A 576,716-nucleotide genomic window follows, 5' to 3' on the forward strand; every position below is an offset into this window, starting at 1 on the left:
AAGACACTTGATGACCGAGGGATGTCGTACGTTTAGTTATTTCGAACGCCGGCACCATATAACCTCACTCACTCACTCTCAGAACAAAATCGCTTGTAATAACTATTGGTGAATATTGATATTAAACACTCATGGAGCTTGGGGGATCAAAATGATATTATTTCTGCGTCATGTGAAGATTGTTTTCTTATCGTGGTACTACATGTTCACTAACAAATTTACCTGCCCAAATCCCTGGTGATAAACGAGTGCCACTGAGCGAGACGAAGCACCTTAAGGTTGGATACCTCCCAACACGACGCATCTCTCTCCACAACACTGGCTCCAGCAAAGGACGACGCTATATATACACCAGCCGCGTGCGATATGATGTCACAACCCACGTGGTAACGCTGGGCTGTCGCACAGTGGCGAATCTCCAGGTAAATCGGCCTGGAGCAGACGAGAGGCTTTGGGACACCCGTCCAGTCACAAAGAAATATGATTACCAACAGAGATGATTACAGCTGGGTAAAAGTGCCCGTTTGAGCTGGATTGTAGATATCGCGGGGATCTTTACTGGCACAGAGCAGACGCGAGCATACAGGAGCAGACGGCAGTAGTCGTCTGTCTCTACAACCCGACTGGAACAAGCAGACGATACCAAAAGGATATTGTATTTGTGTATACTGGAAAAACGCTGAGATGGAATCGACCACGGAAATATCCACTTCAAAAGAAGAGGTATGTTTTGTAGTGTTATATATGTTGATGTGTGTTGTCAATCATTATAATGTCTGTAGTAGCGAGCGCCAGGGCTGTCATTACACATGTGGACGTTTTTGTGAAATTGGAAACAATGTTGACATATGCAGTACGTTATAATATTAGATCTATTCAGTTTGGAATGAAATGCGCTTTATAGTGAGGATGGAAAAGGGTGCCCTCAATACTCATGTTTCATTTTCGATATTTTGCATCCATGTCTGTAATATTTATATTCCGCGAAAATAAGGGTTATTTCCATATAAAGGCTCTTTTATAGTTATGACTAATGCTATAAATAGGATTTCCTTTATATTCGGAATTATGGCGTTAGCTGAAGCCGGCCTCTCGGCGGAAGCTAGTGCAGCCCACGTGACGTAATACTGATGAATGTGGGTTAATTAGTAGCGATCCCTAAAGTTAATCAGATGTTTGTAATAGTATGTTTTGATATTAAGCCGTGATATCACACTGGAAGCTGCGAGGGCAGTTTGTTTTCACGAGTGCCATATATGGTATGAATACGATGTTGAATCAATACTGATGCAGTCCTTGCAGAGATGTCTCTGTAATTTGTCATATACCTGATCTTGGAAGAAGTCTAATATTGATTAAGAAAGCATCCATGAAACAATAAACTTATGGACAGCATATGTGGATCTTGTTCCCATCCCTGGGTCAGACTGACCTCCCCCCATTGAAACTTATAGGCACAGCTAACATTTCCCCTTGCCAATATGTAGCCAAACCCCTTTATTTCTGTAAAACCGCATACCATTAATGTTTAGACATTGTGTTATTTAACAGCTGTTAAAGGAATGTTCAACCAACCTATGATTAGTTGATTGGGAAATTTGTTAATCCAATTATCCAGAGAGTCTCACAAGGAGATTATTAAATGTGGATTAACAAAGGAGTAGATTTTCATGGTTTTGCATCAGAACAATTAATGTTTGGATGTTTTACACATTTACACAGGGATTTAACTTTATGGCTGTTAGATGTTAATCCAGAAATTAGGTCCATGGTTTCAATTGGAATGGTACTTCCACTGTTACCAGGGTGTATCAGGATGCTGTATACTTTAAACAGTCCGTGTCAAAATGTTTAACTGTTAATTTTAGACTTTTATTAGCTGAGTTTACCAGACCGAAACAATTTTACTCCACCCCGGACTTTCCGCTTGTGGCTTAAGTCACAGACTGCGTGAGGAATGGCTTGCATACAATGACACACTCAAGTCTTCGTGCTTGTTTACCTATTATCATGTCTCGAGTCTTAGACAAAGTATGATTCATCGTGGAGCAAGTCATGCTAGCGAAGTCAGTATATGTACAGTTATATCCTTCACCTACATACATCTAAAGCTGTATGTAAATCTGCCAGGGATCTGTATCGAACAGGTGCTTGCACAGCAGTACCCCGAAAAACCAGCCAACATAGATATTGCCTTCGAAATCATGCTAGTCCTCTAGCCTGAGACTAGTAGATTCTCCTGAGGACAAGTGAAAATGCAATGATAGTAGTTCTCACTGACTAGTAGCTAGCCTTGCTCCAAGTCTGTACTGAAAGGAAAGTGCATGGATGGGTCGTTATTCTATCCGCTTAATAGGCAAGTCTAGATATGTGGACAGTCCAGTCTCTTATAGGGTCAAGTTATTCTTATTATTTACATAATCTAGAACTTGTGATTTAAATGAATAATTATTTCCTCAGAGACTAGTAGCTTTTGAGGGGTATAATTCTGAAAAGTTTGCGTTCTTGGACACAGGACTAGCAAATTCCATCAGGACTAGTTGAAAACTCTGACTTATGAAACAAGGAATAAGTCTGTCGGTGGCAGATCGGTCAGTGCTTGCTTCATTTCATACAGATGTGGAGGATAGGGCTGTAACAATGTACCGATACCTACGATATCATCGGTACTTAGGTGCACACGATACTTGAATCTGTAGTGTGTGAGATCGTGATCGGTATTAATAGAACATGAACTATTAGCGTTCCCTCCCATAATGGCAGAAGTGGCATAGCGCCACCTGTAAGCATGGCAGAACTCAAGGATGTGGTGACTTAGGATGCACTGACCAACTGTTACATTTAATGACCATCTCTTCATCTATAACTGTTTTTTTCTTGTGGTTGTCATTGTTAATATTTTTTAGATAACAACAAATAAATGTATGACGAAAGAGGTTTAAGAGCTGTATTTCAGTGATTTTATCATTTCTTACTATTTGATGTGTATCGTGATACCAGTAGTATCATCAGTCCGTATCGTGATACGAATCTATCGCAAGATACCAACCGCTACTCAGCTCTGGAGGAGGGGTATCACGATGTGTCAATGCGATTTTAAGGCTGATTTATACTGAGGATTGGTGAAATTAGGCTTCACCATGTCCTCAGTAGTCTTTAAAAACCTGAATTTCTAATCCAGTAAATCAGCACCTGTAACTCTGTATTGAGTACATGACATGTGACGTAAGAGACGACAAGACTGTGGAGGCTCAGAACATGCTTACTCTCAAGGCGTAAGTAGGTCTGGCAGTCAGTGTGCTGATTATGGAGAGATAACTTTGACATTTAGTGTTATTGGCCCTCTCCACTTATCTCTGCAACTCTAACCTGTCCCTCTCTGACCCCCCCCCCCCCCCCCCCCCCCCCCCCCCTCCCCTCCAAGACCCCCATTGACCCCTAAATCTGACCCTTGAATGCTGTATTCTTTATGGGCTCTTTACCTTGGGGCCACAGGGCTTAAATCAGTGGCTAATTTGCTCCGTCTTTTCAAAGGGGTTTAATCGGATGGAGTTAAGTTTTATCTTGGGGGTACAGCTCACATGACCTGTGAAGCTGAAAATAGTCCTGAGATTTCTTAAGATGTTATCTGAACACAGGAAGTGATGAGATGTGAAGTGTTTCATTGCGAATTTCAGAAAATGGCTGTTTAAAAAGATGTAGATAAGAGAATAACTTATATGTAAACATGCAAGTTGTGCCTAGTTGTGCAATTATGATGCAAAATATCTGTGGAAACTTATTGTCTTATACTGAGATTTTGTTATAGTGTTTTCATATCCGTGTTATACATGGCAAGTCTGTTAATCCAGACATTAGCGTTCCTGCTGATGTTGTCTGGTTTTACAAGTGTCCTGATTACAGAATCTTAGTTACAGAGTAATGTCTCTATTCATTCATGTAAGTGTTCCAGCAGTAAGCATCTGGAAGGTGGGCTCTAAACGTGATACATACCTATGACAATATGTATTGCAGTATGATCTGAATAGGTTGGTATATTGACAAAACGTGTAAATATGGGTATTTCTTTCATCCTGATTAGGGGCGGTCGGGTAGCCTAGTGGTTAAAGCGTTCGCTCGTCACGCCGAAGACCCGGGTTCGAATCCCGACATGGGTACAATGTGTGAAGCCCATTTCTGGTGTCCTCCGCCGTGATATTGCTGGAATATTGCTAAAAGCGGCGTAAAACCAAACTCACTCACTCACTGATCCTGATTATGAGATCGTTCTGAACAAAAGGGAAAAAACCGATGTGTGGGTATTTTGGTCTGAACAAAATGTACTGGCAGTGGAAGAAAACACAGCAGCATGGTTGCTTTAATGTTCTGGTGACATATGAGCAAGGAAAAGCAATCTCCCCATCCAATAATAACTCCGCTGACACAGTTATTGTCTCCAATACAGTGGACGAGAGTGTTGTAAAGTTACATATCATCACAGCCAACAGCGGCGCATTTGTTTACTTCTTCGAGCTGCATAATTCATTAAAATGTTATGGCTATACTTTGTATTACGTATCACAATACAGACCTAAGTGAGTGAGTGAGTTGGGTTTAACGCCGCTTGTAACAGTATTCCAGTTATATCACATCGTGTCAGCTTAATGTGGGAGGAAAGCCCCAAGTGATGCAGGTCTCAGACGTTTACCACTTCGGTGAAACCCACGAGCACCGGTATGGTGCTGAAAAACCTAGAAACATAATCGGGGCGAACCGGGATTCGAACCCACAATCATAGGTTTCTGGCCTGCCTAAGGGACGCAATTCTGCACAGCAAATTGCGGCGCCTTAGATGACTGGGCCACCCGTGCTCCCCAGACCTAAGTCTTGCAATGTATTGCAATACAGATCACAATAATGACCTAAGTCTTGCAATGTATTGCAATATGGATCACAATAATACATGACCTAAGCTGCGCAATGTATTGCAATATGGATCACAATAATGACCTAAGTTGTGCAATATACTGCCATACAGATCACAATAATGACCTAAGTATTGCAATGTATTATACTTGGATCATAATACAGACCTAAGTCTTGCAATACGTATCACAATATGTATCACAATACAAACCCCAAGTCTCACAATGTATTGCAATATGCATCACAATACAAACCTAAATCTCACAATGTATTGCAATATGTATCACAATACAAACATAAATCTCACAATGTATTGCAATATGTATCACAATACAAAACTAAATCTCACAATGTATCACAATGTGTTTCACAATACAGACCTAGGTCTTGCAATGTATTGCAACACATTATAACCAGCCAGCCAGCCAGGCAGTACGCAACCCTACACTGTGGTGATGTGAATATCCATGGCTGTAGGCCTCTGTATATACGTATTCATGTAGGCTTCTGGCATTGCCTGTACATAATCAGCCTGGGTGTGGAAATACCATGTCAAACTTGCCCATCTTGGTTTATTAGACACCAGACAAATATAAATAGAATATTGCATTTTTATTTGTGAAGGACAAGTAAGATGTTCTCAAGAAACTAAATGTAGTTTCCAAAAATTGGTATTTTGGCAGAATTTTCCCTGCTTGCGTTGTTTGTGTTGGCCTGGATGTGGCAATATGTCCCTGACTGGATAATCCTGCTCCATGACTTCATTTAATAAAAACCAGTCCAGACGATAAAATAATCAACTCTGGCGAGCAATATTCATACATTTTTATACAGAAATTTATTGTTTAATTGAAAATTTCCCAGACTATTATGTTAGTCTACTGACAATAGGCAGAAATTCATTTGTGCATCTGTATTGTTGTACTGATGGGAATATGAACAGGAATTTGACATAGATTTCTTTAAAAATGTGGAACATTTTCTTCTTATTTCTGTATAATGTAGCCTAGACAACAACAAGTAGACTTTGAAAGTGAGTATTTTCATTTCTATGCCCTGGATAATCCATATGCCAAATTATCTCGAACACAGCTAGTTTTAGAGGCAGACATATTGTGGCTCCTCTCAGAGAGGGCGTGGCATCATGGTGAGTGTTATCATGCATGAGATACTATTTCATGTGAATCACACGGATGGGATAAATATTAATATTACATGTCTATGCAAAGAAGGAAGTTTAGAAGTCATGTTTGTTTGGCCCAGCAAACTGTCGCTGCTTTGAAAAAGTAGGATATCATTTTGACGTGTTTGTCATGCTGAGAAATACTCAAAACTATTGTTTAGAAGGGCTTAGACAAGCAGTGGTAAGCCAAGATGGAAATAGACAGGATTACTTAAAATAATTCCTTTTGTTGTAACTAAAACTAAATAATTGTATTGTGTATGATGGAATATTTTGAAGGATCATGTTTGAGCTTGCTCCATGTGAATTGGCACTGGGCTGTTTTGTTTGGATGCCTTCCTGTGAGATACGAAGACCTCCTGTGTATGCATTTGGGGAGAATGTAAGGAGAAGAAGCTGCTTGCTTGTAGGACATATTGGCATGTGCTTATATGTAGCAAATAGGCAAGTCACGATTCACCAATACATTGATGCATTGATATTATTCGGACGATATGATACGAGATACACACTTATCTGTATCAATTCATATTTTAATCCTGTATCGTTTCACACATCGAACATTAAAAGCAGCAATGGAATTATTTTTTTTGCAAAATAGCTTCTGTCTACATTTTAATAAACAATCTTATCAATATTAATTTATACTATATCTACATTGTACAATGTACATAGCTTTATGACATATTCTGTTTTAGTCTTTTTCTAACTGGTGTTGACATTCCTGGTTTATCTGAAATAAAATATTAATTGAAATGAGATCTATATATATATTATCAAATATAATATGTTCAGGAAGTTTCGAGCCTTTAAATTAAATAGTGTTTGTACCTTAGGAAATATAAAAAAATTCTCAAAATTGTAACTAATTAAGTACGTTTGGTTAAATATCATATCGTGACATCCCTAGATTATGTGTTACAAATGTGTTATGTTTGGCTTCTGTAACATTTTTCTTTTGGCAACTGGAACTTACCAGATTGATTAAAGAAATTATTAGATAAGTGATCCATTATCTGTTAAAATAATGAGGTAGGTGTCTGAAATGTTTGGTACAAGAAAAATAATGATAATTTGTTTTAAAGGGCTTAGTGACCCCTATTCCCCTTTCAGTGGTAACGCTATTGTCTTGTCATTTTATGTTACAAAACAGATTTATGTGGACATGTTGCTACTGACTACCACAATTTGGGGCCATGCTTTTGTTTGTGAAATGCCATGTCTCTTGGTAAATTAATGACAATAATGCCTTTCTGTAGATATTTTGACTAGGTCACAGTAGTAAGATTTATATATAGTCAAGATGACAATGGGAGTTGTACAGATATTTATGTTGGTATCATCAAGGTGAATATACAATATACCCTATAGTAGGTCAGGGTGATTAAATATTGTATCGTGCCTCAGGAATGGCCCTAATTATGCTCCTCACGGTCCATCTAACATGCATAGACCATGAAAGCTTGAAATCAAGTCCATTGGCTATGCCATGCAATATAGGGATTTAAGTACCAGCAGTAATGTTACATTGTGGGAAACTGTTCAACTCATTACTCTTTTCTTCCATAAGATACTTAGCTTTACCCTGTATTGATCTCATATGTGGACATTTTCTGTACAATACAACATGTACTGAGACTTTTAGGTTATCCTAAGTTTAGATGGTTATTAAGATAAATTGAAGAATATGCTTCTGAAATGAATTTCTAAAGATTAGTAGCTAATATTCAAGCTATAGAATGTGAAGTGGTTTAGATAGTCATAAATATAGATAACATTCTAAATGAATACATAGCCTGAGGTGTTGTGCTTGTAATAGGGTGTGGGAAAATTTCAGTAAGGAAATATGGGTATTATCACCCCGGGAAAATATGGATAATATCATCACCTCCAGAAATGTTAGAGGAAGTTATGAAGTGCTGATCTAACACGGCCCAAGGGCAGTTATTTCTTTATGACACTTTGATGTTTGGCAGCCACATGTAAATATGATATGATCATGGTAATATTTACCCAGTCATAACATACACTCATGATAAACACACTGGCTATATTTATATAGTAACAAGTTATATGTGTCCTATGCATGTACAAAAGGGGAGAATTTCCTACATTGAGGCAGGTGATAAATCTGTTATACAATACCAGTATTCCTGTGAAATACAAGCTTTACAGTCAAGAGTAAGCAAGTGAGTTAAATGGGGAAATCTACCAGTAAAGGAACATGGTCGGTATTGATTTAAGTGTGGATTCATAATCTACAATGTCATCTCTCCAAAATAACAAAAAATAAACTAAATAGCTTGAGAACAGCCGATGTTGTGCCTTGTCAATTAATTGTTTTACACTCATATAGCACATAAAAATTAATCATTCAAATAATAATATCTCCTAAACGGTGATCGACCATGTCGTCTCTTTGCTGGTAGCCTTCCCCAAATTTTAACATTCTTCCAGCAATAGTGACAAGAACAAGTTATAAAAAAATACATTTTATCAGAACATCAAAGTTAAATCTTACTGCTTGGACCCAAAAACTAATGTGTTTCAAGTGTTATGCCCTTGACAGGTGTGGTTGGTAGGGAGGTAAAAATGAATCAAAGCTGAAGTAGTACTGTTTACAACTAATTACAGATATTGGGGAATTTCAGGGTCAAAGGTGAAATGATGGGTCAAGTCAGGTGACTGGTTACACAAATATTTCTTTCTTGCCTTATCTGACAGTAAGACATTTTATTAATGGGTTTAAAATCAGCTTTGCCACCATTGAATTCTAATCTTTGAGAAAAAATATTTTTGCAAAATTATTTTTTTAGTGGTACATGTATCTTGGTTTGAGTGTCACCATCAGTTACTTTGTTAGCATCAAACTGATACATGCTTAAAATGCAGGTGTTAAAAGTAGACCAAAAAAGCATGAACAATTGCTGAGGTTCTATATGTTCATCCTTGTTTATTTCAAAACCAGTTTTTCCAACAGAGAGACAGCAGCACAAGCCGTGCCCATTGAAAGAAAGAAAAATCACCAAAAGCTTTTTCCTTGCGTTACACTACAAAACTAAACATTAAAAAAATTGTTTCAATAACAAGTATGTGTGAGATTTCTTTACAGGTAAGCACTTTTCACTTCATCTCCGTTTGGCAAACCTTGTCAAACACTGAGGTGTGTACAGGCCAATAGGCAATGTTTCGCTGGGGCGGAAGGGATACTTTTGTAGTAAGTGTATTTGTTGTGCCTTGGCGATCCATGGCCTGTCCAGGGCTTCTTCCTCTTGGCAGGTGTATTATTGATCAGGTCAAGCAAGTCAACAAATGACCGCTGCCATCAAAGAAACTAGCCTTACCTGTCGACTCTGGACTAGTCATTATAGGTGTACACCTTGGTTCATATGGGAATGTCCCGATGTCATTGAGTCAGTTTGATGTTATGAGGAATAACCTAGGGGGTCTTTTCTTGAAATTTGGGACATTTCTGGAATGTTTTAGTGAGTGAGTGAGTGAGTTGGGTTTAACGCCGCTTTTAACAGTATTCCAGTTATATCAGGGCGTGTCAGCTTAATGTGGGTGCCCGAAGTGATGCAGGTCTAAGATGTTTACCACTTGGTGAAACCCACGAGCATGGGTATGGTGCTGACAAACCTAGAAACATAATCGGGGCGAACAGGGATTCGAACCCACAATCATAGGTTTCTGCTGTGCCCAAGGGACGCAATTCTGCACAGCGAATCGCGGCGCCTTAGACGACTGGGCCACCCGTGCCCCCCCGGAATGTTTTAGAGTTGTCTTACAGAAGGTACAATGTAGAGAGAGGTCTTCACTTGATTTTGTTTATCATTTTCATAGTTTTCAAATAATCGATTACTGTTTTGCCCGATTGTAAACAGTCAACACAAAAGTTAATAAATAATATTTTAATAACTATTCCATTGCACTTGTGACCACTAGATTAACACATAGCTTCCAAAGTCAAGCCATGACCAAGGTTAAAGGTACACAATTCCTTAAAGGAGCCCTTGAGTATTAAGTACCCTCATGGAGCTCATAGGGAAGGGGCGGTCGGGTAGCCTAGTGGTTAAAGCGTTCGCTCGTCACGCCGAAAACCCGGGTTCGATTCCCGACATGGGTACAATGTGTGAAGCCCATTTCTGGTGTCCCCCGCCGTGATATTGCTGGAATATTGCTAAAAGCGGCGTAAAACCAAACTCACTCACTCACTCATAGGGAAGGCTAATTTACAAGGGGATGAGAATGGAAGGGGGGCCGATTGTGTTATTAATTGTAAGCTCAGGGCCCCGTAAGAGAGACAAGTGGCAGGAACCGGGTCTCTTTGGAGAATGTATCAACACTCAACTCACATTGTCCAGTGGAGAATGCTGAGAGGGTGGAGGCCAAGGGCGATGTTCCACTCGCTGACCAAGGCTTCTCATTTCTCACAAATGAGGAAAATATATATCCTCTTAAAGGCTATAATCATTTCACTTAGCTATTTTTGTGTTTTTCCATGTCCATGAAATTATTAGGACTTTGAAAATGGAAGCAATCACATGGTGTCACCACCCTGTAGTTTGCAATTGATGGGCTCCATCCATTAGGCTTTCACTATGAAGACAGTTCATGAAAGTTTTTTATACTACATGCTAGGATGTTATTACATGGTGATATCACCTGACATTAGAATAGATGGGTCTGACCACTGGGCTTAATTACTGGGAGAGGACCCCCATGGAGAAGGTGATACGAGGTGTATACTACATGTAAGGATGTTATTGCATGGTGTTATCACCTGTACATTAGAATAGATATGTCCTATCTGATCATGGGGCCCCAAGCCAAAAATGTGACTCAATATGAATGTGACACCCTACTCCTCTTAAGCATCAGTGGATTTATATCTAAAGAAAACGTCCTCTGTCAGATTTACAGGAGAATCCTCACCTTAATCCAACCTTACATTAATTCAATCACACACCAAATAGCATCGCTTATTAGCGCTGAGTAGAGTACTTCTCCTAAAACAATACATGCGAGCTGGCTCGTGTCGGCCTTTGATGCAGTCGCAAGACCACTCACATTTTTTGCATTTAATTCACGCTAGCGTTAATTCCAAGATTTACAGTAACTGTAACAGATGTTTTCCCTGAATATCTTTTATATAAACCCTATAAGCAGTACAAGAATTGAGTTTCAAAACTCAAGACAAACAGTTTTTTTTAACCCCCTGAGTTATAAACATATAAATAGAAATATAATAATTGGATAATGGACCGCTGTATATCGTCCTCTATAAAACGTCCCTGCCTATAAGTACCTTCAACCTCATGCTAATTTATATACCCCGTCTATAAGGCAATACAGAATGAAGTATATGCATTGTTAGACTTTTTTACATGGCAGATGTTCTGTGTGTACTTGTGCTGATCGGTCCTTGAAGGTCAGTTGCACAATATGGAATGTGTACTTCACAGTAGTCATAATCCTCTCCTTTGAAACTCACTGAACAAGAACTAGGCTTAATCTGTAGAGAACCGTCCCACCAGGGCAGGATAGCGTAGTGTATTAATCTGATCTTAGCAGGGGATTAGTGGGGAGTTACGCAGCATAAGAGACCACATCTAGATGGTAAGAGCATTAGGGTTGTATGTGACCTGTTATTACATTGGGTGTCAGTCAATATGGACTATGTTATAATGACACAGTGACAAGAATGTTGATTGTGTGGGTTTCAGGCCCAGTTTATATGATACACTTTCTATTGTTTTGAGTTGATTATGATTTGTGCTTTGGTTTTGTTTGTAACTAAAGACCATAGACCTGTTTATTCAATTAGGTTAATGGTATAATTTTTCATAAAGGTTGTTCTCCATATTCAATTACATTATTTCTAGATTAAAACTGCCATTTGAATAAATATTGAAATATTATATCACAGTTATAGGCCTTTCCTCATGACTGTCATATTTTCCCTCTATCGTCCTATTCCCATAGCTCATGTTTATCAGCCTGGGAGGGATATATATGAGGATATGTTTCAGTCATGTGATCACTGTGGTTAGTATAGATCAATGAAGCGTGTCTACATCTGTGCAGTATGTGGGGAGTGAGAGAGGTTGTATTACATTATTACATGATGAGATTAGGAAAGCAGAACTTCCTGTGAAGAGATAAGGGAAATTATGTGCACTGATTTAATACTGTATGGTTTTAATGATGGCTAGTCTGTCTTACAGACCCTGATACAAATATATATCAAATACAGCCCATGCAAGTCTAGATTACTGCAGTATCTGAGAATGAATAGAGTTACTGGGCTACCTTTTATTATATTTTTATTAAGATAACTGAACAACTGTTTTTTCTGTAAGATATGTTCATTTCAGAGACTAGATGTTAGTCTAAATGATGGCCTCAATCAGGGGATCCATGGTATTTAGGAGGCACTGCTTCTTGAGCTGGTGATGAAGGATTAGGTGAAAAGGTAACGTGGACTTCAGAATGGCACACAATCTACCAAGTCACTGAATCTGACCACACATTCCACTGAATTCCTCTTAGGACAAACGTTCCCGTGAAAACCTGGAATAGAGTAGGTCTTCAGTAACCCATGCTTGTCGTAAGAGGTGACTAATGGGATCCGGTGGCCAGGCTCGCTGACTTGGTTGATGCATGTCATCGTATCCCAATCGAGTTGATCGATGCTCATGATGTCAATCACTGGATTGTCTGGTCGAGACTGAACAATTTACCGTCATACACCTGGATTATTGCTGAATGCGGCGTTAAACAACAAACAACCACTTGGGACCATCATAGGTTGCTGGGGACCTAATTAAACCCAGAATACCAGTGGGATTCTAATATATAGTCACTGAAACACGCTATGTTCAACCGAGGGAACATTCTGGAATAGATTAGACATGGCGTGAGTTTGAAAGAAGAGACTGTCACTCTGCCCAAGTCAGCGTGGATTGGAGTGAGTCACAATACAATTTAAATTCATGGAATATGGATGTTTTGAATTATGTGTGCACTCACTTGGGTCGAACATTAAATGTAAACTGCTTTCGGATTTTTAATGTTTTGATAGCAGTTTTGTTAAAAAAACATTTTGAAACTCCACGAGCATTATATTAAAAGGCAGAGTAGGTATTTCATCAAAGCGAGTCATGTCATAGGTGAGCATGATGCGAGAAATATTATCAGATTAAACAGTTAATGTCAAGATTAGTACAAAAGGCACATCAATCTTAATATGCACCCATTTTATTATGTTAAGATTTTTTATGTCATAAATCTGACTAAAGATTTGGAATGTTTTGTTTTTTCAGTGCTAAAATCTTATTTACAATCACATGCTTCCCTATCACCAATTATATCTCAACAGCCTTATAATAATCTACATTGAATCACACAAACCAGTGGTTGGTAGGATTAGTAATGACCTACACCATAGCAGTGGTTGATAACATTAGTAATGACCCATGCCAAAGCAGTGGTTGATGACATTAGTAATGACCCATGCCAAAGCAGTGGTTGATAACATTAGTAATGACCTACACCATAGCAGTGGTTGATAACATTAGTAATGACCCACGCCAAAGCAGTGGTTGATGACATTAGTAATGACCCACGCCAAAGCAGTGGTTGATAACATTAGTAATGACCCACGCCAAAGCAGTGGTTGATAACATTAGTAATGACCTACACCATAGCAGTGGTTGATAACATTAGTAATGACCCACGCCAAAGCAGTGGTTGATAACATTAGTAATGACCCACACCAAAGCAGTGGTTGATAACATTAGTAATGACCCACGCCAAAGCAGTGGTTGATAACATTAGTAATGACCCACGCCAAAGCAGTGGTTGATAACATTAGTAATGACCCACGCCAAAGCAGTGGTTGATAACATTAGTAATGACCCACGCCAAAGCAGTGGTTGATAACATTAGTAATGACCCACGCCAAAGCAGTGGTTGATAACATTAGTAATGACCCACGCCAAAGCAGTGGTTGATAACATTAGTAATGACCCACGCCAAAGCAGTGGTTGATAACATTAGTAATGACCTACACCAAAGCAGTGGTTGATAACATTAGTAATGACCCACGCCAAAGCAGTGGTTGATAACATTAGTAATGACCCACGCCAAAGCAGTGGTTGATAACATTAGTAATGACCCACATCAAGGCAGTGGTTGATAACATTAGTAATGACCCACGCCAAAGCAGTGGTTGATAACATTAGTAATGACCCACGCCAAAGCAGTGGTTGATAACATTAGTAATGACCCACATCAAGGCAGTGGTTGATAACATTAGTAATGACCCACGCCAAAGCAGTGGTTGATAACATTAGTAATGACCCACACCAAAGCAGTGGTTGATAACATTAGTAATGACCCACGCCAAGGCAGTGGTTGATAACATTAGTAATGACCCACGCCAAAGCAGTGGTTGATAACATTAGTAATGACCCACACCAAAGCAGGGGTTGATAACATTAGTAATGACCCACGCCAAAGCAGTGGTTGATAACATTAGTAATGACCCACACCAAAGCAGTGGTTGATAACATTAGTAATGACCCACACCAAAGCAGTGGTTGATAACATTTAAGTTATGACCCACACCCAAACAAGTGTTTGGTAGGATTAGTAATGACCCACACCCAAACAAGTATTTGGTAGGATTAGTAATGACTAGGGCTGTTACAATTCCCTCTCGTATTCAGTGAATCGAACCGTATCCATTCATGAATTAAATTCGTTATTCGTGGTCACTGGAATCGAATATTTATGAATATGCAGTCATGTGCATCTACATACCCTGTACCTTAAAATATCCCTAAGAACATATTATATGCAGAGATTTCTTTAAAGACAACACTCATATATATAATTTGACAGTATTGTGGTCTTCGGTCATTGTGGTATTTGAGCAGATACTAGTACCTGGATAAATGCAGTATATGAAAGTATAATATATTAATAATTAACCAACCATGTCAAATAATTATTGTTGTTATTTTTCACTGAATATAATCAACTGCTGACTTGTTATTGTATTCGTGAATAAATATTTGTATTCGTTACCCTATATTCGTGATATGAATCATATTCACCTCATAGTGTATTCGTTGCAGCCCTAGTAATGACCCACATCAAGGCAGTGGTTGATGACATTAGTAATGACCCACACAAAAACCAATGGTTGATAACATTAGTAATGACCCACACCAAAGCAGTGGTTGATAACATTAGTAATAACCCACACCCAAAGCAGTGGTTGATAACATTAGTGATGACCCACACCCAAACCAGTGATTGGTAGGATTAGTAATGACCCACACCAAAGCAGTGGTTGATAACATTAGTAATGACCCACACCAAAGCAGTTGTTGATAACATTAGTAATGACCAACAAACCAGTGGTTGCTAACATTAGTTATGACCCCAAAGTCAGTGGTTGTAGCATTAGAAATGGTCCACACAGAAAACCAGTGTTGATAACAAGCCACAAGGTCACACATTGTATCCGACGATTCCATAGATATGCAATCGCATTAGAATCAGATTCTAGTTCTTGCTACTGCTAAGCAAAGATCTGAGGATCTGTCACATCAAACTGATGTTTCACAAACATTGACAGACCAATAGAATGACTGACAAGGAGTCAACATTAGCCAATCAGAAGGCAGGTTTTTTGTGCTTTACGACACAAGTTTCAAATTGGGAACTACGCCTCGAAAGATATTTTGACATGTTCTTCATTTAAAATTTCAAAATTGTACAAAGAACATTCTGGCAAATAGATGGCCCAGATTCTTTGGATTAAGTTGTATTGCCTGTAACTGTAGTTCAGAATACCCCGTGTTGAATTTTCCAAGGTTGCATGATTAGAAAACACATTCCGACTGTCACTTTCCTGATCTGGTAAGCATCGCTCTGAATGGTCGCATGATGGATCACTCTGACGTGACCTGTAATGGGATGTCCTCAGATCTTGGTTTAGTGGAAGTGAGAACTGAGATCTGATTTTTATGAGGTTAGTAGTTATGTGAGCTATTACGATAAACAAGGGGTACTGGATTCTTATTGAGCCCTGGCTGAGTGCGGCAATAAAAAACAAGCAAACAAAACACAACACTTCAGTGTTCTGCACCCATGCTAAATCAGTACAACTACTAACAATTTGCTTCTACTGGGTACGTCTGTACCTATGCAAGTTGATAAACATATAATTAAGCATGCCTGTTGATCTGTATTCTGAAACAGACCGAAACCTGTCACACTGTGAACCGAGTAAGACGGCAGTGTAACCAAGAGGAGAGTGCAGGCGACACTCAAAACTATAAAGAGGCTAATTTGGGCAATGAAATAGCGCACATATCCAGCCGGTAGTAAACCTGTCTGTTTGGGTGACTTTGCCAACATGTAAGTCGACAATGTCGCTCTTTATGATATGTGGTTCCATTGCGGGTCTGGATACACTGGAGCAAATGGGTTTATACTTATATGCAAAAATGTGTGATTGTTTTATTCCCTTCGGTACATTGTACATCTTGAGTTGGTTGGCTAGGGCAGGGACAATACACCAACTGTGCGATACGATACGTATCACCATACCGTGCTCATGATCCGATACACATTTTCTGTTATCTGTGGTACATAAGCCATCTTTGTCATAGACAGGATGGCCAAATACCTGGCACACTGACAATTTACAGTTGGCAGTGGCAAGCATGGCACAATGGATTAAAATATTTATGTTTTAACTACTAATTAGTGTTTGTTATGACAGTTATTAAAGCGAACATTTAAGGTAAGGATCAATATTTTTTACTCAGTGTGCAACTGTGATTGATACTTGTATCAAGAAGTTTTGTTTGTTTGTTGTTGAAAGCAGCACTCAGCAATATTCCAGCTATATGATGGCGGTCTGTAAATAATCAACTCTGGTATCAAGAAGTAAAAATCACTGATGCATTGGTGTATTGTCCTATCCCTAGTGTTGGATTTCATCTAATAATAGTTGATACCTCATGGACGTATATAGAGATTATTATTCAAGCATGTGTGTCATACTGATTCTACAAAACGAGTGTCAGAAAACATGAATTCTTACATGGGTTTTGTTAACAGTGTGACACACATGCAAGTGTAATAATTTCTTTATAGCCCATTATTTCTTAATTGTTTTGAGCTCCCCTTTATAAAAATGCACTGATCACAACTGCTGCCTATGAAAACCACAATTGTCGAATGACATAAACAATCCCCTGCTCTGACATCGTTTCTAGTCATTCCGACCTTACATCACAGTAAGATTCGAATGACATCAACAATGCCATCCTGATGACGTAAACTATACACTGGTGCCCGGGGAAGTGATATGTGCTCTGGTTCAAATGATATTTCTGAACTCGGTCATTTCTAACCCTATGGGTAATATACTTGTTATAGTATATGTTGTACTGGTGGATAAAAGGAGCACATGACAGTATTTCTAATTAGTGTAGTAAAAGGCGAAACGGGATCGGGTGGTCAAGCTCACTGACTTGGTTGATGCATGTCATTGTATCCCAATTGCGTGGATCGATGCTCACGATGCCAATCACTGAATTGTCTGATCCAGACTCGAACATTGCTGAGTGCGGCGTTAAACAGCAAACAAACAAGACTAACACCATATGAACACAGTCTGTGAAGCAAGTGAATGGCTAGAGACGAATGACACTGGGAGATGTTCATGATGTATCAGTGAGTGAGTGAGTGAGTGAGTGAGTATGGTTTTACGCCACTTTTAGCAATATTTCAGCAATATTCCGGGGGACACCAGAAATCAGCTTCAATCATTGTACATATGTGGGGAATTGAACCCGGGTCTTTGGCGCTGCGAGCGAACGCTTTAACCACTAGGCTACCCGACCTCCCTTCATGATGTTATCAACTTCTGTATCATTTAAAAAAAATTTAGTACAGTTTGATTGACAGTCAATCAGTGTGCTAGAAAATGAACCGATCTGAAACCTTCATTTGTAAGAGGAAGTGTTTTCCTGTACATAGTATTAGGAAGACATTGATGACAACCTGCCTATAGGACAGATTCCTTCAAGGGATTTCATATAAATCATCCTCAAGGACAAGCAGGTAAAATATGGTCTTGTGTTTGATAAATCTTAAGACCTGAACAGAAATTAACCTTGTGTGCAGGAGTTCAAATCAGCAGCACCAACCGAACAGAGGGAAGGTCAAGGTCATGACCTTTGCAAACAGAGAAGTAAAGGTTCATTGAGGCCACAGTGACCAGCTAATTATTATGACGAGTGTTTGATGCATAGTTAACTATTTGAAATATGGGCCAATTCACAGCCTGTGGATGATGATTATCAATCATAATTATGATTTTATGGGACAGATCTAACGTGACTGAGGCTGTCCTTGCTGTGTCATATCCACTGATGTGGAAAATATCATGGATGTTAGATTTCATATGAGAAGTCATTGAGAAGAATGTTGTCCCAAGAAATAAAGGGATATTGGGGATACAGATGGCTCGGTCACCTCAATTCACTGAGTAGAGTACCCGTGTAGGTCCAGGTTAGAAATGGTTACCTCCGCAAACTATGCTTGTTGTAAGAGGCGACTAATGGGATTGGGTAGTCGGGCTTGCTGACTTGGTTGATGCACGTCATCGTATCACATTTGTGTTGATCAATGTTCATTATGTCAATCACAGGATTGTCTGGTCCAGACTTGATTAATTACATACCGCCGTCATATAGCTGGAATATGAGTGAGTGCAGTGATAAGCAACAAACATGCACTGAGTAGCGTTGCATTCCTTAGGCTTCCTATGATCGTGTGCTCAAATCCTGGTTTAGCCTATTTTTATGTCTATATTGTTTATATATGTCTGTTTATTTTATAAGTCCTTTCGAGGAAGGTGAGTCAGACCTATTCCAAAATTTGGTTGATACAAGTTTAATATTACAAAAAACAAATAAGTCATTTTGTGTTAAAAAATATGTGATTTGAAAACCTGATTCATTTTCTCTTTTAACTACATTATGAGGCATTTTGTAAGGACATTATTCTGCATGTTATTGCCTCGTATCATTGACCTACTTCGGTTTGTTGGCAAAACAGATATGTTGTATCTTGGTTGACATCAGCAGCACATAGACGTAGAGTGGATCGATGATGTAGAGGGCGGCGGTTATTCAACCTATCGATGTGAGACCAGAGCAGCTGGTTTCACAATGGCTGTTTCTACGAAGGAGAGGGAAAACATTTACTGGTTTTGTTTACTTGCATCAATTTGTAATGAGCCCTTCATGGCCTGTGGGTACTGATTAGATAGCAGCAACACACACTTTTCCTTGTTTGCAGCTGTGAGGATAGATGGACCGCAACAGTAAACGTCACATTCAAGATTATTCTACTTAGCAGCATGCATGCATGAGAGACACAGAGAGAGGGAGTGAAAGGAAGAGGGAGAGACAGAGGGGGGGAAAGAGGGTGAGAGGGAGCGAGAATGAGAAAGAAAGAGTGAGAGACAGAGAGAAAGAGGGATGGAGACTTAGAGAGGGTGAGGGAGAAAGGCAAAGGGAGTAAGAGGGGAGAGAAAGAGTGAGAGAGGGAGGGAGAGAAACGGAGATGGGAAGAGGGAGAGAGACAGAGAGGGAGGGAGACATAAAGAGGGTGAGGGAGAGAGATAGGGGAGAAAGAGTGAAAGAGAGAAAGTGAAAGGGAGGGAGGGAGAAGGGAAGAGTGAGAGAGGGGGAGGGAAAGAGAGTCAGAGATGGAGAGAGAGATCAGGCATTATTTTATCCCATCATGCCAGGCAGGGTAACAACAAGTACCATCTTTTAATGTCTTTTTGGTATGATGTGTCCGGAAATTAAACCTCAAACCTTCTGCTCTCTGCTCTATCCACAAGACTACGGAGACTGTCGGTTTGCATCGGAGTTCGGATTACTAGAGTTACCACTTTATCATAAAAACTGACAAAAAAGTTTCTTACATTTGAGGCTACAAGATTATCTATCTATGCCAAACTGATTACATGTCATGAAATGTTATTCCTCAATATGCCTCAGGTTATGATGCTGCCACAATACGCTGGAAAGAGTTACTTCCCTGAGGTGTGGCCCCCAAACTGTGATAGTGGGTTGAATCCTGGTTTGGCCTAATTGTTTCTAGGTTTGTCAGCACCAGACACTCACTAGTGGGTTTCAGCTGAGATACCATGTCGCATTTTAACATGGATACCCCACTGAGACACAGTATACTGACTCCGAGCCGACCAGTCCTTGTTTTAACCCCTACATGCCTACCGCCAGACAGGGTAACAAGAACCATCTTTTAATGGCTTTTGGTATGACGCGGCGGGTCTGGCAGACGCTCTACCACTAGACCACGGAGGCAGTCCCATGTACATATGACAATTGTAGGGTTACAATCTCTTTGTGAAATGCACTTTTCAACTGCTGTTGATACAGGACATGCTGAATGTTATTTAAATACAAACTTAAATCAAAGTAAACTTTATGTGGCATGTTTGCATATTTGTAACCATCCCGGTTCTGGTGTGTTGTGACAAATGGAAATAGATTTCCTCCGTGCACTCACGCCCACACAGGTCCTACATGGGATGGACCGCCTCCGTGGTCTTGTGGTAGAGCGTCCGCCCGGAGAGCGGAAGGTCCAGGGTTCGATCCCGGGCCGCGTCATACAAAAAGACGTTAAAAGATTGTACTTGTTGTTACCCTGTCTGGCGCTCGGCATTAAGGGGCTAAAACAAGGACTGGTCGGCTCGGAGTCAGTATACTGTGTCTGAGTGGGGTATTCATGTTAAACTGCGGCATGGTATCTCAGTGAGCTAGCACTATAAATCGGCATCAGTCCGGACTAGTACAAGCAGCCACACACACACATACACGTGCATGCACGTCGCTATATAAGTGCAATAATCTTGGACGCGACGTTAAACCCAATTTCACCTCACCTCACCGTGCACTCACGCCCACACAGGTCCTACATGGGATGATCGAGGGCTGTTCTTGTGGGGGATCATGAATGTTTTATCCCAAGTGGCGGCCTCGGCATTACACGTGTGCTGTAGTAACGTTAAGTCTGCCCGGTCAGTTAGCCCAGGTGAGACTGGCCCTGGAAGTGTCTACCTGTTTGTACCTGTTATTCTACCTGTTTGTACCTGATATTGATTGTTCTGGACAGGTGACAATTAATTATGATAAGTAGATGGTTGGCAGAGGGTCGGACATGTTTGTTCACACTGTTGAGGGCCTGCCTGGCTTTCGTTGTAGTTTATTCTCCTTTGATTGGTGGTAACTACCACAAATGGATGGCTGACGAGGATTATGTTCTTAGCATCCAATTAGTTTGATGATTGCTGGATTTTCAATCACCTGTGGCGACATATTGAACTGAAAATAGATATAGGTGTAAGCCAATCTGTAATTAAAGGCTTGAGTGGATCAATTATGGAGTTATAGGAATGCCCAAATCACTTGTCCAATGGCATTGGGATTTTGGGAGTCTTCTACAGTTTTTCATGCATATGGAAATATTGTGGGGTATCCATGTTAAACTGTGGCATTTTGTCTCAATGGGATAGCACTATAGAACTGGAATAAGTCTGCAGTATTACATCTGTATGCATATACTTATGTAAGTGTAATAATATCACCTTACCTCATGATATAACTGTAATATTGAACCTCATGATATGACTGTAATATTGAACCTCATGATATAACTGTAATATTGAACCTTACCTCATGATATAACTGTAATATTGAACCTTACCTCATGATATAACTGTAATATTGAACCTTAGCTCATGATATAACTGTAATATTGAACCTTACCTCATGATATAACTGTAATTTTGAACCTTACCTCATGATGACAGCACTCAGCGAAACAAGATCACATACCTCTGAGAACTAATGTTTTTGACTGTTTAGTGTTTGTAATACACACAATAGTATGCTTAAGACACATGCATGCGGTTGTTTTTGATAACTGTGTTTTAATGTACCTGCTGATTGAAAAATAGTGTATGAGTAAGAAAAGAATGGTTCTGCTTCACAAAATATGGAGGTGATGGACCAGTATTATAGACGTATTCAACCCACTGAGGATTAAACATATGTTTCACGGCTGTGACTCAGACAGTCTCACCTTCAAAGGTGACTCCCAGAAATAATCAGTGTGATAAGTTGTGATGAAAACAGTATCTTGGCTGAATCATCCTGCCTGCTCAATCATTGTACAGGACAAAGTCGCTGAGATTTCATTGGACATACTTTTCAGGAAGTTTTATTGTAACATGCCAGCTTTCTGACTTTCTTATCAAGGAGTTGTGTGCATGGAAGAAGTTGGCTTAAACTAGGCCAGTTATACATCATTCTCTGAACAGTCATTGTCCCACATGTAGACATATTTCAAGCAGACAGGCAGAATTAGACTTGTCGTGTTAATCTGCTAGGTATTTGGACTAGATAGAAATGTGTCATGTCTGCACCGAATTCACCCAATTACTTCAGGGGACCAATTTATTTGATGATTCAAAAAACTTTACCTCGCTGGAATTACAAGCCAAGGTCCTAAAGCTAAGATTCTTGAAGGCAGCTAAAGTTGTTGGGTATTGAGTAGTCTGTCTTACAGACCCTGATACAAATATATATCAAATACAGCCCATGCAAGTCTATAATGTTTGGCAAGTCTAGATCACTGCATATTAGTCTGTCTTACAGACCCTGATACAAATATATATCAAATACAGCCCATGCAAGTCTATAATGTTTGGCAAGTCTAGATCACTGCATATTAGTCTGTCTTACAGACCCTGATACAAATATATATCAAATACAGCCCATGCAAGTCTATAATGTTTGGCAAGTCTAGATCACTGCATATTAGTCTGTCTTACAGACCCTGATACAAATATATATCAAATACAGCCCATGCAAGTCTATAATGTTTGGCAAGTCTAGATCACTGCATATTAGTCTGTCTTACAGACCCTGATACAAATATATATCAAATACAGCCCATGCAAGTCTATAATGTTTGGCAAGTCTAGATCACTGCATATTAGTCTGTCTTACAGACCCTGATACAAATATATATCAAATACAGCCCATGCAAGTCTATAATGTTTGGCAAGTCTAGATCACTGCATATTAGTCTGTCTTACAGACCCTGATACAAATATATATCAAATACAGCCCATGCAAGTCTATAATGCTTGGCAAGTCTAGATCACTGCAGTATCTGAAAATGAAGAGAGTCACTGGGCTCCTTTTTATGATATTTTTATTAAGATAACTGAACAAGTGTTTTTTTTATGTACGATATGTTCATTTCAGAGACTAGATTTTAGTCTAGGTATTGAGAGGCTGAGAAGGCGGCTCTGTATTGATACCAGGGTTTGATATTTAGGCCTCTTGTTTGGCTATCTGGGACGAGTGACAAGTTGTTGGTACCAGTAGTTTCCTCCCATGAAGTATTAACTTTAACTGCATGATCTAAGAGCTAAGATGATCGTAAGTCCATAATTTGTCGCAAGTCTGTGTTAAAGTATGGAGTTACAATCACCTTAGTGCTAAGATGATCGTAACTTCCATGATGTGTTGTAAGTCTGTGTTAAATTATGGGAATTACGATCATCTTAACTTAGGCTTACGATAGTTGTAGTGCTGTGGACTTGTTCCACAAAGTGACCTTAACGCTACGATTGTCTGAGTCTATTCTAGAGTATGGGAGTTATGAGTGAGTGAGTGTGGTTTTACGCCGCTTTTAGCAATATTCCAGCAATATCACGGCGGGGGACACCTGAAATGGGCTTCACACATTGTACCCATGTCGGGAATCGAACCCGGGTCTTCGGCGTGACGAGCGAACGCTTTAACTACTAGGCTATGATCGTATTAGCGCTAAGATCGCTTTGTGGATCGTGGCCCTGGTCCGTGTTGGGAATTATGGTGGGAGGCGTTCTGGGGTTCTTTATGTTTTGAATCTAGGGACCCCTTAGCCTTAGCATTAGGGGTTTGACATTGAGGCCTTGACTTCCATTCTTCGAAATTTACGCCTGAGACACTATACTGGAACAAGTAAAACTCCAGTGATGCAATTCCTCATTGACTTTGTAGGATATGATTTTGAACCAGTTCTCAATGCTTCAGTTATATTACAAACTGGAACGGAATCAAACTGACAGAAGACGTAAACGTAGCACAACATTCACGCACTCTTCACTGAGTCATAACAGTACTGACACAGTAAGCTGCCAACATTCTTTGAAACCAGCTCAGACGTCTTCCGAAATCCATCTTTACCTTCAAATATTTCTTCTTATGTGGCTAATTATGTAAAGTTTTCTAACAAGTTATTTAAACAACATACTTCCTTGCATGTTGGATCGGAGTGTTGTCAAAACACTTCTTGTGTACAAAGCCAGGCATGATAGTTTTTGTACATGTGGAATTTCACGACAACCATGAGCTTTGTGATTGGGTGTTATATCAACAGACCTATGTTCAATCAATACAAAAACATATGGGAATAATATCTCCCATCAGGTCTAGCAATGAGGCTTAGAACAATATCATATTGATCGAGGACGTCCATGTTGGGGTTTAGGATATTTAACACAGTCACTTAGCTCAAGGGCGGAAAAATTGTTTTATAAATCCGTGAAGATTATCGGTATTGTCTTTTTCACATGGCCCCCCTGGCAAACTGCCTTGTCAGGTGGGGACTGCAAACACTGACGATATTCTGATCTATATCTCTTTAAACACTGCGCCAGAACTCTCCGTGATGTTTTAACTATTAGTAACTGCAGTTGTCAAGCTTACGTTTACCTTGTGCTCAGTTCGGATAGAGAGCTCAGCATTGTTTTTTCCTCACATTTAATGCAAGGCAAATTGTACGAGAAAATGGTATTTATAAATGAAACTGACGCTATCATTTGAGCTTTATAATTACAGTTTACATATGCAGGAATTTGGTTTTAAATTTTTTAATTGCTTTGAGAACAGATGAAAGATAGTTTTTCATAAAATTGAAATAAGAAAAATCCCAATACATGTATTCATGTTTTTACCTTAATCAAATGGCGCCAGGTTTTTCTTGTCATTAACTCTGGAACTTGGCAATTAGAAAATATTTTGTGGACATTCACACTACAAATAAACCATATAGGAGCCCATGATAATTATATACACCATCCTAACCCAGTATTCAGACCTTATTTCACTGATTTCAAGGTACTTACCTGTTGATCAGCTAGAGGCACAGCTCGTTAGTGCAGGTAGTGAAGACATGGAGCACAGCCCAAGTGGATTCCCAACATTCCTGTGTTCACCATCAAAGCATGACATTTTCCTTGTAGACATCCCTTTTGTATTACTTTGACATGTATTAAAATCCTCATTTGTGACAAGAAAAATTAGTTTGGGGGTTTGTCGGTTGTTGAATCCATTACTTGCAGGGGACGACTTAAAGGAGTGAGTGAGTGAGTAAGGTTTTATGCTGCTCTTAACAATATTCCAGCACTATCTCGGTGGGGGACACCAGAAATGGGCTACACACACTACTTGAGGATCACCTGTAAGGTGAAAAGATATGTAGTGAAACTGATGCACTTCGATTAACCAAACATTCATTTTGCCAGTACTCATCTCGACTGTCACATAGACAAAGGCTTGTAGCAGAAGAATTTCCCTCCCTCGTCTTAGTCCCCAGGAAAAGTAGTACATTTATAACAGTATCGTCAATTGTTTACAAATGTTGATATTAGGGCTGGGACGAGTCCAAATTTACTACCCGGGTACCCGACCCCCTATTACCGGACCCTACCCGGGTACCCGACCCCCTATTACCCGACCCTACCCGGGTATCCGACCCCCTATTACCCGACCCTACCCGGGCACCCACTGCAGGTCTCAAGAGTTGGGAACAAAATGTCTGATTCGGAATTGTTATACTCAGCCTTGGCAAAAACTATTTAGATACATTTATCAAACAATCAGATCAAGCATACACTGAAGTTAACTGAAGTTATCTTTACTCAAACATATACAAGTCAAAAGGAATGTGTGCATCATCAGAAAGAAATGTGAACATTACGTGATTAGCGACTTGTAGTAACCACTGAGCTATAGTGAGTTTTTGTCATTAAACAATATATCACGTGACTAACCACGGGTCCGGGTAGTACTGTGGGTACCGTGGTCCTACTCAGGACCCACCTGACCCGGGTACCTGAGTTACCCGTCCCAGCCCTAGTTCATATAATTCTATACCGAACTAGCATTCAGAAGAGGCTTTTTGAATGGTTTTTGGTTATGTTTATGCCACAGTGACAGCTCAGTTGATAAAATAAGAGAAGTAGTCATTGTTTAATCAAGTTATTGCAGGTGCTCATAACAGAAAACAGGTTTATATGATTACAAAATGGGGGGTGGGGGATATTGAAAAACATATATATATATATTGAGAAAATGATATGATCTTGTCCTTATAAAGACTAACAATTTTAAGACGGTTCTTGTAACATTTCAGTAAATGTAGGGGTGAAATGTGAGATGTTTGTCCAACAAACACTGTCTGAGAGACAGGTAAACGCCACCTTCTGCAGTGTCAACTGGATTGTTTAGTTTCAGCAGGGTTGAAACTAGGAAATGAACTCTGGTTCTTGGTCGTTTAATGCACAGGTGCACAGTGACCTGGGTCTAGGAATGGAGACTCAAGGTGATGGTTTTATTAACAGCAACTTATGGTGGCCATTTCCTCAGAATTAGATAAAATATTGAAAAATCCTATTTACCTGTTTCAATGAATGTAGAATGTTTCACATTGTTTTGTTATGAAAGAGCAAGATATTTACTTATGACTATACTTGACTGTAAAAGAAAACCTGATTTTTCATAAGGAAGAGAATTTATGGATGTCAACTACTTCATAATGAGGAACACAACGTTTGACATCCATAAATTCTCTTCCTTGGGTGTATCACTTCTAAATGCCTTTCAAAGACCCGATTTTTCATGTCATGACAGAGTAGCTTTCGTCATAAAAAAATGGATGTTCTGGAACTTCTTTTGTGTAAAATATTAGAAACTGCAACTGCTTGAGTTTCAGCATTTCCATTATTTTCATGTTAGAAATACAAATTTATCATCCAAAACTGGCTCCCACAGGAGATATGGCTTGGATGAGATCAAGCAATATCTACACTGTAGATATCGCTGCAATGAAATTACATCACAATGCTTTGCAGACCATTGTGACGTCACAATCAAATGACATCACTAATGGCTCTCGACTGAAGCTGTTTGCGGTACTTTTTACACTGAAGACACTGCTAATTACTGTCTACAAATTGAAAAAGTTGAAAGAATGATGTTGGATGATAAATAAAATCTCACCCTCGTGTCTTTTGATATCAAATATATCAACACTCGTTGATAAAAGTGGCAAAAATCCTCGGCAAGCCTCGGAATTTTTCCACTTTTATCAACTTGTGTTGATATATTTAATATCAAAAGACACTTGGGTGAGATTCTCTATATATTCACTGCCAAAAGAAACGCGAACCATAGAAACATATAGAGAAGTATGTGTGTTAAGAAGAGATGTTTCCAGTGTGTGCCAATTAATGACAAAACTAACAATCAGTCAAATGTTACCAAGTGTGTCTGTATTCTTATCACGATATGCTGCACATGCTTTCCAAACTTTACATGCTGATCTTGCATGAGAAAATTGGTGCATCTCGAGTCAACAATCTATGATGTCACATGTGATGCGTTCATGAGCGACGGTTCACTCAACATGACAGTATGTCCGTTTGTGCATCAAACCAATCGGATCTCTTGAATATGAGTAAGTCTTCATATGTTAACAAACATGTATGGTTTTCGTGTTTCTTTTGGCAGTGAGGATAGTTCAGTTTGTCGCGAGGACCTCAATGACATACGACGGCCTTGATACTCCCCTACTACAGAGCGGAATACCCAAGGTGAACTGTTTACTGAGGTCAACATAATCATTGTTAGACCAATTGGACTTAGTGTGGGTAATACGGCTAATAGTGTGCTAGGGTTGGATACGAGAATGTCATGGATATGAATCATGAGTGGTTCATTCCCTGTAAAGTCATATTAATGTGTGAGGCTCTCCACAGGGGGGTTGCATGTCAGGTCCCATCCTTCTTGTGGGTCTCAGTGGTCCGATGGCATGTTGTATGTTTTTGTTGTCATGGTTATGAGATTATTGTGAAATATCATGCTTTAGGTTGAACATTACTGATTATGCTGACTCAGCAGTATGGATTTACTGTCATAGTATTTAGATCTATTACTCAGGTCTGTACTGAAACACTGTGTGGTGATATAATAATTATGTGATTTGTTTTAGTCCGTCCAGCCTGGCCAGCCTCTGAAGGGTCATGGCCAAATAATTAAATTTTCCTTGTGTTCATTGAAATTCCTGCATTCTGATTAGCTGAATTGGTCACGTGTTATTGCATTCATTTCTCAATGAATGTAAAAAATTAAGCCACGCCCACCGAAGCAGACTACTTTTATAACTACGGAATGTCGGGGAATCCCAATATTACAGTCGAGGGAATTCCCTTTCTGCTCGCGTGTATTGTCATGCACAAGGCATTTAGCGAAATTCATGCATATTAATTGTCCAAACAACCCTTTGAGATCGAAAGCCAAGAAGGAATGAAACAGCAACCGTTCAGGCTCGCTCGACTGTTTTTACCCCGCTCGCCTTTGTTCCACAACTTTCATGTCTTCGGGTTTCATTTCTAACTAGCATTTTCCAACTGTGTCTTCCCGTTCTCAGGGAATTAATGTTCGAATCTGGTGGCAACTGACCATGTCATTTGAAACAGCCGTCTTCTCCCGGACATATTTGTTCATATACGCGGATTTATACAGTTTGCACATCGGTTTTTCGATTCATACCTCAATGAACCGAAAAAAATACACAGTCAATCCTTAAATGCATATGGAGATTTTCTTTCTAAAATGGCACAAATGTAATATTGCAATATGTATCATTATATCATTATGACTTTATGATGCATGCAGGAACCCATGCTTGTCGTAAGAGGCGACCAATGGGATTGGGTGGTCAGACTCACTGACTTGGCTGATGCATGCCATCATATCCCATTTGTTTAGATCAATGCTCATGATGTCAATCACTAGATTGTCTGGTCTAGACTTGATTATTTTCAGACCGCTGTCATATTGCTGGAATAGTGCTGAGTGCATTGTTAAACAGCAAACACATCAACGGGGGGATTGAACACACAGCTCACTCACTCATGCACCAGGACGTGGACCCTGGTGACTGGTCTTCTTCAGACAATGCCCTCCATGTCTTTATTAAAATGGGGCGGTCGGGTAGCCAAGTGGTTAAAGCGTTTGCTCGTCACGCCGAAGACCTTGGTTCGATTCCCGACATGGGTTCAATGTGTGAAGCCCATTTCTGGTGTCCCCAGCCGTGATATTGCTGGAATATTGCTAAAAGCGGCAAGAAAAACATACTTATTCACTTTACTAAAATATTGAAAAATATGAACAGCAAATCTGAATAAGTCACCAAAGTACAGAAAGTGGGCGGTGGCTGTTACACAATGAATGCTGGCAGCTCAGGGCCTTATTCATGTCTGCAAATATTTGCTTCTCAGACAAATAGAAGTTTGATCAGTGTGTTATTAATGTAAACAAACAGCGGGCCTACACAGGTCTATTATTAAATATTTGTGTAGGGTCATGGAGCTGCCTGGGCGTTTAAGTTCAGCAATTGATATCTGGATGTGCTGTGCTATGAGCCGGATATTTTACTTACAACTCAACACCATAATCTATAATGTTATAATCACTGAAATTAGCATCGGTGATGTAATCTCTGTTTACTATTTACTACTTTATTTTAGTATTTTATCAAGTTTGGGAAATGCTCTATCATATTTACTGAACCCATGAAGATCCGAGGTAGAATAGGTCTTCAGCAACTCATGCTTGCTGTAAAAGGTGACTATGCTTGTCGTAAGAAGCGACTAATGGTATCGGGTGGTCAGGCTCACCGACTTGGTTAATGTATGTCATTGTATCTCAGTTGCGTAGATTGATGCTCATGATATCAATCACTGGATTGTCTGGTCCAGACTCGAATATTTACGGATCACCGTCATATGGCTGGAATATTGCTGAGTGCGGCGTTAAACAACAAACAAACAAACAAACAAACTTGAAGTTAATTATTAAGTATATATATATGCTAACCAGCCATTTCGATTTCAGGAAATACTTCACTTTCTGTTACACGATTTTGCTCTGATCACATGGATTTCAAACAAGGTTCACTGAGCCAAACGTTGTGTTTTCAGTCCTCCTAACATACAGATTGATATTTGTATGTGTCGTGAAAGTGTCGGACTCAGTGAAGTAACTGTGATTGGCGCTAGGAAATTAAGAAAACATTTCACCTAAAGTTTCTTTTCTTAAAACTTAGTTTATGTGTCCACTAGCCTCACATTTCACAACTGTGAAAAAAGGTTTATATTTTAATCTGTCTTCCCCAACTTCCGAGCAAGACACCCCTAATGTCATGAAAGTATGTCATTATGGGTTGAAAATATGAAAATGAAAATATTTTGTATTTTTTCGCAATTTGTTCTTTAGTTTGACCATGGTTGTAAAAGGATGTCACTGTATCAAGGTATTAAAGGCGTAAGAATCACGCCACTGCTCCTGAATTCCGCTCGTATTAAAGTGCCACCTCTGCCACTAATTACATGTGTCCATCTGACCGATAGATTTCTTTGCTCTATTAGGTTGAGTAACCTCTCAGGAGAGGGTATGTGAACACGGTACGCTTCGTCCCTTGAGAACTCTCGCTTTGTAAACATTAAGGTTGTCACAAGGACTTGCCCGGAGTCGAGATGCGACCCTTTAAATACGAGTATTTGACCTTGTAGTTAAATATAGAAATGTGACTGTATGTGGTATGATATGAGTACTGAGGTGCAAATGTTAAATTTCTGTCTTGTCACTGATCTAATTATCCCCTTTGGCAGTTGTAGCTTGATATAGTAAATATAAATCCCTTGAATGTCATAAACTGGGCCCAGACCAGTGGCAAATGTGTGAGGTGGGTTGAGCTGAAAGGTAAGCACTTACTTTGTAGGTCCAACTTGTAGGTCCCACTTGTAGGTCCCACTTGTAGGTCCAACTTGTAGGTCCCACTTGTAGGTCCCACTTGTAGGTCCAACTTGTAGGTCCCACTTGTAGGTCCCACTTGTAGGTCCAACTTGTAGGTCCCACTTGTAGGTCCCACTTGTAGGTCCAACTTGTAGGTCCAACTTGTAGGTCCCACTTGTAGGTCCAACTTGTAGGTCCAACTTGTAGGTCCCACTTGTAGGTGGTAGGTAGTCCTGCACCTTGACTGTGGAATATGTTTATTTTATGAAAAAAAACCAACACAATCTAAAAATGTATACAAAAGCAAGTCTAGCCAGCTCTACCTAGCTCTCAGCATTGGGAAAATTATTATTTTTTTATTTTTAGTCAAGAAGGGTATTGTGTAATATAAGATTTCATAGACTAAATGTTAGTCTAGGTGGTAGGTTGAGCAGAAACAAATGTAAGCACTTACCTTTAGGTGTGAAAAGCCAGTTGTCAGACGTCTATAGAAAATCTAGCCAGTCTGTGACCAAAGATGATATTTTCAATATTTTTCGTCCTGTGTGTATCTACATCTATGAAGAAAGACACCTTTGGGGGAAAGACTCACCGTGTTCACGAAGTAGAACAGTGCTTCCAGAAAACCTATAGAATCTACCTGTTCCACACTGGTATTGAAAGCTATGAAGTGCAGTCATTTTATCACATCTGATATCTTTCATAACGATTTCTAAATGTTTGCTAATTTTCGTAAATGATACAGGTCCGGTGGGACAAACAAGGCACTTATCGTATCTCACCTTTGGCCAGGGAGATACGGAATATTCTAATGTTGCTCCATATTGAACAAATATAGGTAAAGTTTCAGACACTGTCAATGTAGTCATGGATACGGATGACAAATTCTGTCATTTATGGATGTTTAAATATAACTGTCTGTGATGCAACAAAAACTGACAGACACCTGTTTTAGTGGCTACGCAACATCTAAATATAAGGTGAAGCAGGATCCGGTGATTGTAGGTTTGAATCCAGTTATCCTTGTTCTTTCCGCACCATAACCAAGCACATGGGTTCCATCAAATTGAAAGTCAATGACCTGTGTCAGTGAAGGCTTTCCTCCCACATTATGCTAACATGCTTCTACATGGCCAAAATACTGTTCCAAGCAGCATTAAACTCCACTCACTCACTCACTCACTCACTCACTCACTCAAAACCCACCCACTCACTCACTCACCTACCCACCCACCCACTCACTCATTCACTCACTCACTCACTCAGTAAGACTACCATTAAGTTGCACACCCCAGGGTCATTCCCTATTCCCTATTGTTTCAGTGTTAGAAAAGGGAGAGAGTCTGAGCGCACCGTGTAGGCTTATGCCAACATGTTTTGGGTGTTTAGGCAGGCCTCAGTTGAAGTTGGATGTTGACTATTAGTGTTACGGCCCTCTGGTGGCAGCAACGACACAACTTCATTGTTACTTTTTAAATGAGGATTCCCTCTCGGGCGGGCATGTTGCCTCTTGCATGAGGGTGATGAATACCTGCCTTGCAGATTGCATTGTGGAGATTGCTGTAGAAATGTATCAAGGACAGTGCAGGTTTACGTTCTTGTAAAAGTCATGTTACCCAGACAAAACTGCTCAGTAGTTCAGGGTGGGGAATTCTGCTGTCACAGTCAGCAGTTAGTCTGTCTTACAGACCCTGATACAAATATATATCAAATACAGCCCATGCAAGTCTATAATGTTTGGCAAGTCTAGATTACTGCAGTATCAGTATCTGAAAATGAAGAGAGTCACTGGGCTCCCTTTTATTATATTTTTATTAAGATAACTGAACAACTGTTTTTTCTGTACGATATGTTCATTTCAGAGACTAGATGTTAGTCTAAGTCAGCAGTATTCAGCTATAGTTGTTGACCTGTTGATTGTGAAATCCGGGTCAGGCAAACCGATGGTTAATAGCATGAGCATACAGGGTACAATGACATTTTACCTCATGTCAGTCCACCCTTACCAGTAACACTTCTTGAGTAGCAAGAAATGCACCCGTATCACATACATTGCAATCTGTATCACATACACAGCACAGTCTGTATCACATACAGGGCAATCTGTATCACATACAAGGCAGTCTGTATCACATACAGGACAGTCTGTATCACATACAGGGCAATCTGTATCACATACAAGGCAGTCTGTATCACATACAGGGCAATCTGTATCACATACAAGGCAGTCTGTATCACATACAGGACAGTCTGTATCACATACAAGGCAGTCTGTATCACATACAGGGCAATCTGTATCACATACAAGGCAGTCTGTATCACATACAGGACAGTCTGTATCACATACAGGGCAGTCTGTGTCACATACAAGGCAATCTGTATCACAAACAGGGCAATCTTTTTCACATACAGGGCAGACTGTATCATATACAGGGCAATCTGTATCACATACAAGGCAATCTGTATCACAGGCAGGTCATACTATTGCAGTTGGAATCAAAATGCCATCAAATGGGAAATATGACTGGTTATTCAATCCATTATGATTGCACCTCATTAACCTTATGACCGACCATACTCTCTGGATGAGTACAGACAGGACATATACTCCAGTCTGGTTCTTTGGAATTTTTCATAAATCAAAATGTTCCCATTAACTTGAACACAGATCGTACTGGGAAGTGTGTGTTATGATTAAAAACCCAGGTACAATGTAATTCTAAATCCTGTTTAGCCTGTGAAGGGTAACTTGAAATAATTCCTCATAGCTGCTGCCTTTGAACGAAACTCCAGAGCATCAGCTAGGACTGTGAAGATGACAGTAGCATAAGTGAATAAATAAATATGAGAAAAATGCTGGATACATCTAGTCAGTTTGTCAGGGATGTTTCCAAGATGGTGTTCCTGTGTAATGCAAGATAACGAATAAATAACTTTGCTGGAACATACTGTACAGGGACAACGGGTCTAAGTGGGTCTAATTAATGTACAAGATTGTTTACATAGTCCAGTAAAGTGTTTACATACAGGCTTGAATGTTGTCCTGAATGTTTTATAAGATAAAGCTGTTGACCCTATAAGGGCGGATAACCTGTATGACTTGGTGAACCAACAGGACAGTTATGGCACTAGTGGCACTTGAGAGTGACACTTGTCCACAATAATGTTGTTCACACCTGGATCCAGTCAACATGAGAGTTTCTTGGCACAGATTATCACCCCTCGTTGTCATGATTTGTAGGTAAATGTCATTTGTCTTAACCGATAATTGGTCTGGTGGAAATAACACATAGGTTTATGTTTTTGTAAAGAACTGCATTGAAATCATTCTTTTGATTTGAAAGAGAAAAATTTTAAGAAATGTGTAAATACCTAAAGTGTCAATGAGAAACGGATTTCACACATTGTCAATTTATAAATATCCATGGAGTGGGCATGGCTATGGCTATACAAAATTCAACGGCAGATGGCTATACAAATTGCAACCCAAGTTCCACCAAGAGCCATACTCATACTCAAATGAAAGGAAAGTTGAAGTACAGTAAACTACGTTTATAACGAACACGCTTATAACCAACTGACCTATATAACGAACTTTGTTTTTAGTCCCGACCATTTATTGTATATATGCTGTATGTATGCTTACAACGAACTACGGTTATTACGAACAAAAAATAGTGGTCCCATCGAGTTCGTTATAACCGTAGTTTACTGTAGCCATCTCACGACTCAGACTCGGTCACAAAAAGCACTATGACAAAGTATGTCTATCTTGCAATCAACCTGAATCCATTGCTCACGTGTTACTGGAATGTCAAGATGATACCTCAGCCCGGGCTTGGTTAAAACATGAACTGCAGTTAGATCCGCTATCTGTCGTTGATCTCCTCAAGCCAAGAGATGCAATAGCAAAGGCCAAACTAACTCTATTTCTTAGAGATGGACAGCTACTTGAACGTATAAAAACAGAGCAGCCAAAGACCAAAAATGAAATCATATCAATGTACAAAAATAGAAATCTTATCAATACAAAAACAGAATTCTAATGAATACTTAAACTCACAAGAGATATGTGCACCCTACTCACAAAGAGTCCCAAAGAGGGACAGGTCAGCCCAAATTCCTATGGCAGAGGGCGATCTCTTAAACACCTAAATCAACAACAACTTGGAACCAAACTGTATTATCAGTATTTCCATTTTTGTTAGTGTTGATAGGTTACAAAATTCCAGTCAGTTTTGTTCCCTTTGAAAAATGACTCGGTGTTTATAAACGATTATATACCAAGGACATCTGGGGTCAACAGTTTTGCTCTTAACAATAAGTCAGTTGAACTCAAATATGGAGACGTAAGTGATAAAACACAGCCTTGATTCCTCAATGAGACCATAGCTAACTTAGCAAAGGTGAGATAATAAAGAAAGTTATGACTAATATGTCCCTATGACAGTAGTGAAGAATAATAACCTTGTGTAACATAGTCTGTACTTACTGACCAAACTAGAAGGGGAAGAGATGTGGTCCTTTGTTACAAGATAACACCCTATGGTAGGAAATATTTACTTTGTGTAATATTGTCTGTACTTACTGATCAAAGAAGTTTGTTACAAGGTAACACTTAATTGTAACTGTGTAAACCCAGACATTCCACTGTGTGTGTGTGGGGGGGGGGGGGGGGGGGGGGTGGGTGTGTTCAGATGGTAATCAGTATGTGTAAATAAGTTGATGTGCAGGATGTGTGGGAACATGTTTTGTTTCTAATTGCATCATGCACACAACATTTCATCACAGAATAGATGTTCTTAGTGCTATGATTGTTAGAATATGCTAGAGTACAATCGTCTTAGGGCTATGATTGTCATATTATGTTAGAGTGCTGTGATTGTCGTAATATGTTAGAGTACAATCATCTTAGCGCTGTGATTGCTCATGGAACAAGGCCCAGATGATCTAATATCTATTTTTTCACATCTTTGTTTAGAGCGTGTACAAGATCTTTAAAGAAGACACAGAATATGTACATTGCGCTGGTCCTTTGTGTACTTGTTAGGTGTTAGGAATAAAATTGGATGGGATTTTGTTGATGGGTAATACTGTGATATTGATGTTAATGCCAGTGTCTCATCAAATAGTCATGGGAGTAGGTTTACTTAGTTTCTGTTTCAATTTCTTTGAATAATGGAACAATTGCTGGGCCTATTGATCTCTCTTGTGTCTGTTTCCTTGTCTAACAATCTGACAGTTTTCCTATCTTCATGATCTGGGTTAGAATTGGTCTTTGGCAACCCATCAGTGGGTGGTCAGGCTCGCTGACTTTGTGGTATTGTATCCCACTTGTTGCACAGGGACCATTTTTATGTTATTCCTTGTTGTACAGGACTATTGTGATGTCATTCCTAGTTGTACGGGACTATTGTGATGTTATTCCTAGTTGTACGGGACTATTGTGATGTTATTCCTAGTTGTACGGGACTATTGTGATGTTATTCCCTAATTGTACAGGACTATTGTGATGTCATTCCCTAGTTGTTGTATTGTATCCCACTTGTTGCACAGGGACCATTTTTATGTTATTCCTTGTTGTTCAGGACTATTGTGATGTCATTCCTAGTTGTACAGGGCCTATGGTGATGGCATTCCTAGTTGTACAGGACTATTGTGATGTTATTCCCTAGTTGTACAGGACTATTGTGAAGTTATTGCCTAGTTGTACAGGACTATTGTGAAGTTATTGCCTAGTTGTACAGGACTATTGTGATGTTATTCCCTAGTTGTACAGGACTATTGTGAAGTTATTCCCTAGTTGTACAGGACTATTGTGATGTCATTCAAAGTTGTACAAGGCCTAGGGTGATGTTATTTTCTTGGTTGTAGTCTACATATAACACAGGAGTATGTTGACAATATGCCTTTCAAGTCAGGTGTGGGTTGATAATCTATTTATGGTGAATACAAGGGAATGGGACAGCATATGGAGTACATTATGTCCAATGGACTGATTGTTAGACTCCTGCAACTAATTTACTTCAAACCCAGCCACCCTTTAATGTCCAAACCACAAGGGTGACAGCTTGTTGAATGGTGGACTTTGAGCAGGGTACATCTGGATTACATATTCCACTCACTATGTGTGTCCCGGGAAACCTGCCTCTTATGCTTGCAAGCAGCTGTACCAAAACAATACAGTCCCTGCTCCTGCCAACAAAGAAATATCACTGAACTTAATGCATAGGAATTAAAAAGCACTGAATCAGAAGTATGTTTTTCTCTTTCTCAAGGAAGATCCTTCAATTTTGAGGATTTTCAACTTTCTGTTTCATAACCACTGGTGATACATCGCAGTGTTAATGGTGTATGAATACATTTGGGGCAATGTTTGTCAAGATGATCGTGAGTAACAGGACTTACGAGGAAAAGAAATACAAGTAAATCACATTCACAACTTGTTTAACGGGTTGACAGGAAGGAAAGTGGGCGTTTTTTGCGCTGATTTGAACTGTACTGGCATGTCTGTGGTTAATTGTGTCTGGAAAGATGTCCTCAGAAGCAAGTGTGTTATACAAACAACAGGAGAGGTGTACATGTCTCTGTAAGGAACACCTTGGATGGTAGTGAATACCTGGTACAAAGTGCCAGGGGGCAAGTACCAACATTGAGTATACCTGTATGCAGCAATGTTCACATCAGCTGTCACATGGATTAGTGAGTGAGTGAGTTGGGTTTAACACTGCTTTTAACAGAATTCCAGTTACATCACGGCGTGTCAGCTTAATGTGGGAGGAAAGCCCGAAGTGATGCAGGTCTCAGACCTTTCTTACTTCGGTGAAACCCACGAGCACGGGTATAGTGCTGACAAACCTAGAAACATAATCGGGGCGAACCGGGATTCGAACCCACAATCATATGTTTCTGGCGTGCCCAAGGGACGCAACTCTGCACAGTGAATCGCGGGCCACCCGTGCCCCCCTCACATGGATTAAATGGCCATGTAACAATGTTTGAATAAGCCTTCTCTGGGAGGCACTAGCTGTGGGGGTGACCCTTGAAGATCTGGTTTAGAATAGGTCTTCAGTAACCAATGCTTGCCGTAAAAGGTGACTTTACTTGTTGTAGGAGGCAACTAGGGGGGTTGGGTGGTCACTCTTGCTGACTTGGCTGATGTATGTCTTCGTATCCCAATTGCATGGATTAATGCTCATGATGTCAATCACTGGATTGTCTGGTCAATTATTTACAGACTGCCATCATATACTGGAATATTGCTGAGTGCGGCGTTAAACAAGGGGGCACTGGGGTAGTCTCGTGGTTAAAGTGTTTGCTTGATATGCTGAAGACTTATTCCCTAATGAAACACATGTTTCTGATATTTTATGATAATTGCAAAAAGTGGCATATAAATTGTTTCGATAAATACATCTGTTCTACCGAAGGGCGAGCAACAGATTTTGGTAAAGTAGATGGCTAGTCACATGACACCATCTCCAAGCAGTCAACACCAGATATTAATATCGCCATTATATAAATGTCGGGAACCAGACCCATCATTCTCACAGGTTTTGGTTCACTTTACCAATAAGTGTTCAAATCAAGGTTAGCCCCCACAGTTAATTACTAGTGTTAATCAAACTGTAAACAAATGTTTGTGAATTGCTTGATTTTCTCACAATATAGGGAAACAAAAGATTATTGATTAACCAGTAAAATTGTTGTCTTGAAACAATCAAGTAGGTGTTACAAATCATTAAGGCTAATATTTACTCCCACTAGAGAAAGGTGTCCCCACACCACTTGGGAACTCTTCAGTCAAAGTAACCAAACTCAGACTAATATTGTACTTAAGGCCACAAACAGAAATATATGTTTCAGGTTTTCTGACCGATACTTAATTTAGAGCCCACGACTGTAAACGCCTTTCCTTGTTTGTCTCCTGTTGGACCTTAGCTCTCATCACCACCCTGGCAATGTCCATAGAGGGTGAGTGGATTAAAATTTAACATCGCATCGGCATTATTTCATCCATATAGTGACGAGAATGTCCACAAGTAATGCCACAAGCTAAAGCACTCGGTTCAAAATTATAATAAAGAGGTATCTATTCTACACTGGGACTACATCAAATTTCAAAACACAGTAGGTTTATCTCCTTATTAACTAGTCATTATCTTCATTTGAAAGCAGGCTTTTTCAAGCACCTGGTGTTATCACTGATTTTCAGTGATCCATTTATATAATATTCACTGCTATTTTCACATTTGCACCCATTGGAATCTGTTTCGGTGGATTATTGAGACAGGTTATTCTCTGGCGTTGAAGTTCTCTATTTCACTGACGTAATCAAGTTACTATTTATTCAAATGAAAGACGTAAGTGTAAAAGAAATCAACCTAAGTGTCCTATTTACTGATAGGCTGAAGTAGGAAGCACACATATTATTTATTAGGCCTCGGGCTTTTCCGACACAACGTACACAACGTGATGGCCGTATCCGGCCCTGTAATGACAGCCGAGTGACCAGAGCTGTTGACCAGGAACCGCTTGACACTGGTGCACTGGCAACATGCAGTGACGTACGGACAAAGATTGGATTCACCTGACGAGTAACTTAATTGTTGCAGATAAAAGGCCACAGTATCAGGTGGATGGACAAAGTCTACCTGGTCAATATTGGGTTTGAACTTCCAAAGAAAAACACACACACACCCTTGTCAGTGAGGTTTGACCTTATTTGTCGAAGGACTACCAGTTCTAGCTTCTACTTAAACCCCTTGTCTCTTTTGTGAGGCATTTGTGTCGGTTCGTCGGTGTTTTGTCAGCACGAGGTAGTCCCGGACATGTGGAAACAGTGACAGTCAAGACGGCCGTCCAGCTGGTTCTCGTCTGGAGACATTATAAGTCCTATGTCTGATTGCATACAAGATAACATAAAGGTCCATCAGTCCTTCGGTTTATTATAAATGATCTTTGGGAAATCTTTCAGAGCCATCTTTGCAATACAATCATAAAATCAATGAATACTTGTCCAGTGTGATGCGAGTTTGGGTCTCTAAAGTGCAGTTTGATTACCTCTATATGGATAAAACACGACATTGTGTTGTTTGACTGTCAAGGACGCCTAAGGACTTTCACTGTAAACGTTCCAAGCAGGCACATCATATATGCCAAAACGTGAGGAGGCCCATATGGGTTCAATGTGCTACTGACAGGGACAGGCTTGCAGGTAATAGGGGTGAAACTGTGCATGGGTGCATCGTGAGTTTTCGTGCTATGATACATACATGATATGTTTTATTCCATATCAATACAAGACAATACACTTTCTAAAATAAATTACTTACTACTTGTTTAATGACCCCCAGTGCTTTTGTCAGTCAAGTATTGCAAATGTGTTGCAATTAGGGTTTCAAGTTCATTAATAAAAATAGCTCTACGAACACATGTCTTCAGCTTGTGTTTCCTTTGGAACCTGCTCTGAAATATTAAAAGTCAAGAAGTTTCACACAATTTGATGTAAATCTGTGCTTTGCGATGCTTATCATATCGCCACCTGTGTATTGTGATACGTATCGTATCGTGATCTTGCTGAATTATTTCTACCCTAGCATGTAATGCGAAGAAGGGCCCATACAGGCAGGCCAAGGTGTAGGGGACACGGAAGAGTGGATGGGTGGTAGTTGGAAGATGGGATTGATAAGGGTGGGTGGGTGATTGTTAAGGGTGGATGGTAGCTGATAAGGGTAGATGGATGGTAATGGGAAGGGGTGATTGATAAGGGCAGATGGGAATTGATAAGGGTGGATGGTAATTGATAAGGGTGGGTGGGTGATTGTTAAGGGTGGATAGTAATTGATAAGGGTGGGTGATTGTTAAGGGTAGGTGGGTGATTGTTAAGGGTGAATGGTAATTGATAAGGGTGGTTGGGTGATTGTTAAGGGTGAATGGTAATTGATAAGGGTGGTTGGGTGATTGTTAAGGGTGGATGGGGGGTAATGGAGAAGGGGGATTGAGATATTGGGTCAGGAAGGAGGGGCTATAAATAATGTGTGGGAGATGTACATTTACAGTTAGCCAAAGGGAAGTGACAAATCAAAAACTTCCCTGAACTCAGGAAAAAGAAAATCTGCCTGTGACTCTAACTGACATAGTTACAAAACTTAAACACATCAGTACTGATATAGAATGAATTTTTCAGTTCCTCCTTCTCCTTTTGTCCCACCTATACTCACACAGTCTGTCATATGTCTTCCCTCCCAGTCTAGTCAGTCGTACAAATGTATCCAAAACAGCCCATGCAAGTCTATAAAATTGGCAAGTCTAGATTACTGCAGTTTCAAAATGAACAAAGACAATTCGCTCCTTTTTATACTATTTTATTTAGATAATTTAAGAACTGTTTTTTCTGTAAAATATGTTCATTTCAGAGACTTGATGTTAGTCTGCGCCCACATTTAACAGCCCATGATACTGACTGACAGATTGTTAAAAGCCTGTTGCCACCCCCATCAGTAATGTATTCTTTACACAGATGATAGGGTTCATAGTGCCGCCTCCCAGTATATAAAATCAGCATTCCACCAATGGTAATAATGTTATTGTAGGTATTCACACTGCCCCCAAACAGGGACATAAGTTATTCCCTAGCTGGCATCACCTGTATGTGGTATATCAGGGTGAACAACATGCTCCTCCACTGAGTATTTCCTGTAAATGTCAACAATGTGTCCAACATTGTGAAACTGAAGTAGCTGCTTGACTACCCAAGCTGAAACTACAATAGCACTGTGTGTATATTGATAATAGTGCCCTGATTGACAAAGACTGCTCACTAACCATTATTGCTGATATTGACAGGGACTGACAACGATGTGTCACACTGTTAATATGACTAAGCAGTTTGATAGGAAATGAACATTACTGGGTTGCTGGTATTCCATAAAGTATCAGTAATAACACTTCAGGGTAGTGGTGATAGTTTTTTTTGGCCAAATATCATTCGATGTCCATGTTCCGAAGGGAAACCTGTGAAATATAGTTAAGGTATGTTTGTGCTTATGACGAAAAACGTTTTACAGTTAGACATGTTTTATCTCTTTCAGAAGAGAATGAACATGTTTTATGTCTTTTCATATGCAGTTATTTTCATGTTTAATGTATCATCAAATCTTGTTCTCTATGTGGGGGCGGCAGGGTAGACTAGTGGTTAAATCGTTACTTGTCATGCCCGGGTTAGATACCTGATGGGTACACTGTGTGAAGCCAGTTTCTGGTGTTCCTGTGCAGTAATATTGCTGGAATATTGCTAAAAGCAGGGTGAAACCCAACTCTCTCTGTATGTTAGGGTATGATAAGACTACGTCATGCAAAGACATTTTTAATCTACCACTGTTTTAATTTTAGAATATATACTCATATATATTTTTGTCTTAGCAACTAGAGGGATGACGTAAATCATCCTGGGGTACCACATCAACATGGTCCCTAGTAGGTAGCAGAAGTATCGTAAGTCCATGTGGTCCCTAGTGGGTAGCAGAGGTATCGTAAGTCCATGTCCCTAGTGGGTAGCAGAAGTATCGTAAGTCCATGTGGTCCCTAGTGGGTAGCAGAGGTATCGTAAGTCCACGTGGTCCCTAGTAGGTAGCAGAGGTATCGTAAGTCCCTGTGGTCCCTAGTGGGTAGCAGAAGTATCGTAAGTCCACGTGGTCCCTAGTAGGTAGCAGAGGTATCGTAAGTCCATGTCCCTAGTGGGTAGCAGAGGTATCGTAAGTCCATGTGGTCCCTAGTAGGTAGCAGAGGTATCGTAAGTCCACGTGGTCCCTAGTAGGTAGCAGAGGTATCGTAAGTCCACGTGGTCCCTAGTAGGTAGCAGAGGTATCGTAAGTCCACGTGGTCCCTAGTAGGTAGCAGAAGTATCGTAAGTCCATGTAGTCCCTAGTAGGTAGCAGATACAACGTAAGTCCACGTAGTCCCTAGTAGGTAGCAGAAGTTCCGTAAGTCCACATGGTCCTTACTAGGTAGCAGATGTACAAGTCCACGTGTTCCCAAGTAGGAAGCAGATGTAACGTAAGTCCACATGGTCCCTAGTAGGTAGCAGATGTACAAGTCCACGTGTTCCCAAGTAGGAAGCAGATGTAACGTAAGTCCACATGGTCCCACGTAGCAAGCAGATGTACCGTAAGTCCACATGGTCCCTAGTAGGTAGCAGATGTAACGTAAGTCCACATGGTCCCAAGTAGGAAGCAGATGTAACGTAAGTCCTCATGGTCCCAAGTAGGAAGCAGATGTATCGTAAGTCCACATGGTCCCTAGTAGGTAGCAGATATAACGTAAGTCCACATGGTCCCAAGTAGGTAGCAGATGTAACGTAAGTCCACATGGTCCCTAGTAGGTAGCAGATGTAACGTAAGTCCACATGGTCCCTAGTAGGTAGCAGATGTACAAGTCCACGTGGTCCCAAGTAGGAAGCAGATATAACGTAAGTCCACATGGTCTCAAGTAGGTAACAGATGTTCCGTAAGTCCACATGGTCCCAAGTAGGTAGCAGATGTACAAGTTCTCATGGTCCCAAGTAGGAAGCAGATATAACGTAAGTCCACATGGTCCCAAGTAGGTAGCAGATGTACAAGTCCACGTGGTCCCAAGTAGGAAGCAGATATAACATAAGTCCACATGGTCCCAACTAGGAAGCAGATTTAATGTAAGTCCACATGGTCCCAACTAGGAAGCAGATGTACCGTAAGTCCATTTGAAACTGGTACATGGCAGGTGGTGAAAATGGTAATATTCTCTGAATTCACATGGCAGCATTTACATTGGTTATCTGGTGAGAATCTATGGTGTCCACAGGCAGAGAGCCCCAGGTGGATTCTAACCCATTACTACCTTGTGGCAGCTGTCTCGCTCTGGTGTCATCTGTGATATAAAGCCCCACCACTCAGATTATTAGCTCATGTGTTGTGACGGATAAATGATTGATGTGGACAAGAAATTATTAACTGTTCCACTTAGTTGCCTTCAGAGATTAATAAGTGGTTAGTTACACAGGAAATACCTGAAATTGGGTTTGTGACATACTTTTAAAATCAATACATTTTCAACATTGAGAGTTTAAGCAATCTTCATTATTATGTTATTGAATATCCTTTCTCACATAACTGGAAATTAATTGTAGTGAGTGAAGGTGTTTGGCTGCATTGGAGCCAATCACAGCTGTGTATAATTCAGTAGAGCAATAAGCATTTTTTATTCCCAGAAAGCTGTTGTACAATGTTATTGTTATTGTATAAATGATCACATGGATGATTCCTGTGTTTGATATTACGATTCAGATATTTCGTTCAGATAAACCTGATTCCAGAGTACTTGGTTTGTTTTGTCTGACGTGAATTATTTGCATGCACAGTAACATCGATTATGTGTGCTCGGAAAAGGATTTATTGTTGGCAACTTTTCATTGTTCCAGATTTGTTGTCCAAGTTATGGGCTGTACCAGATATGACATATTGTTTGTAATTGGTTTCCTGTAGTTAGGAGAGTTGCGTCCCTTGGGCACGCCAGAAACCTATGATTGTGGGTTCGAATCCCGGTTCGCCCCGATTATGTTTCTAGGTTTGTCAGCACCATACCCGTGCTCGTGGGTTTCACGGAAGTGGTAAACGTCTGAGACCTGCATCACTTCGGGGTTTCCTCCCACATTAAGCTGACACGCCGTGATATAACTGGAATACTGTTAAAAGCGGCGTTAAACCCAACTCACTCACTCCTGTAGTTAGGATGCAGAGGAGAATATGTTGATATTTGAAGAAATGTTATTAGCCAGAGGTTGATATCTTTTTTGTTTTGTTTGTTGTTTAATACTGCACTCAGCAGTAGTCCAGCTATATGACGGGCGGTCTGTAAATAATCAAGTCTGGACCAGACACTCCAGAGATTGACGTCATGCACATCGATCCATGCTATTGGGATATGATGACATGCATCAACCAAGTCAGTGAACCTGACCACCCGATCCCATTAGTTGACAAGCATAGTCGCCTTTTACGGCAAGCAGATCCCAAACCGGGACCACCTGTGATTTTACCATTTAGCCCTCTTATCACCCTTTTCTAACCCTTGTGTTCCTGGAGTATATGTACATCATATAAGCAGTGTTTGAAAATATGCATGAAGGGGTGGGTCTCTGTCATAATGTTTTAGGTGTGCCTGGATTCAAACACTACAGCAACAATGCCAACAGGATCCCGCCTCCGTGGTCTAGTGGTAGAGTGTCGGCCGAAGTGTGGAAGGTCCGGGGTTCCCGGCTGTGTCATACCAAAAGACGTTAAAAGATGGTACTTGTTGTTACTCTGCCTGGCGCTCGGCATTAAGGGGCTAAAACAAGGACTGGTCGGCTCAGAGTCAGAATTCTGTGTCTGAGTGGTTATTCATATTAAACTGCGGTGTGGTATCTCAGTGGATTAGCACTATAAAATCGGCATTAGTCCAGACTAGTACAAGCAGCCACACATACACGTGCATGCATGCACATGGCTGTAGAAGTGCAATAATCTTGGACGGAGATTAAACCCCGTTTCACCTCACCCCTTACACTAATGATTCATGACATATCACTCGGTGTTCCGGACTGAGCCTTGGATTGATTTGAATATTTAGGGGTCAGGTGACCCATTACCATGGAAACTGATGAACCAGGTTTCAGAAATATACTGTGAGGGGCTACAGACCCACCCATATTGCTGTCCTTGTCCTTGGTGCATGGCTATCTGAAGCACGCTGGACAGCTGTGTGAAGAGAGATGTGATAATGTCGTAATATCTAATGACAGGAGTAGAAGGTAGTGGTTTCTTTTTCCTCCTTGTGTAATTGATAGGTTGTATCAGTTTTACGTCCTGTACTGATTGTGTAGTTTAGCTGTTATTTCACATCCATCATTCTGTTGCTCCCCAGATAGGAAATAGCACAGCATTGTTACACAGGATGAATCTCACATTATATCTCATTGTTTTAGCTTACCATTTCCTGGTGTATAACAAATATAGCCCACGTCCATTCAGCCCCTTGTGACAAACAAGTTATATGAAATAAAAAATGTCATTGAATGATATGTCACGCTTCCCAGCATACTCACCATACCGCTTATAAGACTATTGAAACACGTTATAAATAACAGTGGCTTGTCAGCAGGCAGGCTCCACCCTTGAAGAAATACCCGGCTGATCACATATAGAATTTGTGGGTGTCCTAGACTAATTCCGTCTACATGAGAGCAACCTGCGTTTGTTTTACCACTACTGAGGCGGAAAGGTGACTGACCATGTGTTGATATAAGCATGAGGTAAGATGGCTGTAGGGACTGACTAGATGGGAGCATACTGATCCTTGGCCAGCTGTGTCAGCAGGGGTCCACTGGCTTTACCAGCTAGGGAATTAGGGGACAAAGGCTGCCAGTTATGTAGGGTTACTCTATGTAAGCAACATTGCAGAGTACAGGGTGGCGTAGTAGGTACGAGGGACTCGCGTTGAGTTAATATCGGCAGTTTCTGGTGAGTAAGAGAACAGCTCTTAATGTCAGTGTTGAAAATTCAGAAAATATTTTGCAAATGGTAAAAAAGACGTTTATGAAAAACAGCCTCCCAATCGTTTAAACGAAAAATGCAGAAGTGCATCCACAACTACATATTGCATATTTGGTTGGTATTGATATAAATTTGTAATCCATATATTGAAATCATATGTTTGTGTGACTGGTTTAAACTTATTTATGTGTTACTATGAAACAGATGTATTTGTAATGGAAATTAAGCTATGGTGTGTGACATCGATATTTGTAACGTGTGGGTCATATTTACTGTGTGGGATATATTGACTGTATTTTCTCTGTGTGGGATATAATCGTGAATAATGGAGGGGAATAACATCCACTGATATTTAAAGGAAAAATGTATGAATAATAACATGCCATCTTAAAGCAATGATCATTATCTTTTCAATCTGATTAAGGCATAAACTGGTATTGTTCCAATTAATCAATGATTGACTGGTTTCCGTTTCCAACTGTGGAATTGATGATGAAATCTGTGATTGTGCAATTTTCTCCTGAATTATGTTTGTTCAGTTTAACATTTTTGTTGTCAGAGTATGCTTTTTCATTAAAATGATTAACTTTAACAGTTTAGCCAATGAACAGTAAATTCACATTGTCATTATTACTTATTGAGCCAGTTCAAATTACTTTGATAAAAGCTGTTAGACATTCAGTACTGCTTCGTGCAACATTTTCTTCTCTGCAAGGATGACCTAAACAATGTTATTTTGTAGGGATGGATATTGGATGTTTAAAGTGTATCCCAATATTTTACAATGCACAAGGTCGTATTGCGATACGTATCACAGTGTATTATATAATTCAAAATTTTGAATTCAGAAGCAATTTGAAACATCAGTGCAGGAATTGAAGTTCATAAATGGAACAAAACAAGATGCTGGAACAGCATGATGTTTACTCATTCAATAAATACACACGGATGCACGCTCCGGGACAGTGATGACTTGGTGTTACACCACTGCCACAGAAGAACTCCAGAATGCGAACTTGCATTTTGGAATTACGAAAACATGTTTAAGGTACATGTATTTGACAAGTGTAGAACATTAAACACATGATACAAATCGCTATTTGAAATCACCCGTAATACCGATCTTTAAAACATGATATTGTGACACATATCATGGAAAGAATGAACCGATATACCGGTAATACCGCGCACCCTTATTATTTTGACAACGCAATGTTTTCGCCATGTCACGCGAAGAGCTGAGGCCCAATTATGTTTTTTTTCAGCATTTTCTCGAACAATTCTGGTCTCATCTTCATTACCCTAGTAAGACGATTGTGTGAGAAAACGTACAACCTTATGGATAACGACTCCCAGTTGATTGCGTATAGCAATGTTTCGATGTAGACTCTTATACCAGAAGTTGTTGTCTATAAAGTTTTACGTTTCCTTGCTTACTCACCAACTTCTAAAATGCCAGGGCGGTCGGGTAGCCTAGTGGTTAAAGCGTTCGCCCGTCACGCCGAAGACCCAGGTTCGATTCCCGACATTGGTACAATGTGTGAAGCCCATTTCTGGTATCCCCCGCCGTGATATTGCTGGAATATGGCTAAAAGCGGCGTACAACCATACTCACTCACTCACTCTAAAATGCCAATCAAACTGTGACAGACTATGTCTTTGAAAACCCTAGTACAACATTGTAAACATATTGATTCAAGACTTGTTTAGGTTCTGGTAAATGTAGGACCTCCCTGTTTCTTTACCTTGTCTAGCAGCGAGTCTGAGATTTTTCAAATTTAAACAAGATAAAAAGAACAAATAAAAACAAACTAGAACAGTCAATTTGTTCATTCTTGCTGGACAGCAATGTACAAGCTTCAAAGTTTAAGTAGTAAAGCCAGTAGGGCGTGAATAGTGATCACTGTACAGCCTTACAGGCAGGGAATAGGCTATAGAGTATGATCGCTTCAGGCAGCATTGTGGATTCGAATCCCGGGTTCGCCCCGATTATGTTTCTAGGTTTGTCAGCACCATACCCGTGCTCGTGGGTTTCACCGAAGTGGTAAACGTCTGAGACCTGCATCACTTCGGGCTTTCCCCCCACATTAAGCTGACACGCTGCGATATAACTGGAATACTGTTAAAAGCGGCGTTAAACCCAACTCACTCACTCACTCAGGCATCATTGACAATTAGTCTCAGGAGGTGAGGTGCACCATGTGGTTACCACAGCCAGGTGAGGTACAGGTAACGAGGCAGGTGAGAAGAGTAGATTTCATGGTCTTCACCATGTTGTACATGGCACACCTGGTACACACTATTTCAATATTGACAACATTTCACTCTCATCCCGATCAATCCTGGTCGATAAATTAAAAAAACTAGAAAAAAATACCTTTTAATTTATTTCAATTTTATTTGATTTGTTGGTTTTCTGTGTGACACTGCACTCAACAATATTCCAGCTATGTGACAGCGGTCTGTTATTAATCAAGTCTAGACCAGACAATCCAGTGATTGACTTCATGAGCGTCAATTTTTGGAATTAGGATACAATGACATGCATCAATTTAGTCAGCAAACCTGACCATCTGATTCTGTGAGTTGCCTCTTATAACAAGCATGGGTTGCTGAAAACCAATTTTGCCGGTACTTACAGGATTGAGTTTGCAGATGAATACTAACACATGTGCTATTGTACTCAGTGTATAAAATGAATAACATGCCATTTGGTTTTGGCAGCCAAAATGAAACAATTTTTCACAAGTGATATCAATGACTGTGTGATGAAGCAAGCCCCTTCTGGCCTTTCACTCACCTCGACTGTAGGCACTAGCCAAACAGAAATGTTAACGATGTGGTAGCAACTTGTCAGTCTCCTCTTCAACCTTCACAAATACCTGGCATCGTCCATGACATGCTTACAGACATACATCATCATGATCATCATCAGGCAGGCCTGTGGCCCTACATCATCACTGGAATATCAATCTGCATTTAACCAGACCCAGTCTAGGTGATATGCATCTTGCCTACCTAACTATAAGAAATAATTCCAAGAACATATTTTGTAATAAAAGATTTCATTTAATCTGATCAAATCTGAGTGATAAAAAGTCTAGATAGCCATTAGCACATTTTTTTAAAGAAAAAATGATTGTGTAATAAAAGATTTTGTTTCATCTGAACCAATCTAGGTGATAAAAATAGTCGAGATAGCTATAAAAAATATGTGTTTACAAATTTATTGTGTAATACAAGATTTTATAGGCTAACATTTTGACACTCAGAAATAGCCCTCGGGCAGTCTTGAAAGAGGGAATAGCGTGGTGATGTAATGGTGCTGGACCTCTGAACAAGGAACTTGATGTTCCGTGCTGCCCCACACACTGAGCAGGACCTGACAATCCAGTGATTGACATCATGAGCATCCATCTAAGCATTTGGGATATGATGATCTGTTATGATGTCAATCCCTGGATTGTCTGATCCAGACTCGATTATTTACAGACCGCCGTCATATAGCTGGAATATTGCTGGAGTGTGGCGTTAAACAAAAAATTGGGATATGATGATATGCTTCAACCAAGTCATCGAGCCAGCCCAACCGTCCTGTTAGTCACCTCTTACAACAAGCATTGGTTGCTGAAGACCATTTCTTAGCGGGATCTTCATGGGGACATTGGTGTAATGTATTTGTCACTGGCTTGAACATGTTGAACAGCATCACATTGGAGGCTCTGTGAGGACAGCCAGGAGTGTATTCTGTTGTGAAACACACAAGCAGGGTCTGGTCCGGAGAAACACGGCCTAATCAGGGCGAACATGGAATCCTGTGACATTGATGCAGTGCAGATCATCACGATTTTGACTTTCTTTAAATCAATTGCCTCCCCTGTGTCCTGGTGCAAGGGTTGTTACAAAGGCTTGAGGTTGTCCTACAGCCATCCTCTGCTTAATTAGTGGCACCAGCTCTTCTCTGGGTTTAGTTTTGTGCTTTGTTGTGAGAGTTAAAAAGGGATTGGGTGGATAGAATGGTGACCTACATGGCGTTTGTATCAGCTCATAATCTGATAATGACCCATGAAGATCCGGGGAAAGAATAGGTCTTCAGCAACCCATGCTTGCCGTAAAAGGCCACTATGCTTGTCGTTAGAGCTGACTAACGGGATCGGGTGGTCAGGCTCACTGACTTGGTTGATGCATGTCATCGCATCCAAATACACTCAGTTACCTTAGGCTAGCAAGCTATAACTATCTAAAAAGCTATAACTGAAACTACTGATATTTTATATATATCTTTTACCTGATGATAAGTATTACTTGCTAAACTATAATTATATGAAATGATGTATTAATATTACTCCATGATAACTCATGAAAGCACTTGATGTGGATCTAATTATTATAGGAAAACGTAGTATAAATGTTATATCATGATAGAAGCCTGAGTGGGAGGTGGGAACGAGGCCTAGCAAGCCTTACAAGCCTGACTGGCAGGGGGGAAGATGAGTCAAATCTTCAGAGCGTTCCATTAAAAATAAAGAGATTAAATAAGAAAAAAGTGTTTGAGAACAGTCATCTGACATTATACAGCCTGTGTCTGTATTTTTTTACATGCATCTTGAAATGCATTATATGCATACAACTTTGTGTCAGCTATACATGCATAATCTTGATTGACATTTTACTAAGGCACGCCCCAGTAAATTTAAGACTTGGGTCTAGGTAATAAAATCTCGTATCTTCATATCATGCCTCTGTCTGTGTAATAAATGTCCCAGCCTGGGTTTTATAGCCTATTTTACCCAGGCCTGTCTTGACTTTATGTTGTAAGTATCTTTGTGTTCTACCTTAACAAATTATGTTGTCATCAGTAATCATTGAATATTATTTCATGTTAATGTACAGTTGATGAATAGTTACGGTTGCTGTTTAATATATACTTAATGGCCAGGAACCTTCTTTGTCAGTCACAGCTGGTAATAAATCTTTGTGTAAAATTTGTAGGAAGCAGAGTTACATGCTGTATCAGCCTGATGTTTGCTTGTGGTTTTATGGTGAACCTTTAGTTTTAACTTTCAATGTGTGTGTGCGGGTTTAATTTTCTCCAACCCAAGGGTGGGGGCATTGAGGAATAATTCATTTGACAATCAGATCAGACAATGACTTGCAAGAATACAATTCCTTGACTCAGAAAACTGTTATCATGTGGAGATTTCATAAGTGATTGTAGATTTAAGATTTTCATGTAATGCCAAACTATTTTCTCTACAATCAATTATGAACTCAAGGATATGAATTATTGCATCAGTACAGGGCAGCTAATTAATCACCGATTATGGTTGCCAATAAAAACATCTGTGGGTACAGCCACATTTAGCAATATTCAAGATATATGACAGCGGCCTGTTTCACAGCTACTTCTTGTTCCTTCATCAGGTGAAGGGGGGCACGGGTGGCCCAGTCGTCTAAGGCGCCGTGATTCGCTGTGCAGAGTTGCGTCCCTTGGGCACGCCACAAAACAAACCCATGATTGTGGGTTCGAACCCCTGTTCGCCCCGATTATGTTTCTAGGTTTGTCAGCACCATACCCGTGCTCGTGGGTTTCACTGAAGTGGTAAACGTCTGAGACCTGCATCACTTCGGGGTTTCCTCCCACATTAAGCTGACACGCCGCGATATGACTGGAATATTGTTAAAAGCGGCATTAAACCAAACTCACTCACTCACTCACTCATCAGGTGAAGGTCCTGATGAAGGAGTAGGATATAGCTGTGAAACGTCGTACAAAGAATATAAGAAGTTACTATCCATAAAAAAGTGTCATGTATTCATGTACAATTGATGCTAGTATAGGTCATTATGCAACATTGTGGAGAAATGACAGATCAAACATAACCTGGTTTAAGGCAGAGAAATCACTGGAATCTGTTGATTCCGAGAGTAGAATCATCTCGAACCTTTGTGGCTGATTGATTCTATTGCTAGAATCAACAGATTTTCATGATAACTCCGTTGCATATTTTGTGTATTTAAGGTCGTTCTTGACAGCCATACAATGGGACAGGGAAATCTTACAGTGCATTTCTACTGATGTTGACAATTCCTGTCTTGATGCTGTGATCGAGTGTCCTGTGATGCCAGTAATATATCAATATGGGACATATGGATAAGTTTGTTCAGGCTATGAGGATAAACATAGACATTGCAATTGTGTATGTCGTCTTCCTTTGGAAGGTGTGACTTTCTTTGCAGCTGGGTTGATCAAACACACTCGATGACAGTCTGATGCAAATATCAATATCAATTTTCCTATCTAATATTGACACCACTCATGGACTCACAGATCTGCTTTAATGAGACAACACACCTGCTGGAGATGTTTATGTTCATGGGTTGTCATGACAAAATCCACAAAATCATATTCGTGCCGGCTTGTGACAGTTTGGTGCAAATTGTTTTACATTACGAAAGCTCACAGAAAAGGTGTGCAGGAAACTTGAATCTAACCTGGCCCAAAACTTGAGTCTACTTGCCTGAGCTTGGCTCTTGGCATCATGTTTTTGTGTGTTCTTATATAGGCTGTTATTAGGCAAAGTTATTGGGCTGAACTAGAGTTTATTAGACATGTGTGCTGATTTATGAGGTGTCCTTATCTCCAACTAAGGAGGGTGAGTTCACAGGTGTGGGAGGTTAAGTGGGGAGAAACTCAAGGCTATGGCGGGTCAGAATAGGTCCCCAGCACCCCATGTGTATTACAGGTCAGAATAGGTCCCCAGTACCCCATGTGTATTACAGGTCAGAATACGTCCCCAGTACCCCATGTGTATTACAGGTCAGAATAGGTCCCCAGTACCCCATGTGTATTACAGGTCAGAATACGTCCCCAGTACCCCATGTGTATTACAGGTCAGAATAGGTCCCAAGTACCCCATGTGTATTACAGGTCAGAATAGGTCCCCAGTACCCCATGTGTATTACAGGTCAGAATACGTCCCCAGTACCCCATGTGTATTACAGGTCAGAATACGTCCCCAGTACCCCATGTGTATTACAGGTCAGAATACGTCCCCAGTACCCCATGTGTATTACAGGTCAGAATAGGTCCCCAGTACCCCATGTGTATTACAGGTCAGAATAGGTCCCAAGTACCCCATGTGTATTACAGGTCAGAATAGGTCCCCAGTACCCCATGTGTATTACAGGTCAGAATAGGTCCCCAGCATCCCATGGGTATTACAGGTCAGAATAGGTCCCCAATACCCCATGTGTATTACAGGTCAGAATAGGTCCCCAGTACTCCATGTGTATTACAGGTCAGAATAGGTCCCCAGTACCCCATGTGTATCTCAGGTCAGAATAGGGCCCCAGTATCCCATGTGTATTGCAGGTCAGAATAGGTCCCCAGCACCCCATGTGTATTACAGGTCAGAATAGGTCCCCAGTATCCCATGTGTATTACAGGTCAGAATACGTCCCCAGTACCCCATGTGTATCTCAGGTCAGAATAGGTCCCCAGTATCCCATGTGTATTGCAGGTCAGAATAGGTCCCCAGTACCCCATGTGTATTACAGGTCAGAATAGGTCCCCAGTACCCCATGTGTATCTCAGGTCAGAATAGGGCCCCAGCATCCCATGTGTATTACAGGTCAGAATAGGTCCCCAGTACCCCATGTGTATTACAGGTCAGAATAGGTCCCCAGTACTCCATGTGTATTACAGGTCAGAATAGGTCCCCAGTACCCCATGTGTATCTCAGGTCAGAATAGGGCCCCAGTATCCCATGTGTATTGCAGGTCAGAATAGGTCCCCAGCACCCCATGTGTATTACAGGTCAGAATAGGTCCCCAGTATCCCATGTGTATTACAGGTCAGAATAGGTCCCCAGTACCCCATGTGTATCTCAGGTCAGAATAGGTCCCCAGTATCCCATGTGTATTGCAGGTCAGAATAGGTCCCCAGTACCCCATGTGTATTACAGGTCAGAATAGGTCCCCAGTACCCCATGTGTATCTCAGGTCAGAATAGGGCCCCAGTATCCCATGTGTATTGCAGGTCAGAATAGGTCCCCAGTATCCCATGTGTATTGCAGGTCAGAATAGGTCCCCAGTACCCCATGTGTATTACAGGTCAGAATAGGTCCCCAGTACCCCATGTGTATCTCAGGTCAGAATACGTCCCCAGTACCCCATGTGTATTACAGGTCAGAATAGGTCCCCAGTACCCCATGTGTATTACAGGTCAGAATACGTCCCCAGTACCCCATGTGTATTACAGGTCAGAATAGGTCCCAAGTACCCCATGTGTATTACAGGTCAGAATAGGTCCCCAGTACCCCATGTGTATTACAGGTCAGAATAGGTCCCCAGCATCCCATGTGTATTACAGGTCAGAATAGGTCCCCAGCACCCCATGTGTATTACAGGTCAGAATAGGTCCCCAGTACTCCATGTGTATTACAGGTCAGAATAGGTCCCCAGTACCCCATGTGTATCTCAGGTCAGAATAGGGCCCCAGTATCCCATGTGTATTGCAGGTCAGAATAGGTCCCCAGCACCCCATGTGTATTACAGGTCAGAATAGGTCCCCAGTATCCCATGTGTATTACAGGTCAGAATAGGTCCCCAGTACCCCATGTGTATCTCAGGTCAGAATAGGTCCCCAGTATCCCATGTGTATTGCAGGTCAGAATAGGTCCCCAGTACCCCATGTGTATTACAGGTCAGAATAGGTCCCCAGTACCCCATGTGTATCTCAGGTCAGAATAGGGCCCCAGTATCCCATGTGTATTGCAGGTCAGAATAGGTCCCCAGCACCCCATGTGTATTGCAGGTCAGAATAGGTCCCCAGCACCCCATGTGTATTGCAGGTCAGAATAGGTCCCAAGTACCCCATGTGTATTACAGGTCAGAATAGGTCCCCAGTACCCCATGTGTATTACAGGTCAGAATACGTCCCCAGTACCCCATGTGTATTACAGGTCAGAATACGTCCCCAGTACCCCATGTGTATTACAGGTCAGAATAGGTCCCCAGTTCCCCATGTGTATTACAGGTCAGAATACGTCCCCAGTACCCCATGTGTATTACAGGTCAGAATACGTCCCCAGTACCCCATGTGTATTACAGGTCAGAATAGGTCCCAAGTACCCCATGTGTATTACAGGTCAGAATAGGTCCCCAGTACCCCATGTGTATTACAGGTCAGAATAGGTCCCAAGTACCCCATGTGTATTACAGGTCAGAATAGGTCCCCAGTACCCCATGTGTATTACAGGTCAGAATAGGTCCCCAGTACCCCATGTGTATTACAGGTCAGAATACGTCCCCAGTACCCCATGTGTATTACAGGTCAGAATACGTCCCCAGTACCCCATGTGTATTACAGGTCAGAATACGTCCCCAGTACCCCATGTGTATTACAGGTCAGAATACGTCCCCAGTACCCCATGTGTATTACAGGTCAGAATAGGTCCCCAGTACCCCATGTGTATTACAGGTCAGAATAGGTCCCCAGTACCCCATGTGTATTACAGGTCAGAATAGGTCCCCAGCATCCCATGGGTATTACAGGTCAGAATAGGGCCCCAGTATCCCATGTGTATTGCAGGTCAGAATAGGTCCCCAGCACCCCATGTGTATTACAGGTCAGAATAGGTCCCCAGTACCCCATGTGTATTACAGGTCAGAATAGGTCCCCAGTACCGCAGGGGTATTACAGGTCAGAATAGGTCCCCAGTACCCCATGTGTATTACAGGTCAGAATAGGTCCCAAGTACCCCATGTGTATTGCAGGTCAGACTATGTCCCAAGTACCCCATGTGTATTACAGGTCAGACTACGTCCCCAGCATCCCATGTGTATTACAGGTCAGAATAGTTCCCCAGTACCCCATGTGTATTACAGGTCAGAATAGGTCCCCAGCACCCCATGGGTATTACAGGTCAGAATACGTCCCCAGTACCCCATGTGTATTACAGGTCAGAATAGGTCCCCAGTACCCCATGTGTAGTACCCCATGTGTATTACAGGTCAGAATAGGTCCCCAGCACCCCATGTGTATTACAGGTCAGAATAGGTCCCCAGTATCCCATGTGTATTACAGGTCAGAATAGGGCCCCAGTACCCCATGTGTATTACAGGTCAGAATACGTCCCCAGTACCCCATGTGTATTACAGGTCAGAATACGTCCCCAGTACCCCATGTGTATTACAGGTCAGAATAGGTCCCAAGTACCGCAGGGGTATTACAGGTCAGAATAGGTCCCCAGTACCCCATGTGTTTTTGTGTCAGAATAGGTCTCCAGTATCCCATGTGTATTACAGGTCAGAATAGGTCCCAAGTACTTTGTGTTTTACAGGTCAGAATAGGTCTCCAGTATCCCATGTGTATTACAGGTCAGAATAGGTCTCCAGTATCCCATGTGTATTACAGGTCAGAATAGGTCCCAAGTACTTTGTGTTTTACAGGTCAGAATAGGTCCCCAGTACCCCATGTGTATTACAGGTCAGAATACGTCCCCAGTATCCCATGTGTATTACAGGTCAGAATAGGTCCCCAGCACCCCATGTGTATTACAGGTCAGAATAGGTCCCCAGTACTATGTGTATTACAGGTCAGAATAGGTCCCCAGCACCCCATGTGTATTACAGGTCAGAATAGGTCCCCAGCACCTCATGTGTATTGCAGGTCAGAATAGGTCCCCAGCACCCCTTGTGTATTACAGGTATCAAATTTGGTGAATCAGCGACTCAATGTTTGAGCTGACTCATAAAACTGTCCAGTTTTTAGTAAACAGTTTGTTAGAAACTATTCCTGAATAAGATTGTGTCTCTTATTGTCATTGTCGGAACATTAAGGCCTCAGTGGAAGGTCCATTATGTGACTCGACTTTTGATCCTTCGGTTGTGATATGTTTATACATTCAGAGGAATGAATCAACATCTCTACACTGAGACTTTCTGCAGGTCTATACATAAGCTTACAGGCCTATATAACCTTACAAGTCACCTCCAGTGACTGGCCGCAGCTTGAAAGGGTTGCCCACATAATGTACCCTAATTTCATCATGATGCTAATGAGTCACAGTCCAGCAGTGAATGACCATGTCAAATGTTGATAGTCCAAGGGTTTCATAGCTTTTCAAGCGTGGGGTAATCCATGGTTGTCGGTTATTTGGGCATAAAAACACATTGTGGGCAAGCATAAAGGTCAGAGAAGATTTAGAAGGCCATTGTTGTCAATCATGTCATTGACATGATCAAAGGCCAGTGTTCAAAAGTAGGGAGATATGACCTTATTATGCACGTCTGGCTTTGTATGAGTGTTAATTCTTGGGACTAATGTGTATGTAATTGCTGTATAATACTGGCAGCTGTATCAGTTTGTGTGTGTGTCTGTGTTTCGTGTTTTGTGGTTCGGGTTTAACGCCACACTCAAGCAATGTGATGGCGGCCTATAAATCATCAAGTCTTAACCAGACAATCCAGTGATTGATATTTTGAGCAGTGATTCATGCCACACGGGCACAGTGCCCTTAAATAAACCGAGTCACCTGACCACCTGATCGGTTAAGCCAACTCGTAAGACCAGCATAGGTTCTATAGGTCCGATATCCCCACAAAGCGGGGGGGGAGGACAGTTCTTGTAAATGTGGTGAATGCAGAGATGTACATTCCAACAGACTTTTGGGATTTTTAGTCTTCTACACAGTGACTAGCTTGCAAGGTTAGGGTTTTCGGGTAGTAGTATAGTTTGCTGCTATACATCTGACTGAGGCATGGGACCCATGAAGATCTGAGGGTATAACAAGTCCATAACCAATATCACTTTAATCACTTTAAGCTGTCCAGTTGACACAATTGTTAACATCAGTATTAAATCGTCTTTTAAAATATGATTGAATACCGACTAATTATCCTTCCTACATTTGCAGATGCAGCTTGAAATAGAAGCTCTGCAGAAAGAGGTGACATCGAGCCGTGGCGCCATGCATCGGACTCAGGCCTGCTTTCACCAACACCAGGCCAAGGCGAACTTCCTCACCACATCATTGCAGGCGCAGCTTCGGCACAAGGACCAGGAACTTCGTCGACTTGCACTGAAACAGGAGCGGCAGGTTGAGAAGATTGTGGCTCATCTGTTATTCCTTGAAGGACAGATAAGAAAAGATCAGAAAAATGTGGTGAATGTGTTGCTTGAGAAAGACAAAAAAATAAAATCTCAACAGACAGAAATTGATGATTTAAGGTATAAAAACAACAAATTAATTGCAGCGTTAAAAGAACTTCACATGCCCCCTGGCACTAATGGGATCACTCCTGAAAAGCATTACGAAAAGTCTGACGGAGGGGGAAATAACTCTGTCAAAACCCCGAAAGATAAGGACAAAATGCACAAGCTGCGATTCAGCGGAATGCGTGACAGACTACGTCGACATCGGAGCAGTTTTGAGCTGCATCACCCGGAGCCGCTAGAAACTCTCGAGGAGACAACCGTCAGGTCCTGTAGCCAGGAGAACCTCGCTGACGAGAACAAGGACATAAAGAAGGATCGGAGAATGAGTGTTCCGGGAAAAGAACGACCTCGCAGTATGATTGAAATGCCTCAAAGAACCAACGAATATCCGTTGTTGGAGTTTCCACAAGAAATTGACTTCACTCATGACTACGAGGATGAAGTTTATGACAAAATTGATGATGATGACATTTTCACTAACGGCTGTGATGAGCCTGCCGATATTCCCAAGTCCTATTCGCTGCCTCAGGATCTATCACGTATCGCCAATGGCAACCATTCGGAGGTGAAGGAAAGGCCACATTCCATGTCAAGTGTCGATATGTATGCATTGGACAAAATGTCAAAATCCCCTGGTCACAAACAGCAGCATCACAAACCACATCAACAGCAACATCATCAACCTCATCATCAGAGCTCTCCGGGTGAATCAAATCCGTTCAAGAGCATAAAGACGATGTTAAAGAGAAAAGGGAGCAAACTCCGCAAGAAGCGCTCTGTCTCCCTTCCTCAGGGAACAAACCAGGAGTATGCAGAGGCCTTAAAAAAACACTTTGAGAAGTACGACCTGTCTTGATGAGAAACAGGACATCATCTTGTGATTGGGGGCGGTCAGGTAGCCTAGTGGTTAAAGCATTCGCTTGTCAACCCAAAAACCCGGGTTCGATTCCCGACATGGGTACAATGTGTGAAGCCATTTCTGATGTCCCCCGCCGTGATATTGCTGGAATATTGCTAAAAGCGACGTAAAATCAAACTCACTCACTCATCTTGTGATTGCGACCACAAATACAACCTTTGTTATCGGAAAAAAACATAAATGGATCCATCGGATGACGGCCTGTGAGGAGGAGCATTGCCGTTCAATCTCTAACTGCCTGGCTATGTAGTATGCAAAATTTTAATTTTCCCATCAAAAATTAAATTGAAATCGGACACCGTTCCGTGCAGATGGGAAGTGACTGCAAATATATCTGACTTTGTGTCCAACCTGTGCCACTGTGATAGACAAGAGTCATTTGTTCAGTAGAGTTATATGACCACAACTACTATATTGTGTATATTACCTTAAACACCTGATAGTGTGGATGTTGTGGCCTTATAGTGATGTGTCTGTGTATCGGAATCAGTTGTGTCGGAGTTCAACAATGCTCTTCCTGACGATCTGTACTGTGAGAGGATGTGGATGTGTCGGTGTGACATCATGGCCGGTGTTCGTGGGATGACATGACATGACACGGGTCAGGAAACCTTAAGAGTGAATGTGATTGGGTTTATCTCTGACAGAAGTGGCACTAGGCACTACATGTTTCCCTGACGTCACATATAACATGTTGATTATCACAGAAGGCCTAGTCAGTCCATTTTCCATTCCACAACCAAAAGTCTTCAATGCAAAGTTGAAATCAAACCAAATGTTTTATATGATTTGTTTGAGAAAAGTTTATCACAAAGTTTTAAACTGAAGTTAGACTTTGGCTTTAACAGGATTTATTGGGATGGTGTGTTTACGTTTGTTGCAGGCATATATGGAATGATTAACAATACACAAGTCTGTAGATATCAAGAACATTGACATCAGGAATACCTCATGAATCAGAGTTGGAATAGTCAATATTCCGATCTGTGACATCTCCCACATCTCTAAATGTTCTAAACCCATGACACAGGACACGGTATCCCTACAAAATGGCCTCCATTGTGTGGCAGACGCAGGAAGACCCTGCAAGAGGCATCACAGCCGCCTGTACACTGCTTGACTCGCGTTCTCTATCAGTAACCAGCGGGTAATTGGAGGATGTAATGTAATTGGAGACTTGTAAACTTGAGATGTCACTCTGATGTACTCAACCATGAAGGTGACAGTGTCATCTTGTACTTTACCGTGTCCTTGGTGACGTGATCAGAGTGGAAAACCTAGAATTGGATACAACTTAGCCCAGGATTGTCAGTTTATTCCAGAACAGGTACAGGAGTTGCAGTGGAATGTTTGAAATACACTGTAACAGGAACTTGTACATAACAGTAACAGAGTGACAACAGAAACTTGTGGTCACTTGTTCTTTTTTGTGTGTTCATGTCCATGCCTTGTAAATGTGTTCAGTGAGTGGAGTAAGGGAGACAACTCCTGTATATTAAGGATTTCCGTGTGTTGAAGAATAACTGTCCTGCTCAAATGGACTTTCGAAGCTTGTTGATGAAATGGACGGATTATATAGGGTTCTTATCACCAACTAACAACAATCAAGATGTGTGGATGTATGCACTGTCCATTAAGGAAAGGAACTGCACTATTGGTCACACTGTGTTTCTGGCCTCCTTAGGGATTAAGGTAGAGAAATTAAGCTCATGAACATGTTCTCAATCAGCAGAGTGCAAATTTTGTATATTTGAGTAAAACAACCAGCCAAGATTCATAGATTTTTCTCACTATATTTTAGACATAAGAAAATATAAGCATTATTATTACAATGTGAAATAAATACTAATGGTTCATTATTTTATTGGCTCTTAAAAGTTAATTGTCTTATATTGAACCCTTGTTCATAATAATAATTTAATCAAAACCTATGATATTATTTAAGCTAATTGACAGTAGATATACAAGTAATATCATTCAGATGGCCTTTTCAAGTCTGTGGGTAACATTTCTATATCCAGAATACATATGACAGCATTGCTTGAATTTAGTGGCAGAAATGTAGAAGGAATGCCACAATGATCTGTTATAACAGCAATGTTCCAGCTATGTCACAAATACTGTAAATCTTGAAATTAATGTGAGCGTGGATTAAATGCAAAAAATATGTGAGCAGTTAGTTTTTCATCTTAAGTAAACTAACTTAATAATTAAAAATTAATCATTGACTAAATAATTACTTTGAAAAGAAAATATCAGTATCGACTAGTAGATACACAATTCATGAAGTGATCATTTGAGAAATATGAAATAATGATTTTGAGTTAGTTTTTTTAATTTTGCTACAAATAAGGCCGACAACCATTTTATGTTCTGTTTACTTCAGCAAGGTCGTGTTGTTTTAACATAGATGGGCCAAAAGTGGAAACAAATCACAAGTCAATGCGTTAATTTACACTGTACATAAAATATTCAAGTTTATACCTTTCACAATTTTCTATATTTACATATTTTTTTGATGATATTGTAATGCAATTCTTGGCGTTTAGGTATTTTTTTTAATCAAGTTCTATATGTAGTTAGCACAAATATTTGAGGGATGATGATATATATTTTGTTGTGAGAATCAATCAGTGTTAAGTACATGTGTGTTTGAGAACACTATCAAGGACTGGATGTGTTGAATGTTACAATGGTAACTGTACTACATAACATTTGCTAAGGACCAAATCTTTGACTAAAGAAGACCTTTTTGGTCATTACAAATGTTGAGTAGTATAGTACCCAGCATGCATCATTCCTGGCACTCATTAAGCCAATCACGTATACAAAGCTAGACTTAACCAAGTCTGGCGGGTAGTATTTTTTAAAAGAAATATTAACACATTATGGTAGCCAAACCACAAATCATCATACAATCTCCCTCCTCTGCCATTGTCAGACTGAGAGTTTTGTTTTGTTTAAATGCCATGCTCCACAATATTCCAGCTGTATGATAGTGGCCTGAATGTGTCTTATGACTATGAGAGGGTAGTGTATAAGTGGTGTAACGATACGGCAATAGATAAGAGGGGCCCACGATACAATACATTGATTTACAACCCCTGTATTGCGATACATACGATGCATTTCATTTCAAGTTATATTGGTGTAAAAACATGTGAATAATAACAGAAACTGTTCAACCACCAGCTTACACAGATTCTCTAGTATTTCATGGTTGGACATAAACAGCATAACATTCACAGAGCCCTCTACCAGTATGTTTCCAACAATATCCATCTTTGATGTCTGAAATTTGATAACAAATAATTCAGGGTTGTGATTCACCTGCAAAAAAAGAAAGAATATGTGCTTGTGAAATAAAAGTATTGTATCAGGATACAAATCGTATCACACCCATAGTAGTGGGATACGAATCGTATTGCGATCCCACGATATCGTTACACCTATATTGACAAGCATGCAAGGTGCTCTGAGACTTGTAAAGATCTGGAACTGGGGAAGACTACCTGCTTCCACCTAAAATCCAGTTACCGAAGTGTGAGAGTAAGATTCTGAAAGGTTTACTTCATATTTCACATCTTGTTGTACAACAGTGACACCAGTACCACAGACCAGGTGATAACTGAACTTATGTATTGAACAAGCTTTTCTGCTTAAGTCTAGTCCATGGAATTCTGTACATAAATTTGTCTTAATTTATTCTAAAGTACCATATCGCAGTGTTTGTACATACCCATTGTTTTCATCTTGTTTATTTAGTGCATGCTTAACTTATGTTTATTAGCTGTAAATCTACAACAGTGTTTCTTGACGTGGCGAAGCGATTTGCTTAATAGAGTTTTGTGTTACAAAGTACAAGCTTGTTAGGTGTTTGGTTTTTTACTTTAAGTCTACAGATCTACCAACCCATAATTTCACAGATACATAACAAACGTTTTGAATACTAAGTTTGTTAACATTTTTTTTACTAATACAACTCCAAAGTACACTGATACGGAATGGAAGTACAGTGTAACCTTGCTTATCCGGACACTTGCGTTTCTCCAATATTGTGCGGATAAACAAATTTCGGATATCTGAAACCTTTGTCAACTGACCACAGTTACCTTCCCTACCCAAATTCTACGGAGGCTAAAAACCCTATCTTATAATGCATAAGGTTTTACGAGTATCACGTGCTATAAATAGCTACATCAAATCCCTTCAGTGAATTTGGGTAAAGGAACACGTGATCACAAAAGTGGTCAATAGAAATGTGAAATTTGCGATAAGACATGATGATATTCTATTTAAATTGTATTTCGTGTTCCGCTAGGCATTGTTTTATATGCAGGAATTAAGATTAACATGTGTATATGTCTCGTAAATCAATTAAAGCCAGAAATAGCATTCATTTGCTCTCAGATAAGCGAGATTCCACTGTAGCTCTTTTACATGCCATTCGATGAAATATTTCAAACTGCATCTTTCTTTCACATTTATATATGCCACTCTGCTAACCATATTATCAAGAGACCCCATAAAACCAAAAACAAATCATTTTCATTCCAAAAACTTGTGGTCTTGAATATTTTTTCTGGGGGGAGGGGGCTGGGGCTTGTCGCTTGTCACAGTGACTAGGGTGTAATGGGTGCTGTGTTAAAGCAGAAAACTTCCTGAGCTCATGGTTTTTAGGTGGGACCAGTGTATTTACTTTTTACTATTTTCTTTGTCTGTGTGTCAAAAGGACGGAGCCATATAAAAATGTTGGGTAATTTCCATTTGAAAGTTTTTGAAAAAACAGTTTGAACAACATACAAACAAAAAGGATGCTTTTCAAGCAAAGATGTTTTAAGAATGTGTAGTAGACTAGTCTAAAATGTTATCCAAATATTGCCTTGCTTTAAGACATTTGAAAGGCTACCCAAGCCGATAAACTCCATCCCAGCAAGCAAGAGACATTGAAGACATCTTGTCTTAGTAGATTCACACAAATGAAGACGTCACAATTATTTCCTTAATTAAATAGTTACATTTTTGTTAGTTTATTTTATACTACTGAAAAGAAGTTAAGGACCAACCGATTATTTCATATTACTATAGGTAATCTGTCATAGCAAGAATCTGGTTGTCCTTCTTTTCAGTAGTATAGTTGTTGATCTATGATATTTTACAGTATGCAAAGATTGGGATTCCCAGAAATTGTACCTATTAGTCCCAGTTTCCCACAGCCATGTTGATATATTTATAATTGATTAACGGACATTACGTCAGTGAGAACATGAGAAGGGTGTTTTACATCAACCTTCATTATTTATACAGGGTATATGCTGATGTTTCAAACCAAGTTTAAAAAGCTAAATGATTGAAATGATTGGACCGTGTTGGTTATACTCTTTGTGCTTCTTGCTGTTTCAATAACGTTGTTTTGAATTTTTAATGTATTGTTTCTAACCTTTACTACAATGTTTATAGAGAACTAGTTGTTAGCAGGCAGGACTTGATTAAATGTCAGGCAAGCAGCATGAAATGAAGCCGATTTTGATTTTGTGCATTACAAAATAGCTAATGGAACAATAGAAGTTTCAGTGATAGATCTGAGACATTCAAACAGTTCTGTTTGTAGAAAGTATATTTGTATATTATGTACATGACACTATTACAGTCTGTTTTGTGCTGGATCCACTCTAGAGTCTAGAATGTATACTGGAACATTAAAACTTCAAACATCGTCCTTGTGTTGTATTTGTTGTTTTATGGACCGCCTCCATGGTCTAGTGGTAGAGCGTCCGCCCAGAGAGCGGAAGATCCGCCCGCGGGGTTCGATCCCCGGCCGCGTCATACCAAAAGACGTTAAAAGATGGTACTTGTTGTTACCCTGTCTGGCGCTCGGAATTAAAGGGCTAAAACAAGGACTGGTCGGCTCGAGTCAGTATATACTGTGTCTGAGTGGGGTATTCATGTTAAACTGTGGCATGGTATCTCAGTGAGCTAGCACTATAAATCGGCATCAGTCCAGACTAGTACAAGCAGCCACACAAACACACACACGCGTACATGCACGTCGCTATATAAGTGCAATAATCTTGGACACGACGTTAAACCCCTTTTCACCTCACCTTGTTTTATGCGCATTCAGTAATATTCCAGCTATGTCACAAATACTGTAAATCTTGAAATTAATGCGAGGGTGGATTACTGGGTACATGCAAAAAATGCGACTGGTCTGTGCTTGCATTGATTAAACATCACATTTATATATCAAAATTACTATCAACAATAAGACGGCCTTACTTCACAATTTGGGGACCGCCTCCTGGTGTTGTGGTAGAGCGGAGAGGAAAGCGGAAAGTCTGGTTTCGGTCCGGCCAGGTCATACCAAAAGATGTTAAAAGAGGGTACTTGTTACCCTGTCTGGCACTCTGCATTAAGGGGCTAAAACAAGGACTGGTCGGCTCGGAGTCAGTATATTGTTTCTGAGTGGGATATTCATGTTAAACTGCGGCATGGTATCTCAGCGTGCTAGCACTATAAACCGGCATCAGTCCGGACTAGTACAAGCAGACCCACACACCGGAGCATGCACTTCGCTATATAAGTGCAACAATCTTGGACATAACATTAAACCCCATTTCACCTCACTTCACATTTTAAATAGCATAAACATAGGGTTATTCTTTCCTTATGTAAGTTAAAGAATGTGTACATTGCATTGTGGTGTATTGCCATACAGGTCAGTATCGTTTATTGTATGGAAGGCCACATATTGAGGTGCATGAGAGTTTTGTTGTATCTACCATCCATGCTAATGCTGAGAAACTCCGCTTTCTGGAGAAATATGGGTAGGTACAAAACATCTTATTAATAAAAACTAATAGAAAGGAAATCTAGTTTCTTGTCCTGGAAGGAAGGTGTGCTGTAAATATAAGCCTGGACAGTCAACCCAAGAACCATGGTTTAAATTTGCGCTAAATGTGCTGAAATATAATTAGTCCTTATGGGTCGAAAAATTGTTTTAGAACAAAATATAAAGCCTTGTTTGCACTTACCCATACATACCATCAAAAACATCCTGACTACAGTGATATTTAACCAGCTTATCTTTCTTTCTTTCAAAATTTATATGCAATGAAAAAACGTATTTTTTCAAAGTATCTCAAAAACAGGTCTTCTGTGTTTAAAGATAACGTGACAAAAAAACCATTCTGAAATGGCAGTACACATATAAACATGCAGAATACCAAGGATATGAACTAGGACACCACTATATGGTAATTCCAGAGGTGGTATAACAGATGTTACCCATTCGTAGGTATTGCTTTTAACATCCTAATAGCTTCGCGTATTTACATCAACCAGCAAGCTACTTTCAAATAGTCAAATCCAGTGATGGATGTCGATTGTCAAAGGAGTTTGGTTAACTATGCTTTTGTTCACTCATGGATTCGAAGTGTTGAAATTGAAAGCCATTTATTTGATTGACTAACCAGAAATATTAGGTCACACCTACTAGCGGACTACTGTTTTCTGATTGGCTGCAAATAAAGTGGGTGGGTCTTGAGTGGGTGTGTTTTTTATGCCACTTTTAGTAATATTTCAGCAATATCACGGCAGGGGACACCAGAAATGGGCTTCACACATTGTACAAATGTGGGGAAACGAACCTAGGTCTTCGACGTGACGAGCGAACGCTTTGACCACTAGGCTCCCCGACCACCTCAGCGGCGGGTCTTGCCTTGCATTATTTCAATTTTGCGATTTATAGGGTAGCTTTTTTATATATAAGTATCATCCAAAACATCTATAATCTGTACTAAAGAAACCATGGCAACTGTACCACTTCTGATTTAAGGAGAAGACCCGGGTTCGATTCCCGACATGGGTACAATGTGTGAAGCCCATTTCTGGTGTCCCCCGTCGTGATATTGCTGGAATATTGCTAAAAGCGGCGTAAAACCATACTCACTTACTCTGATTTAAGGAACTTACAAACATATCTAAAACCAAAGAGGGGTCAACAAGCACGAAAACATCAACAATAAAAATATATATGGTCTTGATACTTTAACAAAATACAACTCATTCAAATAAGATCTTTCACTCCTATTCAACACCTCTCTCTTTCCAGGAGCCGAGTAGATCTGAATTCTAGGAGATAGAACAACAATGTATCTTGTTCGGGGAATGATTGATAAGTTCTGAGTATCAAATGGAAGGAATTGCTAAATAGGGAAATATTTTGTTGTGGTCATTACATGATGCATAAAGGTATATCCAAACAAAAACTAGAGTCATTTGAGCATATTAGTTTGTCAAATAATTGTCACTTGTGATAAGTAGAGATCTGTGACTTTTGGAAAATGGACAAACTTGAGGTACGTGCACTGATTAAGACTTAGTACTTGCAGAAAAAGTGCTCAACTCTAAAAGGCATCAATGAAGATATGAATATGACACGAGGCAAAGATGGCCTTTTCTGTGTCAGCGTTAAGAGGTGAACAGCAGAGTTTAAGCGTGGCAGAGAGAGCCTTAAATGGAAGACGACCCCCGTCCTGGAAGTCCTGTGACGTCACCAACACCAGAAAAGATCCAGCGAATCCACGATAAGTATGGTGGTGACCGACCAAATCTCGTATCGTGATAATCCATGCAGCTCTGTTTGATGCTGATCCAGAAAGGTTCTTGCAACGATTTGTGACTATGGATGAAACCCGGGTTCACCACTTCCAGCCTGAGTCAACAACAATCCAAACAGTGGGAGGAGCATTTGACATCACCACCACCGAAGCAGACAAAGACTGTCCCATCTGCTGGAAAGGTTATGGCCTCCGTTTCCTGGGATACCGAAGTTGTCATCGTGACAAGTCTTTCTATGAGAGGCTCGTGTCGTAGAGCGCAAGCAGGGTAACAACAAGTACCATCTGTTACGGTCTTTCCACTGCACCAGGAGGCGGTTTCTTGGGTAGACTAAATACCTTGTGCCACGATTGTGACAAGACAAAGCTCAGTGGGGGCCCGGCTGTTTACAAGATATGTTTTTGTTTGTTTGTTGTTTAACGCCGCACTCGGCAATATTCCAGCTATATGACGGCGGTCTGTAAATAATCGAGTCTGGACAAGATGTGACTTAGCTGGTTGTGTGCAAACGTACTCAGGCGGCGAGGATCGTTGCTCCTCTGATCATCCTCGAGACACTAGGAATTGGAGTGAGTGAGTGAGTTGGGTTTAGACGACTGGGCCACCCGTGTCCCCACTAGGAACTGGAACCGCCAGATCACCAACAACAGCCGGTGCCACCTCTACCCTCAAGGCATCCGGCATCCCCAACAATTTGTCTTGGCATACAATCTCAGAATTTTGAGTCATAACAGTGTACATAGCTTGTTCAAGCAATTGTCGATGCCGTGGGATTTTAACATAGAATGCGTGCTCAATATTTTATTGATTTGTCACTCATTGCAAGAAAAATATGACGAAAAATAAATTTCAACATTGAAATATTGTCATCCGCGTAGCAGATAAACATTTCATGTTATGCAGCGTTCTGCACTGCGGCTTTCGGAATGCCACTTAACACGACTGAGCATCCAGTGTAACAAAAGGGGAGTGGCACCCTCACAATACACGTGTATTTTATCGTCCATTGATGATTAATCCTACATTCATATGGCAAACCAGCATGCAATGTCGTTAAATTGGTCATACATTAATACCACAGAGCTGCCTCGTCTTCGGTCTTAACTTTAACAGTGTTTTAGTAAACCTTGTAGACATTCGCTACGATTCATGTTTGGAAGGGCATATATTGTATATGTTAATCACTCGTTAAATAAGTGCATGATTTCCGCATTGCAGTCAAAACAGGCTTGATTCATGATGGTGACGCACCGAATAAATTCTTTTCGGTTCCTTGTGTGAAAACATAAAACTATATACACTTGTCAACATAATTTTCTCCCAATAGGATATTGACATTGCAACATGTTAAGTTTTAACCTGGTGTTTATTTTACAACGTTTAAACACCCTGCAAATATTCATTACAATACCCCCAGTAGATGTCCTTGACCTTGCTAGTGACATGGTATATGGAAGTCATAACTCATTTATAATCTGGTACTTTTCTCTCGATGTGTATTTTCAACACTAGGACACTGCAGAACATCACGTCCCTCCACCTCAAGCCTAATGACAGAACTGGTAATGATATAAATAAACACATGTATAAACGTGTCTTGGCTTTTGCTTGTTTGTTGTTTGAGTCCGCCTCAGCAGTATTTCAGCTATATGACGGCGGTCTGTAAATTTCATCAATGTAGATGATACTTACATCTACGTAGATGGTACATCTTTTTTTTGTTCGTTTATTTGTTGTTTAACGCCGATCTCGGCAATATTCCAGCTATATGACGGCGGTTTACTTTCATCTATGTAGATGACACATTAATCTACGTGGAAGATACTGTCGTCTCTGAATGTTCATCTATTTAGGTGACACATTAATCTACGTAGACGATATTGTCGTCTCTGAATGTTCATCTATGTAGACGATACATTAATCTACGTAGACGATATTGTCGTCTCTGTATGTGATATTATAATCGTACGTAGCGTTACTCAGACAGTGATATTGTCTTTTGGAGTTGCGAACCCATTTGGATACTAGTTTATACAAACATTTATATTTTTTAAAAGTGATAACTGTTAATTTAATTAAATGTTTGGGAGCATGTTGGTTGTTTTTTTCATTTTGCCTTTCCGTATATTTACAACATACTGAAATCTTTTCAAATTGTCAAACTGTCAACGCTAAAATAAAAACATAAACTGCAGAATTGAACCTTCAGAGCTTTAAAGGGTGATGCAAGTATTGGTTTGATATAGTTTGATATAGTTTTATATATCATCACCCCTTCATTTTTACGTTTTACCTCTTAAACCTAATTTCCGTAATGGAGAAATCATATTATTCAAGTGATTTCTCCGGCTTTAGCCATGTTATTTTTTATATATAATTTCGCTAAAATTTTGAATAATGGCCTTTGTTTGTTTGTTTGTAGTTTGGAATACATTTTGTGCTCTCCTCTCTTTATTACGGTTGTAAGAGAGTGTAGCGTGTGTCATTTTCTTTCGAAACATTGAAATGAAGATTTACTTTATGCCATGTTTTGATAGTACCTCAATAAAGACATGTCAAGGAAGAAAGTCAAACAAATCGGTCAGTATTAATTAAGCCCGAGATTATGCTCGGAACAAGTGTCGATTACTCAAGACAATATTGTTACCTTAGTCGATAATTTGATAGCAGATGACACTTTCTTCTAGGTAGATTATCATGTTATGTACATAGATGAAAACATCATCTACCTAGATTATAGAATCATCAACGTAAATGTAAGTATCGTCTACGTAGATAACAGTATCACCTACGTTATGTAAGTATCATCTACGTAGATAATAGTATCATCTACGTAAATGTAAGTATCATCTACGTAGATAACAGTATCACCTACGTACATTTAAGTATCATCTACGTAGATAATAGTAGCATCTACGTAAATGTAAGTATCATCTACGTAGATAATAGTAGCATCTACGTAAATGTAAGTATCATCTACGTAGATAAATGTATCCCATACGTACATGTAAGTATCATCTACGTAGATAATAGTATCATCTGCGTAAATGTAAGTATCATCTACGTAGATAATAGTATCATCTACGTACATGTAAGTATCATCTACGTAGATAATAGTATCATCTACATAAATGTAAGTATCATCTACGTAGATAATAGTATCATCTTCGTACATGTAAGTATCATCTACGTAGATGGAACTAGCCTCTGTGTAGATGATACTTTTGTTTAGACTGTGGCACTTATACGCTTCCATATGTAAATATTCAAATCTGGACTAGACAATCCGGTGTTTGATATAGTGAGCAACGATTCAAGGGGCACCATGACACGCAGTCAATCAAGGGGACCTTCTCTAAATCGGAATCATGGGAGTTATGTTTGGCTATGGGATTTTTGCAATAAATGTATTTTCTTCTTGTTTATTCATCATGTGGATGTTGTTCCACGCTGCAGTCGGCAATATACCTGCATCGCGGCGGAATGTAAATAATCGCGTCTGTCCCGGACAAACTGTTCCGTAATTGAAACAGGTCGGAATTTATAAACACCATGAATAAATATCACGATAAAGTGATACAGATTATTTGATCAGGTGTGTTCAACTACAGAAATCTACAGGAACAAAGTGACGATTCTCACAAAATGTCGGGTTGGAAAAGATGTTAAAAGCATGCATGTTGTATTTCATCACATAACATTTAGACTCCATTTGTTTCATCACTGCATTTAATTGAGTTCCCTAATAAAGTCACAGAAGCAATTAAAACCTGCCGATCTGATATTATTTGATATTTATGTATGTGTCAGAAATGTCCCTCCACGGGATTAAAGAACTATGACATCGTATGTAATAAATATAATATCTGGGATTGCACTATTTTAGTAAAGTACTACTTCTAGTTCTTTTTGGGGTTGAGTCCAGTCAAGAATTAGATCCCACATTCTCAGAGTAAGGCACCTAATCGGTGGTTGAGTGGGTTAGATCACTGACTTTGTGTGCTGGCGATTAGGTGCATCACTCTTAGAGTGGCGCAACCCCCAAACGTACGAGAATTTGTACTTTACTGAGAAAATGTATTCCCAAATATAACATTTGTTACATAAGATAACATATTTTTTTTCATCCCGAGGAGGGGCATTTCTGACACATACCTACATATCAAATAATATGAAATCTGCAGGTTTTAATTCTTTCTGGGATTTAATTAGGAAACTCAATTGCGAACAGTGGTCAAATAAAGGTATTGTGCATTCATATGTAATCTTTTGCTTACAGGAAAACATGACAGTGAAAATTTTGTATACCGGATCTCAGTACATCTGTTTCCTAAATTAGCTTTGGGAACAAGTAAGTAGTGCGTTATTCCGTCAAATTAGGTAATTTTTTTCAATATTATATTCCTTTGCTTTTATTAAGTTTTCGCTCGAATGATCAGATTTTACGTACGCATTTCTTTCACCCCCCTTTATTATTGGCAAAGCAAATTTACCATTCATGCCCTACTCTTTTTCCTATGATGAAGTATTATTTTGTAACGAAATTGAAAAAGAATGATGTTATTACAACACTTATTGACTTAAATAAAAATGTCAGGAAGATTGTTTTAGTTTACGACAAGGAGTTATTTCCCTTGTTTCCTCTTCACCGTAAACATCAAATTTAGCCCCACTTCCGGTTTTAAAAATTGCACGGTGCGTATATGAATTTTTCCTAATTTCTTTGAATGTGTGTAATTGTATGGCATAAATTCTTATGTGATGAATTTTGTATGGTATCATGTATTTTTTAAATAGTTTTATTTTAATAATTTCATCTTGGTCTTGTAATATACTTGAACATGTATCAAATCTGAATGTTGCCGGGAAAATTTGTGCCTACAGATTTTTGCAGATGGTAGAAATTTGTATTCTATCTGATGACAGATTTCGCAGGAAACGGCTGATCATTATGGTGCAGGGTCGATGCCCTGGTCCGATGTTGTGAGGAGTTATGAAAACGAATTGCAAAGAAGTCTGATAGTATCTCGTAGTCAAAAGAAAAAAATATGTTTTGTAGCAAATGGACCAGTTAGTTCTGTAACGCTTGGATGTAAGCAAATGACATCATTCATTTATGATATTTTGTGCACTTATACTTTGAGTGCATCAGCTGTATATATGATATAGTAAGTCTCTTCACACTCTACACTTTGTGAAAGTAGTAATTTCTAATGGGCTAATATTTTTGTATTGTCTTTATATGTTTATGATATATCACTGTAGTCAGTGTGGAAATTTAATAAAACTCATAATAGAAAATAAAATCTATAAATTAGAAAAAGGTCTGACAAACTTCCAAAGTTCCAAAGCTCTGATGTTCATTCACTTTGGGGCCCTGACTGTGAACTAGTTGTGATGTTTGATCTTACAGGTTAATGTGTAATGATGTCAGGGCTTGATGCTCTGGGTATCCCGGGTGGTGAGGCTCTGAGAGAGGCTCTCACAAACTGTTCCGACCCCCTCGGAGCCATTGAGGAGTTTCAGAGTGAAAATGGTGTGCTCCTTCCATCCCTAAGACCGGCTCTACCATTCTTGGATCTTCATGGAGTACGACGTCTGGAGTTTCATGAATCCATCTTGGAGGAGCTTCGAGATAAACTAGTCAATGGAATATCTGATTTAGCAAACAGTAACAGGGAGGACAAGATCAAGAAGCTGGAGGAGTTGTTGGTTAAGAGTTTTCCTGTCATCAAGGTCAAGACTGTCAGACCTGTTGTGATGACCATCCTGAAACATCTGCCTCAGATCAAAGAGGAATACCTGACCCAGATCCTGGATGACAAGGAGCTATACACAGAGGCAGCCACGGAGGTCAAGCGACAGATATGGCAGGACAACCAGGCTCTGTTTGGGGATGAAGTCTCGCCTCTGTTGCAGCAGTATATTGCCGAAAAAGAAAACTCTTTGTTGAGTCACGAAAACAGTACATTATCGTTCTTTCTACCCATGCCAAAAATAAGACGTCAGTCGGAGGTTGTTCAAAAACTGGTCCATATGATTGGTAAAAATGTCAAACTTTATGATATGGTGTTACAGTTTTTACGAACCTTGTTTCTGAGGACACGAAACACACATTACTGCACATTACGGGCAGAGTTGTTGATGGCTATCCATGACCTGGAGGTGAATGAGATCTGTTCCGTGGATCCGTGCCACAAGTTCACCTGGTGTGTGGATGCGTGTATTCGAGAGAGGATTGTCAACACAAACAGGTCCCGGGAGCTGCAGGGTTTCTTGGATGGGATAAAGAAAGGGCAAGAATTTGTACTGGGGTATGTCCGTTCTGTATGGATGATTTAGGGTTCCGTCATCCAGCTTCTCTGTTCTACAGGTCATTGTTTTCATTTCAAGATATTTTTGTGTATTTGTGATATTACAAGTAGTTAGTTGTTTCGGTCAGTTATTTTCCTTCAATGTTATGAGGTTTGATGCAGACATGTTGATCGTTGTTGACCATGTTGACCATGTTGACTCAGAACATTGCAGAAAATGTTAGAAACTAGTGTAAAGTTGTAAATACTACGTCATCAATACTTCACTGGTTTGGGTACACTACACTCCTCCATTTCCATGACTACCTGTGAATACATACAGCTGCTTTATGGTGTAGTAGTGACACTGTCAGATCTGTCTAATGTAAAAATTATTAAAAAAGACCTGTGTAAATTTGTTTAGAGAATAGCTCTTTAGCAACCTATGCTTCCCATAAGAGGTGACTATTCTGGTCGTAAGAGGAGACTGATAGGATCAGGTTATAAGGCTCTCTGACTTGGTTGATGCATGTCATCGTATTCCAATTGCGTAGATTGGTGCTCATGGTGTCAATCACAGGATTGTCTGGTCCAGACTTGATTATTTACAGACCGCTGACATGTAGCTGGAATATTGCTGAGTGCGGCGTTAAACAAACAAGCAATTAAACACAAACAAACAGTTTAACCATCTTTGACAGGAAACAGACAGTTTGAATGAATTTTTAACTTGAAAGAGCAGATTAATGCATTATATATTTGTTGCTATAATTTATTACATGTACATAATGTTAGCACTATAAGCAGGTGATAAGCATGATAAGTATTGTTTTGACATTCAGTGCGAACATCATGTAGGTCTGAACTATTTCTACAACCTGATGTGATGGAATTCATCCTGTCATATGATGTTTGCAGCTTTTGTTTTGTGATTGAACAGCGACCTATCCATGATCTTATGTGATCCATACGCCCTCAACACCATCGCTCAGTCGGCCATGAAGGTTCTCCTGTACTGTGTCAGCTCGGAAACACTACCACGGGTAAGTAGGAAATAAATTGTTCATAGTTCAGTAAATGGCCCAGGTCTCTCCAGTTCTGTGTTGTACCAGCAATCTATGATTTGGGGTTTAAATCCCATATTTGCCTCGGATTTGCCAACATCTCAACTGTCTCCGACCTGCTGACACAGCTTTATGTAACTGAAATACTGTCATAAACAAAGCAAACACACTCTATGTTCAACAGTTGTAGACATGGTAGATGTAGTTATACAAGTAGCCCTGAAACGTCATACAAAGAATTCAAGAAGTTGCGTTCCATAAAAAAGTGTCCTGTATTACTATAAGTGTACATGGTGTAGATGTAGTTACAGTAACAGTTTTGGAGAATGATGAGTTCTGTTCCTAATGTTTAAATATCCACTTCAGTGCACTGGGTGTTGCTATTTATTTCCATGTACCATTTCATTTACCCAAGATCTCGCTGTTGAACATATTTCCTGTTTGCAGGAGAACCATGACCTGCAGCTGCTTGTACGGATGATTGCTCTCGGGCTCGGAGCGTGGAATATGATTGACAACCAGGTCTTCAGAGAACCAAAACAGGTGACACACTAAACTTGCTAAACTGCTCTATTCATAGACTAACATCTAGTCCCTGAAGTGAACATATCTTAAATAAAAAACAGTTGTTGAATTATTTAAAAATATATATAATAAAATGGAGCCCAGAGACTCTCTTCATTTTCATTGATACTGCAGTAATCTAGACTTGCCAAACATTATAGACTTGCATGGGCTGTATTGGATATGTTTGTTTCAGGGTCTGTATGACAGACTACTCTATTCTGTGCAGAATACTCAATATTTATCATATAATGGGTAGGCTTCTCGGCAGGATAAAGGCAACGGATAAAAACGATAACCGTTGGGGTCATATGCGGATAGAGATGCAAATATCAAAGGTCAAGTAGGACTACTTTCACTGTTTATAAACAAACATGGCGTCGCCCTCGTCATTCGGCGATCGAGTCAGAATTAACCATCGGGAATCTGGATAAACTACAGGGATAATTGCTATCATTATCAAAAGAGCAGTCTAATATGCTGAAAATCAGTGTCTAACTGTGACGTAGCAAAGGCATTTTTAAAGTTTTGGCAACTTTGGAGATATAAATTTCGAAACAATTTTGCGAGGGCATGAGGCCTAGCCAAGCGGGATCAGTAGCCATATCTGTGCTTGTAGACCTCTGCGGCTTAAAACCTTCTCCACAAATTTAAATAGTTGGATAAATAGGTTATCGCATGATAACCTCTATATATCTTCTAACCCATGTTTGTCATTATCATTGAGTATAGTGAGGGAGTATGGTTTTATGCCTGCTTTCAGCAATATTCCAGCAACACCACAGTGGAGGACTCCAGAAACTATTGCTTGTTGTAATATATAATGGGTGGTGATTCATTGAGCATGTTGAGGGTCATCGATTTTATCCAACTGCATTGGATGTTGCTCATTATTTCAACCACTGGTTTAGCCTTGTCCAGACTCGATTATTACTTTCAGACTCTATGACATGGCTGATTGCGTGTCATCGTGCTGATTATGGCATTGATCTTTACTGGTTTAGCCTGGTCCAGACTCAATTATTTACAGGCCAACATGTATAGTGTGGTTTTTAACGACATCAAACAAACAAGCAAAAGAAGTCATTAGATGTTGCCTTTTTGCAAGAAAATAAGTTATGAAAGTTAAAGTGACACATTTATTAACACGGGAGCTTTATAAGTTAGAAAGACAAGTAACCATGGTAACTGGAACCATTTACTAGCTCTGATCTGAAGATGAACGTAAAGTTGTATTGTGACAAGTAAAAATACAAAGCAATATGAGTGAATGAGTGAGTGAGTGAGTTGGGTTTAATGCCGCTTTTATCAGTATTCCAGTTATATCATGGCGTGTCAGCTTAATGTGGGAGAAAAGCCCAAAGTGATGCAGGTCTCAGACGTTTACCACTTCGGTGAAACCCACGAGCAAGGGTATGGTGCTTACAAACCTAGAAACATAATCAGGGCGAACTGGGATTCGAACCCACAATCATAGGTTTCTGGCGTGCCCAAGGGATGCAACTCTGCACAGCGAATCGCGGTGCCTTAGACGACTGGGCCACCCGTGCCCCCCCCAAAGCAATATGAATCAGAAACAGATGCATTTCATAAGTGTAGAAAATCACCAATCTGGCTATTTAGATATTCCACCCTTCGATGTATTTGTCAATAGTGGGGTGTTACGGTTTACTGTGTGTTTGTTACAGGAATCACAGCTGTTCACTAAGTTCATCCCCTGCATCGTGGGGATGGTGGTAGACGATCAGATCCGGGCCGTCTGCACCAAGCTGGAGGAGGGGTCGTCAGGGATACGGCCGCCGTCCGAGCTGTACTCCATCTGTATCAAGCTGAGTCCTATCGCCAGCCTGTTTGCCATGTACTACACCCTCCACGTGGCTCGATACAAGGACCGGGTCGCCGTCACGCAGATCCTCCCCACTCTTATACACTGCGAGAACGACCGGGCGTACGACGACATCTTCCTTCACTCACTCATCTCCCATCTCCTACACATGGTCGACGACTTCGCCAGTGACGAGTTCTGTTCGGCTGTTTTCGACGACTTCCTTCTGGTACATAAATTATGAAACTACTGCGGGCATGAAATAAATGTGGAGAACTTGGTGCCTGTTAACATTTTTATAAAGTCAAGCTTTCTTATCTGGTCATACTGATAACCATAACATTAGGGACCGTTCATTTATTACAGAGGTAGGTGGATCCAAGGTTTTGGATGTTCTAATGAACTGAAAATAATGACCCTCCCCTAACTCGTCATATGTTTGGATGACACTCCCAAATGTCCTTGTTTATTTTATTCATGTTTGTTTGTTTGTTGTTTAACGCCGCACTCAGCAATATTCCAGCTATATGACGGCGGTCTGTAAATAATCAAGTCTGGACCAGACAATCCAGTGATTGATGTCATGAGCATCGATCCACGCAATTGGGATACAATGACATGTATCAATCAAGTCAGCAAGCATGATCACCCGATCCCGTTAGTCGCCTCCTATGGCAAGCATGGTTGCTGAAGATCTATTCTACCCTAGATCTTCACGGGCCTATTTTATTCATGATCCTCCATGAAAATGCGAAAGCACTTTGTACTTTATGAAATGTCCATTTTCCATGACCCTCCCCATGTGTATTATTTTTTGTGACCCTCCCCCTGAGACTGTCATATGTTTTGGTGACCTTCCCCTCATTCAGTCTGACACACCCCTCCACCCCCTTCCCCCCTTAGGTTTTACAATGACCCCACTTGATAACTACTGGAGCTAGCTGGACCTCCCTGTCGACAACAAATGAAAGTGTTAAATTTGATTGCATCGAGAGAAGCTAAATTAAGTTATACACAAACTTGTTTACAGCGGTCGTCTCTTGTTAGATGTGCCGCATACAAAAAGACGTTTCACGTTATGTATCAGTACGTGGGTTTGGCGTATCGTGACATCCTTAGTTTAGAAGTTTCGGTTGTTTTCTGCAGGTTGGTTTGTCCAAGGAGAATGTGCTCCGTCACATGCTACGTCTGTTGTGGCACATACATCATCGACTACCGCAGACCAGACTGGAGAACCTGATGGAGACAGTGCACCCCAACAATGAGGTAATATTTATATGTGTGATACACTTATTGACTCTTAAAGTCTAAATTGTGTTGTCATGAATATGGAACATCTGACATTTTGATTTCTGTGGTTTTCCAGCTGAGTGAAGCTGTGCGGACAACCTACCAGCAGTTGAGTGAGAAGATCAACACGTACAGCCCGAGTCCGGTAGCCCAGCCCGAGAAGCTCGACTCCCCTCTCATGAGTGTACCCGCTCCTACGCCGGCAGCCCCCGATAGGATCTAAGGTGGCTTCCGTCTTTGATTGCAGCCTTTGAAATTCTATGACCTCTTGCCCGAGACTACCAAATTGTGCCAAGGACAAGTAGAACTCCAATGATGGTAGTTTTCATTGACTACTAGCCCTTGGGGATGATAGTTCTAAACCAGTTCTAATGCTTACTTACAGAAAATGCAAATATTTAACTTTCTTGTTCAAGCAGGACTAGCGACAAATTCTGAGGACTACTGTAATCAGGTTGAGACTCGTCCTCTGGACAAGTTCTGGACTTAAGCGCTGCCATATTTCTAGGGCTGTGAATTCAAGTGTCTTCCCGACTGACTGGATGCTGGGACATTGTCATGTGTGTGGTGAACGATGCTCGTATACCAGCTCTAACCACCTACTTCTACCAATTCATGTCATTGAAAATATCATTTGAATCTGATTTGTGATGATGTAAAATATCTGAATAATAATAATCATGAACTAATTTTGTTGGCTTTTTTCTTCTGTGGCTTTACATATGTTAACATCTCCATCACCGCATTAACTTCAAAGTTACTTGAAGCTACGCTCAAACAGTTCCATCATAGCTCTGTGACCTTCTTCCACACCGTCCAGATCTCTCTGTTCAGAATCACAACGTCTACTTCTTGTGACCTAGTAAACCTCGTAGTCTTTCTCTTATGGGGGGCACGGGTGGTCCAGTCGTCTAAGGCGCCGCGATTCGCTGTGCAGAGTTGCATCCCTTGGGCACACCAGAAACCTATGATTGTGGGTTCGGATCCTGGTTCGCCCCGATTATGTTTCTAGGTTTGTTAGCAACATACCCGTGCTCGTTGGTTTCACAGAAGTGGTAAACGTCTGAGACCTGCATCACTTTGGGCTTTCCTTCCACATTAAGCTGACACCGTGATATAACTGGAATACTGTTAAAAGCGACGTTAAACCCAACTCACTCACTCCCTCTCTCTTATGCAGCAGTCTATCAATGGAACAATCTTCCGCTTGAATGTCGCAACCTACTCTGCCTTCAGAACTTCACTCAAGACTCAACTCTCCCGCCAAGCCTTTGACTGAAACACTTTATTTTTTCTGTGCACTTTGAGCATGATATCCAGCATGGAAATGTGCCATACAAATGGACTCTTATATTTACCGTATTCGATGTAGTAAGCGCCCAGCTCTAATAAGCGCCCACGGCGATATTTGCTGTTATATTGGCTAGTGAACAATCCCAATTAGCACCCCTTCCGATTGATCAATGTACACAAGATTTATTTATTCGTGTATAATACACACATGGGCATTAATATTCTGGAAAAATATATCTGTCTTGTATAATACCTACAGACTTTTCTTTTGTATCATTTCAGGCTGTCAGCATAAACCATGAAATTTTCGATCTTTCAACTCTGGTTTTTTTTCACCAAATTTTTGTTCTAATAAGAGCCCCCTATTTCTAATTTTGAGAGCGCCCTGGGATCTTATTATTATAGGGCTTAAGTATTACAAGTAGTGATAAATGTATGTGACAGTCTGGAGTGCCAGTGATCTAACGCTATGTTATGTTATGTTGGAACTGCTGACTGAGATCAAAATCTATTGTCAAGTGTACCACATGGCACTCACAAAGCTGTTTTCATGTGCCACAAACTTGGTGTGTATAATTTCCCAACTAGGTAGATAGGACTTGGTTGTAAATTAGAAAGTTAATAATAATATGTCCATTTATGTTGTGCTAGTTCCACTTAGCCTGCTCACAGCGCATAAAAGGAATCATTCTGGGCAAGTGGCGCCAGGATCTCTTGTGGGAACAATGTAACAGTAATATGGTGTGCAGGACTGGCTAGTCCACTAATGCCTACAGTGACAAATGCCTACAGTCTGAAACAAACATTTATATGCTTCAGTGGTTTTACATGTGATACCCTGCTACCTCTCTGCAGAGTTGAGTGAGTGAGCGAGTGAGTTTGGTTTTACGCCGCTTTTAGCAATATTCCAGCAACATCACGGCGGGGGACACCAGAAATGGGCTTCACACATTGTACCCATGTCGGGAATCGAACCCGGGTCTTCGGCGTGACGAGCGAACGCTTTAACCACCAGGCTACCGGACCGCCCCTCTGCAGAGTTGAACTGGCCCATTTTAGTGTACTATTGCCTACAGTGACAAATGACAAACACTAGTAAATGATATTTAGTGTATGATATTTAAAACAACAACTTTTGTAGGCATTAGTAGACCTAACCATTTACATCATCACAGGTGTTTTGAAGATAAGGACATCTAAGTGTGTCCGTCGGACACCTGGAACACATTGTAGCTGTACCTCCAAAGTTTATCCTCGTCACTGGCACTGTAGTACAAGGAAGTTCCAACCCAGGCTAGTATGTAATAGTGATCCTTGGTGAGTCTGCTTGCGGACTTGACCAGTAGATGTCCGAGCTCAATATGACTTGATAAGAGTTACAAATGTCCGAGGCTTGCCCGGCATATTTTCACTGTTATAAATTAATCTTGAGATATTTGAGCTTGGAAGACCCGAGGGTGAGGTTCTATTTATCACCTAAAATCATTCTTCCAGCTTTTTCTGTTTGTAAACAGCAATAGTCAGTGTCTTAGACGTGTAAAAGGTGCAGCTAAACAGCTACAGTGGCACAGAGATTAGTGATGTCATTTGATTATGATGTCATAATTGTCTGCAAACGATATCTCCTGTGGAAGACAGATTCGGATGATGAATGCATTGACCTGAAGGTCGTTGTTCGCAGTATCAATAACTGGATTATCTGGTCCAAACTAGATTATTTACAGATTGCCATCATACACCTGTAAATTGCCGAGTGCAGCGTGAAACGATGAACAATAAACAAACACTATACGTGAGACTGTCTTGTATCAAGGTTGTAGTGACCTTCAACTGAAGCTCACATAAAATCACAAGTCTAATCTCGCTATATCCGTGTATAGTCTTAAGTGTAGTGGAAACGGGGTCAACTGATCTGAAATAAACTGTTACTAGTGCGAGATGGCTGCACTTGGTAGAGCTAGCTTCGATATCATTGCCAGCTGAGGCCTTTAGCACATTTTAGAATACAATCTGTCCATGTCCTAGAAGAGGACAGCCTCTACGGTCTAGTGGTAGAGCGTCCGCCTGGAGAGCGGAAGGACCGGGGTCCGAACCCCGGCGGTGTCAAACCAAAAGACGTTAAAATATGGTACTTGTTGTTACCCTGTCTGGCGCTCGGCATTAAGGACTGGTCGGCTCGGAGTCAGTATACTGTGTCTGAGTGGGGTATTCATGTTAAACTGCGGCATGGTATCTCAGTGAACTAGCACTATAAATCGGCATCAGTCCGGACAAGTACAAGCAGCCACACAAACACACACACGTACATGCACATCGCTATATAAGTGCAATTATCTTGGACGCGACGTTAAACCCAATTTCACCTCACCTCACCATGTCCTAGAAAATGAACTGATCTCAAACCCAGCTGTGTCAAAATCTTCACAGAAGGCCGCACCAGGTGAACCCTGAAATCACTTTCACTGCCCTGGAGTCCGTCGGCTGTCAGCTATCTTCAGTTACCTTGATTTGTAATTTTGATCATAAAAGAAAACGGAAACAACACAAATGTACTCTTGCACTCACAGCCTGCAATAATATAGAGTGGCAGGGTAGCCTTGTGGTCACAGCGTTCACTCATCACGCCGAACATTCAGGTTCGATTCCCCACACGGGTACGATGTGTGAAGCCCATTTCTGGTGTCCCCCTGCCGTGACATTGCTGGAATATTGCTAAAAGCGGCGTAGAACCATACTCACTCACTCCGCAACAATATTTGGAATATTGCTAAAAGTGGTGTAAGACAATACTCACCCCGCAGCAATATAATTGTGTGGTTTTATTTTTGCAATCAGAACTCCTCTCATCACAGAAATCAGATATCCATATGCCTCCGTCACTCCTATAGAATTTGGAAGCCTTAATGCTGATTGGCTGATTAGAAAGGTCACCTGACACAACATAGAGGTGTCCTCCGATTATGACACAAGGTAGTATGGTATTTCAGTTAAAGATCAGATTTATATATTTATTTTTATTGTGACAAACTTTTCGGAGCAAATGCAAGTCATAATTTTACTAGAATTGTTCTTTAGCAACCTACGCTTGTTGTAATAGGTGACTAATGGGATCGGTTGGTCAGGCTCGCGGACTTGGTTGATGCATGTTATCGTGTCCCAACTGCGTAAATTGATACTCATGATGTCTATCACCAGATTGTCTGGTCCAGCATAAAGCTGAAATATTGCTGAGTGCTGCATTCAACAACAAACAAACAAACAAACAAACATGCGCCATCTTCTGTTGCAGTGCAAGAGACACTTGATGAAGCTGCTGTAAAATGTACACATATTCTTGTTTCTACTTGAGATATCTACCAATGTCGACTCACCAAAATAATACAAAGAACAACATGATGATTATGAATTGTTTATTCACAATTGTAAAAAAACATACTGACATTTAAACAGCTTCATTAATCGACCATTTCGGTCTTTATGCTGTTGTGGTAATATGTTTTTTAGACATCCCTTTATGTCATCTCTTATGTTTGATGGTAAGGAGAACATTTATACTGAAACAGGTTAGTATTCCTTTAGAGTCGTCATCCTGCTCTTCACCTGCAGACACAGGTTTCCACTGACAGTTCTACTTGTAATGTAAAACCTGTCAATAAACCTTTGAGAAAGAAAAAAACGACTGAAAAGGAGATGTAATCGTTTCCATTTGAATGGAAAAATATATGAAAAGTACCTGGTTACTGAAAATGAGAGAAACGTGAATTTATGTAACATGCTGTGGGAATGATCAAGTCTTTGTTCAGCTTGCATTAAGTAAAACTCATTGCATCTACACATACTGAAACTGAGTATACCTGCAAAATATACGCTCAACTTTCCTTGTCGACTTGACATTGCCTCTGCTCCACCATTGTGTAACAAACTGACTGACCAACCACCAGAATAGAAGAGGTTGGACTAACTTGTAGTCCTGGGTGAAGGCCATGAGCACATTCGTGGTGCTTACAAACCTAGAAACATAATGGGTTGAACCATAGCAATATGGAAAAACAGCATGATAAATTGTTTATGAACAACTTTGTTTCTGCTAACATGACCTACCATATTCGACGTAATAAGCGCCCCGCTCTAATAAGCGCCCACTGCGATATTTGCTAATATATTGGCCAGTGAACAATTCTAATTAGCACCCCTTCTGATTGATCAATGTACACAAGACTTATATATTCGCGTATAATATGCACTCGTGTGTTATATGCAGATTTAATTATGGGCAATTTAATTCTGGAAAAATATATCTGTCGTACATAAACATTTCAGGCTGTCAGTATAAACCATGAAATTTATCTTTTAACTCTGTTTTTTTTCACTAAAATAATATTCTAATAAGAGCCCCCTATTTCTATTACGCTTATTACGTCGAATACGGTAATTTGTTTTCTCCTGCCTCTTGTCATATCCTGAATATCTACCATAGTTTCGTATCCCTAGACAGCCTCCATGGTCTAGCTAGTGGCTAGAGAATTTGATCCAAGCCGCGTCATACCTAAAGACGTTAAAAGATGGTACTTGTTGTTACCATGTCTGGCGCTCAAGATTAAGGGGCTAAAACAAGGACTGGTTGGCTTGGAGTCAGTATACTGTGTCTGAGTGGGGTATTCATGTTAACCTGCGGCATGGTATCTCAGTGGGTTAGCGCTATAAAACCGGCATCAGTCCGGACTAGTACAAGAAAACACTTCACTATATAAGTGCAAAATACTTAAACGTGAGGTTCCATGTTATGGGCATCATATCCATCTTAACAAAAAAATATTTATGTATATAACATGTCTCCCACATAAAAACTGAAAATATTAGTTGAAATAAAATAATTAATTTATTGTGGCCTAACTGAAGCTACCATAAAATTTGTCCAGACGACTTCTTGTAGCCAGAGACGGATCTAGGATTTTGAAAAAGGAGGGGTAGACATAATACCCAAGACACTTTGCCGAGGCCACAGTTAACATGTAAGGTCTGTGAAACAGGGGGATCTACAATCCACCTCTGATCCACCAGAGTTAAGACAATTTGCCACTTCCAGAATATCCAGGAAACAGCACCTGTACAAAACTGTGTAATATCACTAAGTAATAAATTCTTGTTCAGACTTTCATTCAAAATAGAACTATTTTCAATACACGAAACTCAAGGGATGTAATACTAAGAAGCTCAATAACAGACACACAATTTAAAACTTCATAAAGTAACCAGTCAGCTTGATGTGGAAAAAAATAGTCTTGGTCCATTGTCTGGAGGTATCATACAATTGCACGTTACTTCTGCTTTGAGACCAAAATGAAAATCGGCTATGCAGGTGGACACATTGCGATTCCAGGTTGTGTTTGTGGTTGTGAGAGGCGATCAAATGGATAGGATGGTCAGGCTCGATGACTTGTAACCCCAAAGGTGTGAATCGTTGTGAACAATATCCAAAATTCTGGTCCAGACTGGATTATTTACATGCCGCCGTCCTATAGCTGGAATATTGCTGAGTGCGGCGTTAAAACAAACAAGCATACCATGTTTGTGGCTCACTTTACAAAACTATCGATCAATCTGCCACCCACAGCAGCCCTATAACAATAATGTGAACTTGCCATTCATAGTATTCATCTTTGATGAAAGTTCCAGTAAACAAAGTAAATGAATTATACAATCATTATTGACAACTGAATCATATTGAAACCTACATGGCAACGAACAAAAAAAGTCTGTTTTTAACTGATATTAACTGACTATATGGACTGACAAAATAAACTGAATTATCAACATCATTAAATGGCTGAAACAAAACTTGGCAAACATGTAACAGACGCGGTACTTTCCTTACAACAAGCTCCATGTTATGACACCGATTAGCACCATCTCGACACAAGCTGTTGTTACACAAGCACGATGTTCACAAGCACGATGTTCACAAGCTCACAGAAGCCATTACACAGCCGTTCCCTCGTCACCAGGGGGCTCTGCTCGATCTGACAATACTGTCAACAGTTGCTCAAACTTGCTATGGCGATCTGATCGATTGACCCCACAACCTTTCTGTCCCCAAAACAACCTCAACTGCATTTCAGTCTTGAATACATCTATCATTTCATTATTTTCCTTCATCTCGCTGAGCACAGAGTTCCCGACGATGCGGTAAAGTGCGAACTGGGATGCAATGATTCTTGCCGTGTCCAAATGAGCGAGAAGTATTTCCGTACCGAACAACGCTTTGTCCATATCCTCCCATGGAAGAAGACACAGAACCGAGTCCAGATCTCGCTCAAACAAATGTACCACCGGGCTTATATGAGGAATACACACATTTTGCAAGGGGAGAGAACTGCTACCATCATTAAGGGCATTATACGCAGTCTTGAGCTTCGTGTCGAACAGGTATGCACTTCCTGTGTGATTCTGTCGGAGAACGAGCCACATGTCCCGAAGCCTTTGAATCTGAAAGAAATTACATGGACCTTAGTACAAAAAACTTAGAAACTGTGAGTAGATGTATATAGCCATAGTCAGCAATATTCCAGGTACTGCAAATCTTGAAATTAACGTGAGCGTGAAGTAAATGAGAAAAATGCAAGTGCATTAATGAACTTCTCATTTATGTCTCCAGATGACTATCCAACAATAAGACACTGCACAGACTTTTAGGCTAGGGGTCAGCAGTGGTATTAATTTGCCACAACGACACTTAACCAGCCACGTCACAATGTCACCTGACCCTAAGTTTTAGGACTGAATGGTATTACCCAAATACTGGTATACTGCAATACGGTTTTTTTTCAAATGATATGAATTGCAATATTATTTCTATGTTTCAGTATATTAGGTAATAAGCAATATTGTTATTATTTGTATTGTTTAACCTAATATCTAAATAGTAATTCATTCACAAATGATGTTTCCCCTTGACATTTATAGACAGAAGGGGGAAGTGAAAGTGGAAGTGATTTTCCGAGTGAGTGAGTGAGTGAGTGAGTGAGTGAGTGAGTGAGTGAGTGAGTGAGTGAGTGAGTGAGTGGGTAGGTGGGTAAGTGAGTGAGTGGGTTGGTGAGTGAGTGAGTGGGTTTGGGTGAGTGGGTTGGCGAGTGAGTGGGTTGGCGAGTGAGTGGGTTGGCGAGTGAGTGAGTGGATTGGTGAGTGAGTGAGTGGGTTGGTGAGTGAGTGAGTGGGTTGGTGAGTGAGTGAGTGGGCTGGTGGGTGAGTAAGTGAGTGAGTGGATGGGTGAGTGGGTGAGTAGGCTGGTGGGTGAGTGAGTGAGTGAGTGGGCTGGTGGGTGAGTGAGTGAGTGAGTGAGTGAGTGAGTGAGTGAGCATGGTTTCATGCTGTCTTCTGTACTATATCAGTCATACAAAGGTCTTTGTGATCTGACTCAACAGAACAAGCATGTTCTACACATTGCTACAAAGTAATACACATGGAAGCAGTGTCCTAATATATACAGTCTTCTCCATAAACACATGTTCTTGCACTACCGACCTAGTAAAACACTTCATAGACTTTGGTCAAACATTCTAGCTTGGCAGTAAAAAGTAGCCACCACCTATAATCTCACCTGGCGTGACAACAAGGCTTCCATGACGCTGACAAAACCAAACAAGTTCCCCATTGTGGTCTTGAGTTCACTGGCGATCTGGATCCACTGGCTGGTCATTCGAGCACGCTCTATCGTCGTCGTGCACGTCAGCGTGGACACCATCACCAGCAGCTTCATACAGTGACATCTACAACAGAGGTGACGTATACATGACTGCAGCCACGCATTTCCAAATATCAGACAATCCAGTTATTGTTATTTTTGGAACAACAATCCACGCAGTTTGGTTACAATGACAAGCAATCAGCCAAGTAACCAAGTGTGACCACCTGAACCATTTGGTCACCTCTTACAACCAGCTTAGTTTGCTGGGGATCAATTCTAGTATCTCTTATAAGAATTCCTTAACTTTGGGGACGCTGTGATACAACTGGAATACTGTTAAAAGCGGCGTGAAACCCAACTCACTCACTCACTTAACTTTTGGACATCTTCTGAGTGGTTCATGTTTTAGGCTATTTTTGGCTTTGTGACAATCTTTACCCTGTGAAACTTATCATCAGCATTAGAAAGAGAGTTTATGGATGTCAACTTCTTTATTATGAGGAACTGGCTTCCATTTGTCCATTGTCATTTCCATCCTATTACCTATCAGTGCTAATTACCCTCAGCCTCCTGTCTGCCAATTGTCCATTGCCTATCTGTTATAAGTTTAGTATTGGCTTCCATTTGTCCATTGCTAATCACCTATCAGCGCCAATTATCTGTTGGCTTCCCTTTTTAAGTTTCCACCTTTGTTATCTTATTACTTTTGTTGTCCTTACATGTACATATATATGCTCTCTGCCTCATGGCATTCATTCCTCTGATGAAGGAGTAAGCATATACTCCGAAACGTTGTGTTGCTCATAATAAAGAAGTTGACCTCCGTAAATTCTCTTCCTAATGTGTATCACTTCTAAATGACTTTCAAAGAACTTATCATCGACATGTTCATTGTAGCGTATATCTTGAAACTTTCTGAGTCTTGAAAACCTAGGTGCCATATTTATCTTGTTGCAGTTATATTTAAGTAGTACATACCTCTCAATCAAGTCCTGTCGCAGTTGCTTCCCCTGAGGCAAGGTCAGAAGTTCCAACCCGGACTGGACTCCGACACCGAAGTCATGTTCCTTCAGAATATTGAGCGATTGTAAGTCCACTTTGGTCATATGTTGAGCAACAACTTTAGGACTCCCGTCCAACACCATCGTCTTGATTGAGATCATCGAAGAAGCATCCAGTGGCTTATTGTCACTGTGCAACAAACTTGTTCTCAGGTCATAAGGGGTATAACTCATATGAGATTTGACCTTCGGTGTTGTAATTTTCCTTTGCTTGAGGTAATTGACATCATAAACACAGCTTTCTGGTCCGCGATCGTCGATCACGGGGTCTATAGGTGAGTCCGGGTCACTTGTGTCAATCACGGAAAACCTGGTGTCCGAGAAAAGTCGCACTCTCGATGATGGATCTTTTTTCATATTGGGTGTGCTTGTAAGTGTTTTTTTAAGGTTGTTGAAATTATTATCATAAATGTCTTTGTCCCCCTGGGGGTCATTGTCCAGCCTCCCCCCACTGTTCAGCTGCTTCACGCGGTTCATCACATTGTTCTGATTATCCGTCAACCAGCTCGGACTCTCCTTCACCTGGCAATAATCAGAGTAATCACGGCCATCGTCTTCGTACAGGAACTTGTTGCGCACCTCCACCAGAGGTCGCTGCTTGTACTTCACGGAAGGTATGCGGCTTGGTTTAGGGGGAGGGGGTTTGGACAGGTCACTATCTGATCCTCCCTTCTCTGTCCCATTCTGCGGACAAGGAGCCAGGCCGCCATTTGGGGTCAGCACGGGTTCACTGCCTGACCGTTGGTGATACGCAGACTGGAACTCCTTCCTCACGGACAGCTGGGGGCTGGCGGTTGGAGTGTTGATCATCGGTAGACTGTCACACCGGTCCATTGATGGTGACCGGCTTCGGTCATCTCCAATGTCATCCATAGACAACAAGGGTTGACTGCCTGTACGTTTGGGACCTTTTCGGTTCATTCCTGGACTTCCAAAAGGACTTCCTGTTGGGGTGGAAAGAGGGCTTCCTTTTGGGCTCTGTCTGGATGAGTAAATGTTAACTGCTGCGAGGCTTGTCAAAGCCCCATACTTTGAGTCATAGTAACTGAGTGGCATGGACCGAGCAATGGGTGTCTTTAGCACAGCGGATGATGCGTTGGTCACGGGCTTAGCTTTGGATTGATAGTAATGAATTAGGACCTGAATACTGTTAAAAGACTCATCTTCAAATTGATAATAGATCTTTGGTAGGGCACCGAGAAGGGAATCTCCAACTAAAGCGTTTATCATGAAGTGGAGGGGAACACTCTTCCAGCAACATGTCAACACAAAGTCTCCTGGGCGCGAGATGCAGTCTCTCACAAGGAAGTCGCCGTCCCCGGCAACCAGGGCATCAGCTCGTTGCCGGGAGATGTTACCATGGTACCAGGACTTGCTCTTCAGCTCCGAAGGATCTGCGTTGAGCTCCTTTTGGAGATCTTGCCGGAGCTTCTCTGGTGACACCTGGAGGCTGTGGTAGTCGGGATGAGAGAGGGGCGATGGAGGGCTGGTCCTGAAACAGAAGCAAACATTGTCAGATCAAACATGTCGAGAAAAGGTCGAGTGAGTGACATGGGTTTCATGTTCCTGTACGATTCTTGCTCAAAAGTTGTTTGATCAAGGTTACAGCATTCAGGGCCTCAGTAAAGCTTTCAAAATGTTTTATGTTAGACATGTGGAGGATATTTCTCAATTAGACACATCAGTGACAAAACCAATCTCATTAAAATCAGACCTTAGTTCACTACCGCTAAACAAAGATCTGAAGACATCCCATTAGGGGTCACGTCAGAACGACCTTTCATCTGGAGAAAGCTGCCTTCTGATTTGTCATTCCATTGGTCGGTCAAAGTTTGCGCAAGGTTGGTCTGACGTGACCCGTAATGGGATGTAAAGCGGCAGCGAGAACTAAGATCTGATTTTTATGAGATTGTGACAAAACATATGTCTGATGCAATTTCCTATTTTGACTTAAACAATATGTTCCCATGTTTTTCAGGTGAATAATTGACTTGCCTTTTCATGTGTTTGTGATGGGTGCCACAGGAGGGGCAGGATAATTTCAGTTTTCCTGAACACCACGTTGCATCACTATTTGATAGTGATTCATAAACACATGTTTTATATAATATAGTTGGGAAAATACAACAGACACTGATTTAAGTAGAGATTTTTTATGATAATGGAAAAAAATAATTCACTTTTTTGGAAAAGTAATTCAGTTACATCCTGGCAACTCAGGTGAGTGCTGGAGGAAAGCCCAAGTGGCGTAGGTCTCAGACATTTTTCCACCTTCATGAAGCCACAGGTGTGTATATGGTGCTGACAAGCCAAGGATCAATATCAGTATGAAGCTGGGATATCATCCCGCCATTTAGCGGATCCTGGCACAATTAAGGGAAGTAACACAACACAGCGAATTGCTGAGCCTGAGACATGTGGTCAGCCTGTCCTCCAATACAGCAACATCTGAAGACATCATCATTTCCATGACAATGCAAGGATGCAGCTTTGCCCCTGTCCGTTTATCTGATGTTGAAAGGTATCCTCATTGGATGCAGGAGGTGGTGTGACAAGTGGGCTCACCTTCCTGGGTCGACCCGTGAAGATCCGGGGTAGAATAGGTAACCCATGCTTGCCGTAAAAGGCGACTATGCTTGTCGTAAAAGGCGACTAACAGGATCTGGTGGTCAGGCTCGCTGACTTGGTTGATACATAGCAGTGATCCCAATTGCGTGGATCTATGCTTATGATATCAATCACTGGATTGTCTGGTCCAGACTCGATTATTTACAGACCGCCGTCATATAGCTGGAATATTGCTGAGTGCGGCGTTAAACAACAAACCAACCAACCAACCTTCCTGGGTCACACGGTGAACGCTGTCAGTCTCCACCACCCACACTTGATTCTTAGTCAAGCGTTGGCAAAACCTCACAAACATCATTCTATGCTAGAACACTGATTACAACAAAAATAAACTCTGTTGCAGATTTCTGTCTGATCTTGAACAAATATATATACATTTTGTTAGGCGCAAATCCTTTTTATTCCAGATTACATGACAGCTAGCATGCTTATTCAAGATGTCATAAAAAGAACACATGACAACCTTCAAAGAATCCAACAGCTGATTGGTTGGTTGGTTGGTTGGTTGGTTGGTTGGTTGATTGATTGATTGATTGATTGATCAAATTTCACAGGGGAAGATACCAAGGAATGGTTTTAGACATTCAACTGATGTAATCAATCCAACCAGGTCCGCCCGGCAAACACTTCAACCACAGAGCTACCCGTGACCCAAAGTCTCCCATCACAACCATAAAACACAGAGCAATTTACTCTGACAGGAGCATTAGTCACAAGAGTAATTCCAAGTTAATAACCCTGGCTAACTACACCAAGCAATGATCTCCAGCTGCACAACTTTACCAGGACAGTCATCGTACCATCACAATCTCCAGCACTATCACCATCTTTGATGTGTTAATTACACCACGGAAAACACTTCATCTGCCTGGATGTACGACAGGCCGGCACTCCGGAGTGCCACTCAACGTCCTCTATGTTCCGGCACTCCTACAGGGCTTCCTGTGTAGGAGGGAATACCAGAAACAGCCAGAAGCTCTTCCAACTCTTTTATCCATTGCCAGATCAACAAAGTTGGACTAATTGTAAACACTCAACCTACATCATAAACTGTTTCTCGCTTCAAATGTAAACAGATGAGAAGAAACTCCCAAATCCGCCAACTTATTTAGCCGTTTTTCTTTAACCTTGACAGACTTTTTAAAGAAATCCAACTGCATCAGTTGAACTGTCTCTCAACACGATGAGATCTATGTGCCTCCAAAATCTAGCAGTTTCCTGACTATGTAGAGTTCCGTTACTGCCCTATCTCCGTACAAGCAAACAGACATGTCGCTGATGTTCCGTGTGTTGCAACGAACAGGTGAGTTCTGTGTATGTAACAGATACATAAATTTCTCAGGTGACTAGGGACATGATGTCATCGTTCTTATCTCAAGATAGAAGCAGTGAGATAATTCTGAGATGTGAGACGAGGGTTGCAATGTTAAGTTGTCCAATTGTACTTGATGCTCAGAGTTGCAGTGGCACGACACAAGGGACCGTGTCAAAAGTAATGAAGCTGATTACACTGAATCATGCACACAGGTCTGCATGGAGATTGTACAAAGATCAAGACGAGATGGAATACTTGAATGGGTCCATTATTAAGTGTTTGTTTGTTTGTTTTGTTGTTTAATGCATCACTCAGAACTTTTCCAGGTTTATGAAAGAGAACAGTAAATAATCAAGTATGGACCAGACAATCCAGTCATTGTTAGTTGTTTAACGCCACACTCAGCAATATTCCAGCTATATGATGGCAGTCTGTAAATAATCACTCACTCACTCACTCAATTAACCCAATCACTCACTTACTCATCTGCAGGCTGACTTTCAATCGTTCAAACATCAACATTGTTGAAATCAAAACTTTGTCTTGGACAGAGTATGATAAACAAAATGTAGATAAAAAAAATCACAAACATTTGGTAAAACATTCACCATAGATGGCAGACCTGCTCATATTTTGATTTCCATATGAAGTTCTAAACATCTGGACCAGTGAAGATCCGGGGTAGAAGAGGTCTTCAGCAACCCATGCTTGCCGTAAAACGCGACTATGCTTGTCGTAAAAGGCGACTAACAGGATTGGGTGGTCAGGCTCGCTGACTTGGTTGATGCATGTCATCGATCCCAAATTGCGAGGATCGATGCTCATGATGTCAATCACTGGATTGTCTAGCCCTAACTTGATTATTTACAGACCGCGGTCATATAGCTGGAATATTGCTGAGTGCAACCAACCAACAAACCAACCAGCCAACCAACCAACCAACTAACCAATCTAAGTATCTGCTTTTCTGACTCATTTTAGCCACATTTGTGTACGTGACATGTCAGAAGTTCAATACTAGCAAGTGTACAAAAGGTAAATGCAAGCTGTCAGCCTTTTGACTATGTCTCATAATTGTCACACCAATATTTCAAAATTTTCTGTTACTTGAAAATCTGACATATCCACTAAATTCCCGCGTGCCTGAAAAAGGCCCTCCCTCGTGCTTTGAGATGCCCCCTAAGTAAGTCTGCTGATGCTGAAGTATAAAGTATAAAGTATAAAGTGTATTTTAGATTGATGATTCATACATGATAAGATAGAAATCCAGAACCTGTGAGATATGGGAGGAGAGTGGTTGGTGGGGGGAGGGGAGAGTGGTTGGAGGGGGGGCAGTGGAGAGGAGGAGGAGGAGGAAGGGTTGACATTCCTCGAAACCGGAAGTTTTGTTTCCATGCCAAAATTTGAGTATGCAATTTCTGTTTAGAATCTACAAGCAAGCATGTCACTTCCATTAAAACCAGCAGCTAGTCTTAGACTCACACGCCTGTTTCTAATGAAATTCTGTTAGTGATTGATCCAGCTTACATCGAGATTGCTTTTTCAGACGCCTAATTTGTGGGGCTTGGTAGACAGTTAAACATAAATTTTGTGGTCCAACCACAAAGATAACTTTGTACCATGAAACTGAAACATATATTTTATCCTAGATTTATGATGATGATGGTCATAACACTCCTCTACTATAAGGTAGACACATAACACTCCTCTACTGTAAGGTAGACACATAACACTCCTCTACTGTAAGGTAGACACATAACACTCCTCTACTGTAAGGTAGACACATAACACTCCTCTACTATAAGGTAGACACATAACACTCCTCTACTGTAAGGTAGACACATAACACTCCTCTACTATAAGGTAGACACATAACACTCCTCTACTATAAGGTAGACACATAACACTCCTCTACTGTAAGATAGACACATAACACTACTCTACTATAAGGTAGACACATAACACTCCTCTACTGTAAGGTAGACACATAACACTCCTCTACTGTAAGGTAGACACATAACACTCCTCTACTATAAGGTAGACACATAACACTCCTCTACTATAAGGTAGACACATAACACTCCTCTACTATAAGGTAGACACATAACACTACTCTACTATAAGGTAGACACATAACACTCCTCTACTGTAAGGTAGACACATAACACTCCTCTACTGTAAGGTAGACACATAACACTCCTCTACTATAAGGTAGACACATAACACTCCTCTACTATAAGGTAGACACATAACACTCCTCTACTATAAGGTAGACACATAACACTCCTCTACTGTAAGGTAGACACATAACACTCCTCTACTATAAGGTAGACACATAACACTCCTCTACTGTAAGGTAGACACATAACACTCCTCTACTATAAGGTAGACACATAACACTCCTCTACTGTAAGGTAGACACATAACACTCCTCTACTGTAAGGTAGACACATAACACTCCTCTACTGTAAGGTAGACACATAACACTCCTCTACTATAAGGTAGACACATAACACTCCTCTACTGTAAGGTAGACACATAACACTCCTCTACTGTAAGGTAGACACATAACACTCCTCTACTGTAAGATAGACATATAAGTTGACATAACACTCCTCTACTGTAAGGTAGACACATAACACTCCTTTACTGTAAGATAGACACATAACACTCCTCTACTGTAAGATAGACACATAACACTCCTCTACTGTAAGGTAGACACATAACGCTCCTCTACTATAAGGTAGACACATAACACTCCTCTACTGTAAGGTAGACACATAACACTCCTCTACTATAAGGTAGACACATAACCCTCCTCTACTATAAGGTAGACATATGACACTCCTCTACTATAAGGTAGACACATAACACTCCTCTACTGTAAGGTAGACACATAACACTCCTCTACTGTAAGGTAGACACATAAGTTGACATAACACTCCTCTACTGTAAGGTAGACACATAACACTCCTCTACTGTAAGGTAGACACATAAGTTGACATAACACTCCTCTACTGTAAGGTAGACACATAACACTCCTCTACTGTAAGGTAGACACATAACACTCCTCTACTGTAAGGTAGACACATAACACTCCTCTACTGTAAGGTAGACACATAACACTCCTCTACGGTAAGGAAGACACATAACACTCCTCTACTGTAAGGTAGACACATAACACTCCTCTACTGTAAGGTAGACACATAACACTCCTCTACTGTAAGGTGGACACATAACACTCCTCTACTATAAGGTAGACACATAACACTGTTGAACAACAAGTGTCCAAGAGTGGTGCTTATAAAAGACTACAAATACCACAATGTTGGATTTAAAATTAGAATACTTCATTACATTATGAAAATAATCAAAACTAGGAAGAATATTAAAGTGAGTTTTTTTAAGTACATTTGAAATAGCGACAAAACAGAATCCATTCTACGATTAGACTGTATTACAAGCATGTGTTTATGAATCATATCAAATAGTGATGATATTAGGAGCTTGCGAAAAGGTGAGCATATCCTGTCCCACTGGCACCCATCACAAACACATGCAAAGGCAAGTCAAGTGTTCACCTGAACATACATGGGAACAAATGGTACACGACCAAATAGAGAATTGTTTCAGACATCATTTTTGTCAAAGAGGCGCCAAATTTGGAAATGTCCACATGTCTATCATAAAACTTTTTGAAAACATTACTGAGGCGTCTAATGTCGTAATCTTGATCAAACAGCTTTGAACAAGAGGGGTATGAATGCAGAGACAAGAGACTGGGATGAAGCAGGTCTGTTTTGACACACTGTAAATGTCAGAATTTAAAATACAGTAAACTACGTTTATAACGAACACGCTTATAACGAACTTACCGATATAACAAACTTAATTTTTAGTCCCGGCCATTTGTTGTATATATGCTGTATATAGGCTTATAACGAACTACGGTTATTACGAATTAAAAATAGTGGTCCCTTCGAGTTCGTTTTAACCGTAGTTTACTGTATTGACATGGAAATTGTCACAGGACACAGCTGTTAATTAGTATATTTTTTCTCAAACTTGCTAATTTGGACATCTGACATTGTGTTGAAGTCGGTATACTGTTGCCTGCATCACAAAATATCATTCACTCCCCACGTTCACTTATTTATTATTGTTCACCACCGTGAAAAGTGATAAAAAAGAAACAGAAATCACTGAAATGTTCACCAGAATAACTCCCACTAAACGAACTCACACATCACCTCAAGAGAGTGTTGGCCACAATACAGAAACGTGGTTCGTGTTTACAACAACCCAAGGACTACCTGTGGCTGGCAGGGCCACAGTTAGGTCTGTTGTCCGGGATTCCAAACAACTGATTTATCAACGTGTAAACACAGTTACACCACATGTGTCCTTGACCTTGATGGAAGCCAGTGGCCACTCAGGGCCAGACCAGACCTGTGTTTGGGCGCCATCTGTTGGTGGTTTCCCCTGCCATGGAATTTCCTATTTGTCTCAGTTGCCTTTGTTTTTCTTGCAGAAGAAAAACAAAAAGTGTGTGGATTTATTTGTTTTTGATTAAATGTTTGGAAATAGAAAAGTTGAGTATGCCACATTGAAGTCTTTACTCATAGAAGAAACGTTTAAGGATCCCACATTACTGATGATCTACGTTGTGCATGAATTGTTACATCAATGAGTGAGTGAGTGAGTGAGTGAGTGAGTGAGTGAGTGAAACACTAAGTATTTCAGTCATATCACATGACAGCTTAAAATAGACGGAAGACAAGTGACCAGATTGTAGACATACACAAAATCTTTGGTTAAATCTGAAAGTATTGTCTAACAAAGCAATGATCATTATCGGGCTGAATCTAGGATTCAAACTCACAATCCATCTATCCTAGGAGCTTGAACTCTGTCCGCTGTCCAATGACTGCAGGTGCCATCCCCTTTTGGTACGCCAGCTGCCGAACCCTATGAGTGGTATTCTGGATGTCACAATGCAGTATGCTCGATGCCATAAAATGTTTATCTGGTATGTGGATGCAAATATTTGCATGCTGAAATATATTTTCATCTTTTTGTTTTCTTGTAGTGAGTGAGTGAGTGAGTGAGTGAGTGAGTGAGTGAGTGAGTGAGTGAGTGAGTGAGTGAGTGAGTGTGAGTGAGTGAGTGAGTGAGTGAGTGAGTGAGTGAGTGAGTGTTGTTTGCCACTGCTTTCAGCAATATTACAGTAATTTCACGACAGGGGACAACAGAAATGGCGCCATCATGAGTTTCCATGTGGAATAAAAACCCAAACTGAGGCAGGTTGTAAATGTTTTCGACTTTGAACCAAGAAGTACGGAATGGTGGCGGTGATGGATGGTGCCACATATTGGCCAGTGTGTAGACTTCTATTGGTCGGCAGGATCAATTGAGGTCACACATGCTTGTCTTGTCTGACACTAATTAACACAACCGAGCTCGTTAGGCTGCACACTTCATTGTTGTGCATACAGATACTGTTGTGTGACAGCCGTGTGATGGATCACTCCGTATACGTGTCCTGTTGTTCTGCATGCCTTGATTGGCTGAATTGTTCAACTTTTCTCACTCTTGTAACAGGATATCTCATCTCTCTTGGAGACCAAGACCACACATCTGGGTTTTATCTAGGATTCTAAGCTAAGTGCCCTGGCAGGCATCTTCGGAGAAAAAATCATTTTGTTCAAAATTGGGATTTATAAAAAGTTCTTACTTTTCAAATTTCTGATGTGTTGTGACAGCAACTACATGTGAGTTGCCCACTAATTAAGAATATGAACTTCGCTTGTGGTTCTCTTTTATTGCATGCATGCGCTTCTAAGATCAAAGGATGTATAGTGTGAAAAGTTAACTAGTAGAACAATCGTATTTGCGGGACTTGCTGCAGATGTTTTCAAACAGATTATTAGAACTCCATTCAGCGATAAACGGTTAATTATGCAATGAGAAGCGTTATGTGCAAACGAACAACAATACAATCATGTCTGTGTAAAACTCTCAGTATTAAAAGTGTACATAAATTTTGGGAGCCATGCGTTACTGCGCATTGTAACCAAAGTAGCGCTTTATCGAAGAGCGCAATAGCGAGCGATCACTGTATTTTAACATTCCAGTAATGTAAAACTCAGCTAGAGCCTCTTCCTCTTTCTTGGTCTTGTTATAAGTGATATAGAAGTTACCCTATAAAGCCAAAACATTAGTTATGGGAATATGAATTGGGAAAATTTAATTTGGAACTTTTTACTGACATTTGCTCCAGACATCGGCCAAGTGTTTACTATTGTTTGTGACGATGTACATGTTTATGGTCCAACTATAATACCAGAATTTCTCCTGTAAAAGGCGACTATGCTTGTCGTAAGAGGTGAATATGCTTGTTGTAAGAGGCGACTAACGGGATCGAGTGGTCAGGCTCGCTGACGTGGATCGATGTTCATGATGTCAATCGCTGGACTGTCGGGCCCAGACTCGAATATTTACAGACCGCCGTCATATAGCTGGAACATTGCTGAGTGGGGCGTTAAACAACAAACCCACCAACCAAACTGTCTTGAAATATGGACATAATATATACTTCCCATCATATTCTGTTCATTATTCGCATCACTTCGGGCTTTCCTCCCACATTAAGCTGACACGCCGTGATATAACTTGAATACTGTTAAAAGCGGCGTAAAACCCAACTCACTCACTCACTCACTGTTCATTATTCAATCTCATTAAACTCAGATGTTACTAAAATCAGATTGACACCTCTCTGCATCTAGTACCCTCCACATAAGGTCACATCAGTTCAGCACTGAGTCTACTTTGACTGCCCAGTCAAAATTAAGGATGAGATGTCAGTTTTCCAAAGTGACTCCATGTTAAAATTAACAGAAATTAGCTTCAAATGATCTAATATTGTATTTCCAGTCCTCTTATTATTCACATGTAAGGATGTTCTTTCAAAACCCCTTCTTTGCATCAGATGAACAGTTGGTTGCCTTTGCATGTGTTTGTGATGGGTGCCATCGGTGGGGCAGGATATGCTCACCTTTTCATAAACACCTGGTGTCATTACTATTTGATATTAATTCACTAACACATGCTCACGGAACAGTCGGAATCGTACAATGGACTCTGCTTTTAGTAGAGATTCCTTAAAAACATGGAAATTTTTTTTGTTCTTTTTATTTATATTGCAGAGTGAGTGAGTATGATTTTATGTCACTTTTAGCAATATTCCAGCAATATCACAGCGGGGGACACAAGAAATGGGCTTCACACATTGTACCCATGTCGGGAATCGAACCCGGGTCTTCGGTGTGACGAGCAAACGCTTTAACCACTAGGCTACATGACCACCCATATTGCAGAGAGTCAATGTCCATGGCTGATAACTACATCATGAGAGAGTGAAATCTAATCTCAAAACGTTACATCAAACTGAGGCTGTGACTCAGCAAACAGATAAATCCTACTTGAAAGATTTTACTTATCAGGAATCACATTATGCTAAATGAAGAAAGACTCCATCAACACCCAACAAAATTAAGTATTTAGTTATCCCTTATCTGGACAAGATACAGACATTGTTGCGTAAACAATCTGATGATGGATCGCCACAGACTCGCCGCTGGCAGTCAGCTGATTAAAACAAATACATGGCACACCACTCAAGTTTCTAATTACATTTATCATATAATGGATTGTGTTACCAATGCATCCGATACACTTGTGTCATGATCTGGTTAATATGCAATTGAGGTCGCGTGGCAGGAACTGCTTTTAATCTCCATACATCCAGGCAATGTCTGCTTGCTCAATAACCTATTGACTAGACTGACAGTTAGTCCCAGATATATAGTTATCTTATAAATAAATATACATCTACAAAATAAAAATAATAATATCCAAATGGAGCCCTGAAAAATGCTTCATTTCAGGGCAGAAGAAATCTAGACTTGCCAAATCATTCTAGACTTGAGTTGACTCCTTTTTATTTGTTTTGTCTATGGTCTGGGAGACAGACTATCTATTGTCAAATGTTCCAATTAAGTTTAAGTAGGTTTTCCCCATGCGTGGGTGATCTTGTAGACAAACATGGATTCAGATAATTTTGCAACATATGATGAATGGAGCAGTTCACTCAAACACAAATTCATAAGCGGCTTCTATTGTGATTTATCATCCAAAACAGGAGATATCCTTGGATTAGATCAAGCGATATCTACACTGTAGATATCGCTGCAATGAAATTACATCACAATGCTTTGCAGACCATTGTGACATCACTGGTTACCATGACGTCACAATCAAATGACATCACTAATAGCTCTGCTACTTAAGCTGTTGGCAGTACTTTTTACACTGAAGACACTGCTAATTACTGTCTACAAATTGAAAAAGTTGGAAGAATGATGTTGGATGATAAATAAAATCTCACCCTCGTGTCTTTTGATATCAAATATATCAAATCTTGTTGATAAAAGTGGCAAAAATCCTCGGCAAGCCTCGGAATTTTTCCACTTTTATCAACTCGTGTTGATATATTTGATATCAAAAGACACTTGGGTGAGATTCTCTATGTTACAAATGATATAATGATTATAAAGAAATTATTACCCTTATGTGTGTCTGTATCATAAACATACAGTAGGAACCACTAGTATGTATTATGCTCGCTCAAGGTTCACATAATACAAGTGTTATTCCCAATGTACTAGGCATTAATTAATTTGATTTTACCACAACTCAAGGCTGCGTATTTATGCGATCACTATAAATATAGTTTGGGATGAAAACATCGGAATCACTAAGATGGAGAAGTAGAATGCCAGAACACGACATGGCTGGGTAGTTGAAAGGAATCCATGACAACTGTTTTGGTTCGTTCCCCTGAGTTGCTAGTGAGAGTTGACTGTGAGACAGAAGGTATTTGACACAAGTGACCACACTCGACACAAGTGACCACACTCGAGTCTGAACTGGAACAGGTGTGTCGGCATGTGCAAACATTCCTTGGGTAATAAATCACAGACTAAGTGATTTCCCTGACATTTCAACCATCACGGTGGCTGCACTCGGGCCATGCCGTCTTCAAAGTTATGGTCAACCGATCTTTCAGTAACAATTTAGCTTTAGGAGATCATAACAAATTTTCATTTTTTTTTTATATGGATATTTTTCTAATTTGATTTGGCATGCTATTTTTGTGTTGGTTGGCTTACTCGTAACAAATAAATGCTGTGTTTAGACTGTGGAATGTGTTCTTTCTATAAGAAACAAGCATCACTTTAGTAACACTTTAGCTTCAGGAGATCATAACAAATTTTCATTTTTTTTGTTTTGATATTTTTCAAATTTGATTTGGCAGGATATTTTTGTGTTGGTTGGTTTACTGGTAACAAATAAATGCTGTGTTTAGACTGTGGAATGTTTTCTTTCTATAAGAAACAAGCATTCACTTTTGTTGGAGAACATCTCGGCTAATGACAACTAGCAAGGGCATGTTACTATTGCAACATAAACATTTAGAGAAGAACCAATGAGCTGTGACAAATTACAGATTATCTGTCCTGAGTAAATGAATTGCATTAATCCTGATCCTTTGGCGAGGTGTTTACAGCATTCATTCACGAGGACATATTAGCTGTAATTCTGAGTTTTGAGTAGGTTATTAAATATATTACTCATTTTAAGAAAGAAAATAAAGAAAATGGAATGTCAACCCTACCGATAATCTGCACTGAAGGCAGCCTTTTGTTAACATGATGTCATGTAATCAGTTTGTGATGTCACGAACAATGGATGACGTCATATATTTTCTCAACAGTGAAGCACTGTGACATATCATGGCTTTAACTGACCAATTAGCAGTGAGAATAATTAAATGCCTGCTTACAAACATAAAAATTAATACACATGATCATCCTAGACTTGTGGGTAACAGGAATATATTAACATTTTCTAAACAGATCTCAACATGTCTCTTCAAGCAATTCTATTCTGGATCGCCTCCGTGGTCAAGTGGTAGAGCGTCCACATGGAGAGCGGAAGGTTGTGGGTTCAATCCCCCGCCGCGTCATACCAAATTAAACTGCGGCATGGTATCTCAGTGTGCTAGCACTATAAATCGGCATTAGTACCAGACAAGTGCAAGCAGCCACACACACACACATGCATGCACATGGCTATATAAGTGCAATAATCTTGGACATGACGTTAAACCCAAATCAAATGTGTCCGGGATCCCGGGTAGGTCAGACCACATCCTGGTCCTGTGTCCAGGATCCTGGTAAGTCATACCACATCCTGGTCCTGTGTCCAGGATCCTGGTAAGTCATACCACATCCTGGTCCTGTGTCCGGGATCCCAGGTAGGTCAGACCACATCCTGGTCTTGTGTCCCGGATCCTGGTAAGTCATACCACATCCTGGTCCTGTGTCCAGGATCCCGGGTAGGTCAGACCACATCCTGGTCCTGTGTCCCAGATCCTGGTAGGTCAGACCACATCCTTGTCCTGTGTCCGGGATCCTGGTAAGTCATACCGCATCATGGTCCTGTGTCCGGGATCTTGAGTATGTCAAACCATCCACTAGGGAAATTGTCAGACAACACCAGACAGACGACAACAAGGTTCAAGTGGTTCCATCATCACAAAGTCCTCTAACCAAAACGTTATGTCCTGTGCCAGGTTTATCAGTCAATGATTACCCTAATTATACAAAAAATGTCTCAGTTTCACACAGGGGATTAATTACAAAGTCTAGACTGAGACAGCTGCAAATGGTCAGGGCTTAGTGTATAGCATATTAGACTTGCACAAGTCTCTATGGTAAAAATTATTAGTTTAAATCATAATTTCTAGATTATATAAATAATAACAAGTTCTCCCTATAAGAGACGTCCTTAAACTGTTCGTACTGTCCACCTATCTAGACTTGCCTGTTATAAGGATAGAATGACAATATCATGACTTATCATGCAGTACAGCCTTGCAGCAAGGCTAATAGCGTCATTATGGTCAGTGCTATACATGCACATGTATCTTCTTCATGTGCATGTTTACCTGGGAAACAGTGGTCTAGCCTTTTGTAACTGTATGTTGAACAATTCACTCTATTACAGTGAGTGAGTGAGTTGGGTTTAACACTGCTTTTAACAGTATTCGAGTTATATCACGGCATGTCAGCTTAATGTGGGAGGAAAGCCTGAAGTGATGCAGGTCTCAGATGTTTACCACTTCGGTGAAACCCACGAGCACGGGTATGGTGCTGACAAACCTAGAAACATAATCGGGGCGAACCGGGATTCGAACCCACAATCATAGGTTTCTGGCGTGCCCAAGGGACGCAACTCTGCACAGCGAATCGCGGCGCCTTAAACGACTGGGCCACCCGTGCCCCCCACTCTATTACAGAATGTATTATTTCTATAAACACCAAAGCTCACGTCTAATCCCAGACATAGAACTGTCTTATTCAAATATACATCCACAAAATAGAAAATAATATCCAAATCTAGCCCAGAACAATGCTTAATTTTAGAGCTGAGGCAATCTAGACTTGAGTTGGGAGACGGACTAATAAACCCCCTTTGTAGTCACATATTGTACAGTTGTTGGGGAATCAGTACTGAGAGGAAACCCACCAACCCTTGCATATGAAAGAGTGAGTGAGTGAGTTGGGTTTAATGCCGCTTTTAACAGTATTCCAGTTATATCACGGTGTGTCGGCTTAATGTGGGAGGAAGCCCGAAGTGACGCAGGTCACGGACGTTTACCACTTCGGTGGGGAAACACATGAGCATTAGTATGGTGCTGACAAACCTAGGAACATAACTGGGGTAAACAAGGATTCGAACCCACAATCATAAGATTCTGGTTTGCCCAAGGGACACAACTCTGGAAAGTGAATTGCGTCACCTTAGACGACTTGGCCACCTGTGCCTCCCATATATAAAAGAAAAATATCTAAGTACATCAGTCTGCTTAAACTAAAATAGCCTTTCAAATAAATGTTCCCAATTGCTATGTTTATCGAATCTGTCAGTGAAGTCTAACAGCTAAGAAGGACAGTAGGAAACGTCCTCACTCTCTCAACACGGGCATCAAAGTCATGTCACAAGTACTGTTACATAGACTGTTCTTATACTAAATGAATAGAGTAAATAGACTGATTACAATCTGTTGTGACCTCATCCCCAGATTCCCTGAAGAAACTTCCGGCAAGGCTGTGATATGTTAAGTGTTGGTGTGATAAACTCTTGGTAAATACACCAAACCTGCTTCTCTACACAGATAGACAACTCGGAGCAATCAAGAGTGAATGTGCTTCTAGACACCAGTCTGGAATATTCTTACATATCACACCAGTCAGCAATATTCCAGTATATCACACCAGCCAGCAATATTCCAGTATATCACACCAGCCAGCAATATTCCAGTATATCACACCAGCCAGCAATATTCCAGTATATCACACCAGTCAGCAATATTCCAGTATATCACACCAGTCAGCAATATTCCAGTATATCACACCAGCCAGCAATATTCCAGTATATCACACCAGTCAGCAATATTCCAGTATATCACACCAGCCAGCATTATTCCAGTATATCACACCAGTCAGCAATATTCCAGTATATCACACCAGTCAGCAATATTCCAGTATATCACACCAGCCAGCAATATTCCAGTATATCACATCAGCCAACAATATTCCAGTATATCACACCAGTCAGCAATATTCCAGTATATATCACAGCAGTAAGCACTGTTAAAACAGCAGTCTATAAATAATCAAGACTGCCCCAGACAATCCAGTGGTCGATATCATGAACACACAGACACATTCACTGCATGTGATCTAAGGCGACACACTTTACATACATTTATGGTTTACAAAATTATCAACCAGTGTCAAAACCTACAATCAGAAAATACCAAAAATAGTTACTACGAACTAAAATTAATGGTCCCTTTGAGTTCTTATAACTGTAGTTTAATGTATAAATATACAACTACAAAATTTATACAAATTGAACTGTTGACTTTTCAAATAATAATTGACCAAATGAATTGCATTTAGTGTCAAACCGCTCATAGAAAGAAAAAGCCCTTTCCCTGACATGTTAATACACGCTATTGCTAAAATATGAAACTCTGAAATTTCAAGAGAATGAATATTTATTTATTCCTACTAAACCGACCGACACATAAAGTTTATGTGGGGTAAGTAAGGAACAACATATTGATTTTGACATAGCAAACCTAATGGTCTGCCAAAATATAATAAAAATAAAACGATTAAAAGGAAGTGTGGCCTGTGTGTCAACTATTTGTAGCTTGGGAGGACTATTATTACACACAACTAGAGCGTGTTTACAAACTGTCGCCTACACACATACCGAACACCAAGTGTGACTCGTGTTTCTCATATTTCCTTATTTGTTGAAACTTCCTTGACAAGCATCACAAGATATGTTAATCTGCTAACTGGGCCGCCATGACACAATTATATAACATGTCAGTTCAGAAAAAGGTAATCAAACCATTTTCTACAAGAAAGCATGACCAGATGTATCCAAGATAAAATATGTACAATTACACAAAACTTGCCGCTACACTGAAACTATAAAAAAACTAAAAGTTGATACCTAATTAATATTTTAAGAAGTATTTCATCACACAAAAGAATTCCTCTCACATAAATGAAACCTTTTCAAATCAGAAACTTTCTGCAGCATGTGATACCTATGTTCAAATATTAAAATGCAATTCTGATCAAACAAATTTCCCAAAAACATCAAGTAAAACATCATAATATATCATCACATATCATCATATATCATCACATAATTACAGGAACCCCAGAAAACATCACGCTGCACATTTCAAACATGGGGCCAAAAAACTAAATATGTAACAAATTTCACATTTTTTGTGGATGTGACGAGAGACGTGTAAATCAACACCAACAAAAATATTAACTTCATCAAATGGCAGGTAAACAACTTACTGTAGATGCTGTTGCAGCGAAGATGGAGAAGTCCTGCCACTGATACCGCAGTGGAGCCGGCCTGGAATGAAAGAAAGAGAGAGTTTGGTTACGATGAGGACGCCAGGCGCTGGAGAACCCGACCATTACTTGTTCAGGATACAGATGTCCTATAAGTGGGAAGACTGAAGTACTTCACGGCACAACACTGCACAACGCGGCACAACGCATGCTCTAGCCTTATCTAGAGGGGACGGAGTGGACCAGCTCTCAGTCCAGCTCGCTCTAACAATGTTATTATTAGAAAATGCATAAAGGGTAAGCAATTTTATTACCAGACAATAATGTTTTGCTAAGTGCAACACTGTATTATCAAAGCATAGTAGACTATTGTTGAGTTGCCATAAATGTCTGATTACAGCTCCACAATGTGTATGGTGTGGCCTTTGTGTCTGGGAATAGTACAAAGGCAAGATCAAGCAAATAGGTTTATAGGGAAATTGAGTGGGGTTATTGGAAGTATGCCCCCAGGGGTTGAATCAGAGGGACATTGTACCAATTGACTTGACTTTGTCTCGGCATGTATATCATTGTACACGATGAAACTGTAAAGAAATATTTGTATAGGGATAGAAATACAGATGCACATTCTTTTGTGCAGTGATTCTAGATTTTGATTTAAAAAATATTTTCTTGGAGAGAAAGAACATAGCGGCTAAAGAATTAATTTGAAGTTTATTTTTAAAATGAAGTTTTTAGTCTCTCGATGAACTGTAAAGAAATATTTGTATAGGGATAGAAATACAGATGCACATTCTTTAGTGCAGCGATTCTAGATTTTGATTTAAAAAAAGAATTTCTTGGACAGAAAGAACATAGCGGCTAAAGAATTAATTTGAAGTTTATTTTTAAAATGAAGTTTTTAGTCTCTCTAAAAATAATCTGGGATGTAAATTGAGTTTTCCATAGTTATGTCTGAAGTATGCAGCCTCTGATGAAATTAGGATAATAGGATCAGTACTGAGGTGAACAGCATAGACACTGTTGGACCTGAATCAGTATTGAGGGAAACAGTACATGGGTATAACTGTGTAGGCTCCCTGTGTGCCAGTATACTAGCGTCAAGGAGAAGTGTTTGTCACTGGCACACACAGGATTACTTGTAACTGTAGGGAAGTGAATAGATCTGTGTTGGAAAGGTTAACATTTACAAATTCATGAAACACCTGAGTAAACTTTGATTACTGCCACACTGTCACAGCTGTGTGTTAATGAAAGATGGGATGCAAAACTGAAGCAACAGATTGTCAGTTCACTGTTTTACCCTGAATCCATCATTATGTCGCACGTGAACATGGTTCTAGAGACTGGTTCTATCCCATATCCACAAACATGTGGGAGATTCTAGAGACCGGTTCCACCCTGAATCCATAAACATGTCAGAGATTCTAGAGACCGTTCTACCCTGAATCCATAAACATGTCAGAGATTCTAGAGACCGTTCTACCCTGAATCCATAAACATGTCAGAGATTCTAGAGACCGTTCTACCCTGAATCCACAATTATGTCGGAGATTTTAGAGACCGGTTCCACCCTGAATCCACAAACATGTCCAAGATTCTAGAGACTGGTTCCACCCTGAATCCACAAACATGTCAGAGATTCTAGAGACGGTTCTACCCTGAATCCAGGCGCCTTGTAGTGTAGCCTTGTGTTGGATGAGGGGGTGGTGCCCCTTAAACTGTATGTGGAACCCACGCTGAGTACAGGCAGCTACTCTGCTCCCCACCTTTGACAGCACATCCTGCCCCACTTGCTCATAACAGGGACCATAGTAAAAGGGGAGTGGTAACTTGGCTATAAATTACCTAATTAGACTAATTAGACGCTGTCTCATGGCTCCCCTCGACAGGATGCCCCTTACAGAAGTCTACAGCTTACACCCAATATCACTACACTGCTGGTCGAATTTGCCTTTTTAATTCAGAATGACACATTCAGCTATTATTTTACTCTAAATATATCCACTGCAATACAAACCAGGACATCTAAACCTTAATCTGTGGAAGTGGATATATTTACCAAGTATACATGGGAGAAAGGCAGGATGAGATGATAGCGTAACTGTTGACCTCCTCACAAACAGCTTGGGATGCATACTCCCCAGGGAGCTGAGAATGAAAAACGAATGCACACTGATGCACTGACTGGGGTTATAATGTAGTGCTTTGAACATGCTTTAGTCTGTAGATTTGGTGCATTATAAGTATGCACATCATGAAAGGGTAGAATTATCGAAACTTTACACATTATGTCAGTTTTGTCTGTACATATAGGGCAGTTGGTTAGCCTATTGGCTAAGCAATTGCTCGTCACGCGGAAGACCCGGGTTTGATTCCCCACATTGGTACAATGATGTCCCCCACCTTGACATTGCTGGAATATTGCTAAAAGCGACATAAAGTCATACTCCCTCACAGTCTTTAAACATAACAAAAATTAGTTACTGGTCCTATCAGTAACCATACATACCATTCTATACCTCATCTCCTTGTCTATCACATTTGGTGCCTTGTGTAAAGAGTACAATTTCTGAGCTCCCAATATCTTCATGCTTGTCCAAGCATCATTTCTAGATATAACTTTTCATCGTGTCGGGGGAAAAGCCTGTAGTGAAGCAGGTCTTTGGTGTTCATCACTTTGGTGAAACCCAAGAGACGGACAAGCGCCAACAAACCAGGAATCATAAATCTCGGATTAAAACAACGATAATCTACGGAACACGACTCTGCACGGCCACCCATGCCCCTCTGATGCAATCATAGCAACGGTCAACAAGCTGTTCCTGACCACCAGTAACCATGGAAAATGGGCTCATGCATGGGGTGATGCACACCGGGATCAAGGCTCACTCATTTAGTTGAGGAGTGAGTGAGTGAGTATGGTTTTACCCCGCTTTTAGCAATATTCCAGCAATATCACGGCGGGGGACACCAGAAATGGGCTTCACACATTGTACCCATGTCGGGAATCGAACCCGGGTCTTCGGAGTGACGAGCGAACGCTTTGACCACTAGGCTACCCGACCGCCCTTTAGTTGAGGAAGAGATTGAGTGTCTACTCCCCTTCTTCCTTTGAAGGGGTATTGGGGTAGCCTTGTCACGCCAAAGGCCTGGGTTCGATTCCCAAAATGAGTACAATGTGCGAAGCCCATTTCTGGTGCCCCCTGCTTAGAGACTGCTGGATATTGCTAAAAGCAGCATAAAACCATACTCACTCACTCACTCTTCCATACAACTCTATAACAGAGCGGTCGATTCCCGACATGGGTACAATGTGTGAAGCCCATTTCTGGTGTCCCCCGCCGTGATATTGCTGGAATATTGCTAAAAGCGGCGTAAAACCATACTCACTCACTCACTCACTATAACAGAGGTCTAAAAACCTGTGGTCTACCAAACTGAGACAGTCAGGATGGAAGATTTCAGTGCTAGACCAGGTACACATAATACGGAAAGAAGGCAGGCCAGCGGAAGTCTGGCAGCAGCAATAGCTTATTCTGCAAGATTGTCTGTTATAATCAGTAATTGACTGGATGCACTGCCACCATGGCTAACACAGTTTCTCTCCATTTTGTGTTTATGTAGTGAATTAGACAAAAAGGTCAGTCCGGTAGAAAAAGTTATCAGGTACACGGCTCCTCCCGTGTCATCTGTGTGTGGAGAAGGCGCTGTATCTGGCTGATGAAATGCTGTAAACGTGCGGAGATAAAGAGCTGACGTGCTTCAACGTGTTTCCGAAAAGTTACATATGGTCTACCTCTGGCAGATGCTGATTCAATGCATGTGTCTGCCAAGTGAGTTGATTTGGATAATTTTTATTTCATCTTTCATTAAAATATTTACACGAGAGGATAATTAAAAGATCTAGATAAAAAACCCCGACTAATTACTTCTGTTTTTGTGTGCGTATTTTCGGCTGGAAAAATGGTGAGAAATAAAACGGGAAATTCCAGCACCATAAATCTCAGCAAACTGGAAGGGTGAAGAATGTGAGTGTTTGGTGCACGAGTAGATTGAACACCTGGTGCTGGGTTCCAGCTAGGAAGAACACCTGGTGCTGGGTTCCAGCTAGGAAGAACACCTGGTGCTGGGTTCCAGCTAGGAAGAACACCTGGTGCTGGGTTCCAGCTAGGAAGAACACCTGGTGCTTGGTTCCAGCAAGGAAGAACACCTGGTGCTGGGTTCTAGCTGGGAAGAACACCTGGTGCTTGGTTCCAGCAAGGAAGAACACCTGGTGCTTGGTTCCAGCAAGGAAAAACACCTGGTGCTGGGTTCTAGCTGGGAAGAACACCTGGTGCCTGGTTCCAGCAAGGAAGAACACCTGGTGCTGGGCTCCAGCTAGGAAGAATACCTGGTGCTGGGTTCCAGCTCGGAAGAACACCTGGTGCTGGGCTCCAGCTAGGAAGAACACCTGGTGCTGGGTTCCAGCTAGGAAGAACACCTGGTGCTGGGTTCCAGCTAGGAAGAACACCTGGTGCTTGGTTCCAGCTACGAAGAACACCTGTTGCTGGGTTCCAGCAAGGAAGAACACCTGTTGCTGGGTTCCAGCAAGGAAGAACACCTGGTGCTTGGTTCCAGCTAGGAAGAACACCTGGTGCTGGGTTCCAGCTCGGAAGAACACCTGGTGCTGGGCTCCAGCTAGGAAGAACACCTGGTGCTGGGTTCCAGCTAGGAAGAACACCTGGTGCTGGGTTCCAGCTAGGAAGAACAGCTGGTGTTAGGTTCCAGCTAGGAAGAACACCTGGTGCTGGGTTCCAGCAAGGAAGAACACCTGGTGCTGGGTTCCAGCTAGGAAGAACAGCTGGTGTTGGGTTCCAGCTAGGAAGAACACCTGGTGCTGGGTTCCAGCTAGGAAGAACAGCTGGTGCTGGGTTCTAGCTAGGAAGAACACCTGGTGCTGGGTTCCAGCTACGAAGAACACCTGGTGTTCCTACAGTGAGGTAGAACCACTTGTGTTCCCACAGTGGGGAAGAATGCCTGGTGCTCCCACTGTGAGGTAGAACACCTGGTGTTCCTACAGTGAGGTAGAACCCCTTGTGTTCCCACAGTGAGGTAGAACCCCTTGTGTTCCCACAGTGAGGTAGAACCCCTGGTGCCCCCAGTGAGGTAGAACCCCTGGTGTTCCCACTGTTAGGTAGAACGCCTGGTGCTCCCCAGTGAGGTAGAACGCCTGGTGCCCCCAGTGAGGTAGAACGCCTGGTGCTCCCACAGTGAGGTAGAACTCAAGGTGTTCCCACAGTGACGTAGAATGCCTGGGGTTCCCTCAGTGAGGTAGAATGCCTGGTGTTCCCACAGTGAGGTAGAATGCCTGGTGCTCCCCAGTGAGGTAGAACGCCTGGTGCTCCCACAGTGAGGTAGAACGCCTGGTGCTCCCCAGTGAGGTAGAACGCCTAGTACTCCCAGTGAGGTAGAACGCCTGGTGCTCCCACAGTGAGGTAGAACGCAAGGTGTTACCACAGTGAGGTAGAACGCCTGGTGCTCCCCAGTGAGGTAGAACCCATGGTGTTCCCACAGTGAGGTAGAACGCCTGGTGCTCCCACAGTAAGGTAGAACGCCTGGTGCTCCCACAGTGAGGTAGAATGCCTGGTGCTCCCACAGTGAGGTAGAACGCAAGGTGTTACCACAGTGTGGTAGAATGCCTGGTGCTCCCCAGTGAGGTAGAACACCTGGTGCTCCCACAGTAAGGTAGAACGCCTGGTGCTCCCACAGTAAGGTAGAACCCCTGGTGTTTCCACAGTGAGGTAGAACGCCTGGTGCTCCCCAGTGAGGTAGAACGCCTGGTGCTCCCCAGTGAGGTAGAATGCCTTGTGTTCCCACAGTAAGGTAGAACCCCTGGTGTTCCCACAGTGAGGTAGAACCCCTTGTGTTCCCACTGTGAGGTAGAAAGCCTGGTGCTCCCAAGTGAGGTAGTACGCCTGGTGCTCCCACAGTAAGGTAGGACGCCTGGTGCTCCCACAGTAAGGTAGAACCCCTGGTGTTTCCACAGTGAGGTAGAACGCCTGGTGCTCCCCAGTGAGGTAGAACGCAAGGTGTTACCACAATGAGGTAGAACGCCTGGTGCTCCCACAGTAAGGTAGAACGCCTGGTGCTCCCACAGTAAGGTAGAACCCCTGGTGTTTCCACAGTGAGGTAGAACGCCTGGTGCTCCCCAGTGAGGTAGAACGCCTGGTGTTCCCACAGTGAGGTAGAAAGCCCCTGGTGCTCCCAAGTGAGGTAGAACGCCTGGTGCTCCCACAGTAAGGTAGAACGCCTGGTGCTCCCCAGTGAGGTAGAATGCCTGGTGCTCCCCAGTGAGGTAGAACGCCTGGTGCTCCCCAGTGAGGTAGTACGCCTGGTGCTCCCACAGTGAGGTAGAACGCCTGGTGCTCCCCAGTGAGGTAGTATGCCTGGTGCTCCCACAGTAAGGTAGAACGCCTGGTGCTCCCCAGTGAGGTAGAACGCCTGGTGCTCCCACAGTGAGGTAGAACCCCTGGTGTTCCCACAGTGAGGTAGAACGCCTGGTGCTCCCACAGTAAGGTAGAACGCCTTGTGCTCCCACAGTAAGGTAGTACGCCTGGTTCTCCAGTGAGGTAGAACGCCTGGTGCTCCCCAGTGAGGTAGAACGCCTGGTGTTCCCACAGTGAGGTAGAACACCTGGTGTTCCCACAGTGAGGTAGAACGCCTGGTGTTCCCACAGTAAGGTAGAACCCCTGGTGTTCCCACAGTGAGGTAGAATGCCTGGTGCTCCCGAGTGAGGTAGAACGCAAGGTGTTCCCACAGTGAGGTAGAACGCCTGGTGCTCCCCAGTGAGGTAGAACGCCTGGTGATCCCCAGTGAGGTAGAATGCCTGGTGCTCCCACAGTGAGGTAGAACGCAAGGTGTTACCACAGTGAGGTAGAACCCCTGCTGCTCCCCAGTGAGGTAGAACGCAAGGTGTTCCCACAGTGAGGTAGAATGCCTGGTGCTCCCCAGTGAGGTAGAACGCCTGGTGCTCCCACAGTGAGGTATGCATGTAATTGTGTAACATGACAGGTGCAGCTGAGGCCTCCCTCCCACACTGATGTTTAGACTGAAACACTTAAACAGAATTGGTCACATAAATGTCTTGATAGATGCAGGCAGGCATGCCACCAGCTGACAAGACAGCAACTACCTTCCTACCCAGGCCGGCCTCCACACTCAGGAAACCTGCCACACAACAGTTAAAACATCCAGTCTTGAAAAACTAAATCAGGAACAAATTTGTGCCAAGCATTTATGCAAATGCAACAAGTTTGTAGCAAGTGTGTAGCTCCCTCCTAAATTGAACCTCTGCCAAACTCTGTACCAGACTTAACTGGGGAAAACCAACGATTCATTTAACGATTTACGTTGCAATTAAGTTATTAGCCCACACCGTGTTCAGGACAATACATAATAAAGAGAGAACTTGGCACCAGCTTCCTGGCCCTGTGCACAGGTTCTACTACACCCAATCAGAATCAGTCGTTCAACAAGCAGTTTTCTGTAGACAGCCTTCAGTGCAGACTGAATCATCTGGCAGCTGTGATTGGATAATTTTATGTAAGATTTTTATGTATATGTACATCCATCCAGTAATTAAAACTGAACACGTTTTTCTATATTTTGTGCTGTCATTTTCAACATGATGACTTAGGCTGAATGTGACCACAGATATTTTGGTGCAGAAAGTGAAATTTGGTGCAGAACTGGGGATGGTGTGTTTAGCTTTCTGTACTCGGAAAAAGGGCTGGCAAAGCTAGTCATTTTTTTGTTTTTTATTGCTGGTCTAAGGCCAAACTGTGCACACATGTACAGGTAATTGCTGTTGAATGATTAGTTATTTTTGAAAAAAAATATAATGTTACTATAGATGACATTTGGTTGAGTGTATTGTGAATAGCTTGCAGGTGGTGTCATCATCAGTAGCCTCATTTGAGGTGGTCATCTCAACATCTGGGGAAACATCTACGTGCCACATCATGAGGGTATACACGGCACTATACGTAATCGGGGCGGTCGGGTAGCCTAGTGGTTAAAGCGTTCGCTTGTCACGCCGAAGACCGGGGTTCGATTCCCGACATGGGTACAATGTGATTTGGACCTTGTTTGTTTCTTTGTGTGTCTGTTTGTTTGTTTATTGTTTAATGGTGCACTCAGCAATATTCCAGCCAAATGACGGTGGTCTGTAAGTAATCACGGGTGACAAGCATGGATTGCTGAAAAACAATTGTATCTTGGATCTTCATTAGGGACAAGCATGGATTGATGAAGACCAATTGTATCTTGGATCTTCATGGGGGACAAGCAAGGATTGATGAAGACCAATTGTAACACGGATCTTCATTAGGGACAAGCATGGATTGATGAAGACCAATTGTATCTCGGATCTTCATGGGGGACAAGCAAGGATTGATGAAGACCAATTGTAACACGGATCTTCATTAGGGACAAGCATGGATTGATGAAGACCAATTGTATCTCGGATCTTCATGGGGGACAAGCAAGGATTGTTGAAGACCAATTGTAACACGGATCTTCATGGGGGACAAGCATGGATTGCTGAAGACCAATTCTAACTCGGATCTTCACGAACCTAGCAGTCTAAGGTAATATTATCTGATTATCCACAGATGATCCAGTGTTCCCTTTCTCCGTTCTATTAGGATAAATAACCTAGACCCATCCACTACCACAGCTTCACTTAGAAAGTGACCTCACCATCATCCCACTAATCAGCTACTTCCCTCAGAACAGCCGCTGCACAACAGTGTAATATGATTGGGCAGCTCGCTTCAGCATTACCTTATCAAATCGGACTTACAACACAGCTTTGGCAGCGAGGGGTAACTTACAACACAGCTATGTTAGCGAGGGGTCGAGCGTCACTTACAACACAGCTATGGTAATGAGGGGCGGAGGGTATTTTTCCATGATGCGCAGGATGACAGAGGATTCATAAAACAACCTAACAAATAATGTGAACAGGTCAGAGAAGGTCTATCCTTCCATCTTGCTGCAGAGTTTTGTCAGAAGTACAAGTCAGAGTCTGGCATAACCATAGCCTTGCTCCAAGGCTGTTCTGAAAGAAAAGACCATGGATGTGTAGTGATTCTGTCCTCCTAATAGGCAAGTCTAGATATGTGGACAGTAAGGACTCCAGTCTCTTCTGGGGACAACTTCTTATTTACATAATCTAGAAATTATGATTTTAACTAATAGTTATTGCCTTTCAGACTTGTGCAAGTCTAGCATAACCATTTCTAGCCCCGAGCCCTGTTCATAATCTCGCCACCCTGTACTATTAGATTCAACTCTGAAGCATCCCCCCCTCCCCCCATACCATACTCACTAGATTCAACTCATATTTCACACAAAGGGATGGCCAGAGGGGAAGTGTTTCAGATTCGATTTCGGTTTGAAAGTGACTGTGTTAGCTGGAGTTTCCCAATGCTAATGTTCCTTGACATTATAAAGACATTTTCTAGAACAGCATCTTTCTTCTCCTTTTCTTGTTGCTTGAATAATGAAAATAGTTTTCTGCCTAATATGATCAAGTTAAACTTTGACTACAATAATGTCACCATGGTCACTTTCATGTTTTTCACCCATGCTTGCTGTAAAAGGCGACTATGTTTGCTGTAAAAGGCGACTATGTTTGCTGTAAAAGGCGACTATGCTTGCTGTAAAAGGCGACTATGTTTGCTGTAAAAGGCGACTATGCTTGCTGTAAAAGGCGACTATGTTTGCTGTAAAAGGCGACTATGTTTACTGTAAAAGACGACTATGTTTGCTGTAAAAGGCGACTATGCTTGCTGTAAAAGGCGACTATGCTTGCTGTAAAAGGCGACTATGCTTGTCGTAAGAGGCGACCAACAGGATCCGGTGGTCAGGCTCGCTGACTTGGTTGATGCAAATCATCATATCCCAATTGCATGGATAGATGTTCATGATGTCAATCACTGCACTGACTGGTCCATACTCGATTATTTACAGACCGCCGTCAAATAGCTGGAATATTGCTGAGTGCGGCGTTAAACAACAAACAAACAAATCACAATTGCAACTTAGAAAAAGAAAGATATTTAGGAAGAAAGTATCTCAACTTGAATAGAATTTGTTTTTCGTCAATTCCAATTCAACATTTTTCAACCTAAACAATCAGCCTGCAGCTCAGACCTACTATCCCTTTACCTGATGAGTTATCACACCTCAATTTGACCATATCATTCCACTTTGTTTCAATGCAGTCATGATTCAATGCAATGAATGACTTTTCAATGTCCTGATGGCAGCTGCCACGGCCTAGCTACTGCTCAGTGTTGATCTAAACACTGTTCCGGAGCTTCATAATATTTTTACTCATTCACTTGAAATGTTATCAAAATATGTTAAATCATTCACTCAATATTAATGTCACAAATTGTTCCCCAATCCTGATCTACAGTTAGATAAGATCAATGAGTTCACTTCTTGCATCTGTAACACTGGGTCAGTTTATCAAAACCTAGCTTCCATATTTTGACAGATGTGCAACTTCCTGTTTCGGAAGAAAAAACAGTATATTCAACATAGTTTCACCATTAACTGATGAGAAAAAATAATAATCAAATTTTTTTTCGGTTTCTTCGATGAAGATGAAAACTGGATATGAGATGTGGAGTTCACTCCAGATGCTTTCTGGTTGTTTTACCTCCATGATGAAAGAATGTTCTCCTGAAGTGAATAATTCACTCCAGCTGTGCTTAGTGGTACATCAGAGGCCATCGTAAGTGTATTATAATAAATCCCCCTGGTTTAGTCTCCCGAGCCTGTGGTGGAGGGTACATGTGATATGTTTGTAGGAGCGCAGAGAGAACGTGTTACGTTGAACCGTCAGGTATGTTAGGGGATCTTGGACTATTCCAGAGAAGGTGCATTCTTAGCTCACACATGATAGCCAGCTGTAGTTTGTTCATTTTCTTTTTGTTATGGAAATCAATCAGACTTGGCGAAGAAGCTCTTATCGATGGGAATATATTAGTTTGAATTTGAGTTTGAAGGTCGTTGTATTTCAGACTCTGGATGTAAGGCACAAAGTGGAAGTAGTGTTTGGCATGTAGGTTGTGAAAATTCTACAGGAATTGTTGAGTTGCACAGCAGCCAGACATGTGATCATTATGGTGGGTGGGTCACAGACAATATGACGAGAAAAAATGTTGGGTCACATGACAGTATAGCGGGTCACATGACAATAGACAATATAGCGGGTCACATGACAATATGGTGGGTCACATGATAGTATAGCAGGTAACATGACAACATGGTGGGACATATGACAGTATGTTGGTCACATGACAGTATAGTGGATCACATGACAGTATGGTAGGTCACATGACAGTATAGTGAGTCACATGACAGTACGGTGGGTCACATGACACTATGGTGGTCCATATGACAGTATGGTGGGTCACATGACAGTATGGTGATCACATGACAGTATAGTGGATCACATGACAGTATGGTAGGTCACATGACAGTACGATGGATCACATGACAGTATGGTGGGTCACATGACAGTATGGCAAGTCACATGACAGTGTAGTGGATCACATGACAAATGAGACCATGGTAAGGGACCCCGTCCTGCTCCCACGCTTCTTGGCGTCCTGTAGAATCAAACATTTTATTGTCTGCTGTTGGCACTAATGCATCATACAAGACACAGCTGCTTTCCTTCAAACGTTTAAAAGCAATTGGAAAAACTACCATTTTAAAATTCTATGTAATTTCCGGCAATTTCATTGGCTAGCGAGGACAAAATGTTGTGTTCATTACTCTAGGATTATAATTTGCGCGTTGGTTTCTCAATTCACAACTCGATTAACCCTAAATGCTATGTCATCACATACGTGAACCGTGGCCTTCCTCCCACGTGACCACACGTTTCTCCAGAATATCTTGACAAAACACTGGGAAACCACAATCATGACATCAGTTGACCCACATATAATAAATCAGAAACAATGATGGCAGCTGTTCGTCGGCCACCCCTAACCCTGGGGACACACACAAACAAGCCAAACCCAGCATTAGAAACCCACCCCTACCACACAAACCCACCCCTACATCACACCCCAAGTCCTACCAAACACCCCTACCCCAACCACACACCCCCACATCACACCCCCACCACACAAGCAGCCACCATATCACCCCCCACCCCAACCACACACCCCAAAAACACAAGCCAACCCCCATATAAGCCCCCCAACCCTACCACACACCCCGAACCCAACCACGCCCCCCCCACCACATCACACAATCCCACCCCCACCACACAAACCCACCCCCACCACACAAACTAACCCCCACAACACAAGCCCTGTTACACAAACCCATTCCCTCATCACAAGTTCACCCACACCACACAAGTCCACTCCCACATCACAAGCCCAACCCAATATCACATCCCCCCACACATCACAAGCCCGGTTACACAAACCCATTCCCACATCAAAACCCACATCACACCCCCACCCCCACCCCCACATCAGAAGCCTGGTTACACAAACCCATTCCCACTTCACACCCCCACCCCCACATCACTACCCACCCCTATCCCCACCCACACATCAACCCTGTCCATCAGATATGCTTTCCTCGGTACTCCAATGTAACTTCAACCACTCTTGCTGATGAGCTAAAGTGAAATGGGGTTTAACGGTGTGTTTTTGCTGATGAGGCTGTGTTAGCTTGTGTTAGCTCAGTAGGCAGTCTTCTCTCTCTTTAAGGTTATGAAAAAGGGGGATGCACACCACTCAATCGTGCCGTAAACAGAACACGAGGAAGGGGCTAATGCATGTTGACATGTAAGGTGTCTGCAAAAACAGGATGCAACCATTCCATCCGCCTCCGTATGCACCAAATGGTGTGCTTGTTCTAACAGTATCACCTCTGCTATATAGGGAATCCATTATAAATCTGAACCCAAAGTTGGTATGTATTAATCAATTCAAAGAGGATGCAATGGCAAACAAAACAAGTTATAAGAACTAAAACAAAAACAAAACTGGAAGAAAAACAAGGAATAACAACAACGTGTCGCCACCAACCTTTCTGGTACTTGTCCCGTAGGATTCGGAGACTGGAGACAAGTTTGGCTCGGTGAGCGCCGTTCTTGATGCCGAGGTCTCGTATCTCCCCCTCCTGTATGTAGAGCAGTTCCTGGAAGAAGCAGGGAGGGACAGATGGTTAGCGCTGGGGTAATGAGGTGATGAAAGCTGTTCACAGTTACACGCTCACCAATCAGACATCAATGTAAGTGCAGACACAGGTTAATGATGGGATTAACACGTCACTACATTATCCTGGGATATTCTAGAGAAATATGATCATCACTTATTGTGAATATGATAGTGTAAGGATGGATTGATAATTGACTATAAGTTCTACTATTATCAACCTCTGTTAAAATTGAAAGAAAAAGTGGGCAGATTTAATCGTTGAATGTCAGATTCTAGCGTAATCACTGGTACCGGGTAATATAAAAAACCAAGGAGCAAAATCAGTCATTGTCCTAAATTCAAATCTCTGTAGATGAAGCACATGTTCAACTGAAAGTCATTATGGTTCTATATTTTTTCATAAAGTTAAGGGGGCGGTCGGGTAGCCTAGTGGTTAAAGCGTTCGCTCGTCACGCTGAAGACCCGGGTTCGATTCCCGACATGGGTACAATGTGTGAAGCCCATTTCTGGTGTCCCCCGCCGTGATATTACTGGAATATTGCTAAAAGCGGCGTAAAACCAAACTCACTCACTCATAAAGTTAAGAATCTATGGGTCTTGTTTCTGAAATGAATCTAAAAAAATGCTGAAGTTTAAGAAAAAGGGACGTGTTGATATTTTACTGGCATCAACTGAATATCCGCTAGTATTGCCACACATCATGGGAATGTTTTGTTTCCTAGGCTTTGAGGTTTCTTAGAATTCTTTTTCAAGATTTAACACAATTTTGTTTTATCATTTAAAAAAAAAAAAAATTTTGGTTTTAATGCCATGAACAAGTCAGATTATGCTAGTAAGTTACAGGACAGAAGTTGACAGATACAGTGCCATGCTATAAGACGACTTGGACCTTCAGTCTTGGAGCACCGAACAGATTACCAGTGACGCTAAGGAATATCCATCAACAAAGTCAACAAAGTGCTCCATCCTTGGGATGACACCCAGTATAACCAACACACTGTTTATTTCTTTATACCGTGTGTCATGTAGTCTAACGTTTCCAAGATGTTTATTTCTTTATTCTTGTTATAAAATATAAGTTTGGCCCGCACTCTATGAAGGTTCATACTCCACTGAACTCACACAAAGTGAACGTCAATTCTTTAACAGTAATTCACTTTAACATTGCAGGGCTATCTTCTTATGCTAATTCTCCCATTCTTATAGAAATATTTCACTGGTCACTGTTATCAGTTGAAGCACTCACAACATTGCAAAAAAATTGGACTTGAATTTTTAGGTTTTAGGATTATACTAAATACAAAACATACTGTTTATCAAAATAACCATTTATTGTTTATGTTGTTTTTTTTAGGGATAAAAAATTACTCCGATATTTTTCCCTTGCTCACAGTTTTACATTTTCAACCAAAACTAAAGAGGAGTGTTTTATCCATCTTATGAACAGTCTAAATGCAAGAAATACCAGAAAAAATCAGAAAACATCAATACACCATATAGTTAAACAATACCATGTGTCGCGGTATAAAAGGAATTTTATCAAAGTGTGCAAGAGAAAAACATGCAGAGCTTGGACACAACTGAAGTCATAAAGTTGTCCGGAACCATATGTAATATAGGCTAATACAGGGATAGGTTCACAGTGAGGATTATTCTACAATGACTTAATTTAGAGAATTCTTGAATCTGATAGGTTAATTACAGGTTTCAAATCACGACAACATACCTCTGTTTTAAAGAACCTCATCACTGCAAGGACATATTTATAAGAAAGCGATTCATTCTCCATAGGAAGAAGGCAGTTTCAATGAGTAGTATTTTGAATGTGAACACTGCACTAATGGCCAGTTTGTATCTTACCTTTTATATAAACGTGAGCACAATACACTGTTGTTAGCCTTTGAATGGCAACCGTTGTTACTGTTATCTTTCACTACAACTGTGTCAGAGTTGAATATATCACAAGGATCTAAGACAACACGGAACTGACCGTTTCCTACCATACAGTCACAGGAAGTTGCTCAGAGGGGACTTCCTGTGTGTCACTGCAGCGTGACCTTATCACAGAGGAACAACATCCCAGGGCCACGTCCTTGTCATCCAGACCAACTCTTATATCAAGATAGGATCATAAAATGAAATTGAAAATGCCCTTATCACACTGATGCATATCACACTTGGTCTGAGTGTGACCTGTTGTCTGAGAGTGGACCTGTCATCTGAGAGTGCACCTGTCATCTGAGAGTGGACTTGTTGTCTGAGTGGACCTGTCGTCTGAGTGGACCTGTCGTCTGCGAGTGTGAATTTGTGGAAGGTTGGTTGTTGATGTTTACACAACGCCGGGATATTGAACGCAGTAATCATCTCATGCACTTCCTGTACGGCCAGCGTGTTACAACACGGTGTTGTTCCGTGCCTGTTGGCGCCGTGCCGATCCTGCTCCACATCAACCACTACAAGAACTGTTACAGACATAAAACCCTCTTTGTTTCACAGCAGGATAATAACTGCCATAAAATGTAATATTTTCAAGGTTCCGGCTAATTACATTGAGGAGGAGTGTCACAAATACACAGACAAATAACAACCAGAATATGATGCCCACTTACAGATACAAATGGCATCAGACTCCACGAGTGTTCAAAGAGTAGAATGTACAATTACTCCTGTCAATGATCAGTGTACCTGGTGATACGTACAAACATTATTCTCACTTCCCTGTGGTGCATCATTAGGAGGGGAGTTTTCAGCCTTGCAAGCAACATGTTTTCCAGAAATAAATACCAGATGAATACTTTTGTTGTCACTTGTCTAAATGTTAAGGATCCATCTGTTCTAGGGGCATGTATAGAACGAGTGCAAGGTCAGTTCAGCCTGTTTTCTTGTGTACAGGTTACCAAGGTCAAGGTACCAAGGTCAAGGTACCAATCGGTAAGATGAACTTGTTTGTGCTATCAGTGACTTCTAATTTTGTGTGTAAAACATCCTGGTGGAGTTAAACATAATAATAACATTTCAGATTTATTTTGTTTGGGAGGAATGGTAGTTCAACCGGTCTTGTCTGTCTTGCAGTTTAACATATTGTATGACTCTTCATTTACAGAGAACACTCATGTTTGCATTCAGCAAAAACTTTGGGCCGAATTTGTTTTGAACATATAATTCAGGTTGGCAGGTCGAAAAAAAGAAGGAAAAAACAACAATATGATATATTTATATTTTTTCATTTTAGCAATTTGTCATAATTCGTTGAGTATTTGTTTTTAAGATTTATTTTCAACAGGTTTTAGTATTAGTATTTTAAACAATTAATTTATATTTATACTGACAGTGAATTAATTGGAGGAAAGAAAAAATAAGGCTTAGTTTTTTTTCAGTGGACTCATTAACAAAGCATAAAATAAGTTGTGTCAAAGAATATGTAACCTAATTAATATTGGGAGGGGGGAGGAGGACGGGAGAGGAGGGGGTGAGGAAAAAGTCATGTCTATATGTTTTATCTCAAATTTAAAATTTGTATTGACCAAGTTTATTTGTTATGATCTGTTCCTTTCCCTGAATTCACTGAAGGGATACGATGTATTTTTTTCTGCAGAAGACAAACACATTTTTTTTGCAAATGTAGGGATTGTGTAGGCACATCGCCAGCTGTCTAAACGTGGACAGTGACCAGTGAGGGGCACATCACCAGCTGCCAATATGTGGACAATGACCAGTGAGGGGCACATCATCAGCTGCCAATACATGGACAGTGACCAGTGAGGGGCACATCACCAGCTGCCAATACATGGACAGTGACCAGTGAGGGGTACATCACCAGCTGCCAATATGTGGACAATGACCAGTGAGGGGCACATCACCAGCTGCCAATACGTGGACAGTGACCAGTGAGGGGCACATCACCAGCTGCCAATACGTGGACAGTGACCAGTGAGGGGTACATCACCAGCTGCCAATACATGGACAGTGACCAGTGAGGGGCACATCACCAGCTGCCAATACATGGACAGTGACCAGTGAGGGACACGTCACCAGCTGCCATTACGTGGACAGTGACCAATGAGGGGTACATCACCAGCTGCCAATACGTGGACAGTGACCAGTGAGGGGCACATCACCAGCTGCCAATACATGGACAGTGACCAGTGAGGGGCACATCACCAGCTGCGATTATGTGGACAGTGACCAGTGAGGGGTACATCACCAGCTGCCAATACATGGACAGTGACCAGTGAGGGGTACATCACCAGCTGTCTATACATGGACAGTGAGGGGCACATCACCAGCTGCCAATACGTGGACAGTGACCAGTGAGGGGCACGTCAACAGCTGTCTATACATGGACAGTGAGGGGCACATCACCAGCTGCCAATACGTGGACAGTGACCAGTGAGAGGTACATCACCAGCTGCCAATATGTGGACAGTGACCAGTGAGGGGCACATCACCAGCTGCCAATACGTGGACAGTGACCAGTGAGGGGTACATCACCAGCTGTCTATACATGGACAGTGAGGGGCACATCACCATCTGTCTATACATGGACAGTGAGGGGCACATCACCAGCTGTCTATACATGGACAGTGAGGGGCACATCACCAGCTGCCAATAGGTGGACAGTGACCAGTGAGGGGTACATCACCAGCTGTCTATACATGGACAGTGAGGGGCACATCACCAGCTGTCTATACATGGACAGTGAGGGGCACATCACCAGCTGTCTACACATGGACAGTGAGGGGCACATCACCAGCTGCCAATACATGGACAGTGACCAGTGAGGGGCACATCACCAGCTGTCTATACGTGGACAGTGACCAGTGAGGGGCACATCACCAGCTCTCTATACATGGACAGTGAGGGGCACATCACCAGCTGTCTATACATGGACAGTGAGGGGCACATCACCAGCTGCCAATACATGGACAGTGACCAGTGAGGGGCACATCACCAGCTGTCTATACGTGGACAGTGACCAGTAAGGGGCACATCACCAGCTGCCAATACGTGGACAGTGACCAGTGAGGGGCACATCACCAGCTGCCAATATGTGGACAGTGACCAGTGAGGGGCACATCACCAGCTGCCAATACATGGACAGTGACCAGTGAGGGGCACGTCACCAGCTGTCTATACGTGGACAGTGACCAGTGAGAGGTACATCACCAGCTGCCAATATGTGGACAGTGACGAGTGAGGGGCACATCACCAGCTGCCAATACATGGACAGTGACCAGTGAGGGGCACGTCACCAGCTGTCTATACGTGGACAGTGACCAGTGAGGGGCACATCACCAGCTGTCTATACGTGGAAAGTGACCAGTGAGGGGCACATCACTAGCTGTCTATACGTGGACAGTGAGGGGCACATCACCAGCTGTCTATACATGGACAGTGAGGGGCACATCACCAGCTGTCTACACATGGACAGTGAGGGGCACATCACCAGCTGCCAATACATGGACAGTGACCAGTGAGGGGCACATCACCAGCTGTCTATACGTGGACAGTGACCAGTGAGGGGCACATCACCAGCTGTCTATACATGGACAGTGAGGGGCACATCACCAGCTGTCTATACATGGACAGTGAGGGGCACATCACCAGCTGCCAATACATGGACAGTGACCAGTGAGGGGCACATCACCAGCTGTCTATACGTGGACAGTGACCAGTGAGGGGCACATCACCAGCTGCCAATACGTGGACAGTGACCAGTGAGGGGCACATCACCAGCTGCCAATATGTGGACAGTGACCAGTGAGGGGCACATCACCAGCTGCCAATACATGGACAGTGACCAGTGAGGGGCACGTCACAAGCTGTCTATACGTGGACAGTGACCAGTGAGGGGTACATCACCAGCTGCCAATATGTGGACAGTGACGAGTGAGGGGCACGTCACCAGCTGTCTATACGTGGACAGTGAGGGGCACATCACCAGCTGCCAATACGTGGACAGTGAGGGGCACATCACCAGCTGCCAATACGTGGACAGTGACCAGTGAGGGGCACATCACCAGCTGCCAATACGTGGACAGTGACCAGTGAGGGGCACATCACCAGCTGCCAATATGTGGACAGTGACCAGTGAGGGGCACATCACCAGCTGCCAATACATGGACAGTGACCAGTGAGGGGCACGTCACCAGCTGTCTATACGTGGACAGTGACCAGTGAGAGGTACATCACCAGCTGCCAATATGTGGACAGTGACGAGTGAGGGGCACATCACCAGCTGCCAATACATGGACAGTGACCAGTGAGGGGCACGTCACCAGCTGTCTATACGTGGACAGTGACCAGTGAGGGGCACATCACCAGCTGTCTATACGTGGAAAGTGACCAGTGAGGGGCACATCACTAGCTGTCTATACGTGGACAGTGAGGGGCACATCACCAGCTGTCTATACATGGACAGTGAGGGGCACATCACCAGCTGTCTACACATGGACAGTGAGGGGCACATCACCAGCTGCCAATACATGGACAGTGACCAGTGAGGGGCACATCACCAGCTGTCTATACGTGGACAGTGACCAGTGAGGGGCACATCACCAGCTGTCTATACATGGACAGTGAGGGGCACATCACCAGCTGTCTATACATGGACAGTGAGGGGCACATCACCAGCTGCCAATACATGGACAGTGACCAGTGAGGGGCACATCACCAGCTGTCTATACGTGGACAGTGACCAGTGAGGGGCACATCACCAGCTGTCAATACGTGGACAGTGACCAGTGAGGGGCACATCACCAGCTGCCAATATGTGGACAGTGACCAGTGAGGGGCACATCACCAGCTGCCAATACATGGACAGTGACCAGTGAGGGGCACGTCACAAGCTGTCTATACGTGGACAGTGACCAGTGAGGGGTACATCACCAGCTGCCAATATGTGGACAGTGACGAGTGAGGGGCACGTCACCAGCTGTCTATACGTGGACAGTGAGGGGCACATCACCAGCTGCCAATACGTGGACAGTGAGGGGCACATCACCAGCTGCCAATACGTGGACAGTGACCAGTGAGGGGCACATCACCAGCTGCCAATACGTGGACAGTGACCAGTGAGGGGCACATCACCAGCTGTCTATACATGGACAGTGACCAGTGAGGGGCACATCACCAGCTGCCAATACGTGGACAGTGACCAGTGAGGGGCGCGTCACCAGCTGCCAATACATGGACAGTGACCAGTGAGGGACACGTCACCAGCTGCCATTACGTGGACAGTGACCAATGAGGGGTACATCACCAGCTGCCAATACGTGGACAGTGACCAGTGAGGGGCACATCACCAGCTGCCAATACATGGACAGTGACCAGTGAGGGGCACATCACCAGCTGCGATTATGTGGACAGTGACCAGTGAGGGGTACATCACCAGCTGCCAATACATGGACAGTGACCAGTGAGGGGCACATCACCAGCTCTCTATACATGGACAGTGAGGGGCACATCACCAGCTGTCTATACATGGACAGTGAGGGGCACATCACCAGCTGCCAATACATGGACAGTGACCAGTGAGGGGCACATCACCAGCTGTCTATATGTGGACAGTGACCAGTAAGGGGCACATCACCAGCTGCCAATACGTGGACAGTGACCAGTGAGGGGCACATCACCAGCTGCCAATATGTGGACAGTGACCAGTGAGGGGCACATCACCAGCTGCCAATACATGGACAGTGACCAGTGAGGGGCACGTCACCAGCTGTCTATACGTGGACAGTGACCAGTGAGAGGTACATCACCAGCTGCCAATATGTGGACAGTGACGAGTGAGGGGCACATCACCAGCTGCCAATACATGGACAGTGACCAGTGAGGGGCACATCACCAGCTGTCTATACGTGGACAGTGACCAGTGAGGGGCACATCACCAGCTGTCTATACGTGGAAAGTGACCAGTGAGGGGCACATCACTAGCTGTCTATACGTGGACAGTGAGGGGCACATCACCAGCTGTCTATACATGGACAGTGAGGGGCACATCACCAGCTGTCTACACATGGACAGTGAGGGGCACATCACCAGCTGCCAATACATGGACAGTGACCAGTGAGGGGCACATCACCAGCTGTCTATACGTGGACAGTGACCAGTGAGGGGCACATCACCAGCTGTCTATACATGGACAGTGAGGGGCACATCACCAGCTGTCTATACATGGACAGTGAGGGGCACATCACCAGCTGCCAATACATGGACAGTGACCAGTGAGGGGCACATCACCAGCTGTCTATACGTGGACAGTGACCAGTGAGGGGCACATCACCAGCTGCCAATACGTGGACAGTGACCAGTGAGGGGCACATCACCAGCTGCCAATATGTGGACAGTGACCAGTGAGGGGCACATCACCAGCTGCCAATACATGGACAGTGACCAGTGAGGGGCACGTCACCAGCTGTCTATACGTGGACAGTGACCAGTGAGGGGTACATCACCAGCTGCCAATATGTGGACAGTGACGAGTGAGGGGCACGTCACCAGCTGTCTATACGTGGACAGTGAGGGGCACATCACCAGCTGCCAATACGTGGACAGTGAGGGGCACATCACCAGCTGCCAATACGTGGACAGTGACCAGTGAGGGGCACATCACCAGCTGCCAATACGTGGACAGTGACCAGTGAGGGGCACATCACCAGCTGTCTATACATGGACAGTGACCAGTGAGGGGCACATCACCAGCTGCCAATACGTGGACAGTGACTAGTGAGGGGCGCGTCACCAGCTGCCAATATGTGGACAGTGAGGGGCACATCACCAGCTGCCAATACGTGGACAGTGAGGGGCACATCACCAGCTGCCAATACGTGGACAGTGAGGGGCACATCACCAGCTGTCTATATGTGGACAGTGACCAGTGAGGGGCACATCACCAGCTGCCAATACGTGGACAGTGAGGGGCGCGTCACCAGCTGCCAATACGTGGACAGTGAGGGGCGCGTCACCAGCTGCCAATACGTGGACAGTGAGGGGCGCGTCACCAGCTGCCAATACGTGGACAGTGAGGGGCACATCACCAGCTGCCAATACATGGACAGTGACCAGTGAGGGGCACGTCACCAGCCCGCCAATACATGGACAGTGACCAGTGAGGGGCACGTCACCAGCCCGCCAATACATGGATAGTGACCAGTGAGGGGCACATCACCAGCTGCCAATACATGGACAGTGACCAGTGAGGGGCACGTCGTCAGCCCGCCAATACGTGGACATTGACTAGTGAGGGGCACGTCACCAGCTGCCAATACGTGGACAGTGACTAGTGAGGGGCACATCACCAGCTGCCAATATGTGGACAGTGAGGGGCACATCACCAGCTGCCAATACGTGGACAGTGAGGGGCACATCACCAGCTGCCAATACGTGGACAGTGAGGGGCACATCACCAGCTGTCTATATGTGGACAGTGACCAGTGAGGGGCACATCACCAGCTGCCAATACGTGGACAGTGAGGGGCGCGTCACCAGCTGCCAATATGTGGCGCGTCACCAGCTGCCAATACGTGGACAGTGAGGGGCGCGTCACCAGCTGCCAATACGTGGACAGTGAGGGGCACATCACCAGCTGCCAATACATGGACAGTGACCAGTGAGGGGCACGTCACCAGGCCGCCAATACGTGGACAGTGACCAGTGAGGGGCACGTCACCAGCTGCCAATACATGGACAGTGACCAGTGAGGGGCACGTCACCAGCCCGCCAATACATGGATAGTGACCAGTGAGGGGCACATCACCAGCTGCCAATACATGGACAGTGACCAGTGAGGGGCACGTCACCAGCCCGCCAATACGTGGACATTGACTAGTGAGGGGCACGTCACCAGCTGCCAATACGTGGACAGTGACCAGTGAGGGGCACATCACCAGCTGCCAATATGTGGACAGTGAGGGGCACATCACCAGCTGCCAATACGTGGACAGTGACCAGTGAGGGGCACGTCACCAGCTGTCTATATGTGGACAGTGACCAGTGAGGGGCACGTCACCAGCTGCCGATACATGGACAGTGAGGGGCACATCACCAGCTGCCAATACGTGGACAGTGAGGGGCACATCACCAGCTGCCAATACGTGGACAGTGACCAGTGAGGGGCACATCACCAGCTGCCAATACGTGGACAGTGACCAGTGAGGGGCACATCACCAGCTGTCTATACATGGACAGTGACCAGTGAGGGGCACATCACCAGCTGCCAATACGTGGACAGTGACTAGTGAGGGGCGCGTCACCAGCTGCCAATATGTGGACAGTGAGGGGCACATCACCAGCTGCCAATACGTGGACAGTGAGGGGCGCGTCACCAGCTGCCAATACGTGGACAGTGAGGGGCACATCACCAGCTGTCTATATGTGGACAGTGACCAGTGAGGGGCATATCACCAGCTGCCAATACGTGGACAGTGAGGGGCACATCACCAGCTGCCATCAATACGTGGACAGTGACTAGTGAGGGGCGCGTCACCAGCTGCCAATATGTGGACAGTGAGGGGCACATCACCAGCTGCCAATACGTGGACAGTGACCAGTGAGGGGCACGTCACCAGCCCGCCAATACATAACAGTGACCAGTGAGGGGCACATCACCAGCTGTCTATACGTGGACAGTGAGGGGCGCGTCACCAGCTGCCAATACGTGGACAGTGAGGGGCACATCACCAGCTGTCTATATGTGGACAGTGACCAGTGAGGGGCATATCACCAGCTTCCAATACGTGGACAGTGAGGGGCACATCACCAGCTGCCAATACATGGACAGTGAGTGGCACATCACCAGCTGCCAATACGTGGACAGTGAGGGGCACATCACTAGCTGTCGATATGTGGACAGTGACCAGTGAGGGGCACATCACCAGCTGCCAATACGTGGACAGTGAGGGGCGCGTCACCAGCTGCCAATACGTGGACAGTGAGGGGTGCGTCACCAGCTGCCAATACGTGGACAGTGAGGGACACATCACCAGCTGCCAATACATGGACAGTGACCAGTGAGGGGCACGTCACCAGCCCGCCAATACGTGGACAGTGACCAGTGAGGGGCACATCACCAGCTGCCAATACATGGACAGTGACCAGTGAGGGGCACGTCACCAGCCCGCCAATACATGGATAGTGACCAGTGAGGGGCACATCACCAGCTGCCAATACATGGACAGTGACCAGTGAGGGGCACGTCACCAGCTGCCAATACATGGACAGTGACCAGTGAGGGGCACGTCACCAGCCCGCCAATACATGGATAGTGACCAGTGAGGGGCACATCACCAGCTGCCAATACATGGACAGTGACCAGTGAGGGGCACGTCACCAGCCCGCCAATACGTGGACATTGACTAGTGAGGGGCACGTCACCAGCTGCCAATACGTGGACAGTGACTAGTGAGGGGCACATCACCAGCTGCCAATATGTGGACAGTGAGGGGCACATCACCAGCTGCCAATACGTGGAAAGTGAGGGGCACATCACCAGCTGCCAATACGTAGACAGTGAGGGGCACATCACCAGCTGTCTATATGTTGACAGTGACCAGTGAGGGGCACATCACCAGCTGCCAATACGTGGACAGTGAGGGGCGCGTCACCAGCTGCCAATACGTGGACAGTGAGGGGCGCGTCACCAGCTGCCAATACGTGGACAGTGAGGGGCACATCACCAGCTGCCAATACGTGGACAGTGACCAGTGAGGGGCACATCACCAGCTGCCAATACGTGGACAGTGACCAGTGAGGGGCACATCACCAGCTGTCTATACATGGACAGTGACCAGTGAGGGGCACATCACCAGCTGCCAATACGTGGACAGTGACTAGTGAGGGGCGCGTCACCAGCTGCCAATATGTGGACAGTGAGGGGCACATCACCAGCTGCCAATACGTGGACAGTGAGGGGCACATCACCAGCTGCCAATACGTGGACAGTGAGGGGCACATCACCAGCTGTCTATATGTGGACAGTGACCAGTGAGGGGCACATCACCAGCTGCCAATACGTGGACAGTGAGGGGCGCGTCACCAGCTGCCAATACGTGGACAGTGAGGGGCGCGTCACCAGCTGCCAATACGTGGACAGTGAGGGGCGCGTCACCAGCTGCCAATACGTGGACAGTGAGGGGCACATCACCAGCTGCCAATACATGGACAGTGACCAGTGAGGGGCACGTCACCAGCCCGCCAATACATGGACAGTGACCAGTGAGGGGCACGTCACCAGCCCGCCAATACATGGATAGTGACCAGTGAGGGGCACATCACCAGCTGCCAATACATGGACAGTGACCAGTGAGGGGCACGTCGTCAGCCCGCCAATACGTGGACATTGACTAGTGAGGGGCACGTCACCAGCTGCCAATACGTGGACAGTGACTAGTGAGGGGCACATCACCAGCTGCCAATATGTGGACAGTGAGGGGCACATCACCAGCTGCCAATACGTGGACAGTGAGGGGCACATCACCAGCTGCCAATACGTGGACAGTGAGGGGCACATCACCAGCTGTCTATATGTGGACAGTGACCAGTGAGGGGCACATCACCAGCTGCCAATACGTGGACAGTGAGGGGCGCGTCACCAGCTGCCAATATGTGGCGCGTCACCAGCTGCCAATACGTGGACAGTGAGGGGCGCGTCACCAGCTGCCAATACGTGGACAGTGAGGGGCACATCACCAGCTGCCAATACATGGACAGTGACCAGTGAGGGGCACGTCACCAGGCCGCCAATACGTGGACAGTGACCAGTGAGGGGCACGTCACCAGCTGCCAATACATGGACAGTGACCAGTGAGGGGCACGTCACCAGCCCGCCAATACATGGATAGTGACCAGTGAGGGGCACATCACCAGCTGCCAATACATGGACAGTGACCAGTGAGGGGCACGTCACCAGCCCGCCAATACGTGGACATTGACTAGTGAGGGGCACGTCACCAGCTGCCAATACGTGGACAGTGACCAGTGAGGGGCACATCACCAGCTGCCAATATGTGGACAGTGAGGGGCACATCACCAGCTGCCAATACGTGGACAGTGACCAGTGAGGGGCACGTCACCAGCTGTCTATATGTGGACAGTGACCAGTGAGGGGCACGTCACCAGCTGCCGATACATGGACAGTGAGGGGCACATCACCAGCTGCCAATACGTGGACAGTGAGGGGCACATCACCAGCTGCCAATACGTGGACAGTGACCAGTGAGGGGCACATCACCAGCTGCCAATACGTGGACAGTGACCAGTGAGGGGCACATCACCAGCTGTCTATACATGGACAGTGACCAGTGAGGGGCACATCACCAGCTGCCAATACGTGGACAGTGACTAGTGAGGGGCGCGTCACCAGCTGCCAATATGTGGACAGTGAGGGGCACATCACCAGCTGCCAATACGTGGACAGTGAGGGGCGCGTCACCAGCTGCCAATACGTGGACAGTGAGGGGCACATCACCAGCTGTCTATATGTGGACAGTGACCAGTGAGGGGCATATCACCAGCTGCCAATACGTGGACAGTGAGGGGCACATCACCAGCTGCCATCAATACGTGGACAGTGACTAGTGAGGGGCGCGTCACCAGCTGCCAATATGTGGACAGTGAGGGGCACATCACCAGCTGCCAATACGTGGACAGTGACCAGTGAGGGGCACGTCACCAGCCCGCCAATACATAACAGTGACCAGTGAGGGGCACATCACCAGCTGTCTATACGTGGACAGTGAGGGGCGCGTCACCAGCTGCCAATACGTGGACAGTGAGGGGCACATCACCAGCTGTCTATATGTGGACAGTGACCAGTGAGGGGCATATCACCAGCTTCCAATACGTGGACAGTGAGGGGCACATCACCAGCTGCCAATACATGGACAGTGAGTGGCACATCACCAGCTGCCAATACGTGGACAGTGAGGGGCACATCACTAGCTGTCGATATGTGGACAGTGACCAGTGAGGGGCACATCACCAGCTGCCAATACGTGGACAGTGAGGGGCGCGTCACCAGCTGCCAATACGTGGACAGTGAGGGGTGCGTCACCAGCTGCCAATACGTGGACAGTGAGGGACACATCACCAGCTGCCAATACATGGACAGTGACCAGTGAGGGGCACGTCACCAGCCCGCCAATACGTGGACAGTGACCAGTGAGGGGCACATCACCAGCTGCCAATACATGGACAGTGACCAGTGAGGGGCACGTCACCAGCCCGCCAATACATGGATAGTGACCAGTGAGGGGCACATCACCAGCTGCCAATACATGGACAGTGACCAGTGAGGGGCACGTCACCAGCTGCCAATACATGGACAGTGACCAGTGAGGGGCACGTCACCAGCCCGCCAATACATGGATAGTGACCAGTGAGGGGCACATCACCAGCTGCCAATACATGGACAGTGACCAGTGAGGGGCACGTCACCAGCCCGCCAATACGTGGACATTGACTAGTGAGGGGCACGTCACCAGCTGCCAATACGTGGACAGTGACTAGTGAGGGGCACATCACCAGCTGCCAATATGTGGACAGTGAGGGGCACATCACCAGCTGCCAATACGTGGACAGTGAGGGGCACATCACCAGCTGCCAATACGTAGACAGTGAGGGGCACATCACCAGCTGTCTATATGTTGACAGTGACCAGTGAGGGGCACATCACCAGCTGCCAATACGTGGACAGTGAGGGGCGCGTCACCAGCTGCCAATACGTGGACAGTGAGGGGCGCGTCACCAGCTGCCAATACGTGGACAGTGAGGGGCACATCACCAGCTGCCAATACATGGACAGTGACCAGTGAGGGGCACGTCACCAGCCCGCCAATACATGGACAGTGACCAGTGAGGGGCACGTCACCAGCTGCCAATACATGGACAGTGACCAGTGAGGGGCACGTCACCAGCCCGCCAATACATGGATAGTGACCAGTGAGGGGCACATCACCAGCTGCCAATACATGGACAGTGACCAGTGAGGGGCACGTCACCAGCCCGCCAATACGTGGACATTGACTAGTGAGGGGCACGTCACCAGCTGCCAATACGTGGACAGTGACCAGTGAGGGGCACATCACCAGCTGCCAATATGTGGACAGTGAGGGGCACATCACCAGCTGCCAATACGTGGACAGTGACCAGTGAGGGGCACGTCACCAGCTGTCTATATGTGGACAGTGACCAGTGAGGGGCACGTCACCAGCTGCCGATACATGGACAGTGAGGGGCACATCACCAGCTGCCAATACGTGGACAGTGAGGGGCACATCACCAGCTGCCAATACGTGGACAGTGAGGGGCACATCACCAGCTGCCAATACGTGGACAGTGAGGGGCACATCACCAGCTGCCAATACGTGGACAGTGACTAGTGAGGGGCACGTCACCAGCTGTCTAAACGTGGACAGTGAGGGGCACGTCACCAGCTATGTGAGCAACATCACAGTTTGTCCTTGTTGTTTGATGATTTCACTTTCCAACTATTCAGAGAGAAAGCCACCAGTACCACTTTCCTGTCTGAGTGCGTGCAGGTCTCCTTCAGATATCTCGGTGTGCATGGGGAACAATGGAGGTCAAGAACAACGTCACAACAGGAATTTGTGAAGAAAATATCACAGATTTACATAATATTATTGTTGGGACCTGGGAGCTTCACAAAGGTCCACATGCTGGAAAAATATCCTGTGGAATAGCCCAGCCATCAAAATATGTTTGTTTTGTTTGTTTGTCGCTCAACACCCATTCAGCAATATTCCAGCTGCATGACAGTGGCCTGTAAATAATCAAGAATGGACCAGACAATCCAGTGATCCACACTGTTGGGGTATATCACCGATCCTGACCACCCGATCCATTTGGTCGTGAACCCATGAAGATCCGGGGTAGAATTGGTCTTCAGCAACCCTTGCTTGTCATAAGAGGGGGCTAACGGGATCGGGTGGTCATCGTATCCCTATTGCATAGATTGATGTTAATCATTGGATTGTCTGGTCCAGACTGGATTATTTACAGACCGCCATCATACAGCTGAGTGCGGCGTTAAACAACAAACAAAACCAAATCTTGCGACCAGCACAGTAACTGGGGACCTACTCTAACCCGGAAATGACACCGTTCAAAATATGTAGTTCCTCTTAAAAACATATACATTTCTTATACACCGGGGTTTAGGCCCTCTACCATATGCAGCATGTATGTGTTCAATGCTACAGAGAGAACCAGTTCTCCACCCCCCACCACTGGAGTCTATGTAGGCTACTGGGGCAATATCAATGACATCTGCCAGACTCAGTAATAAACACATCCAGCAGTGCCCTCTCTCCACAGTTGAGCAAGTCTTGACACATATGACGGTGATTAAATATTTAAGAGTTTACACAGCATTGAGATCAACTTCCTCTCCCACACAGGAAACTAGCACTTGTAAAACAGTTCCTTGCAATTTGGAAAATTCATTTGCTTCAAAGCCAGTTGTCAATTACTTGGATATTTTACTTAATTACACTCTTATTTTTTTATGTCTTGCTGTGCCTCTTTTTTTTTATCAAGCCAGGCACATTTTTTCCTTGTTTTTTTATGACCCAGCTCTACAATTTACAAAAACTGAAGGGACTTTACATCAATATGCAGGTTTGATAAAAAATATTAATGATGTAAAAGTTATTCTGTCACTCTTTCAGTACTTTCAAGAGCATTTTAGTTTTTTGCATTTCTAAAACAAAAAAAGATGGATATTGGAGTGTAAATGAAGCAGACCACACACATGGACGAGAGTAGACATTTGTTTTATCTTTCTGAAATGTTTAAAAACCGGATCAGTTACTACAGTGTTCTAATAACAGCCCCTATCCTAAAAGGTCACCACAACGTTGATAACTTTCAAATGCCCCTAAGCGTGGTTTAACATTGGAGGCACAAGATGCACAGTGTACTAGAAACAGCCCGTATCCTATATGCTATCCCTTATATGTGTGAAGCCCATTTCTGGTGTCCCCTGCTGTGATATTGCTGGAATATTGCAAAAAGAAGCGTAAAACCATACTCACTCACTCACCATCCCTTATAGTGTCCTCGACCCCAACTGGGGCGGTCGGGTAGCCTAGTGGTTAAAGCGTTCTCTCGTCACGCCGAAGACCCGGGTTCGATTCCCGACATGGGTACAATGTGGGAAGCCCATTTCTGGTGTCCCCCACCGTGATATTGCTGGAATATTGCTAAAAGCGGCGTAAAACAATACTCACTCACTCACTCACTCGACCCCAAGTCCCGACCCTACTTCTTGTCCATGCAAAGTAACTGTCAATCATCATTTGAAGCAGTCATAAAATCACACAAGTTTAATGCAAGGAGTCTCCATTATTTCAGATATTTGACACAATCACCAAACTTAGTATTAGTAATGTAAGACAGTTAATTGAAACTTTGAAACATTTTGTGAACAACGTGAAGATCATGTACCCCAAACAAACTGCACCAGCCCCTTTAAACCATCAACATGTACGTGGCAGCGCCTGCTCAAGGCAGGTATACAAGCCCAGCTTGTGGCAGTGTTTATACGAGGCCGACATCTACATGTGAAACGTAGGCGGCTGATAACCCAGTAATTTGTTTTCACAACATCATCCGCAGGTTCCAGAGAGACAAGTTTACACAAGGAGAGATTAGCATCATACCCACTTCCATCTCTGTCTCAGACGCTACGTAATCCGAGCGCGGTGTTTTGCATCTAATCGATGATCAATGTAAATGTTGCATTAATTCTTTTATCAAATGATTTTCTTACATGTTTCCCAGGAAAATGAGGCTAATAGTTTAAAACTGTTTATACAAGATTGTTCTTGTGGTTCCAGGTGCACAGCAGTTTGTAGTTTTGTGGTTCTCTCTTGGATGGATGGATTCTTTGCTGATGAAGCATTTCCTTATCATCCTCAATTATGTCACTGAGTTCATCCTTGGTGAACATTCATTTTATCGTCACCACATGGTGTCATCATCATACTGATTGTAACTGCTGTCATCATCATCATCATCATCATCATCATCATCATCATCATCATCATCACCCTTATCAGCAGCAACAACCCTGCAGACATGACAATCGCCATGCGCACACGCTAATCCACTAACTCTGCACACATACTGAAAGAAAAGCCCATGAATGTGTAGTAATTCTATCCTCCTAATAGGCAAGTCTAGATAGAAGAAGAAGAAGGAGAAAAAGAAGCAGAAGCAGGAGAAGACGAAGCAGAAGAATCAGAAAGAGAAGCAGAAGCAGAAGAAGCATAAGAAGCAGAAGGAGAAAAAGAAGCATAGCATAAGGAGAAGTAGATGAAGGAGGAGGAGAAAAAGAAGGAGGAGAAGAAGCAGATGGAGATAAAGAGCAGAAGGAAAAGAAGAAGCAGGATGAGAAGAAAACGCAGAAGAGGAAGCAGGAGAAGGAGAAGAAGAAGGACCAATAGAAGGAGAGGATGAAACAGGATAAGAAGCAGAAACAGGAGGAGAAGAAGCATAAGAAGAAGAAGGAAAAGAAGAAGCATAGCATAAGGAGAAGTAGATGAAGGAGGAGGAGAAAAAGAAGGAGGAGAAGAAGCAGATGGAGATAAAGAGCAGAAGGAAAAGAAGAAGCAGGATGAGAAGAAAAAGCAGAAGAGGAAGCAGGAGAAGGAGAAGAAGAAGGAGCAGTAGAAGGAGAGGATGAAGCAGGATAAGAAGCAGAAACAGGAGGAGAAGAAGCATAAGAAGAAGAAGGAAAAGAAGAAGCAGGAGAAGAAGCAGAAGAAGACGAAGACTAGGACTCCAGTCTCTTACAGGCACAACTTGTTCTTATTATTTACATAATCTAAAACCTATACTTTACATTCTTAATTATTACCTTAGAGACTTGTGCAAGTCTACTGCACACAATACGCCACTGTGCACACTACACTGCTTTAACTACACACACTATATTCCATGACGTGTGCACACTTTCTGGGATTTGTCGGGCCCTGCTCAAAGACTGATAATCATCCCCAGGCAGCAAATGTCATAAAAAAAATAAAAAACAGGACTTAAACATTTCCCAATTCATGTGAACATACGCAACTAATAACTATAACTGATTTCATGGCATTGTAGAGATAACCTGTATTTCACTGTCAACAGGACCAATATAGAGGAAGAGGTTCTAACGCCTAGTTTAACATTATTACATTGAATGCAATTTCATGTAAAATGAAGAATATGTTAAAAATTAAAAATTACAATTATGAAGAAAATAACTATCTCCCCCTCAATTTGCCTGCCATGGGCACTTAGTTTGGAATCCTGGCTAAATCCTGGACTAAACTCCTTTAAAAGTACGTTTTATGTGTTAGACTTACACAAGTCTATAAGAAAATGATTATCATTTTAAATCATAATTCCTAGGTTATTAAAATAATATAGAACAAGTTGCCCCAAGATGAGATAAGATAAGAAAATATATTATTGCAGAAAACAGAAAACATTCCATTACAGAACAGATGCAACATTAAAGACTGGCGTTCTTGAACTGTCTGCTTATCTGGACTCTAGTATAAGGATAGAAATACTTAACATCTACTGACTTATCATGCAGTACAGCCTTGGAGCAAGGCTAGGTATGTGATGATCGGGGCCACTGAGAATGCCTTCATCACCCCCTGAGCATACCTCCCAGACAAAAGGTGAGGTGAAATTGGGTTTAACGTCACGTCCAAGATTATTGCACTTATATAGCGACGTGCATGTACGTGTTTGTGTTTGTATGGCTGCTCGTACTAGTCCGGACTGATGCCGATTTATAGTGCTAGCTCACTGAGATACCATGCCGCAGTTTATTATGAATACCCCACTCAGACACAGTATACTGACTCCGAGCCGACCGGTCCTTGTTTTAGCCCCTTAATGCCGAGCGCCAGACAGTGTAACAACAAGTACCATCTTTTAACGTCTTTTGGTATGATGCGGCCGGGGATCGAACCCCGGACCTTCCACTCTCTGGGCGGACGCTCTACCACTAGACAACGGAGGCGGCGCTCCCAGACATAAAGGTGACACTGATGTTCAACAACAACAACAACAACAACAACAACATCCTTCAAAGTACGGAGTTCTCAAGATTCATGCAACAAGTTTTTGCACAATTCTCATACAACTTTCATTAACGCTGATAAGTCCCCCTGCAGCTAATCCCAGCAGCTAATCTCGTCCTGAAATTGAATAATAACCAATCAGTGGCTGTAGCACACCATGTGGTCATTTTCCATATAATAGTAATAATTACATATGTCATAAAAAAATATTGAAAAAAAAAAAAAAAAAAATTACATATGTTCTGATTTGGAGCAAACTGCTTTAGTTGTTTAAGTTGTTCCCGGAGTGACATGTTTTGGTCGCCTCATTAAGATACAATCAAGGAACATTGGAGACAGTTCTTGTGAGTGATGTGCACATGGAATACCCAGCATGCACCTAAAACACTTATAATGCTCATTGTAAATAAAACACAGCAGAAAAGTAAACTATATTGCCAGGGCTTGAACACAATAACAGATGCGGGTTGGGCACAATGGGAAGACTATTATGGGATGGAGAGAGTGCAGGTGATGAAGAGGGGAGTTGACAAGGATGGAAGGAAGGGGGCAGAACGAATGACAGTTGTAAATGTGATTTATACGAGTTATGTACAACAGGCCACATATAATGGACGTTATCATGAAACTGCCATGATCCATCTGTTCACCATCAACACTGAGCCAACTGTAATGAGGTACATTAAGACATCAGACACAGGGCTCTGAAGCTCACCTAGAGCAAATGATGTTTTATGCTTTAGTCAGCAATAGTCTCACAAAACATCAATCCCAAACTACAGGAAAACCTTTGACTTATGACAACTCAATCCCAGATGATAAGAAACACGTCACGACATCTCAAAATCCAAAATAAAAAAAATATGATTTGTTCACCTTCAGTATTAATCCTACAGCTGCGGGTATTGTCTGATGGCGGTGGGGTAGCCTAGTGGTTAAAGCATTCGTTCGTCAAGACGAAGACCTGGGTCGATTCCTCACATGGGTACAATGTGTGAAGCCCATTTCTGGTGTCCCCCGCCTTGATATTGCTAGAATATTGCTAAAAGCAGCAAAAAACCATACGCACTCACTTAGTATCATGTAGCTTTACCCACACAACACATCTACCTTGTATTGTCCACAGACCTATAAAGTATCTACCCTAATAATCTGGCCCAGGGCTGGTCACACACCATCAAGTATATCAGACAACCACAACTGGCAGCCAGTCAGTCTCCATGGTCTGTTCACCTCTGACACAATGGCCGACATGGAGAGTGGGAACAGTTGCCAAGGTAATAGTTTTACAAGAGATACACTTTGTGACTAACCTGTATGTTTTTGCCGAGTGATGTGTTTAGCAGGGCATTCTGAAGGCGCTGAGTAGGTTGTGGGAAGAAGCTGATGCCTGAGCTTAATGGCGATGGTTGTTTACAGTGTGGGGTTACTGTTTGTTTTTTTGTTGTTTAACGCCGCACTCAGCAATATTCCCGCTATATGATGGCGGTCTGTAAATAATTGAGTCTGGACCAGACAATCCAGTGATTGACATCATGAGCATCGATCCACACAATTGGGATCGATTACATGCATCAACCAAGTCAGCGAGCCTAACCACCCGATCCCATTAGTCGCCTCCTATGGCAAGCATGGGTTGCTGAAGACCTATTCTACCCAGCATCTTCACAGGTCTGATGATGAGAGATTATTAGTGAAGACTAATACAAGGTAGGTGTGTTCTATTACTGCTGCTGGCAGGGAATTCACGCTTGGAGTGAGTGAGTAAGTGAGTGAGTGAGTGAGTGAGTGAGTGAGTGGTGTTTATGCCTGCAGTATGTGAGGTGAGGTGAAATGGGGTTTAACGTTGCGTCTAAGGTTATTGTACTAATATAGGGACGTGCATGCACGTGTGTGTGTGGCTGCTTGTACAAGTCCGGGCTGATGCTTATTTATAGTGCTAGCACACTGCAATACCATGCTGCAGTTTAACATGAATAACCCACTCAGACACAGTATACTGACTCCGAGCCAACCAGTTCTTGTTTAAGCCCCTTAATGCTGAGCGCCAGACAGGGTTACAACAAGTACCATCTTTTAATGTCAATTGGTATGACGCGACCAGGGATTGAACCCCAGAGCTTCCGCTCTCCGGGCGGACACTCTACCACTAGACCACGAAGGCGGTCACCTGCAGCAGGATTCAAGCTTGGAGCCGGCAAACCAGTGGTCAATGGTGTGAGCATCAAACTCGCAAAATCTCGCTAACTGTGGCTGCAATACTGAAAATCAGACTTGATCAAATTGGGGTTCCCTCATTGATGGGGCAATCATGTGGACGTTCAGCTTCAATGGTCCAGTGGTTTCTGAGGCAACGATGTTGTTGGCTCCAGCTGCTATATTAGATTTCCAGTCAATACACCATGAACCAGATTGGAGCTACACATAGTGACCATTTAAGATTTTTGAAGTTTTTATTCTGAAATCAAAGATGACTACCTGGTGTCCATATTGAACCTGCAATGTTGAGGCCTTGAACAAACATGAACCATCTTATATCCACACAAAATTTCAGATGTGTTCATCTAGTCAATTTGAAGTTGTTTTGAGCTAACAAGGTACACACTGAATTACAAACTTACCCTAGCACTCGCTCACTGACCAAGGTAGTGTCGGAACTCATCCAAGCACTCGCTCACTGACCAAGATAGTGTCAGAACTCACCCTAGCACTTGCACGCTGACCAAGGTAGTGTCGGAGCTCACCCAAACACACGCTCACTGACAAAGGTAGTGTCGGAACTCACCCTAGCACACGCTCACTGACCAAGGTAGTGTCAGAACTCACCCTAGCACTCGCTCACTGACCAAGGTAGTGTCGGAACTCACCCTAGCACTCGCTCACTGACCAAGGTAGTGTCGTAACTCACCCTAGCACTCGCTCACTGACCGAGGTAGTGTGGGAACTCACCCAAGCACTCGCTCACTGACCAAGATAGTGTGGGAACTCACCCTAGCACTCGCTCACTGGCCAAGGTAGTGTGGGAACTCACCCTAGCACTCGCTCACTGACCAAGGTAGTGTCGGAACTCACCCTAGCACTCACTCACTGACTGAGGTAGTCTTGGAACTAACCCTAGCACTCGCTCACTGACCAAGGTAGTGTCGGAACTCACCCACGTACTCGCTCACTGACCAAGGTAGTGTCGGAACTCACCCAAGCACTCACTCACTGACCAAGGTAGTGTCGGAGCTCACCCAAGCACTCGCTCACTGACCAAGGTAGTGTCGGAACTCACCCAAGCACTCACTCACTGACCAAGGTAGTGTCGGAACTCACCCAAGCACTCACTCACTGACCAAGGTAGTGTGGGAGCCCACCCAAACACTTGCACGCTGACCAAGGTAGTGTCGGAACTCACCCAAACACACGCTCACTGATAAAGGTAGTGTCGGAACTCACCCTAGCACTCACTCACTGACTGAGGTAGTCTTGGAACTAACCCTAGCACTCGCTCACTGACCATGGTAGTGTCGGAACTCACCCACGTACTCGCTCACTGACCAAGGTAGTGTCGGAACTCACCCAAGCACTCACTCACTGACCAAGGTAGTGTCGGAGCTCGCCCAAGCACTCGCTCACTGACCAAGGTAGTGTCGGAACTCACCCAAGCACTCACTCACTGACCAAGGTAGTGTCGGAACTCACCCAAGCACTCACTCACTGACCAAGGTAGTGTGGGAGCCCACCCAAACACTTGCACGCTGACCAAGGTAGTGTCGGAACTCACCCAAACACACGCTCACTGATAAAGGTAGTGTCGGAACTCACCCTAGCACTCCCTCACTGACCAAGGTAGTGTCGGAACTCACCCTAGCACTCACTCACTGACTGAGGTAGTCTTGGAACTAACCCTAGCACTCGCTCACTGACCAAGGTCGTGTCGGAACTCACCCACGTACTCGCTCACTGACCAAGGTAGTGTCGGAACTCACCCAAGCACTCACTCACTGACCAAGGTAGTGTCGGAGCTCACCCAAGCACTCGCTCACTGACCAAGGTAGTGTCGGAACTCACCCAAGCACTCACTCACTGACCAAGGTAGTGTTGGAACTCACCCAAGCACTCACTCACTGACCAAGGTAGTGTGGGAGCCCACCCAAACACTTGCACGCTGACCAAGGTAGTGTCGGAACTCACCCAAACACACGCTCACTGATAAAGGTAGTGTCGGAACTCACCCTAGCACACACTCACTGACCAAGGTAGTGTCGGAACTCACCCTAGCACTTGCTCACAGAACAAGGTAGTGTTGGAACTCACCTCAACTCCTCCATACTGGTGGAAGGTGGACAGGTACTCCAGCATCCCAAGGGCCTCGAGCCACGTGGACACCGCGATGTGCTTCTGGGCCATCCGAGACTGGTGGCGGGACTCCCTCTCTAACACCAGCCTGAAACACACAAACACACATCATGTACACACAAGTACACACACACAAACACACATCATGTACACACAAGTACACACACACAAACACACATGTACACACACATTCACACACATCATGTACACACAAGTACACACACACAAACACACATCATGTACACACAAGTACACACACACAAACACACATCATGTACACACAAGTACACACACAAACACACATCATGTACACACATGTACACACACATTCACACACATCATGTACACACAAGTACACACACATCATGTACACACACAAACACACATCATGTACACACACATAAACACACATGTACACACACATTCACACACATCATGTACACACAAGTACACACACGTAAACACACATCATGTACACACAAGTACACACACAAACACACATCATGTACACACAAGTACACACACACAAACACACATCATGTACACACAAGTACACACACGTAAACACACATCATGTACACACAAGTACACACACATAAACACATCATGTACACACAAGTACACACACAAACACACATCATGTACACACATGTACACACACATTCACACACATCATGTACACACAAGTACACACACATCATGTACACACACAAACACACATCATGTACACACACATAAACACACATCATGTACACACATGTACACACACATTCACACACATCATGTACACACAAGTACACACACGTAAACACACATCATGTACACACAAGTACACACACAAACACACATAATGTACACACAAGTACACACACACAAACACACATCATGTACACACAAGTACACACACGTAAACACACATCATGTACACACAAGTACACACACATAAACACATCATGTACACACAAGTACACACACACAAACACACATCATGTACACACAAGTACACACACGTAAACACACATCATGTACACACAAGTACACACATCATGTACACACAAGTACACACACAAACACACATCATGTACACACAAGTACACACACGTAAACACACCATCAGAGGACTTGTCATAGCCTTGCTCCAAGGCTCCACTGAGAGAAAAGTCCATGGATGTGTAGTAATTCTGTCCTCCTAATAGGCAAGTCTAGATATGTGGACAGTACAGTCTAAGGCTCAAGTCTTTTATAGATGTAGCGGCCATAAAATTTCCAAGTCCCGTGATGGGATTCGAACCACGGACCTTCTGATACGAGGTTGGACGCCTTGTCCACATGACCAAAGAGGTTAACCCTGACAAGGTAAGGATGTCATCTGTGGGATAACTCCACGCCCTGCTACATAGACAAAACATGATTTAAACTAATAATTATTGCCTTAGAGACTTGTGCAAGTCTAGATTTGTCACAGCACACTGAGCACTGGGAGACTGTCACAAGTACTAACACACTTGGGGACTTGGAACATAGAAAGGTCATGTGGACTAATTTAGAATCAATGTTTTAAAAAGCAGAATGACACATCGCTGAATACAGGGATAAATGTCTATGGTAGTAAATGTTAGTCGTAATTTGACACACTGAAAATGACTGGGGAACTTTTAGCATGAAGCTGCAGTGTCAGTCCAGTATTTATGTTGTAGAGAAGACACTTGTGATGTCGACTTTTCAGCCACTTGTGATGTCGACTTTTCAGCCACTTGTGATATCTACTTTTCAGCCACTTGTGATGTCGACTTTTCAGCCACTTGTGATGTCGACTTTTCAGCCACTTGTGATATCTACTTTTCAGCCACTTGTGATGTCGACTTTTCAGCCACTTGTGATATCGACTTTTCAGCCACTTGTGATGTCGACTTTTGTGATATCTGCCCTGATATGTTTTTGGTATATAACATTAGTTTAATGTCAGTCTTAAGACTTTGCATTATGACTTCCCATTAATATTGCTTTGAATAGATTTTAGTTCTATCACTTTATGTTAGCAGGACGCAGTACGAAAACTCGAAGTGATGCAGGTCTCAGACGTTTACCACTTTGGTGAATGTCATGGGAATGGTGCTGACATGACCAGAGTGAACCTGGGTTTGGGTTACAGCGCCTTAGGGGTTATACCCCATCAAATCAACATCAGTCGTTCAACAAGCAGTTTATGTAGCCTTCAGTCCAGATTGAATCAGCTTGCAGCTGTGATTGGAGGATTTTGTTTAAGATTTTTATGTTTCCTAAAAGGTGAGTGAGTGAGTGAGTTTGGTTTAACGCCGCCTTTAACAGTATTCCAGTTATATCACGGCATGTCAGCTTCATGTGGGAGGAAAGCCCGAAGTGATGCAGGTCTCAGACGTTTACCACTTCGGTGAAACCCACGAGCACGGGTATGGTGCTGACAAACCTTGAAACATAATCAGGGCGAACCGGGATTCGAACCCACAATCATAGGTTTCTGGCGTGTCCAAGGGACGCAACTCTGCACAGCGAATCGCGGCGCCCTAGACGACTGGGCCACCCGTGCCCCCGTTTCCTAAAAGGACATCCACCCAGTATTAATAACTGACCATGTCTCTCAATATTTAGTGCTGTCTTTTTTAACATGATGCCTTCTGCCAAATGTGACCACAGATATTTTCAAGCAAGAGACATTTCTATCACTATTCCATTCGTCAGTTGATTATTTAATAGTGGATATATCACTCTCCCATTCATAAGTTGGGTATTTAATAGTGGATATATCATTTTCCCATTCATCAGTTTGGTAATTAATAGTGAGTATATCACTATCCTATTCATCAGTTTGGTATTTAATAGTGAGTATACCACAATCCTAGTCATCAGTTTTGGTATTTAATAGTGAGTATACCACTATCCTATTCATCAGTTTGGTATTTAATAGTGAGTATACCACTATCCTATTCATCAGTTTGGTATTTAATAGTGAGTATACCACTATCCTATTCATCAGTTTGGTATTTAATAGTGGATATATCACTACCCCATTCATCAGAGTTTGTATATCTAAACCATTACCATTTCTTGTATCCAACTACCAGTGACAGCTCTATGACAGAGGTCTGTCAAGGCCAGACATTAGTCACCAGTCCACCACAGACAGGCAAATACAGCACCATAAGTACCAGACACATTGCACATGGCTGATGGTACTGCAGTAAAGTCACCGAGGATCCCTGTGACCACAGCTATTGAACCTGGGGGATTCTGGGTAAGCGATGTCCCAGGGAGGTATGCTGGTTGTAAGAAGAGACTTGATGGACTCAGTGATCAGGCCACTGAATGGTTGATTGCTGGTCGTCAGAGACTCAAACATTACTTACTTCACTGTATTAAACACACTCGAGAAAGAAATATACTCTTTGAAAAACTATCCAGACAAAATGTAAATGTAAATGTCCACAGTCATGAAGACAAATTATTTCAATACATCCTGTCAAATAATGAAGCAGTCAATATCAACTGCATTTGTTTCCACATCTATAATTTCAAACAATAAATACCCCTTCATAATCAACCGTTGACATTTTATGTATAAAAATATGTAATATTGATTATTTTGTTTTTGTATGTGTCTACAGGAACGTAAACTATGTATGTCTGTATATATGTATATATAAATCATAATGTTTGTCTTTTAAAATTGCATCTGTCCCGTAATGGAACGTTTCTGCAATAAATATTATCTTATCTCTTATCTTAAGGATTGATGTCATCACTAATTTTTCTGGTCCAGATTTGACTCTTTACAGACTGCCATCATATAGTTGGAATATTGCTGGGTGCGGCATTAAACAACAAACAAACAAACAAACAAACAAACAAACAGACAAACAAGCAAACAAACTAAAACTCTCCAGCATCCAACTCACAGCTCCTTATAACTTCAGCATATCTTATATTCTAAACTTCACAATGAAAAACTATGAAATATTGTTATTTCACTAAAACATTCTGACTGTTACATGGCAAGCTTCTGTACCATATCCTTCTATTTTTCTTCATCAGATGAGGTCACTCCTCACTTTGACTTGATTGGAAAAAATGTTCAACACTTTCATCATCCTTTCATCACAGCCAAAATAATTTTGAATCAACAGAATATTATTTTCCTCTCTTGGGTGACTTGTTTATCAGTGTCTACCTTTGGGTGCACCTTTGGGTGCACATTTGATGCGATTCATGTCATTGCAAGACTAACCAAATGGTCTCAATGTATTTCATCATGCAAGTCCGTAAGCATGTCCCCCAACAATCCCTCAACCCTAGTATTTTTGCTCAGCCCTTTCTGTAATGCTAAAGCCCTAAATGAAGCAAGTTAAAATTTTCCACAGGTTCTGGCTCTCCCATCCCACTGGGGCTCCGCTTCAATTTAAATGTAGTTGCTTGTTTCTATCTAAATTCTATATTTTGAAAGACTATGCGAAAGACAAGCAAGTTGAATGCAGGAATAATTATGAACAATTTTGCCTGAAATTTGCTTAAATGACAAAATAGAATATTCCAGCACTAATCCATGATAAAGCAAAACATAAAACAACACATTTAAACACATACCTGAGTAGATTCTGATAGGAATCTTCCACCCTGCACATTGCCATAGTTGGTCAATATAGGTCAGTATCACACGCTTGTCAATTTCAACAGTGTGTCACAGTGGAGATGTCAATATCAGTATATCACAAACTCCAAGGCGCTCATTTCCCATATAGACAAGGTTAATTTCACGTCACAATGTGTCACAGTGGAGATGTCAATATCACAAACTCCAAGGTGCTTATTTCCCATATAGTCAATGTTAATTTCACGTCAATAGCACACACACTACGCGAACACACTGTGATCACATCCAATGCTTCTGGCAAGTGTTTAAAACATTTCACACAGGTTGTCTATTTCATCCAGCTTGTACTACCCATGTGATAACATTGTAGTACATCCGAGTACCCACATTCTCAAGGTGACATAAGTAAGTTATATCACACACTTCAGGTAATATACCTAGTTTTACGCCTTGGCTCAAGATCTGTCTGTGAGCCAAATTATGCTGAAAACGACATCCCCACATGTACATTTCAATGTCACCCCCACCACAATGCTGACAAACACATTTCTAAACAAACTGCGCCAGGTAAACATCGAGACTGCACTGACATGTCCTTGTCTGCAAACAAATGTCAACTTGCCATAAAAAAGATATTATCAGAATAAACATAAAAATGGACGCATTTTCAGCATTATTTAGCAATGAATGATATGAACCATTTGGTACTGACAGATATTTGATAAAGTCAATCGTCATCAGAATCTAAATAAGCAATACTGGAATATTTCTGAGTTTGGCATTAGACAACAAACAAACAAACATAAATAAAATCCTGTGACAACTGAGAAGTAGTGAGTTTCCACGAAGAATCGTTATCCGAAATATTCCCATGGAATTGTCTCTTGCGTTTTTAATCCTACTAATCCTGATGTCATCCAAGCCAATCTCATGCCCTGAACATGTGCTCGGGGATCATATACAAAAAACATATGTTACTAATTTAACTCATTCATCCTTAACAATATCACTTGATATTCAAAGATGGCAGATCTAATTACCAAAGCGTTAATTTCTCTCTCAAATGTTAATATATCTTACCGTATACATTTATGCACCTGACGATAATTTTCACTCACTCACTCACTTATGCACCTAATATTAAAGTAGGAAGAGCTATGACATCAAAAACAATAAATTAAAATCATCCAAATTTTAAATTCAAATATAGTTATGAAAGGTCACTGAAAAATTTGTATCTGGTGAAATTTGTGTTTGAATGCCAGAACCATAGGAGACAAGTATATCAAAACTAAAAACACAAAATCACATCCAATCCACCATGACAACAAACATGCCTTGAAAATGACTCCATTAATAAACTGGCTTGGGATCCGAGTTCCACACAATGTTGAGTGTCAGTTCATGAAAGGCCTACACAGTTTGACCGATGTTTAAAAGCAACGACTTCATGACCGACATGCGGATGTGTCACGCTGGCCATCAAACAACTGCCTGACACTTCGCTGTCACCATTCTGTCAAATTTTCCCATGACTTTTGGCATTTGGTCGTTACAAACACCAGATGATTAAAGAAAGGCATTTAAGCATATTCTCATTATCACGATGAGGATACTGAATAGGGGCCTGCCATCTGACGCTGGTCGCAGTTAGTTCCGAGACTTGTCATACAACCCCCATCTATCTAACTTCAAACAAGCTCTGTTGCAAATATAAATTCAAGAGTCATTAACTGATTATGCAAATAGCACACAACCTGTGTAAATAGCATGCCCACTGAACTCTATGTTTCCTGTGTAATACTGACCCGACAAAAACTTCCTGTGTTCATTGATGGCGCAGCCTTTCCTGAAATTGTTACTCATAACAATATTTTAACAATACCGTCAAACTCTATTGTGTTCAAATACCATCAAGAAGGTTTGATCCTTGAACCCACATTTGTACCCCATTGTGTTCCTCCATTATCAGGGCGGTCGGGTAGCCGAGTGTTTAAAGCATTCGCTCCTCACGCCGAAGACCCGGGTTCGATTCCCGACATGGGTACAATGCGTGAAGCCCATTTCTGGTGTCCCCCGTCGTGATATTGCTGGAATATTGCTAAAAGCGGCGTAAAACCATACTCACTCACACACTCATCCATTATCAATAAGTTACCTTTTAGACACATTATGTTTTAATTTCTCAGTTGAATAAAGGTGGATCATATTAAAATTTTATGACCAATCTTTTCTGCTTGGTATAGAAATATGCTTTCCGATGTTATTTATTTTATCTGACCAACCATTCTTTTCAGAAATAACTGTAGAAAACAGTTATAAACATGTCATTTTTATTTCAACAACCAACCTAAATATGAGATCTTTGTTTGTAAACCAACGGAGGGCCAATCAAGGATAGTCTTGTGAGGAATGAAACGTACCTGTGTGTATTTCAGCTAACACACCATCTACTGACCTGACAAAGGACATGTGACTGATGGGAAATAATTAAAACAATTATCTTTAAGTTATTTCACAGAGGACATAAGTCAGGATACTGTTATCTGATGACATGCTGCAATATTTGCCAGATTTACTTTGGAGCACTTGTGATGAGTTCCGAAACTCTTCATTCTAATGGCTTCAGGGCCTCTGCAAGTACTACTGTAAGTGGTTAAGCGAGGCAAAACGACAGAATTATACATATCACATACTTAAAGCATCATGACATGATTGGTTCTCATTTCCCTGCTCTCCTAGTTATTGTAATGTTGGGGGAACATTAAAGTGTGCATTATGACTCATAAAGCTATCGGAACACCGCTGAAAAAAACATAAAAAAACATTTAAGAAAGGTTTATGAGGTTTAAATTCAAATTTATTTCAGATTTTTCTAATGTATTGCTTCCTCACTCAATGATGTCGTCTTGAAATACCATTGAAATTATGCATCATACAGATTACAAACCAGTGCAGCAGAGGTGGCCGGTACAAGGGAGACAACTCAAACAAATGAATACACAATGCCATTTTGAAAGTGGTCAAAGGTAAAATTGTTAAACTCGAACAAACTGCTTCATTTTAAGTTAATTTGTCCGACAACACTTCCACTACTACTACTACTACTACTACTACTACTACTACTACTACTACTACTGTTGATGTAAAGGTAGATGAACTGTATTCAAGGGGAGACAACAGTATTAATTCAAGCTAATGGCTCATTCTCCGGATACTTTATAGTCCAGGGGAGACAACCCACCCACTTGCTGTTCTAAGGGATCACTTGCAGAGGGGCAGGGCTTTCTCTTGGAGACAGAATAGTCTTGAGGTCATTATTGATGCAAGACATACATACATCTCCCCCCCCACCCCTACCCCGAATATCACATGGATGGTCCCATATGCATTGTGGCCATTCAACAATATTCTAGCTATAATGATAACTACACAGGTATACAGGGATAGTATTGGACGTCTGCTATGGATTTCATAAATAACATTAATGTAAGGACTATAACTACAATATTATATCAAGTTCACAGAAGACATAATGTTTGATTTCAACACTGAAAATTAAACCTGTTTGTGAAAAGATATATGCATACTAAAACAAAAAAAACATAAAAAAATATTTAAGAAAACATAAAAAAATATATTTAAAAAACATAAAAAGAAAAAAACCTATAAAAATATAAAGATCATTTTCAAAATGTCAGATTTGTCTTTGTTCTTCAAAACATTCTCTAAATATGTTATCATGGGGGCATTTAAGTAAGTGTGTAAGTGAAGTGTCATCATTTTTGCAATTCAACCTTTCTTATGCACATTTGTTTGGTGGTGAACAAAAATACTGCTTTTCAGAACTGTTAATTAAATACAAAATACACATTGCAAAATTTAGTTTAAAAACAATTTGGATGTTCTTTTATCAAGCCTCATAGATTTATGCAGTTTAAGCCTGTTTCAATAGTGCTCCAGGAACTTACCAGTAGTCAAAATGTCAACATAACTGTCAATGCTAAAACAGATACCTGACATATATCCTGTTACAGATATTTTAAATGGTAAAAAAGTGACAGGTGGATCCATTGAACAAGCAGTTAAATTAGCTTGGCTTCAGTATAAATTAATGCGTAACATTTTGCTTGAAATTTAATCCATATTGCACTATATACATCAAAGTTCTTGTCAAAAGAAAGCTTCTTCATCAGAGGTAGCTCCTATACGACCGACCTGCTTCAGGAAATAATCACCGTACACGACTGGCAAAATGTCAAATACATCTCCCCTTACATAAAAACAGTCAAATGTAACACTTAGCTGCATATAAAACATATGTTCTACCAAAAAACAAACACTGTTTATTTTGCAGCCAGAAAACAAAATGAATTCACCAGGGGCCGTCTCATAAGATTTACAGCTTATCAGTTAGATGTAATGCGCCATAGAAAAACTAACTGAACATGTTTTCAGTCTAAGAAGAAGTTTGATACAGAACCCAGCTTCAATAACACTGACTGAAATGTTTAAACACAAATATGAACATGAGTTGTCCTAATGATACTAAATATCATGAAAGTTTTTGACTCTCTCCCTGTCTTGCTGAACTTTCTCCCAACACTGGCCATGGTTTTGGATGGGTTTACATCCTCTGGGGGGTGTAGGTTAAAGGTCAGTCAGATAAATACAGCTGACATTTTGTCATATTTATCATAACATGCCACCGCATGGAATAACGTGGAATAACAGTGGACTACTTAGGGGTTTGATTATTATCAGACTACTTGACACCTGATATCTATTTTAATGATATCCATATTGTTATTATTGATAACCTGGTTATGACACATACAGAGTAGGTATATTTATTGCTTGCTTATGCCTCACAGTACTCCATCAATCTTTATGGATGCTATTAAAAGTGTCAGTAGGCCTGCAGTACCGTATTCGACGTAATAAGCGCCCCGCTCTAATAAGCGCCGACGGCGATATTTGCTAATATATTGGCTTGTGAACAATCCCAATTAGCACCCTTTCTGATTGATCTATGTACACAAGACTTATTTATTTGTGTATAATACATGTGTTATATGCATCCTTAATAACGGGAAATAAAATTCTTGAAAAATATATCTGTCGTATATAAACATTTCAGGCTGTCAGCATAAACCACAAAATTAATGATCTTTCAACTCTGTTTTTTTTCACCAAAATAATATTCTTATAAGAGCCCCCTATTTCTAATTTTGAGAGCGCCCTGGGAGCTTATTATGTCGAATACGGTATTAAAATTCCTGCATTTCCTCTATTGAGGGCTTGCTCTGTATCATAATTCCCACATTGCCTCTATTGAAGGCCGGATCTGTATTATAAATTCCTGTATATTATAAATTCCTTTTTTTCCTCTATTAATTGCAGGATCTGTATCATAATTCCCATATTGCCTCTATTGAAGGCCAGGTCTGTATTTTAAATTCCTGTATTTCCTCTATTAAGTGCTGAATCTGTACTATAATTACCGTATTTCCTCTATCAATTGCAGGATCTGTAGCATAATTCCCATATTGCCTCTATTGAAGACCGGATCAGTAGTATTATTCCTGCATTTCCTCTATTAAGTGCTGGATCTCTACCATAATTTCTGTATTTCCTTTATTTCTTTCCCCTGATACATTTGAATACTATCATGCTTAATTACTAAACAAAGTTTCCCTCCTCATTACAGATGTGAGGCCTTAAAGTAAACATTTAGTACAGTAGTACATTTGTTTGAGACACATCACTGAATGATAGCAATCTGGTGAAATGGGTTTGGTGCAAGTTTAACATGAGTGAGTGAGTGGCTGGGTGAGTGGGTTGGGTGAGTGGGTTGGGTGAGTGGGTTGGGTGAGTGGGTTGGGTGAGTGAGTGAGTGAGTGGGTTGGGTGAGTGGGTTGGGTGAGTGGGTTGGGTGAGTGGGTTGGGTGAGTGAGTGGGTGAGTGGGTTGGGTGAGTGGGTTGGGTGAGTGGGTTGGGTGAGTGAGTGAGAGTGAGTGAGTGAGTGAGTGAGTGAGTGAGTGAGTGAGTGAGTGAGTGAGTGGGTGGGTGGGTGGGTGGGTGGGTGGGTGAGTGAGTGAGTGAGTGAGTCTAACAGCACTTAACACAGAGTGAGTGAGTTAAAATTTTACGTCACATCGGCAATATTTCAGCCATATAGTGATGAGAACATTAATACAATTAAAACTTAGATGAATAAAAACCTGTCAACGACGGACAGTATAATAACTAGACTATCACAGTTTAGAAGTAAAACTAGTTGCGAACAATTAAAAGAATAATCTATGATTTGACATTACATTATAAAAACGGGCTATAGATCGCCAGCAACCAAAGTTAGGCCACCATACTAGGGACCATGCGTAGAGTGTTCAAGATATTGTGGAAATATTCAGTACTCTGTTTCTTACTTTGAAAACCATCTGACCTGTTTCACCAGATTTCAGTATAAACTTTGTACTTCATCTCCGTCAATATTAGAATTCTGTTTCACTCAGTGATAACCAGATGTTAAGGAATTCATCCCCCTTTGACCAAAAGTACCATACAGGTTTCTTCATGCTTCATCAAACCTACCATCAAACCTTCCTGCTCGAATTACTGCATTTATCTGTCTGAGTTATCGGAAGTCTGGACAGATTCAAACAGTGACGGCCACACGCTACTCTGTGCAACAGGAGGGACCAGGGATAGAAATCTATTTTATGTCACGTGTGCCACCGGACACTCTAAAAGATGTTTGTCCCTTTGGAACTCCTTGCTCACTCCTGAGGGTGCCAACTCTCTCCTCCCCTAAATCCTGAATACCACTTTACACAAATCTCAAAAGCATTAAAAAAAGGGCATCATTTGAAGTTAAATTACTGATAAAATATTAAAACATAAAACATATAAAGTCTTTTTTTGTACACCATTATTTGTTTTAAATGTTGAATCTGTGTACCAAATGGTATTTTATTGGCAGCCACGTATCACACTACTGAGTCCTTAATACCCTCTGACTATACCTCTAAATCCTGTGTACTAAAGGGGGTTGGCAGTGTTAATCCTAGTTCACTCACTCACTCTCACTCACTCACCCATCCATCTACCCACCTAACCCACTCACTCACTCTCACCCAGCCACCCACTCACTCACTCAATTCAACAAAAATTTAACCTTCACTCTTTAAATTAAATTTCAAAAACATATAAAAATAAAATGCTTACTACATTTAAAGGTACAAACAGTTTTGATATGTCAATTACATGATAATCATTTCTACCTTTGTAAAGTGTTTAACCTCAAACAAACAGTATCCCAGTCGGTCCACTGACAAAATCGGGAGCATAGGTGGACCAGTCGTCTAAGGCGCCGCAATTCGCTGTGCGGAGTTGTGTACCTTGGGCAAGCCAGAAACCTGATTGTGGGTTCAAATCCTGGTTTGCCTTGATTATGTTTCTAGGTTCGTCAACACCATACCATGCTCGTGGGTTTCACCGAAGTGGTAAACATCTGAGACCTGCATCACTTAGGGCTTTCCTCCCACATTAAGCTGACACGCCGCAATATCACTGTAGTACTGTTAAAAGTGGCGTTAAACCCAACTCACTCACTCACTCACTCACTCTTTTGTGTGACAGATTACCTAGAGTAATATGTCGGAATCGTGTGGTCCATACCTTCTTTTGAGTAGTACAAAAAACATTCTGTAAAAATCTTTAACTTTTAAGCTGGGATTTCTTGGGACTACTGCATTATTTTTAGAATGTGTTAGAACAATTTCCTAACATTTCCTACTTCCTGGTTTTTCCTAGCATGACGCCTACCAAACCCTGGACATTTCTCTTAGAGTAGCAACAGATACAGTTCCCAAGTCACTTCTGGAGCTCTCTTCATTACCGGCCCTTTACCTGCATGTAGCACTTCCTCCCCAGTGATGGATCTACAACATGCAGGCTCCACACAGGGTACAGGAAGTGGGGGTCTCCCAGCAGGCCTACAAGCACAGATATTCATGTCGGGAACAACACCAGCTTCTGACGTGAAATTAGTTCCAAATATGCCCCCTTGATAAATCTGCTCGTGCCACCTGCACTTGTCACTAAAAACTGCCGAAATCTGCATTTTTGTTGTTTGCTTTAAAAACATACTGTCATTACAAGAATGCAGGCTGTGATAAATATAGTTATTTTAACGTATACACAAATTATCATTGGAATTTGACCGCACATGTTAAGTCATTATTCTTTCAAACAGCTTCCTCTTTTTCACGGAAATGAAGACATCATACAGGAATATTACTGTACAAAATAATTCATTTCTTATCTATGCAAGGATTAAACGCCATAATTCTATGACTGCATGTTTTTTAATCATATACTACTATCAAGTAGCAAATTTTTATCACCATGTATGTTCTTCCAAAAACATAATACTTCAGAACGCTTTTACAGAAAATACATATTTGGTGAAAAAGCGGTTAGGATGGGTTTACCAGCTCAATCTATTCTTAGGAAAACACAATTTGAGTACTTCAGCTTTCCTATCACCAATATTCAAAGAGACAATCAAATCTAAATTCAGCTCCCTCTTCAAGGAATCTCTTCAAGATGTAAATGCAACAAGAGGCACAGGAAACAAACTTAGGACATACAGGATAGTTAAAAATGAAATAAAATTATAACCCTATCTCAGTCACTGTAAAGTAAAAAAATATCGAGTTCACTTTTCTAAACTAAGATGAGGTAACCATAAATTAAATATTGAACTTGGAAGACATACAAAGCCACCAACCCCACTACATCAGAGGCTATGCTCTACATGTTCAACTATTGATGACGAAAAACACTACTTACTTCACTGTATTAAACACACTCAAGAAAGAAATATACAAAATTATTCAGACAAAATGTAAATGTAAATGTCCACAGTTATGAAGATAAATTATTTCACTACATCCTGTCAAATAATGAAGCAGTCAATATCAACTGCATTTGTTTCCACATCTATAATTTCAAACAATAAATACCCCTTCATAATCAACCGCTGACATTTTATGTATAAAAATATCATCAAGTATGTAATATTGATTGTTTTGTTTTTGTATGTGTCTACAGGAATGTAAATTATGTATGTCTGTATATATGAATCATAATGTCTTGTCTTTTATAATTGCATCTGTCCCGTAATGGAACGTTTCTGCAATAAATATTATCTTATCTTATCTTATCTTATCTACTAAAAATAGTTAAGTACCAAACAATTCCTTCATATTACTCTAGTAAATCTGTCATCACATGGAGGTGTATAATAAAGAAGACTTATTGGCACAACAGATTAACTATAGCAATATGAAAGAATTGGTGGTCTTAACTTCTTGTTAGTAGAACATTTGCAAATTGATTCAACCAATATATTTGACAATCAACAGTATTTTAAAAAATTATGTGCCTACTTGACACTTTATCAAATTTCCATTTAACCAATTATGATGTTTAAGGTTGAAAGAGGTACTCCATTATACGACCTGCAACTCTATCCACAGGCTATTTTCATCTCATCATGAGTCAATTAAAGGAATTATTCCATGAAGATAAATAACACGGTCCATCAAACAGCCATACTGCCAAGGTCGTAAAAGATCTTTACAGTTTACGTTCACACGACTGCATCCATTTTATCACTGTATGATAGCAATCTGGTGAAGTGGGTTTGGTGCAAGTTTAATGTGAGTGAGTGAGTGAGTGAGTGAGTGAGTGAGTGAGTGATTAATACGTTTGACTCCCATATCATTACAGCATGCAGCAAACTATGTTTATAACGAACACCCTTATAATGAACTGACCTATATAATGAACTTATTTTTTAGTCCCGGCCATTTGTTGTTATTATGATGTAGATATGCTTATAACGAACTACAGTTATTATGAACTACAATTAATGGTCCCTTTGAGTTCGTAATAACCGTAGTTTACTGTACTTACAAACAATATTATGGGCAATAGATCTGAACACATCTCATAATATACACACATTAAAACAATTGACTCTAAGACAGCACACTCACAAACAATAATCCCCAAATTACCATTCCTAAAGATTCCAAGACAGAGCATTAAGTAAGAAATCCAAGATAAAAAGTCTTTCAAATTTCAATTTGACTGCAACTTTCACAAACATTTCAGACATTAAACTCTAAAAGATAAAAAATCAACAAAGTAAATTAGAAATACAACCCTAACTCAAGTTGAAGAAAGCGGCCATTTAAAAAAAAAAAAATCTAAGCATTTGTCACCATAATCCTCCCCAAGCACGACTGCATAAACAAATTGTTTTTAGACATTATTAACAAAAACTTCACACAAACATATTCTCCCCCAGTAACAACAGACGGTGACACAGACACTGAACACTATAAAAACAATAACCCCAAGTGCTGTTTGGCCTTGAGAAACTGGAGAAACTTGAAGAAATCCAGGACCAAAAGAAGTTACATGCCGAATTACCGGACCACGCAACAATATGTCCGTCAGAATTCCTAATCCTTACGTAAGCATATAGCGCGACACGTTTTAAGCCTATAGCTGATTGGAGGAGAGAGGTTGAAGCTTGTGATATGAAAGTAATACTTGATAGCTTCTTCATCTAATAATTGCACCTTTTTCTCGACAGGTACGTTAAGTTTCCCCGGCTGGTTTTGGGAGGTAGAAGATTAATGGGAATATGATACTGTTATAAGTATGTTCAGCAACACTTTAAAAACACGCTGTGATTGATGGGCAGCGAGAACCTGACAGAAACACGACCAAACCAGTCAAGGCTTATCCCCTTATCTCTCAAAAACACTTCTCGAACAAAAGATAAGATTCTGTACTGCTAGTATATGACACTGTTTTTTTAAAAAAATAGATGAGTTTAGATGTTTTTATTTTTGTCTCCCGCTAATTAGGTATATTCGTTAAGAGTGACATGTTCGGGGAAAGGCAATACTTATAGTGTTTGTATGGTGATATGTCTTGCTTTATTTACGTATTTAATAACTTAAGCATATCTGAAACATTTGTTTGTTTGTTGTTTAAACATTCCAGATATATAGTGTCAGTATTGATTAAGTCTGGAACAGACAACCAGTGATTGATATAATGAGCAAAGTTCCATGGTAAGGGTACAATGCCACACAATCAACCAGTCACTGAGTTGGACCATCCAGATGTAGCTGTGTGTGTGACAAGCGTAGGTTCCTTGAGACTTCTTACCACGAATTACAATGCAGTTGAAATATTTGAATATTCCACGTGTTTTGAATTATTTAATAGTGTCAGATATGATGTAAGCTTGGATTACAGCTAATTACAGCTTTCCCTTTTGCAAACAGGATCTGCTAATTCAATAAATGAGACATTGCCAACATTGTGATGTCAGTTATCACATGTGTTTATAGAAACGAGAACAAGAACGCCTTGAAATCTCTGATGTTACAACACTTGGTGTATAGGCAAGACTCAATTGTGTCAAAACGGTGTTTTCAAGAAGTCCAAACTTGCAAGTGGAAGAAAGTGGAAGAAGGAAAAAAGGCTTGCAGTCACCCAATTGAACATGTCTGACAGTTTACAAACATTTCAAAGTTTTAACACTCTCAGCCAGTCTACATTTCCAGTTTAGAGGAGCTTTATACCTTACTGTTCAGAGTGGGAACCTAGACTAACATCTAGTCTCTGAAATGAATATATTTTACAGAAAAAAAGTTGTTGAATTAAAGTTATAAAATATAATAAAAAGGAGCCCAGTGACTTTCTTTATTTCCAGATACTGCAGTAATCTAGACTTGCCAAACATTATAGACTTGCATGGGCTGTATTGGATATATTTGTTCCAGGGTCGGTATGACAGACAAGGTACAACCTATAGATCTGGGGGCCGTTCCACAAAGCGATCTTGGTGTTACGACTGTCGTAAGCCTGTGTTAAAGTATGGGAGTTACGATCATCTTAGCGCTAAGATCACTTTGTGGAACAGGGCCCAGGGTAATGACTTTTAGTCAGTGAAACATATATCATCAGAACTTCTTGTCTGATCTTCATCCATGTCTGTCAGCGAATTTAGCCTCTAGTCCAAGTCAAATTAAATGTCTTCTGGTCGAGTAGTGAGTGAGTATGGTTTTACGTCGCTTTTAGCAATATTCCAACAATGTCATGGCGGGGGACATCAGAAATAGGCTTCAAACATTGTACGATGTTGGGAATTGAACCCGGGTGTTTCGCCGGATCAGCTGACACCTTAACCTCTGAGCCTTATCAGTAGTTGATTCAACTGTTAATGATCATTGTTTTGATGACTTGTTACAAATATTACATTAGTGAGTGAGTTTGGTTTAACGCTCCTTTGAACAGTATTCCTTGTCAATTGTACTGGTGATCATAACAATATTGATGATAATGCGGATGGTGCTATAGATTATGATAGTGATAATGTTTGTTTGTTGTTTAACGCCGCACTCAACAATAGTCCAGCTATAGGACAGTAGTCTGTAAATAATCAAATCTGGACCAAACAATCCAGTGATTGACATCATGAGCATCGATCCACGCAATTGGGATACGATGACATTCATCAACCAAGTCAGCGAGCCTGACCACTGATCCTGATAGTCGCCTCTTATGACAAGCATAGTCGCCTTTTACGGCAAGTATGGGTAGCTGAAGACCTATTCTTCTTCACGGGTCGAGAGTGATGATGATTATTATCATGGCTTTGGTGATAATGACACAGATCATAAGACACATAATGTCTGAGATAAAACCTCAACACTAGAGTCTTGATTGCAGCCTAACAGTCTCCACTGGGCAAAAAGGCAAAATATTGATGAAATTTAGATGAATGGATAACTGAAAATCAGTGATGACACCAGGCTTTTGTGAAAAGGGTAAGTTGTAACCCCCTCCCCATCCCCCAAAGTAACTTCTTCATCAATGAATATTAAGAACAAAATCACCAATTAAAACAAACTGCATTAAGATTATTATCTTTGAAAAAAGAGCCAACTCTTATCAAATAAGAAAAGGTAGCCAATAGAATTTTATCAATAATTCAGGCAGTTAAATCCCCCACAGTGTCTTCTTGAGAAGTAATCTTATTATCACAGCCCCGAAATGTGCCTATAACAATCCAGTAATTAGCTGGAATGATGTCGCGACTTCCTACCTTGCTGATGATGGAGATGACTCATCCATTGTGTTCAGCATTGGCGGGAATTAATTACAACAAAATATGCGAGAAGAAAGTTGGAGTGACAGTCTGGTTGGCCTTGTAGGACATGGTGACATTCTTGAACAATCACAGCTATTGAAATTGGGGTTGACGGATTTGATAACATGAGCGGAAGAACAGAATCTGTCATGAATCATCTGATAATTTGAGTCGTATATCATATTTTTTAAGTTGCATTAAAATGTGAAATAAATTTTCAAATTCTGACTCAAACTGAACAATGTCTGGTAATTAATCTCTTATTTCAATTGCAGATGCTATTTTCCTAACGTTACTGCAACGAATTGAAAACCAAGATAAAACTCTTGATCTATTATTTGTTTCTGAAGCATATATTTCCAGATAAACCTTTTAATTTGACATGACACTATTATGACTAATATTGATTAACCAATGAAGTTAATTAACAATTTCTTAAAATTTATTTGGTAATTCCTTGAGGCTTGTTTAACTCTTAAACATTTAAAAACAATTTCAACTTTTCAGTTCTTTTAGAAATGGTTTTGATCAATTGGGTACTGAATCTAAATTAATGAACAAATAAAGTCTTCAAAAACCCTCACAAAATCATGTTTGAATTAAAACGCCTGACCTTTAGAACTAACATTCTGAAACACAATCAAACTCATTAAACCAACACACATAATATTTCTAAAAAACATAAGCAACCAGAGCTATACATATAAAGTTTGTCAAACCAACCTCCAAACGAGACAGCTTGCTATCATATCACAACATGCATATCATAACTGTGACAGAGAAAATAAACACAGACTTACTGCTTTCACCAGCTACAACCACACAGTCGAACCCTGCACCGCTCCTAGCCTTACATCATCCACCTGATCCCGAATAATGACACAGTCTTACTTCCTGAACACCTACAACATCCCCAGAATCATAACACAGATAGGCCGATCACCTATGTGAAGCGTTCCTCCGCGGACCTCGCTGGTGTGCTTGGCTGCACCACTAACCCCCTCTCCGTCCTCGTCTGATTCATCACAACATGCTCCGGTGTTCAGTAATTCCAGGTCCTTCACATTTTTTCCCTCATTCGTGACCTCCAGCCACACTTCGGTGGCGCCTCTACCCCCCTCTAACAGATACCACCCTAAATATAGACCTCGTACACACACTCTGTTTTTAGCATCAGTTTTCTGAGAGATAAATGTTGAAATATTTTTTGTCAGTTTTTTGCAAATTGATGAGTGAGTATTTAACACTTCTAGCATTCTTCCTGCAACCTGTCTCTGTGCCACACGGCAGCAGCGATGGTAAATATCTGGGAATTCCCTGTAATGTTTCCTGTTTTTCTGTAGATTGATGGCAACTGATGCTCATTTGTAACTAATTAATTTTAGTACAGTACAAAAAAGGACAGATAAACTGTGAAACGTCCATCATCTGAGTTGTAACACTGCCGCTACACAACAGTCTCACCTGCCACTCTCACAGCTCCAGATTACACAAACATTTGGCTGCGGAAGTGGAATTCATCTAGCATCTAACATATACCCACAGGATCAGGAACAACACTTACTAAATAGAGGTCATATAAATGATATACATATATGTCAGTCTGGTAACTTTGAATATCATATAGCATAGTGCTGTTATGGCATATATTCCACTGTCATATATCCTAAAGTAATGTTATTGACACATATATAGCTTTATGATAAGTAGGTGAGTTTTACAATCTCACTCAAATGTCTTTTGATATCAAATATATCAACATAAGTCAATAAAAGTTTAAAACTCTGAGGCTTGCTGATGTTAAACCCCATTAAACCTCGCCTCTCCCTTGATCTCTTCAAAAAGCTGAAATTAATACCATTAAATAAGCAGTGTGATGAAAGGCTACAAAGTATCTGTTCTATATAAATGCCAAGTCAGATCAGACTTATTTTGGATGGTTATCAGTATAAATTAATCCCCTAGTCCTTAATCCAACACAGTTCCCCATCCCCCAAACACCACCAGCACCATATCATTATGCGAGTACATGTATCAGCTTGTCTCAGCAGCTGCCTCATTGCCATGGGCAAATCATCTCAATGAGTGGCTGTCATTTGTCATCCATCCAAACCTAAACAGTAAAATCATTTAAGTCATCAAAACATTGAATTGGTCCGCTATCAGTTTTAATTCTTGCTGGGAACATGCCAGGAAAAATCATCATCATCATCATCATCATCATCATCATCATCATCAGTAACATCACTATTTTACAAAGACATCATCATTGAAAACTGACACCAACATCAGAGGTGAGGTGAAATGGGGCTTAAAGTTGCATCCGAGATTATTGCACTTATATAGCGACGTGAATGTACGTGTGTGTGGCTACATGTACTAGTCTGGACTAATGCTGATTTCATAGTGCTAGCCTACTGAGATTCCATGCTGCAGTTTAACATGAATACCCCACTCAGACACAGTATACTGACTCCGAGACGACCAGTCCTTGTTTTAGCCCCTTAATGCCGAGCATCAGGCAGGGTAACAACAAGTACCATCTTTTAACGTCTTTTGGTATGATGCGGCCGGGTTTCAAACCCCAGACTTTCTACTCTCCGGGGGCATGCTCTACCACTAGACCACGGAGGCGGTCATCAACAACAGAATCACATTGTTGTTGAAACTGAGACAACTTTCATGAGTACTGACGATCAGCTCCAATGAGTTCTACTATTTTCTCATACTTCACCCAAACAACCAGCCTAACAAAATATCTAAACACAAAGATTCTCCAATTTCCAGCCCGCACAATACAAAAACAAAACAAATCCGATTCCTCTATTGCTTTTAAACCTGTTAGCTTTATTCCTTCTTTTTAATCAACCGGATACTTTGTTATCTCAGAGTTTGTCAGTAACAAATGAAGGAACCGGTGCATTATGGGAACACACTCTCAGGAGAGACTTTCAGAGTGGAACCCAGATAACAGGGCCCAAGGTTAGTTTAGCCCCTTCAAGGCACTCGAGATGGTGACAGGTATATGCCTAAATAGACTCACAATCAGCTAATATATTGTTGTAAAAAAGAAGAACTTTAAAACTGTTATCAGCAGGAAGCACTCTTGGCTTACACAAATAAGGAATGGCTTATATAGTTTTTGCTGGACTGAAACTGTTTGAATTCAGCCATATTGCGTTTTAACTTGAAGAAATGTCTGTTTTTTGTTATTAAGATACGTGTTTGAAGTATTGGATAACTCCCCAGTCAATTAATGGTAGGCAAGTGTGGTTTTAACTCTTTCTTTCCACAATAGATGGTGCCGCCTGATGCTGGTACTTCTTGTGTTGTTGGAACAAGCTCTGCACCGTATCTACCGCGATGGGTGTCACTTGGCTACAAATTTTATTCTCTTTAAAACTAACAATCCTATTTTCTTTAAACAATATATTCATTGTTGCATCATTAACTGGATCAGCTTCTTATCAAAGACGTTACAGAAACAGACTTCTTGCACTGCATGTTTTATAACACCGCATGTACACAATAACAGGGTCTTCCTGATTACTTTAATCTAACTGACATAAGCATGATAAGACCCATCTTCCTGAGGCAAGGGAGTTAACTGACTAAGTCCAGTTTCCACCCTTGTCGAACCAGGCTGGATTTATAGAGTTATATTTTAGCTGGACTAATGTGACTTTGCATAGTCCAATTAAAATACTGCAACAAAATTGAAATCCGGTTCAAAAACAAAATGGCAACTGCCTAGCCGAATTAGTTTCGATTGCAGGATTTGCAGAGCATGTGTAATGTCATCTGGGCATTGACAGATTTTTTAAGATCTTTTCATGTTTTTAATCAAGGTGCTCAAGTGATTTGATGTACTTCGAGAGTTGAACCAGTTTTATTACAATAAAGATCTTTATTATTGATGAGATCGTCTTGACTGGGGCACCGCAGTTTTGTTCGGATGATGCAAGTGATATGAGATGTTGAATCTGATTGGTCAGTAGTGGGGACATAGAAGGGACATAACTCATAAAAGCCACTGGTGGTATTTTGATTGAGCCTAGGAATTCTGGCCTAGTTTGGCAAGGGTGGAAACTGGACTTTTAAAGTCAGTTTATACTCCCTTGACTCGGGAAGATGGAAAAGACTGATAATTTATTATTTTACTGATTTTCAAGGTGTATGCTGAGGTCAGTAAAAAGAGAATAATATAAGAGAAGAACTTAAGATCATTTTGATACATAATTCACTATTTTGGTTTAGAGGGTATTTGTATCCTCCATTTTGTTGCCAAGACAACATTCAGATAAGGCTAATCCATTTTGTCATTTCATGGTTTACAAATGTTCAGGCGGCGGTCTGTAAATAATCGAGTCTGGACCAGACAATCCAGTGATTGACATCATGAGCATCGATCTACGCAATTGGGATACGATGACATGCATCAACCAAGTCAGCAAGCCTGACCACATGATCCCGTTTGTCGCCTTTTACAGCACCCATGGATTGCTGAAGACCTATTCTACCCCAGATCTTCACGGGTCTTCAGACATGTCTGACATTGCGGAGACTGACATCGTCTTGTCATCAGTGGTGGGACGGAGTATAAAACACACTACAACATCAGTTATGCTGAAAGAATGTAGACAGACGGCAAGGTTTTCACTGTATTGTCCCAACTGTAATATCCCTCACTGTGAGGCTAAAGCTAGAAGAAGAGTGAGTGAGTGAGTTGGGTTTAATGCCGCTTTAAACATTATTCCAGTTAGATCATGGTGTGTCACCTTTAATGTGGGGGGAAAGCCCGAAGTGATGCAGGTCTCAGACGTTTACCACTTCGGTGAAACCCACGAGCACGGGTATGGTGCTGACAAACCTAGAAACATATTCGGGGCGAACCGCGATTTCGAACCCACAATCATAGGTTTCTGGCATGCCCAAGGGACGCAACTCTGCACAGCGAATCGCGGCGCTTAGACGACTGGGCCACCCGTGCCCCAAGAAGAGTGAGTGAGTGAGTTTAGTTTTACGACGCTTTTAGCAATATTCCAGCAATATCACGGTGGGGGACACCAGGCCCCAAGAAGAAGAAGAAGAAGAAGATTTATTGTACATAAACACCCACAGGGGGCAGGGTACAAAACATAAACATGACTAATTTAAAACACTGACATACACATGCCGGGATTTATCAAAAATTCCAAACTAAATGCCCTTGGCACATAAATTAGGTAAAAACATATCAGCAATGATCTTCAAAATTTGGATTTTCTAAAAAGTTCTATTTTGAAATTCAGGGATTTTAAAATATTTCATATTAAACATTGAAGACAGTTTTTGTTTATTGGTCCTGTTATCAGTGAGATGCAAGTATCTCTGCTAAGCAACAATTTCACATGACGCAAATTTTTAATTCCAATTTCACTGACATTTGTTCAGTCTTTGGGCTAAACATCGGCTCTGAGCAGGTTTAGAGAAATATCTGACATGAGGAAGGAAGGCGGGAGGCCAGGGGACTGCATGACTTGCTGTCAAGCATTCCGTTCATTATTATCACACCTTCATGCCAGACTCACTGAATCATAACCGATTCCATATTGGCTGCTGTGATGGATCGTGGAATAAGAACTGGCTTGACATGGAGCATGCTGGGATATGCCAGAGGTGCAGGGATGCTATCCCCCTCGGGAGGACATCCTCAGACACTGATGTATTCTGTGGAACAATTCAGTCCTGATGGAGCTGTTTGCGCATCTAATACAAAGGAGGCGAAATGGAAATTATTTTTGTTGACACACTATAAATGTATATAAATGGTGTTGATCGTTGCTCACAATATCGATCACTGGATTGTCTGGTTCAAATTTAAATTATTTACAGCTGGAATATTGCTGAGTGCAGTGCTATGTAAAAGAAGACTTGGAATGATATTACATGACGTGGTTCATCCAAGGACCTATATATAGGTCCGTGATTGATCCAAGTCTGCCAGATGTGTAGATTCTAGAGAAGGTCATTGATCTGACACCAGGTTCTCTTCGGGGATTACCTCAACTGCCATAACATGGCGCCAGTAAATGGTAAGCTTTAGTGGAGTGAGTAGACAGTTGATGACAAACTAAACCTTAAGTTTAATGAGGCCACAGCATGGTTTAAACACCATTGTGATAACATCATGTAAACATGTCACAAGTTTTCTTCTGAAACCAGTGCAAACGAGGACAAAGGTACTGACATAGTTCATTCCTTCACCTTCTGAAATATTGGTAGAGCATGCTGTCAGAGACAGAATGTTTTTTCTGTCGCAGTTCAAGACATATGTTTGTTTGACTTGCCTTTGCATGTGTTTGTGACAGGTGCCACCGGTGTGGCAGGATGTGCTCACCTTCTCGCAAACACCTTGTATCATCACAATTTGATGGTGATTCTTAAACACATCCTCATGATATAGTCAGAATCATACAATCGACTCTGCTTTATGCTGAGATTTCTATTTAACATGGAAAGCGTTCTGTCGCTTTATTCATCTGATAGGAAGAGCAACATCATTTTGGGACAACAAACAACATAGTGTTTGCAGTAAATTAATATTTTGGTTGTTGAAACCCCCGAAGCCAAATCCTGAATATCAAAAGGTCCTCAGGATTCATCTTCCCGGGGGGTCTGTCCTACTCAAGTGTCACACACCCTGCACCCATTGTCCCACCCAATCACCATTTTGTGGCCTTTAAAACATACATGTGATGCCCAAGGGACATCCTCGTCCCCGACATCCCAGGGAGGGCCTGCCCACATAAACCCCCAACTGCCAATCCCCGTCAGCTGATCCCCATCCACACGGCACTGCTATGCTTTAAAGAGTGAAATAAAAAGGGGGGAAATTCAGCACACACAGTACAGAAACATTCCTTGGATTCAGTCAAGTTCCCCAATGCACCTGATCTGCATCTGCAACTGTAGATAAGGCGCCATCTTTACTTTATGTGATGCGTATAATCTTTTGCTCACTGTCTCTGATTAAAGGTATGAGATAAGATCTGCTGGTTCTTCATGTGTTTTTTTCATATTTTGAAAGCTCTCCACATTTGAATTATATCATACTTTTTTATGATGCAAGGTATGTCAGATTTAATAAAAACACATTCCTTATATTCACCAAGATCCGCCAGAATCGTGACACCAATATTTTGTGTACAAGACTTCTCACAGGTGCTCACATCAGCTACTGGTGCATCTCCTTCTCTATAGAGAAGGTAACACTTGTACCATATGCTGCAGAAACACTTCTCACACAGACTGGTTCCTGGCTGTCTGTGCCTAGCATCATCTTCATGATGTAAAGAGATGAATTCTTGTTGCTATCCTTTTGAATGAATCTATTTTTAGATGACAACTATACTAGGATATCCCTTTGGTTAAAGCCCAACATCTTCTCACAAGGCAATTTGGGATTTGGTTTTCCAATACAACAAAAACTAAAAAAACCTCTAAACAGAAATCTATGATATGTAAGCCTAACCTTCATTATTCCAAGAATTTTGCCATTTTGAGCAAACATTTTCACTGGTATTGTCAAACTTGATATTGATGTTGAAATGTATTTTCCCTTTTTTCTAAGATAGTTGTGAGATAGGCAACAAAAAAAGTAAAACATTTTCCAGGCAGACTGTATCAGCTTTGTCTACTGAAAGCCATATATTCATTGAGATAAGGCAGACCTGAGTTTGTGACTCCGGATGTTTTAACATCAACCCACATCATCAGCCACAAAACTGTTTACTTCAGCATTTTCCCTGCGCTGCGTGACATTTGCAATGTGAAGTACATGGTAACTGTGATCGACACCAACAGGAGACACTCTAACTCAAGCCGAAGATGTATATATATCAATATACGTCCTTGCTCAATCCGTGACAAACTTTTCTAGATGAATCTGTTTCAAGAAGCTGCTATCAGATTATTATGCTGTCTTCCTAGCAACTGTTCTGGATACTTTCAGTGCATTGTCAGTAACATCAAAGATAGCTACACAGTTTCTTTGCAAGTGAGTGAGTGAGTAAGTGAGTGGGTGGGTGGGTGAGTGGGGACAAATAAAAACAAACTGGATAGCAGAGAGGTTCTATATTCCATTGATCAGAAACCAGAAATCGCTATTAATATTATTTATTATTTAAAATACTATAACTAAAACCTGTTGAAAATATATATTGAAAACTTCGAAATGCAACGGATCATTATGAATCGCAAGAGAAAATAAAAATAATAATGAAATAATATATATTTTTTGACCTACCGACATGAATATTTTGGCAAAATTCTTTAAACATAAAATAATAAAAAAGATCTAACATCAGAGTGTTAGCTTAATGTGGGGTGAAAGTCCCAAATGACACAGGCTGTCGACATTCATCACGGTGGTGAAACACATGAGCCTGGGTATGACACGCCCACGACTAGTCAGAGAGGATGCTATTTCAGTTGCATGTGTCACTAGAGGGGTGTATGGGATTTTACAAGCTCGATGGCCTTGTACACCACCAGATCAACGTGTGTACAGGAACATTCAGCTCGTCAAATTCTGTACACGCAATCTCATTAAAATCAGACCTTAGTTCTCGCTACCGCTAAATAAAGATCTGAGGACATACCCAGGTAGGGTCGGATAATAGTGGGTTGGGTACCCAGGTAGCGTCGGGTGATAGTGGGGTGGGTATACAGGTAGGGTCGGGTAATAGTGGGATGGGTACGCAGGTAGCATTGGGTGATAGTGGGGTGGGAATTGGGTAGAGTCGGGTAATTGGGGTTGGGTACCTGGGTAGGGTCGGGTAATAGTGGGGTGGGTACCCAGGTAGGGTCAGGTAATAGTGGGGTGGGTACCCAGGTAGGGTCAGGTAATAGTGGGGTGGGTAGGGTCAGGTAATAATAGGGTGGGTACCCAGGTAGGGTTGGGTAATAGGGTGGGTACCCGGGTAGTAAATTTGGACTTATGCCAGCCCTAATATGTTTGTGTGCCTTATGTGCCTTACAACCGCTGTTGGGTTGACATGGTAACACAATCTGAACATGGTAACACAATCTGAACAGGGTCAGTTGGGGTGAAAGAAGCAGCTGATGTCACATGAAACACCAGCCATGACATCATGATGTCTGTACCTGCCGACCCACTTGTACTGGTTTTCACAAGATGGTGACTCGCCAATCAGAGAGATGGATTTTATTATATGAGTAACAATAAAGTAAAATCCAGAGCAAAGGACCACTGTCACAGGACCTGTTTGGGGGAAAAGTTCAAAATGATGGATAAAAAACTTAATTTAATAAAGTTTTGAGATATATCCCCACACCCCAAAAACATAACTGTGGTAATATCGATATATTTAAACTATTTCAGATTTTCTCCCTATATGGGATGTTGCTCCTTTGATTGTAAACTTGATTTGGTCACAGGTCAGTGGCATTAAATGGACAATGGTACCAAGATACCATATTGGACGGTTGTATTTTGCCTCATTTTGATAACCATGTACTTGCCACATGTCCTGGCTTTAAGGACTACAATGCCCGCCCCACCTAGTGCGAGCTGTTACTGACCATCTCCAGAACAACGCCATTGACACTCTGCCTTGGCTTTCTCTAGGCCTAGGGACCCTCCATAGACTAACATCTAGTCTCTGAAATGAACATATCATACAGAAAAAACAGTTGCTCAGTTATCTTAATAAAAATAAAATAAAAAGGGGGCCCAGTGATTCTCTTCATTTGCTGATACTGCAGTAATCTAGACTTGCCAAACATTAGACTTGCATGGGCTGTATTTGATTTATATTTGTATCAGGGTCTGTAAGACAGACTCGACCCTCCACTACCGATCTAGAATCTCCAAGAATGGACCAGACATTGCATCAGGAATGGCAACACATCTCTCAGTTGAGTATCAGGCGTCTAATATCTAGCATGAGGAGCCGTCTTGCGGATGTGATCCGTGTACAGAGTGGTTACTAGGGCTGCAACGAATACACGATGAGGCGAATACGATCCGTTTCACGAAAATAAGGTAAAGAATACGAATATTAATTCACAAATACAATAACAAGTCAACAGTTGATGTATTATTTGTTATATTCAGTGAAACAATAACAACATAAATTATTTGACATGGTTTGTTAATAATTAATATATTATACATTTGTATACTGCATTTATCCAGGTACTATGCTCAAATGCGACGATGACCAGTGACCACAATACTATCAAATTAAATATTATGAGAGTGTTGTCTATAGAAGACATCTATGAATATAATATGTTCTCACTGATATCTTTAGATACAGGGTATGTAAATGCACATGATTGCATATTCATAAATATTTGATTCTACATTTTTTCCACGAATAACGAATTCAATTCATGAATGGACACGGTTCGATTCACCGAATACGTGAGTGAATCGTAACAGCCCTAGTGGTTACACCAGGTATTGACTTATGCTGTTGAGTGAGTGAGTGAGTATGGTTGTACGCCGCTTTTAGCAATATTCCAGCAATATCACAACGGTGAACACCAGAAATGGGCTTCACACATTGTACCCATGTCGGGAATCGAACCCGGGTCTTCGGCGTGACGAGCGAACGCTACCCGACCGCCCCCTTATGCTGCTGAACATGTAACTGTGACAATGGACCACGTTACTAAGACACCCACATGCTGATCTGTCCATCTTATTCCTGACAGTTACCATACTTATACTGCCTCTAGTTATCTCCAATACAGTCCATGAAGTCGCTGGCCAATAAAGTTGCGTTTTTTCTTTGCAAATACATATATCTCAAAATCTGCTCCCCTTGCAGCTTTGAGTGAAATGATTTCCAGATAAACTGGTTCTTCGGGGAACATTCCTTTTCGCTTTATTTCAACTGAACACATTTTTCCCCACACTAATTAACCATCGAGCCTCACCCATCACAAGTCATGGTCTGACAACTCTTCACAACCCTTCGAAAAGTCAGCAACAAAATCTGTTTTTACTCAAAATCTATTCTGTTGAACCTTCCAACAAATTAGTTTAAAGAATATTTTAGAAACATGTAAACAAACCCTCAAAAGCGACAAATTCTCTTCAAAACTTCCTGTCTTCAAACAGACGAGGAAATTGTATAGATTGCAACTCGCCATGTTCTCCTGCCACTGTTTATACCCCTGGGCAAATGAATTTACGCAAATAAAAACACACCTGGTTTAAATTGAGAATGGTAAAAACCCTAATTCCTTCACCCCGGATGGACTGTCATGGCCGCCACACTCTCACTTTGTAGTTCATCACTGTGAAAATGAACCACTCTTCAAAAGACAAACCTAATCAAGGTCTTAAAACACAGATATGAGAGAGCCTTGAAGACACATTTTAATTTAACATTTGAGTGCATTTTAACTGAGGCAGGCTGTAATATAATTTGTTTTAAGTGGAATATCTGACTGACTTTCCTTTAGGCTGTGCCTCCATCACAACTACCTCGGATTTCAAGTACTTTATTTTGTCTGCCTTGTTTTAAAATCTTATTACATAACTTACAAAAAACATAAAGGATAAAAAAAAGCAAAAATAATTTTTCGGTGGAACCATATAAGTTTCTTGTTTTACATATTCTCTCGAAATGTGCCAAATTAATGGTGCCCTCACAATGCCTGTACAATGAGGTGAAATGGGGTTTAACGTCGCGTCCAAGATTATTGCACTTATATAGCGACGTTCTCCCATGAGAGCGTCTCGTACAATATATTCTATCCTAAGCCAAGATGCAGGAGGCGGAAAATCCCATAAATATTGTTCAAGGTTATTCAAAAAATTTAGAGAAGTGTGCACACTGTTTCTACGTTTCTACCTCCAAAATGAAAAAATAGTAATAAATAAATAAATAAATAAATAAATAAATAAATAAATAAATAAATAAATAAATAAATAAATAAATAAATAAATAAATAAATAAATAAATAATAACTTCACAGACTGCTTATTTAATCATTAACATAAAAATCTGTAGACACAATCCAAAATCGGTGACATCAATCAGCGCAATGATGTAACACAAGCCCCGCCCTGTGGGTGTGGCCTAAATTTGTATAGGTTAATTTATGGAGACGTAAACACAAAAGTAATGGCTTAGCTATCAATCGAATAGAATCACTTCCAACTTCAGTTTTAACAACAACAAAAAAATAAATATGTAAAAAAAGTATATTTTCAATCCATCACTATTTTTTTGCATCCATGAAACGGGTTAATAAATTATCTGGCCTTATGTAAAATGCACATAATATTAATCTGTTGCACATATGTAAATGCCAAGCAGAAAAACAGGTACATTTCCTGAAAGCATTTAACATTCTTCTAGTTTTCTTAAGAAGGAGTGAAATATGATTACTGTGAGGCAAATAATAAATATATTTAAATAAGAACATTGAAGGATCATGATGGCTGTACTAGCTGCCCTGACCGTTGCAAACATCTGTTTCTGTGATTTTCTTAAAATAATGATGGTAAAAGATATGTGTTCTCTTCATGTTGAGTTTCTTTTTCAGGGACATGCTACTCAGGGTTTACTAGCGAACAATGACCCGATGTTCAATGACAAAATCAGGTGCTCATCTTTGATAAGTAGTTTTTTTATGAGGCAAATTTCGCATTTTGTTGTTTGAGACATTTTTTACAATGTTTTTTTTACATTCATTATCTGGGGAATAATTTCTTGGAATATATATCATTGGCATGAACTTTCATAATATGCTTTTAATATCCGGACAGTATTGTGATAGTGAGTAATCTCTTTCTCATATATGATTGTGATAGACTTTGCTTCCAATATGTATTTTTTATTCTCCATATGTTCTTGTTTTCTTTGTTTGCTTCAGTTCAGCAGAACATTTGGTAATGTCATAAAAAGCTTTAACAGACTGCAGAGATACAAACTCGGACTGTTGATGTGGAGAGTTAACATCTTGTCCATTGAGCCATTCCACCATCTTCCCGAGGCAAGAGAGTTGACTGACTATAAGAGTCCAGTTTCCACCCCTGCCGAACTAGGCTGGTATTATGGAGTTACATTTTGGCTGGACTAATGAGTCTATGCATAGTCCAATCAAAATCCTCTAACGTTCACCCTCCCTAACGTCCACCCCTCTCCCTAACGTCCACCCCTCCCTAACGTCCACCCCTCTCTAACGTCCACCCCTCTCTAATGTCCACCAGTCTCTAAGGTCCACCCTCCATAACGTCCACCCCTCTCTAACGTCCACCCCTCCCTAACGTCCACCCTCCCTAACGTCCACCCCTCCCTAACGTCCACCCTCCCTAACGTCCACCCTCCCTAACGTCCACCCCTCCCTAACGTCCACCCTCCCTAACGTCAACCCTCCCTAACTTCCACCCTCCCTAACGTCCACCCTCCCCCTAACGTCCACCCTCCCCCTAACGTCCACCCTCCCTAACGTCCACCCCTCCCTAACGTCCACCCCTCCCTAACGTCCACCCCTCCCTAACATCCACCCTCCCTAACGTCCACCCTCCCTAACATCCACCTTCCCTAACGTCCACCCTCCCTAACGTCCCCCCCTCTGGTGATGCCAACTATCCCTGCATTACCAGAAGTAACTAAAGTCAAGTACTGTAACAGATCCCAACTTCATTTCTGTGTCACAAGGTTGAAAAAGATCTGTTTTTTCTTTCTACCAGAATATGTAGCCATCTGGCACCATGTCAGTCAGAAATGAGGAAGTTCCACAATAGTTCCAGAGAAGTCAGAGGGTATTATGTTCCCTCTACTTGAAGAACCACCCTTGTCTCTCCTGGCACTGGAGTCTTCTCATGGTGCTAATGTTTGGCTTCTTCTCTTGATCAGCTAATTAGAGACAGCAGATTGCGTTTTTGGATCACATAGTTAAAAAAAAAAGTTTTTTCTCTTGGCAATTTAGGGGGATATTTTACCTGCGAGGTTGGAGGACACTGAAGCGTTAACACATGGTTGGTGAGCGTATTCCATCTGTACAAGTAGACGGAGTGTTTGGTTCAAAGGTACTGATGGATGGATGTGTTGGAGACTTGTTCAATCAAGTTCAGGTAGCAGGGTTATCTCAAATATCAGCTGAACACCTTCAGCTAGTTTATAAAGATGTATACGCAGAGACGACCAGGAGTAAATTGGTCTTCTTGATTCTACCATGACTCTACCCTGTGAGTCTGCTGTATCACTAGTCACCTACTAGTATCTCAGTACAACAGCTGGGAAACACTGAGGGAACATTTAGCCCATGGTTGTTACTTATTGGACTTCCTCGTGTGAATTAAGCAGAATAGGAGCTTAGTATTACATGCAGACCAACATGAGTAAGTGAGTTGAATGAGGGTGAGTGTGTGATTGAGTTGAATGAGGGTGAGTGAGTGAGTGAGTTGAATGGGGGTGAGTGAGTAAGGTGAACTAGGGTGAGTGAGTGAGTTGAATGAGGGTGAGTGAGTGAGTTGAATGAGGGTGAGTGAGTTGAATGAGGGTGAGTGAGTGAGTTGAATGAGGGTGAGTGAGTGAGTGAGTTGAATGAGGGTGAGTGAGTGAGTTGAATGAGGGTGAGTGAGTGAGTTGAATGAGGGTGAGTGAGTTGAATGAGGGTGAGTGAGTGAGTGAGTTGAATGAGGGTGAGTGAGTGAGTTAGTTGAATCAGGGTGAGTGAGTGAGTGAGTTGAATCAGGGTGAGTGAGTTAGTTGAATCAGGGTGAGTGAGCGAGTGAGTTGAATGAGAGTGAGTGAGTTGAATGAGGGTGAGTGAGTGAGTTGAATGAGGGTGAGTGAGTGATTGAGTTGAATCAGGGTGAGTGAGTGAGTGAGTTGAATCAGGGTGAGTGAGTGAGTGAGTTGAATCAGGGTGAGTGAGTGAGTGAGTGAGTTGAATCAGGGTGAGTGAGTTAGTTGAATCAGGGTGAGTGAGCGAGTGAGTTGAAACAGGGTAAGTGAGTGAGTGAGTTGAATCAGGGTGAGTGAGTGAGTGAGTTGAATCAGGGTGAGTAAGTTGAATCAGGGTGAGTGAGTGAGTGAGTTGAATCAGGGTGAGTGAGTGAGTTGAATCAGGGTGAGTGAGTGGGTAAGTTGAATGAGAGGAAGTGAGTGAGAGTTGAATGAGGGTGTGTGTGTGTGAGTGATCAATATCAACAAAATATGATGACAGAACCTTCCACACCAAATGTTTCTTGTTGTTGTTGATGCCACACTAGGCAATGTTATAGCCATATAACAGCATCTGTAAATAACTGAGTCCAGACAATCCAGTGATTAACATCAATCTATTGGGATACAATGACATCCATCAACCAAGCGAATAAGTCTGACCACCCAATCCTGCTAGTTGCCTCTTACAACAAGCAGTGGTTGCTGAATCTCAGTTCTTTACGGGTGACACAGAGGAATAGGTAGGTGGACCCCTTGCAGATTGCAGAGTTACCCAAACCCCCCCCCCCCACACACACACACACACACACACACACCCCCCTCCTTGACTCACTTCGCGATGTGTCAGATGAGCCCCTGCAGCTGGTAGACAACAAAATCAAATAAATAAAAACTGCTTTTTTCATCAGCACCAAACAGGAAATTGGTTTTCCCCTCACTTTTTCATACTTTGAGCAAGTTGATCTGGTCTCCAAGTAACAATACAAGATCACCTAATATTGCCAAGTTTATTTAAGGACTGTATTTAATGCTTGAACAGATGAAACATGTTCCTCAACCACTGACTTCCCCATGGGTGGCCTTTACATCTACAACTACAGGAGAAACTGAACATGTGGCGAGACCTACAGGCTACACCACCATGAACAGCTCGGTTAGAATCATCTTCCCGAGGCAAGCATGTCCAATAGCCTATCTCAGAGCCTTGTTTCTACCCTTGCCACATTTCTTGGCTCGATCCTGGTGCTACCTCGCGTAGATCATGAGTTGTGCCCCTTGTAATGAAAACGCGATATCCAATCAGATCGCTAAAGTTCCTTAACCTGTATGGCTTCACAAAGATGGCGACTACCATAGACGACAACCAAGTCGATCAGATAATGAAAACATTTCATCCCTAACAGACAAACACAGGCTTCGATGAGGGGTTTGTAAGATGACAAAAGACATATTCGTGTCAACAAAGACAGGCAGCGTAGATCACTTTCATTTGATTATATATGTTAATCCAATCATATTTAGCACAGGAAAGTGGGAAGGGTGGAAACAAGACTTTGATAAAAAGGCTAGTGGAGGCTCTTCCCTTGGGAAGATGGGTTAGAATTGGTCCTCTGCAACCCATGTTAGTCGCAAGAGGCAACTGAGGCGACAAATGGGATTGGCTGCTTTGGTTGATGCATGTTATCATATACCAATTGTGTAGATGCTCTTTATGTCAATCACTTGATCATCTGGTCCAGACTAAATTATTTACAGACCACCATCATATCCCTGGGATATTGATGAGTGTGGCATTAAACTACAAACAAAACAGACATACAGACTATAGAATGGCTTGCTGTAGAGATGAACACTGTTGCATGTGCATCGGGTATGTACAGGACAAAGCATTGAAAGTATTTAGAATTAGTATTTATTAAGTATAAAATGTATTTATTGATAAATAATTTCATTTTCGTTGTGTTCATTGTAATTCCTGCATTCTGATTACCTGAATTGGTTAGTGTCTTGAATTCATTTCCCAATGATCGTAAAAACTTAAGCCACGTTTTCCAAAGGGGACTAATTCTACTACAACGGAATGCCAGTGATTCCCAATTATAATAATTACAGTCGAGGAAATTCTGTATCATCATGCACAGGACTTTTAAGCAAAATTCATGTTTTTTTTGTGGAAAGCAAATTGCATCACCTTAGATGATCAACGGCTGGCACCATAATAGTACACGGCTTGCTCCATCCTACCTTTACTTGCAGAAAGGCATCAATTCCTCACCGAAGTTATCCAAGATGTGTTTTCATGCCAGTAGAAAAAATGCAGAAGCCAATATGTGTTAAACATTCTTTCCTTAAATGATGTTTGTATGCTGTTTAACACCACACTCAACAATATTCCATCTGTATGATGGGGGCATGTAAAATCCAGACCAGACAATCCAGTGATTGATATTATGAGCAACCATCCATGCGATGCGTTCAGGGTACGACAAAACACTAATAACTATGTAACTGAGCCTGACCACACAATCAATTTGCCGCCACTTACAACCAGCATAGGTTGCTGGGGACCAACTTTCACCTGAAATATCAACGGGGGGAGGGGAGGGGAACTTGTTTGAGACAAAACCATGGTACTTTTTTAAAAAGATGTTGGCACCAGAGTGGGATGAGTGAGTGTGAGTGAGTGAGTTTGGTTCCAGTTATATCGCGGCATGTCAGCTTAATGTGGGAGGAAAGCCCGAAGTAATGCAGGTCTCAGACATTCACCACTTTGGCGAAACCCACGAGTACGCGTATGGTGCTGACAAACCTAGAAACATATTCGGGGTGGACTGGGATTCAAACCCACAATCATAGTTTTCAGGGAGCAACTCTGCACAGCGAATCGCGGCGTCTTAGACGACTGGGCCACCCGTGCCCCCCAGAGTGGAATGAACCCAATACCATCACTCTGTTTTGTAGTAGCAATATTATGAAGGCCGCTGAACGTCTATCCTGCTTACATGAGCAGGTGAATCACTTAGATGTATATGATATAATGTCATACAGGGCACCCGTCTACTTCACACTGACAACAATTTCAAAGAAACATATATCCTCAATAATAACACATTTAATATGATGTCAACTATCATATTTGTGAGAAACATGTTTTGCTCAATAAATTCCGCATGTTCTAAACATACTTAAAGCATGTAAAGTTGAGCGACTGGCAAGTCTAGACAGTTTACCTATTTATGAGAATCTTCCATCTGCTAAAACCACACAAAAAACTCCATTAATTGCAACAACACACAATCCCAGCATGCACTGCTGCCACAAAAGTGGGAAAAACCCACGTGTAACCCGATCCTCCTCACCTGCGGTTTGTGGCACAACGCTCGAGCCTCGTAAAACATCATTGATGTGTCATGCATCTCTCGTGGTGCAATGTATCTACGGAGGCAGGTTTTCTGCATACTAAACATGACGGTCGGTCGTAAACAGTAGAAAATAAGGCCATCTTCTTGGCAGGATAAGGGGCCAAAGAAAGTTGTCAAGGATGGCTTGAAGCTATTCCCTTAATAATGAATCCTGATGCTAAATTGTATCTGTCACTCATGGTTGAGGGGATAGATTTTATGCATTAAAGGAAAGGAAAAACTAAATACCACTGGCGCCTATGTTCAGCCTCCCTCTCACTCTGAGGATAGGCTACAGTAGTCTGTATGGGCTACAGTCTGCTACAGGGGACACCGACGGTCAGTCCTCCAAGGCTCTACAGATTGCTATGCGGAGTTGCATCCCTTAGCCATACCAGGATCATACTATTTCCCACAAGATTGACACTGTACCATTCGTCACCACTCGCCCCTTTCTGTAACCTACAGGAAGACTTGCACCCTATCGATGAATATTACGTGAGAAAATATGACAAACCAATCAGAATGAGCGTATGACTTCAAGAACTTCGGTCAAAGAATCCTTCAGGAATATTTTTTTATTTGACATATGTCTCTAATTAAACACAAGGTTAGTCTTAAATTTGGCATCTTCGAAAGTACCAAAGTTTGCTCTACCCTAGCCTTGCTCCAAGGCTGTACTGATGTGTAGTAATTCTATCCTGCTAATATGCAAGTCTTGATGTGTGGACAGGAGTAAGGACCCCAGTATCCAGTAATCCAAAACTTCTGATTAAAACTAATAAAATTATTGCCTTAGAGACTTGTGCAAGTCTAGCTCTACCCCCATGTGTAGTGTAAGAAAATATAATTTTGACCCGAACTATTATAGTTAACACATGAGGAAGCTTGTAAGATTTCATGTTAGTCTGTTCCAAACCTGCTGATACTGCTATAGGATGAAACATTACATTGATACATGGCTTCCCAGTCAGTGATGTAGATATTTAGTGTGGGTGGGAAGCAAGCCAGTTGCTTGAAATGTTCTAGGAGCCCACTGTAGCATTTTGGGGGGCCACAAAAAGACCCTTAGGGGTCCCAGGAAGAATAGCTTGTCCCCACCCTATTTCTCTCATCATGAGTGAAGCTGATGGCTTATCCATGGTAAACAACTTCCCGAAGCAAAAGAGTCCACTATAAACTTCCAGTCTCCACCCATGCTGAACTTGGCTGGAATTATTGAGTCATATTTTGGCTGGACTAACGTGTCTGCATAGTCCAATCAAAATCACATAATGCAAGAGACATCAAACAATATGGCGACTGTTATGCAGATTTCGGTCGATTGTAGGATGGGCAGAGCATGTGTAATGCCAACTGGGCATCGACAGATATATTTCAAATCTTTTCATGTTTTTAATTAAGGTAATCACGTGATTTGGTGCACATCGTGAGATAAAACCTGTTATATTACGATATAGATCTTGATTATCGATCAGATCTTCTTGACTGAATGATGCCTTTTTGTTTGAAGCAAATGTAAGTGATAAGAGAGTTGGAATCTGATTGGTCAATCGAGGGACATAGAAGGGACATAACCTGTAATAGCCACTGGATGTGCGACGATCGAGCCTAGAAATTGCAGCCTAGTTCGGCCATGGTGGAAACTGAACTTTTACAGTCAGTTAACTCCCTTGCCTCGGGAAGGTGATGGTAAATTGCAAAACATGGAGTACGAAGCTGATGGATGATTGCCCTGTATGTGGTAGATTGTAAAACAAGGAATGTGGAAATGGTGGATGGATGGATATATTATTGCACAAACATTCCACACACAAACCGTGACACTAGTATCAAACAGGAACATGAAGAGAATTATCACACAAACAGCAAAAAAGGCTCCTTTTTTATTCATAACCCCAGCAATTATTTTTTTCTCATGAGAACAAACTGTTACAATCTATTACATCCAAAAATATGTCTCCAATACAGATATTCCGCGTTATCTGATCAGCAGCCTGGTGTGACCTTGGTGTGACCTTGGTGACAGAAGCCATCAGTTGTTCGCCCACCCACCGCACACAGATCATGTACTTTTGTCTTTTACAGGAACAATCTGGATAGGAAAACGGTCCCAAAAGCAAGAACCCAGACCCAGTTCCTAGACTTGTATGAGTCTCTGAGAAAATTATTTTAAGAATAACAGTTAAGTGGTTTTTTAAATCATTATTTTGTTCCAATAATTGCATCTGTCAGGATGACAAGACCTGCTAATGACGAAAATACAATAACAAGATCAAAGTTTAACCAGACCTGCTTAGAGGCCGATTATGGCTCCAAGTCTGCAGTAAATGTCAGTAAAATTCCCCCAAATTGGAATTAAACATTTCTCAATTGATGTTCATATAGTTAAACCTAATGTTATGGCTATGTAGAGGTAAGCCTATTTCACAGATAACATGGGCAATAAAGACAAAGAAGCTATTATCTCAGAATTTACGAAAATAAGAACTTAAACAAAATAATGATTTTTTCCCTGTTTTGCTATCAAGGGCATTCAGTTCAGAATCCTTGATAAATCCCTGCAGATAGACGACCATTTACTCCTTGAAATTTTCTATTCTCAAAACATTTCACTTATCTAAAAAAAACATTCTCTTGATGTTGCATGTGAAATAGAGATGCCTAAGACTTGCTTTTTTATAATCTAGATTGGTGTTAGTTTCATAAAATAGATACAAGATATTCCAGTCATGGTGCACTTATAACTAAATAAACAGAGTGACATGATATCATCCTCAGGCAAAGACTTGGAGTAAGTCTAGCTCCCACCCATGTATGATACCATAATCTCCAGCATCAATGGCTGACATAATTCCTGACATCTAGACAGAACTTGTCTTTCTCTTATCCTGCCCAAGTAAACCTGTTGCAATGTTATGTCTGACGTCCTGACAGAGCTGTACTGGGGGTCGCCCACCCAGCAGTTGGCTCCGCCCATAAAGGCCTCTCCCACAGACAGGTGAAGGGGTACTGTTCAGTGACAATCTCTTCTCACTGTTAACCAAGTCCGGCAGAACGGAGCCCCACCCGATCACGTCTTTCAGTGATGGGAATTAATTCAAGACATCGGTGATAAGTGGTAGAATCTCTCTGAGTGCTTTTCTTGTTATTCTTGTCCTGCCTTGATGTTTGTTCCCCAGCAAGTGTTGGAAGTCTTATAAATCTTTCACTGCTGTTAAGGGACATTTACATGCAAACTTAAATGTCTTTCTGAGCTTGTAAGGCCACATTAAATTTATCATATGTCATTCACAATTTCATCCCAAAGTCGGGTTCAGAAATGATGAAGGACCAGATTATATATTTTTAGAAGAATGTCAAGTTTTTAAATGAAAGGTGAGGATAAAGAATTTGTTTCTTTGATGTCTGACGCCGCACTCAGCAATATTCCAGCTATATGATGGTGGTCTGTAAATAATCTGGACCAGACAATCCAGTGATTCTTATCATAAGCATCGATCTATGATATTGGGATGCATTGACCAAGTCTGAGCCTGACCTAGACTAACATCTAGTCTCTGAAATGAACATATCGTACATAAAAAAACAGTCGTTCAGTTATCTTAATAAAAATATAATAAAAAGGAGCCCAGTGACTCTCTTCATTTTCAGATACTGCAGTGATCTAGACTTGCCAAACATTATAGACTTGCATGGGCTGTATTTGATATATATTTGTATCAGGGTCTGTAAGACAGACTAAGCCTGACCATCCAATCCTGTTAGTCTCCTCTTGGTGGAGACCATTTCTAACCCAGATCTTCATGGGGTGAAAAGAGACAAGTATGGGTTGCTGAAGACCAATTCTATCTGGGATCTTCACAGGTCCATAATAAAGAAATGATGAAGGATCAGTTTTAATATGTTTAGAAGAAAACAGTTTGATCAAACAGGTAAAATTAAGTAAAATTGATATGTGAGTGAGTGAGTGAGTGAGTGAGTATGGTTTTACGCCTTTTTAGCAATATTCCAGCAATATCACGGCGGGGGACACCAGAAATAGGCTTCACACATTGTACCCATGTCGGGAATCAAACCCTGGTCTTCGGCGAGACGAGCAAACGCTTTAACCACTGGGCTACCCGACCGCCCTAAAATTGATAAGACGAAAGAAACAAACATTAAGTGAACGTAATATCACTTATCCGTATTTTGTGATACTCTTCTGCTGCAGGTATCCCTAAAGGGAATGTTCTTTAATGAGGTCATGACCTAAAGTGACCTTCACCTACCCCCTCCCTTGGGCCAAGGTGGCTGCTGACTTGTCCCCCCATTCACACCCCATCAATTCCAAGCAACATTAGCACCTGTCGGCTTCAGGAGGGTCAGCCCTGACCACATCCCTCACCACACCCCCCATTTACACCTCATCCTTCAGGGTGTCATGTTCCCCTGTGTCCTCCCAGTGCATGGGCACTTAGTTCACTGTACCACCTTCAGTCAAGTCTATCAACAACTCATGTGTCTATTGGATAAACACATTATAATCCCTTGTATGTACAAACCAATCAGCTAGTGGTAATAGCTGTATGTAGTGTCTCATAGTTTCAAACATGTCATGGAAAGTTTGGCCAGTCACACTTAAAATATGATATTCTAATTCTTCTTCTTCTTTTAAAACTGTCTTGTCAAGTATATCAACTTCCTCTTAAACTCGGGATCAATGAGGATACAATGTATATGTTAAGTGAAACTGTCTGGATCAATGAGGGTGCACTGTAAACATGAAGTGATCCTGTCTGGATTAATGAGGGTACACTGAACATATTATGTGATACTGTCTGGATTAATAAGGTACACTGTACATATTAAGTGATTCTGTCTGGATTAATAAGGGTACAATGTACACATTAAATGATACTGTCTGGATCAATGAGGGTACAATGTACACATTAAATGATAATGTCTGGATTAATAAGGGTACAATGTAAACATTAAATGATAATGTCTGGATCAGTGAGGGTACACTGTACATGTTAAGTGATACTGTCTGGATCAATGAGGGTACAATGTACACGTTAAGTGATACTGTCTGGATTATTAAGGGTACACTGTACACATTAAATGATACTGTCTGGATCAATGAGGGTACACTGTACACGTTTAGTAATACTATCTTGATCAATGAGGGTCCGCTTTACATGAGCCTATTATAAGTGGGCCTATCTCAGTAATGGTGTATTTGAGAGTGATATATAGCCTCTGAGTGCTTGTCTCTCTGTCCAATCAGAAGAGTACTCCTCCCTGCCATATTAACATGATCTCACACCATGATGTGTTTTTGATTACTTCCCCTTTTAACAGTTTCTACAACTGACATGATAATCGAGAAAACTGGCCCCGTTTTCATTAAATTGAATTCAGAAGTTATTGAGGTGTGAGAAGCGCACACGTGGACGCCATTACAGTCTGGTTCGCTAAACTACCTTCCACACAACTGTCAGTCTGCATTATCTAAGTCAGTCCCAGTTATTACCAAAACCATCAAATCTATATTCCAAAATTACATCATTTAGTAAATGGCTTTCTAGAAATCTTAAAACAACATCAGTGTTGTAAAATGCCTTTCATGTTTAAATACTGCCAATATGACATCTGGAAAGAATTAGTAATGTAACAAACACCTTCCTATTATTATTCTTCCCATCTCCCTTGTGTTTGACAGTACTACTTCACACGAACATTGCTTTTAATAACGCAATTACATCAATCATTTCTAAAAGGAAAACAAATTGTCATTAACAGACTAATTTATTGTTTGAATGTTTTTTCAAAAACAAATACTCATTTCAAATGAACCGATTCATTCCAGGTTACGAAAATACCATAAAACACGTTTTTTGTCTCAGAGCCACATGGCATCCAGCTACAAAAGAAACACAATACACACAGAAATAATGTCTGGTACTCCAGATCTAGACAAACGCATAGTCTCTGAAATCTTTTTATAAAACAATCAAATTCTCTCCTATCATATTTTTTTCATGATGATAGAAATGGCTAGACTTGCTTTTTTTATGATAGAGATTGGTTTTGATTTCACAAAAAATATATATTCCACCACAGGACCCTTGTAAATAAAAAAAGAGTTTGGTACAGAATATCAGTTACATGGTCTTGTGATCCCACTGTCATGGTGCAGGAGTGAGTGAGAGAGTCAAAATTTAAGGCCACATCGGCAATATTAGTCCTGCGCCATGACTGGAATATATATACCATATTCGACGTAATAGTCGCCCAGGGCACTCTCAAAATTAGAAATAGGGGGATCTTATTAGAATTTTATTTTGAGTTGAAAGATCGTAAGTTTCGCGGTTTATGCTGACAGCCCGAAATGTTTATATACGACAGATATATTTTTCCAGGATTTAATTGCCCATAATTAAGGGTGCATATAACATACGAGTGCTTATTTTACACAAATAAATAAATCTTGTGCACATTAATCAATTGGAAGGGGTGCTAATTGAGATTGTTCACTAGCCAATATATTAGCAAATATCGCCGTGGGCGCTTATTAGAGCAGGGCGCTTATTACGTCGAATACGGTATATATATTTATTTATTTTACTAAAGGCCTAGGCAAGTCAAAATCAAACCAAAACAAGTCTAGTTTCCTTGATTCCCCAAAACAGCAGAAGATGAAAGGTTCTTTCGAGGAAAAAAAATTATAATTATTTTATAGAATGTTTTCATTGACTAATAGTCTATGGCAATATACTATGGGGACTCTAACTGAGGAGCTGGACCACACAAACGAAGATTAAATATCCCCTAAATACCCACAGCAGCTTTTATTGGATAAAACCGACTCTGTAAACATGGAGGCTGTAACTTGACACACAGGAAAATATATATAGTATTGTGTGTGTTGTAGTGTGAGGTGAAAAGGTCAGGGAGATACAGGATACGGGTGATATCATAGGGGTACTAGCCTTGCTCCAAGGTTGTACTGAAAGAAAAGTCCATGGATGTGTAGTAATTCTATCCTCCAAATAGGCAAGTCTAGTGTGGACAGGACTCCAGTCTCTTAGAGGGACAATTTGTTGTTATTATCTACATAATCTAGAAACTATGATTTAAACTAATAATTATTGCCTTAGAGACTTGAGCAAGTCTATAGGGGTACCTGCCACACACAGAGCGCCCTGTGTACAAAACCAACATGTTCTGTTCTGCAGATTACCTGGGTAATTACAGCTGAGTACAATGGTGAGAGGTTTGAGGTGTACACGGTTGACTTGTCTTGTAAGTGGATAGCTCTTGACCAGACCTCCCCACAAGGTGCCAGGAGAGAGTGATGGCTGGCGGTGATGGCTGATTGACAGCTGAATGGCGCTGCATTGTACATCATGCAGGGCACCTGATGGGGTGGCAAGAAGTCAGGAAGCCCTGCTGAGATCTAAAAAGAGTTTTGTCATCCATGGTGTGTCTTCATGGTGCAGAGGGGGGAACAGTGGACGGTGTGGGGACATACATGACTGGCTGGCTGGCTGGTGCTCAGGTCATCCATGGTGTGTCTTCATGGTGCAGAAGGGGGAACAGTGGACAGTGTGGGGACATACATGACTGGCTGGCTGGCTGGTGCTCAGGTCATCCATGGTGTGTCTTCATGGTGCAGAGGGGGGAACAGTGGACAGTGTGGGGACATACATGACTGGCTGGCTGGTTCTCCGGTCATCCATGGTGTGTCTTCATGGTGCAGAGGGGGGAACAGTGGACGGAGTGGGGACATACATGGCTGGCTGGCTGGTGCTCCGGTCATCCATGGTGTGTCTTCATGGTGCAGAAGGGGGAACAGTGGACGGTGTGGGGACATACATGACTGGCTGGCTGGCTGGTGCTCCGGTCATCCATGGTGTGTCTTCATGGTGCAGAGGGGGAACAGTGGACGGTGTGGGGACATACATGGCTGGCTGGCTGGTGCTCCGGTCATCCATGGTGTGTCTTCATGGTGCAGAAGGGGGAACAGTGGACGGTGTGGGGACATACATGACTGGCTGGCTGGCTGGTGCTCCGGTCATCCATGGTGTGTCTTCATGGTGCAGAAGGGGGAACAGTGGACGGTGTGGGGACATACATGACTGGCTGGCTGGCTGGTGCTCCGGTCATCCATGGTGTGTCTTCATGGTGCAGAAGGGGGAACAGTGGACGGTGTGGGGACATACATGACTGACTGGCTGGTGCTCCGGTCATCCATGGTGTGTCTTCATGGTGCAGAGGGGGGAACAGTGGACGGTGTGGGGACATACATGACTGGCTGGCTGGTGCTCCGGTCATCCATGGTGTGTCTTCATGGTGCAGAGGGGGGAACAGTGGACGGTGTGGGGACATACATGACTGGCTGGCTGGTGCTCCGGTCATCCATGGTGTGTCTTCATGGTGCAGAAGGGGGAACAGTGGACGGTGTGGGGACATACATGACTGGCTGGCTGGTGCTCCGGTCATCCATGGTGTGTCTTCATGGTGCAGAAGGGGGAACAGTGGACGGTGTGGGGACATACATGACTGGCTGGCTGGCTGGTGCTCCGGTCATCCATGGTGTGTCTTCATGGTGCAGAAGGGGGAACAGTGGACGGTGTGGGGACATACATGACTGACTGGCTGGTGCTCCGGTCATCCATGGTGTGTCTTCATGGTGCAGAGGGGGGAACAGTGGACGGTGTGGGGACAAACATGACTGGCTGGCTGGCTGGCTGGTGCTCCGGTCATCCATGGTGTGTCTTCATGGTGCAGAAGGGGGAACAGTGGACGGTGTGGGGACAAACATGACTGGCTGGCTGGCTGGCTGGTGCTCCGGTCATCCATGGTGTGTCTTCATGGTGCAGAAGGGGGAACAGTGGACGGTGTGGGGACATACATGACTGGCTGGCTGGTGCTCCGGTCAGTGGGATGGTATTGTGCTGCAAGGGAACTGCAATACTCCTTACAGGGACATGACACCCATTCACCTCCCCACACTCTGTGACCACCTGATCCTCATTAGACTGCCCTACTACAAGCAAGGGGTACAACAAGGGATCTATGCTGCCAGGGAACATGACCTTTGGTGGACTCAGTGATCCAGGTAATAAGAAAGGTGGACCATCGTGACGAGGGTGAGAACCCACTCCACACAGCTTAACAGAGTAGCTTCATTCTGAGGAGAGGAATTAGCAGCCGACAGCAACAGGCTGCACTTAGTTCCCACTCCAACACTAGTGAAGAATTAGATATCTTCACACACCATTACATGGTAAAACACAGAGGCAGAGACAGCATCTGTAAGCACAACAGGTTGAGGAAGCCACCCCTTTCCTACAACATTGTCCCTCATACAGAAAGATTCCATTTCTTAAGGGCAATAATAATTACATAAAAAATCTGAAGATACTATTAACCCTAGCACAAGCTCTGTATCTTTAATTTCCAAAACTGTATCTAAAATATTCCTTAAAAGACAGCCTCTCCTTACTGCTAAAGTCATAATTATATTCTGCAGACTACATTATGTCCTGTATCTGTGTCTAATCAAAGGTTATAGATTACTGCTTCTTGATATTAGTTTGGTATCTGGTAATTAGTTGTGCATCTAATATTACCATGGCACGTGACAATCCATCACCTGACTGTACAGCTTGTCATATCACATCCGCCAACATCACATAGACTGTCATTATAACTGGCTTCCCACTGTTTTAGGGCCAGGCCCTCGCCTTACATGAACCAAAGAGACTTGTCTGCTTCTACAGACATTACTGTTGCTCTTCACAAACATAGGACCTTCCGAGGCCAGTATGCAAGAGACTGATGCCGCTCAATTTTAAAGAAGTAACATAAATAAATGCAAAATTTAATTTTATTATACTTTTTTAGGATCTTTATTTTGTACTTGTTTGGAAAATCCTATTTCAAGACATATTTCATTATATCTACAAAATGTTATTTTTGCACAAACCAAGCTTGACAAAATTTGCTTATATGGTATTATTTTTTGTTTCCTGCATATGCAAATTTAAAACATCATGATCCAGCTGTCTTAATCCTCTCTCCCTTTGTCTCCATAGAAATGGATGAAAAGGAATTAGAGAAATTGCAAAACAAATACAATTACACAATTATTAGAAAACTATTTTAAATTAGATATATAACCTTTTAAACAAAGTTTCTATCATGATGAAATATTGAAATGGGGAATCTGAATAATGAAAGGAAATATTAAATGCCAATTCTTTTCTATCAACTGTGAGAAAGATTATATGTTCATATACAGCATTTCAACTCTCTCAACTAATTTTCAAGCTGTTTCAATGTTTTCTCTTCACACAAAGTTATTACAATGAATGATCTGTTGTGAAGCAGGCTGACCCACAGTGCAGAGTCACCAAGGCACGCCAGAAACTAGGGCTGGGACGGGTAACTTGGATACTCGGGTCGGGTGGGTCCTGAGTAGGACCCGGGTACCCACAGGACTACCCGGATCCGTGGCTTAATGACAAAAATTATCTAAAACTCTATGGGTTACACTATAAGTCACTAAGGTTCCCATTTCTTTCTGACTATGCACCCATTTTTTCTGACCTTTATATGTCTGAATAAAGATCAAATTTCATGCAGTAAACTTCAGTGTATGCCTGACGAGATTGTTTTCGGACAGTTTGTACCTATCTCTAGATATCTACAGTGGGTACCCGGGTAGGGTCGGGTAATAGGGAGTTGGGTACCCAGGTAGTAAATTTGGACTTGTCCCAGCCCTACCAGAAACCTATGATCATGGGTTTGAATCCTGGTTTAATTGCAATGATTATGTTTCTAGGTTTATAACAAGGCGAATCTAGCATTTTTAAAAGGGAGGGGTCCAAAATATCAAACTCCTGTCTCAGATAATCTCACTGCTTACAACCACAGGGCCACGGATAGCCATACTATACTGACTGTACTGATTTAAGGATTGACTGTGTATTTTTTTCGGTTCATTGAGGTATGAATCGAAAAACCGATGTGCAAACTGTATGAATCCGCGTAGTGGATTCATACAAAAGTTTGCACATCGGTTTTTCGATTCATATCTCAATGAACCGAAAAAAAATTCACAGTCAATGCTTATAATTAAATTCGACAACGTAAAACATGTTTTATCTACAATAGTAGAAAACAGTTGCATATATCAAAACAGACAAAAATTACGACATTGATAAACATTCCAGGTGTAGGAATACATACAGTGGCGTGACATGAAACAGCCGATCGTTTAATTTATGCACATAACTTGACACGCCTACACAGTCAGTAGCCAATCAACGGAGAGTGGGATTAAAACAATGTTCATTGGACCTGTCAATTAAGGCAAGAGGCGAAAAGACTTGCAACAGTCAGACTGTAACGAACCGGAAGAAATATGTCCGAGAGAAAGCGGCTGTTTCAAATAACACGGTCATTTAATGCGTGATTCAAACATTCCTTCCCTGATTACGGTAAAACACAGTTGGAGAAATGCTAGTTAGAAATGAAACCCGAAGACATGAAAGTTGAACCGAGGCGAACGGGAAAAAAAACAGGCGAGCGAGCCTGTACGTTTGCTGTTTCATTCATCCTCGGCCTTCGGTTTCAAAGGGTAGTTTGGACAATGAATATGCATGAAAGTCACTAAATGTCCTGTGCATGACGATACACGTGAGCAGAAAGGGAATTCCCTCGACTGTAATATTGGGATTCCCCGACATTCCGCAGTAATAAAAGTAGTGCGTCGCGGAGGGCGTGGCTTAATTTTTTACATTCGTTGCGAAATGAATGCAATAACACGTGACCAATTCAGCTAATCAGAATGCAGGGATTTCCATGAACACAACGAAAATTTAATTATTACATAATGATTTTAATATAATCAGTACAGTCAGTATAGTATGGCTATCCGTGGCCCTGTGCTTACAACACATGAGATGTGGTTTTCAAAGGGGAGGTGGGAGTACTCTCCCTCTGGATCCGCCCATCATCAGCACTATGCCCCTGCTCGTGGATTTCAGCGACGTGGTAGACTAAAATCTAGTTTCTGAAATGAACATATCCTACATAAAAAAAACAGTTGTTCAGTTATCTTAATAAAAATATAATAAAAAGGAGCCCAGTGACTCTCTTCATTTTCAGATACTGCAGTGATCTAGACTTGCCAAACATTATAGACTTGCATGGGCTGTATTTGATATATATTTGTATCAGGGTCTGTAAGACAGACTAGCGACGTGGTAACGTTAAAGACCGGCATCACTTCGGCTCTACCTCCGCATCAAGCTGACACGCCGTGATGTAACTGAAATACTGCTCAGAGAGGTGTAAAACCAAACTCACTCACTCACTGATGCTAAATCCTAGAACTACAAGTGCACTTTGTTATTCAGACAGTACATTATTGTAAGGGAGAACTTCAGATAAAAGAACACTTACATTATGGTAGTCACTCATACAAAGTCCACAGGAAATACCAACACAGTAATTCATCTGTATCCCCCAGAATCCCCCGATCTGCTCCAAGTGGCAGATCTCCCCTCCCAAATGTTTAATCTCCTGCACAAACACAGAACAAGGGCTGCCCAAGATTCCAGGACCCTTCGAGCCTAAACCAAACAATAGCCATGTTCAACCATGGCCACCACATGGCCAGTACACATATACATAGGGGAATATGTCCTGAAGTGTTATAATACAATTTATAACCAACACCTCACTTTAAAGCTTTAAATGCTATCTAAGACACTTAAATTCAAAAGAACATTTTCAGAACTGTTAAAGTTCTGTATCTTACAGGTGTATTTTCTAGAGATACTTTTACAGCTTTTGTCTTACATTGGTTGGGATACAACTCATGTTATACTGAGGGTCCATCAAGCAGTACTGGGATATTAGGGTGTGATACAGTCCAAGAGTACTTCATCTTTACATCCAATTAGCGGAGTGATTCCAGAAGAGGGGTGAGACCACCGCCTGGGAGGAATTCCCAAGAATTAGGATATTTCTCACTGTGGCGCTAGTGTCTGCATGAGTTCTCCCGGATATCGTTCATGTATTCTGAAAGGACTCCTTTCTGTTCTGTGTCAATGAGAGGATTATTATGTCTATACACTTTAGTTTAACACTGCTTTGACCAGTATTTCAGTTGTACCAAGACATGGCGCCATGTGGCAAGAAAGCCCAAGGTGGTCACTTTTGTGAAATCCATGAGCATTAATATTGTACTGATCAACCAAGAATCAAAACAGGGAATATTTGGGATTTGATGTTATGATCATAGGATTCTGGCATGTCAAAGGGAGGCAACTCTGCAAAGGAAAGGGCAGCACCTTAGAGATATAAACATAAATACATACACTCGTAAATACAATCACAACCTGATGATCATAATAGTTTTTTATTGAAATGAAAGAGAAAGTACAATTCCAAATTTAAAAAAATTATTATTATCATGATCATCATCATCATCATAGAAACATAATTTACGATTTGACATCATTTCAGCCTTTTGACCCATTTCCTTATCTGACACAGGATAAGCTGGAGCAGCATCATTCATCCTATTTGGCATTAAGTTAATGAGTATCATTCACATCATTATTTAACTCGTAAGTACTAATTTGTCACACAATATCCTCACATGCCTGGACCCATTACCCCCTTTACAAGATACTATCAGAAAGGCCAGCACAACTAATTCCATGTAATTACCATGGTAATCAGGAGATGAAATATGGAGTATTTCTGCCTGCATGTGATTACCCTGCCTGTGATGGCCTGTACAGATACAGTCAGTCTGTGATCACTGGCAGCACAAGGAACATCTAATCACAGACAATCAGGAATAATTAATTATTCTTTATAGACAGATAAATGTGAATAAATTATTTAAGTGAAAATTATAGATGTTTGTTTGTTTCTTTGATGTTTAATGCCACACCCGGAAATATTCCAGCTATATGACGGCAGTCTGTATATAATCGAGTCTGGACTAGACAATCCAGTGATTGACATCATGAGCATCGATCCTCGCAATTGGAATGCGATGACATGCATCAAACGAGTCAGCAAGCCTGACAACTCTATCCTGTTAGTCCCCTCTTATGAGAGTGTCAAGTCAGCAGTGTCAAGTCAGCAGTGTCATGTCAGCAGTGTCAAGTCAGCAGTGTCAAGTCAGCAGTGTCATGTCAGCAGTGTCAAGTCAGCAGTGTCATGTCAGCAGTGTCAAGTCAGCAGTGTCAAGTCAGCAGTGTCAAGTCAGCAGTGTCATGTCAGCAGTGTCAAGTCAGCAGTGTCATGTCAGCAGTGTCAAGTCAGCAGTGTCAAGTCAGCATCAGCAGTGTCATGTCAGCCTGTAAATACTAGGGCTGCAACGATACAGGAAGGTCACGATACGATACGTATCTCAATATTCTGGTCACGATACGATACGTATCTCAATATGCAACGATAAAAAAAGAGTACTCCAGTACTCAAGCATATATTAAATTTCAAGGCTTCAAGCAGGTCAGGATTGGACCTTTCATGATTTTGGAACAGTCAAAAGTATTATATAATAACAAGACTACTTGTCAAGCTTTTTCTCACCCTCCGTCAAAACATGTCAAATTTCAAAACAGCAGGAAACTTCAAAGTTCAAACACCAGAAAATAATCAATGCACTTCGCAGTGTGAATAGTTCAACTTCAGGTTCTTTTTTAGAAAAATTAAAATGTCAACATTGTCAGGGGGCAGTGATATTCTCTCTTAACGGAGGTGGAGTCGTAGGTGGTAGATGGCCAATAAAACAGTACATGCTCTGCCTACCTAACATGATATACGATGTACGCTTCAGGGTTTGAAAAAGGATTAGAATAATAGTTGTTTATGATTCATAGTGTAAGAAACATATTTATCGAGTGTTATGTGCTTTTAAAAAAACACATCGTATCCCTTCAGCGAATTCAAGTGAATAAACAGGTATTACAAACCTGGTCAATAAAAATATGAAATTTGATATAAAACATCACCAGACACGATGATTTACCATTAACATTCTATTTCCTGCTCTCCAGGATTGTTTTATATGCAAAGATTAAGATTATCATGTGTATAGTCTCGTAAACTAAGCCGGAAATAGCAACCTGCTGTACACACGTTTTCTCAGGTGATCTACCTGTGATTCAGTTAAAAAGTACCCAGTGATACAACTTCAAAGAATTTGGATGAAATGGTCGGAAGAAATTGTATCTGAAATTATTGTTTTATCAGGAATAATATATTTCAATATTGTGTTACTTTATATGCAACTTTATATATCTTTAAAATTATAAGAAGCATAAGCGTAGCAATTTGGTACAGGTGATTGCTATTGCAGATTATTTTTACGTATGGTACAATTTGACCAGTCACCGTAGAGAATTCCCGCACTACATGTATTTCGACTGCGAAAACGTTATGTTGACATACAAAAGTCAAGTTGCCACAAATATGTTTTTTTGAAGAGTCAAAGTATGGCATTTATAATATAATTATGTATCCATTCACTGGCAACTTAAGTTCGTTGCAACCTGCAATCTGACCCTGGTTGCTGTAAATAACGGTGAGTTGTGCTATCTATTTGATCACTTCACATACGATTTCGCCGAAATTAATGTAAACAATATTGAACAAAATTTTGAATAAAATTAATAAAATATATTACAAACATGAGTCCAGATATACAATCAACACGTTTTTATAACCAGATAGTATAATAGGATTGAATTGCGTACTTGAAGTCGGATTGTTTTACTGGTATTTCCGGTGTTCCCTGCTCGTGCTGATAATGTTGTTTGTTTTGTGATTGGGAAAAATATCGTGTCAGTGAAGAAACTTGAGCTCATCAAAATGTAAGTTAGTTTTGGGAGCCATGCGTTACCGCGTTCTATAACAGAGTTAACGCTATATTGAAAGGTGCAATAGCCAGGGAACATTGTACTAAGATGTGCATTCCATATCGTGGCGTATCGACAAAGAGACCCACGTGTATCGTATCGTTGGTCAAGTATCGCGATGCATCGGAATAACGGTGTATCGTTTCACCCTTAGTAAATACCACGGCGGGATCAAACAGACAAATGATTGACAGCATGAGCCACATTCCATAGCATCAAACCCAGCCCTAAAGCGTCATCAGTAAACCACTACCCACCGACCTATGTCACTCCTCCCGTATTCTAGCAGGACATTAAATTGATTTGTACATAGAGAGTGCAAGTTGAGGCATTCCTGGCCGACCACACACTTACCCACGGGAGTAATTCAGGGCTATATCGGTCTGTATATCATATATGTTGCTCTATATATCACCACTTGCCTTGTATATCGCGTATATCAATTCTAATCTTGTCTACTTGTTGACGGCAATGAGCCCAAGTTGGAATTCCTTGTACAGAGCTAGCTTATGTTTGATGTCAATTGTCAATGCAAACGTCTTCCTGTCTTTTACGGTTTTGATTTTTAGAAGTAAATAATTCACATATATCTACCATTTCTTCCTTGGGTGGAAAGCATGTATGGTGATGAGTTATCATCCAAACCTGGCTTCCACAGCTTCACTTAGTGAAAGAAATATCTCCTAAGAGATATCGCTGCAATGAAATTGCATCACAATGCTCTGCCCCTATTGTGACATCATCGGTTACCATGACATCACAATCAAATGACATCATGGGTGTTCTTAACATATTCTGAGTGGTATATATTCCTCATCAGACAGCTTGTGTACTGTTTGTAAAAATGAATTATTTCTCTTCCACAAGAATTAAGAATCAAGTATCTAATTGTTCAGAACATCCTCGTAGGCCGGGGTACAAACTATCTACATATGGACATGTATATAATTATAGACATGAGAGGTAGATATACATGATGTACATTATCATTATTATACATAGAGGTATTACATGTTATTTTCATTCACGGTACGTAAAGGTTTATATATATATCATAAGGTGGCTGACAGCATACACTTAGTGTAGATCTTGTATTGGTAAGTCACAATAGTTGCAGTAAAGACTTAAGGTCATATCTAGACGTTGCCTACAAGGTAAGTTCTTTTCATAAACATGTCAGAGATAATTCTTGTAACATATTTTGCTTTTTCAGAACAGGGGTTCAATATACTTGCAAAGATTTTGTTATCATTTTGGCAGTTTAACAAAGAGAACAAGTCTGATGCCCCTCCCAAATGTGTACCCCATCTCTGTCATGCTTGTCTCCTAATAACCAACAACGAGAACAATTGCCACAGGGTTGTCAATAGACTAACATTCAGTCTCTGAAATCTTATATTACACAATATCCTTCTTGACTCTAAAAATAAATAAAAATTCCCTATGCTGATTTCAGAGTGTGGAAAAGAGCTAGCTTGAGCTGGCTAGACTTACTTTTGTATGCATTTCTAGATAATTTTTTTTAATAAAATAAATATATTCCAAGGTCACGGTGCAGGACTAGGTTGTCAAGCAAATGCCACAAATTGTCAATTGTTTTCCAATCGAAGTCTTCAAAAGAACTGATTTCAAGATGCCTGAGACTTACAACATGAACAGTTACACATCTATGGTACAATCAGCAAACCAATTCATGACTCCTGTCAGCAGCTATCTACCAATCTTTCTACTTTCCACACAAACATGCTAGCCATTCCTCTCACCCCTGACACATAGGCCCAAGGCGTTTAAGTCAATTGCTTGACCGTCACACTGGACAAAGGTAAACAAAAAACTATCAAACAACATCCTACCTCCCTCACCACTAATCCTCATGGACAACATACTACTTCCCAACAACTAGTCGACATTGTTTAGTACCCCAGACTGCCAATCTCTAAACCAATATTGTTCCTGGCAGAAGTCCAAACGTCTTGGCTGGAGTCCCGATCATTATGATAGTATGATAAGCAACGGTGAATTAATCTTCAGCTTGTAATAATAGCCCTCTGTGCAAAGTCTCCACCACAGCCAGGATAAGATTGCGATGTTTGTTATACAGTTGATAATACTGGCGCTGGTGTATTAGTCAACGTTCCTTATCGCTAATGGTGTAAAGCGTGACGTTGATTCAGTATTGAATAGAGAGTCTTTGTGTGCTGGAGTGGCTTACCTGTAATTAGCTCCAGAGGGCACCTGTTAGGCCTATGTTATCTGCTGGGGAATATTTTGAGGGCGTGTGCCACATGCACGCTACAGATTACACGTCAACTCAAGACAGTCACCTTAGTGTAACAATCCAACATCTCACAGTACTGTTAAGGAAATTAGGAACTTATCACTGATGGCAATTTATAACATGAGCTACGACATGAAAACGTGACTAGTTTGACAAACTCAAATACTACTTCTCTACTATATATAGCCATTAACACAACTATCAATCTGTAGAAACCTTCAATATCTATACAGCAGATTTACTCCTCTACATCCTCACCTAGTCTGTCTTACAGACCCTGATACAAATATATATCAAATACAGCCCATGCAAGTCTATAATGCTTGGCAAGTCTAGATCACTGCGGTATCAGGAAAATGAAGAGAGTCACTGGGTTCCATTTTATTATATTTTTATTAAGATAACTGAACAACTGGTTTTTTTCTGTACGATATGTTCATTTCAGAGACTAGATGTTAGTCTAATCCTCACCCTGTTTGAAGAATAGCTTGTATCTGAGTAGCCTTGCTCTAAGGCTGAACTGAATAAGGCCGTAGATGTACAGTAATTCTGTCCTTATAATAGGCAAGTCTATATAAGTGGACAGTACATGGACGCCAGTCTTTAATAGGGACAGCTTGCTGTTATTTATTGTTATCTATGAATTGTGTGTAACTAATAATCATTTAGAGACTTGTGCAAGTCTAGTGTCTGAGTAACAGGCTGCAAATGCTACACCCTACCACTCTCTGGGTTATACCTTTCTATAAAATATGTTATGTATGCCTTTTTTGCTTTTTCTATGCTAACAAGGAAGATGACATATGCAATCAGGTTTATCTTGTTAACAATATCATTGGATAATTCAGCTGCTATATGCCTGGTACACATCCCCTGTGTGATGACGTCATACCCTGGAATAGACCATCTGAAGGGTTTTACATTGCCCTCCAAAACTAGGGGTCCAGAGGGCCACCAATTACTAATTTCAAGGATTCTTACAGAAATATGAGGGTCCTGTAAAGTAATGAAATGGCATAGCGTACTGTTCTGTAAAATATAATAATTACTTTACTTACTTGAATTTCATATTTCTTGTCAAGAATTTGGTAATCTGAATATTATTATGTGTACCTCGGGATGCAATATATATTTTTACTGCGTCCATTCTAAACATCTATGCATACTGGACGCACATTTCTGTGTCGTGGAAAACCCTGCATCTATGGGTGAGTGAGTGAGTGAGTATGGTTTTACGCCGCTTTTAGCAATATTCCAGCGATATCATGGCGGGGGACACCAGAAATGGGCTTCACACATTGTACCCATGTCGGGAATCGAACCCGGGTCTTCGGCGTGACAAGTGAACGCTTTAACCACTAGGCTACCCGACCGCCCCCCTGCATCTATGGGATGAGATCTGTTAATGATAATTCTAAGTCCTCTCTTCTCTCTACTCCTCGCTGCAAAATCTCATGTTGACAAATTTTATCTATTTGTTCTGAGCACAAAGCCCTTAACTTATGACCCCTTTAAATCAAACTTAAGTGTTTTCATGTGCAAAAAGGGAAGTTTCAACTTAAGAAAGTACAAAAAAAAGGCAATAGGTTGTGAGGTCTTCTTAAACCATTAGAGGAACTTCCTGATGTGAGAATTGCTCGACAGTATATTAGGGGTTTCCCCCAAACCAGCTGTGTTCTCAGTAACCCCTGGAGTTATCTCCTCTTTAGATGGGCAGCGACACCTAACAGCACCGCCATCAATCAACACTGATTACTGAACTATGATCTTTTTCCTAGCAGATGAGGACTGTCACAGCATGAATTGAAAATAACACTTGTCAGGGCTCGCAATATGGCGCCAACTAGCCCAGTCTCTATTAAACCTTTGGGGACAAAAAACCTTGGCAATTAAATTGTTTAGTCTCTGTGACAAAATGAATTTATAAAACATTCAATATAACCCTAAAAGAGTGTTCATGTAATTCAAACTTCAACGCATCTGTCTATTCAGGACTTTCAGGACAAAGTTTGTTTCTTGTTTCGCATGATGAAAACCCCCCTCTTCCCCCCCCCCCCAAAAACAAAAAACTCTGTAAGAGTTGGTTGGTGGTAAAATACCTACTAAAACTCTAATAATACCCCCTCCTCCCCCCGAAAAACACCCAACTTTTTTTAATAATTAAAAACTATTTATTCAAAATGGAACTCGGCTCTTCAAAAAATTGTTTTGACGACATTTTGCCAAATCTCGGGCAAGCTTATCTGTAAAACAACAACAATATTTGTCCTTCAAAACAAGTAGGTAGGAGCTTACTTAAGTAGTGCCATGAGTTTTAAGATGATAAACTTTGTTTTCATATTATTTCTTTAGACATAACAAAGAAACGAGTGAAGATGATTCACGACTACATGAGTTTCACAATTCTGCTTGTTCCTTGTCTGAATGTCATGCAAATTTGCCATCATCAACGTTTAAACATGTTGTTTCGCACATCCACAAATGTTGAATAAACAGGAAAAGGTTCACGAGCATGTTTCTTTAAAAAACCATCCATGCAATAAACACATTTTGATTCTTTTCTCGCCTCTGGCAGCACACGATAAGCGTCAAAGCTTGACAAATTATCACTGCTGGTCAAATCATCAATTTGATCAGTTATTAATTGGAACTTAATAACGCCAACTAAATGCGCTGATTGTGCGTCTTGTGAGCCTCGACATGCTGCATTGAAAACACTGACATGTTTGGCTTTCATTAAAGAAACGTTACAATAACAGTGACTCACAGTGAAAACAGCACCGTCTCTGCCCGTATATCCTGGTAATTAGGTGTATTAATTAACCTCTATTACTGTCTTCCTGATTGGAGAACGAAGATGACTAGTTATAGATGTCTCACTTCACACTGTGAAACCCGATCCTTTGTAATAGCAGAACACACTGTGCTAATTACAATGTTGAACATGGCTCTTATTGCAGCGATTTCTCTCACCTCCGTCATGCACTGGAATCGACAAATATTTCATATCCTGTCACATGCCCAAATTATAACTTCAAGGAAATTATTTTTTGCCAGATATTTTAACATTTTTAATGACCGATGAGTCTTGAAGATGACGATGAAAATGTAATGTACATGCACACACTCAGGGGAGAGTACTGTTTCTACAAACTACAGTAAGTATTACATGAAAACGTGTGTAAACATAGCGTCATAATGATGATATTGAAGTGACATTCAGCACTGAAATAGGTGATAATTTACTCAGGAACGAGGCTGAAACTGCCTTTTAATAAACATTTCAGATATAATTTGTGAGATTATTGGAGCAAATTTGGCACTAGGAATTACTATACCGTATTTGACGTAATAAGCGCCCAGGGCGCTCTCAAAAGTAGAAATGGGGGCTCTTATAAGGATAGTATATTGGTGAGAAAAAAACAGAGTTGAAAGATTAATTCCGTGGTTTATGCTGACAGCCTGAAATGTTTATATAGAGAGATATATTTTTCCAGAACTTAATTGCCCATAATTATGGGTGCATATAACACACGAGTGTGTATTGTATGCGAATAAGTAAGTCATTTGTACATTGATCAATCGGAAAGGGTGCTAATTGGTATTGTTCACTAGCCAATATATTAGCAAATATCTCCGTGGGCGCTTATTAGAGCGGGGCGCTTATTACGTCGAATACGGTAATCTTTAAAGTTTCTACGGGACTGTTAATACTATTGAGGAAAGATAATAGACTAAGATCTAGTCTCTGAAATGAAGTATTTTTCAGAAGAAAAAAAAATTAATTATAGTTATAAAATATGATAAAAAAGAATTCAGAGACTTTCTTCATTTTCAGATACTGCAGTAATTTCGACTTGCCAAATAGTATAGACTTGCAAGGGCTCTACTGGATATATTTGTTTCAGGATCGATATGACAGACTAGGAAGGGAATAGCATCTGTCTTTCCAGGCTGTATGGAGGCCAGTAGAACAGAGGTGGGCTAAATCCTCAACCTAACCAGTCCAGTAGAACAGAGGTGGGCTTAATCCTCAACCTAACCAGTCCAGTAGAACAGAGGTGGGCTAAATCCTCAACCTATCCAGTCCAGTAGAACAGAGGTGGGCTTAATCCTCAACCTATCCAGTCCAGTAGAACAGAGGTGGGCTAAATCCTCAACCTTACCAGTCCAGTAGAACAGAGGGGGGCTTAATCCTCAACCTAACCAGTCCAGTAGAACAGAGGTGGGCTAAATCCTCAACCTAACCAGTGTTTAAATTGTCAGCTGAATATTAGCAAGTATATGATGTCATGTGATGATAAATTGTAATGCAACAATTCCAACTAAAAGTTTATATGATATGCAATGAAAGTAAGTGCGAGTATATTTTCCTGCTGATTTTAGAAGGGCTCAAAGCAGTAGTACAGTGGAGCCAGTGCTTTATACAGTGACTCTAGGTTGGGAATTGAACCCACAAGGGAATACTTTGACCATCAGGTTACCAGGCTCTTCAAAATATTAAGAGCAAAATTGTCAATACTTCATCATGAGAGCCCACCCTCATTGTGTAAATAATTATTATGATGTTTTCTAAAAATGTAAGATCCTGTTGAAATGCACTACTGGCTGACATCGGCGCTATCGACCAAGGCAGTTGATAATCACTGGATTACACTGGCGCCACTTCTGCAAACTCTCCACAAACATGGTTGGCTTTAAAGATACTGTTTTCCCTTAACTAACTCAAGCATGTAAATTGCTGAGTGAGCGTCTACTGGCTATCCACAATGTTGATTTAAGCGCTAATGACGTAACAGCCCTGTGTGTTTACATCACTATAGCTAGTGTGGGCAATTAGCATGAGATTTGCTGGTGATCACTCAAATTACCCTGAGCTGACAAATACGCTTTGTTTACACAGACCTGGTGTAAGTTAACAGAGGACATATTTACATTTTACTCAGCTGTTACTTACAACAGAGACAGGTTGTGAGTTGGAAAATAAATACCTACACCATCTTGTATAGCATAGCTGCTGATGGATGCAAAGATTAACTTTCCACTTACTCCACAATCACTTTGAACATCTGCAAGACAACTGTGTTCAATGAAATTTAACCTAAATTGTTGGGTGAAATTCTGGGCTCACTGCTTCAAACCCATCTCCCATGATACTGTGCAAACTGTGAGTTTAGTCATTGACCTGTCATATCATTCAAGAAGTCCTACAGACATTGTACACCACTGTCAAAATATTAGTTCACTCAACAACTTAAAACAATACCAGGGTTACACATATCACATATATTAAGCAAATGTTTCGAAACAAACAGTATTGTATTCAGAAGTCGTTCATGAACAAACATTGCATCTGATTTTCTTTAAATACAGTTCATGACTTTCTTTTATGGCTGAACAGATGAAGGCACTTTACATCTATTCTCAATTTCCATGTCTTATTTCAAAAAGTAATTTGGAGGGTGCTAATACAATAGCCTTGACACATGTTGGAACCTCTACTCAATAACTCATCCTTGATAGCACGTCTAGTGCAAAGCATGTTTGACTCAATAAATGATGACCGTTCTATACAGGTTCCACCACCGTGACATTAGTGTATTGTCTGTTATTATCATTGTTATAATGTATAAATGCCATGTCTTGTTTTATTATATGACATGTCTCAGCTTTGCTGCACCCGGCCCTTGATGGCTGTATATCGTATTCGACGTAATAAGCGCCCCGCTCTAATAAGCGCCCACAGAGATATTTGCTAATATATTGGCTAGTGAACAATACCAATTAGCACCCCTTCCAATTAATCAATGTACACAACACTTATTTATTCGCGTATAATACGCACTCGTGTGTTATATGCACCCTTAATTATGGGCAATTAAATTCTGGAAAAATGTATCTCTCGTATATAAACATTTCAGGCTGTCAGCATAAACCACAAAATTTATCTTTCAACTCTGTTTTTTCTCTCACCAAAATAATTTTCTAATAAGAGCCCCCTATTTTTAATTTTGAGAGCGCCCTGGGCGCTTATTACGTTGAATACATCGAATACGTCGAATTACAACAAAACTATCCCATCTTATCCTACATGTAGTTCCATGTTAGCTCTAATTCTGTCTCACTTTCAAATCTTTCAATTTGATTTCTCTACACTAGTCCACAGCATGTTCTGTTGTATATCTTATTAAAAGAGAGGCCTTTGATATTCCATCTTGTCTTAAATTTCGAGCCACATTTTCAAATCTCTCAATTTGATTTCTCGACACTAGTTCAAAGCATGTTCTGTTGTATAACTTAATAAAAGGAAGGCCTTTGATATTCCATCATGTCTTTAGAACCACACTTTCAAATCTTTCAATTGGATTTCTCTGCACAAATAAACCTACCAGCATGTATATATATTAACTCAATATGCGTATTCAATATTCGCTGGCAAGAAGAAGAGCTGAAACGACATTTCAAAGATTGAAGAAGTTAATATCCACAAATAACTTCATCTCTTCATGATCTAACAAGTTCTCAATGCGCATCAAAGAAGACACCAGTTCACAGTACGTTCCATTGTATATCTTAATAAAAGAGAAGTCTTTGATATTCCATCTTGACTTTAATTTCAAGACTCAGATTCAAATCTTTCAATCAGACTGTAAGAGAGGTCTCTGATATTTGAAACCTTTAATGTTACAAATGTCCAGCTACATCCTGTCTTGAGGGAACAGCTCTGCTCTTGTTCCTGGAGGAGGTGGGTAGTATGCCATCACACTCTTCATGGCTGAAATATTGCCGATGTTATGTTAAACTTTAACTCACTTAACTCACTTGTGACGTTAAATTTTAACTCATTTAACTCACTCATATTTTCATAGAGATTATTCGGCGACTGGCATACTGTATGTCTCCTGTTGGTCTGTATGTCTTCAAGGATAGGTACACACTGTCTGTAATCTTGCCCTTGAGAGTTGTATATGCTGGGGGTGCGATGTTACCTAACTCTCTACTATCATCAAAAAGATCCCCCTGATAGGCCACAGCGCCCTCTGGCGGCACGGGTCATAACAGGGAACATCACAAGACACTTGTCGATTCCATGACTAGTTTGAGACCGGAAATTCCAGTTAACATGAAATATTCTGACCAATCAGGACCCTATCAGTGCTAAAATTCTGAGAGCGGAAATGTATTTTTAATGATGACATTGATAAAGTTTCAGATAAACCTAGAGTCAGGCATCATTTAACCTATAATGGTCCACAATGTGATTAGTATTTCTTTCACTTCTAAAACAAAATAACAATAAATATTGCAGATAAATCTGCAGTCAAGCATCATTTAACATTTCAAATTCCAATATTTGATTATTATTTTTTTAGTTCTGAAAGAAAGTCTGGCACAAACAGAAACATTCCTTCATAAACTATTTTGGAAATGGAAACTTAAAATTACATATTTTTTATCAGCGTTTTATTCCAGATATTATCTTAGTTTCTTGGCACATCTGAACCAACATCAGCAACCCAATACATTCCTCAGCACCATGCTTCATCCCATGTGATAATCTGGTTGACCCTGCCAAGGTCAACCCATACATCCTGCTTGGAGAGGAGATTATCACATTTAGTGACCCAGTGGGGATTATCATAACAATCATATCATCTCGGATACCATGACAACCAAGATTACATATCATCCCCGTCAGAGGTTGACTGCCACAAGGTGCTAAAGGTGTTAGCTTCCACTGATATATATTTAATTGATATTTCACAAGAACTGTTCACTTGGTGTTGTATGTCTATTAACTGGTACATCATATCTCCCAACCAATAGTGGGTGTATATAAAACTTATCTCATCCCGATGCGACAACATATAGGGCAAAGCAATGACTACTATCATAAGGATTAATTTTTCAGTAATTTAATTAATTTATTTTTTACATTGCAGGCAAGAAGTACAACTTAACATCATATATTTTTTAATGAAGTTGAGTTGTGTCAGATACCTTTTTGTTAAAGCCTATATATATCTTTCTCTAATCTTCCAGCAACGATGTGACGAATGTGTAATAAATGCCAAATAAACACAGGACAATACTGACACCTGAAAGTAATTGGGCATTACCTGTGCTGATTAAATAACAGGTAGGTATAAAGTATTCCTCGTTAATCACATCAGGATAATTCAGTTAAGATACCACACATTTCTGCATTAACTACTATCAAGGTAAACAACAACTTACCTGTACAGGTGAAAATACCCCAACTAGGTCACAGGTAAATCCAGGTATGTTGTGTTCCACCTGTACTCCTACAGTGACAGTCCGACATGTGACGACTTCCTGCACTTCCCACACAACACAGAATGTATATTCTCTTCAACGTGTTTACAGCTGACTGTGTGCTCGTCAGTAATTCTACACTGTTACACTTTAACTGGGAACCAGGTAATCCAGGTGAGGCTCGTTATCCAAGCACACCTTTGGTGCTCCTACCCTGAGTGAAAAGGCACAGTGATCTAATGTGTGAACTGACTTCTCACAACCAGTGGGACTTGTATTAGTATGATAGTAGTGGGAGCCTCCTCTCAGTGTGTAGGCTCACGAACCACTCTGCAGTCTATCACAGAAATCACATGAGGCCCTATGCTATAAATAGATGTCCCCATAGGGATTTTTCACTCCCTAAATAAACTAGCAACTTTTCCTGTGAGTGATGGTTGAGGGACTAAACAATCACACACTGTTCTTCTGAAGTTAGCATCTTTAGTTGATTAAATGCAGATTTATTTATGGGATTTTAATTTTTTTTCTGATTGTAGGTTTGACTTGTTTTGTTTAATTCATGGAAAACGGAAACTGGAAAATGTCCTTAGATGATAAACAAGCAGTTGTGACGGATAAACAGTGCAGGTTGTGGATGAGGCTGGAAGCAGGGGGCAGGGTCACATGGTGGGGGAGTGGGTCGTAAACAAGCCTCTAATCAGTTGGGGAGATTTAACTGAAGAAAAGGAGTTTCTTGAAGTCATAGCATGTGTTCTGATTTTCTCACATGATAGATCACATTGAGGTGAGAGGTTGCGGTTGGCTGAGCTGGTGGGGCTGATGTAGCCTTACTCCAAGGCTGTACTGAAAGAAATGTGTAGTAATTCTATCCTCCTGATAGGCAGGTCTAGATATGTGGACAGTACAGACTCCAGTCTCTTATAGGTAGAACTTGTTCTTATTATTTACATAATCTAGAACTTATGATTTAAACTAATAATTATTGCCCTTGAGACTTGTGCAAGTCTAGGGCTGATGGAGCTGCACATGTTGCTGATGGGGGCATCGAGTGGGCAGAGGGGGTGCTGTGTGTGTAGGGGCGGATTTGGAGGGGGTGGGGTAGGCTAATGCTTAGACTCTGGAAATGAAGCATTTTGAGAGAAACAAATAATTCCATTAATTTTGAAAAGGACGCCTAGTAAGATGGGAGATTCAGAACCTGAGGAAATTCTAGACTTGATTCATTTAAGGCTTATGGATTACAGAAAGGGCTGGGAAAAAGGGGAAATAATATAGGTGGTGTTGGTGGGGTGGGAGGAGGGTGGGAGGCGGTGTTAGTGGGTGTGAGGCGGTGTTGGTAGGTGTGAGGCGGTGGGAGGCGGTGTTAGTGGGTGGGAGGCGTTGTTGGTGGGTGTGAGGCGGTGTTGATGGGTGTGAGGTGGTGTTGGTGGGTGTGAGGCGGTGTGAGGCGGTGTTAGTGGGTGTGAGGTGGTGTGAGGCGGTGTTGGTGGGTGTGAGGCGGTGTTAGTGGGTGTGAGGTGGTGTTGGTGGGTGTGAGGCGGTGTGAGGCGGTGTTGGTGGGTGTGAGGCGGTGTGAGGCGGTGTTGGTGGGTGTGAGGTGGTGTTGGTGGGTGTGAGGCGGTGTTGGTGGGTGTGAGGCGGTGTTGGTGGGTGGGGGGCAGTGTTTGCTGGTTGGAGGTGGGTGGGAGGATGTGTTGGTGGGTGGGAGGCGGTGTTGGTGGGTGTGAGGCTGTGTTGTAGGGGTGGGAGGCGGTGTTGGTGGGTGGGAGGTGGTGGGGGTGGTGTTGGTGGGTGGGAGGTGGTGGGGGTGGTGTTGGTGGGTGGGAGGCTGTGTTGTAGGGGTGGGAGGTGGTGTTGGTGGGGTGGGAGGCGGTGTTGGTGGGTGGGAGGTGGTGGGGGTGGTGTTGGTGGGGTGGGAGGCGGTGTTGGTGGGTGGGAGGTGGTGGGGGTGGTGTTGGTGGGTGGGAGGTGGTGGGGGTGGTGTTGGTAGGTGGGAGGTGGGTGGGAGGTGGTGTTGGTGGGTGGGAGGTGGGTATGTAGGTGGTGTTGGTAGGTGTGAGGCGGTGTTGGTGGGTGGGAGGTGGTGGGAGGTGGGTATGTAGGTGGTGTTGGTGGGTGGGAGGCAGTGTTGGTGGGTGGGAGGCGGTGTAGTTGGGTGGGAGGCGGTGTAGTTGGGTGGGAGGTGGTGTTGGTGGGTGGGAGGTGATGGAGAGCCCACATAGTACATGTGTCAGCTCCTGTGAATACTCTGTACTACATCAGGTCCACTTCACAGATAACTACCACATGCAGGTAAAACAAACATGGTATCAAGGTGCAAGCACTTCAATTAACTGTTTTTCAACACTCACCACATTCATGGACATGAAAGATATTCGCCATACTCTTTAAAACTTCAGAAAACTTGATACACCTCATACTTGCAGTACAAACACAATATTCCACATGTTCAAAATTAAATAAAGAAATTAATTATCACCATATTGCTTTCGTTCTAAAACTGAACATTTGGTCTGCATGTGTTAGTACAGTGTAATGGGTGATACTTAAACCTGTAAATTCTTATTTCATATTTTCACAGTAAAAATTATTGTTTTTAAAGTTTCATGACTAACATTCACAGAAGGACACTGTTATTGCCCGTTAACCTTTAGCCTGCTGAATTGTTTTAGCATATGGCGCTGGAAAGAAGAGGGTGGAGTGAGTGAGTGAGTGAGTATTGTTTTACGCCGCTTTTAGCAATATTCCAGCAATATCACGGCGGGGGACACCAGAAATGGGCTTCACACATTGTACCCATGTCGGGAATCGAACCCGGGTCATCAGCGTGCCCAGCGAACGCTTTAACCACTAGGCTACCCGACCGCCCCTGAAGAGGGTGGACGGTTTCAGACAGTCAGTGCTTCATTAAACAAGGGCCAATTAAAGAAATATTTTGCACATTTATTTCTGACAGGAAACTACACATTACAGTATAAAAATATCTTGATGTTTTGATATTTTGCAAGCTGAGAATTTATGCATGTCAACTTAAATGATACGCAAAACCTACTTGTTAAACATTATTGCGATTTTCATTTGGTGGTGTCCTTTGACTATGCGCCTGTCAAATGGCTTCACCTTCGGAATGAGAGCTTAAAGTGTCTCACATAAGCAATGAAGAAATTTTCAACAGAAAATTACCCTTTTGAATTGAAGCTGAGACAAGTTTTTGAGAGACTTGTGAAACTTCAAATTCATTCCCCCAGCAAAAATGACAGGTGCTTGTACGAGCACTGACGGGTACTGGTACAATTGTCAATGATACACTTGAAACAGTTAATCAAATAATCAATCTACTTTGAAAAGCTGAAACATTCTGAAAGGCTGCTCCACAAACCCCATGTCTATAACAGATGCACCTGCTCCAGTCGTTCACAAATAAACGGTTTCTAGGAAGCTATGCTACATGTATTTAAGGTAAACTTCACGTAACAGATGAAATGCACTTAGTAGCACACACAGAGGGGATGCACAGTCATCGCCAGACTGCTGGCTTCAGTACTAGTGTCTGCCAGAGTTATCGAATGATCTTTTGTTAATACAAAAAAAGGAAAATTCATTGAAAGTTTAAAATAGGATGTGAAAGCACAAAGGATTAAGTCTTTGAAAGGCATTTAGAAGTGATATACATAATATATAACACACAACGTTTCGGAATATATGTGTCATGGACATAACAGTGTCACGGCACTGTAGCTCACTTTATATCCGCTTCAATTATTTTCACTTTTATTCCACGATTTTATTCAAGATTATTGCACTTATAAAGCATCGTGCATGCATGTGTGTGTGGCTGCTTGTACTAGTCTGGACTGATGAAAATTTTACAGTGCTTGCCCACTGAGATTCCATGCCGCAGGGATTCACACATTGTGGGGAATCCATACTGGGCGTTTGGCGTGACAGTGGGCAACAGATACAGCGCCCATGACAGAGGCAGTCACAAGCAAGTCAAAGCAAGAAACTCAGTCAAAGCATGTGACCCGGGTTAGAATTGATCTTCAGCAATTGTGACTGCCTCTGTCATGGGCTGTCTATCTATTGTCCCCTGTCCTTCAGCAACCCATGCTTGCCGTAAAAGGTGACTATACTTGTCGTAAGAGGCGACTAACGGGATCGGTTGGCCAAGCTCGCTCACTTGGTTGGTGCATGTCATCATATCCCAATTATGTAAATCGATGCTCATGATGTCAATCACTGGATTGTCTGGTCCAGACTTGATTATTTACAGATGTCTTCAGATAGCTGGAATATTGCTGGGTGTGGCGTTAAACAACAAACAAACAGTCAAATCATGTGTAACATAAACCTGATCATGACTATGCACAAGCTGACATACACAGAGACTGCTGTATCTTGTCCAATTTGCCCAGCAAAATACATGAGGCTGAGTGACGAATGCCAGACCACCAGCTCTGCAGGCTGTCATCACACATCTACATAGAGTGAAGGAATTATGATAAGGCTGGCTGCAGGTTTGCATAAAACATATCTATAATTTCCCAACGCTGATATGCAGCTATGCTTTGAATTAGACCGCTTGTGTTTTTCTAACAAACTATTTCTATCTTAATGTCTATCTAGAGCACAGCGCAACAGGTCCCTACAGAGCTGTCACCAATCCTGACAACTATACTCCTTCACAACGTGAAGGACACTTGACAATTTTTATATTGGCAACCAATTGACTAAAACGATGTCACTAAACACCTTCAGCTGTACAACAGTTTAGAGCTGTGGGAAAACATATGAGTAGCAGCAGACACCTTTAATTGTCCTGTGGGTGCTGTTGTACCTATGTAGGTACGCCTAAGTTTTTGTTTGTTTGTTTGTTGTTTAACGCTGCACTCAGCAACATTCCAGCTTAGTGAGGTTTTCGACCGCTTTTAGCAATATTTCAGCAATATCACGGCGGGGGACACCAGAAATGGACTTCACACTTTGTACCCATGTCGGGAATCAAACCTGGGTCTTCGGTGTGATGAGCAAACGCTTTAACCACGAGGCTACGAGACCGCCACTGCTTTTATGAACAGGGTTCTTGAGACAGTATTCTACCTCAGAGTTTTCTTAATCAGTAAGAAAAAATCAAATTATGGCCTAAAATAAGCAATATTAACATGTTTGACAGCATATATACTTTCTATGTAAGTGATATTTTGGACATATACACAAGATTGACATCATGTTTAAGTATCTACTGTCATGATTTATAGCAATCAAATTCATACTAACTGTTGTCCTACATTAGTTTTATTGGTTGTGAAGTTCAGCGTTTAAGGCACTGTGTATAACACTCAAAAGAAGTTGAAGAACACCCATTTTTTTCATTTGACTATAGCTAATCTCTCATGACCATGTTTTCATTTGACTGTAGCTAATCTCTCATGACCATGTTTTCATTTTACTATAGCTAATCTCTCATGACCATGTTTTCATTTTACTATAGCTAATCTCTCATGACCATGTTTTCATTTTACTATAGCTAATCTCTCATGACCATGTTTTCATTTGACTATTGCTAATCTCTCATGACCATGTTTTCATTTGACTATAGCTAATCTCTCATGACCATGTTTTCATTTGACTATTGCTAATCTCTCATGACCATGTTTTCATTTGACTATTGCTAATCTCTCATGACCATGTTTTCATTTGACTATTGCTAATCTCTCATGACCATGTTTTCATTTGACTATTGCTAATCTCTCATGACCATGTTTTCATTTGACTGTAGCTAATCTCTCATGACCATGTTTTCATTTGACTATTGCTAATCTCTCATGACCATGTTTTCATTTGACTATAGCTAATCTCTCATGACAATGTTTTCATTTTACTATAGTTAATCTCTCATGACAATGTTTTATATGACTTTAGTTAATCTCTCATGACAATGTTTTCATTTTACTATAGTTAATCTCTCATGACAATGTTTTCATTTTACTATAGTTAATCTCTCATGACAATGTTTTCATTTGACTATAGTTAATCTCTCATGACAATGTTTTTATATGACTATAGTTAATCTGCTGTCATGACAATATGTCTGTTCTTTAATTTCTTTTGAGTGGTATATATATATATATGTTTCATTAACACGTTATATGTGTATTTCATTTATTTTATAACTCATAGACTATAAGAACTTTAACCAGCCCGAGAGTTACATGACACAAAAGGCATGGTACCGTCCTGTAGAGACAAGAGACATACCTGGTCGTCTCAGATACAATATTCAAGTGTGAAACATCTTCAACAGATAATACAGGGATAAAATGTTATGGAAAAACACCAAAAACACTATATGGGAAATTCTGAAAAGGTCATTACACATCAAAGTTTAGAAGTGATCCCTTTTCCTTCCCCCGCTGATGAGGAGCAGATACTAATACCTGACACGTTCAAGACTGATTTTCGGCAATTACTCACCTGCACCTTGCTTATCATGTTAAAGATAAACTATTTCCTCACTTCTAAACTCCGTTGTAACAACGACTCTTTTATCTAATCTGTCTCTATTTGACTTGTCTACCGTCTGTACATAGATCTCATCACCAGGTTATGAAATTAGGAACCAACAGGAATGACTGATGCATCTCACAGTCTCTACATCAGGCCACGCGTTTTTTATTTTTCATTTCACAGGCCTGCCGCTCCTACATTAAAACAGCAGGTCTGAGAAATAAATTGAACATAAATATATGTATTTTTATTACTCTCCCGCTCGTAATTTAATTTTAAATGTTATATATAAATTCCACGGATACACCACTATCCTTGATTCAAGAGGCCACCTGAAAATCCACATCAGATTTAATTTCCTACAATTAAATAGCAGAGCTCCAGATAAGCTGCGTATCTGCGTAAAATACGCATCAGAAATGCAGAAATACGCAGTAAAATAAAATCCAAGCGTATCAAATACGCAACGAACATTACAGATACGCTACAAAAATAAAACTTGTGCATATCATCAAAATATTGTAAAGTAACCCTGCGTATTCGATTAGCAAATCAGAGACTTATTTTGAAATTTAAACGGGCATTCCGTCAATCTTGCCAAACTCCACCATGACAGTTACATCATGATCATTTGCCATCACACTTTCTTGTGGAAGTATCGTGGTATTTTTTAGTCCTATAGAGCTCTCCAACCCACACGACACCAGTTTGCAGGGACTAGATGAATAGTGTTTTTAAATATTTAACTTAAATACCCACATCTGTAAAAACTAGTGGGTAACAGAAATTTGAATACCCAGATAGAATTACTGATACCCAATGATTTTAAAATGCATGGGTAAAATACCCACAACACCAAAAGCTTATCTGGAGCTCTGAAATAGTACACATAAATTCTTAGTTTTATTTCGACTGACCTTGCGTGGCAAAGCTGGAAAGAATCCGTGATACATAAGATTAAAAATTGTGGCCTCCCGTGCATCATGGGAAATATCTTCCAAAAACACATTTTTATTGCATGTTATTTGATTGAAATTGAAAACCTCTTTGTTAAAACTTAAGTTTCATGAGTCCTTTTAGAAAATTTGCCTGAAATAAATTCAAACTGAAATGTTTATTGTATGAAAGGCATAGCCCAAATACATTAAGTACATACCATAAAGTGCATGATCGTTTTACAAATTGTATTTTGTACGAACCAGATTAAATAAATATTCAGTGGGAAAATATGCTTTGATGAAAGGAAATGTTATATGTCTGACAGATGCTATAACTCTGAGTCACTGAATTAACAACGTTGATGCTTTTGGGGGTGTTCATATTTGTATAGTGCCACAAGCAAATTAAGGCAACAAATTCAAGAGACTGTACTTCCAAACTACTGCTGGGGGTGGGGGGTGGGGGTGGGGGATTGGGGTGTCAGTGGTTTAGTTTTTTGGTGATTAAGGAGGAGGGTGACAAAAAATGACAGTGAAATAGGGGCATGAAATACTGTTACAAACAATGACGGAGTCGGCAAAATATGATACAATCTGAAGACAAATCACCTACAATATATGACAAATCCCTTAATGAAGAAAGCAAGAGTAAAGTCAAGGTCATGATACAGTTGATCCTTGAATATATTCTTACCACTGCGTACATCAGTTCTGTTGAGCAATTCAAGTATTTTAATAGGGTTACACATCATCAGAATAGCTTGGCAGGTACATCTTGGGTCTAATGTTGATAGACAGAAAATATGCGAAAAAGAACAAAACCCAACAAATCCTTAATAATGAAAAGCTAGAACATAAATGAAATATTTTTAAACTCTACCATATCTACCCTGAAATATACCGGTATTACCCAGCATACGTCTTTGTACAGAAATGACTGCTATCTTTAAGTACCATTACGAAGCTAAAGTATCAATGAAGACGGGTTGACTTTTGGATTTCAAATTCTTTATTCCTTCAGTGCAAGTTCCTTTACCAAATGGCCCAGGTGTCTAAGGTGCTGCAAATTCTCGCAGAGATGCATCCCTTGGACATGCCAGAAAACTTTGATAGTGGGTTCTAATCTCAGGTCTCAGGTCAGCACTATACCCATGTTCGTGGGCTTCACCAAAACGTCTGAGCCCTACATCACTTCGGGCTTTCCTCCCACATTAAACGGACACACTGTGACATGACTGGAATACTGTTCAGAACGGCTTTAAACCCAACTCACTCACTCACTCACTCATTGAATAAAGAAAGCGATATACTAGCAGATACGTCAACCCTGTCATCACAGAAAATGATCATAAAACAATAGTTCCTAAAATCTGTACATATCTTTTTACAAGGAAAATTAAACATACATGTAGATGTTTTTAAGGTTTTGTGACACCTCCTTTAACAGAATGTTGCATTATTTTGATCCAAACCAGTCTCTGCTTGGCCTGCGAATCTGTCAAGGATGAGGCGGCTTTTTGTATGAGGAAACAGAGAAGCAATCATTCCTTAAAAGCAGCATCCTCTATGCGAGTGGATTATAGGTAAGGGCAGTGAAATAGGGTTTAACATCGCGTCTAAGATTATTGCACTTAAATATATAGCGACCTTCTGCTCTCTGGGTGGACGCTCTATCCACAGAGCGGAAGGTCTGGGGTTCGATCCCTGGCCTCGTCACACCAAAAGACGTTAAAAGATGGTACTTGTTACCCTGTCTGGCGATCAGCATTAAGGGGCTATAACAAGGACTGGTCAGCTCGGAGTCAGTATACTGTGTCTGAGTGGGGTATTCATGTTATACTGCGGCATGATATCTCAGTAGGCTAGCATTTTAAAATCGGCATTAGTCCTGCCACACACAATAGCTTGTATGTCAGTTTACCTGGCCTAGAATCTCTGTGGTTACAAGGTTGTGTGTTCTGTGAGGCATGACGTGGGAAGAGGATCCCTACCTGGCAGAAACTACAATAATCATTGGGTGAGTGAGTGAGTGAGTGAGTGAGTGAGTGAGTGAGTGAGTGAGTGAGTGAGTGTGTGTTGGTTTATGCACAAGCAAGTCAAAGCAAGAAACTCAGTCAAAGCATGTAGAATTGATCTTCAGCAATTGTGACTGCCTCTGTCATGGGCTGTCTATCTATTGTCCCCTGTCCTTCAGCAACCCATGCTTGCCGTAAAAAGCGACTATGCTTGTCGTAAGAGGCGACTAACGGGATCGGCTGGCCAAGCTCGCTCACTTGGTTGGTGCATGTCATCATATCCCAATTATGTAAATCGATGCTCATGATGTCAATCACTGGATTGTCTGGTCCAGACTTGATTATTTACAGATGTCTTCAGTGAGTGAGTCAGTGAGTGAGTGGGTGTGTGGGTGGTTGGGTGGGTGAGTGAGTGAGTGAGTGAGTGAGTGAGTGAGTCAGTGAGTGGGGTGAGTGACCGACTGAGTGAGTGAGTGAGTGAGTGAGTCAGTGAGTGACCGACTGAGTGGGTTGGGTGAGTGAGTGAGTGAGTGAGTGAATGGGTGGGTGAGTGAGTGAGTGAGTGAGTGAGTGAGTGAGTGAGTGAGTGAGTGAGTGAGTGAGTGAGTGAGTGAGTGAGGGTGGGTGGATGGGTGGGTGAGTGAGTGAGTGAGTGAATGGGTGGGTGGGTGAGTGAGTGAGTGGGTGGGTGGGTGGGTGGGTTGGTGAGTGAGTGAGTGAGTGAGTGAGTGAGTGAGTGAGTGGGTGGGTGTGTGGGTGTGTGGGTGGGTGGTTGGGTGGGTGAGCGAGTGAGTGAGTGAGTGAGTGAGTCAGTGAGTGACCGACTGAGTGAGTGAGTGAGTGAGTGAGTGAGTGAGTGAGTGAGTGAGTGAGTGGGTGGGTGGGAGGGTGTGTGGGTTAGTGAGTCAGTGAGTGAGTCAGTGAGTGAGTGAGTGAGTGAGTGACCGACTGAGTGAGTGAGTGAGTGAGTGAGTGAGTGAGTGGGTGGGTGGGTGGGTGTGTGAGTGAGTGAGTGAGTGAGTGAGTGAGTGAGTGAGTGAGTGAGTGAGTGAGTGAGTGAGTGAGTGAGTCAGTGAGTGAGTGAGTGAGTGGGTGGGTGGGTGGGTGGGTGTGTGGGTGAGTGAGTGAGTGAGTGAGTGAGTGAGTGGGTGGGTGGGTGGGTGAGTGAGTGAGTGAGTGAGTGAGTGAGTGAGTGAGTGAGTCAGTGACCGACTGAGTGAGTGAGTGAGTGAGTGAGTGAGTCAGTGAGTGAGTGAGTGAGTGAGTGAGTGAGTGAGTGAGTGAGTGAGTCAGTGAGTGAGTGGGGTGAGTGACCGACTGAGTGAGTGAGTCAGTGAGTGACCGACTGAGTGAGTGAGTGAGTGAGTGAGTGAGTGAGTGGGTGGGTGTGTGGGTGAGTGAGTGAGTGATCGACTGAGTCAGTGAGTCAGTGAGTGAGTGAGTGAGTGAGTGAGTGAGTGACCGACTGAGTGGGTTGGGTGAGTGAGTGAGTGAGTGAGTGAGTGTGAGTGAGTGAGTGAGTGAGTGAGTGAGTGAGTGAGTGAGTAAATGATCCTGCTGCACAGATAGTAAAGGTTTCTACAGATTGGTAATTGTATAAATGGCTGCATAAAGTGACAAGTAGTATTTCATTTCAGTAATCTTCATATCAAAGGTCCCCAAAATTACTTTTCACCCATGGCATTATCATTCAGTACAGACTTGGAGCAAGGCTAGTCCACAAGACATGCTTAAACATATTATGAGTGTCTGTGGTACGCTTGAAAATATTCCATTTCACACCCTGAACCATAAATAGTTACTTGTCCTTAAGAAAATAATCTCTTCCCAATAAACACCTAAATTTTTATATTAATAAAATGATAGCAAATCAGAAAACTTGGATAATTTCTTATTCCCCTGGATGAAATCAAAGACTCGGAACACAGAAAACATAGACATGATAAAATCTTGCAAATTCCACTTTTCAGTGTCATGTGGCGTGGATCTGGAACTAATCACACTGTGAAAACATTTCACACATGCGGCCACAATATCATATATCATTCTGAACACAAAACGTTGGCTGTCATTTCATTTCCACTGACTTGTAACGACCTTCACTCAAAAATATTTTACCCATCATTCCACAAAACAGAATCGATATATGTTGTCTCTTCACAAGCATGTTGCAATGTTGCTGGAGCATGTTTGTGGGTGATGGCTAACATTGATGGCATATTTCACGTCTCAGGAATCATGGTGTACATTCTGAAGCTTTTCGTCATAATTCTCTGTGACACGGTAACAGATGAAGACGTAATTTAGAACTGTATCACGTTTCTTCCTAACATAGGAACATATTTTATCAGATAAAAAGATAAAAATGTGGTAGGATATATGCAGCCTAATCATGCTTCCTCAAACTATGGGGGCACGGGTGGCCCAGTCGTCTAAGGCACCGCGATTCGCTGTGCAGAGTTGCGTCCCTTGGGCATGCCAGAAACCTATGATTGTGGGTTCAAATCCCGCCTCGCCCCAATTATGTTTCTAGGTTTGTCAGCACCATACCCGTGCTCGTGGGTTTCACCGAAGTGGTAAACGTATGAGACCTGCATCACTTCGGGCTTTCCTCCCACATTAAACTGACACGCCGTGATATAACTGGAATACTGTTAAAAGTGGCGTTAAACCCCACTCACTCACTCACTCACTCCTCAAACTATACCCGTGAAGAATCGGGGTAGAATAGGTCTTCAGCAACCCATGCTTGCCGTAAAAGGCGACTAACAGGATTGCGTGGTCAAGCTCGCTCACTTGGTTGATGCATATCATCGTATCCCAATTGCGTGGATCGATGCTCATGATGTCAGTCACTGGTTGGCTGGTCCAGAACCGATTATTTACAGACCGTCATCATACAGCTGGAATATTGCCGAGTGCAGCGTTAAACAACAAATAAACAAACAACAACTTCAAACCCGGGCTGGGATGGGTAACTCGGGTACTCGGTTTGGTCGGGTATTGAGTTGGACCTGGGGACCTCAGGATTTCCTGGACCAATGGTCACGTGATATTAATGACATTATCATAATCATTGGTTACACAAGAAGTCACTAACGTTTGCATTTCTTTTGACTATAAACACATTCCTTTTGACTTTACATGTTTAAGTAAAGATAAAGCTTCAGTCAACTTCAGAGTATGTATTACTAGATAGTTCTGGATGTGTATCTAAATACATTTTGCCAGGGCTCGGGTTCAATCAGACATTTTGTACCCAACTCTTGAGACCTACAGATTTTGTTGTTGCCTTATTTATAAGAAATACCGTATTCGACGTAATAAGCGCCCAGGGCGCTATTTATAAAAAATACCACCCAGGGCGCTCTCAAAATTAGAAATAGGGGGGCTCTTATTAGAATGTTATTTTGGTGAAAAAAACAGAGTTGAAAGATAAATTTCGTGGTTTATGTTGACAGCCTGAAATGTTTATGTACGACAGATATATTTTTCCAGAATTAAATGCCCATAATTAAGGGTGCATATAACACACGAGTGCGTATTATACGCGAATAAGTAAGTCTTGTGTACATTGATCAATCGGAAGGGGTGCTAATTGGGATTCTCCAATTAGCCAATATCTTAGCAAATGTCGTCATGGGCGCTTATTAGAGCGGGGCGCTTATTACGTCGAATACGGTATTTGAAAAAATACATTTTCCTGAAATATTATACTGTACAAGTTGGTGACAGATTTTTAACATATCACTCAAATTGTAAATCTTCCATTACAAATGTTTCAGCAAGTTTTCAAAGGCATTCTGTGTCAACACTGATGTACTTTCTGTGAATGTGTGTAAAACAGATATTGCGTATTGGCAACACAGGTATGTGAGAGCTGACCTCATTCTGACAGGAGGTCGCTGACCTCGAGGCGTCACTGTCAGGCAAGGGTGATACGCACCCTATTGATCCAGATTCACATATGCTTCAGGCTGTCACTATCAATATTATTCACCCACAAGTCTTGACACAATTTAGATATAAATAGTAAGTCACAACATTTCGGCTGATGTTGTGGAAGTCTTGTTCATGTGTGGCTGTGGATTTCAAGCCCATGCATCACATTGCTGACATGTAAAGGACACAAAAGTATCAGTTTTGAATCCATATTTTTCAAGATAGCCAGGAGGCATTTTATTGATATATACCACTCCACTTTTGACAAGGATATATCTATCTTTCTGTCTGATTATCCTTATCAAAGGTTGAGTGGCATAAGGAAAGGAGGGAACAGATACAGTGAGGTGAGGTGAGGTGAAATGGGGGTACAGTCATGCCCCGCTTATACGACTGTACCCCGGACGATTTTCATTCAAAACGAAATAATTACTATATGAATTTACCCGTATATACGGAAATTCAGTTTCCGGAACTGGATGGTCATTTTCATACACAAAACACTGAAATGCACACAAAATTGTCTCACTTACCAAGACAATTCACTTCCGCTGGTGGTAATCCTTCCGCTGGTGGTAATCCTTTGATTCGTGAGAAGTCAATTAACCAAGTGACACTGAGTTAAGTTTGAGACAAGCTTGTTAATTGTACATGTAATCCCATTCGATAAATATGGCTTCTGTGGAGGTCAGAGGTCAAAGTTGTGACTTCAAACTGTGAGTATGGCAACACGCAGTTACAGCACGCGAAAAAAGGGAAATTTGTCTGTTTAAGGAAAAACACCCGTCAGCAAGTTGGGAAACAATCAGTAAGCATTATGGCACTGAATTTGGACATACCATAGGAAAATCGACAATTGGTGACATTTTAAAAGACAAACAGAAGTGGCTAAATCTCCTGGAAAATTCAAATGACTTATCACGATCCCGTGTAGCAAAACACCAGAAGCTGGAAGATGCATTATATCTTTGGTTGTATGACATGACAAGTCGTAATGTGCCCGTTAATGATGAAATGCTGATAGAGAAAGCTCGCGATTTTGGTGGCAAAATGGACATAACTCTTCCAGTAAGAAGCTGGTTTCAGTTATACAGAAATTCGTTTATACGGACAAATTGTGAAATCACGCAAGTGTCCGGATAAACGAGGCACGACTGTATAACGTAGAAGACATGCATCAACCAAGTCAGCAAGCCTGACCTCCCGACCCCGTTATACGCCTCTCACGACAAGCATCGTCACCTTTTACGGCAAGCATGGGTTGCTGAAGACCTATTCTACCCCGGATCTTCATGGGGTCCCAAGATAATTGCACTTATGTAGTGATGTAGTGATGTAGTGTGTGTGTCTGCTTGTATTAGTCCGGACAATGCTGATTTTAAAGTGCCAGCCCACTGAGAAACCATGCCCCAGTTAATATGACACAGTATACTGACTCCGAGCCGACCAGTCCTTGTTTTAGCCCCTTAATGCAGAGCGCCAGACAGTGTAACCACAAGTACCATCTTTTTAAGTTTTTTTGTATGACGCAGCCAGGGATTGAACCAGGGATTGGGGGCAACTAAACCATGAGAGGTGTGTATTTGGTAGCCAGATGGGTGGGTATAAAAATCGAATAATTAAAGTATTATGGCCTAGACAAGGTCAGGATAAATGGGACATGCAAAGGAACAAATTTACCAAGTTTGCCTTGTAACATGCATCAATAGGGAACTCCAGAAATGGTTTTCTGCATAACATGAACTATAACATGCAGAGTCATGGCTGGTTGAGGTGGGTATGGATTCAAACCCTGGTCACTGCATGGTGTGCACCACCAACTGGGCCACCCTAACACACAGAGTCAGCATTCTGTGAAGAGATCAGTCTCTTGGCTGGTTGAGATGGGTGTGGATTCAAACCCTGGTCACTGCATGGTGTGCACCACCAACTGGGCCACCCTAACACACAGAGTCAGCATTCTGTGAAGAGATCAGTCTCTTGGCTGGTTGAGATGGGTGTGGATTCAAACCCTGGTCACTGCATGGTGTGCACCACCAACTGGGCCACCCTAACACACAGAGTCAGCATTCTGTGAAGAGATCAGTCTCTTGGCTGGTTGAGTTGGGTGTGGATTCAAACCCTGGTCACTGCATGGTGTGCACCACCAACTGGGCCACCCTAACACACAGAGTCAGCATTCTGTGAAGAGATCAGTCTCTTGGCTGGTTGAGATGGGTGTGGATTCAAACCCTGGTCACTGCATGGTGTGCACAACCAACTGGGCCACCCTAATACACAGAGTCAGCATTCTGTGAAGAGATCAGTCTCTTGGCTGGTTGAGATGGGTGTGGATTCAAACCCTGGTCATCTGCATAACATGAACTACCAACTGGGCCACCCTAGCACACAGAGTAAACATTCTGAGAAGAGATCAGTCTCTTGGCTGACTGAGACGGATGTGGATTCAAACCCTCGTCATCTGCATGGTGTGCACCAACAACTGGGCCACCCAACACACAGAGTCAGCATTCTGTGAAGAGATAAGTCTCTTGGCTGACTGAGACGGATGTGGATTCAAACCCTCGTCATCTGCATGATGCGCACCACCAACTGGGCCACCCTAACAAAAAAGAGATCAGTCCCTTGGCTGGTTGAGACAGATGTGGATTCAAACCCTGGTCATCTGCATGGTGTGCACTACCAACTGGGCCACCCTAACACAAAAGAGATCAGTCTCTCGGCTGGATCAGATGGGCAGAAGTCATGAACCTACTTCCCTCACCTTCCTTCCAGGCGTGGGCACGTATGGCAGAAAGAAACATCGTATGAGCTCTCAGAAACAAAACATAAAATCTAAACTTAGAACTTGAGGGTTATAACCCAATACAAAACATATTCACGCAAATTTATGTTTATCAAAAAAAATTCTTGTCAGTTTAACAGCCACTTGAAGAGAAAGTTAACACAGAAATTGATCAAATAAAAACAAACTTATCAACCATTTAATCAATGCAAAATTATTTCACCAGACCTTTCAGACTGAAAACACATCAAATACATCCCATGTATTTATATAGTCAGTATCTACATAACAACCTGGACCTCAAGTAAGATAAAATCATATCCTTTACAGGTAATAAACCCACCATGGCATAAACCAGTATATATGACTGTGTTATAGCCCAGACAAGGCACCATATACTCCAGTTTATTGAGCATAAAAGAACCCTCAGACAGATGACCTGGGTGCTGGCACGCTACTGGACGGCAGGGCTTGGTGATATAGGACCTACACTGCTTCGGTGAACATTTGTGGCCATTTAAAGACATTCAGAGCACTCAGACTGTCACACATCACTGTCGGAGCAATTAAATACAGTCATAAATCATATGAAATTTACATAAATAATTAGGGTTATCAAAACAAATAAATTAAATAAATAACTGAAACTCTTTATTTCAAGACCAGTGGTATCAGCATGATCAGTGATTGGTTAATCTGGACAATTTCAATGGAACTAGTCGACTCCAAATTATCAGGAACAGACAACACTGCAAACATCAGTGTTTGATATAACAGATGCTGATGATATCTTTCATCGTTTCAGAATCTAATGTTTTCAGAACAGATCTTCAATATCCTGATTCAAGCATGTGCAAATGTTCCAATGTTTCTCCCAATTCTTTTTGTAAATGAGTTAATAAGTGAGTGGTCTTAACACTGGTTGGAGCAGTATTCCAGTTATATCATGGCTTGTCAGGTTAATTTTCGGAGAGCCCAAAGCCTCTTTGAAGGAATGGATCTGGAAATTGAACCCACAATGTTTGTTTGTTTGTTTGTTGTTTAACGCCACACTTGGCAAATTATCCATAATTGAGTCTGGACCAGACAATCCAGTGGTTGATATCATGAGCATCAATCTATGCAATTCGAATACAATGACATGCATTAACCAAGTCAGTGAGCCTGACCACCTGATCCTGCTAGTCTCCTCTTACGACAAGCATAGTAGCCTTTTATTGCACGCATGGGTTGCTGAAGATGTATTCTACCCCACAATGATATGTATCTAGCATTCCTGAAGGGCGCAACTCTACACAGTGAAATGCAGGACCTGTGACACCAAGGTCATTTGTGCACCCTTCTATCAAAGATGTCTATTTTATTTCAACAGGGGTTTCGTAAAAATTACAAGACACACAACCATCTCACAAAAAGTATTAAGAAATATTAAGGTGATTATGGCGACAATAATGATTGATTCATCCGTATAACCTCTAAACCCATATACCGTATTCGACGTGATAAGCGCCCCGCTCCAAAAAGCGCACACGGCGATATTTGCTAATATACTGGCAAGTGAACAATCCCAATTAGAACCCCTTCCAACTGATCAATGTACACAAGACTTATTTATTTGCGTATACTACACACTCGTGTGTTATATGCACCCTTTATTATGGGCAATTTAATTCTGGAAAAATATATCTGTCGTACATAAACATTTCAGGCTGTCAGTATAAACCACAAAATTTATCTTTCAACTATGTTTTTTTCACCAAAATAATATTCTAATAACAGACCCCTATTCCTAATTTTGAGAGCGCCCTGGGCGCTTATTACATCGAATACGGTAACAACTAGCGCAGGCCAACAGATCATAAACAGTGATCACAACACCCTGAATAGAGAGATGCTATCAGTGTTACAACTGATTGTAATGATAGCAGTATTGGACTGATTACCATCAGTGAACAATGCGGGTACTTGTTGTGAGGACCGTATCATGATTACAGATACAGGGTTGACTGGGCAATGGCTCAAGGGGAGATAAATGTCACCTGTTTAACCTAATGGGATGGGATGCATTCCAAGGATTTCTACAACAATGGCAAGGCGTGTATTAGGGATTAATGTATGTATGTCATGCAGATGACATGGACCAGCTTTCTCAACAGGTTAGGAATCTCTGGGAAAGGCATCAGGCAAATTAATGTAATGTTGTCATAATGTCCAAATTAATGTGCTGTGGTCACAAGAATCTGGGTTGATTTTAGGTAAATTTCTTAATAAATTGTTTTTAAGAATAAGAAGTTAAGAAAACATATAATTTCCAAGGTTAGAAACATTTACATTCAAGAGTAGTGATCACTAACTAGCGTTTGAAAATATTTGATATTTGGTATATTCTCTTCAAATTGTAGGCGTGACCTAAGGGCACTGGGAGTGCCATGTTGATTTTAATCATGCGAACAGCACGCTTGTATGTATGATGATAAACCTGGCATACTTATTCTACTGTTGAAAGCACACATAAAAAGTATTATGAGTGCCTTGAGGCACACTTGAAATAAAGTGCATTTCTATCAGTGATTTCAATCAAATTCTACATTTCAAATGACAAAAGAGAAATGTGTGTCAATTCTTTCAAACAAGAAAAACATTTCTGGCCTGAATATACAGAAACTGACAGGAGGGTAAATAGTGAAAAGGAGTACTGAAAAAGTAAAAGACAAACTGAGGCAAAGAAGAAAACATTAAGAAAACAAGAACAGAAATTGAAGGAAAATAACAAAATATATACCGTTCATGTGCATTAGCCAATACTCCTGGAATAACTATTAACATTGTTTTACAGGGATGACATTTCAAACAAAGCTACAAATATTGGAACATCATTAAAATGCCATTATTTATAATCAGGACATGTAATTTCGATTAAACATGTTAAAAGAAAACACAACTATATTTCACAATTCCCAGAGGATTATATTACACTGCTGTGAGGAGACGCTTGTAATTCTCAAGGACATGGGTTTAAATGCTGTTCTACTCGGGCTTCAATACAATGCTGTGAGTCTCATAAAGGATGTTCATGAATCCAAACAAGCAGCCATGTGAGGACTGTGAGACGAATGAGGAGACAGGTGGAGGAAGTAAGATGAGGAGACAAATTAATCGTTACCGCCCCTCCCTCTATAATCTGTGTGATCATGCACGAGTAGCGTCTTGAAAAGTTTAATTGTGTCGACTCGATGTGCAGTGCACGATGTCGACATGTTTGCTGAGATCTGTGCCATGTATTCCTGATTTCTTTACGACTACCAAAGCATGACAGCGTAGACCTCGGCCCCTCATGACCTCCGTTTCATGAAGCAACGCTTTACATTTGTATAAAGGAGAGTTTCATGCATTATATACATTGTGTCATGTCTGCTGCTTGTACACACAATGTTGAAAATATTAATAGCAACATGGACACTTAATATTTAGGGTCCATGATAGCAACTAAACAGGTTTAATATAAGTTTTGTTCAAGATTTGAATAAAATTTGCAACAAAGAAATTCATAAAATAAATATAATGCCTATTAAAATAATAATTTAGTAATATGTTTCTTATTAATTTGGCATTAAAAATATTAACATCATTAATGTTTGTATCAAAGAAATATAAGAAAAAATATTAACACCTATTGATATAGTAATTTTGTGAAATGTTTAGTGTGTATTTGGTAATGTGATCATTGGTACAATTGGTGACCTTACATGGATTAGAACATCATATAGATCTATGGCTTTCATTGTTGTGTTAACTGCACAAAATAAAGACGACTTGGAGGCAACAAATAAATGACGCTTCACAATTATAATACTAATTCCGTACCCTGATGTCATCCCACTCCTCACCCAGACAGCTCCCGAATCATGTCACTGTGCTCTAACGCTGTGCTTGTTCATATATCAATAAACTTTCAGATACGTCAGAGTCAGACCATCTAGAGTTTCAAAAGTTTTGTGTATGAAATTAGTTTTAATATCAATTGAAATATACATCAATGGTCATGGGTGGTAGCGTCTGTCTGTGTTGTGTTAGATCAGCTGTGCAATCACAGGTAAGTACATTGACACACCTGTACTGCAAGTCCGTGGCACGTTTTGTTGTCTTCCTGTTGCAAATTTTTGTGTCTCTTTCATATTCATGGTCGCGCTGTCATGAAACGGCAACAGTTTGAAATCATTTTCACGAAGCATATGACAAGTCTGCTTACCTTTAATCCACTGACTAGGTCAGATTCGTGGTTTGTTTTGATCGAAGTGGCGGCGGCACGCGCAATTTGTTTATGACCTCAACTGTCCCAATCGGTAAATCGTATGACCTTTAAGGGGTCAAGGTCGCTACAAGCACCTGTCGCATTTAGCCGAGTTTTATTTGCTTTACATAATCGGAATGTGAGAGGTTGTGTCGGCTTCCCATTGTTTGGAAACGGAACAATAACTCCATGTCCTTTAAGGTGTCCCTGTTCGACATTATTGAAAGAGCCATTTAAATGTCAAACAAAATAAAATGGATAAGGATAAAAAAAAAATGACGCATTTGTAAACGTATACATTTTTATAGTTTTACTTCTAATGAGGGAGGGGGGGGGGGCTGTTTTTGAGTGAATGCATACTGTTATTTAATTAATTAATTAATTAATTAATTAAAAAATAAATAAATAATAATAATAATGATAACAACAACAGTAATAATAATCATCATCATCATATCATCATCATCATCATCATCATGCTGTATTTATGTGAACGCGGATGCTGATATAGATACTACTACTACTACTACTACTACTACTACTACTACTACTACTACTATATCTACTGCTACTAGCTACTACTTAAAAAGCGAATATATACTCATGATTTGCATTTATTGAATGCTATTCTATTTCCATTCAATTCTCGTTATTTTGTCATGCATTAACAGTTGCTAAACGTTCACAATGTAAAATTGTCTTGCTTTGTTTCCCGACAGAGGTAGTATAAAGTGTGTAGGGGGATGGGCGTCTCGGGTAGTAGGTGTGTCAGGCATTTGGAAGATTTCAAATATGTGACATAAAAACGGTCATGCAGAAAGCCACTGCGTAGAACAGTTATTGATCAAATATCCATAACATCAAAATGCAACCGGAAAAGTTCATTCGGTGTATATCGATGGATGCATAACAATTGGTTTGAATTTTTACTTTCATTTACTCTCTTAAAGTTTGAGTTATGTGAAACAAACAGTACCTCTATTTCGGCTGAATATTTTCAAGGCGTGTAAACCTGGATTCACAATACGACCGTTCTACATGTAACTGCACACGTCACGTGAACAGAAACACCTATTTTTCGTACATACCAAACACACTGACACCGAAATTCGAATACGATGCGCTCCGATGCATTGGACATAGGTGACGCAACTGTGTTTATATACGTATCGCATTATGTAATTGATATTTAGTTCTGAGGCGAGGGGTTCCCAAGTGCCGTAAATCCTTAATAAATGCCCGGAAGGTCCCGAGACCCGACCTTTATTCAAGGCAGACGTAATCTTGCGTTTCTGCATGATATCGATAGCTTTTAATTGTCAACGAGTCTAGAAATACAGTAAACTACGGTTATAACGAACACGCTTATAACGAACTAACGGATATAACGAACTAACTTTTCAGTCCCGACTATATGCTGTAGCTATGATGTATATATGCTTATAACGAACAACGGTTATAACGAACTAAAATTAGTAAAAGACACCGTCTATAGATAAGATAAGATACTATTTATTGCAGAAACGTTCCATTACGGGACAGATGCAATTTTTAAAAAGACAAAACTCTATGATTCATACAGACATACATAATTTACACTCCTGTAGACACAAAAACCAATCAATATTACATATTTGATTATATTATAATACATAAAATGTCAACGGTTGATTAAGATGAAGGGGTATTTATTGTTTGAAATGATAACAAATGCAATTGATATTGATGGCTTCATTATTTGACAGGATGTAGTGAAATAATTTGTTTTCATGACTGTGGATATTTACAAATACATTTTGTGTGGATAATTTCCCAAAGAGTATATTTCTTTCTTGAGTGTGTTTGGTACAGTGAAGTAGGTATTGTACGTTGACCACGAGCACACATTTGTGGGTAGAATTAATTCCAACCTATACTTTGCGGTCGGGAAAACACAACCTCGAAAATATTGGTGTAGATGTCGATTACAAATACAGTAATTTTAGTTCGTTATAACCGTTGTTCGTTATAAGCATATATACATCATAGCTACAGCATATAGTCGGGACTAAAAAGTTAGTTCGTTATATCCGTTAGTTCGTTATAAGCGTGTTCGTTATAACCGTAGTTTACTGTATGACCTAATGGCGTATCTCCATTCAGTGAGTGAGTGAGTGAGTATGGTTTTATGCCGCTTTTAGCACTATTCCAGCAATATCACGGCGGGCTTCACACATTGTACCCATGTCGGGAATCGAACCCGGGTCTTCGGCGTGACGAGTTAACGCTTTAACCACTAGGCTACCCGACAGCCCATCTCCATTCAGACATTATAGACACTGTTAAACAGGTGTTTTACCCTCACACGGAGAGTACAAGGTTTATAGATATACACGCGGGTTGGTAACGACTGCGTCTCATTAATCACGAGGCGTTTAGAAGTGTACATGTTATAGATAGTCCATGCCGTTAGCTACCAAAGTGGTCAGGTGAAACGGGGTTTAACGTCGCGTTGAAAATTACTGCACTTATATAGTAGCTACGTGCATGCGCGCGTGCGTGTGTGATATCTATAATACTGAACAACAAAAGTTCCTGTGACATTGAATACGATTTAATGCAAAATTATGTTTTTTACCAAATCTGAAACAATTTCGGTTTGCAACAGATAAAATACTCCTGTAAGTGTTCAGATGGTTTAATTTGCCATACTGACTTCAGAAAATGCGTGATTTCATAAAAAAACCCATGAATATGCCAAAATGGCAATTTACAAATCAATAGTGTGTGTGTCCAGCTCTGGTAGCGATGCAAGCAACACATCTTCGTCTCATGGAATGGACCAGGCGTCGCGCAAAGTCCTGTGGGATATGTGTCCATATCTGCAGGAGCATGTTTCGAAGTTCCTGGAGTGTCTGTGGAACACGTGGTTGACGTCGAAGGCGCCGATTCATCTTATCCCACATGTGCTCGATTGGTGAGAGATCAGGGGAGCGAGCCGGCCAGGGGATGACATTAACTTTGTTTTGTTGAAGAGAATCCTCAACAAGTCGAGCAATATCAGGCCGGGCGTTGTCATGTTGAAAGGTAATGCCTGGGCCATGATGACGCAAAAACAGTAGAACAACAGGGCCGATGACCCCGTCGCGGTAGCGCTGTCCATTGAGATTTCCCTCTACCACTATCAAACGGGTCCTCTGCCTTGCTGTAATCCCACCCCATACCATAACGCTGCCGTCCCCGAACCGATCTTCTTCCATGACACAATGATTGACGTAACGTTCAGCTCGACGTCGGTACACTCGAATCCGTCCTTCGCTGTGGCTGAGGTGAAAACGAGACTCGTCAGTGAATAGAACTTGTTCCCACTGCTTGGCCATCCAGCGATGGTCTCTGACTGCATTCGTTGTTGGCTAGGTTGCCATAAACACCAAATGGTGTTTCTGTAGACGTTAAATTGTCTTGCAACATCACGTTGACTTGATCCTGCTTTAAGCATACCAATGGCTCGCAGACGCTCATTTTCGGACAGGCGTGGCATTTTGTAATGTTGAATAATTGCGTAATTTTGTTGTTTTTCTGAGTGATTGTTGTCAGCACGATGCTAAATAATTCATATGGAATCCCGTTAACGCACATGTTTTTATACCCATTCTTGGGTAGTGAAATGCATGGGGCTTGCATAAAAGTCAACTTTTGCATGGAATGCATGCTTTTCTGTAGCAGTTGCGTTTTTGTGACTTGATTCCATACATGTACTACAATATTGAAAACCAAACTTTACTTGTTTGAAAAATACACTAAAATATTGGTGTCACAGGAACTTTTGTTGTTGAGTATATTAACGCCTCTTTGTATGTCGTCTCTGCCGGGGTGTCCACGTGTATCTTACAGATCCGGTGACAAAATATCTGGTAACTCCCAAATCAGGTGCTGGTCTAAGATATTTTAGTTAGTCTTGGTTAATCTAGAAAGTTTTTAAAATGAAGAGATTCTCTTTGCTGCTTATGTTATTTTTGAAAAAAACCAACCGATTTAACGAGAATAATCGCAAAGTGTTTTCATTTCAGATACGCCAGTCCAAGTACAGGGGATCCGTTCCGCGAAGCAATACTAGCAGTCCGAATGTCACAAGTCTGTGTTAAAGTGAGTTACGCCAGTCTGTGAAACATGGCTTGACGTATAGCGTGCATATACCACACCTAATACGGTATTATCCGTCGTGTGGAGGCGAGGAGTGATAACTGGTGTCTCCCCTGACTTAAAGCAGTGCTTGTTACTTGTTCTTGTCATTTCCTGTAAAACGTGATGTTTCTACAACGACGACGACAACAGACACGACCTCAACAACTTCCTCACTTTACGCGTGTGCCGTTTTACTGTCGCTTGAGGCCATTGCAAGTTTGCACTTTTTTCATAAAAAAAAGTCAGGAAATTGTTCACAATCGTCCGTCAGCTCGTCCTTTCACCAAAACACCAGACCAAATAATTAAGTGGAACCTCGTTTATCCGGACGGTAGCGTTCCCACTAAAATCGTCCTGGTTGACACCTTTCTGGATTAACGGGGTTTATTCTAATGAGGTTTTACTATAACTGGTTAGATTAAATAAAACTGTTTTAACACCCATTGGAACAGGTATTCTGTTTCATCATGTTTTCTTTGTTGTTTAACGCCGCACTCAGCAATATTCCATCCATATGACGGTGGCATGTAAATAATCGAGTCTGGACCAGACAATCCAGTGATCGATATTGTGAGCAACGACCCACGCTGTCGGGGCACGATGACATGCTATCAACCAAGTCACCACCCTATCCATTTACTCGCCTCTTACGACGAGCATAGGTTGCTACATTCGAACCCGAAATCCCAAAAAAGGATTCAGTTATATCACGCCCCAGTCCACTGGGCCATCCGTGCCTCCTTTAACACAGACGTACCTGTGAAGATCCGGGTGGAGATAGGTCTTCAACAACCCATGCTTGCCGTAAGAGGCGACTATGCTTGTCGCAAGAGGCGACTAACGGATTGGGTGCTGTCTGACTTGGTTGATATATGTCATCGTATCCTAGTTGCGTAGATCGATGCTCATGATGTCAATCACTGGATTTTCTGGTCAAGAACCGCCGTGATATAGCTGGAATATTGCTGAGTGCGGCGTTAAACAACAAAAAAACAACCGAACCTTAACATAGTGAGTGATTGAGTGAGTTGGGTTTAACGCCGCTTTTAACAGTTTTCCAGTTATATCGCGGTTGTCAGCTTAATGTGGGAGGAAAGCCCGAAGTGATGCAGGTCTTAGACGTTTACCACTTCGATGAAACCAACGAGCACGGGTATGGTGCTGATAAACCTAGAAACATAATCAGGGCGAACCGGGATTCGAACCCACAATCATAGGTTTCTGGCGTGGCCAAGGGACGCAACTCTGCACTGCGAATCGCGGCGCCTTAGACGACTGGGCCACCCGTGCCCCCGAACGTTAACATAGAACAAGTCGAGTGCAATATCCTTCAAGCCCATGTGTTGATACACGTGGTTATTGCCACTGAAGTCTTTTCCGGGTAAAACAGTCCGGGTTGAAGGTGTTTCCTGAGTCTTTGTTCACCCTGCAAACAAGGTCATATTGCAGGATTCACCTGTCGCTCCACGTCACGATGACATTTATGTTTTGTAAATAACTGTCTGGTCTGATATTTTCTTTGAGTGTTTTGATTAACATTTCTTGTTGACTTAGTGCTCAAGGTATTGACATCAGACAGGGTTCAGAATACAGGCGTACATAAATACATTGAATAGGGTTTAAAATAACATAGTTTGCTTTTACACATGAATATAGGTGTTTGTGAAACCATTTCCCTTCAAATTACGTGAAAATACTGTACAAGATAGACCTTTGAAGATCCGGGGTAGAATAGGTGTTCACAACCCAGGCTTGCTGTAAAAGGCGACGATATTTGTCGTAAGAGGCGACTAACGGGATCGGGTGGTCAGGCTCGCTGACTTGTTTGATGCATGCCATCGTATCCCAGTTGCGTGGATCGATGCTCATGATGTCAATCACTGGTTTGTCTGGTCCAGTAATTAATTATTATTCGTATAATCATGAAACGGGATGAATTATTATAATCTTGGATATCTGTATATACACTATCAAAGAGATAGCTGTTGAGTTTTCATTGGGGAATTCTGAGGCAGGAACAGACGCGGTACATGAACAGACGCGGTACATGAACAGACGCGGTACAGGAACAGACACGGTACATGAACAGACGCGGTACATGAACAGACGCGGTACAGGAACAGACACGGTACATGAACAGACACGGTACATGAACAGACACGGTACATGAACAGACGCGGTACATGAACAGACGCGGTACATGAACAGACGCGGTACATGAACAGACACGGTACATGAACAGACACGGTACATGAACAGACGCGGTACATGAACAGACGCGGTACATGAACAGACACGGTACATGAACAGACGCGGTACATGAACAGACACGGTACATGAACAGACACGGTACATGAACAGACACGGTACATGAACAGACACGGTACATGAACAGACGCGGTACATGAACAGACGCGGTACATGAACAGACACGGTACATGAACAGACGCGGTACATGAACAGACGCGGTACATGAACAGACACGGTACATGAACAGACACGGTACGCGGTACATGAACAGACGCGGTACATGAACAGACGCGGTACATGAACAGACGCGGTACATGAACAGACGCGGTACATGAACAGACGCGGTACGCGGTACATGAACAGACGCGGTACATGAACAGACACGGTACATGAACAGACGCGGTACATGAACAGACGCGGTACATGAACAGACGCGGTACATGAACAGACACGGTACATGAACAGACGCGGTACATGAACAGACACGGTACATGAACAGACGCGGTACATGAACAGACACGGTACATGAACAGACACGGTACATGAACAGACGCGGTACATGAACAGACGCGGTACATGAACAGACGCGGTACATGAACAGACACGGTACATGAACAGACGCGGTACATGAACAGACGCGGTACATGAACAGACGCGGTACATGAACAGACACGGTACATGAACAGACGCGGTACATGAACAGACACGGTACATGAACAGACACGGTACATGAACAGACGCGGTACATGAACAGACACGGTACATGAACAGACGCGGTACATGAACAGACGCGGTACATGAACAGACGCGGTACATGAACAGACACGGTACATGAACAGACACGGTACATGAACAGACGCGGTACATGAACAGACACGGTACATGAACAGACGCGGTACATGAACAGACACGGTACATGAACAGACGCGGTACATGAACAGACGCGGTACATGAACAGACACGGTACATGAACAGACACGGTACATGAACAGACGCGGTACATGAACAGACACGGTACATGAACAGACACGGTACATGAACAGACGCGGTACATGAACAGACGCGGTACATGAACAGACACGGTACATGAACAGACGCAGACACGGTACATGAACAGACGCGGTACATGAACAGACACGGTACATGAACAGACGCGGTACATGAACAGACACGGTACATGAACAGACACGGTACATGAACAGACACGGTACATGAACAGACACGGTACATGAACAGACACGGTACATGAACAGACACGGTACATGAACAGACACGGTACATGAACAGACGCGGTACATGAACAGACGCGGTACATGAACAGACACGGTACATGAACAGACACGGTACATGAACAGACGCGGTACATGAACAGACGCGGCGCTCTGATCTGGCTCACTGTCAGCCATCTTATCCTGACGTCGCGGAGCGTTCTTCGCACTCTTGACCACTGGTTTCTTTGGTCCAGGCTCGACTCTCTGCAGCCCGCCGTTATACAGCTGGGCATTGCCCGCGACGGCGTAACACACTTGTGCAGTCAGTTATTTATGAGGTGAGGTGAAATTGGGTTTAAGGTCGCGTCCAAGATTATTGCACTTATATAGCGACGTGCATGCACGTGTGTGTCAGTGTGGCTGCTTGTACTAGTCCGGACTATAGTGCTAGCTCACTGAGATACCATGCCGCAGTTTAACATGAATACCCCACTCAGACACAGTATACTGACTCCGAGCCGACCAGTCCTTGTTTTAGCCCCTTAATGTCGAGCGCCAGACAGGGTAACAACAAGGACCATCTTTTAACGTCTTTTGGTATGACGCGGTCGGGGATCGAACCCCGGACCTTCCGCTCTCCGGGCGGACGCTCTACCACAAGACCACGGAGGCGGCCAGTTATTTATGAATTAATGCGTGAACGAATGAATAAATATATAATTACATTGATAGGAATAAATGAAATGCTGCTTCATTAGTATCAGCTTTGGTTTGTTGCACGTTATATGTGAGTTGTGTGTTGCACGTTATGTGTGAGATGTATGTTGTGTGTTATGTGTGAGATATATGTTGCGTGTTATGTGTGAGATATATATTGCACGTTATGTGTGAGATATATGTTGCACGTTATGTGTGAGATATATATTGCACGTTATGTATGAGATATATGTTGCGTGTTATGTGTGAGATATATATTGCACGTTATGTGTGAGATATATGTTGCGTGTTATGTGTGATATATATATTGCACGTTATGTGTGAGATATATGTTGCGTGTTATGTGTGAGATATATATTGCACGTTATGTGTGAGATATATGTTGCGTGTTATGTGTGATATATATTGCACGTTATGTGTGAGATATATGTTGCGTGTTATGTGTGAGATATATATTGCACGTTATGTGTGAGATATATGTTGCGTGTTATGTGTGAGATATATATTGCACGTTATGTGTGAGATATATGTTGCGTGTTATGTGTGAGATATATATTGCACGTTATGTGTGAGATATATGTTGCGTGTTATGTGTGAGATATATATTGCACATTATGTGTGAGATATATGTTACGTGTTATGTGTGAGATATATATTGCACATTATGTGAGGGATATATGTTGCGTGTTATGTGTGAGATATATATTGCACGTTATGTGTGAGATGTGTGTTTCGAGTTCTGTGAGGTGTGTGTGAGAGATCTAGTATCGCATTACACACAATTACATTTGAACTTTATTCTTTACCTTACCAGGTTGTAATTTCCCATGCAAATCTGTCTGTGAAGCTTCCTGCCACGTGACACCAGGATGTAACCAGTAGTTTCCCGCTGATGATGCATTAGGAGCCCACCAAATACATTTTGAATACTATTCCTTCATGCGCCTCAATCTGTATGATTATTCAAAATACGGACGCCACACATTGTGTGACCTCCATGCTTTAAGTTCATGTTTCAAACGAGACATTATTGTGGCTTCGACAGAAACACAATGGTCTAATACAGGCGACCCGCTTGTCTCGAACTCCGGAAAACTCGACGTAGTTAGTTGGTCTACATGACGTCGTTGTAAGTAGCTTTGATGTACTGTACATGTTAAGTACACGTGTGCTGTACTGTGTCGAATAAAACTAAAATTAGGATCGTTTCTGAAATATTTGCTGAATCCTTTGAAATAGGTCAAACACTAGTTTCTATTATGTAGTCGCAGTGGTAATACCCTAAGGATCTCAAAAATGTATTTGGAACTTGGAGAAACGTCCTGCGCACACTTCGGCCAGTTTAGTTGAATGCGCATTGACATTTTAAAAACTCTTCGTCCCATCTTCCTCTCTGGCTTTTCTTTGAGATTACTGCCCAGGATCTGCTCTATCCGCAGGTACCATACTGGATTTTTGACATTGGTCTTGAACTGTAAGGGGTTACCAAAAGGCTTCAAATTGCCATAAAATCATTACAGTAAACTGCGGTTATAACGAACACGCTTATAACGAACTGATGGATATAACGAACTTCCTTTTTTGGTCCCGTCTTTTTGCTGTAGTTATGCTGTATATATGCTTATAACGAACTACGGTTATAACGAACTAAAATTAGAAGTCCCTTTGAGTTCGTTATAACCGTAGTTTACTGTAGTTGGCTGGTTTTGATTTATTTGTAGTGATGCTGTCGAATGCACCTTTCCAAGTGATTTCCAAATAACAATTTTGGAAATCATGGTGTGGTTTCCAAAAGGGTCACATGACCAGCCCCTAATGCGTTATGGTCAGAAATTACGTTTGAACCCGATTTGGACGTGCAGAGGACATACTTAATAAAACCAGTGAGTGAGTGAATCTTATTTATCACACCTTTATCATTTGGCCAATCAAACGTTGGAACAACGAGACTTAACTGTATCTTTGCTGTTTAACGCCGTACTCAGACATATAAGTTATGTGACATGATAACCGAGTCTGGACCGGACAATCCAGTGATCGATATTGTGAGCAACGATCCGAGCCGTCGGAGTACGATGCTATCAACCAAGTCACTACGCCTGACTTCCCTATCCATATTTTAGTCGCCTGTTACGAAAAGCATAGGTTGTTGCATTCGAACCCGGAATCCCAAAAAGTTATATCACGCCCCGGTCCACTGGGCCACCCGTGCCTCCTTTAACATGGAACGAGACGATTGCAATATCATTTAAGCCAAATTGTTGATACACGTGGTTGTTGCCACAGAAGACTTTTCCGGGTAAAACTTTCCGGGTTGAAGGTGTTCCCTGAGTATGTTTTCACACCTTCGCCTAAGTCACCGATCCTTACTGCTCTATCCATATAGTCGCCTCTTCGGAACAGGTTCCTGGGGACATATACTATTGCCCGGGATCCCCGGGGGGCCTTGCGCCTGCTGCCTATGACGACAGGCACCTGTATGCTGTAAGTTAGTATGCGTACAACATATAGACTACGGTTATAACGAACTCAAAGGGATCACTAAGTTTAGTTCGTTATATCCGTCAGTTCGTTAAAAGCGTGTTCGTTATAAACGTAGTTGTGAACTATACCATGGAAACTTGCAGACTCGGTGGCGATTGATTTAGTGATGAATGCGACCACACATCTCAGCTATGTCAGGCAACCAATCAAATCTTGGCCAGGGTAACGAGTGGTTGATAGTGTCAGCAACGGTTCACATCGGGGCACAATGACAAACTATCCTCGTTAATCGGGTGTCGTGTCAAGCATGTGGTAACCATGACTAAATAACTCACTTCAAGCCTCTATGTATAGATCCATGGACTTCTCGTATCATTCAGTGAGCCTTGGCGCAAGACTACTATATGTATATCCGCACCCAAACTCGCAAGAAAAGGTTATTGAAAAAAAATATGTTTCCTAATGATGATAATAAAAATTATTATGCCTTGTGACAGAGTACAGAGCTATAGCGAAATGATTAGCAAACGCTGAACATTCAATATTATTCAGCGTGTCTGCAGAAACGAAAACACGCATTGACAAGGCGACACACACCTTCAGTGTATAGCGTTAATAGTGCACATTGATATACTAGTATACCGTCTTCGTCCACGTCGTGAGTCTCTGACAGGTGTGACACAGGTAAGAGGTAAGCGTGATCAACAGGTAACATCCATACTGGAATCCATGCAGACTGCATACATTGTTTCAACTATTAAACATTATTTAGTGTACACCTTATTGTATTGCCTCAATGAATGAATATAACATTTAAGTTAAAACAAGAAAATTTGTTTTACCTGTGCATGTCAGTTCGACTTGCCCTCGGTCGATGCATTATCCAGGTAAATCCAGGTATATGCAGGTAAATCCAGGTATGTCCAGGTAAATCCAGGTATGTCCAGGTATATATTCCGGTAGGTATATATGGTACTCCGTGTAAATATATGCCCCAGGTCCCCAGACGCGTGTGGCGAGGCAACGTCACCGCTACCATGTGATATGTACCAGGTGGCTTTAATGCGCGTCCTCTTTATGAATGATCACGGCACAGTTGAAACACGAGGTGACGTTGTTACCGTAGAGCCCTGTGTAGACAGGTACTATACTCTCGCATACGTCACTGTGTATCCTGGTGTTTGTTTATGTAAAAGCTTGTTTATGTGTATTGTGTTATGCATATTTTTTTTCATTCGATTATTGCAACTATTTTGGTCCATTTTTGAAATGAGTGAGCGAGTGAGTATTATTTTACGCCGCCTTTAGCAATGTTCCAACAATATCACGTCGGGGGACACCAGAAATGGGCTTTACACATTGTTACCATGTGGGGAATCGAACCCGGGCCTTTGGCGTGACGAGCGAATGCTTTAACCACCGCGCCCCGCCCCACACTTTGAATGACATTAGTGAAAATAATGACTACTTTAAAAAAATGATGCAGCGTTAATTTATAAATTTGCTCAAGCTGTGATACTGACATAAAGCCAGTCGTCATGGAAACCATTTAGGTTTTATTGCCGTTTTTAAAATGTAATATTATCACAACAGAAATGGATGCCATCGATTCTAAGGTGGAGAGTAATTCCCAGTAGACGACGTCGCGACGTTGGCGAGTTGTGACGTATAGAGGGCGCAGCGTCTTCAACAACGTCACGACGCCGCCATGATGTCTTTTGTGCCGAGCGCATCGTTGCTGGTTAGGAGCAGGACCAATTTGTTCTTGATATGAATAGTTAAGCCAGCGTAAAAACGCATTGGACCATCGTACTATCCAAACATCGAATATGCAAATCACAAGCGAAATCAAAATATTTCCATGTATATGGCATCTGTTCCATTTGTTTTAAGTGCACAGGCATTCAGCCATTGCATATAACCTACATACTATAAGTATACGATATCTGTCGATAAGCACTGGCAGACAGAACTGAGCTGACGACAGGTGGCTCGGTGTCCTATATAACAATCTGAGGAGTGAATTACTGAACATACATGACATTTAACCTCTAGTGCCTACTGTTAAGAGAGGATAATCCAGTCAGTCCTTGTTATTCACTTAGCATCAGCTTGTTAGCGTTTGGGAGATTGATGGGACACAGTGACGTTTTTACACCAGGTCAACATGGCCCGGGCCACTAATATAGGCGATTTGGTGTTGCTGGGTTTTTCCTTGTTAACCTCTCATGTTACGGGGATACACGTCTGTTGTGTAACCGGCGCCGTAGTTATTTTTCATCCAAAAGGATATATACATCGCTTGGGTGATCAAGCGATGATCATATCTACTAGCAGATATCGCTACATTGAAATTGCATCACAATGCTCTGCAGACAATTGTGACGTCATCGGTTACCATGATGTTACAATTAAATGACATAATAATCTCTCTATCACTGAAGCTTGTTTAATAGCTGTACGTTTACACTAAACTAATTACGAAACTGATTTTGAATGATAAATAGAGCCCCTCTTTCGTGCCTTCGTTAAATCTTTGTAACTCCTCTGTAGCCATTGTGGGTTTAAACTTTTATCTACTCGTGTTGATATATACCGAACAAAAGAGTGCGGATTCATGAATATTATTAGGAATATGTTTTTGTAATGAAGACACGATTTCATTAAATATATCCCCTAAAATATTCATGATCCCTAAGTTGTTTGTTCAGTATATTTGATATCACAAGACACTCGATATTCTGTCCATATATCAACAGTTCCATTCTATCGTATTACAAGTAGGTTTTCAGTCAAGTCAATATAAATAACTACAAAGGTCCTTTAACATTCATATATGTTACATTTGTATTCGCTATTCACACGAACAACACAGGTCCTCCCCTGCGGTTACTATTCACCTTTACCGATATTTCCTTATACCCGTCGTGAGTACCGTTCCAGATTATTATAAACTCGTGTTCATAAAATTGATCGTGCGCAAAGTTCGTATGTACAGTGGCTGTTGATTGATTTCTTCTTGACTTGGGATCAGGTGTCACCAAGTGTGAATAATAGATTTATAGTGTAGTGTTTAATAATGTGTCCCGTCACCTATACACTCTGGCTGGTAGGAATGATGTTAATATTGTCCGTGATTAGTTGTTTGACTGTATGGAGTCTTGGACGTTGCATTCAGAGTGACTGGGGGAGTTTAAATGTATTTTAGTTTTATCACGTCATCGAGATGCCAATTTGTTTGACAGAATCACAGGGCACTTCCGTATTTATTCATGTTTGTTTTGCGCGACACGATCAACGAGGATGTACCGTTGACGTGTGCAGAAGGGAAGTCCATTGTATTAAGCCATGTGTTACTCGATAACTACCTTTAATAGCGGATGACAAGTAGTCATTTTAAGACGTTCGTAATTTTGGTTGAATCAACGATCATGGGCGTGGTGCTGGAAGAAGGAGGATCATCATAATCGGTGAATCTAGGATTCGAACCCCAAATCACGGGGCCCGGCAGTTTACAGGCTGTAAAACACAAAACGAGCGAGTGAAGAAACTGTCACCTGTGATTGGATGATATTGTGTAAGATTTGGACGTTGTTACATCTACATGTATCCAACCTTGTGATTAAAACTGACCATTTTGTCAATAATTTGTACTGAGAATGCCACTCACGATATGTCAAAAAATGTTATAACATGCAACTTCAGGCGCTCCAAAATGGTAAAATTAATTGGGCTTCAAAAATAAGAAGTATTATTCAGGTGACAGGTTTTGGCCTTGTGTGGGAGCACCAATTTATTACGAATATCCCCATCTTTATAAAGGAATTTCAATGTAGATTAAAATCTTCATATGAACAAGACTGGCATGCAACTCTTTCAGAAAGCTCTAAATCATATAACTATTCATTGTATAAGCAAACGTTTGGCCTGGAAATATATATTACTATGTTACCACAAGAGAAATTTAGACATGCTCTGGCTAGATAACGGTGTAGTTCCCATCGTCTTTGGATCGAATCTGGTAGACACCAAATGGAACCTAGAGTGGAACGAGTTTGCAAAGCATGTGAATACAATTATATTGAGATGAGTACCATTTTATTCTAATATGCAATGTTACCAGAGTCTGAGGGCAGAATTTATACCAAGAAAATATTATGAATTCCCAACAAGGCAAAAGTTCAACATCCTAATGTCACCTGTCCATCGAGCAACTGTACAAAGTCCTCCTTTGTTTATTGTTAAAGCCATTATCTTAGACAATCATTGTTAAATACATAAATGTGATCCTCGAACTTCCACTGTACACTTACCGTTTGTATCATGGGCCTATGGCCTACAATACACTTGAATAAAGACTTCTTCTACGAATTTGTACTGAATGTTTAAATACCATCCTCATGTAAGTGTCATTTGGTGCAAAAATGCAGCTGTCGTGTTCAGCTTCCTATAGAGCCGGGGAAACCAGCAATGTTTTGTGATCTCCTGTGCACAAATGTACATAAAGTGGCCGTCTGTCTCCCAGTCCCCGAGCCATATTACTTTCCCTTTCGCCCAGCCTTTACAGTAATGCTACAATCCGACATAAACCAAGTCTAGGTTTTCGCTACGTTCTCACTTGGGCTCCCTTTCAAAATAAATTGGGAAGTTTCGGTGGCTGAGTGGGTTAGATCGCTGACTTTGTGTACTGGCGATTAGGTGCCTCACTCTGAGAATGTAGGTTCGAATCCCCGATTGGACTCAACCCAAAAAAGTACTAGAATCTGTACTTTACTGAGAAAGTGTTATCCCAAACATAACATATGTTACATTTGACTTTCTAAATGGCATTGTGTATTCATACATGTAGTTGTTTGTTTATGTCCAAATTATATATTTTCAGAGAGGTTAACATGAAATTAATATAACGTTACTTTATGAAAGTCTATGGAAAAGAGTTGGCTGTGTGTAACGTGGGCAGGCTATTGTGTACATTGTCTTGCAGCGTCTTGTACAACAATGCTACACCAGTAGCCAGTTCTAAGGACAAATGGTTCGGGGCGCTGAAGATCTAGATTTAGATTAGATACGTTGAAGTTAAACATTTCCGACTTTCACATCTGTCTTTCACCTACGTACGCAACCAGATAGGTTAAGTACGCAAATATTTAGAAGAAAGGGTTTAAACGGATTTTCTCAACGCTTTTTGATGCGTGTTACGACGTTCAGTTGTTACAAAGAACGTAAAACAAACAATCTGCGCACATGCGGTCGATCCTTCGTAGCATGCCACTCTGTAAAGCCCGTTCTGCATTAACATCATGGCTAATCTGAGATCTGATTCTATTACCCATTCCAATCTAAGATGTAAGTACTAAAAGACACTTAAAGATGGAACTTGTTGTTACCCTGATATTGATGGGATAAAACAGGATTGCATGGTCACCTCGGAGTATACTGTGTCTGAGTGGGTAATCAATGTTAAACTGTGGCATGGTATCGCACTTTTAAACCAGTATTAGTCCGGACAAGTACATGCACGCACACGCACACATACGCGTGCGCGCGCGCACACACACACACACAAACACACACACACACATTGATTTGTCTGTTTGTTGTTTAACACCGCACCCAGCTATGTTCCAGCTATATGTATAATATATGTAAATAATCGCGTCTGGACCAGACAATCCAGTGACTGATCTACGGAATTGGGATACCATTACACGCATCAACGACCCTGACCGCCCGATTCCGTTAGTCGCCGTCAAGCACAGGTTGATGAAGATCAATTCTATCTCGGATTTTAACTGGTCACCTATTGTCAGAAATATAGATCAGAGCTCCAGATAAGCTTTTGGTGTTGTGGGTATTTTACCCATGCATTTTAAAATCATTGGGTATCAGTAATTCTATCTGCGTATTCAAATTTCTGTTACCAACTAGTTTTTACACATGTGGGTATTTAAGTTAAATATTTAAAAACACTATTCATCTAGTCCCTGCAAACTGGTGTCGTGTGGGTTCGATAGCTTTATAGGACTCAAAAATACCACGATACTTCCACACGAAAGTGTGCTGGCAAATGATCATGATGTAACTGTCATCGTGGAGTTTGGCAAGGTTGACGGAATGCCCGTTTATAATTTCAAAATAAGTTGCTGATTTGCTAATCGAATACGCAGGGTTACTTCACAATATTTTGATTATACGCACAAATTTGATTTTTGTAGCGTATCTGAAATGTTTGTTGCGTATTTGATACGCTTGGATTATATTTTACTGCGTATTTCTGCATTTCTGATGCGTATTTCACGCAGATACGCAGCTTATCTGGAGCTCTGTAGATTATGTGGTTGTATGTCTGTTTGAGTCAGGACACCGTAGTCAAATTATTGATCATGATCAGACTTGGTGGTTGATTTGACAAAGTTTTACGATTTTGTATTAAGCAATTAATTTTTCACAATTTATTTTTTAGGACATTTAGCATGTCCAGCGGAAAGTTTTGTTTCTTTGTAAAACTTAACTTATGGCAAAATTATATTGACCAGTATTTTAAGAAACAGATGATTGTTTTCAAAGAAAGTCCTCATTCCTTGAATACACCTTAATGTTGTTTACCCAGGATATGTTCCCGGGACATTGCTTCTGCCAAAGCGTTTTTGCCAATATTTGCTCTAATAAAACGGTTTGTTACAACAAATATACCTACAACAAAGATGTATTGGTCTGATAATGGAGCGAAAACGTCTGTGACGTGCCAAACTTCGTGACTTATCTTTTTCATCGATTGTTTTTCGTTAGCTGATACAAAAAACACACCATGCAGTGAATCAGTTATCTTGTGTGTTTTCTTACCTTTATCGGAGCTGCTAGTATATATTAATTGTAAAAATGGGGAAAGTTTCAGACAAGATGAAGCTTACATAGCATGCGGCGAGCAAGATGACGCCATCTTAGAATTGCTATCAATGAGAAAATAACGAGGAATCTCGCGAGATTGCAGGAAGATTCACTTCAAAGCGCGAGGATCCGTCCTATCATAGAACAGACGATAGTATTCCCCTCACAGCTTGTAAGTGTCATTAATTTTACTGAAGTTTTTTATAATTTGGAAGTTTTCCTTTATTTATGAAGCATTAATTCACGCTTGTTTTATATTAAATGACATTGCAGTAATCACCTTTGACAGTGCACGAAAACAAAGAAATTATTTTCGGAGAGGTGAGTCATTAAAGTCGACCCTTACCAACATTTGTAAGATCGGTTAAAGATGTACTTGGCTTCAGCAGTTGGACAGTCCTATCAAATTAGATTCAACTGGTTTATGTTGTTTTTTCGAAAGTCAATGATACCTCGTTTATCCGGACGGCGCAGTATTCAAAGACCGCCTCCGTGGTGGAGAATGCGCCCGGAGAGCGGGAGGTCCGGGGTTCGATCCACAGCCGCGTCATACCAAAAGACGTTAAAGGATGGTACTTGCTGTTACCCTGTCCGGCGCTCGGCATTAAGGGGCTAAAACAAGCGTCAGTATACTGTGTCTGAGTGGGATATTCATGTTAAACTGCGGCATGGTATCTCAGTGAGCTAGCACTATAAATCGGCATCAGTCCGGACTAGTACAAGCAGCCACACACATACATACACGTGCATGCACGTCGCTTTATAAGTGCAATAATCTTGGACGCGACGTTAAACCCCATTTCACCTCACCTCACCGTATTCAATGAAATCGTCAGATGTCTGGATTAACGGAGTAATTTTCCTCTGGATATATACTGGCGTTCAGGGTTTCCGGACTAGCGAGGTGTCACTGTATACCTGTCTAGCGTTTGATCATGACCCTGGTTATACAGAGACGCCATCTAAGTTCCATGCAAGGCATATATTAACACGTTTAAAGTTAGACTGAACATGGACCCCGAGATGGTATAGTACCTGAAATATTTAAATGCTCAGAAATGTCTTACATGACAGAAAATAGATTAGACCGCATTCTCTGTCTAGTGGATAGATCGTCTGTCCAGAGGGAAGAAGGTTGGTTAATCGATCCCTGGCCTCAACATATCAAAAGACAGAAGACGGTACTTGTTGTTACCTTGCCTGGTGCTCGACATTTAGGGGATAAAACAAGGACTTGTCGGTTCGGAGTCAGAAAACTTTGTCTGAGTTGGGTATCCATGTTCCGGCATGGTACCTCATTCGGCTAGCACTATCAATCCGGCATCAGTCCGGACTAGGACAAGCAGCCACACAGATACACACACGTGCATGCATGTCGCTATAGAAGCGCAATAATCTAGAACCCCATTTCCCCTCACCCCACTGAGAATAGACTGAATCCTTCGTTTGGAAGGTTTTACCCATATCTCCCCACTTTTACTTACGTGGTTACATGTCTCTTTGCAAAACATTTTAATTCGGACACTGTAATCAATTGACATGAAACCAACACTCTCAGTACAGGTATCATCTAAAAATAGACCAAAGTGATTGTTCTTATGTTAGTCAGCTAGAAAGTAATCAAGGCACAACGAGTGAGTGAGTATGATTTTACGTCGCTTTTAGCAATATTCCAGCAATATCACGGCGGGGGACAACGAAGTACGATGGAGTGACACCTTTACTGTATATATACCTTCGGTATAAGTAACCGTGGTATCGCTGTGAGGAGCTTGGGGAAATAATGTGCACATGAAATATGGCGTGCGTTAACATGCTTTAAAGCCATAAGCAATTTAAACGTAATTCAGTGAGTAGACAAAATATTTCAGTGTCAGGATCCGTAAAAAATATTCAGCACAACTCATAAATTTAAACGTATCACTTTGTCAGGCCTTATCTGTTTCAAGTGCCCGAATTTATACACAACGGCCCTCTGTCTTGAGTGCAAGAGGAGCGGTCTCGTAGAGTTCCCCAGAACAGTAACTCTCTTCGACAAGTTCCTCTTTAACCATTTATTACGACACACATTACGCCGGATCCGAGATAAGAAAAACGGAAGAAATACTTGTGGAATCCAGGGATGGTGCCATAGACGTTCCTCCCCCGGGAGGGAGGGCTGTCTTGGAGTCTCATCACTTTACCGTCGATGCCACGTGTTGGCAGCATGCGGGCAGTAAATATGTCATCAAAGACCGGAATCACGAAAGGCAAAATTTGGGATCCGTTTCAGCGTTACGGGACTCGGTGATGTATATACGATACTGCCCGACAGGTGCGAGTCACGAGATATTACAAGTGGTGTATTTCCACCTGGCCAAAACGTGATTCATTAGAATGTTATGACGTAACAGATAAGAAAGGGGATTGTGGACTGGAATCAAGTTGCCAAATCACTCACAGATCCACGACCACACATTTCAGTTATCAGAGTCATGAATGTTTAGAGATGTTTAGTCCTAAACTAAAGACTGGATGGTCATCATGTGTGTCTCAGCTCTTCGTTATCGGACCGCCTACGTGGTCTAGTGGTAGAGCGTCCGCCCGGAGAGCGGAAGGTCCAGGGTTCGATCCCGGGCCGCGTCATACAAAAAGACGTTAAAAGATTGTACTTGTTGTTACCCTGTCTGGCGCTCGGCATTAAGGGGCTAAAACAAGGACTGGTCGGCTCGGAGTCAGTATACTGTGTCTGAGTGGGGTATTCATGTTAAACTGCGGCATGGTATCTCAGTGAGCTAGCACTATAAATCGGCATCAGTCCGGACTAGTACAAGCAGCCACACACACACATACACGTGCATGCACGTCGCTATATAAGTGCAATAATCTTGGACGCGACGTTAAACCCAATTTCACCTCACCTCACCCTTCGTTATCGCTGCTTAATCAATCAAATACTGGTTAGCTGTCCCGAGACGATCAGAGTCAGAATTGGTCTTCAGCAACCCATGCTTGTCGTAAGAGGCCACTTACGGGATCAGGTGGTCAGGCTCGCTGACTTGGTTGATGAATGACATCGTAGCCAAATTGCGTGGATCAATGCTTATGATATCAATCACTGGGTTGTTTGGTCCAGACTGCCGTCATAACGCTGGACTATTGCCGATTGCGGCGTTAAACAACAAACAAACAAACAAAACTGGTTAGCTGACTGCGGCGCAATGCAACCTTCTTTCACAAGAGCATGATATCAAAGTAAGATGACACTGTGTAGAAGGTACTGCGATGTCCTTCGCCGCTGTGGGGAGTCCGGCCAGAATACGTTCCCAGTATACCTACTCCTTGCTTGTCGTATGAGCTGATCCGGTGGTCGGACGCGATGACGTGTCGCACCTCCACGGCTGGGACATTGATCGCGGCATGAACCACTGGTTTGCTGGATTATTACAGTGTCAGAAAATGTCGCAACGAACGACACAACATTCCCTTTGGATAATCGGTCCCGATCATCCGCCGAAACCTATAATCGGTCCAAAGTGTCCGCCGAAACCGATAATCGGTCCCGAGTATCCGCCGAAACCGATAATCGGTCACGATCACTCGCCGTAACCGATAATCGGTCCCGAGTATCCGCCGAAACCGATAATCGGTCACGAATATCCACCGAAACCGATAATCGGTCACGATCATTCGCCGTAAGCGATAATCGGTCCCGAGTGTCCGCCGAAACCGATAATCGGTCACGAATATCCACCGAAACCGATAATCGGTCACGATCATTCGCCGTAACCGATAATCGGTCCCGAGTATCCGCCGAAACCGATAATCGGTCACGAATATCCACCGAAACCGATAATCGGTCACGATCATTCGCCGTAACCGATAATCGGTCACGAGTATCCGCCGTAACCGATAATCGGTCACGAGTATCCGCCGAAACCGATAATCGGTCACGAGTATCCGCCGAAACCGATAATCGGTCACGATCATACGCCGAAACCGATAATCGGTCACGAGTATCCGCCGAAACCGATAATCGGTCACGAGTATCCGCCGAAACAGATAATCGGTCACGAGTATCCGCCGAAACAGATTCCATCGGACGTAACAGGCAAAAGAGCGGTGAGAATTATAAGAATGAATTACTGAAACTCAGTGACGACGCCACATCCACGATGCAATGATTAAACAACCTTCCCTTTGAAACACATCCAATGTGAACTGATGGAAGAACATCGCCTTTGAACCACGTCCACGTTGCACTGCTAACGTAACATTCCCTTTGAATTGAAATACAAGCGACAAAACCATTATGTTATCCATAATCATAAGAAATTTCTGCTAAAAGCAGAGTCCATTGTACGATTCCGACTTTATCATAAACATGTGTTTATGGATCACTATCAAGTAGTGATGATACCAGGTGTTCGCGAAAAGGTGAGCGTATCCTGCCCAAACGGTGGCACCCGTCACAAACACATGCAAGGGTAAGTCAGTTGTTCACATGTTAAAACACAGGAACATTTGGTACAAGTCAAACTGGGGAATGGCATCAGTAATATTTTTAGTCACTATCACAGTCTACCGTAAAACGTTTTGCAAGCGTTACTAAAGCATTGAATGTCGTTAAAACGACAACCGACAAGGCGCTCTTTGAAATCTCATTACAAAGAGCATGCTTGATTGTCTCAAATAGAAGCCAAAGAACATAATCAGACGGACGTGTTTATGAATAGTTTATGAACACCAGGTGTTCGGGAAAAGGTGAGTGTATCCTGCCCACTGGTGGCAACCGTCATGAAGACATGCCAAGGCAAGTCAATTATTCGCCTGAAAACACACGGTAACATTGGCCAAGTCAAAGTAGGGAATTGTATCAGGCATGATTTCCAGCCATTCACGACATGTCCCAGTTTTCCCATGGTAAAAACATACATTGTCCAGTCCTAACATACACGATAACATGTTTTGCTGTTGGAGGGCGAAAACAAAAAGAAGAACGAAAAACACACACACACACACCCACTTTGATCAAGGTAGCATTGAATAAATAAAAAGTCAACACCAGGAAATGAGTCGGGCGTAAAAGACAAAACAGTGATGAATTATATGAAAGAATCAGTGATGACACCAGGTGTTCGCGAAAAGGGCAAGCATGTCCGGTCCTGCTCTACCGGTAGAACAATCGTCACTCCATCGTCTTCACTCTTTCATAATTTCTTTCTTGTCTACGTATAATGGCGGTTCGTGGTCTAGTGGTATATTTGTTGGCTCGTCACTCTAAGACACGGTTCGATTCCCAAGATGGGTATAATGTGTGAAGCCCGTTATTTGTGAGCTCTGCCGTTATGTGACCCTTGCTTTTTGGCCGCGTAGAACCACACTCACTCACCCCCCCTTGTCCATCCTTTAAATCAGTTACTGCAGCTACAACTGAGTGTGTTCGTGAGGATGTTATACGACCGTTTTTTAGCAATTTTCCATCAGAATCACAGCGAGACACCAGAAATGGTCTTCACACATTATACTCAAGTACAGAATCGAAACCCGGTCTTCCGTGTGACCATTGAGCGTATTAACCACTAGGCCATCACAGCGCTGCAGCAGAACACATAGACCCGTGAAGATCAGGGGTAGAATAGGTCTTCAGCAGCCCATGCTTATGGTAAGAGGCGACTAACGGGATCGGGTAGTCAGGCTGGCTGACATGGTTAATGCATGTCATCCTATTGATGCTCATGATATCAATCACTGGCTTGTCTGGTCCAGAGTCGTGTATTTACAGACCGACGTCATATACATATACAAAACATAAACAAACAGCTGAACATAACCAGGTCGTAGGCATCCCTAAATTTTTTATTAACATGAATAAAACTGTTTGTTAAGTCAAGTTCATTAGACACGACATGCTTGTCGTAAAAGGCGACTATGCTTGCCGTAAAAGGCGACTATGCTTGTCGTAAAAGGCGACTAACGGGATCGGGTGGTCAGGCTCGCTGATTTGGTTGATGCATGTCATCGATCTAAATTACGTTGGTCGATGCTCATGATATCAATCACTGGATTGTCTTGTCCAGACTCGATTATTTACAGACCGCCGTCGTATAGCTGGAATATTGCCGAGTGCGGCGTTAAACAACAAACAAACAAACATTAATCACGGATTCAGCAACACCGGTATTTCAACAGATGGAAGTGTACCAACTACCTTCACAACACTGGAATTCTGACTCCGTCCAGGGGGCACGGGTGGCCCAGTCGTCTAAGGCGCCGCGATTCGCTGTACAGAGTTGCGTCACTTGGGCAGGCCAGAAACCTATGATTGTGGGTTCGAATCCCGGTTCGCCCCGATTATGTTCAAGGTTTGTCAGCACCATACCCGTGCTCGTGGGTTTCACCGAAGTGGTAAACGTCTGAGACCTGCATCACTTCGGGCTTTCCCCACACATTAAGCTTACACGCCCTGATATAACTGGAATTCTGTTAAAAGCGGCGTGTTAAACCCAACTCACTCACTCACTCACTCTGACTCCATCCAGAACATGGCGCGCAAGCTGAAAGTAATCGTGCCTCGTCTCCTGTTCCCCTGTATTGAACATGTATCCCGTTAGTCGCGTCCCTACATCAACACACACTAGACGGTTTAGTCGGCTACGCTCACTGGGTAAACATGCGATGTGTTACTTCTAGCACAGAGCAGTGGACTCTGATTAACGTACGTGGGGCCTCAAATGGGCCATGGATTGAATAAAAACAAATCTTTCGCGGAAAGAAAACATCGGCATGTTGACTTAATATCAAAGCAAAATGAAAATGTTTTGCTGGAATTTAGTCATTTGACGTCTTGACCCGCCTTAGCATTATAACAACCAAAACGTGTTGCTGCTGTTTTGTCAACAGCCATTTGATAGCCGCTTCTCAGGGACTCATGCGGTCACGTGTCATAAGGGCAGATAACTCCGTACTGGAAAATGGCTCACTGGAAATGGCCACTTCAATTGTCCTTTAAGAGTGAGTGAGTATGGTTTTACGCCGCTTTTAGCAATATTCCAGCAATATCACGGCGGGGGACACCAGAAATGGGCTTCACACATTGTACCCATGTCGGGAATCGAACCCGGGTCTTCGGCGTGACGAGCTAGCGCTTTAACCACTAGGCTACCAGACCGCTCCTGTCCTTTAAGAAACCGAGAACAAACCCTATAGGGCTACATATGTTTATTTTATGTTTTACGGATCTTGGCTTGCCGCTTCAGCGTTGGTCGGTCTAAAAAATAACAGAAATATATTATTGTGGCTTAGATTTTTTTTACCATATTTCGCATGAAGTTGTTTAGTTTGTTGAAAGTTATTGGGAAATAATAGGTTTTAAAAATATTTCTCAGTAATATGTAAACTCTTAACATGTAAAAGAAAGTATACCGAGTTTTTACTATGTAATTGAAAATTGAAAGAATTGTTGTTAAATTTGATTATGTCTGTTTACCCATCACTCACGCCTACATCAGTTTGTGATAGTAATCTATAGCTGGGTAATTATATATAAAATAGATTGTTTCAATGACTGACTGACTGAGTTTGATTTTACGCCGCTTTTAGCAATATTCCAACAATATCACGGCAGGGGACACCAGAAATGGGCCTCACACATTGTACCGATGTCGGGAATCGAACCCACGTCTTCGGCGTGAGCGAACGCTTTAACCGCTAGGCTACCCGACCGCCCCTGTTTCAATGAAGACTGGGGTAAGAAATGAATATGTTACCACATGACCCCTAACGTGTTTCAAACGTTGTATATTTGTGCCGCAAAAAGCAAATTTGATTGATTTTCAAAGATATTATGTCTAAGATACCCATCAGCAGCTGTGTTTTATGTAATTTTTTAAACATGTTTCATCTTTAAAAGTTTTACATCAAATTATATGTTTAATACAAAACCATGTAGAAGTATGCTTTGAGCACTGACTAAGCGCCAGCGGAGTTAATGTGTTTGATATAATATCGCTAACTTAAGATATTTTCACTTGAAATTCACACAAAATATAAAATCAGCTGCGAGATATAAATTCTTTTGCTTTCTGCCTGGAGATTCAACTTGTCTCCTGGCTATACGACATATGTTCTATTTCTGCCTGGAGATTCAACTTGGCTCCAGGCTATACGACACATGTTCTATTTCTGCCTGGAGATTCAACTTGGCTCCTGGCTATACGACACATGTTCCCTTTCTGCCTGGAGATTCAACTTGGCTCCAGGCTATACGACATATGTTCTATTTCTGCCTGGAGATTCAACTTGGCCCCTGGCTATACGACATATGTTCTATTTCTGCCTGGAGATTCAACTTGGCTCCAGGCTATACGACATATGTTCTATTTCTGCCTGGAGATTCAACTTGGCTCCTGGCTATACGACATATGTTCTATTTCTGCCTGGAGATTCAACTTGGCTCCAGGCTATACGACATATGTTCCCTTTCTGCCTGGAGATTCAACTTGGATCCAGGCTATACGACATATGTTCTATTTCTGCCTGGAGATTCAACTTGGCTCCAGGCTATACGACATATGTTCCCTTTCTGCCTGGAGATTTAACATGGCTCCTGGCTATCCGATATACAAAAAGATGAACCGTGTGACTAAATGAATGGACTTGGCTCATGAGTACCCGGAATACAAGCAGGGAACCAGCTAACCGTGCGCCTAAAGGACTGGGCAACTGTCTACCCGACATACATGCAGGAAGACACTCGTGGAAGCCGGAAGCCTACATCTCACATGAATCCTGGAAACATTCGGTGACCCTAAACACAGGGTTCTAGCGATAAAGCCGTACAGAAGATCCCGAACCTACATCTCCAGTGTGAATGTCATGTCTTCCTGTACCTGCATCTCCAGTGTGAATGTCATGTCGTTCCTGTACCTGCATCTCTAGTGTGAACGTCATGTCCTTCCTGAACCTACATCTCCAGTGTGAACGTCATGTCTTCCTGAACCTACATCTCCAGTGTGAATGTCATGTCGTTACTGTACCTGCATCTCCAGTGTGAACGTCATGTCCTTCCTGAACCTACATCTCCAGTGTGAACGTCATGTCGTTCCTGTACCTACATCTCCAGTGTGAATGTCATGTCTTCCTGAACCTACATCTCCAGTGTGAATGTCATGTCGTTCCTGTACCTGTATCTCCAGTGTGAATGTCATGTCTTCCTGAACCTACATCTCCAGTGTGAATGTCATGTCGTTCCTGAACCTGTATCTCCAGTGTGAATGTCATGTCGTTCCTGAACCTACATCTCCAGTGTGAATGTCATGTCTTCCTGAACCTGTATCTCCAGTGTGAATGTCATGTCTTCCTGAACCTGTATCTCCAGTGTGAATGTCATGTCGTTCCTGTACCTGTATCTCCAGTGTGAATGTCATGTCTTCCTGAACCTACATCTCCAGTGTGAATGTCATGTCTTCCTGAACCTGTATCTCCAGTGTGAATGTCATGTCGTTCCTGAACCTACATCTCCAGTGTGAATGTCATGTCTTCCTGAACCTGTATCTCCAGTGTGAATGTCATGTCTTCCTGAACCTGTATCTCCAGTGTGAATGTCATGTCTTCCTGAACCTGTATCTCCAGTGTGAATGTCATGTCTTCCTGAACCTACATCTCCAGTGTGAATGTCATGTCTTCCTGAACCTGTATCTCCAGTGTGAATGTCATGTCTTCCTGAACCTGTATCTCCAGTGTGAATGTCATGTCTTCCTGAACCTACATCTCCAGTGTGAATGTCATGTCGTTACTGTACCTGCATCTCCAGTGTGAACGTCATGTCCTTCCTGAACCTACATCTCCAGTGTGAATGTCATGTCGTTCCTGTACCTACATCTCTAGTGTGAACGTCATCTCTTCCTGAACCTGCATCTCCAGTGTGAATGTCATGTCGTTCCTGTACCTTCATCTCCAGTGTGAATGTCATGCTGTTCCTGAACCTACATCTCCAGTGTGAATGTCATGTCGTTCCTGTACCTGTATCTCCAGTGTGAATGTCATGTCGTTCCTGTACCTGTATCTCCAGTATGAATGTCATGTCGTTCCTGTACCTGCATCTCCAGTATGAATGTCATGTCGTTCCTGTACCTGTATCTCCAGTATGAATGTCATGTCGTTCCTGTACCTACATCTCCAGTGTGAATGTCATGTCGTTCCTGTACCTGTATCTCCAGTATGAATGTCATGTCGTTCCTGTACCTGCATCTCCAGTATGAATGTCATGTCTTCCTGAACCTGTATCTCCAGTATGAATGTCATGTCGTTACTGTACCTACATCTCCAGTATGAATGTCATGTCGTTCCTGTACCTGTATCTCCAGTATGAATGTCATGTCGTTACTGTACCTACATCTCCAGTGTGAATGTCATGTCGTTCCTGAACCTACATCTCCAGTGTGAACGTCATGTCGTTCCTGTACCTGCATCTCCAGTGTGAATGTCATGTCGTTACTGTACCTACATCTCCAGTGTGAATGTCATGTCGTTCCTGAACCTACATCTCCAGTGTGAATGTCATGTCGTTCCTGTACCTGTATCTCCAGTATGAATGTCATGTCGTTCCTGAACCTGCATCTCCAGTGTGATTGTCATGCTGTTCCTGTACCTGCATCCCCAGTGTGAATGTCATGTCGTTACTGTACCTACATCTCCAGTGTGAATGTCATGTCGTTCCTGAACCTACATCTCCAGTGTGAATGTCATGTCGTTCCTGTACCTACATCTCCAGTGTGAATGTCATGTCGTTCCTGAACCTACATCTCCAGTGTGAATGTCATGTCGTTCCTGTACCTGTATTTCCAGTATGAATGTCATGTCGTTCCTGTACCTGCATCTCCAGTATGAATGTCATGTCGTTCCTGTACCTGCATCTCCAGTGTGATTGTCATGCTGTTCCTGTACCTGCATCTCCAGTGTGAATGTCATGCTGTTCCTGTACCTACATCTCCAGTGTGAATGTCATGTCGTTTCTGAACCTACATCTCCAGTGTGAATGTCATGTCGTTTCTGAACCTACATCTCCAGTGTGAACATCATGTCTTCCTGTACCTGCATCTCCAGTGTGAATGTCATGTCGTTCCTGAACCTACATCTCCAGTGTGAACATCATGTCTTCCTGTACCTACATCTCCAGTGTGAATGTCATGTCGTTCCTGAACCTACATCTCCAGTGTGAATGTCATGTCGTTACTGTACCTGCATCTCCAGTGTGAATGTCATGTCGTTCCTGAACCTACATCTCCAGTGTGAATGTCATGTCGTTACTGAACCTGTATCTCCAGTGTGAACGTCATGTCCTTCCTGAACCTACATCTCCAGTGTGAATGTCATGTCGTTCCTGTACCTGCATCTCCAGTGTGGATGTCATGTCGTTCCTGTACCTACATCTCCAGTGTGAATGTCATGTCGTTCCTGTACCTGCATCTCCAGTGTGAATGTCATGTCGTTCCTGAACCTACATCTCCAGTGTGAATGTCATGTCGTTCCTGAACCTGTATCTCCAGTGTGAATGTCATGTCGTTCCTGAACCTGTATCTCCAGTGTGAATGTCATGTCGTTCCTGAACCTGTATCTCCAGTATGAATGTCATGTCGTTCCTGAACCTGCATCTCCAGTGTGAATGTCATGTCGTTCCTGAACCTGTATCTCCAGTGTGAATGTCATGTCGTTACTGTACCTACATCTCCAGTGTGAACGTCATGTCCTTCCTGAACCTACATCTCCAGTGTGAATGTCATGTCGTTCCTGTACCTACATCTCCAGTGTGAATGTCATGTCGTTCCTGTACCTACATCTCCAGTGTGAACGTCATGTCGTTCCTGATGCAGATTCTGTTTACATTATTCTCTGCGACTGTGTGTTATCAGGCGGCAATACTTCCTGTTGATGGCTCCAGTGTGAATGTCATGTCGTTCCTGAACCTGTATCTCCAGTGTGAATGTCATGTCGTTCCTGAACCTGTATCTCCAGTATGAATGTCATGTCGTTCCTGAACCTGCATCTCCAGTGTGAATGTCATGTCGTTCCTGAACCTGTATCTCCAGTATGAATGTCATGTCGTTCCTGAACCTACATCTCCAGTGTGAATGTCATGTCGTTCCTGTACCTACATCTCCAGTGTGAACGTCATGTCGTTCCTGATGCAGATTCTGTTTACATTATTCTCTGCGACTGTGTGTTATCAGGCGACAATACTTCCTGTTGATGGCTCCAGTGTGAATGTCATGTCATGACAGCTTAGCCATTACAAGGACAGCGAGTATCCGCATCCCCGGCTCCTCTTCATCACAGGGGCGGTCGGGTAGCCTAGTGGTTACAGCGTTCGCTCGTCACGCCGAAGACCAGGGTTCGATTCCCGACATGGGTACAATATGTGAAGCCCATTTGTGGTGTCCCCCGCCGTGATATTGCTGGAATATTGCTAAAAGCGGCGTAAAACCATACGCACTCACTCACTTCATCACAGCGATCACACAATATACGTGTTGCTAGCAAAACTAACTTGTGTCCTCGGTAAATGCTGTGAATAAAAAAATGTTTTTTGGAAAGTCGCATACATTACAATTGATTGGTGAAACAGTTTGGTGACAGTCACAGAATCTCGTGCAAAATTACGATTGTTTGGTGACAGTCACAGAATCTAGTGCAAAATTACGATTGTTTGGTGACAGTTACAGAATCAATTGAAACATTACGATTGTTTTCTGAAACAGTCAGAGAATCTATTGCAACATTACGATTATTTTCTGAAACAGTCAAAGAATCTAGTGCGACATTATAATTGTTTGGTGAAACGGTCAAGTAATCTTGTTCTACAATACGATTGTTTGGTGAAACAGTCAAATGAAAAAAAACCCCAGTTTATTATTTATAAAATATCATTCTGCAAGCATCTGAAATATGATTTGTTTCTCATTGTCACAACTTGGTCAGTATCTGCGAATGAAGGGAGTCTCGTGGCTCCTTCCGTTATGGTTTAAGATACTTTAAGAACTTATAATCTTATAATATCTTCTTGAAAATATTATGAAGCACCATTAAGACGCTGTTCAACTTGTGCATCTAAATAGCTGCATTTTCACGAATTGGACGACTTGTCATTTCGCAGTCAAACACATTCCTTGAGTATATCCTACAAGAGCTTTACCGCTGGTCAGTAATTAAGTTCCGCTCATTCCTTACTGTATCTGTATTGTACAATCAGTTATTCTTGTAACTTGTGCTCTTGTAACTTGTCTGTTACCAGCTATATCGACATTATGATGGCTATTTATATTTGCGTAAATTTATTTGTAGTTGGTTGTCTGTATGCCTGACACTCATCACTTCCGTACCAAATAGTCTTTCGATTCAATGTCTAGATTAACAGTATCAAAAAGTTTTGAGCCTAGCTTACTTGGAACTGAAATATTGTCCTAAGATTTAATAATTTTTCGAAATAGTGCCCTAGAAGTTCAATATGATTGTTCCATCGCTTCTCCAGGCCAGTAGTCCCTGTGTTATAGAAGATAAAATCCTGTTTTATCATCCAAAACTGGCTCCCACAGGAGATATTGCTTGGATGAGATCAAGCGATATCTACAGTGTAGATATCACTGCAACGAAATTACATCACAATGCTTTGCAGACAATTATGACATCACTGGTTACCATGACGTCACAATCAAATGATATCACTAATGGCTCTGCTACTGAAGGTGTTAGCAGTACTTTTTACACTTAAGACATTGCTAATTACTGTCTACAAATTGAAAAAGTTGGAAGAATGATGTTGGATGATAAATAAAATCTCACCCTCGTGTCTTTTGACATCAAATATATCAACACTCGTTGATAAAAGTGGCAAAAATCTTCGGCAAGCCTCGGAATTTTTCCCCTATTATCAACTCGTGTTGATATATTTGATATCAAAAGACACTCGGGTGAGATTCTCTATTTGTCTTCCTGGTTTTGAGAGACCCGAAACGGTTCCATTCCGTGCTCTCGGAATCATATTGATAGATGCATCGCCTGTCATTAGCCAAAAATGAAAACCCTGTGGGTTGCAAATATATCTTGTTGCAATGACAGAAATTGTTAGTGAACTTTACTAACTTAGTGAATTTCCCTGTCCACTCAGACACTTACATGTTTGGATATTTTACTGACCACTTTGTAAATATTTGCAAATTAGACAAGTAAATGGCCTATCATACTAGTCTAAAACTTACTGATCAGTAAGTAGAGCTTCTTCCCGAGTGCCTGTTGTATATTAGAGCCATTATCAAAAAGCGGTTCGACCGGCACCATGCCATCAATATCGAAACACAGATAAGCTTGCAAATATCTCGGCAATCATTAATGATTTTACGTACGATTCACTAACCTATTCTCACCTCCTTCTCCTCAAAATTGCGTTTTATGTTCAGTGAAAACATGGCATCTCCCTCAAACATGTAAGTATCCATATATATCTTTACATTTATTTTTTGATACATTTTGTTTTCAGTAATTTGTTTCGTATTTTGTTTTTCAGTGAGGGGCTGTATGTGGTGGGTTCGCCCTCAAACCTCTTGAGCCCCACGACAACTATCTCGCCCACGCCTTGGTTTATTGATATGATTCTGGGTGAAACGTGAGTGCTCTGAATCGTATTTAAAACTATCCTATGTTTTAATAAGTTTTATATTATCTGTCCGCTTTTTATTCTATAAAAAGACATTGTTCATAGGAGTGTGATTGAATGAATACAGTAGTTGGAAATATATTATTGTTTTTCACATTACATCCCTGTCACCGAAGTTTGTACGTTATAGGGCCCCATACGTTACCCTCCCCATCCCAAATATATATGTGTGTGTGCGTGTGCGCGCGTGTGTGTGTGTGTGTGTGTGTGTGTGTGTAATAAAATGTATTATACTTTATATGCATATTATGTTCTGACAGTATATTTGTATTACAGTTGTAATTCGTTATAACCCTAGTTCGTTATAAGCATATATACAGCATATATACAAAATAATGGCCGGGACTAAAAATAAATTGGTTATATCGGTCTGTTCGTTAAAAGCGTGTTCGTTATAAACGTAGTTTATTGTAGTTGAAACAAAGAAAGATTATAGAGACAGGGCAGAACAGTACAGAACAGAATAGCACGTTATTTCTCACAGGCCGAGTGCATCGGCATATCAGGTGCGATATACTTTGCGATATAACAGAGGTTAACCAGGAGTTTTTTACAATTTTCACTAAAATGTTAACACATTCACATAATTTCTTTTGCATAGATATCATATGGCAGTTAAAAAATTGGTGTATATTCTTGGGAGCTAGGGGCGGTCGGGTAGCCTAGTGGTTAGAGCGTTCGCTCGTCGCGCCGAAGACCCGGGTTCGATTCCCGACATGGGTACAATGTGTGAAGCCCATTTCTGGTGTCCCCCGCCATGATATTGCTGGAATATTGCGGTGTAAAACCTCACTCACTCTTGGGAGCTAGCTTAAAATGATCTAGTTTTTGATATACATATGCCTTCTGCTAATTCTCTCAAAAGCGTCACCAAACGATGAAGACAACCGAGTGATTCTCCAAGTACCGCCGACTGTGAAGACATTAACATGAGATCTTAGTTCTCGCTATCGCTAAACAGAGATCTGAGGACATCCCATTACGGTCACGTCAGAACGACCTTTCATCCGACCAATCAGAGCGTCGCTTACATATCATTAAAGTGACAGTCGGAGTGTGTTTTCTAATAATCTAACCACAAAAACGTTAAAACGGTGTATTCCGAACGACGGTTACGGCCCGTACGACTGATTTCGTCAAAATTATCGTCTACCTCTTGCTTCCGTGGGATATACATTTGAACGGAGGAGGCGTTGCACTGTACGTGGGATTCACTCCCATACAATCTCAACCATATATTAGACATTCCGGAATGTTCGTTTGTTCAGTTTTCAAAATTGTAATCGTCAAAATATTTTTCAAGCATAGTCTGAAATGAAAGTCGCCAGATTGAAACGAGTGGCGTAAAGTTCGAGAAAGTTTCTTTCTAATTGTCGATGTTGACTTCTTGTTAGTCATTTCAGTGGTCGGCTAAAGTTCGCGAAGGTCGTTCTGACGTGACCCGTAATGGGATGTCCTTAGATCTTTGTTTAGCGGCAGCGAGAACTTAGATCTGATTTTAATGAGATTAACTGTAAAGAGAGACTGGTGCCATTCAGAGGCGGTAAGAAGGACAGTGAAACCAACAGCTGATTGCTAAAGGGAACTATCTCGTGATGCCTTAAGTGTACGAGTATAGGTGAATAACATACAGGATTTTAACTGTGACCACAAGGTAAGAACAACTATTTTATACAAAGTTAGCCATTTATATTTTACAGTACTGAGGAAGTTGTTTCAAAAATGACCTTTTTCATAGTTCAAAAGTATGCAAACATGACATGATTAAACGTTATCATGGTTATAGGGCCCTGGTTTTTAGAAATAAATGTTATCCCCTCTGAATATCATACAACTATAACTAATTTTGTAAATGGTGGGTAAAAATAAATAAATGAATACAACATTAGTCAAGTTCGTTAGTAGTCTTTCTTACCTTTTTTATATAAAGTAAATAGTTTGATTTTCCCTCGCTCAATAGCATCCAGCTTCAGATATAAAATATGTGATTACTTTAACAGTCAATATACCCTAATACAAAGGTCTTTTTGAATCCTCCTTTATATAAAAAAATACAGTTTAGACTGATAATGTATATTTAACCTATATCATTCTGCTATGATATCATATCTCATATCTAATTATCTAACTGTGCATATAATACACAACTATTATTAGAAGGGAAAATCCCACAATACTATATTTAAATTTACCCAAAACAGGCCTCACTGCTAGCAAGCCATGATTGAGGTTAAGTGCCACAATTAACAATAAGATTGAATAACTTCAGGTATACAGGCATCATTACCATGTTACCTTGACACTCGTCTTAATGTACTCAGTGAATATTCCATCAAGTCCACAAGCTGTGTTATAACGTAACCTGTTACGGCTGAGGTTATGTCATCTTCACTAATATGCCAATCTAACAATTTACACCTTTTGACTGAAACAAATCTAGGCTTACATCCTCTTCTTTATAATCATTCGATTCTGTAAAATAGTCCTACAATTGTTCGACACTGGAACCTTAAAGGAACTTAGTTGTATACACAGATGTTCAACAAAACACATGTCCAGATGCTGGATGAAGACATCGCTCTTCTCAGGCTCCCACTTTGTTGCTTCGCTTTCTTCCGTGGAGGTTACTGTCAACGTCGTGACAGTATAATTAATGACACACATAAATGAAAACTGTAAAGTGACCAATGAATATGAGTGAGTGAGTGAGTGAGTGAGTAAGGTTTTACGCCGCTTTTAGCAATATTCCAGCAATATCACGGCGAGGGACACCAGAAATGGGCTTCACACATTGTACCCATGTCGGGAACCGAACCCGGGTCTTCGGCGTGACGAGCGAACGCTTTAACCACTGGGCTACCCGACCGCCCCCCAATGAATATCAGATAATGCAAGGTCAAACCCATGTGCCGTAAAACCTATAAAAAGGGAAACAGCTCAGCTCTTGCTGAACAGGAGGCTTCAATGTTTTACAGGTTGGGGTCCCAGTGTTTTTGTCTTCGTCTACTCGTCCTTTGGCTGTATATATACCAGTAGCTTTACATATAACTAACAGTTTATGTTTATAAGAACTGGCTGTATATAGACCGGTAGTTTTACATATATCTGACAGTTTATATCTATAAGAATTGGCTGTGGTGTACCTTGAACTCCCGTCTATACCAACATCCAACTGGATTAAAACACCATGATCCCTTCATGTTAATCCTCTGTGTATAGGACCATGAGCAATTTACTTGCTTAATGGGGTGATTGAATGAAATCAGATTCTACCAAGGCGTCACAGTTGTCAGCAAGGCACACCTGATACACTCCCTATGGCGGGCGACTGAATAGCAAGCCAGGTATCTGTCCATCCCGTGTTGATGTACTTGTAGTGCACATTGGAGAGTCTGTAAATGTAAAATGTACTCCATCTACTGTTACTTTATCAGATCCGCCCACACAACAGACAGTGTCAGGTCCCTCCATGTCCACACACAGTATAGGTCGTACGTGCTGCGACGGAAATAGACCTGGGAAACAGGACGTCGTTCAGCTTTCTCCTGCCTTGAAGCGTCATCCTGGTGTTCGGGAACGGTTCAGCAATCATGGGGTCATACACTCTGATTGTCAGTTTATACTCTTCATCATTCCGCCCCCCAAAAAGTACACACCCCAGTAGGAGAATGTTCTGACTAGGTGAGAAGGAGATAGCACTTTTCTCAGGTGGCATAAACAAAAAGGAGTGAGACGAAAACCTATTCACCACACTTCCATAGGATGCTACATGCTTCTCCTGAATGATATTGTGGGCCTTTCTCTGTGAATGTTTAAACGGAGATATGTCAACATTTGTTTCTGTAGCTCTGTCCATTATTCGTACTCTCTCACTGTCTGTCAGCACACCAGATCGGCCTACATCCTTCACCAGGTACTCCAGGGGGATGCTGGTAAACCGGATCTCATACCTCATATCTCCCAGGAGTCTCCGTATGTCCTCAGGCGTGTCACTCACACCTTCCTCTCGGCATCTTTCCCTTGCCCAGGACAGCATAGCATCAAATACGTCTTCCTCTTTCAAATCTAAATTCTCTGACCTGACAAACTGATCCACACAATCAGGGCAAAGATTCACAAACCCGACTGACTTGGTGACCCTCGTCCCCCCTTCAGTAAGAATCTTCAGCGCGTTCTGTTCGAGGTCCAGCTCTCCGTAGACATGACACTGTTCCAGGATCTGGCAGACATTGTCTTCTGACAGGGATTGTTCCAGGAACGTTACACACAGATTGAACAATGCGTCTTGAGAATATTTCCTAGAGGTGTACATGAGTCCTGTGACTGTTTCACCATTGATAGTGGCCTTGTCTGTGTAAACATACCTACAATGATATATTGAAACAATGTTACGTTGTTGAAAACAAAGATCAAAAGGTATCTACAGTACTATTTAAGATGAATGGATTAATATTACGTTAATGGTACAATGGATTAATTAAGATTTTATCAGAGTTCTCAAACTTTTTCTCAAATCCAAATAGCACAATCATGTTGGGTTGTCTGTTGTAAATGTTCACCTGTTCAGACATGTATAGTTGTAGTTACTTGTAGAGGTTAACCCATGTAATATTCCTTCTTCTCACTTGTCAGGTCAGCATCAAATACAACAAACACAGCTATATGCTACCCACAAAACTCCCTTGATGAAGGACATGCAGACGTAGTTCTACTGATCTGATATTGCTTTCGTAACTACAAATCCATACACTTGAAATTTAACTTGAATATGGAATTACACCTTTCTTTCTGCCGAGCGACTTCGAGACTTGGTATAAAATCAGCATTGATTATGGAAGGTGCTATTTTCTCTGGGTAATGGATGATTTGTAAAACCGCCAGATCAATCTCACCTCAAGAACTCTTTGAAGATGTCTGCCTCAATGTCGGGGATGGTTACCTCCCCTGTCTCCGCCAGGGGGCCACAGAACATAGCTTCGAAGACACAGCTGCGACTGACAAGAACGTAGCGGTGAGCTCGGACCACCTGTTTCTCTGCCCCCACACGGAAGGTGACGTCACTGAAGTCTTCCGTGTCGAGCATGTGGAGATTACACTCTGTGACAGTCTTCTTTGACTGCCAGTTGTCGACATATCCAGATCCTCGGCTTGTATCGGACATCCTATAGCGTGGAACTGACAACAAAAGGACACATAGATGATAACCATGAGTTGATGGTTAAAGCACTTGTCATATAAATGTAATGTGTTAAGTGCAGTGTATAATGCTATTATATACAACTGAGTCTTAAAACTCACTTGGCTTAAATCACGTTTGAGTGTTGCTAAGCAACAATGTGTTCATTCCATAACCTACACAATCAACTATACTTGACAAGGGCTTTGGTTGCAGGAGACTTAGTGTGGGAGACATGTTTGCGTATGTTATGGAACTGATCCACGAGAGTGACACTGTAAGATACACCTCACATTGGAATGAATGTAGTAAAAAAAGGCTTATTGCATTCAATGTCTGCGAAATGAAAGTTCTTCTGTCTTTCTGACACCATGGGACCAACTTCAGCCATAGTGTACAGGGACCGCCTCCGTGGTCTTGTGGTAGAGCGTCCGCCCGGAGAGCGGAAGGTCCAGGGTTCGATCCCGGGCCGCGTCATACAAAAAGACGTTAAAAGATTGTACTTGTTGTTACCCTGTCTGGCGCTCGGCATTAAGGGGCTAAAACAAGGACTGGTCGGCTCGGAGTCAGTATACTGTGTCTGAGTGGGGTATTTATGTTAAACTGCGGCATGGTATCTCAGTGAGCTAGCACTATAAACCGGCATCAGTCCGGACTAGTACAAGCAGCCAGCCACACACACACACACACGTGCATGCACGTCGCTATATAAGTGCAATAATCTTGGACGCGACGTTAAACCCAATTTCACCTCACCTCACATAATGTACAGATTCCTGCCACACAGTCCACAGTCTGGATCCTCGTGTTGCTGTCCTCGGGCGTGGGACAATGCTACTTTTGAGTCCCCACTGACTGAGAAGGCACAAGGACTCTTATGTGGACATTACAGCAAGAAACTAGATTTAATACTTCCCTCAGCCACATTTAGCAGGCTGCCACCAAAGAGAAGAAAATATTGCAACGTCGACAGAAGTATGGTCAGTTAACAACATGAACTTATGGCCGGCAGAAAACTCCAGCGGAGTATGCCGATGTTGTATCCCACTTTGTTGGCCTGTAAACGTGTTTGAAGATGTTTGTACATGTCAATCAATAAACTAATGAACTTAATCATTGTCTTGTACATTACAAACCATTCCCAATAATTGATTTTCAGATTATGTTTCGTACAATGTTTGAAGGTGCATGTAGACGTTAACCATTCAATATGTTAACTGAACCAATAACCATCTTCATATAATTGATTCTAATATAACGTGTTTTTTTATATTGTTGTTGCAATGTATGTTAGCGTCTATTTTATCTGTGTATGTGTATTGTATAAATGTGTATATGAATAAACGTATGCCAGACTGTAGTTAATCCCCTTATTGTCTCCCATTTACCCAGAACAACAGGTGAGGCCACAGGGAGGTCCCCGTGTACAGTGCAGATTACGTATAATCTTTTCCATCACCTTGATGAACATGTTCATACATGCGTGAGGGTCGACAGGTAGACATATGGTGAGGGGTCCCCGTGAAAGTACTTATAACGTATAATCTTTTCCATCCCCTTGATGTACATGTTCATACATGCGTGAGGGTCGACAGGTAGACATATGGTGAGGGGTCCCCGTGAAAGTACTTATAACGTATAATCTTTTCCATCACCTTGATGAACATGTTCATACATGCGTGAGGGTCGACAGGTACACATATGGTGAGGGGTCCCCGTGAAAGTACTTATAACGTATAATCTTTTCCATCACCTTGATGAACATGTTCATACATGCGTGAGGGTCGACAAGTAACAATATGGCGGAGGTCCCCCACGTGCTGGATAAAATCTACAACTATCCAGTGACTCAGTATCGTACTTCCGTGCGCGATATACGCATATGTCGGAAAGTGCACATTAAAACCCCAAATAAGTAAGTACGTAAGTATCGTACTTCACATCTTAGTCAGAACAATCGCATTTCACCAATGTCACAGTCAATCCTTTTCAATATGGAAAAACACAAATATGCTGGATAAAGACTTTGACACATTGACACAAATATTTACAAGTCAAGTCAATTACACCAATTTTAACAGTTACTTGTTTCATGTTGACCAAGATGATCAAAGGGACATAACTCTGCACTGTCTAATACAAAAAACGTGGATTTTGTGTGGAGTGTGTGTGTGTGTGTGTGTGTGTGTGTGTGTGTGTGTGTGTGTGTGTGTGTGTGTGTAATATGTTGAAGTCATTATAAGTCACCAAGAATAACATCATATTTATTTATTAACAGACACAAAATACCTATTGGCAGGGATATCATTGTATTAGCTGTGAGGACGGGGTGGCAACTACAGGATCTAAAACATAATTGTGGATCTGATTTAACGTCCGGGGATACACGCGTTTTCAGCATTCACACACGCACGCACACACGTACGCAATAACCAATAAGGGTTGTCGGGTAACTACTTGTTAAATGGAACTAAGAACCTCATGTGTGATATACATCTGAAACAGCAGACACCATGACAATCTGATTACTAGCCAAAATCAAATTTAATATATCGGACATAGTTGACATTCAATTCACTTTGAACCAGCATAGGGTTTCTTCTTAGCTGTCCTGATGTGATCTTGGTAAGCAAAGGGACACAACTCTGTAAGACTAACACTCAACACAAGCTGTGGTTCATTCACAAAAACACGAGAACGGCCGATCACTGCCGAACACATGCAACTAGGGCTGTTATTGGACGCATAATGGTTCTGAATATAGCGGGAAGATGAACCGCGCCTGCTGCCGAATAGTTCCTCCTAAAGCTGTGTTACATTGTATTGATACGACTGACTTGCTGTTTAGACAGAAGCCGTGACATGTCCCACATATACATGTAAGGTTCATTGTGACCCGTGTCGATATTGTCAGACACTATTTCCTGACGCACATGATACACACGACTTATCAATATGAACAGTTTATATCTTACCTAGGCTGGCTTCAGAGTGTTAACTTTGCAAGGAGATATGTTTGTGCATACATGCTAGCTTTTTCGTGCATGGCCTGGTTGATAAGTAGGACGGGAAGAGTTGCCTCCCTTCGCAACAGCGACCCATCATTGTTCGCCAAACTGTGTGTACAAAAACAGTTGAACCCAGCTTGCTTTCTTAGGACGGACACAGGCTGGTTTTCCTAAGAAATAAAACAAAGAAAATTTTACAGAATATACCAGGAGAATAGTGTGTGGCCTCATGTTTACAAATTAAAATGTTTTGCAGTCCAAGTGACGCGCGCGCGCGCGCGCGCGCGTGTGTGTGTGTGTGTGTGCGTGCGTGCGTGCGTGCGTGCGTGCGTGCGTGCGTTCGTGTGTCTGTCTGCTCGTACTAGTCCGGACTAATGCCGATTTTATAGTGCTATAAATCATTTAACATGAATAGCCCACTCAGACCCAGTTTACCGACTCCGAGCCGAAGAACCCTTGTTTTAGACCCCTGATGCCGAGCGCCAGACATGGTAACAACAAATATCAACTTTTGGTATGACGCGGCCGAGGATCGAACCCCAGAGCTTCCGCTCTCCGGGTGGACGCTCTACCACTAGACCACGGAGGCGGTCATCAAGCATAGGCAAGTGTTTGTTGTCAGTGCAGACAGCTCTGTCAGTGGGACTGGAAATGTGGGCCTGCTAGGAATACATTTGGGTGTGTATGTGCACCGTTTGTACAACTGTCAAATGTTTTGTGATGCAGTGTAACGTTTGAGCAATTTGAAAAACTGCGCCATTTGCCAGCACACGTGAACCGATAAATACCCTTAGGTTACATGACTTTCTTCAGGTCTCCTCTCGGGGCGGTGGGTAGCCAAGTGGTTAAAGCGTTCGCTCGTCACGCCGAAGACCCGGGTTCGATTCCCCACATTGGTACAAAGCGTGAAGCCCATTGCTGGTGTCCCCCGACGTGTTGCTGCTTGAATATTGCTAACAGCGGCGTAAAACCATACTCACTCACTCACTCTCCAGGTCTCTTCATATCTTCCTCCAGACAGAGGCTGCAAGTAGCCGAGCACGTCCGTATCTTATCACCTGTTTGAAAATTTCAGGCCCATTTTTCTTTGAAAAGTAGATATCATTTTACCATTTTAATACACAAATATAGCCACAAAACCCTTTCCATATTCATATGAAATATCCACTAAATGAAGAGTTCATTATACGTTTCCGATCTTTGGTGTTTCCGAGGTGTAAATCCAATCAGCACTGTCAGCAATTATAAGTTTATAGATAAATCCCTTTTAAAAGAAGAATTTATTGGACAATATTTCAGCACATCTTTTACATTTGTGTTGAAAATCCTTTCAACTTTAATTCATACGTTATTTTATTCTGCCTCATTTGACATCACGCCTATAGTACGAGACTTAAATGAGCACCGGGTGTCTGGACTCATTGACCTGGTTAACTGTGTGTCATCCTGCCCTGATGGCGTTGATTGTTGCCCTTTCTCTAAGTCACCAGTCTGCCCTCAGCCGACTCGAGTACAGACAGGTCATCGTGAATGTAATGTTGCCGGGTGCCATGTGAAAAACATACACTCACTCAGTCACTCTTATGTTACTGGTGTGTTTTTATCATTGAAATATATATTCGAACAATAATTGTAATGCTGTATAGGGCTTCCATACACATTTACTCAAGAACAGCTGAGATGTTTGATGAAAGTGCACGTCCCTTCCGCCTCTTAGTGTTCAGTCTATGTCTAGGACGTCATGTGTTAGTCCAGGTCATGAATATGTATGAGGGCGTCTATTTTTAGATACGGACTCCTGTGCCTTATCATTGGTTTTCAGTGGTCCATTCATATAATATTCACCACTACTTTGGCATTTTTTGTCCAGTGGTGACTGTTTCGGCGTATGGTCGAGACTGGTTAATCTCTGACGTTGACGTGATATAAAACAATGTTACTGAATGTTTGAAATCAAACGTGCGCTATTGGAATACGATGACATGCAATCAACCAAGTCACCGAGCCTGTCACATTCAGTCGTCTCTTTAGACACTCATAGGTTGTTGGGGAGATGTATACTTACTTGAAATCCGCACGTTTTTTACTTAGGTTGTCATTATATGTACAACAAAGTCTCATGTTTTAAATCTCTCTTGTTGTCAAATATGACTAGGCTTTGTGTTTAGGTTGGCATATTTGTAGAACCATGTGGTGCTTATCCAGATATATTGTAAACTTACCTGCTGAAAATCACACTTAGTATAGGAGGCTTGCTTCATACTGTTTGACCCATTGGCAAGAAGTTCGCGTTGATTTCAATTACAGAGAATACAACAAACACTATGTAGATGTAAGTTGGTCAGGATATTCCCAGGTTTATAGGGTTTAACTTCACTTGAGTGAGTGAGTGAGTGAGTGAGTGAGTGACTGTTGTTTTATGCCTCAAGGAGCATTATTCCTGTTATATCACCGTGGCCAGTATAAATGCAAGTCTGGCTGCGGCCCCCTCATGGTACTGTACACAATCAGCCATACAGAGCACTCGATCCCTGTGGTAGATGTCTGACAACGATCACAGGAAACAGGTCCAATACTGCCGTCGTCAATATTTGTGTGTCAAGGAAACGTATGGGAGAAAACATGTTGATTTCCCTTCAATGTCTACCGGTACTGAATCGTGTCAGGATCCTTCAGAAATATGTCGACCTTGAGATAGTGGTTTTGTGACTGAATGAGTGGCGGCGTGCCTGAGTGAGTTAGTGCACGCCGGGTTTGACGTTTATACCCCCATAAACGCAAAAAAACCCATAATAAAGTCACGTCCTATAAGTAGGTAAATCAACAATAATAACTTATAATAATAAAAGTTAATACACAAAAAACTGTAGACAGCAATACGAATCAGTGACATCGTTTGACCCGTGAAGATCTGGTGAGAATTGCTCTTCATCAACCATTGCTTACGCTTCTGTGCTTGTTGTACGAGGCGACTAACGGAGTCAGGTGGTCAAACCCGCTGACTTGGTTGATGCATGTCATGGTATCCATATTGCGTAGATCGAAGCTTATGACGTCAATAGCCTGATTGCCTGGTTCAGAATCGACTATTTACAGATCGCTGTCATATTGCTGAGTGCGGCTTTAAACAACAAACAAACAAACATACAAACAGAGACATCGTTGATCGCAATAATGCAATACAAGCCCCTCCCTTTCTCTTAAAGGCCAATCTGGAAACAGGAGTCCGTCAGTGAGTGAGTGTGAGTGAGTATGGTTTTACGCCGCTTTTAGCAATATTCCAGCAATATCACGGCGGGGGACACCAGAAATGGGCTTCACACATTGTACCCATGTCGGGAATCGAACCCGGGTCTTCGGCGTGTCGAGCGAACGCTTTAACCACTAGGCTACCCGACCGCCCCTAGTCCGTCAGTGGGAGTGTCCCATGTTTTAAATTTGTGGAGACATAGTTCGAAAGAAGGTTTGCTTGGTAAGCCCATCAAATGCCACGTAAGCAAATTATTTATAACTGTATACAGAGGGAAGGAACACAACAGAGCGAATTCAGGCACAAACGGAGATTGGGATACCCATATACATGAATACGGCACAGGTACATAATGCATGCCTTGAAAAGAAGCTCACTTACATCGGCCTCCTCTATTCTCTGCAAAGGCAACATCGATGTATCTGATCTAACAGACAGCAAATGTGTCCACTCAAAGAAAACTGAGAAGGGTTAATCACACAGCGTAAAATAAACTATATGTCTTTGTTGATCAAGAAACTTGTTGGAAGATGTTTAACTTACCACAGTTGCAATACATTTACAACTGAGGCCGTGCAGTGAACTGTCCCAGTTTATTGACAAGCAGTACACACACAGGATCACACAGCACTATTATGATATATCTAATTCAGATGTATATCCAGGAAGAAAATGATTAATAAAACAGGGACCAGGAAATCTATTACCTCAGCTATTGTGAGTGACTTGGGGAAAACTTACGTCACGACCTTCTTGCACTGAAGCATCAGTCACGAATCCAAACCACGAACAAAATAGCAAACTGCAGACGTCATTATGTTGGAAGCAGTGCAGGCAAATACTATAGGAAGAATGAGCTTAGTGTTTAGGAACGTTAAGGAACATTCATTTCAAAATATATATCAACATTCATCTCTCTGACATGTTTTCAGAAACATGGAAGTAATGTCAATTGGATTTTATCAATTGACTCACATGTAACGTAGTCTGCATTATGGGTGAGCTTAATATATATGGTACATTGTAAGCCAGTTGGATTTCATGTGATTATACCTTTTAAACAGATGTTCAACAAAACACATGTCCAGATGCTGGATGAAGATATCGCTCTTACTTAGGCTCCTACTTTGTTGTTTCGCTTTCTTCCGTGGAAGTTACTCTCAACATCGTGTTCGTGTCCAGTGCTCTCAGTATAATTAATGACACACATAAATGAAAACTGTAACGTGACCAATGAATATCAGATGATGCAAGGTCAAACCCATGTCCCACAATACTATAGTTAAATTAACCCAAAACAGGCCTCACTGCTAGCAAGCCATGATTCAGGTTAAGTACCACAATTTACGAAAAGATTAAATAACTTCAGGTATACAGGCATCTTTACCTTGACACTAGACTTGATGTACTCAGTGAATATTCCATCAAGTCCACAAGCTGTGTTATAACGTAACCTGTTACGGCTGAGGTTATGTCATCTTCACCAATATGCCAATCTAACAATTTACACCTTTTGACTGAAACAAATCTAGGCTTACATCCTCTTCTTTATAATCATTCGATTCTGTAAAAGAGTCCTACAATTGTTCGACACTGGAACCTTAAAGGAACTTAGTTGTTTACACAGATGTTCAACAAAACACATGTCTAGATGCTGGATGAAGATATCGCTCTTCTCAGGCTCCTACTTTGTTGCTTTGCTTTCTTCCGTGGAGGTTACTGTCAACGTCGTGACAGTATAATTAATGACACACATAAATGAAAACTGTAAAGTGACCAATGAATATCAGAAAATACAAGGTCAAACTCACGTGCCGTAAAACCTATAAAAAGGGAAACAGCTCTGCTCTTGCTGAACAGAAGGCTGCAATGTTTTACAGGTTGGGGTCCCAATGTTCTTGTCTTCGTCTACTCGTCCAATGGCTGTATATAGACCAGTAGCTTTACATATAACTAACAGTTTATGTTTATAAGAACTGGCTGTATATAGACCGGTAGTTTTACATATATCTGACAGTTTATATCTATAAGACTTGGCTGTGGTGTACCTTGAACTCCCGTCTATACCCACGTCCAACTGGATTAAAACACCATGATCCCTTCACGTTAATCCTCTGTGTATAGAAATATGAGCAATTTACTTGCTTAATGGGGGTGATTGAATGAAATCAGATTCTACCACAGCGTCACAGCAAGGCACACCTGATACACTCCCTATGACGGGAGACTGAATATCAAGCCAGGTATCTGTCCCCTAGTTGTTGATGTGTCTGTAGTTGACATTGGAGAGTCTGTAAATGTGAACTGTACTCCATCTACTGTTACTGTATCCTTTCCTCCCACACCACAGATGGTGTGAGGTCCCTCCATGTTCACACACAGAGTATAGGTCGCACCTGCTGTGAGGGACAGATATCTCGGAAACAGGACGTCATTCAAAATCTTCCTGCCATTAAGCGTCATCCTGGTGTTCTGGAACAGTTCATCAATCAGCACGTTATTGGCGTCATACACTCTGATTGTCAGTTTATATGTATCATCATTTCTACTATACAGTTGACAACCTTGTAGGAAAATGCTCTGATTAGGTGAGAAGGCGATAGCATTATCCCCATTAGCCGACATCGAAAAGGGACTCAAAGAGGAAAACCTATTGACACTTGCACAGGATGCCTTCCGTTGCCCGTGAATAATACTGTCAGCCTTTCTATGTGAATGTTTAAACGGAGATATGTCAACATTTGAGTCCATAGCTCTGTCCATTATTCGTAATCTCTCATCCCCTGTCAGCACACCTGATCTCCCTACAACCTTCACCAGATACTCCAGGGGGATGCTGGTAAACCGGATCTCATACCTCATATCTCCCATGAGTCTCCGTATGTTCTCAGGCGTGTCACTCCCACCTTCCTTCCGGCATCTTTCCTTTGTCCAGGACAGCACTGCGTCAAATACGTCTTCCTCTTTCAAATATAAACCGTCTGACCTAACAAACTTATTCATACAATCGGAGCAAAGTTTCACAAACCCGGGAGATTGGATGACTTTCTTCCCTCCTTGTGTAAGAAGCTTCAACGCCTTCTGTTTCAGGTCCAGCTCCCCGTAACCATGACACTCCTCCAGGATCTGGCAGACATTGTCTTCTGACAGGGACTGTTCCAGGAACGTTACACACAGATTGAACAATGCATCCAGAGAAAATTTCCTGGAGGTGTACATTAGTCCTGTGACTGTTTCAGCATTGATAGTGGCCTTGTCTGTGTACACATACCTACAATAAAATATTGGAACAATGTTGAGATTGCTTAAAACAAAGGTTTGGTGAGATTTATCAGCTAGGTCAAATCGAAATAGCACAATCATGTTGGGTTGTCTGTTGTAAATGTTCACTTGTTCAGACATGTATAGTTGTAGTTACTTGTAGAAGTTAACCCATGTAATATTCCTTCTTCTCACTTTTCAGGTCAGCATCATATACAACAAATAGTGCTATGCTTCCCCGCAGAACCAACTTGATGAAAGACATGCGGACATAGTATAGAGTAGGAGCCATCTGTCTGCCCAGCGACTTCCAGACATTGGTATAAACTCAGTATTGATTACTAAAGGTGTTATCTTCATTGGATAATGGATGATTTGTAAAACCTCACCTTAAGAACTCTTTGAAGATGTCTGCCTCAATGTCAGAGATGATTACCTCCCCTGTCTCCGCCAGGGGGCCACAGAACATGGCATGGAAGACACAGCTGCGACTGACAAGAACGTAGCGGTGAGCTCGGACCACCTGTTTCTCTGACCCAACAAGGAAGGTGACGTCACTTAAGTCTTCCGTGTCGAGCATGCGCAAATTACACTCTGTGACAGTCTTCCCAGCCTGCCAGTTGTCCACATATCCAGATCCTCGGCTTGTATCGGACATCCTATAGCGTGGAACTGACAACAAAAGGACACATAGATGATAACCATGAGTTGATGGTTAAAGCACTTGTCATATAAATGTAATGTGTTAAGTGCAGTGTATAATGCTATTATATACAACTGAGTCTTAAAACTCACTTGGCTTAAATCACGTTTGAGTATTGCTAGGCAATAAGTGTTCATTTGATAACCTACACAATCAACTATACTTGACAAGGGCTTTGGTTGCAGTGGCCTTAGTGTGGGAGACATGTTTGCGTATGTTATGGAACTGATCCACGAGAGTGACACTGTAAGATACACCTCACATTGGAATGCATGTAGTAAATAAAAGCCTTATTGCATTCAATGTCTGCGAAATGAGAGTTCTTCTGTCTTTCTGACACCATGGAACCAACTTCAGCCATAGTGTACAGGGACCGCCTCCGTGGTCTTGTGGTAGAGCGTCCGCCCGGAGAGCGGAAGGTCCAGGGTTCGATCCCGGGCCGCGTCATACAAAAAGACGTTAAAAGATTGTACTTGTTGTTACCCTGTCTGGCGCTCGGCATTAAGGGGCTAAAACAAGGACTGGTCGGCTCGGAGTCAGTATACTGTGTCTGAGTGGGGTATTTATGTTAAACTGCGGCATGGTATCTCAGTGAGCTAGCACTATAAACCGGCATCAGTCCGGACTAGTACAAGCAGCCAGCCACACACACACATACACACACACACACACACATGTGCATGCACGTCGCTATATAAGTGCAATAATCTTGGACGCGACGTTAAACCCAATTTCACCTCACCTCACATAATGTACAGATTCCTGCCACACAGTCCACAGTCTGGATCCTCGTGTTGCTGTGCTCGGGCGTGGGACAATGCTACTATTGAGTCCCTACTGACTGAGAAGGCACAGAGACTCTTATGTGGACATTACAGCAAGAAACTAGATTTAATACTTCCCTCAGCCACATTTAGCAGGCTGCCACCAAAGAGAAGAAAATATTGCAACGTCGACAGAAGTATGGTCAGTGAACAACATGAACTTATGGCCGGCAGAAAACTCCAGCGGAGTATGCCGATGTGGTATCCCACTTTGTTGGCCTGTAAACGTGTTTGAAGATGTTTGTACATGTCAATCAATAAACTAATGAACTTAATCATTGTCTTGTACAGTACAAACCATTCCCAATAATTGATTTTCAGATTATGTTTCGTACAATGTTTGAAGGTGCATGTAGACGTTAACCATTCAATATGTTAACTGAACCAATAACCATCTTCATATAATTGATTCTAATATAACGTGTTTTTTTATATTGTTGTTGCAATGTATGTTAGCGTCTATTTTATCTGTGTAAGTGTATTGTATAAATGTGTATATGAATAAACGTATGCCAGACTCTAGTTAATCCCCTTATTGTCTCCCATTTACCATGGCTGACTGTCCTTTTACCCAGAACAATAGGTGATGCCACAGTGAGGTGTCCCCGTGTACAGTGCATATTACGTATAATCTTTTCCATCCCCTTGATGAACATGTTCATACATGCGTGAGGGTCAACAGGTAGATATATGGTGAGGGGTCCCCGTGAAAGTACTTATAACGTATAATCTTTTCCATCACCTTGATGAACATGTTCATACATGCGTGAGGGTCGACAGGTAGACATATGGTGAGGGGTCCCCGTGAAAGTACTTATAACGTATAATCTTTTCCATCCCCTTGATGAACATGTTCATACATGCGTGAGGGTCAACAGGTAGACATATGGTGAGGGGTCCCCGTGAAAGTACTTATAACGTATAATCTTTTCCATCCCCTTGATGAACATGTTCATACATGCGTGAGGGTCGACAGGTAGACATATGGTGAGGGGTCCCCGTGAAAGTACTTATAACGTATAATCTTTTCCATCCCCTTGATGAACATGTTCATACATGCGTGAGGGTCGACAGGTAGACATATGGTGAGGGGTCCCCGTGAAAGTACTTATAACGTATAATCTTTTCCATCCCCTTGATGAACATGTTCATACATGCGTGAGGGTCGACAGGTACACATATGGTGAGGGGTCCCCGTGTACAGTGCATATTACGTATAATCTTTTCCATCACCTTGATGAACATGTTCATACATGCGTGAGGGTCGACAGGTACACATATGGTGAGGGGTCCCCGTGTACAGTGCATATTACGTATAATCTTTTCCATCACCTTGATGTACATGTTCATACATGCGTGAGGGGGTACACATATGGTGAGGGGTCCCCGTGAAAGTACTTATAACGTATAATCTTTTCCATCACCTTGATGAACATGTTCATACATGCGTGAGGGTCGACAGGTACACATATGGTGAGGGGTCCCCGTGAAAGTACTTATAACGTATAATCTTTTCCATCACCTTGATGTACATGTTCATACATGCGTGAGGGGGTACACATATGGTGAGGGGTCCCCGTGTACAGTGCATATTACGTATAATCTTTTCCATCACCTTGATGTACATGTTCATACATGCGTGAGGGTCGACAGGTACACATATGGTGAGGGGTCCCCGTGAAAGTACTTATAACGTATAATCTTTTCCATCACCTTGATGTACATGTTCATACATGCGTGAGGGGGTACACATATGGTGAGGGGTCCCCGTGTACAGTGCATATTACGTATAATCTTTTCCATCACCTTGATGTACATGTTCATACATGCGTGAGGGTCGACAAGTAAAAATATGGCGGAGGTCCCCCACGTGCTGGATCAAATCTACAACTATCCAGTGACTCAGTATCGTACTTCCGTGCGCGAAATACGCATATGTCGGAAAGTGCACGTTAAAACCCAAATAAGTAAGTACGTAAGTATCGTACTTCACATCTTAGTCAGAACAATCGCATTTCACCAATGTCACAGTCAATACTTTTCAATATGGAAAAACACAAATATGCTGGATAAAGACTTTGACACATTGACACAAATATTTACAAGTCAAGTCAATTACACCAATTTTAACAGTTACTTGTTTCATGTTGACCAAGATGATCAAAGGGACATAACTCTGCACTGTCTAATACAAAAGACGTTGATTTTGTGTGGAGTGTGTGTGTGTGTGTGTGTAATATGTTGAAGTCATTATAAGTCACCAAGAATAACATCATATTTAATTATTAACAGACACAAAATACCTATTGGCAGGGATATCATTGTATTAGCTGTGAGGACGGGGTGGCAACTACAGGATCTAAAACATAATTGTGGATCTGATTTAACGTCCGGGGATACACGCGTTTTCAGCATTCACACACGCACACACACACGTACGCAATACCAATAAGAGTTGTCGGGTAACTACTTGTTAAATGGAACTAAGTATCTCATGTGTGATATACATCTGAAACAGCAGACACCATGACAATCTGATTACTAGCCAAAATCAAATTTAATATATCGGACATAATTGGCGCTAGTTGACATTCAATTCACTTTGAACCAGCATAGGGTTTCTTCTAAGCTGTCCTGATGTGATCTTTGTAAGCAAAGGGACACAACTCTGTAAGACTAACACTCAACACAAGCTGTGGTTCATTCACAAAAACACGAGAACGGCCGATCACTGCCGAACACATGCAACTAGTGCTGTTATTGGACGCATAATGGTTCTGAATATAGCGGGAAGATGAACCGCGCCTGCTGCCGAATAGTTCCTCCTAAAGCTGTGTTACACTGTATTGATACGACTGACTTGCTGTTTAGACAGAAGCCGTGACATGTCCCACATATACATGTAAGGTTCATTGTGACCCGTGTCGATATTGTCAGACACTATTTCCTGCCGCACATGATACACGCGACTTATCAATATGAACAGTTTATATCTTACCTAGGCTGGCTTCAGAGTGTTAACTTTGCAAGGAGATATGTTTGTGCATACATCCTAGCTTTTTCATGCATGGCCTGGTTGATAAGTAGGACGGAAAGAGTTGCCTCCCTTTGCAACAGCGACCCCATCATTGTTCGCCAAACCAGAGACCATATATCGGTATATGGTCTCTGGCCAAACTGTGTGTACAAAAACAGTTGAACCCAGCTTGCTTTCTTAGGACGGACACAGGCTGGTTTTCCTAAGAAATAAAACAAAGAAAATTTTACAGAATATACCAGGAGAATAGTGTGTGTCCTCATGTTTACAATTTAAAATGTTTTGCAGTCCAAGTGGCTGTCTGTGTGTGTGTGTGTGTGTGTGTGTGTGTGTGTGTGTGTGTGTGTGTGTGTGCGTGTGTCTGTCTGCTCGTACTAGTCCGGACTAGTGCCGATTTTATAGTGCTATAAATCATTTAACATGAATAGCCCACTCAGACACAGTATACCAACTCCGAGCCGAAGAACCCTTGTTTTAGACCCCTGATGCCGAGCGCCAGACGTGGTAACAACAAATATCAACTTTTGGTTTGACGCGCCCGGGAATCGAACCTCCGGCCTTCCGCTCTCCGGGTGGACGCTCTACCACTAGACCACGGAGGCGGTCATCAAGCATAGGCAAGTATTTGTTGTCAGTGCAGACAGCTCTGTCAGTGGGACTGGAAATGTGGGCCTGCTAGGAATACATTTGGGTGTGTATGTGCACCGTTTGTTAAACTGTCAAATGTTTTGTGATGCAGTGTAACGTTTGAGCAATGGAAAAACTGCGCCATTTGCCAGCACACGTGAACCGATAAATACCGTTAGGTTACATGACTGGCTTCAGGTCTCCTCTCGGAGCGTAGGGGTAGTCAAGTGGTTAAAGCGTTCGCTCGTCACGCCGAAGACCCGGGTTCGATTCCCCACATTGGTACAAAGCGTGAAGCCCATTGCTGGTGTCCCCCGCCGTGTTGCTGCTTGAATATTGCTAACAGCGGCGTAAAACCATACTCACTCACTCACTCTCCAGGTCTCTTCATATCTTTCTTCAGACAGAGGCTGCAAGTAGCCGAGCACGTCCGTATCTTATCACCTGCTTGAAAATTTCAGGCCCGTTTTTCTTTGAAAAGTAGATATCATTTTACCATTTTAATACACAAATATAGCCACAAAACCCTTTCCATAATCATATGAAATATCCACTAAATGAAGAGTTCATTATACGTTTCCGATCTTTGGTGTTTCAGAGGTGTAAATGCAATCAGCACTGTCATCAATTATAAGTTTATAGATAAATCCCTTTTAAAAGAAGAATTTATTGGACACATTATTTCAGCACATCTTTTACATTTGTGTTGAAAATCCTTTCAACTTTAATTCATACGTTATTTTATTCTACCTCATTTGACATCACGCCTATAGTACGAGACTTAAATGAGCACCGGGTGTCTGGACTCATTGACCTGGTTAACTGTGGGTCATCCTGCCCTGATGGCGTTGATCGTTGCCCTACCTCTAAGTCACCAGTCTGCCCTGAGCCGACTCGAGTACAGACAGGTCATCGTGAATGTAATGTTGCCGGGTGCCATGTGAAAAACATACACTCACTCAGTCACTCTTATGTTACTGGTGTGTTTTTATCATTGAAAAATATATTCCAACACTAATTGTAATGCTGTATATAGGACTTTCATACACATTCACTCAAGAACAGCTGAGATGTTTGATGAAAGTGCACGTCGCTTCCGCCTCTTAGTGTTCAGTCTATGTGTCTAGGATGTCATCAGGGTTCGAAATACCTGCCTGCCCGACCGTCCGAGACGGGTTGATTTCAACTCGGGCTGCCAGATTTTCAACCCCCCCTGCCCGACAGTCGGGTTATATTTCATATGTGAAAATATTCTAAATATTACCCGATGATAAGCATTAATTCACATGTTAAGATGAATGATAAAATATAACCAAAAGGAAAACCCATTAGCTTTTAGACAACCTAAAATTTAGGCCCTATTTAGGAATAAGGATATTTACATGATGTATTCTAGGATATTAAATACAAATCTGACGTAAAAAGTGTTTGCTATTTCTTTTCTTGCATTACTTCATGTTCAATGAATTCAATTTAAAGTTTTAATTAAATTATCCTGAGAAACATATGATTATAGTGGGCAGGCAGGTTTTGGTCAGGGCTGGCAAGTATTTGAGCTAGCCAGTCCTTAGAGTATCATACCCTGGTGTCATGTGTTAGTCCTTTTCGTGAACACCTTATCATGGGTTTTCAGTGGTCCATTCATATAATATTCACCGCTACTTTGGCATGTTTGTCCAGTGGTGACTGTTTCGTCGTATAGTCGAGACTGGTTAATCTCTGACGTTGACGTTATATATTACAATGTTACTGAATGTTTGAAATCAAACGTGCGCTATTGGAATACGATGACATGCGATCAACCAAGTCACCGAGCCTGTCACATTCAGTCGCCTCTTTAGACACTCACAGGTTAGGGAGATATACACTTACTTGAAATCCGCACGTTTTTTACTTAGGTTATCAGTATATGTACAACAAAGTCTCATGTTTTAAATCTCTCTTGTTTTTCTGGGTCAAATATGACTAGGCTTTGTGTTTAGGTTGGCTTATTTGTAGAACTCTGTTGTGAGCTATTGCAAACTTCACCTGCGTCCATGGAAAATCACACTTAGGATATGAGACTTGCTTCATACTGGTTGACCCATTGGCAAGAAGTTCACGTTTATTTAAATTACAGAGAATACAACAAACACTTTCAACATTGACAATATGTAGATGTAAGTTGGTCAGTAGATTCCCATGTTGATGGGGTTTACCATCACTTGAGTGAGTGAGTGAGTGAGTGAGTGAGTGAGTGTTGTTTTATGCCTCAGGCAGCATTATTCCTGGTATATCACCGTGGCCAGTACACATTCGAGCTGTTGCTGCGGCCTCCTCAGGGTACTGTACACCATCAGCTGAGTCAGCCATGCTGAGCACTCGATCACTGTGGTAGATGTCTGACAACGATCACAGGACACGGGTCCTATACTACCGTCGTCAATATTTGTGTGTCAGGGAAACGTATGGGAGAAAGCATGTTCACTTCAAAAATCACACTGATACTTTTTAAATGAAAACAATTCCATCTTTGGATTTCTGTCTATTTTATTCTGTTTCGAGAGTGCTGCATGAGTATTTCATGTCATTTCATCTCATTTCATCTCATTCATTTCATGTCATTTCATGTCATTTCATGTCATTTCATGATTGACTGCAAATAAAGCAAAAATACCATTACTCTAGATTGTAAATACAAATAAACTATACTCAAAAACATTTCTTTGCAAAAGAACATTGATTTTAGGACACATTAGGAAATTTACGGTTATTACAAAATGTTATTTACCAGAAGCAATGTAATTAATTCAAATACATAATTTCACAATTATACATCCAAAACTAAAGATATTAGTAAAAATGCTGTTGTATTTACCTAGTTGTTGAGCGCGCACCAGGTTTGACGTTTATACCTCTATAAACGCAAAAAAACATATTCAAGCCACGTCTAGTTAATCAACAATTATAACTCATAATAATCATAGTTAATACACCAAAAAACTGTAGACAGCAATAGAAATCAGTGACATCGTTTGACTCGTGAAGATCTGGTGAGAATTTGTCTTCATCAACCAATGCTTGCCGTAAGACGCTACTGTGCTTGTTGTAGAGGCGACTAAAGGAGTCAGGGTTTTACCCGCTCACTTGGTTGATGCATGTCATAATAACCCAATTCCGTAGATCGAAGCTTATGCAATATATTTACAACTTCTGCAATATATTTACAACTAAGACCGTGCAGGGAACTGTACATGTCCAAGTTTATTGACAAGCAGTGCGCACACACATGAGCTTACATCAAGGATCACACAACACTAGCTTATTATGATATACAGTAAACTACGGTTATAACGAACTCAAAGGGACCACTAATTTTAGTTCGTTATAACCGTAGTTCGTTATAAGCATATATACAGCATATCTACAGCAAATTTTAGGGACAAAAAAGTAAGTTCGTTATATCCGTCAGTTCGTTATAAGCGTGTTCGTTATAACCGTAGTTTACTGTATACAATTAACATGTATACCGAGGAAGAAAATGATTCATAAAACAGGGACCAGGAAATTGATTACCACAGCAGTTGTGAGTGACTTGGAGAAGTCTTTATCACGACCTTCTTGCACTAAAGCATCAGTCACGAATGCAAACCACGAACAAAATAGCAAACTGCTGACGTCATTATGTTGGAAGCAGCGCAGGCAAACATCCAGGAAGAATAAGCTTAATTGTTCCTATCAAATAAATATCAACATTCATCTCACACAATCAGGGCAAAGACTTTCAGAGCGACAAATACAAGGTGCATATAAATCCTCCGTTTTAAAGGAAATAATATAGTTATTTTTACAGATATTGCTAGCAAGCCATGATTGAGGTAAAGCACCACAATGTACAACAAGATTATATAACTTCGGGTATACAGGCATCATTACCTTGACACTCGTCCTAATGTAATCAGTGAATATTCCATCAAGTCCACAAGCTTTGTTATAACGTATCCTGTTATGCTGAGGTTATGTCATCTTCACAAATAAGCCAATCTAACCTTTTGACTGAAACAAATGTAGGCTTACATTCTCTTCTTTATAATCATTTGATTCTGTAAAATAGTCCTACAATTGTTCGACAGGAACTAAGTTGTTTACACAGATGTTCAACAAAACACATGTCCAGATGCAGGATGAAGATATCACTCTTCTCAGACTTTGTTGCTTCGCTTTCTTCCGTGGAGGTAACTGTCAACGTCGTGTTCGCGTCCAGTTCTCTCAGTATCATTAATGACACACATAAATGAAAACCGTAAAGTGACCAATGAATATCAGATAATGCGAGATCAAACCCATGTGCCGTAAAACCTATACAAAGGGAAACAGCTCTGCTCTTGCTGAAAGGTAGGCTTCAATGTTGTACATGTTAGGGTCCCAATGTTCTTGTCTTCGTCTACTCGTCCATTGGCTGTATATAGACCGGTAGTTTTACATATAACTAACAGTTTATGTTTATAAGAACTGGCTGTATATATACCAGTAGCTTTACATATAACTAACAGTTTATGTTTATAAGAACTGGCTGTATATAGACCGGTAGTTTTACATATAACTAACAGTTTATGTTTATAAGAACTGGCCGTGGTGTCCCTTGAATACCGGTCTACACCCACATTCAACTTGATTCAAATACCGTGATCCCTTCAAGTTTATCCTCTGTATATGGACCAGAAGTTTACATATATCTGACAGTTTATGTTTATAAGAACTGGCTGTGTACAGACCGGTAGTTTTACATATATCTGACAGTTTATATCTATAAGAATTGGCTGTAGTGTCCCTTGAATACCTGTCTACACCCACATTCAACTTGATTCAAATACCGACATCCCTTCAAGTTTATCCTCTGTATATGGACCAGAAGTTTACATATATCTGACAGTTTATATTTATAAGAATTGGCCATTGAAATCCTGTCTATACCCACGTCCAACTGAATTCAAATTCCGTGATCCCTTCACGTTAATCCTCTGTGTATAGAAACATGAGCAGTTTACTTGCTTATTAGGGTGATTGAATGAAATCAGATTCACCACAGCGTCACAGCAAGGCACACCTGATACACTCCCTATGACGGGAGACTGAATATCAAGCCAGGTATCTGTCCCCTAGTTGTTGATGTGTCTGTAGTTGACATTGGAGAGTCTGTAAATGTGAACTGTACTCCATCTACTGTTACTGTATCCTTTCCTCCCACACCACAGATGGTGTGAGGTCCCTCCATGTTCACACACAGAGTATAGGTCGCACCTGCTGTGAGGGACAGATATCTCGGAAACAGGACGTCATTCAAAATCTTCCTGCCATTAAGCGTCATCCTGGTGTTCTGGAACAGTTCATCAATCAGCACGTTATTGGCGTCAAACACTCTGATTGTCAGTTTATATGTATCATCATGTCTACTATACAGTTGACAACCTTGTAGGAAAATGCTCTGATTAGGTGAGAAGGCGATAGCATTATCCCCATTAGCCGACATCGAAAAGGTACTCAAAGAGGAAAACCTATTGACTATTGCACAGGATGCCTTCCGTTGCCCGTGAATAATACTGTCAGCCTTTCTATGTGAATGTTTAAACGGAGATATGTCAACATTTGAGTCCATAGCTCTGTCCATTATTCGTAATCTCTCATCCCCTGTCAGCACACCTGATCTCCCTACAACCTTCACCAGATACTCCTGGGGGATGCTGGTAAACCGGATCTCATACCTCATATCTCCCATGAGTCTCCGTATGTTCTCAGGCGTGTCACTCCCACCTTCCTTCTGGCATCTTTCCTTTGTCCAGGACAGCACAGCTTCAAATACGTCTTCCTCTTTCAATCTCAAATTGTCTGACCTGACAAACTGATCCATACAATCAGGGCAAAGCTTCACAAACCCCAGAGACTTGGCAACTCTGTTCCCTCCTTGTGTAAGAAGCTTCAACGCCTTCTGTTTCAGGTCCAGCTCCCCGTAACCATGACACTCCTCCAGGATCTGGCAGACATTGTCTTCTGACAGGGATTGTTCCAGGAACGTTACACACAGATTGAACAATGCGTCTTGAGAGTATTTCCTAGAGGTGTACATTAGTCCTGTGACTGTTTCAGCATTGATAGTGGCCTTGTCTGTGTAAACATACCTACAATAATATATTGGAACAATGTTGAGATTGCTTAAAACAAAGGTTTCGTGAGATTTATCAGCTAGGTCAAATCCAAATAGCACAATCATGTTGGGTTGTCTGTTGTAAATGTTCACTTGTTCAGACATGTATAGTTGTAGTTACTTGTAGAAGTTAACCCATGTAATATTCCTTCTTCTCACTTTTCAGGTCAGCATCATATACAACAAATAGAGCTATGCTTCCCCGCAGAACTATCTGATGAAAGACATGCGGACATAGTATAGAGGAGGAGCCATCTGTCTGCCCAGCGACTTCCAGACATTGGTATAAACTCAGTATTGATTACAAAAGGTGTTATCTTCATTGGATAATGGATGATTTGTAAAACCTCACCTTAAGAACTCTTTGAAGATGTCTGCCTCAATGTCGGTGATGGTTACCTCCCCAGTCTCCGCCAGGGGGCCACAGAACATAGCTTCGAAGACACAGCTGCGACTGACGAGAACGTAGCGGTGAGCTCGGACCACCTGTTTCTCTGACCCCACCAGGAAGGTGACGTCACTTAAGTCTTCCGTGTCGAGCATGCGCAGATTACACTCTGTGACAGTCTTCCCTGACTGCCAGTTGTCGACAGATCCAGATCCTCGGCTTGTATCGGACATCCTATAGCTTGGAACTGACAACACAAGGACACATAGATGATAATCATGAGTTGATGGTTAAAGCACTTGTCATATAAATGTAATGTGTAAAGTGCAGTCTTAAAATTCACATGGCTTAAATCACGTTTGAGTATTGCTAGGCAATAAGTGTTCATTTGATAACCTACACAATCAACTATACTTGACAAGGGCTTTGGTTGCAGTGGCCTTAGTGTGGGAGACATGTTTGCGTATGTTATGGAACTGATCCACGAGTGTGACACTGTAAGATACACCTCACATTGGAATGAATGTAGTAAATAAAAGCCTTATTGCATTCAATGTCTGCGAAATGAGAGTTCTTCTGTCTTTCTGACACCATGGGACCAACTTCAGCCATAGTGTACAGGGACCGCCTCCGTGGTCTAGTGGTAGAGCGTCCGCCCGGAGAGCGGAAGGTCCAGGGTTCGATCCCGGGCCGCGTCATACAAAAAGACGTTAAAAGATTGTACTTGTTGTTACCCTGTCTGGCGCTCGGCATTAAGGGGCTACAACAAGGACTGGTCGGCTCGGAGTCAGTATACTGTGTCTGAGTGGGGTACTCATGTTAAACTGCGGCATGGTATTTCAGTGAGCTAGCACTATAAATCGGCATCAGTCCGGACTAGTACAAGCAGCCAGCCACACACATACACGTGCATGCACGTCGCTATATAAGTGCAATAATCTTGGACGCGACGTTAAACCCAATTTCACCTCACCTCACATAATGTACAGATTCCTGCCACACAGTCCACAGTCTGGATCCTGGTGTTGCTGTACTCGGGCGTGGGACAATGCTACTATTGAGCCCCTACTGACTGAGAAGGCACAGGGACTCTTATGTGGACATTACAGCAAGAAACTAGATTTAATACTTCCCTCAGCCACATTTAGCAGGCTGCCACCAAAGAGAAGAAAAAAGAAGTCTAATACAAAAGACGTGGATTTTGTGTGGCATGTGTGTGTGTGTGTGTGTGTGTGTGTGTGTGTGTAATATGTTGAAGTCATTATAAGTCACCAAGAATAACATCATATTTAATTATTAACAGACACAAAATACCTATTGGCAGGGATATCATTGTATTAGCTGTGAGGACGGGGTGGCAACTACAGGATCTAAAACATAATTGTGGATCTGATTTAACGTCCGGGGATACACGCGTTTTCAGCATTCCCACACGCACGCACACACGTACGCAATAACCAATAAGGGTTGTCGGGTAACTACTTGTAAAATGGAACTAAGAACCTCATGTGTGATATACATCTGAAACAGCAGACACCATGACAATCTGATTACTAGCCAAAATCAAATTTAATATATCGGACATAATTGGCGCTAGTTGACATTCAATTCACTTTGAACCAGCATAGGGTTTCTTCTTAGCTGTCCTGATGTGATCTTGGTAAGCAAAGGGACACAACTCTGTAAGACTAACACTCAACAAAAGCTGTGGTTCATTCACAAAAACACGAGAACGGCCGATCACTGCCGAACACATGCAACTAGGGCTGTTATTGGACGCATAATGGTTCTGAATATAGCGGGAAGATCAACCGCGCCTGCTGCCGAATAGTTCCTCCTAAAGCTGTGTTACATTGTATTGATACGACTGACTTGCTGTTTAGACAGAAGCCGTGACATGTCCCACATATACATGTAAGGTTCATTGTGACCCGTGTCGATATTGTCAGACACTATTTCCTGACGCACATGATACACACGACTTATCAATATGAACAGTTTATATCTTACCTAGGCTGGCTTCAGAGTGTTAACTTTGCAAGGAGATATGTTTGTGCATACATGCTAGCTTTTTCGTGCATGGCCTGGTTGATAAGTAGGACGGAAAGAGTTGCCTCCCTTTGCAACAGCGACCCATCATTGTTCGCCAAACTGTGTGTACAAAAACAGTTGAACCCAGCTTGCTTTCTTAGGACGGACACAGGCTGGTTTTCCTAAGAAATAAAACAAAGAAAATTTTACAGAATATACCAGGAGAATAGTGTGTGTCCTCATGTTTACAAATTAAAATGTTTTGCAGTCCAAGTGACGCGCGCGCGCGCGCGCGCGCGTGTGTGTGTGTGCGCGCGTGTGTCTGTCTGCTCGTACTAGTCCGGACTAATGCCGATTTTATAGTGCTATAAATCATTTAACATGAATAGCCCACTCAGATATAGAGATATGTAAAAATCTTAACTTATTCATCTGTAATGGTACACTGGGACAGGATAAAAATGTAGGTAAAATAACATGTAATGATGTTAGTGTAGTTGACTATGTTATAGCCTCCCCCTTGTGCCTACCTCTGATTACTGACTTAGCCATTTTAGACTTCTCACCCCTGTATTCAGATGTGCACTGCCTAGTGTCTTTTTCTTTAGCCACCACTGTACTCCAAGAACAAACTGCACATGTAGGTATCCAGTCCGAAGTAAATACAGTACACAATACTCATCCCAGACCAAAACGTTATAATATAGATAGAACTAACAGGTTTCTACAACATTTAAATGCTGAAAAGGTAAACATTCTCACTCGGAAAGCACATGTGGCTAGACAAGGCCAAGCTGACCCACATCTGATCAATGACATAACTGAAGAGGCCGGGCACGTGTTGATAGACGCTGCACGCGCTGCCTTCGGGACCCGGAGGCAGGGTATCGGTAAGAAATATAAGATGAACAAACCATGGTTTGGAAAGGAATGTATAAATGCTAGAAACAGTTTTTACAAAGCAAAACGCCGCTTGAAAAGATTTAATTCTATTTATAACAAACGCCTGTTAAAATATGAATCTAAGGCTTATAAGAAATGTATGGATAAGCATATAAAACAATATAAAGATAACTTAGGTAAAATGTTAAGAGAAAAACACAAACACTCCCCAAAAGAGTTTTGGAAAATGTTAAAAGGAGATAAAAAAGATGACAATATTTGTCCTGAAATTGAAGATTTTTACCAGTTTTTTAAGTCACTCAATGAGACAACTTCAGAAGACCCGGAAATGAAGGAATGTACTATGGATACACAATATGACTGTGAAACTTTAAATGGAGATATCACACCTGATGAAGTTATTGTAGCGGCCATAAAATTTCCGAGTCCCGTGATGGGATTCGAACCACGGACCTTCTGATCAGAGGTCGGACGCCTTGTCCACATGACCAAAGAGGTTAACCCCGTCAGCAAGCTGACAAGGTAAGGATGTCATCTGTGGGATGACTCCACGCCCTGCTACATACTCCCCCGTCAACAGAAGGCACGCCCCGGGCCGCATAGTAGGGTACTGAGGCTTATTTTGCTCAAATTTAATATGAACGTGCTCAGCCCCACGTTGGGCGCCAAATTTGTAGCCGGGGTAGTGGTATTTATCCGGCTCGGGCCGTTGGGAAACACAGACACAGGCAGATGGTGATAATGGATTTATTTCAAGGGGGGTGGCTGCTGTTGAAGAACTACCTGAAGAAAAGAAAATGTCCTTCCTCCTCAACAGCAGCACATGAAGTCATATATTTGCAAGTTTACAGGTATTATTTATCTTAAATATAAAAGTACAAAAGCCATTGATAAACTATACTAAAACTAACTTTAATGTTAAATTACTGTTATATGTTCATTATAGGATACTTGGAAAGCACATGGTCCAAAATGGACCATGTGGTTAATTATTTTACAAGCAAGTTTTATAATATCAATATTCCATTTACTAATTTAATATTACTTTAAATGATATTATATATATATTATTCAATTTAATTCAGCACCCTAATATAGATATTAATTTCTGACAGAAGCAGATGAAAACAGATTGAAATATGGCCATTCCATACCTGAAGAAAAGAAAATGTCCTTCCTCCTCAACAGCAGCACATGAAGTGAGGAGGAAGTCAGGTATGGAAGGAAGCTACCTGTAGAGGACCAGGGTGGCCAATTAGAAGACAGATTGCATTAAGCATCAAAGGAAGTGCTTAATGCAAGATATAAATAGACTGAGGGAAACCCTACAGGTGTAAAAAATGTCTAAAGATAGACAGAAGGTTGAAGGGGAAGATCTGGTGAGAGATTCCCAGAGACTGAAAATAAGGGTGTTGAGTTGTTTAAAGAGTTAGATACTGATATTCAACTGTAGACAAGACAAACATTGAACATATAGATGATTATGATGATGATGTATGAATAATGATATAACTATAGGAAGAATATAAGGTACCCTGCTACATTTAAAGTAATATTCCATTTACAACTTTGTTCAGCCTAGGGCAACTTCTACACCTTACCTGAATAGTTACCCATCACAACCTTCACACACACCGCATGAGTCTTGGCCTAGCCGCACTATTCCAACACCATATCCAGGTTATAATCCAACTACCTTTTATAGCCATAGTGTAGGTGCTCCTCCTAGACTTGTCACACCCTTTCAGCCTACTTACATGCCCATTATCAATTCTCCCAGTCCACGGTTGTCATCATTTTCTGGGGATGGGACCAAGGGTGAGGTCAAGTATAAGCAATGGCATTTAGAGATTGTTGGGTGTCGTAGGGAGAATGCATTCTCGGACACTTCAATTCTAAATGCCATGCGGAGGTCCGCCAAGGGTTCAGCTGCTGACCTACTTAGTGGGCTTTCAGAAACTGTTACCCTTGACACTGCTATTGAGCAGTTGGACTTAGTGTTTGGCAATGTGATGCCTGGCGAGACGCTTATGGAGCGTTTTTACACTGCCCGCCAGGAAAAGAATGAGTCTGTCGCTGTGTGGAGTTGCCGCCTCCGGGATTTGATCTCCAAGATAGAGGCATCTGGCACTTTACCACACAATGCTGCACCTAGCTTGCTTCGAAGCCGGTTCTGGATGGGTCTCACTCGTGATGACCTGAAGCAAGCGACTCGCCATCACTTTGATTCAGGTACGGACTATAACAAGCTGCTGCTTGCTGTCCGTAGGGTTGAGGAGGAGTTAGCCACCCCTGGGGATGCACAATCATGTCAATTGACTACCACTACAACTAGCAACAGACAACTGGATGATGTGCTATTCCGCCTAAAGGTGATTGATAAGAACCTTAGGTCTGTTGGGGATAGGGTTAACACCCTGGAGTATAAATCTCATAGGCCCTCAAATACAGCCCAGAATCAAGCCAATAAGGCCCAATCTCAGGCTCAGAATCTACCCCCTAGGGCTACCAGACCACATGAGCAATATGGTCCTTCCAACGTGCCTTTTCCTGATCCTGCAGAGTCCCGAGCATCCCAAGAAGTGTCCGGTTAAACCGTTCACATAACCCGTTCCCCATGGGGTGATAGGGAGTTGTCCTTGTTTTCTGTATCCCAAGTATGCTGCACATTTGTTTGATAACATCACTTTCGAAATTCCGTCCCTGATCTGAATGTAACCTTTCAGGGAGGCCATAGTGTACGATAAAGTGCTCAAACAAGGCCTTTGCTGTTGTTCGCGCTGTTTGATTACGAGTTGGAATCGCAACAGCATACTTGGTGAAGTGGTCAGTAATGACCAGAACATTTTCCCCTCACCATACGCAGCTGAAAACAGACGAACAGCCAAGGAAAGGAGCAGGATAACAAAAGGTTGCAGAAAATTAAACCTGAGAAAGCAATAACATGTGCTCAAACATATATACAATGGACTAAGTAGAGAACTATACCCAAACCATGTTCTGTTTCACCACCCATTGACCGTCAGTCATCCACTTTGGTTTCTGGCATGACCTGCCAGGTCTTGTAACCACTGGTGGGGTGACAGAAGATAATTCTGGAACAACAGAAGTGGAAGGGCTGGAAGGCACTGGGGAAGTCGAAATTCCTCCAGGCAACTCGAGTGACGGCAACACCATAGATGGCGTCGTTGAAGAGGGAACACCAGATAATTGAGCTGGTGGTGACCTTGGAAACGAAGGAGTTTCAACCGGCTGACCCAATGGAGAACCCCCAGGCACTGGAGATAAAGGAATTTCCACATCCAGGTCGGTTGTAGAAATCTCCAAAGCGGTGTTGGAGGTATCACCAGGTACAGCGGAAGCTCCTAGAGAAGGCGGAGGGCTCCGAGGTTTAGGAATGGGACGGCCATCCGAACCAATGGGAAGGAGTAAATTGCGGTGAAGTACACGATGCTCCCTAGTGCCTTCCTTGCGGACTTTAAACACAGGAACATTAGAATTCGGCTGTGATTCCACCACATAGAAATCTTTCTCCCATCGGTCGGCAAGCTTCTGTTTCCCACGAATGTTGACATTGCGGACCAACACAACATCACCTACCTTAACAGTAGCACCACGAGCCTTCAGATTATAAGTCTTCCTCTGTTTGGCCCGGGCCTTGTCCATGTTTTGAGTAGCGAGCTCATACGCAGTTGTCAACTTGCGCTTCAAATCAGCAGCAAACTGCGTATAAGATGGCGATGAAGTGTTGGCGAGAGACGTGCCAAAGGCAACATCAACAGGCAGTCTAGGATGTCTGCCGAACATGAGAAAGTAGGGCGTGAACCCAGAAGACTCGTGCAAGGTACAGTTATAGGCATGTTGGAAGGACCATATTGCTCATGTGGTCTGGCGTCCCTGGGTGGGCTACATTCAGATCAGGGACGGAATTTCGAAAGTGATGTTATCAAACAAATGTGCAGCATACTTGGGATACAGAAAACAAGGACAACTCCCTATCACCCCATGGGGAACGGGTTATGTGAACGGTTTAACCGGACACTTCTTGGGATGCTCGGGACTCTGCAGGATCAGGAAAAGGCACGTTGGAAGGACCATATTGCTCATGGAAGTTAAAAGGAGCCGGGGAAGCTAAGCTACCCTACTTGGGGTATGTTGAAGCTATAATCCTAATCCCTAGTGACTTCTTAGGTCAGGAAGTTGAGGTAACTATACCGATACTTGTAGTGCCCAATACTGACTACCACTTCAAGGTGCCTTTACTATTAGGGACAAATGTCATGACTGCTGCTGAAAGCCTGCATGGTGCACCAATAGCAGCCACTGCATCACCTTGGAGTCAGGCTCAGCAATGGCTCATTAGGCGTCGGGAAGACCTTAACCGGACTGAGTGTGTGCGGACAACCAAGCCAATTGTTATCCCTGCTTTATGTAATCAGATTATTGCAGGTATAAGCAGGGGTAAACCACCTCGGATTGGCATGCAGTTTTGTACTACAGCTGCCCCCACACTACCTGGTTCACTTAACCTTGTTAATGGGGTTGTGAATTTTATACCAGGACAGTCTACAAATAGGATTAAGGTTGAGGTTGCCAATCCATCTACCAAGGCTGTTACTATTCCAGCCAAGACAGTACTTTGTTGTTTAGAGCAAGTAGATGTCTTAGATGGTCTCTCCTCTACGGATGAGCCGGCTTTCACATCTGGCCCCGAGTCTAAAGACATTTTCAATTTAGAAACCCTGGGTCAGATACATACTCCAGAGGAAATAGCAAAGCTTCGCGATCTTCTTAGTGAGTTTGATGACATCTTCAGCAAGTCTGATATGGATATGGGCCACACAGACTTAGTCACTCACAGGATTGAGCTAACTGATGAACGTCCTTTCAGGGAAAGACATAGGCGCATTCCACCTGCATTGTATCAAGAGGTTAAGGACCATCTGAAGAACATGTTGGATGCTAAGGTTATTCGTCCTTCTTCTAGTCCTTATGCCTCTCCCGTGGTTCTTGTTCGCAAAAGGGACTCGTCTTTACGTTTCTGTATAGACTATCGCCAACTTAATAGTCGTACAGTTAGAGACTCTTATGCTTTACCACGGATTGAGGAGACCCTTGATGCACTTCATGGTGCCAAGTACTTCACTTGTCTTGACCTGAAGTCGGGCTATTGGCAGGTCGAAGTTGCTGAGGAACATAAAGCCCGTACTGCTTTTACGGTTGGTCCATTAGGATTTTACGAGTGTAACTCGATGCCTTTTGGTCTCACAAATGCTCCCGCAACTTTTCAACGTCTTATGGAGAGATGTATGGGCGACATCCATCTCCTACAGTGTCTCATTTACCTTGATGACATCATTGTGTTTTCAAAGACCTTTGATGAGCATCTGGAGAGATTACGTGCAATCTTTCTTCGATTGCGCAAGAATGGCCTCAAACTTAAGCCTTCTAAGTGCCAGTTCTTGCAGACCTCTGTGAAATATCTGGGTCACGTAATCTCTGAGGAGGGTATCACGACAGACCCTGAGAAGATTGCGGCACTGGAGACCTGGCCAGTTCCACAGAATGTGGATGATGTTCGTCGTTTTCTTGGCTTCTCTGGATATTATCGTCGCTTTGTGCCTAATTATGCCAAAGTTGCAAAGCCCTTGACAAATTTACTTGTTGGTCAATCCGGCAAGAAAAGGAAAAATAGCAAACCCGACCAGAACTGGATATGGGGGGAGGAGCAGCAGTCGGCTTTCAGTGAGCTTGTTGGTAAACTTATCAGCGCTCCCATTTTGGCTTTCGCAGACTTCACTCAGCCATTCGAACTGCACATTGATGCAAGTGGCGATGGCTTAGGCGCGGTACTTTACCAAACCCAAAATAGCCAGAAACGAGTGATAGCCTATGCGAGCCGAGGGCTTTCCAAATCAGAGCGCAACTACCCAGCTCACAAATTAGAGTTTCTAGCTCTGAAATGGGCTGTCACCAGGAAGTTCCATGACTACCTGTATGGCAACCCATTCACCGTTAAGACCGACAACAACCCCCTCACTTACGTTTTAACATCAGCGAAATTGGATGCAACTGGACATCGTTGGCTCGCTGACCTTGCTGCTTACGACTTTTCTGTAGAGTATGTACCAGGGGCAAGGAACAAGGATGCTGATGCGTTGTCCAGGTTGCCACGTGAGGTCATGGATATCCAATCTGTGTCTGCGGTTTGCAACAGTCAGCAGACGTCTAGTGTTGTAGAGACGCTCTCACTTTGTCATGAGGTATTGAACTGTGTTTTAGCAGTTGATGATTTCGAGTCTACCAATGTTGGGACTGATCATCAGATGCTATCTTGTCAGCAGGCGGACCCCTCAATCTGCACGATTGTGGACCTTCTCCGTAAAGATCAGCGCCCTTCAAAGGAGTCTCTTAGGTCATTTGATCGTGACACAGCTTCAATCCTCAGGCAGTGGGATGCTCTCTCCATCAATAACAATCTCCTTTATAGGAGACAGAAGACTACAGAAGGTGATTATCCCTACTTTCAACTCATTGTCCCAGAGCCTCAACGAGAATCCGTCATTACTCATCTTCATGACGGGATGGGGCATCTGGGTAGGGACAGGACTGTGGCTCTCCTACGGACGAGGTTTTATTGGCCAGGAATGATGGGAGATGTCGAGAACCACATTCGTAGCTGCCAGAGGTGCATTCTTCGGAAAGCTCCTAATCAGACTGAGCGCGCACCATTGGTCAACATTCAGACCACTCAACCCATGGAAATGGTGTGTGTTGACTATCTCAGTCTGGAACCTTCATCTGGTGGTTACGAAAATGTTCTGGTCATTACTGACCACTTCACCAAGTATGCTGTTGCGATTCCAACTCGTAATCAAACAGCGCGAACAACAGCAAAGGCCTTGTTTGAGCACTTTATCGTACACTATGGCCTCCCTGAAAGGTTACATTCAGATCAGGGACGGAATTTCGAAAGTGATGTTATCAAACAAATGTGCAGCATACTTGGGATACAGAAAACAAGGACAACTCCCTATCACCCCATGGGGAACGGGTTATGTGAACGGTTTAACCGGACACTTCTTGGGATGCTCGGGACTCTGCAGGATCAGGAAAAGGCACGTTGGAAGGACCATATTGCTCATGTGGTCCATGCCTATAACTGTACCTTGCACGAGTCTTCTGGGTTCACGCCCTACTTTCTCATGTTCGGCAGACATCCTAGACTGCCTGTTGATGTTGCCTTTGGCACGTCTCTCGCCAACACTTCATCGCCATCTTATACGCAGTTTGCTGCTGATTTGAAGCGCAAGTTGACAACTGCGTATGAGCTCGCTACTCAAAACATGGACAAGGCCCGGGCCAAACAGAGGAAGACTTATAATCTGAAGGCTCGTGGTGCTACTGTTAAGGTAGGTGATGTTGTGTTGGTCCGCAATGTCAACATTCGTGGGAAACAGAAGCTTGCCGACCGATGGGAGAAAGATTTCTATGTGGTGGAATCACAGCCGAATTCTAATGTTCCTGTGTTTAAAGTCCGCAAGGAAGGCACTAGGGAGCATCGTGTACTTCACCGCAATTTACTCCTTCCCATTGGTTCGGATGGCCGTCCCATTCCTAAACCTCGGAGCCCTCCGCCTTCTCTAGGAGCTTCCGCTGTACCTGGTGATACCTCCAACACCGCTTTGGAGATTTCTACAACCGACCTGGATGTGGAAATTCCTTTATCTCCAGTGCCTGGGGGTTCTCCATTGGGTCAGCCGGTTGAAACTCCTTCGTTTCCAAGGTCACCACCAGCTCAATTATCTGGTGTTCCCTCTTCAACGACGCCATCTATGGTGTTGCCGTCACTCGAGTTGCCTGGAGGAATTTCGACTTCCCCAGTGCCTTCCAGCCCTTCCACTTCTGTTGTTCCAGAATTATCTTCTGTCACCCCACCAGTGGTTACAAGACCTGGCAGGTCACGCCAGAAACCAAAGTGGATGACTGACGGTCAATGGGTGGTGAAACAGAACATGGTTTGGGTATAGTTCTCTACTTAGTCCATTGTATATATGTTTGAGCACATGTTATTGCTTTCTCAGGTTTAATTTTCTGCAACCTTTTGTTATCCTGCTCCTTTCCTTGGCTGTTCGTCTGTTTTCAGCTGCGTATGGTGAGGGCACCATTCCCAAAAGGGGGGTGCGTGTAGCAGGGTACCTTATATTCTTCCTATAGTTATATCATTATTCATACATCATCATCATAATCATCTATATGTTCAATGTTTGTCTTGTCTACAGTTGAATATCAGTATCTAACTCTTTAAACAACTCAACACCCTTATTTTCAGTCTCTGGGAATCTCTCACCAGATCTTCCCCTTCAACCTTCTGTCTATCTTTAGACATTTTTTACACCTGTAGGGTTTCCCTCAGTCTATTTATATCTTGCATTAAGCACTTCCTTTGATGCTTAATGCAATCTGTCTTCTAATTGGCCACCCTGGTCCTCTACAGGTAGCTTCCTTCCATACCTGACTTCCTCCTCACTTCATGTGCTGCTGTTGAGGAGGAAGGACATTTTCTTTTCTTCAGGTATGGAATGGCCATATTTCAATCTGTTTTCATCTGCTTCTGTCAGAAATTAATATCTATATTAGGGTGCTGAATTAAATTGAATAATATATATATAATATCATTTAAAGTAATATTAAATTAGTAAATGGAATATTGATATTATAAAACTTGCTTGTAAAATAATTAACCACATGGTCCATTTTGGACCATGTGCTTTCCAAGTATCCTATAATGAACATATAACAGTAATTTAACATTAAAGTTAGTTTTAGTATAGTTTATCAATGGCTTTTGTACTTTTATATTTAAGATAAATAATACCTGTAAACTTGCAAATATATGACTTCATGTGCTGCTGTTGAGGAGGAAGGACATTTTCTTTTCTTCAGGTAGTTCTTCAACAGCAGCCACCCCCCTTGAAATAAATCCATTATCACCATCTGCCTGTGTCTGTGTTTCCCAACGGCCCGAGCCGGATAAATACCACTACCCCGGCTACAAATTTGGCGCCCAACGTGGGGCTGAGCACGTTCATATTAAATTTGAGCAAAATAAGCCTCAGTACCCTACTATGCGGCCCGGGACGTGCCTTCTGTTGACGGGGGAGTATGTAGCAGGGCGTGGAGTCGTCCCACAGATGACATCCTTACCTTGTCAGCTTGCTGACGGGGTTAACCTCTTTGGTCATGTGGACAAGGCGTCCGACCTCTTATCAGAAGGTCCGTGGTTCGAATCCCATCACGGGACTCGGAAATTTTATGTCCACATGACCAAAGAGGTTAACCCCGTCAGCAAGCTGACAAGGTAAGGATGTCATCTGTGGGATGACTCCACGCCCTGCTACATACTCCCCCGTCAACAGAAAGCACGCCCCGGGCCGCATAGTAGGGTACTGAGGCTTATTTTGCTCAAATTTAATATGAACGTGCTCAGCCCCACGTTGGGCGCCAATGTAGCGGCCATAAAATTTCCGAGTCCCGTGATGGGATTCGAACCACGGACCTTCTGATAAGAGGTCGGACGCCTTGTCCACATGACCAAAGAGGTTAACCCCGTCAGCAAGCTGACAAGGTAAGGATGTCATCTGTGGGATGACTCCACGCCCTGCTACATTATGATAGCAGTAAGAGAACTAAAGAGAAATAAAGCAACCGGTATTGATTTTATAGAAAATGATTATTTTATTGATAGTATTGATTTATTAACCCCTTTGTTAGTTGAACTATTTAACCTGATATTTGAAAAGGGTATACTTCCAGAATCTTGGTTAGTGGGTATAATGAAACCGATTTACAAGAAAAAGGGTGACCCACTTGATCCTAACTCGTATAGGCCAATCACTATCCTTAGTTGCTTTGGAAAACTATTCACCAGAATTTTAAACAACCGTTTAGCTAAATTCTTAGATAAAAATAATATTCTAACACCTGCCCAAGCAGGATTCAGGAAATCTTTCTCAACTGCTGACAATATATTTGTAATTTATATGCTTATGCAAATTTTAAAAAATAACAAACAAAAATTATACTGCGCTTTCATAGACTTTACTAAAGCTTTTGACACTGTTTGGCGAGTGGGATTGTGGAGGAAAATGCAGACTATCGGCATCAAAGGTAGATTTCTTACGTTAGTTCAAAATATGTATAAAAATATTAAATCGTTGATACAGTGTGATGATAAAATGTCAGGTTACTTTCCTTGTAATATAGGTGTCAGACAATTCTCAATTTTCATAAATGACGTGGAAATCTTTTTGCTTTCATCTGGGTGTGGAGGAGTTAATCTCAACTATGATCAAGATAAAGACTTAATTGTATGGATCCAATTCATAATTCTATTGTATGCAGATGATGCTGTATTATTTGATGAATCACCAGAAGGTTTACAGAAAGCCTTGGACACTTTTAATGAATATTGTGAAGTGTGGAAATTACATGTAAATATAAATAAAACAAAAATTGTGATTTTCGGTGGTGGCCCATCGAAAAATTCGAAACATAAATTTCACTATTCTGATAAAACTCTAGATATTGTCGACACTTATACGTACTTAGGAATTGTACTTCACAGGAATAGAAAACTAGTATCAAGTCTTAAGTCCCTCAGTGATAATGCTTTGAAAGCAATGTTTTGCCTGATAAAAAAATCAAGAAATTTAAATTTACCTTTGGACTGTGTATTATCAGCTTTTGATACGATGGTATTACCAATATTAACTTATGGTTCAGAAATCTGGGGCTTTGAAAATTTAGAAATTATAGAAAGAATACACCTCAAATTCCTCAGACTTATCACAGGATTAAGAAATTCAACTCCTCGTTATATGATATATGGCGAATTAGGTAGGCTACCATTAAGAATAATAATTTGTAAACGAATGATATCTTTCTGGCACAAATTAACATATCAAACTGGTGTGTATAAACTTTCACAGCTGTTATATCAATATCTGTCAATTAACGGGAACAAGACTATTGCATCAACAAATCCCTGGGTTAGATGTGTTATGAATATATTAGACAGTATTGGATTATCTTATGTATTTAACAATCCGTCAATCTGCACCACAAAGTGGCTAGTGTCAGAAGTAGAGCAAATACTTAAAGATCACTTTTTTCAGAAATGGAGAAGTGATGTTAATTGTAGTTCTAAAGGCTTATACTATAAACATTTAAAGGACACTCCGGTTCTCGATAAATATCTTCTATTGCCAAAACGAATAGCAATTCCAATACTACGATTTCGAACCTGTAATCATAATTTACCTAATGAGACTGGCCGATGGAAAAATATTCCAAAGGAAAATAGGACTTGTAAATTATGTAATTCCCCATCTATTGCTGATGAATTTCACTACTTATTCAGATGTAATTATTTTAAAAGAGAGAGGCGAACATTTCTCTCACCATATTATACTCAATGGCCAAATATTATAAAATTTGTAAAACTCTTATCAACAACAAACACACAGGATCTAAAAAAATTATCGAGATTTATTGTAAAAATGTCCATTAGTATTAAACATGCTAGGTAATCACATGTTGTTATTAATTGCCATCTTGTCTGCTTTTTGTACATATGCATAATTATTTATTGTAATATGCTCTTGTACCACCTTTTGTGGTTTTTGAGAATAAACTGATTCTGATTCTGATTCAGACACAGTATACCGACTCCGAGCCGAAGAACCCTTGTTTTAGACCCCCTGATGCCGAGCGCCAGACATGGTATCAACAAATATCAACTTTTGGTATGACGCGGCCAATGATCGAACCCCAGAGCTTCCGCTCTCCGGGTGGACGCTCTACCACTAGACCACGGAGGCGGTCATCAAGCATGGGCAAGTATTTGTTGACAATGCAGACAGCTCTGTCAGTGGGACTGGAAATGTGGGCCTGCTAGGAATACATTTGGGTGTGTATGTGCACCGTTTGTTCAACTGTCAAATATTTTGTGATGCAGTGTAACGTTGGAGCAATGGAAAAACTGCGCCATTTGCCAGCACACGTGAACCGATAAATACCGTTAGGTTACATGACTATCTTCAGGTCTCCTCTCGGAGCGTAAGGGTAGTCAAGTGGTTAAAGCGTTCGCTCGTCACGCCGAAGACCCGGGTTCGATTCCCCACATTGGTACAAAGCGTGAAGCCCATTGCTGGTGTCCCCCGCCGTGTTGCTGCTTGAATATTGCTCACAGCGGCGTAAAACCATACTCACTCACTCACTCTCCAGGTCTCTTCATATCTTTCTCCAGACAGAGGCTGCAAGTAGCCGAGCACGTCCGTATCTTATCACCTGCTTGAAAATTTCAGGCCCATTTTTCTTTGAAAAGTAGATATCATTTTACCATTTTAATACACAAATATAGCCACAAAACCCTTTCCATAATCATATGAAATATCCACTAAATGAAGAGTTCATTATACGTTTCCGATCTTTGGTGTTTCAGAGGTGTAAATCCAATCAGCACTGTCATCAATTATAAGTTTATAGATAAATCCCTTTTAAAAGAAGAATTTATTGGACAATATTTCAGCACATCTTTTACATTTGTGTTGAAAATCCTTTCAACTTTAATTCATACGTTATTTTATTCTACCTCATTTGACATCACGCCTATAGTACGAGACTTAAATGAGCACCGGGTGTCTGGACTCATTGACCTGGTTAACTGTGGGTCATCCTGCCCTGATGGCGTTGATCGTTGCCCTATCTCTAAGTCACCAGTTTGCCCCGAGCCGACTCGAGTACAGACAGGTCATCGTGAATGTAATGTTGCCGGGTGCCATGTGAAAAACATACACTCACTCAGTCACTCTTATGTTACTGGTGTGTTTTTATCATTGAAATATATATTCGAACAATAATTGTAATGCTGTATAGGGCTTCCATACACATTTACTCAAGAACAGCTGAGATGTTTGATGAAAGTGCACGTCCCTTCCGCCTCTTAGTGTTCAGTCTATGTCTAGGACGTCATGTGTTAGTCCAGGTCATGAATATGTATGAGGGCGTCTATTTTTAGATACGGACTCCTGTGCCTTATCATTGGTTTTCAGTGGTCCATTCATATAATATTCACCACTACTTTGGCATTTTTTGTCCAGTGGTGACTGTTTCGGCGTATGGTCGAGACTGGTTAATCTCTGACGTTGACGTGATATAAAACAATGTTACTGAATGTTTGAAATCAAACGTGCGCTATTGGAATACGATGACATGCGATCAACCAAGTCACCGAGCCTGTCACATTCAGTCGTCTCTTTAGACACTCATAGGTTGTTGGGGAGATGTATACTTACTTGAAATCCGCACGTTTTTTACTTAGGTTGTCATTATATGTACAACAAAGTCTCATGTTTTAAATCTCTCTTGTTGTCAAATATGACTAGGCTTTGTGTTTAGGTTGGCATATTTGTAGAACCATGTGGTGCTTATCCAGATATATTGCAAACTTACCTGCTGAAAATCACACTTAGTATAGGAGGCTTGCTTCATACTGTTTGACCCATTGGCAAGAAGTTCGCGTTGATTTCAATTACAGAGAATACAACAAACACTATGTAGATGTAAGTTGGTCAGGATATTCCCAGGTTTATAGGGTTTAACTTCACTTGAGTGAGTGAGTGAGTGAGTGACTGTTGTTTTATGCCTCAAGGAGCATTATTCCTGTTATATCACCGTGGCCAGTATAAATGCAAGTCTGGCTGCGGCCCCCTCATGGTACTGTACACAATCAGCCATACAGAGCACTCGATCCCTGTGGTAGATGTCTGACAACGATTACAGGAAACAGGTCCAATACTGCCGTCGTCAATATTTGTGTGTCAAGGAAACGTATGGGAGAAAACATGTTGATTTCCCTTCAATGTCTACCGGTACTGAATCATGTCAGGATCCTTCAGAAATATGTCGACCTTGAGATAGTGGTTTTGTGACTGAATGAGTGGCGGCGTGCCTGAGTGAGTTAGTGCACGCCGGGTTTGACGTTTATACCCCCATAAACCCAAAAAAACCCATAATAAAGTCACGTCCTATAAGTAGGTAAATCAACAATAATAACTTATAATAATAAAAGTTAATACACAAAAAACTGTAGACAGCAATACGAATCAGTGACATCGTTTGACCCGTGAAGATCTGGTGAGAATTGCTCTTCATCAACCATTGCTTACGCTTCTGTGCTTGTTGTACGAGGCGACTAACGGAGTCAGGTGGTCAAACGCGCTGACTTGGTTGATGCATGTCATGGTATCCATATTGCGTAGATCGAAGCTTATGACGTCAATAGCCTGATTGCCTGGTTCAGAATCGACTATTTACAGATCGCCGTCATATTGCTGAGTGCGGCTTTAAACAACAAACAAACAAACATACAAACAGAGACATCGTTGATCGCAATAATGCAATACAAGCCCCTCCCTTTCTCTTAAAGGCCAATCTGGAAACAGGAGTCCGTCAGTGAGTGAGTGTGAGTGAGTATGGTTTTACGCCGCTTTTAGCAATATTCCAGCAATATCACGGCGGGGGACACCAGAAATGGGCTTCACACATTGTACCCATGTCGGGAATCGAACCCGGGTCTTCGGCGTGTCGAGCGAACGCTTTAACCACTAGGCTACCCGACCGCCCCTAGTCCGTCAGTGGGAGTGTCCCATGTTTTAAATTTGTGGAGACATAGTTCGAAAGAAGGTTTGCTTGGTAAGCCCATCAAATGCCACGTAAGCAAATTATTTATAACTGTATACAGAGGGAAGGAACACAACAGAGCGAATTCAGGCACAAACGGAGATTGGGATACCCATATACATGAATACGGCACAGGTACATAATGCATGCCTTGAAAAGAAGCTCACTAACATCGGCCTCCTCTATTCTCTGCAAAGGCAACATCGATGTATCTGATCTAACAGACAGCAAATGTGTCCACTCAAAGAAAACTGAGAAGGGTTAATCACACAGCGTAAAATAAACTATATGTCTTTGTTGATCAAGAAACTTGTTGGAAGATGTTTAACCAGAGACCATATAATAGATATTCTACCATGAATTTGGAATTTACTCGAATCTGATTGGTCAATCAGAGGCTATTAAATCACAATAAACCCCCTCTGATTGAAACAGCTGGTTTGACGGCCGCATCACCGCGGAAGCTAATATTCATAGAACAGTACTATTTTCAGTCATTGTCGGTAGGCATATTTAAATAATTATATCTACAATTACAGGTTACAAAATGCACAGATGCGGTTACTGCAATATTAAAAGGTGTGTGGCTAAATTTAACATTTGAAACCTCATGCTGCGCGTTCGGTTCCAAATTCAATTTAGCGGGGTTAAATCTACAGGTAACCTAGCTCTACATTGAAAACACAGTATGTTTATCTCCTAATTATATGGTCTCTGGTTTAACTTACCACAGTTGCAATACATTTACAACTGAGGCCATGCAGGGAACTGTCCCAGTTTATTGACAAGCAGGACACACACAGGATCACACAGCACTATTATGATATATCTAATTCAGATGTATATCCAGGAAGAAAATGATTAATAAAACAGGGACCAGGAAATCTATTACCTCAGCTATTGTGAGTGACTTGGGGAAAACTTACGTCACGACCTTCTTGCACTGAAGCATCAGTCACGAATCCAAACCACGAACAAAATAGCAAACTGCAGACGTCATTATGTTGGAAGCAGTGCAGGCAAATACTATAGGAAGAATAAGCTTAGTGTTTAGGAACGTTAAGGAACATTCATTTCAAAATATATATCAACATTCATCTCTCTGACATGTTTTCAGAAACATGGAAGTAATGTCAATTGGATTTTATCAATTGACTCACATGTAACGTAGTCTGCATTATGGGTGAGCTTAATATATATGGTACATTGTAAGCCAGTTGGATTTCATGTGATTATACCTTTTAAACAGATGTTCAACAAAACACATGTCCAGATGCCGGATGAAGATATCGCTCTTCTCAGGCTCCCACTTTGTTGTTTCGCTTTCTTCCGTGGAGGTTACTGTCAACGTCGTGTCCGTGTCCAGTGCTCTCAGTATAATTATTAACACACATAAATGAAAACTGCAAAGTGACCAATGAATATCAGAAAATGCGAGGCCAAACTCATGTCCCACAATACTATAGTTAAATTAACCCAAAACAGGCCTCACTGCTAGCAAGCCATGATTCAGGTTAAGTACCACAATTTACGAAAAGATTAAATAACTTCAGGTATACAGGCATCTTTACCTTGACACTAGACTTGATGTACTCAGTGAATATTCCATCAAGTCCACAAGCTGTGTTATAACGTAACCTGTTACGGCTGAGGTTATGTCATCTTCACTAATATGCCAATCTAACAATTTACCCCTTTTGACTGAAACAAATCTAGGCTTACATCCTCTTCTTTATAATCATTCGATTCTGTAAAATAGTCCTACAATTGTTCGACACTGGAACCTTAAAGGAACTTAGCTGTTTACACAGATGTTCAACAAAACACATGTCTAGATGCTGGATGAAGATATCGCACTTCTCAGGCTCCTACTTTGTTGCTTCGCTTTACTTCCGAAGAAATTCTGTCAACGTCGTGTTCGTGTCCAGTACTCTAAGTATAATTATTGACACACATAAATACAAACTGTAAAGTGACCAATGAATATCAGAAAATACAAGGTCAAACTCACGTGCCGTAAAACCTATAAAAAGGGAAACAGCTTTGCTCTTGATGAACAGTTGGCTACAATGTTGTACAGATAGGATCCCAATGTTCTTTTCTTTGAATACTCGTCCATTGGCTTTATATAGACCGGTAGTTTAACATATATCTAACAGTTCATATCTATAAGAATTGGCTGTTGTGTCCCTTGAACACTGGTCTACACCCACATTCAACTAGATTCAAATATCGTGATCCCTTCAAGTTTATCCTCTGTATATAGACCAGAAGTTTACATATATCTGACCGGTTATAAACTAAGCGGCAACAGAAAGTGTAGGTTGGCAATTTGTAATTTTCCTAAAAACAGCGATGGAAAGTGGGTATTTGGAATATGACTGCCCAGGAACAGGTGCCGAAAAACACCTCACCCGAACGTGCCACCTTTGACGGCGCTCGTGCGGTGACAAAAAATGGTGAAACAGGCTTCCCGGCTGTGGCATAAACTGCACGTGCATGTTCGCTGTATAAATGCGTTCGTCTGCAGGGTATAACCAGACGTGATGAAAGCACACAAAAGAAATGCCACGACTGTCACAGGAGCAGAGAGAGAGAGAGAGCCATCGGTATGGTCGAAATGAGGGCAACACAGGGCCAAATTGCCAGAAGGTTTGCTTGTACACCATTGACAGTAGCCAGGCTGATTCAACAGTACAGGCAGACAGGGAGGACACAGGACAGGCCTAGAACCGGACGACCCCGAGTGACAACACCACTGGAAGACGGTCAGATACAGCTCATTCACCTGCGTTACAGATTCGTAACGGCAACGGCAACAACAGCGTTGGGACATCCCATTAGCCAACGTTCAGTACTACGACGACTTCGTGGTGCTGGAATCCGAGCGTATCGTCCTTTCCGAGGAATGGTACTGACTGCTCAACATCGACGCCTGAGACTGCGATGGGCGAAGCAGGATCGACGCTGGCAATTGAGAAACTGGGTGGGGGAGGTGTCATGGTGTGGGGCGGTATTTGTGGAGATCAGAAGACTGATTTGGTGATTATACAGGGAAACCTGAACGCTGTGCAGTACTGAGACATAGTGTTGCAGCCAGTTGTGCTTCTGTTCTTACAAAAAACAACAGCAGGGGGCATTGTTTCAACACGACAATTCCAGGCCCCATACTGCAAGACTGACTCGGAACTTTCTAAACCAGCAGAACGTTGACGTTTTTCCCTGGCCTGCCCAATCACCCGATACGAATCCTATTGAACATCTGTGGGACCATCTTGACAGACAGATTAGAGCACGCCATCAGTCTTCCGTCAACAGACAAGAATTGCAGCAGGCCCTGCGAGACGAGTGGCAACGGATTCCAGTCCACGTCATCAGAAGACTGACGTCATCGATGAGGCGGCGTATCACAGCATGCATAGAGGCAGCTGGAGGTCATACATGCTATTGAAGGCAACTGTGTCGACAATGAACTTGTAGTGTGCCTGACATTTCAGACAACTTTTGGAAATGAAATTTCTTACCCCACCATTATTTTTACCTTGAGCTTACATTACCTGTGATTGCACAATTTCATTGAAACTGTGGTTGATCAATCATTTGTTACCGCTCCCTAGATTATATTATAATTCACAACAAAACCTCTTCTTGTTATTTTTTTATCGATCATGGAACTCGACCTATACATTCTTTTGCCGCCCAGTTCATTTATAGGAATTGACCCCCTGTCTATACCCGCGTCCAACTGAATTCAAATACCGTGATTCCTTCACGTTATATCCTCTGTGTATAGAAACATGAGCAATTGTTATGCTTAATGGGGATGATTGAAATCAATTCTACCACGGCGTCACAGTTGTAGGCAAGGCACACCTGATACACTCCCTATGGTGGGCGACTGAATAGCAAGCCAGGTATCTGTCCATCCCGTGTTGATGTACTTGTAGTGCACATTGGAGAGTCTGTAAATGTAAAATGTACTCCATCTACTGTTACTTTATCAGATCCTCCCACACAACAGACAGTGTCAGGTCCCTCCATGTCCACACACAGAGTATAGGTCGTACGTGCTGCGACGGAAAGAGACCTCGGAAACAGGACGTCGTTCAGCTTTCTCCTGCCTTGAAGCGTCATCCTGGTGTTCAGGAACGGTTCAGCAATCAGCACGTTAATGGGGTCATACACTCTGATTGTCAGTTTATACTCTTCATCATTCCGCCCCCCAAACAGTACACACCCCAGTAGGAGAATGTTCTGACTAGGTGAGAAGGAGATAGCACTTTTCTCAGGTGGCATAAACAAAAAGGAGTGAGACGAAAACCTATTCACCACACTTCCATAGGATGCTACATGCTTCTCCTGAATGATATTGTGGGCCTTTCTCTATGAATGTTTAAACGGAGATATGTCAACATTTGTTTCTGTAGCTCTGTCCATTATTCGTACTCTCTCACTGTCTGTCAGCACACCAGATCGGCCTACAACCTTCACCAGATACTCCAGGGGGATGCTGGTAAACCGGATCTCATACCTCATATCTCCCAGGAGTCTCCGTATGTTCTCAGGCGTGTCACTCACACCTTCCTCTCGGCATCTTTCCCTTGCCCAGGACAGCACAGCATCAAATACGTCTTCCTCTTTCAAATCTAAATTCTCTGACCTGACAAACTGATCCACACAATCAGGGCAAAGATTCACAAACCCGACTGACTTGGTGACCCTCGTCCCCCCTTCAGTAAGAATCTTCAGCGCGTTCTGTTCGAGGTCCAGCTCTCCGTAGACATGACATTGTTCCAGGATCTGGCAGACATTGTCTTCTGACAGGGATTGTTCCAGGAACGTTACACACAGATTGAACAATGCGTCTTGAGAATATTTCCTAGAGGTGTACATGAGTCCTGTGACTGTTTCACCATTGATAGTGGCCTTGTCTGTGTAAACATACCTACAATGATATATTGAAACAATGTTACGTTGTTGAAAACAAAGATCAAAAGGTATCTACAGTACTATTTAAGATGAATGGATTAAAATTACGTTAATGGTACAATGGATTAATTAAGATTTTATCAGAGTTCTCAAACTTTTTCTCAAATCCAAATAGCACAATCATGTTGGGTTGTCTGTTGTAAATGTTCACCTGTTCAGACATGTATAGTTGTAGTTACTTGTAGAGGTTAACCCATGTAATATTCCTTCTTCTCACTTGTCAGGTCAGCATCAAAACAACAAACACAGCTATATGCTACCCACAAAACTCCCTTGATGAAGGACATGCAGACGTAGTTCTACTGATCTGATATTGCTTTCGTAACTACAAATCCATACACTTGAAATTTAACTTGAATATGGAATTACACCTTTCTTTCTGCCGAGCGACTTCGAGACTTTGGTATAAAATCAGCATTGATTATGGAAGGTGCTATTTTCTCTGGGTAATTGATGATTTGTAAAACCGCCAGATCAATCTCACCTCAAGAACTCTTTGAAGATGTCTGCCTCAATGTCGGGGATGGTTACCTCCCCTGTCTCCGCCAGGGGGCCACAGAACATAGCTTCGAAGACACAGCTGCGACTGACAAGAACGTAGCGGTGAGCTCGGACCACCTGTTTCTCTGCCCCCACACGGAAGGTGACGTCACTGAAGTCTTCCGTGTCGACCATGCGCAGATTACACTCTGTGACAGTCTTCTTTGACTGCCAGTTGTCCACATATCCAGATCCTCGGCTTGTATCGGACATCCTATAGCGTGGAACTGACAACAAAAGGACACATAGATGATAACCATGAGTTGATGGTTAAAGCACTTGTCATATAAATGTAATGTGTAAAGTGCAGTGTATAATGCTATTATATACAACTGAGTCTTAAAACTCACTTGGCTTAAATCACGTTTGAGTGTTGCTAAGCAACAATGTGTTCATTCCATAACCTACACAATCAACTATACTTGACAAGGGCTTTGGTTGCAGTGGCCTTAGTGTGGGAGACATGTTTGCGTACGTTATGGAACTGATCCACGAGCGTCACACTGTAAGATACACCTTATATTGAAATGGATGTAGTGAATGAAGGCCTTATTGCATCATGGACACTTAATACGACGGACTCGAGGCCGCTGTATATATTTAGGGTCCATGATTGCATTCACTGTCTGCGAAATGAAAGTTCTTCTGTCTTTCTAACACCATGGGACCAACTTCAGTCCTAGTGTACAGATCCCCGCCACACAGTCCACAGTCTGGATCCTTGAATCTGTTACTGTACTCGGGCGTGGGGCAATGCTACTATTGAGTCCCTACTGACTGAGAAGGCACAAGGACTCTAATGTTGACTAAAGCATGAAATAAGATGTAAACCATCCCTAAACCCTATTTATCATCCAAAACTGGCTCCCACAGGAGATATCGCTTTGATGGGATCAAGCGATATCTACACTGTAGATATCGCTGCAACGAAATTACATCACAATGCTTTGCAGACCATTGTGACATCACTGGTTACAATGACGTCACAATCAAATGACATCACTAATGGCTCTGCTACTGAAGCTGTTTGCAGTACTTTTTACACTGAAGACACTGCTAATTACTGTCTACAAATTGAAAAAGTTGAAAGAATGATGTTGGATGATAAATAAAATCTCACCCTCGTTTCTTTTTATATCAAATATATCAACACTCGTTGATAAAAGTGGCAAAAATCCTCGGCAAGCCTCGGAATTTTTCCACTTTTATCAACTCGTGTTGATATATTTGATATCAAAAGACACTCGGGTGAGATTCTCTATGTAGCATCTAGGTTGACAGGACTGACTTATGGATCTCCACTTTCTCATCTATTCTATATGATCTACTTTGCAGAAACTGCTTTCCAGACATCACTGTTAATGAATTCATTAAAGAAAGAATGTAGATTACACCTTTGTCCTGCTACTGGTCAAGACGACGCCTCTAACAAAACCTATTGTGATATGCACAACCATCCTTGGGATGGCAAGGACATTGTCAGTCAAGAATTCCTCCCTAACCTGAAAACCATAGTTCAACTTGAGAGCAAGCCTGTTCTAACCGGCTCAACATCTACACATTTGTAAACATAATGAAGGAAGAGTCCCATAATGAAGGAAGGGAGGAAGAATTCCAAATTCAACCTGGTGGCAGGCTGCCACCAAAGAGACGAAAATACACAACCTCCACACAAGTATCCTCAGTGAACAACATGAACTTATGACCGGCAGAAAGCTCCACTTTGTTGGCCTGTCAACGTGTTTTTCATGTCAATCATTGAAAAAATGGAAACTCATTAATGTCTTGTACATTGCAAACCATTTTATTGATTTTCAGAATGTATGTTTCGGAACATGTATCGTACAATGTTTGAAGGTGTGAGTCAACGTTGACAATTAAACATGCTAATTAAACCAATAACCATATTCACATAATTGATTTTAATAAAATATGTATCTTAATACGTTTCTTGCACTGTATCTTATTGTGTAATATATCTGTATATTTGTAATGTGTACATGTATAAATGAATAAACGAATACCTGACATTCTGCCACAGACTCTAGTTAATCATCTAATTGTCCCCAAGAACAACAGGTGAGGCCGTAGTGAGGTTCCCGTGTACAGTGCATATTACGTATAATCTTTTCCATCCCCTTGATGTACATGTTCATACATGCGTGAGGGGGTACACATATGGTGAGGGGTCCCCGTGAAAGTACTTATAACGTATAATCTTTTCCATCCCCTTGATGAACATGTTCATACATGCGTGAGGGTCGACAGGTAGACATATGGTGAGGGGTCCCCGTGTACAGTGCATATTACGTATAATCTTTTCCATCCCCTTGATGTACATGTTCATACATGCGTGAGGGGGTACACATATGGTGAGGGGTCCCCGTGAAAGTACTTATAACGTATAATCTTTTCCATCCCCTTGATGAACATGTTCATACATGCGTGAGGGTCAACAGGTACACATATAGCGAGGGGTCCCCCACAAGCTTGATGAAATCTACAACTATCCAGTGACTCAGTATCGTACTTCCGTGCCGGGATTCGAACCCAGAATCATAGGTTTGTGGCGTGCCCAAGGGACACAACTCTGCAAAGCGACTCGCGGCGCCTTAGACGACTGGGCCACCCGTGACCCCCTAGTAAGTAAGTAAGTATCGTACTTCACATCTTAGTCAGAACCAATTTTACAGTCAACCCTTTTCATTATGGAAAAGCACAGATATGCTGGATAACGATTTTTACACATTAACACAAATGTTTACAAGCCAAGTCAATTACAATAAATGTAACAGTTACTTGTTTTGTATAGACCAAGATGATCAAAGGGACATAACTCTGCAGAGTCTAATACAAAAAACTTATGTGGATTCTCCCCACGGTTTACGCGACGATCAATATCACATTAGTCACAAACATTCACACAAAAAATTCCATGATAGCCGGGAACCTTGTTATGTATCACAGAACTTATGGATACTCTGACCAACTGACTGTTACACCAGAGACCATATAATAGTCCCGACAGGCTGCGCAGAACAAGCCGGAGCACTAATTATTTCAATCATATTAAATGATATTATTTAGATTCCATATGTATCAGAGACCATAAAATATTTAATTGTCTCTCCATATATATGAGGACATTCTGCTAGCAAAATGGTTATGAAAGCTGCAATGTATATATGCCAATAAGCTACCAGGAATGGTTCAATGAGTTTCCCAGTTAACTCTCTCACATTCTGCATCTGCTATGCCTTGATTTGGTTGGTTTGTTGTTTAACGCCGCACTCAACAATATATGACGGCGGTCTGTTAATAATCGAGTCTGGACCAGACAATCCAGTGATTAATATCATGAGCATCGATCCACCCAATTAGGATCGATGACATGTATCAACAAAGTCAGCGAGCCTGACCACCCGATCCCGCTAGTCGCCTTTTACGACAAGAATAGTCACCTTTTACGGCAAGCATGGGATGCTGAAGACCTATTCTACCCCGGACTCTTCATGGGCCGCTATGCCTTGAAGCAGTTACATGCAGCTCCAACATTAATAAAAAAACAGTTGCTTTTATCATCATGTACACAATAATCAAATGGAGTGATTTTGAATAATTGTGACCACAAAATTCTTGCATTATAGTGATAATAATATTTACACAAAATGACCTTGAGACTTGAGAATACAAACAAAAATACACGCATCAGTTGCCAGAGGGCTGTGAGATATTGGGGCTGAGAAATCCCTTGAATAGTACAAATGTAATTGGACCCCTTTTAACTCTGTTGTGTATCATATTCTCTGTTTGATGTTTAATGACACACTCAGTAATATTCAAAATAATTAGTATAATTATATTACTGTACATACCCTCCTACATATATAGTGTGAACATCATCGCCTATTGTACAATGTCATAACATTTTCATCCTGTGTTTCTGCGTATGAGAAGAATAATCAAAATAATCTTGGAAAAATAGCATAACACAAACATCATCATAGGAACTTGTATTATTACACTTATATCCCGTCCAATGAGTGGCATAACATCTTTAAAATATATAAATTAGAGAATAATTTTATTTTCATTTGGCTTTTGCTATTTCATAGGAAAACAATGTGTTCAGAAGTGGCCAAGATAGCTATTTAACAGAAAATTTACTCTATTATTAAACATGTCACCACCTCACGAAAGTTATGATATGATAAAAGATCAAATAATACATTTGGGAGTGATATCATGGTTAGAAATTAAACATGGCAATGGGTAGTAAATACAGCTAACAAGCAACACGACCATTTTTATAGGAATTGCATTTTTTCATTAGCGATCTGTATAAGAAGAAGAAATTGTATTCCGCTTTAGTTCCGCATTAGCACTTTTATGCTCTTCTATATTTAGCTAAAAATGGCGGATATCGAGTCACACAAAACAACTGTTGGCATGGATACAGAAAATACTATGCTAACTTACACAACACAAGCCCTGCCGACTCAATACAGTTTTGTTCACATATAACGCACAAATATATATGGGTCCTTCCAAGTCACCAATAATAACATCATAGACTGCTTATTTAATCATTAACATACAAAACAAGGGTTGGCAGGGATACGAGCAGTATCGGCGCAATTACACAACACAAGCACTGCCGACTCAATTATCAGCCAAGCAGAAAACAGTAGTCCGTTAGTTGGTGCGGCCTAATATTTTATGGAAACAAACAGACAGTAATAGCTTGGTTAGCCATCTGATGCCACTGAAATTATTTCCATTCAGAACCCATTCTTATTCAAATTATGTGGGCTGAACACTATCACGGCGGACGACCCTGTCACTCGTGGCATATAACAAGCACACAGTACACACATCTGTGAAAGAAGGATCTTACCTGGGCATGTGCAGGTGTGAACTGACAGGGAGAATATCCTTTATATCATGTGCCAGGCAACAACAGATTTTCTAAAAAGAGCCCATTTAATCAACAAATTGAAATCGGACAACAAATTGTCATTTTTATAGTGTAGGTCAGAAATAGAGTATTCTCATTCTTTGTAGAGATGTCCATTGAAGGGTAAATGTCGACGCCATGTTGTCACGTTTTACAGTCATGTGTTCGCCTACGTATGTTTTATATATCAGTGTATTAGCTGTGAGGACGGGGTGGCAACTACAGGACCTTAAACATAATTGTGGATCTGATTTAACGTCAGGAGATACACGCGTTTTCAGCATTCACAAACGCAAGCACACACGTGCGCAATAACCAATAAGGGTTGTCGGGTAATACCTTATGAAATGGAACTAAGAACCTCATGTGTGATATTCATCTGAAACAGCAGAGTTCATGACAATCGGATTACAAGCCAAAATCAAATGTGAGACAATGGTAACTAAATAGTTACATAATTGGCGCTAGTTGACATTCGTTTCACTTTGAACCTGTATAGCACAGGGCATAGAATACAGCATGGGGTTTCTTCTTGGCTGCCCTGGTGTGATCTCGGTAAGCAAAGGGACACAACTCTGTTAGACTAACACTCAACACAAGCTGTGGTTCATTCACAAAAACACGAGAACGGCCGATCACTGCCGAACACATGCAACTAGGGCTGTTATTGGACGCATAATGGTTCTGAATATAGCGGGAAGATCAACCGCGCCTGCTGCCGAATAGTTCCTCCTAAAGCTGTGTTACACTGTATTGATACGACTGACTTGCTGTTTAGACAGAAGCCGTGACATGTCCCACATATACATGTAAGGTTTCATTGTGATCCGTGTCGATATTGTCAGACACTATTTCCTGACGCACATGATACACACGACTTATCAATATGAACAGTTCAGTCTTAACTAGGCTGGTACAACAGTTCAAAACACAGAGAGCAGAGAGTGGGTTCGGTCGATGTTGTTACCTGGGCCCACTTGCACAAAGCGATCTTAGTGCTAAGATGATCGTAACTCACATACTTTAACATAGGCTTACAATAGTCGTAGCGCTAAGATCGTTTTGTGCAAGTGGGCCCAGGAATTTTCGTGTTGCTTTTAAACGACTTCCGCACGCTCTGTCAGTATGTAATGAGCGAATCACTTCGTATATACCCGAGAGATTTTCTTGTTGTGACGACAATTAATCGTGCAGCTTTAGAGTGTTAACTTTGACAGAAGATATGCATGTGTACACATGGTAGCTCTATGCGTGCATGGCCTGATTGACAAGTAGAACGGAAAGAGTTGCCTCCCTTTGCAACAGCGACCCATCATTGTTCGGCGAACTGAGCATACAAAACAGTTGACTCAACCTTGCCTTCTTAGGATGGACACAAAATAAAACAAAGAAAATGTTACAGGAGATATCAGAAAAATAGTGTGAGTCCTCGTGTTTACAAAACTAAAATGTTTTGCAGGCCTAGCGACGCATGTGTGTGTGTGTGTGGCTGCTTATGTACTAGACTTCTCCCAGTTTTATATACATAATACATATGCGTGCAAATATGGACGTTGCATGAACTGGTAAATACGGTCATAAATATTTGATCAATATTTTGCCTAAAATAGTTGACCCCTGTTTTCTCCTATCGATCCGCAGCAAGTATAGGAGTTGAGGTTAAATGGGGTTTAACATTGCATCCAAGAGAATTGCACATATTTAGCGACGTGCATGCACGTGTGCGGGTTTGTGGACTAATCCCGATTTAACATGTATGCCCCACACAGACACAGTATATTGACTCCTCACCGAACAGCCACCTTATGCCGAGCCTCAGACATGGTATCAACAAATATCAACTTTTGGTATGACGCGGCCGAGGATCGAACCCCAGAGCTTCCGCTCTCCGGGTGGACGCTCTACCACTAGACCACGGAGGCGGTCATCAAGCATAGGCAAGTATTTGTCGTCAGTGCAGACAGCTCTGTCAGTGGGACTGGAAATGTGGGCCTGCTAGGAATACATTTGGGTGTGTATGCACAGTTTGTTAAACTGTCAAATGTTTTGTGATGCAGTGTAACGTTTGAGCATTGGAAAAAACTACGCCATTTGCCAGCACACGCGAACCGTTAGGTTACATGACTGGCTTCAGGTCTCCTCTCGGGGCGATGGGTAGCCAAGTGGTTAAATCGTTCGCTTGTCACACCGAAGAACCGGGTTCGATTCCCCACATGGGTACAATGCGTGAAGCCCATTTCTTGTGTCCCCGCCGTGTTGCTGCTGGAATATTGCTAACAGCGACGTAAAACCATACTCACTCACTCACTCACTCACTACTCAGGTCTCCTCTCATTTTTTTTCTCCAGACAGAGGCTGCAAGTAGCACAGCACAGCCGTATCTAATCACCTTTTTGAAAATTTCAGGCCCAGTTTTCTTTGAAAAGTGGATATCATTTTACCATTTTAAAACATAAATATAGGCAGAAAACCCTTTCCATAATCATACGGAATATCGTTTGTGTTTCAGAGGTGTAAAGGTGTCCAGGTGGTTAACTGTTTGTCATCGATTCCCCACATTGGTACAAATCGTGAAGCCCATTTCTGGTGTCTCTCTCCGTGGCATTGGTGGAACATTGCTAAAAGCGGCGTAAAATCAATCTCACTCACTCACTCATACGTTATTTTATTCCACGTCATTTCACATCACGCCTATAGTACGAGACTTAAATGAGCACCGGGTGTCTGGACTCATTGACCTGGTTAACTGTGTGTCATCCTGCCCTGATGGCGTTGATCGTTGCCATTGCTTTAAGTCACCAGTCTGCCCTGAGCCGACTCGAGTACAGACAGATCGTCGTGACTGTAATGTTGCCGGGTGCCATGTTAAAACATACACTCAGTCAGTCACTCTAATGTTACTGGTGTGTTTTTATCATTGAAAAATATATTCCAACAATAATTGTAATGCTGTATAGGACTTTCATACACATTCACTCAAGAACAGCTGAGATGTTTTATGAAAGTGCACGTCGCTTCGGCCTCTTAGTGTTCAGTCTATGTGTCTAGGACGTCATGTGTTAGTCCTTTTCGTGAACACCTTATCATGGGTTTTCAGTGGTCCATTCATATAATATTCACCGCTACTTTGGCATTTTTGTCCAATGGTGACTGTTTCGTCGTATGGTCGAGACTGGTTAATCTCTGACGTTGACGTGATATAAAACAATGTTACTGAATGTTTGAAATCAAACGTGCGCTATTGGAATACGATGACATGCCATCAACCAAGTCACCGAGCCTGTCACATTCAGTCGCCTCGTTAGACACTCACAGGTTAGGGAGATATATACTTACTTGAAATCCGCACGTTTTTTACTTAGGTTATCAGTATATGTACAACAAAGTCTCATGTTTTAAATCTCTCTTGTTTTTTTGGGTCAAATATGACTAGGCTTTGTGTTTAGGTTGGCATATTTGTAGAACCATGTGGTGTTTATCCAGATATATTGCAAACTTACCTGCGTCCATGGAACTGACGCACTAACAACCGTGCTTGAAAATCACACTTAGTATATGAGACTTGCTTCATACTGTTTGACCCATTGGCAAGAAGTTCGCGTTAATTTCAATTACAGAGAATACAACAAACACTTTAAACATTGACAATATGTAGATGTTAGTTGGTCAGGATATTCCCAGGTTTATAGGGTTTAACGTCACTTGAGTGAGTGAGTGAGTGACTGTTGTTTTATGCCTCAGGCAGCATTATTCCTGGTATATCACCGTGGCCAGTACACATTCAAGCTGTGGCTGTGGCCTCCTCATGGTACTGTACACAATCAGCTGAGTCAGCCATGCTGAGCACTCGATCCCTGTGGTAGATGTCTGACAACGATCACAGGACACGGGTCAATATTTGTGTGTCAGGGAAACGTATGGGAGAAAGCATGTTCACTTCAAAAATCACACTGATACTTTTTAAATGAAAACAATTCCATCTTTAGATTTCTGTCTATTTTATTCTGTTTCATGAGTGCTGCATGAGTATTTCATGTCATTTCATCTCATTTCATGTCATTCATTTCATGTCATTTCATGTCATTTCATGTCATTTCACTTCATTTCATGATTGACTGCAAATAAAGCAAAAATACAATTACTCTAGATTGTAAATACAAATAAACTATACTCAAAAACATTCTTTGCAAAAGAACATTGATTTTAGGACACATTAGGAAATTTACGGTAATTACAAAATGTTATTTACCAGAAGCAATGTAATTAATTCAAATACATAATATCACAATTATACATCCAAAACTAAAGATATTAGTAAAAATGCTGTTGTATTTACCTAGTTGTTGACCACTTTTATCACATGTGGCTGCCTAGCCAGCTGCCATGTGGCTCTGTGCATGCCTTACATGCCTTGATTACATGCATCTGTAAATAGACTAGTGCACAGCGCACCCTATTGGGCTTAAGAAAATGAAAATAGTCTACCTTGAAACCAAACTGAAGCATCATAAAATGAAGACATCTTTTAAGTGTATGACCATTACAAAACAAGTTGATTTCCCTTCAATGTCTACCGGTACTGACTCGTGTCAGGATCCTTCAGAAATATGTCGACCTTGAGATAGTGATTTTGTGAGCGCGCACCAGGTTTGACGTTTATACCTCTTTAAACGCAAAAAAACCATATTCAAGCCACGTCTAGATAAATCAACAATTATAACTCATAATAATCATAGTTAATACACCAAAAAACTGTAGACAGCAATACAAATCAGTGACATCGTTTGACTCGTGAAGATCTGGTGAGAATTTGTCTTCATCAACCAATGCTTGCCGTAAGACGCTACTGTGCTTGTTGTACGAGGCGACTAAAGGAGTCAGGGTTTTACCCGCTGACTTGGTTGATGCATGTCATAATAACCCAATTCCGTAGATCGAAGCTTATGCAATATATTTACAACTTCTGCAATGTATTTACAACTTCTGCAATATATTTACAACTTCTGCAATATATTTACAACTTCTGCAATATATTTACAACTTCTGCAATGTATTTACAACTTCTGCAATTTTTTTACAACTTCTGCAATGTATTTACAACTTCTGCAATATATTTACAACTTCTGCACTATATTTACAACTTCTGCAATATATTTACAACTTCTGCAATGTATTTACAACTTCTGCAATGTATTTACAACTTCTGCAATATATTTACAACTTCTGCAATACATTTACAACTTCTGCAATACATTTACAACTTCTGCAATATATTTACAACTTCTGCAATATATTTACAACTTCTGCAATATATTTACAACTTCTGCAATACATTTACAACTTCTGCAATATATTTACAACTAAGACCGTGCAGGGAACTGTACATGTCCAAGTTTATTGACAAGCAGTTCGCACACACAGGAGCTTACAGCAAGGATCACACAACACTAGCTTATTATGATATACAGTTAACTACGGTTATAACGAACTCAAAGGGACCACTAATTTTAGTTCGTTATAACCGTAGTTCGTTATAAGCATATATACAGCATATCTACAGCAAATTTTAGGGACAAAAAAGTAAGTTCGTTATATCCGTCAGTTCGTTATAACCGTAGTTTACTGTATACAATTAACATGTATACCGAGGAAGAAAATGATTCATAAAACAGGGACCAGGAAATTGATTACCACAGCAGTTGTGAGTGACTTGGAGAAATCTTTATCACGACCTTCTTGCACTAAAGCATCAGTCACGAATCCAAACCACGAACAAAATGGCAAACTGCTGACGCCATTATGTTTGAAGCAGTGCAGGCAAACATCCAGGAAGAATAAGCTTAATTGTTTCTATCAAAATAAATACCAACATTTATCTCACACAATCAGGGCAAGGACTTTCAGAGCGACAAATACAAGGTGCATATAAATCCTCCGTTTTAAAGGAAATAATATAGTTATTTTTACAGATACTGCTAGCAAGCCATGATTGAGGTAAAGCACCACAATGTACAACAAGATTAAACAACTTCCGGTATACAGGCATCATTACCTTGACACTGGACTTCATGTTCTCAGTGAATACTCATTCAAGCCCACAAGCTTTGTTATAACGTAACCTGTTATGGCTGAGGTTATTTCATCTTCACAAATAAGCTTGATTCTGTAAAATAGTCCTACAATTGTTCAACAGGAACTAAGTTGTTCACACAGATGTTCAACAAAACACATGTCCAGATGCAGGATGAAGATATCACTCTTCTCAGACTTTGTTGCTTCGCTTTCTTCCTTAGAATTACTCTCAACATCGTGTTCATGTCGAGTACTCTCAATATAACTAATGACACACATAAATGAAAACTGTAAAGTGACCAATGAATATCAGATAATGCAAGGTCAAACCCACGTGAAAAGGGAAACAGCTCAGCTCTTGCTGAACAGGTAGGCTTCAATGTTGTACAGGTAAGGGTCCCAGTGCCCTGTCTTCGTCTACTCTTCCATTGGCTGTATATAGACCGGTAGCTTTACATATAACTAACAGTTTATGTTTATAAGAACTGGCTGTATATAGACCGGTAGTTTTACATATATCTAACAGTTCATATCTATAAGAATTGGCTGTGGTGTACTTTGAACTCCCGTCTATACCCACATTCAACTTGATTCAAATACCGTGATCCCTTCAAGTTTATCCTCTGTATATGGACCAAAAGTTTACATATATGTAACAGTTTATATTTATAAGAATTGGCCCTTGAACTCCTGTCTATACCCACGTTCAACGGAATTCAAATTCCGTGATCCCTTCACGTTAATCCTCTGTGTATAGAAATATGAGCAATTTACTTTGCTTATTGGGGTGATTGAATGAAATCAGATTCTACCACATCGCCGCAGCAAGGCACACCGGACACACTCCCTTTGACGGGCGACTGAATATCAAGCCAGGTATCTGTCCTTCGTGTCTTGATGTGTCTGTAGTAGACATTGGAGAGTCTGTAAATGTGAACTCTATTCCATCGACTGTTACTGTAGCAGATCCTCCCGCTCCAAAGGTAGTGCCAGGTCCCTTCATGTTCACATACAGAGTATAGGTCGCACCTGCTGTGAGGTAAAGAGGACTGTGAAACAGGAAGTCATTCAACACTTTACTGCCTTGAAGCAACATTCTGGTGTTCAGGAACGATTCATCAATCACCGCGTTGTTGGCGTCAAACACTCTGATTGTCACGGTATACTCTGCGTCTCCATTCCATCCACCAAACAGCTGACACCCCAGTAGGAGAATGCTCTGACTAGGTGAGAAGGAGATAGCACTTTTCCCAGCTGGCAGAATAGGACCGCATTGAATAAATCTATTGGCCACACGTTTTTTGGAGGCCTTATATTTCCCTTCAATGATAGCGTCGACCTTTCTCTGTGAGTGTTTAAACGGAGATATGTCCACAGTTGTGTCCATATCTCTGTCCATTATTCGTATTCTCTCATCCCCTGTCAGCAAACCTGATTTCCCTACAACCTTCACCAGATACTCCAGGGGGATGCTGGTAAACCGGATCTCATACCTCATCTCTCCCAGGACTCTACGTATGTTCTCAGGCGTGTCACTCACACCTTCCTTCCGGCATCTTCTCTTTGTCCAGGACAGCACTGCGTCAAATACGTCTTCCTCTTTCAATCTCAAATTATCTGACCTGACAAACTGATCAAGACAATCACGGCAAAGACTCACAAACCCCAGAGACTTGGCAACTCTGTTCCCTCCTCGTGTAAGAATCTTCAGCGCTCTCTGTTCCAGGTCCAGCTCCCCATAACCATGACACTCCTCCAGGATCTGGCAGACATTGTCTTCTGATAGGAACTCTTCCAGGGACGTTACACAAAGATCGTACAATGCGTCCAGGGAATATTTCCTAGAGGTGTACATTAGTCCTGTGACTGTTTCACCATTGATAGTGGCCTTGTCTGTGTAAACATATCTACAACAATATGCAAGGAAAATGTTACATTGTTGAAAACAAAGGTATCTACAGTACCTTTGAAGATGAGTGTTACGATGGATTAATTTAGGTTTCGTTAGATTTCTCATCTTTATTCAAATCCAGATACAAGCACAGTCATGTGGGGTTATCTTTTTTTAAATGTTCACTTGTTCAGATATTTGTAGTTACTTTTAGAGGTTAACCTACATGATATTCCTTCTTCTCACTTGTCAGGTTAGCATCATATACAACAAACACAGCTACATGCCAGCATTCAGAACTCCCTTGATGCAGGACATGCTGACTGAGTTTTATTTGTTTGATATTGCCTTCGAGACTAAGAATCTATGTGTATACACTTAAGATTTAACCTGAGTATGGAGGAAGATATTTCTGTCGGCCCAGCAACTTCGCGACTTTGGTATAAAATCAACATAGATTATGGAAGGTGTTATTTTCTCAGGGTAAAGGATGATTTGTAAAACCGCTAGAACTCTTTGAAGATGTCTGCCTCAATGTCAGGGATGGTTACCTCCCCTTTCTCCGCCAGGGGGCCACAGAACATGGCATGGAAGACACAGCTGCGACTGACGAGAACGTAGCGGTGAGCTCGGACCACCTGTTTCTCTGAGCCCAGACGGAAGGTGACGTCACAGAAGTCTTCCGTGTCGAGCATGCGTAGGTTACACTCTGTGACAGTCTTCCCCGACTGCCAGTTGTCGGCATATCCAGATTTTCGGCTTACGTGCGACATTGTGGAACTTGGAACAAAAATCACGGACATTATAACCTTGAGTCGATGGCTTAAACTGTATCTGAAAACTTCGCGTGAGCGTAATTCGATTTTGAGCATTGGTAGGCAGACACTTACGGAAACCTTTTAGGGCCATTCGTTTGTTCTTTTTGTCTTGAAATTTCAAGATACTAAATTGAGATTTTACCTTTAAGTTTCAAGATACTAAGTAGAAATTTCAGGTCATTATCCTGAAATTTCAAGATATTATCTTGAAATTTCAACTTAGTATCCTGAATTTTCAACTTATTATCTTGAAATTTCATGATATTACCCTTGAAATTTCAACTTAGTATCTTGAATTTTCAACTTATTATCTTATAAAAGTTAAAAAACCACAAATGACCCTAAAAGGCTTCCGTAGACACTCGTTTATTCCAATTTAATACCATTGACTGTAACAACATGAACTTTACGTGCATGTGACACAAAGTCCGTGTGTGATGGTGGTCATGATCTGTAAAACGGTGTTTGAGCTTTAGCATTTTGACGCATTTCTCTGTGTTCCAATGGCCCGAAATCACATGTTTGAAGCTCGTAAATGACAAATTATTGTTAAGAGGGAGGAGGAAGTACTCACGGAAATGAAAAAAACTGTTTTTTAGACCTCAGATCTTAAATAAATGCAGTTAATATACAAAATATGTAAATATTCAAACAACTAAATTAGTACTAATTGGGCCATTGCACAAATACAGCGTATCAAAGGTTTTTATGCCCTTTTACACGTAAAAGTGTGTAAAAATGTGAATAAAACAGACTATTGTGAAACAGGGCATAACCAGGTGTAAGTAGATCAAGGTGTCATAGGTGCATAGGTGCATAGGTGCAACAGGTGCATAATGCCTATAGTCTGTTTCTGCTATGTCAATTTGGACTTAGTTTTATTTTTGAATGTTGAAAGTGCCGACAAATTACCTCCTGTAAAGTACATTTTGTATTGTTCACTGAGATCAAACTAGCAAATCCAGACTAGTACTTTTCGAGTTGTTTTGTTATTTCGTATTTACAGCTACGTAACACTTTGTGTCGATTTTTAAATTGAGAAAAACAGTTTTTTTCATTTCCGTGAGTACTTTTAAGACAGATCGCGACACACATGATTGTGTGTCATAGTATTGTCAGTAGGTTTGAAGGTAATAATGGACAGATCCCTGCCCCACACACTGCGGTCTTGACCCATTGAATATTTCACTCTACTCGGGCGTGGGGCAACGGTATTTATTAAGCCCCCTGGTGATTATAAAAGCTTATTCTTGTAAGTTGACAAGGCAACCTTATCTTCAAGTATTCGATGAAAGAATTTAGAAAATCGCCATTAGAATCTGGAGTATGGGTGACTTTTGTTTTAATTTGACGGGATCCCCACTCTCTTCTGTAATCTACACAACCTACTGTGAAGAAGTGGCTTTGCAGAGATCCATGTTAACTCCATGTGATAGTGCGGGACACCATTGTCTTGTTACAGGTCAAGATTGCGCCAACATGACAATACCAATGAAAAGCGCACCACTTGCTTGATAACGATACCACGCTTGCTTTTGCTTAATCAGATTGGTTCGAGATTGCAGATTAACATAAAGATACCCAAAGTCCCGCTTGCGTTCTCACTAACCTCATCACGTGACAGTTGAAATGAAATTCAAATTGACCAACTCATAAAGTTGACATAACATTTACATTTACATACATCCCTCCATCCACCACACACATCTCTCCATCAACCACACACATCCCTCCGGCCACCACACACATCCCTCCGGCCACCACACACATCCCTCCATCCACCACACACATCCCTCCATCCACCACACACATCCCTCTATCCACCACACACATCTCTCCATCAACCACACACATCCCTCCATGCACCACACACATCCCTCCGGCCACCACACACATCCCTCCATCCACCACACACATCCCTCCATCCACCACACACATCCCTCTATCCACCACACACATCCCTCTATCCACCACACACATCCCTCCGGCCACCACACACATCCCTCCATCCACCACACACATCCCTCCATCCACCACACACATACCTCTATCCGCCACACACATCCCTCCATCCACCACACACATCCATCTATCCACCACACACATCCCTCCATCCACCATACACATCCCTCCATGCACCACACACATCCCTCCGGCCACCACACACATCCCTCCATCCACCACACACATCCCTCCGTCCACCACACACATCCCTCCCTCAACCACTCACATCCCTCCATCAACCACTCACATCCCTTCGTCCCCCCTCCATTCACCACACACATCCCTCCATCAACCCCCCACACATCCCTCCATCACCCCACACACACCCCTCCATCCATCACACACATCCCTCCATCCACCACAGACATCCCTCCGTCCACCACACACATCCCTGCATCCACCCCCCACACATCCCTCCATCACCCCACACACATCCCTTCGTCCACCACACACACCCCTCCATCCACCACACTCATCCCTCCGTCCACCACACACATCCCTCTATCCACCACACACATCCCTCTATCCACCACACACATCCCTTCATCCACCACACACATCCCTCTATCCACCACACACATCCCTGCATCCACCACACACATTCCTCTATCCACCACACACACCCCTCCATCCACCACACACATCCCTCTATCCACCACACACATCCCTCCGTCCACCACACACATCCCTCTATCCACCACACTCATCCCTCCGTCCACCACACTCATCCCTCCATCCACCACACACATCCCTCCATCCACCACACACATCCCTCTATCCACCACACACATCTCTCCATCAACCACACACATCCCTCCATGCACCACACACATCCCTCCGGCCACCACACACATCCCTCCATCCACCACACACATCCCTCCATCCACCACACACATCCCTCTATCCACCACACACATCCCTCTATCCACCACACACATCCCTCCGGCCACCACACACATCCCTCCATCCACCACACACATCCCTCCATCCACCACACACATACCTCTATCCGCCACACACATCCCTCCATCCACCACACACATCCATCTATCCACCACACACATCCCTCCATCCACCATACACATCCCTCCATGCACCACACACATCCCTCCGGCCACCACACACATCCCTCCATCCACCACACACATCCCTCCGTCCACCACACACATCCCTCCCTCAACCACTCACATCCCTCCATCAACCACTCACATCCCTTCGTCCCCCCTCCATTCACCACACACATCCCTCCATCAACCCCCCACACATCCCTCCATCACCCCACACACACCCCTCCATCCATCACACACATCCCTCCATCCACCACAGACATCCCTCCGTCCACCACACACATCCCTGCATCCACCCCCCACACATCCCTCCATCACCCCACACACATCCCTTCGTCCACCACACACACCCCTCCATCCACCACACTCATCCCTCCGTCCACCACACACATCCCTCTATCCACCACACACATCCCTCTATCCACCACACACATCCCTTCATCCACCACACACATCCCTCTATCCACCACACACATCCCTGCATCCACCACACACATTCCTCTATCCACCACACACACCCCTCCATCCACCACACACATCCCTCTATCCACCACACACATCCCTCCGTCCACCACACACATCCCTCTATCCACCACACTCATCCCTCCGTCCACCACACTCATCCCTCCGTCCACCACACACATCCCTCTATCCACCACACTCATCCCTCCGTCCACCACACTCATCCCTCCGTCCACCACACACATCCCTCTATCCACCACACTCATCCCTCCGTCCACCACACACATCTCTCCGTCCACCACACACATCCCTCTATCCACCACACACATCCCTCCGTCCACCACACACATCCCTCCATCCACCACACACATCCCTCCATCCACCACACACATACCTCTATCCGCCACACACATCCCTCTATCCACCACACACATCCCTCTATCCACCACACACATCCCTCTATCCACCACACACATCCCTCCATCCACCACACACATCCCTCTATCCACTACACACTATCCTCCGTCCACCACACACATCCCTCTATCCACCACACACATCCCTGTATCCACCACACACATCCCTCTATCCACCACACACATCCCTGCATCCACCACACACATCCCTCTATCCACAAAACTCATCCCTCCGTCCACCAGACACATCCCTTCATCCACCAAACACATCCCTCTATCCACCACACACATCCCTCCATCCACCACACACATCCCTCCATCCACCACACACATCCCTCCATCCACCACACACATCCCTCCATGCACCACACACATCCCTCCGGCCACCACACACATCCCTCTATCCACCACACTCATCCCTCCGTCCACCACACACCCCCTCCATCCACCACACACATCCCTCTATCCACCACACACATCCCTCCGTCCACCACACACATCCCTCCATCCACCACACACATCCCTCTATCCACCACACACATCCCTCCGTCCACCACACACCCCCTCCATCCACCACACACATCCCTCTATCCACCACACACATCCCTCTATCCACCACACTCATCCCTCCATCCACCACACACATCCCTCCGTCCACCACACACCCCCTCCATCCACCACACACATCCCTCTATCCACCACACACATCCCTCTATCCACCACATACATCCCTCTATCCACCACATACATCCCTCTATCCACCACACACATCCCTCTATCCACCACACACATCCCTCTATCCACCACACACATCCCTCCATCCACCACACACATCCCTTCATCCACCACACACATCCCTCTATCCACCACACACATCCCTCCATCCACCACACTCATCCCTCCGTCCACCACACACATCCCTCTATCCACCACACACATCCCTTTGTCCACCACACACATTCCTCTATCCACCACACACATCCTCTATCCACCACACACATCCCTCCGTCCACCACACTCATCCCTCTATCCACCACACACATCCCTCTATCCACCACACACATCCCTCCATCCACCACACTCATCCCTCCGTCCACCACACACTATCCTCCGTCCACCACACATATCCCTCTATCCACCACACACATCCCTCTATCCACCACACACATCCCTTCATCCACCACACACACCCCTCCATCCACCACACTCATCCCTCTATCCACCACACACATCCCTCTATCCACCACACACATCCCTTCATCCACCACACACATCCCTCCATCCACCACACTCATCCCTCTATCCACCACACACATCCCTCTATCCACCACACACATACCTCTATCCACCACACACATCCCTCTATCCACCACACACATCCCTCTATCCACCACACACATCCCTCCGTCCACCACACACATCCCTCTATCCACCACACACATCCCTCTATCCACCACACACATCCCTCTATCCACCACACACATCCCTCTATCCACCACACACATCCCTACGTCCACCACACACATCCCTCTATCCACCACACAGACACCCTATCCACCACACACATCCCTCCATCCACCACACACATCTCTCCGTCCACCACACACATCCCTCCATCCACCACACACATCCATCTATCCACCACACACATCCCTCCGTCCACCACACACATCCCTGCATCCACCACACACATCCCTCTATCCACCACACACATCCCTCTATCCACCACACACATCCCTCTATCCACCACACACATCCCTACGTCCACCACACACATCCCTCTATTCACCACACAGACACCCTATCCACCACACACATCCCTCCATCCACCACACACATCTCTCCGTCCACCACACACATCCCTCCATCCACCACACACATCCATCTATCCACCACACACATCCCTCTATCCACCACACACATCCCTCTATCCACCACACACATTCCTCCATCCACCACACACATCCCTCCATCCACCACACACATCCCTCTATCCACCACACACATCCCTCTATCCACCACACACATCCCTCCATCCACCACACACATCCCTCTATCCACTACACACTATCCTCCGTCCACCACACACATCCCTCTATCCACCACACACATTCCTCTATCCACCACACACATCCTCTATCCACCACACACATCCCTCCGTCCACCACACACATCCCTCTATCCACCACACACATCCCTCTATCCACCACACACATCCCTCTGTCCACCACATACATCCCTCTATCCACCACACACATCCCTCCATCCACCACACACATCCCTCTATCCACCACACACTATCCTCTATCCACCACACACATCCTTCTCTCAACCACACACATTCCTCTATCCACCACACACATCCTCTATCCACCACACACATCCCTCCGTCCACCACACACATCCCTCTATCCACCACACACATACCTCTATCCACCACACACATCCCTCTATCCACCACACACATCCCTCTATCCACCACACACATCCCTCTGTCCACCACATACATCCCTCTATCCACCACACACATACCTCCATCCACCACACACATCCCTCTATCCACCACCCACTATCCTCTATCCACCACACACATCCCTCTCTCCACCACACACATTCCTCTATCCACCACACACATCCCTCTATCCACCACACACATCCCTCTGTCCACCACACACATCCCTCTATCCACCACACACATCCCTCTATCCACCACACACATCCCTCTATCCACCACACACATCCCTCTATCCACCACACACATACCTCCATCCACCACACACATCCGTCTATCCACCACACACATCCCTCTATCCACCACACACATCCCTTCATCCACCACACACATCCCTCTATCCACTACACACTATCCTCCGTCCACCACACATATCCCTCCATCCACCACACACATCCCACCATCCACCACACACACCCCTCCATCCACCACACACATCCCTTCGTCCACGACACACCCCCCTCCATCCACCACACACATCCCTTCGCCCACCACACACATCCCTCCATCACCTCACACACATCCCTTCGTCCTCCACACACATCCTTCCATCCACCCCAAAAGAAAACAGCCTTGAGATTTCCCATCACCTCAAGGTGATAAGTCGTTGCATAACCAAAGCACAGTTCAGACTGTTCTGATGTAATAAGAGGAGTTTACTTGAAATGGCATAGAAAAATTATTACTATGACAATTTATTACAGTTGTCATGGAACATACACAAAGAATGTCATAACATCTACTTACCATTCCCTAAAGATGTCCCACATTACACTTCACTATTAAACACGTTACCTCTGGCATATTAAACACAAAGTCGTTGCACATGAACAGTAAGAGCTTACCTTAGAACAAAAGCTTGAAAAACGGCGAGCGCGAAAGGGTGTGTGATCGATGTCACCTGTTATTCCAGTTGAAACAACTTCCGCGTTCGCTATCTGTATACGTATGTGATCACGTGATGATAACTGTCCTTTTTTTTATCTCCTGATAGGGCGGTAGGGTACACGTAGTGTTTTAGTTAAGTTTGTTCTGCTCACCGAGTGTCCGGGTTCAATCCTCAAAATGGGTACAATAAGTATCTGTGACTTCAAGGAAAAGGGTCGGTTAGCCTCTGTGACTTATGGAGAAGGATAAAGTCAGTTCTGATAAAATTGTACTCATGAACAGTGTCTGGTAGGTACATCGACGAAATGACTGGACTTATTTATGGCACGGGCAGAAATACATCTCCAGTCTTTGATTACTGATTGATTTCGAAAGCATTTGACACTGTTGACTGGATATTTAATTTCAAATTAGTGTTCCTATACGAAGATACTTTAAAAAATTTCATCGGGGAATTCAATCTAATTTGTGTGTAAATGGCCAAGGTTATGCCATGTTTAATATATCTGGAGGGTGTCGCCAAGGTGACCCCCTTTCGCCGTATATATTTATCTTATCTGCCGAAAAACTCGCAACACTGACAAGAAATAATAAAAACATAAAAGGCATAAATATTGAATATTTGCTTGCCTATGATCCTACTTGTAACCCCGGGGCACTCGTGAAGAGCAACCTCCCCGTGGTGAGTGTTGTGGGTAACGGTCTTCTCCCGTTTGGGCCCGTGGTGGAATGTGTCCACAGCACCCCATTGCTTGTCGTATGAGGCGTAATTGGGCAACCGTTTGCCGTGGGTTGCATCCCTGTGTCAGTGTAAGAAGGGATTGTTGTGTTTGAGGGCACTGAGCCAGGAACAGTGTTCCTTTTGCCCAACACACCACTTTGACCCTAACTTCACCTAGATGGTTGTAGAATGGGTTTTATCAATCGGACGCCATGCCCTGAGCATGGTCCACTTTGATTTTGAATATATATACTTACATTCCACAAAATAATTATGGAAAACATCAAAATTTGTATGTGTTATTAATCTGCCTAGAGTCCCATGCCTGAAGGCGGTGGCTCATGGGCCAATCTGGCATTATTGACCTCCGGGTTCTATTTGTCTTCAGAAAATTGCCAAGGGCGGAACCAGCCTGACTTTATTTCTGTTTGACTCTCTTAGCTACCCGTGTCTGTATTGCTCGAGTATAGCATGCCTTGTGTTTGTAGTCGGCTCCCACTATAGCACCGTCCTTGTTGACACTCCATGGTGGGTGGGGAGCAGGAGTGTCGAATATCCTTTTTTCATTATTGCTTCCCCACAGATCACTGGTTCTCGACAAAAAAATAAAAGAAGGCATATTGATACAGATCCTGCAATATCTTCTGATGAGGATTCTGTACAAACTATTGATTCTTGGCCACGATTTCTGGTAGTTGAAGGGGTTGATGGTGAACCTCTCAAACTCAATCCCTTTGTAGTTTCAAAATCAGTAGAAGGTATTTGTGGTACTGTGAAGAATGTTACTCGTTTCCGATCCGGTTCACTGCTTGTAGAGTGTGCAAGGAGACAGCAATCTCTGAATTTGCACATACAGAGATTCATGTAGAGGCATTGTACGTGGCTGTGCAAAGTGCCTCTCAGACATGTCTGTAGAAGAGATTGTTGCAGAGTTGATGTCTCAAGGTGTATCTTCGATGAAACGGTTTACAAGTAAAGATGGTTACACCATCATAAAAACAACTACTTACCTTTTCACTTTTAACCTCACTAAGCTTCCTTCCTCAAATTTAAGCCGGTTATTTCAACATCGGAGTAGATGTTTATATTGCAAATCCGCTCCGTTGTTTTAAATGTCAACAGAGCAATATCCTGTCGCCATACTCAAGTTTGCTCCCGCTGCAGTAAGACCCCTGATAGCACTGACTGCACAGATACCATAAAATGTGCAAACTGCAGCGGTGATCACATGTCCACTTCTAAATCATGTCCCTCTTTTGTGACACAAACTATAGTTCTAAAACTGAAATACACAAATGATGTCTCATTTACAGACGCGAAGAAGTTGGTTACAAGTGAATCAACCACTGCCACTTCTTCACGGAACTATTCTGCTGCAATCTCCTCTTCTCCAATCAAGGCTGATAATAGCTGTCAAACAGCTCTTAGCTGGGTGGGGGCACGGGTGGCCCAGTCGTCTAAGGTGCTGTGATTCGCTGTGCAGAGTTGCGTCCCTTGGGCACGCCAGAAACCCATGATTGTGGGTTCGAATTCTGGTTCACCCCGATTATGTTTCTAGGATTGTCAGCACCGTGCTCGTGGGTTTCACCGAAGTGGTAAACGTCTGAGACCTGCATCACTTCGGGCTTTTCTCCCACATTAAGCTGACACGCCACAATATAACTGCAATACTGTTAAAAGCGGCGTCAAACCCAACTCACTCACTCACTCACTTAGCTGGGTATCCACTGACCAGAAAATTTTAAATCCAATAGATACTGTCATCTGCACTTAATCTTCTTCAGCGTCACAAACTGAACCGCTGCCGGAAGCTGTACCTTTACCAGAACCTGCCATTCACCCAGGGTTTTGTAGCTGACCTCAAAACTAATAGATATCTCACGAACAAAGAAAGAGAATAATGACGAGAAGAAGCAAGTGCCCTTAAACATGTTGGTTCACAGCTATATACCTAAATTTCAAAGATACCAAAAGCAGCAGGAAAAGTATTAGTTTTAATTCAGATAACTGGGAAGATTATAATGAAGTCTTTTCCATTCATGAGCTTCATACTGCCATTGGGCCAGCTCATGATACTGCTTCAGGGGCTGATATTGAAAGTTGTTTCAAACTCAATGTGGGGAGGGGAGGGGCTTGTAAAGTAATTTAAAATTATTAGATACTACACATCATCAAGGCCTGAGGCTTTGCCTTGGCGATTTCAGAACTTCGCCTATTGATAGTTTGTACGAAGAAGCTGATGAAACGTCCCATATACCGTCTCATTAAATAATCTTTACAGTATATCACAAACTTACGTTCTAATAACTCGAATCCAGAATATGACTGTATTTTAATCCCCTTTATGAAAATCTCTACAATTAAAAAAATCATTTCTCCCTCCACTTGGAATAAGGCTACGTTCTGATATTTCTGCTGCTGAAATAAATCTTGATACTGTAGCCTCCACTCAGCTTTTGTCTTCTTCGCCATGGCAGTTAGTGAAACCAGGGGTGGATCTAACATTAACTCAACTTAAGAAATCTGAAACAAATCAGCTAATTTATCAACAACAATATAACGAATTAAGAAACACATATGATACTTACAAATCTATATTTACAGATGGATCCAAGGATGGTGACGCTGTTGCCAGCGCCAGTGTCATTGAATCCAGGACTATGTCATCCCGATTACCAGATAATTGTTCTATTTTTACAGCAGAAGCAAATGCTATTTTTAACAGATCGTCCATTTTGTATCCCTTGTGATGAAATAATCACAGTCAAACACGCCTCTGCTTGACTGTGTTGATTTTTCCATCATAAGGTATAAATATTTCAAATCATCATCAATAAGGATCTTTTAATACTATCAATTCTCATTTAGTTAAAGTTTTTAAAAAAGAAATTGAACTTATTGATACATTCTAAATTGTGTAGATAGCTATATTTTATAATGGTAATGTATAATTTGTAACTTATATGGTCAGTGGCTGTATCCTCAAAGGGGGTTAAAGTAGCGTAAAATTAGTGTCCCCTGAGAGGATATGTAGGGCTGTATCAGTACATTATTCATACCTCAGTTTCAAACGTAGAATATTTGTATATTTTAACTAATCGATTCATTGCGTACCATCATCAGCAACTGAAGGGAAGGTGTAAATCCTGCTGGGGAACTGTGCAGGTAGCTGAAGTATTGTAAGTCCCCACGGTCCCTAGTAAGGTTGCTGGTGATCTACAGCCCATTTTTATATTGTATTGTTGATTGAAAATATATTCTTTTCAACGTTCTCAACTAGGTTTAAAACCGAAACTGTTATACCCTAGTTATTTTACTGTCCTCCGTTTTTATTCCATATAAATCTATGTATTATGTGTCAGTTCTCATGACGATATGGCTGAAATATTGCCGATGTGACGTTAAATTTTATTCACGTGTTCCGGTTCAACCCTTAACATGGGTACAATACGTATCTGTGACTTCAAGGAGAAGGTCAATCCATGAAGATCCGGGGTAGAATAAGTCTTTAGCAACCCATGCTTGTTGTAAAGATGACTAACGGGATCGGGTGGTCAGATTCGCTGACTTGGTTGATGCATGTAATCGTATCCAAATTGCGTGAATAGATGCTCATGACATAACTGGAGTGTCTGGTCCAGACTTGATTATTGACAGACAGCCGTCATATAGCTGGAAAATTGCTGAGTGCGGCGTTAAACAACAAACAGACAAACAAACAAATGAGAAGGTCCGGTTAGTCTCTGTGACTTATGGGGGCGGCCGGGTAGCCTAATGGTTAAAGCGTTCGCTCGTCACGCCGGAGACCCGGGTTCGATTCCCGACATGGGCACAATGTGTGAAGCACATTTCTGGTGTCCCCCGCCGTGATATTGCTGGAATATTGCTTAATGCGACGTAAAACCATATTCACTCACTCTGTGACTTATGGAGAAGGATAAAGTTAGTTCTAATGTGATTGTACTCATAAACGGTGACCAAAAGGGATTTATGTGTGGTAGGTACATCGGCAAAATGACTAGAATGACTCCGCTGTAAGTATACTTACTGCAGCAATTTGTATGTCAGCTGACAGTATGAAAAAACATATATACACACAAAATGTATCCCAGCCATGGTTTGATAAGGAATGTATAGGATGGAGAGAAATAGACTTTTAAAGACATTTAGACATTTTAAAGCTGGTAAAGATCTAGAGAACTTCATTGCAGCACGCAATATGTACACTGGGGTTATCAGGAAGTAAAAACCGTGTGTGTCGAAATGTTCAAATTGTTAACGATACCAGGTACTTTTGAAGGACGTTGAAACACTGTACATCAACAACCAAAAATAAATCGCCTATACGTATTGACACTTGGTACGAGCACTTTAAAAAATTGTTTTATATTTCTGATAAGCAACATATGGTTGATGATGATGAGGATAATAATGTATATGAAGCTGTTCATGAACTTGATGATATATCTACCTCTATCTTGGACTCTCGTATTTCACAAGAAGAAATATTAAAAGCAATATCACAGCTAAAATGTTCAAAATCTGCTGGATTGGATAATATAATCCCAGAGTTTTGTAGCTGCTCAAGATATTCTGGTCTATCGAACTTGTGTTTTTGATATTATTTTTTTGATACTGGTAAATTGCCAAAGGCCTGGTGTTCAGGTATTTTGATCCCTTTGTATAAAACGGATGATGTATCCTCTCCCAATAATCATAGAGGAAAAACTCCATTAAGCGCATTTAGTAAACTCTACACAGCAGTATTAAATAATAGATTGTCATATTGGGCCAGCGCCTATGAGAAAATAGTTGAATCACAAGCTGGTTTTCGCAAGGGGTATAGTACAACAGACAATATATACATACCACAAGCAGTTATTCAACGTTACGTATGAAACAGTCATGGCAAGATTTATGCACTATTTACAGATTTTCAGTAAGCTTTTGATCTTGTAAATAGATCTAAATTATGGGCAATCTTATTACAGCAAGGAGTCTCACCTAAATTTGTGAAGTCTATACAATATATCAATGAACGTTTCAAGGCCAGTGTCAGATCCAATAACATCTTTTCGGAGGAATGTAATTGTACTCTTGGTTCAAGACAAGGTTGTGTATTAAGCCCAATGTTGTTTTCTATGTTCATCAATGATCTGGCAAGAGATATAGAATTATCATATTCGCATGGAATACAACTACATCCCGATCTTGTTCAACTTTTTTTTGTTATTATTTGTTTATATTAGTTTCTGATAGTGTGTATGGACTTCAGCAACGTATTAATACATTGAAATTGTTTTGCGATGAAAATTATTTATATGTAAATTTAGAGAAAACCAAGGTTGTTGTTTTTAAAAGAGGTGGTATATTATCAAGGCATGAGAAATGTTTTTTTTAATGGAGTCAACCTCGATTGTGAAAACTCCTATAAATATTTAGGCCTAACATTTACCAGGTCTTTATCATGGGGTAAGGGGCGGTCGGGTAGCCTAGTGGTTAAAGCGTTCGCTCGTCACGCCGAAATTCCGGGTTCGATTCCCGACATGGGTACAATGTGTGATGCCAATTTCTGGTGTCCCCCGCCGTGATATTGCTGGAATATTGCTAAAAGCGGCGTAAAACCATACTCAATTACAAAAAAAATCATGGGGTAAACATGTAAAGGATGCAGCGTTAGAAGCAAAGAAAGTGTTATTTGGAGTACTTAAATTTTTACCTGAAGCCGTTATCCTTACTCAACCTCAAATCATGTTGTGAGAGGTGAATGTGTACGTTATCCGCTGTATACTTATGCGTTTTAAAGAGCTGTTACATACTGGTGTAATATTTTGAAAATGACAGACTCACGATATGTCAAACGATGTTATAACATGCAACGTTAGGAGCCCCATAATGTTAAAATTAATTGGGCTTCAAAATTAGAACGAATTATTCAGGTGACAGGTTTTGGCCTTGTTGGGGAGCACCGATGTATTACGAATATCCCCATCTTTATAAAGGAATTTCAATGTAGATTAAAATCTTCATATGAACAAGACTGGCAAGCAACTCTTTCAGAAAGCTCAAAATCATATAACTATTCGTTGTATAAGCAAACTTTTGGCCTGGAAATATATATTACTTTATGTTACCACAAGAGAAATTTAGACATGCTCTGGCTAGATGACGTTGTAGTTCCCATCACTTTCGGATAGAATCTGGTAGACACAAAATGGAACCTAGAGTGGAACGAGTTTGCAAAGCATGTAAATACAATTATGTTGAAGATGAGTACCATTTTATTCTAATATGCAAATGTTTCCAGATTCTTGGGGCAGAATTTATACCAAGAAAATATTATGAATTGCCAACAAGTTCAACATCCTAATGGCATCTGTCCATCGAGCAACTGTACAAAGTCCTCCTTTGTTTATTGTTAAAGCCATGTATCTTATAAAATCATTGTTAAATACATAAATGTGCTCCTCGAACTTCCACTGTACATTTACCGTTTGTATCATGGGCATGTGGTCTACAATACACTTGAATAAAAACTACATGTAGAGTAGAATAATTTATGGCATTTGCAGAAACACACCTCCGATCTTTCATTTCTGATTTATTTGAAAAAACATTTGGCACCGTTGACTGGATATTTAGTTGTTAAATTTTGTGTTCCTATATGTAGATAGTTTAAAATTGTGTATCGGGAGAATAAAATCTATTGTGTTTGTAAATGACCAAGGTTCTGCCATGTTTATATTTTAGGGGGGTGTCGCCAAGGTGACACGAATATTTGCTTGCCTATGATAGTACTAGTAGCCTCGGCGGATCTGAATGTTATCATTTTTCTGTATTACATATCCTTGCAAAATGCTCAGATTTAAAACCATTACATACATTTATCATATAATGGGTAGGTTTCTCGGCAGGATAAAGCCAACGGATAAAAACGATATCCGTTGGGATCATATGCGGATAGAGATGCAAATATCAAAGGTCAAGTAGGGACTACTTTCAGTGTTTATAAACAAACATGGCGCCGCACTTGTCATTCGGCGATCGAGTCATAATTTACCATCCTGAATATGGATAAACTACAGGGATAATTGCTATAATTATAACAAAAAAACAGTCTTATATACTGAAAATCAGTGTCTATCTGCGACGTAACTAAGGCATTTTATAAGTTTGGGCAACTTTGGAGATATAAATTTCGAAACAATTTTGCGAGGGCACTAGGCCTAGTCAAGCGGGATCAGTAGCCATATCTGTGCTTGTAGACCATTGCGGCTTGAAACCTTTTCCACAAATAAAAATAGTTGGATTTAGGCGAAATATGTATGAATTGTTACCTCGTTTCGTTTTGGCGCGGTGTGTACATCTGACTGAACTTCTTAACATTTTGACAGAACAGGCCGACTGCCAACAACGTCTGAACATGGCCGTGACGTCTCATAGACTAGGGTTAGAGTAGCTTCCCTTTGACAAAGGGCAGTTACACTAGCGGACAAACCGATGCATTGTCGCGAAAGGCAAGTAAAAACAATTGTTGTTTTGCGTATATGTTGCTTCGCCAATGTATAAGAAACAGATTTCACTTGGAACTATATTGACTACTGTCATTGTCCGACTGACACATCACTTACCCTGTGACGCACATTCCAGGAAAACTCGCAAAGTTTAGGTAATGTTTGTGAGTGAGGGGAAGCGATTTTCAAGCACAGAATTGAAGAATGACATTATATGATAAAGAGGTTATCACGCTTGTGTGTTTAGGGGTGGTAAATATCCTGTATTAGGAATAAACACTATGTATTTAGCTCGCCAAGGCTCGCTAAATACAACGTTTATTCCTAATGCAGGATATTTACCATCCCCAAACACACTCGCGTGATAACCTCTATTTATCGGTTATAATTCAAAAACTACTGGTCTGACTGGCAGAGGATGGTCATTGGTTGTTTCAGTGTTGTTGAGGCGGTTAATGGTTGCCCTGCACTAAGAGCCCGCGTCCAGTTTACCTGAAGCCCATTCACGTTGATTTGTGATAGTCATGGCATCTACTGTTTTAAAGCGTTCGCTCATCACGCCGAAGACCCGGGTTCGATTCCCGACATGGGCACAATGTGTGAAGCCCATTTCTGGTGTCCCCCGCCGTGATATTGCTGGAATATTGCTAAAAGCGGCATAGAACCATATTGACACCCGCACTACCCACGGGGTGACGATACACTTGGTGAGATATTAACTTTATCCCATCAGTACTTCACAAGTGTGTTGTACAAGGTTCAGGTCTCCGTGGCCTCTGACCATGGAGACTCCACTCGTTTCCTCAAGAATATAACGAGAATGAGTGTAGTTTAATGCTGGTAGTTAAATACAAGATACTTCAAAATAGGGGTAGTAGTCATTTTCTTGGAATTCTAAAATTCTAAGAGGAATAATTTTATTAATAATGTAATGTAATAATTCCTCATTGATGATATCTCTGCGAAAATTGGGAATTGGACATGTAGGGCAATGGGCACCAATCGTACCCCCCTTCGTGCTAATCCGTCTCTTTGTGCATATGAATCGCGAAAGAACTGTACCGTTTGGTGTCTACATTTCAAAATTGTCAGGGCACAGTCGAGCTTGCTCGTTCTACGAAACTTTCGAAGGCGTCTTGCAACTCTTTGTTAAAAAGTAGGTTGGGTTACTGTGGATCACTGTGGATCACTGTGAACGGATCAGCTTTACCAAGCATATCAATGTAACACTTCAAGCACAGAGCGGTCTATATAGACCACAACGACTATACCCTTGTGTTCAAGCGTTTCTCATTTCCGTTTTGTCAAAGTAACTTCGTCTTTGGCATCAAGGAAAACCACAAACCGATGACGACCTCCACCCGACTGTATGACGTATTCATGACCCTGGAGGCCATAGAACGACACCCTCGCATCCTTCCACAAGGCAGGCTTGTGATGCTCCAGGTTAGAGATGCAGGCTTGGATCTGTCGCCGTAGATACGTCCCCTCCTCGTCTGTCTCTGTACCTTCGTGGCCGACAGTCTTGATGATCAGCTTCCCCAGCGTCCTCTTGTTCACGTCCTCAACTTCCAGCTGAAACAAACCCGTGAAGATCCGGGGTAGAATAGGTCTTCAGCAACCCATGTTGCCGTGAAAGGCGACTATGTTTGTCCTCTACTTCCAGCTGAAGAGTGGTAACATGAAGGAGAGACTGGGCCTGACATTCCTGGCATAACCTTCCCACCAAGCAGTCACACACAGATGCAGAGGAGGCCTTACTTAAAGATCGGTAAAACACTTTGGATTCTCTACGGTATATTTTACGTTATTCTTTAAAACGAAAATGTCTATTTTTGAACGTACCAAATACTTTCTTCTTGAGACAATAGAACGATACCCTTTGAACAATACCAAAGCCCTATTTTGTAAAATAATATTCGGAATAGAACACGATCAAGCTGTACAACCTACCAAAACCGAGGGTTCGTGAGCGGACAGCTTTTCACCATGTCCTGTCTGAAAGGGAAATAGTTCTAGGATATGGAAGACAGCAATGTTCAACGTAACTTGTGTACAACGTGGCCATTCTGGCAATTTCCAATAACAAGCCTTACCTCAATTGCAGCAATGTACTGGTGTTTCATCGTCACGTCTGTCGTCAGGGAATGGAAATACAGTTATTAAACTACGGTTATAACGAACTGAAAGGGACCACTAATTTGAATTCGTTATTACCGTAGTTCGTTATATCATATGTACGACAGTTATACAGGAAATGGACAGGACCAAGAAATAGTTCGTTATATCCGTCAGTTCGTTATAAGCGCATTCGTTACAAATGCAGTTTACTGTAACCTATTTTCATTAACAAATAATCAAACTGGAAATTTAACAGCAGTTAATTCCATACTTTCTTCTCTATTTTAAACCCGTCACGCCGAAAACCCGGGTTCGATTCCCGACATGGGTACAATGTGTGAAGCCCATTTCTGGTGTCCCCCGCTGTGATATTGCTGGAATATATAAGGCGGCGTACCCTACCCCTGTAGATGGTATACCTTATTGTTGAGACGAACCTCCATGCGTCACGTGTCAACACGCGGAAATCAATACCTCTAACTGATGGACGGATCTCGTAGACGTTAAACACTGCATGTGATGCCAGTCGAAATATAATAATATATATGTTGATATTATTTTAGCGTTTATCGTAATGTGTAGCTCTGTTATTTTTGTGATCTGTCAAAACCGAATTTTCGCAAATTTTTTTTAACCATATACAAAATATACAGACTAAATACATTAGCCTGAAACGTTCAGTATTGAATCTAGACAGCATATAGTTCATTAATGTTTCGTTAAAGGCTACATGTAGTTCATACAGTTTTAGACACGTGCGCGCTTGTGGAATATTTGATTATATAAACGCTCACGTACCGTGTTGCCCATGTTGATGCCGCTAGAACGTATTGACTGATGGCTTCCCTCCCCTGCGTCAGTTGTGGGAGGACGGGTGGGTTTACCCAGATCCCGGGTGGGGAACTCCAGTCACGTGATCACCCATTGTCCACAAAAACACTGCGCAGTTCCACAGACGGGAGCGGGAGTGTTCTGGGCAGTATTTTCAATTCTGACGTCATTTAAGAAGTGTTACCTCCACAAACCAGCATGTTCAGAGTAAGTGGCCTTTGATGCATGTATTGATTACAATGTAGAACATTTCTTATTTATGCGTGATTCCAATGTGCTTAGGGTATTTCAGACAGCTCTCCTCCAGTTCGATATCAGTCAGGGATGACTTCTCTGTATGTAAATATAAGGAACTACAAGTATAATGATAGTGAAGTCGGGATATAATGATAGTGAAGTCGGGATATAATGATAGGATGGTCGGGGTAATATGACACTGTGAAGTCGGGGTATAATGACAGTGAAGTTCAGGTATAATGATAGTGAAGTCTGATATTATGACAGTTAACTCTGGGTATTGTGGCAGTGAAATCTGGGTATAATGATAGTGAAGTCTGATATTATGACAGTTAACTCTGGGTATTGTGACAGTGAAGTCCTGGAATAATGATAGTGAAGTCGGGTATTATGACAGTTAACTCTGGGTATTATGACAGTGAAGTCCAGGTATAATGATAGTGAAGTCGGGTATTATGACAGTTAACTCTGGGTATTGTGACAGTGAAGTCCAGGTATAATGATAGTGAAGTCTGATATTATGACAGTTAACTCTTGGTATTATGACAGTGAAGTCCAGGTATAATGATAGTGAAGTCGGGTATTATGACAGTTAACTCTGGATATTGTGACAGTGAAGTCTGGGTATTATGACAGTTAACTCTGGGTATTGTGACAGTGAAGTCCAGGTATAATGACAGTGAAGTCGGGTATTATGACAGTTAACTCTGGGTATTATGACAGTGAACCCTGGGTATAATGATAGTGAAGTCGGGTATTATGACAGTTAACTCTGGGTATTATGACAGTGAAGTCCAGGTATAATGATAGTGAAGTCGGGTATTATGACAGTTAACTCTGGGTATTGTGACAGTGAAGTCCAGGTATAATGATAGTGAAGTCGGGTATTATGATAGTTAACTCTGGGTATTATGACAGTGAAGTCCAGGTATAATGACAGTGAAGTCGGGTATTATGACAGTTAACTCTGGGTATTGTGACAGTGAAGTCTGGGTATTATGACAGTTATCTCTGGGTATTGTGACAGTGAAGTCCAGGTATAATGACAGTGAAGTCGGGTATTATGACAGTTAACTCTGGGTATTGTGACAGTGAACCCTGGGTATAATGATAGTGAAGTCGGATATTATGACAGTTAACTCTGGGTATTGTGACAGTGAAGTCCAGGTATAATGATTGTGAAGTCGGGTATTGTTACAGTTAACTCTGCGTATTATGACAGTGAAGTTGGGGTACAATGACTGCCAAGTCCTTGTATAAACACAATCAAGTAGGAATATGGCGACCGTAAGATCTGGGTATATTGACAGTGAACTCTGGGAATGAAGAAAGAGAAACTCCGTGAAAGATGACAGTGAAGTTAGAGTATGATGACAGTCGTGACCCGGTATTACTACAATGAACTCGACCCGTGAGGATCCTGGGTAGAATAGGTCTTCAGCTACCCATGCTTGCCGTAAAAGGCGACTATGCTTGTCGTAAAAGGCGACTAACGGGATCGGGTGGTCATAACGCGAACAGGTTGAGGTACGTGTCATCGTATTCCAATTGCGTGGATCGATTCTCAGACTCGATTATTTACAGACCGCGGTCAACTAACAAACAAACAAGGAACTCCGTCTCAAGTTTCAGTTTCAAACACAAACTTTCACACTTACGACAATGTGGATATATATAACCTGCATCTGAACTGATGAGGACATTGTTTCGTAGATAAATGTTCTGTTTTAAATGTAGAGCTGTTCTCCGCGACAAACACGAACACGAATTCTTTTCTCTTTATCCGTACATTTTACCATCTTCTGTCAGTGTTATACTTGATATTCAGCAAGGTTCTCTGTGTTCAGAATGGGTAAGACACGATGACGTCAGTTACAGTATTTAAAACTAAATTCTCCATTCTGCGAACTTATGCACTTAAGATTTAAACGGTGAAAATATGAGATAATTTGACAGTAAAATTTACTGCAAGTGGACGTGTGCGTTTGCGTGTGGCAGCCGTTGGTTATGAATTATGATTAATCTTTTCTTTTCAGGGTTCAACAAAGTCATTCCCGTTGTATTTGAGTATAAAGAATACACTAAAACAAATATACACCGTGGCTGTATGAGTGAGTGAGTTGGGTTTTAACGCCACTTTGAACAGCTTGTCAGCTCAATGTGGGAGGAAAGGCTGAAGTGATGCAGGTCTCAGACGTTTACCACTTCGGCGAAACCCACGAGCACGGGTATGGTGCTGACAAACCTAGAAACATAATTGGGGCGAACCGGGATTCGAACCCACAATCATAGGTTTCGGAGGGACGCAACTCTGCACAGCGAATCGCGGCGCCTTAGACGACTGGGCCACCCCCGGCTACATGAAAACTACAGTTGTAATGAATGAGTGAGTGAGTTGGGTTGCACGCCGCTTTGAACAGTTTTCCAGTTATATCACGATGTGTCAGTTTAGTGTGGGAGGAAAGCCCGAAGTGATGCAGGTCTGAGATGTTTACCACATAGGTGGTACCCACGAGCACGTGTATGGTGCTGACAAACCTAGAAACATAATCGGGGCGAACCGGGATTCGAGCCCAAGATCACAGGTTTCTGGCGTGCCCAAGGGAGGCAACTCTGCACAGCGGATTGCGGCACCTTAGATGACTGTGCCCCTGTGCCCCTGTAATATATGATCACTTAGGTACAATAGCAAATAGACTACAGTTAATTCTGAACTTAATTATGATTTACAACCATTCTTAATTCAGTCATGTCAAAAGGTCATGTCTTTGGATTATGATTGCATAACACTTGATCCTACACTGGACCCTCATTCATAAAGGATTAGTAGCTTACGGTAACTGATATACTTAGTTACTTACGTGAGGAGAATGATACCACTCTGCAAGAAACATCGCGCTGTGAATAGATCGGTTTTATCATGCACATCTATGTTAAACACCTCCTATGTTTCTGACACATCGGCTTTACCATGCATATAAGTGTTATACGTGTTATACTGGGGCGGTCGGGTAGCCTAGTGGTTTAAGCGTTCGCTCGTCACGCCGAAGACCCGGGTTCAATTCCCGACATGGGTTCAGTGTGTGAAGCCAATTTCTGGTGACCCCCGCCGTGATATTGCTGGAATATTGCTAAAAGCGGCGTAAAACCATACTCACTCACTCACTCTGACATAACTGATCTGTTGACATATGATGTTTACTACAGGTGTATAGCATCACGTGACCACTCAGGATCAATGAATACTCAGGAAAATTACACAGTATGTATGTATGTATGTGTGTGTGTGTGTGTGTGTGTGTGTGTGTGTGTGTGTGTGTGTGTGTGTACCTGTCAAGGTACCCAAAACACAGATGATAAGCCTTATCTACTTATTGCGGATTTGAATAGTAGTAAACACATTCCAAGAGCCCAATTCTTTTCCTTGCAGAAGGATGACGACGATATGGTGTCTGGGGTAGGTACAAGTTCATTTTATAATTAATTAATCTCATTACAAACATACCAGCATGCGCTCATTGTTAACGTAAAAACAAAGGAGTGACTATCTGTATGTAAATCAATAGGACACCTGTTACACTAAATGGCAATGTGTAAACACCTTGCGTCATAGCCAAACTTGTTATTAATAATTAATTACTTTTGAATTGCATTCAACGCATCTGGAGAAAGAACTGCTGATTCGTTCTTATTTAATCTTTCCTAAAGTGACATCCAGTGTGTATTGCAGATCGTGAACTGTGGCCCTTACATTGACTTTCCCGACATCTCCGATTTCATCCAAGAGAAGCAGCACCGTCTGCTGGGCGTGGACCGGAAGGTGCTCCAGTGCTGCTACTCTGTGCTAGGGGGCGAGCCTGACTGGGTGTGGAGGAATGCCAGCATGGAGGTCTACGGGAGATTCCTCACTGTCAAGTTCTACGCCAGAAGTCAGTGCAACAAATATGTTGTGTCCATCAACAACGAGGAAGTGACCTCACAGTGTGTCCACAGAGGGCTGCGTCTCAAGCTCAGAGATGGCTTCCGGTCGGTGTTCAGCTGGATTGCGGACACGGCTCAAACTGTTCTGGGAGCAGTGGCTGGAGGTGGCATGGGGATGCTGACCTTTCATTAATCGTAATTACATCTTTGTACTGAGAGTGATATGCAGTTACTTTGAATGTATTTTCACCTTTGAACGTACTGGGGTATCTCTTCATGTCTGGAGCCAGACCTTTTGATGTAACCCTCTGACACTCACCACAGTGATCGCGCATCAATACAATTGATTGTAATTACATCATGTCGACTACCTGCATGAAAGTGTATACCAGCTTCATGTATTCACGTTTGCTTTACTCACTAAAATTGAACATATGAGTGAGAGAGTATGGTTTTACGCCCCTTTTAGCAATATTCCAGCAATATCACGGCGGGGGACACCAGAAATGGGCTTCACACATTGTACCCATGTCGGGAATCGAACCCGGGTCTTCGGCGTGACGAGCGAACGCTTTAACCACTAGGCTACCCGACCGCCCTGAAAAGAACACATTAATTTATGTAAATAAAGCTTGTGGGCCTCCAATTGTTACATGAGATGGTTGATGGTTCTGTACTGCTGGACGGTACATAAATGAGTGTCAACCAAGCGAAGTGCCATATCAAATCGGCCCAGTTGTTCAAGGAGAGGTTTTCTGAACGACCACTGCATCGAGTTTATGTGCAGTGTGTTGAAAAGATCAGCAATCCTGCAGAGTCCTTCACTTGGGTGAAGTTGTCTGGCCTGAAAAGGGAAACAGAAGGCTTTCTGTTTGCTGCCCAGGACAAGTCACTTCCAGCTTGAAACCGTCAATGTGTGATTTTGCATCAAAATGTAAATATGAAATGTAGAAATGTGAGTGAGTGAGTATGGTTTTACGCCCCTTTTAGCAATATTCCAGCAATATGACGGCGGGAGACACCAGAAATGGGCTTCACACATTGTACCCATGTCGGGAATCGAACCCGGGTCTTCGGCGTGTCGAGCGAACGCCTTAACCACTAGGCTACCCGACCGCCCCTTGACAGTAATGTGATTGACAAGATTTCGGTGCCTTAGGTCTTGTACCTCCTAATCTGTTGACTGACATTGGGAGAGTACCCGGGTTTGCTACCAGGAATACAGCCCTTTTGACAATCTGGGTAATGCAGAAGACTGCAGTGTTGGGGAGTCTTTACATTCTCCGAAAAGTTCTGGATGGGTTTGACTAGGCAGCGTTTCCTGGGAAAAGTCCCATTCGCTGTCTGGGCTGCGTGTAGAGGGAGCAAGGGCCCTGAGCTGATGATGACCCTAACCAGCCTGACTGATCACCCAGACCCTCTTTGCTGCATTTTATTTTAATTTGTAAAAAAAAAAAAAAAAATAAATAAATAAAAAAAAAAAAAAAAAATAAATAATAAAAATAATAATAATAATAATCCTCTCGTCCCTGCCAGATGGTGGTGGATGTGTACCTTGTGTTTCCCTTGTCTTCACCTTATATGACATGACATGAGACATGAGATATGAGACATGGCATGAGACATGAGACATGAGATTTTATTTTGGTACTTGGAGGCCAGTGGCCCATGGTACAATAGACATAACAATTCCTCTTGCCACGGTGAGAGGTTACACGATTTAGACACCAAGTGTCTAAAGTCACAGATATACATTAGCTAGAGCAATAGAGTAATAAATCGTATTATGGTGTGAGTTGAGACGACATAAATGTTGCATGTACCTTAAACAGGTGTAGTAATAGATATGTAGCTGTTCTTTGAACATGGTAAATATTGTCATTATTCAATAAGTTAATTTCCACATGTTCAAATTTTAATATTCCCCTTCCTTACTTTAATCTAAGGTTAATATACAATGGACAGACTGCAACTTGATTGTTCTGAAAAGAAAAACACACGGGAACGTCTCAAGTTCATTGTTCTCCACATGTCTACCAAGACACTTTTTTGAAAGTTTTACTGAGGCCTTTGATTGTTTGCGCGGTGTACTACTACCAATTTATTACAGTTGAAACTACCGACAAAATCTGACCTCTTCCAAACAAGGGCGGATCCAACGTTTTTAAAAGGGAGGGGTCCAACATATCAAAATCCTTTCTCAGATAATTTTACTGCCTTTCACATAGCACATTTGGGCCTTCTTGTGCACACATGACCACGTCTTGACCTACCGGACAACCAGTGTCCCTTTTGACCAAGCAAAAATAACCAGACAGTGTCAGATACGCTCTATTACAGTGCTCACTTCTCTCAGAGACCATATAATAGATCTATTATATGGTCTCTGCTTCTCTGCACCGTCCAGATGAATATACACATGTCCTTGTGTACTATAACGACTTCGAAAAGATGCTTGTATTTGTTTCTTTAATCGTCATAAACCCGTAGTACAAAAAGGGTAAAAAACCTGTACATGTCAGCACTTGAGTAATGGTGATAAGACCTTTGAGTAGGCGTCGAAACCACTGATTTGAAACACGTGCTTTTTCCGGAAGTTTGAAAAAAGGGTAAGAAAAGATAACTCTTATTGACTTAGATAGAAAGAGAAGCGTCCGTAAAATATTGCCTCGTAGGGGGCAAGACATGTACAGTAAGAAAAGAAGTCGTTCACTTTGAGTCAGCTTCGTTTTTTAATTTGCTAACACAAGTGATAACAAGTGCTAGCCTCATTACCGTACATCCATGGCAAACAGCCACTTGTCAGATAAGATATTCATTTCAGTGAATATGGTGTGTGTTTATAGCTAATACAGACATGACGCGAATCAACATGTGCATTCAAACAGAAACGTCTTGACAGAATACCGCATATGCATATTCAGTTAAAATGTTTTTGTGTGTTCTTGTATAGACCCTATATCCGTTTTGTCAAAGTAACTTCGTCTTTGGCATCAAGGAAAACCACAAACCGATGACGACCTCCACCCGACTGTATGACGTATTCATGACCCTGGAGGCCATAGAACGACACCCTCGCATCCTTCCACAAGGCAGGCTTGTGATGCTCCAGGTTAGAGATGCAGGCTTGGATCTGTCGTCGTAGATACGTCCCCTCCTCGTCTGTCTCTGTACCTTCGTGGCCGACAGTCTTGATGATCAGCTTCCCCAGCGTCCTCTTGTTCACGTCCTCAACTTCCAGCTGAAACAGACCCGTGAAGATCCGGGTTAGAATACGTCTTCAGCAACCCATGCTTGTCGTAAAAGGCTACTATGTTTGTCGTAAGAGGTGACTTACGGGATCGGGTGGTCAGGCTCGCTGACTTCATGTCATCGTATTCCATTTGCGTAAATCGATGCTTATGATCTCAATCACTGGATTTATGTACTCAAACTTTTAGATCTTAAACAATCTCAAGAATGGAATAAGTTTAGGGTGTGAAACGTACCAAAACCGAGGGTTTGTGAGCCGACTTCATGTCGCCGTGTCCTGTCTGAAAATAGAGAGAGGACATTGAGGAGACCAAGTAAACAGTTAATTAGTAAAATCAGTTATATCCCGGCGTGCCATCTTGATGTGGGAGAAAGTGATTCAGCTCTTGGACATTTACAACTTTGGTGAAACCCACGAGCACGGGCATGGTGCTGACAAACATAGACACATAATCAGGGCCAACTGGGATTCGAACCTACGACCATAGGTTTCTGGCACACCTAAGGGGCGCAACTCGAATTGCTCTGCGAATTGCTCAAAGGCCTCAGGACGTTAGCCATGCGTACCCCCAATTATACGTCTGAAAGAAGATAGGCACTACTAGTTTATTTTCACATGTTATGAACTGTCACATTGGGAAGCATTTACAGTTGACGTTGATCTGATTTAATATATGTCTGAGATAATACGTAAATTGAAAACTTGGTACAGGGTCGCTGTATTTTCTATATAGACATGTACTAGTTCACATCACATGTTAGAAAACATCAGTGGAAGACCCTGAAAGGGTACCAAAATAACTACTGCCACGAAACATAAAATCTCGTTGTTAGAATCGATTTCGGTTTTCGTATTTCAACATGACTACAATATGTTGACATTAGGAAGAAAAACAAACGTGTTTCTTCAGAAAATGAATAATACGATTCTAAAATAACATAGTTTATACAGAAATATATGGTTAGCGGTGCTTATTTCAGAGAAAGATATCTACTTTTACCTCACGTGTTCATCATACAGATGTTTAGGCGAGCCCTTCGGAATTTAAGTATGCCAAAGAAAATACTTTTGACCTATATTCAAACTTGGTGATTTCATCTCACCAAAAGCCAGATAATAACTGGCTGTAATTTAAAAAAATCCCTGGCGCCTTTTCATTGATATTGGTAGCATCATTTCTGAATACCCAGGATTGTTTTATGAATCATGATGCGCAGGGGAATTACCTCACGAGAAAGTATCAAAATGCTCTGTTTAATTCACGACTGCATTTTCTGCGTATTTAGTATTTATTTTATCATTTAACGGTGCTAAACCAACCAAACCCCGAACGTCAATTATGCAATGCTCCACCTGAACCATGGTATACCTCAGATAAATCAGTTAAGAATTACGCTCACTGCAGTATTTGCTCAATATTTAGCAGTTTCAAATCTCAAGTTAACATGGCCCTGAACTGGAGACGAAGTGAGTTTGATTATTATATGTGTTCCGCAACAATTTGTCAAGTTTACTTAAGCTTATTCTGCCTTCCTTGCATTGTCAAACACATAAAATTTTATCCATGATTGTTTAAATACCTGACGTTATTTTCGTTTTTAAACCTAGCAGTAGTTTCTGTCCTGACAATGTTGTAAATGCGAGTGATTTCGAATATTTCATTTTAAATTTTAGCATTATGCGAACAGTGAATAAAAATTCATCGTGTGTACAATTAGACCGATTTAGACAAATGTAGTGATATGGTTTGATGTGCCGAATCCAATTATTAATCATATTCCCAAACAAACCAATTTTCTAAAATTATATGAAATTCATTAAGATCGTACTTCATTGGAATCACACTGAATGAAACAGTTTTGATGCAGGATAAAAATCTTAAATACTTAGGTTTAGGGATAGTGGTGTGGGTGGGTGTGGTGTGGGAATAATGGCCCCGCAAAATTTATATCCGACAAAATCATATTTTCGATTTCTCAATAATTTATATAGTAACTGAACTGAACCAGTCCTATTTTCATTATATATGCTGATGGGAGTTGTCATTAAATACACGTCTTCCATAAGGTGGGGTTTTATCGTCGCCGATAGTCCATCTAGTGCAGTGCGTAATATATGATGATTTTTATTTATATAAACCCGTCAAATGATTGTCAGCAACTGGTAAATAAACTTCATTCGATAAACGTTCTGAAAAAGCTTAGAGAAACACGAGAAAAAACACGTGACAAAACAGGACAATAGACTAGAAAATCCAACATTAAAGGGCCACCCCATACACCCCCCAAAAAACAACAACAACAACAACAACAACAACAAACAAACCCCCAAACCCAAACAAACAATAAACAAACAAAACAAAAACAACAAAAAACAAACTCAATTCTGAAAATGTCAGGAATGAGTTATTTTATCCGACATAGAACTTTTCAACTGGTTTTCAACACGTATTTAGTACTTTCACAATAGTTATCCGAGTTTCATAAACCTCGCGATTAACCTCGTTCTTACATCTCTGTTTCGTGTTTGATGTCAATTGGAAACTTCCCCGTTGACAAAATGAGGGGGGCTGTTCGTCTGCTTAGTAAATAGACAAAAAACGATACTCCATTGTCCAAGACAGAGAGTCATATGTCAAAGAAACAGTTCAAGTGACTACAAATTCATATTTATTGAAGAGATCAACGGAGACGCCAAAGCCTCCAAAGACTCCAATAACGTACCACATGATGTTTGCGACATTTCAACAAGACAACGAAGAACAACAAACTAATGGACGTATATATTGATTGCAACACAATCTGTAACAAGAGCGTTGCGCGTTGAGGCGTGAACTGTTTTTTGTTGTGGTTAGCTTAAACTCGCATGGCCTTGAAACGTTATAGGTGAGGTGAGGTGAAATTGGGTTTAACGTCGCGTCCAAGATTATTGCACTTATATAGCGACGTGCATGCACGTGTGTGTGTGTGTGGCTGCTTGTACTAGTCCGGACTGATGCCGATTTATAGTGCTAGCTCACTGAGATACCATGCCGCAGTTTAACATGAATACCCCACTCAGACACAGTATACTGACTCCGAGCCGACCAGTCCTTGTTTTAGCCCCTTAATGTCGAGCGCCAGACAGGGTAACAACAAGTACCATCTTTTAACGTCTTTTGGTATGACGCAGCCGGGGATCGAACCCCGGACCTTGAAACGTAATACCCTGCTGTCACAGAATACCTTGTTTGTGAACACATATCAAGTAAGACCGCGAATTCCTGGCATGCCTCGTCGGTTTATAACCCTGCGTGTGCTGCTGTGAAAATACGCTACTCTGAAACGTAGATGGTACCATCTTGAAATAAGTCTTATGTACTCGTTTGTTGTTTAACTATAGGAGCTTATATTAGTTCAAACATTTGTGGACACATATGTTTGTGAATAGTTGATAAGGTGATATAAACGCTTACGTACCGTGTTGCCCATGTTGGCGCTGCCAGAACGGAATGACGGTGTTTTTTTCCAGTCCAGCTTCAGTAGTGGAATGACGGTGGTTTTCCCAGCCCTTCTTCATTTGTGGAATGACGGGTGGGTTTTACCATGACATGGGATCCATGACTCCAGTCACGTGATTCCCCCCATACAGAGATACTACGCAGTTCCACAGACTGGACTCTGAACAGTGTCCTGGACATTTTGTTTTATTTCTCAGTTCATTAAAGAAGTTTTACCGACACAAGCCAACATATCAAAATGTTCGGAGTAAGTGGCCTTTTAGTTGTTATCTGTTTCAGTTTCTTTGTGTATTGATCTGTCATTTCAATGAGTACAAGCGAGTCATGTTCTGATCTCTTTCAGTATACATGTATGTTCTAAATACTTGATACAAAAAAAAAATTATTTTGAATTCCTGGTATATTTCCTAGTTTACCTCTAAGAACCAGTGTATACAACAGTCATGTCACCAAGTACCTCTCAGTGTTCGGAGCATGAATCTCTTTTGCCCAACATGTTGCCTTTATTTCAATAATTATCTAGATAAGTGAGTGAGTGAGTTGGTTTAACGCCACTTGTAACAATATTCCAGTTATATCACGGCATGTTGTGGGAGGGAAGTCGGACGCGATGCAGGCCTCAGACTTTTACCACGGGGGTAAAAGTTTTTTGATGCACTAATGTACTGAAATAATGACCCTCCCCTAATACATGTTATATTTGTGGATATAGAGAATCTCACCCGATTCTCTTTTGATATCAAACATATCAACACGAGTTGATAAAAGTGGGGAAACTCCGAGGCTTGCCGAGGTTTTTTTCCACTTTTATCAACGAATGTTGATATATTTGATATCAAAAGACACGAGGGTGAGATTTTTTTATCATCCAACATTTTTCTTCCACCTTTTACAGTTTGTAGAAAGTAATCAGCAGTGTCTTAAGTGTAAAAAGTACTCCTAACAGCTTCAGTAGCAGAGCCATTAGTGAAGTCATTTGATTGTGACGTCATGGTAACCAATGACGTCACAATGGTCTGCAAAGCATTGTGATGCGATGTCATTGCAGCGATATCTACCGTGGGAGACAGTTTTGGATGATAAAAGTCTCTCTTGGCCCTAGTACTCATTTTTATGACCTTCTCTGAAAAGACATAATGCAAATTAAAACACTTTATATTTTATTATGAAATGCCATGTTTTTCATGACCCTCCACAAATATAAGACTTAGTATAATTATTATAAACCTCCGTCCCTTGACAGACGACACAAATGGTCTTCACATATGGTACCCATGTCGGGAATCGAACCCGGGTCTTCGGCGTGACGTGCGAACGCTTTAACCACAAGGCTACCCGACCGCCCCAACAAATAAGTATATCAAGTGGCAGTTCGAAGCAGAAGGGGCGGTGGGGTAGTGGTTAAAGCGTTCGCTCGTCTCGCATTTCTGGTGTCCCCCGTCGTGATCTTGCTGGAATGTTGCTAAAAGCTGCGTAAAACCATCCTCAATCACGTCAAAGAAGCAGAAGTGTGGCTGAAGACAGGGCTGACTTATTTATTTCAGCAATCCTTATTAAAAAAATACCAAGCAGATTCTTGATAAAGGTCCCAGCATCTGTATTTATATTACCATATCAGGACGGCAGATACGAACAATGGGTTTAAACTAGGACTGAATATATGCATGAAAAATCTTTGTCACAGCTTGTAACCTAAAATGATACATCCACGAAGCTCCATATTTTTAATATAGATCGCGATTTCCTGCTTAAAACGTTCAGAATAACACGATTTAACCAAAATATTTCGTAAAAATCTTAAATTCATCGTACACGAGGATTTGTAATTTGATTGCCTGCCTCAAGTCACGTGCTCAAATTTGACCAATCATTAACCTTGTAGCAGATTTCGGCAAGAAAGCGTCGTTAGAAACAATTTGTTATCCAATGAAATCTGATGTTATAGCAACGAAAAGACTCCAGGCAATGTTACGAGCGTGTAGATGAACAAACAAGCTTTCTTCGACGAACGTGTTATTCATACGAAGCTTTCGAAAACGGAGGTATCTCTTCATGTTACTGAGCGGACAGCCGCTGTTATCCGGAAATGGGTGATAACAGATACTATTCATAATTCTTTTTTAAATAATTTTTCAATAACGTAAATAATGAAAATAAAAAAAGAAATGATAAGTAGATCTTTTGAAATCTTATATTTGCCCCAAATCGTCAAATTTTCGTTTTTTTGGTCCTTAATTTGGACGTTATGAATGTGTTAGCTCACATTTTTATAATTTACAACGAACGTAATTAAGTTGTCAATGCATTATTTAAATAATGTGATAAACACAACTTTCATATTTATAAACACTAGGATAAGACCTTTCAAATGTTGTATAACATGGCTGTTGCTATAATTGTTTTTAATTGTTTTTTGCCTTAATACATGAAAATGGCAAATCATTAGTTACTGGACACTGGTACATTTAGTATTTACTCCTACCATCTAGTCACAACTCACAAATATGTAGGACTGTTACTTTTGTGTTTGCTAGCCATTACATGGAAATGGCAGATGATTTATTAAGTTAAATTACTCATTACAGTGTATATTTTATGACTCATGAACATTCATTCACTTTCATTTAATTTTTCATTTTAATAAACAAAGTTATATTCATTTATCTCTTGTCTTCTCTTGTCACAATATGTATCGTAGCGTATCGAGATACGTATCGATTCGTGATGTAAGTATCGAGATACGTATCGTGTCGTGACTTAGGTGTATCGTTGCAGCCCTAAACTGTATACATTGGATACACTGAGCCCATGGTGATGCAGGGGAAGATTAGAGTGTGACTTGAGCTCAGTTGTCTCCTCAACGTCCAAATCCTATCCAGCTATGCGGAAGGTTACCTTCAAGAAGGAATGGGTATCAACCGAGACGAAGTCACTGTCAGCCAGTATATCGATTATCGAATTACAGACAATGCCTGGTGTAAACGTGTCGTGAAGTTTCTATTCCACTGTGGTGAACAGGCAATATGCTACAGTAGCGCCAAAAAAACGTTTGAATAAATAAAAGGTTATCGACGTGAATACCCCATATATGTCCATATATCACAGGTAGCAAGGAATTAGCCGACTGTTGTCTGACATGAGCGCTGCCAATGTGGTTAACATGAAAAATACACAACCTTGTCAATTAATTGATTCAATTTTGTCTTTTCAGAGGTCCTACAAATCCTTCCCGTTGTATGTAAGTATAAGGATCGATCTGATTGGATCATTATAATCTTACATATTAATATGAATTTAATAAACAGAAACTACAATTTATGATTCAATGCGGTTTAAAATATCATTTTGAATATTACAAATATCCGCACTATACAGATAGTCTTACAGCTGATTCATATATTTCATTTGATGAAGAATATATATACATGATTATCAATATTTAGGACCTTTCTTAGCACAACCCACAGATCAAGAAAACAAGCAGATTTGCATATCATGCACATGCATGTAAACCGAGAACCCCTAGATGTGTGCTGTAAAGATACTGAGATAAACACATACTGTCGGGTTGTTCCTGTTGTTACGCAGTGGATTAAAGGAAAAGTGGATTGGAGAATAACTGTTAAACTTTGCAGTTGCATTACATGCACGTTTAGAGTGAGTGAGAATGGTTTTACGCCGCTTTCAGCAATATTCCAGCAATATCACACTTGTACCCATGTCGGGAATCGAAACCGGATCTCCGGCGTGTTGAGCGAACGCTTTAACCACTAGGCTACCCGACCGACCCACATGTTTAGAGAGGAGACTGGCATACACATGTGCACATGTAACGGTGTACTCATGCTCCAGTTGCAGTCTCATTATATTGGTTAACTGTGATCTATAAAGATTTCGACAAAGGGCGCATGTTAATTAATTTCTTCAGCCTGAAAACAAACAGACAAAAAGAACAAGGGAGCTCATCGGATGTCGTCATTTGGAAATATCCCAGACGGTTATAGTTTAATAATAAAAACAAGTATCCATGCTGTGAAAGCATGTTCGAATTTCGGATTGCGTCGATAATACGATTACTACTCCCTTGTTGTCATCCACGTTTTCTGGTATAACCCTACACTTGTGTATTTGTCATCATTCACTTGATGCTCAGTTAATGAATTTATTACTGGTACAATTAGTGGTAGCACCACTTAGATTACCTGACAAAGGTTCCCATTTGGCATTTATTGTGTCTGGGGTAATTATCCAATCTAAATGCAGGTTTGAAGTGAGGTGAAATGGGTTTTATGTAATATACACGTGGCAGCCCAGCAAGAGGTAAATGATCAGTTGATTTGCTTTTTTTGTAAATCAGCGGATCGTTCCTAGTCATCAAAGGATGATTAATCACTGTTATCTTGCACAGTGGATATGTCAAAAGTGAGTGTTTACATGTCTAGGTTTACTAAAACAAAGGGAATACACTCATATCATGGCGTGAAGTGCCAATGTAAAAACAACATACTTTGTTCAAAGGGTTAACTGATAATACGTTGATTGGTTGCTCATTGTTATCTATCACTCAATGGATTTTTTTATGAACCGTGGACGCTTTGAAAATAATTGTCACGTGGGCTTTCTCAGCCGACCCTTGAGTCTTGACACCTATGTGAAACACCTGAAACAATCTAAGTCATCAGTTGAGAAACGAACACGGGTTATAATATCCCGAAACGATATATATCTTTTAAAATATTTGATTGTTACAGAGACACGTGACATCGATCGCGAATAAGTTTCTTTGTACAGCTGCAGACGAGTGGGATACTGTTCCTTTGTGTGGATATTCACGGATACATTACTCGAATAAGGAAGCTGCCTAAAATTTATATACATAAATTTGGTAGGTTGTAATTATGGTATTTGAATTTTGTTTTGCTTCATTTGCTGTAGCATTGAACTGATTCGTTCTTGTTCCTCTACGTCTTGGTTAGGGAAATTCTTCAATGCGCGATAGACGTTGTTTTCACAGGTCTTTTCCTTTGTCAGCGTGTACATATTACCGCCAATTTGTAAAATGTGATTCTCTCAGGCAATTTAACAAATGTGTAAGTATTTCAGTCATTTTGACAGAAAAATCGGCCCAGATTGACTAAAATTGATAAAGACAATCAAAAGGGCCTAAAAACATCACAGCAAAGGATTAGAAGCCCAACAACATAGAAATGTACTTTTCAATGTAACATATTCAGTCTCTTGGTGATGACATTAAACATCAAAATGTTTGGAATTCGTTATCATAATAATACAGATGGAAATGTTTTTCAGTCACTTTGTAAAATAACTGAATATTTAGGCGTTTAATAAATTTGAAAATGTTACACATTTTGACAGTAAACAAATATACACACTATAAAAAAAGCAATGCTCAAGTGAAATATTTACTTTGTGTTGCAAGTCAAAACAGTGTAGACGAAAATCCCAAAATTACCAAGCAAGTGACTTCTCAAAACTTCGTCACCATTACCGATGCTACCCACAAAGGTACCTACATTTCCTTATTATCTCGAAAACTGTATTTTATTTTGTTGATCAATGTGACCATACGCCCTTATTACTACCCATAAAAGTGACTAATGCGCTTACGAATGGCGCAGCAGAGGTCGCGAACTAGTCTTGATTTCTGCTATACATCCAGGTATTCCCTGGGAAAAAACAATAACAAAGGCAACAACCAGTCCCGGGGAATTGCTTAAGATCAGTGCCCCTTTAACACGAACACCCCACTCAAACACAGTATTACTGACTCAACCCGACCTGTCCTTGCTCCTGAATGCCGAGCGCCAGTCAACGTAACAACAAAGGCAGGAAACGTAACATTGCGAAGTGTAGGTTTACCGAAATGCGTGCCCTGGAGATATAGTGGATGAGGCTCCTAGCATGATCAAACAACCTAAGCTGGTCGTTAAAGGCGACCAATTATTTGGAAAATAGTTCCAACAAAGTCCCCCCCCACCTCCCCCCCCCCCCCCCCCCCCCCCCCTATACATCATGTGAGGGCCATGTGATACGAGTGAAATATATTCATGGCTTACAATGATTACGAGTCACCAAAAGTCTATTTTCAGTGAAAAAGGTCGATCGTGTCCATGGTGGGTCAGTTGGTTTTGTGGAAAAGCCATTAAAAGCATGAGGGCAGTAAGCTACGTTCTATTCGTCTGACAAAGCGTTCATTCGACATGTATTCCTTGCAAATCATCTTTACGTTACATATCAAGCGGCGGTTATCACCTGGAGTAGGTGACCCGTGAAGATCTCGGTTAGAATGGTTCTAAGCTTGTCGTAAGTCTAACGGGAACGGGTGGTCAGGCTCGCTGACTTGGTTGATGCATGTCATCGATCCCGTCTGTCACTGGATTGTCTGGTCCAGACTCGATTATTTACAGGCCGCTGTCATGTAGCTGGAATATTGCTGAGAGCGGCGTTAAACAACAAACAAACCTGAAGCAGGTAGCGAGGCTGTCGCCAATATCTCGGAAAAATCAACGTTATTAATACTAGTGACCAAACGTACTTTATTATATGACAGTTATCTCATGTTCAAAGATAAAATAATTATTATCACTATTTAGGACCTTTCTTAGCACAACACCCAGATCAAGAAAACATGCAAATTTGCATATCATGCACATGCATGTAAACCGAGAACCCCTAGATGTGTGCTGTAAAGATACTGAGATAAACACATACTGTCGGGTTGTTCCTGTTGTTACGCAGTGGATTAAAGGAAAAGTAGATTGGAGAATAACTGCTGTTTAACTTTGCATTTGCACGTTTAGAGTGAGTGAGTATGGTTTTACGCCGCTTTTAGCAATATTCCAGCAATATCACGGGGGAGGACACCAAAAAATGGGCTTCACACTTGTACCCATGTCGGGAATCGACCCGGGGTCTTCGGCGTGACGGCGTGACGGCGTGACGGCGTGACGGCGTGTTATTTCATTTTTGAAAAGGTTATTTCGTCTCGAGCATCAAGGTGGACCATGAATCTGTAGCGTCCGCGGCCAGAGGATACCACATATTCATGACCCTGTAAGCCAATGAACGTCACTGTAGCATCCCGCCACACTGCAGGCTTGTAATGTTCCAGGTAAGAGATGCAGACTTGGATCTGTCGCCGTAGATACGTCCCCTTCTCGTCTGTCTCTGTACCTTCGTGGCCGACTGTCTTGATGATCAGCTTTCCCAGCGTCCTCTTGTTGACTTCCTGCACTTGAAGCTGAAACAGGAAATACGCATCGATAAATGACTTTCGTTAACTTCAACCTGCATAAGCGACATCGACATGAGTGTTTGTTTGTTTTGTTTGGTTGTTGTAAACAATCGAGTCTGTACCAGACAATCCAGTGATTGATATCATGAGCATCAGTTATTTGGGATACGATGACCTGCATCAACCAGGTCAGCCTGTCTGACCACCCGATCCCGTCAGTCGCCTCTTAGGACAAGCATAGTCGTCTTTTACGGCAAGCGTGGGTTGCTGAAGACCTATTCTACTCCGGAATCTTCACGGGTCTGACCAAGTTCAGTTTATGTTGTGGTGCTTCCATACAATGATTATGTTCTTTAAGGTCGTGTCAGTGGGAAGAACTACGAACTACAAAAGAAAAGTTAGGAATACAAAATAAAAGATGAAACTAACTGCATACGGCGAGCTGCGAAGTAATTTCTCCTTGCTCATTAAATGAAGTATAAACTTGACACATAATGCTTGAAATCCATCTGTGCGTGTAAATTTAATATTCTCCTGAGGCGTTACTGCTTCGTTTTCATTATAAATCATAAAATTTTATATAAACCTGAGAAAGGTGAATAATTGCGTGGATCGATGCTCATGATATCAATCACTAGAGACTCGATTATTTACAGAGTGTCGACATAGCTGGAATATTGCTGAGTGCGGCGTTAAACAACAAACCAACCAACCAACTAAACTTGGTCTAAGTGACATATCAAATGATGTCACTGTCACTTGGTCGAAAACCAGTCTAGTCACGGCCTGGTGATCACACCGCTCCTCCGCTTAATTTGCCCGGCTTCCGTCACCATTCGGAAAAGTCCGGCAGTCATCGTCATCCAGTGTTTTTGATTTCCTTGTCAGAGAACAAGTGACCTTAAGTAAGGATAAGATATATGGATGAACAATTTCTTTATTACAAATATGAGCGACGTTTCGGTGTAGGTTATAACTCCGTTATCAACCAAGTGATGTTCAGAGTTTAGTTGACAAGTATTTATACGGGATAGGAGGCAGTGTTTCTTCATTTGAGTAGGTTGAAGATGCAGGTACACTGGCGTGGGGAAGCCTGTTATGTACACAGAAGGATAGAACATATTTCCCGGTGTAGCCTGTTGTATGGTTTGTTTGTTGTTTAACGCCGCACTCAGCAATTTTCCAGCTATATGACGGCGGTCTGTAAATAATCGAGTCTGGACCAGACAATCCAGTGATTGACAGCATGAACATCGATCCACGCAATTGGGATCGACGACATGTATCAACCAAGTCAGCGTGCCTGACCACCTTTTACGACAAGCATAGTCACCTTTTACGACAAGGATGGGTTGCTGAAGACCTATTCTATCTCGGAATCTTCACTGGTCGCCTGTGATATGAATCAAATGGGGAAGCCAGTAATGTAAACAGTAAAAAGGATTGTGGCTGATTGGGGTCTTCGATGAGTTGGTGGTACACCGGTGGTATGTCGTAGCCTTGGTCACGATTGATTGGTGGTTGGAGTTGGAGTCTTTTGATGTTGATGGCTTCTTGTAGTTTTCTGATTTTGAAGTCTTTGAGGTTGGTATGGCCTCAACTGCGATGGAGAGATGTCTGATTCAGCGACGAATCAAGATTTCTCCTCCGTCGAGAGGTTGGAAGACCACGTCGGGGAGAACGTTATGCCGGAAACTGCGTACAGGAAGTGGACATGTTTGGTGGGGGTAGCGTTATTATGTGGGCGACTATCTCTCATCTTGGCAGGACAGGTCTGGTCCATATCCAGGTCAATTTTACGGCTCAACGATACAACAACGAAATTCTCCTACCACACGTCCTCCCAATTGCAGCAGACGGCAACGGTGTATTCAAGCAGGACAACGCTCTACCGCATACGCAACGGATCACAAGAGCCTGTCCACATTTTTCTCCCCTGGTCCTCCAGATCCCTGGATTTGAATCCCGTGAGCACCTGTGGGAAGAATTGGATAGACGGCTACGCCGACGTCGACCACAACGGCAGACGTTGCAGCAGTTGGCTTTTGCGTTGCAGGCCGAGTGGGCGACCATTCCCCAGGATGTGATTCGCATACTCGTCTCTGTCATGGACAGGAGATGTCAGGACGCTATCGATTCCAACGGGGGACATATGCGTTATTGATGGTAGCTGACCTTCATCATGGACATTTCCTATGTACCGATAACTGAGATGACTACAATCATCAAGTGTTCTCTCTTCAATATCTTTGCTGAATACCTTGTACTGTTCCTCGTTTAAATATATTTTCCTACCTTTACGCTACGTGATTTTTTAAGAGTACATTATGACAGGACAGAAGTACTCACCAAAACAGTTGGAGCATGCGCTGACGATTTCTTTTGATATTCAACCTGAAATAAGGGTGAAAGTAAACTGCATTGTTTATCTATGACATGATTTGTTGTTGAGGTGGATGCAGAAATACATCGCCCGGGGTTCAAATATACTCTTTAGGGAGTAGGGAGTCATGAACTAGAAATGTTAATACCAAGTATTAGAACAAAGATAAGTGTTGCAACAAACATCCTATGCATGAACGTTAATGTCACACGTTTCACTGTGTTTTTGTGTTCTTATATTTGGGTCGTTGCCAATGAGAAGGCCACAAACAAATGTAAACATATCTCCTCCGCGTTTGCCATATTGGGAAAGGGGTCTTACGAAAACTATTTTACACTGCGCTGTTTCAATGAAATGTGTTCTATGTTTTGCATGACCAGATACTTGAAATGGTGTACGCGACATTACAGTCATGTTTATCAGAATGGCGACCAGTCACCAATTTATTGCAAATGTTCATTTGCCCCACCTACCATCACAACTGTAATGTCCGGACGAACCTATAGCGTTCTCATTCAGAGGGCATGAGGTAAACCACAATATATTATGCCTTTCACAACTTGAATGAATGAACCATCCACGAAATAATCTTGTCGAAATGAGAATAAATATACCTACTTAAGGAACATATTAAAGAACACCGCAAACCCCTTTCACGGTCAAAAGAAAGTCGACTGTACGATTCTGACTGTATTATAAACGTGTGTTTATGAAACACTTTCAAATGGGGATGATACTAGGTGTTCGCGTCATGAAACAACAGACAACATTACAGAATCTACTTACCGTGTTGCCCATGTTCACGTCGGATCAGGTAGATGTGGTGAGCGGCCGAGTCACTGTGCTCAACAGACATCAATAAACCTTTCGTGGAAAAATATTTATAGAATTAGTGCTTCCCGGAATCGATCAATAAGCCATACTCGAGAGTACCCTGCAAACGTCATCCGAACAAGCTCAACGCGTGAAGATGGGAAACGTAAGTAATCATTTCTGTCTTAATTAGAAATGTTCCAGGATTCTTTGTGAAATATTGCTGGGTAATGAAACCCAGTTAGCCATGACCTCGTTTGTCTGGAAACTCCAGGTTCCGGAAAATTGCTGTTATGAAACTTCACAAAAATACAAGGACTAACTCCGTATCCATGGTTCGTTTCGCCCAGAAAGTTCAAACAACAGTTAGGGTCATGAAAACCTCTTCGAAAAAGGGAAACGGTATAATCAGTACAAATATTATTTTATGATGAAACTAGAATTATTGTGGCATCCATAAATTCTCTTCCTTATTTACTGAGGGGGCGCGATTCGCTGTGCAGAGTTGCGTCCCTTGACCACGCCAGAAACCTATGATTGTGGGTTCGTATCCCGGTTCGCCCAAATCATGTTTCTAGGTTTGTCAATACCATACTCGTGCTCGTGGGTTTCGCCGAAGTGGTAAATGTCCGAGACCTGCATCACTTCGGGCTTTCCTCCCACTTTGAGCTGACTGTATAACTGTAATACGGTTAAAAGCGGTGTTAAACCCAACTCACTCACTCCTTATGCACTGCCCAGGTTTATATAACACGGTTGCAATGCTCCAGGCTTGACTTGATTTTTCGTGTTCTTTTTCTTATCTGTTGTTGTGACATACAGCGGTATGTGGCGCTCAAGGGCTTTTTACTTCTAGTCCCTGTGTAATGTTATCAACACTTGTGGCAAGCCGATATCTAAATGCAAAAGATCCCTCCGCTCCTCCTAAATGAATATCCTCTGTAATCTTAAGGTGACAACCCACACGCCTCTAACACACGGCGCAACGACTTGACAAACGTACCGGGCGGAGGGGTGGGCTGGGGTGGGGTGGGGTGGGATGGGATGGGATGGGTCGGGATGGGGTGGGGTGGGGTGGGGTGAGGGGAGAGCAGTGGCACACAGTTCACCCAACCTTTGTCAAAGAATGACAACATATGGTATGCCATGTGTAGCGCGGTGCGACAGATTGTGAAGCTGTTCCTGGACCTAAGGGTGACCAGGCCATGTCACACAATGAGACTTGCAGAATCTATTCACCAACGTGAACAGTTTTAGAAGCACTTTATCACTATGCATGTGGCGTCAGAATACACAACTGCTTGTCGGGGCTTTAATTTTTCACACTGGAAGGTAACAGAGTCGACTTTCTAAACAAGCTGCCCAGGAAAATATGTTGACAGGTGTGGTCATATCTGATTTTTTTACGTATTTTGAAGAATAGTAGGCGTGATCGGTAAAATCTGTGCTAGAGTTTACCTTTTAGTCTCCAAACGCCTCTCTGTGTCATCCCAGGGACCAGTCTGTGAGAGGACTCTAGTCCTGCGTCGACGTGCACTATGCTTATGATATTCAGTTGATTAGAAAGACCAGAAACGCAATATATCTCAACACAGCAAGACCCGTGAAGATCCGGGGTAGAATAGGTCTTCAGCAACCCATACTTGCCGTAAAAGGCGACTATGTTTGTCGTTAGAGGCGACTAACGGGTTCCGGTGGTCAGGCTCGCTGACTTGGTTGATGCATGTCATCGTAACTCTATTACGTTGATCGATGCTCATGATGTCAATACCTGGATTGTCTGGTCCAGACTCGATTATTTACAGACCGCCGTCATATAGCTGGAATATTGCTGAGTGCGGCGTTAAACAACAAACAAACAAACAAAAATATGCAGGCAGGGGAGATAATCCATATCGCAGACAAAATTGGATGTTGCACTTTGACATTTCCCTTGGCGCTCACTGCATTAGCGATTTGTTTGCAATTTAAAAAAAAATCTAAATAGTTGAAGTCTGCAGCCACTGGTCCTGTAAGAACAAAATGATTTCATGTCGCGTAAGGGGTTGAAGTAGCGTAAAATTATTGTCCCCCTAACAGGGTATGTCAGTCCCACATCATTCAATGTATTGTTATGCATACCAGAATTTTAAAACGTAGTATTTTTGTCATTTTAATCTAAGGCTTAACTGGTAAACTATCGCCAGTGACTGAAGGGATGATATAAATTAAATCCAGCCAGGGCCCATGCAGGAAGAAAAGGCACTGTAAGTCCCCATTGTCCCAGGTATGGTGATCTCCCTTTAGTTACACACGATCTCTAGCCCATTTTTATATTGTGTTGTAAATTCTTTCTGCTTTTATATGTTCCTCAACTAGCTTTAATACACTCTGTGATATTCTAGTTATTGTACTGTCCTTTGATGACAGGTTTTTATAAAGTATATATACTTATATGTTATTAATGTATTAATTCTCGTCACTATATTGCTGAAATATTGCCGATGTGACGTTAAATTCTCACTCACTCACTCATGTCGCGTAAGAACGAATAATTGGTATAGTTGACAGCCACATCCCGTTTTGTCGATCAGGTTATCTGACACCTGGAATATGTCGCACTGAAAGCTTAACACTGTGTCCAGGAGGCTAACCAACACAGTCAGGCTATAGACCGAAACAGGCTATAACGTCACGGTTGAGTGATTTCTATATTTGAACAATATAGACTTTTCATTTCTTAGTAGCTAACATTTGTTGAAGTGTTGCCAACATCTGGCCATAGATATGCCTGCTCGCTCTTGATTGGACGTAGGCATGACAACCCATGTAAACCTTCCGGGTACATTCTGCGTATTATTGTCGGTCAGGTCAAGTTCAAGTGTATCCTCATAAATCACAACATGTGATACAGAGAGGATATAAATACATCTGTACACATATACAGACATAGATTTGTTCAGTGAGAATTCGTAGATTGTAATAATAAAGCTTGGAGTTGATTGCTTAACTCTAAGTATACGCTTGAAATATTTCAAATGGATTCTTTCAATCATAACTGACATTACAAGGCCCCGCAGTTCAGAGGCGTATAATATTGGTTGAATGGTGTGGTATGGTTATCGAATTATGTTAATAGACTAAACGTATGCATCATGCATTTTGAATCTCTGTCCGAGTCATTATTAAGATAATTAGCAACTCTATCACATCGATTCAAGTAGATGAGGTGAATTGGGTTTAACGTCGCGTCCAAGATGATTGCACTTATATAGCGACGTGCATGTACGTGTGTGTGTTTGTGTGGCTGCTTGTACTAGTCCGGGCTGATGCCGATTTATAGTGCTAGCTCAATGAGATACCATGCCGCAGTTTAACATGAATACCCCACTCAGACACAGTATACTGACTCCGAGCAGTCCTTGTTTTAGCCCCTTAATGCCGAGCGCCAGACAGGGTAACAACACGTACCATCTTTTAACGTCTTTTGGTATGACGCGGTCGGGGATCGAATAGCGATCCTGCGATAGACGATGTGCAATTTTGTTCACTAGGATGGGTCGTATCGAGGATATTCGTGAACGATCATCAGTCAAACTCTCTGACCTTTCTCAATGCATTCTCAATGTATTCTCAATGTTCAAGATTAAAGCGTCTAAATGATCAGATGTTTGTGACAACAGGGGCGTGATTAAGACACCAAGACGTTCGTGCATAGCGGGAGTAAACCCCCCAATCAGACTACAGATTGGTGGCTGCTACTATTTTGCTACATTGGCTATGTATAGTTCGAGAAAGATAAAATAAGCCCAACATATGTGGAATACACTATAAACTATCAAATGATATCACACATACAGTCAGACGCCGTACAACTTGCTCACAGTGATCACAGTCCAGGAACAAACTAAAACGCCCCAACCCTAACCCCCTTATCCTCCTGAATTATATTTTTGGGCTGGCTGGGAAACCCATGCAGCTGTAAGAAAACAATTCGCCGAAACCATCACAGTTACTGTCACAACAATTAAAATACTGAGTGAACTCAGACATTAAGTATTAATATTTCTCCAGTGTTATCCACTCAGTGTATCAGTCGATATAGTTCTAAGTGAACGGTTGTCAATGTATCATTATTATAAGTGGACACACCTGACAGCACTGTGTTAACTGGGGGCGAGATATCTACAAATAACGAATCAATATCATGCAACGACACCTGAATATGGAAACTTTAAGTGTCGGCCACACGCGAAGAGACTATAACGTCATTATTTTATAGTCCCACGATGTTACAATATGAAATGACATCATTTGCAAATTAACAAATGCAGCCTGGTCAAAGTCCGAAGATTCTGTTTGTGATACAATAAGCAGTGTAAATATTTTCCAAACTCCCATGCACACACACACGCAAACACACAAACACACACACACACACACACACACACACACACACATGATCAATCTCTTACCTTATGCACAGAGGGAAACGCTAGATCGGTACTTGTTCAAGTCATAATTAAAAATAATAGGTCAAAATATACAAACGACAGTAGGAGTATTCGAAAGTAACAGAGGATTACAGAAATACAATAAGGTAAACAACCAAGAAAGACGACATGGGTGTATAGTTAAAAAATAAATGTTTGGGATGGCGTGGTTCGAATCAATCTTCCAATGACAATTTGAGCGAGTCTTGTTCATTTTGTAGTCCCTGGCCTTGTTTGACTAACGTAGCAGGTTCCCTTTGACGTCGGCGTACACTTCTCCCGATGATATCCCAGCGTGCGCTATGGTGTTTGTTTGTTTGTTGTTTAACGCCGCACTCAGCAATATTCCAGCTATATGACGGCGGTCTGTAAATCATCGGGTTTGGACCAGACATTCCAGTGATTAACATCATGAGCATCGATCAACGCAATTTGGATCGATGACATGCATCAACCAAGTCAGCGAGCCTGACCCCCCGATCCCGTTAGTCGCCTCTAACGACAAGCAGAGTCGCCTCTTACGGCAAGCATGCGTTGCTGAAGACCTATTCTATCCCGGATTGCATTCACGCAAAGTGGAGACGTTACGTGTTACTGTAAATAATGAAAATCAACAATACCAACGGCTCGGCCCGATTTTGTTGACCTTTCAGCGTATGGTCATAAGTAAGCATGACCTCGCTGTAACCCACACGGAGGAAGTGCATAGTGTATGTGCAATGATTTGGGTGTGTTGGTGCGTCAGGTGGTTGTCCCCAAGCCGTTATATCTGTGGCAGAGAATGACCAGACTAGAATATTAGAAATTATTTAATCTTTGTGAATTTGTAATTCCCTCTATTTCCTTTTCAGGGTGCCACAACACAACTTCCGGGACACCTGGATGTGAGTATGAAGCCAAAACAATGCTTTTGGGGCTATCAAGTATCTTCTTTCATCACTAACGTTGCACTTAATCATAATATTCCAAAACATGAACGCATGCATTGGTTTATGTGGGGGTCCAAAGAGTTCTCTATATTTGAAGTTAACACGTCCCATTTTAATTCTGGAAACCCAAAAGTCCAGAAACTCTGCGGTCTTTGCCCAGTCTCGGTTAAAGGTATTTACAAAATTAAACATGCTGTTTTCATGGGAAAATACCAAGGAAGAAAAGATGAAAAAAAAATTGTTCAAAAACCCAATATTTACACTATGTCGCCCACGGGCCTGCCAATGGGCGAAGACTGGCCCATGGGTAGGCCCATGGGCAGGCCCATGGGCGAGAATATGTTCCTTTACCCAAAACTCATGTTTTTGTTTCGCAAATACATTAAATGTATTTATTCAAGTATCATGACACAAAATTTAACTCATTTTAACTTAATTCAACGATTTTATAGCGATATTGAAATATTCTCGCCAATGGGCGAGAAAAAGGTTTGGCCCATGGGCGAGAAAATGTTCCTTTACTCAAAACTCATGTTTTTGTTTCGCAAATACATTAAATGTATTTATTCAAGTATCATGACACAAAATGTAACAAAATTAAACTCATTTTAACTTAATTCAACTATTTTATAGCGATATTGAAATATTTCGCCCATGGGCGAGAAAAAGGTTTGGCCCATGGGCGAGAATATTTTCCTTTACTCAAAACTCATGTTTTTGTTTCGCAAATACATGCGGGTGTTCTTACCATTTTCATGGCACATAATGTAACACAATTTTACTTAATTCAGCTATTTTATGGCGTTATTGAAATATTTAGCCCATGGGCGAGAAAAGGTTTGGCCCATGGGCGAGAATATTTCCCTTTGCTCAAAACTCATGTTTTAGTGTCGCATATACATAAAGGTGTTCTTAGAAGTTTCATGTCACATAATTTAACAAATTTTAACTTAATTCAACTATTTTACGGCGTTATTGAAATATTTCGCTCTGGACGAAAAAGATTGGCCCATGGGCGAGAATATTTTCCTTTGCTCAAAAGTTTTAGTTTCGCAAATACATAAAGGTGTGTCAACAAGCATGACACATGATTCTACTATTTTACGGCGTTATTAAAATATTTCGCCCATGTTTTCATCAGTCCCTTTAAAGCATCAACTAACCGTGTGCAAAGTATATTGTATCGTGTTAAATATACTTTATATTATATCATTACATTACTATTTAAAGATATACCTGCTGTCGGTCAATTATGATCTACCACACCACACGTGAATAAACAGTTATGCAGGTGTTGCCGTGGGGAAAAAAAACCTAGCCTGAAAATGTTTATTTTTTTTGTGGATACATGTTTTACAAATGTTCGTTAATATGTGGATATATTAAGCACAAAGACAAACAAATGTTTATGAAAGATGAATTAGTGCCTTGAAATATTCATCAAGATGTGTATCATCGTTTAATGGGGTAGGTATGAAATATACAGGTACGCGTGCGCGTATTTTAATGAAAAAAACTATTCGTCTTTTATTGCATAACGTTTGGCTGAATATCTTACATTCTAACGAAATCTCGAAATAATTATTTAATTACATGCGGTGGCGAACTGACCAGTGGGAATTTTGTTTCAATGCGATTGAGGAAAACGTGAGTGAATATTGTGACACAATCGACTTTAAACCGCACAGATGTATCTTCAAATCTGTAACATCTATAGATTAGTATTATATCTACCTATATACCACTTTATAATGTCACGGTACATCAGTATTTAAAGAAAACAAGGGGCTCAAAGTGAAGCACTTTTACCGTATTTTCTTATGAAAATCCAAGTCAGAAGTGTTCGGTCCGACTTGGCCCGTGCTGTCAAAATCAAATTAAACCTCACAGATGTGTCATCAAATGGATTCACATCTATAGATTAGTATTATATCCACCTAAATACCACTTTATAGTGTCTCAGATGGCTGTACTTAAAGAAAACAAGGGGCTCAAAGTGAAGCCCTTTCCCCTCTATATTCTCAACATAGTCTCTATCAGAAGTGTTTGGCTTGTGTTGGGTCCGACTTGGCCCGGGCGGTGAAAATCGACTTTAAACACACAGATGTATCTTCAAACGTATTTACATCTATAGAATAGTATTACATCTACCTATACACTACTTTATAATGTCCCAGTGTATCGCATTTAAAGAAATCTGAGCCGTTAAAGTCAAGCACTTTTACTATATTTTCTTAATACAAAATGTCAAAATCAAATTAAACCTCACAGATGTATCATCAAATGGATTCACATCTATAGCTAAGTATTATATCTACCTATATACCACTTTATAATGTCACGGTACATCGTATTTAAAGAAAACAAGGGGCTCAAAGTGAAGCCCTTTCCCCTCTACATTCTCAACATAGTCTCGATCAGAAGTGTTTGGCTTGTGTTGGGTCCGACTTGGCCCGGGCTGTCAAAATCGACTTTAAACACACAGATGTATCTTCAAATGAGTTTACATCTATAGATTAGTATTAAATCTACCTATGTACCACTTTATAATGTCACGGTACATCGTATTTAAAGAAAACAAGGTGCTCAAGGTGAAGCCCTTTCCCCTCTACAATCTCAACATAGTCTCTATCAGAAGCTTGTATCTTCAACTCTGCACAGCGAAATCGCGGCGTCTTAGACGACTGGGCCACCCGTGCCCCCCGACACACAAGAGACTAAGTAACATTCACGCACCATTGGGAATATCAAAGTAAGTTTATACAGCAAACTACGGTTATAACGAATTCAAATGGAACATTAATTGTAGATCGTAATGATTTAGTTCGCAAGACAATGGGCAATGGGCAAGCATTGTGTCCTGGAGATGATGGAATCAAATTTCACACCAACCGTTAACTATGGCAAAACTCAACGATCGTGTCAATTATGCAAAGTGTCATTAATTTGACTTGGGGTGTGTTATTCATGATGCAGTGTAATATGATCTGGACAGTAAAGCAGTAGAATAACGTGAAACAAATTATTCATGATAATTTCCGTCGTTGTGTTCATGGCTATTCACAGTGACAAACATAAACAGACGGCAGACTATCGTTGTCACAACATAATATCCCCTTGTTCAAGTTGGCGATATAATTTATTCATCTGGAAGATATTGGAATTCAAACCACAGTGAATTACGCTACGCTTCAGTGCATTTTTACAAAATAAATCATATGAAACCCATACCTATTGCTGATGTGATCTCTGCTGTCACGTTGTCATTTCCAGTTTGGTTGTCTCAAACAACAATCAGTAACGTAATCAGTGGCGTTGCTTTTCAGAGGCCTATTCGGGTGCTATTGTGGCCTTACAGTAATAGTGATCGCTAAGCACGCCGCAGACTCGAGTTCCATTTCAAATGTGTATCTTACTCATTCCAGAGAAAAAGTGTGTCAATGTAAACACAACAGGTTCTCAGGATTCAGATTTAAGTCCCAAAAGGAACAGAGGCTGTGTGTGTTTTGACTAAACACGTTATGCCATATAACACAAGGCGGGATCTAAATATCCCCAAATCTAAAAAAATCAACAACAAAATTGTATTTATGTTAATGTTTTAATTCTTTAGTTACCGCGTCCCTTTCGCGCGTCAATGCGTTTATAGCAATTCCACTGTTGTAACAATTGTTATATCAACTGGTGCAGAGTCTTGGGGAAATGTAATGACTGCAATACAATCAAGCATGTCAGAAGAGATATGTCGTTCCTTTTGTGAAACCATTAAGGTCTGTAAGTGATCAATCACATATTCTTATTTGATAATATTTCTTAAGAAAATACAGTAAAAGAGCTTGACTTTAACGGCCCAGTTTTCTTTAAATGCCATACACTGTGACATTATAAAGTGGTATATAGGTAGATATAACACTAATCTATAGATGTAAACACATTTGAAGATACATCTGTGTGTTTAAAGTAGATTTTTACCGCCCGGGCCAAGTCGGACCCAACACAAACAAGCCAAACACTTCTGATAAGAGACTATGTTGAGAATGTAGAGGGAAAAGGGCTTCACTTTGAGCCCCTTGTTTTCTCTAAATACCGCGATCTGACACACTATAAAGTGGTATTTAGGTAGATATAACAATAGTCTATAGATGTAAACACATCTGAAGATACATCTGTGCGGTTTAATTTGATTTTGACAGCCCGGGCCAAGTCGGAACGAACACTTCTGACATAGATTGTCTTAAGAAAATACAGTAAAATGCTTCACTTTGAGCCCCTTGTTTTCTTTAAATACGATGTACTGTTACATTATAAAGTGGTATATACGTAGATATAATACTAGTCTCTAGATGTCAAGACATTTGAAGATACATCTGTGTGTTTGAAGTTGATTTTGACAGTCTGGGCCAAGTTGGACCCAACACAATCACTTCTGATAGAGACTATGATGAGAGTGAGAGTGTAGAGGGAAAAGGGCTTCACATTGAGCCCCTTGTTTTCTATAAATACTGCGATCTGTGACATTATAAAGTGGTATATAGGTAGATTTAATACTAATCTATAGATGTAAACACATTTGAAGATACATCTGTGTGTTTAAAGTTGATTTTGACCGCCCGGGCCAAGTCGGACCCAACACAAGCCAAACACTTCTGATAGAGACTATGTTGAGAATGTAGAGGGAAAAGGGCTTCACTTTGAGCCCCTTGTTTTCTTTAAATACCGCGATCTGAGACACTATAATGTGGTATTTAGGTAGATATAATACTAATCTATAGATGTGAATCCATTTGATGATACATCTGTGCGGTTTAATTTGATTTTGACAGCCCGGGCCAAGTCGGACCGAACACTTCTGACATAGATTTTCTTAAGAAAATAAAATAAAAATGCTTCACTTTGAGCCCCTTGTTTTCTTTCAATACGATGTACCGTGACATTATTAAGTGGTATATAGGTTGATTAAATACTAATCTATAGATGTAAACACATTTGATGATATATCTGTGTGTTTAAAGTAGATTTTGACAGCCCGGGCCAAGTCGGACCCAACACAAGCCAAACACTTCTGATAGAGACTATGTTGAGAATGTAGAGGGAAAAGGGCTTCACTTTGAACCCCTTGTTTTCTCTAAATACCGCGATCTGAGACACTATAATGTGGTATTTAGGTAGATATAATACTAATCTATAGATGTGAATCCATTTGATAATACATCTGTGAGGTTTAAGTTGATTTTGACAGCCCGGGCCAAGTCGGACTGAACACTTCTGAAATAGATTTTCTTAAGAAAATACAATAAAAATGCTTCACTTTGAGCCCCTTGTTTTCTTTCAATACGATGTACCGTGACATTATAAAGTGGTGTATAGGTAAATATAACACTATTCTATAGATGTAAACACATTTGAAGATACATCTGTGTGTTTAAAGTTGATTTTGACCGCCCGGGCCAAGTCGGACCCAACACAAGCCAAACACTTCTGATAGAGACTATGTTGAGAATGTAGAGGGAAAAGGGCTTCACTTTGAACACCTTGTGTTCGTTAATTACAGCGATCTGAGACACTATAAAGTGGTAGTTTGGTGGATATAATATTAATTACTCAAGTGAATCCATTTGATGATACATCTGTGAGGTTTAAGTTGCTTTTGAGAGCCCGGGCCAAGTCGGACCGAACACTTCTGACATAGATTTTCTTAAGAAAATACAGTAAAAATACTTCACTTTGAGCCCCTTGTTTTCTTTAAATACGATGTACCGTGACATTATAAAGTGTTATATAGGTAGATATAACACTAATCTATAGATGTGAATCCATTTGATGATACATCTGTGAGGTTTAAGTTGATTTTGACAGCCCGGGCCGAACACTTGTGTGACTGTTGAGAGTATAGGGAGAAGAGGTCTACTTTAACCAACGTGTCTGCTTTAAATACGACGAACAGTGACATTATAAAGTGGTATTTATTGAGATATAGTACGTTCCTATAAATATAAACGCTATGCCGACAGATGGAAATTTGTATCACGATAGCTAGAAGTATTTGATACGTTTTAAATCTTATTTCGGTTAACGATTGCTCTTTTACAGGTTAGCTAGAACAGCGACGCTTACACACAGCTCCACTTTCTGGTTTTCAAGCGATTTACTCCGAATTACTTAATTATGGTGCACTTTTTTGTTTGGTGATTGTTCATTCATGTCATGTGTTTATATTGCATCAATTATATGAAGGTATGATCGCCGATAATCAAGTAATTAGCAAATAACACTTTGGCCCGTCTTGGTCCGGCCCGACGTTTAGGCAATGCCCTGTACATGTATATTTTTTGTGGATACATGTATTACATATTTTCGTTGATATGTGGATATATTAAGCACAAAGGCACAAAAAGTTTATGAAAGATGAATTGGTGCCTTGATATATATATATTCAACGAGAACGAATCTTGTATTTTCTCCGCGATCCTGATGTGTATCATCGTTTAATGGGTCATTCATTAAAAGTATGTTGTGAGGCGATATTAAAGGAGCCGCTCAATTTACACAGTGTCGTCCATTTCGCGTGAACTACCACCCCACCCTGTCAGTAAGAGTAATGTATCGGTACACAAATATATTTGGTGCGATGTCAGTGTGGAAGGAGTTTGAATTACGTCCGCCACTGGCCACAGAAATCCTCAAAGTAGAGTAACAATCAACAAGGCCAATGCCGTACTAATAACCTAGTGACTCACGTAACAACGGCTGTCAATCTGTCTGCTACAGCTACCATACCATCATCCCTGTCACAACTGGCGTATTAACGGCTTATTCAAAATATTAATTGTAGAAACGTCGTTAACAGACTAAAGTACGTCGTATTCAGTCCTCATGATCAACTGGATGTTACCTTCCTTATATCATCTAACAGCCCTGTTTGTGAAAATATGTACAAGACATAAGATTTAAGCACTAATTAAATCAATTGTAAGACCGCATAGACCATAAAACCGAATAAAATATGTCTTGGTATCATCTCTTGTGTATTAGATGATAGTAATGACCTGAAATGTTATAACGTGAGATTAAGAAGGAGAAACACTGAAGTGTTTTACAATACTTGGAAACATGAGCAATAACATGTAGCAGCATAAACATGCATGGAATAGGGAAAATGGTGCAAACAAATTGAAAAGGATTTTAATACAAAATTATCAAACTAAATAAGTTGCCTGAACAGAAGGGGTACCCAAACTTGTTTGACAGTTATTCGTGTGTTGTAGACAGTCGAATGGGACTCATGTGTGTACGCAGGGTACGCATATCTATTGCCAGTTTTAGTACTCATACACTTTCTCTTTTTGTGTTGATATGATTTCTATTTTCGTACATGATATGATTTCATTTTTATCTTTGGCTGCTATGTTTATATATGTTCGAGTAGCTGTCTGTCCCTCATAAATTGACATTGCTGCCTCGGTATTGCATCTCTTGACTACAGGAGATCTACAGCATACAGGGGATCTAACTGCAATTCTGGGTTTGACACTTAGCAATATTTCAGCTGTATGACGGCGGTCTGTAAATAATCGAGTCTGGACCAGACAATCCAGTGATTGACATCATGTGCATCGATCCACGAAACTGGGATATGATGACATGCATCAACCAAGTCAGCGAGCTTGACCACCCGATCCCGGTAGTCGCCTCTTACGACAAGCACTGTCGCCCTTTCACGCCAAGAATGGGTTGTTGAAGATCTTCACGGGTCTATTGACGCAGGGATATCTGTCGGAGACCTACCAAACTACCAAATTACCAAGTTTTATCATTAATATATTTTTTTTACAATGCAAATACTTTAGTGATACATTTTTCAGAGGAGAGGGCATACAAACAAGTATATTGCTTCCATGTGTGAATGCAGGTTGTACTTGGCATCTCAGTTCTCAGTTTCATACCGGTTGTATATCTGAATTTGTATATTGAACCATGCGTACAGCATGACAATTACATGCTATTCGTCAGTCTACAACACACATAACATGGTCAAACAATTTTGGGCACCGCTTTTGCAAGTTATTTAGTACAATAATGTTTTATTAAAATCTACTTCAATTTGTTTTCATCATTTTCCCTATTGGCAGTCGTTGTTACGTGCGTCACTAGGTAATTAGTACGGCATTGACCTTGTTGATTGTTACTGTACTTTGAGGATTTCTGTGTCCAGTGGCGGACGTAATTCAAACTCCTTCCACACTGACATCGCATCAAATATATTTGTGTACCGATTACATAACTCTTATGGACAGGGTGGGGTGGTAGTTCACCGGACGACACTGTGTATATTGGGCGGCTCCTTTGATTGTTTATTGAATGACCCCCTTTAACGATGATACTCATCTTGATGAATATATCAAGGCACTAATTCATCTTTCATAAACATTTGTTTGTCTTTGTGCTTAATATATCCACATATCAACGAACATTTGTAAAATATGTATCCACAAAAAAAAAAAAAATTCAGGCTAGGTGTTTGCCCACAGCAACACCTGCATAACTGTTTATTCACGCGTGGTGTGGTAGATCGTAATTGACCGACAGCAGGTATTGTAGAATCACTTGTAAATAACGCCGACACTGTAATTAGATACAACGTCCTAATGAGAATATGAGAATTATCATAAGAAGGCTGTTGTTTTTTTCTGAACTGTTACCATTTTCATACCCCAAGTGGCAATTCAGTTAAAAGGTGCTTTAGTGTCACAATATTCACTCACGTTTTCCTCAATCGCATTGAAACATAATTCTCCACTGGTCAGTTCGCCACCGCATGTAATTAAATAATTATTTCGAGATTTCGTTAGAATGTAAGATATTCAGCCAAACGTTGTGCAATAAAAGACGAATAGTTTTTTTCATTAAAATACGCACACGCGTACCTGTATATTGCATACCTAGTGTCACGTAATTGCCCAGTGTGATGTATCATCGGGGCATAGAATGATAAATGAAATAGAAACTAACTCAACTTTAATGTTGTGGAAAATAACTCCAATGAATTGGAGTACACGCACATGGATTCGTATGATAAACTGTCAAAACGTTTTGAGAGGTAAGGCCGGGTTCATTAAAGATCGCTACAAAATGTAAAACAGGTGAAATTTCTCCAATCAAACATCCAATCAAATGCCCTATTTTAATTAGTAATGTAATGATATAATATAGAGTATATTTAACACGATACAATATACTTTGCACACGGTTAGTTGATGCTTTAAAGGGACTGATGAAAACATGGGCGAAATATTTTGATAACGCCGTAAAATAATTGAATCATGTGTCATGCTTATAGACACACCTTTATGTATTTGCGAAACTAAAACTGTTGAGCAAAGGAAAATATTCTGGCCCATGGGCCAATCTTTTTCGTCCAGAGCGAAATATTTCAATAACGCCGTAAAATAGTTGAATTAAGTTAAAATTTGTTAAATTATGTGACATGAAACTTCTAAGAACACCTTTATGTATATGCGACACTAAAACATGAGTTTTGAGCAAAGGGAAATATTCTCGCCCATGGGCCAAACCTTTTCTCGCCCATGGGCTAAATATTTCAATAACGCTATATAATAGCTGAATTGAGTAAAATTGTGTTACATTATGTGCCATGAATATGGTAAGAACACCCGCATGTATTTACGAAACAAAAACATGAGTTTTGAGTAAAGGAAAATATTCTCGCCCATGGGCCAAACCTTTTTCTCGCCCATGGGCGAAATATTTCAATATCGCTATAAAATAGTTGAATTAAGTTAAAATGAGTTTAATTTTGTTACATTTTGTGTCATGATACTTGAATAAATACATTTAATGTATAACTTGCGAAACAAAAACATGAGTTTTGAGAAAAGGAACATATTCTCGCCCATGGGCCTGACCATGGGTCAAACCTTTTTCTCGCCCATGTGCGAAATATTTCAATATCGCTATGGGGCGGTCGGGTAGCCTAGTGGTTAAAGCGTTCGCTCGTCACGCCAAAGACCCGGGTTCGATTCCCGACATGGGTACAATGTGTGAAGCCCATTTCTGGTGTCCCCCGCCGTGATATTGCTGGAATATTGCTAAAAGCGGCGTAAAACCATACTCACTCACTCACTCACTCAATATCGCTATACAATGAGTTATATATGAGTTATGAGTTTCAATATCGCTATAAAATGAGTTATATTTTGTGTCATGATACTTGAATGAATACATATTCTCGCCCATGGGCCTGCCCATGAGCCAAACCTTTTTCTCGCCCATGGGCGAAATATTTCAATATCGCTATAAAATGAGTTATATATGAGTTATGAGTTTCAATATCGCTATAAAATGAGTTACACTGCAAACACGAAAACGTCGTTTTTTTCCGTATATGGTCATTGGACGGAAAAACGACTAAACATTCATTAAAATTGATTAATTGGTGAGCGTCTAGAAAGTGTGCAGAAAAGGGTCGAGTTTTTCAAGCGTAAAATCGACGGAAAAAACGATGCTTTTTGCTCCGCCTTGTACACCTGTTAATGGCCAATCAGATGGCGCTGGTCCCCCGACGCACGTGATTCCTAAGGCTTCCTTTCTGGCATGCCTTGCTCTAGTATCTGTCGCGCGCAGTGCAGCGAGATTTACTGATAAGCCAGTTTTAGGATATGTAACATGTTAATGGAATTCAGGCACGCGCCAAGAAGTCAAACCAAACAATGTTACCAAGTTTATTGTGATAATATATCCCTCGGCTATGAACAGTTACCCCTATCGAATAATGGCTTGTGTTTCATTTGGTTAAAATAATAACTATTTTTTTTAATGTGAAGTTTACAAGATATACGGCTAGGACGAGAGGTCGGTCACATGACGTTCTTCGCTTGACTGAATTCTTGAAATGGCGTAAACACTGACTACTTCCACATTCCTGGGGAAAACCCTTGGAATTCCCTGGTACGAATTCATACAGAAGCGTGGTTGCATGCCCGTTTAAGGATACCCTCGCTACAACCCAGAGAAAAAACAAACGAAAAAAACATCCAAACTATCGTAGTGACAATCTACAGCAATCTATGAATTTACCTTAGTATCTATTTGACACATCTTTACAATCACCTTTCAACGATCGGCCAATTGATCAGTGATGACAAAGGCTTGAAATAGCCACAGGTTAATTAACAACTTCGGAAATATCTCCCGTCACGTTTATCGTGTCGGCCATTTTGACGTATTGTACTTGATGTAAATGTATTACGACGCTCTGTCATTGTAATTGACTTACTGAGGTAATTCTCATCTAATGAGGATATTGTTTGGAATATATTATTTTATTCCGGGATGGCCTATTAAAGTTAGCAGTAAGTCAAGGCACCATGCGTGTATATGACCTGTTATTATATGTGTTTAAATTACGGTTTGGGGCGTTAATAAAATACACTGACGCACTATTCAAATCAATTGGATAATTGAATATGCTTTCTTTTACATATTACATAACAGCACTGCACAACATTTGAACAGTTGCAGTAACACACTACGGTAATCGCAATAAACACCATTTTCAACTGTACAGTATTTCAGTATTTCAGTTATATCACGGTGTACAGACTGATGTGGGATTAAAATCCGAATTGGTTCAGGCCATCCAACGGGTGTTCGGGAAAAGGTGAGCGTATCCTGCCACACAAGTGGCACCCGTCACAAACACATGCAAGGACAAGTCAATTGTTCACCTGAACAAAGCACGGAAACACACAATGATGCCCGTCCTCGCTTTTACCGAGCATGTAAATTATATTGTCCGTCAAAAACATGGACGAGTATAAACAATATGTTCATTCACGTAATACATGTCATACATTTTGACAAAATTTATTGACTCGGAGCATTATTGTTAATCACAGCGTATAGACTCGGCATGCAGTTGAACTCATAAGCCATCCCATTATTGATAATCCTTCTTGAAGATCTATGAAATCAGAAGCTGCAACACTTTATCTTTTAATTGGCATGTCAGACTTCTATTTCATAACTCAGTTTTATTTGCACGGATCACTATGGAAGGGACATTGTCGCATTGTCGCATTGACGCCCTTACAAAAACTAGCAAAACGTGTCAAAATTAACAAAAGCGCGACAATTGGCCATTTGTCGCATTGTCGCTCTTTGAATAATCCTTTTCTTTATTTTACAAAAGGGCGACGATGCCGTAACGCGACATTTTCAAGGTCAAAATATGTCTCGTTGTCGCATTGTCGCCCCATCACAAATGTGTATAAAAGGCGTAAAGTTTAGTTAATGTTACATCTGTCGTAGAAGTTCAACCTGATACATGTGCGTCTTGAAATGAAAACACAAGTCCGTCCGCGAGTCCATAACGTTTTATTGTGAGCTCTTCTCTAAAAGTGCTTAGTCTTCGACTCTCAGTTCCAAACACGTAGTACCTCATCAACAATCCACATACCTCTAGTGCAGTGGTCTTTCGGAAGATCTTACTCTTGACTTGATCATGCCCTAATAATCAACTGACGAGTGCACGCCTGACCTGTGACCTCGTTGTAACCCTCATGAGGTGTTTGCCGAAGGGAGAGGGGTAGGAAATGTGTGCTCCAGCCCAGCGCACAGCTCGCGACACACTGTATACTGAATGTTGTATACAGTATATTGCAGTTGATATACTGTATACTGCATGTAATACTTATTAGCGGAAATGTTACAACTTTCAAGATTCAAGATTCAATTTGCATTTATTTCATATACAATAGACCGCCGTCATATATCACTGGAATACTGCTGAGAGCGGCGTTAAAACAATTTGTTTTCATAATGGAGCGCTGCAGTCATTTAAAATAGAACCGTAAACATATGTAGTACTAACTCACTCACTCTGTTTCGAATAATCAGCAGAAAATATATTATTAACCAGGTCTTTGGGAAGAGATATCAGATTTTTATAAGCAGTCACATAGGGATGATAAAGGACCCCTCGCTGATTAGGTTCTTGTTTACTTAAGAGCAGAGTTTGCCATGTTAGATTATATAACCAAAATCCAGGAGCTCCGGCGGGGGGCAATCTGGTCTTGTTAGTGCATGGCATGAGCTGTGGCGTTGACCCAAGAGAGTAATGTAAAAAATGAGACCAACTCAAATCTATAACAATTGGGAAAGTCTAGAATTTCCACAGCCCTAGCCTGAAATTAAGAATTGTTCTAGGCTCCATTTTAATTGTATTATGTTCATTTTGTAGACATGGATGGACCAACCAGGAGAGAAATTGATGGAATATTAATATCACATGTTACCACTGATCCTGTTAAATTCATCACACAATAATACATTAGTATTTGACATTACGGCATTTGATTATTAGGGCATGATCATGTACATGTTCACTGTAGTAATGTACACACCAGTCAACTTGATTATAATTTTTATTATGGTGTAGCGCGGCATCAACGATTACTTTATGATATCCTCACTTGTCATCGATGTATTGACATCGAACAATGGACGACAATTCGAAATTCTTATAAATAGCTTCAATAGGGACAGCGCCGGTGTCAGTACAATTTTCCTAGTTAAAAATATGTCTCTACAAAATATAATCTGAAGCAGACAAGAACAATATTGTTTTATTAATGCTTACTTTCATGGATAGATTTAGGGCAATCTAGGCTTGCCAAATCGTTCTAGACTTGAACTGGATTCCTTTTAAATTAGACGAACGGGCGTCAGTATCGCATGGAGAACTGGGACAGCCAGAATCAGTGTAATCGGATATGTTGTGGAGTTTCGGGTTGGGGCTAGCGCTGTTTGTTGAATAGAACAAGGGCTCACGAACAAGGGCACAATGTAGAGATTAAATCATTACCACCTCTCTTTATATCAGATATGTTATTGTGATTTGAAATCTCTTTTGGATAATTGCGAGTTATGTATACTCTGTATTCTTTCGTCATGATAGCATATATATTTTCTATGCTGCTTTTTGAATTATCCACAAATTATGATAACTACAATGTAAACCTCTCTTTGGAGATATACAATAATACTACTGAAGGGCATATCTGAAAAATGGGACTTATCGAAAAATATTTCTTTCTTAAATACTACCCGTTACAGGCATTCTGATCATTATATCATACTTTGTACAGTTTAAAAGTCAAATAATGGCAAATTGTGTATCTTTCTACATTTTGAATTGATTATAATTTCTGCAATAAAACCTTAGCATCAGATAGTGATATAAACGAATATGATCTATAATGTGATAAATGAATTATCAATTTCGTATTATGAATTAGATAAACAGAAATATGATAGTAAAACAAATTATTTTAATCTGTTCGTGTGAGGAGGTAACGAGAGATCTAGGCAACTCATTAACGTAGCCATTTGTGAAAAATGAAATATTAAAAGTTAAGGATGTTGAACATGTACATTGAATGACAGGGAAGAAAACAACGCAATAATTAAATTATGAATCAAATTATGTTATAAATATAACAGAATGTATAGAAATATAAGTTTAATTTCTCATTGTTGGAAGGTGTTTAATAATAGATTTTGTTTGTTTGTTGTTTAACGCCGAACTCAGCAATATGCCAGCTATATGACGGTGGTTCGTAAATAATCCAATCTGGACCAGACAATCCAGTTATCATCACCAAGAGCACCGATCTACGCAATTGGGATACGATGACATGCATCAACCAAGTCAGCGAGCCTAACCACCCGATCATGTTAGTCGCCTTCGAACAAGCATGGGTTGTTGAAGGCCTATTCTAACCCGGATCTTCACGGGTATTTTTTCAATAATAAGGTACAATGAAATTCTGTATATGTCCATAATAAGTGTGTATAAGTAAATGAATAATATATCCATACACGCCAATTAAACGGCTGCATATGGTTCTTTGATGAACTCTTTTACAAGTCCATATTTCAAGACATGTATTTGATATTCATAATAAATCCACAAAAGCTACACAATGGCGACAAAACGGTACCAGCATCACAGATACCAATAATACATGAGATCCATATAATTACTTTAAAGTTAAAACATGTATTTAAATAGAAAATTGGAAGGATACACTTCCGACATTTTTCGTATTTTGTTTTCGTTTGGATAGAGAAGTTGTGATTGGTATCTGATGGGTGCAAACAGGTGTTCCCTTCCGCCCAGGCCTTGCGGCAATGCTATAGCCCAACATGAAACAAGCCTAGATGTTCAACAGTTTCAGGCTGAAATTTCCATCCCACTTGGGCTCCTTTTAAATTTAGATATAGTTTCTCGTGTCGATATGTGTCAAAAGAAATGAATTAAATATTACAGCACTGGTGAATAGGTGGTATGCGCATGTCAGCGTCGATCCTACAATGTCCTTTTATGCAAAATACATATATGCTGATGAATTAACGTAGTAATACTACGCAAATATATGTCAAGATGTATACATCAGTAACATCTCGTGATCTTTAGTCGTGCTTTAGCTCTTTTGCTACCGGAGATTATGGGGTGTTACATTTCAATTCAATTCAAGTCATAATTTCATGGTCCGTCTTGTATGTTGGGAACCAATAGCGCAATATGGCTGAATATTGCTAAACGTGGTATTTACCCGATTACTCACATAATTATTCCATTTTCTACAGTCATCTACGAACACTATCTTTAAGGAGGTGTATCTATATCATCCAAATGTCCATACATATATGTCCACATATATATGTATAAAGCAGGTCGTCCTGCACTCTTCCTTAATAATGGTTTTTGTTTGATTGTTTGTTGTTAAACGCCGCACTCAACAATATACCAGCTATATGAAGGCGGTTTGTAAATAATCCAGTCTGGGCCAGACAATCCAGTTATTGATATCAAGAGCACCGATCTACGCAATTGGGATACGATGACATGCATCAACCAAGTCAGCGAGATTGACCACCCGATTACGTTAGTCGCCTTAGTACAAGCATGGGTTGTTGAAGGCCTATTCTAACCCGGATCTTCACGGGTATTTTTTCAATAATAAGGTACAATGAAATGCTGTATATGTCCATAATAAGTGTGTATAAGTAAATGGATAATATATCCATACACGCCAATTAAATGGCTGCATATGGTTCTCTTTTACAAGTCTATATTTCAAGACATGTATTTGATACTCATAATAACTCCACAATAGCTACACAATGGCGACAAAACGGTACCAGCATCACATATCTATACAATTACTTTTAAGTTAAATCATGTATCTAAATAGTAAATTAGAAGGATTAAAAATATACACTTCCGACCATTTTCGGGTTTTTTTGGTTTGGAGAGAGGAGTATAGTGACAGTAGTGACTGATATCTGATGGGTGCAAACAGGTGTCGAGTCGCTGTCTCAGATGGCTCTAATTTCGTAGCTCTAAAGGTCACGACGGCGATACAGACCGTGAAGTAGTTTGTCTCACAGTCCCTGAACCATATTATTTTCCCTTCCGCCCAGGCCTTACTGCAATGCTATAGCCCCAAATGAAACAAGCCTAGATGTTCAACGGGTTCAGGCTGAAATTTCCATCTCACTTGGGCTCCTTTTAAATTTAAATATAGTTTCTCGTTTTGACCAAAATAATGTATTTTCAGGGACTAAGCGTTTGTCTAACCGTGAAGTACAACTATCCAAAAGATCCCATGCATGTCTATATTTCTTCAGACAGACTCTCCATGTTACTATCTATATGTATCAAAAGACAAATGAATTAAATATTACAGCACCGGTGAATAGGTTATATGCACATGTAAGCGTCGATCTACAATATCCTTTGCGCAAAATACATATATACTGATGAATTAACGTAGTAATATTACGCAAATATATGCCCAGATGTATACATAAGTTTCATCTCGTGATCTCTTTTTCTACCGGAGATCATGGGGTGTTACATCACACCAGAAAGCCAGGTCCAAATTCAAGTCATAATTTCATGGTCCGTCTTTTATGTTGGAAACCAATATCGCAACATGGCTGAATATTGCTAAACGTGGTATTTACCCAATTACTCACATAATGATTCCACTTTCTTCGTGCACGTTCTACAATCATCTACGATCACTATCTATAAGGAGGTATATCTATATTCATCCAAATGAACAATCATACATATATGTCCACATACATATGTATTAAGCAAGTCCCACATTCTTCCTTAAAAGATAAATGCTAAGCATTTCCTCTGTATGTATTTATATATGTAAAAATCGTTTTTATGACTACAGTGCTTTTTGCAAGGCTACTCTCATAAATGTCATGACGCATTTGAGGCCAGGGTTCTTCTATACTCGCATTAATGTGCTGACTTATTATTGCGTTAATTTCATGATTTACAGTATTCATGAAGAACATTTCACGTGGGACCAACAGAGGGAAGTATGACTATCGACTATTTTTTTTATATTTAGCTAGCTCAAACGATCTATTGGTTTGATTTATTGTTATGGTATCCACAAAATAAGTAGGATCCGTTTTTTTCCGTTTTTGTTGTTCTTTGTGTAACGCCGCACGTAGCAATATTCCAGTTATATGACGGTTGTCTGTGATATCACGACCACCGATCCACGCAATTGAGATACGATGACATGCATCAACCAAGTCAACGAGCCTGACCACCCGATCCCTTTAGTCGCCTCTTACGACAAGCATAGTCGCCTATAACGGCAAGCATGGGTTGCTGTAAATCTATTCTTAACCGGATCTTCAAAGGTCTAGTGAGATTCAACTGATATGTTAAGATGAAATAAAACGGAATTATATGTGCTGTTTACATATCAAAGTTTGCCAAATTGTTACAAAATGTTTGGATACAGCAAGGCTACGTATTCACAACTTATTGTGGTAGGCACAGTATACCTCATGAGTCAGGACTGAGGGAAGGCCGTATTCCTCCTTGTGGGTCACCTGCTTGGTAATATGGGACGGGAAAACTGCAGGGGGTGAGGGCAGTTAAGTTGATGGTACAGACAGATAACAGAGATCATTTTACAAAGGTGAAACCTCATTCCACAAAGGAAGAGGCGAAAGCTGAAACTTGGTGAGATTTACAGAACAAAGGCAGTTATTTCTAGTTTCTTACTGACTCTCGAGGATACATTTAATAAAAATTCGTGTGTGCGACACGGCCACCAGTCACTAAATTTGGGTCACAATCTTTCTGTCTTCTTTCATTTGTCATCTGAAATACCATCCCTTCGTGCACTTGTGCTTCCTGCTCAAGTTACCAAACACATCCTGTTTACGAACACCTGCAAGATATATATTACGCCGAGGAGAATTTACGATTATACGCAATGTCATATTTCTTATCGCCAGGGATCACTGGTGTGATTTCAGTCTCCCTCAAGGAGACGTCTGATAAAACTCTTTGCTTCGTCAATGCTTCGTCTAGCCCAAACCGGTAACTGGTACCACTAGCAACGATACAATGGCGTACAAAGACTTACAATGAGTCAAGCATCCGTCACTCGATTTCCATTTTGATTGATTGATAGATTGATAGATTGATACATTGTGAGTGAGTGAGTGAGTGAGTGAGTGAGTGAGTGAGTGAGTGAGTGAGTGAGTGTCTGTTTCACTGGTATGTCCGGATCTGGGTACGGGTCACCGGCTTAGCGTCACCGATCTAGATATATCTATGCAGGAATAGGTCATCCATGCGGATAGCGTAATCTCGATTAATGTATTCAGGAACCTTTCGTGAACAACATTTATTGAAAATGCTACCGAAGAATCAAACAACTTTAAGATTTGGCTTCTGTGGTGGAATCATTCTAATATTTCACATAACTGTTAACGTACTTCTTGAATGTTGTCACGCCATTCATTCAGACAGATCTCGAAGATGTGTTAATATCTATGCGAGGACAGCGGATTAGACATCGCGAGGCCGGTTCACAATCCGTAAAAGCCTGTGATATGCCATGAATAGCCCATTGCATCTCCTGTACAAAGACTTTCTTGTGTACGTGTTGTCACAGATCCACAAACTTAGGTCAATGGATCAGATAAAATCAGGACTGCTGGAATCGGTTGAGGTGAACTTCCCATGACATAAACTCCTACTTGACAACCGCTTTAAGAGAGTGCCGCCATTCATGTACACAGCCCCATGGATGAATGAACGACCTAGCGAAGCCAGTAGCGCCACCTAGTGAGATATAATGGAAGAAGAACAACCGAGAGTTGAATCTTGACATGCTCCGGTGCCATCTTCAGAACCTTGTTAGCAATGGCACAGTGATTTATGAGAGTTTAAGTGAGTCGGATTTTACGCCGCCTTAGCAATATTCAACAATATCACGGCGGGGGATTCCCACATTGTGCCTATGATATGCAGAGAATCGAAACTGGACTTTCGGCACGAGGAGCGAACGCTTTTACCACTAGGCAACGCCAGCGGCCTTGATCATATGATCAACCTAATGTGTTTTCATTTTTCAAATGTTAAAGTTTGCAATCACAGATAATATTTATCACCACTGTAAAATGTAAGGATATCAGCATATCATCACCATCACCATCATCATCACCATCATCATCGCCGTCACCATCATTATCATCACCACCACCATCAGCATCAGGATCGCCACCGGTATCGTTATCACAGGTATATACGGTACTCCACACAGAGATTAACGAAGGGCATCTATTTGATCAGGGGTTAGTTAAATATCTATAACAGCTGTGTGTCAGTACATCCAGTTTCTGTCAGTGCAGAAAAATACCAAGTCGGTCAGCTGTGAACACGGTTCTTCAGCATCGGACATCAGCTGTCCTTGACACGCACATTTCAGCGCATTTGAATGGATTTAACAACAGATAAGGTCATCTTGAGCGGGACGGTTTTCGTAGGCAATAGATGGATTAGCAGATTAACTATGATTCTCTTTAGGTAGAAAAAGATCCACGATGTTCGACCTGGTAGAAGCGTGTAATCAAACCGCACAGCATTGGTCTTTGATTGACTGTGGTGTCAAAACAAACTCATTCATGTTCTTGATCTGAATGTTCATCTTAATTGTTATGGATAGTCACGGAGCCGTGATCCAGAGAACAGGGTGTCATTAGATAAAAATGAAGTAATAATAGGATTACCAGAAAAACGGGATATAACACCCAAGCCAATAACCTCCCCTCAAGAACACCAGAGCAAGTCAGTACAAGATTGAAAACTGCCCCATAAGTATGTATGACAGGCTAGTCGGGTATTGCTACTTGTATATGTGAAAACAAAGTTATTAAAATTAAAAGAAAAACTGATGAAAGTCACCAATAAACGTGTATAAGTGTTATGTCGTCACTGCAAAAATAATGAGTGTTGTCTTTAGTATTAACATTCAAATACGTGATATCTGTATTAGCGATATTGTCTACGTTCCACCGGTGAGTAAGCGTTAGCCTTACTATCTCGTAGTATAAATGTTGCAAGAAATTGTATTTCTGATGACAAAACGATACAGTTTTTTACGATGCATCACGTCTGCACCAGCGCTTGATAACAGCCTTGTGTTTGGGTGTTTTAGTAGTTTAAATTGCTGATCTTGATGTTGTTGAATAAACTTTGATACTATGAACAATATAAGGTTATATGAGAGTATGACTTTAGAATGGTAACATGCGTTAATGTATATCTGATATAAATATATATATATATATATATAATAGGATGACATAAATAGAACAATGAGTAGTACGTCCAGATTAGTGTATAGTGTATAGTGTATAAAGTAGATGAAAGAACACAATCGTCCGGAATACAATGTATAATTCTGGTGCACTTCCATGTGACTATATAGCCTACAATATTATTAATAAGCTTTCGGGTCCCGTTTGGGTCGGTTTGGGTGGCAGCTTAGATACCCATAGAGTAGGTTCATCTCGGAATCTCCCATATAACTGGGGCTCCTCTTCAATTTGAATGGAGTTACTTGTTTCTTTCAAAACTATACAGGTTTAGAGACTACGCATTAGTCTGAATAGATATCACCAGTTTGGAATGTGAAACTAATCTGTTTACAGTAACAGAACACTGTTTAAGTGGCATGTACAAATGAGAAAGTGGAATCCCGTCAATTAGGCGGACGAACCTTAAAACTATTAATAAACATTAACATTAAAATAAGCAATATCGGGAAAATGTTTATACTATCTGGCAATAAACACCAAGATCACCTTCTAAAAAAATAAGTTTTAAAAGCCGGTTGATATTCTTTTGCTTATTTGACGAGTATATAACTTTCGAAAGTATAAATCCTTTTCCGATACTCAGACGTCCCTGAGCCTGGCGCTTTCCTAATTATTTTGACTAAAATTATTACCGTTATCATTGTATTTGTTAATGGGAAATACGCGCCGATCAAGTACGTGCCATAAATTAAAGCGACATTGTACGATTCCGAACTCATCACGAGACTGTGTTTATGAATCACTGTCAAATAGTGGTGACATATGGTGGAAACAATACGCGAAATCGCGCATGCACAGAACGGAAAATTTGGACAAGGCATTAAGCAATCCGCATGCGCAGAACGATTGATTTCAGTACTTCCGCTAAGCGCTTCGAGTACAGCGTCAAACTCGGGCCTGTAATCTAACACGCGAAAACTGACCAATGAAATCTGAGAAGTAGAAATACCGGTAGACGCTGTTGCTTGATTGACAATGCCAATCCAGAAAGGGAGGAGCTTGATGATATCGTTCTCTCCCAGTAAATTCCGATGTCAAATAACGACGTTATTTGGACGGAAAAACGATGGTTTGAAAGCGTCCAAATAACGTCGTTTTTCCGTCCAATGACCATATACGGAAAAAACGACGTTTTCGTGTTTGCAGTGTTATATTTTGTGTCATGATACTTGAATGAATACATTTAATGTATTTGCGAAACAAAAACATGAGTTTTAAGTAAAGGAATATATTCTCGCCCATGGGCCTGCCCATGGGCGACATAGTATATATTAAGTTTTTAAACATTTTTTTTTCATTTTTTCTTCCTTGGTATGTTCCCATGAAAACAGCATGTTTAATTTTGTAAATAACTTTGACCGATACTTGGCAAAGACCGTAGAGTTTCTGGACTTTTGGGTTTCCAGAATTAAAATGGGACGTGTTATAACGTATTACGTAAGGTCAGGTTTCCATTTGCTTTGTTTGTTTGTTTGTTGTGTAACGCCCCACTCAACAATATTCCAGCTATATGACGTTGGTCTGTAAATAATCGAGTCTGGAGCAGACAATCCAGTGATTGATATCATGAGCATCGATCCACGCAATTGGGATACGATGACATGCATCAGTCAAGTCAGCGGGCCTGACCACTCGGCCCCGCTAGTCTTATCACAAGTATAGTCGCCTGTTACGACACGCTTTAATACGGGTCGTCTTCTTTATAAGCAGTGTCATTACATCGATTGAAGCAGGACCCCACACATGGAGTCTAGTTTCATTCTCCACTCATAACCTATTATCTGTTGCAATGATGAGTGATTAGGTTTCTCACCGTTGCTATGTAATAGCCTTCGCAGTTCCTTGCACATTGGGGGGACGGGTGGCCCAGTTGTCTAAGGCGCCACGATTCGCTTTGCAGAGATGCGTCCCTTGGGCACGCCAGAAACCTATGATTGTGGGTTCGAATCCCCGTTCGCCCCGATTATGTTTCTAGGTTTGTCAGCACCATACCCGTGCTCGTGGATTTCACCGAAGTGATAAACGTCTGAGACCTGCATCACTTCGGGCTTTCCTCTCACATTAAGCTGACACGCCGTGATATAACTCGAATACTGTTAAAAGCGGCGTTAAACTTAACTCAGTCACTCACTCCTAGCACATCAGTTTGAAATCTCGAACAATGCTGGTGTCCATGGAAGAAAACTTTAAGTCAGGAAAGAATTGTCGGTCTTGTTGGAATTGTGTATATTAATAAAAGCGAGAAAACCCTTTCAATAATCTTTCAAGACATCTCGGAGTCCATTCTACGATTCGGACTATATAATAAACACGTGTTTATGAATCACTATCTAACAGTGGGAGATACTTGGTGTCATCATTTAGCTGTTCTTTTAGCAGATATTTCATTTTTTGGCATTTATATACACGGGCATATATAAAAATTATTTTCATGGCCAGTTTTGTGAAACAAATAGAGTAAGAATCCCACAATGTTTATTACTAATACTATTACGAAGCTTGGAAACAGGACGTGGTTTCTTTTTAATTTCAAAGGTACAAAATCAGAACATTTGACACTGATCATTGTATTTGCAGGGCGACGATGACGATATGGTGTCCGCTGTAAGTGTACATTTCTTCACGTTTAAGTTCATATCTCACCAGTATCAGCAAGGTCACGCCATCCACAACCTTGTCTCAAGACAAGAACCGTGGTGGCTGCGTGTTAGACCTGCGCCCATACCACCTATGCTGATGGCAAGAGGCGACTCAATGGATTAGTTGGTCAGGCACGGTGACTTGGTTGGTCCCTTTCAGCCTATGCTGATGGCAAGAGGCGACTCAATGGATTAGTTGGTCAGGCACGGTGACTTGGTTGGTCCCTTTCAGGCTATGCTGATGGCAAGAGGCGACTCAATGGATTAGTTGGTCAGGCACGGTGACTTGGTTGGTCCCTTTCAGGCTATGCTGATGGCAAGAGGCGACTCAATGGATTAGTTGGTCAGGCTCGGTGACTTGGTTGATGACGTGGCCACGTACCCGAAGGCGTGGATCAATGGTCATAATATCAATCACCGGAATGCCTAGCCCAGAGTAGATTATTTCTGGCCATCTTGATGAGTGCCGTTAAACAACAAGCACGCACACAACCAAGGCATGGTAGGTATGTTGTGGTGAATCAAGTCATCAGTCTATCTAAGATGAAGTATGTCAGTCCTATTGGAACTTTTGATTTGATTCCACAAGTACAAGAAGAATCATTTCATATCCGCGAAAACTGTGCATTAACGTCGCTGTAACTACCCCGCATCGCTCTTTTAACAGTGATCACGTTCTTAATTTTTGAAACTTTGGAACGTTTGTGATCATTTTGGAATGTGAACTCTCTATCACACAACACCACGCCCGACAGGATGCCTTGTATAACGCCTATCTCGTACGGAACGCGTTATATATTTGTTCTTGGAGGATTAGCTTTTGAGATTGAATAGTACTGTGTTTGTAGGTATTGCAAGGTATGGTTGTTCCCCAGTACTCTATACTTACACCCCTATCAGGATTTCTATATCGAGAATATGTCACGGTTACCCTTTCATAGTATATTAACAGTAGGGTCAGGTTTTCCCATTGCATGGCCTCGTGTGGCGTGGTACCGTGTTGTTTAGTCGGCGAGCTGTTGCCCAGTCGGGGCGGTCGGGTAGCCTAGTGGTCATCCAAGAGAAGCAGCACCGTCTGCTGGGCGTGGACCGGAAGGTGCTCCAGTGCTGCTACTCTGTGATAGGGGGCGAGCCTGACTGGGTGTGGAGGAATGCCAGCATAGAGGTGTACGGGAGATCTCTCACTGTCAAGTTCTACGCCGGAAGTCAGTGCAACAAATATGTTGTGTCCATCAACAACGACGAGGTGACCTCACAGTGTGTCCACAGAGGGCTGCGTCTCAAGCTCAGAGATGGCTTCCGGTCGGTATTCAGCTGGATTGCGGGCACGGCTCAAACTGTTCTGGGAGCAGTGGCTGGAGGGGGCATGAGGATGCTGACCTTTCAATGAGTACAGTTCATGTTTAGAGTTTAGGATCAAACATTAAGTTATTGAGACAATACCTGGACCCAAGCCTTGGGTTCACACCTATCGCAGCCTTGTGAAAAGAGGTGACATCATGGCGCTTCATGGATCGTAACATTCCAGATGTTTTCTCTACCACAGCTTTCACCTGAACCAAATTATGTACCATCTAGATGAACAAAGTAGACACAATGTATGGATGACAACTTCTTTATTTACTGTAAAGGCGATGTTTCGGTGCCTTGTCATCAACCAATTCCTACGTAATACATATCAATCAATTCATGTACATGTACCTGTGTTCTTCTCAGTGATCCACAAAATAATGGAGAATCTTTTCAATACGATGATAATGTTGATGGGTAAATTGTGGTTTTGGAATCAATGTTCTTCTATGCTGTCAGGACAATGCGTTCTTTGGTTGCGCCATAGTGGTTCATGTCTTTGATCATGGTCGCTTGAGGCATTTTCCCAACATTTTATCCACACGCAACTGAGAAACACGCCAATTCGCGGTAAAATCACTCACTGTTTAACTCATTATTTTCATGAAGGCATACACCACAGAACAAATGTAACTCTTTTGAACTTGCACAATCACTCACGTGTCCGCAGATCATTGAACTGTCTCTTTACCTATACCTGTATTCTACAGTTCAACATCCATGTCAAAAGAAACTTAATCGCGAGTCTACGATAAAAAAACGGATACAAGAGAACTGCAGTTACTGCATGTCGTGTCGGACATGTGGCCACCCATCAACACAGCTGACTAAAGCGCCCATAAAAAATTATCAAGCAGGGATCACAGAGTAAAACAGAAAAGCTTGTGTTGTGAATAAAACCGTCAAAACACTTTCCATAATCATAAGAAATCTCTGCTAAAGCAGAGCCCATTGTACGATTCCGACTTTATGATGAGCATGCGTTTATGAATCATTATCAAATGGTAATGATACCAGTAGTTCGCGAAAATGTGATCCCATCCTGCTCCACCGATGGCATCAGTCACAAACACATGCAAAGGCAGAGCAAACACAGGAAACCAAGTTACTCGTCATTTTGATAACTGATGTGTCAAATTTAGAAATGGCCTCGTGATCACCCTAAAACATTTTGAAAGAAAAAACTGTCCTTGAATGTTGTCACCGTGATCAACAAACGTTTGAGCAAGAGTCGTAGAAATACATGCTCGATTGTAGTTAAATGTTGTGAATTCAAGACACCAAACCTAGAGCTGCTGGAATATAAACCGACATAAAGAGAAAGATTCACCAGTCTCTTTTATTTCTGGTTCAGGCGGGTAGATCAATTGAAGGGAATTGACTGTCTAGGGGATTAATCAATTAATCTTTATTTACACATATACTGAAAGGCCACAGGTCTATATAGTGCAAATTGCATGGATAGTGTAATATACATACGTTTAATGAATCTTTAACAAGTAGTTGTTTATATTTCTTTGCTTGAAATACATATGATGTCACGTTGACATTTTCTAAAGTACAATAAACTTTAATATGTTTGGTGGCTGGTATAAATATGGCGATAAATATTCAAAACGCAAATGCTCGAATACTGGACATACAAAGAAAAGATGGTACTCATCTACTACTTCCGGTTCCTTGCACAATGTACAAACTCTACGCCGCCTCCGTGGTCTAGTGGTAGAGCGTCCGCCCGGAGAGCGGAAGGTCCGGGGTTCGATCCCCGGCCGCGTCCTACCAAAAGACGTTAAAAGATGGTACTTGTTGTTACCCTGTCTGGCGCTCGGCATTAAGGGGCTAAAACAGGTCGGCTCGGAGTCAGTATACTTTGTCTGAGTGGGGTATCCATGTTAAACTGCAGCAAGGTATCTAAGTGAGCTAGCACTATAAATCGGCATCAGACTGGACTAGTACAAACACACACAAACACACACACACGTGCATGCACGTCGCTCTATAAGTGCAATAATTTTGGACGCGACGTTAAACCCACCTCACCTCACCTACAAACTCTATCTTCTAATACGTGTCTGTTCAATGTTAAGAGTATGCGATGAGCATCTTATTCGAGGAAAATACATTATATTGTTTTTGCAAAATACGTTTCAAAAGAATTGAAACCTAAGTTTAAAACAGTACATATTCACATTTTGTTGATAATCTTAATGCCAAGTTACATTTCTGTATATACACATCCTTTAGTTTTTGAGTGACCATGTTTATACAATGTTCAGGGTATTCTTCCTTTTCTACATAACCCAAACCAAATTCATTCATATTTTCCTGAACAGATAAGACTCAATCTACGCTTCCAGAACTATATCATACAATAGCGTCATTTCATAACATGTTCTTGGGTATCTGTAAGGAGGCATGTGTAATAATTGTACCCAATACGGTATCATGTTAATCTGCGTACAGTAAAGTACGGTTATAACGAACTCAAAGGGACTACTAATTGTAATTCGTTATAACCGTAGTTCGTTTTAAGCATATATACAGTATAACAACAGCAAATAGTCGGGACCAAAAAAGTAAGTTCGTTATATCCGTCAGTTCGTTATAAGCGTGTTCGTTATAACCGTAATTTACTGTTTATATAAATAATAGATATCCACCACATTCACCATACACAACTGCATTTGCTCAGTTTATCTTAAATCCTCAAACTCGTTTACATGCATTGGCGTGTACTCTTTAAATAAAGTCTAACTTCGAGATACCCCATATCCTAGCCCCTTACAACAAAATAGGATCAATGTTTTTATCTAAAATCTTAATAAATACAACAAAGTTTGTTTAGAGTGTTTAGAAAGGCAAAGAAGATCTTTCTTTCCTGGATGGCAGGTAATGATTTCGGAGACGAACAATGTCAGACCGTTCACACAACACAACCCTATTTTCTCCAGTTATCTTTTTGTATTTGTAACCCAATGTGTGCAACAGCTGCCATAGTTTGTACTTTGTAACAAGTAAATCATGGTCAGTTTCAAGGTGTTTCTTCAAAATTCTTAGGGACAGGTACTTATTTTCTGAAGAATGCTCTCTTGATTTGACGAGACACAAGACCACGTGATCAGCATATTGAATGCAACTGGGATGGCACACCGAACGTGGCGGAAGAACTGATTCCGGAAAGGCGGCTTCATATTGATGGACGGTGTGGCTGACAGCCGACAGTGATGAGTGAGTGAGTGTGTGAGTTTGATTTTACGCCGCTTTTAGCAATATTCCAGCTATATCACGGGGGAGGACACCAAAAAATGGGCTTCACACTTGTACCCATGTCGGGAATCGAACCGGGTCTTCGGCGTGACGAGCGAACGCTTTAACCACTAGACTACCCGACCGACCCACACGTTTAGAGACTGGCATACACATGTGCCTCATGTAACGGTGTACTCATGCTCCAGTTGTAGTCTCATTATAGCATTTTATTATTTCATTTTTGAAAAGGTTATTTCGTCTCGAGCATCAAGGTGGACCATGAATCTGTAGCGTCCGCGGCCAGAGGATACCACATATTCATGACCCTGTAAGCCAATGAACGTCACTGTAGCATCCCGCCACACTGTTGGCTTGTAATGGTCCAGGTTAGAGATGCAGACTTGGATCTGTCGCCGTAGATACGTCCCCTCCTCGTCTGTCTCTGTACCTTCGTGGCCAGTCTGGTCCCTGGGATGACCAAGAGAGGTGTTCAGAGATTAAAAGGTAAACTACCAGCACAGAAGTTACCGATCACGCTTGTTCTTCTGAAGAATTAAACCTGACCACTCAGTTCAACACAGCTTTCTGGGAAGTCTGTGTGGCGAGCTTTTTCCCATTTTTAAGAAAATCGAATCTGTTGCCTTCCAATGTGACAAATCAAAGTCCCGACAAGAAGTTGTGTATTGTTAACAGTTTTGGACTGAACGCTATTCTTTACTCCCTTGATAAGCCCCCAGGGTGGATTTTAAGTAAAGTAATTGTGCACCTGGTTTCAGCGTCTTCAGTCTCAGCCAAAGCTCAGAACATGATAGTTTGATTTACAGAATTTTATGTGGAACTCCCACGTTACCAGCGAAGTAGTTTAGCTTCTCTTCGTTGTGATTCTCTTAAACTAGAAATAGAAACGGGCAGATGCAGTAATCCTCCTACTCCTTCAAAAGAAAGATGTCTGTAAAAAAAGGTCTGTAAATAATCTTGTCTGGACCAGACAATCCAGTGACTGACATCATGAGCATCGATCCACGCAATTAGGATACGATGACATCCATCAACCAAGTCAGCGAGCCTGACCACCCGATCCCGTTAGTCGCCTCTTACGACAAGCATAGTCCCCTTTTACGGCAAGCATGGATTGCTGAAGACATATTCTACCCCAGACCTTAACAGGTCCGATTCTTTCTGTATGTATGTGTAAATCCTACGAACCATAGGACCTCATGGATAGGGTTATGCTACCCGATAAAAGATATTCACGAAACATAGAACACATTCCATTGAAGAACTGCAGTGTACAATTGTTTTCGTAAGACCCCGCTCTGAATAAGTTTACATATACTAGTATTTGTAGACTTGTCATTGGCAACGACCCAAATATAAGAACACAAAAACACAGTGGAACGTGTGACATAAACGTTCATGCATAGGATGTTGGTTTCAACGCTTGTTTCTTTGTATTTGAGTATATTTGAACCCTGTGGCGATGTATTTCTGCATCCACCTCAACAACAAATCATGTCATAGATAAACAATGCAGTTTACTTTTACTCTTATTTCAGGTTGAATATCAAAAGAAATCGAAAACTGTTTAAATAGTCAGAGCATATTTCATAGTTTCGTGAAAATTTGTATAAAGTCAATCTTAATAAGGGAAATGTAACGTCTTTAGCCGTATGAATATTATCATTTATTCCAATACTCTTATTTCTAATAAAGGCAACTTCCTCTGACGGCATGGGACTTTGCTCATACTATGAAGAACCTGTTGGTGCGTGGCTGCACGTGAGTGCGTGTGTGCGTGTGTGCGTGTGTGGGTGGGTGCTTGCACTAGTCCAGACTAATGCCGAGTTCATAGTGCTAGCTCATACCATGCCACAGTTTAACACGAATACCCCACTCAAACACAGTATACTGACTCAACCCGACCTGTCCTTGTTATAGCTCCTGAATGCCGAGCGCCAGTCAGCGTAACAACAAAGGCAGGAAACGTAACATCGCGAAAACCTCACGGGTGTATTCAGGGATTAGTGTAGGTTTACCGAAATGCGTGCCCTGGAGATATAGTGGATGAGGTTCCTAGCATGATCAAACAACCTAAGCTGGTCGTTAAAGGCGACCAAACATTTGGAAAATAGTTCCAACATGGTGACTGTAAACAAGAGGGCACCTGCAATGGAGTGATTTGTGCCAACGGTAGCTTCCGTCACATTAGATGCACTTTAGTAGTGATCTGTCGTCTTGAATAATCACAGACTGCTACCAGATTACCAATTTTCTGCAGCCTTTCCGTCTGAGAAGGCTTCAATGGTTGACGTCTTCGAGCTAGAATGTTAACATCATGTGAGGGTCATGTGATAGCGAGGTCGACGGGTCAAATATGATCATGGCTTACAATGACTACGAGTCACCAAAAGTCTATTTTCAGAGGAAAAGGTCGATCGTGTCCATAGTGGGTCAGTTGGTTTTGTGGAAAAGCCATTAAAAGCATGAGGGTAGTAAGCTATGTTCTATTCGTCTGACAAAGCTTCCATTCGACATGTATTCCTTGCAAATCATGTTTACGCTACATATCAAGTGGCGGTTATCACCTGGAGTAGGTGACCCGTGAAGATCCGGGTTAGAATAGTTCTAAGCTTGTCGTAAGTCTAACGGGAACGGATGGTCAGGCTCGCTGACTTGGTTGATGCATGTCATCGATCCCGTCTGTCACTGGATTGTCTGGTCCAGACTCGATTATTTACAGACCGCTGTCATGTAGCTGGAATATTGCTGAGTGCGGCGATAAACAACAAACAAATCTGGAGCAGGTAGCGAGGCTGTTGCCAAAATCGTGGAATAATCAACGTTATTAATACTAGTGACCAAACGTACTTTATTATATGACAGTTATCTCATGTTCAAAGATACATCAGAATTTAGATTATTATCACTATTTAGGACCTTTCTTAGCACAACACCCAGATCAAGAAAACATGCAAATTTGCATATCATGCACATGCATGTAAACCGAGAACCCCTAGAAGGTGTGTGCTGTAAAGATACTGAGATAAACACATACTGTCGGGTTGTTCCTGTTGTTATGCAGTGGATTAAAGGAAAAGTGGATTGGAGAATAACTGCTGTTTAACTTTGCATTTGCATTACGTGCACGTTTAGAGTGAGTGAGTATGGTTTTACGCCGCTTTGAGCAATATTCCAGCAATATCACGGGGGAGGACACCAAACAATGGGCTTCACACTTGTACCCATGTCGGGAATCGAACCGGGGTCTTCGGCGTGACGAGCGAACGCTTTAACCACTAGACTACCCGACCGCCACACACGTTTCGAAAGGAGACTGGCATACACATGTGCACATGTAACGGTGTAGTTATGCTCTAGTTGCAGTCTCATTATAGCATTTTCTTATTTCATTTTTGAAAAGGTTATTTCGTCTCGAGCATCAAGGTGGACCATGAATCTGTAGCGTCCGCGGCCAGAGGATACCACATATTCATGACCCTGTAAGCCAATGAACGTCACTGTAGCATCCCGCCACACTGCAGGCGTGTAATGTTCCAGGTAAGAGATTCAGACTTGGATCTGTCGCCGTAGATACGTCCCCTTCTCGTCTGTCTCTGTACCTTCGTGGCCGACAGTCTTGATGATCAGCTTTCCCAGCGTCCTCTTGTTGACTTCCTGCACTTGAAGCTGAAACAGGAAAATGCGCATCGATAAATGACTTTCGTCAACTTCAACCTGCATACACGACATCGACATGAGTGTTTGTTTGTTTTGTTTGGTTGTTGTTAAACGACGACGTCTGTAAACAATCGAGTCTGGACCAGACAATCCAGTGATTGATATCATGAGCATCAGTTATTTGGGATACGATGACCTGCATCAATCAGGTCAGCCTGTCTGACCACCCGATTCCGTCAGTCGCCTCTTAGGACAAGCATAGTCGTCTTTTACGGCAAGCGTGGGTTGCTGAAGACCTATTCTACCCCGGAATCTTCACGGGTCTGACCAAATTCAGTTTATGTTGTGGTGCTTCCATACAATGATTATGTTCTTTAAGGTCGTGTCAGTGGGAAGAACTACGAACTACAAAAGAAAAGTTAGGAATACAAAATAAAAGATGAAATTACCTCTATACGGCGAGCTGCGAAGTAATTTCTCCTTGCTCATTAAATGAAGTATAAACTTGACACATAATGCTTGAAATCCATCTGTGCGTGTAAATTTAATATTCTCCTGAGGCGTTACTGCTTCGTTTTCATTATAAATCATAACATTTTATATAAACCTGAGAAAGGTGAATAATTGCGTGGATCGATGCTCATGATATCAATCACTAGATTGTCTGGTCCAGACTCGATTATTTACAGACTGTCGACATAGCTGGAATATTGCTGAGTGCGGCGTTAAACAACAAACCAACCAACCAACTAAACTTGGTCTAAGTGACATATCAAATGATGTCACTGTCACTTGGTCGAAAACCAGTCTAGTCACGGCCTGGTGATCACACCGCTCCTCCGCTTAATTTGCCCGGCTTCCGTCACCATTCGGAAAAGTCCGGCAGTCATCGTCATCCAGTGTTTTTGATTTCCTTGTCAGAGAACAAGTGACCTTAAGTAAGGATAAGATATATGGATGAACAATTTCTTTATTACAAATATGAGCGACGTTTCGGTGTAGGTTATAACTCAGTTATCAACCAAGTGATGTTCAGAGTTTGGTTGACAAGTATTTATACGGGATAGGAGGCAGTGTTTCTTCATTTGAGTAGGTTGAAGATGCAGTTACACTGGCGTGGGGAAGCCTGTTATGTACACAGAAGGATAGAACATATTTCCCGGTGTAGCCTGTTGTATGGTTTGTTTGTTTGTTTGTTGTTTAACGCCGCACTCAGCAATTTTCCAGCTATATGACGGCGGTCTGTAAATAATCGAGTCTGGACCAGACGATCCAGTGATTGACAGCATGAACATCGATCCACGCAATTGGGATCGATGTCATGTATCAACCAACTCAGCGAGCCTGACCACCTTTTACGACAAGCATAGTCACCTTTTACGACAAGGATGGGTTGCTGAAGACCTATTCTATCTCGGAATCTTCACTGGTCGCCTGTGATATGAATCAAAGGGGGAAGCCAGTAATGTAAACAGTAAAAAGGATTGTGGTTGGAGTTGGAGTCTTTTGATGTTGATGGCTTCTTGTAGTTTTCTGATTTTGAAGTCTTTGAGGTTGGTATGGCCTCAACTGCGATAGAGAGGTGTCTGATTCAGCGACGAATCAAGATTTCACCTCCGTCGAGAGGATGGAAGACCACGTCGGGGAGAACGTTATGCCGGAAACTACGTACAGGAAGTGGACATGTTTGGTGGGGGTAGCGTTATGATGTGGGCGACTATCTCTCATCTTGGCAGGACAGGTCTGGTCCACATCCAGGTCAATTTTACTGCTCAACGATACAGCAACGAAATTCTCCTACCACACGTCCTCCCAATTGCAGCAGGAGGCAACGGTGTATTCAAGCAGGACAACGCTCTACCGCATACGCAACGGATCACAAGAGCCTGTCCACATTTTTCTCCCCTGGTCCTCCAGATCCCTGGATTTGAATCCGACAGAGCACCTGTGGGAAGAATTGGATAGACGGCTACGCCGACGTCGACCACAACGGCAGACGTTGCAGCAGTTGGCTTTTGTGTTGCAGGCCGAGTGGGCGACCATTCCCCAGGATGTGATTCGCATACTCGTCTCTGTCATGGACAGGAGATGTCAGGACGCTATCGATTCCAACGGGGGACATATGCGTTATTGATGGTAGCTGACCTTCACCATGGACATTTCCTATGTACCGATAACTGAGATGACTACAATCATCAAGTATTCTCTCTTCAATATCTTTGCTGAATATCTTGTACTGTTCCTCGTTTAAATATATTTTCCTACCTTTACGCTACGTGATGTTTTAAGAGTACATTATGACAGGACAGAAGTACTCACCAAAACAGTTGGAGCATGCGCTGACGATTTCTTTTGATATTCAACCTGAAATAAGGGTGAAAGTAAACTGCATTGTTTATCTATGACGTGATTTGTTGTTGAGGTGGATGCAGAAATACATCGCCCGGGGTTCAAATATACTCTTTAGGGAGTAGGGAGTCATGAACTAGAAATGTTAATACCAAGTATTAGAACAAAGATAAGTGTTGCGACAAACATCTTATGCATGAACGTTTATGTCACACGTTCCACTGTGTTTTTGTGTTCTTATATTTGGGTCGTTGCCAATGAGAAGGCCACAAACAAATGTAAACATATCTCCTCCGCGTTTGCCATATTGGGAAAGGGGTCTTACGAAAGCTATTGTACACTGCGCTATTTCAATGAAATGTGTTCTATGTTTTGCATGACCAGATACTTGAAATGGTGTACGCGACATTACAGTCATGTTTATCAGAATGGTAACCAGTCACCAATTTATTGCAAATGTTCATTTGCCTAACCTGCCATCACAACTGTAATGTCCGGACGAACCTATAGCGTTCCCATTCAGAGGGCATGAGGTAAACCACAATATATTATGCCTTTCACAACTTGAATGAATGAACCTACCACGAAATAAACTTGTCGAAATGAGAATAAATATACCTACTTAAGGAACATATTAAAGAACACCGCAAACCCCTTTCACAGTCAAAAGAAAGTCGACTGTACGATTCTGACTGTATTATAAACGTGTGTTTATGAAACACTTTCAAATGGGGATGATACTAGGTGTTCGCGTCGTGAAACAACAGACAACATTACAGAATCTACTTACCGTGTTGCCCATGTTCAGGTCGGATCAGGTAGATGTGGTGAGCGGCCGAGTCACTGTACTCAACTGACATCAATAAACCTTTCGTGGAAAAATATTTATAGAATTAGTGCTTCCCGTAAGTAATCATTTCTGTCTTAATTAGAAATGTTCCAGGATTCTTTGTGAAATATTGCTGTGTAATGAAACCCAGTTAGCCATGACCTCGTTTGTCTGGAAGCTCCAGGTTCCGGAAAATTGCTGTTATGAAACTTCACAAAAATACAAGGACTAACTCCGTATCCATGGTTCGTTTCGCCCGGAAAGTTCAAACAACAGTTAGGGTCATGAAAACCTCTTCGAAAAAGGGAAACGGTATAATCAGTACAAATATTATTTTATGATGAAACTAGAATTATTGTGGCATCCATAAATTCTCTTCCTTATTTACTGAGGGGGCGCGATTCGCTGTGCAGAGTTGCGTTCCTTGGCCACGCCAGAAACCTATGATTGTGGGTTCGTATCCCGGTTCGCCCAAATCATGTTTCTAGGTTGTCAATACCATACCCGTGCTCGTGGGTTTCGCCGAAGTGGTAAATGTCCGAGACCTGCATCACTTCGGGCTTTCCTCCCACTTTGAGCTGACTGTATAACTGTAATACGGTTAAAAGCGGTGTTAAACCCAACTCACTCACTCCTTATGCACTGCCCAGGTTTATACAACACGGTTGTAATGCTCCAGGCTTGACTTGATTTTTCGTGTTCTTTTTCTTATCTATTGTTGTGACATACAGCGGTATGTGGCGCTCAAGGGCTTTTTACTTCTAGTCCCTTTGTAATGTTATCAACACTTGTGGCAAGCCGATATCTAAATGCAAAAGATCCCTCCGCTCCTCCTAAATGAATATCCTCTGTAATCTTAAGGTGACAACCCACACGCCTCTAACACACGGCGCAACGACTTGACAAACGTACCGGGCGAAGGGGTGGGGTGTGGTGGGGTGTGGTGTGGTGTGGTGTGGTGGGATGGGTCGGGGTGGGTTGGGGTGAGGGGAGAGGAGTGGCACACAGTTCATCCGACCTTTGTCAAAGAATGAGAACATATGGTACGCCATGGGTATCGCGATGCGGCAGATTGTGAAGCTGTTCCTGGACCCAAGGGTGACCCGGCCATGTCACACAAGTGTATCCTCATAAATCACAACATGTAATACAGAGAGGATATAAATACATCTGTACACATATACAGACATAGATATGTTCAGTGAGAATTCGTAGATCGTAATAATAAAGCTTGGAGTTGATTGCTTAACTCTAAGTATACGCTTGAAATAAAATGGATTCTTTCAATCATAACTGACATTACAAGGCCCCGCAGTTCAGAGGCGTATAATATTGGTTGAATGGTGTGGTATGGTTATCGAATTATGTTAATAGACTAAACTTATGCATCATGCATTTTGAATCTCTGTCCGAGTCATTATTAAGATAATTAGCAACTCTATCACATCGATTGAAGTAGGTGAGGTGAATTGGGTTTAACGTCGCGTCCAAGATGATTGCACTTATATAGCGACGTGCATGTACGTGTGTGTGTTTGTGTGGCTGCTTGTACTAGTCCGGGCTGATGCCGATTTATAGTGCTAGCTCAATGAGATACCATGCCGCAGTTTAACATGAATACCCCACTCAGACACAGTATACTGACTCCGAGCAGTCCTTGTTTTAGCCCCTTAATGCCGAGCGCCAGACAGGGTAACAACACGTACCATCTTTTAACGTCTTTTGGCATGACGCGGTCGGGGATCGAACCCCGGACCTTCCGCTCTCCGGGCGGACGCGCTACCACTAGACCACGGAGGCGGCCTCGATTGAAGTAGACTGTAACTGTTAGTCGAGACAAAGATGGAGTCGATACTGCGATAGACGATGTGCAATTTTGTTCACTAGGATGGGTCGTATCGAGGATATTCGTGAACGATCATCAGTCAAACTCTCTGACCTTTCTCAATGCATTCTCAATGTATTCTCAATGTTCAAGATTAAAGCGTCTAAATGATCAGATGTTTGTGACAACAGGGGCGTGATTAAGACACCAAGACGTTCGTGCATAGCGGGAGTAAACCCCCCCAATCAGACTACAGATTGGTGGCTGCTACTATTTTGCTACATTGGCTATGTATAGTTCGAGAAAGATAAAATAAGCCCAACATATGTGGAATACACTATAAACTATCAAATGATATCACACATACAGTCAGACGCCGTACAACTCGCTCACAGTGAACACAGTCCAGGAACAAACTAAAACGCCCCAACCCTAACCCCCTTATCCTCCTGAATTATATTTTTGGGCTGGGTGGGAAACCCATGCAGCTGTAAGAAAACAATTCGCCGAAACCATCACAGTTACTGTCACAACAATTAAAATACTGAGTGAACTCAGACATTAAGTATTAATATTTCTCCAGTGTTATCCACTCAGTGTATCAGTCGATATAGTTCTAAGTGAACGGTTGTCAATGTATCATTATTATAAGTGGACACACCTGAGAGCATTGCGTTAACTGGGGGCGAGATATCTACAAATAACGGATCAATATCATGCAACGACACCTGAATATGGAAACTTTAAGTGTCGGCCACACGCGAAGAGACTATAACGTCATTATTTTATAGTCCCACGATGTTACAATATGAAATGACATCATTTGCAAATTAACAAATGAAGCCTGGTCAAAGTCCGAAGATTCTGTTTGTGATACAATAAGCAGTGTAAATATTTTCCAAACTCCCATGCACACACACACAAACACACACACACGCAAACACACGAACACACAACAAACACACAACACACACACACACACACACACACACACACACACACACACACACACACACACACACACACACACACACACACACACACACACACACACACACACACACACACACACACACACACACAAACACACACACACACAAACACACACACACACACACACATGATCAATCTCTTACTTTATGCACAGAGGGAAACGCTTTTGCGGTACTTGTTTAAGTCATAATTAAAAATAATAGGTCAAAATATAACGACAGTAGGAGTATTCGAAAGTAATAGAGGATTACAGAAATACAATGAGGTAACAACCAAGAAAGACGACAGGGGTGATAGTTAAAAAATAAATGTTTGGGATGGCGTGGTTCGAATCAATCTTCCAATGACAATTTGAGCGAGTCTTGTTCATTTTGCAGCCCCTGGCATTGTTTGACTAACGTAGCAGGTTCCCTTTGACGTCGGCGTACACTTCTCCCGATGATATCCCAGCGTGCACTATGGTGTTTGTTTGTTTGTTGTTTAACGCCGCACTCAGCAATATTCCAGCTATATGACGGCGGTCTGTAAATCATCGGGTTTGGAACAGACATTCCAGTGATTAATATCATAAGCATCGATCAACGCAATTTGGATCGATGACATGCATCAACCAAGTCAGCGAGCCTGACCACCCGATCCCGTTAGTCGCCTCTAACGACAAGCAGAGTCGCCTCTTACGGCAAGCATGCGTTTCTGAAGACCTATTCTATCCCGGATTGCATTCACGCAAAGTGGAGACGTAACGTGTTACTGTAAATAATGAAAATCAACAATACCAACGGCTCGGCCCGATTTTGTTGACCTTTCAGCGTATGGTCATAAGTAAGCATGACCTCGTTGTCACCCACACGGAGGAAGTGCATAGTGTATGTGCAATGATTTGGGTGTGTTGGTGCGTCAGGTGGTTGTCCCCAAGCCGTTATATCTGTGGCAGAGAATGACCAGACTAGAATATTAGAAATTATTTAATCTTTGTGAATTTGTAATTCCCTCTATTTCCTTTTCAGGGTGCCACAAAACAACTTCCGGGACACATGGATGTGAGTATGAAGCCAAAACAATGCTTTGGGGGCTATCAAGTATCTTCTTTCACCAGCTGATCACTAACGTTGCACTTAATCACAATATTCCAAAACTTGAAGTTGCATTATTAACAAAAGATTTATTGTCTGTGACTGTTAATGCGGCGTTAAGCAGTAATCACTCGTTCACTCACTATTCTCGGCTTTTCTCATTTCTAAACTGGGTAAAAAAAAGTCATATGCATTTCTCAAATATGAGGATTGAAATGTCTTACGCAGATATGATAATATAATAAGTAAGGATGATATATAAATCCAATAATGTCATCTTGCAAAATAAGGCTACAATTATTTACGATTTCGCCTTAGAACATTGTGAAAATGAGATACAGCAGTCCAGGAAATAATGTTTGCAAACGTTTGTAAAATGCTTCTAACTTAAGAAGCAACAACATCCAGCGGAACACCATACTCCGTCCAAGCAGATATTGTTAGCTTTCTTTAGTAAATGGATAGAATTGTTGTGTAGGAGGCTTACCCTGGAACTTCTTTTGAAATAATGTACTGAAATTAACTCTTTTCATTGATTTCTTTTGTTTTGTTTGATTGTTTAGAGGCAGCCCACAATTTCTTCTCTACCAATTGCCCACAAAAGTCAGCCGCTCGACCACCAACTCTCCCACACGTGTTAAAGCGTTCGCTCGTCCGGTGAAGGCCCGGGTTCGATTCCCGACATGGGTACAATGTGTGAAGCCCATTTCTGGTGTCCCCCGCCGTGATATTGCTGGAATATTGCTAAAAGCGGCGTAAAACCATACTCACTCACTCACTTATTCGTAATGTTTCAACTAAAATAATTGACTCAATACATTGTCATTTCAGAGGATCAACTGCAGCCCATACATTGCTTGTTCTGACATCAAGTCCTTCATGTACGATCACCGGGACAGCCTGTTGGAGTGTGATCGGCGGGTCTTGCAGTGCTGCCTCTCAACCATCCTGGAAGAGCCGACCTGGGTGTGGAGGAGCGCGAGTCTCGAGGTGTACGGTAGCAAACTTGCAGTGGTGTTTTACTCCGGCGACAAAGCCAATCAATATGTTGTGTGTATCAATAGTGATCGCATAAAATACAAGTGTGTCAGCCGAGGATTTCGTCTGAAGATGAAGGATGGCTTCCGTTCAGTGTGGAACTGGATTGGCAATGCAGCGGGGGCTATTCTCGGCGCTGTAGGTGGAGCTGGGAGAAAGATGCTGACTTACTGAGCATTCGTGGAACCAGAGTGGCGTGGGGATTGGGGAGGGTGTGAGGTATTTATTTGAAGCACTCTCAACATTTATGAATTCAGAAATATATAGGTGATCAGGTATTTTATGACCTACGTAAATATCGCTTGTTCAAATCTTCTATGGGGGGCTAAAGAATATATAATATACAATATAAAATAAACATGTAACAAAACTGTAACAAAGTCATGTTTGGTGTTATATTTTGTACATAATTACATGATTACTGAAAGGTAATTGTAAAATCTTAAAATGCACCCCACATTTTCAAAAAATCTACAAGGCTAGTTGAGTATCAATATCAGTCGGGATACATCGTCTCACATTAACAATTTCTGTGACGCCACCGCGTCTGATCTCATACAGCGATTACATAAAGGCGACAAAACTCTTTACATATTCATCGGATCATGAGTATTTGTTTGTGAATCACTATCAAAAATTGATGATACCAGGTGTTTATGAATCACGTTCAAATAGGGATAATGCAAGGTGTTTATGAATCACGTTCAAATAGGGATAATGCAAGGTGTTTATGAATCACTATTAAATAGGGATAATGCAAGGTGTTTATGAATCACGTTCAAATAGGGATAATGCAAGGTGTTTATGAATCACTATTAAATAGTGATGATGCCAGGTGTTTATGAATCACTATCAAATAGTTGTGATACCAGGTGTTCGTGAATCACTATCAAATAGTGATGATACCAGGTGTTTGTGAATCACCAGCAAATAGTGATGATACCAGGTGTTTGTGAATCACTATCAAATAAGGTTGATACCAGGTGTTTATGAATCACGTTCAAATATGGATCATGCAAGGTGTTTATGAATCACTATCAAATAGTGGTGATACCAGGTGTTTGTGAATCATTATCAAATAGTGATGATACCAGGTGTTCATGAATCACGTTCAAATAGGGATAATGCAAGGTGTTTATGAATCACTATCAAATAGGAATGATACCAGGTGTTTGCGAATCACTATCAAATAGGGATGATACCAGGTGTTTATGAATCACGTTCAAATAGGGATAATGCAAGGTGTTTATGAATCAGTATCAAATAGTGGTGATACCAGGTGTTTGTGAATCACTATCAAATAGTGATGATACCAGGTGTTTGTGAATCACTATCAAATAGTGATGATACCAGGTGTTTATGAATCACGTTCAAATAGGGATAATGCAAGGTGTTTATGAATCACTATTAAAAAGTGATGATGTAAGGTGTTTGTGAATCACTATGAAATAGCGATGATACCAGGTGTTTGTGAATCACTATCAAATAGTGATGATACCAGGTGTTTGTGAATCACTATCAAATAGTGATGATACCAGGTGTTTGTGAATCACTGTCAAATAGTGATGATACCAGGTGTTTATGAATCATTATCAAATAGTGATGATACCAGGTGTTTGTGAATCACTATCAAATAGTGATGATACCAGGTGTTTATGAATCATTATCAAATAGTGATGATACCAGGTGTTTGTGAATCACTATCAAATAGTGATGATGCCAGGTGTTTGTGAATCATTATCAAATAGTGATGATACCAGGTGTTTGTGAATCATTATCAAATAGTGATGATACCAGGTGTTTGTGAATCACTATCAAATAGTGATGATACCAGGTGTTTATGAATCACTATCAAATAGTGATGATGCCAGGTGTTTATGAATCACTATCAAATAGGGATGATGCCAGGTGTTTATGAATCACTATCAAATAGTGATGATGCCAGGTGTTTGTGAATCACTATCAAATAGTAATGATGCCAGGCGTTTATGAATCACTATCAAATAGTGATGATACCAGGTGTTTGTGAATCACTATCAAATAGTGATGATGCCAGGTGTTTATGAATCACTATCAAATAGTGATGATACCAGGTGTTTATGAATCACTATCAAATAGTGATGATGCCAGGTGTTTATGAATCACTATCAAATAGGGACGATGCCAGGTGTTTATGAATCACTATCAAATAGTAATGATGCCAGGCGTTTATGAATCACTATCAAATAGTGATGATACCAGGTGTTTATGAATCACTATCAAATAGTGATGATACCAGGTGTTTATGAATCACTATCAAATAGTGATGATGCCAGGTGTTTATGTATCACTATCAAATAGGGATGATACCAGGTGTTTATGAATCACGTTCAAATAGGGATGATACCAGGTGTTTATGAATCACGTTCAAATAGTGATGATGCCAGGTGTTTATGTATCACTATCAAATAGGGATGATACCAGGTGTTTATGAATCACGTTCAAATAGGGATGATACCAGGTGTTTATGAATCACTATCAAATAGGGATGATACCAGGTGTTTATGAATCACTATCAAATAGTGATGATACCAGGTGTTTGTGAATCAGTATCAAATAGTGATGATACCAGGTGTTTATGAATCACTGTCAAATAGTGATGATACCAGGTGTTTATGAATCACTGTCAAATAGTGATGATACCAGGTGTTTATGAATCACTGTCAAATAGTGATGATACCAGGTGTTTGTGAGTCACCATTTAATAGTGATGATACCATGTGTTTATGAATCACTATCAAATAGTGATGATACCAGGTGTTTATGAATCACTGTCAAGTAGTGATGACACCAGGTGTTTATGAATCACTATCACATAGTGATGATACCAGGTGTTTGTGAATCACCATTTAATAGTGATGATACCATGTGTTTATGAATCACTATCAAATAGTGATGATACCAGGTGTTTATGAATCACTGTCAAATAGTGATGACACCAGGTGTTTATGAATCACTATCAAATAGTGATGATACCAGGTGTTTGTGAATCACTGTCAAATAGTGATGATACCAGGTGTTTATGAATCACTGTCAAATAGTGATGATACCAGGTGTTTGTGAATCACTGTCAAATAGTGATGACACCAGGTGTTTATGAATCACTGTCAAATAGTGATGACACCAGGTGTTTATGAATCACTGTCAAATAGTGATGATACCAGGTGTTTATGAATCAGTGTCAAATAGTGATGACACCAGGTGTTTATGAATCAATGTCAAATAGTGATGATACCAGGTGTTTTTAAATCACTATCAAATAGTGATGACACCAGCTGTTTATGAATCACTATCAAATAGTGATGATACCAGGTGTTTGTGAATCACTGTGAAATAGTGATGATACCAGGTGTTTATGAATCACTGTCAAATAGTGATGATGCCAGGTGTTTATGAATCAGTATCAAATAGTGATGATACCAGGTGTTTATGAATCACTATGAAATAGGGATGATACCAGGTGTTTGTGAATCAACATTTAATAGTGATGATACCATGTGTTTATGAATCACTATCAAATAGTGATGATACCAGGTGTTTATGAATCACTGTCAAATAGTGATGACACCAGGTGTTTATGAATCACTATCAAATAGTGATGATACCAGGTGTTTGTGAATCACTGTCAAATAGTGATGATACCAGGTGTTTATGAATCACTGTCAAATAGTGATGACACCAGGTGTTTATGAATCACTATCAAATAGTGATGATACCAGGTGTTTGTGAATCACTGTCAAATAGTGATGATACCAGGTGTTTATGAATCACTGTCAAATAGTGATGATACCAGGTGTTTGTGAATCACTGTCAAATAGTGATGATACCAGGTGTTTGTGAATCACTGTCAAATAGTGATGATACCAGGTGTTTATGAATCACTGTCAAATAGTGATGATACCAGGTGTTTATGAATCACTATCAAATAGTGATGATACCAGGTGTTTGTGAATCACTGTCAAATAGTGATGATGCCAGGTGTTTATGAATCACTGTCAAATAGGGATGATACCAGGTGTTTATTAATCACTATCAGATAGGGATGATACCAGATTTTTGTGGATACCAATTTGTTAATCTGAATCTTTAGTCTTCCTGGGAACATCCATAATACCACGCCAATCGTAAAACATCAACAAATACTCTACCACTGGTTAATATCCTTGAAGTGCTCATAAAATCCAACGCGAGGACAAGGCGGGCTGAATAACAACACTTAACGTGAAGCACATCTATAAAGTTTGGTGTAAAGCGTAAGATTTATGATTGGAGCTGAGTGAGTGAGTGAGTTGGGTTAACGCCACTTTTAACAGTGTACCAGTTATATCACGGCGTGTCAGCTTAATGTGGGAGAAAGCCCGAAGTGGGACAGGTCTCAGACGTTTACCACTTCGGTGAAACCCAGGAGCACGGGTATGGTGCTGACAAACCTAGAAACAGCGGGGCGAACCGGGATTCGAACCCACAATCATAGGTTTCTGGCGTGCCCAAGGTACGCAACTCTGCACAGCAAATCGCGGCCACTTAGTACATAAGGAATGCTTCCTGAAATGGACTCCTGCTCCCCTGCTCTCTGCTCTTGTTAATTCACTGTGTATTACAACATTGAAATATCACATTAATTCCATTGAGGCGACAAATCATAATGTGGCGATTTAGGAGTACTACGACTTGACTACAATAGTTGTTCAAGCTTAAGTCAAACTGACGAATATATGTATATATATCAATCGATTACATTAACAGGAAAGCCAAGCAGTAAACACTGCAGACAGAAACGTGATATAAGTTAATATGAGTTAATATCAGTTTCCTTCAGCAACCCATGCTTGCGGTAAAAGGCGACTATGCTTGTCGTAAGAGGCGACTAACGGGATCGGGTGGTCATCGATCCCAATTGCGTGGATCGATGCTCATGTTGCCAATCACTGACTTGATTTCTTACAGAACGCCGTCATATAGCTGGAATATTGCTGAGTGCGGCGTTAAACAACAAACAAACAAACAAAATAATATCAGTTTCCTATGAAGTATAAAGTAGAACCTATACTGCATAAAGCCAAGCAGAATCCATTCACCTGCTTCGTCAAGGTTTCAGGACATACACAATGTGCACTCCGTGAACCTAACTTTAGATTGATGTTAATCCCAAACGTAAACAAATTGCGATTTGCCGTGTGAATATTTTAGCATGCGCGCGTCGCTATATAAGTGTTATTATCTGTTGATGTTAAACCCATTTCATCTTAAGGTGATGGTGTTTAACGCCGCGTTCAAACATGTGTGTGAGATTGCTTGTACTAGTCCGGATTTTATAGTGCTCGTTCACTGAAATACCATGCCGCAGTTTAACATGAATACCCCATTCAGACACCGTGACTCCGAACCAGTCCTTGTTTTAGCCCCTAAATACCCCGCGCCAGCCAGGGTAACAACAATTACCATCTTTTAACGTCTTTTGGTGGAGCGCACTCCGGGTGGACCTCTATCCACTACGTCACGGAGGCGGTCTCACCGTACCAACAGTGAGTGAGTGAGTGAGTTGGGTTTAACGCCGCTTTTAACAGTATTCCAGTTATGTCACGGCGTGTCAGCTTAATGTGGGAGGAAAGCCCGAAGTGATGCAGGTCTCAGACGTTTACCACTTCGGTGAAACCCACGAGCACGGGTATGGTGCTGACAAACCTAGAAACATAATCGGGGCGAACCGGGATTCGAAACTTTTACCTGAGAACCCCCAGTTGAGGCCAGTTTAATAAGTTAAACCTTAGTCAATTGTATTCTTTTGACTGGAAAGTGATTGTAAAATAACTTAAGGTTGCTGAAATCAAAACTTATGCTAAATTATTATGGCTACAAAATCACTATATTTCAAATAGATTTAGTGAAACTTGGGGATAAAGAAATATTTCTCGTCTCTAGGATTTTCTGTTTACATTTTAAAACGAGTATTCTTACGGCTCATATTTTGGCTTAAACTTAAAAAAAAAAATTATTTAAAAAACTCTCACGTCACAGTTATGAAAGAGTGAGTGAGTGAGTTGGATTTAACGCCGCTTTTAACAGTATTCCAGTTTATCATGACGTGTCAGCTTAATGTGGGAGGAAAGCCCGAAGTGATGCAGGTCTCAGACGTTTACCACTTCGGTGAAACCCACGAGCACGGGTATTATGCTGACAAACCTAGAAACATAATCGGGGCGAACCGGGATTCGAACCCACAATCATAGGTTTCTGGCGTGCCCAAGGGACGCCGCAACTCTGCACAGCGAATCGCGGCGCCTTAGACGACTGGGCCCCCCGTACCAACAGGACGACTGTACGGGTGCGTAGTGATTCCTGGATCTACAATCAAGGATGTACTCGGTGATGCCCACACGTGCCACTGACTTCGTTTAGTCTTTGCTTCGTCGCCATTGACAACATGACAAACTCATCAAAACATCTCCTGCCTTGCTGACACTACTGAGAAAGTGTATCAGGAAAAGCACTGATTTGCAACGTCTTTGCTGCTCAAATATTTAAATACAGTAAACTACGGTTATAACGAACTCAAAGGGACCACTTATTTTAGTTCGTTATAACCGTAGTTCGTTATAAGCATATATACAGCATATATACAACAAATGGCCGGGACTAAAAAATAAGTTCGTTATATCAGTCAGTTCGTTACAGGCGTGTTCGTTATACCCGTAGTTTACTGTATTTAATTCAGCATTGTGTAACCATATATTAATGATATCCTGGTCACATACAGCCTTGTTACCAGGGCAGCCGAACCTTCCTATAAATATTAGCTCCTTATCAGACAGTCAGATTAGAAACATCTCGAATCTTCATCAGAATGACAACCATTCACCGAAGTCATGCTAATCTATCAGAGGGGCGGTGGTGTAGCCTAGTGGTTAAAGCGTTCGCTCGACACGCCGAGGACAGGGTTCGATTCTCCGCATGGTCACAATGTGTGAAACCAATTTCTGGTGTTTCCCGCTGTCTAATGTTGGAATGTTGATAGAAGCGGCGTAATTCCTACTCACTCACTAATCTATCAGAAGGACATCCAATCACGAACTTAAGGCACAATGTACATTTTCACATCCTGTTACAACTGCAAAGTCCGAACGAGGCTAGTCCGCGCTGTTTAGATGCCAGAGGTCCGTGATGCGCTTCGCCCGGAAATTTGGTAATTGTGAAATTTTCAATGGAAACCGTCCTGAGTATCAAGGTTTCACTGTTTATTGATGTCACACGATTTTGTTTGTTTATTTGTTTAACGCCGCATTCAGCAATATTCCAGCTTTATGACGGCTGTCTGTAAATAATCGCGTCTGGACCAGGCAATGCAGTGATTGACATCATGAGCCTGACCACCCGATCCCGTTAGTCGCCTCATACGACAGTTTGGGTTAAACAACAAACAAATAAACAAAATAGTATAACAACGAAGCAATGTTAATTACAATAAGCATTGATTTAAAGCCATCATATAAGAACTGGAACACGGATGTGTAAACGTCAATGTATAGATACCGTGACAAGTATGATGAGCGAGGATGATCACACACCTAAAGCTATACGAGGAATACAGTGATTCCACATCTTCTCGTATTATCAACGGGGGCACGGGTGGCCCAGTCGTCTAAGGCGCCGCAGTTCGTTGTGCAGAGTTCTGTCCCTTTGACGTGTAGGAAACCTGATTGTGAGTTCCAACCCTGGTTCGCCCTCCTTATGTTTCTAGGTGAGTCATACCACATACCTGTGCGTTCCTTAAAGTGGTAAACGTCTAAGACCTGCATCACGTTTCTCCCACATCAAGCTCACACGCCGTGATATAACTGGAATACTGTTCAAAAAGAAAAAAATTGCAAACGAAGGTAGAAAGTCGATTACGGAAAAGCGGACTATAACTTTATTTGGGGATTACGTGACAAGGGACAAATTGGTTTGTCACGTGATCTAGATGGTGAGATCCGGTGTGTATACGAACTCCACAACATTGCAACAAACACTTCATATCTTCATAGCTCACGATTGAAGGCTTAAAATTGTCCTGTCAGCTCTTGGTGGGTGTGTGGGGTGTGTGTGTGTGTGTGTGTGTGTGTGTGTGTGTGTTGGGGTTGGGGTTGACAGTCGCCCTGTCTTGGATGTGATGTCGCAACGTCGTGGATGTGGTATCTCCATGTCGTGGATGTGATGTCGCCCTGTCATGGATGTGATGTCGCCCTGTCTTGGATATGATGTCGCCGTGTCGTGGATGTGATGTCGCCGTGTCGTGGATGTGATGTCGCCCTGTCGTGGATGTGGTATCGCCATGTCATGGATGTGATGTCGCCCTGTCTTGGATGTGATGTCGCCGTGTCGTGGATGTGATGTCGCCCTGTCTTGGATGTGATGTCGCCGTGTCGTGGATGTAGTGTCGCCCTGTCTTGGATGTGATGTCGCAACGTCGTGGATGTGGTATCTCCATGTCGTGGATGTGATGTCGCCCTGTCGTGGATGTGATGTCGCCCTGTCGTGGATGTGGGATCGCCATGTCGTGGATGTGATGTCGCCCTGTCGTGGATGTGATGTCGCCCTGTCGTGGATGTGATGTCGCCCTGTCGTGGATGTGATGTCGCCCTGTCGTGGATGTGGTATCTCCATGTCATGGATGTGATGTCGCCATGTCATGGATGTGATGTCGCCCTGTCTTGGATGTGATGTCGCCGTGTCGTGGATGTAGTGTCGCCCTGTCTTGGATGTGATGTCGCCCTGTCGTGGATGTGATGTCGCCCTGTCGTGGATGTGATGTCGCCCTGTCGTGGATGTGATGTCGCCATGTTGTGGATGTGATGTCGCCATGTCGTGGATGTGATGTCGCCGTGTCGTGGTTTAGATTTCGCCATGTCCTGGATGTGGTATCGCCATGTCATGGATGTGATGTCGACCTGTCTTGGATGTGATGTCGCCGTGTCGTGGATGTGATGTCGCCGTGTCGTGGATGTGATGTCGCCCTGTCGTGGATGTGGTCTCGCCATGTCGTGGATGTGCTATCGCCATATCGTGGATGTGATGTCGCCATGTCGTGGATGTGGTGTCGCCCTGTCGTGAATGTGGTATCGCCATATCGTGGATGTGATGTCGCCATGTCGTGGATGTGGTGTCGCCCTGTCGTGAATGTGATGTCGCCGTGCGGATAGGAGACGTCGTTTTTACAGGCGTCGCGGGGAACGTTATGCACGAAACTGAATACAGGAAGTGGACAGATTTGGTGGTAGTAGTATGATTATGTGGGCAGCCATCTCCTACACTGGTAGAACAGACTTGGTGCAAGTTATGGGGAATTTAACGTCACAACGGTACACGGATGAGATTCGGCCACACGTTCTTCACATTATGCAACAAGCGAACGTTATTTTCCAAGAAGACTGACAACAGTATGGGATGCACTGGTTCGAAGACAGCGAGCACGTCGGTAACAACCACAGAACCTCCGACAGTTGGCACGAGCACTGCAGGCAGAGTGGGTGAACATTTCCCAGGCCACAACTCGGGATTTGATTGCTTCCATGGGACGACGATGCCAGTCAGTTTTGGATAACCTTTCACCATGAAAATCTGCTGTTCCATGTGTGCCAACATTTTTGCGTTTTTTTGGGCAGAGTATATAAGAATATGAATTGGCCTCTATTTCCCTTTCAGGGTGCCACAAAAACACTTCTGATACACATGTTTGTGAGTATGAAACCAAACCAATGGTTTGGGGGCTATCCAGAGTCTTCTTTCATCCGCTGATCACTAACGGCGACTCCATATTCCAGAACATGAACGCATTCGAAATTCAAGCATTCGTTCATTTGGTTTAGCGGTGTTCCACGCCAAAACTCTAAATTGTATTATTAACAAACGATTTACTGTCTGTGATTGTCAAAATATTATTGTTAGACCTACTGTTATAGTTTCAATGATTCAATTAATTGTATTGTATATGAGACAATATACCCAGAGTATGGAGTTGCATAACTGTATCAGTATGAACCCATTGTTTCAGTTGTCCACTCATAATTTTCACAGCTATTTTGCCCTTTACGCTAAATGTAATCTATTTCGGCGGATAATATAGGCTGGTTTTTCTGTTGCGTTGACAATTCATATTTACATGTCAACCCTTTAGTGGAATATACAGTACGGTATCTGGGTAACATGGAATTTCTTTTCTCAGATGACATTATTGTTACTCTATCACAGGTAGTGGCATAATTTAAAAAGGTAAAACACAACCTGCGATTGTTATTATATATCATTATTGTGACCCACCAGTAGAAAAGCTACCTTATTGGTGCCAGGAAACCATTGTGCTATGACGTCATAAGGACGTTTGACCTACTTAAGTGAATATCGTTATGCCATGTATCTCTGTAATAAATATGATTTGAAACTTGTGTGTTCCGAAGATGCTGAGGTTTTAAAATATAATGAAATGTCAAAATGTGATTTTTCGCCCATAAGGTCCCCTTACCCCTGGCGAGTCACATATATTACTATAGTATCCTCGTCAAATTCAGTGAGGCATGATACTTTCCTGTATCTTCCTCTTTGGTTGACATGTGCTTCCTGTATCTTCCTCTTTGGTTGACATGTGCTTCCTGTATCTTCCCCTTTGGTTGACATGTGCTTCCTGTATCTTCATCTTTGGTTTACTTGTGCTTCCTGTATCTTCCTCTTTGGTTGACATGTGCTTCCTGTATCTTCCTCTTTGGTTGACACGTGCTTCCTGTATCTTCCTCTTTGGTTGACATGTGCTTCCTGTATCTTCCTCTTTAGTTGACATGTGCTTCCTGTATCTTCCTCTTTGGTTCACTTGTGCTTCCTGAATTTTCCTCTTTGGTAGACATTTACTTCCTGTATCTTCCTCTTTGGTTGACTTGTGCTTCCTGTATCTTCCTCTTTGGTTGACATGTGCTTCCTGTATCTTCCTCTTTGGTTGACTTGTGCTTCCTGTATCTTCCTCTTGGGTTGACTTGTGCTTCCTGTATCTACCTCTTTGGTTGACTTGTGCTTCCTGTTTCTTCCTCTTTGGTTGACACGTGCTTCCTGTATCTTCCTCTTTGGTTGACATGTGCTTCCTGTATCTTCCTTTATGGTTGACACGTGCTTCCTGTATCTACCTCTTTGGTTGACATTTATTTCCTGTATCTTCCTCTTTGGTTGACATGTACTTCCTGTATCTTCCTCTTTGGTTGACATGTGCTTCCTGTATCTTCCTCTTTGGTTGACATGTACTTCCTGTGTCTTCCTCTTTGGTTGACATGTGCTTCCTGTATCTTCCTCTTTGGTTGACTTGTGCTTCCTGTATCTTCCCCTTTGGTTGACATGTGCTTCCTGTATCTTCCTCTTTGGTTGACTTGTGCTTCCTGTATCTTCCTCTTTGGTTGACTTGTGCTTCCTGTATCTTCCTCTTTGGTTGACATGTGCTTCCTGTATCTTCCTCTTTGGTTGACTTGTGCTTCCTGTATCTTCATCTTTGGTTGACTTGTGCTTCCTGTATCTTCATCTTTGGTTGACTTGTGCTTCCTGTATCTTCCTCTTTGGTTGACATGTGCTTACTATCGCTTCCTCTTTGGTTGACATGTGCTTCCTATAGCTTCCTCTTTGGTTGACATGTGCTTCCTGTATCTTCCTCTTTGGTTGACTTGTGCTTCCTGCATCTTCCTCTTTGGTTTTCATGTGCCTCTGTATTTTCTCTTTGGGGACATTTTAACGTAGTCTGGTTAAAGACAATTATTTTGCTGTATTGGCAGTGTACTGAACACAACTATATTCATGACAGGTCATCATCATGAATGTAGTTTTAAAAGAACCATGGCGATAAAACACCACCTCGTCTTGTTTCTTGTAAGATTGGAAACCACTTTCTCAAAGAGCCTTTGTTCAAAGTACAGTTGTTCATTTCCACATACATGGCCACTGTATTTCTAAGAATCTGAGGCGTGGTCGGGTATCCTAGTGGTTAAAGCGTTCGCTCCTCACGCCAAATACCCGGGTTCGATTCCCGACATGGGTACAATGTGTGAAGCCCATTTCTGGTGTCCCCCGCCGTGATATTGCTGGAATATTGCTAAAAGCGGCGTAAAACCATACGTACCCACTCACTCATTACAAAGAGACAGTTAATATTTGTAATGTATATAAGCTCAGAAATGTATGCTTTATTTCACAAAATTTCGTAGTTCATGTCTTCTTTAAAGATTTTGCTTGGGTAAAAAGGGTTATTTCAAGATGCCAAAGGTGGTATCAAAGAGTGTCGTGTGTACGGACACGAAGCATCAAGGGGAATATCAGGGAGAGAAGCCCTTACATGTTTATTATTGCATTTCTTGATTCATCATTTCCTTTTGCGAATAAGCCACACGTGAGTGAGTTGGTTGGGTTTTAAGCCGTTTTTAGCAATATTCCAGCAATATCACAGTGGGGAACATCAAAAATAGCCTTCATACATTGTACCAATCGAACACGGGCCTTCGGCGTCACGAGTGAGCGCGTTAACCACTTTGCTACCCCACCGCCCCAGCCACAAGTCAAACAGTCTATGTTGTGTAATAGATCTGCTATAATATCGTGTGACCCTGTTGCGAGATTCAAAGCTATGTACTCATGCAGTGTTGGCCAAAGTAATTCTCACCCTTACTGTCGTAAAATTGAAGAAAATACCACGTCTGACACCTTTTGTTTTCAGAAATTCATGTTGTATTTAAATATACAGTAAACTACGGTTATAACGAACACGCTTATAACGAACTGACGGATATAACGAACTTACTTTTTGGTCCCGACTTTTTGCTGTAGTAATGCTGTATGTATGCTTATAACGAACTACGGTTTTAACAAACTAAAATTAGTAGTCCCTTTGAGTTCGTTATAACCGTACTTTACTGTATGTCAACCAAAAAATGCCACTTCTCCTTAACTGTTAACCTTTTCCATACTGGGGATTAGAGATGGAGGTGTTTGGTTAGAATTGTCATTTATGTGTTAGGACATCCGATTGAAAAATGCTAGATTCTCAACTTTACACAATGTGAAAAAAGCCGACAATCCCATATTTTAAGCATTTAAAGCCACTTTTTGGTGTTCCTGCCTTAACAACTCTTGACAAACCACTTAGCACAGATCATTTCGCCATGAAATCTTCCTGTTTGTCGTTCATTATGTGATGATATAGACACACACGTCAAAAGTTCCTGTTATCTACGAGTTGCACACAGAGGATTGGGTGTCCACTTCAGCTAGGGACGCATTCGCACGTACAACTCTCAGTAAACACAACAATTCAAAGTTCGACTGTTATTCTGATGCAATGCGTGTCAAATACGGGAGCCATCGCACATCGTAGAGACCGTGAAGACCATGATTCCTCATTTACATCACAGTTTTACCTCTTCTACACCATGTGCGTTCTTCACAACAAATCGAACCCGTGATTATCCGGGATAGAATAGGTCTTCAGCAACCCATACTTGCCGTAAAAGGCGACTGTGCTTGTCGTAAAAGGCGACTTACGGGATCGGATAGTCAGGCTCACAGACTTGGTTGATGTTTGTCATCGATCCCAATTGCGTGGGTCGATGCTCATGATAATAATCACTGGATTGTCTGGTACAGACTCGATTATTTACAGACCGCCGTCATGTAGCTGGAATATTGCTGGGTGCGGCCTAAAACAACCAACCAACCTACCAAAGCAAATCGTCAAAAACACGTTTTTCTTCCAAAGAGAGATAATTATTAAACACATGTTCTTTGCACTCCTCTCAGAAAATCTCGTAACATCGCTTTTCCTTCCTCTAAAGTGGTCATATTGATCCCTCCCAGGAACCAAGGAAGAGAAATGTAATATTACATCACCGAAAGAGACGCAGTATATACTCTGCGCATTCGTATCGCTAGTCTCTGGATGTTTATGCTGATAGTCTCACCAGGCTTTGAATCCTATCTGTGGACACGTCAAGATGATACCACTGTGTTCGAGTGAGCCTGTGAGACTTTTCTGGTATTTACAGTTTACTCGTTGTTTGCATTTCCAGCATGCAGCACAGAGCGATGTAGCATTCAGTATTCCGTCGTTTTCAGGACCATTGGGGAAAAGTTGTGCCGTACTAGATGTATTGTCGATGGTTTAACTTTGAATGTCGAATACGTGAATGAAACTTCAACCTGTGCTCAATCAAGGCATGAATCAAAGAAGGTGATGGAGATCGGGGTTATGGAAATGCACATTGTTCTTCCAGAAAATAAATCCTATGTAAGTATGTGGTTGAAACAAGTTATCCATTCTACGATTCGGACCATATAATAAACACGTGTTTATGAATCACTATCAAACAGTGGGAGATATTTGGTGTCATCATTTAGCTGTTCTTTTAGCGGATATTTCTTTGATTATGGGACCATTTTTTCGCATTTATAAACACGGGCATTTATTTCAGGGGCAGGTTTGTGAAACAAATAGAGTAAGAATCCCATAATGTTTATTACTAATACTATTACGAAGCTTGATAAGTACTTAATTACAGGGGCGGTCGGGTAGCCTAGTGGTTAAAACGTTCGCTCGTCACGCCGAAGACCCGGGTTCGATTCCTGACATAGGTACAATGTGTAAAGCCCATTTCTGGTGTCACCCGCCGTGATATTGCTGGAATATTGCTAAAAGTGGCGTTAAACCATACTCACTCACTCACTCACTCACTTAATTACACTTTGAGTTGCTTGTTAACTATAGGAAACCTGTCTGTATGTATTATACGATTATCTGACCATGGAAACAGGACGTGGTTTCTTTTTAATTTCAAAGTACAAAATCCAGTCTTGCTTGACAACGGTATAAGGATCTATACCGAAACGTCGCTTTTCACAGTATTAAAGTAGTTGTTATCCATAAAATTGTGTCTACCCCTTGTCTTCCGTCAACTTCTAAGTAATGCCTATCAAACAATTTACAAAATCAGAACATTTGACACTCATCATTGTATTTGCAGGGTGACGATGACGATATGGTGTCCGCTGTAAGTGTACATTTCTTCACGTTTAAGTTCATATCCCACCAGTATCAGCAAGGTCACGCCATCCACAACCTTGTCTCAAGACAAGAACCGTGGTGGCTGCGTGTTAGACCTGCGCCCCGTTCCACAAAGCGATCGGAGCGCTACGACAGGCGTAAGTGTATGTTAAAATATGGGAGTTACGACCACCTTAGCGCTACGCTCGCTTAGTGAAACGGAGCCCAGGTCCCTTTCAGCCTATGCTGATGGCAAGAGGCGACTCAATGGATTAGTTGGTCAGGCACGGTGACTTGGTTGGTCCCTTTCAGCCTATGCTGATGGCAAGAGGCGACTCAATGGATTAGTTGGTCAGGCACGGTGACTTGGTTGGTCCCTTTCAGCCTATGCTGATGGCCAGAGGCGCCTTAATGGATTGGTTGGTCAGGCACGGTGACTTGGTTGGTCCCTTTCAGGCTATGCTGATGGCAAGAGGCGACTCAATGGATTAGTTGGTCAGGCACGGTGACTTGGTTGGTCCCTTTCAGGCTATGCTGATGGCAAGAGGCGACTCAATGGATTAGCTGGTCAGGCACGGTGACTTGGTTGGTCCCTTTCAGTCTATGCTGATGGCAAGAGGCGACTCAATGGATTAGCTGGTCAGGCACGGTGACTTGGTTGGTCCCTTTCAGGCTATGCTGATGGCAAGAGGCGACTCAATGGATTAGCTGGTCAGGCACGGTGACTTGGTTGATGACGTGGCCACGTACCCGAAGGCGTGGATCAATGGTCATAATATCAATCACCGGAATGCCTAGCCCAGAGTAGATTATGTCTGGCCATCTTGATGAGTGCCGTTAAACAACAAGCACGCACACAACCAAGGCATGGTAGGTATGTTGTGGTGAATCATGTCATCAGTCTATCTAAGATGAAGTATGTCAGTCCTATTGGAACTTTTGATTTGATTCCACAAGTACAAGAAGAATAATTTCATATCCGCGAAAACTGTGCATTAACGTCGCTGTAACTACCCCGAATCGCTCTTTTAACAGTGATCACGTTCTTAAATTTTGAAACTTTGGAACATTTGCGATCATTTTGGAATGTGAACTCTCTATCACACAACACCACGCCCGACAGGATGCCTTGTATAACGCCTATCTCGTACGGAACGCGTTATATATTTGTTCTTGGAGAATTAGCTTTTGAGATTAAATAGTACTGTGCTTGTAGGTATTGCAAGGTATGGTTGTTCCCCAGTACTCTATACTTACACCCCCATCAGATTTCTGTATCGAGAATATGTCAGGGTTACCCTTTCATAGAATACCAATAGTAGGGTCAGGTTTTCCCATTGCATGACCTCGTGTGTCGTGGTACCGTGTTGTTTAGTCGGCGAGCTGTGAGAAATTCGCTTCCTGGAAACCTCTTAACCAGCCTTTTTGACACATTTTGCACATTTAAGTCCACAGATCCCACAAGTCCCAAACATACAATTGTTTAAATAAACAAAGTTAAGTTATCATTCATGTGGGGGTGGTCGGGTAGCCTAGTGGTTAAAGCGTTCGCTCGTCACGCCGAATACCCGGGTTCGATTCCCGACATGGGTACGATGTGTGAAGCCCATTTCTGGTTTCCCCCGCCGTGATATTGCTGGAATATTGCCAAAAGCGTCGTGAAACCATACTCAGTCAGTCCCGATGTCCAAATATGGAGCCCCGTTTCACCTCACCTTTATTACATAAAGACTGACTAGTAATTCGCTGAGAAACTTCTCGGCCTATGTATTTATGTGTAAGGTGCAAGGCCAAACTGATTGTTTAAAGTAAACTTTATGTCACTATCGTATTATCACGGCCGTGTGGTCTGGTGAAATGAAGTTGCTCTCATTTATTCTTTACCAAAATAATATTTATATCAATCTTTTGCAGGCAATTGACTGTGGCCCTAACATTGACTTTTCCGACATCTCCGATTTCATCCAAGAGAAGCAGCACCGTCTACTGGGTTTGGACCGGAAGGTACTCCAGTGCTGCTACTCTGTGCTAGGGGGCGAGCCTGACTGGATGTGGAGGAATGCCAGCATAGAGGTATACGGGAGATTCCTCACTGTCAAGTTCTACGCCGGAAGTCAGTGCAACAAATATGTTGTGTCCATCAACAACGACGAGGTGACCTCACAGTGTGTCCACAGAGGGCTGCGTCTCAAGCTCAGAGATGGCTTCCGGTCGGTATTCAGCTGGATTGCGGACACGGCTCAAACTGTTCTGGGACCAGTGGCTGGAGGTGGCATGAGGATGCTGACCTTTCAATGAGTACAGTTCATGTTTAGAGTTTAGGATCAAACATTAAGTTATTGAGACAATAACTGGACCCAAGCCTTGGGTTCACACCTATCGCAGCGTTGTGAAAAGAGGTGACATCATGGCGCTTCATGGATCGTAACATTCCAGATGTTTTCTCTACCAACACTTTCACCTGTATCAAATTATGTACCATCTAGATGAACAAAGTAGACACAATGTATGGATTACAACTTCTTTATTTACTGTAAAGGCGATGTCTCGGTGCCTTGTCATCAACCAATTCCTACGTAATACATATCAATCAATTCATGTACATGTACCCGTGTTCTTCTCAGTGATCCACAAAATAAATGGAGAATCTTTTTAATGCGATGATAATGTTGATGGGTAAATTGTGGTTTTGGAATCAATGTTCTTCTGTGCTGTCAGGACAATGCGTTCTTTGGTTGCGCCATAGTGGTTCATGCCTTTGATCATCGTCGCTTGAGGCACGCAACTGAGAAACACGCCAGTTCGCGGTAAATTCACTTACTGTTTAACTCATTATTTACATGAAGGCATACACCACAGAACAAATGTAACTCTTTCGAACTTGCACAATCACCCCAGTGTCCGCAGATCATTGAAATGGCTCATACCTATACCTGTATTCTACAGTTCAACATCCACATCAAAAGAACCTTAATCGCGAGTCTCCGATAAAAAAACCGTTACAAGAGAACTGTAGTTACTGTCGTGTCGGACAGACAATACGGAGATGTGGGCACCCATCAACACAACTCACCAAAGCGCCCATAAAATTTTATTAAGCAGGGACCACAGAGTAAAACAGAAACGCTTGTGCCCATCCTGTCCCACCGATGGCATCCGTCACAAACACATGCAGAGGCAGAGCAAACACAGGAAAATATGTTACTGGTCAAAACAGAGAATTGCATGGGACATCATTTTGATCACTGATGCGTCAAATTTAGAAATGACCTCGTGTTCACCCTAAAACATTTTTAAAGGAATAACACTCCTTGAATGTTGTCACCCTGATCAACAAACGTTGATAAAGTCGTAAAAAAGCATGCTCGATTGTACGTCAAATGTTGTGAATTCAAGATACCAAACCTAGAGCTGCTTGAATATAACCCGACATAAAGAGAAATATTCACCAGTCTCTTTTATTTCTTGTTCAATGGAATTGACTGACTATGGGATTAATCAATTAATATAATTCATTTACTCATTTACTGAAAGCCCACAGGCCTATAGTGCAGATTGCATGGGTAGTGTAATATACATACGTTTAATGGATCTTTAACATACAGTTTTTTATAATTCTTTGCATGGAAATACACGTTGACATTTTCGGTTTGTCTGTTTGTTGTTGAACGCCGCACTCAGCAATATTCTAGCTTTATGACGGCGGTCTGTAAATAATCGAGTCTGGACAAGACAATCCAGTGATTGATATCATGAGCATCGATCCACGCAATTGGGATCGATGACATACATCAACCATGTCAGCGAGTCTCACCACCCGATCCCGTTAGTCGCCTTTTACGGCAATCATGTGTTTGATGAAGACCTATTCTACCCCGGATCTTTTCGAGGGGAGACAAGCATGGGTTTGATGAAGACCTATTCTACCCCGGATCTTCTCGAGGGGAGACAAGCATGGGTTTGATGAAGACCTATTCTACCCCGGATCTTCTCGAGGGGAGACAAGCATGGGTTTGACGAAGACCTATTCTACCCCGGATCTTTTCGAGGGGAGACAAGCATGGGTTTGATGAAGACCTATTCTACCCCGGATCTTCTCGAGGGGAGACAAGCATGGGTTTGATGAAGACCTATTCTACCCCGGATCTTCTCGAGGGGAGACAAGCATGGGTTTGATGAAGACCTATTCTACCCCGGATCTTCTCGAGGGGAGACAAGCATGGGTTTGACGAAGATCTATTCTACCCCGGATCTTCTTGAGGGGAGACAAGCATGGGTTTGACGAAGACCTATTCTACCCCGGATCTTCTCGAGGGGAGACAAGCATGGGTTTGACGAAGATCTATTCTACCCCGGATCTTCTTGAGGGGAGACAAGCATGGGTTTGACGAAGACCTATTCTACCCCGGATCTTCTCGAGGGGAGACAAGCATGGGTTTGATGAAGACCTATTCTACCCCGGATCTTCTCGAGGGGAGACAAGCATGGGTTTGACGAAGACCTATTCTACCCCGGATCTTCACAGTTCTTGACCTTTTTCGGAAGTACAATAAACTTTAAAATGTTTTGTGGCTGGTACATATATGGCGAAAAATATTCAATACGCAAATGCTCGAATACTCGACATACAAAGAAAAGATGGTACTCATCTACTACTTCCAGTTTCTTGCACAATTTACAAACTATTTGTTCTTCTAATACTAGTATTTGTGTGTGTCTTCCTGTTCAATGCTAAGAGTTTGCGATGAGCGTCTTATTTGTAAAAAAGATATTTTATTTTTTTGCAAAATAGGTTTCCAAAGATATTCTATTCTTGTGTTTAAAATTAAGTTTTAAACATTACATAATTACATTTTGTTGATAATAATAGTGCCGAGTTCCATTTCTGTATATACACATCCTCTAGTTTTGGAGTGACCATGTTTAAACAATGTTCAGGGTATTCTTCCTTTCCACATAGCCCAAACCAAGTTCATTCATAGTTTTCTGAACACATGAGACTCAATCTACGCTTCCAGAACTATCATACAACAGCATCATTTCATAACATGTTCTTTGATATTTGTAAGGAGGCATGTGTAATATTTTTACCCAATACAGTATAATGTTTATCTGTGTATATAAATAATGGAAATCCACCACGTTCACCATACAAACTGCATTTGGTGAATTAATCTTAAATCCTAAAAATCGTTTACATGCATTGGCGTGTACTCTTTCAATAAAGTCTAACTTCGAGATACCTCATATCTCAGCCCCATACAACAAAATGGGATTAATGGTTTTATCTAAGATCTTCATAAATACATCAAAGTTGCTTTAGAGTGTTAAGAATGGCAAAGAAGAGCTTTCTTGCCTGGGTGGCAGCTTGTGCTGAATTGAAATTCCATGACGGTTTACTAGGGAAATAGACAACCGGATATTTGTATTTAGTAACAACATCCAATACTTTGCTTTCATAAAACCATTCCCCCGTTTTGATAATATGCCGCTCTTTTGGTAAACAATCACCTTTTTTCACATGTTGACCGTTAGACTTTTCGCCAAACTGTTCTGATACTTTAATATCATGTTGAAATCCAGTTATGGTGCTGGAAATAATTCCATGGCTAATTCGTTAATAAAGAAAGAACGGAATTAATTTGACCATAATTAAATGATATAAGATCATCGATCACTGAAACATCCTTCCCAAGTTCCTGCCTTTTGATTTTGCAAATCCGAACAGAAATTCCGTTTCATATGCTTGAAAGAACAGATGAGCAAAAGAGGAGCACATCTGGTGCCCATGGGGATACCGACTTCTTGCCCAAATGTCAAATGTCTTATCCCTAAGATCCAAACATTTCACACACTCGTCTTTCTCAGTCAACGTCAGACGACATTAGAATTCACTGTTATACCTTGACCTAAACTTTATGGACAGACATGCAAATATTTCTATGGCCATAACGTTTCGTCATCACAAATGCCCTGTGCATCCTGGGAATAAAGTTTTCCCTCAAGTTGAAAAATCACACATTATTCCTCTTCAAGCAGAGTATATGATCACTTACCCCACTTTGGAAATATCCTGAACATAACTATCAGTATAAATCAATGATTTATTTTTAAAACGACCATATGTCATTCTGGTCCCAGTGCCAGGTCAAATCTAAACCTGGTTTATTTTTTAGTAAAACGAGTATTTCCCGAATGCATTCTCCACCAACCCACATTTTGATATTAAATGTCAGATATCAGATATCGGTTCAAGATTTATGCCAGAACGTATAGCAGAATAAGGTTAAAACATTGTATTTCCCAGAAACATGAAGTGGAACATACTGAATATGATTGAATCACGAGGTTTGTACCTGGTACGTTTTGGGGTAAAGAGTACGACTTTTACTAAACATTTCAAGGCTTCTTTGTGTTCGTGTTTTGAGATTATCCTTCTCCTTCGGGGTAGCCATAGAATTTGAATTTGGAATTTCATTTTGGGGAATCCATAGCCACGTTCTTTGTTCCGAGCCAATTGTCAGTAATTCCTTAATTTAGATCATCAGCCAAAGCAAAACAGATTCAGTTCGTCCTATGTTAATTCATTCATTATCTTCCAAACCACAACACAGTGTTCACGTTTAATTTTGTAATGGACGCTACAAACCAACTGTGTTTTCCATGTCATTCCATTAGGGTGTCGGTTTTTCCCTTAGCGTCTTTATCAACTCAAGGTTCTGCTGGATACAACTTGTACTGCAAAAACGTTAAGGACACACGATTCTTTCATATTACTATACTACATTAAATCTGTCAAAGCAAACTTTATGCAAGGTCTCTCACGTATGCCATGCATACCACACCCACATTTTCTATTCTCGCTACTCCATAACAGGTACTACCAGCAATCACAATGCATTGTGTGCACTGTATATTATTATGATGGTTGTGATACATTTTTGCATGGTATTTGATTCTACAGGATATGAATTTGTAGAAACTTCATGTACAAGCTTCACTGGTTGTCAAAATAAACATTTCTTTTAAACTATGTTGAGAACAACAATAAAGTATTGAGTAACATAATTATTCCTATGGAAGGTCGGATAAACAAGATACATTTTAATATTCGTCTTCAATAATTCTTAATTTCATGAGCCATACGACTCTTGCTCTGAAGCTATTTGGCCAGGGTTACAACATTCAAGGCCTAAGTGAAGTGAAGTAGACATGTGGAGGACATTTCGAAATTTGACACACTGATAAGAATGATGTCCGACGCAATTCCCTATTTTGACTTGTACCATAAATTCCTGTATTTTTTTCAGGTGAACACTTTCAGGTGACTTGCCTTTGCATTTGTTTGTGACTATACTATACTATACTACAAAATACAGTAAAATCAGATTTACGCTGTCACAGTGACATGTTCCAGTTCCCTGTGGGCCCCTCTGCTTCCACTAAACATGACCTAACAAATGTTGTATTTGGGATGACCCTTCCTTAGTAAAGTTTCTAATACTTTTTGGCATGAGTCCCATCTCGGATTCGAACCCACACTCTCAGAGTGAAGCACCAACTCGCCAGCACAAGAAAGAAAGCTCAGCCACCGTGGCTTCCACAAAAGGAAGTCCGACAACTGGTTGTTTAGATTACGTACTTTGTGTTTCCCTCTGATAAGTGTTCCATCCGGGATTCGAACCCGCACTCTCAGAGTGAGGCACCAAATTGCCAGCACACGAAGGTCATCGATCTAACCACTCAGCCCAAAAAGGTACTTCAATCTCTACTTTACTAAGGAAGTGTTATCCCAAATACAGTAAACTACGGTTATAACGAACACGCTTAAAACGAACTGACGGATATAACGAACGTACTTTTTTGGTCCCGACTATTTGCTGTTGTTATACTGTTTATATGCTTACGGTTATATAACTACGGTTATAACGAACTAAAATTAATAGTCCCTTTGAGTTCGTTATAACCGTACTTTACTGTATAACATTTGTTACATCTGACCACTTTCTAAATGGCATTGTGTTGTCATTATCATGACCTCGCGCTCAAAGCGTGTTGAGTTGCCTCCCGTCCATGGTATTTCCTAATCATGTCTGACAGCAGTTGGTTGTGAAGGGTTTGTTTAGACGGGAATACCTCAGTTGGCACTCTCTGTACAGCTGTCATCTGTCTTACAGTTAGCTCACGGTGTCACCTTCAAAACTGTTGGTAAGTATTCGATGTGTGAACAGGGCCACGCTCATCAGAGCGATCGATCTATGGTTTACCAACACCTTCGATCTATGGTTTACCCACACCTTCGATCTATGGTTTACCCACACCTTCGATCTATGGTTTACCCACGCCTTCGATCTATGGTTTACCCACACCGTCGATCTATGGTTTACCCACACCTTCGATCTATGGTTTACCCACACCTTCGATCTATGGTTTACCCACACCTTCGATCTATGGTTTACCCACACCTTCGATCTATGGTTTTCCCACACCTTCGATCTATGGTTTACCCACACCGTCGATCTATGGTTTACCTACACCGTCGATCTATGGTTTACCCACACCGTCGATCTATGGTTTACCCACACCGTCGATCTATGGTTTACCTACACCGTCGATCTATGGTTTACCAACACCGTCGATCTATGGATTACCCACACCTTCGATCTATGGTTTACCAACACCGTCGATCTATGGTTTACCGACTCATTCGATCTATTGTTTACCAAAACCATCGATCTTTTGTTTACCCACACCATCGATCTCTTGTTTACTCACACCATCGGCCGCATCATTTACTGAAAATGTCAAATGTCTTTGGTTTACCGACACCAACGATCGCTGGTATACTTACAGTAGCCTAGTGGTTAAGGCCTTCCCTCGTCACGCCGATGACTTGGGGTTGATTCTTACATGGGTAAAATGTGTGGAAACCATTTCTGGTGTGCCCAGTCGTGATATCACTGGGATATTGCGACCAAAAACTCACTCACTTACTCTTATTATAGGGGAGGGGGATACTAGAAAAAACAACATTACTTATCTCAAGCTTCACATAAAAAATGTTAGCTGGACATGAACACACAATTGATGGGCTCCTTGTTTCGAGGACGTAGTGTATGGACTTTCGACCAAAGCCAAAATACCAATTTTTAGTAGCTGTTGCGATGTTCCCCGCAGTTTTGAAGTGTTAAACATTACACTACGTTTAGACTTGCCATCAGTGATATTCACTCTCATTTGGAATGCGTTAAACATCAAGTGTCTGGCTTTACAGAGTTTAATGCATACACAAAGCTGTGTTTCATTTGACTGTCAAACCTACAATATTCAGCACTTATCTGAAAGTAGTGACACAGGACAAGGGTACCGGTGGGGGTAGGGTGGTTCACGCCTCTACCTTACAGCTGCTCACATAGCGAGTGCACATTCAACAGGTAGGTTCAATCATTTACACATTTATTTACTCATGTGAATATTATTGTTTAATTGTATTACGGATGGTGTCTTAATAGAATGAATCCAGTGTCCACGTGATCCGTTTGTATATGAACCGTGCCTTTTCATGTGTATTTTATGATGTTTGGTTGTTTGCTGAATAGATGCCTGGTATGCAAGCATACATTTGTAGCTGGAGTGAGTGAGTGGGTGAGTGGGTGAGTGGGTGAGTGGGTGAGTGAGCAATATTCATTCATAACTTTATTAAGGCGACACGTAGAGAGTCCAGTCGACTGCATGAGCAATGGCCGAACCGTCGGGGCACTATAACTCACACAGGGCACCATAACTCACACAGGGACACCATAACTCACACAGGGACACCATAACTCTGACAGGGACACCATAACTCACACAGGGGTACCATAACTCATACAGGGGCACCATAACTCACACAGGGACACCATAACTCATACAGGGGTACCATAACTCACACAGGGCACCATAACTCACATAGGGACACCATAACTCACACAGGGACACCATAACTCACACAGGGGTACCATAACTCACATAGGGGTACCATAACTCACACAGGGGTGCCATAACTCACACAGGGGTACCATAACTCACACAGGGGCACCATAACTCACACAGGGGCACCATAACTCACATAGGGGTACCATAACTCACACAGGGGTGCAATAACTCACACAGGGGTACCATAACTCACACAGGGGCACCATAACTCACACAGGGGTACCATAACTCACACAGGGGCACCATAACTCACACAGGGGTACCATAACTCACACAGGGGCACCATAACTCACACAGGGGTGCCATAACTCACACAGGGGTACCATAACTCACACAGGGGTACCATAACTCACACAGGGGCACCATAACTCACATAGGGACACCATAACTCACATAGGGGTACCATAACTCACACAGGGACACCATAACTCACACAGGGGTACCATAACTCACACAGGGGTACCATAACTCACTCAGTAATAGTAGTGGTAGTAGTGGTGGTGGTGGTAGTAGTAATAGTAGTAGTGGTGGTGGTAGTAGTAGTAGCAGTAGTAGTAGTAGTAGTGATGGTATTGGTAGTAGTAGTAGTAGTCATTGTAGTCGTGGTAGTGGTACTATTAGTAGTCGAAGACCTATTGGCAGTGTTAGTGGTAGTATAATAGTGTTCGTAGTAGTAGTAGTAGAAGTAGTAGTACTAGAAGTGAGTGAGTGAGTGAGTGAGTTGGGATTAACGCCGCTTTTAACAGTATTCTAGTTATGCCACGGCGTGTCAGCTTGATGTGGGAGGAAAGCCCGAAGTGATGCAGGTCTCAGACGTTTACCACTTCGGTGATACCCACGAGCACGGGTATGGTGCTGACAGACCTAGAAACATAATCGGGGAGAACCGGGATTTGAACCCACAATCATAGGTTTCTGGCGTGCCCAAGGGACGCAACTCTGCACAGCGAATCGCGGCGCCTTAGACGACTGGGCCACCCGTGCCCCCAGTACTTGAGGTAGTAATGGTGGCAGTTACTTGGGCGGGTAGGGCCTTCATAACAAAACGAAGCCAATCTCCAAGGTTGTATGCGAAGTGCTTCTCATAAATAAGAATGACTAATGACGAAGTAGCATTGTAATCGATATATTTCATAATGTCATCTACATGATAAGACTATTATAATTACGACCTCTTGAAAACGAACATCTGCTGATACTATGGGTACGTATAATCTATGACATAATCATGACGACGGAGTAATGTCCCAATGTATGCATGTAGATTTATAACTTTCAAACTGTTTTTTAGTTTCTGTTAACAGTCATAAGTGGCAACCCTTCAGATTCTCCAGTGTGCAGTCTTTGCTCAGTTGGACGATGTGGTGGACGAGTATCGCGCTTCTGCTTGTCGTCCTTGTGACGCCTGTCTGTTGCAATGACGACATCTTCATGGGCGGCTTCATGACGTATAGGCTGGTGGACACGTCACCGTCAACATACAGCGTATGCTATGATAGCATCATCATTTAATTGAAGATTCTTTGTACATTTGTGTATAAATATTATGAATTGTTGATTTCATATTTAATATCAAAAGTTGTTGAAAGTCCAAATGCAATGTATTTGTGTGGTTGTAAATTAGGCGGTTTGAACACGTCAGAAAAAATGTTTCTGTATACATTCCTGGGTCTTGCAGTATACATTCCTGGGTCTTGCAGTATACATTCCTGGGTCTTGCAGTATACATCCCTGGGTCTTGCAGTATACATTCCTGGGTCTTGCAGCATACATTCCTGGGTCTTGCAGCATACATTCCTGGGTCTTGCAGCATACATCCCTGGGTCTTGCAGCATACATTTCTGGGTCTTGCAGTATACATCCCTGGGTCTTGCAGTATACATCCCTGGGTCTTGCAGCATACATTCCTGGGTCCTGCAGTATACATTCCTGGGTCTTGCAGTATACATCCCTGGGTCTTGCAGCATACATTCCTGGGTCTTGCAGTATACATCCCTGGGGTCTTGCAGCATACATCCCTGGGTCTTGCAGTATACATTCCTGGGTCCTGCAGTATACATCCCTGGGTCTTGCAGTATACATCCCTGGGTCTTGCAGCATACATTCCTGGGTCTTGCAGTATACATCCCTGGGTCTTGCAGCATACATTTCTGGGTCTTGCAGTATACATCCCTGGGTCTTGCAGTATACATCCCTGGGTCTTGCAGCATACATTCCTGGGTCCTGCAGTATACATTCCTGGGTCTTGCAGTATACATCCCTGGGTCTTGCAGTATACATTCCTGGGTCTTGCAGTATACATCCCTGGGTCTTGCAGCATACATTTCTGGGTCTTGCAGTATACATCCCTGGGTCTTGCAGTATACATCCCTGGGTCTTGCAGCATACATTCCTGGGTCCTGCAGTATACATTCCTGGGTCTTGCAGTATACATCCCTGGGTCTTGCAGCATACATTCCTTGGTCTTGCAGTATACATCCCTGGGTCTTGCAGTATACATCCCTGGGTCTTGCAGTATACATTCCTGGGTCCTGCAGTATACATCCCTGGGTCTTGCAGTATACATCCCTGGGGTCTTGCAGCATACATTCCTGGGTCTTGCAGTATACATCCCTGGGTCTTACAGCATACATCCCTGGGTCTTACAACCAGCTCGCTGACTTGGTTGATGAAAGTCATCGTATCCCAATTGCGTAGATCGATGCTCATGATATGAAGCACTGGCTTACCTAGTCCAGGCTCGATTATTTACAGACCACCGTCATATAAAGTAGACACAATTTATTATGCTTGACAACGGTATAAGGATCTATACTGAAACGTCGCTTTTACAATATTAAAGATGTTGTTATCCATAAATTGTGTCTACTTTGTCATCCGTCAACGTAATGCCTATCAAACAATCCACCGTCATATAGCTGGAATATTGCTGAGTACGGCGTTAAACAACAAACAAACCAAGCAAATAAAGACGTTATCATTTGTAACAACCAACCAACACACAATACAGCCAGTATAGGATGCTGAGGATCTGTTCTTTCCAAGAATCCCCGCGGGGATGTGTATTCGGGATAACCATCGAACGTTTAATCTAATATATCTTGGGCGATATTACCTCTGTTTCAGTTTAGAATCACAGTCATGACAGCGTGGCGGCTAGGTTATGGCCCTTGTGGAGACAACTGCACTACAACAGACGTTGGCAGCAGCAGCAACATCACTAGATCAGACGTGATGAACATGACTGGCGACGACTACTACGGCAGGTGGTACCAAGAAACTAGCAGCTTTATCAATACGACCGACATCACAGAGCATGTCTCGAGCATGTTTGATGGTCATGTGATCGGTGTCGATGAGAGGCTTCAGTGGGAGCAAGAAATTGGCAGCTTTGACCTTGACATTAATCGAAATGACCTCTGGAGCGATGTCAGGTATGTGGAGGTACAGCCAAAGATTTAATATAGCATGTCATGTGTTGAGTTGCATTTAGCAGGTATTGTTACATGATTCAATATGTACAATAAAATATAGGAGTTGGCTTGAATTTAATGGAGTGGACAGGTAGAAAATATTTTACGTTTTATATTACACGGGGACACAGGTGGCCCAGTCGTCTAAGGCGCCGCGATTCGCTGTGCAGAGTTGCGTCCCTTGGGCACGCCAGAAACCTATGATTGTGGGTTCGAATCCCGGTTCGCCCCGATTATGTTTCTAGGTTTGTCAGCACCATACCCGTGCTCGTGGGTTTCACCGAAGTGGTAAACGTCTGAGACCTGCATCACTTCGGGCTTTCCTCCCACATTAAGCTGACACGCCGTGATATAACTGTAATGCTGTTAAAAGCGGCGTTAAACCCAACTCACTCACTCACTTTATATTACACAGAGATGACATGCATGAATGTTTCACTTGTCTCCCTTTGCTTGGTGTTCTTATATACCCACTATACCCTATGGTAGCAAACAGAATGTAGTCATTTGATACTTCAGTAATTTGTTTCGAAATTAATTCCGATATTTTAGGGAATAATAATGCAATTATGATAATATAGACAATTGATTGTGTAATTGAATTGATAAGGTAAGTGTTGAGAAGATCTTTTTTTCAGTTTCTTGGGTCATTACTGGAGGGATGTTGATTACGGGGGTGGGAAAGATGTGCCATATAGGCTGCAGATGAATCTGTCCCCCCTGGCAAGGAGTGACACGGGAGTCCCCAACAACGGCCCAGCGGTCATGTTCCAGACGGTCTACAGGTGCGTGGTGGGGGCGGGGCGTCCTGATTTGTTTGTTTGTTGTTTAACGCCGCACTCAGCAATATTCCAGCCGTATCACGGCGGTCTGTAAACAATCGCGTCTGGACCAAACAATCCAGTGACTGATATCATGATCCCGTTTGTCGCCATTTACAAGCACAGTCGCCTGTTACGGTATAGGTTGCTGAAGACCTATTCTACCCTGGATCTTCACGGGTCACACATCTGATGCTAACACATCTTCCAAACATCTGATGTTGTTAGTGTATTTCGGTGGGCATGGATGACTTAATCGTCTAAGATTTCACTATTCGATGTACAGAGTTGCGTCCCTCGGACACACCAGAAACCTATAATTGTGGGTTCGAATCCCGGTTCGCCCGATCATGTTTCTAGGTTTGTCAGCATAATACCCGTGCTCGTGGGTTTCACCGAAGTGGTAAACGTCTGAGACCTGCATCACTTCGGGCTTTCCTCCCATATTAGGGTGAAACGCTTTAATATAATTGGAATAATTATCAAAGCGGCGTTAAACCAAACTCTCTAACTCAGTAAAGTATTTCAGTCCCAACTCAAAGGACTCAAATTTTAAGGATCCGACGGTGTTTTATGTTGGTTCAAGAAGCACGGAACTCGCTGCCGGTAACCTTTTTGAATGAATTGATATGTGCTGATTGTATAACAATAGTCAACTATCCCTACTGAGGTACAGAAGTAGCTTTACTGCAAAATAACCCAGTGGGATTCCGAGTTAGGGTTGGTCCCCAGCAACCTATCCTGGTTTTAAGAGGCGATCTATTGGATCGATCACTTGTTTGATGGTGTGTCATCGTACCCAGATGGCGTGGGACGTTTCTCATAATATCAATCACTGGATTGTGTGGTATTATTTGCAGGCCGCCGTAATATAGCTGGAGTATTGCTGAATGCGGCGTTAACAAGAAATATACAAATACCTGTACAATCTGTTCCTACTGCATCACAATGGAAGAGACACTATCAATAATGCACCGTTAAATAAATAGGTATTAATATAGGTTGTATATATTTCCAGAGCAATAATGATGTTTATTATTATGGTTGAAGTACAGTAAACTATGGTTATAACTCAAAGGGACCAGTAATTTTAATTCGTTATAACCGTAGTTTGTTATAAGCAATATATACAGCAACTAGACAGGATCCCAAAAATAGTTCGTTATATCCGTCAGTTCGTTATAAGCGTGTTCGTTATAACAGTCGTTTACTGCATGTGAAGCCCATTTATCATTTCCATAATTGAGGTAATGCTCGAATTTGGTAACAGTGACGTAAGCCCCTTCACCCTCCCTCACCCAGCAAAAGGAGAATGCCTACCACTGATGCTATGTCTTGTGTTGCAGAGTCCTATTAAACAACATCACAACATTCCGCCTGACAACCTACGACAGCGACGGCGACTTCGTCCACTGCGGAACAATAAAATCTGTACCCAATATCACTGTCAATACTGTACGTGTTTGATCGCCCACACTATAGTATTACAAAATACCGCCTCACACACATACAATAAACCTATGTATGCTATGTACTTAACGACCCATTGTGTAGCATCAATATTCAGTTGACGTGACGTTTACTTAGTGGCGTGGGGCTGTGGGGTAGTCTAGTGGTTAAAGGGTTTAATCGTCACGCCGAAGACCCGGGTTCGATTCCCCACATGGTTACATATTATTTGGTATGTATTGCTTTCGAATATCTTTTAAGGATGGACATATAAAGGTCTATTAGCTTTTCTCTCACGAATAATAGAATTGCGTGTCCCTTAGGCGGACCAGATACCTAGGAACATGTGTTCGAATCCCGATTATGTTTCCAGGTTTGACAGCACCATACCCGTGCTCTTTGGTTTCAGCAATGTTGTAAACGTCTAACATCATATCGGTTTTCCCTCCACATGAAGCGTATATGCCATTATATAACTAAAATACTGTTCAAACAACACTCACTCACTGACTCACTCACTGACTCACTCATTCACCCACTCACTCACTCACTCACTCACTCACTCACTCACTCACATGCAATGTTATTATCGTTTCTCTCAAGAACGTATTGCTTCGTGTTTCACCCATTGCCAACAGCACGGTACATGTTTTCAGGACTGCAGTCTCCACGTGTCTGCGATGGAGTCTGACGGGTTTATTGATGGGGGGTGGGGTGCGGTGACTGTCGTTGTGAGGGACTTCAACCAACGACCCCTCGTACTACACAACAACCAGTTGAATATCACCACTGACTACCCCGTTGGAGGCCCCGGAATCTCCGCTGTTCCGCTGGAGGTTGGTTGATTGTGAATTCAGAGAGTTGCGGACTCCAGTCAGCGTATGATTGCACGAGTAGGGGTTATCGCGGATATCAATATATAGCGTGTATAATTTGACTATGTAAACAGACTTCCTATTTATAAGTGCAAGAGCGCGTATACAAGTAAGTCTGTTACATAATGTTATGTTTGGGTTTACAGTTTCCAAGTAAAAAACAAATTCCAGTAATTGTTAGGTGGCGTTCCAGTCGGGATTCGAACCCACACTCTCAGAGCGAGGCACAGAATCGCGTGGGTTAGATCGCTGATTTTTTTGCTGGCGCTTGGGTGCCTCACTCTGAGAGTGTGGGTTCGAATCCCGACTGGAACGCCACCTAACAATTACTGGAATTTGTTCTTTACTTAGAAAGCGTAATCCCCAATATAACATGTGTTACATTTGATCACTCTTTAAAAGGCATTGTCTATTAAAAGTAAGTATGGTCTTTGTTTGACAATACGTAACTTTACCGTTACACATAATGAACCTACAGTACGTTTATAACGAACACGCTTATAACGAACTGACGGATAAAACGAACCGGTTTCTTTGGTCCCGCCCATTTGCTGTATATATGTTGTATATGTGCTCATAACGAACTTCGGTTATAACGAAGTAAAATAAGTGGTCCCTGTGAGTTCGTTATAACCGTAGTTTACTTATAATGATTCTGTTACGTTTGAATGTAAGGTTAATAGTGTTAACAAAATCCTCTTTCCCTCCAGTTTATGATCCAGACAGTGCTTGTACTGGATGACCCGGTGTTCGTTGACCCCACATTTGCCGGTGGCCATGAGTTCAGTGTGAATGTAGGGGCCGAACTGGAGATACCACTGTATGCATCTTCAGATTTGTGAGTTAGCCTTTCAGTAGATTCAATTGACATACCATCGTCTTTATACTTGGAAACTGAGGGCAGTTCAAAATTTACGTCACATCAGCAATATACAAGCCGTGCCGGAACATCAAATAAAACATCAAATAAAACGTTGTTAAAGGCCTGTAAAAAAGGACAGTAAAACAGTCAGGTATGTATCACAGATATGCTAAAAAAATAGGCATAATATGACATACTACGACAGCTGTATTATGGGGCCTTTACACAGGATGGCGATCTTTTGCCTCCCGTGTGCGACTTTGCCAGGTCGTCGTTGAAGGCTCAAAGGAGGCAGAATGGTTGCCTAGGTCGTTTCAAGGTGCTACATAGAAGGTTCAGACATCGTCATGGACGCCATACGCCGTGAAGTTTTGAACATGTTCAAAACAGTTGCCCAAAGGTCGCCGAGGAGGTTGGTTGCTCAAAGGTGGCTCAAAGGAGGCAGAAGGGAGGCTCAAGCATTGCCGTTGTTGCAGAAAGAAGGCACAGTTTTGGCCAGCTTTTGATCGCTCAAAGGTGGCACAAAGGTCGCAGCCCTTTGTAAAGGGGCCTTTAATGAACAATACAAGGAACACAAAAACCATCAGCTCAAAAGCCAGGCCACCTACGTAGTGATCACTGGGACTTTAAGTACATCGCTTTAGGCATGACGCCCATGCAGAATTCACGTCATTACTACGGCAACCGGTGGTTGTATGTAAATTAGTAACTGATTATGTGTAATAATGATGTTATATCCTACCAAAGGGGCGGTCGGGTAGCCTAGTGGTTAAAGCGTTCGCTCGTCACGCCGAAGACCCGGGTTCGATTCCCGACATGGGTACAATGTGTGAAGCCCATTTCTGGTGTCCCCCGCCGTGATATTGCTGGAATATTGCTAAAAGCGGCGTAAAACCATACTCACTCACTCACTATATCCTACATTGGCGTCAGAACTAGTTAACCCGGTACACATTCTTGTATTGGCAGTCGTGTCGAAGGCTTCTTCATACGATCCATCCCCTACCGTGAGTTTGCTGTGGCCACGCCGCAAGTCGACCCTGCTGGAGTCAATGACAGCGTGGTGTACGCCTTGGCCACGTGGACGCCACAGACTGACGACGTCGGCGTCTACGTCCTTGGTGTCACTGTTACAGACAGCCGCGGGTAAGGCGTAAGACCGGGTATCTGCGTACTACGATTAGAGTTTCGTTTTAGAATAAAGATATAAAAAATAATGTATCGTCACATTGTCAATGATATCTTGATCTGTGGATGGGCTACAGTGTAGCATCTCACCCATATAGTATTACAAACCAAAACTTTAATCACTTACCATGTCAAATTAATGTGTTACTTCGCGAACACCTGGTATCATCACTATTTGATAGTGATTCATAAACACATGCTCATGATATAGTCGGAATCGAGCTATCGACTCTGCTTTATGTGGAGGTTTCTATTGGATATGGAAAGGGTTTTGTCGCTTTATACAACGCGGAGTTACGCCTTTGTTTATTGGTTTGTTTACGGATATTTCTTTTTCAAAAACTTTATTCGGGGGCTACACAAATCTAAACCATAAAATAAACTCTTTTTTATGATTTCTTTGTAAGAAAACAGGGTCGGAAGGATATTTGCTGTTACCTGTTTGATCTGAAAATATAAAACAGAGAATAAATAGTCTCGATTATTTGCCGAAACAGAGTACATAAGACGCAAAAGGCAAGAAAACCCCAAACAATTACCGTTCATTGAGCATGTACCAAGTGTGATGATCAGGCTTGGCGTTAATAAAACAATAATCAAACTCAATGTTCTGCTTCCTATTTTAAGGATCGGCTGTTCGTAGCCCATGTAATAAAAAATGAAGCGTTTATATCAATTATGGATATCAGTGTTGTGTAATTATATTATTCCGGTTTTCAGTCAGACTGGTTGCGACAGACACTACATAGTCACTGTAAAAGGTAATTATACAGTTTGTTGTTATATTGAACTAAATACTTTAAAAATGTGTCTATGTGTGATGAAAATGAAGTATAAAAATACTTTTAAAATGAAAAACGTGTCAAATATTAGATTCTTGATACTTCGATATTTTCTTTCAGATGCTCCGCTGAATGTTATACCCCATGTAAGTAACACTGACTATGACACTGTCAGTCAAAAGAAAGATTATGACACTATTGACACAGCTAACTACATTTTCTTCTGAAATCCTATGCTTGTCAGGCTGTTAACAGTGTTTACCCCTGTGTGTACAAGGATTAAGTAACACACAGGCTTGTGAGATTTATTTGTATGTTTGTTAACGCCGCACTAAGCAATATTCCAGCCATATGTAAATAATCGAGTCTAGACCAGACAATCCAGTGATTGATATCATGAGCATCGATCCACGCAAATGGGATACGATGACATGCATCAACCTAATCAGCGAGCCTGACCACCCGATCCCGTAAGTCGTCAAACCCCATTTTCCCTCACCTCACTATCAACAGACATCCGAGATTTAGCAACAATATCGCAGTATATAACAACAGTACACATTGCCTCTGTAAAACACTTGAATCTGACTGGTCAAATATATATATACCATTGATTTGACAATCCCATCACACTTTGAAAATAATATTACAGAAGGAAACATCTTTCTCAATGATTGCCAGTAGCCATTTTGAAATATAGATGTGCAATTATAAGTTACAAGATGCAAAGTTGCAATGTGTGTCAGTACATTTTGGGCAGAAAAGAATCAACTACGAGTTTGAGTAAACACTATCTGTGTTTCCTTAATTCACATCGACAACCCACAAAACATTGGACTTAACCATTGCAGCTCTACTCAATATCTTCGCTCATGTCAGAGAGTTCTCCTTATTTGTGGCACGTAGAACGGTGAAAAACAGTGTTTTCAATCTAAAGTTAGGATAACTGCGCGGTCGGTTTCAAATTCTCTCTAAATTCAATACACAATATGTTTATCTCCTTATTAACTCACTCACAGATTCAATTAGAATTGGCAGCGGTTGAATATATCAGGTCACATGCCCAAAAAACAATTCTACAAAAGTAAAGTCTATGTGATGTTCGTGCAAAAGCAGCCATGTAGTGTCTGGCTTACAAGATGGCTACTGATGACGTCATGCTTGTGTTTGCAGCAGCCACGCCCCTACTTCGTCTACTCCCCCGTGGACGCCATGGTCATCTGTACACAGGACAGCACGTGCACCTTCCCGCTCTACACAGCAACCAATCACGTGAAGTAGGTAGACCGGAACCTCTCCTTCCCCTTCAGTAAACGTATTTAGCCACCGGTTCATGATCATTTGGGAAATACATGTTCATGCACGTCCATGGATGCAGGTCTCAATACCAATAAGACTATGGTAGAGATAGTCTGCTCTTTTGCTATTTATCTCTGATAAAGGCTACAGTTTGTAGAATTAGAGTAACCATTATTTTGTACTCAGATGTATTATTGAACAGCAAACATGATCGTCTTCGGGTCGAGGTAGTATCAGGGACCTTTTTGACCCACGGGACCTGCATAATTACAGAAGTGAGCAAAACATTAGGGAATTGTTAGTGTAATATGTGTTCATATGAATGATAGTGAGTGAGAGAGTATGGTTTTACGCCGCTTTTAGCAATATTCCAGCAATATCACGGCGGGGGACACAAGAAATGGGCTTCACACATTGTACCCTTGTCGGGAATCGAACCCGGGTCTTCGGCGTGACGAGCGAACGCTTTAACCACTAGGCTACCCGACCGCCCCCATATGAATAATAACTAAACTTTGTTTATTTAAACAATTCCATGTTTGGGACTTGTGGGATCACTGTGGACTTAAATGTGCAAAATGTGTCAAAAAGGCTGATTTAGAGGTTTCCAGGAAGCGATTTTCTCACAGAAAGTTTTATGGTAAACGCTGAGGACATTTCCAAATTTTACGCATCAGTGACAAAATGATCGAATTTTCTATTTTGACTAGAACCATGTTTCCCTTGTATTTTCAGGTGACTTATTGACTTATGTTTGCATGTGTTTGTGATGGGTGCCACCGGTGGGGCAGGACACACCCACCTTTTCGCAAACACCTGGTATCATCACTATTTGATAGTGATTCATAAACACCAGTTCATGATATAGTCAGAATCGTACAGTCGACTTTGGTTTGGCCGAGACGTCTTATGAACGTAGAAATGGTTATGTCGCTTTTACTTATCGAATATTGGAACATGAGCAAGTTTTTTACTTAAGCTGATTTTCACAGATGTTTATGGAAATATTACAAACATATGGCAACCAGTCCATCATGGGTCACACGGACTGGCTCCTATTTAGACTTTCATTGGAAGTTGTTTAAACAATCTGCCATTTTCATTCATTTTAGCCATATTTGTGTATTTGATCACGTTAATAGTTCAAAAGTTGCAAATGAAAGACAGGCAAAGGCTAGTTGTGAGCCATTTGAGATTTTTTTTATAAATCAACCGCAACTTTAAAATTAGACATTTCCAATGGGAACAAATGTGCAAGTGCTGCTGTTAGAAATGGTTATGCGTGTATGTACGAACATATGCTTGTGTGCAGGTGTGTCAGCTTGTGTTTACATATGTCTGTTTGCTTGTATGTGTGTACATGCTTGTGTATTTAATCACACCATTTAAAGCAAATAATGCGTAATCAATTCTGCATTTCAATGATCTTGTAGATTGTTTTCTTTATTAAGGAACCTTAACCGTTCACTGATTCAAGCACTGTTACATCTTCAGCAAACGGATACAGAATGTGTCTGTCGTGTACAGTACGCTGCCAGGGGACCTGAAGGTGAGCAGCGTCGTCAGGGCAACACACCAGGGCAAGAAGGTCTTCAGGGCAGACGTGTCTGTCACTTCGTCTCTCACAGGAGCCCAGATTGTCTGCTTCAAGGCCCTGGATGAACGCGGGTAAGTGTGTACTGTCACCTCGTCTCTCACAGAAGCCCAGATTGTCTGCTTCAAGGCCACGGATGATGGCGGGTAAGTGTGTACTGTCACCTCGTCTCTCACAGAAGCCCAGAACACCAGCTTCAAGGCCACGGATGATGGCGGGTAAGGTTGTACTGTCACCTCGTCTCTCACAGAAGCCCAGAACACCAGCTTCAAGGCCACAGATTATGGGATTTGGGGAGTGGGGGGAGTGTGTACTGTATATTCGACTTTTACATGACACGCATTACAATATGACCAGTATGATACAAGGTGCATTAGGGTAACTTTGGAAAAAATGTATATATTGAAGCATATCTCAACACACAGTGAAATACCGACGTTTTATCTGCATGACCTTGGTGTATATATTCAGTGTTTAATTTTGTCAGATTGTCATTATTTCCCAGATATCTGTACCATCATGTCATGATCACATGATCACATATGTGAAATGTATTTTGTGTTATTATCAAAACCTTGATAAATAAATCAATCGCTGTGAAAAAACGCACACGAAACGTTTGTCAATAAATAACTATCGCATTTATGCAAAACTACAATTTACAGTTAATCATGATATATGGAAATTACGTTTTTACTGTCACATTTCATAACAAATTGTTTAAGCAATATTCTGAGAATTGTGGCGAATGATAAAGGTGTTCTGTTGTGTAGCGATTGTCCTATAAGTTGGTTGGTTAACATGTTCATCATCTTGCACATTAAGGTGTTCTGTTGTGTAGCGATTGTTCTATAAGTTGGTTGGTTAACATGTTCATCATCTAGTACATTAAGGTGTTCTGTTGTGTAGCGATTGTTCTATAAGTTGGTTGGTTAACATGTTCATCATCTTGTACATTAAGGTGTTCTGTTGTGTAGCGATTGTTCTATAAGTTGGTTGGTTAACATGTTCATCATCTAGTACATTAAGGTGTCTTCATTTATATTGCAGTGACGAGTCACACACTGAGTGCATCGGGATCACCATTCTACAGCCAGGTGGGCCTTTCAGACACGATGATAAAAACCGACTCAATATTAATGTGCACAGCCTGTCATGTACAATATAGCAAGGGTTAACGTCGCGTTCAAGATTACTTATGGAGCAACGTGCATGCACGTGTGTGTGTGTTTGTGCTAATCAAGACTAATGCCGGTCTTATGATAGCCCACTGAGATACCATGCCGTAGTTTAAATTGGATACCCACTCAATGACTTTGAACCGACCAGTCCTTGTTTTATCCCCTTAATGCTGGGACGGTCGGTTAGCCGAGTGGTTAAAGCGTTCGCTCGTGAAGCCGAAGACCCGGGTTCGATTCCCGACATGGGTACAATGTGTGAAGCCCATTTCTTGTGTCCCCCGCCGTGATATTGCTGGAATATTGCTAAAAGCGGCGTAAAACCAAACTCACTTACTCACTCACTCCCTTAATACTAAGAGCCTGTGTAATTACATGTATCTTGTAACGTGTCTTGGTTTGCCTCGGCCAGGGGATCTAACCACTGACCTTCCGGTCTTGCGCTCAGAGAACGTAAATATACCTAAATAAGTGGCCCGAATTTAGCTTGTGTATGCATCCCAAAGTGTCCTATGTCCACGGTCGCCATGGCGTGGTGGTTAGATCATCTGCCCGGAGAACGGAAGGTCCGAGGTTCGATGCACGCGCCATACCAAAATACTTTGAAAGATGGTACTTGTTACATAGCTTGCTTCTAAATGTCGACAACGTGAGAATATCCCTCAGTATTCCACATATATGCATATTTTGATCAGATCCATGTCTCGCCGAGCCGTGTGGCCGCAATGAGTGCCAGAGCGATGGCTTCTCGTACAGGTGTATCTGCGACACTGGATTTACTGGAGCGCACTGTGAAACAGGTGAGTACGTAGCAGCAGTCACTAAGAAATAAACGACGAGTGGGAGCTGTTTATCTTACAATAAAACACTGCAGGGAGAATAAGCCATGAGGGTCGCAATACCGATTGTCATATCTTTCCCACTTTGGGATGCGATCTTTCGACCATTGCGTTTATCTGCGCTGTCCAGCTACATGTATGGGGAACAACTCACTATAAACACTACCCTCTCAAAAATAACGTCGTCCAATATACGACGTCATTAAGTTGCGAGCGCATGTTCGAATCTCCAGAAATGACGTCATGGTAGATCAATGTTTTATCATGAAATAAACCAGTCTTCGTTCTTCGTTGTTCTTTGCGATTAATCGCGTAGCTATCTTATATAACATGATAAAAGCACGGATACAATCTTTTTTAAAAGAGTGGGTGCAAACACGTCATTCTGTACACAGTTTGCGTTTGTATGCCACAGTCTAGTCAAATGATTGGTTATGTTTACTTGTACGGTTATCTGACTAGTATGCGTCAAAGTGGGGAGAGGGATCCCTGGTTGTTACAGGGAGATGTCGTTCCGTGTCAATACTGCTTTTTGCCCCCACATTAAATGGAAGGGGTTAGGTCCGATACCTGGCCGCGCCGTATTGAAATACGTAAAGAGATGTTACTTGTTATTTAGCTTGGTTCTTTATGTCGACAACGTGAGAATGTCCACTACAGTATTCCACATATATGCATATTTTAATCAGGTATGCAGGTATGCACGTGAAAACTCAAGGTATTCATGGCTGATCGGAACAGTGTTTGTACATGTGACTATCATGTAGAATTCGAAAATGTCCAAGGCGATTATATTTTAATGTGTTTTGTTCCACCTGTATCTATGACAACGCCTCAAAATTGGGATACATCGTAAGCAACATATGTTAGGCCACTGAGCTTGGTGCCACGGACTATGTTCTGACCTCGTGTTCTTCAGCGCTGCATGAGTGTGCCAGCAGCCCCTGTGTACATGGCACGTGCAGGACGAACCCAATCATCCCCGGCCGATACCTGTGCGTGTGCACCCCGCCCTGGGAGGGAGATAACTGCGAGATAGGTAGGTTCACGTTGTACAATTATAAACTTTATATGAGGTGTTACGTGTCGATTCCCAAATTGAAACAATATGTTAACCCTGAATTATGTACGGTACTTGAACATTACAGAAGTTACGCTAACAAACTGTACTCTATACTATCGCTGCCACCAGTCAAAGTTCCTAACTGTGATAGGTAGCTGCAACCATACTTGGAGTTGAACTCGCAAACGACTGATCGTGAACTATTTCGTGAAGTTCGATGATTTTCCGTTCGTCTGCAATCTCGAACAAATCTAATCAAAGAAACAAAAAGGAAAATTCATCTGGGAAATATGGTCAGTCGTTAACCTTTTCAAAATTCGCTATGATTGCATTCCCAAAGACATAAAGAAAAGTATAAAACATTACTACATCTGGGGTTAGAGGGCAAATTTTAAGGTTCTTGAAATGGCTGCGCCCTCACTGGTGGCAGCGATGTTACCGAGTGTGTAACGAAGGTGTCACGCGCTGGGAAGGGGCGTGCACACAAGCATCTAAAGAGAGTAACTTCCTGACGACTCTTCACTGCCTAATACAATGTAATGAGCGCCTACCGAATCTCAACAGGAACAATGCAACACGGCCACAAGCACTGTCTAACAACAAAACACACCGCCATATAACAGAGGTTAATACCCGAGAAAGGAATACTGACCAAGACTCGTTGTTAACAGTAAAACTATCCTCGACAACTTTTATCACGTCGTCTTGTAGGGGGAATGGGTGGCCCGGTCGTCTAAGGCGCCGCGATTCGCCTTGCAGAGTTGCGTCCCCTGGACACGCCAGAAACCTATGATGGTGGGTTCGAACCCCGGTTCACCCCGATTATGTTTCTAGGTTTGTCAGCACCATACCCGTGCTCGTGGGTTTCCCATTTCTGGTGTCCCCCGCCGTGATATTGCTGGAATATTGCTAAAAGCGGCGTAAAACCATACTCACTCACTCCTCCCACATTAAGCTGACACGCCGTGATATAACTGGAATACTGTTAAAAGCGGCGTTAAACCCAACTCACTCACTCACTCACGTCGTCTTGATACTTTGATCTCGGAAGAAGTTCGTGGGAGATTTTCTTTATACTTACTGTGGGTGGCATGTAGAAGTTTCACATGTGATAAAACATTAAGGACAATCAACGTCCTAATTACAGACCGCCTCCGTGGTCTAGTGGTAGAGCGTCCGCCCGGAGAGCGAAAGGTCCGGGGTTCGATCCCCGACCGCGTCATACCAAAAGAAGTTAAAAGATGGTACTTGTTGTTACCCTGTCTGGCGCTCAGCATTAAGGGATTAAAGCAAGGACTGGTCGGCTCGGAGTCATTATACTGTGTCTGAGTGGGGTATTCATGTTAAACTGCGGCATGGTATCTCAGTCGGCTAGCACTATAAATCGGCATCAGTCCGGTCTAGTACAAGCATCCACACACACACATACACGTGCATGCACGTCTCTATATAAGTGCAATAATTTTGGACGCGACGTTAAAACCAATTTCACCTCACCTCACGTCACCTAATTACAAATATCGCTTAGGTGTAAACTGCCGGGAAAAGGAGATAGATATTTGAAAGTTAGGTTTGACAAAAAATTACAAACGTTACTGGGCTGAAAACAGTCGCTGAAACGCTGCAAACGTAAGGTCCAAAGCACGACTATTATCACCATCGAATACATCACCATCGAGTAACCATTTCTTGTGAAAACTCTCTTTTGACCAATTTGGTTGCGAACAAAGTTATCAGTCAAGAGACGGGAATAGGATTAGGATCATCCTTCTCGTCATCAGTACTGCGGCATGAATTAGAATGAAACCTATATTACAGACACGGGTACTACACAACAGTCAGTCTCAGTCAGCGGAATCGCGACATCCACGACTCCATCAGTGACGTCATCCGCACCTACCTGTCGCGACGCCAGCAACGTCGACTGCAAAACTCTGGACGCTGAGGCCGGCATCTGCGCTTTGGGAAACAACCTAACACACACGTTTTGTCCAGGGTACTGCAGGGTTTGTGAGGACGGTGAGGTTCGGTGTCCATATGTTGTCTTAAATACTCTTGACAACGGGAACATGATTGTTTATTGCTTTGTTGTTTAACGCCGCACTCAGCAATATGTCAGTATATGACGGCGGTCTGTAAATAATAGAGTCTGCACCAGACAATCCAGTGATTGTTATAATGAGAATCTATCCAAACCATTGGGATACCATGACATGAATCAACCAAGTCAGCGAGCCTGACCACCCGATCCCGTTAGTCGCCTCTTACGACAAGCACAGTCACCTTTTACGGCAAGCATTGGTCGCTGAAGAGCTATTCTACCCAGGAGTTTCACGGGTAACGTCAAGCATGGGTCGCTGAAGAGCTATTCTACCCAGGAGTTTCACGGGTAACGGCAAGCATTGGTCGCTGAAGAGCTATTCTACCCCGGAGTTTCACGGGTAACGGCAAGCATGGGTCGCTGAAGAGCTATTCTACCCAGGAGTTTCACGGGTACGGGAGCAAGACACCCGTGGAGATTCTGCGTGACATCGTACCCCGACGACGTGTATTAGTGCTCACAATATCAATCACTCGTTTGTCTGGTCCAGACATTATTTACAGGCCAACCAATGAGCTTGGATATTGCTGTGTGCAACAACAAACACGCACAAGCAGGAGTTCCCTATTCATCAGTAACAGAGCTAGTGGAGCTCGACAGCTAGTTCCTCAAAGGTACGATTTTAATGTAAGAAGATCCGGGGTAGAATAGGTCTTCAGCATCCCATGCATGCCGTAAAAGGCGTCTATGCTTGTCGTAAGAGGCGACTAACGGGATCGGGTGGTCAGGCTCGCTGACTTGGTTGATGCATGTCATCGTATCCGAATCGATGCTCATGATGTCAATCATTGGATTGTTTGGTCCAGACTCGACCGTCGTCATATAGCTGGAATATTGCTGAGTGCGGCGTTAAACAAACAAACAAAATCCGTCACAGGGACATTAGTGGGTGAAATAGTTCAGACGCCCAATGCAAACGGAATTGCTAGAGACTTGGTGTTCATATCGGTGTGGGTGTTTGTTCACAGTGTCTCTGGCTTGTGAGGACAGTATGTACGTGGACTGTATCGACCTGGACAAGGCGTCGGGGATCTGCTCGTCCAAGTCCCCTACAGCCACTCTCTACTGCCCCCGCTACTGTAGATACTGCTCAGGTAGGACGTCCTGTCCTCGACGTTGTCAATGGCGTATATGGATATAATGTAAATAGATATTGAACCATCAAGCCATCAAAGGTGATTTAAAAATAAAATTGTTTCAGAAGATACTGAAAAAAGATAATGTTTGCCTCCTGTTAAAACAACTGTCCGCTAGGCATGCTGGGTGTCCTGGAGTGAGTGAGTGAGTGGGTGAGTGAGTTGGGTTTAACGCTACTTTTAACAGTATTCCAGTTATATCGCTGAGTGTCAGCTTAATGTGGGAGGAAAGCCCGAAGTGATGCAGGTCTTAGACGTTTACCACTTCGGTGAAACCCACGAGCATGAGTATGGTGCTGACAAACATAGAAACATAATCGGGGCGAACCGGGATTAGAACCCACAATCATAGGTTTCTGGCGTGCCTAAGGGACGCAACTCTGCACAGCGAATCGCGGCGCCTTAGACGGCCGGGCCACCCATGCCCCCCACAAGTCGACGTGATAAAAGTTGCAAATATCCAAGGGTTGTCGAGGATAGTTTTACTGTTAACAACGAGTCTTGGTCAGTATTCGTTTCTCGGGTATTAACCTCGGTTAATTCGAACCCACAATCATAGGTTTCTGGTGTGCCTAAGGGACGCAACTCTGCACAGCGAATCGCGGCGCCTTAGACGACTGGGCCATCCGTGCCCCCGAGTGTCCTGGAAGATTTGTAAGAAACAATTGTTTGGCTCCTCATTTCAGTGAAAACCCTGTGTGAGACCTTATCACAAATCATTAGTGTACCATACACTATCGGTGATAGAAAGTAGGTCTTGAGACTGGAGCCTCTTCGTTGAGATGCTGGGCGGTCGGGGTAGCCTAGAGGTTACAGACCCGGGTTCGATTCCCCACATGGATACAATGTGTGGGGCCCATTTCTGGTGTTCCCTGTCGTGCTCACTCACTCACCCACTCACTCACTCACTCACTCATACATGGATATCTGCGTCATAATGACTTGACCCTGGGATTAACTGTAAAATTACGAGGGGTGGTCGGGTAGCCTAGTGGTTAAAGCGTTCGCTCGTCACGTCGAAGACCTGGGTTCGATTCCCGACATGGGTACAATGTGTGAAGCCCATTTCTTGTGTCCCCGACGTGATATTGCTGGAATATTGCTAAAAGCGGCGTAAAACCATACTCACTCACTCATTGTAAAGTTACAGCATATTCCTCTTTCAACAGTGCCGCCTACAACGACGCCTCCTACAACCACGACAGTCAAACCAAGTAAGCCATCTTATTAAAGGGAGACAATTCGTGGCATAGTAGCAGTTCCAGCAATATTTAAGTCGTTCAAACACTTCTAACGTAATTAACATTAGCATATCGTTTTTTGTTTCAACAAAACCAGTGCACACGTTGTCGTGTCTATGAATTGTCATAGTCACTATCACTGGATAGTCTGGTCCAGACTCGATTGACAGGCCGCCGTAGGGCAACAAACAACTACTGACTATTTCAGGCAAATTGTGTGAATGACGGTTGTTGCCAGAAGAGCAGGACATGCTTACCCTTTTCGGCTGGTGTCATCACATTTCTGTAGTTTTCAATTGTGGAGTTGTAATCGACATGATTAAAGACTTGATTTGCGGTAAAACCATATTTTGTTTCAGCTGGTTTTAAAATTTCAAGATCGACCGACAAAATAACCCTGCAATTACAAAAAAAGTGACTTTTGACATATTTTCGAATTACCCGAAATGCAAACAAGCCACGAAATGTAGAAAAAGCACGAGATTTTATCATCGCTGTTCGTTAGAAATGGTGAATAATACATATTTTAACAAATAAAAGCCATAGAGTAATATACATTGTATTTAGCGAACCTTGGAGAACTAAATACATAGAGTTTATTCCTGATACAGGATATTTACCATCACACAACCATGATAACCTCGTCATCATATAATGTCATTCTTCAATTCTTTGCTCGAAAATCTCTTTCCATCTCTCACAAACATTACCTTAACATTGCATGTCTTTCTTGAATGGACCGCCTCCGTGGTCTTGTGGTAGAGCGGAAGGTCCGGGGTTCGATCCCCAGCCGCTTCATACAAAAAGACGTTAAAAGAGTGTACTTGTTGTTACCCTGTCTGGCGCTCGGCATTAAGGAGCTAAAACAAGGTCTGGTTGGCTCGGAGTCAGTATACTGTGTCTGAGTGGGGTATTCATGTTAAACTGCGGCATGGTATCTCAGTGAGCTAGCACTATAAATCGGCATCAGTCCGGACTAGTACAAGCAGCCACACACACACATACACGTGCATGCACGTCGCTATATAAGTTCAATAATCTTGGACGCGACGTTAAACCCAATTTCACCTCACCTCACCTTTCCGGAATGTGCGCATTACTATATATATTACGTCAGAGGGTAAGTGATGTGTAAGTCGAACAGTGACAGTAGCCAATATAGTTCCAACTGAAAGCTGCTTCTTATACAGTGACGTAAATACATATTAAACAACAAATGCCTACACAAATTGTTTTTACTTACCGCCTTACGTCAATCCATCAGTCTGTCCGATAGAGTAACTGCCCTTTATCAAAGGGAAGCTACTCTAACCCTAGTCTATGAGACGTCACGGCCACAATCAGACATTGTTGAAAGTCGGCCTGACCTGTCATAACGTTACGAAGTGCAGTGAGATGTACATACAGCGACAAAACGAAACAAGGTAACAATTCGGATATGTATCGGCCAAATCCAACTGTTTTAATTTGGGGAAAAGGTTTCAAACCGCAGAGGTCTACAAGCATAGATAACTGTTCCCGCTAAGCGAGTGTCCTCAATAAATTGTTTCGCAATTTATATCTCCAAAGTTGCCAAAGCTTGTAAAATGCCTCATCTACGTCACAGTTAGACACTGATTTTACGTATATTAAACTATTCTTTTGATAATGACAGCAATACCAGTAGTTTCTCCAGATTCCCGATGGTTAATTCTGACTCGATCGCCGATTGACATGAGTAGTCCCAAGTTGACCTTTTATATTTGCATCTCTATCCGCATCTGACCCCAACGGATATCGTTTTTATTCGTTGGCTTTATCCTGCCGAGAAACCCACCCATTGTATGATAAAATCAATTAACTTACGGTATCGTTTCGCAGTCGTACTTCCGTCATGGTGTGACCAACGAGTGTGTTTTTCATTCATTCTAATTTGGAAGTTGCAAATTATTTGTATTTATTAAATCAACAAATAAGAAAATACAAGATCTGACATTAATCCCCCGCCCATGTTTATCCGCAGCTCTGTGTACAGTGTGCAGTGGGTTAGACTGCCTCATCCTCCCTAAGGTTGTAGCCTGTCCCCCCACACAGCCCTACTGCCTGACCACTGTCAAAAACATGGACACAGGGGCCACGTCCTACACGAAGTCGTAAGTACAGTGATTGTGTGTTGTGTAACGGCGCACTCAGCAACATTGCAGCTTTATGACGGCGTCGTGTCTGGACCAGACAATCCAGTGATTGATATTGTGAACAACAATCTACGCCGTCGGGGAACGTTGACAACGGGGTCACCGCACCTGGCCACCCGATTCATTTGATCGCCTCTTACGGCCAGCATAGGTTCCTGAGGTCAGCCCACGGGGGTAAACCCGGAATCCCTACGGGGGCTAAGTTGTGAAGTATATCGGTTGCTATTGAAACAAAGGTAATCCAAGGAAGCCAAGCCTCATGCCATAAATGAAAACTTATTCCTTTTAAGCACCCAGCATTATGTATTGGAGAAAACACGCTCACGAGGTTTTAGAGACAGAGCATGCCCTGGGGAGAGGGAAAAACCAAGGGGGCAAAGCGGTTTTTCCGGACCCCCAAGGCATGCTCTGTCTACCAAAACCGAGGGAAAGTGTTTTTCCATGCTTATAAACCGAAAAAAGAAACTTAAAACAACATTTATCAACATTTTTATGTTTCAAACATACTTTCCATGAACCTTAGGAAACGCGCGTAAAATATCTGTTGGTGGCGTACGGATCTTGAAAAGGACATTCTAAAAACCAGTGAGGCTTATCAACACCTTTATTATATAAAATCCCTGGGATATTATATAAAATCCCAGGGACATTACAACGTCCCTGTTTATGAGAATTAACCCGACTGGAAAGTAAAACCTCACAATAGGTTTTAATGCCTATAGAAAGAAGTCTCTTACTTAATGGCGATCCCAATGAATAGGTTTATAAGTTTTGTTACAACCTGAAACTGGTGATGGTCAATGTGTTATGGTTTGTGAGTAAATCATCTGTATTTCACCACAGCACTATTCCAGCTGTATTACATCGACCTGAAAATAATCGAATCTAGACTGGACAAGTGGTTGATAATATGAACAATTTCTAGCTCCGTCGGACAATTGTATGCAGCGCCACCTGCCGTTGAGGAAAATCCGAGATGACCCCATAAACTACTTAATTTTCAGAAATTGTCCATTTCTGCAGCAGATATCAATATAATGACCCAAGTTATTATCTTTTGGCCTAAAATAGGTCCATAAGATTATATAAATCAAACATGATGACCATCACATTTATAAATGACATTGTATGAATGTATATATTTGTACGATTTTGTGTATGATCTATAAGTATTTTGGCTCAGATACAATATATAATGCTTGACTCAGAAATATTCAACCTTATATTTTACAAGAGAATATTTTCTGGAAAAAAACATATGCAGGTATCTTTTCACTATCGTGGGTTTTCTAGCACTAGGGGGGCACCGTGAGCTGGTGCTAGGAATGGTTCATAGTACGACATGCCAAGGTTGGTGCTTTTACCCAAAGTGCACGATTTTTACAATATCCATGGCGTAGCCGCCCCTCAAGGATACGTTCTGACTCGGTGTCCCGCGGGGCTGTTACCAGTAATGCGGCCATACAGTGGCATATGGGAACGTGTATACAGTTATTCCAATGAATACATCAGCTAGCTATTTGAGGTTTCAACAATATTTCCTTTACATCTGTTCGCTAAATGAACAGAAGGAAACAGCTGTTCGTGGTTTGTCTTGGGACAGCTCGTCCAAACACACCCATCGCTTAACTTGGGACTACTCGCCCAACACACCATTGTTATACACTATGCTTTTGATAATATTGGAAAGAATTTCCATTATCGTGAAGTTAATACCATTTTATGATGGTTACACTCTCATTTACACTTTCAGTGAATATATAGAAAAGTGTCATTTTGGGGATTTATTTATTGGTAAAAGAAAATTTTCTGTTTCTGTTGTTTTAAAAAAAAAAAATGATACCTTTTCTTTTTGAATTGTTGTTCATTTAATGGGGAATAAGAACGGCTTCATTCCTACTAAATATGCAGTATGATGTACACTGCAGCAAATACAAGCGTTTGCCGAGATTGAAGGGGCCATTACACCAAACGGCGATCGCTCTGCGCTCCTTCTGCGTCCTAAAATTTGACTAGAGAGCAGTGGGGTCGCCATACTCGAGAAAACTCTCTTTCGGTGTAATCGCTCCTACGACCGTTCTGCCTTCCTTCTGCGACTAAATATGTTACTTTTGTCAATGTCACTGCGTTCCCTGAACGACCTAGGCGTTCACTGTGCGATATCTCTGCGCTCCCTCTGCGTCTCCTCTGCGTTCCCTCTGCCTCCCTTGTGCGCTCTACGCGACCGTTCTGCGACCCCTCTGCCTTCAACGCCGACCTGGCAAAACTTAAGAACGCAGAACGGTCGCAGAAAGGTCGCCGTCCGGTGTAATGGGTGTATAAGTACTGCTCTGTTGTTCAGCTGCGCCAACAGGTCGGAGTGCCACGCTGACCTGTCCAGCCTGACCCCGCACCAGCAGGACTGCGGCACCTACAGCCCCATGGAGAAGTACTACGAAGCCTTCTCCTGCTCCTACTGCTGTGTGTTGGACCACTGCAATGCTGGGGGACACACCATACCCGGCAAAGACACACTCCTCACAGACACGTCGCCCGACGTCATCGGATAGCATGACAGGACGCGTCCAATACCGACCATGGTCATCAGAATAGTCCATCATGTGCTTGCTCATTTGATTCATTAATTAAACCGATCCAAATCTACGTTTTGTTTTGTTTTGTCTTTACGGTTTGTTGCTCGCTTGCTATTGACGTTCATAATGAGTGAGTGAGTGAGTGAGTGAGTGAGTGATGAACAGTATTGTAGTATAGCACGAATTGGTATGCAGTTATGTCAGCTTGATGTGGGAGGACATGCCTTTGGTGAAACCAGCGACACTGGGACGGAAAGGTACAATGAGTTGATCAGACACTGGTACACAATGGACAGGGAGTAGATTAGTCCCCTGTGTCCCAGTGTCTGAACTACACTCTGTCCCTTGTGTCCCAGTGTCTGGTCTACTCCATGTCCCTTGTGTCCCAGTGTCTGATCTACTCCCTGTCCCTTGTGACCCAGTGTCTGATCTACTCCCTATCCCTTGTGTCCCAGTGTCTGATCTACTCCCTGTCCCTTGTGTCCCAGTGTCTGATCTACTCCCTATCCCTTGTGACCCAGTGTCTAATCTACTCCCTGTCCCTTGTGTCCCAGTGTCTGATCTACACTCTGTCTCTTGTCTTCCAGTGTCTGGTCTACTCTCTGTCCCTTGTGTCCCAGTGTTTGGTCTACTCCCTATCATTTGTGTCCCAGTGTCTATAGTCTACTCTCTGTCCCTTGTGTCCCAGTGTCTGATCTACTCCCTGTCCCTTGTGTCCCAGTGTCTGGTCTACTCCCTGTCCCTTGTGTCCCAGTGTCTGATCTACTCCCTGTCCTTTGTGTCCCAGTGTCTGGTCTACTCCATGTCCCTTGTGTCCCAGTGTCTAATCTACTCCCTGTCCCTTGTGTCCCAGTGTCTGATCTACTCCCTGTCCTTTGTGTCCCAGTGTCTGATCTACTCCCTGTCCCTTGTGTCCCAGTGTCTGATCTACTCCCTGTCCTTTGTGTCCCAGTGTCTGGTCTATTCCATGTCCCTTGTGTCCCAGTGTCTAATCTACTCCCTGTCCCTTGTGTCCCAGTGTCTGATCTACTCCATGTCCCTTGTGTCCCAGTGTCTAATCTACTCCCTGTCCCCTGTGTCCCAGTGTCTGATCTACTCCCTGTCCCTTGTGTCCCAGTGTCTGATCTACTCCCTGTCCTTTGTGTCCCAGTGACTGATCTACTCCCTGTCCCTTGTGTCCCAGTGTCTGGTCTACTCCCTGTCCTTTGTGTCCCAGTGTCTGGTCTACTCCATGTCCCTTGTGTCCCAGTGTCTAATCTACTCCCTGTCCCTTGTGTCCCAGTGTCTGATCTACTCCCTGTCCTTTGTATCCAAGTGACTGATCTACTCCCTGTCCCTTGTGTCCCAGTGTCTGATCTACTCCCTGTCCCTTGTGTCCCAGTGTCTGATCTACTCCCTGTCCCTTGTGTCCCAGTGTCTGATCTACTCCCTGTCCCTTTGTCCCAGTGTCTGGTCTACTCCCTGTCCTTTGTGTCCCAGTGTCTGATCTACTCCCTGTCCCTTGTGTCCCAGTGTCTGATCTACTACCTGTCCCTTGTGTCCTAGTGTCTGATCTACTCCCTGTCCCTTGTGTCCCAGTGTCTGATCTACTCCCTGTCCTTTGTGTCCCAGTGTCTGATCTACTCCCTGTCCCTTGTGTCCCAGTGTCTGGTCTACTCCCTGTCCCTTGTGTCCCAGTGTCTGATCTACTCCCTGTCCCTTGTGTCCCAGTGTCTGATCTACTTCCTGTCCCTTGTCTTGCAGTGTCTGATCTACTCCCTGTCCTTTGTGTCCCAATGTCTGATCTACTTCCTGTCCTTTGTGTCCCAGTGTCTGATCTACTCCCTGTCCCTTGTGTCCCAGTGTCTGATCTACTTCCTGTCCCTTGTCTTCCAGTGTCTGATCTACTCCCTGTCCTTTGTGTCCCAGTGTCTGGTCTACTCCCTGTCCTTTGTTCGTTATATCAGTCAGTTCGTTATAAGCGTGTTCGTTATAAAGCATGTTCGTTATAAGCGTAGTTTACTGTAGCTGGTTGTGTGATACTTCACTGTAACTGTGTTGCTGACGTTTGGTTCACCGTTGAATCTCCACTACTGCTGACTAACAAGAGTATCGAGAAGTGTCCCCTTGCCTGACACCAACACAAGGGTTTTGTAATCCACTCCACGTTTACCCCCAACTGATATGAGGTTGTTCGAGCGTCCATGTGAAGGGGGATAAAGAGTGGGGATCATCCGTTAATATCTTGTACGTTTCCTGCAGAGATCATTTTAAATCGTGGCGCCATCTTGTATATAGAATCTGAACTAAGTATACACCTGAAACTTCGATCTGATAAAAAAAATTGCGCACGTTATCAAAACGTAACTAGGCTGTAAGCAATCACCTAAGCACTGCAAATGTAAGGTCAAAACACAACCTAATATACCAGCAACAAATACATCACCATCGAGTAATCATTTCATGTTTATTTCGCGTAGCCACCATCAAATTTGGGTGTATACTTTCTTTTCCCCTGCAGTTTAGCTATGCTTATAGTTGAGCAGATATATGAGTGTGCATTTTACAATGACATAAGATTTGCTCTTTCATCTAATTTAGATAATAAATCACAGGCTATATTTACTTAAGTCCTAAAATTGTCGGTCTGTCAGCTAATGTCTTGGGGATCAGTTGGTTGAATATTTGTTAGAATATCCTCTTTTAACACAGAAACTCATTCACTCACTCATGCACTCCCCTTTTCGTGAAAAAGGCGTCTCGTTCGTTAAAGCTTCATTTCAAAGCTAGTTTCATGTCGTCAAATGTTGACACGTTCACTTTGAGCAAGATAGTTTCATGTAAGGCTTTTGCCATTAGCAACCCCAGAGTAGAATGAAGTGACATACATGACAGCAAGACGGTGTCTGGGTAATGCAAGATTTACGGGAAGGGAAATCCAGGCCCAGAAGAGCTGCCTCACAGAGGTCATCGATGGGGGAATGGGAAGATACTTCCGGTTGTGAGACGCCGTCAGGTGGCGTGTTGCTGCAGCGTTGAGGGGGACCGCCAACACGCACGAGATCTTCCCCGCCAGATCGATACATTTTCACCTGGTTGCTAGTATTCCGTGTTGAAGACAAACAACCCACCTTTACTATCTACGCGTTAAGCATGTATGTAGCATGTTTCATACCTGCACACATAATATACCTACATGTATACAAATAATTGTGCCTTACCATATAAACTATATAAACTTATAACTATACATGCAAATGTGTGTGTGTGTGTGTGTGTGTGTGTGTGTGTGTGTGTGTGTGTGTACACCTATCTACACATATCATTTATTATTTATCTTGGTTCTTGGTACATGGGCCAAGTATGCATCTTTCTAACAATCATAATTGACAAAGGTTAAAGAAGTAAACATATAAATACATATATAAGTAATTTAGCGGTTTGAATTTCGTTACAAAAACAAACTTACCTTTACACGCACAGATAGATTTGCTTCGCTGATTCCTTATAAGAGTGAGTGAGTGAGTGAGTTGGGTTTAACGCCGCTTTTAACAGTATTCCAGTTAGATCACAGCGGGTCAGCTTAATGTGGGAGGAAAGCCCGAAGTGATGCAGGTCTCAGACGTTTACCACTTCGGTGAAACCCACGAGCACGGGTATAGTGCTGACAAACCTAGAAACAATAGGGGCGAACCGGGATTTGAACCCACAATCATAGGTTTCTGGCGTGACCAATGGACGCAACTCTGCACAGCGAATCGCGGCGCCTTAGACGACTGGGCCACCCGTGCCCCCCGATTCCTTATAGGAAACAATACATAACCGGGCGCTGGCAGCCGTGTTAACTGAGTACGCGTTACCCCACTGTAATTCATGTTCATACTTCCTGTAAGCTTTGTAAGATAATGCTCTTTATATACAAGAATAAAGGACATGGGTTACCCTGACTGGAGAAATATTTTTTTCAATATGGGCATGTGTGGCTGTCTGAGAAAGGGATAAATAAGGTAGGTTTTTAAATTAATTTAAGCAAAGGATAAGAGATGTATATACTCATGTGGCGAAACAAGTTGAAGTCGCTCATGAAACTGGGCTTTACTTGAATATTAAATATTCCCTTACTGTTGAAACATATTTAACATGAATTAATGTCACCAAATATAGAATAGCCTTAACATGCTTCAGGGTGGGTTCTCATAATCTAATGATTGAAAATGGTAGGCGGGCAAATTAGCAAAGTTAGCATTTGAAAATCGTATTCTTCCTTTTTGTATTAATGAAGATGAATAACAAGTTGTTTCGATGTGTCCTTATCACACTACTTTGAGACAACTATCTATCTGAATATTTATGTTGAGTTCCAAATTGACTACAATTTGTTCATTTGTTGCAAGATGAGCGTTCTAAAATTGTTAATAATGTATCTAAATACTTATTTTGTATGCTCAAAGGTAAAGATAATTGTAATTTCACATGTCCAAGAGTTAACGTTCAAATGTAATCACCGAGAGGAGGGATGTGGGGGGTGGGGGGAGGGGTGGGGGGGGGGGGGGGGGGGGTGGTGGTGGTGGTGGGAGGGGGTCATGTCTTCATCCATGCACTTGATTTATTTAATTTGTTATTTTTTTGTTTTCTTAATTTGGTCTATATGGAATAAAACTACTACTCCTATAAGAGACTGAAAGCTGTTAAGTTTTATTCGATTTACATCTCTTGGATCAGCGCCGTGGGATACGATTGTAGTCGTCCGACCAACATTGTGTTCGATCGCTCGATACTCATTTGTATTTTGGACAACTTACATTAATCATATGAATCCGACATCAACTTCACATCGAACTTCCCGGTTGTAAGCGAGTACACTACGCATGCGCAGGTCAAGTTGCTCGCAGATAATCAGCTGTTCGTGTGCGCACCACTCTGAGGTAATCCCTCACTGAACGGTACACACCGGACTGTGACATGAAATCGATCATCATCTGATCAGATACGAATCTTCTATCTTTTGACAGCATTATGAAGAAAATGTATCTTACTGAAACGATCCGCTTTAATACAATTTATAATTAAGCACCCGGGTCACACGTCTCTTGTTAATGGTGATAAAAGGAAACATTTTTTTCCTAAAATATATTTTTAATAGATCCCCGTGTTATGGGTTTTCTGACGCTAAACAAACAATCGTAGATTTCTCTCTGAACATATGAACAACTGTAAAACATATCATTCACTTTTGAAAGACAATTTTCTCTTAAAAACAAGCCATCATCTCAGTATTGACAATGTCTGTGTGATGCTACATTCCCAGTTATAGCGCGAGTAATCGCCATTAACAGGACCGTCCGAAAACGTATGACGCCCGAAAACCTGTGATCCGCTGTCAGCGGACATCCATGCTCTCTCGTTCCAGTGTACTAATGTGGCAGACTATAATCCATTTCTAGTGTTTCCAAATGTATGTAATCATAGCACAACATTATATTTTGTATAAAATAACATTTGACAGGAAATTGATAAGTGACGACAGTGTGACACACCGCAGGTTGAATGTTATCAGGAGAAAGTAATTAGATTATTTTACGTCAGAAAAATGAACTGACAAACTTGTTGTGTACATCGTGATATATTACAGTCGACGTTTATATCGGAACATTTTCATTTTCAAAATTGGCAGTTTGAAAAGTCAACATTCAAATTGAATAATGAGTGAGAGAGTGAGTTTGGTATAGCCCTGCTGTGGACAGCATTTCAGTTATATCACGGTTATATCACGGCGAGTCAGCTTAATGTGGGAGAAATGCCCGAAGCGATGCAGGTCTCACACGTTTACCGATTTGGTGAAATCACGAGCACGGTTAGGTATTGAAAAACATATACATAATCAGGGCGAATCTGGAATTCGAATCTACGATCAAGGGTGTCTGGCCCGTCTAAGGGAGGCAACTCTGCACATCGAACTGTGGCACCTCAGACGACTTGGGAACAATGACCCCTCCAATTAAAGAAGATAGAATAAGGGTTGTTATCTCGTGTTAAAACGGTACCTTCTACCTGTACATCTAATAGAACTAGAAACACGGACATGCTTTGTCGGACGCTAACAGACGGGACCATGAAGATCCGGGTTAGAATATGTCTTCAGCAACCCATGCTTTCCGTAAAAGGCGATTATGCTTGTCGTAAGAGACGACTATAGGGAACGGGTGGTCAAGCTCGCTGACTTGGTTGATGCATGTCATCGTATCCCAGTTGCGTAGATCGTACTCATGATGTCAATCATTGGATTGCCCGCCGTCATATAGCTGGATTATTGCTGAGTGCGGCGTTAAACAACAAACGAACGAACCAAAGCTAACAGACAGCATGTACACCAGAATGTACACCACAGGCACTCTTCATACTTACCCCGTGAAGATCCGGGGTAGAATAGGTCTTCAGCAACCCATACTTGCCGTAAAAGGCGACTATGCTTGTCGTAAAAGGCGACTAACGGGATCGGGTGGTCAGGCTCGCTGACTTGGTTGATACATGTCATCGATCCCAATTGCGTAGATCGATGTCCATGATATTAATCACTGGATTGTCTGGTCCAGACTCGATTATTTACAGACCGCCGTCATAAAGCTGGAATATTGCTGAGTGCGGCGTTAATCATCAAACCAACCAACCAACTTCATACTTACGTCATGGGCACAGCTCGGGAACATTAGAATGAGAGCAATCCTATTGCAGTACTTGATTTCTTTAACACTCACAACGCTCATCCAACACAAGCAGGCCAGTGCCACATATCGAAAACAGAGGTATCACAAAATATACTTACCACGGTGTACATAACACATTTTAAGTAAAAAACAGTATGATTATTGTGATCAAACCCAGATATCCTCATACAACATAAAACATAAAAAACAAGAGAATTATGACTCTAGATCGTCCATCGAGACAGATTTCATCGATAAAGGGCAAAATAGCTGTGACAATTATATGAAAGGACCATTGAAAATCAGTTGTGACACCAGGTGTTCGCTAAAGGACAAAGGGAATGTTACAAGAAAACAACATCGAAAAAACTCATCAACGACAATTTTGATACTGACAGGCAGATCATCCTGTAAATTTACAAAAGATCATGTAACTAAATTTATAACAAACGACTGAAATGAAGAACACACTAAAATACTTTTGTAAAAATATCTATTTTATGTTATTTTTGTAACGATTTCAAGGTGTAAGCACTTGCTTTTTGTGCTACGTCAATGCACGTCAACAAAACAGTTAAAATACCATCATCACAAATTTTATTTTCGTTGCGACTAATCCTATTTTGAATATTTGAAACAAAAATGTGTAAACGGTTTTAAAAAACAATGACCTACCATTCCTTTACGTGACATTACATAGGAACTGTCAATATTGACGCAATTACTGGACTGGCTCCTAGATACATGGCCGCTGGTTTAATCAAGCCGAACTATCATCAGGCAGGGGTCGTGTATTATTAAACAGCACCCCGGTCGCCCGGAGATACCAGTCGGCCATCAGAAGGCACATCGACCAGTGCAGGCAGGGGAGGCAGGTGTTTGTTTATAGCGATGGAGATGTTACACAATGTGGACTCGAAAAATAGAAACATGTTCTTAGCTGGTGAATAACTGGCTTATCACACCTACAGGTAAGTGAAGTTATATGGTAAAGTCTTTCTTTTAAATGTGTGTGTGTGTGTGTGTGTGTGTGTGTGTGTGTGTGTGTGTGTGTGTGTGTGAGAGAGAGAGAGAGAGAGAGAGAGAGAGAGAGGGGAGGAATATGGGGGCGAGAGAGGAGGAGGTGGGGGGGGGGAGAGGAATATGGGGATGAGATAGGAGGTGGGAGGGGGGGGGGGGGGAAAGAGAGGAATACGGGGGTGAGAGAGGAGGAGGGAGGGGGAGAGAGGAATATGGGGGTGAGAGAGGAGGAGAGGGAGGGAGAGGAATATGGGGGTGAGAGAGGAGGAGGGAGGGGGAGAGAGAGAGAGGAATACGGGGGGTGAGAGAGGGGGAGGGGGAGAGGAATATGGGGGTGAGAAAGGGGGGAGGAATATGGGGGTTGAGAGAGGAGGAGGGAGAGAGGAATATGGGGGGGAGAGAGGGGGAGGGGGAGAGGAATATGGGGGTGAGAGAGAAGGAGGGAGGGGGGAGAGAGAGAGAGGAATATGGGGGTGAGAGAGGGGGAGGGGGAGAGGAATATTGGGGTGAGAGAGGGGGAGGGGGAGAGGAATATGGGGGTGAGAGAGGAGGAGGGAGAGGGAGTTAGTTTTGAATTGACCAGTATCAATATGACACATTTAATCATGAGTAAATTTGATTTCGAAAATGGGTAGTGTAGGATGTGCAGCTAGGGCAGAAAAACGACATTACTTATTTGTTTCTATTTGTTTATTAAGTTCATCACCGAGCATATACTATATTATCAGTATTACTCCCTGCTCACAAACATGTGTTGATTATGTCAATCGTAACGATAAATACACGTGTTCGTCCCCGTCATCCATGCAGCCAGCACGCATATGAACGTTGATCCTTGTCATAAAAAAATTAAAATTTCTCTGCTAACTTGAACCTTATATGTGTATCATCTCACAGCTGAAAAGTACCCTAAAGCACAGAGAATATGTCTCAATGTCACGCCGTACATGTTACAATATCTAGACCTAAGCTGGAAGTATATTGGCACTAGGCCATGGGACACCGACCAGTTATAATTCCACTTCGTGCTCTTAGTTTGTGTTTTTCACCTACGCTGAGCAGACAGGCTAATAAACCTCTGTATTCCGGAGATTTGATCCAAGCCACCAAGTTTACTGTTAGGCCAGCATCGACCCGTTGCCTGCCACGCTACAAGCGGAAACGACTTCCCACCCTAACAGTCACAGAGTTGGTGATATTCCTGGCCATAAAATCGACAATTTCCCCTTCTAAAAAGTTAGTTTAGCAAATCATCCAGAGAATAAAATTAAAAAAATCATAAGCAAAATATATTGGTTTTGTATTCAGGAACTCGTCTTAAACCCTGTATAGGTCGCGGGCCTATATACATTCATAACGCGTGAGTATTATGTATGCTGTAATCTCCCACACTGACTCACAAAGGAAATAATCATGGGTAGCAGATTGCCAGGATTATCCTACAGAAATACGGGATCCTATTCCCCAACTGTTTGTTACATTTACTCTGGGTGGAGATGGGATCAGATTAGCTTGACGACGGTTAATGGAGCATGGCTTGCTGGAAGGAGGTAGGTGGCAGCACGGACCTTTCATATCTCCTAGGTAGTGTGTACATCATGATATACACTTGTATACGTTTATGAAAATACACCCCCCACCTCTCTGTGAGGACTGGGTTCTGGGAGACGAGCGAGAGGTGTACCGAGGTTTGCACATCAATATTGTTATTTACCTCGTTACAGTGGTTTGCTGCTGTGCGTTACGGGGTTGCCGTGTGCCGTTGTAGTGACTCCCCCAGGTAACGTTCGTGTAAGGCTTAACGCCCGCCAGTATTGAAGTAGGTGTACCTATACGTGGTGGGTGTCTGATTGGAACTCACGCAGTGATTTTTCTTTTCAGGTGTCTTTGGAAGCAGATATGGAAGGACGTTGTCTCAGTGGATTATCCTAAGTTTATTCCCCTGCTAGTCTGATCTGCAGAATGGAATATGACTGTAGAATATAACACCAGCTGAAACTGTAGTTTGTACTTCTGAAGAACATTTGTATTGATTAATACTATTCAGGATACAATTGTCTGCAATTAATCTGAAGGAACGGGAGCTACGCAGATGATTTGTTAATCAATGGTGGAGCTGCTGGTATTTCAATGCAGGTCACGAAAAGAGATTTCAATATTATGCGTAACAGTTTGAGGATCGCGAAGAGTTCAGTCGGGAATACAACAAGAAGAGTGACCTATAGGAGAGTGATTAAAGTATAGGCAGTCTCCATGGTGATTGCTATAGTGGCGCTGCAGACTTTGTTGCCACTGACACCCACATTGGGACCAGAAGTCATACTTTGAGAAAACCACGCAGGAATGAAATGAAATTCTGATTAGGTTTGTTTTCTGGATTTATCGCAGATAGACACTGTTACTCTATACACCTAGTCATAATTATACATGATTATACAAACTAGATTACATGTCTCCTTTAGGATAGAATAAAACGCAGACAACTACGCATTTTGTGAACTGGGTCCACTGACTACAGTGGTGAGCGCCATCAACCAGGATTCCTAGTTAGCTAACGTGTGAAAATCTCGTCGACGATGTCGCTGCTACTGTTAAAGACGAAGAACCTGTCGTGGCAGGACCACACGATGAACGTGGAGGTGATGCTGTCGCCCAACCACTCGCAGCTGCTGTTCAACAAGCACAAGACGCTGGGCACCCAGTACATCAAGGAGGTTGACCTGTACCAGAAGCAGATCAGCACGCTCGTCAAGGACATCACCGTGGAGAAGAGGCTCATGGCGAGGTAGGCTGGCTTCATCTCCTGGCTCACTTTGAGGTCCCGGGGGAGATAAAGGCGTGGTGCACGGGGTTGTCACACACACGCCACTTTCGTGTAATATAGCATTTCCTCACCCCTGTGTAATGTTGCATTTTCGTCTCCACTGTGTAATATAGCATTTCCCCACCCCTGTGTAATGTTGCATTTTCGTCTCCACTGTGTAATATAGCATTTCCTCACCCCTGTGTAATGTTGCATTTTCGTCTCCACTGTGTAATATAGCATTTCCTCACCCCTGTGTAATGTTTCATTTTCGTCTCCACTGTGTAATATAGCATTTCCTCTCCCCTGTAAAATGTTGCATTTTCGTCTCCACTGTGTAATATAGCATTTCCTCACCCCTGTGTAATATTGCATTTTCGCCTCCACTGTGTAATATAGCATTTCCTCACCCCTGTGTAATGTTGCATTTTCGTCTCCACTGTGTAATATAGCATTTCCTCACCCCTGTGTAATATTGCATTTTCGTCTCCACTGTGTAATATAGCATTTCCTCACCCCTGTGTAATGTTGCATTTTCGTCTCCACTGTGTAATATAGCATTTCCTCACCCCTGTGTAATGTTGCATTTTCGTCTCCACTGTGTAATATAGCATTTCCTCACCCCTGTGTAATGTTGCATTTTCGTCTCCACTGTGTAATATAGCATTTCCTCACCCCTGTGTAATGTTGCATTTTCGTCTCCACTGTGTAATATAGCATTTCCTCACCCCTGTGTAATGTTGCATTTTCGTCTCCACTGTGTAATATAGCATTTCCTCACCCCTGTGTAATGTTGCATTTTCGTCTCCACTGTGTAATATAGCATTTCCTCACCCCTGTGTAATGTTGCATTTTCGTCTCCACTGTGTAATATAGCATTTCCTCTCCCCTGTGTAATGTTGCATTTTCGCCTCCACTGTGTAATATAACATTTTCCTCCCCACGTGTCATATATAGAGGACATTATATGAGTGTTCATGTCATAGTATGTTTTCGACACGAGTGACTAAATCCAGGCACCAGTAGCGTAAACATAGTATGACATGAACACGAATATATAGAGGATATTTCATGTGTCGAATGAATTATCATGTTTCTCTCATGGTGTGATGGAGGAAATGAGATATTTTCACGAGTAAAATACCTCCTTTTCCCCCCATCACGAGATGAGAGAAACATGATATTTCACTCGACACATGGAAGATCCTATTTATTATATACTTTTTGTGTAGTTGTCTACCCAAAAATTAAATTATTTCATTACAAATGTAAAACTTTGAAACGTAAATTCTCCCTACCTAACACACAGGGTTCACCCCTTGAATTTGCGACTTAAAAGGTAGGTTCGTGTTTCCAAATCTTGAAAAATATAAACAAAAGTAAAAGTCACGAAATTTCTTTATCATACATTTCAATATGATTATATACAAAATCAGCTTTAACAAAAAATATTCTTGATAACTAGGAGACCGCTGTTGGAAGCAAAAGAATACATGCTGGTCAAGTTACAAAAATGGCGCTTTGCGAAACGAACAATATCGATTAACGAGTTAAACGAGAAATTTACAGTTTATATTGAAACATTTTCGAGAGAATAACAAACGTCAAGAAGTGACATTAACTCCATAAACGACTGTCTATCATTATTTTGCCTTATCAATGTTCACCTAACGTAAAAAACGTCAACAGTTTGTGTACGGGCGAGTCACTTACGACAAAGGGAGACAATTTAAGGGGGGGGGGGGGGGGGGGGGGGGAGAGGGGTACTCTTGTATGACAATAGTTCCGTCAAACTGTTTGGTTCACTGCAGTGAAATATCAATGTTGTGTTCACTACAATGAAAATATCACTTTTATCACTTTACATTCAGCCTCTTTCACACTGAAGTATATAATAAAACATTTTTCTCTCCAACATGGGATATAGCATATTCCTCTCCTTGCGTGATATAGTATTTTCCTCACCTTGTGTAAGATAGCATTTTCTTCTTCTCGTGTAATATAGCATTTTCCTCCCATTGTGTAATATAGCACTTTCCTCTAGCCTTGTAACAGTCACCCCCCACCCCCCACCCACCATCAAACATTGGAGTATACTTTAGATGTATATAGTTTTTCTCTCCACCATTTGACATGTAATATAGCATTTTCAATTCAGTGTGTAATATATCGTTCCCACCCCCCACACCCCCAAAAAGCCCACCCCCTCCACAAATTATCATATTATCCTCTACCCAAATAATACAGCATGCCCTGCCTAGCACGTCACTCCCTACATGTAGAAGGTCTACTACCCTGTGTCAAAGTTATAGTGAAATGACCCCTCCGCGTATGTAACAGTGCACCTCCTTGTCCCCAGGTACCAAAACCGGCTGGTGTCCCGGCAGAAGGAGCTGATTGTACAGAGGTCCCACTCCGCCCAGGAGATGAGGCGGCTTCAGCAGCTGGACATGAAGGACAGGAGCAGGTAGGGTGGACGGGTGGACTGGGTGGATCTGTAGACGGGTGGACTGGATGGATCTGTAGACGGGTGGACTGGATGGATCTGTAGACGTGTGGACTGGGTGGATCTGTAAAGGGTGGATTGGATGGATCGGTAGACGGGTGGAGTGGGTGGATCTGTAAAGGGTGGATTGGGTAGATCCGTAGATCGGTGGACTGGGTGGATCTGTAAAGGGTGGACTGGATGGATCTGTAGACGGTTGGACTGGGTGGATCTGTAAAGGGTGGACTGGATGGATCTGTAGACGGTTGGACTGGGTGGATCTGTAGACGGTTTGACTGGGTGGATCTGTAAAGGGTGGACTGGATGGATCTGTAGACGGGTGGACTGGGTGGATCTGTAAAGGGTGGACTGGATGGATCTGTAGACGGTTGGACTGGGTGGATCTGTAGACGGTTTGACTAGGTGGATCTGTAAAGGGTGGACTGGATGGATCTGTAGACGGGTGGACTGGGTGGATCTGTAAAGGGTGGATTGGATGGATCTGTAGACGGGTGGACTGGGTGGATCTGTAAAGGGTGGACTGGATGGATCTGTAGACGGTTGGACTGGGTAGATCTGTAGACGGTTGGACTGGGTGGATCTGTAGACGGTTGGACTTGGTGGATCTGTAGAGGGTGGACTGGATGGATCTGTAGATGGGTGGACTGGGTGGATCTGTAGATGGGTGGACTGGGTGGATCTGTAAAGGGTGGATTGGATGGATCCGTAGACGGGTGGAGTGGGTGGATCTGTAAAGGGTGGATTGGGTGGGTGTTCAGGAGGGGAGGCTGGGTGGATGTTGAGAAGGAGGATAAACTGGATGGATGGTTTAGAAGGGTGGACTGGGTCAATCTGTAAAGGGTGGATTGGGTGGGCATACAGGAGGGTAGGCTGGTGGGTGTATGGAAGGAGGATGAACTGGGTGGATCTGTAAAGGGTGGATTGGGTGGACATACAGGAGGGTAGGCTGGTGGATGTATGGAAGGAGGATGAACTGGGTCGATCTGTAAAGGGTGGATTGGGTGGACATACAGGAGGGTAGGCTGGTGGGTGTATGGAAGGAGGATGAACTGGGTGGATCTGTAAAGGGTGGATTGGGTGGACATACAGGAGGGTAGGCTGGTGGGTGTATAGAAGGAGGATGAACTGGGTGGATCTGTAAAGGGTGGACTAAAATGGTGAACTGGGTAGGACTGTACAAAGGTGGATGGGGTGGATTATTAGAAAGGTGAATAGAATATGGTGGATCTGTATAGAAGGATGGACTGGGTAGGTCTTGAGAAAAGGTGGATGGGTGAAACTGTGTACGGGTGGAATGCGTGTGTCTCTGGAAGGATGAGCTGGGTTGATTTGTAGAGGGTTGAGGTGTTTGGTGTTGTGCAGCAGGGTGGGTCGTGGATATGTGGGATTAGTGGATGGGTTCAGCTGTGGGAGAATGGATTGATGGTTGTGGGATACTACGGCTGGAAACGCAATGTTAACCAAACGCAAACGGGGCACGGTGTATGATGCATGAAGTTGTGTGAGTGGCTTTGTCCAGGAATTGGGATTAAAGATGGTGGACATGGTATGGATAGAACAGGCTTGTAGACGTCAGTCAGGCAAAAGTCAGAGCATGTCAGAGTGATGGTATGTACAGGTATACAAATACAAAGTGCAAATAAACTGTGTCATTTCATTATGTTTGCATTTGCGATTATATTCCCGTGTCCTATATGTTCATGTCCAACATTCCGGTGTGCTGTATCCTCATGTCCTATATTTCCATGTCCTCATATTCCCATGTCCTCATATTCCCATGTCCTCATATTCCCTATCTGCTCTCGACAGGTCAGCCCCAGTGGGGTCATCCCGCGGCTCGAGTCCACCACGCCCACTGGGCAGGAAATCCCGTGGTGTCTTCCTGACTGAGATAGAGGAAGACAAGATGTCCAAGCTGCCAGCTCTGCCCTCCAAGAGGACAAAGATACAGACGATCGTTGTTTTACCCAAAACTCTCGAAAAACCAAAACCAAAACCAAAACCGCCTAACCTCGGTCCCAAGAGGTTTGTGACATTCGGGGAGCGTCCGCCTTCTGACTCCGAGTCAGAAGAGTCAGAGGAGGAGGAGGCACCCGAGACCGCTTACCCCTTGGAGGAGAAGATCAAGAACTTCCTGGACGAAGTGAAATCATTTAACGAGAAGCCTGTTCCCAAAAGACAATTGCAAGGATCTGCCGAGCTGTTCAGATATTTGAAGGAGAACGAGAGCGCGCCTACCAGCCCTGTGGGCAAGAGGTACAACACGTTGACGCTGGACAGACAGAGACTCGAAGCAGCCTTTGACTCCTTCTGTAAGAGCAAGTCCCGGGAGGACTTGGTGAAAATGATGCGTTTGGCAGCTAAGATGAAGGCGAACGTGGCTCAGGCTAGAAACACCTCCATGGTTCCAACGATGTCTGCTATGAAGTCTTCCCGTGCCTTCCTCTCAATGAAGGCCAATGCCGCTTCTCCTTCCAGCATAAACAGTCCCACGTAGAACAATATGTGATCACTACCTTCAGTCAATGATCTTTATAATTTTTCGAAGCAGAGAGTGTTATATAGCGAGTTTGTGCCTAATGATTATATGTGTGCATCATCAAAGAAGATTTTGAAAGGTAACGACGTTGGACATCGTTGCAGAAACAGATGCGCGCAGTTTCTGGGGGCAGAGGCCTCGAATAGGTGACACCAGTCAACGTTATGGTTACTCATTGTTTCTACAAGAGGAACTCTGCGACTATTTGTCAGACTTCATGACAATACTCATATTTCTGATTTGCACAAACGTAATGAATAATGAAACTTGGATTTTGTAAAACAATTGCCACCCTAACCCAAACATAAAACTGATCTTGAGTTGATACCATGATCCATCCTTATGGATAAGACCTTTTCGCATGACCACGGGACTGTTCATGTCTGCCCTTTCAAGAAAAAGACAACGTGTCATGGCACGAGGCTGCAGATCCCCCGTGTAGAGTTCTGTCCCTTAAATGTGCTAGGATCCGAATGCTCTGGATTCACCTTTGGTTATGTTCTGATTAAGATCTTTGGCTGGTCAGCACTAAACCTGTGGGTTTCCCCAAGGTGGTAACTGTCGGAGGCGTGCTTCACTTCGAGATGTGCTCCCTCTTGCTGTAGCGGGGCGGTCGGGTAGCCTAGTGGTTAAAGCGTTCGCTCGTCACGACCAAGACCCGGGTTCGATTCCCGACATGGGCACAATGTGTGAAGCCCATTTCTGGTGTCCCCCGCCGTGTTATTGCTGGAATATTGCTAAAAGCGGCGTAAAACCATACTCACTCACTCACTCTTGCTGTAGCTGAAATATTGTTGAAAGCGGAGATAAGCCCTCACTCACTCACTTACCCAATCTGTCTATCACAGACTATAGACCCGTCATGATTTCATATACTAAATGTACATTTCCAGACCGACGGGATCCGGATCGATGAACTAACAGATCATGTTTATGGCGTTCATGGTGTTGCCTTTCAAAACACAAGAGGAGTTTGGGTTTGGTTCTACAGAGTTTGCAGGTTTATTCTATAGAGCCAGCGTCCCTTGTTCTTGTTTTACTTTTATACGTTCTACCGACGCTGGAGCTCACGTGCTGAGTGCATTCAATCTGCGACAATAATATTGTCTTTCGTATGAACATCAAATTGCACTTGGTACTTTCTTATCCGGAAAACATGCTGTCTGGGTACACATGTTTCCTCGGGAGTAACGGTACTTGTCCTAAAGTCATGCTGTTATTTTAGCAGACCTGGATTGCGTGTCTTGAATTTAACAAGTGTTTCGTCACCTTAGGTCTTTATTAGAAAATGGTGTGGATGATTTGACCCGCCTGTGGTGTTTCGGGTATACTGACAGTTGTGAGCAATTGCAGTGGCTAATATGCTTTACAAGAGACGCACTAATTTCTGATTCCAAAGACATCTTGTACATGGAAATGAACACAAGAAACTGGATGTACAGAAGAAAGATATCTCTGCTCTCAAGATCCGAGTTTTCCATTTCGTATTTTTGTATCAACCGCAGATAATTCTTCTAGAGTGACTTGTAAATGTAATGACATCAGGGAAGGTGTTAATTTTATATGTCTTATCAGAAGAAGAATTATTAACGTGAACGTGAAGTCTCATACCCTGTGGCTCTGTATACTAACGATCGTGATGCTGGGTCGCCCTTGGTGACCCTTCAGCTGCAACTCGCCAACAAGGTCTCTGCTTTTCGAATTTGCTTTTGCAATGAGAGAGAATTACCAAACCATGACTGTGATGTTGTAAATATACAATGCATTTATTGATTAAAATTTGAATTTGAATTGTTAGTGTTTTTCTTGTCGCCATTTTCATATTACACAATGGGCCAAGATTATACACATCTGCTGTACAACGCTGCACTAAGCTATGTGACCACCCCGTATGGACGTACTCCTGGGTTTGAGTCCAAGAACGGAAGTGTCCGCTTCCCAATGCGAAGATTGGTATTTTGATCAATCAATCGGGTAACAAGTCAAGTATTATACATCAAGTTTCAAACCATAGTGCCCTGTTTACACCTCACAATGAGCCGGGGGCGGTCGGGTAGCCTATTGGTTAAAGCGTTCGCTCGTCACGCCGAAGACCCTGGTTCGAATCCCGACATGGGTACAATGTGTGAAGCCCATTTCTGGTGTCCCCCGCCGTGATATTGCTTGAATATTGCTAAAAGCGGCGTAAAACCATACTCACTCACACTCACTCAAAATGAGCGGGTAGTTAAGTTAGGGTTGGTAAAGTCTGCACGACGCCCTCGTTTGATTACACATATCTTGAAAAACTTTTAAAAAAAATCAAAATTGTCTTGACAGATTGTTAAGCTCTTCCTTATTTTATAGACAAAAGCTTTATAAATATGTAGTCATGGAACTTCGTCGTTAGGTAGAAATTGAGTTTATCAAATTTGTGAAGCGTGGAAATCTAAGTGTCCGCTTTCAAGAACAGGCGCCTCGAGCAGCTTGCAAGTAGCGTTTGTGTCCACCTCAATGTGGTAGAGTCATGTTTGTAATGATTATGTAGCACTTTTGGTGGCGTTATCCGCTTGAAATTGTTGTGGGTTTGACCCTCAGAAATCTTATAAGAATATAAAAGAACTGATGATCCATGAGCAAGGAATAAGACGCTGGGTACAGTGATAGATGGGGATATCTGTTTAAACTTCACTTCATTTCGCCATGCTGAACCGTTCACATTAAAACACCCTGAATGTCGCGAAAGTTGTCGGGTGCATCATCATATTCATAGTGAACCGGTCTGTCTGCAATCGTACATGGCAAGTGGGTCATACAGCTCGATTATATAATGTCTGTAGTAGACCTCAATTCAGACATGACTGGTGACAGACAAATCATTGCTATAATTGTGATAGTGCCGCAATAGCAGAAGAGCATGTCAAGAAACATATCATTGATGGGGTCCTGTTATCACACATGGCATGTGGGTGATACAGCTCGATTATTTAAGTTTTGTTTTGTTCGTGTATGTTGTTTACCGCCGCACTCAGCAATATTCCAGCTATATGATGGCGGTCTGTAAATAATCGAGTCTGGACCAGACAATCTAGTGATTGACATCATGAGCATCGATCCACGCAATTAGGATGACATGCATCAACCAAGTCAGCGAGCCTGACCACCCGATCCCGTTAGTCGCCTCTTACGACAAGCAGTCGCCTTCTACGGCAAGCATGGGTTGCTGAAGACCTATCTCCGTCTGGATCTCCAAGGGTCCCCTAGACCACTACGTGTCTACATCGCATATACAGTGATACACAACAATTATCTATTTTCTTGTATGAGTTTTATGATCTTACTCTGAAAACCCTAGTAATTGAGGTAGATTGAAAGTAGATCTATTACAAAGTGTTATTTCACACGGGTGAAATATATCCATTTTATAGTTGGAGACAACTATACTATTGCATCACTATAGACACAAAATAAATGGTAGTATTGCCCATTTTGTAATGTTATTGTCTCGGCAAAGTGGATTCATACAAATACAATGTCACCATTAGCTGAAGAGTATGACAATGTATAACTTTAGATGAGGGTTGGCGGACCGAGTAGCCTAGTGGTTCAAGTGTTCGCTCGTCTCGCCTGATGTCCAGATTCGAGTCTTCATATGGGTACAATGTGTGAAGTCCCTTTGCGGTGCCCCGTGGTGTTGCTAGAATATTGCAAAAAGCGGCGTAAAACCATACTCACTCACACACGAACGAACGTGTGGATTTGCAGCTGAAAGCATTTAAAAAAACAACGAAAACATTAAACAATTATCGACGAAATGCTTAGTGATGAAAAACGATTTTGTGTTCAGGTGAAATTAATTTGAAACACAAAACAACGTAGCTTATACGATAATACTTTTAAGTTTCACATTCTTAGAATTCGGACAGCAAGATGAAGCTCCAGTAAAATATTGCTCTCACCAAGTACTGTTGATCATGTCTGAGATTTTTGAAAACGTGAAGAAAACAGTATAAGGCACACAAACATTATATAAACATATTAACTGCATAATCCCGTCAGATTTCCATAACATCGAGTGTGTTTCAAAACGTATCGACCGAGCGAAGGTTTTTTTCCGGATTCGTGCCGATCCGACTTTTCACAGCTGCTGTGATCAGCTGGTGAGTTTCCTTGTTATTATTTTGTGTCGAGCGTGCGAACACACATCACACAACTGATGTCATGTGATCCATGTTGATTCGGGATACATCTAGCTAAAAACAGGTAATTCTGTACAGATATTAATTCGTTCGTATTAAGCGTATAGCGATATACACCGGCTGTGATAATGTCCTAACTTGGGACCCAAGGCAACAATGAACATGAACCTCACTCCATCAGAACTTGCCTATTCCTCTGCAGTAGATATCCGCAATATATCTGGCTATCATAGTTATCTAGTTATCATTGACAGTCGTGTAACCATAGAACGGTCATGATAGGTACAGGCTTTAGCGTTAGAAGGACACCGAAAAAGCAAAAACTTCTAGCCCTAAGAAAGATAATAACATGTTCTCAGGTATTCTGTTGTGTGATTACCACTGTACTGCAGTAGGAATATATTTACAGTAAACTGCGGTTATAATGAACTGAAAGGAACCACTAATTTTAGTTTGTTATAACCGTAATTTGATATAAGCATATATACAGCAAATGTACCGCAAATGGACAGGGCCAATAATAGTTTGTTATATCCGTCAGTTTGTTATAGTGAGTGAGTGAGTTGGGTTTAACGCCGCTTTTAACAGTATTCCAGTTATATCACGGCGTGTCAGCTTAATGTGTGAGGAAAGCCCGAAGTGATGCAGGTCTCAGACGTTTACCACTTCGGTGAAACCCACGAGCACGGGTATGGTTCTGACAAATCTAGAAACGTAATGGGGCGAACCATGATTCGAACCCACAATCATAGGTTTCTGGCGTGCCCAAGGGACGCAACTCTGCACAGCGAATCGGGGCGCCTTGGACGACTGGGCCACCCGTGCCACCCAGTTTGTTAAAAGCATATATACCGCATATATATATAAATATACCATAAATATACCATAAATATACCATAAATATACAGCAAATAGAGAGGATGAAAATACATTTCGTTATATCCGTCAGTTTGTTGTTAGCGTGTTCGTTATAAACGTAGTTTACTGTATTCAGTTATTCAGAGTTGACAGGTAAGGAGTAGTTATGGATCGACTCGTTCTGTTGGTGAAGTATTGTCTCAGTAGAGACTGTGTATTGATCGTATCTGCCTATGGCCTTTGGTCCCATTAACTACCTGGATACATGCGTTGATCTAGATATTATGGTTAATGAATGTCGAACATATTGAAGGTGTAAGAGTTCGAAGTCCAAATCAGCTGAGTGGTTGTGAAATGTAGCGATGCACTGCTATGCTTTTTCTATTCGGTGTCTACTTTGTGCTATTGCATAGCTATGATTCATGAATATGGTGAATGTCATTTTAAAAAAACAGTTCAAATTACCATTCTTATTGTGAGGTAGGCAAATTGTGACACTGCTGGTGTTGGTCGCTTCACATAAAAGAATAATTGATGTCATTGAACTTTTAGATATTTTAATCACGTATGATTAAAACTTGTACCTTTCATGGAATCATGACATCTCTATGTTTGCTAACAAATACTTTTGCAAATTGATAAAAACATTAGCATTTATATATTCCCCTCTCATTTAAGGATTGACTGTGTATTTTTTTTAGTTCATTGAGGTATGAATCGAAAGACCGATGTGCAAACTGTATGAACCCGCGTAGCGGATTCTTACAAAAGTTTGCACATCGGCTGACCTTTTGCAATCACCACTGCTATTGTATTTTATACTGCTATTATGACTGTACTGCCGTCACATTTTCTACTCGGTACTGCCACTCAAATGTGTATTGCCATTGTTATTACTCTTCAGAACATTGTATTGATTTGTAAACCTAATTAATTGTTAATTGTACACCGTTAATAATTTTGTTTGTTGTTTGTTGGTTTCATGCCAAATTCTTTTGGTACAGATTTCTGGGTTAACTTATTGTTAACCCGTAACACATGAAAACGCCTACTCCCTCTCAACCCTTCCCCCCAAAAAATTCAAAGTTAAATGAGTAATGGCTACCCGCTGGGTCGGGGGACAATTCAGCCATAAACTTCACCCCCCATCTCCCAGACACAAGGACAACTGTCACAAGCCTGCAATGTCTGACCCTTTCCCCATGTTGAAGCATATTGAATAAAACTTACCTTGTACTTACTTAACTTTTGTTGAAAAAACAAGACAACATTGCCAACATAAGACTTTAATACAACATACAATATAATTGTGACATGAACTATAATAAAGGCATGGTGCCGAAAACTCTGATTGAAAACAGGACAACATTTGTACTGTCCATTCTCTGAATTACACAAAACTTCATGAGAGCATTTCATCGGTAATTGAGATCGATACTGTCAGTAGGAATAATCCTTACTATTTACTTTTAATCATGAAATTATAAAAGCTTGTCACGCCTAGCTCAGCATATCAATCGGTCAAAAGTCTGACTACTTTAACATACCATCTGTCAAATTGAAATTTTATTGGTCTCTGACTGGTGACCGACTGAAACCCTGAATGCACATGAAAAATGTAAAAATCCCAAAAGTATAACTAGGGCTAGGACGTTACACTAACTGTGCGATCTGATATGTTTCATGATACCTTTGTCACGATCCTATATATATCCCGTGTAGACAGGATGGCCAAATACCTGACACGCTAACTGTTTACAGTTGGCAGTGTCAAGAATGGCGCAATAGATGAAAATATTTATGTTTTCACGACTCATTTTCACTAGTAATTAGTGTTTGGTGTACCATTTTTATAGAATACATTTAACATTGTTTAAGGTAAGAAATTGATACTTTTTATTTTGTGAGTGATTGTGAAAATTGAGTTTGATTATTGTTTCATTAAAGCCGAGCCTGATAATCACCATCTTCCCGAGGCAAGGGAGTTAACTGACTTTAAAAATCTAGTTTCCACCTTGTTTGAACTAGCGAAGTGCATAAAATCACTTGAGCAACTTGATTAAAAACATGAAAAGATTTGGAAAATATCTGTTGACGCCCAGTTGATGGTATACATGCTCTGCAAATCCTGCAATCGAATGAATTAGGCACAACGGTTGCCATGTTGTTTATGAACCGGATGTTGATTTCATTATGGGGTTTTGATTGGACTATGCATAGACTTGTTTGTCCAGCCCCAATATGACTATGATTCCAGCCTAGTTCGGCAAGGGTGGAAACTGGACTTGTCTCAAGAAGATGCAAGTCTCCATGAATTCTGCTGCAGTGAATAATGACAGATTTTAAGTACTTCCCACCACAACCTTTGCTAATGAATTTTTTTTATTCCCCTGCGTATACAGTCACCATCCACGATCCACGACACGATGAAGGAGTGGACGATGGAATGGCTGAGTGGCGTGTACAGCCGAATGAACCAGGGGGTGACGTGGCGGGAGGTGGGCGTGTACTTGACAGTAGGGGGCAGCACATGGTTGCTGTACAAGACACTTGTCAAGCCGTTCCTCTCCCCGCTCAGACAGGTAACTTCACAGATTACAAGTCAAGACAGATCATCGCCAAAACAAAACCAGTGATTGTTTCAGTGTTTGTTAATGTGATTATTAGCGTTTGTTACAGTGACTGTTACAGTGTTAAACTGATTGTTACAATGCTAAACTGATTGTTACAATGTTAAACTGATTGTTACAATGCTAAACTGATTGTTACAATGCTAAACTGATTGTTACAATGCTAAAGTGATTGTTACAATGCTAAAGTGAAAGTGATTGTTACAATGCTAAAATGATTGTTACAATGTTCAAGTGATTGTTACAATGTTAAAGTGATTGTTCGATGCTAAAGTGATTGTTACAATGTGTAAGTGATTGTTACAATGCTAAAGTGATTGTTACAATGCTAAACTGATTGTTACAATGTTAAAGTGTTTGTTACAATGCTAAAATGATTGTTACAATGCTAAAGTGAAAGTGATTGTTACAATGCTAAAGTGATTGTTACAATGTTAAAGTGATTGTTACAATGCTAAAGTGATTGTTACAATGTTAAAGTGATTGTTACAATGCTAAAGTGATTGTTACAATGTTAAAGTGATTGTTACAATGCTAAAGTGATTGTTACAATGTTAAAGTGATTGTTACAATGTTAAAGTGATTGTTACAATGCTAAAGTGATTGTTACAATGTTACAGTGATTGTTACAATGCTAAAGTGATTGTTACAATGCTAAACTGATTGTTACAATGTTAAAGTGTTTGTTACAATGCTAAAATGATTGTTACAATGCTAAAGTGAAAGTGATTGTTACAATGCTAAAGTGATTGTTACAATGTTAAAGTGATTGTTACAATGCTAAAGTGATTGTTACAATGTTAAAGTGATTGTTACAATGCTAAAGTGATTGTTACAATGCTAAAGTGATTGTTACAATGTTAAAGTGATTGTTACAGTGCTAAAGTGATTGTTTCAATGCATGTTACAGTGATTGGATTACTGGCTTGTTGTCTTCAGTGATATGGATATTAGTTAATGAGTTAGTTTGATATTTCACAGGTGTTTCCTTGGCTATTGGATGATTGACCAAAGTGATGCAGGTCTTAGATGTTTACAACTAAACTAATGAGCCCAGTATAATACTTGTACATTAACGAGGCGAATCTGGAATTCAAACCCACAATCATAGGTTTCTGGCAGTAACCAACTAAGGGATGCAACTCTGGACACCAAATTGTGGCACTTGAGTGACTGGGTCCCCCATGCCTCCTCTAGATGTATGTATTAGATGGTGCATGAACCTCAGCATGTGTCCCTCCTGCCTACAGATACCTGGCCCCCCTTACAAGCCTGTCGTGGGGAACATGTTTGATGCCCTCCGAGCTGAAGCCATGAGCAACACTATAGAGTAAGTGATGAGACTTTGTGGACCTGTTCTGGCAGGTGGTGTCTGGGACATCATCGTGCCTCGCCGCGAGGTGGAAGGGGGATAGAGGAATGGGTGCTGTCTGTCTGTCTGTCTGTCTGTCAGTCAGGTTTCGTTTCCGGCGCATAGCTGAAAAACCATGAGAGATAAATTAACCAAATTTGGTACATAGATAGGTCTAGTGGTGAACTGGTTCCTTTTGAATGTTTGGGACTTTGAAAAAATTATTTTCTGAGTTTCCATGGCAATGACTTTAACTTTGACTGAAAATGGCAGTTGTGCCCCTTTCCGGAGCAGATTTTGAAAATTTATCAACAAACTTGGCACATATAGGTCTATAAACCTGAGGTTTAACAAAAAACTAAACAACCGATTGATGTCCTACATAAAATTAAAAGAATTGTGAAGCAGTGTTAAAAAAAAAATAATTCTTACTCAAACAAAATCCCAGGCCTCTTTCAATATGTGGCACTGTAAGAATCTGTAGTACAAGAGAAAAACATGATCTGGCCTAAATGTAAAACTTGGAAAACCAAGCTACTGACAAAAAACCTTGTACAGACCCACTTGGTTCGAAGGGTCAGGATCAGTGACCTGCTTGATTGTGTCTTGTCATAGTCTGTTTTAATGTTGCTCATGACGTCAATCAGTGGTTATCTGGTTAGGAACAGGTGGTGGTGAAGTGGCTGTACTTTTACTGACAGCAGGAGTCAGAAGGATGAACTCTCTAACACGTATGCCAAATAAAATACAATCTCATTAAAATCAGATCTTAGTTCACGCTTCCGCTAAACAAAGATATGAAGACGTCCCATTACGGGTTACGTCAGACCTACCTTTGGCAAACTCTGACCGACCAATGGAATTACTGACAAGAAGTCGACATTAGCGAATCAGAAGGCAGCTTTCTCGTGCTTAACGGCACTAATTTCAAATTGGCGACTTCGTTTCGAAACATATTTTGACAAATTCTCGCTTTGAAATTTGAAACCTGAACAAAAGAACATTCTCGAATGGCTAATATATGGTCTAGATTGTATAGATTCAGTCATTAAGCCCGTAACTATTGTTGGGATGATAAGCGACGCTCTGATTGGTCGGATGAAAGGTCGTTCTGACGTGACCCCAAACAGGATGTCCTCAGATCTTTGTTTAGTGGTAGCGAGAACTAAGATCTGATTTTAATGAGATTGAACAAAATATTATTTGTCACAATGTTTCATTCTGTAAATGTCAACCTGTTTTGGTGAATGTTTCCACGTATGTCCACGTAATTTCAAATTGGCGACTTCGTTTCGAAACATATTTTGACAAATTCTCGCTTTGAAATTTGAAACCTGAACAAAAGAACATTCTCGAATGGCTAATATATGGTCTAGATTGTATAGATTCAGTCGTTAAGCCCGTAACTATTGTTGGGATGATAAGCGACGCTCTGATTGGTCGGATGAAAGGTCGTTCTGACGTGACCCCAAACAGGATGTCCTCAGATCTTTGTTTAGTGGTAGCGAGAACTAAGATCTGAATTTAATGAGATTGAACAAAATATTATTTGTCACAATGTTTCTTTCTGTAAATGTCAACCTGTTTTGGTGAATGTTTCCTCGTATGTCCAGGTGGATGACGACATACAAGTCTCGCATCATCCGATACTACTTCCTGTACGGCGAGGGGCGTGTCCTCGTGGCTGACCCTGACCTTGTCAAGTACATCAGCGTCACCAACAGCAAGAACTATGGCAGAGTTGGATCGTATGTCACACAAATTAAATTTCTCACTGAATTGTGGTTTTCAGGGCAGATTAGGCAACTGGTTCATATTTTTGACTATTTTACACTAACATGTACTGGAAAATTACTGAGTGCCGCATTAAACAACCTAAAACATTTCAGTTCATTGTAATCATTAAACAGTTCGAGTGAGTTCCAAATGTTACCTATCGTAGTGTCAAGGCAATGTGTGCAACTATCTGAGTTGTTGCAGGAGCATCAACTTCCGGAGCCTGGCAAGGAGGTTTGTGTTGTTCATGGATGGAGACGAGCACCACGCCCTCAGGAAGGTCATGAACCCTGCCTTCTCACTCAGCACTGTTGAAAGTAGGTGGCGCTGTTTGAACCAGATCTAAGGCAAATGTGGATAAGGTCAGGAGACTACTGAGGCGGAATACATGTATACTAGATCCTGAAATAGTCCTGATACGATTCTAACAGCACTACGACAGAGGGATTGTATCGGACCTAGGAAGATGTGTCATTATACCATCAATCCAGGAAGATCTGGGGTAGAAAACTGCTGCAAAAACAGAACATGCTGTTACCACTTTAGTTTTGGTACAGAATCATTTTAGAAATGCAAGACAATTGCTTCATGATCTTTGAGTTTGCGGCCTGTAAGCATGCCGAGTACTGCATTCAGTTTTTGATATTTGGAGACCCCCCCCATTTAACTTGTGACCCCACAAAAATTACAGACTCTGAGTTCCCTTGACCCCCCAAAATAAATAACCCAGGAAAATCCCTATAAACAAACGAGAATAACTTCAGTATATGCTTCTATTTTAATCATCATTTATGTATTATCATTTAATTCCTGATAAAGTTCTTATCTAGTAATTTTGGATAAATAGATTAATGTTTCTTCTACTGTTGACATATTGTTGAATCAGTGGCGTGTTGTCCTGCAGGCTTCATTCCAACGTTTGTGAAACGCGCAGAGGACATTGTGGCCATGTGGGATGCGGCGGTCACACAGCAGGGTCATGTGACTCAAGTGGACGCTCAGATGACCATGATGAGGCTGGTGAGGCTAGAGATTTGATAAAGATGTTGGAGCAGGTTTCAGGGGCTGCCTTGTGTTTGTTGGACCAGCATCTATCAACCCCAGGCACTTTTCTTGAGAAGTTCACTTTTGTCTCTATCCCTAATGTTTCTGGTGTATGATAGACGAACGTTGACTTGAAGCTCAAGGTAACTTTTTTTCAAATAAGCATAAAGGAGTATAATAACTTAAATCATTTGAGGATGTGATACCAATTTATGTGGTACTTTAATATCAGGTTGGGGAGATGGAACATAACAATAGGTATTCACTTTTAGTAGAAAGGTGGCCAAGTTCTGATTAAATGGCCCCAAGGACTGGTCCTTTTGTCTGACATGCATCCTTGTTATCAATCCAATGACTGGTCCCTGTGTCTGACATGCATCCTTGTTATCACCCCAATGACTGGTCCCTGTGTCTGACATGCATCCTTTTTATCACCCCAATGACTGGTCCTTTTGTCTGACATGCATCCTTTTTATCACCCCAATGACTGGTCCCTGTGTCTGACATGCATCCTTTTTATCACCCCAATGACTGGTCCCTGTGTCTGACATGCATTCTTGTTATCACTCCAATGACTGGTCCCTGTGTCTGACATGCATCCTTGTTATCACCCTAATGACTGGTCCCTGTGTCTGACAGGTATCCTTGTTATCACTCCAATGACAGGCCCCTGTGTCTGACAGGTATCCTTGTTATCACCCCAATGACTGGTCCCTGAGTCTGACATGCAACCATGTTATCACCCCAATGACAGGTCCCTGTGTCTGACAGGTATCCTTGTTATCACTCCAATGACAGGCCCCTGTGTCTGACAGGTATCCTTGTTATCACTCCAATGACAGGCCCCTGTGTCTGACAGGTATCCTTGTTATCACCCCAAGGACTGGTCCCTGTGTCTGACATGCAACCATGTTATCACCCCAATGACTGGTCCCTGTGTCTGACATGCATCCTTGTTATCACCCCAATGACTGGTCCCTGTGTCTGACATACATCCTTGTTATCACCCCAATGACTGGTCCCTGTGTCTGACATGCATCCTTTTTATCACCCCAATGACTGGTCCCTGTGTCTGACATGCATTCTTGTTATCACTCCAATGACTGGTCCCTGTGTCTGACATGCATCCTTGTTATCACCCTAATGACTGGTCCCTGTGTCTGACAGGTATCCTTGTTATCACTCCAATGACTGGCCCCTGTGTCTGACAGGTATCCTTGTTATCACCCCAATGACTGGTCCCTGAGTCTGACATGCATCCCTGTTATCACCCTAATGACTGGCCCCTGAGTCTGACATGCATCCTTGTTATCACCCCAATGACAGGTCCCTGTGTCTGACAGGTATCCTTGTTATCACTCCAATGACAGGCCCCTGTGTCTGACAGGTATCCTTGTTATCACTCCAATGACAGGCCCCTGTGTCTGACAGGTATCCTTGTTATCACCCCAAGGACTGGTCCCTGTGTCTGACATGCAACCATGTTATCACCCCAATGACTGGTCCCTGTGTCTGACATGCATCCTTGTTATCACCCCAATGACTGGTCCCTGTGTCTGACATACATCCTTGTTATCACCCCAATGACTGGTCCCTGTGTTTGACATGCATCCTTGTTATCACCCCAGATGGCCCCTGTGTTTGACATGCATCCTTGTTATCACCCCAAGGACTGGTCCCTGTGTCTGACATGCTTCCTAGTTATCACCCCAATGACTGGCCCCTGTGTCTGACATGCATCCTTGTTATCACCCCAATGACAGGTCCCTGTGTCTGACAGGTATCCTTGTTATCACTCCAATGACTGGTCCCTGAGTCTGACATGCATCCTTGTTATCACCCTAATGACTGATCCCTGAGTCTGACATGCATCCTTGTTATCACCCTAATGACTGGTCCCTGTGTCTGACATGCATCCTTGTTATCACCCTAATGACTGGTCCCTGTGTCTGACAGGTATCCTTGTTATCACTCCAACTTCAGGCCCCTGTGTCTGACAGGTATCCTTGTTATCACTCCAATGACTGGTCCCTGAGTCTGACATGCATCCTTGTTATCACCCCAATGACAGGCCCCAGTGTCTGACAGGTATCCTTGTTATCACCCCAATGACGGCCCCTGTGTCTGACATGCATCCTTGTTATCACCCCAAGGACTGGTCCCTGTGTCTGACATGCTTCCTAGTTATCACCCCAATGACCGGCCCCTGTGTCTGACATGTATCCTTGTTATCACCCCAATGACTGGTCCCTGAGTCTGACATGCATCCTTGTTATTGCCCTAATGACTGGTCCCTGTGTTATCCAGACGCTGGACCTCATCTGTGAGTGTGGGTTTGACTACCAACTGCACGCTGTGGAGAACCCAACAGCTGCTGGAGTCCAGAGTTTCCGACGGATCCTGCAGGGCAGTAGACTCAGGTCAGTACATTCAGGGCCACAGTGTCAGGTCAACAAAATGAAGCTGGTTAAATCAGTTAAATCGTATTGTGGAAACAGATCAACCGCCTCCGTGGTCTAGTGGTAGAGCGTCTGCCTGGAGAGTGGAATGTCCCGGGTTCGATCCCCAGCCGGGTCATACTAAAAGATGTTAAAAGATGGTACTTGTTGTTACCCTGTCTGGTGCTTGGCATTAAGGGGCTAAAACAAGGTCTGGTCGGCTCGGAGTCAGTATACTGTGTCTGAGGGGGGTATTCATGTTAAACTGCGGCATAGTATCTCAGTGGGCTAGCACTATAAATCAGCATCAGTCCGGACTAGTACAAGCAGCCACACAAACACACACGTACATGCATGTCGCTATATAAGTGCAATAATATGCACCTCACCTCACATAACCAGATCAGTTAAATCAGAACTGTAGTTCCAGATCAGTAAAGGTGTGGTCTCTCAGGTCAGAGCACAGCAGCATGTATTCTAACAACATTCCAGATTGATGCAGATGATTCCATTCTTCCGTTCACTTCCGACCCAAGAGAACCGACAACTGTGGCAGGACAACAAGACGTTTGTGTCCGCCATCACGGACATGATCAGCAAGAAGAGGACCCAGCTGGAGAACACACAACTTGGTCAAGGTGAGCTTATGACCTTCAGCAGCTGCTTTAGCCATCTTGTTTGTTGTTCTGTTCTAAGTACAAGACTGAGAAGTATCTACATTTGCTTTTCGTTAGAGGTGACTTAATTGATCTGGTGATCGCCGACTTATTTGACTGTCTGTCATCATGGGTCTTTGCCCATCATGGGGCACGGGTGGCCCAGTTGTCTAAGGCGCCGCAATTCGCTGTGCAGAGTTGCGTCCCTTGGGCACGCAAGAAAGCTATGATTGGGGGTTCGAATCTTGGTTCGCCCTGATTATGTTTCTAGGTTTGTCAGCACCATACCCGTGCTCGTGGGTTTCACCGAAGTGGTAAATCTCTAAGACCTGCATCACTTCAAGCTTTCCTCCCACATTAAGCTGATATAACTGGAATACTGTTAAAAGCGGTGTTAAACCTAACTCACTAACTCACTCACTCACTTTGCTCATCATATCAATCACTGGTTTGTCTTGTCATACTCAACTATTTACCGGCAGCAGTCATATACCTGGAATTGTGCTGACAGCAATGGCATCTGTAAATTTTGTTTGTATACCAATGTTTTAGTTGTCAATATTAAGGTCAGTAGTTACATGACAGTTATTGCCAGCACCTATGTTGTGCAACATATGTGATTGTTGTGTCTCTGCCTGTAGAGGCTAGGAATAGGTTGGTTTCCCTTGTGTCTGATTGTTGTGGCTAGGAATACCTTGGTTTCTCTAGTGTTTGATTGTTGTGGCTAGGAATAGGTTGGTTTCTCTAGTGTTTGATTGTTGTGGCTAGGAATAGGTTGTTTTCCCTTGTGTCTGATTGTTGTGGCTAGGAATAGGTTGTTTTCCCTTGTGTCTGATTGTTGTGGCTAGGAATAGGTTGTTTTCTCTAGTGTTTGATTGTTGTGGCTAGGAATACCTTGGTATCTATAGTGTCTGATTGTAGTGGCTAGGAGTACCTTGGTATCTATAGTGTTCGATTGTTGTGGCTAGGAGTACCTTGGTATCTATAGTGTCTGATTGTAGTGGCTAGGAGTACCTTGGTATCTATAGTGTTCGATTGTTGTGGCTAGGAGTACCTTGGTATCTATAGTGTCTGATTGTAGTGGCTAGGAGTACCTTGGTATCTATAGTGTTTGATTGTTGTGGCTAGGAATAGCTTGGTTTCTCTAGTGTTTGATTGTTGTGGCTAGGAATAGCTTGGTTTCTCTTGGGTCTGATTGTTGTGGCTAGGAATAGGTTAGTTTCTCTAGTGTTTGATTGTTGTGGCTAGGAGTACCTTGGTATCTATAGTGTTTGATTGTTGTGGTTAGGAATAGGTTGGTTTCTCTAGTGTTTGATTGTTGTGGCTAGGAATAGGTTGGTTTCTCTAGTGTTTGATTGTTGTTGCTAGGAATACCTTGGTTTCTATAGTGTCTGATTGTAGTGGCTAGGAATAGCTTGGTTTCTCAAGTGTCTGATTGTTGTGGCTAGGAATAGCTTGGTTTCTCAAGTGACTGATTGTTGTGGCTAGGGCTGGTTATCGATATGGATTACTCAGATCGATTATCGGTAGTCACATATCGATCAATAATCGATAAATATCAAAGAATTCTATTTTGGTAAAATGACATTACAGAAAAATGGCAATTCACTTCTCCGGAGACTCAGTGTTTCAACAATACGCACGTTACATCGCATTTTTAGCGATGAACAATCTGAGTTTACGATTCATGTCGTCAAAGACAATTATTATTTGTATAAAGTGAGAATACCGTATTTTCTTGAGTATTCCTTTTAATATTGTTTTTATTAATTTCGGCGAAATCGTGTGTGAAGCGATCGGAAGATCGCACAACTCACCGTTATTAACAGCAACCACGGTCAGAATACCGCTATTGACGTCTTGAAACGAACTTTAGTTGACAGAGAATGGATACATATATCATAAATGACATACTTTGACTCGTTAAAAGTCATATTTGTTTTTGTTTGACGATTCTATGTCAACATGAAATTCTCGCGATCACGCGATCACGTGCGCGTGAGCCTTGACGGTGACTGGTCAGACTGGGTCCATGTAAAAAATAATACCTGGGAATAGCGATCAGCTGCTTCGCTTAGGGTTATTATCTATTTTAAATATGTTTAGTAAAGGCTGCATATAATTAAGAAAATAATGGAATATATTATTCTTGATAAAGAAAATAGTTTCATATACAATTTTTGCCGATCCTTGCATTAAAAATCCTATTAAGTTATATCATTGGGTGTGTCTTGACCGAATCACCGGTCGATTCCAAGAAAACGTGTGTACAGCTGATCGCTGTTTCCGGCTTAGTTTACGAGAAAATACACAAGGTAATCTTAATCCCTGGATATAAAACAATGCCTAGCAGAACAATAAATACTATTTAAACGGTAAATAAACATGTCTGATGATTTTTTATCTCAAATTTCGAATTTGTACTGACGAAGTTTCTCATCACCCGTTCGTGTGCCGGACTTCGCTGAAAGGGTACGGTGAAATTTTTTCTGCGCACAATATTCAAATTTCTTTTTTTCCAAAATATTGAACCCGCTAGAGGGGGGGGCGCATTATACATGGGTGCGCACTGTACTCAAGAAAATACGGTAATTGAGAAATTAAATGTAATTTCACCTGATATAGTCGTTTGTCATTTATGTACAGTATTCACGAAACTATTCAGATAAAAAATCATTAAATATTCCGCCATTGTGAATGTCAGGTGTGTACAGGTGTGTGCTACGTAGTAGGTTGTACTTGGTTCACAGGTGTGATACGTATTAGATTGGGTGGCAGACTGATATTAAACAAACATCGTGCGATTATAACGGGGAAATTAGGAATTTTTGCTACCATATCGTAAAAATGTCAAACCCCACGTGGACCTCACGTGGGCTGTGAGTTGAGAATACCGGGAAAAACGAAAACTATGATCATTGAAAAAATCGAAACAGACTGGAATACGTAGTTACCAAATAGACATAAAATTTGAAATTTTATGAAATAGAATGGGTTTCTCAAGTGTCTGATTGTAGTGGCTAGAAATACCTTGGTTTCTCAAGTGTGTGATTGTTGTGGCTAGGAATACCTTGGTTTCTCAAGTGTGTGATTGTTGTGGCTAGAAATACCTTGGTTTCTCAAGTGTGTGATTGTTGTGGCTAGGAATAGCTTGGTTTCTCAAGTGTGTGATTGTTGTGGCTAGAAATACCTGGGTTTCTCAAGTGTGTGATTGTTGTGGCTAGGAATACCTTGGTTTCTCTAGTGTGATTGTTGTGGCTAGGAATACCTTGGTTTGTCTTCTTTCTGATTGTTGTGGCTATAAATACCTTGGTTTCTCTAGTGTGATTGTTGTGGCTAGGAATACCTCGGTTTCTCAAGTGTCTGATTGTTGTGGCTAGGAATACCTTGGTTTGTCTTCTTTCTGATTGTTGTGGCTATAAATACCTTGGTTTCTCTAGTGTGATTGTTGTGGCTAGGAATACCTCGGTTTCTCAAGTGTCTGATTGTTGTGGCTAGGAATACCTTGGTTTGTCTTCTTTCTGATTGTTGTGGCTATAAATACCTTGGTTTCTCTAGTGTGATTGTTTTGGCTAGGAATAGCTTGGTTTCTCTAGTGTCTGATTGTTGTGGCTAGGGATACCTTGGTTTGTCTTCTTTCTGATTGTTGTGGCTATAAATACCTTGGTTTCTCTAGTGTGATTGTTGTGGCTAGGAATACGTTGGTTTCTCTTGTGTCTGATTGTTGTGGCTAGAAATACCTTGGTTTCTCTTGTGACTGATTGTAGAGGCTAGGAATACCATGGTCTGTCTTGTTTCTGATTGTTGTGGCTAGGAATACCGTGGTTTCTCTAGTGTCTGATAGTAGAGGCTAGGATAACGTGGTTACTATTGTGTCTCAGATGCTTGAGTCTAGAGAGTACATTCTGAGCATCCACTTCTCCATGACTGTTTCAGGAGTGGAACATAAGGGAGACCTGCTGTCCATCCTGTTCCAGGCCAGGGATGAGGACGGCAAGTCTCTCCAGGACAATGTCATCTTTGATCAGATTGCTGGCTTCCTGTTTGCTGGGTTTGAGGTGAGTTCAGTCCACCAAAGTGTGGCATTCAGTGGCACCTACTGGTGAAGACGCTGATGTTGCTGGAGGAGTTCCTGCTGTCCTCTGTACCTGTCTTTCACAAACCACCAGCACCCCACTGATGTAGATGCTGTTATTGTGGCTGGAGCAGCTCCTGAAATTTGCTCATGCACGGTTCCTCTCACAAATGTACCCTGCTGAAGATACTGTTGCTGTTGATGCTGGTGTAGTTTCAGCCGTCCACTCATGCACTGTGCCTGTCTGTCACACCAGCACCCCACTGATTTATATGCTGCTATTGTTGCTGGAGGGGCTCATCCACTGTACCTCTTTTCACAGACCACCAGCACCCTGTTGACGTGGACGTTGTTGCTGCTGGGGGAGCATCCCGCTGTCCAGGACAAGCTGCGATCAGAGATCCGGTCCCTGCTCCCGTCCTCCTCTGGTCAGCTGACCAGCCAAACGCTTGACCAGATGACCTTCCTCAACTGTGTGGTCAAGGAGTCCCTCAGGTCAGTGAGTGAGTGAGTGAGTGAGTGAGTATTTACGCCGCTTTTAGCAATATTCATGCAATATCACGGCGGAGGACACCAGAAATGGGCTTCACACATTGTACCCATGTCGGGAATCGAACCGGGGTCTTCAGCGTGACGAGTGAACGCTTTAACCACTAGGCTACCCGACCGCCCTCCCTCAGGTCAGAACACAGCAGCATACAGCAGCTTCCCAAACGTATTTGTGTCAAACAATTGACACACTTTTTAAAATCATACACAAGTTAATATATAAGTTGGTAAGGGGCACATATAGGACCAGGGTGCTTAATACAGTATATGACCTTGCTGATAGTTGATACATACAGTATGAATCAGTGGTCATGTTACATATCATCTTGTTTTTGACCAGGCTCCATTAAGTACAGTTGCTAACATATACCGTGAACCTATACCCATGCTTGCCGTAAGAGCCGACCATGCTTGTCGTAAGAGGCGACCATGCTTGTTGTAAGAGGCGACCATGCTTGTTGTAAGAGCCGACCATGCTTGTCGTAAGAGGCGACCATGCTTGTCGTAAGAGGCGACCATGCTTGTCGTAAGAGGCGACCATGCTTGTTGTAAGAGGCGACCATGCTTGTTGTAAGAGGCGACCATGCTTGTTTTAAGAGCCGACCATGCTTGTCGTAAGAGCCGACCATGCTTGTCGTAAGAGGCTACCATGTTTGTTGTAAGAGGCTACCATGTTTGTCGTAAGAGGCGACCATGCTTGTCGTAAGAGGCGACCATGGTTGTAAGAGGAGACCATGGTTGTAAGAGGAGACTATGGTTGTAAGAGCCGACCATGCTTGTGGTAAAAGCGACTGTCGTAAGAGGCGACCATGCTTGTTGTAAGAGGCAACCATGGTTGTAAGAGGAGACTATGCTTGTTGTAAGAGGCAACCATGCTTGTTGTAAGAGGCGACCATGGTTGTAAGAGGAGACTATGCTTGTTGTAAGAGGCAACCATGCTTGTTGTAAGAGGCGACCATGGTTGTAAGAGGAGACTATGCTTGTTGTAAGAGCCGACCATGCTTGTGGTAAAAGCGACTGTCGTAAGAGGCGACCATGCTTGTTGTAAGAGGCAACCATGGTTGTAAGAGGAGACTATGCTTGTTGTAAGAGGCGACCATGGTTGTAAGAGGAGACTATGCTTGTGGTAAAAGCGACTGTCGTAAGAGGCTACCATGTTTGTTGTAAGAGGCAACCATGTTTGTCGTAAGAGGCGACCATGCTTGTCGAAAGAGGCGACGAACAGGATCGGGTGGTCAGGCTCGCAGACTTGTTTGATGCATATCATCGTATTCCAATTGTGGACATTGATGCTCATTATGTCAATCACTGGATTGTCTGGTCTAGATTTGATTATTTACAGAACACCATCATATAGCTGGGAGATTGTCTGAGGAAACACATTTTCTGAATTAAAGAATCATGGACATGTATTTGTGTCAGATTGATGATATATACACGTTCCCAATGGTAATTTCCCAGGAAGCGCAATTTTCTCACTAATAGGGTCCTATTTAAAGAGGCTCACTGTGCTGTCAACAATATAGAAGGAAGGTAATCCTGAGCTTAGTCTTCATGTGCTCTCAATGTCAGAGATAATGGCTACCATAGAACCAGTTTCCTGCGTTTTTCTGACCCACTTAGATTTAAGATCATCGTTTATCGGTGGTTGCAGGTAAATATTTTTTGAATATAGAAAATAGATAGAATGTTTCAGAGCTACTTCACCTGATGAAGAGGGGCGGTCGGGTAGCCTAGTGGTTAAGCGTTCGCTCGTCACGCCGAAGACCCGGGTTCGATTCCTGACATGGGTACAATGTGTGAAGCCCATTTCTGGTGTCCCCCGCCGTGATATTGCTGGAATATTGCTAAAAGCGGCGTAAAACCATACTCACTCACTCACCTGATGAAGGAACAAGAAGTAGCTCTGAAACATTGTACAAAGAATATAAGAAGTTGCTATCCATAAAAAAGTGTCCTGTATTCATGTTCTCCCAACTTCTCAGTGCCTATCAAAAACTTGATAGAAGGGGGGGGGATTTCAAAATCAAGTTCAATTTAGTTTCATATAACAAACATTTTTGGTAATATTTACTTGGCAATAGTATGCCCCTTCTACACTGCTGCTTTTTTAAGGATCGTCATGTAAATGTTCAGCCTCAGTAGGGGTTGATGATAAAGTTTATACTTACATACTAGTCTGGGGCATTTATTGGAATAGGTGCTTAATACAGTGATTATTGCATAACTACACACACTCATAAGGTCTAGCTGTGTTGCTTTTATTGCCAGGATGTATCCACCAGTGTCTAATGTGTTCCGCCGGGCAATTAACGATGACAACGTGGGCGGCTACTTCATCCCCGCTGGTACCATCGTTGGCATCAGCATCGGGGGCCTGCACAGGTGAGTGACGACACCAGGTGTCCTCTTACCCCCACAGCATGGATTGTTGTGGAAAATGTTGATCACTGGATTATCTGGTCCAAACTCTTATTTACAGGCTATTCATTTGGCTGGGATATTACACATAAAAACCCCTGAATAATACTAAAATATCAGTTTTGCCCAACTCAGTCATTTCTGCATGTATTATGAAATTTGATATACAGTAACTATGTGGTATTGTTAACAGTAACTAGGTGGTGTTGATAACAGTAACTATGTGGTGTTGTTAACAGTAACTATGTGATATTGTTAACAGTAACTATGTGGTGTTGTTAACAGTAACTATGTGGTATTGTTAACAGTAACATGGTATTGTTAACAGTATGTGGTGTTGTTAACAGTAGCTATGTGGTGTTTTTAATAGTAACAATGTGGTATTGTTAACAGTAACTAATTGGTGTTGTTAACAGTAGCTATGTGGTGTTGTTAACAGTAACTATGTGATATTGTTACAGTAACTGTGGTATTGTTAACAGTAACTATGTGGTGTTGTTAACAGTAGCTATGTGGTGTTTTTAATAGTAACAATGTGGTATTGTTAACAGTAACTATGTGGTATTGTTAACAGTAACTATGTGGTATTGTTAACAGTAACATGGTATTGTTAACAGTATGTGGTGTTGTTAACAGTAGCTATGTGGTATTGTAACAGTAACTATGTGGTGTTGTTAACAGTAACTACGAGGGTTGTTAACAGTAACTATGTGGTGTTGTTAACAGTAATTATGTGGTGTTGTTAACAGTAACTATATGGTATTGTTAACAGTAACATGGTATTGTTAACAGTAACATGGTATTGTTACAGTAACTGTGGTATTGTTAACAGTAACTATGTGGTGTTGTTAACAGTAGCTATGTGGTGTTGTTAACAGTAACTATGTGGTATTGTTAACAGTAACATGGTATTGTTTACAGTATGTGGTGTTGTTAACAGTAGCTATGTGGTGTTGTTAATAGTAAATATGTGGCATTGTTACAGTAACTGTGGTATTGTTAACAGTAGCTATGTGGTGTTGTTAACAGTAGCTATGTGGTGTTGTTAACAGTAACTATGTGATATTGTTAAAAGTAACTATGTGATATTGTTAACAGTAACTTTGTTGTATTGTAACAGTAACTATGTGGTGTTGTTAACAGTAACTACGAGGGTTGTTAACAGTAACTATGTGGTGTTGTTAACAGTAATTATGTGGTGTTGTTAACAGTAACTATATGGTATTGTTAACAGTAACATGGTATTGTTACAGTAACTGTGGTGTTGTTAACAGTAGCTATGTGGTGTTGTTAACAGTAGCTATGTGATATTGTTAAAAGTAACTATGTGATATTGTTAACAGTAACTTTGTTGTATTGTAACAGTAACTATGTGGTGTTGTTAACAGTAACTACGAGGGTTGTTAACAGTAACTATGTGGTGTTGTTAACAGTAATTATGTGGTGTTGTTAACAGTAACTATATGGTATTGTTAACAGTAACATGGTATTGTTAACAGTAACATGGTATTGTTACAGTAACTGTGGTATTGTTAACAGTAACTATGTGGTGTTGTTAACAGTAGCTATGTGGTGTTGTTAACAGTAACTATGTGGTATTGTTAACAGTAACATGGTATTGTTTACAGTATGTGGTGTTGTTAACAGTAGCTATGTGGTGTTGTTAATAGTAAATATGTGGCATTGTTACAGTAACTGTGGTATTGTTAACAGTAGCTATGTGGTATTGTTAACAGTAACATGTTAACAACTGAACGAAATGAATACGGGAACAATGAAAAATATAGGGAAATAAACTTTGCTGTCTGTATATTTGAAATAGTGCGCATACAAATTTAACATGTCAGAATCAACTGTTGAGTTGTGTTTGTGTCAATTGTTTCCAACATGTATTTGGCTGGGAACCCATGATAGCATGTCAATTGACTGTCCACAACTTAGTGTTCCTTTCCATCAGTATATCATGCCGGTGTGATAACTGTGTGTACTGCAGTGGCTGCTGGTAGTGTGATGTGCATGTGTGTGTGCATGTGTGTGTGTGTGCATGTGTGTGTGTGCGTAGCCAGGAATGTCTGTATCATTGTTTAATATACTACTGAAGATTTGCTAAGGATGGTTATTTTGGTCCTTAGCAAAAGTTGAGTAGTATATAAACAAGTCTGTTATTTCTCTTGATTGTCCTACCTTACAATTTCACTCATCTTGCTGCAAGATTGCTGATGTGGCCTTAAGCAATAATCACCCACTCACTTTGCTTTTTTCAGACCTAATTTTGTATAATGTTGCAAAAAGATTCGGCTGAATACTACTCAAAAGACGTGAAAGAACATGCAATTGTTTTAGATGATTATGGTGAATCTGTCATGGCTGGTGGGTATTGAAACACACTCTACAATTGTAGGTGATCTTTATCTTGTTCTGAGTAGTATGTTCATTAAAACATAATTTTGTGTACGCAAGTTTTGAATTTTATGATCAAAACGAGAAATCTGAGAAATGTTTGATTTGTTCAAATGATGGTGAAGATCATTTTGACTCCCAACTCATCTGCAGACTCCCCGAGAACTGGGAGGACCCCAACACCTTCCGCCCCGAGCGCTTCCTCCAGGAGATCAACCCGTACAAGTTCCAGCCCTTCACCGCCGGCCCCTACATGTGTATCGGGCACCGCTTCGCCGTGACAGAAGCCAAGGCCATCCTCGTTACCTTACTGAACAACTTTAAGTTTGACATGGTTCCGGGCTATAAATACAGACGAGTGAGATATCTGACCATACAGCCACACCCACCTCTGGTGCTGAATGTGTCACGTGTGTGACCACACCCACTCGTAGTGCTCCATGTGTTGTGATAGCTGACCACAGCCACCCGTGGTGCTCCATGTGTTGTGATAGCTGACCACACCCACCTGTAGTGCTCCATGTGTTGTGATAGCTGACCACACCCACCCATAGTGCTCCATGTGTTGTGACAGCTGACCACACCCACCTGTAGTGCTCCATGTGTTGAGATAGCTGACCACACCCACCCATAGTGCTCCATGTGTTGTGATTGCTGACCACACCCACATGTAGTGCTCCACGTGTTGTGACTGCTGACCACACCCACCTGTAGTGCTCCATGTGTTGTGACTGCTGACCACACCCACCCATAGTGCTCCATGTGTTGTGATTGCTGACCACACCCACATGTAGTGCTCCATGTGTTGTGATTGCTGACCACACCCACCTGTAATGCTCCATGTGTTGTGATTGCTGACCACACCCACCTGTAATGCTCCATGTGTTGTGATTGCTGACCACACCCACCTGTAGTGCTCCATGTGTTGTGATTGTTGACCACATCAATGTGTGAAGCCCATTTGTGGTGTCTCCCACCGTGATTTTGCTGAAATATTGCTAACAGTGGCGTGTGGCGTAAGGCCCAACTAACTCACTCAAAAACGGGTATAAAATATGACTCACTCACTCACATAACTGTCTTATGCTGAATAATGAAAACATTCATTTAATAGAAGGCCGAACCTGTAGACTTAGACAAAGTATATTACCCAGGTATGTTAATTTCTGTCACAGTGATATGACAAGATGATTTGTTTACTAACTCACAGATTACTAATGCTAAAGGGGACACGGGTGGCCCAGTCGTCTAAGGCGCCGCAATTCGCTGTGCAGAGTTGCATCCCGTGCTTGTGGGTTTCACCGAAGTGGTAAACGTCTGAGACCTGCATCACTTCGGGCTTTCCTCACACATTAAGCTGACTCGCCGTGATATAACTGGAATACTGTCAAAAGCGGCGTAAAACCCAACTCACTCACTAATGCCAAACAGTGTACCTTCATGTGTATTATATTTGTGTGGTGAAATGAAATTACAGATTCCATTTTACCCCATGTCTTCAATTTCTCAGGGATGATGAATGTTTGTAAATACACAACATATGCAACAAATAAAATATTTATTTCCAACAGTATTAAAGTTTGTCATTTCTGTAACATGGAACAATTGAAAGAAATATTCAGAATGTCAAGAATCAACAGGTGCTTGCCGCACAGGATGTTTCTCAGTCCTCAAGCAACACATACTACTCCTACAGACATGTGTGTTTCATCCTTCAGGTATACTGCCATTATTAATTATTACAAGATTAGAAAATAACCTTGCGATGTTAATTATTTTTTCCCACATTATTCTATATTCAACTCTGACTTGTAATCATCTACTAATGAAGTTGGAAGTAGTTTTGTGGAGAGTATAATTATTATGTGTCTTTATGGTACCCTCTACCCAGAAACCTCTCTGCTAACTGATCAATGCCAGGAGTTTCATTCTTTTATAAAAAAGGACTGTGCTGACCAGAATTACAGACAAACTCTCCAACGCATGATACACACCTCAGTCAGTAATCAAGACTTCTGTACATCTACTTCATGATACAGTACTTCATTCACATTAACAACAACAAAACACACTCGATTACTTGCCTGTCAATGACCATCTTCAGGTCTGAACACATCTTGGAACAATCTTTGGTGAACAACTAGTCTGAGGAGTAAATGTAGATAAAGAATTCTTTGGTTTCTCAGGGACCAGGGCCCACTTGCACAAATCGATCTTAGCGGTAAGACTATCGTAAGCCTATGTTAAAAAGTTTAAGAGTTACGATCATCTTAGCGCTAAGATCGCTCTGTGCAAGTGGGCCCTGTTCCACAATTGATCTTAGCCCTAAGACAATCATAAGTCAGTCTTAAAATATTTGTGTTACGATTGTCTTCGTGCTAAGATAACTGAATGGAATAGCACACAGAATACACATCACTTGAAGGAGTCCTTCATATTTTTGGCAAGTCCGGACGGGAGTTTGAATGCCCTGGCCACGGCAGGTGATACCGGACAGCTGAGGGGTGAGAGTGGATTCGGAGAACCGTAAGCCATCAGTTTGGCCGACTTCTCTCGGAGAATTGACCGCCTTTTCTTCGCAACAGGGTCTGGTGTTACAGAGTTGTCCCCCTTGGATAGTTTTTCTCCCTGGTCTTCCATCGGTGAGAAGAGTTTCTGGAGGCACTCGGAGGGAAGGTCGGAGAAATACATCTGTGTGAACAAAGACGAGTGAGAATTCAGAAAATATTACTCATTTGTAGGACTGCATGGTACTGTCGCAATCTACAATATGCTTTTCAAACAATACATATTGCAATATTTCTTCTGTGTTCAGGTACAAAATGTATTGGGTAAGAAAATAAGTTTCATTATTATTTGTATCGTTTAACCTAAAGTCTACACAGAAATTCATTCTAACATGATGTTTCCCCTAGAAACTGATCGACAAAATGCAGGAAGTGTTGTTTCTCTCAGGTTGTTATCTCCCCTGTATCCATGACTACAAAATAGTGACCACTGACCATGCCGAGTAATATTTACCTCAACATGCCGAAAATAGGATCTGCATGTACAAACAGTGTCAATCACCATCAAGAACCTTTGCTCCAAATGTATCGCAATATCTTGCAATACTAATTTTTTGTCAGTACACCCTACTTTCTGTTTGTTTGTTTGTTTGTTTGTTTGTTTGTTGTTGTTTAACAAAGCACTCAGCAAAATTCCATACTAGCCTCAAGTCAGGTTTTATACCCATTTTGAGTGTGAGTTATAGTCTGGAAGTAAATTTAAGGTACTGACGTTTACTACAATATCTGAAAAACTATTGGACCTACTCCAGTCAAAGTTGGTATGAGATTATTAAACAGTCATACATAACTGGAGATTACATTTAAAGACAATCGGTGCATGAATAAAAAATCTGTCTATTTAGCTATCACTATATTTCATCAACAACCAGACCTGTTCGTCACAGGTGGAACGAGCATTCATTGTAACAGCCATCTGCATAATGCTACCCCTGCGTCACAGGGCCATATGACACAGTTGAACCAATCAACTCAACTCGGAAGGTTGCACAGGAATCACCACTTTCAGCAGTATCCAGCAATCTCAGGCGACTCTAGAAATGGGCTTCACACATTGTACCCATGTAGGGAACTGAACCCTGGTCTTCCACGTGATGAGTGAACCCATTTGAGTGAGTAGGGATTTACAAGGCTTTTAGGAATATTCCAGTCATATCACAGCAGAGATAAACATGAAATGAGCTCAACACATCTAACCATACAGGGTGGTCAGGCCCTAGTGTCAGAAGAAAACGATGTTGAGTAACAGAGTAACTGTTTTCCAGGAGATCTGAAGGTCAACACTTCAGACACGACCCACGCTGATCAGCAGTTGTGGCCACCAGATCCTTGGGCACGTTTCTGAGTTTGACGTGTGCACTCTGCCCAATATCTAGCAGTGAGTGAGTGAGTGAGTGAGTGAGTTGGGTTTAACGCCGCTTTTAACAGTTATATTGCGGCGAGTCAGCTTAATGTGGGAGGAAAGCTCGAAGTGATGCAGGTCTCAGACGTTTACCACTTCCGTGAAACCACTAGCAGAGGTATGGTGCTGACAAACCTAGAAACATAATCGGGGCGAACCAGGATTCAAACCCACAATCATAGGTTTCTGGCATGCCCAAGGGACGCAACTCTGCACAGCGAGTCGCGGCGCCTTAGACGACTGGGCCACCCGTGCCCCCAATATCTAGCAGAGCCAGTCACATATCGTGTAGTTGCTAGTGTTAAAAATAGCTGCCTGCCTGCTAGCCAAATGCCAGTGACTTTCAAAAATTGGCTCGTAACATTTCCGTAAAGCTGGCCTGACTGTCTTGATTTAAATCCTAGTGAATACATACTGGTATCTACTTCTACTTATCAAGTCATTTTGTTTTCACTTCACAGTTTTCCTGTTATATCACGTATCACGACGTGTCAGCTTAAAATGGGAGGAAAGCCCGAAGTGATGCAGGTCTCAGACATTGACCACTTTGGTGAAACCCACGAGCATGGGTATGGTGCTGACAAACCTAGAAACATAATTGGGATTGGAACCCACAATCTGGTTTCTGGCGTGCCCAAGGGACACAACTCTGCACAGCGAATCGTGGCACCTTCGATGACTGCGCCACCCATGCCCCCGAGTGGAAACCACCACAAACACATAATACACCTTCAGGTTAACACAGGGGCAGTCGGGTAGCCTAGTGGTTAAAGCGTTCGCTCGTCACGCCGAAGACCCGGGTTCGATTCCCGACATGAGTACAATGTGTGAAGCCCATTTCTGGTGTCCCCCGCCGTGATATTGCTGGAATATTGCTAAAAGCGGCGTAAAACCATACTCACTCACTCACTCAGGTTAACACAAAATACGTAGGCTGAAGACAAAGTAGGGCTAGTAATATATGAAGAGGGCCCTCCTGGCCAGTGAACATGGGAAACTAATTGATACACTGCATGGATGGACTCTGTTTGTCTGTTTCCACGTTAATCAAGGCTTGTCAGGCGAAGATGTGAGGAAGCCTAGTTTTTAAAGAATTCACTGATGCAGACAGCCCGGGTTTCCTCCATTCCCCACATGAGTACAATGCCAATTCTGTGCCCCCACCGATTATTGCCAGTGGTGTAAAAACATACTCACTCACTGGTCAATCAACATCATCATCAAATCCCCATAGTATTGCATTTTTAAAGTATTTTTAGCCCTAAAATCCTCATATCGAAAACATACAAAGGCCATAGATACAAAAATTAACACAGGTGTCTTCTCTAGTTGAATTGGTTCAGTTCTTTTCCTTCAGTAAATATCATACCCGTGATATGAAAAGTTTGTTTTGGTTGGTTGGTTTGTCGTTTAACGCCGCACTCAGCAATATTCCAGTATATGTCGGCGGTCTGTAAATAATCGAGTCTGGACCAGACAATCCAGTGATTGACATCATGAGCATCGATCCACGCAATTGGGACTGATGACGTGCATCAGCCAAGTCAGCGAGCCTGACCACCCAATCCCGTTAGTCGCCTTTTACGAAGTACAGTCAGATGAAAACCTGGTTGCTATGGATACCCACCTGGGGAGTTGCTAGTTGTGTGTGTGGAGCCTGTGGCCTGGTCTCCTGCTCGCTGAGTCGTGCTTTAGCAGCTGCTAGAAACTTGCCCTTCTCTGCCTGAAAGATGAGAAGAAACATCAAAGACACCATGTGAGTGAGTGAGTGAGTGAGTGAGTGAGTGAGTGAGTGAGTGAGTGAGTATGGTTTTACGCCGCTTTTAGCAATATCACGGCGGGGAACACCAGAAATGGGCTTCACACATTGTACCCATGTCGGGAATTGAACCCGGGTCTTCGGCATGACGAGCGAACGCTTTAACCACTAGGCTACCCGACCGCCCCAAAGACACCATGTAGGACTGGGAGTGAATGAGTTAGTTCTAATCCCTTTTTGCCATATTCCTGCAATATCAGGGTAGGTACACCAAGAAACGGCTTCACAAATTCCCTCGTGTTTGGCGTGTCTAGCGAACACTACCGTACTTACATCCACCACCATGACCTTGGAGGAATGTCAGGCAGTCATGTGTGGTTGTCATCAACACAAACCACTGGAGTCTCAGGCAAAGGGATATACATGTTCAACTTGCATTCTATTCTGTTTCTTCCCCATTGTGAAAAAGTATTTGTAAAAAAAAAAGAATATTAAAACAAATTTTTATTGTTCTCTCTCCGTGGCAGCTGACTTTCTGACATGACTTTTACATGACAAGCACCTGCTGCTGTGGTCTAAATTGTCATGGGTACTTGTTTCATGCATCTGAAATCAGAAAACTGCGTCCATCCAACTTACAGAAATCTCAGGATTTAAACCAAACTTGGTTCAAAATGGGAATTCTACCATTTTTGTCCCCCTATTATGAACAAGTATTTTAACACAGCAAATTATCATCTCACCTCAGCTCTCCATGGCAATCCTTTTTGAATACTTGAAGATATGACTCACATTTTACAAAGTCAGTGAACATGGTGAATGAGTATGGTCTCATGCTTTTAGCAATATCAGTTTCATGGGGAAACCAGAAATTGAACCCTGGTCTTCATTAGTATGAGTAAACACTTCAACCCCGACAGCCCAACACGGTACAAAAGGCAACTGCACCGAGATGAGAACTGTGACCTGTACCTGTTTGAGTGAGTGAGTGAGTTCGGTTTAACGCCGCTTTTAGCAATATTCCAGCAATATCACGGCGGGGGACACCAGAAATGGGCTTCACACATTGTACCCATGTCGGGGATCGAACCAGGGTCTTTGGCGTGACGAGCGAACGCTTTAACCACTAGGCTACCCGACCGCCCCTTGTACCTGTTTGAAGCTGGTGAACCTGGCCAGACACTTCCTGTGGTCCGGAATCTTGGATGTTGAAGAGAAGCGGGTCACTTCATTGCAGGCGTCGGCAGAGATGAAGCCAGCACCACGAGACCACTTGAGGATGAGGTTGGTGGCGACGATACTCTTCCCTGCTACCATCTGGTCCTCCAGGCCGAAACTCTGTGACACAGGTAAACAAAAGAAACTTTATCAGATTCCACCTCTCATATCACTTGCATCGTCTTCCCGAGGCAAGAATTCCTGGGCTCAATCGTAGCGCCACCAGTGGCTATTACGAGTTATGTCCCTTCTATGCATCTCTTATTGACTAATCAGATTCCACCTCTCATGTTACTTGCATTTGCTTCAAACAAAATGGCAGCGTCCAGTCCAGACGATCTGATCGATAATCAAGATCTATACTGTGATAAATCGGGTCTTACATCATGAAGTGCATCAAACCATGTGAGCACCTTGGTTAAACACATGAAAAGATTAGGAAAATATCTGTTGACAACATGTTGATGGTGCACATGCTTTGCAAATCCTGCAATCACCGAAATCTGCATGACAGTTTACGAACCCAATTTTGATTTCGTTGCGCGATTCGTTAGTCCAGACAAAATGAAACTCTATAATACCAGCCTAGTTCCGCAAGGGTAGAAACTGGACTTTTATAGGCAGTTAACACCCTTGCCTCGGGAAGATGGCCATGATGTAACTCCAATCAAAATTGCGCACTGAAATCAAAATCCGGTTCGTGCACCGCCAACTCGTTTTCAGCAGATATTTCCAAATCTTATCATGTTTTTAATCAAGGTGCTCATGTGATTTGATGTAAGACCCGTTTTATCACAATATAGATCTTGATTATCGATCAGATCGTCCTGACTGGGCGCCAGTGTGTGTGAAGCAAACACAAGTGAAACGAGAGGTGGAATCTGATTGGTCCATAGGAGAGGCTTAGAAGGGACATAACTGGTAATAGCCACTGGTGGCGCTACGATCGAGCCCAGTAATTCCAGCCAAGTTTGGCAAGGGTTGAAACTGGACTTTTAAAGTCAGTCAACTCTCTGGCCTCGGGAAGATGCATCATGGCAGGTTGGGAGGAAAGCCTGAAGTGATGGTTGTCTGAGACATTTACCACGGGGAAAGCCATGAGAACGGGAAGGGTTGTCACAAACGAAAAATAAAGAGGACAATAATGATGAAAGACTCACCAATGTAAAGTTGCACTAGGATATAAAAGTGAATGTTACAATACAATACCCACTTCATTTAAGAACTAACTGACAAAGAGTTCATTGCAGTATGAACCTATATTGAGTGAGGGTCAACCTGTATGAATATCGGAGCTTGCGATTTAAGATGTGTAAAATAGGCACAAAGGTAAATTCTTAGATTGCTGTAGACTGTCACTGTCGAGTCGATACCACAACACGATACTTTAATGTGAATTTCTTCATTTTGTTCACTAGGATGGGTCATAGCGAGGATATTTGTGAACGATCATGCATTCCAACTCTCTGATGTTCAAGATTAAGTCCAAATGATCAGAAACAACGCTTCTGTAGGAATGCGGAAGTAGTCCGTCAGTGTTTATGTCATTTCAAGAAGATGGTCTTGGGGAAAACAAATGAATGTCAAGTGTCATTCATACACTTATGGACATCAATTTTGTGGTCATGTAACCGACCTCTCGTCCAATAGAAAAGCTGTATATTGTGCAAACTTTAAATTAAAAAAATATATTCTGTATTGACTGCTTGAACCAAGTGATTCTGTGCAGATTATGTTTAGGATATGGAGGTGAGATGAAATGGGGTTTAAGGTCATGTTCGAGATTATTTCACTAATATAGCAACGTGCACACACCTGTGTGTAAGGCTGCCCCTGCTAGTCCAGACTAATGATGTTTTTAGCCCAAGATACCATGCCGCAGTTGAACATGGATACCCCCCTCAGAAACAGTATACAGACTCCGAGTCTAGTTTGATCCCCTTAATACCGGGTGATGATAAGATGATACCATGATGATATTGGACCACTGACCTTCCGAAGCTCTATCTGGGAGTAGATCTTCATGCAGAGAGGAATTGTGTCAGAGTAAAAGATTTGATTTTAATGAGACCGACATGATCCATCTCTTTGACATACAGCCGAGGTTTTGGTTTGGTTTGGTTTGTTGTTTAACTCCGCACTCAGCAATATTCCAGCTATATGACGGCGGTCTGTAAATAATTGAGTCTGGACCAGACAATCCAGTGATTGATATCATGAGCATCGATCCTCGCAATTGGGATCAATGACATGCATCAACCAAGTCAGCGAGCCTGACCACCCGTTCCCGTTAGTTGCCTTTTACGGCAAGCATAGTCACCTTTTACGGCAAGCATGGGTTGCTGAAGACCTATTCTACCCCGGAATCTTCACATCCGAGGGAACACGATGACGTGAATTGTAGCTCATGCTTTCAATCACTGGTTTGTCTGGTTCAGACTCCCAGACATGTAACTTTTATAAAGAACAACTTCTGCAGATAAGGAGTGAGTGAGTGAGTTCGGTTTAACGCCCCTTTTAACAGTATTCCAGTTATATCACGGCGTGTCAGCTTAATGTTGGAGGAAAGCCCGAAGTGATGCAGGTCTAAGACGTTTACCACTTCGGTGAAACCCATGAGCACGGGTATGGTGCTGACAAACCTAGAAACATAATTGGGGCGAACCGGGATTCGAACCCACAATCATAGGTTTCTGGCCTGCCCAAGGGACGCAACTCTGCACATCGAATCGCGGCGCCTTAGACGACTGGGCCACCCGTGCCCCCCTGCAGATAAGGAAGAGAATATATTGATGTCAACATCCATTGTCTATTGTTAATCACCTATAGGCGCCAATCATCTGTTGGCTTCCCTTGTTAGTTTCTACCCTTTGTTATTTTCCATCTTTTGTTATCTTATTCATTTTGTTGTCCTTACATGTATATATATATGCCTCATGGTATTCATTCCCCTGATGAATGAGTAAGCATGTTCTCCAAAACATTATGTTCCTCATAATAAAGAAGTTGACATCCATATATTCTCTTCCTTATGTGTATCACTTCCAAATACCTTTCAAAGACCTGAACTTCTGCAGACTTGTTAATTACAGGCCATCTTGACAGAGATGGAACACATCTTCTCACTCATCCAACATGAAGCTATGCCGTGACCTCACCTGTAGTCCTGCCCAGAAGCGAATACTCAGGATGTCCCCATCAGCATCCGAGACGTAGACCGTATCACAGCTCTGCTGGCTGAAACACAGTAGGTCAGATGGTTCCAGTAAGACTAGAAGTTTTGCCTTTAATGACAGCTTCAGACAAACTACGACTATTTCACTCTTTGACATATAGTAACGTTCTGCCACATAGTAGGAGTCTAATAAACTAGTACTAGTTGAAACAATGTTCTTATCAAAATCAATATTTTCTTAAGGAAGGTGAAGATCCGAGTAAGAACTGATCTTCAGTAACCCGTGTTTGTCGTAAGAGGCGACTGACGGGATCAGGTGGCCTGCTTGCTGACTTGGTTGATGCATGTCATTGTATCAAAGTTGTGTAGACCGACGCTCATGATGTCAATCACTGGTTTGTCTGGTACAGACTTGATTAACAATAGACCACTGTTATATAGATGGAGTATTGCTGAGTGTTAAACAACAACCAAACTAGCATGATGTAAAGTTTGTTTACATGCAAATACTAGCTGCTGCATTATGATCACAAAGTCGACATTAAAGAACTTCACCTGTTGCTCTGTGAGGTGATTACCATTCCCACAAAGTCAAACTCCTTAAATGGTGGAGATCTTGAACGGAGGTCTCTCACACTCCACACCTGAAACATCAACATCAACTGAAAGAAGAAAGCCAACGAAGTATTTCCTTCGAGTGTGGAGCTAAGGCTGACAAGACGTGTGGAGGCCCGACTGCCAGGCCAGTGAAGTGGGAGTGACTTTACACCTGATGCACAAGCTGACACTCGACTCACGACAGACAAAAGATTAACTTAGGGGCTAATATTATAAATATTTTCTGAAGACTTACCTATGAACCAATTACAGTCTAGGTGCTGTGGCATAACAGGGATGTTTCTACGATTCAAACCTAGGTGACCTTGGCAGGCAGTAATGGGAAATAATCATTAATTTGGTGCAAAAATGGGAATTTTTAAAATCCTTAATTTCTTAAATTCAGAGGGGGAATGGGTGGCCCAGACATCTAAGGCGCGGCAATTCGCTGTTGAGTGTTGAGTCCCTTGGGCACCCCAGAAATCTAGACTCGTGAGTTGGAATCCCGGTTTTCCCCGACTACTATATATATAGTATGTGTCCAGGTTTGTCAACACCATACCCATGCTCCTGGGTTTCACGAAACATTATCACTTAAGACTTTCCTCCCACATTAAGCTGACACGCAGTGATATAACTGGAATACTGTTCAAAGCAGCGTTAAATCATGTACAGATCAACAACTTTCCTGATCATTAAACCATGGGTGATATTCCTTTGGGTGTATACTGCCATCCCTACACGATCGTCCAGAAGTCAGGGTGTGGAATAACAGGGTGTGGAATAATCAGGTTTCACTCTAATCTGATTATCCGATGACATCTTTATCCATCTCGTTTCAAGGATGAATGTCTTGACATGTTGGTATTGACTTACCTCCCTTGGGTCATATACAAGGTCAAGGTAGTTCTCATCAACAGGGCAGGGCTGCAGCTTGGTCTGTCTGTTGGCTGTCAGGTGTACGCTGTGACTGTCCAGACGGGTCCTACACAAAAATCATTTCTCAATCAGCTGTAGTTTTCCAGCCTGAATAGTTATACCACATAAGTACACCCCCTTCGAAGTCTGAAATTCATGTTGTAGCCCAAAGATTCCTTTCACATTAGATAAACTGAGGCTATGAGTCTCTAGTAATCTATGCTGGTCGTAAGAGGCGACCCCGTTGGGATTCTGGGTTGGAATAGCTCTTCAGCAACATGTGCAGGTCGTAAGAGGCTTCACCATGGGGATTCTGGGTTGGAATAGGTCCCCAACAATCTGTGCTGGTCATAAGAAGCGACCGTATGGATCTGGTGGTTAGGCTAGGTGACTTGGTTATTTGTGTACACCATATGCATGGATCTTAATCAGTGTTAGAAATTGGCACTAGTCCTGTCCTTGTCAAACTGCCCAATAGTTAAGGTATCATAAGGACTAGTAGAAATTTGCCATTTTTAATGTTATCATTATAAGGACTAGTGGACTAAATATGTTAGTTTCTACCCCTGTGACTTTGCTAATTTTCATCTGAGTATTGTCTGGCCCAAATAAAGATGATCAGGCCTTCATGTAGGTGGAATATAGCTGAGTGCAGCAGTGCAGCGTTACACAACAAACGCATCATTCAGAAGGGTATGGTGGTGACAATCTACAGTGGAACAACTCCCAACTTACTTGGCTGGGGAAGCGACGAGACCGTAGATCTTGTATCTCTTCCCCTCTAAAAGGTGGAGCCACTCAGAGTTTGGTCTCCACACAGTCACGATCGTAGCTGCAACGTCACAAGGCGAGGAGACATCAGTACAGGGATGGAGACTATCAGCCATTGACTCGGTAAAATGTACAAAGCCACACCTTATTTTATGTATGGGAAAATTCAGATTTTCAGCTGTAGTTAGTACAGGTATTCACTGCATTGGATTTGATAACATAAGAGTGTATTCCATATTTTTTCACTTCACAAATGTTTGACCCTCTGAATAGAGAAGTACTCAAAAAGTATGCGAGTTGCATTTAATGCCACTTCAGACAGTATTTCTGCTGGACGTTGGAGGGAAGCCTGAACTGATACGTCTTAGACACATGAGCACAGGTATGGTGCCGACAAACCCAGAATCATAATAAGGTGAATCTGGGATTCGAACCCATGGTTATGGGTTTTTCAAAGAGGGATGTTTCTGATGATGACTTACATATCTTGGCATCGACATCTCGTTTAGCACAGCCAGACACCCTCAGCTTCAACACTGGAGTCACATTCCTCGAAGTGTGACCCTGAAATCAGAACATAGAGGTGCTCCTGATTCTCCTGTCTCCTACCACTCATCTTTCCAGTGCACGTGTTTTTCAAAATGGAAACATCAAGATAACTCTGATATTTGCATGTCATTATGTGCTTTATAGCTATACTTTATACTGATTGGTCAGTTGTTTTTTGTTTGTTTGTTGTTTAACACCGTACTCAGCAATATTCAAGCTATGTGACAGCGGTCTGGACCAGACAATCCAGTGATTGACATCATGAGCATCGATCTGCGCAATTGGGATACGATAACATGCATCAACCAAGTCAGCAAACCTGACCACCAGATCCCATTAGTCGCCTCTTACGACATTGTTGTCTTTTTTGGCAAGCATGGGTTGCTGAAGACCTATTCTACCCCGGATCTTCACGGGTCGGTTGGTCAGTTTAAGCAAATGACATCATATTGCTTCATTGTTGAGAACAGTACACATGATGTCATCTGAACAACACACTTGCTTCAGTGACATTTTTCCGTAGGGTTGACAGTTAATACACTTTTCTCCATTTTCTTCTCAAAAAGACAAAAAGAATTGTCTTTCACTTTGTGTTTAAGTCACAAGCTCTGACATTCATACAGTTTGGAACTCATCCTATGAAAGTTCAAACTCCAATGAACTCCGATAAAGTGAAAGTCAATTCTTATCATCTTCAATATCACTATTTTATACCTCGAGGGATATATTACACAATTTCATTTCATACTTGAGACTTCATGTTTCCACTGATTGCCACAACAACCAACTGTAACGCAGAATAAAATAGTTCCTCAAAAAGAAAGGTGGCATGCGTGTTTGTATGATCCACAGTGCCATCTTTGGAAGTTTGGTAGCAACAAAAAGATTGAAATAATATCCTCATTAGATTAAGAAGGTCTATTAAGTACTACCTCAGTTATTCAGTCACAGTGACCATGTGTCATAATACATTTACGTGAACGTCAAAATGGCCGACATGATAAACGTGGCGGGGGAGATTTCCGTAGCTGTTCACAAACCTATGGCCCTTACAAGTTTTAGTCGTCACTGATCAATTGTGAAAGGTAATTTGTCAAATAGATTCTAAGGTACGATTTCTTTGTTTTGCTTACTAGGATGGGTTTTAGCAAGGATATTCTTGAATAGGCATTCCAACTCTCTGACTTATCCCAATGAATGCTAGAAATGCTAAGTTCAAGATTATACAGTCTAACTGATCAGAAACGCTTCTGTTTGTGCGCACTAATCATTGCTTCCAGTCGCAAATTTGTAACAGCCTTTTGCTGTTGACTTTTGTCATGATTGATTATCATATCTAAATAATATCAAGTGCAGAAACATGACAACACACACAGCTTTTTTCTTTGCATGTTGGTACTTGGTAAATTGGTAGGCGATGTTTGGAAGTGAGGAAGTTTCTGACTACTAACATGGTCAAATGTGGCTTATGAAGCTGTTTGTAATGCGACGTAAATGTTCCCGAATACCGGCCGATGAGAGTTATGAAGGTGGTGTGCTTATTCTTAACATCATGTTGTAAATATCACCAAATAACCATTGAGGCTTAGAAGCTGTAGTGTTAACTTCCAAACACTGCATACCTGTTGAGCTTCCTCCCAGGCTGTGTGGAGCTTGTCCTGCAGCTGCTGGTGTTGAAGGTCCTGGAGGTGGCGCCGGTGGTTGTCCATCATCTGGGCCTGGTGCTCACTCAGCCAGCTCTGTAGACAGAGGCATAGAGACTGGAGACACATGTACTTAAAGGGGGGCTACACTCCACAGCCTGGTGCTCACTCAGCCAGCTCTGTAGACAGAGAGGCATAGAGACTGGAGACCCATGTACTTAAAGGGGGGCTACACTCCACAGCCTGGTGCTAACTCAGCCAGCTCTGTTGATAGAGAGGCACAGAGACTGGAGACACATGTACTTAAAGGGGGGCTACACTTCACGGCCTGGTGCTCACTCAGCCAGCTCTGTAGACATAGAGGCATAGAGACTGGAGACCCATGTACTTAAAGGGGGGCTACAATCCACAGCCTTGTGCTCACTCAGCCAGCTCTGTTGATGTAGAGGCATAGAGACTGGAGACCCATGTACTTAAAGGGGGGCTCCAATCCACGGCCTGGTGCTCACTCAGCCAGCTCTGTAGACATAGAGGCATAGAGACTGGAGACACATGTACTTAAAGGGGGGCTACACTCCACAGCCTGGTGCTCACTCAGCCAGCCCTGTACACAGAGGCATAGAGACTGGAGACCCATGTACTTAAAGGGGGGCTACACTTCACGGCCTGGTGCTCACTCAGCCAGCTCTGTACACAGAGGCATAGAGACCGGAGACACATGTACTTAAAGGGGGGCTACACTCCACAGCCTGGTGCTCACTCAGCCAGCTCTGTAGACATAGAGGCATAGAGACTGGAGACACATGTACTTAAAAGGGGGCTACACTCCACGGCCTGGTGCTCACTCAGCCAGCTCTGTAGACATAGAGGCATAGAGACTGGATACCCATGTACTTAAAGGGGGGCTACACTCCACGGCCTGGTGCTCACTCAGCCAGCTCTGTAGACAGAGAGACAGAGAGGCATAGAGACTGGAGACACATGTACTTAAAGGGGGGCTACACTCCACGGCCTGGTTCTCACTCAACCAACTCTGTAGACAGAGAGGTATAGAGACTTGAGACCCATGTACTTAAAGGGGGGCTACAATCCACAGCCTTGTGCTCACTCAGCCAGCTCTGTTGATGTAGAGGCATAGAGACTGGAGACCCATGTACTTAAAGGGGGGCTCCAATCCACGGCCTGGTGCTCACTCAGCCAGCTCTGTAGACATAGAGGCATAGAGACTGGAGACACATGTACTTAAAGGGGGGCTACACTCCACAGCCTGGTGCTCACTCAGCCAGCCCTGTACACAGAGGCATAGAGACTGGAGACCCATGTACTTAAAGGAGGGCTACACTTCACGGCCTGGTGCTCACTCAGCCAGCTCTGTACACAGAGGCATAGAGACCGGAGACACATGTACTTAAAGGGGGGCTACACTCCACAGCCTGGTGCTCACTCAGCCAGCTCTGTAGACATAGAGGCATAGAGACTGGAGACACATGTACTTAAAAGGGGGCTGCACTCCACGGCCTGGTGCTCACTCAGCCAGCTCTGTAGACATAGAGGCATAGAGACTGGATACCCATGTACTTAAAGGGGGGCTACACTCCACGGCCTGGTGCTCACTCAGCCAGCTCTGTAGACAGAGAGACAGAGAGGCATAGAGACTGGAGACACATGTACTTAAAGGGGGGCTACACTCCACGGCCTGGTTCTCACTCAACCAACTCTGTAGACAGAGAGGTATAGAGACTTGAGACACATGGACTTAAAGAGGGGCTATACTTCATGGCCCGGCGCTTCGACTTTGGACAGGGAGATTGATGGACTGATGGACTTGGGACAGAGAGATTGATGGGACTGATGGACCTGGGACAGGGAGATTGATGGACTGATGGACTTGGGACAGGGAGATTGATGGACATGGGACAGGGAGATTGATGGACATGGGATAGGGAGGTTCATGGACTGATGGACTTGGGACAGGGAGATTGATGGACTGATGGACATGGGACAGGGAGATTGATGGACATGGGACAGGGAGATTGATGGACTGATGGACTTGGGACAGGGAGATTGATGGACTGATGGACATGGGACAGGGAGATTGATGGACATGGGACAGGGAGATTGATGGACATGGGACAGGGAGATTGATGGACATGGGATAGGGAGGTTCATGGACTGATGGACTTGGGACAGGGAGATTGAAGGACTGATGGACATGGGACAGGGAGATTGATGGACATGGGACAGGGAGATTGATGGACTTGGGAGAGGGAGATTGATGGACTGATGGACTTGGGACAGGGAGATTGATGGACATGGGACAGGGAGATTGATGGACATGGGATAGGGGCATTGATGGACTGATGGACATGGGACAGGGAGATTGATGGACATGGGAGAGGGAGATTGATGGACTGGTGGACATGGGACAGGGAGATTGATGGACATGGGACAGGGAGATCGATGGACATGGGACAGGGAGATTGATGGACATGGGATAGGGAGGTTCATGGACTGATGAACACTGATGGACTAGGGACAGGGAGATTGATTGGCATGGGACAGGGAGATTCATGGACATGGGACAGGGGCATTGATGGACTGTATTGATAGTACATTGGGGTCAGCCCTTGGGATTATACAAAGGGGTCAAAGGGGAGACAACTCACATGGACCTCCTCTGGTTGCAGTGACCCCTCAACAGCATCGTAAATCTCCTGGCCAGTCTGGAGATCCTCCACCTCACGCTGTGACCAGCGCTTCCGAGATTTACGTCGACCTAAACCAGGAAATCTTTCAACTGTATTCAAGATGACATTGTAATACAAAATTAAATCACCACTGTTCTCGCCTCCGAAACATGACATCTCAGTATGAATTGACAATGTTATGAAAGTCATTGATGTAACTCACCTTTACCATATTTACACTGGTTACTACCTTACCTTGAATCAAGATACATGTTTCTGATTGGTTACTGACAGGGCAATTGTTTCCCATGTACACCACTGACAGATATGGTACAAGTTTTGTAAACCCAGCTGGGAAATGCCAAAATTCGAACCAAAGCGATTACAATATGATCAAAAAGCCTTGAACCTGCTTGAACACCTGTCAGATGCACTTAGTGAACATAACTGAGCGTATCCAATGTCCAACTGTAATGCTAGGGTGATAACTCTGATGCCTCATCTGCTAGCTGTCACAATGTCTGTAAAATGGTGCCGGTAAGGTTATTTATCATACCTCGATGTCAGAATGACGAGATCTGATTGGCCAACGTGATCTTGATTAAATACTGTGTAACCTGCCTTAGAGGGGAATAAATTTTTCAGAGGGGCAATAAATCTCTTATACCTGGTTTCAAAGCAAAATGAATGACATAGCACAAGTTAACCCCAGCTGTTTTCTCTCAATTTTGAATTTGTGTTAATTCTTTGACAATGTTACAGTAAAATATGTCTGTGAGATAAATTTCTTGTCTGGCTATACACTATATACGCACTCAGACAACTTTTATTATCAAGACCATTTGTCTAAAGATCAACTATCACCGAACCGAACCTCTCGACTGGTCCTGCTCAAGGCTAGCCTGCAGTTCTGTGTATAGCTTCTCCATCTTGTCCTGCTTGTGTCTGTCAAACCGTCGCTGCACCCGCTCCTCTACCTCTTCTGTCCGGAACACGCTCCCCCCCTCAACCAGCTTCTCCATGTACTGGGCAACACAACAAAAGGAATTGTGTCTATGTCGGTTTCAAACCCAGGATCCTGTTTCTACAGAGACGGTGGCAGCTGATGGTTGTAACTCCAATAGTTTAACATAGAGCTTGGACCATTGCATGGCTAGCGCTAACAGGTCTTCAGGCTAGCAAGGAAATATACTCACTGCCAAAAGAAACGCGAACAATACAAACATTTTGAGAAGTATGTTAAGAAGAGATGTTTCCAATGTGTACCACTTAATGACAAAACTAACAAGCAGTCAAATGTTACCACAGAGTGTCTTTATTCTTATCACGATATGCTGCACGTGATTTTCAAACTTTACACGCTAATCCTACACAAGGCAAATGGATCCACGGCGTCACATGGGATGCGTTCACACAACATACCAGTATGTTCGTGTGTGCATCGAACCAATTTAATAGCTCTTGAATATGAGTAAGTCTTCATATATTAACCAACATGTATGATATTCGCTTTTCTTTTGGCAGTGAGTATACTCTAACCATCGGGGTATCACTGTGTATGCTTCTTGGGGATTGGCGCTTTGTGAACATGGGGAAGTGTCTAGGGCCAGTCATTATATTACTGCTAAATTGGTTTATAATACCTATCAGAATCGACCCAAGGGTGAAAAGAATATTGAATACCCAAAGAGTGAGTGAGTGAGTGAGTTTGGTTTAACGCCGCTTTTTAACAGTATTCCAGTTATATTGTGGCGTGTCAGCTTAATGTGGGTGGAAAGCCCGATGTGATGCAGGTCTCAGACGTTTACCACTTCGGTGAGACCCACGAGCATGGGTATGGTGCTGACAAATCAAGAAACATAATCGGGGCGAACCGGGATTTGAACCCACAATCATAGGTTTCTGGCGTGTCCAAGGGACGCAACTCTGCACAGTTAATCGCGGCGCCTTAGACGACTGGGCCACCCGTGCCCCCGAATACCCAAAGAAAACCATAGCTACCCTATAAGCATGATAAGAACAATAACATATAAGTCAATGGCTCAGGAAAAAATCTGAAACCCTGTGATCACTTGAAGAAAGACACCAACCATGACGGGATATATCCTAGTGACCACAACATCCACACATCCAGCCACGCCCCCCTCTGCATGCAGGGTGCTGATTGGTACACAGAGAGGTCGGGGGTCACGTTGATAGCCAAGCTTGCTGTCTCCTGGTGCAGGTCGAGTAGAGTTCATGCATATCTTCAGAAACAGGGAATCTGGTATCTGCATCACAACATCAGTCTGGTTATATAGGTGCAAGGGCAGTAACTTTGGTTGGTTGGTTTGTTGTTTAACGCCGCACTCAGCAGTATTCCAGCTATATGACGGCGGTCTCTAAATAATCAAGTCTGGACCAGACAATCCAGTGATTAATATCATGAACATCGATCCACACAATTGGGATCGATGACATGCATCAACCAAGTCACCGAGCCTGACCACCCGATCCCGTTAGTCGCCTTTTACGACAAGCATAGTCGCCTTTTACAGCAAGCATGGGTTGCTGAAGATCTATTCTACTATCTGATTTTCACGGGCTCAGTAACTTTGGCAAATAGGACATAATCAAACCATTTTTACATGGACTCACTCACCTGATTGGAAGAGCCTGGACCAGACAATCCAGTGATTGACATCATGTAAATCGATCCACAATTGGGATCGATGACATGCATCAACCAAGTCACCGAGCCTGACCAACCGATCCCGTTAGTCGCCTTTTACAGCAAGCATGGGTTGCTGAAGATCTATTCTACCCCCAATCTTCACGGGTCCCGCAGCCTGGAGATGTTAAACCCCAAAGCATGGTATGGTCCTGACAAAGAAAGCAGTATCCTAAAGGACTAAGGGACGTAACTCTTTCGCAAAATGTCGGCACCTTGTACCTCTGGGCCATTCAGTGCAAACAACTATGTCAGCTGAAGCTACACAAATGGTGAAGCCACAAACCTTGTAATATCAGCATAATCTACATGACTAACAGTTGTTTGATGTCTTGTTTTTTAATGCCTCATTCTGCAATATTCTAGTGAAATGTTTATTGGAGTTTGGACCAGACAATCAAATGATTGGTATTCTGAGCAGCGATCCACACCATCAGGGTACAATGACATGCTATGAACCAAGTCACCAACATGACCACCCGATCCATTTGGTCACCTGTATAGCCAGCATAGGTTGCTGGGGACCTATTGTAACCTGGAATCCCCACAGATAGTATCAGCTGCACAACTACAAGCACTACAGTTTGTTTCTAGTTTAACGCTGCACTCAGCAATACTCATGCTATACATACACAATCGAATCTGGACCAGACAATCCAGTGATTGATATCATGAGCATTGATCTGCATTAAGCAATTTAGATCCGATGACATGCATCAACCAAGTCAGCGAGTCTGACCACCTGATAAGTCGCCAGTTACGGCAAGCATGGATTGCTGGAGACCTATTCTAACCCGGATCTTCACGGGTCAGCACTTTTGTCCCCTTCCTGACTCACCTCCAGTGGGGGACACGCCTCCTGGGACCCTGCCAGCTCCGCCCCACTGACACAGATCTTCTGACCTACGGAGATTTTCTTGCTGGCCACCAGCCCCGCCAGGCCCACGTCCAGCTGACCCTTGATGCAGTACCACCCATCAGTCAGCTCTACCACACACTGAAATTAAATACACCCTGATTAACACCAGAAATACTTGCAGTTCTGTGTTCACTCTTGTATGACCACTTGTGTGAAAACTTCCCATAGTAAGTAACTTGTTCTGTCACCTGTCCTGCCCTGAGTGGTAGACTCTGATCCCTGTCACACAGCACACACACAGACAGACAGACACACACACACACAGCACAGCACACACCACACGACACACAGACACACCTGTCCTCTCACCTGTCCTGCCCCCACAATGTCCGGTCTTGACTGGGGGAACCTGATCCCCGACACACCACACACACCTGTCCTCTCACCTGTCCTGCCCCCACAATGTCTGGTCCTGACTGGGGGACCCTGATCCCCGACACACACCACACACACCTGTCCTGCCCCTACAGTGTCTGGTCCTGACTGGGCGACCCTGATCCCCCCGACACGCACCACACACACCTGTCCTCTCACCTGTCCTGCCCCACAGTGTCTGGTCCTGACTGGGGGAACCTGATCCCCCCGACACACACCACACACACCTGTCCTCTCACCTGTCCTGCCCCCACAGTGTCCGGCGCTGACTGGGCGACCCTGATCCCGACACACACCTGTCCTGCCCCCACAGTGTTTGGTCCTGACTGGGTGACCCTGATCCCCCCGACACACACCACACACACCTGTCCTCTCACCTGTCCTGCCCCCACAGTGTCCGGTGCTGACTGGGCGACCCTGATCCCGACACACACCTATCCTCTCACCTGTCCTGCCCCCACAGTGTTTGGTCCCGACTGGGCGACCCTGATCCCCCCGACACACACCACACACACCTGTCCTCTCACCTGTCCAGCCCCCACAGTGTCTGGTCCTGACTGGGTGACCCTGATCCCCGACACGCACAGGACCATCCTCTTGCAGGCAGCATCGTCTCGCTCAACAATTTTCTTCAGGGCTGACCTGAGAGAGAGGAAAAAACAGTAAGCATGCAACAAGACAGGTACATCAGAAATGTATAGTCTTTCAAAGAGAGTTTTACATACAAAGAACCAGACTCTGAGGGTATAGGGATTTAAGTTGCTGTTAGCAGCAGAACAGTGCTCTCATGTCAGTAAAATATCTTAATTATGAGAAAACAAACAATGCAATAGTTTTATCTATTGAAATCAACCAGCTGAGAGACCACATAATAGGGGCGGACTCCCCCTCCCCCCATCCTCACTCCCCCCAAGCAACCCCCGCCCTTAGACACACTGACCCTCTCTCACAAACACTGACCTAAGGACTACTAGAAATTTGCCCTTTTTAAAGGTTTTGCTAAGGGCTGAAACTGTTACTTCCTATTGCTGCTCCCTCACATACTCTGACCTCACCTTTGACAACGATCCACTTCCCGGTCATAGCGGTACTTGAGCTGCAGCATCATATTGTTTGGGGTCAGACACCTGATGAAGAAAGTGAATAACAGGGTGTCACAGAGTGTCTGGGTATGTCACAGGGTGTTACAGGGTGTCCAGGGATGTCACAGAGTGTCCTGGAATGTCACAGGGTGTCAACGAGTGTCCTGGTATGTCACAGGGTGTTACAGAGTGTCCTGGAATGTCACAGAGTGTCCTGGAATGTCACAGAGTGTCCTGGTATGTCACAGAGTGTCCTGGTATGTCACAGAGTGTCCTGGAATGTCACAGGGTGTTACATGGTGTCCTTGTATGTCACAGAGTGTCCTGGAATGTCACAGGGTGTCCACAAGTGTCCTTGTATGTTACAGGGTGTCCTGGTGTGTCACAGAGTGTCCGGGTATGTCATAGGGTGTTACATGGTGTTCTGGTATATCACAGGGTGTCCTGGTATGTCATAGGGTGTTACAGGGTGTCCTGGTATGTCACAGAGTGTCCTGGTATGGAATTACATCTGCATCTGATAGCAAGTGTGAGTGCGTGAATGAATGTTGTTCCATGCTGTGGTCAGCACAATTATGGCTACAACATGGCAGCCTGTAATGGTCAAGTCTTGGCCAAGCTCATTACAAAGAAACGCAGTGAGCTCTAACTAAATTTTCATTGTTTTAATTTTTCATAACATTTCTCATTATGCATGTGATTATTCACCAAAATATTGCTAGTACTCAACTCCTAGCACTGTCCCCTATACAACGTCTCACATGCATCTAACAATCCACTGGTCATGGTTGTACACTTACACACTGGAGATCGGAGCCTCGTCAACGCACATTCCACCAAACTGAGCTAAATACGTCACAATCCAGAGGCAGTGGTCATACACACATATATCAGAGATCAGAACTGGATTAACTCACCTTCCGGCAAACTGTGCCGGATACGTCACATGTACATCACACAATCCAGCGCCAGTGGTCATACACACATATATCAGAGATCAGAACTGGATTAACTCACCTTCCAGCAAACTGTGACGGATACGTCACATGTACATCACACAATCCAGCGCCAGTGGTCATACACACAGATATCAGAGATCAGAACTGGATTAACTCACCTTCCAGCAAACTGTGACGGATACGTCACATGTACATCACACAATCCAGCGCCAGTGGTCATACACACAGATATCAGAGATCAGAACTGGATTAACTCACCTTCCAGCAAGCTGTGCCGGATACGACGTCTCATAGGAGGCCAGTTTCCACACAATCCACCGGTAGTGGTTAAACACCCAGACATCGGAGATCAAAGCTGGATCAACACTCTCAAGGCTGACGAAGGACCTGATATGCGAATGAAACCATGAAGAATTTTTTTTAAATATTACTATTATTGCTCGATGTGTCATTTCAACGTAAGGTGGGGTTTGGGAAATGGGGTTAAATGTTGTATTCAAAATTAATTCACTTACACTGCGAAGTGCATGCATGCGTGCGTGCATGTGTGTGTGCTGGTAAATATCGCAAATATCCCAAAACGTATGGTTATTAGCATTTCAAGTGCACTACTAGATATAGAGGCTGCAAAAATGTGTCAACAGACAGCTTTCTCTTCTGAACCTACTCCGAAATATAAATAGTCATGGAATTTTCTTGCGACATTACGTTAACATGCGTATCGTGATAAGTATCGTATTGTGACCTTGGTATCACGATATGTATCATATCATGACCTTTCTGTATTGTTTCACCCCTAATAGTGGTGAAAATGTGAAGGGGATGTATCATAATACCAGGGAGACCTAACACACTGGATAATAGAGGAGGGGTATGCTATGGGATTTGATAATTCCAAGGTGGAACGGTGACCTGTGAAATTCCTCCTTGCCAGCAAACCCTGAGTCGTCAGGAACCAAGAGTGCTCCGTCTCCAACCAGAACGCCACTCGTCATGTTGGGGTAGTAGAGGAGCAGGTTGAAGCGGAAGTCCTCAGCGGTGTTGCTGCCGATGTCAGAAATCTCCCGTCTTACTCCCATGGAACAGAGCTGGAGACAGATGACATGCTGTAAACACTTGATTAAAGTACAGGTATGTACACATCATAATGCACACATAATACATACATCCAGTTCTTGAGCATGTCATAGAGCATAGAGCACACCTCCAGTCTGGAATACAGGCTTCAGTAAAAGAATACACACCTGACCTGACCTGACCTCCACAAACACATCCCAGCATGACCTCCACAAACACATCCCAGACATGACCTCCACAAACACCAGACATGACCTCCACAAACACATCACAGACATGACCTCCACAAACACATCACATACATGACCTCCACAAACACATCACAGACATGACCTCCACAAACACACCTGACATGACCTCCACAAACACCAGACATGACCTCCACAAACACCAGACATGACCTCAACAAACACCAGACATAACCTCCACAAACACCAGACATGACCTCCACAAACACCAGACATGACCTCCACAAACACATCCCAGACATGACCTCCACAAACACATCCCAGACATGACCTCCACAAACACATCACAGACATGACCTCCACAAACACATCACAGACATGACCTCCACAAACACATCAGACATGACCACCACAAACACATCACAGACATGACCTCCACAAACACCAGACATGACCTCCACAAACACATCCCAGACATGACCTCCACAAACACATCCCAGACATGACCTCCACAAACACACCCCAGACATGACCTCCACAAACACCTGACATGACCTCCACAAACACCTGACATGACCTCCACAAACACCTGACATGACCTCCACAAACACATCCCAGACATGACCTCCACAAACACCAGACATGACCTCCACAAACACATCCCAGACATGACCTCCACAAACACCAGACATGACCTCCACAAACACATCCCAGACATGACCTCCACAAACACCAGACATGACCTCCACAAACACATCCCAGACATGACCTCCACAAACACATCCCAGACATGACCTCCACAAACACATCCCAGACATGACCTCCACAGACACATCCAAGACATGACCTCCACAAACACATCCCAGACATGACCTCCACAAACACATCCCAGACATGACCTCCACAAACACATCCCAGACATGACCTCCACAAACACACCTGACATGACCTCCACAAACACATCCCAGACATGACCTCCACAAACACATCCCAGACATGACCTCCACAAACACATCCCAGACATGACCTCCACAAACAAATCCCAGACATGACCTCCACAAACACATCCCAGACATGACCTCCACAAACACATCCCAGACATGACCTCCACAAACAAACCTGACATGACCTCCACACACACATCCCAGACATGACCTCCATAAAACACCTGACATGACCTCTATCTCACCTCCTGATCACTAAAGGATCCCTCGACCACCAGGTCTCTGTGCTGGAGTTTCAACCCCGGAGACTGCTTCTCCCTCAACAGACGGCCACAACTCGGGCGAACCTTCTGCTTCTTCTTCCTCTGAATTATCTCCCCTTGTTTCTGCCGCACTTCCTGCAGGTGGTGCTTCAGGTCTATAGAAGCAGCAGCTGCGTCACTTGCCTGAACCGAACTTAACTTGGCATTGCCAGGCTGAGACATGTGACCAACTCCAACTGCCTGTACACATTCTGTGTTCTGCCCAAGGGGTTCGCTGACAACAGACTCACGGGTCTGTCTTCTACTATCAGTGCTCATTGCTTTCCCACTGCTGTTCTGCATTGTCATGGGACTTGCTCTATGGGAAATAACCGATCCTGAAGTTGACCTTGAACTTGTAACAGACGGCCTAGTTTCATCAGTGGTGTTGTTGCCTGAACCAGATCTTGTACTGGTTGGACTGTTTTTGCAAGAACTATGTCTGTCTAAGACAGGTCTTTCTCCGCTGTGATTGGTTGGACAGTTCCTAGCCTGTTTTTGATTGGCTCTCAGTGATGCTTTGGGGTAGAATACAGGTGTTTTGTTTGATTCCCCTGGTGTGTGTTTGTCCTGAACACTGGCCTTGCGGACAGGAGTGATGAATGCAGTGTTCTTGTAGGGAGTCTTGAAGCTGGAGGTAGTGCTTGGTGTCAGCTTCTCGGATGACTTGTTCAGAATAGCATCAAGATCATAGTCACCAGACCTGCATCAATTTAATCAGAGAATACAATGGCCATCTAAGTGCAGATACAGCTTTTAGGAAAAAGAGAGGTTCGTTCTGTCATTTAACAATATAAATTCAGTAATTGTGTAATATTTTTTCGCTGTGTATAAGACGTACCTACAATGTTGAATAAAATTGAATATTTTCTGCAAATGAAGTTGAAATTTATTTCCTGGGTACCTGACCTTAGCTGGGTACCTGACCTTAGCTGGGTACCCACTGTAGGTGTCAATAGTTGGGTACAAAATGTTGTTTTACTGCAGCCCTGGCAAACACTATTTAGATATATGTATAAACGCCATCTGACCATACATACACTGAAGTTGATAGACTTCTTACTCGAACACATAAAAGTCAGAATGAATGCTTGCATAGTCAGAAAGAAATGGGAACATTAGCTACTTGTAGTGTAACCATCGAGTTCTATTGTTAATGTCATTAAACAGTATATCACATGACTGACCATGGGTCCGGGTAGACGTGAGGGTACCTGGGTTCTACTCAGGACCCATCAGACCTGAGTACCCATGTTACCCTTCCCAGCCCTTGTAGAAACTTATTTCATTATTCCTAGTGTTTGAACAAGACAATCCTGTATGCGACATTAACATTTTCTGTCAGTTTCATTGAGTTCCCGTTTGTAGCAAAATTGAAGCCTTGAGAACTGGTTCAGCCCTCAAATGCTGCAAGTCAATGAGGACTACCATCACCATTGATCAGATCACTGGATTTTCACTTGCAGGGGTAGACTCTAACAAATTTAGTCCACTAGTTCTTATAATGACAACACATAGCAAAACCCTTAACAATGACAAATTTCTACTAGTCCTCATGATACCTTAACTATTGGGCAGTTTGGCCAGGACTACAGGACTAGTGCCAATTTCTAACGTTGACTTGTCCTTAGCAAAATTTAGTATCTGGCTAGCAGACTAGGGAGAGTTTCGAAAACCTGGTGCTATAAAAGCGGGCAAATTATGATTGATCAATTATGGTTTCAACTGAACACTACGTTCGGTGATGGATGATACCTGGGTGTTGTCCTGAGGGAGGTGGACGTGAGTGGCTGCAGCCTACGACCTCCTTTCACCAGCCGGTCGAGGTGGGTGGCTGTTGAGGAAATTAACGGCAGTCAAGTAAACAATCAAGAGTGTTACAAGTTAGTAGTTAGCAAAATTTAGGGGCTGTTGAGTCAGTAGTCATTATTTTTATGGCGTGGTCAGTAAAAACACAAGCTGTCAAGTCTAATCTAAAATGTGGAATCATCTGTATGCGAATGCAGGCTCATCGGTCTGTTGGGAAACATGGGGACACCTGGTTCTGCCTTTGTCTCATTACTGCCACTTATGTTTTGCGTTTGTGTTTGACCCTGCTGATCGGTTTTGTTGCATCCCTCGATCTAGTTATATGGGATGTTTTCAAGATTTTAGCAAAATTATGACAAACAGAAAAGCTTTAGTTTACACTAAGCTTTAATGGAATTTTACGTAAAGATTTTACAACAAAAACTGGACTCATCTTATGTTTTGATAAGTTTTTAGTTGTTTTACACAAACAAGTATATTGATCCGGATTCTCGAGCACAGGTACAACTAGAATGTGTATTTACTCATAAAAACAGATGTCTCCCCACTACTTCTCTTGATACATCACTTCCGGTTGATATTACAAATGTGTTCGCAAATCGGAAGAACATTGGCAAATGTATAGCAGTACAGATACTGATTAATGCATCACTGAAGCAGCATTACAGTTGATGTCATGTTGGTTGGTTATCGCCGCACTCAGCAATATTCCAGCTATATAACGGCGGTCGGTAAATAATCGAGTCTGGACCAGACAATCCAGTGATTGATATCATGACTACGATCCACGCAATTGGGATCAATGACATGCATCAACCAAGTCAGCGAGCCTGACCACCCATCCCGTTAGTCGCCTTTTACGACAAGCATAGTCGCCTTTTACGGTGATGTCATGCTGACTCTTGTTGCAAGTGGATGTACCTATAATGAACAATCCGCAGCTCCAACCTTGTAGAAAGACTCTCAAGAATTTCCAAATTGTTTCAACGGAGAAACATGATAAAGATAAGAATTGAAAATATGAAAAGGCATTACTTGAGCATGTACATGATGTAGTCATTGTACATGTATAGTTTCATGCAAAAGTATTTATTAGCTTGAGTGTTATGGCTCGTAAATGAAGCTTAGAATTGTTTGAGACTAAGTTCAAGTGGAAAAGTAACAAAGTAAAATTAAAAAAAAAGAATTAAAATGGCAAAAGACACCAGTTAAGTTCATGAGCAATGCACATGCCATGTTTCATTGAAAAACAATGAAGGTTTTTCAAGTTATGGCTCGGAATTGGATGGGAACGCAGATGCTGACACCAACGGCAACTGGAACTGAGCCAAAAGCAATATGTCTCCGATCCCTTTGTTTTAAGCAAACATAAGAATTCATAACTTAACATTCTTTTATTAGCAAAAGAACAAGGAATTGATGAAACCAATCTTACATTCAGGTGATGACATCATTGGAGTTTTAGATCCGCCTCTGTGACCTGAGGAGAAATGTATTGTCAAGAGTAACATGACATTCTAATTGAATAGTGTGACGGACTAGACCTGTAGACGAGACAGACACAAATAAAAAATAGAATTCCAAACTATTAGCCTCAGCAGGTGAATGAACTTTGTTAGGTTATTCAATGAGATAAACATGATATACAAATATCCTCTAGGCTAAAAAAAATAATAGTCTTGGTTCTCAGGCACCGCCCGTATCATCATAAAGTTCGCTGCACGTTTCGTTTTTATTTCCATTTTCAAAAAATTCAAATTATTACAAATTTATAAACAATGCGATCCAATATAGCACACAGTTACTTCGCTTTACATGGGCACTGCTTTACTGACAATCTCATGTTATGGCTATGGCGGCAATAGGAGTTTGAATGCTTGTTAATGCAGGGAGGTTGATGGTACACATACTTGGTTACATACTAGTTAATTAACTAGTTAAAATAATAAAACAAATAACCAAAAAGGCCCAGCCTGCCCACACTGCCCACAAGTTTTGACATTTGTAGCTTGGGACCTGGTCACCCCCATGTTAACCTGGGCACCCTACAAGTGAGCCCCCTGGACTCCTAACCCAGGTAAATTCCTGCTTTAATTACTTTTTTTTCCCAATATACTTTCAATATACAAGTTTTAAAATTTCAATATTAACATAATCATGATAATCAAACCAGATTATCAACATGATCAACACAATAGTTTTAACGTAACTCACCATATTTTCTCTGTCCATCTAGCGTGTGAAGTTCCTCGTCAGATCTGGTCTGATGAACGTTCACAGAACAGCTTCCACATTCAGGGACCACACCTTCCTCACCTGTATCATCAAGCAGCTTCCTGGACGAAGACTCGGACAAACACACAACTCTGCCAGAATCAGTCTGGAGCACACTCCCAGAGGGGTCCATTGCTGTGGGTGGTTCATTTCCCTCTTCCAATATTCTCCTTCCTTTGGCTAATGCTTCAGTGGAAACTCCTACACAAACCCCAGAAGCTGTTTGGAAGAGAGATTTAGAGGACATCATTGATGAATCACAATTGTCTTGTAGCAGTTTCTGTGCTTCTACCAAAGCATTTGATGAAACTCCAACTGAGGTTCCCGAAGCTGTTTGGAAGAGACACTTAGAGGACATCATTGATGAATCACAATTGTCTTGTAGCAAATTCTGGGCTTCTACCAAAGCATTTGCTGAAACACCAACTGAGGTGCCCGATGCTGTCTTGAACAGACTGGCATGTTTGGACTGTTCATCTGCGAAAATTTCCCTTGATTTGACTAAAGCACTGTCAGATACTGTCACTGCATTTCCAGATGCTGTTTGAAACAAACTTGAAGAAGGTGTTGTTGGTAATTGGGTTTCATCCGCATCCTTCATCAGCTTCCTTGCCTCAGCCAGGGACTGCTTGTTCACAGTGACACCTTTTCCAGATGCAGTTTGAAACAGGTCATGCGAGGTGGAAGGTCTACTAACACAGTCATCAGTCATCGTCTTCCTGGCTGCTGAAAGGGAACTATCGGACACCGTAACCCCCTTCCCTGATGCTGTTTGGAACAGGCTGGACAATGACATACGGTCTGTTTCCCTTGTGTTAACCACATGTATGGCATCTAATGAAGACGTAACATTCCTTACGCCTGGATCGTCTGACACATGAACCATGTCCCTACACTCACTCATCACTTGCCTGGCTTGATTCAGAGCAGCTGCAGAAACACTGACTCCCTTCCCAGAGGCTGTCTGGAAAGGATTTGATGACATCTTCATGTGATCATCATTACAGATTAGATTTGAAACCAAATTCCTGTTTCCACGTGAACACCTTGGTGCCTCTTGATCCATAGAGGTAGATGTTTCATCAGTTCTCTGATCATCCACAGTGTCCTTCCCTGCACCTTCTCTATCACTGTTACAAATATTCGGCACTACATGATCTAATTGCTCATCACAAACATTCAACATCTTCATATTCTGCTTTTCAGCACTTTCTTCTAAAGCAGCATCTGCTTTTAAATCGGAACTTGGAAGATCATTCCACAGCACTTTTGCATGTCTAAGTGCCTCTTCTGAAAGACACACCTGCCTCCCTGAAGCTGTCTGGAAGCCAGTCCCTCCAAACTCAGCAACCCTCACTTCAACTAACCCACCACCTGAACCAGAATCTCGCTCAGGATAAAATGCTCCTTTCCCTAGGCTAAACACAGGAGCACTGGTCGGGTGACTTCCATCACACGTTTTTTCCATCCCAGCTGACACTGCCCTAACATCAAGCTGGCTGCTCATATCTCCTCGAAATAGTTCCTCCTCCAGCAGTGCCTGGCTCTCTGCAGTATGACCTTCACCTTCAGGCATTAGAGATCTGGCCGACTTCAATGCTTCCTCAGATATAATTCCTCTTTTCTCCGATGCTGTGTTGAATGGATGTGACTTGACATTCTTTTTCTCAGAAATTTGTTCACATATCTTATCCTTCCCGTAACTATGAAACCTTTTAAAGGTTGTGTCAGTTTGGTGACTTTCTCTACTAGAAGGTGTTTCACAGGACAGAAAGTTTTCAGTATCAGCTCCACGGTCCCTTTCAGTGTCATCATCTTGATCACAATCTGCATTACTAGTGACAGCACCTGCTTGTACTGTGGCCCCTGCTTGAGAGTGTCCTTGATCACCTGTTTGAACCAGATCTTGTGGAGCACCAGGTTTATAACCACACTGAGACAACTCTGTCATGTCGTGTGAGAACTCAAGCAGCATAATCTCAGATAGCTCGGAGTCAGTATCCTGTTTAGTTGCCAAGTCCTCAGGAGTGGTCTGCCATCGACCACCAGGTTCTCCACCTCCTTCTGCAGCAAAACCAGAAGATGTCAGTGAAGAATCCACCTCCATATGTTTCGTGGGGGAGTCTACCGTCTTAGGCTTTGGAACAATCCTGGGCTTTTTGAATGGCCTGAAACCTTTAGGTTTCAACATTGGGTCTCCCTTTTTCATGCTTTTACTGCCAACAATCTGAAGACCTTTCTTTCCAGCAGTAGAAAAACCTCCTGAAGGTGACCTAAATCCTGTGGGTTGTCCCGTGATGTCAGCTGAAGTTTGAAGCACATCCTCAATTTTCTTTATCTGTAATGTGTGTGAAACAAGACTAAGATCTTTATTTGACTCACCCTCTTTGGACTGTTTTTCAAACATACTTTTCTTTGATTTGAGCAAGTCATCAAGCATTGATTCTAGTTCACAACCACCATGAGGAACGTCTTTAGCAGTCTTGAGACTATTCTGAACTGGAATTCTGTTGTACTTTGGGTTCACTGATGCGTTGACACCAGTTCCTAAACCTTCTTCTAATTTCATCAAGGTCTGAGCTTCCTGAAGAGCATCTTTATTCAGAGAAAGTTCTTTACCACTAGCTGTAGAAAAAGATGGAAGATTGCCAGTTGAGTCTGCAGCACAGCTAGCAGTCACCTCCGCTATGTCAATGCATGTCTTATGTCGCCTGGAACGAGAGCAGCTCTTCCTTGTGCCCTGTCCTGGAATCACCTTCCCTTGATCAGTGTCCACAACTTCAGATATACTAACATCTGTTTCAAGCAATGCAGAGGCTTTCTGAAGAGATTTTGGATCAAAGCTGAACTTCCTGCCATTTGCTGTTGAAAAACCTGTCATTGCACTTCGGGAAATATCTGGGGAATTGACATTTTCAAGAGACTTATGAGGTTTTGAATTGTGTGTTCCCCCAGCTATAACATTAGTTTCAAGCAATGCAGTGGCTTTCTGAAGTGACTTTGGATCAAAGCTGAACTTCCTGCCATTTGCTGTGGAAAAACCTGTCATTGCACTTTGAGAAATATCTGGGGAATTGACATTTTCAGGAGACGTATGGAAAGGTTTTGAATTGTGTGTTCCTTCAGATATACTAACATCAGTTTCAAGCAATGCTGTGGCTTTCTGAAGAGATTTTGGATCAAAGCTGAACTTCCTGCCACTTGCTGTAGAAAATCCAGCATGACCCAGGCATGTTGCACTGACATTTTCTGAAAGGTCATGGATGGTTTTTGCACTTTGCCTGACTTCAGAAGCATTGTCACCTGTTTCAAGCAATGTAGTGGCTTTCTGAAGAGACTTTGGATCAAAGCTAAACCTCTTACCACTTGCTGTAGAAAAGCCAGAGCCGGCAGTTTTAGACATATCTGTTTCAGGACATGTGTGGAAAGACCTATCTGTTTCTTCAGACACACCAGCATCAGACTCAAGCAAGGCAGAGGCTTTCTGAAGAGACTTTGGATCAAAGCTAAACCTCTTACCACTGGCTGTAGAAAAGCCAGAGGCCGCAGTTTTAGACATATCTGTTTCAGGACATGTGTGGAAAGACCTAGCTGTTTCTTCAGACATACCAGCATCAGACTCAAGCAAGGCAGAGACTTTCTGGAGAGGCTTCTGATCCTGGTTGAACTGTTGACCACTAGCAGTGGCGAAGTCAGAGAATGCTGCGCTTGACATATCTGATAACTTCTTCATTGTTTCAGGAAACCGAACATCACCAACATGTCCCAAATGTATATGAGGAGAGCCAGGGTTATCAATCAGTTGCCTTGCACCTTCCTGCGTGTTAAAGACCTCCTTTCTTGCAATAGAGAATGATGGCAACATTAATTGTGCGGAATCAATATTCAGCAGAGCTGAATTACTTGTTCCAGCTACATTGCTCTGACTAACAGCGATCACAGAACCTTGAGATTCACTTCTGAGAGTGGCTTCTTCTGTCTCTGGTCTTTCATCCTTGAGGACTGCTTTGATCTGTATCTCGTCATCTACAGCTACAAACTGATGACAAGTTGATGAGGCTTTAACAGACACACCACTTTCGGTCACAAGAGACAAACCAACAGTTTCCTCCTCAAGAATCTCTGCTTCACCCTGTTCCAGATCGCTCCACACTGACTCTGATCCTGAAATACTTCCTGCTCTGTTTGACCTGCCAGGTTGCTGTTTGTCCTGGTCTTCCATAGCCACTGAGACAGTCGACTTTGATTCTTCCAAAGCTAATGATGTATTTCCCATTTTGTATGTTTCCGTTTGATTACTCTCTAATCGACATTCATTTTCATTTGGCACGAACTTTTCATTCTTGATATCTTTGTCACAATCAGTCCCATCTTTGTGATCATCTTTCGTTATAGACTTACCATAAGTTTCCAAGTCACTCCACAATATATCGGGGTCAGATTCATTGACTAATGTTGGTTTTTTCTTGAGAAAAGTCTCTGAGTAATGCCCTTTCCTGTTTTGGGAAACATTTCTCTCACAATTGACATCAGAATCAGAATCACAAATCATCAATGATTTGCTAAGCAGAATAGAGTCTTTTCTGGATGTCCTTGACCTTGTGGACATTTTGCTTTTTCTAGGACTTTGATGCTTAACTTCTGGAGACAATTCCTTTATTTCTTCTGTGGATGTCACATACAAATCAGTGTCGGAGTCACTCAAGGATGAGTCAGCTACACAATTTGGTAGATGAACATTACACTTTTGCTCATTCTTAACATCGTCTTCACTCTTGTTTGATTCAAAGCCACTGACATCACTGGAGAACACATAAGGGTTTTCTTGCGCTGACCTGCCAAGAGGCTTCCCTGTGTCTTCGGCACATGTTTCAAAAAGCTCCATATCACTCAGCATTGCATCCGTGTCTGAGTCACTCAGCACCAGAGGCCTCTGATTGCTTGCCTTCCCTGGAACATCAGGCTTCTTGAACACCTCCTTGCCGGGACACTCTGGAGCAGAAGGAACCCAGTCAGCACCAGTCATCTTACTTACACTGACTGATGATTCAGATTCCACACATTGTCCTCTTGAGTTGTGAACAGAAGCTGCCAACATGTTCTCTGAAGCCAACTTCTTTTTACTTGTGGCAGAACAAAGATCTTCATCTTGTCCTTCATCCTTGTTGTCAGGTTCAGCTCCGACATCTTCTTTGGTCTCTGATGTTATCCCGTCTACCTGGGAGAACTCTATGTCACTGAACAGCTCTTCCTGGACATCCTTCACCATGTTGTGGACGTACTGGGAGGTGGGCAGCCACTGGGACCCGCTCGGGAGATCTCTGCAGGCCTTGACCTGCTCTTGAGCATCATCCTTCACATAAGGTTCCTGTACAACTGATGCATACTCCACACTGCTGTACACCTCATTCTGAGTGAAAACATTGTCCACTGTACCAGATACCTTCACACTTGTTGGATTCACATCCTGATGTGGCTTCACATCTTTACCATGCACACTAGGAAAATTGTTGTACAATTTATCATTGCCTGGTTTCAAACTACTTGATAGTGACTTTGGCAGAACAATTCCCACCTTCGCTCCTTTTGCATGTCCAGCAGTACCATCAGTGCAAGTAGAGGGTGAGATATGTCCGCCACCAACAACAGGTACAACAGTTTGTGAGGTTGTATGTCCGCCACCACCAGCCATTACACCAGTTTGTGAGGTTGTATGTCCGCCATCATCAGCCATTACAACAGTCTGTGAGGTCATAGGTCCACCACCATCAGCCATTACAACAGTTTGCGAGGTCGTTTGTCCACCACCATCAGCCATTACAACAGTTTGCGAGGTCGTTTGTCCACCACCATCAGCTATTACAACAGTCTGTGATGTCGTAGGCCCACCAACATCAGAAGGTACAGCAGTCTGCGAGGTCGTTTGTCCACCACCATCAGAAGGTACAGCAGTCTGGGAGGTCGTAGGTCCACCACCATCAGAATGTACAGCAGTCTGCGAGGTCATATGTCCACCACCATCAGAAGGTACAGCAGTCTGGGAGGTCACATGTCCATCACCATCAGAAGGTACAGCAGTCTGGGAGGTCCTATGTCCACCACCATCAGCAGGTTCAACAGTCTGGGAGGTCATATGTCCACCACCATCAGAAGGTACAGCAGTCTGGGAGGTCGTATGTCCACCACCATCAGCAGGTTCAACAGTCTTGGAGGTCATATGTCCACCACCATCAGAAGGTACAGCAGTCTGCGAGGTCCTATGTCCACCACCATCAGAAGGTACAGCAGTCTGGGAGGTCCTATGTCCACCACCATCAGAAGGTACAGCAGTCTGGGAGGTCATATGTCCACCACCATCAGAAGGTACAGCAGTCTTGGAGGTCATATGTCCACCACCATCAGAAGGTACAGCAGTCTGGGAGGTCGTATGTCCACCACCATCAGCAGGTTCAACGGTCGGGGAGGTCATATGTCCACCACCATCAGAAGGTACAGCAGTCTGGGAGGTCGTATGTCCACCACCATCAGCAGGTTCAACAGTCTGGGAGGTCATATGTCCACCATCATCAGAAGGAACAGCAGTCTGGGAGGTTGTATGTCCACCACCTTCATAAGGTGCACCAGTCTGGGAGTCCCAGTCTTCCCAGTCATTCAGGCTCTCATCAAACATCTCCGAGAACTTGGTGAAACCTGCGGACAACATGGACAAAGCATAATTTATCAGATAAAGCCAACTCTATTTACACCAATATCTGAGAGGGCATATCTCAATAGTGAAGACCAAGTAACAGACATGTTATCATGCTCATGATATTAAATCCTAACCCCAAAAAGTCAAAAACTGTATATTTTCTCTTCTTGAAATGCTCAGTTTTTTTAGTACACAAATAAAGACCATTATCATGTTCATTTGCAACTAAAACAGCACAATATCTATCCCTGCAAAGAGGAAGAATGAGAGATCCTAAATACCTACCCATGCTGAGGTTCTGCTGTTTGAACACGATCCCTATCTCGTCTGTCACTGCTGGAGGATCTGACACAGATTTCCTGCCAACCCCCATGTCCTTCCCCGTCTGCACATCATCAGCCACTGTACAACTTTCCTTCACATCGTCAGCAGAACCATCCGTGCAAGCATCTACACCTCCACTCAATACACCAACACTAGCAACAACCCCAGCTCCACCAATTGGTGCACCATCCATGCTTTGTCCAACATCATCAACAATTGTTTTATTATCAACACTAGCAACAGAAACAGAATCAGCATCAGCAGCACTTGCAACAGAAGCAGCAACATCACTGGCAACAGAAACAGCAACATCACTGGTAACAGAAACAGCAACATCACTGGTAACAGAAACAGCAACATCACTAGCAACATCACTGGTAACAGAAACAGCAACATCACTGGCAACAGAAGCAGCAACATCACTGGCAACAGAAACAGCAACATCACTGGCAACAGCAGCAGCAACATCACTGGCAACAGAAACAGCAACATCACTGGCAACAGGTTCTGATTCTCCGACTGCTGCAGAGGCTTTGGCATCAACATCCAAACCTTTGAAGCTGAACACAGTCTTGGGGCACACAGCCTTTATCTGGGAAGAGGTAGGGTATAAGAACCGCTTAGCCTTAGGTTTCTTGGCGAAAAGGTTCTGGACATGTGGCTTAGTAGCATCTTCGTGTCCTGATCTATCTGAATTAGAAAAAAGGTTGTCTGATTTCAGAGCTTCTTTGTTTGATATGAGATCCGTTGATGAGGTTTGCTTGTCTATGCACTGTTGATGAGACAATGTACTCCTGTCGCTCACAGATGGCACCAATGGTGCAGTCTCCATCTCAGGGCATTTAACAGAATTGGCATCAGTGGAGGTAGTGACTCTTGTCTGAGCTGAACTAGTTCTTGTAACAAGCTTATCAACATGTTCCATGGAATGTGGGTGAAGAGCAGCAGGGTCTGTTATGTCACTGATTGTTTCTTGAGCTTCAACCCTGTGTGAGGAGCAGGGTGGTTCTTGAGCATGAACAAGTGTGTTGAGTTTAGACTGATCAGAACTGGCCACAAGACACATCTCAGTCAAACTGGACGGAGAAATCTGGGAAAACATTTCATCATGGACTACTGGTATTGGACGGACTGGAGTGGACTCGTAACCTTGACACACGGATACATTGGTGTTTGGTACAGACAACCTGTTTGTACTTTCTGTCTGTGATTCAGCTGCACCCTGTACTAGGGATTGCTCAGTCTCTGTTGGCAGTATCTCGGTAACACTGGGACTTGACACAAAATCACAATTCTCACTTCTGAGCTCAGAATGCTCCTTACATGGTCTATGAATATTGTCAAGTGTTCTTTTACAAGGGATGTCTTGTTGAATATCATTGCTGACATTTGATTGGCATATCCCTGACTGGGCCTCTTCATCTGACTGTGACTCAAACAGTGGCTGTTCCCCATCTGCTGGCTCTGTACCAACATCTGCAAGTAGGCTGACACGCTTGTCTTTAACCGGCTCAGTAGCGTGCTCCTTCAGACTTGCACCATCTCCATCTCCACGTAGACTTACAGGCTCGTTTTGAACCGGCTCAGTAGCGTGCTCCTTCAGTCTTGCACTATCTCCATCTCCACGTAGACTGACAGGCTCGTTTTGAACCGGCTCAGTAGCGTGCTCCTTCAGTCTTGCACTATCTCCGTCTGCATGCAGGCTGACAGGCTCGTTTAGAACAGGCTCAGTACCTTTCTGCTTCAGTCTACCATTATTATCCTCTGGCTGAAAATCTGTACTAGTTATCTCATCAGGCTTAACAGTCCCTGTTAAGTCAGGATCGTTCAACCTTAAGCTGTCCTGGCTTGTAAGCTCAAGGACTGTTTCAGAAACGGAGGAAGACACCCTGCTGGAATCTGTCCCCTGGGCATAGTTCAGCTTCTTGCTGGCTCCAGCTCCTTCCTCTTCACTCCGACACAAGTTCTCAGCAAACCTCACTTTCTTCCCACCTGATCCATGTTTCCTCTTCTTGGATGAGGAGAGTATTGAGTGAGGTTTGGTAGCTTGACTTCCATGTGGAGAAGGAGTGGAGAACAGGGCATCTACATCACCCTCAAGCAGACAGGCTTCTGTGGACTTCCTCTTCTTCCCCTTTAGAGGAGCGCTGCGACGACGGACCTCAGCACCGGAGGGACTGTCTACGAACATGGACAATGTTTCATTCACAACCGACAGCGTTACACAACTGCTACCTTGATCAGAGGACAGGTGCTTGTTCTGTTTCAAGCAGTCTTGAGAACGTGTGCTCCTCACTCGTCTGTTTAACCTTGAGCTGGTGCTTTGTTCCGCAGAGTCTGAGTAACAGACCTCATATCCTTTGCCTTGATATGTTTGGTTTCTGTTAATCAGATGATTTACAACATCGGCCTCTGTATCACTAACCACTTGTTTATTCATCACATCATCATTGGGGAGGGTAGATATATCACCTTCAAAACTGGCTGCCATTTGCAAAATGTTTATTTTCAACTGAACATCTTTATTTTCAATGTCAATCACAGTTTTAAGTCCAGACGCACTGGTAACTGGAGATTTATCAGCTTTAGCTAGTGGTGAAGCCACATTACTTTTCACAGAAACATTTCTGAAGTTCCTTCTCTGGTGCTTCTTACAACTAGATCTCGGTGTAGCAGATGACTTGCCAGTCTGTGGAGGAGGGTCTCTGGATCTGGGAGATCCATCCTGGAGCAGCTCCTGGGTCTGTGCAGTGGACCGGAGGAACAACTCCCTCATCAAGTTCTTGCCTCGGTCAGTTTGTGCCATCCAGGAAGATCGAGGTCCGGGAGAGACACCAGACAGGACTTCTTCATCCATTGTAGCATTGAGCTCCTTCACCAACTCATCCGAGTCTGTTCTGCCCTGATCGGGTGAAAACAGTGCTCGAGGAAACCCCTGAAAAGGATCAAAGCAATGTCAAAACAGTCCTTCAATCATTGATTGAGATTTTATGCCAAAGTGGGCTATGCCAAGACAAAGCAAAATGAGGTTCTAAGTCTAAAAGAAGCAGAGTTTTATTTGTCTCCAAAATTTCAGGGCCCTGATAACAATATTCCAGCCTGAGACATCTGCACAACAGCAGCAACTTTCCATGATATCATGAGCCAAAGAAACCAAGTCAGGCAAGTAGCACATTGTGATCACTCAATCCTCATTTTAGTAGGCACTGGCAACATTTTGTCTCTGTTGTTTGAAAACAGTCATAACGTTATTACTGTGGCAATGAATGATGACAATTGGCATTGTTAACATTAAACATCCCAATATCAAGACCCTTGGATTGCTGTATTCTTTGTTTGTTTGTTTAACGCTGCTATATGATGGCTGCCTTCAAATAATCAAGTCTGGACCAGACAGTCCAGTCATACACCTACCCATCGATTTAGGCATTTCAGATACAATGACATGCCACAACCAAATTAGCGAGCAAGACAACTCGATCTCATTAGTTGCCTCTTACGACAAGCATGGGTAGCTGAAGACCAATTTTAACAGGGTGGACTACTGCTTCAAATGCTTGCAATGAGTTTGGAACATACTCATGACAGTGTTCTATGTCTTACTTTTGGTTTCGGTGGGGTGGGAACTTCTTCAGCTGAAACAAATTGTCCTGTCATTAGACTCAAGATTATGATACATGTGAATCATTCGAAACATTTAAATAAAAAAATTAATAAAGATGACACTATTGTTTTCTATCAACATCTATCAAAATGTTTTTATTCCAATATGATACCTCTCTGCATGAAGATCTCACCCCAACACCCCCATAGAAAGTGTCGCAATCAGGTGAACCCTGAGATAACTTTGACCCCCTAAACAAATAGTAGAATGTGTAGGTTCTGGAGACGTTCAGCTGTCAGCTCTATAAAATGATTCTGATTTTTTAAAGTGTCTTACAACCTTGATATTGCCATGACACATTGCTATGAACCGCTTCACAAATAATAAAAACACTAGGCATGAACTAGCCAATCACCAAAACAATTATAATGCTTGATGAGAATTACTAAAATGTTCTGACTCACAGAGTATCAACAGCTCTACCCACCCTCCTGTGATGTATGGAGCTCGCCTCCGTGACATGGTGTCGCCATGGAGTTTGTCCAGGACATGTTGCAGTCGTCATTGGCGGCAGTGAGGCCGAGACGTTCACTGATGCCACGACAAGTCTTCAGGCAGGACTCAACAGCTGTGGGTGATGCCAGACAGGAGCTGGCAACCAGGGAACAGTAACAATTACATTCAGCCAGGATTCCACATCAAGTGCCCTTAGCAGGCATATTGGGAAAAAAGTGTTATTTTTTCATAACTGGATCTGTTTTCGTTGGTTGGTTGGTTGATTGATTAACGCCGCACTCAGCAATATTCCAGCTATATGACGGCAGTCTGTAAATAATCAAGTCTGACATCATGAGCATCGATCCACGCAATTGGGAACGATGACATGTATCAACCAAGTCAGCGAGCCTGACCACCTGATCCCGTTAGTCGCCTTTTACAACAAGCACAGTCGCCTTTTACGGCAATCATGGGTTGCTGAAGACCTATTCTACCCTGGAGTCTTCACGGGTCCAGGAGATCTGTTTTAAATTATTATTTTCTTTATTCAATAAAACCTCTTCTGCTTTATTGGTCCTGTTATCAGTGAAATGATAACATACTTGTTATTAATCAAATAACATGAATTGAGTGAGTAAGTGAATGAGTCAGTTGGGTTTAACGCTGCTTTTAGTAGTATTCCAGTTATATCACGGCATGTCAGCTTAATGTGGGAGGAAAGCCAGAAGTGATGCAGGTCTCAGACATTTGCCGCTTCGGTGAAACCCATGAGCAAGGGTATGGTGCTGACAAACCTAGAAACATAATCTGGGCGAACTGGGATTCGAACCCACAATCAGGCGCCTTAGATGACTGGGCCACCTGAGCACGTCTGCTCATAATTTAGTAATTGCTCATATATCGCCATTAAATTAGGCAAATGGAAGCCAAAATTTAATCTCAGAGTGCAGGACCACGATCATAGGACTTTGGCTTGGCACAACTCTGAACAGTGAACTGCGGCACCTTTGACGACTGGGCTACCAATGGTATCTACCACTGCTCATATGCAACTAGTCAGCTCGTTTCGGACAAGTGGTTGATGTGAAATAATTCAATTCTTAGAGACAATTAGTCCATCTAGATTTTTAGTTGTCTCAGACTAGAAGTTGTGTCTATGCCTGGATTGCTTAGTCTACATTGTGTCAGTTTCATGAATACATTTCCTGACTTTGAAGTCCAAGGGTTCCATATGGATTAGGAAAAAGGTTTCATCTGTATCAATATTCTTGCCTGTCTAACCTGTTCCCTATAATGGGATGATCCACTGATGTTGGTGTACTTGTGCTTGGATCCTGGGAACTTAGAAGAGCCCATGCACTGAGGGGTGTCAGGCTGCCTATTCCTGGAGTAGTAGCTGTACAGAAATGTATTAGGAGTGAAGTGTGTGAGTGGTTGGGGGGTGGTGGTAGAGGGTAGGGAAGAAGAGAAAGAGGGGGTAGGGGGTGCTGGTAGTCGGTAAAAGTTAGCAATCTTAGTAGCTAGGGTAACACATCAAGTTCAGTGACATGAAGGCATTGTTAAAGTTGATGCCTCGCTATAAGAGGGACACTATTCTAATAGTACATGCTCTTGTCACATCGAATTATCATGGACATATAGAAAATCAAAAGTTGATTTTGGAAAATTAATCATGTTTATGTTCTCACAGTAGTAAATTCATGCTTTCTTTTTCAAGATATCCCATCTTCCAAATGTCCACTGTTCATCCATACAATTTCATAGGACATAAATTCACAAACTTCAAAACATGAGGGGCGGTTGCATAGCCTAGCGGTTAAAGCTTTGACTCGTCGCGCCAAAGACCCGGGTTCGATTCCCAACATGGGTACAATGTGTGAAGCCCATTTCTGGTGTCCACCGCCGTAGTATTGCTGGAATATTGCTAAAAGCGGTGTAAAACCTTACTCACTCACTCACTCACAACATCTTTCTTGGATCTCCCTGTAGCTATGCCAGCTTGCTGACTTTGAGTCAATATTTGATTTGAACTGAACGCTCTACAAGGTCAGTGAACTTCACTGTCAATAGGCTGCCTCACTCAATTTCATAAATATTTTCCCAAAAACATTTATGATCCCTAAGATTTTCTGTTCAGTATATGAAGTATATTTTTATGATAAAAAATTCTCTGAGCTCCCTGTAGCTATGCAAAAAACTAGGGCTGGACAAAAAGACTGATAATCAGTATTATCGTCGATGGGAAGAAATATTAATGATTATGGATATGAACTTGTTGTCATCGCTAATAAATTACATAAAGTTTAGATTTACTGAATTGACTTGTTATTGTCAATCATGTCAATTGTCGAAGATGGGAATCAGCCAGCGGGGTGAAATTTGTTGATTTCTTTTGGGACTTCCCATGATATTTGCTGAAAGTTACTTCTCCAATATATATCAATAATTGATTGATATTTAGTGAGCGGTTATCAATCTTTATGATCTATAACGACCGCCAGCCCAACAATGAGTGAGTGAGTGAGTATGGTTTTACACCGCTTTTAGCAATATTCCAGCAATATCACGGTGGGGGGACACCAGGAATGGGCTTCACACATTGTACCCATGTCGGGAACCCGGGTCTTCGGCGTGATGAGCTAACGCTTTAACCACTAGGCTACCCGACCACCCCCCCCCCCCCCCTCTAGTCCAACAATAACACGGGAGTCTTTGCTTACCTTGCATCAGCTCTACTGGCTGAGGCAGGAAGCATGGGGAGTCAAAGCCAGCAAGGTGAAGGTCATCTGTTCTCGGCGTGGCAGCATCAGGAAGGTGCTGCTGTTGCTGTTTCTGCCGTGCCTGATGTGTGAGGTCCTCAAACCAGCTCAAGTTCCCAGCACCTACATCTCCACACACATCATCCTCAGTTAATGTATTATACCACCATTCTTGAGGCTAGCATCCCGTGGCACTAATTGGTTGGTTGGTTGGTTTCTTGTTTAACGCCACACTCAGCAATATTCCAGCTATATGACGGCGGTCTGTAAATAATCGAGTCTGGACCAGACAATCCAGTGATTAATATCATGAGCATCGACCCACAAAATTGGGATCGATGACATGCATCAACCAAGTCTGATCCCGTTAGTCGCCCCTTACGACAAGCATAATCGCCTTTTACGGCAAGCATGGGTTGCTGAAGACCTATTCTACCCCGGATCTTCACGAGTCCCGTGGCACTAATTAATCATGCCAATTAATATCAGATATACATTTCTTTATCAATGAAGAAATAACATACACAACATGAAAGGAAAAAGGACAATCATTATTGTTGTATATTACTTATTTTTATTAATCTATAATTAAGAAAGCTATGGGCATGTGAAAACTGAGCATTTTTTGAGAAATTCTATGGATTTCACCTAGCCTACAGGTCATCTGCTGGTCCCTAATTCTATTAAGATAAAGACTCGCGATCTATTGCCTGTCTTAGTTTCATTTTGAGGCCAATTTGAACGACCACACACTAACAACAGTTGCAGGGATATTAGACTAAGTGAATTTGCCAGGCAAATTGGGAATCATGATATTTTTCAAAAGTGAATTTTTCCTCTTTTTTTCTCTCTCTGCAATCAGGAGTCGTTGGCCAGAGAAGAAACTCCAAATCATGTCAATGAAAGTACACAACTGCACAATGCATGATGCCTTTCATGCTTATGCAGACTGTGTGCGGGGGAAGATCATAACGACTATCGTGTATGAGGAGAGCAGTTCAAACATCACTCTACAAGCTGAGGAGTAGTGAAATAAGGTTTACACTAGTCGTTAAAAAACCCCAACAAATTTCTAGAGCTAAAGGCTGTTGGATCCTTGCCTATTATGGTCCTAGAGCTCCTAGAGCTTAAAGTCCATATTCCACCTGCCTAGAAGACGGAGGGACACAGCACACACCCATGTTATTGGTACATTGTCTCAGTTATGCTCACCCTTCCCGAGCTGGGAAAAGTCCACTTGTTTCCTCCTCCTTCTGACCACACAGGCGACATCCACTGATGGACATCCACACGCTGCTGCTGGGTCCATTGTCATGCAGGGTAGTACATCACCATGGTCACAGTTTCTGAAACAGTGAGCATGAGTTTTGAGGCACCTGTGTCAATGTCATCTGACTTTGAAACTATTCAGTCATTTAAGATAACTGATTTAGATTAAGATTGCAATGTACATGTATGAGGCAGTAATGATTTCCCTTACAAATGTATGTATCTATTTTCCACAGGAATTAGCGAGACCTGTTCAGAGGCCAAAACTTACAAAGTTTGGAATTATTTTGTTTTGTTTTTTTGTTTGTTATTCAAGGCCGCGCTCAGCTATATTCCAGATATATGATGGCGGTCTGTAAATAATCAAATCTGGGCTAGGGCTTCCATGAGTCCAAGTTTTTTTACTCGAGTACCCGAGGGGTGAAACACGACTCGTACTCGAGTACCCGAAAATAGGACGTCCTTTAAGAATATTGGTTCATTAGATCAAAATTGCCATCTAAAAGTATCAAAACATGTTATAAGTATAATTGAACTGCACTGAAATGTAAATAGAAAGCGTCCACGGAACTTGTTTATCTGTCAAAGTGTATGGAAGTGTTCAGTGATAATGTTTGCTTGTAACTGCACTAATCTTAATCACAACCTTCAAAAACATTACGTCACGTCTACAAATACTACAATACATATTGAACACAAACCAAGTTTTTTCTGACGATCAGCGTTTCATTTGACACCTGCCAACAAGCACGAACTATAATTCGCAGGGAGAAAATCGATAATGTGCATCACGTGACATACACGTATACACAGCTGCTGGGCTGCAAGACTAAGGCCATTAAATATGGAAATGTAGCACTATAAGTTCATTCATTCATGAGTTGGTCCCGTTTTCAAACTGTAACAAACTGTCGACCTGTCGCTTGATTTGTAAGTACTGAAATAGCACATATATACCAGCATATCAGTTGTTAATCTGTGTAAGGGAATACACTTGGCATTTGAGTCGGAGCAAAGAAGCAATAATCGCCTTGATACATTCAATTTCTTAAAGTCGGGAAGGAAAAACAATAATTACGTCTATTTTATGTGACATTCTCAATTGTTCTAATGTACATCTACTTTCTACAAAGAATACATTATTCAAACAATATTAAAACAGAGTGATCTCCCCTTATCGAGTACTCGAGTCCTTGATAACTGACTCGAGTCCAACTAAAACCGACCCGGCCCCGAGTACTCAAGTACTCGTTGAAGCCCTAGTCTGGGCCAGGCAATCCAGTGATTGACATCATGAGCATCGATCCACGCAGTTGGGATACGATGACATGCATCAACCAAATCAGCCAGCCTGACCACTCGATCCGTTAGCCGCCTCTTATGACAAGCATATTCATCTTTTACGGCAAGCATAGGTTGCTGAAGACCTATTCTATCCTGGATTTTCATGGGTCTCCAATTCACGTTAACATAGACATTATAGATAGAATGATAAACAATAGTGTGGTTTGTATTTCACAGATTACAAGAAGCGACACTGTCATATTGAAAGCAATGTTAAAGTACCTTGAAATTAAGAAAATTATAACAAACAAAATATTGTTGTTTTTTCCCCAATTTGCAAGCAACCATGCAAACATGCTTGTAATGACCCAGTCTCAAGAAAATGATTAAAATCATGTCTTACTTTCCCAGATATGATCTACGCAACTGGGATATGTTGACATGCATCAACCAAGTCAGCGAACCTGACCAACCGATCCAGATGGTCGCCTCTTACGACAGACATAGTCGTCTATTGAGACAAGCATTGCATGCTGAAGAGCTATTCTAACTTGGGTGTTCACGGGTGCTATGCTACTACTGTATTGATCGAACAGGGGTGTGGAATAGCTGAAAGGAGATATACATCATGATACATTCGTTCAGTCAGTCTAAAAAAAAATATGACATTCGATCAAATTGTCAGTGACATGTCGGCATCGTCGAATATGATGTTGTCAACTCTTGTCACACCATGCACAGTACCTTATGACATTATTCAAAATGTCAGGTAGTTAATTACGTAAATTGCTGTCTTGTACACACTGCCCGCACAAGTTGGCACGACCACAGTGTTGTGCTGAATAGGTAAGTGTTCATGATGTCCAGCTGTCGTCAGTGCACATCGCTGAAGTCACATGCTGATGATGCGCGTTAAAATCACTAAAACAGGACACATATTTATTTTCGTGGTATTATCATCCCTACCTGTAACGTATCCACACGTATCATCAAATGTCATGCATTTATTCAGCACATAAATAGGATTATAGGCCTAATGTCTTTATCCACTTTCATTAGGCTAATCCGTCTCTTCTCGGGGGAGGACATCTTGAAAATGGCGCCGTGAGTATGATGTAAATTGCGGATTATAGGAATAGTGAACGAAACGAAATAACATTAAGGATGCATCGTGGTGAAAATCGGGTGAAATAGGAATGCTTTCTGTCACATAATTTGAGGGGCTGAAAATGTGGATTTGAAGTAATTGTGGTTGTAGAGGAAGCAGTACATTAAAGACAAAAGATACAGTGGAACGTCTACAGTTAGCATCTGACAAATAATTCCGATTATTAGAATCACACATTCACTCACCGAATACCAAGAGTGCTCGTTTAACACTGGAAAAATCCTTAAAGAATTCAAACCGAAGTTCTCGTCTTATCTATCTTGTGCTCTTCAAGCTCTAAATGTTTATGTCTTTTTTTATCTTTTAACTGTCACCTACCTTATGTATAATTAATATAATTGATACTCTCGCGTTGTCGTTTATCAAGGGAAGCGATTACATATTCACTGACCCTGTGAATGTACGAACATTTATAGCCTCACATTCATATTTAAGGAAGTAAATCAATGGAAGGAAAGATATGTAGGAGTAGAAATGATTTTCTAAGCAGGACTAATGTCCCCACTGGCTAGAGTTATAAGGGGTGGTGGGTTAGGCCAGTGGGTAAAGGACTGATTCGTCGCGACTTCAAAACCCAGGTTCGATTCCCAATATGGACACCAACTTTCATTTGTGGTATCCACCGCTGTGATAGTGCTACAGTAATGCTAACAGAGGCATAAGACCGAACTCACTCTCTCACTAGGACACGTGATGGAATGGTATTCTCTGAGGTCTTGTCAAGGGAGAGTTTCACTGATTCGGTTAATAATATGTTTGCTTGTTGCTTAACGCCGCACTCGGCAATATTACCAGCTATATGACGACTTTCTGTAAATAACCGAGTGTGGACCAGACAAACAAGTAATTGAAATCATGAGCATCGATCCACGCAATTGGGATATTATGATGACATGCATCAACCAAGTCAGCGAGCCTGACCACCCGATCCCGTTAGTTGCCACTTACGACGAGCATAGTCGCCTTTTACGGCAAGCACGGGTTGTTGAAGATCTATTCTACCCCGGATTTTCACAGGTCTTCACGAATGAAGACCTGGTAGCTGATGCAAGTATTTGTAAACCCATAAAGAGTTGCGATCTATGACGCGAGAAACTACACACAATGGATACAAAGTCATTCTGAATTATTTACTGGAATACCGATTCACTGCAAAAACGTATACGAAAATGAAAGTAGGAGAAAAGGTTTCTCCTTTTGGTATTTGCACCGGCAAGTCAAAATCAGAAACCATCTACCAATATTGGTATATGTATGGTCTCTGAAAAAAATGCATCGCTTGTGCAAGTCGGTAGCTGAAAGTCGGTGGTTTGATCCCCTGACCGCGTCAAACCCATTATGGTTGTTGCCATCTCATCCTACCGGGTACCCATTGACTGCTGGGTGAACAGAGACACATTTCAAACAAAGTCGCATGTCCAAGGTGACGCCACATGTGATGCATGTGCTTCAGTGTGGGGCAGGGCCGAAGCCCTAGAAACTCCGAGGAGCCAAGCTGCCGACACGCGGTCACCAACCCAAGGACGCTCCGCGACCGACGTTGCTTGACTTCACCTGATTTGAGAGGCTAAAACAAGGACTGGTCGGCTCGGAGTCAGTATACTGTGACATTATGAAGAACTAAAGGGATTTATTCAGATTTCCCGCCAAGACCATCTTCCCGAGGCAAGGGAGTTAACTGACTGTAAAAGTCCAGTTTCCACCCTTGCCGAACTAAGCTGAAATTCTAGAGTTACATTTTGTCTGAAATAACGATCTAAAGTCCAATCTAAAGCCTATAACGAACTAGACATCCGGTTCTAAACAACATGGAGATTTCGATCGACTGCAGGATGAGCAAAGCATGTGTAACGTCAACTGGGCGTGGAGAGATATTTTCCAAATCTTTTCATGTTTTTAATCAAGGTGCTCAAATGATATGATGCACTTCGCGAGGGAAGACCCGTTTTATTACGATATATAATTTGATTATCGATCAGATCGCCTTGACTGGGCGCCGCCATGCTGTTTGAAACAAATGGAAGTGGTATGAGAGGTGGAATCTGATTGGTCAATAGGAAGGACAAAGGAAGGACATAACTCGTAATAGCCACTGGTGGCGCTAGTATCGAGCCACGGAATTCCAGCGTACTTCGGCAAGGGTTGAAACTGGACCTTTGTAGTCAGTTAACACTATTGCCTCGGGAAGATACGCCAAGACATACGTAAGAGAACAGCAAATGTCTGACCACTGACGTACAGATACTTTACACTTAATTCCTGTTTACTAAAATAGAGTAGTCACTTTCTTCTAGGGTATGGAAGTAGCAATGGCGCCAGATTTAATACCTGTTACGGCCGCCTCCGTGGTCTAGTGGTAGAGCATCCGCCCGGAAAGCGGAAGGTCCGGTTTTCAATCCCCAACCGCGTCATACCAAAAAGACGTTAAAGATGGTACTTGTTGTTACTCTGCTTAGCGTTCGGCACGAAGGGTCTAAGTCGAAGACTGGTCGGCTCGGAGTCAGTATACCGTGTCTGAGTGAGGTATTCAAGTTAAACTGTGGCATGGTATCTCAGTTGGCTGTCACTTTTAAATCGGCATTAGTCCGGACTAGTTGAAGCAGCCACACACACACGTGCATACACGTCGCTATATAAGTGCAATAATCTTGGACGCGACGTTAAACCCCATTTCACCTCTCCTAATACCTGTAACGTTAAAGACAATAAAGCAGTCTGTGATTGCTGCAAGTTTTATTTCCTACGTCATACACATCAGTTCCGGACCTGACAGCCAATCTTCGTCTCAACCTTGTACTGTTCCGTGCTTGGTTGTCGCCCCTGACATTGTTAAACCAGGATCGTCACAACACGTGGCCGAACGCTCAGCTGACTCGGGAGAATCTCCATTTCATTCAGACGCCTGTTCTCCACATCAAACAACAGCATAGAACTGAAACATTGTACAATGCGGGTTTGTTTCATATCTTATGTACTTTCAAGGAGAAGAGAATACACATTCTCAATTGTACACCGACATAGATTCCATAGGGCGCAAAAGTCAAACTGAAAAATAGAGTACTGTTGGAAATGCTTGAAACATGTTTTTTCTGGCTTAATTGGTTGGGTTGAGTTGGTTTGTTGTTTAACGCCGCACTCAGCAATATTTAAGCTATATCTGGCTTAATTGAATAAATACGAATCATAACACTATTTAAGAAGTATATATCAAAATAACTCAAAATAACCAGATCTAGACTATTCAACTGACGCTGCGATGATCCTAAAACGGTACTTTTACAGGTAAAATGATGATAATCTCAGAAGAAATGCTTTTGTCATACATGTATGAAACGGCCTATAACCTGAGGTAATTTTGACCTCACAACGGCCCGTGCTTTCACGCAGGTGCAAATGTCACCTGAGTTGGGATTCGTATCAAAACATTGCTGTTATTTTTTTTTAATATTGAGATATGCGTTGACTGGGTAGCAATTATGATATGTACTGCATGATATTTTCTTTAAAAATAATGGAACAGTTAAAAACTATGAAACGGGATGAGTATTGAAGGTTGAGGTTGTCTTAATCAAGAAGGTGAGATTAGGTGAAATGGGGTTTAACGTCGCGTCCAAGATTATTGCACTTATATAGCGAAGTGCATGTACGTGTATGTGTGTGTGTGTGGCTGCTTGTACTAGTCCGGACTGATGCCGATTTATAGTGCTAGCACACTGAGATACCATGCCGCAGTTTAACATGAATACCCAACTCAGACACAGTATACTGACTCCGAGGCGACCAGTCCTTGTTTTAGCCCCTTAATGCCGAGCGCCAGACAGGGTAACAACAAGTACCATCTTTTAACGTCTTTTGGTATGACGCGGCTGGGGATCGAACCCGGGACTTTCCCTCTCCGGGAGGACGCTCTACCATTAGACCACGGAGGCGGTCTCTTAATCAAGAAGAATTTGTTGTTCTTTGGATGATTTCTTTAGTGAGTCTCAGAATCAGCTGAATCTGTATTATCACCCAAAGGTACGATAACTAGAGCAACAAGGTTGCCTATGCCGTCACTTTGACGTTCTATTTCAAGAACGTGATCGTCAATCATTTGCCATGCCTGTGGTGCGATTCGAGGAAAGGCTGAGTTGATCAACCCTTTGAGGCAGTTTGAATGTGGTGTCGTGTCTTGCCACGTGTACGAACCGTTACATTTTGCCGACATGAGCTCAATAGGGTTGAGCCACAATGTAGGTCTGGCGCACGCGAGACAGTGTAAGCATGTTGTGTCGCCAGGACATACGAGACTGGCGTTATCCATGACGATGACACTGGGATTGTTCAGATTGGGGAGTATCTGATGTTCCTCCCAGTCTATAAACATGTAGCGGCCATAAAATTTTCGAGTCCCGTGATGGGATTCGAACCACGGACCTTCTGATCCGAGGTCAGACGCCTTGTCCACATGAGGTGAGGTGAGGTGAAATGGGGTTTAACGTCGCGTCCAAGATTATTGCACTTATATAGCGACGTGCATGTACATGTACGTGTGTGTGTTTGTGTGGCTGCTTGTACTAGTCCGGACTGATGCCGATTTATAGTGGTAGCACACTGAGATACCATGCCGCAGTTTAACATGAATACCCCACTCAGACACAGTATACTGACTCCGAGCCGACCAGTCCTTGTTTTAGCCCCGTAATGCCGAGCGCCAGACAGGGTTACAACAAGTACCATCTTTTAACGTCTTTTGGTATGACGCGGTCGGGGATCGAACCCGCTCTCCGGGCGGACGCTCTACCACTAGACCACGGAGGCGGTCCTTGTCCACATGACCAAAGAGGTTAACCCCGTCAGTAAGCTGACAAGCCCGCCTCTGTATCCGCCCATGCCTGTTGTGTCGCTTGACCATGGCCAATGCGCTGATCGTGGGAGGGAATCGACTCTGCTTTTAGCAGGGATCTCCTATGCCTTTGGTAGTAATTTTTCGCTTTTATTTTATAATATATGAGATTACATTCCTAACCAAATTTTCACTTTTTGTGACTTGATTCGGCGTGGTTTCACGATATCTACATGTTGTTGTACAGACTCACGTTTTGTTAGGCCATATCATGTATACTGTGTTGGAATCAAACTGAAACTGCAACAGTGGCCAGCCGCCAGACAGGTGCGCGAGAGTCTCCCAGCGTGGATGGTCTGCATCTATGTCTCTCAGGCTTCTCAGCTCGCCGTCAGCAGTCAGCACGTAGAGCACGTGACCTACAACCCGAGACATAAGCTCATGTCACCAGTCCAACCATGACACAGATGGTGATTGTTTTGTCGATCAACTTAAAATACATACACCAGTCCAAGTCCGTTTTCCCAATAACAATCACAAACCTTTAATATCATCTTGAACCAAATAGACCAGTCTAAGTCCGTTTTCACAATAACAATCAGAACGCTTTAATATCATCTTGAACCAAATTGACCAGTCTAAGTCATCTAAAACATATTCGCCATTTGAAATATATTGTATTGAGATCAGATATTTTTTTATCAGTTTGGCTGTAAAACCAGATATTTTAAATTAAAACTATGTGCCAAAATTATTTTTTTTATCTAAACAACACATTGCAACAACGTAATTCTTGTGAAAGACAATTCCGTTTCTTCCAGCAATATGACGCGAAATTACATTTTTAAAGAATTTTCAGGGACGATAAAATTTTCCAATCCTAAGCCTCTATCCCCGCAATGGTCGGCCCCTAATCTCCAAAGAAAAGTTGTTTCGCCTAAGGCGAGGTAGAAAAAAGATTTGCTTCCCTAAGGCGTGGTAGAAAAAAGATTTGCTTCCCTTAGGCGTGGCAGAGAAAGAGTTGCCTCCCTCAGGCGTGGTAGAAAAAGAGTTGCTTCCCTTAGGCATAGTAGAAAAAGAGTTGCTTCCCTTAGGCGTGGTGGAAAGCCAGGATCGTGGGTTCACCTCCAAGATTCGCATTGCCTATTCCTCTCAAATTTGTCAGCACCGTACCCCTACTGGTGGGTTGTAATGAAGAGGTATACTTCTCAAACATGCAGTTCTGGCTTACGTCTTATATCAAGCTGACACGTCATGACATAACTAAAATACTGTTCAAAGCTTCCCATCCCACTCACTCACTCAATAACTTGTCATCAGTTATCATCACTTACAGGTTCGATCTATGGTGATGGTGAACCTTTTGCATCCAGCCCAGAGATCCAGTGGGCTAATAGGCTTGCCTGTGTTCTTGATCAGGACCGCACGGAAGATCTGTCGACTCTTGAAATGAGTCCAAAACAAGATCCTGGCAAACAGGAACATATGGGATTTTGTCAGGAGACTAGATATGCGTTTCAGCTACAACATTGCAACAATCGTATGTTGGTGGCAGACAATTTTGTTTACACCACAATATAAAACATAATTACCTTTTTTCTCTTACGACAAACAATTGTGTTGTGAACAAATGGTTTTACATATGTGTGGTTAAATCCTTTGCCTGTAAATCCAATGATATTTGACTCTGTGTTTAAACAGAGACTTATTGATAAATATATACAAACATGGAACTCAGATCTCAATAATAGTAGAAAGTTAATATACAGAAATCTAAAAGTAACTTTTGGTGATGAACTATATCTCAATATTTTACCAAGGGGTCTACGGAAATATGTTACAATGATTAGAATATCGAGTCACAAGTTAAAAATAGAAGTTGGTCGATATCACAACATTATCAAAGCTCTTAGATACTGTGATTATTGTCAAGCTAGAAGTGCTAACGTACTTGGAGATGAGTATCATTTTCTATTAATATGTCCCAAATATGAAGATAACAGAGTAAAATATATACATAAATATTATTGGAAAGCCATCTGAATTGAAACTAGTTAGCCTGCTACAAACAAGTTGTAAATCACAACTGTTATACATTTCTAAATATATGAAATCCTGTTTACAGTAAATATGAAATCGTGTCCTACCTCCATTGTCTATATATACTCTTCAAAAAAAGAAACTTGACACTGACTTTCAAAATGTAATAGGGGCGGTCGGGTAGCCTATTGGTTAAAGCGTTCGCTCGTCACGTCGAAGACCCGGGTTCGATTCCCGACATGGATACAATGTGTGAAGCCCATTTCTGGTGTCCCCCGCCGTGATATTGCTGGAATATTGCTAAAAGCGGCGTAAAACCATACTCACTCACTCAATCAAAATGTAATATAATGCGATTGTTTCAAAATAGGACACAGAAACCATAATTGAAACACCGTTTTAAGATCAATGTACACAATGTTCAAAACATTAATCGTGTCACCTAGACAGACACACGTACACGGTACAGTTAATGTCACAGGGGTACAGAAAATATCAGTATCGGTTGTGCCCACCACGTGCATCAATCACCGCTTGACACCGACGACTCATAGATACAATCAAGTTGTCAATAACACGCTGTTGGATGTGCTGCCATTCATGCTGAAGTGCATCAAGAAGCGCCGGAAGTGTTTGGGGCGGTGGATTCCTTCTGCGAACGCGCCGATCCAACTCGTCCCACAATCGGGGACAAATCGGGTGACCGGGCTGGCCAAGGTAATGTCTGGATGTTGTGCTGTAAGAAGTCCTGACAAACACGTGCAATATGCGGTCAAGCGTTGTCCTGCTGGAACTGTCCGCCATGAACGTTGACGTGAGGAAGTACGTAAGGCTGTAGGATCAAGTCTCTGTAACGCACACCTGTCAATGCACCAGCCACATACACGAGAGGCGTCCTACCACCGTGATGAATTCCGGCCTATACCATGACACTCCCGCCGCCAAATGGGACAACCTGCTGCACACAGTTGGGGGCGTAACGTTCACCCCGACGTCTGTAGACACGTGCGTGCCCATCATCACGTGTGAGTAGGAAACGGGACTCGTCAGTAAACAGTACATTTCTCCACCCAACCTTGCACGTGCCCATCTAACCCTCTGTTGGCACCATAGCAGATGGTCCGCCAGATGACGTGGGGTCAACACATGACGTCGAACAGGTCTTCGTGCAAAAAGTCCAGCCTCCCTCAGTCTGTTGCGTACCGTTTGATCAGACATTCTGCGTACCCCAGAGATCTGTGTGGTTGTAGACGTGGTTGTGGTAGTGCGGTCTCGGAGGTGTCGCAGCCGGATGTAACGATCTTGTGCTTGCGTTGTCACCCTTGGTGTTCCTGACCTTGGTCTGTGGTCAGCTCTGTTGGTGTTGTTGTATCGGGTCCACAGTGCGGAGATTGTCTGTCTGGCCACTTCTTGCTGGGTTGCTCCAGCTTGTAATCTCCCAATGGCGTTGTTCCGTTGAGCTGCATTCAGTCTTGGCATTCTGTCACCGCCTCTACTGCCGTTATAAGGAATGTATGAACAGCCGTTGATGTGGAATTTTATACCCTTCAGCAGGGGGCCATCATCTCTCTGTTTGACTTATTTGGTTCTCATTTAATGTAATTATTTTAGATATTTGGCAAAAAGTGGTTTTACATCTATGTCAAGTTTCTTTTTTTGAAGAGTATATATTTTTGTTGTATCTGCTAGACGAGGGACAGAAGCCCAAGTCTTTTTCATGAATAAATATCTGTTCAGTTCTCTTCTGTCTTATCATTAGTGGCCTAGGCAAGGATAAAGGACCATCGTTAGCGCATTAGATTTGTTACATAAATTAACTAGGAAAACCTGGACATGTTGTCATGGAAACCCGTAGACATGTTGTTGTTCAGGACAAATGACGATTTTTGTGGTATGTGTGTAAGTGAGTGAGTGAGTGAGTGAGTATGGTTTTACGCCGCTTTTAGCAATATTCCAGCAATATCACGGCAGGGTACACCAGAAATGGGCTCCACACATTGTATCCATGTCGGGAATCGAACCCGGGTCTTCAGTGTGACGAGCGAACGCTTTAACCACTAGGCTACCCGACCGCCCCTGTAAGTGTGTAAGCCGATACCTACAATACACACACCAGACAAAGAAAACTTCTTAAAAAACCCGTTGATATCCTGAACGTGAACATCCGGGTAACAATATGTCTTCACCAACCCATGCTTGATGTAATATGTAACTGGAATATTGCGGTGTTAAACAAACAAACAAACAAACGAACGATATCGTATATATTGCATGTGCATATCATGACATGACAGACATAGCACCACACCGGGGGGCACGGGTGGCCCACTCGTCTGAGGCGCCGCGATTCGCTGTGCAGAGTTGCGTCCCTTGGGCACGCCAGAAACCTATGATTGTGGGTTCGAATCCCGGTTCACCCCGATTATGTTTCTAGGTTTGTCAGCACCATACCCGTTCTCGTGGGTTTCACCGAAGTGGTAAACGTCTGAGACCTGCATCACTTCGGGCTTTCCTCCCACATTAAGCTGACACGCCGCGATATAACTGGAATACTGTTAAAAGCGGCGTTAAACCCAACTCACTCACTCACTCACACAGCACCACACCAGTACCTGGTCCCGTCCACAGTATCGACTGCAATAGTTGGGCGTATCACGGAACTGACGACCAAGTACTTCAATGGCCCTTCGCGTTCTCTCCGTGTCGAGGTGCCATTCTCCGCTACCTTCATGGAGTAGATTACTGGTCCAATAGCCACGTATAGGGAGCTGTTGTATAAAGTCGCGCCCCCAGTAAGACCCACTGGAAGAATATTGCATTAAACAGTTGTTTTCTTATAAAACGATTAATTTCACCTTTTATGTATATGTTTTATTTGCATTCTAGGAGTTGGTAAGTAATACCCCGTCACATGCACAGCATTTACCTACTTAAGTAATTTTGCATATGTGTAACTATACATATTTGTCTATATGTACATTTACTATGCGTTCACATGAAAATCAACTTAGGTGTGTAAATAAAGGATGTAACTTGTGTAAAGCCCACATATTCGTCAGTCTGTTTACGACTTTCAACACAAAACAGGTTGTTTTCCAATCAAAGTTGAATGAGAAGAGTTTCTTCACCGAAAATATTCGCGTGAAGCAACATGTGTTTGATTTAATTTGTACACAATGTCTTGACTCTTGGGACGAAAAGAAAACACAGTCCGCTCAAATCTGAAAATACGCATAAAGGTTGGCAGCTGTTGACAATTTGATTGGTGTTGGCAAAAGAACAAATATTATTTAGATCATCCTCTTACGTTGACAAAAGGGGCGGTCTAGTGGTTAAAGCGTTAGCTCGTCACGCCGAAAACCCGGGTTCGATTCCCGACATGGGTACAATGTGTGAAGCCCATTTCTGGTGTCCCCCGCCGTGATGTTGCTGGGATATTGCTAAAAGCGGCGTAAACCATACTCACTCACTCACTCCTACGTTGACATAAATGTTTACATTGCAACATATACACACAGTGCAAATTTACATTTACATTTGCACCTGCTACAGACATGATACAAATTTGCTCCTGGTGTAAATATACACACGTGAGTAAACGCGTTCACATGACAAGTATACTCACGTATGTATTTCTACACACATATGCACATATACACACTTATGTATAGAGGCGCATGTGAACGGGGTATTAGTAAGAAAACGTACAACTTTATGGATAACAACTGGTTTATTACTGGTAAAACTGTAAAAAAACCTAATAATTACAAATTCTGCAAAACGTTTATCTTCTTCCGGATCCCCTTCGATAAATCAGATTTGTTTCAACCATGGTATTTTTGAACTATGCGATAATCAAACAACTGCGTCCATTCAGAACCAAGGTAACATGGCGTTAACTAAAACTACCAATCTTCGACAAGGTTAACAATACGTTGATTTCTACATTAAGTTGACGTACTGTTTCTGGAGTTGACTTCAAAACCCTATCCACGTGCATACAACAATATATACATTGCAAGTGTTTCCGTGTCATTTGACTGACTAACCAAAAAATGTCTCCTGCGTTTATATTTCCACAAACAGAACGTTTTTTACTGTTTCTTGATAGACCGAAAATTAGAATGAGCTTGGTTTGTGTTTTTTATTGGGATGACGGACGTCACTGATTTCGTACAATTGTTTGTGTTAATCATTGAATAAACGTGAACGTATTGTTGACGTATATATTTCTGACAACTGACTTTGGTTTGTGCATATATGGATGTATAACAGTAAAATTCGATGGGCACATTTTGCTAAATCCGCGAAGTCAATCTTAAGTATGATCAGATTAACAATACGTTAATTTATATATATATTGACGTAATGTTTCTGGAGTTGAGTAGTGCAATACCCAGGCTTGTAAGAGGCTAACGTAATAATGGAAATGTACTTACTGCTGGAATATATCGGAAAGCACGAGTGTTCCTTTTCATAAAGGAGATTTCCAACACACAAAGTGGGTGGCTTGCTAAGAATTATGACCGTCGTCCCTGTTGACTCTTGTCCAATCAGAGCACCAGTGACCCACTGCCTGGGATCCCCGTCAGCTGCAATTCTGACCTGCCTTGTGTCAGTGCGTACATTGCCTCTCTCAAGCAAAAAGAACTTTATCTTGGTCTTGCCGTACCCATGCCGGACGTCTTTGGACCACGCCCCCCGGGACCCCCGGGAACTGAGGAAATATGTTGACTTGTATCCTTTGACAAAGCAGGATCTGCTGTTGTCGACCGTTAACTGCTGGATACCGTGATGTCGAATACCTGGATGGAAGGTACATGTATACACACATATATGTTTTCGACTTCCTAACTAACATTAAGTCCTACGTTATTTTTACCTAACATTTGTTTCTGTTTACAACTGGATAATCAAATGACCAAACATGTTACGTGGGGATAGTTTGTGAATTGTCTTGATGGTCAACCAACTCAAATAAGTGCCTGATAATATTCTGTCCACTGTCATGACATTTAACTTTAACAATATGAAGGAATCAGGTGTTCTATAACCTCCATGAATAGTCTGCATACACACATACAGCTAAAGGACAAAGGTGAGTATGCTGCACTTACGTTTCCAAATGTTCTCCTCCAGTTGTGAAGTGCGGTTCACCGTCCTGCACGACACGTTGTCTGCTCCAGCCCTCACACCGACACAGTCATCGTCGGCCAGACACGCAGCAGCGCACACGACGAAGCCAGGGAGGTAGGGAGGTGGCAATGGCTGATGCTGCTGTGATGTGAAGACGCCCCAACGGATACGGAGCCATGTGTTGGTCTTCGAAAAGGCCCCAACAAATCCAACTACTTTAACTGTGAAGAAGAAGCACAGTTTCCAGAATAGTTCTGTCTTCATATCTATAACCTTGCCAAATGAAGCCGCAGCTTGAGCTTACCAATAATCAAAGTCCTCAATAAGTAATGCGTTTAAGTTATGCCGATAAGGAAAATATACCCTAGTTTTATGAGAAATCGATGGTCAGGCGTTGTATTGATCTTTGAATGCTGGATAAATCGTTTGACTTGGCTACTGTTTATGCCGTAGTAAATATTTGAGTTTATCTCTACCTTGACTTTGGCAAGGAATCGATTCTCTGAATGATGAATTACATATTTCAAAACAAGATGGCCGCTTCTGATATTTCAAACCACAAAAGCCGCGTGTAATTGAGAACTGTATCACACATGAAGCTAATATTTATAGAAAAGTACTTCATTCTCAACTGTGTCGGTAGTGTTACATCGCTGTGTAATTATTACTTATTGCTGAATAACTATTTGTAAATTACATTGTTTCTGTTCGAGATTCGATAGAAGTTGCATTGTATTTGGACTCTGATCATAGTTGTCAGGAATGTAGTACTGTTTAATGTACGCAGTGGTGAGGACGTTATTATATTTAGATGCTCGAAATATCTGTAAACTTTCTTGATTGTAGTAAGGATTTTGGTTAGTCTTTGAGACAGAGATTTAGTGGTACATTTGCCGGAGCCAGCAATATTGTCATTGATTTCTAAACATTCCAACACTGTTATTAATATACAGGTTGGCGTCTTCTCTTTAGTCTCTGGGTATTGGTCTAACAGTGGTAAAAGTGTCTTTATCTTACTGTAGACCGTTCCATGGTCTAGTGGTAGAGCGTCCGCCCGGAGAGCGGAAGGTCCGGGGTTCGATCCCCGACCGCGTCATACCAAAAGACGATAAAAGATGGTACTTGTTGTTAACCTGTCTGGCGCTCGGCATTAAGGGGCTAAAACAAGGACTGGTCGGCTCGGAGTCAGTATACTGTGTCTGAGTGGGGTATTCATGTTAAACTGTGGCATGGTATCTCAGTGGGTTAGCACTATAAATCGGCATCAGTCCGGACTAGTACAAGCAGCCACACACACACGTGCATGCACGTCGCTATATAAGTGCAATAATCTTGGACGCGACGTTAAACCCCATTTCACCTCACCTCACCTCACCTCACCTTTACATAGAGGCGCGTCGTAAGAGTGCAATTATCCCTGGTTATTTATGTGAATAGCGTTACAGTCGCGACACAAAAGAACGACGAACCTGCTGTCCGTCAGTCTTTTCTCCAGCCGTCTGAGGGTGCAGAGTTTAAGGAATGTTCGAATGTCGTTATGTTATCATCCTTGTTCACATACTCTGTATTACCTTAAGTGAGTGAGACAGTGTTAGATATATGTGCAAGCAGCACCCCTACTATAAAAGTACATCTCCTTGCTGCCCCCTGAACACCATTAAGTCACACTCCATATATGCTGGAGCAGTTAATAAGCTATTTTCCCGTGTCACACTTAGATTGAAGGGGTTTACTGAGAATTTGATGCCCGGAGATTTCATTTGTAACCGAAGGCGTTTGCCGAAGGTTTCAAACGGTTAAAAGTAAAACCAGGTTGTCCTGATTAACAACGATCCAGCTATAATATTTGATCAACATGGTATCGATGTACAAATTAAGGATTGAGAAAAAAAAGTTACTTAGTTTTAAAGAAAATAACCATGCGCAGTGACTCCCATTTAATCACGTTTGTCAACCAGTCAAAATGCAGCACACACTCATTTATTAATAATTAGCTTCCACGCCCTAATTAAATGTACTACTTACTACTAGATATGCGGCTGTGCCCTAGGAACTGATGTTTATATGATAGGCCTAAGTTGCCACCAAACTGCATCTGTTAGACATGCTAAGACCCTATTATCTTGGGTTCGAATCTGCTTCTCTACAGCTTGGGGTGGATGGGACAGCATACGCCCACCTTTTTGCGAACACCTTGTGTACTCATTGTTTGACAGTGATTCATAAACACATGCTGATGATATAGTCGGAATCTTGTGATGGACTCTACATTTAGTGGAGGTTTCTTATGATTATCGCTTGTATTTGATCTGCAGTTTCGTCTCATAAACATCACCTAATCCTTGCATGCTACCTGACACCAACTCTATCATTCATACACTATTTGTTTCATCCCGCATGATGTCACATACTCTACTGTAGTATGTAGATTTAGCACGTACAGTATACTACGGTTATAACGAACTCAAAGGGACCACAAATTTTAGTTCGTTGTAACCGTAGTTCGTTATAGACACATACACAGCATATATATATCAAATGGCCGGGAACAAACGCAGTTCGTTATATCCGTCAGATCGTTATAAGCGTGTTCGTTACACACGAAGTTTACTGTATGTATTATATGGTCGCTGTAGAGTGGGGGCTAAATAACTTAAATACAACTGATATACTATCGTTTTGTTGTTTAAATGTATACAGTAAACTATGGTTATAACGGACTCAAAGGGACCACTAATTTTAGTTCGTTATAACCGTCGTTGGTTATACAGCATATATATATATATATATATATATATATATATATATATATATATATATACACACACACACATGCTGTATATATGCTTTTAACGAACGACGGTTATAACGAACTATATATATATGTATATATGTCCGGGACTAAAAGTTCGTTATATCGGTCAGTTCGTTATAAACGTGTTCGGATGTAGTTGCATCCGGAGTATACAATATGTATATTCCTAATGCATGCTGGCACACTACGATGTTCTGTGGAAGGGCATGACGCGGAGGTGTTGAAGGTGAACTTTGATGTAGGCTATGAAGCAGCATATTGCTATACTTCCCTGGTGACAATATCCCGCACTTCAAAATATGAAGATATCATCCATTTAATCACAGTGCAAACCGTGTTCAATAGTAGTGACTCACGGGATCGGGTGGTCAGGCTCGCTGACATCATGGTTGATGCACGTCAATCACTTGATTGTCTGATTATTTACAGACCTCCGTCAAATAGCTGAAATATTGCTGAGGACGGGGTTAAACAACAAACAAACAAACAGACCTACGTATCTGTTACCCTGTAAATAACCACAAGGCAACAGAGTCACTCATGAACCGCAACTATTTTTCAAATATATACATCCACAACAGCATGAGATATTTTACTCCCGTTTCCTTCGCTTCATTGACAGTGTCTTTGAAACATAAAATACTTGTTAAATGTTATTTCAGATTTTTCTTTCGGTTTATCAGAAAGAAAAAACACCGCCCGTTTTCAAAGGAGATTTAAAACCCTCCTCCGAAGGATTAAACCGAGGATGAGAGTTTAAGCGTCATAAGAACCCTCGGACGTGTTTTGACCTGCACATTTAGACCAAAAGACATCCTTGAGACAATATTATTCGCAGTCACTGACTTAACGGAAGGGTGGTTGAAGTATCTGAGCCTAACCATTAGGGATCACGTTGATGAAGTTGCGTGCTAATTATGTTTCCATACACACTTCTACCAAGTATGCCTGGAACCCACCTGTGCAGAAGGCTTTCTCCCGGTGGTGTAAAACGTGCTCAGCGGCGGAAATGACGTCATTATAATTTGCATATCAGGACAGTTCTCTTTTCACGTTTATGATGAAATATCGACCAATTGTGGCCCAACTGATAACAATGTCAAGGAGTTCATACCTACCGTATTCGACGTAATAAGCGACCAGTGCGCTCTCAAAATTAGAAATAAGGGGCTCTTATTAGAATATATAGAGTTGAAAGATAAATTTCATGGTTATGCTGACAGCCTAAAATGTTTATGTAAGACAGATATATTTTTCCAGAATTTAATTGCCCATAATTATGGGTGCATATAACACACACGTGTGTATTATACGCGAATAAATAAGTCTTGTGTACATTGATCAATCGGAAGGGGTGCTAATTGAGATTGTTCACTAGCCAATATATCAGCAAATGTCACTGTGGGCGCTTATTACGTCGAATACGGTACCCCTTTTTATCGAACACCTGGTGTCTTCTCTGATTTTCAGTGATCCATTCACATAATTACCAGTATTATGTTCCCCGTTCGACCCATGAAAACCCTATGAAAACTGCAGATGTTCAACACTGATCTTTCTCTGGCATTGATAATTGTATTAAGTAATTATTAATCGATACGTTACTAAGGACACGTCGCTCTTGACCTTTGCCGACCACACCCAAAGAAACAATAACGAGGCTACTATTCATTAAATGTGTTCATTCCATATGGACACTTGTTATTATTTGGCGTTGACGTCTTTAATTCAAAAGTATTTGTTGTCATCCAGGACCAGGTTTATGAATAATGATATCACAGCATCGGTCCACCTTTATTATCATAATTTATAATAACCGGATCACAATTTCTATTGAGAGACGATAGGTTTCCACCAGGTCAACGACATGTACAGAAATGATTGTGTCTGAATGCTAACATCACGCGGTTATGCTTTGGACGGCGAACGTTGATGATGTTAATCCATGATGCTGATGACGTCGGGAGGAGGACTCGAACATCCCCAGCTTACAGCGTTGCGAAGCAACTCTTTCTTCTTTATATCAACAGCATCAAGAAAACTGAAACGAGAGACAGTGTTTCAAATCTCCATTTCTATGAATTCCAGATGCCAGTCTCTGTAATGGAGAACATCATGAGAATCTGTGTATTCCGGAAGTAGAACCAACGACCCGCCGCAAGGATTCGAGGGACTATTTGACTTTAACCATGATTGGTTGATATATAACTCCGGTATAATTTACTTATTTAAAATACACGTTCGGAAAGTAGTACAGCTACCATTGTTCCCCGCTGTGGCGCTAGAGAGAGTAGCAGGTGTAGTACAGCTACCATTGTTCCCCGCTGTGGCGCTAGAGAGAGTAGCAGGTGTAGTACAGCTACCATTGTTCCCCGCTGTGGCGCTAGAGAGTGTAGCAGGTGTAGTACAGCTACAACTGTTCCCCGCTATGGCGCTACAGAGAGTAGCAGCTGTAGCACAGCTACCATTGTTCCCCGCTGTGGCGCTAGAGAGAGAGTAGCAGGTGGAAGTACAGCTACCATTGTTCCCCGCTGTGGCGCTAGAGAGAGTAGCAGCTGTAGCACAGCTACCATTGTTCCCCGCTGTGGCGCTAGAGAGAGTAGCAGGTGTAGTACAGCTACCATTGTTCCCCGCATTGGCGACAAGGACATACGCAGAAGCTGACAATAAGTACCCACACCTTGTGTTCCCGCTGTGACAACAGGCGCGGGGGTGACAAGGACAAACGTAGAAGCTGACTAACGTAGAAGCTGAAATTCCCCTTCCTTTTCTTCTGAATGATATCATGATAGAGAGGGGTATCTTGGATCCCGGACGTGGTGATTTTTTTATATTAGGGTCTTTTTCGCAGGAGGTTTATGATAGCGATGTCTGTACCAATAGACACGTACGCCTTACTCTTGTGTTTAACAAATGCTCCAATTGTTGAAACTGGAATTGAATGAATAGGACTGACAACATTGTAGGGTAATAAGGACATAAATATATTAATAACCTCAGAGCAATGATTTGGACACTTATTATTGTGAGGAGGCAAGAATATGCAATTTATGACTGCTATTTACGAAAACCTGCAATCATCTTTCACACGACACATGTCCCAAATGGGAGTGTTTACTCGCTTGAGTATTTCGGTATTAAAAAGTTATTGTTCACTGGTATTCTATGCCTTGTATTTGTATACACACTGAATAATAGTTTAGTACACAATGTTATTCCCCACTAATAGTGTACATGCTTGGTATCACCAGTATAATGGCTTGGTACACAACTATTGTTCCCTTTGAACATCTTTACATATCCAGTGCAGAAAAGTTCTTACTCATACAGGGGGCACGGGTGGCCCAGTCGTCTAAGGCGCCGCGATTCGCTGTCCAGAGATGCGTCCCTTGGGCACGCCAGAAACCTATGATTGTGGGTTCGAATCCCGGTTCGCACCGATTATGTTTCTAGGTTTGTCAGCACCATACCCGTGCTCGTGGGTTTCACCGAAGTGGTAAACGTCGGAGACCAGCCTTACTTCGGGCTTTCCTCCCTAACTGGAATACTGTTAAAAGCGGCGTTAAACCCAACTCACGCACTCACTCTTACTCATACAACGTTATTACTCCTTAAACGTGGCCTTGATTGGTCCATACATTAGATACACTGATGAACGTTGAGTACAACCTATTCCACACAAGGGTATGTACGCTTGTACATGAATACACGCCCCGTGAAGAACCCGGTCTTCAGCAACCCATGTTTGACGTAAAAGGCGACCATGCTTGTCGTAAGAGGCGACTAATGAGATCGGGTCTCAGGCTCACTGACGTGGTTGATGCATGTCATCGTATCCCAATTGCTTGGATCGATGCACAGGAGGTCAATCACTGGATTGTCTGTTCCAGACTTTATTATTTACATATAGCTTGAATATATATTGTTGAGTGTGGAGTTAAACGACAAACAAACAGTTGAAATGAACCGATGTTTACCTAAATGCATTGGGTGAAGGATAAATTTGGTTGTTTGTTTGGTTGTTGTGACACGCGAAATCAACAAGCACGGGTGTGGTGGCACTGACAAAAATGGGTCGTGCGGCGTTAAACAACAAACAAACAAACAAACATGTATACGCAGGCAGTAGTTAAGATCAACTTACATCGACCAGCAAACACAATACCCATCTTTTTGCGCTGAAACAGCTTTCCTGTGTAGATGGACACTGGGTTGTTGACACACAGCCATACTTCATCAGATGATTTGGATGCGGCAACAGCCGCTATGTCGCCTTTGTTGTGTAGGAGCGGGGTCCACGTGCGAGCAGTTCCGCGATTGGAATCCAGTATGGTTATGTTAACAGACCCTTTCCTGGCAGATACAAAGGAAGGATTCGGCGTCTTGTGCTTGTCCTGTAGAGGCATTGGTTTCGTCTCACAGTTTTCAAAAGGCGGAGATTTGGCTGAAGCTGTCAACGCTAGGTGACTTGATATCATGTGCGTATTGATGTGACGAAACGTATATGGTGCCATGATATTTGTGTTAATAGTCAAGACATGTTGCACTGAGATACAACGTGTACCACGAGGGGCGATCTGTTGGGATTACCCAGCATTGATCCAGCAAGTTTTAGGTCTTCCTACAACATTACTGTGACATTACCCGTGAAGATCCGGGGTAGAATAGGTCTTTAGCGACTATGCCTGTCGTAAGAGTCGACTAACGGGATCGGGTGGTCAGGCTCGCTGACTTGGTCATCGTATCCCAATTGCGTAGAACAATGCTCATGATGTCAATCACTGGATTGTTTGTTCCAGACTTGATTATTTACAGATCGCCGTCATATAGCTGGAATATTGCTGAGTGCGGCGTGAAATTGAGTAGGTTCAATGATTATATTTGCATTCGCAAGGCAACTGACGCATAAGGGACAAAAATGATATCTGATGCAATTTCCTATTTTGATTTGTACTGTATGTTACCTGTTTTTTCGGTGAACAACTGACTTGCCTTTGCATGTGTTTATAACGGATGCCATCGGTAGGGCAGGATGCACTCACCTTTTCGCGAACATGGGATATCATCACTGTTTGATAGTGATTTATAAACACATGCTCACGACATCGTCGGAATCGTCAAATAGACTCTGCTTTTGGCAGAGATTTCTGAATAAGAGTAGGGTTTTATCGCTTTTATTCGTGTAGTCGGGGGCACGGGTGGCCCAGTCATCTAAGGCGCCGCGATTCGCTGTGCAGAGTTGCGTCCCTTGGTTACGCCATAAACCTATGATTGTGGGTTCGAATCCCGGTTCGCCCCGATTATGTTTCTAGGTTTATCAGCACCATACCCGTGCTCGTGGGTTTCACCGAAGTGGTAAACGTCTCAGGCCTGCATCACTTCGGGCTTTCCTCCCACATTAAGCTGACACATCGTAATATAACTGGAATACTGTTCAAAGCGGCGTTAAACCTAACTCACTCACTCACTATTCATGTTATCACAAGTGATAAAGAAAAACATGAAATAACAAGTAAACATACTATATGTCTCCTTATATGCAAATTGAACAAAGAAATAGTTCCTTTTCACGTGAGTACATTGACAAAATATAGGTACGATAGGTAAATACATATTTCTCTTAGCACTCTGAAGTAGGCTGTAACATTGAAACTATTTCATCCTCTAGAAACAGGGGCGAACAATGTCAGAGGTATCAGCAGATGATAGTAATCTGAACACCACCAGGGCCACACTCACTTCTGCATGCAATAACAGCTTTTTTATATCATTCAAAATCTATTGTGATTGACACAAATCATTTCTGACAAAGTATCTTAATATATCATGATAACATTATTTCCTTCCATCCCTGACCGCCTCCGTGGTCTAGCGGTAGAGCGTCCGCCTAGAGAGCGGAAGGTCCGGGGTTCGATCCCCGGCCGCGTCATACCAAAAGACGTTAAAAGATGGTACTTGTTGTTACCCTGTCTGGCGCTCGGCATTAGGGGCTAAAACAAGGACTGGTCGGCTCGGAGTCAGTATACTGTGTCTGAGTGGGGTATTCATGTTTAACTGCGGCATGGTATCTCAGTGAGCTAGCACTATAAATCGGCATCAGTCCGGACTAGTACAAGCAGCCACACACACACACACACGTGCATGCACATCGCTATATAAGTGCAATAATCTTGGACGCGACGTTAAACCCCATTTCACCTCACCTCACCTCCTTCCATCCCTGTTTTTGATGCAAACATGGGTTGAACCCTACTGAGTGTTCGCTCACCTGAATAACGTTCCCAAACATCGCCCACAAGTTTGACTGTCTTGGCGAACACGCTGCACTGTTTGTCGACCATCACAGCGGGGAAGCCAACACACTTGTCGTCGTCAAGGCAGAGACCAGCGCAGACAAAGCTGCTGTGGACGTCCAGTCGGGGCCGGGGTTGCCGTGTCTGTAATGTGAAGATACTTGAACGGAAGTGAGACCGGCTATCCCATGGTTTCTCTTTTGACGAGATTCCAAAACACTCACTGACTTTCAGGAGGAGGAAAAATACCCTCACTGAATATTCCTTCATAAGATCCATTTTCTGAATGAAATTCACCAGCGTTTATCTTTCCCATCAAGCAACAACAAATCACACATTTATTATTTATGATTTCCTGCAAAGGTGTTTGATAGCTACTTACCTTGACGTTTGTAGTGAAGCTAACCTGTACTCCCTACTGTAGCTAACCTGGCCTGACTACTTATATCGTGGCCAGTTTGTCCGCCGCCCTCGATACATCTTCTGCTCAGAATCCACCTGGACCAATGAAGTTGAAAGTTCGCCCCGATTATTTTTCTAGACATATCATTCACATACTCGTTCTCGTCGGTTCCACCAAAGTGGTAAACGTCTAAGACCTGCATCACTTCGGGTTTCCCCACAACGTTAAGTTTACCATACTTCATAGAACTCTATAAGGACGAGGGTTGGTATCGAGCGCTTCCAAAATATACTTAACATTTCTGTGTACAATCTAAGAAGATATACATATGAGCATGCTTAGCCTTTTCCCGAACACCTGATGTCATCACTGATGTTCAGTGATCCATTCATTTTTACCCTGTCATTTTGACACCGAATGGAGTTTGTTTGCAGATAATCGGGACTGACTATTCTATCAATTGATGTCACATACATCTTTAATATATTCAAGCCCAAAAACATGCTTCCATGACCAAATAGCCAATACATTAAAATAGACAAACAATACTGTATGACGGTGTGCTTGCATCGGGAGAAACATCCCACCCTGTGTAGGTGCAAAGTACCACGCCCTACCATACGACGGTGTGCTTGCATCGGGAGAAACGTCCCACCCTGTGTAGGGACAATGTCACCAAGCCCCACCATACGACGGTGTGCTTGTATCGGGAGAAACGTCCCACCCTGTGTAGGTACAATGTCACCAAGCCCCACCATATGACGGTGTGCTTGTATCGGGAGAAACGTCCCACCCTGTGTAGGTACAATGTCACCAAGCCCCACCATATGACGGTGTGCTTGTATCGGGAGAAACGTTCCTCCCTGTGTAGGTACAATGTCACCAAGCCCCACCATACGACGGTGTGCTTGTATCGGGAGAAACGTTCCTCCCTGTGTAGGTACAATGTCACCAAGCCCCACCATACGACGGTGTGCTTGTATCGGGAGAAACGTTCCTCCCTGTGTAGGTACAATGTCACCAAGCCCCACCATATGACGGTGTGCTTGTATCGGGAGAAACGTCCCACCCTGTGTAGGTACAATGTCACCAAGCCCCACCATATGACGGTGTGCTTGTATCGGGAGAAACGTCCCACCCTGTGTAGGTACAATGTCACCAAGCCCCACCATATGACGGTGTGCTTGTATCGGGAGAAACGTTCCTCCCTGTGTAGGTACAATGTCACCAAGCCCCACCATATGACGGTGTGCTTGTATCGGGAGAAACGTTCCTCCCTGTGTAGGTACAATGTCACCAAGCCCCACCATATGACGGTGTGCTTGTATCGGGGGAAACGTTCCGCCCTGTGTAGGTACAATGTCACCAAGCCCCACCATATGACGGTGTGCTTGTATCGGGAGAAACGTTCCTCCCTGTGTAGGTACAATGTCACCAAGCCCCACCATATGACGGTGTGCTTGTATCGGGAGAAACGTTCCACACTGTGTTCGTACAATGTCACCAAGCCCCACCATACTATCTATTTGTGTATATATTATAAATCGGTAAGGTTACCTTCACATGTCAATAAATAGTTAATGAATAAGGCCATTGCGACGTCTTCTGTTTACATATCCAACGTGACAGAAGTAAGCGAAACGGCTTGCACAGCTGATGACTCAAGGTTTCCATTTAAACTGATTTTTAAACTACAGTTCAAAATAACCTTTCTCTTATATTTGTGGAATTTTGTGTGGTACAAAAGCCAAAAGTTGCTTTATTAAAAGAAAATATATGATGGTATTTCAGCAAACATATACAACCTAACGAGTGGCAGTCATTCTGGAAACGTACAGCTGTAATTGTGCAAACGACCCCCATAATTCTGAAAACAGGGGTAAAGGAAACATCTGGAGTAATAATTATCTCAATACCTGTCATAAGCCATGGTTGCGTCAAGCTCCTTTACTCGTGAAATGGGGACGAGGGTAGCCTGGTGGTTAAAGCGTCCGCTCGTCACGCCGAAGACGCGGGTTCGATTCCCGACATGGGTACAATGTGTGAAGCCCGTTTCTGGTGTCCCACGCCGTGATATTGCTGGAATATTGCTAAAAGCGGCGTAAAACCATACTCACTCACTAACTCACTACTCGTGGAATGATTTGCAAATAGTTTCAGATAAAAGGAATAGTCGATAGATAAACGGATTATCTACATTATTTTAATGTCTAAATTGGAAACTAAAAACGAATCACACTATCAGAAGAATACAAACAACATTACTGTTTCAAGAGTTGTCTGGGTTATGTGTGAGCAGGGCCTTGACTTGACTTCAGGCTTACTGAGGAACATCATCAACATCCCCTCAACACTGTCAGATCACAGTTTGTACGTTTGGCTGAAGAACGAATCACTGTATGGATCTTGAATTTTGAAGCGCTCATAACATTTCTTGGGTAGAGATTTGAACTTGGAACGAGATGAATTGCTGCATATGGCCTTATGAACGGATTTAAAAATGTTGCATTGGTAAGTATTTTTATAGATCATGCCAACCATTCTCGCGAACACGTGGTCTCATGGCAGATTTTAAGTGACCCATTCGATTAACTTCCATCACTATTTTGTCCCTGACGCCAACTGACATCTGTATCGGCAGATCATCGAGATTGATTGTTCTCCAGCGGTGACGTCCAGTGTATTTATAGCCGATCAACAACAACAAAAGCAGTAACAATAATAAAAAAGAAAATGTGAATCACAAAACAACACTGACAGCTAAACGAAACTTGAAATTGTTTTCACTCCATATTTCTAAACGTTTGATATGATACTCAACTCTTCCTTTATGGCGAGCAATACTCCAGCAGCTTCTCGTTTTGGTTTCACAACTTTTAAGGTACAATTGAGCATTGTCTTTTGGTGGAGATTTCAAAGAGCATCATGCAACTCATATTCAAAGGTTGCTTGATCGAGGTTACAGTGAGTGAGTGAGTTTGGTTTAACGCCGCTTTTAACAGTATTCCAGTTATATCGCGGCGTGTCAGCTTAATGTGGGAGGAAAGCCCGAAGTGATGCAGGTCTCAGACGTTTACCACTTTGGTGAAACCCACGAGCACGGGTATGGTGCTGACAAACCTAGAAACATAATCGGGGCGAACCGGGATTGGAACCCACTATCATAGGTTTCTGGCGTGCCCAAGGGACGCAACTGCACAGCGAATCGCGGCGCCTTAGACGACTGGGCCACCCATGCCGCCGATCAAGGTTACATCATTCACAGCCTCAGTAAAACTTTCCAAAAGTTTAATGGAAGACATTTCCAAATATGACACAACCGTGACCAAAATGATGCATTGTTGCAATTCTCTACTTTGACTTGGACCATGTGTTCCCATGTTCATTTCAGGTGAACAGTTGACTTGGCTTTGCATGAGTTTGTGACGGGTGCCATCGGTTGAACAGGATATGCTCACCGTTTAGCGAACAGATTGTATCATGACTATTTCATAGGGATACATATACACATGTTCATGATATAGTCGGAATCGTAATATCAACTGTTTTTATCAGAGATATCTTATAAAAATGGAAAAGCTTTTGTCTCTTTAATTTAAAACAAATGCTATTTTGCTCTGACATTTGACTCTGTGGCCTGACATTTGCATTTCCCTATATTCCGACACACTTAGCGTTCCGCAACGAGCAGACATATGTAAATGTTTGATATATCCAGTGACATTTTGCATTTCCTCAGATGCACTGGTATGGATGACTATTCCGCTTGAAACTTGACCATGCATGGCTTCATCATATATGGTGGCCTGCACGAGGAACATTAAGCTATGATTCTATTCATCACTTACTGCAGCTCTAGTTTGCATCTTTCTTACAAACAACAAATACAAACCCAAGGTTTGGTCCATTACAAACATACAATAAACATATGTAAAAATTTCCGGTGACCTTGACCTTCAATTATGGTCCTCAAACCTGAATCCAAGGCTTAATTGAAAGTTCTCCTTTATGCTAATAAAGAATCTAAAGATAAACAGTTTGTATTATTTTTCTTATGTTTTTGAGAAATTAAAAATGTTCCGGGTATAAATCTATTTTACTGGAAATGATAATGATAATGATCGCCCTCGTGGGCACCTTAAACATTATATGGTATTTGTTGGTTACCCAGGTATATTGGAATCCGTTGATAGCACAAAGACCAACGCTGCAGGAATGATGGCACTTGGATGACACCTATCCCATCCCAGACATCGATTACAAGGCTGCAGTTGGATGTTACATAAGAGATCTGATATAAAAGAAGCGGGAGACACAATAATGTGCATGGAAACTTCATGACATTAAGCCAACTCATTGATACACCTGTCACTATTGTCAGTCCAGATTCGAAGATAATACTACAACGGATAATAGCAATAATTCATAAATTATTAAAATGTATTTTGATAAAAAGTAAATTGACGTTTTATGTTGGTGGCAAATTGCCAATTGAGTTTGCTAGATAATCCCCTAAGGGGTCTGAGAAAATATATATACTCAGTAAACTACGGTTATAACGAACTCATGATCAAAGGCACCAATAATTTCTGTTCGATTTAACCGTAGTTCGTTATAAGCGTTTCAACTAAAGGATACCGCCAATTGCCAGGATCAAAAACAACAGTTCGTTATATCTGTCACTTCGTTATGAGCGTGTTCGTTATAAACGTAGTTTACTGTATTCCCTAATTCATCGAAGTGAAATAGTCTATTTTAAGGCCCGTTTGTAGCTGGAATTGTTGCGGGGAATTAACTCCGGGATCTCCACGCCTTCAAAAACAGACAGAGAGGTTCCCAGGCGAAATGCAGGAATGCCTCTATGCCATGATTTCCCTGCATTTATACCCGAGACCTCCTGTGCACTGTGCATGTCACCCGCTGTCCAGTTTGGAATCGTTAACAATGCCTTACCACATGTTGGTCAAATTATGCAAGTTTTGATGTGCTGGTTTGCTTTGTTAATTGTTATAGGCTAGTCGACCGTGTCTGAAACTGGTCAGCCGGCTCTAGAATGTCCATAGGGTCAACTGATTAGCATCTGCCAGCTCGTTTGACTGGTTTCGACAGCTTGCATCTCCAAGCGTTACGCAGTCTTGTAAACTATGTAGCGTAACCTGTCTTGTAACCTAAATGTAATGTTTTAATATCCTGTCTTGTAACCTAAATGTAATCATTTGTTTTAATATCCTTACGTTGCTGAGTGCGGCATTAAACAACATCAAACAAAACATAATATCTTTAAGAATTATGTTAACAATTCCGATGCTAAAAATAATCTCACAATCTCCATACCTCTTTCTCTCTGTTTATTATGAAAACATAATAACTTTTTTTTAATAATCTGAAGGAATAATAATGGCAATACTATCATAATTATCATCATTATTTATGTTACTTATCCTCACGTGAAGTAGTCTTCCGCACTATACATTCAGTGAAGAAGCCCATGAACATATTAACTGTGTAACATACATTAATGGAAATTAGATGAACAGTTGAAGTTAGCAAATGATATTATTCGGTCGAACGTCTATCAGCCATCTATTCTATTCATGAAGAACATTTCACGCGGGACCAACAGAGGGAATTATGACTATCGACTTGCTAATTATTTTTATATATTCATGCTAGCTCAAGCGATCTATTGGTTTGATTTATTGTTATGGTATCCACAAAATAAGTAGGATCCGATTTTTCCGTTTTTGTTGAAATAAAACTGAATTATATTTGCTGTTTACATATCAAAGTTTGCCAAATTGTTACAAAATGTTTGCCCACAGCAAGGCTACGTATTCCCAACATAATGTGCCAGGCACAGTATAACTGGACTGAGGGAGGGCGGTATTCCTCCTTGTGGGTCACCTACTTGGCAATATGGGACGGGAAAACTGCAGGGGGTGAGGGCAGTTAAGTTGATGGTACAGACAGATACGAGAGATCGTTTTACAAATATGAAACCTCATTCCACAAAGGAAGAGGCGAAAGCTGAAACTTGGTGAGGTTTACAGAACAAAGGCAGTTATTTTTAGTTTCTAACTGACTCTCGAGGATACATTTAATAAATAATTAATAAATATGGCTACGTAGTTCGGGTAGATATGTAGAATTCCCGACCTTTGAGTCACTACAGTTTCAGTCATTAAAATGCGTAAAACAGTATTTGAGTGAAAGAAAACACTATAAGTGAGTGAAACAAAAGACCTCAGTACAGGCACACCCAGTCCCCCAACCCTAAGCCTGCATGTATCAATACTCATACCTGCCACATCCTCAACCACTTAACTTACTCACACATTCATCTCACAACATGTTCGCCAACCCTCGTATCAAAACGCATGCACGCACGCACGCACACATCACATTCTTCTTTCCCCACCATTATGTCTAAGTCAGCCATCATGGATCCATGCGCATGCTTTCATACATAATCCATCCTCCCACCATTCCCAAACATCCATCGAATTATAACTATATCAGCCCTCATGTATCGGTATTCGTGCTTACATACATACACCCTCCTACCATTCCCCTACATCCATCGCACTATAACTATGACTATAACCGCCTTCGTGCATCCGCACTTATGTTCACATTGCATATGCATCGAATTACACGTTTACAATATCGTAAATATTTTACAACATGTACATATTAAATATCAGCAAACAGAGATTATTATATCGTCAACACATCACAGAAAGAGGGGCAGCCTGGAATTTTACAATGGCATCTGAATGCACTGTCATAGCGACTGATTTATGACTACCATTGTCTGCAGTACATTTGACTTCAAGGGCAATTTACCCTGTAGCCATGTCTCCATAACTTAATTGTCATTACGTTTTAGGCGCTAATCCCCGTTGTTAATCCTCACCAACATTTTTTTGTATTTTGACTGTCAGTCAGCTTGGACTACCATATCACTTCCCTTTAACTACGGCTTTTTATAGTATGGCATTTATTGCCCTTATTGATCATCCCATGAACTGTGTTTGTTAATCACGCCCATATGTCCAAAGCAACGTCGTTGTCTCTTTGTCTGTCCATTGTTGTTCATTACTATATATGTGCTACCATTACACAGTTATTACGGTGTTAGTCAGGCTTGGTATTCCGAGTGCTGGCATAGGGACGACCTCGAGCAGGATATGCTGCTCGTAGGAAACGCCCTGAGGTGAGCTGGAGCTCCGCTCACCTCTTGTATTGCCTGAGCTGGAACGTCCGCTCATTGCTGTGTTCGTGTTGTCAGAGCAGGTATTCCGCTCATTGTGCAATTGTTGTTTATTGTTTACATGTTGTGCATAAAGCGTTCCGGGACAGTGATGTCGATTTTGTCCTTTATTCCCCCAAGAGCTAATTCCCCGTCAACATGCACGTTGACAGCACTAAGAAGTTCAACTGGTCAGGAGGTGAGATTACGATAAACTTCAATTACAGATCTCCATTACGAATATCTAAAGTATGAATAAAGATCACAGCTTGCTATGGCGTGTACTGCATTCCTGCAGAATTAGCAATGGCCTCAGCTCAAAATTTTATGTCAAAATGCTCATGTAGACAAAGACCCAAATGTATATAGGCATGACCATATTATATTCTACGCAAATATCACCACATTTAAAAACAAAGCTAGATTGAGGTTTTGAAGGGGATTGAGAACTGATACACATAAGGAAAAATATTTATGGATGTCAACGGAGGAAACAGCGTTTCGGAGTATATACTTAATCCTTTATCAGGTGAATATTATTAAATGCTATGAGGCAGAGAACATATATATGTACCTGTAAGAACAACAAAAGTAAAAAGATAGCAAAGAAGGAAACGCAACAAGGGAAGCCAACAGATAACTGGCGCTGATTACCCCGCCTCCTGTTTGCCCATTGTCCATTTCCCATTACCAATCATTCATAAGTTAAGTTTTGGCTTTAATTTGTCCATCGATAATCAACCATCAACGTCTTTTATCTCAAACACCATCTTGGATGCAAGGCGAAAACATTTCAGCGCGTTTGAAGCCACTGAGAATGCCCCCTGCAGAGTTGGACGAACATTCTGCGGTGGCGCGGCTGAGTTGACCAGAGGCTATCAGCAGTATTTCCTGTCCAAGTTATGTAGGTCCGTTGTGTGTGTGTGTGTGTGTGTGTGTGTGTGTGTGTGTGTGTGTGTGTGTGTGTGTGCGTGTGGGGGGTGGGGGGTTGCGTGGGGGTGAGAGTGGGGGGATAGATGATAGATTTAGCAACAAAAAAGGTCATCTTGAGAGGGACGTCCACGATGTTCGACCTGGAAGAAGTGTATAATCAAACCTCACAGCTTTGGGTTTTTGACTGACTGTGGCGTCAAAACAAATTCATTCATTTACTTGAACTGAATGTTCATCTTAATTGTTATGGATAGTCACGGAGCCATGATCCAGAGAACAGGGTGTCATTAGATAAAAATAAAGTAATAATAGGATTACCAGAAAAACGGGATATAACACCCAAGCCAATAAACTTCGCTCATTAACACCAGAATAAGTCTGTACAAAATTGAAAACTGCCCCATAATTATGTATGACATGCTTGTCGGGTATTGCTACATGTATATGTGAAAACAAAGTTATTAAAATGAAGAGCAAAACTGATGAAATTTACCAATAAACGTGTATACATGTAAGTGTTATATCGTCACTGCAAAAATTATGAGTGTTTGTCTTTAGTATTAACATTCAAATACGTTATATCTGTATTGGTGATATTGTCTACGTTCCACCGGGTGAGTCAGCGTTAGCCGTACTATCT

General features: G+C 42.0%; 16 protein-coding genes and 1 long non-coding RNA gene across 34 annotated transcripts; 7 read left to right on the forward strand and 10 right to left on the reverse strand.

Annotated features, from left to right (window-relative positions):
- Nucleotides 1-391: 391 nt before the first annotated feature.
- LOC124115139 lies at nt 392-60,147 on the forward strand. 2 transcript variants are annotated; one of them, XM_046475978.2, is made up of 2 exons: nt 392-723; nt 58,841-60,147. In XM_046475978.2, exons 1-2 carry the CDS (start codon nt 685-687, stop codon nt 59,996-59,998), a joined length of 1,197 nt encoding a protein of 398 aa, XP_046331934.2. In that variant the 5' UTR covers nt 392-684; the 3' UTR covers nt 59,999-60,147. The 2 variants fall into 2 exon arrangements, with proteins under 2 accessions (XP_046331934.2, XP_046331935.2); XM_046475979.2 differs by lacking the exon at nt 392-723 and adding an exon at nt 46,525-46,678.
- A 13,154-nt stretch (nt 60,148-73,301) lies between these two features.
- Nucleotides 73,302-80,408, forward strand: LOC124115138 (negative elongation factor B-like). 2 transcript variants are annotated; one of them, XM_046475977.2, is made up of 7 exons: nt 73,302-73,378; nt 74,097-74,997; nt 75,917-76,019; nt 76,488-76,583; nt 78,293-78,658; nt 79,576-79,695; nt 79,796-80,408. In XM_046475977.2, exons 2-7 carry the CDS (start codon nt 74,108-74,110, stop codon nt 79,940-79,942), a joined length of 1,722 nt encoding a protein of 573 aa, XP_046331933.1. In that variant the 5' UTR covers nt 73,302-73,378; nt 74,097-74,107; the 3' UTR covers nt 79,943-80,408. The 2 variants fall into 2 exon arrangements, with proteins under 2 accessions (XP_046331933.1, XP_046331932.1); XM_046475976.2 differs by lacking the exon at nt 73,302-73,378 and adding an exon at nt 73,678-73,851.
- A 6,379-nt stretch (nt 80,409-86,787) lies between these two features.
- LOC124115137 (breast cancer anti-estrogen resistance protein 3 homolog) lies at nt 86,788-240,247 on the reverse strand. Of its 5 annotated transcripts, none has more exons than XM_048389966.1 (7): nt 240,039-240,247; nt 145,376-145,505; nt 120,840-120,951; nt 107,725-107,785; nt 89,675-91,249; nt 88,610-88,778; nt 86,788-87,498 (listed from the first exon to the last, which is right to left on the reverse strand). In XM_048389966.1, exons 1-7 carry the CDS (start codon nt 240,233-240,235, stop codon nt 86,992-86,994), a joined length of 2,751 nt encoding a protein of 916 aa, XP_048245923.1. In that variant the 5' UTR covers nt 240,236-240,247; the 3' UTR covers nt 86,788-86,991. The 5 variants fall into 5 exon arrangements, with proteins under 5 accessions (XP_048245923.1, XP_048245925.1, XP_048245926.1 ...); XM_048389968.1 differs by lacking the exon at nt 240,039-240,247 and adding an exon at nt 228,329-228,428; XM_048389969.1 differs by lacking the exon at nt 240,039-240,247 and adding an exon at nt 207,851-208,272.
- A 23,983-nt stretch (nt 240,248-264,230) lies between these two features.
- LOC124123683 (BTB/POZ domain-containing protein 6-like) lies at nt 264,231-269,046 on the reverse strand. The gene is made up of 3 exons (XM_048389851.1): nt 268,925-269,046; nt 265,666-265,948; nt 264,231-265,137 (listed from the first exon to the last, which is right to left on the reverse strand). The coding sequence occupies exons 2-3, from the start codon at nt 265,932-265,934 to the stop codon at nt 264,231-264,233; spliced, it is 1,176 nt and encodes a 391-aa protein (XP_048245808.1). The 5' UTR covers nt 265,935-265,948; nt 268,925-269,046.
- Nucleotides 269,047-272,798: 3,752 nt separating this feature from the next.
- On the reverse strand, nt 272,799-276,503 carry LOC124123670 (BTB/POZ domain-containing protein 6-like). Of its 2 annotated transcripts, XM_048388915.1 has the most exons (3): nt 275,858-276,503; nt 275,065-275,478; nt 274,593-274,679 (listed from the first exon to the last, which is right to left on the reverse strand). In XM_048388915.1, exons 1-3 carry the CDS (start codon nt 276,124-276,126, stop codon nt 274,667-274,669), a joined length of 696 nt encoding a protein of 231 aa, XP_048244872.1. In that variant the 5' UTR covers nt 276,127-276,503; the 3' UTR covers nt 274,593-274,666. The 2 variants fall into 2 exon arrangements, with proteins under 2 accessions (XP_046342788.2, XP_048244872.1); XM_046486832.2 differs by having other exon boundaries at nt 272,799-275,478.
- A 6,678-nt stretch (nt 276,504-283,181) lies between these two features.
- LOC124123669 (BTB/POZ domain-containing protein 6-like) lies at nt 283,182-311,301 on the reverse strand. Of its 4 annotated transcripts, XM_048388918.1 has the most exons (4): nt 289,239-289,435; nt 287,193-287,475; nt 286,401-286,814; nt 285,929-286,015 (listed from the first exon to the last, which is right to left on the reverse strand). In XM_048388918.1, the coding sequence occupies exons 2-4, from the start codon at nt 287,459-287,461 to the stop codon at nt 286,003-286,005; spliced, it is 696 nt and encodes a 231-aa protein (XP_048244875.1). In that variant the 5' UTR covers nt 287,462-287,475; nt 289,239-289,435; the 3' UTR covers nt 285,929-286,002. The 4 variants fall into 4 exon arrangements, with proteins under 4 accessions (XP_048244873.1, XP_048244874.1, XP_048244875.1 ...); XM_048388916.1 differs by having other exon boundaries at nt 283,182-286,814; XM_048388917.1 differs by lacking the exons at nt 287,193-287,475; nt 289,239-289,435 and adding an exon at nt 310,381-311,301 and having other exon boundaries at nt 283,182-286,814.
- A 10,972-nt stretch (nt 311,302-322,273) lies between these two features.
- LOC124123676 (BTB/POZ domain-containing protein 6-like) lies at nt 322,274-323,320 on the reverse strand. The gene has a single exon (XM_048389852.1). The coding sequence runs from the start codon at nt 323,318-323,320 to the stop codon at nt 322,274-322,276; it is 1,047 nt and encodes a 348-aa protein (XP_048245809.1).
- Nucleotides 323,321-323,746: 426 nt separating this feature from the next.
- LOC124123674 (BTB/POZ domain-containing protein 6-like) lies at nt 323,747-331,557 on the reverse strand. Its single transcript, XM_048389887.1, has 2 exons — nt 331,481-331,557; nt 323,747-324,136 (listed from the first exon to the last, which is right to left on the reverse strand). Exon 2 carries the CDS (start codon nt 324,127-324,129, stop codon nt 323,863-323,865), a length of 267 nt encoding a protein of 88 aa, XP_048245844.1. The 5' UTR covers nt 324,130-324,136; nt 331,481-331,557; the 3' UTR covers nt 323,747-323,862.
- Nucleotides 331,558-340,579: 9,022 nt separating this feature from the next.
- Nucleotides 340,580-364,105, reverse strand: LOC124123685. Of its 2 annotated transcripts, XM_048389484.1 has the most exons (4): nt 364,045-364,105; nt 363,225-363,269; nt 360,856-360,881; nt 340,580-341,307 (listed from the first exon to the last, which is right to left on the reverse strand). In XM_048389484.1, the coding sequence occupies exons 1-4, from the start codon at nt 364,054-364,056 to the stop codon at nt 341,049-341,051; spliced, it is 342 nt and encodes a 113-aa protein (XP_048245441.1). In that variant the 5' UTR covers nt 364,057-364,105; the 3' UTR covers nt 340,580-341,048. The 2 variants fall into 2 exon arrangements, with proteins under 2 accessions (XP_048245441.1, XP_046342805.2); XM_046486849.2 differs by lacking the exons at nt 360,856-360,881; nt 363,225-363,269; nt 364,045-364,105 and adding exons at nt 341,712-341,756; nt 342,678-342,810 and having other exon boundaries at nt 340,580-341,333.
- LOC125376919 lies at nt 342,832-347,411 on the forward strand. The gene is made up of 3 exons (XM_048389483.1): nt 342,832-342,917; nt 346,378-346,404; nt 346,678-347,411. The coding sequence occupies exons 1-3, from the start codon at nt 342,909-342,911 to the stop codon at nt 347,059-347,061; spliced, it is 420 nt and encodes a 139-aa protein (XP_048245440.1). The 5' UTR covers nt 342,832-342,908; the 3' UTR covers nt 347,062-347,411.
- On the reverse strand, nt 349,299-353,701 carry LOC124123686. Its single transcript, XM_046486851.2, has 3 exons — nt 353,580-353,701; nt 350,357-350,401; nt 349,299-350,109 (listed from the first exon to the last, which is right to left on the reverse strand). Exons 1-3 carry the CDS (start codon nt 353,589-353,591, stop codon nt 349,825-349,827), a joined length of 342 nt encoding a protein of 113 aa, XP_046342807.1. The 5' UTR covers nt 353,592-353,701; the 3' UTR covers nt 349,299-349,824.
- Nucleotides 364,106-364,182: 77 nt separating the features above from the next.
- Nucleotides 364,183-409,587, forward strand: LOC124123680. Its single transcript, XM_046486843.2, has 5 exons — nt 364,183-364,237; nt 369,395-369,427; nt 392,789-392,815; nt 408,131-408,163; nt 409,028-409,587. The coding sequence occupies exons 1-5, from the start codon at nt 364,229-364,231 to the stop codon at nt 409,406-409,408; spliced, it is 483 nt and encodes a 160-aa protein (XP_046342799.2). The 5' UTR covers nt 364,183-364,228; the 3' UTR covers nt 409,409-409,587.
- On the reverse strand, nt 400,717-404,320 carry LOC124152428. Its single transcript, XR_007219380.1, has 3 exons — nt 404,267-404,320; nt 403,447-403,491; nt 400,717-401,136 (listed from the first exon to the last, which is right to left on the reverse strand). It is a non-coding gene; the product is annotated as an uncharacterized LOC124152428 (long non-coding RNA).
- A 23,991-nt stretch (nt 409,588-433,578) lies between the features above and the next one.
- LOC124152390 lies at nt 433,579-459,000 on the forward strand. 3 transcript variants are annotated; one of them, XM_046525315.2, is made up of 20 exons: nt 433,579-433,741; nt 435,574-435,767; nt 437,409-437,716; nt 438,394-438,540; nt 439,923-440,031; nt 440,682-440,861; nt 441,611-441,738; nt 442,732-442,908; nt 443,671-443,711; nt 443,853-443,878; nt 444,906-445,009; nt 446,526-446,699; nt 447,676-447,722; nt 448,499-448,603; nt 449,562-449,681; nt 451,524-451,724; nt 452,775-452,900; nt 454,112-454,156; nt 456,186-456,315; nt 458,699-459,000. In XM_046525315.2, the coding sequence occupies exons 2-20, from the start codon at nt 435,642-435,644 to the stop codon at nt 458,904-458,906; spliced, it is 2,502 nt and encodes an 833-aa protein (XP_046381271.2). In that variant the 5' UTR covers nt 433,579-433,741; nt 435,574-435,641; the 3' UTR covers nt 458,907-459,000. The 3 variants fall into 3 exon arrangements, with proteins under 3 accessions (XP_046381271.2, XP_048245604.1, XP_048245605.1); XM_048389647.1 differs by having other exon boundaries at nt 435,587-435,767; XM_048389648.1 differs by having other exon boundaries at nt 435,608-435,767.
- Nucleotides 459,001-466,457: 7,457 nt separating this feature from the next.
- LOC124152423 lies at nt 466,458-476,266 on the forward strand. Of its 2 annotated transcripts, none has more exons than XM_046525357.2 (4): nt 466,458-466,584; nt 468,515-469,418; nt 471,796-471,903; nt 473,752-476,266. In XM_046525357.2, exons 2-4 carry the CDS (start codon nt 469,210-469,212, stop codon nt 474,437-474,439), a joined length of 1,005 nt encoding a protein of 334 aa, XP_046381313.2. In that variant the 5' UTR covers nt 466,458-466,584; nt 468,515-469,209; the 3' UTR covers nt 474,440-476,266. The 2 variants fall into 2 exon arrangements, with proteins under 2 accessions (XP_046381313.2, XP_046381314.2); XM_046525358.2 differs by lacking the exon at nt 466,458-466,584 and adding an exon at nt 468,271-468,321.
- Nucleotides 476,267-478,600: 2,334 nt separating this feature from the next.
- LOC124152418 (cytochrome P450 3A6-like) lies at nt 478,601-500,427 on the forward strand. 2 transcript variants are annotated; one of them, XM_046525350.2, is made up of 12 exons: nt 478,601-478,723; nt 481,911-482,099; nt 483,398-483,477; nt 485,112-485,246; nt 485,479-485,591; nt 486,179-486,294; nt 488,626-488,738; nt 489,249-489,394; nt 493,349-493,470; nt 493,810-493,982; nt 496,308-496,421; nt 499,011-500,427. In XM_046525350.2, the coding sequence occupies exons 2-12, from the start codon at nt 481,944-481,946 to the stop codon at nt 499,273-499,275; spliced, it is 1,533 nt and encodes a 510-aa protein (XP_046381306.2). In that variant the 5' UTR covers nt 478,601-478,723; nt 481,911-481,943; the 3' UTR covers nt 499,276-500,427. The 2 variants fall into 2 exon arrangements, with proteins under 2 accessions (XP_046381306.2, XP_048245524.1); XM_048389567.1 differs by having other exon boundaries at nt 478,607-478,723; nt 481,920-482,099.
- Nucleotides 500,399-546,312, reverse strand: LOC124152419. Of its 3 annotated transcripts, none has more exons than XM_046525352.2 (28): nt 546,178-546,312; nt 543,871-544,004; nt 542,620-542,781; nt 541,172-541,295; nt 539,889-540,052; nt 539,401-539,432; nt 535,759-538,732; nt 528,723-535,472; nt 527,944-527,988; nt 526,455-526,533; nt 524,643-525,402; nt 523,101-523,276; nt 522,447-522,575; nt 521,203-521,274; nt 520,675-520,789; nt 519,692-519,850; nt 518,234-518,413; nt 517,018-517,168; nt 516,123-516,232; nt 513,436-513,552; nt 511,747-511,828; nt 511,229-511,325; nt 510,452-510,560; nt 509,534-509,622; nt 508,962-509,040; nt 505,738-505,923; nt 504,454-504,549; nt 500,399-501,548 (listed from the first exon to the last, which is right to left on the reverse strand). In XM_046525352.2, exons 2-28 carry the CDS (start codon nt 543,971-543,973, stop codon nt 501,273-501,275), a joined length of 13,416 nt encoding a protein of 4,471 aa, XP_046381308.2. In that variant the 5' UTR covers nt 543,974-544,004; nt 546,178-546,312; the 3' UTR covers nt 500,399-501,272. The 3 variants fall into 3 exon arrangements, with proteins under 3 accessions (XP_046381308.2, XP_048245523.1, XP_048245522.1); XM_048389566.1 differs by having other exon boundaries at nt 541,181-541,295; nt 542,620-542,787; XM_048389565.1 differs by having other exon boundaries at nt 542,620-542,787.
- Between the last annotated feature and the right edge of the window lie 30,404 nt (nt 546,313-576,716).

Source organism: Haliotis rufescens, unplaced genomic scaffold, assembly GCF_023055435.1.
Source record: "Haliotis rufescens isolate VD_foot unplaced genomic scaffold, xgHalRufe1.0.p SCAF_8, whole genome shotgun sequence".
Classification (NCBI taxonomy): Eukaryota; Metazoa; Mollusca; class Gastropoda; order Lepetellida; family Haliotidae; genus Haliotis; species Haliotis rufescens.

Bases quoted from the DNA above. Each gene is read 5' to 3' on its own strand.
- LOC124115138 (XM_046475977.2), top strand. From the start codon at position 74,108: ATGATGTCAGGGCTTGATGCTCTGGGTATCCCGGGTGGTGAGGCTCTG. The intron at 76,584-78,292 runs GTGACACACTAA...TGTTTGTTACAG, and splicing joins TCTTCAGAGAACCAAAACAG to GAATCACAGCTGTTCACTAA. The intron at 79,696-79,795 runs GTAATATTTATA...GTGGTTTTCCAG, and splicing joins CAGTGCACCCCAACAATGAG to CTGAGTGAAGCTGTGCGGAC.
- LOC124123683 (XM_048389851.1), bottom strand. From the start codon at position 265,934: ATGTCCGATACAAGCCGAGGATCTGGATATGTCGACAACTGGCAGTCA. The intron at 265,138-265,665 runs GTGAGATTGATC...ATATCATTGTAG, and splicing joins ATCTTCAAAGAGTTCTTGAG to GTATGTTTACACAGACAAGG.
- LOC124115139 (XM_046475978.2), top strand. From the start codon at position 685: ATGGAATCGACCACGGAAATATCCACTTCAAAAGAAGAG. The intron at 724-58,840 runs GTATGTTTTGTA...CTACATTTGCAG, and splicing joins TATCCACTTCAAAAGAAGAG to ATGCAGCTTGAAATAGAAGC.
- LOC124152418 (XM_046525350.2), top strand. From the start codon at position 481,944: ATGAAGGAGTGGACGATGGAATGGCTGAGTGGCGTGTACAGCCGAATG. The intron at 482,100-483,397 runs GTAACTTCACAG...TCCTGCCTACAG, and splicing joins TCCTCTCCCCGCTCAGACAG to ATACCTGGCCCCCCTTACAA. The intron at 488,739-489,248 runs GTCAGTACATTC...ACAACATTCCAG, and splicing joins CTGCAGGGCAGTAGACTCAG to ATTGATGCAGATGATTCCAT.
- LOC124123676 (XM_048389852.1), bottom strand. From the start codon at position 323,320: ATGTACACCTCTAGGAAATATTCCCTGGACGCATTGTACGATCTTTGT.
- LOC124123670 (XM_046486832.2), bottom strand. From the start codon at position 276,126: ATGTCCGATACAAGCCGAGGATCTGGATATGTGGACAACTGGCAGGCT. The intron at 275,479-275,857 runs GTGAGGTTTTAC...ATTTTATTGTAG, and splicing joins ATCTTCAAAGAGTTCTTAAG to GTATGTGTACACAGACAAGG.
- LOC124115137 (XM_048389966.1), bottom strand. From the start codon at position 240,235: ATGGTAGCGGTGACGTTGCCTCGCCACACGCGTCTGGGGACCTGGGGC. The intron at 107,786-120,839 runs GTTGGTGGCGAC...CTTTCATTCCAG, and splicing joins ACGGGACAAGTACCAGAAAG to GCCGGCTCCACTGCGGTATC. The intron at 88,779-89,674 runs GTATGTACTACT...CCTCTGTTGTAG, and splicing joins CGACAGGACTTGATTGAGAG to ATGTCACTGTATGAAGCTGC.
- LOC124123680 (XM_046486843.2), top strand. The intron at 369,428-392,788 runs GTGAGTATGAAG...TTGTATTTGCAG, and splicing joins AACTTCCGGGACACCTGGAT to GGCGACGATGACGATATGGT. The intron at 408,164-409,027 runs GTGAGTATGAAG...TTGTCATTTCAG, and splicing joins AACTTCCGGGACACATGGAT to AGGATCAACTGCAGCCCATA.
- LOC124152390 (XM_046525315.2), top strand. From the start codon at position 435,642: ATGTGGTGGACGAGTATCGCGCTTCTGCTTGTCGTCCTTGTGACGCCT. The intron at 440,862-441,610 runs GTTGGTTGATTG...CTTTCCCTCCAG, and splicing joins TCTCCGCTGTTCCGCTGGAG to TTTATGATCCAGACAGTGCT. The intron at 441,739-442,731 runs GTGAGTTAGCCT...TTGTATTGGCAG, and splicing joins CTGTATGCATCTTCAGATTT to TCGTGTCGAAGGCTTCTTCA.
- LOC124152423 (XM_046525357.2), top strand. From the start codon at position 469,210: ATGTCGCTGCTACTGTTAAAGACGAAGAACCTGTCGTGGCAGGACCAC. The intron at 469,419-471,795 runs GTAGGCTGGCTT...CCTTGTCCCCAG, and splicing joins GAGAAGAGGCTCATGGCGAG to GTACCAAAACCGGCTGGTGT. The intron at 471,904-473,751 runs GTAGGGTGGACG...TGCTCTCGACAG, and splicing joins GACATGAAGGACAGGAGCAG to GTCAGCCCCAGTGGGGTCAT.
- LOC124152419 (XM_048389565.1), bottom strand. From the start codon at position 543,973: ATGACAATGGACCCAGCAGCAGCGTGTGGATGTCCATCAGTGGATGTC. The intron at 505,924-508,961 runs GTGAGGTCACGG...CCTGTGTCACAG, and splicing joins GCTTCTGGGCAGGACTACAG to AGTTTCGGCCTGGAGGACCA. The intron at 501,549-504,453 runs GTGGGTATCCAT...TTGTTCACACAG, and splicing joins CACAACTAGCAACTCCCCAG to ATGTATTTCTCCGACCTTCC.
- LOC124123669 (XM_048388917.1), bottom strand. From the start codon at position 310,649: ATGTCCGATACAAGCCGAGGATCTGGATATGTGGACAACTGGCAGTCA. The intron at 286,815-310,380 runs GTGAGATTGATC...ATATTATTGTAG, and splicing joins ATCTTCAAAGAGTTCTTGAG to GTATGTTTACACAGACAAGG.
- LOC124123685 (XM_048389484.1), bottom strand. The intron at 360,882-363,224 runs GTGAGTACTTCT...TTCCTGTTTCAG, and splicing joins CGCATGCTCCAACTGTTTTG to CTTCAAGTGCAGGAAGTCAA. The intron at 341,308-360,855 runs GACGCTGGGAAA...CGTGAACAAGAG, and splicing joins GTGCAGGAAGTCAACAAGAG to GACGCTGGGGAAGCTGATCA.
- LOC124123674 (XM_048389887.1), bottom strand. From the start codon at position 324,129: ATGTCGCACGTAAGCCGAAAATCTGGATATGCCGACAACTGGCAGTCG.
- LOC124123686 (XM_046486851.2), bottom strand. The intron at 350,110-350,356 runs GTACGTTTCACA...GGTCTGTTTCAG, and splicing joins CTCACAAACCCTCGGTTTTG to CTGGAAGTTGAGGACGTGAA.
- LOC125376919 (XM_048389483.1), top strand. The intron at 346,405-346,677 runs GTAGGTACAAGT...TGTGTATTGCAG, and splicing joins ACGACGATATGGTGTCTGGG to ATCGTGAACTGTGGCCCTTA.